Source organism: Pieris brassicae, chromosome 8 (genome assembly GCF_905147105.1).
Source record: "Pieris brassicae chromosome 8, ilPieBrab1.1, whole genome shotgun sequence".
Taxonomy (NCBI): domain Eukaryota; kingdom Metazoa; phylum Arthropoda; class Insecta; order Lepidoptera; family Pieridae; genus Pieris; species Pieris brassicae.
Window position 1 is genome coordinate 13,333,039 of NC_059672.1, and position 537,081 is coordinate 13,870,119.

Sequence of the window (537,081 nt, forward strand, 5' to 3'; positions counted from 1 at the left end):
AATGATTTTTGTTTTTGATGCAGTAAAAAAGGTTAATCTCATGTAGATTAACCTTTTTTGTCAAAGAATTGATTAATTAAATTACATGACGAATTGATAACCTCCTTCTACAGTGTACGGACACAGAAATAACTGATCAGATCCCGTGCCCCATTGGGCCTTCACAAAACTTATTCTACTGCACATGGGCACATAGACATTAAGTCAATTGGTATACAGCCGGGGATTGAACCACGACCTCAGGAACATGAGACGCACGCTGGAGCCAAAAGTGCAAATTCAAATACAAAATCATATTTAGGTAACACAATGCTTCTAACTTAACATTTACTGCCAGTTCTCAAATCAAGGGCGAAGAACGGTTGAGAAGAACTGGCAATAAACTCTCCGCAATACTTAAATCGCCAAGTTTTTTGTTTTACAAAATGTTTGTAAGGAGCTGCCCCACACCATGTTCCACATGACATCTTTAAGTAATTAAAAGTTAATTAATAAAAAACAGAGCTTTGTCATCTATCAGCAGTAGGCATGGAAAAATAGGAGCACGCACATTCTCGTGGAAACAACACGCAAATACATACATCACCGCATACACGGATTCGGTTTCAGAATCAAGCTTAATTGTATTATGTTAATTTCTATCTCTATGTAACTAAATTCAACTCTGTAAGCTCCTACCGCTGGCCTTTGAAACTATGTTTCGTAGAGATCAAACCCAGAACACTAGACTACACGCTATGCAAGATGGAGGCAGTGCAATAAAATCAGCGTATTATTAAATTCCGTATCAGAAGTAATGATTACTTTGATCAAAGTGAACTGGTTGGTCTTCACCTATTTAGAAATAATTTTTCGAGTGACCTTGCTCAGTGTTATTTTAATACCGTTTATTAGTTACACTTTATACCTCAATAGTAATTACTGATTTAAGTTTTTGCCGGTTATTTGCAGCTATCGCGTTGCAATTCCGACCAAATTGATGTTTGAATGAAAGTTATGTTTTATTTATTAACATACATGTTTGGTACAAATAGACACAAATAAAATAAATTAAGGAGGCAACGGTTGGCATTATTGCTAAAAAAACGATCTCTAAAGATAAAGTGAAATACTAAAATAAAAATATTTAAAATGAAATTTACATTTGCTTAGTTAATTAGTTTTATTTTAGCATTATAAATACATATTTAGTAGGTAATCCACAGGGGAGGGACACATAATGTTATATAAAATTTAATTTACGCACATGATGGATATCAGCCAATGCAGCAGGTCTGTGCAATAGCATTCCCGATAAAAGGAATTAAAAGCTACTCTAACCTAAACAGTTCCATCAAATCGCATTATAAACATTGCAAAGTCTTTTCCTTATGTACCTTGACCCTCAGTGGCTAAATTTGTAACGCATAATGCGTTTTCCCGCGAAACACTAATTGTTTCGGCTCACAAGGCACAGCAGTTCGATGTTCGATGATCTTCCAATTTTGAAAACAAACTCAACGTAATAAAGTTCATCGACACCGATAGTAAAATCTTTCGTGTTATAAATAATTGTAATTTATTCCCAGTTATGTTATTTGAGTCACATGCTTTTGAACGTTGTCTCCGTTTTCAAGGTCTATAAAATAGAATTGGACTACCACGCGTTGTTATGAGCATGACCTGAAATGTAAAAAGAATTTATTTACCAGCGCTAATTGTAAGATTTATGACTTCACCGTGACCGACACCGGAAGTGGTTTGTCGCGGTCCGGCATATAGTATACCATATATTTGCATGTGACTGGACGTGTGAATGCTCCATACATATTGCCACTTTCAAGTGCTATGCATTTAAAGTGGAATCTTCTGTCTTTAAGCCGGACACGAGTCATCTGCGTATGTGTTTATACGAATATTATAAAGCTGAATAGTTTGTTTCGTTAAAGGCGCTAATCTAAGGTCTGGTTCGAATTTAAAAAGTATTTCTTTGTTGGAATTAATTTTTCGAGATGTTTTCTTCAGGCCATAATATCACGCTGCCGCCAGTAGGATCTTTCCTCAATGAACGCTGGAAAGACGAGGCTATCTTTCACTGGCTACAGCTATCTATCTTTACAGCTATCTTTATCTAGTTAATAATGTATTTCTATAAATTACCTGTAATTCTATAAGTACCTACGTATTGTTATAAATGACATCAGAAAATATTGAGCCCCACTCACGTTTTAAAATACAATCCTTGTTTTTTTTTTCAATTTGGTTCAATACAACCGAAAAATAAGTCGATAAAATGTCTATTAGTGTAGCGCCGCCGCTGTGACTCGGTGGCTATTTATAAATTGTTTTTAAACAAATTGTGGAGTTAATGAATGGATATTCGTCATTGCCAAAGTATATTTGGCATACAAATATTAAAGTTTTAAATGTTTATCTTTTTTAAGCGATTAGCAAGTAAATAGTAAAGACTAATTATGATATTGTAAAATCCATAAAAAAGGATAATAAAGAAATATTGAAAGCTACGGCAGCGCAGTGCAGGTGGTGGCTTCCCTCGTATAAATTAAATTTATTAAATTGAGCAGAGTTCATCTAGGATAAGCGATTCCTAAAACTGAGATGGTGTTAAAAATCCAACCAATGGATTTTTGTACAATCAAGGAAATCGTGAGGAGACCAGCATATGAGTACCTGTCAGTATATGAGCCTAATTACTTGCCTATATAGAAATATCAGTAAAATAGAAATTCGCAGTCAAGACTCACAACGTGTATTACAAAAGCAATCCAACAAATTCTAGCCATATTCCTCGATGATTTCTCGCATAGAAGAATTTCTGTCAGTCTAACTAATAAATAATATAGGTAGATAACTTATCTTGCCCAAAGAGCCACCACCACACCAATTTTAATTGTTTAAAACTAAAGACTTAAATAAAAACATAAATACAAAAACAATAAACAGATTGAACAAAAAATCCAAAAGTTGTTACTAATTACACTATATAATTATAACATATATATATAGCGAGCCAAGCAATAATACAACCTGGAGGTAGGTTAACTTTTCTGTTAAGTTAAGACACACTGTCCCATGGAGTTACATCCAGAATGAGTAACACCGCAGAAATAAATAAAGCTTTTCACGCAGAAATCTTTGTGCGTAATGGGGTGTTGACAAATATTATTAACTGTTGATAAAATAAATGTAATAAAATGCGATTTATTTTTCAAAAAAATAACATTTTGTAAGGCGGATAAAAAATCACGAATCGTCATTGGCGATAAAGTCGTTCCTTATCGGGTTTTATAACACTGCGATCAGGTCAATAATTATGTTCCTTTAGATTAAATTTAAACTTTACGAACTGTAGATGTGTGGAATTATGCGCCAGATACTAAGCATCAAATAAGTGTATAATAATGGGACCATACTGCATAAGTGTGCGAGTTTTATATGTTAATGTATCAAAAAAAATGTAATTAAGTAAATAAGTTACATTTTGGACTGAAAATAAGTTGCTTAAAATTTTATAATAATAATAATCAACAACCAATCATGGCGCTACAATATTTTTAGGTCTGGGCCTCAGATTTCTGTATCTGTTTCATGATCGTTTGTGAATTGAATAGGCAAGTAGGTGATCAGCCTTCTGTGCCTGACACACACCGTCTACTTTTTGGGTAGGCAAGCCGGTTTCCTCACGATGTTTTCCTTCACCGTTCGAGCTAATGTTAAATGCGCACATAGTAAAAAAATCCATTGGTGCGCAGCCGGGGAACGAACCTACGACCTCAGGGATGTGAGTCGCACGCTGAAGCGAGCTAGCACTAAGCACTAGGCCAATATTGCTAAAATTTAATAGTCTTTCCTAAAACTTTGAGTTTGTTCTCTTTGGAGTAGAGACCTTGGGCTGTGGTGTTCATAGTACCAGTGACCTTAGCTGGTGTTTTCCTCGCTCAACGAATATGTATCGCAATACAGCGAGGAAGTGCTGCCGGTGCAAAGTGCCTGCGGCACGATACATTTTATACATATTTGTTTTATTTTTCTATTTCTCCATATTTAATTATAATTATTATTACTATGTAGGTTAAAACAATTAAAAATACAGTTACTGCTATTTTGATTGTTTTTGGATTGTGTGTTTTTTCGTTAATTAGTCGATTTGTAAGAAAATTCTTTAAATCATAGACGGATTTACCGTTGAGCTTTTTCTTTTCTGCTTTGAATTCTTAGACGTTTTCGTTATACGTTCTACGCGTTTTATTGAAGTACCTCACGTGTTTCATAATATTTCGACAGTGAATAGCCCTCTAATAGAACACGCCCAATAAGTGTTCCACGGCCATCATGTCCAGCTGGATGCGTCTATTGAAGCGTGTCCGTTTCGCCCTGCTTAATGCAATATGATACGGTCTTTGATGATTCGATTAACTCAATATTGTAAAGGTCTTTTAACACCACAGAAATATTTCGTAAGTTAAATTGTATCTTCATGTAAAAGTAACATTTAGAACTTTATTAGAAACCATATAATCTAAAATCACGAATGAATAATCTAAAATCTCGAGAAATAACACGTTTAAATATTTTTAAATTTTTTATCATAAAAGTAAAGACAACGTACTAACTGATTTGACATTATCGTGATCCATGTGTTTTTTTTTTCATGTGTTGTTTTTTATTATTGTCCCTTTCACTGGTTACATATATTTCTTATTGATTTCCTACACTACACTACTCTAGACTTCTTGCTTTGTTTTTCTCACATTTCCGGGAAGAGATCGCTTCAATAATTTAAATTTTACTGTATTTCTCTATTACTGCAATAAAATGTTAATAAATAAATAGTCTATTTTAATAATAATTATTTATAAATTTGAATAAAATAATTGTTTTATTGATCTAAGAGCTTTGCCATATAAAGAACATGCGTGTGAATACACCGCAACATGGTAACAATAAAAGTAAACCGAGTGTTTCTTATTATGGTTTTATTAATAACCTGTCGCTTCAATGAGCGTAGCGAGAAGCGAGTACAGAAATGGTTTAGCGACGGTTGTTGACCGAGCCCTACCATAATAATTCTATTTGCGACCAACAGATTTATTCTAACTGGTAACTGAACTTTCGCGGTCACAACTAGGGTTAGTCCTTGCAGTTAAAATTTTCGAACGAAAACTTATCCACAGCAATTTGTTGCAACACACGATGCAAACATTTGTTTGTGATTCTATAACGTTTTTTTTATTTATTATATAGTATTAACAACCATATAGGTCAGGGCCTCAGATTTTTATATATGTTTCCTAATATTTATTTTTCTTAATAATAAAATAAAAGTGGGTGATCAGCCTACCACACCGCCGACTTCTTGGGTCTAAGACATACCGGTTTCCTAACGATCATTTCCCTTCACCGTACGAGCGAGTGCTAATACGCACATAGAACGTCCATTGGTGCTCAACCGGGGAACGAACCTGCGACCTCAGGGATGAGAGTCCAATGTTGAATCCACCGCTCAAAGGTTTTTTTCTCTATTTTTAAATTGTCATGATAATACAGATGCTTTTCACACATTGTAATAATGCATGGCTATTGTATGTTGCGTATTTATTTCTTGTTTTCTGTAACTTTTCTGTAGTAGGTACGTTAAAAATATTTGCGAAGTTACTAACTGTTACGCTTAAACAGAACACGAGAGATTTTTTTAGAACCAGTGATTACTAGTAAATAATCAAAATGACACAAATCACAGAGGTCACGGCCGCTTGGTCTTGTCCAGTATTATGTTATATATATCACAAGTAATAAAAAATAATATAAAATACGCAACCCTGACACTCAGTGGTTAGTACAAGTTGTTTCCGGTAAGCACTTAGCATTAACTCGCTCCTTCTCAAGTTCCAATCACATACCTAGGTATAGGTAATTCGCTATCTACAAATTCTATTATGACTAACCAAAAAATATTATAGTATTAGCCCACAAGCTTGTACGAGGCTGATTTTTTTATGGGACGGAAGGCAAGTGAGCAGGCGGGAGCAACTTCGAATAAAATGCTAACGCCGCCTGTGTTTAACGCCAAGCGTTGAGGTGGAAAGGATTGAATTTTGTATACTGCCTCGACATCCAGTGTCTGTCCGATTTTCGAAGAACCATCTTCAAAGTGCGCCAAACGTTCAAGAAAGGGATCCCCCCTTCATCTTTTCTTGCAGTGCAGTAAATCTGCTTACGAGATACTTGAACGGCCTTGGGGATTGGGAAGATCCCAACCTGGGGTGAGAACAGAACTCCAAGTGAGGCTGAAATAGCTTGAACGCCGAATTTTACGGGTCTTATATTGTACCAATTTTACACATAGGAGCGGAAAGTTTTTTATTTTGTTGTTGACTTAATATCACACAAATAAAAAAACACATTACAGCAACCATGGTTGCTATAAACCCCCGGGGGACATTTTAACAGTTTTTAGTTATAAAGTATTGTTTAAATTCCCTGAACACCCTAAAGATTCGACCCATAGCTTATGCGTTTTACTGTAATGTAACAAAATGAAATATTATACTTACTATATTGAGCAAATTATAATTAAGACTCGATTATGCTTGATGTCTTTTGATTACATGTCGCTATTGTCAGGGCGTAACAATCACAATCAATGGAATGTCTTCTCTTTGATGAAATCGGTATTGTACAATGCTTTAATTAAATAAAGGATTTACTTAGAAACGCCCTACGGCCTCGTATATAACCAGTTTTTGTTCACCGTATACGGCTTTCTACTTGGCGATAACACTATCACGGTAAAATAACATCTTGTAGTTTGAAATATGAGCTATGTTTGCATGAAACGTTTTGAAAAGGGCACACTCGTCTGAAAAGAAGTACGTTTATAAACAAAATATTGGAACTTCCTGCTTCATTATATTCCTTAAAAAATACTTTATTTATTAAATTGAATACAGATGGACTTTTGTAATACACAAAAGCTTATGTTGTTAGTTGTTAGAAATTATTAAATTACCAGTTTAAGTATCAAGTTTGTAAGTATTTTTATAATGTCGTATTATTGTAATTGGTACAAAGTAGTTCTCAAAATATTTTTTTCTCATATTTATCGATGTCGACTATTTTGTATTTTTATAAAATTTGAGTTTGTCATGATAATACATATGTTTTTGTACTACTATATGTTGAGTATTCCCATCTAGTTATTAATCTTTATGGAATTGCAAGAGAATAATTGAATTTCAGGTAACAAAATAGAACTATGCGTAATATTTGCATGATCGATTACCAAACACTTACTTTCACGTGCATAATATTAGTACGTAGTTAAAGAGGTCATATTTCAAACTAAACTCAAATGAAATTTGACACCAGTTTTGCGAAATGGGCCCAGGGTACACCATCCTACAGGATATATCACACAAAATCAGGAATTTAGTATCTCTTCCAACCGCCTTAACTCACAAAATGTATATATAAAGCCTGGATGGCTTCCTCAGCATTGCTTAGAAGATTCACTTGTCCAGTACCTATTCCAGTATTGCTGGTAAACTGACCAAACTGAATTCTTGGCTAGCTTGGCTTGTCGGTTAACTCGACAAAATATTATTATTTTAGATTGTGGGGCAGAAGAGTACATCACAAATACTAACGTAAAATAACCAAAACTTTTGAAACGGTCCAAAAAACAGACACGACAAGGAAAACCCCGTGTAGAGTTTTTATTCCTTTAATTCCTTATCATCTTTTTAGAACAGTTTTATGGGCCTTAGTTGACTTATATCACTGTAAATATATTGACAATTTGGTGAATTGTGAGAAAACAGCTGTTGTGCCAGTTTGTTGGTTGTCTCTCAGCTAGACGTAACGGTTTTACAGTTCCGGTCTCACCACGGTCCCGTGAACCATCTGACGGCCTCATTATCAAGCAATATCGTCTATAATCAATACAACACCAAAACATAAATTTTATAATTTTAAATGTATTCTGAATTAAATAAAGAATTATTGTCAGTACGAATTTCCTACTGGATGAAAAATTTCTATTGATTTATCTACTTTAGATTTATTAAAGATATATGGACACCAACAATTAAAGATCGATTGAAACTAATATTGTCTCTCTATTGTATAACACTATTGTTGAAAACTATGAAACGTATACAGTTGTAAATAATATAATGAATTTAAATTTGAAACAAATATTTAATCTAACTGTTCCCTTTGAAAGGAAAACAGAACTTAGTATGTATTAGTAATGTTCTTGACAATAATGGTAAATTTGATTTCGTAATAATATCCCTATTCCCTATATTTTTGATTTAGATCCCTCCTCCAACAAATAGTAAATTTGTTTCCATATCAGACGTAAAAGTTCTATTTAAATAATGTACTTAATAGTAATACTTTGATACATATACAATGGCATGGCAATCACAACTAGAATTTAGATATAGAAACTGAGTGAGAAGGTTAAAATGAAGGCAAATGAAACTTCTGAACCTTGTTAAAAAAAATCAGTTTATTGTCTTTTACACGTGTCTATATTTTATATTTTAAAAATATCAATGACGCTACCACCTTTTTAGGTCTGGGCCTCAGATTGCTGTATATGTTTCATGATAATTTCTTAATTTATAGGCAAGTAGGTGTAAAGCCTTCTGACGCACGTCGTCGATTTTTTGGGTCTATGGCAAGCCGGTTCCGTAGCGTTGTTTCCTTCACCGTTAGAGCGAATGTTAAATGCGCACATAGAAAAAAAGTGGTGTACAGCTGGGGATCGAACCTATGACCTCAGGGATGAGGTCACTAGGCCAACGCTTCTCTATATTTTGTATTAATCGATTCTATAATTTATTCTGTAAAAGGAATTGTACACAGTACGTGTACAATTTAGATCGGATTTGAAACCGAAACTATAATTGTGTATTATATATAGGCCTAGAAGTAAACGGGTTTGCCTACGAGCCTGAAAAGCAAAATTTAGAGTTATCCCACCCCACGCACCAGGGGACTTGGCCGAGTTTAAACGATTGATCCTTTCTTTAATCGTTATTTACGAATATCTTTAATAAATTTTAAACAGTACTTATTACTAAATTATTTAGTATCCAGATACCGTACGTTAGGTATCTTAAGGCAGTATTTTAAATACCTACAAACCGAGCTATGTCTATCTATTTTCCGGTAATTTTCTCAGTTTTTGTTGCCTTGGGTATAATCGTGATGCGACGACCTTGCCGATACCTGTCGTTTTTTCTAGATTTTTTACTCCTAAGCGTAATATAGTTTTGCTGAAAATTATAATTAAAATTATTACTTCGTAAAAATATATCCGTTTCTTACCTAAAGCTCGGCTAATTCCACATAAATATTTTGAAACATGAAGGTTTAACGTCTGACTTTAATAGGTACTTTACTCGGTATAGTAGCAAGACAAATTTATGCGTGTTTCGGCACTAAAACTTGAAAATTGTTGAATTTTATTATATTATTTATTAGTTTTAATTTAATGTCAAATAATCCACAGCAGCCATTGTCGTGAGTTGAGATTTAGTTCTCCTTGGAACCGATTCTCGGGGTACCGTACACTTTTGCTCGGCAACAGTGTAACAATGAGTGTCGATTGTCATTTGTCGGATAAAGATCATAACGCAAATTATAACAATACCTCACTTTCCCCTTCGAAAAATATGTATTGCATTATTTTCAATCACTGACTCAGTATATCTGTTTGTTAGTAAGTGTAGTATTGTACCGTTATTGCTTTCAACCCATAAAGCTTACTTTTTAATAATTAATTACTTTATGACATTTTAAAAGCCATTAAAATGATATTTCATCTACAAATTTTATTGTTTACTCAAGAAATAAGTTAACAATATTATCCTGTATTGTACTCATCGATGCAGAAACGAAGTCATGATAGGTATATCGATAAGAATTAGTTACACGGGATAGTTGATACCTGTGCAAGGCAGTTCCTGGAAGGGTTTGGAGGGGTTTAAGGATGCGCCGGCGTCGATAATCGCGTGTTGAGACGGAGGAGGGTGCGGGGAGCGGTCAAGGCCGCACTGACAGCGCAGGCGGCACCGGTGACTAGTCTTCCAAGCAGTGTTGCCAACTTTAGACATTTTTCCATTGATATAAGTGCTTTGAGCTTTGAGCCTGAAAGCACTGTAGTGCAATAAACTGCACTCCATATACGTAGCTTTTGTGCAAAACATAAAATACTAATCATTTTTAAATATTATTTCTCTGGATTAACTTATACAATATTTCGTGTAATCAAAAAACTTGTAAGTATTGATTCTCGGCATGTAATTTGGTCTAATTTTGGGTGGTGAGGGAACAGTACAGTACATGAAGGGGAAACCCTGAAACGACTACTGCACATCTAATGACACTAGCCGACCTATTAGAGAGGAATGATTATCATCGAGGATACCCGCGATTGTTCGATCTCTTTTATACTTTTTGATATTTTACTACTAAATCTCCGACCGTTTAGAATCTGTATTAACCCTAAATTGTATTTCTTATATTGTTTATATATTTTTTTGTAATTTAATAGTTATGTCTTTTTCAGAATTCGAGTTGGCAACTCTGCTTTCAAACGCCACTCGCCAGTTAGCCGAGTGCCTTCGTGCGAAGTGGTTGCGTTTGTCACAGAGTGTCAGTGTTTGTATGTGTCTGGTCTGCCTGCTCTCTCGCTGAACAGTTAGCCGCCTGCGCCAGCGCATCCCCGGGTCATCGACCGCGCGAGTATGAACGCGCGCCCCCTTACCTGCTCCCGACTCTGACAGAAACCCACCAGGTGAGTCCAAAGTGTACTACTACTATCCATAAGGAAGTATCAATTGTCAGTTACTCAGTTCAGTATTATATCATGTGCTCTCCTCGATCTCGACTGTTAATTACCTGGCAGTACAACCGTCTGAGCTTATTTCAGCATTACTTTCAAAACACATTAGCAACTTATTCCGATAAAATTATACGAAAAGACAAACCGTTTTAAGCTGCGTAGTAGGTATGCAAATTAAAAATTAATGAAGTGTTCGCATTTCCATTAAGAACATTTTATAGTTTCAATAAACGCTGTGAGTACATTTGAAATCTCCTGATAACGATAAGATAAGATTTGCACAAATCTGATTGAGTGATTGTGATGACGTCAGGTTTTAGAAGGATACGTCGGCGAGGCGAAATGAAAAAGCTTGCACAATAGAATTAGGCTAAGATATCATCAAGTGATGTAAGAGGCGTGAATTGAAAGCTGTCGAGACAAGCTCTAACTTTAAGTTTCAATTTTCCTAGTTAATTGTAGTGCCTAATTTTATGGACCAATGCCAAAAAATATAAAGTTTTATTTATTAGAAACACACAAAGGTGTCAGGAATTGGCTGTTACCAGGTTAGTTTGATCAATAAGGGAACGAATAATGGCGTACAAAATATAACAACGCATTTCCTATAAGGGGTTGCAATCATAATTTCTTGAATTCAAATTGTACAGTAAAACTATTGTAAATTAAGAACAGTCTGGTATGTTTTTAGTCCGTGCTGGTTGGTAAAGATCATAAATATTCTTGATGTAAATCTAAGAAAAGACAATCGAATTCAATAGTGGGATTAGGTGTTATCTTCACGTCACTTCGTATTAGAAGAAATAATTAATGAATGCGAAATAATGGCTGCCTGATGGGAGATAGCATTGTGGTTTGCGGGGTAAGGACCGTGCGTTCGCTCACTGGAACCACTTGTTCAACGGTATCATGAGGCCGGGTATACGTAATCAAATTAGTTCCTTGCCATTTAGTTCCATTTACAAAGAAGAGAAACTACTAAGATTCTTGACTCTTCTACTCAGATCAGTTTTGAATGGTCTGCAGAAGAAATGGCTGTTGTTTTAAATCAATGAACGAATATTATTATTAACTTTTTATTTAAGAAGACTACTGTGTTCTTAAATTTTAACCGATACCTAATTTTAAACGGTTAGTTTGTTTACGCTCAGTCTGTAATAAATCAATTAGCCAGTATCCTTTGGCCTGTGTGATTTCAAATTAAACAAAAAGTATTATAGTAAAAACTTATTATATTCTAAGCTAATATTGTAGCTATGTATTATTATCAACAAATGACAATACTATTATTATATACGTAGTTTAACAAAATGTACCATAACAATATTTAGGCTCACAAATCGTTATGATAAAACTCCTTACAATTGTATGAGTTTAGATAGAGATTACGAATACGTGATAAAATCAATTACAATCAAAATTACACGTCTAAAATTTTCCTCTATTATTTTTTGTAGCATTTCTATACTTGTCTGAGTGCATCGTTATAGTTATAGTTCTAAAGAGAGATACCAAACAACAGTGTTACATAATTTCAAGCAACTTTGAAGTTTAATTGACCGTTCCAAAATATTTCTGATATTTCCGATTTGTGTCCCTTGTACTTGAGATAAATAAGGCGAATCTATTTAGAAGAGATAAGATTTACACAAACAACCGATTTGCACTTAAACGGGTTAGGTACACCTTATCACTCTTAAATATAAAAGAATTATAACTTATAAAGGTTTCTTTTTAATAAAGTTAATAAAGATTTGCTAAATTCTATAAGGTATATTGAGTCAATTTTTTCATGTTATAAAATATTAAGTTAATGTCTGGATAACGCACTGCAAGCAGTTAGTTCCATCAAAATAGCCATGCATCGATAAAACAAGATTATGTATATTAATGTCATACAAATATATTAATCTAAATAAGCCCTAACGACAGCCGAGACCGTTATAGAAGAACGGACTGAGTAAATTTTTCTAAACTATTTAATTTTGAAGTGCCTAGTTCCCTTTCATACGGCCAAATAAATAACGGCTGTTTGTCACATGTGGGTGTTATCGCTTCTATAATTAGTTCGGTAGTAAAAGTTAGCGTAATATAATGCGCATGTTCATGCAATAATTGAGTTATATGTTAATAGATATAATTGTAAACGACCAGCTTCGGCTTCAGACAAGTAAAATGATGAAAAGATATTCTAGAATTCTAGCTAGACATTCTTATATACATAAGCCCTAATATAAGGGCATAAAAATAGATTAATAATTTACATCTTACAACTATTGTAAGATAATTTACGTACGCCAGCGTTCACGAAATAACTTAACAATTTGTTAAATACTTATGATAGAAGATGGAACTTTGTGAAAGCTACTCCGACATAAAATGCATCTTGACTATGCCGTAATTACTGTTTTACATAGATGTAAGAAAGTGTTCGGAGCTAATCGACATAAATAATAATAATCAATTTACGTAATTTACATTCGTAGTCAAATTGTAGATTTTATACGAAACTTAAAAAATCACTTTATAACTTATATGACTCGAAAACAGGTGTAATAAGTTACAAATTAATTCCTAATTAATATATTTAGGTGAAAGTGAGTAAATTTGACTTTCTCGAAACCAAGTGAACTTATTTCAATTAATTATGGTACAAAGAACTAAGACTGTATAGATTTTATACATAAATGATGCCTTTCGTCGTCGGTTTTAAGGGTCGTATCACTATGATTAACGCTAATGGTAGCGTGGGAGCAGTGTTCATTGCACATATAGAAAAAGAAACTGAAGATGCTCAACTGGGATTTGAACGCTTGACCTCAGGCTGGAATACTTGGGATGCTATTAGTACTATTTACCCTATTCGGTATGATATACTTGACTTATAGTCCTGGAAAGTGGGTCATAGGGCATCCAGCGTAGAGAACGTAGGCTGGTTCGGACCTGGGCGGCTCTCTTAATATCATTTCAAGCCAGTCGAGATGCCTTTCTCAAAATCTTTTCTTAGCAGACGTTTCATATAATGCAACGTGATAAGATTGATGTGAATAAAATGGTTGAAAGCTAAACGTAAACAAAACTAAAAAAAAACTTATGGATTCTTTGGTTCAGAAACTGGTGGATTTAGGCTGAATCAATAGAAATCCATTAATGGTTTTAGATACAGATTTAGTAGTAAGTTAATTTAAATAAATATGCGTATATTACAATTAAGCGACTACAAATTACTGAATGCTAACACTTAAAAACTTGCGTGAATTATATACGTGTAGTGGCATTATGTAGAGTGTATTCAGAAAGTCCGCGACTCGCGCAGTAATAATTTCTCCGCTTTATGTACACATTCTTAAGAATTATTCATTTCTAAATAAATGTGTTATGCAAAGCGTAAATTTTCGTGTTTCATTCATTATCGTTTAAAAACAATAATTAATTGTGAACAGATATTAGCTTTTATTTCCTTTTTTGATAAATTTACTTTCTATTTATTTTATTAATTCATTTTAGTTATGTATTATTGTTTTTAGTAATTATTAGTGTCTAAAAGAACCACATGCATATTGTTACTTCTTGGAAAGACCCAGATCTAGTTTTTTTGGCATGTTCGGATTTTTGGATCAAAAACAGCCGGTTTCCACACGTGGTCTCTTTCGCCATACATTTCGCTCATAAAGAGAAAAATGCATTTGTGCATAGCTGAGATTCGAAAGTATGACTATTTAAGAATTGGATGCTTACCGACTAGGCCTAACATAACACTTTCAAAAAGGTTTTTCTGATATTTTTAAGGTTAATATTAACACTGAGGAATGATGGAAGTAAAGTACAAGTTTAGATAAAGGTAAACATAGCTAATGACCGCTAAATGATTCCAAATGTGCGTAAACTTATATAACGTGTTAATTTTACGACCCACGTGCCGTTTGACCTAACTTGACCCATTCTATAGTAATCTTAAAGGAAATATTGACACGGGGTTTAAAAATATGCATCAAGCCACCTTTGATCTCTTGTAATCCACGACCCAAAAAGCCAAATTTCACATATTGATATTTTTTCCATTTAGTTTCCTAATAACCCAGATACCACAGGACATAAAATATGTAGTTAATTTTAAATATTTCTATTCAATTTGCTTAGAAGTAAAGTGGACACATCTCAAAGCACACAGCTGTCTTGATCGTTATAAAATATTTTCAAAAGATATCAATTTGAAACAAATTCTATTTCCTAATCTAATAACTATAAAAATTACTTTAATATGTGTCGTGATTCGCAATCGAAATTTCGTTATTATGTAAGACTACACATTTTGTGCTATAGAGCTACAAAAAAAATTATATGCTATATTAATACATACGAAAATATCGATTTAACGTTTCAGAAGAAAAAAGGGGAAGAAAGAAACCATAGAACTACAGTCAAAATCTGTTATTACGATATCGAAGGGACTACTATTTGGTCGTAAAAACTGAAAGTCGTAAAAGCCGATGACATTGTTATTAAGTACCTAATACGATAGAATTCAGCCCTTTGATTTTGGTCAATATAACCGGTATGTTGTTCTAAACTATGTCGTCGTGATCGTTTTTGACTATATAACTAATAAGACGCGAGCCAAATAGTAAAGAAACTTAAATAGAATTGGGCAGGTCAAAGTAACAGAATACCGCGAGTGGTTATCACAGAGAGAAGTTGGAAGGATTAAAAGCCTTACTGCTGGCTTGTTTATATCTTGCAACAGTCGCATGCATAACAATACTTTGAATTAGTATTTTTATACTTTTGTCATAAAGTTTAATAAATAGCATGTCTATTAAATTTTACTTGGAACAATATAAAGTGTAAATTGATGCAATAAGGGCTTTATTCTTATTTAAAATTCAAAGTTCTATGGCCACATTTAATCAAAGTAACTTGAATAAAATATATAGAATAGTAAAAAAATGCAATGTGGTTAAATTAATTTATTAAAGTAATTATTAAGCTAATAAAAAAATAATCCAAATCCTACGTTGCGCGATTATCCAAGTTCTTTTATAGAATCAGCTTCAAAATCAGGTCTCCTGAAATACAAAAGATGGCAACATGTTTGTATTGAGTAAGTAATATTTTTTATCAGTAAATCACTTCTAATTTTCTAAAAGGTTGTAGGCGAACATTGACTCATATAAAATATTTGTGTTTCGCCATGATGTCGTGACGATGAGATGATACAATAGTGTAGGGGTCGTGGCGTGTCGCGGAGAGAGCTGTTGTGTAACGGACGATAAAACGCGAGGAGTGTGGACTTAGGGGTTACCACTTACCATAATAGTTCACAGTATTATTGCCATCATACGCTATTTTTACATTAATCTGGGTATTTTTGAAGTTATACTTCTTTTCCCTTTATTAGGGAAAATGATGAGAGTAAATTTTAAAATAAAAAATGTTCAATTATGCAGAAATATTTTTTTTGTGATATTTAAATAAACTTGATTGAACTAGATAATGCGTTATAATAAAGTTAGTGTAGTTTTTTCTACAAACGTAGAATAAGGCGAAAGATAATTTAAAAAAAAAAGATTTTTATCTTTTTACGCGAAAGAAGTATAACTTACAACGCATATACATAAGTACACACACATGTTTTTTTTAAAGTCCACCTTTATAAAGATTGACCCACTTTATTCTTTATGATCTACGTTTTATGTGATTCATATATTGTGTTACTTCTAGAGTATTATATAGTTAAACATTTGGTTTGTATCACAAGATATTCTAAAATCTTTTTTAAATTCTTATCTTAAGACACTTCCTTTAAGTAAAATCATTATACCGTCTTCCTTTCTTAAGCTTACGACGGAAGCTAGGTTTCAATCATGAAAACAGAAGCTACTACTTCTATATATTTCATATATTCTATCTATACTAAACATAAAGACAGTCTAAAGCAAGCAGCCTTCATTAATTCAACCTTTGTTCAAACTGGCATCGACACTGACACCAAGGTAATGCAAGGAGATTATTACACAATACATTACGTTTTGAGATCTTATTGCTCATGTTTACATTTTTTATTCATAACATCTACTCCACTTGCTTATTTCAACTTAATAAATTCATTATTAATTTGACTTTACATACGAATGAATGAATCACACACATATTTCTGTATTTGTTTTATGATCATTTGTCAATCTAATAGGCGAGTAGGTAATCAGCCTCCTGTGCCTGACACACGCCGCTAGTTTTCTAACGATGTTTTCCTTCACCGCTTGAACGAATTTTAAATGCGCACATGGATAAAAAATCTTTTGCTGCCCAGCCTAGGATCGAACCTACGACCCCAGGGAGTGGCACGCTGAAACCATCAAGCCAACACTGACTTTACATATGGTATTTTCAATTATTTTCCTTCCAATCAACAGAATTCAATCGTAGTATTTTCTTAGTCCAACGTAAAATTCTTTGGTCGGTTAGGCTTTTAATATTTACCATACGTCAGTACTGCTACGTTTTTGAGTTTATTCCATGAATCATGTTAGAAATTCCCGCACTCTTCATAGTCTCAATCTTCTTATCATTGTTTAAATCGTTGGTTTTATTTAACGATCTAAGCCACGTATGCGAGTGAGACATCAGTTTTGTACAGCTGACGTAAATTTAATAGAGTCCAGTCTATAACGTGCGTTTTTAAATGAGTTATAAATGACTCATAGCCTAACTTCAAGTTATTTCTTATACCCACTACTATATTGCGGATAATGAAATAGAATTGTTATTCTTTAAATGTCTGGTTTCTCATTATATAGTTCGGTTTTGTCTAAACTAATACAAAGCAAAGGTAAGTGTGTAACGAATGAAGTCTATTAATTAATTAATCCTGAATAACATGGATTATTTTGGGATCATAACGACTGCCAGCCAGGACTGTTCGAAACAGTGAAGTATTATTTTGTATTTCCTTTTGTGTGTATTCCGTATGATTAAATAATTTCAAACCTGCAAAGACTCATACAACCCTAATGTCTAGTTCCGCACTTTCTCTGGTCCTGTTTAACCTCTAGGTTTGCTACTTTCGAGGTCGACGATCGATCTTCTAGAAGTTTCCGGGACCTTTCACAATTTAAATAATGGGAATTGCTTTTACGAAATCATACCTTATTACCTTACTCTGTAGATTAAATTACTAACTAATTTTAAATTTCTAACTAATTTTAAATTTCCATTGCTTTCTTCGTATGCTTCAGATAAGTTAAAACAAACAAATATTTTCCGACAAAATATTTGTAGATTACTTATTGTACTTACACCTATCATAGATCTTTGTTATTTATGTATACGATAAGATAAAGTATTTGATTAAAATCACTGTTTAAAAGCAAATAATAATCTAACTATAGTTTGTACGAATTTTGACTCGCTTCAACGAAACTTCAAAAAAATAAAACATATTCTCAACCATTTCGAGTATTAAAAACGCTAATCACATAACAAGCAACAATTTTGCCATCAGCAGACGAAATATGTAGTCGCTTGATGCCTAGGATGCGTTAAAAATCGGTATATTGATTAGTAGAAATTATGTCTTTTTGGCAATAACCTATGTAATAATATATATAATATTTTATTTATATAGTATGTATAGTTTATTCGATATAGTATGTATGTGCTTAACCGGAGCGGCGACTGTCTTGTACAATCGCTCGTTATCAGTTGATGGTACCGATAAAACTTACGTCATGGTCGCTCCACGAAGGCTCTACTCACTCGTAGGTGATAGGTCAGTCCGTTGGTGCCAGTCCGCACTGTCACACTGACGTATAAAGTAATGTTAAGTGTGATACCGGTTATGTGCCCGGTAGTGAGTGTACAGTGTAATACACATTGGCTACGCGTCTTTAAAAATATTCAACATTGCTGAAACAAAGGTGATTTATTTGACTACATTACTGATCATTGCTAGTATTATTACTAGCAGTCTAAGTACCTATTCACTTTCAAACATATTATAAACTAATTTTTAATTAAATTTCTGTGTGTGTGTTTGTAATATTGCAATAAACATAGCAAAGGAGTTTTAAAATTGTGTCGTTTTGTATGTTTAAACGTACTTCTCGCTAAAAACTTCTGAGGACATTGAATTTTTATGCGATTGTCCCCGAAAGTTTTGTTTTTAGACGGCGTCTATAAATATTTTTAAATATCTGTTAAGAATTTTCTTGGTTTGCATTCTAAATTAAGTGTGTTAGGGGTAATGTGAAGATTATATATAAAGCTTTTCTGCTAATTGTATAATCATATTTTTTTATTATAATTAAAGTCATATAATATTTTTTGTTAATATTTGGCATCATACTGGGACATAAGAATCGGGGTTTTCTGAAACAGAATTAATGATATTTTGTAACATTTTTGGAAAAGTTATATTACACACAATTTTTTTAACAGTGCGCTGTGTGCTAATTCGTACGTTAAGTTAATATAATAGTTACATTGTTCTGTGTCTATTGTGTCATTAATTAAATTTTATTATTTCATTTTATTAATATTAGATGTAATTATCGTATTACCACGATAGGTGATACGATAAATATTTCATTTTATCTACAAATAAATTATATTATATGTTGTAAATATGTTATATTATCAAATTTATTAAATAATTATCTTATATGTATGAAGAAATTAATTTAGTTTTATTTGATATGAAATTAATATCTAAATCAAGATATATATAGGACAAGTAGGTACCAATATTGCTAAGTTCAGTAGTATGTATCTATCGACCGAAATATTGTAATACATTTAAACTGACATTAGTTTGGTTGACTGATTATTGTTTACAAAAAATAGTATTTAAGGTCCGATCTAAACTTAAAAAGTAAAGTAATTTGCTTATGTCAATACAAATTTACAACGGTATAATCAGCCAGCAAAATGTTTTAAGCATGATTAAACTGAGGTCCAAATGTTGAGGTTGTTAAATCGGTATTTTTATAGGGGAAAATGTTTAGAATAACAAAGGCTCTGCGGGGACAAGTTTTCGGTTACGGAATGCGGTCACTTCACGAGGCTGCGTCGTCGCACGTCTGCTATTAAAACAATATTTTGTTTGATTTCAGCGTCGCACGTTTTGTCTGTCATCTCTTTTCTAGATAATATTATTTTTATAAGGTACTTTTCAATTATACTTCTTCTACTACTACGGACTTTTCAATACGAAGGTTACAATTCTAGCATGATTTATGCAATGCTTTTAATATTCAGTGGCGCTACAACTCTAAATGATTGAATTTGTTTGTTATCCTGATTTTCCAGTGAAGATGATCAGGACTCTGTTGATATTTTTTTCAAATCACACATACAGTTTTCTTAAGTTTAGTATAAATTTCAATGTATTCTATAACTAGTATATAGATATATTGTTTATTTACTGTAATCGTGTAACTTCTACATCTCCTACTATTATGATTATTATCTGATATTATATTTTTAGGGCGCCCTCTTCTCCTTCTTCCTCATGATCCTTTCCTTATAGTTGTCTTTAAAGTGCACCTTTTATCTGTTTATCTTTACTACAGTTCAGGCTCTTGAGTAACTATATTTATTTCTAGTAATAGAATCACAGTAGGCACATTTTATAAACATGTATGTTTTTAAAAGTTTGATAATCACATAATAGCTGCAACAGACTCGACTCGACGCTCGTGACGTATCCGAATACGTAATTCGTTTTGGATAATATCCACACACGAGAGGTTATTACATCATTATCACCGGCATGCGTATGGAAAATGAATTTATATAGAAAATGAAAATAATACTTAAAACATTACAATTTAGGCAAATCTAAGGACATGTCGTGATATAAATATTAGATTTTCAGTAATGTTAGTGAAGCATACTTCATTTCCAGAGGGCGCCCCAATATGGCCTCGTTGGTAGTGCCTCTAGGTGGTTTTTGTGGATAATGCTGACACGATTATCAGAGAAACAAAAAATGTGGCGTGGCTCGAGTTCCATATACCATCCCTGCATTCGGCAACCTTGACAAACCGATGCTGAAATAACAGCAATATGGTAAATTACGAATTATTGTAATGTTTAAACTACATAGTTGGCTTTCATAACATATAAAAAGTATAACGATTATAAAACTGCCCATCTACTGTCTTCATAGTGGCGGTACTTATTGAACTAGGCATTTATAAATGACCATGAATCATTATTGTTCTTATCGTATTAATCTATTATTGATATCTTTATCTTTTATTACTAAAATTGATAACATCTTACATTAAATATATTTTTTTTCAAGCGTATACTATGTTATCAATAATTTGCTATTAGTTAAAAATATCGATTTAAATACAATAGAAAAAGGGCGACTGCAATGGACATTTTATCTTATCTATACGTTTCATATATTCTAAAGAACATTGATTTTAAAATGTAGCCATAGATGACAATATTGCATGATTTTGTATGCTGATAAAAATCATCAGTAAAATGTCCACCGGAACCGCTCAACGATTTTTCGTGCCGATAAGATAATTCCACGCAAAATAATAATTTAATAACCTTAAGAATAACTATTCAATTTTTACAACTTTTTATTAACACTCATAATGGTTTAAATATAATATATACTATCATGTATGCATGATGTGGCTACCTCTGCGCCACCTCCATTGGCCAAAGTTCGCGTTATTTTGTGTACCATTCGCGCGTCACACACAATAAACCGTTATAATTGTTAATGACTCGCTGTTAGTCTTTCTTTTATGTAACAATTGCGTCCGTCATATCTCATTACTGGCTAACACTATTATATGTATATTATGAAAGAAAATGTAATCCCTGTTTAGACAAAAGCAGTATTCATGAGTAACAAAATCTGTTTAAATTTTAAACTAGTCTTGCAGACAAAACGATTGAGCATTTATTTTTAAGCTATTCAAACATGTACTATAACATAGTAGGTCTATAAAAAAGGTATTTTTTCAAATAGTACAGATGTTAACATGCACAATATGTACTCATTTTATATACATTATGTCATGTGATATACAAAATGACTCTCTACGATGTCTATGCAAATTTGTGTACTATCTGCGTGAATCTATACGACGCGGACGTCCGCGATGTTCCGCTGCCGGTCGGCGTTGGCCGTTGGGCCAATCAGACGATGTGTTTCCGGCTCATTAGGGCCGCGACGCGAATCGCTAATTCCACTTGACATTCTCTCACTGTCCATTGATTTATTACTGTGAATATAGTTAGTATTATATTGCTAATGTCATCAGTTGCATATATGAGGCGATTGTTGCGACTTCATGCAAAATAACTGTTTTCAAATTTTTCATCTATTTCAATAAATACTAGTAGTATTTATTTTACGCTTTCGCCGCTTTAATATTATAAATAACAACCACACTCCCAATTATGTATTGAAGATGATGAGGCAGTTCTTTTAATATTTTTTTTAGTATTTATGGCAGTATCGCTTAACATCTTCTTCCTCTAAGAAACTCATACAAAAATAATTTATTAAGCTTAAAATATAAAATATTTATAACGAAACGGATAGAGTTTAAATAAAGTTTAGTGATTTTTATTTTCTGTGTTTGTATCTTAAGCGTACGGTTCGATGGATAGTTGAGGTCCTCAACTTTATTTTTCAACTCTTACATCCATTGCTTGCTGGCTGTAGATAGCTATCCTGGGACGAGCGTTTTTTTGGTCTTTCTACACGGCGTTCACTGCTTGGGCCGGGCCAATTTTTCCATCTTAAACAATAACATATCTACGTCCACCTCAAAGAATAAGAAAAAATCATAAAATGAAGAAATAAATTAATGTACTACGGATGGCCTCCTTAAACAAATAAGTAAACGTGAATCTAAAAAAAACATTATATTTCAACTTTCAATAATCAACTGATACGTAAGACTTTTACCGTAGTCGCGAGTGTTTATGTAAATATATAACTTAGTTATTACAGTGTCGTGGCACACGAGTTGTAGGAAATATAATACCGGTTTCCGTAAGATAGGCGGGGAGAACCAGAGGGGTGGACATAGAGGGGAAAGGGGGATAATCACGCTGAACTTGGACAAACAACTGGCTTTGCGAGAGACAGTTGCTGGCTTTTAGTTATGCTGACTCATACGTCAAAAGAGTTTGTTCCAATTCATACGTCATATAATAAAACTTTACAATATATTAACTACCAATAATAAAGTCTTTTCGGTTTCCGATATAGGACACTTGTTTTGACTGCAGGTAGATGAAACAGGTCAGAATTTGTCTACAGGGACGTTAACTTAGTTATTTTACCACGTTTCTCAACGTTTAGTTAATTCAATCAGTTTAATACGGATGGCTTCGTTGTATGTCCTTGCCTACACGGAACATAGAACAATTGTATTCTTCAACTATTTTACCCTTCATATATATAGTGGAATCATTTTGATTCTATCTGATTCTAGTGCCCTCGCTTAAACGACGTTTAGTTATTGTAACTGTTCATTTTTTTTTTTAAATTACATGTGCGCACATTTTTTTGTAATATTGTAATTTATTATACTTACAGTATAGAAATGCTAACCTTGACCTTGTTTATGTACCGAGATTGCATTATTAATATTGAAAAAAGATCCCGATAGACAATATTGGTAACTTTTCATTATGCATAATAATTATACAAGAAATATACACTTGTAGTCCGTATTGTTCCGTGACATTTGATTAATAAGTTCAGTATGAAATTATTAAGTGTCAGCTAACAATACTCGTTTTATAATAAAATGCCTAGCTTCATTTAATTAAACCTCATAAACCACTTCATCAACGACATTCGTTTCCTCAATATATTTGATGAACCGATCTAAATTTATAATTTTGCTCTTTACACCTTTCAAATGTCAATGTAATATTGTATAAATACAGTGTAATATCCATGCAACGTCTCTCGAATTAACGACAAACCCCCAAAAGCGTCGAAATCACTTGGCTTTGTCTTGTCTTCCATAGAATGATACACTCTTCATAGTATTACACCCAGCCATTATAAATAATAAATGTTATACTTAAAAGTAATGTTAAGTAACCGAAATTACTTAAAATTGCGGAGCTGTGTACGTTCTTTTGTCGCTTTATTGTCCTAACGTAGTAAACTTGACTGTCGGCATCATACGTACCGAACTTTCTAAGAAATCTTGTTTACAAATTGGGATTGCTTCCATGTGCTTTATCACGTATATTCCTCAATATCGCAAGATTTTAAATATATATAGTAAAAAAATACAACATAATTACTGGTGTAGCAAAAGACGTTTAGACGAAAATAACACATAAATAACAAACTCGTGTTAATAGTATGACTCAAGTATTCACAAGGAGTTAACAAAAAATGATGAAAATGGATATAAAGTGTGCTTGACAGCATGTAAGCGCCACAGTATTGGATATGCTCGTTAAAAAAGAATGACATAACATTAGAAATGAGATGAGGGTCGTTGCGGAGACGCATACTCGCACCAAATATGTTTAATGAATTCGCGCGCAATAAAGTTGCCTTGCTGCTTCTCATTGACTTTTCCAAATGTCACTGCTGTGTCCGTCATCCTCATCTATCTAGTGACCTTCGCTGCAGTGAAATAACAATTTGTTTTTATAGTTTACGTCTATATCATTAGTGCCTGTTATTCATCTGTATAAATCAATATGGTAATCCCGCCCGAGGCCCCAAATGAGTTGAATTATCCTGGTGGAATAAATTTCCAATACCTTAACGAAGTATTGCCTATCTTAATGCTTTATCATTTCCTTAGCTTCCGTTTATATTTCTATTCATCAGTAGTCTGTAGCAATCATCTCATTTGCGTGAGTACCAATAATAAGTTGGATTCGTTCAAGGCGGTCCAATCTCATCTCATTGTTTGCGAAATGAATAATAATATAACACGCACTTGCGAAAACTTTCGTCACATCGATTGAGGGGCGTAATGTTGCTATTCAGTTTCCGAGTAGCGATAATAATTTGATGGATTAAGATAGGATAGATGTTGTATGGATACAGTCTGTGGCATAACATGAAAAAAAATATATACCAATTATATTTACATAATAAAGCAGATACCATAAATTCGTGTAGATTTGATATATTTAAAATAGAAATTGCTTCATGATTATAATTATACGTTCCTAATTCTCTAATGTGTTACAATCACATTAGCAACTACTATCAACAAAAACATTATACTTTAGGGAAATTTTAACCAATGGAAAATATATTTTGAATAGTTAGAGGTAATCCGTGCAAAGCCCGCATGTGTCGATGAATCGGGACGGGAGCGCTTTTTAAAATATGGTTGTGTGATATCTGATAATTGTTAAATGGCAACCGGTGACCGGTGGCTTGTAATCGGAGAAGGCGTCTCAAATGAAGTGATTGAAACTGGAGCAGCCCTTGCGAAACTGGTCCAAGGAGACACAATACTTGCCAACTCGGTACTGACCGCTGCACTCGCCCAATTGTACGGACACTTACTTTTATTTTTAGAGCCAATTGAGCAACAGTGTTTAGAGATAATGCACTCCGCACAGCTGTGCGTCATTCACGGACAATATGTATCAATTGGCTGTAATAATTTTATATTAGATTGAAAGGAATCAGCTGCGCACTGTAATGCGACACCACGTACTCGTTTCATTCAATACCAACATAATATTATTTCAAAGATGTTCAATTGTGTCAGTTTGACAGATTGCTTCTGCTATGTTGGCAACGGATAACCGATTTTTTTCTTTTGCATAACAAAGAGGATTGAAAATGCTGTTTGTGCATGACCTGAACTACTTAAAGTCGAAGGGATTGTGGCTCGACACTTCCATACTTAAATGCGAAATTATATTGTTTGTAATAAAACGTTATATAAAGAAGTGTAGACTAACCTCTGCTAAAGATTAATCAGTTAACCCACTAACATAATTCCCGAGTAAAGATAATATCATAATCTATTAATAACAACTTATGTTTACTTCCTGCGTCACCCACGTGGTTATAAGATGAATATATAATATAAGTAGAACTATTAAAAAAAATAAAATGATTTCGCTAGTTTTTCAGAAACTTCAGAAACAAAAACGCTTTTTAAAGCTTAGTGTCATTTCGAGCGAGATTATTTTGATTCAATCAAAAACTACATGTATCAAAACTAATCTTATATAAGTCCAAGTAGAGTATATGTTAAATTAATTTATGTATTAATTCTAGGAGACATTTATGAGTTTAAACTGCGAGATATCTCGGGCGACAAGACGGACGCAAGACGCAACTAGAGCGTTGCCACTAACTCCTCTCTAATTAGCTACAACTGTGCGCTTTTTCACATCATCTATAAAAAACTTACGGAACTTATAAATACCACACGCCATGTGTGGGTAAAATGTGGGACAAATTAATTTGATCAATTTTAAAACTGTCCGAAATCGTTTTACTATATTATTTCATCACAAACATTTTCTCTAATATATCTCTTATGTCAATTACTCTATTAAAAGCTATACAAATCAAAATAATAATTAGCAATGCTCTAAACATTTAGGTGCACAGATTGTCTTGATATAAATATTATTATTAAAATGATTTCTTAAATTACAACGTCCCCTTTGTAACTTAATAGTAGATAAAAACGAACTTTGTAGTAGATAAAATAGAACGAAACTTAAAATATAAACCAAGTGCTTTTAAATCACAGCCAGTTTTTGTAACAAATCTCTTTGATTATTAAAGATATCGTCATTGTTGTGTACGTGATGCGCTGGCGCAATGAAAGCAAATGCACTATATTGTAGAGCAGTTCCGTTGTGGCCCGCGGCGATGCCGGATAACTGTTTGCTCGTTACAGGGGCCGACTTTGATTACGCCAATTTCGATTGAAACAATAAAAAATTTACTTCGAATGTACATGAGCGTACAAAAGCAACTGGTCAAACTACAAGAGCAGGTGTATTTTAAATAAAGCTAGGAATTACCGCAACAAAAATATTCCATATTATTGTCACATTCCTATTTTTTCCTTAAATCGCGCAGCTTATTATGGTTTTGACTTTTTATCTGCTCGAATCTATTTAAGGCCCTGCATAGTGGTATTTCACATTATATTTTATTCAATTGTTCCGCTTCAGTATGTACAGTTGCAGGCCATCGTTGCATAACACTACCAAATGATATGACCTCCTTAATGTTTTATAATAAACGTAACTTAACAGATTAACCAAGCTAACAGTGCGCGTTGCGCAATTACCTTTCAATATAACCCTAATAGTGCCCTTTTTAAAAAGTTACTTAACACATAGCTGGAGTTGCTACTACAAAACAAGGCGCTTAAGGAATCCTATATATATATATAGGATTATATAATGCGTTGTGTAAATTAAATTGTCTGTACTGTCAGTAGTCAAATACCTTATTTCTAAATTATGTGATATGACCACGTAATTAGGTTTTTTGTTATTGTTCTTGGTTTAGTAGAATAATTGTTTCTAAATAAAAAAGTAATTATATTAAATTAAAGATTTTATTATAATTGTAGAAAATTTATAGACTTGTATAATATAATTAGTGTAAGAATGTCAAAATAAAATCAGTTTTTTTCTTTTGCAGGTAATATCCCCGGCGACATCTTCGTGGTAGCTATCTATCAGCTTATGTAGCTTTCATTTAGTATTATTATTTGTACATACACATATAAGACGGGCACTACTCAAAACACATAACAATTATACTTTCATAAAACTAACTTTAATTAATGTCAAAAACAATTTTATTTAAATTATTTAATTTAAAAAAAAACTAAAATCAAATAATTATTTTAAATAGTGACAAGCTATGCCAGAAGAGCTGACTATCAGTATTTATACCTATTTGTGATTCTTTGGAGATTGAAGTTTCAATTGTAGAATGAGCAATGGATCCAGTATTCTAAAAGTCAATAAAACTTAAATAATGCAGAAATGATTCGCACTATTAACCTTATTCGTCACAAACCTCATATATCTACGTCCTCAATGACGCAAATAATTTCATGTAATAATGAATAACAACTCAGATAATGTTTTAAAATCTCGCATAACCACTGTTAATTACATTCACTTTATATCGGAGTCAATTCTATCCTTCACATTTAAGTTCTTAAATACTTTGTGTATACTTAGTATTATATATACACTTAAAAATATATATAATACTCCACGTAAAGGAACCATGACGCGCAAAACCCAAATGGTAACAATTGAATTTTGTTTTGGTTTGAGTCTGCATTATGCATTAAATATATAAAATGTGTTACGTTGTATAAGATTTAAGCGTTACTCATCGTTATAGGAACTATAGGTGGTAATGGCCTTATATATATTAAACTCACGATACTTCCTATTATAAATTAGGAAATTAAATTTTTAACTAATTCTGAATTATATCATATGATTATAATTAATAAATCGGGATTTTTATTTCAACTGCTCAGAATCTGTAAAACGTATTCCAAACTGAATTCGTCATTAAATGAATGGATTCGCAACATAGACTGAAACTTGATAACTTTATTACAGTCTGAAGTATGAAGCAACAAATATATAATTAGTTTCTTCATGTAATATGTATATGGATTTAAAATATTGCAATATAGGTTGGGGCTCTTTTGTAAAAAAATATATTTACTCTTAACTTCAAAACAAATGTTTAATGTCGTATGTACTCTATAATCTTAAAATAAAAAAACAACTATTATATTTTCTTACTTAAAATAAATTAAAAGTTTTACCAATCTGATAGGGCCAAGGCCCGTTTTAGTGCAAGAACAAAATTCAGTATACACTACAGTGATTTCAATAACGACTCTGCAATGATATGGCATAATGGCGGACATAATGCAAATTGTACACTATAGTCATTTCAATTAATCTTATAAACGGTATTATATTACGTGTTTACTGTAATACTCAGGAAGTCATAGCAATAGAATAATTATTCCCGTAAAATACTTCATTATAAACTAATTAGTGCGAAAGTTATTTTCAAATTATAAAATAGATCTTTTTTATAAAGAAGCTACAACCTCTCAGTACCAAGTCATGCGTAGTAAATAATTAACCGGTAAAATATTGATCTATAAAAAAGATAATTTATCACTCACTGTGCTATGATTATTTAGTGTTATGAAAACAGATTAAATATCTGATTTGTTAACAAATTAGTTTTTGCTTTCATCTTCGTGTCTTGTTTCTCGCATGTGTAAATCACCTATTGAAGCAATGTATCAGCAAATGATTATTAACTTGTGAATCATCGCGTGCAGTTTTAAATTGTCATTCTATCATTAATGCTGAAGAAATTAAAATAACAATCACTAGATCTTTAACTATACTAATCCATAAAATAATGTAAAAGCCTGTATCAAACGATATGTAAATAAATCTTCCATGTACTGACAATCTAATAACGATACAGTTCATTACTTTGCTCAACTTAGCCACAAGGAATAGTGGAAAAGTTATTTAGTCGTTATAAATGGTATCAGAAAGGTAACGAAACAGGCTTTCCGTTTCCGTCCGTTAACGAAACACGGAAATGTAAACCTGTCTATCTCCCTTCTATTAACTACACACTCTATATGGCCCTTTATTTTTCAAATTGGCTATATATACAAAATAGTAAATGGCTTCTGCGATTCGTGTAGTTCCGAATATTTGGAAGATTACTTTATTAGGTCATACGAACTCCCGTCATTTTATTTTTGAAAAAGTTAGTTTTTTGTCATTTTGTAAATACATCCTTGAAATTGCTTATTTAAATGTGAATAAAGTTTTCGTTGATTTACCGTTCCTTACTTTCTGTATAGAACGATACAGTCAAAATCTGTTATAACGACATAGAAGGGACTACTACAGGGTAGAAACCGATTGTCGTAACAGCAGATGACATTGTTATTAGGTACATAATACAATAGAAATCAGCCGTGATCTTTGATTTAGGTCAGTATACCCGGTATGTTGTTCTAAACGATGTCTTCGTAAACGGTTTTGACTGTAGGTAAGTCACATCCCCAGAAGCTAAGAGGAAAAAATACACACAGAAAATAAAAATATACCTAAGCTATAAACCAAACAATTAACAATCTTTAATTGAAATTGTAAGCAATGATTATAAGGATAAAAATAAGGATTTTACTTGAAGCATGTTTGACGACAAATAAATTGTAATTTCCGTTGCCTCGAGTTTTTTTTTTTATATTAACCTAACATACTATTTTAATTGCTCAATAGCTTAAAGGTTTCTTTTAAAATTGATTGATCTATATTTTTTGGGTTATTTAACATAGTTATTGTATAGTAGGCATACAAATAGAATACAATATAAATTTTTACCAGCCATATCAAGTATAGAATACCTTTACATTTAAGTTAAACCAATTATACGAGCTAAATTGTGGGGTGTCAATCTTTAATGGTATTAAGACCATCGCGTCCTCCCCAACAATAGTTTATTATTGAGCGTTCAGTTTTATTTGTTTCTCAAATACGTTGGTACCTCGCCAAGAGTAGATTTATCGCTTATCCAAACCAAACTGTCACTTTAAACTTGACAGTTGCAACCTAAATGTCGCGTCTTATTTTACCTTCAATACTTTAAAAGAAGCCATTTCAAGCTTGTTTTATTGGATGTAGATAGTGTAGGAAGACAGTTTAGATTGACGCGGATGTGTCACCATCTTTTTGTTGTTCATTGAACATCGTCTTGTGACTCATAAACACTTATTTATAAGGGACATCGTTTATTTAGTTTAAATAAGTAAATTTAGATTGTTTTAGACGTTCTATCTCAATGTTTACTATCTTATGTTAGAAAGTAATAGGACTGATATAGAACGCATTTCTTTTCTTCATATTATTAATCTGTTCTTATTGCAATACCACATTTAAAGAGTTATTGTAAAGTCTTATGCTTTATATTCACGAGGACATCTTTATCGTTAAACCGCAATAATAAAAAAAATACTTCTTATTAAAAAAACAATTCTTTTAAAAATTCAACAATGATCGAAATGAAAACGTCGGAAACATTTCTCCGGCTCGATACTTCCTCAATATTTCCACAACATTACAACAATTAATATATTTTACAGTTAATGCTCGCAACAAGTAGTGCGTGATAGTGTTCAGTTTGATATCTCCTGTCTGTATCAGGTTACGTTGTAAGTAGGTAAATTCCGATGTATAAATCTGCTAATCAACCTTCTTTTTAAGACCTTTTCTCATGTTTAGACCTAATATTTTTTTTTGTTTCAGTTTATAACCATCACTCACAGATTGCGTCTCTGTTTTCTCGTCTCTTTGATTAGAGTCTATCGCTCGTTTGCATTGTAATCTTCATTGTCCAAGTTGTATATCGACTGTATCAAATGCGTAAAGAAATAAGGGCAAGCACTTTCCGCTTGTCTCGTTACGGTCTCGTCTCCTCGCTTTTATGAGTAGAACGTGACCAACCTTGACTAACGTGACTCGAGTATTGACTACTGCAAACACAGCGACACCATCATAATGATCATCAAAAAATAGATTTCATCGACGAATTTAATTGTGCTTCTTAAATGTTACACGTAGATATTTATGTATACAGTGTTTTTAGTTTTTACAAAAAACCTGTTACAGTGTAGTTGAACTTAAATTGTTTCACTTCATAAGAAGTACGTACGTAATCGATATAGTTTGTAAGATCGATTTTGCCAATCTAATAATACTCAAAGTCAATAGAAGGTTAAAGTCCGTGAAGTATTAAGGTTGCTACAAGGTTTTTAATAAGTTGAGACAACCAGTGCGTGTCATCCCTCACGAACTCATGAGTCGTGACCATCTTTAGTGTTTTATTGGCATCTAGGAAATTAAATTATATTGACGTCATTGCTGAGAACCCGTATTTGTAATTAACAAATATCTAGGAATAATTCAACCGTTATATTTAAAAACTAATTGACCAGTAGTATGATATTGACGAATTTATATATTATTGCTCGTACATGAATATTACACATTTACATTGCCGCGACTGCAATTGAGTGCAAAAATGTAAAAACACACACATGCACATTCCTCACAACAGTTCACTTCTCACTATTACTATCTGTGTTAGTTATCACATGACAGTTTCTGAGCTGAATTCCAAATATATTGCAGAGATTTTCGGTTTTTTCCTAATGCTAATTACTTTGGTATCTTCAAACGGATTCAAATTATGATAAATTCAAGCTAATTTAAAATCCTCGTGTGGCACACCTAGTAGATGACACTATATGGCTTATATTTGATTGCTTTTAGGTTAATACAACATATGTAAATCACAGCAAAGTTAATTCACTAGAACAAAATCAAAGCAAAATTAAATCAGTAAAATTCGATATATCGATCAACAATTTGTAAATGATATATTGCGACTGGTTGTGCAAGCAACATTTAATTACTGATTCAACTAATAAGTTACCAAGGTTAAGGAGTTTCCGGTAAGAATTACGTCAAGCCATTTTGATGGAATGCAATCAAAACTTATTATCATGAATCCCAGCCGTATTAGTTGATAAAGTTTGGATTAATATTTTACAGTTAATCTATTTTCATATTTTTAATTGTTACATATACATAATTAGTTAAGACTGTTAAGACTAATGTCATCCTGATGAACAATTTAAATTGAGATGGGTCGTAAACTTTTGGCATAATCCTTTTCTCTTAATAGGTTTTAAAAATAGGATATTAAAATTTTAGTATGTAATGACTTACTGTTATAAAATGTGATGAGGACCAAGATGTAATGGTTGCAGGTGCTTACAGAGATTTTCTAAAGAAACCTTGGCGACTTAAAAGAGTGACGAAGAGTTTATTGCCAGTTCTTCTCGTCCGTTCTATGCCCTTGATTTGAGAAGTGACTGGAATACGTAATCATAAATATACAGAGTAACTGAAGTTATAAGTATACAGGTAGAGTTGACGTCATTATTTAGTTTTCTATTTATACTTCGAGTTGTCAGTTATAAGTGAGTGTGTATAAGGCAATTTAGGCATCTACCTACTTATGTCATATAGCAATAGAAAGTTCTCCGCGTGACACCATGCCCTAGAAGTGGACGCAGGGTCTGATAATGAGAAACATTGACCCCGTGCCCTTAGGATTTAAGCAGTCCTCAGGTCCCTGCTTCCATTAATACTACAACGGTTATCTGGCATAATAATCCAGTGGCGCTACAAACTTTTATGCGTCTTGGCATTTTTTTAATACTTTGTTTTTTGTACGTAGACAAGAAGGCATTTAGCCTTCCATTCCTGACTAAAACGTAGATATTTTAAGTTCACAAAGGAAAATATATTAGAGAAAATATGAAAATAGGTAAAATTTTAATATTACATCATCATGTCATTTGGGTTTAGTCAACGAATTAAAATTTAAATATAATATAATAGTTAACGTATTTTTTATTTCCGTAAATGCCTTATACCATTTCACAGCATATCTTTTTAATCGTAAATTAAGCACAACCGGTATTTTCCATATACTGGCCGTTGACACAGTAATTTGTTTATAAATTGTATGAGAACATTCAATTTCACGGGATTTTTAGGAAAACAACATTTGAAATTAACTAATAAAACTCTTAAACTGCTTAAGCTAGCCTAAAAACAAAACAATTGATACACATTGCAATATCTAATAAAGTATTTCTATTCTCTTGACGCGTGACTCGATTTGTATTTTCTCATTGAAACTAAACACGGAGAGTGAGTCCTCGAGACACAAAGAACAGCAGGTAGGCTCTGTTAAATATATAACAGTCCTATTCTTTACAACTATATAAAACTTTCACAGATATACACATTATTCTGTTTTTTTATTATCTGATAACCTGAGTTACCCCTATAAAAATAATAATTCAAACCGGCTTAGCGAGCTTTGCGGTCTATCGATTAAAATTCCTCCACACCACTTCTCAGATAATGAATATAAAAGCTTGATCTTCTAAATTAACCGCTCACAACGATCAATCGTCAGATATTTATCGATAATTACAATAAATATTTTAATTAAAAATACCTTTTTCTCATACCTTAAGAATGCTGTTTCATTTAATTATAGTTGTACTTATAGGGATTAAAATTTACTTTGTATTCTATGGGCCTTAAGGCAGATCGTGTAAGCTGACCATCATTAAAGGATAAAAATAGATCCGGTGACAAACAAAAAAATGATTGGACTTGGAAGTGGGTCATTTTATCCACGTGACTAAAATTTAAAACCCCTATATATTATCACAAACTAATGTAACAAAAAAAACTTTTTGTTAAATTGCCGAGATTTGCTTAATTATTCTTTATGTACATTCCTATGCATGAATAGACGTAATATTTTAACTCACAATAATAAGCAATACAGCAACGACAAATGTCATATAACCTATGGTTAAGCGCTGTGGGCGGATTATGATAACATATAGAAACTGTTTCAAAAATAGCAAAACAAATCAGTACTTAAGATTACAATCGCACTATTTGTATGCTTTTGTCAGTTTATGTCAAAGTAGCCGTAATAAGCATAATTATGAAGTCTTCTAGTTTAAAAGCTATGTTGTAAGTTGTCCGTGTTTAAAATAAATTCTGCGGTTGAGTGACGACGCGCACAGTGCCTGTTTCTGCTGTACACGTTATGGTCTCGCACTGATGGTGACCACAAGAATGAATTTTCGATACTCGGATTGATACTAACTTCAAAAATCATGTAATTTTATGAACTGTTATTTCATTGAGAATTTTAGAATAGACGAGTACTGATAGTTTAATAGCCAACACCTATTTTATATTAAATCTCTATATGTTTCAAACCAATCAGATTTCAATAATACATGCACTATTCTATTAGTTTACACAAAAATCAGTAATCGTAACACTACATATTTAGAAAAAGCATAAATATAACCAATATCACTTTAAAAGTAGTATTTATTACAAAAAGTTACTATTATATATAGTAAGTTTATCTGCCTACGTTGCTTCTTCTCTAAGAACAGCAAAATGAGTTTTGGTAATCTTCAATGTTCCGGAATTTTATAAATACTACAATTATGTTTTTTATTATGATATAGATATTATATTAATTATTAATCTGCTTCGGCATCAGTGAGCAACTTAATAAAAGAATTGCTTTGTTCATTGCAGGGCATGCGCGGGTGGTGTGCGGCGGGTGCCGGCGGTCGGTGGAGAGCGCGGTGCGCCGCCGTGCTGCTCGCGTGGTGCGCGCTCGCCGCGTTCATGCTTGCCCCGCGGCTACAGACGCCGACAACTGGGAGCAGACCCGCGCGACCTGCACGCCTCCTGCTGCAGAGCGAGCCCGCCGCCTCCACGTCCGCTCCTCCATCCTCCCTTGCCCCCGCTCTACCCGCTACCGACACGCGAGTTCTCACAGAAGAAGAACTGCGTGCCGATGCGGAACGCCGATTGCCCTCGCTACCGCTTTCCTATTGGCACAAGCACAAGGACGACAAGAACAAATTCTACAAGAAAAAGGACTGTGCGCCCTTCCCCTCTATATACGACATTGAGTTCCATAACACTTATTGGCAAACTTTGCGCGCCAAGGGTGAGGTATTCCATTTGTATGGCGCGTACATGGATGCCCGCAATGCCTCACGAATCGGACCTGCCGTGCGCGTCCTAGCTGTTCACGATCGCATTAAACCGACGCTCGCCACTCACTGCCAGCTCTGGTTCGAGGAGCGCGAGGCACCCGTAGTGGTGCGAAACCTCGAGTACAAGTATGTGTGGAATAGTAAATGGGGCAATTACCGGGACGGCGTGCTGCAGCCTTACCTGATGGCCTGCGTGCTTCCTGCTGACGTGCGTCACCTCGTGCCGGCCTCCGTTTCACTGGTGGCCAACCCCTGCGACCGCGCAACTAACAATTTGCGCGTACACAACGACCGACCTCCAACCCCGGCTGAACGTAAAGATTTTGCCGTCTGCGTGAAAGGGCTGGATTTCTTACATGAGGATCTCTCGGTCAGGCTCGTCGAGTGGATAGAGATGGTGCGCCTGCTCGGTGCGCACAAGATTTTCTTCTACGAGCTCCAGGTTCATCCAAACATCACAAAAGTTTTAGATTACTATCAGGATCTCGGCGTCGTGGAAGTGACGCCTATAACTCTGCCTGGTGGACAACCAAACTTGCCAGGCTTGCAGCACATGTATCTCAAAAAGAAAACGACACATAAACGACAGATGGAGCTGATACCGTACAACGACTGCTTGTATCGCCATATGTACCAATACCGCTGGTTGGCACTGCTTGACATTGACGAAGTGATAGTGCCGTTGGAAGACGGTGACTGGGGAGCGTTAATGCGGCGTATTCTACCATTGTCAACACCCGCTTCGGGAAAGCCGCCGCGCACTTCATATCATGCGTCTAACCTATATTTCCTTGACTCATTGCAACATGAACACGCTTGGGAAGAGGGTGTTCCGCGTTACCTGCACATGTTACAGCACGTGTACCGCACTCGCAACTTTACCAAACCGGGCCAGTACGTCAAAGCGTTTCACGAGACGGACCGCGTGCTGGCTCTGCACAACCATTTTCCTCTGGCTTGCCTTGGAGGTGCCTGCAGCTCATATGCGCTAGAGACGCGACACGCGCGTCTGCAGCACTATCGCGCCGACTGCGTCACGGCGCTTAGTAAGACGTGTGCCGATTTGCGTGCGCAGCCGGTGCGGGATACAGCCCTGTGGCGTTGGCGGGAGCCGCTAGCTGCCAGTGCAACTGCGGCGCTTTCTGCATTAGGATTCCTGCCTCCCAACCGGTGACCCCGTCGCTCCGCGCCTATCCGCCTCATACGCTTAATCTATTCATACATAATATCCAACTCTAGTTATTAAATGTATTTTTATAGTTTAAATTTCGAGTTCTCATTTACCTTTCAAAGTTATTAAAAAACTTTTAATGACTTGGAATGACTTGGCCTTTGCTTTGTATTCTTCAAAGTTAGAAGTTCAGATCGCCATCTTTTGTTTTTCACTCCCAAGTCCAACACAATAATATTTATTAGAAAAAAACAAACCTGACGCTATGATATGGTAAAGGATATTATTACTTACATTAAAATGTTACATTTTACGAAACCAAGTTTTTAACGGACTTAAAAAAAATATTTTGACTGAGAACACTATATGTAGAAAATAATATAATGATTAATATTAATTTGCTTTGTATGTTCAAAGTTGCAACAACCGAAAATACACGAATCAAAAATCATAAACGCCTAGTACAAAAAAATAGCAAAGGCCTCGACGCTAGCTTTTGCCTAAGTTTCCACTCCTTACAAATTTTGTTTTTATTTATTTCTTTGCCATGAATACTTTTATCATTCATCTAAATAAAATAAAAAGTATTTTTTTTAGAGTGTTTCTGCTTAATATTGAACAATATTGCAATAATTTAAGTAATCAATAGTAGCGCGCAAAGGCTTTAAGGTTTTAGAGCGCCTGGAATAAAATTCAGATCAAAATAGAGACAAAGTGTAACAAATATAAGTAATAGCTCGTTATAAATATGTTTTGTTTCCTCCTGATGCTATGTAGTGTATAATTCTAACTGTAAACAATATATCTGAATAAAAATTGTATATTCAGTCGACAATGTGGCGTACATCTAACCTAATATGTATATGACTTAATGTATTTCCATTGTACTTTAAATTATGTATCAACTAGAATTCTTGAACAAAAAAGTAACAGTAGATTGGTTTACTTTTTCTTTACTTCTTACTTCTTTTGTTAGTATGCTAAAGGCCGCCAAAGTAGTTTAGTAAAGCATATGGCGTCTAACCCTTTTGGGTTCTATGCCCCGCGAAATAATACTTGCTTCCTTTTAGGAGGCATAGAAAGCCGAAGAACTTGCCTTAAAACATTTAATTTAATTAAAATGCAGAATTATGCCTTTCCCATACTAAATTGGGGGTGGCCTGACCTAAAATAATGTTATAAAGTTGTGCACTATAACGTGATTGGTTTAATTAAATTAAGCAATAATTATTTCGGGTTTGAAAGCACAGTGCTGCTACTCTATAACATCTTTATGTTAATAGTGTAATTTTCATGTAAGTATTTACCTCAATATTCGGAGCGCTGATGTCGCAACATAAAAATCGCTATCGCTATTGCGAGTTCCTGATTATCGGCGCTGATCTCCTATATATCGCAAGTCGACAAAGACATGGTATATGTGCTCTGTGTTCAACTAAATTGTATAATTCGTTTTATAAATATTTTATAAACAAACAACACATTAGTACCATAAAAGCAATTAACTAATTAGTCAGCCTATTTACTAATTGTCTTTGCATACAGTTAATCAGTAAATAAACTTAAAGAAAATATTTTTTAAATTATCTTCGTCATCAATTTTTTATTTTATATTTACTATGTCCATAAAATTGTCTCTGCTATACGAAACTGATTATACAGAATAACAGACTATATTTGGTACAGATTGATTGCGAGAAACACATCGAAATGACCCATTGATAAGTTACAATGGCAAGAACCGTGGCGAGGTCATTGCTGAGTAAGCACTCATTGTCAATACAACTAAATGACCAATAACCACACACAATGAAAATGTACACCGTAGTGTTTATCGCACAGGTACTGTTTGTCTATATAGGTGTAGAATCCTCTTTGTTAAATATTTTTTCTCTTTTGTTTACTTTCTTTTAAAATACATCAAGTTGGCAGAGGTTTTATCCCAGACATAACATTTATTCCCGTGTAATAATTATTTCCACTAAAATAAGTTCGGAGGCAACAGCTAAATTTTGGTACATAAATTAACCACAAAACACAATGACAACTGATAAACAATATATGATTAGCTCTGGCAATGTGGTGCACATACTAATGATATCCATAATTAAAAATAATACATATATTATATTAAATAATTATTATTATGTATACAGTATGCGTCTAGCATTCACAAGCTATTTATTCTTGTAGTTGAGATGTATTTCAATGCATGTTGTTCTTTAATATTATGAAAATGATGTTCTTTAACTACGATAACAATTGTTTTGTTCTGTGATAGCTTCACTGTTATCAATTTAAACTGAAAAATACTATCAGCACTGTCACTTAGAAAATGAAGAACTTGGCGGAGATGCGTTAAAGTGTTACTGTTCCTCTTGAATGTACAATTATTTAAATAAAATGGCCTAAATGTAGATGGCGTCTTAAAGCTTTCATATAAAATTTGGTGAAACGCACAAAATTCTAAGTTTGTATACAGTCTTGCAATGTCGGTTAGCTTAGGTTATACCTACCGAACCTAATCGAGTTTTTTTAAACTCAATATTAGTTAATATTATAAAAAATAAGTAATATTAATCTGGAGCCAATTCCTAGGTGAAATAACTACTTCTACGAGTATATACAGCTTATAAAGTTATTATGACAAAATTAGACGCAGAGAACAGCTCATTGTGATATGAATAACTTATTGAAGTCGAATACAATAAGTCATGTCCTCGATCCATTTAAGATACAAATGATATCACTGCTCACTGGCCATCCAGTGGTATTCTACACCTGTTATTCTTACTCGTCAGACCTACCGTTACTGGTGTAAAAGGACGCAGCAGATCCTTCAGCGATTAAAAGACAGCTTCAGACGGGTTCTTACAGGTACCAAACATTTCATTTAACTTTGTATCCATTAACATAACGCTGGTGACGATTGTAGTGATATATGTTAGCTGATAACTGCTAGCACGGTGCTTTTGACCTTTTTTTTAGCTATGATTCTATCTTGACTTTGTATATATAAAAAGTAAAATCTTCTCGACATTGTTACTTAATTCATTTTTACGTAATGATGCAATAAATTAATTCTAATAAATTCGTGCAGAGCGTGGTTCCGAACCACGGAGTTCTGGAAAAAATAATTACTATTTGTTTATTTATTTATTAAATAATTCAAGTTCAACCACTAGGAACGTTAGCTAGGAAAGGTAAAGTCGTGTGCACCCTGAGCATCAATAAATTCTTCGTTCTATTTGCGCAATTAACTAATAGGGCGAAAGAATATGCCGTGGAGAGACCGTCACATCTTAAATTAAAAAATCGACTTGCTTTAGACAAAACAGTCTGAAGGTTTTTTAATAAGAAGCCTTTTAATAAAAAAATGAAAAGAAACAAATGAACACATGGAAAATTCTGAAGTCACAAAAGATTTTGGCACCACTGGATTAAATTTATAATAAATCAAAAGATGACATTCGATTGCCGAATTTATCCCAATTGGTTAAAATTTTAGTATAGGTACATTAAACCGTTTGAAACTGTAAACATTTCGTTCCATGTTTACTATATATAAAAATAAATAAATTGCCAGTCCATGGACTAGATTTACAATTATTACTGAATTTAATAACCATTTATAGAGTATATATTAGGTACGTGTAATACCTAATATATACTCTATCCATGGTATATATATCACCTATCAGCTGTGTATAGACCTTCAGTGATATTCAGGCTTAAAACACTTAAACCATTAAGAAAAGACCTTGAAATTCAGTATGATCTTAGCGATCTGGTAAGGTACAAAGTATAAGCAAATGGCACAAGGGGCAAGCAAGGGCAGGGCCAGATAAAGCCAAATGGTTGTCAATACGAGTAAACAACAATTAGCGACAGTAATCAGCTATTACTAATTAACTATCGCAGTTCCGGTAGTGCAGCTGTTTACGTCCAGAAACCTCAAAAATTAGCGAGAACAAAGTACACATCGACATTGGCCCATTATTTTCCTTAACCAAGGATATGTATGGGATGTCCTAACGTGTGAAGTGAAGGATGGGGCATAGCTATAATTTTTCACTAATCCGCCTTTTATGTTAATATTTTAGTTCTCGATAGAAATCGATTACAATAGGAGATACAAAAAACATATTGATATCTAAGCTTTTAGAATCAGTTTAAAAGGTATTTATATCAAACTTTTCTACACAAAGGAATTACTGGAGGCTTGCTTATACTTACGAGTAAATAAGTGAGAAAATAACAACGACATAGTATTAGATAGGTATACATAACTGCCAATTGGCGTATCCAATTAAAAAGAATAACGATTGTGTAATGGAACCTTTGAAACTTTTAAGTGAGATCAACAATGGCTCATCTAAGAAAAAAAATGGATTGGACGTTATTATCATTTTTTTTAATTCAACTATATGAAGCTTTTAAAATCAAACCCAATCTAAATTAAATAAAGTTCAGTTCTAAGATTCTTACTACTATTTTCAAATTATGAACATTTCGAATTCCAACATCCATGCTAAAAGGAAATAATTCATTAAATACGTAATCATTCATAATTTCCTTTGGTACAAATTGGTTGTCAAGTTACAGATAACTCTTAACGGATATTATTTTTATACCGGGCTGCGAAAATGTTATGATTATGAAGTCGTTAAATAGCTTTAATTACCAAAATATGTAAGATAACGATCATGAAAGATACAAATCCGTTAAAAATTGACATAAGTATATCTACAATAAAATTAATATAATCTAGAAGCTACGACAAACAAACAAATTACGACAATCAAAAAATCGGAGAGGAAAGACGAAAATGCTTTTCTGAAAAATTCTATTTTAGAAAGAGTAAAATAATAAAGAATAATAATGTATTTTATATACATTCTTATTCTTGATTTGAGGCTTTTTTGTACTTGTTTTAAATAATTAATCATTAATAATAAATAATAAATATGAATAAGATATTTTTTTTTATTTAATGTAAAATTATACGAGCATATAAAATACCAATTTAAGACAGTTGATTTTGTTAAATAGGTATTTTATTTTTATTAATTGTATTAAATAACGTTGGTAATCACTCCGTATTCTGACAAAGATTTTTATTTATAGTATGCGTGTTAGCTGTGGCAATAATAATGATACACGTATGTTAACCATAATAATATTGTAACACCTTCCATTGTCAGTGTTCTGAATAAAATATTTAATACTTTGTACTTACATACATTTAACAATGATTTCAAACATAACGCATGGAACAGAATTTAAAGGACAATAAAGACGACTGTTAGTTTTAATCAGTTACTAACAAATAAGTAGCAATAATATTTAGATGAAATGATGTAATCTGTAATTTGTTGTATGAAATACTGAAGAATAATTAATTAGATTTAAGCCTGATGTTATATGACTAAATAATTAATATAATAACTACACTATGAATTTGGTAATATGTAAGTGACAAGTTGTTTTCATTATATGAAACACGCGAGTAGTGGTAAATAGAACCCCTTCATTTACTTAAGTTGTTTAGATGTTTGATAATTCCATATTAATACTGCTATAAACACGAAACGCAAAAATGTATCCTTTTCTAGGTCCAAGCGAGTCCTTAACTTGTAGCGAGGCAGGAGGACGGTGGCCTTACAGGGACGAAGTGCGGTACAAACAAACAACAGCAAGGGTGATTACCTAATTACCAGCGAGTTGACACAGGCCATAGGGCACTCACTCTATTCAGGAAAGTTTTCCCTGGTCACTGCGCTATCGCCGTCCCCCTCCCCACGTACCCCACAGCACGACTTATATACCACTGTCAAAGCGGGAACTCATCATATTATTTCGGACCTTCGTGGGACAAACAATTAACAAAATGGCTTACAAAACCGCTCTTCTCTTCGTCTGCGTCGTCGTGGTGAGTCAAATACTTTCTAGCTTAGATATTTTAGTGTTCTAGTTTCTGATGGAATTTCCATGTCTTGTGTACCTGTTTTTGAAATATGTATTTAAAAAAATTATAATATCGGAATCATTGAGCGTTAAGTAATGTGTTTTTTATTTAGGCAACGGCATCCGCTCGTATGGTACGTCGTGAAGCTGACTCGCCGCTGAAAGATATTCAAAAGCATGCAGAGGAATTCGGCAAGACTTTCAGTGAGCAACTCAACGCATTGGTAAACTCCAAGAACACACAGGAGGTCACCAAGGCTCTAAAGGACAGTTCAGACTCCATGCTGAAACAGCTCTCAGACTTCTCCGCTACGCTGCAAAACGCGGTAGGTGACTATATTTATTTTTATCTTAGCACTTATTATCTGTACCCCGAGGTCAAGGATGACGAAAACTTTGATATATTATCAAAGTTTTTGCGGACATGGCATTAACATTGACTGACTGATAACAACTTAAGGCGTTAACACAGTGCTTATTTAGTTCCTTACCTTGTGTTTCAGCTTTCTGACGCCAACGGCAAGGCGAAGGAAGCTTTGGAAAAATCTCGTACCAACATCGAGCGCAACGTAGAAGAGCTCCGCAAATCGCACCCTGAGGTTGAACAACAAGCAACTGCCTTACGCGAGAGACTACAAGGTGCAGTGCAGAATGCCCTCACTGAGACACAAAAGTTGGCCCGTGAAGTCGCTGCGAATATGGAGGAGACCAACAAGAAGCTTGAGCCTCAAATCAAGAAAGCCTACGACGACTTTGTAAAGCAAGCCGAGCAGGTGCAGACCAAACTTCACGAAGTCGCCACCAAGCAATAGATCGTTTGGATTAGCCCACCTCATTTCATACTAAAATGATAATCAATAGACTCTAATTTTACGTTATTCTTTTATTTATCTTCAAAAGCGACTATATTCCAAACTATATCTAGAAGATTAGCATAATTTCGTAAGAAAATGTAAACAAATTGCAGAGACAGAATAAAAAAAATTACGTTATAATACATGGTATTACAAACTGATTATTTCCAGAAGGGATTAATAATTTGAAACGTTTTTGTATACCAGCTCTTTCGAATAGTCTTATCTCGCAAATTTAATACAATAATTTTGATTAGATTTATCTAAAGTTTTAAAATATAACTTTCATAAAGCTTAGACAATATAGTGCTGCAATGGTAACATATTACGGCAGTAGATTAAAATAAGTGTTGATATTTAGCCAACTACGTATAAGATACAGCAATTATAGTTTATTCAGTATGGAGACAAGTCCTCGAGTGACTTACAGCAATCCAAAAAATCGTACGTGGACTGGGGTAACAGTTTTTTCTGCATACCTTGTGCTTCTAATGATGGAGATTTATATTGAATTTTACGAAAATGAATCGCATATTAAAGTGTATAAGAAATTATGTGACGTATTCGCTTCTTTGACTTTATAGACGACTATAAAGTTTACAAATGAAATATTATGGTACTGTATAGATTACCACTAGATAAAGCTTAAACGTTTTTAAAATATTTATATTGTATTTATTTATGATAGCATAACCCTAATTTTATTTTTTAGATTAAAGTAACAGTATATTTTTTCCGGATGCTATTTTGTCATTTTTAATAATTATTAAATAGTATTTAAAGTAAATGAAAGTTTTCGAATGAGGAGACATGCACAAACTATATGCCATAGATAAGACAAAGCTACCAAAAAGATAAGAGTTGACCTTCTTAAGAGTTTCATAGTTATAAAATTTTACAAATTAACACAGTGATTACAGTTATTTAGTATGGAATATAACTGTAGTAATAATCGGAAACAGAAGTGTACAGTTTGTGAAGTATAAGTTGGCGTCACTTAAAAGTTGACATTTGTCATCTTTTCATGTCATTCAATTCTAAATAAAAAGTGGCAGCAGAGTGTAGGGGGCGCCGCCACTAGAACGCTAGTTATAATAGTTGACAACCTGTATAATTTACTAAAGTATTAGCAGGTAAAAGACAGTCTAGGTATTACAGAGACTTGTAAAATAAATAAAAGTATTACTAAAAAACATTTATTCAGAATATCACACAGAACCCAACAGCCTATATACAGATGGGCAGTCACTATGTAACCGATACATCAAATAAATAAACATAACCAGAATACTAGAAATGCAGATATAAAACAGATAAAATAATTTTGATTAACTTTATACAGAGCATTCACATCTACACTTCTTATTCGCTAAATAGACCTGACCAAAACCCAAGATAACATTTTTGCAGAAATATCAAGTACAATTTCATACTAGATATCTTTTATGATTTTCAATATTTACAACTCACCAACATCTGTCTTTGATCTTAAAATTGTTCTTAAATTAAATTTTATTTAGGCTCCAATCTATTGTCAACAATTGTCAAAGTTGACATTTGACTATATTATTTAATCTGCTGGAAATTGAGAGGTCTGGTCTTTTGGTCAGCTAATTTACTTCTTAGCGAAGTCTTCTCCGGTCTTAATGTTCTTAAGTAGTTCTGGCATCGCTTCTTTAAGGAGTTGCTGCTCGTAGGCGTTAAGTTTTCCGTATCCAAGATTCTTTTCAAGTCCATTTTTGCCCAAAAGTATGGGGTTAGCGAAGTAAGCCGCTTCTGTTAAGTCTGATTTAACGTACGCGCATTCTACCACGTTTGATTCACCCTGTTGAATAAATCATTTCAATTAGCAGTTTACATTGTATTCAATAGGTAAGCACATAAGTTGTAGACAGAGGATATTTTAAATCTAGCAAAAATTATAAACGCTGCTGTTACGTTATTAGTTTTGAAGGACGGCTTTAAATATCTACTTATAAACAATACACGATTTACACATGTTCTGTAATTTGTAAATCGTAATTTGGGTTTACTCTGAATTGTTAAGTCATCCTTTGGTATTTTAGTAGTCTTTGGTACCCGCATAAGTGAGGTCAGTAACTTATGTGCTGGGTATCTGCATAAAATATATAGGGTATATATTTTATTCCATAGACAAGACAGCACACAAGTTTCAATGCAAAATGTTCGGTACATATTTACATTTTAATAAGTATTACTCACAAATTAATTCATCCCCATTGATCAAGTGATTACTTGAATGATTCAAGCATTAGAATCGTTTATGTATCGAAAAACCACGACACAATATACTTACATTCAATCCTCTTAGCAGTGCGTTGGTCAGTCTGGCACCGGCGTACGCCATTGAAAGAGTTGCTGAACCACCGCCAGCCTTAGCCTTTACTACCTGAGGCACAAATATTCATAATAAATATATTATATAATTATAATAAGAATAAAAGCATTTTAAATGTTATTTAGATAGTATTTTGGCACTGAGTAAAAGTCAATTATAGTATTCAAATTTTTCTCTTAAATAAATAAAATATTCCATAACAAAATGGCATTATAGCCTAGAAAATTTTATTTATGGCATTTAGCCTAAATTAAGTAATAAATTGTACAATATTCTTCATCTTCAACTAAACAGATCTTCAGAATCCAATTTAGATACCCTTTAGGAACTGCGGTATCATCGTATTCGTATTTTAATAAAATATTGGTAGTCTAGCAAATATACTAAACTGAAGCTAGAAAAATTCTAAATATATAGAGATGTTCACAAATTAATGTGAAAAAGAAATAATGAACTTACCTCAGTACCAGCCTCCTGTATCCTCTTGGTGAGCTCCTGAATCTTGCCCTGGTCGGAGAGCTTGACAGCAGGTTGGCTCTGGCTGAGCAGGGGAATAATAGTGACACCTGAGTGACCTCCAATAACGGGGATAGTGACTGACCGAGGGTCCACACCATTGATTTCACCGATGAAAGCGGCCGCACGGACCACATCCAATGTAGTTACTCCGAACACGCGTTTCGGGTCGTAAACACCTGCCTGTTAACATTACAATTTGAAATTTAGTTACCTACACTAACTTTGCATGTTACTTTACATTATGTAAATTGCATCTCAAGAGTTTTTATTTTGAATAAAGAGTTCTTTTCAGAATGTTTTTTATGGGAGAAATGATTGTGTTTTTTTGATATCTTATATTGCACATATTTTTAATGAAATGATAGAAAATAAGTTTAAAATAAATAAGAATTTGTATATTCTTATATTTTTTTCACAAATTAAATGTTTATTAATCTATTATTTTTATTACGAAAAAAATATTAATTATTTAATATCTGTCACAGCCACTTCAAGAAATGCAAAAGAGGCAATTTGTATATGTATTTTTTTTGCATCTTTTGACTGTATAAAAATAAAGTGTTATTGAAATTGTAATAATAACCATGGCATTAATTTATCAAAGAATCGAATATATTATTGCGTATATGTCAGCCGCTCGACGACGACGTACCGAGCCAATAAATATTTCTTCGCCTGTTTTCTTTGAAGGCTCTTCCGGAGAATAAAAGAATCAAAGAAGAATCAGAAAAGTCAAAGAATAATATATTGTGTATGAATTTTTTGGGGGTTTAGAAAACATAATAATATTCACATAAAAACATTGACGTTTTTTTGTTTGGTGCGTCGTAGGGAATGGAGCTACATGATCTTGCCTAGAGAAATATTTTGGTGGTTTTTGAAATTATTGTTTGATTTGAATTTTATAAAGCTAATACTTAACAAAACTATTAAATATATAATAGTAGAGGTTCTATAGTTGTAAATGAATAATCTGAAATGCTTTTTAAAATCTTATCAAATACTGGCTAGCATTCCAATACCTTCTTTAGAACCTCAGAAGCAATTGGAACCATTGAGTTGACAGGATTTGTGATGATAGCCACCAAGGCCTTGGGTGCCTTGGATGCAACACACTGAGCAAGGTCTCTAACAATGGAAGCATTGGTATTAAAAAGGTCGTCCCGGGTCATGCCTGGTTTACGGGGAACTCCCGCAGGGATTACAACAACATCAGCATCTGAAACAGATTGTAATATTTTTATTATATATATATAGTTTTACATATAAAGACTTTATATGATATTGAATACAATACTTGCATCTTACACTAATATTCATTGGCCATAAAAGCTATATTGCTAGCTTGTATAATTTTTCATACATACAACACAATTGCATTTACATACTTAGTGATTTCATAAAAAAAAATACTGAACAAATTCACTTGTTAAAGATAACAGCATAGTTAGATTTTGATAACATCATATATATATCTGCAACCAAGTATGTTATCAATCCATCTTATGAATATATAAATTCTTATCATATTGTTATATAAACTATGTATAAGGTTTCACCAAAAAATAGCACTTAAACCTTTAAGTTGCAGATGTATGAAATAAAAGATTAAATTGTAAAATGTAAATTAACAATCATTTTTAACTAATCACATCCTTAGTATCATGCTGACATAATGATTTTAGCCTAACTTGGGAAAACTTTTAAATATATTCAATTCACACATATATGTCTTATTGCAGCTTTAGAGATCATGAACAAGTCCACAAATAGCTGACAATGATATAAATATAGGATGTTATGTAACACCAACATAACCTAGAAAACAACTACCTAACTACTTACTTTCAATGGCAGATCCCAATTCCTCAGGTCCTTTGTGGCCTGTGACCTTGGCAGGAGTGTCCATGTGTGAGAGATCCGCCGCTACTCCAGGCGTCACGGGTGCGATATCGTAACATGCTAGACGAGAAACCAAGGGGTTCTGCTTTAACAATAATGCTAAAGGCTGGCCAATACCACCGGCTGCTCCAGCAACAACTACTTTGTAGTTATTCTGTAAAAGTTGTAAAAATTAATTGGGAATTCTGAAGCAATGTGAACGTTGCGAATATATCTAATGATAATGATTAAGCCTACAAATGAATATATGACATAAAGGTGCAAAGATTTATCTGGGAAACCGATCATGGTAAATTAAGTTTTTACCTGTCCTGAAGTAGAAAAGGTCTTGGCACCATTCTGAACAGCCACAGAGGCAACAGGCTTCAAAACACGTGAGAACATCGTTACACTATAAGTATTAATGGAATTACTTAATATTTTTAGTTTTTTGTTCGGTAAATCCACAAGACCCGGCCGACCTTTAAAGATAACTAGTGATGTAACTTTAATATAAGGTTATGAACGTAAGTATCATACGTCATCAAAGATAACAAACGTCCATACTACTAGTAACTGATTTAACCTTTTTTTATCGTACAGCACTATGTCATATATTTTAATATATTATATATACAGCATGTACCTTTATAAGTTTAGAGTAGTGTGTTTTAAGCTTATGTGTCAAACGTATACGCTTTACTTGATCGATTTTGCAAATATTTTAAGTTATACAGCCAGATTCTCATATTAAGTTAATTCAAGACGTAGGAAATTCATCAGTTGTAATCTGTGGTTGAAAACCGGTGAGGCATAGTTAATACTAAACAATCGATTTGACATTTAGATAGTCAATAATATAAATTCAATTATTTGTTTGCAATTATTTAAAATAAGCGGTAACAATCTAAACTTTAAAACAAAAATTTAGAACTGAAACAAGTGGCCTAAACCAATTCATATTCAAAATGAATGTTATACAATCCGTTAAGATGTATATAACTAAAATGACAGAGGAGAGTGGTCCTGGAATGAAAGTTATTCTAATGGATAAAGAAACTGTAAGAATATGCAATCTCCTATTACTTAATTTGTCTTTGTTTCTGAGAACACAACATATTTCATTAATAATCGATCGGCACCTGATGTCTTTTGTGAAAATTGTTTAGCATTCTATTATAAAAAAATAATAACTGTTTTCCTTGTTGTAGACTAGTATAGTGAGCATGGTCTTTAGCCAGTCTGAAATTCTGCAGAAGGAAGTGTATCTTTTTGAGAGGATAGACAGTGTGGCAAAGTGGGACAACTTGAAACACATGAAATGTATAGTATTCCTTAGACCCACTTCTGAAAATCTTGCTCTATTGTGTAGAGAACTAAGGTGTCCTAAGTATGGGGTTTACTATGTTTGTAAGTATTTACTAATCATTCATATAATGTTATAAATAATGATAATATTACTTATTTTTTAAATATTAATTAGATGCTTGCCGCAGTAGTTGAAATATCCATTGTATATTCTAGTAGTCAGTCAAAACTAATACACTTAGTCTGGCCATAAATACTGTTACAATTGAAAATTAACAAAATATTACATTGGAATTTAGAATCTGCCATTTTTATATCATTATTCATTGGGTTTTCTCATTTTGACCCTAATACACAATATTTTGCAATATTAAAATGGAGTGGGGTGATGATGAGAACCAAATTTCTGTGATTAGATTACACAAAGTAGGTATGGAGCCAAATGCAATTTTTAAAACTCCATCTGCTTGTTATTAGTAAAATGTTTATGTACTGGGCTATTAATATGTACAAAACAAGACCTTGTCTGTTTATGACAGAAAATTATCTGTCCATGTAGTGTTTGTACGAAAAAGGTGCTCAAAGCAGTAAGGGAAAGAATTATAAGAAATCCTGTCCGAAAGTAAAAGATTTTATCTCGGGAGATGAAGATAACACCTAGAACCATGTTGTGTATTTTAAAAGATGACTTAAGACTTGTAGCCTATAAGAGACTTACTAGTCATTTCTTAACTGATATTTCAAAAAGGATAGGGTGGTAAAACTGAAACAACTACTAAAGCGGTATGCAACGTGTAGTCACAGTTTTTTTTGGTTAACAGATGATAATTTTTTTAAAATTTTAACAAAAAATATGACTATATTTATGCTCAAAGCTCTAAGGAACCTTTCCATTAGTCGACAGAGTGCAATGTGGGCACTATCCAACTTCAGTGATGGTTTGGTGGGGTGTTAGCTATGAAGAAGTGCTTAGCCATACTTTTGTGAAAACAGTATCAAAACATCGGCACTGTATCAAGATACCATTCTTGAGAAGGTAGTGCAGCCCCTTAGCAACACCATGTTTAATAACAAAGACTGGTCCTTCCTGCAAGACTCGGCGCCGTGTCATAAAGCTCGGTCTACGCTGTCTTGGTTGAAAACGAACGTTTCTGACTTCAGGACTCGAAGACTGGCCCTCGTGTAGTCCCTCTCTTAATCCACTGGATTATGATTTATGGTCAGTTTTAAACAGTACGGTTTGCTCTAAACGCCACGATAATTTGGAGTCCTTAACACAATCCGTACGAAGGCAGTGAAGAATTTTCCCATGGAAAGAGTGGGCCGCCAATGGAGACCATTTCGAATAAGCTTTTAATATTTAGTTTAATACATAAAAGTAATAAATGTTTCAGTATTTATGTCTAGACTAGGTACACAAGGCATACTTATTTAAATGTTCTACAATTATTAATTTTACAATTCAATATATTTTATATAAATCAAAGTAATAAATAACATACATATGTGTGTTTAGAGATTATTAATAGGTCAATTTTTTTTAGATTTTAGCAATGTAATATCTAAGTCTGATGTGAAGACTCTGGCAGAGTGTGATCAGCAAGAGTCAGTAAGGGAGGTGCAAGAGGTGTTTGCTGACTACTTAGCTGTTGATAGACATCTTTTCTCTTTCAACATTGTTGGATGCTTGCATGGTACAATTCTTTACATATGTATTACAATAAAATGCAATCCATTAATAGTTCATCAAATTGTAAGGACAGAAAATAGTGTTACTATTTATTTTGCTAAAATGTCAGTAAGTTTGGTTTGGTTTGGTTACCTCAATAATATTTTTTTCTCGTGAAGTCTGAAGTGCTGAAAGCTAAAATAATAGGGAATAAAAGCTAGCTTTTATTTCCTATTTTTGCAGCCATTCGATAACTTTGTCAAGTTTCCTTCTGCAAGTCTTGGGTCTTTATTGCTTGCTAATGTTACTGTGGTTATTGCTGGCAATAGCGATACGTCAGCAGTATACAATGTCTAGAGCATGGAGCCGAGAACAGATCCTTATGGTACCCCGGCATCAATGTTTTGAAATTCCGAAGCAGCGTCACCTTCTTTAACATAAAATATGCAATCCTCTATGTACGATTTGAATATTAGTATTAAAGTAAGAGTGAAAAATATTCTACTTGATCGTACATAGTAGGCCTTTGTGCCAGACCATGTCAAATGCCTGTTGGATATCCAGAAACGCTGATGAGCAGTATTTCCCTTTGTTCTATAATAATAATTTGATTAAACTTTTTTTTTCAAGAAACTCGAATTATATATATTTATAACATCTTATATGATATTTTTAGGACAGATATGCTTATGCAATGTTACTACCACACCTGTTGGCTTTCACATTTTCCCAGCCAATTATTAAAGGCCCTTAAGACGTAAATAAATATAAATAAATGTGGTTATTAAAAGACTCAACTACAATTTTATTACCAATCATGCTTAAAATTTCAGGTAAGTCATGGAATCAACAACATCTCCAGCGGTGTTCTCAAGGCCTACTTGCTTTATTCTTATCGCTAAAAAAACGGCCCGTTATCCGATACTCATCTGGTTCAACAGCCTGCTCTCGCCTTGCGGAGAGAGTTAAGGAGTTAGTAAGAAGAGAGTCAGCTCTGATGGACAATAATATACCATACAGCGACATAGCTCCACAATTGCTAATATTGGACAGACGTGATGATCCAGTTACTCCACTATTACATCAGGTAAGAAAGAGTATCAGGCATTGGGACATAAGTCTTTTTATATGCATACCAAAATAAAAAGTTTATTGTGTCTCAAATTTTACATAAAATACATGAGTTGAGACAGCCCCCGTAAGTAGTCAGAGACACTTGTGTTGGGGTTGACTTGCTACTTCCCTTATTTATACATTATTGAGACGGTTCTTAGAAAAGAATACAAAACAAAACAAAACCCTGCATATAGTACTCTAACTATTATTATAAAAATCATTCTAGATAAAAATTTAACACTAGTATATCCATAAAAATAAATATGGGTAACAAATGTTGTTTTTTTCTGAACATGCTTTTTCATTTGTGTAGTAAAGCTTTTTTTTTAACCATTTTAGTGGACATATCAAGCAATGGTGCACGAATTGTTGACCATTAACAATAATCGTGTGAGTCTAGCACATGTTCCTGATGTTCACAAGGACTTGAAAGAGGTAGTGCTAGCTGCGGAACAAGATGAGTTTTATGCTAAGGTAGTTTATCCTGAACACCATTTATATCTATTAATAACTTATCATTTGCAGTTCTACAGTGTCTACTACTACTAGAGTTTTTTTTACAATTACATTTTTTTTATTAAAGTCTAAAATATAATCTAATATATAAATATTAAAGTGTTATTTTTTGCAGAATCTATATTCCAATTTTGGTGAGATTGGACAAACAATCAAATCTCTTATGGAGGAGTTCCAGAGGAAAGCAAAAAGCCATCAAAAGGTCGAAAGTATAGCAGATATGAAGAACTTTGTTGAGACTTACCCACTTTTTAAGGTAATTTTTACATTAATTCATATGAGATTGTCCTTGTAGTTAGAGATAGGTGATTGTTTTTTTTGTAATTTTAAAAGCTAAAACCAAGCGATTCCCAAACGAAAAGCAATTTATTTGAAAAAAAAATTATGCAACTTATTACTGTCAAAAGTTTAATAGTTGCACTGATAAGTATTTCCTTATCTCAAAAAAGTTTAAGGGACATCACTATATACTCAATACTTATATGTCAAATCTAGACATAACTTAACTTCATGGATGTTTGTAAATGTGGAAAATGAAATGTATGAGTAAAAGTGACATTTGGTTCTACTATAAACTTCGACCAAACGATCCTAAAGGATTGATGTTTTCCGTAAATGTACAGACTTAACTTTTATATAATAATATTCTTATAAATAATATAAGAATATTATTATATAAAAGTTAATAGTCTATAAGTAGTAAGTTTATAGTCTTCTATAATAATGTTTACAGAAAATGTCAGGAACGGTGTCAAAACATGTGACTGTTGTTGGAGAGCTGTCAAGTACAGTGGGGCGACATGAGTTGTTGCAAGTCTCTGAACTGGAGCAGGAGCTTGCCTGTCAGACTGACCATGCAAAGCATTTGCAGGTACAAATATGACGTTAACATACAAAAAATAAATACAGTATTCATACGCGTATCCGTTAAGGGATGTGAATAAATTCTCTAGATATTAAAATTCCGTGATGAAGAAAATATACTTTAAGATCCATTTTTGAAGCTCCTGAGTTTGTTTCTTTTTTTTTCAAGGTTAAACCTTGAAAAAACCGAATGTATGAAATTAAACCGTTACACACCATGACGTTGACTACAACAGAGAGGTTAAAGTTTTAATGTATAATCCTATTAAATATTTATAAAAAAATTACCAAGTATTTAGTGGAATTGTATAGAACTCAAAAACTACTGGAAAAATTGCTCTCAACCCTACATTATAATTACATACGTTGTATTTATTTCTAAAATATTTAACAAAAATGTTAAGCCATAAATCCGGGGCACGTCTTTCTATAATCCAACACCGAGCTGCAAATCGAACTACGTTTGGGGTACACTATATTGTTTTTTATTTTCTAGCGTTTAAAAGGCCTCTTCAATAACGAAAAAGTTCGAACAGAGGACCTCGTTAAACTGGTTGCACTATACGCCCTCCGGTACGAGAAACATGCGAGCAATGCACTCTCGTCCCTGGTGGATTCGTTGAAATCTCGCGGGGATGAAGTTGCGCGTGCGCCGGTCCTTGTATTGGAGTATGGCGGGGCTCATTCAAGGCAAAGTGATTTATTTGGATTGCAAGATGCGGCTAAGATCACAAAGAGATTGTTCAAGGTGAGAGTTATCTTTTTAGAGTTTTCTATTTTTATTTAAGTTATTTTGATTAGTTTGTATACGATATGCGAGTATTTCTGTGTCAGTTTTGATTGTTCGTTTTTAAAGTACTCTGTGCCTAAATATTGCATTGCAAACTGAGAAATTTGTTGTCATTTCCTAAATCACTTAGCCACGAAGATTAAATCATTTTCAATTGTAGGGCCTCAGTGGCGTAGAAAACATATACACCCAACACAGTCCCCTACTAAAAGACACATTGGAAGATCTTCTTAAGGGAAAACTTCGCGAAAATCTTTACCCCTCAGTAGGTGGAGAGGATATTACTAGAAGACCCCAAGAAGTAATAGTTTTCATTGTGGGAGGTGTAACATATGAAGAGGCATTTTGCGTGCATCAGTTAAATCAGGCTAACCCAGGCGTAAGGATCATACTTGGCGGAACAACAATACATAATTCCACCTCATTTCTGGAGGAGATAAAACATGCAATGCAAGGTGTGCAGAGGATGCACACGCGGCATATAAGAAATGTCTAATACTTAAAAAATCACGTCATTATGATCATATATATGAAAATCCATTTAGCCATCAACACCAACCTTAAATTTTATTATTGATTGACTCATTTGTTGATGTACGATTGAATTTTACATAATTATTTATTACGATAAATATGTCCTAGTGAATGGTCTAAATGATCTCTATTTGCAGTAAAGAAAAAGAAATATAAAATAATGTTTCTAGTTTATAAGTGTATATTGTATTATAATAATAATAATAATAAAATATGTTTATTCATTTTAAGTTCAATTTCATTACAATGTGTAAGATTTGGGAACCCTTTTAAGTAAAAAATATACCTGTGTCAGGGTTTCCAGCTCTTTCATAACAAACTTAGTTATACATTCCTTAAAATATTTAATTTATATATAATTTAGTTACATCTTCTATTAACTTTTTTTCTTTTTTTGTTATTGATTTTTAACTGTTATCAACACACTGGAGTGCATTAGTGAGTGTGTGAGTGCAAATGTGTGAGTGAGTGAGTGAGTGAGTCAGTGAGTGAATGAATAAAGTCTGTACTACATACTAGGCCTCAGAAGAAGCTCCAATTCTGCGTAGGGTATGTTCATGAGCCAGTCCTTTAGTCGTATTTTTAGATTGTAGACGGTAAGCGGGTTATATAAATAAGTTGGCTGTTAAGTTTTTATTTAGAAGTTTAGGATGATAGAGAAAATTCTTGTAAACGATGTGGTACGTTCGGAATTTATATTATTTTCTTATGTAGTCAAGTTTACATTTCAAGGATCGTCATGCTCGCTTAAATGTCATTGCTTGTGTGCGGCGTCCATGCGTCGGGTTGTCTGTCTCCCTAAAATATGGCGAGGGGCCGATGGCTGGCCATGCGTGATACTCGTGAACGGGTGCTACTTGTGGCGACTGGTCGTAGTTGAATTCGTGTATGCGGTGATGTAAGTTATTTCGATATGTATTTGCGTGTTGTCCCCACGAGAATGTTAAGTGCGTGCGCCTATTTCACCATGCCTCCTGCTGATAGAGGATCTTTGACAAATCTTTGTTTTTAATTTAATTTGTTATTATTTATTACTTAAGATATGGTTATGGTTGCAGCTCCTGTAACGTTATGTAAAACAAGAAAACTTGACGATTAAAAAGAGTGGCGGAGAGTTTATTGCCAGATCTTCCGTTCTACGACCTTGACTTGAGAACTGGCAGTAAATGTAAAATTAGAAGCATTTAATGTATATTTCTTTTTTTGACGTTCATAAGTGTACATTGTGTTACCTATATGAATAAATGATTTTTGACCTTTGAATTTTACTAAGCAAACTCCTTTCCAAACTAAGAAACATGTATTATTCTTGTAATGACAAAAAAATAAGCATGATTTCGAATAGCAACTGTACAAAACTATACCAAATGTTTGGAAACTCCGAGATGGAAATTATTAATTAGGGTGCGTATAAAATCGGACAATGTTACGTATAATTTCTGTATATATTTCTGTTACATGTAAACTGTATCTTTTTTCACTCTACAGTCATGGAGTGGGACTAGAATATCAGTGTCGTCTCTATGTAAATAAGCATATTTTTTATCTTTGTATTTAATTTGGTTTATGTGATAAATTAACGTTATAGTAGTGTAATAAATTCATTTAATTACCTAAAGAGAACCATAAGATATATTCAATTATTATTAATTAAACCTATTTAATATTCGTTTGCTGTTTTTTTCCTATAAAATCTCTTGGAAAATAAATGAAATTCGCTTATTTAAATAATTTACTTAACATAAGATTCGGTGTTAAAACTTACCAATTAATTTCAACAAAATATCAATACGTGTTCTAACAGTCTGTCTTGTGTTTAACTAAACATAGCAATGGGTGAAGGTATTTTAGGAACTGGGGCGGCTTCTGTGATTGAATAGAACACGAAATATTAGGTCCTTACATATGAAATTGGCGTTTTGTATGGGAGGAACAAAAAGTCGAATATTTTTAAATATAATATATTTAATTAATCAAAGTATGAACCATTGTTTTCTATGCACTTTTGCCATCTCATAGGTAGTTCATCGATCCCTTTACTAAAAAAACCAGTCGGACGGGAATCAATAAAATCTGTGAAGGCGATTTGGACCGAAAAAGGCGAGTTGTCCAAATTTCGAAAAAAATGGAAATCTGTTGGAGTCCGGTCCGGGGAGTACGGAGGATGTCTTAGACATTCCAACTGAAGCTCTTCTAATTTGGTAGCCGTCTGTTGTGCAGTGTGGTCTAGCGTTGTCGTGAAGTAGCAGTGGCGTGGAGCGATTGACCAGCCTAGTTTGTTTAGCCGCTAGCTTTTCCATCATGGTTTGCAATTGCTGACAATAGACATCAGCCGTAATAGTCTGGCCAGATTTGAGAAAACTGCAATGAACAATACCGGCACTAGTCCACCAAACGCTTAAAAGTAACTTTTTTGGGGTTAATTTGCGCTTGGGGCAGGATTTGGCTGGCTGGCCAGGATCCAACCATTGCGCTGAGCGCTTCCGATTATCGTAAAGAATCCATTTTTCATCACAGGTCATGATTCGGTTTGCTTCAGACAATTCGTGAGGTTCCCACCTTTCAAGCTTTTTAATCTTCCCAATTTGCTTAAAGTGAATTAAAACAGTTTTATCACTAACACCGCAGCCTGCAGCTAACTCGGACGTGGTTTGCGATGGATCCGCTTCCATAATAGCCTTCAATACTTCATTATCAACTTGGGTCTCAGGCCGTCCACGGGGCTTGTCATGGAAGTCGAAATTTCCAGAACGAAAACGTTGGAACCAAAAACGAACTGTGTTTTCTTTTGCAACATGACCGCCATACACATCATTCAACCTTCGAGTCGTTTCCGCAGCACTAGTGCCACGGCGGAACTCGTACTCGTAAATAATGCGATACTTTAAGTTTTCCATTTTGTAAAATGAGTGACGCAAACAGAAAAAAACAAATGAATGACGGTCATCGAAGCACAAATACATGGCACAAGTAAATAGCTGTACAAATTTGAATTTGGAATTCCTTACCAAAGAGGAGAACATCGTGGTTAAAGTCGCCAGTACGAAATACGCCAATTTCATATGTAAGGACCTAATATTTAAGAGTCATATTAAAAATCCGTTTAAGTTCCACGTGAAGTATGATTTCTTTGTTAAAATCTAGAGTAGAAACAATTTCAATTCCTAGATATAGCTATAAATCGCCCTGAACTGCGTAAATATATCTAAGTGAATACTAAGCGCCTATCAAAAGAATAATAAATCAAGAAGAAAAGTTATTTAATTATTTTCACGTTAACTTCTTAATTGTTAATTCTTTGTTATTTTATTAGATTGAAATTTGACATCAAATATGAAATTGGGACTCAAAAAACAGATAGACATAGATGTCAATTACGCCTATTACATTATACAAGGAGATACATTTAAAAACTTTAATCTTTTTGAATTTCTTTTTTTTGCAAGAAAAGGTGAATAATAGGTAAATTAATAAAAACACATAATTGTTGTGTTCAAAACACATTTTTTATAACTTTTTTTATTGAAAAATACCTGACGCTGATGTTAGGCGTCGTCCAACAATACAAAGCCACTTGGCCGCGGTTACAAAACAAGCACAACTTAAGCCAAGCCACCTTAGGTTACATTTGTAACATTATCAATGCTTTACATACTTTAGGCTCCGAAAATTGCTTATAAAACCTTACACACCCGACGTTCAGTCTTTGATATACCTCGCAACCTCCTCGTCAGATCTCGTTTGAGCTAGACACACGTAAGTCGATGAACTTTAGTGACGACCTCTACCAAGCCAGAAGTTAGTATGAATTTGGCAGAATCCGTTTTTAACAATAGCATTTAAAACTAGACTTCACATGAATGATCCTTACTTATTTGTTAAGAAAAGGTTTCGAGGTTTGGACAGTTGGTGGTACAGCCCCTCTGGGCATTAAGGCATTACACTAGTGTCAATCTGTCACGCGTTTTCATCGACAAAGATCGAAATCGCGTGAAACGACACTCAAATAACGTATCTGTAAGTTTGAAGTTTCCTCCATGAATATCGTTCCAACTTACAGGTACGCAAGTACACACAGCTTTTACACAAGTACACATCCGTACATTCGCAAATAAAGTGCCACATCAGGTACAAAAATAAAAAAGCTGTTAATGTTGTCTCGCTCTTTTACGCATGTGCAACGACGGGTAATTAATATTTTTTTTTGCTGCGCAGTTATAATGCAATTTGGCACCAGATTTGTTGTTATAATAATTTTGTTGTATAATAAACAACTGTTACAAAATATCAGATCGTTGGTGATAGAACAATCATCGACTGGATTATTCACATGAAACGAATGATTCGTTATTATTTTTTTTTAATGGAATTGATTAAATGTGACTAAGTTCTCTGCAGCTTTAACATATAATTTCATATAAAAGAGATTGCCTTGTCGTTTTCATTAATAATAAACTAGTAATTATTTAGTAGTATTTTTTGAGTTTTAAAAATATTACCAAATTGTTTCTTCTTTACTTTTACTCGCTTAAAGATGTTTTAAGTCGTTTATATATATTTTTTACATTTTCTGCACATACATAGTATTTATATTTTTTATGATTATTCGATAAGGAAAATATCGTAGGTCAAATTTACTGAACCATTTATTATTATTTTATCTTCACCTGCATATTAGAAAATTTCAAACTTATTTTTTCTTAAAGCTTGAAAACTTAAGTCAAACCAAATCATATCTTAAACCTCGTACTTTCAAATTATTTTTTATAATATATTTTTTCAATTTCAAATCGATTTGAAAATAATTTCACTCAGAGATACTTTACAAAATATTTGACTCATATGGAGCGTAGATTGATAATTACTGATTAAAAAGGACAGGTGAAGAGTGTAGAAGCAAAAACAAAATACCAGAAGGCACACATTCGTTGCCAGAAATTAAACATATCCTAAAACCAACTCTCTCAACCGTCTGTCATGAGTATATCCCAAATCAATAGAGGCTTTACACAACCGCATGCGTCAAACATTGGCTTGACGTAACAGAAACAATCCCTAACGGATATTCATAAATTATAACCCATTCAACCGACAACAAACAACACTTTAGAATATCTCACACACAACACACGCGGTGGTCGCACACACGCTTCAATAAAATTCAAAAAAGAAAAACGAAAAGATGAAAAAAAAAACAACGCCGGCCGCAGCGCGTTGCCAAAACGTCGGCAATGTGCTATCGGCCCTCTAGGCCCTTCCCGATATTTTTTTTTTTGGGATTTTTTGAATGTTAATTTTTATACATCACAAATCATACACGAATAAGCCGTCGAGGAAAGGACTTCTAAACCTATATACATATTTACACCTAACTTCAAGGACTTAGGAATTCTTATACACGCGCATATATTAAGGAATGAATCGCATATTGTATATCATAAATCCGCTAAAAATCGTTAAAAACAAACTATATTGAAAATATTTATATGGACTGTTCAATTCCAAAACCTATCTACTTGTAAATTTATAAACACCAGTTAACTGGCAACTGTTTTTATATTGCTTAGGATTTTGGCCCGTCGGACGCGTGTCTCGATACAGGTTGACCAAGCACCTTTAGACAGGTCGATTTCTATTTTACAGGGAAGCAGAGCGTTTCCTCTAATATAAGTGGCAACAGTTACATTTAATTCCCGAATTAAAATAGCGCGCTGGGATGTGAATAAGAGTCCACATTTGGCGCTACCCAGGGAGCACCGCGCGGAGGTCATGGACTATGCCCCCCTTCATACAACAAACAAACACACAACATTCACCCTCGTTAATAAACCGGTTTATGATAATACGTAAACGAATTTACAAACTTTGAACTGGAACATTATTATAAACTCCCTTGAAATACGTCACAAATAAAATTTTGTAGTACTTGTGTTCAGAGTCTAGTTTTAATATGCTAATTTTAAATATTATTTGCTGTTAGTTACACTTTTAATTACTTAGCACAGGTTTCCTAGATAAGCTATTTGTACTCAACCTTTAGATTCTTGTATGCAATTAATTGTACATGGATAATGGATTTAAAAAATGCAGCATTATTTACTTGGACAAATATGACCATTTAGCTCTCTTTGAAGTCCGTCTTAAGTTCTATACAGTAATAATCCTACTAACAAATTTCAGATAGTTCTTCTAAACCAGTTTACTAAAGTGGGTACACAAGCACACAAGTCCAAATCGGCCGCATGACACACCAAGCGGCGGTCAAACCTAACTTCTCCAATTGATCTTTTATAAACACTTCTATGTCCAAATACACAAACGTCAATCAAAATGCTCGGTCTCTCCAAATACCTATTCTAAAATAAGAGAACCATATTAGGTCACGGTTATAATTGAGTGGCCTTTGAGTATTCGGGCAATAGAATAAGACTCTTAAAATCTCAGACAACTTGAGCCAAAAACCTATAATAAATACAATAGGTAAATAAATGAAGACACCAGACTAGTGTAAGACTAATATGTCCACCGGGGACGAAAATTCATTTCTGATCGAAAAGTGTAAGAAATACGATCAATCAATCCGAAAGTTCACACTCAAATTTTGTAGGAATTCTGACTTGCAAACTTGAGTTGCCACAAACCTTCCCAAGTATGTATGTTGAGTACAATACATATTTTATTTCGGTAAAATATAGTTTGTAAGGAAATATTTGTTTCAAGGTCTTCGGTAATCCTACTAGTGACAATCGAAATGCCTTTTTAAGAACGTAAAAGAAGCTAATATTTTCTTTACAAGATAGTTTTGGCCTACTCAGCATCTTTAAATTATAATTAAGCTAATTCTTTCATTGGGCATAATAACCAGATTACAAAACTGGTTTCAACCCATTTTCGTACGTTTATGATTAAGCAAACTACAATGTGCCTTGAAATGTCGTCTTTAGACACATTAAAGATTGGGTTGCAGTTGACCTTGGACGAGTTTATCCAATGACCGAAATTGGCCAGAATATATAAGGTCCCAGAAATGCCTACACGAGCTCTACTAGTCCATAAAAAATTCAAACCATTTGAAACTTCGAATTCATAAATGCGTTTAGATTTGACACATATTGTTTGGAATATGACGTATTTCTTTTCTTTAGCCGATTTCAAAGTCTCGTTTTGAAATATATTCTTATAGCAAAAGCAATTTCATAATATTTGCTTTTGAATTGAACAGCTTCCGGTTGCCATATTTAACCCAGCGGATGAATGTAGATCTACCGTATTATAGTAGTTTTTGTAAGACTTTTGTGTGGCCACGGTAGTTAAAACCGTCAACTGTAAGTTAAATATAGCACTCGTCCTAGGCCCTCTACAATGTTACCTCTACATCTTATCAGTGACATAATCATAAGATACAACGCTAACACGAGACGTATTAACCAAAACTATACGTTCGTGTCGACATTGTATTACTACCTACTAATTTCGTTTTATTGTCACATCATACCGTCAAGAAAAATATACGCACTTTTCACCAATTCGAGTAATTTTTTGGTAAAAATTCATATATCCCTCGCCTAACATTCGTTCATACACAACTCAATAAGGCAGTCACCGTAAATATATTTATATTATACATTTATATTATATAGGCTTACATTACACATCTGATAATCATCCGATGTGGATAGCGTATACGGCCAGATAAAAAAACATCTAACTAAACAAAAATGGAATTTGAAAGGTTTCTTTTAAATACATATATATGTTATAATATAAATACGCTAAATAGCACCAAGTTGCTATATTTACTTACAAGTCGTAGAGGAAAGATAGCCAGCGTTATCCGTCAAAAAGGTACATATTTTTTGATAAATAGCCTTGCTATGCGTATTTGTCACTTGTCTGTTCGTGGAATGTAGCAACCGGGCGTAAGAATTGAATCCTTGCCATAGAATTATATTCAGTTGATGTTTCTTTGTCTGTTCGCACATTGAAGCAAACATTCCTCAAAGCGAAATGGAATTCCGTTTCGAGGATTACAATTGACTCGTGATGGAAATAGGGTTTAACACTAAATAATAAATAGAAAGGTGCGGTAGAAATTAACAGTTAATAACAAAATATAAAGATCTTAAAAATGCAACAAAGAATGTCAGCTGCCAAGATAACAACAAAAAAAAAAAACAAAAGTTAAAACGACCGGCTGTCTTGTGTTAATTGTATATTATCTTATATAGCTTCCTGTGGATGTATAGAAAAACTATTAATTTCTACCCACCCAGTCCAAAAGAAATTTATCTACCTATAATACAATCCGACTTATCGACACGGTCTATTTAGACAATGCTTTCGGATATACATATAGAAATGTTTCCCTTATTCCCGCCGTGCTAAGCTTACACTATCCTATACAAATATATAATGGTAGGTACATAGCTTTTATACAGATCTAAAAGCAGGCCTTAACCCTTATTTGGGAATTTTAACTGCAATTTTACATATACTGACGCATTTATATTAGATATGGTACGTGATGCCAAATAAATAAAAGTGCTGTTGTACCATATCTTCTTTAGGGAAGATAGCAATTACTGAATTATTGCGTTTTGATAAATAAATATATATAATTTAAATTAATACATTTTAATAGACATTTGTTCTCTTTGCAATTATAAATATATTCGTTTTATAAATAGTAATATAAAGACATGATTCTTCAATTTGGGTTGTTATATCAAGAGCCAAAAACATGAATTTAATAATTTAAACATGATCTTAGAAAGTGTATGTAAATATATATGATAGACTGTTTTTAGTAACTATGTACGTAATTTCGACGTTCGGCTTAGCCGTATATATTTTAAATTAAAGTTAAAACGCACCCAACAGGTGTTATAGGGCGGGCGGGCTTAGCACGGCGAGTGGGTGGTAGGGCGGTGCGAGTGGGTCAATAGGTGGGCGGATGCGCTCTATGGGTGAGAGGAATGTATTCCGGGCGTGCTTGATCCTCCTGAGGGTTGCTGTGGTGGTAGTAGTACTTGCTGGAATAAAATATTTTTAAATTAAATTACAAGCAATTAACGAAGAGAGTAGATACACCCCTTTTATTTAAACCAACTTCAAAAAAGGAGTATTTTTTTCAACAAGTAACGTTCAAATATTACGTCACTCATTTTTGGAGATTCTTGACCCCCTACCCCATGAGCCGCGCCGTAACCTTACGTGACCAACCAGTGACTCTTTATGTCTAAAACTTACCATTATGTGGTAAAAATACTGTAAAGTCGAAAATAATATTAAAAATAACGCGTAATTCAATCCCCGCCCCGCATCGTAACATTTTACAAGAGGGACCCCCCCCCCCCCCCCTCCAAGTTCATAAAAATTGAATCAGTAGTTATTCTGGTATGTGGTGTGTGATAATATATCTATTATCTATGTATATAATGTTTACAGGTATTAGAAATTCATATTTTTTTAAATCATTACTGTGAAATTTCAATTTAAGAGCCAGTTTATCAATTGGGTCAGTTCGGGCCGGGCCGGCCTAAGATCGACAAGTTGTTATATATATCTTTAGCGGTCGAAATAATTTATTTATTTACACACATCATTATTCTACCTTAATAGTTACAACTAATTTGATACAACGTCAAAATAATACCTACACCGATTATCCTATAAAAAAACATTACAAAAATTATATTTATATGCCTAAATCTTATAACTAACAATATAGCAAGCAACTCTTGTGAACTCATAAATTCGTTATTGCGTTTCAAGGTAGGCCATTATCGTCCTAAAATGTAGGTGCCGCTACACTACTAAAAAATGAGACTTCATCTCACACCGATAACATTCATTACCTTGTTATTATCAAGTTTACGTTTCTCTACACAAACTAATAATCCCAGTTTAAAAAAATCCTCTTCATTGTTGCAATGTATAATGGAGCTCAAAATACCTGCACGGGATGATGGTGGGGATGGTGAGGGTGATGGGGCGGCGAGGCGGTGGGTGGCGCGTGGTTGAGGTAAGCCACGTGGTGGTGGTGATGGTGATGAGCACCAGCTCCGCCTCCCATCAGCGGACACAGCACTTGCGGCATGTACTGAAAATAAAATCGTATACATGTTTATTTACACTTCTTTACACACACAAACGCAACGGGCAACCTAATCAAGATTAACTACGATCTCCTCCGGGTGACCCATGCTTTCGATTTAACAGTAAAACAAGTGCTAAATAAAATAAATAAAATTTTCAAGTATTACGTAACGCAATTTTTGGAGATTCTTGATCGTACGGATGATTCGTAATCACAAAATAAGAAAATCAAAGACCTCGCCCCTATAGGGCTTACGTAATACTGGAACGGCCCTATATACAAATGTTTTTTTATGGGTTTTTCATTGCTTATCGTATTTAGGATGTTTCGAAATCTCCAACTCTAATTTAAAATACATATTTGCAACAGCAACTTTTTGTACTAATTGTCATTATGTATTGTAAATAATAGCAATGTCTACATGGTAATATTAATTGATGAAGTATCTTAAACCTCTAAATAGACCCAACTTATAATTTATATTTGATAATTTTTTTACAACATCTTCATTTTATTACTAGTATCCCTGCAAAAATAGCTACATTTCACTCCCTAGTAAATTTAAGATTTTTAGTGAAGAACGTCATTCGAAAAAGGCTGCTGCCATTATTCCGACACAAATACTTATAAAAACAAAAAAAAATTGAAATGCTTTTTTTGTTTGAGTAATATTTTGGATACTCACGATTAATGTGTCTGTCTGTGGCTGTGTGTGTAATGGTCTAAAAAAAATCTTATAACTTTCCAAAGTCAAAAGCCTTAAAGCTACTTTGCGTAACCTACCTGGAAGGGCTGCTGCTGGTAATGGTGATGCGGCTGGTGCGGGTGTTGATGCTGATGCGGGTGCGGCGTGTGCGCGGGCGATGGCGGGGGGTAGAGGGCGGGGGAGGCCGCGGCTGGCGAAGCGGAGGGGGGCGCGTATTCCGCCACCGCACCCCCCACTCCCACCGCTCCGCCCCCCACACCCACGGCTCCCCCCATGCCTACCGCCCCACCTGGGTGGTACATGCGCACCTGCAAGTCATACGGGTAAGCTAAGCTTCGTTTGATGTATGTATCGTGAGGCGTTTATGGCGTGTCACAATGACTATGTTAGACAAACAGTATTTTTATTGAAAAAGTCACACAAAAACCCCGAAAAAATAATCTAAAAAGTTTTTATATTGCTATTCGAAAAGACAATTTAAATTTATGACAGACTGCGGACGTGTTCGCTAACGATTGTATCTCGATATTAAAATAATTATGTATTTAATAGAAATGTCATTATGATAACTAATGTTTTGGAGATTCGTGTTTATTTTATGTACCTATATAAATGTATCACCGCACATTTAGCGGCTAGGCAAAGCGAAAGGCATCATTTGAAAGGTCATGAGCATGAGCACAAATTATGCGATGTGAATAAAAGCGTAAGCATTTGCATGAGCATATCCTTAGCAGTAAATTCTTTGCCCAAATGGTTTACAGAATTGAATAATGTGATTATACTATGCAAGAACTAATGTTAGCATAAGCAAAGTCTAAATACTTATTAGTCGGAATGATAAGATTTAGTACAAAGAATTGTAAGGTAAATCCATATATTAAAAAATAGCGGGTTCAATGTGATCTCGGGCTGCTAGAGAGCTCCAAGATTGGAAAATTTTGAGAAAGCATTTGCCGTAAGCCTTTAAATAACCGTTTGCCGATAAATACAGATAGAAACTAAATAAATATTATATTACTTTATGAAATTGAAAGTTAATACGCAATAACGGCCCTTTTTATTTATTATAAGGTCTACACTATTTGTATAAGTTTAATTGATTACGCAATTATAAATATATCATTAAGAACTTCTTCAAGAACTCGGTTTCTTACAATCCTAATATATATAATTGTCGACATATGCGGAAACTTATATTTTGTAGTAGACACAACAAAAGTTGAAAACAATTTTTTTGTTAACACCGCAACAGTTTCGTTTACAAATATTGAAGTGGAAACAACATAATAATAGACAAAGCGAACAAATGCTTATACTTGTTTCTGTGTATACGTACCATATGCGGGTACTGTAGAGTGGGCTGAGGCGGCGCAGGGTGTGGATGTGGGTGCGGGTAGGACACGAAGGGCTGCATGGGCGCACCAGTCAGTAAGGGCTGGCCGGTCGCTGTGGCTACCGGCATACCTAGTAACAATCATGTTCATAAAAAAATATAACGTCTCCGTGGGTAACCTTTAATAACTTACGTAACTAGTTTATTTTTAGTTAAGCCAATGCTTTTATTCAATTGTGTAATTAATATATTCCGAGATATTATTGTTATTTAAAATCTAAACAATATTTTTAGTTTAGAACACAATTTTACTGTCGCTATAAAATGCGTTAAGTCAAAAGTATATATGGATAAATTATGTATTTTATAATATTAACAAACCAAACCTTTTCTGAAGTTCCCCCGTGGTTGTGTTTGCAAAGGCGCATGCTGACCCGCACCGCCGCCACCGGGCATTGGGCCATATATCTGAAGGTTCATTAATAATATATAAATTACTTTACTAGTTAGGTGTATGTGTGTGTGGTCACCTTAAAAGAGTCAACAAGTGGAAGACATTTGACAGTCACTGACCTTTTTTATGTATATGAGTGGTTAGTAATATTTTCCTTCTAATAAACAAACAGAGCGCCAACCGAGGGCGTTCAGAATGATTGAATTATGATAAAACAATCGAGGGTTTTAAAATATTATTATATCACACCGTTAAAAACAAAATAGTGTTAATCAAAAACTAGTTTAATGTGTTTAAAAATACTTTCAAGATAATCTAATACAAAGTATATAGGTCCGTGATTAGGACGGCGAAGAGTCGTAGCACCGACCGAACTATAAGAATATAAATCTATATACTATCCGATTGTTTTCTTCTAGTTTTTAGACGTCGGTAAATCTCTACACAAATTACTTAAATCACAACTAAACAAATTAAGATTATTACATCGCTAAAATACATTTTTAGTCATGTCTCACGATGAACATTGTGTAAGTTACTGATTTAACTTAGTAAATTCAGAAATTAATTGTATATCAGACACAATGTCAAGCGGCGTTGTCCAAGTGATATGCAATAGAAATAATATCTAAGCGTGACCTCATTGACATGTAGAGGTGATCTATTATATGATTTATTATCGTTGCAAACACACGCTATTTATTCATAATTAAAATAATATTAAAATTAAAAACTCTGATTACAATTATCTAGAGATAAGACAATCAAAGTTCAACAGTAACAAAATGTGGCTGTTCTGGTTATTAGTCGTAGTTATTACAATAAAACTGTTTAATAAATCAACATCGGGAAAATGTTACGCAGATACAGTAATGAGTGGCAAAGTGGTTGTGGTAACTGGCGCGAGTGGAGGTATCGGCTTCGAAACCGCATTGGAGTTAGCAAGACGAGGTGCTAAAGTGATAATCGCATGCAGGAGCCACCAGAAAGGAGAAAGAGCGGTTCGAATCATTAGCAAGGTAGCCAAAAACAAACGAGTACGCTACATACATTTGGACCTCACATCATTAGCGTCCATACGAAAGTTTTGTGACGAATTAAAGGCGTCTGAAGCAAAATTGGACGTGTTGATAAACAACGCCGGAGCGATTTGCACGACACGACAGAGAACTACTGATGGTCTATTAAAAGACGAACAAATCAACTATTTTGGACCGTTTCTATTAACAATTCTCCTAGTTTCCATGTTGAAACGAGTGGCATCAAGTCGTGTTGTGCTAGTTTCTTCAGCTTGGCACAAATTAGGAAGGATTGAGAGAGTCAATGATGAAAATGCAGGTTACATACAAGCATATGCAACTAGTAAACTATGTAATATATTGTTCTGTAAGGAGCTGGCAAGACGCTTAAAAGGTACCGGGGTCGTTGTGAATAGCTTAAATCCGGGACAAGTGAATACGTCATTATATAGAAGTTCAACGGTTTTGGAAAAATTGAGAAGTCTAGTGCTATACTTCTTTTTTAAAACACCGACAGAAGGTGCACAGACGTCAGTGTATTTGGCAGTATCAGACGAGTGTGATACGACGAGTGGAAGATATTTCGAAGACTGTAAAGAGGTGATGCCTAGCTCCAAAACGGAAGACGATTATACAGCACGTCAACTATGGCTGATGAGTGAAGAACTTGTGGGTTTAAAGCCAGATGAGTTAGCAGATGTGACCATTCCCAAAGGATAAGGGAAACTGTTAAATGTGTAGTGAAATTAAGGAAAACTGTAACAACAAAGATATATTTAAGGGACACTTAAGTTTTTTTTAATAGAATTTTAACAGTTTGAATAGTAAAAAGGTTTAAGTATTAGTAAAAAAAACCACTGCAACACCACACATTATTTTAAAATTTGGTTATTTCTTAAAACCTTTGTAAAACGGGACCTAAAGGAGTGACCAGTACCATAAAGTAAAATAATTATAAAATGAATAATGGTTTTATTCGAAAATATCATTATCAAATTATTGATATATAATTAGATTATTTTGAACACTAATCACTCCATCCCATTTAACCACACTCCCTCACCGAGTCATGCCTATCCCTCTTTTCAGCGAGCACCAGTATGGGAGGCCCGTACTGGCGGCACTCACAACTCATCTCCATTGGGCCATTTGAATGCTATATGTAAAGACTAATATAATTCTCTTGCTAGAGAAACTCATATAAAACATAAATCCTCAGTCCTCTCTGACTTAGCAATTTAACACAAAATTGACTTATTTTGACAAATACACTTATAAATGACAATATTAAAAAAAATATAACTAAATCATTCAGTATGCCTTTAAGCACTGAATCTCAAGCACAAATGAACGATATTGATGAATTAAAAGCTTCAAAGTGTTGCCGTCTAAAATGCTAGAAATCTATTGCAATAAGAGAAATAATATGCAATTCATCTATAGTCATCAGAAATATATCTTGAAGAACTATCATAAATATCGAATTGTCTTAACTGCCTTAGTAGAAATATTCTCAAAGGACCAAAACAAGATATTTTTTCTTTGAAACCAGCAATGGTACTCTGTAACGCCATCGCGATTGCAATCAATTGAAAATGCATATAAATTTGTAATCGCTGGAAGTTGCAGAATACCGGCGCAGTTTCTAGCCAAATGTAGTTTAAATTAATAATAAAAATTTCACTAACGGGATGTGGATGCTGTAGATAAGCAGGCGGCTGCTGTGAGGCTGCCGCCGCCGCCGCCATTACTGCAGCATATGCCGGAATCTGCAATACAATTATATGAAAAAAGGAAATGTATTATAATAATGCTTTTTGCGATAATGTTCAACTGTTGAAATTGAGAACAATATCCTAAACCTTTTATGTATTTAGAATCAAAGGAATTCATTTTAAAAGGAATAATTAACTATACTCTGATTTTTCATTCCGTAGAATTCTGACATTTCATAAGTGTAGCTATTAAAAAAGTTCTCCACCGAAAAGGGACAAATTTGAACAAATTTAGGGTAATAAAATGCTACGTATTTATTACGTACAAAAAGGTAAATCTTAATATGTACTTTTTCGAGTAACCTAATACAAAAATAATATATATTTCAACATCACGAACTAACTTTAATCGAATATCGAATTAACTTCAATTACATTATTTTATTCTTTAATCACTGCCTATTAATTCCAGGTTTAGTATACCTTAAAAAAAATGTTATCTTTACTTGTGCGGTTTTACCATTTGTGATAAAAGTGGACGTAATTCTCACCGTAAATCCACCTTTAATGTGGAGGACCGCAATTAATAAAATGGATAAATTCACTATCAAGTAAAATGTATGCATGGACTAAGATTTTCATTCGTATTAAAATTTAAAAATATGCGCGGCTAAAAAGGTTTGTAATCTCTGACATGTCCAAAAATGATAGCTGTCAGAATTCTACGGAATTAAAACTCCGAGTATAGACGTAGATAAATTATAATCCTTGCGACCGTAAACCGTACTAAACTGTAGTAACATATGTACCTGACAGCAACGCTATATATATATATATATATAGTGTGTAAGAAATCCAATAGTATGTTATAAATACACTTTATTACGTTAAATTGCGTTAATTACCATGTGCGGACCCGGCGGCGGTGCAGGAACGTAGCCACCTACAACGTTCAATCCGACAGGTGCCACACCCATATTGACGCCCACTGGAGTTCCCGGCGTATGTGGCCTGCAATATAATAGGTTTTAATGGTGACATATCACTGTTATACGGGCTTCAAATGTGTAAAATATCCATTTAAAAACTAAATCCCCAATTGGATTTTATCCAATTATAATCAAAAGATTAGGTTGATGTGACTTTTGCGACAAAACGGTGTAATGCATTATACACACTACGAGCCAAGGCTGTACATTTTGCTGACTCAGGCTTTCTTATTTTTATAAGCGTGGCGATTTTCTTAATTGACGGAGTTACGCCCCGAGAGTATAGACATAGGCATTCTCTTCGACTGTCACATTGCAGTCATTACTTAAATAGCAATTAACATTTCATTATTTCGCTTATATCGTATTGTAGATAGAGTAAACATTAAAACCTCTATTATTTAAAGCACCCCAATGACCCAGGAACCGTACACACTCTATACATATTACATCCACCCACCATATTACTAATAATTCATCCAAGTCATACCAATAAGAGCTAATGTTAAATGCGCACATAGATAGAAAATCCATTAGTGCACAGCCGGGGATCGAACCTACGATCAGGGATGAGAGTCGCACGCTGAAGACAGCAGGCCAAAACTGCTAAGCTTATGGTATACTTTAATATTAAAATGTACTCAAAAAAAATCTGCTAATTGTGTGATAACACTTTTTATAATATAATTTGTTAAAATTTGGCTATTATGCTGTAAATAAAAAAATTGTAGAACTGGTTCTACAATTATTGGTTATATTTGAGTAAAGAACTTTTATTATTATTTAAAATGTATAATTATGTAAATAATTATAAGTTTTCTAATTATAATTCTTCAATCCGTTCAAAAAGTTGTTCTTAAAGTGTAAAAGAACTTTTAAACAAATTCATTAGAAGATAAATAGTTCACCTGCTGTGCGAAGGTGTAGTAGGACTTCTTGGTTGGAAAGTCTTCGCACTGGGGTTGAACTCTTTTGCGTTGGGGTTCAAAGTGGATTTCTTGAGGGTGGCAGTCGCACGTTCTACTCCGGGAGAACTTGCTTCGGGAGACCGACTCGTATCCTCTACTTCTTCCGTGGGGACAGGAGGCGGCTGGAAGACATTTTGAAATAAGTTAAAAATCGAATTCATCCATTCCATCCATTTATTATTTTAGTAAATATTATAAAGTAATTATAAAATTTCATATATAAACATTACACAACCGTGGCAAGTCCGTGTATGTATTTGGTCGCAATCGAGTTTGGCCCAAGAAGCCAAGATCATATGGATAATTCAGGTTTTAGCAGGAAAAAACATTATTATACATAATAAAAAAGGATGTTTAGTTAATACAGAAAGTGCACTAGGATTCTCTGTGTCATGGGCAGCTAGTCTCAGAGTACCATCTTAAGACGATAGCCAGACAGTAGACAAGTTGTTAATATGGAAGTGGAAATAATTATTTATAGCATTTATCTGACCCAAGAAACGGACAAGCAATACCAAAATAAACTAAACAAACTGTTAAAATTAAAATAGAAAAAAACCCATGTAGAGAGATAACGTTATAATGAAAATATTCTTAAAAAGTACTTGGTGAACAGAACAGAATTTAAATTTTTTTTTACTATCAGCCTATCATTACCTTGTGATGCTCTGGTGCCCGTGCAGGCCTCTTGTGAGGTTCTGACGGGGGCCCTACGTTGGCCGATACTTCTGGAGGACTGGGCACTACTGGGCAGGGCTGGGGCTGTAACTGTCGGACATAATAATTGTAGAGATAAATTTTTAACGTATTTTTAAACTCTCATGAAAATTTCTACTATATATATCTTCGATTAATGGAGCAATAATTTACCACGAGATCTCAGACATATTTACCTGAGGTTGCGGATTGTGTACGACTACAGGGGGCTGTGGCTGTGGGAGAACTGGCTGTGGGGGCTGCGTGGGCGGCTGCTGTGGCGGGGCCATCTGTGGTGGTGGGGCCATTTGAGGGGGCGGGGCTTGCGGTGCAGGAGGGGCCGGTGACGTCACCAGTTTGAAGTCTTGATGGAACTTGCGTAGTTCCTGTAAAACAGTTTTATTATGAAATGCTATCTATCTAATATAATAATAGAATCTCCAAAACATACAATAAATAATTCAATACTGTTGTATAAATTAAATTTTAATTAAAACCCTGAGATCAACATTACATCCAAATAAATTTACTATCCTATAATAAATTCACATCCACATACTTTCGACTTTACAACTTTTAACACCTTTAACCATAAGTAAGACCAGTTCAATAAATAATCTTTGTTTATTTTCAGTACCTGTAACTCCTCCTGCCTGCGTGGTTCCCTGGGCTCTCTCTGCTCTCTTGGTTCCCGATCACGTTGGTCTCTTGTATCCCTGGCCTCCCGTTGTTCCCGTGAGTCCCTGTCTCTCTGATCTCTTTGGTCCCGTGATTCTCGGTCTCTCGGGTCACGTTGATCCCTAGGGTCCCTTTGGTCTCTGGGATCCCTTTGGTCTCTGGGATCCCGTTGGTCTCTGGGGTCTCGCTGGTCTCTCGGATCCCGTTGATCCCTAGGGTCTCGTTGGTCTCTGATATCTTGAGAGCCGTGCCGTGATCTACCAGCCTCTTGTGGTCCGCTCTGAAAATAACACAAAATACAATTCCCTACACTATCAACATTCCATTTCTTTAGTCTTATTTTTTAAAGGTTTTTTTATCAAGAAAATAAATCTTATTGTAAGGATAGCAAAAGAGAAAAACTTAAATATATTTCATATTTTATTTAAAAATTACAAATAAATCATATTTCGATACACTATTTAGAAACTATTCTTTAAGACATTTTAGGTCACTTTCTATAATAAAGAAAATACTCTTTACATTATACCGCAACCGGTAGTCACTACATGAACCTTTCGTGGGGTTGGAAATATTTACCCCTAGATCTATGCGATACATTGGCCCTATTATGGAATCTACGGTTAAATGAAGCCCAGTCTGACGATCTATGCCTATTAAAGGAACTATTAAGCGGTGCATTAGTATGATATGGTGTGTATCTGTTACTAACGTGATGGTGATGCGATGGGAAGCCTTGCCGTGGCCCTGAGGCACGCGGTTCGCCGTTCATTTTGCTGTTTGATTGTCTGAAACAATTAATATTTTTGTTAGTACTGTTATGAGGTACGTAAAGAGGAAGTCATGTTCTGGTGAGTGAGAATGTGAACGAATGACGAAATTATTTTACAATCTGTTCGATTCTGATAAGTCAACGGCATCTATACTCCAATAGGCGTTGACACGCGACATGATACGTCATGTTAGGTCCAATCACAATTGAGGGTAATGTTTGTGCGTCATTTGTTTTTCTCATCGTCATTCGCAATTCTCACATCCCCCAAATATATCCAGAGCCAAGTTATTTAATTAATTCAGTTATGCAAATCGATTGTTAGATTTACGCGTATATCATCTTATATTAAAGACCTTTGGGACAAAATTTATAATAAGAGAATAGCGAAATGGAATGAAAGTGTTCATATGGTCTATTATAGATTCTGATTTATTTTCCCAAGACCGTTTTTAGTACATAAAATTTCGACATTCCTTCGTATGCGAGGTGAATTAAATGATTTTATCTCTGTATATTTTCACTGATAACCCCATTCAACATATCAGCCTATATTATTTTCCTTGCGTTCCAAACATTAGCTTATTTATCGGTTTACGAAAATTTACTCTAATAGGTAGCGCAATTTTTGAGGAATACTTATAATGTAACATAAGTAAGTAAGTGCGGTTCACGTATACTGACACGTACGCATGCGCATGATGCGGGAATGGTGGCGGGTGGTGGCCAGCAGCTTGCGCCGCGTAGCTCTTGTTGCCGGGTGTCCCAGATGGGTTGCCCGACTGAAATAATAAAATATACATTTTTGACGGATTGAATTACGTAATTGTGATAAATTAGCTATTTACTCTACAAAAGTTCCATTTACAGGAACTATTGACTATTTAAAACATATAGTTGTTAACAAGTCAAGTTGGTATCTTGTAACACAGACTATTTTTAGGATTTGATAGACTAAATATTGACTTAAACATAGTGAAGAGACTGAGTCGATCGAGATCATGTCGGTATATAATAGTAAGAATTGTTACCGTATGTTCATCCCGTCTGTCTGCGGGCGGCGCTGGGGGCGTAAGATGGTGCCGAGGTGGTCTGGGGTCCTTGTCTCGGGCCTTACCACCCCCGGGGGACCCGCCCCCGTTCCCTGATTTCACGGGCTTGTTAACTTGCTGTTGCTGCTAAAATTCAAAACATATGTATATGATAACAGGACACCAATATCGTCCAAATCTCGCCGCTATTATTAATAAACAAGCGCGGTCAGTACGTAAAATCTGATAGTTAACGTAATAAAATAGTTGTATAAAAATGGTGTGAAACTATTGAAGTCCCCCTGTGGAAATATTAAGAAAAGTATGTACACACATCAGTTGTAAAAATAAATATCAAATTTGTATAGGAAAGGTAAAGACATACAGTTTATATTACAAATAATAATATTAAAGACCAGTACTAATCTTACAAATTTCCGATTGTAATAGAGGTTATCAGACTTTTTAATATTAGAGATATGTAACAAATGGTCATCGCCTTTTGATATGGCTTGTATGTTATTATTGTTTTTCGACCTTCATTATACGTACTAACATACTACTAGGCTACTTAGTTTTTGACAATTGATCGAATTTGACAATAACAATAGCTTGATTAAAAAATCATATTTTGTGTACAATATTTGAATAGTTGTTAATAGTTACCTGTCCTGGCTTCCTCTTGTTAGGTATAACATATTTGGGCTGCTCCTGTTGCGGCCTTACTACGGCTGCGAATCTTTCTTCTTCGTCACCGTTTTCCAATTCAATTCGAGCCTTGTATGTAGCTGTGCCTTCTATTTCAGCCGCTATTTCTTCAGCTTTCGCTTCAGCTTCCCTGTAAAAAATAGGGGTTTCAAATTGTAAATAATATGAAATTGTAGAGTTGGAGGAGTAAAAAAATAATCTTTCTACTACAGATAATAGTTCATATGAGTCATATCGGATTATGCATAAAATATTCTAATGACAAAAGTCCAGTAGATTTCGAGTTTATTCGTTACGAACATAAAAATCTTTCGTCTTTATAATATTACTATAGAGTATGAACTTACTTATTTTCACTCTACCATAATTACCAAAAAGAAAAATTGTTTATAATTCAAGTATAACAGACAAATGGACATGACATGAACTGAAATTTTATAAGTTATATTTAAAAACATTTTCCACATTCGCTGGCCATTTCTTACTTTTTAAACTATCACAATATGAGTACATCTTCTCCCTACGGACTATATTAATAGGATTTACCTGTAATCCTGTGTGTCCTTCCTCTGAAGTTGCAAAGTATACCCCGTTAAGGAATGGTCATATGTACTGTGTACGCCGTACACTTCTTCATTCTTACGGAACATGTCATTTGCGTCCCAGCCGTTGGCTCGGTGGTCTAACTCTAGTTCATCGAGCCTAGCGTCTCCGTTTACAGAGGGTGAGTCACCCGTGTCACCATCACAACCGTCCCATGGCTCCAACTGACGATCTTCGGCTGAACGGCCGTTACCTGTAAGTTCTTAACGGCTGTTAAAACGTATGTCACAAAAGAAAAATATTCCTTAGTACTTCTCGATGAAATAAAATTCTTTTTAAATCTATCATCAAGAAAAAACTTTACTTCAGAGAAGATCGCCTTGATATTTATGACAGTTGTTTTATATAAGTTTTCATAAATTAATTTATAATAAGAAACCAGTGGCGTTACAGACTTTTAGGTCTAGGCCAGATTTGTATACATTTTTTGTGATCCTTTGATTTTTCTAATAGGTAAGTAGATCATCAGACGTCTGTGCCTGACACACGCCGTGGTGTCAAGACACCTCGGTTCCCTCACTTTGTTTCCTTCACCGTACGAACATGTTAAATGCGTACAAACAGATAATCCATTGGTGCCGGGGTTCGAACCAACGACCTCACGGATGAAAGTCGCACGCTGAAGGCACTTGGTCCAATACCGTTCATTCAATTCATTATATGCACTGTTATTACAATACAGACATATTGAATAAATAAACACTGCCGCGTAATAAGCCGGAAAGATACCGTCGAGGTTTTTGTTCTTTTTTCGGATTACCAAAGATTTACGTAAAAAATTCTTACCATTAAATTTGCTAGAGATAGCACTATCTGTCTGAAACACGTCATGTGTGGCGTATTCGAGGTCTGCGTCTTTCGCTCGGATGGACACCACGTCCTCGGGTTTGAAGATCAATTTCTCAACCACAGAATCCACCGCCACTACACCCTCTTGGTCCACGCGGTGAGCAACTTCTAGTACAATCTGTAAGTAACGATAACATTAGAGACAATGTTCCGTCGCTTCATATCTACTCTTCAAAGTAAAATCAGATCGAGGTAGGAGATACAATTGATATGCTCGAATTAAAAAGTTCTATCAAAAACAACTTAAACCACCTAACTACTATTTATTCTATTCTTACTATTTATCAATATTAAAACATTAAAATCAAGTAAGATATGCTTAAACATAATTAATATAAAATGTTTGGTTTAACAAGAAGTTCAAGTAATTTTTAATGTGACTAGACCAAGTAACTATTATTTTTTATTAAAATAGTCAAAGATTTTAATTTTACGTTGAGTTCACTGTGAGGTCGTGCGTTCCAACCTCGGCTGTGCACAAATGGATGTTTCTACTATGAATACATTCAACATGCCTGTGCAAAAAAGGAAACATATTGTCAGTCGGTTGATCGCGTACTTCCCTAAACAAAACTGAAACAGGCGAATATGTGTTGGCATGACCAATGGGACCATACTTTACGTTTCTACTTTCATCAAACTGTTTGATGTAGAAAGAATTTTAAATAATTTTCGTTTAACGCTAAGGATAAGATTCAAAATATATACTTTCAAGGATTAAATTCCATTGTGAGTCAATTTATTCACTCGTATGCGAGCATAGACACTTGAAACATTTAGAACACTCTTTCGTGCTGGGGCTTCTAAAACGCAAATTATTCCCTAAAGCCCTGTAATTTTTACGTGTATAATTGAGAGCGTAACAAAGGACAGATCCAGGACGCTCGCATTACAAATTACAATACACACAGACACTAGGAAGTTTGTCGAGATAAGCGTGATTCATCACCGGATCATGAACTACGTATTAGATTACATATGAAATCTTCTTTGTTAGGTTTTCAGATAGTAGTTAGTACTTCTGCGAGACACCTCTGTATTAGATTGGTATTAATTTGGACTTCTTTAAAATGAAATCGCATTAACTTCCAAACATTGTCAGACAAATGATTACGATTGAAATATCTTTGCTTCTCCTAAGGAATACCAGGAATAAAAAAAACAACATGGTTTCAATCATGCGTACTTCATTTAGTAAATTATTAAAAATAAAACAACTATTCGCATGGAAGACGCAATATATACACGATATTTTAAATGCTTAAACGCAACCACTTATGTAAGTACTCCCGTCTCCTAGAATCGATTAACATTGACTCCAATATTTGGGTCACCCATAAATATCGGATTTTATGCAACAATCACTTAAACAATGTGTAAGTTAGTTGTTTTAATCTTCACGCGATTATATGCTTTAAAATCAACCGTCTAAAGTTTCTATTTTTTTTCTTAATATCAATAAGAACTGTTCAATTATAGGAATGTATAGTTTAAGTGATGATATTTTTTTGTGATCCACTTAAACGTAATAGATTATACTTTTTTTACAAAGTAGAATATAGAGTTGTGTTGTTAAGTTAACTAAAAAAATTAAAATGAATTCGCATATTACTAAAAATTCTACGACCTACGCGTGTAGATAACAATGTAATATGTATATTATATAGGGCACAATAATTAAATTAGTTATAACAGGCATGTATTACATACATGGTATATCTAATAATAGATAACATTTACTTTTGTTTAAAAACAAAGTTGATTTTGTAAAAAATATTATGCGATTGAAAAAGTGCCTACCGAGACGAATATTTACTATCATAATTTATTGCAACTAATATACCGCTGTACGCGGACCAAATCTAAGCACCAGCAAGTGTTAAAAACACGGTTGTAAACAACATTATTTTTCGCATCATGTTAAAATAACAAAAGTTTATTTGAATCGCTCTATTGAATTATGAAAGCGTATCAATGTAATTTTCGCATAATATTATGCATTCGCACTAAGTCTAGAATCTAGACAAAAAGTGAAAGTAATGAGATCCGGTTCATAAAGATAAATCATTATTGGAATTATTGGGATTTGTGTATCAATACGATATCTAAAGCCCGCATTTCACAGAACTTGAACCAAATAGTATACTACTTTTAAGTGTCTATTTGTCAGTTTGTAGTTTAAGTAGTAGTGTACACAAAGTTTCAGACTACATTACGAATTGAGACAATCACGAAAAAAACTTCTCAGAATTGAATTATGTGCGTGGTAGTGCGGTGATATAGATAAGTAAACGAGTCCGTTATATTTTCATGTCTTTTTTATAGGTTTTCCAATTCCACGTATGTCACGACTATGATACATAAATGATATAGGATAGTATAAAGGCATAACAAACTAATGTTTATTAGGACAATAATTTATCATCGTGATAAAAACGTTTCTTTAAACTTAGCAACTGAGCGGAGTTCCCAGGAGAATTCCAAAACGAACTAGGGGGATGTCATCGAAGAGTTAATATTATTCTCTGAGGACCATAGAAGGTGAAAGTCGAGCTTCAAATTCGTCGTATTCGGTATTCAGCTGGTCGTCTATTGTACCAACCAGTGGCGCTACAATCCTTAGATATGTCTATATACATTTCGTGATAATATTTTTATCTTAATAGATAGTAGGAGATCAGCTCTCTGTCACCGACAAAACCCGTCTACAATTTCTTCACGATGTTATGATCAAGAAAAAAAGTCCGAGCCGTGATAGGAATGGGACACACAACAATGTGAGTCGCACGGCCAAGCCGGTCTGGCTTCCAAAATGGCTGCCCATCTTCTAGTATTGTACTAAACAACAGATTAAAATGTATTCTAACGACGACATTAATTAAAATTGTTAATCCTTAGAATTCGCTCAAAGTCAGTGAATAAATTTATTTTCTTTGAAGCCGAAATCAGGAAACTGGTCGTGTACCGAAACTACTGAAGACACCCACCCGCGCAGTTGGCGGTTGTCTAGACTAAGTTTTATTTAATCTGCTAATCACATTACCACGCGTCATAATATTAGCAACTTTTGATTTTTATACCAGTACACCAGATCAAATCGCTCTCGTTGCTTAATTGGTCACACTTTGATTAAAGTTTATGGAATAAGATGAGTTCCGGGCCGAGCTGACAAATGCTAATCTTGAATCCCCCTATTGCTTTTATCGTTATGTTAAATTAGTTGCATACTGTTAATATTATATCTTAGTAAGAAAAACCGTATAAAAAATAATTTCTCTATATTTAACATAATAAATATTAATTTTGTACGAGCGTCACAACTTGTTAGTTTATTTACGTATGACAAATCTTTACCAGAATAGTTTAACCGGTTTTTATTAAATAATAGTGAACCCAGACTTGTAAATTACACATTTGATGTAAGTTATTCACGCAATGCAATAGTATAAATCTTTATAACAAAGTCACTGATAAAGTTGCACAATACCGGACAAAGAAATATTTTGTATTTTCCCGGACGTTTTTTTTCTACAACATTTTAACCTAGATTTCACACGGTACTACGGAAATAAAACGTACCGATTACTAACCCACTAAATACATAATTACAATAAATTAATTATGAATGGTTCAATAATATATAAAATCTATATTAGAATTAGAAACTAAACATTAATATAATGAATAATTCGTAATAATAATCATGATATCAAGTTGCGACACCTAAAAGCCGGAAGTCACTAATATCTGTTTAATAATGGAATTGTTAAAAAAATTATTGTATTCTATTCTACATAACTGTAAAATTTGGAATCAAAATAATCTACTCTTGCAATAACGTCTTACCTTAAAAACGATGTCTTATTTCTACGAATTATATCAATTATTGTGAGACTTATGCCACATTTGTCCAAATAATCTAATAGTCAATAGTTATGATCTTACACATAACTCTTATCAATAATTCTTATTAAGTTATCGACACATTTCCGAAGAAAAATATCACAAACAGTAAACAATGGTTAGCGTGTACGTATTTTAATTTTAATTGACTATGAAGAATATTCATTCATTAATACAATATGGACTATATAGCATCTTCGTTACGAGTGTGTAAAAAATAGCCGAGATCACAATGCGTATATCGATTCGACCCACTTTGCAGTTTGGTAGATAATACGGCTATGCAGTCTGTGACCGATGTCTTTAAAAATAAACATTATCTTTTTTAGAGCTATTGTTATAATTCTCTTTACTTTATTATTAACTTAATGATCTACAATACAGTTTTTGGCATTTGGAAGAGGCGCTAATATTGTATTTGTAAAATGTCATATTTGTCATTAATTCTTGAGTAAAATACCCTAATGGAAACCATTAATATTATGCAGAAATCTGAATAAGCTTTAGGGCTTTGGATTTTCCAACAAGAACTCAGTGCAAAGACTGGGCTCCAAATTTTACCTTAAAAATGCTAAACACTAGAGGGTTAAAAATGTAAAACGAAAAATAAAATTATGCTTATTGACATGACATGCCACCTATGAAACATATATGTTGGAATAGCTATCCTATTAACAGCCATAGGAAGATATAAAAAAAAATAGAGTTACGTCAAAGTGTGAACTGAAAGTCTTGAAGACACCCTCCCAGAGACCGCCCGAGGGTGTTAGCACTTGCACGATGTCTCCGACATGTGAGGTCATGGCATGCATGAAGTGTGGATTGTTGTACACGCCCTCTGCTACCACACGACCTCGTGGTGACCTGAAAGCATTGCTATATTAAACATCTCCAATACAAAAACTTTTGTCTGTTAAACCGGCATTTCTTACCTACCCTCGGATTCACACAAAAATTAGCGCTTATTTAATTAGCATTATGTCAAAAATATACCGGGCTTACCATACTACTAGTAATTAAGCTGTATCAGGCGGAGAAATTTGATAAAATTTATCAATAAAACAGTCTCAGAAAGTCTGTGCCATTACTATGATGAGGTTATAGGACACACTTACTTGCATTAATATTGTTTGTTTAACCCATTGAAGCAATTTTGTTGAATGAACATGCAATATAGGCCTGATCGAAGGCATTTATTGGACATGTGTATTTAAAATACAAAACATATTTTTGTGTAAATCTAATGTTCCAATCACATGTAGTACAAAGAAATAACAGTACAAGATAGCTAATATGCAATTTAAATTAATAAACTAAGGGGAAACATAATCAAACACCATTAAAATATACTGTTACTAATGACTTGCTAATGTGGGGAACATTTATTTGACACATTATAATTTTTTTCAATGAAATAAGGATTTAAAAAATAAACACTTAGAATTCTTATTAATATCATGTATATGTATCTACATAGCACTAAGTCATGTTGTTATTTGACAGAGTGGACTATCAACATACTAGATTGTAAATTTTCACAGGTTCTACGTTTATCATTTTAAATGGAACTCAGACTGTCTATAAATCAGCACAGGCAAACCTTAGGGCCAACAAGCGGAACCAATTGCCTTTTATTTTACAAAACAAATTTGTGGCTGTTTATATGGGTCTTAAATGATTTGTGATAATAAAGATCTAATTTTATATTAAAAAGTCAGACTTTTTAATTATTATTATTTACAATACAAATATTTTTGCTCATAAACCACAAAAAAAAAAGTAGTTATCAAACCCAGGATTCAGCGTTTCATCCAAAATGCAAACAAAGAGTCAAGTCATATGGGTAGTGTATAGGTTTGATCAAAATTAACATACATACACTGTTAATTGTGACAATACTTTTTGAAATTTTTACATTAATCAAATTAATAGTACGAAAGTAAGACAGCGATTTAGATTAATACTTTTTACTGCAGCACTAATATGTAAATAAGTAACCAGTCCATAAGTAAAACATTTAATAATTTATTTAATTAAATTAGCCCAATGTCTTAGAATCAATATATAACCTTTTATCCAAATTTTTACAACACAATTTATTTTAGATTTTTGTATGAGAAGAGAGGTTATAATTATCATTTATGTAAAGGAAAAGGAGACTCTGATAAAATTATAATGTACCTTATACCATCAGAAAAAAAGAATTCTATTAACATAGACAGCACCTAAAATGAAATTTTTAAAACATGTAAAGGAGTGAGAAGTAGGAATGGAAAAAGTATAACTACTAAACATGTAGTATTTATAAAGATAAAACTCAAAAACAGTCTTAGAAAACATAAGTTTATAGTGCTTGAAGATCTTTTATAGAGTCATTTCAATAGGGTGATGTAATCATTCCAAGTATTTCATTTCTTATTTATATATTGGGTCAATATATAAAACAATTTTCTTATAATACAGGAACAGTATCAGAGCTTGGAAACAGCTGTTTTCCGCAAGAATGTGATTTAAGTAGGTTATATATATATCTGGATACAAATCTTTCCAGCAACTTTTATACATATAAATTCACTGTACCATTTTATCAAATTTTATTAAATAATATCACAAAATGTTAATAATTACCATTCATTAAAAATCATACAGTAAACAACTTACTTTAATATTTGCATAGAATATGGAGATAAGAATAATAACACAAGTATTAACTAAGAAAGAAATAAGGACTTTGGACATTTGCCAGAAAAGATTTCCTTAATTTAATAGGTGAATTTTAAGAGCAGTATTGGTCTAGTGATGACTGTGCAACTCTCGACCCTGGGGTGCATGAACCACAAATGTGCAGCAATGGAATTTACTTTCTATGTACCCAATTTGTACTTGTATGGTGAATGTTAACAATGACGAAACCAGCACCTCTTAGACCCAATAAGTTGTATATAAGGCTCCTCACCTACTTGTTTATAAAATAAAATGATCGAAGAGACAGCAATCTGAGCAACATACCACTAGAACAATAGGTAAATTTAAATGGATTTTCATTATGGAATGGAATTAAACCATCCTAAAATAATTAAAAATTGTATAGGAGGATAGTGCTTTAAGTATATTAAATTCGTACTCGTAAGATATTGCAAGTGTAATTAATGGAATCTATTAGGGATCAGCTGTTCAGAGCTATATTAAACATAGCGAGTTTGCAACAAAAGTAGGACAAATATGTATCTATAGCTAGGCAACACGTTAGGCGGCCGCCGCTCATATTTAGCACCGCGGCAAAACCTATGTATTAGGTACATGCTTTTGTTTACACTTGTCTGATACAGTAGCCATGCTTATACTAGAAATATTGTCAATGTGACGAAATAAGCGTTTAATTTTTGTACCTGGAGCTGTCTGGAGACACTGGCCATAACAAAGACAAGTCAACCCATTGCTGAAAGTTGGTGTATTGTAAACTATTACCTCGGTGGCCCTTGGCGATTTTTTCGTTTGTTGTTCATATCTCCTTCGCCCGACTGCCCCGGCGGGTAGGCACCTTCTCGTCTACGCGTAGGGACCGGAATTTTGGCTAATTATCACTTCTTTCTTTTACAACACAGTCCTTTCAACTTTCGCGGATGCACTAAACTGCAGTTGAAATTAAGAGTTAACACTCAAAATGCGACAACAAGGATGCATCGATTTCACTAAAGTCTACTAACATTTGCCAACAAATATAAAATCAAATATATTTGAATACAAAATCGCAGTTCGATTTATTCTCGGGAACTAATCCCAAAAAATAAACGGGTTGGCAGATTTCTCGTGCCTGCAATCAGCGCAGGAATACAACATGGCGCTGTGACGTATTTGTCAAAAGAATTGCGAAAAAATTTAAATTAACTTTATGGATTTGTTAAATTAAAATAATAATACTTTTAAATAATATATATTTTTAAGTATTTATATACTTTCTAACTTTATACAATTAATGTCGTAATAATTAATAAGGTCAGCTTTTGACTAATTTCCATTCCTAAACTTTCAATATGGCGGATAATGCTTGACTTTTAGAGTTGCCGTTTCATAAATTTTGGCAATGTAATAATGTATGTATTATACTCTTTAAAAATGTAAAGATTCACATAAATAATATATAGTGATGTAAAAATGAATAAAAAATTCACGAAGTTTTCTATATAATAAATAAATGATTTATCTAAAGACGTTTAAACGATATATCTGTGGTGATGTAGATAAGAATTATAATGTTTAATAGCCTCTTGCGATCGACAATAGGCGGGAAGCCGGAAGCGGAAAAAAAGGTGTAAGGAACGCAACGCGCGCGCGCGAATTACGCTGTATGGGGACGGTAGGTTATAACTACTATCTGTATCTATCCCGTTCGTGAATATAATATTGATCGTTAAGTAATTTATGCGGTGCTGTAAAATGAATCCAAAAAACATGGATAATATGACGCAGCGTGAAAAATTCCAATTATTAAATTCAGAAGTGCGTTCGTTTTATGAATATTGTAAAGAAGTAGGTATGAGTGATGATGATATGGACGTAATTTGTCGCCCTTTGATGCATGCTGTGAGAAGGGCGACCATTAAGAGATGGCGAAATATTTTCCTGATATGCGCGGTATTTGTGATATTTGGATATATTGTGTGTCAAACGGATACATTTCAATGGAATGCTGCTGCCGTGGGTCGCTTAACTTTGATAAAGCTTCTACCGTTTTGGAACTGGACTCCATTATACTATAACAAATGTATTGTTGAAAGGCTCCCGTTGCAGAACTTTAATAGTGAACCTGTTTCTACAAACGACTGTATCGCGTGTGAAGCAATTCGTAAGTATAGTCCGTTTAAAAGGCTCAAAACAAATAATTAAAATTGCTCATTATCAAACAACAAAATCAAAATAGAAATTGTGCTGATTTTAGCATAAATTTTTCTGATAGTTTAACATTGCCAATAAACTAAGTTCTTGTAAGTGTTCAGTAAGTCCTAATAAGTTCTTTCACGCTGCCGGTGTTAATATACCTAATCAGGTTCTCGTAAAATAATCCTTTTGTTTCAGAAAACATAGCTCGTATATCAAAAACCGACCACAATGAAGTCCTAAACCACCACTTGCTAAGAGGAGCTCCTGTCATAGTTAATGATGCCTATCATGACTGGGCAACTGGGGAGTACAACTTAACAGGCCTCGTCAGCAATGATGACCGCTTACGCGAATCTGTCCCTTGCCGAATCCTAACTAACATTCGTATCGGTAAACAGCCAATGGATTTGCAGGAAATTGTATCGCGTATAACCGAGAGCAACATTCCTAGCTGGTTCATACATTTTCAGAACTGCGATCTTCGAGCCGTGAAAACCTTCAGAGTCCTCGCCCCTCGACCTTATTTCCTTTCTCCAGAAATCCCTCCTTCGCACTTCAACTGGTTGCTGCTATCCAAAAACTACGACACACAGCGTTTTAAGTATTTGGAGTTCGATATCGGTCTAATAATCATGACGCAGCTAAAAGGAAAGAATTACATTCAGTTGAAACCGCGTATGCCCTGCGAGAACATTTGTAGTCCCATTAAAATTGAATTACAACAGAGTGAAACATTGGTTTTAAGTAATTCACTCTGGGAGTTTGAATACATGCCGGGAAAAGGTGAGAATCTGGCTATGATCACGGAAACTGATTGGGTAGAATCGTAATTTTTATCTAATAAATGTAACTACACAATGTACCTAATTAATATACAAGAATACACCGTTTGGAAGATGCTATTAGTCAACTTATGGTTTCGTATTTCAAATATATGTCTTTTTTATTCTTCAAAAACCAATTTTGTAAAATATGTTGATGTATAAAATGTGCCAAATATCATACAACACACATTTTTAAGATCACAGTATACCGAACTACATACATCAGATTTAAGCTAAACGTTTACACAAATTTGTTTAATTTATTTATAAAAGTAAATTTCTTTGATATTTTATATCAACTAGATTTTAGTAGAATATCCAATAGGAGTTATGATTTAAGAATTTAAATCTTAGTAAATTTAGTAGCATTTTGGCCAATGTATTTTATTTTTAAGTTTGACATTTAATTTTGGAGATCAAATTTACTGACATTTATATTATTGTCACATATACATAAACCAATAATTATGTTTCTCATCATTGCACGTACAATCGAAAATTGTAGCCTAAACCTATGTATTTATAAGATTATTATTATAAACAAAATTGCTTCTATTATTAAATAGCACTCACACCAGTGTTAATATTAAAATTAAGAATATACCCAAATTACCTTTTAGATATAAGAATTACTATAAACACATGTAGCCCTTATATTAATAATGTAGCAAAAGTAATCTATAGACATATCAGCCGGTTCTTAAAATATTTTAAACTTAATTTTCAGTTTGGCCGAGATAAATGTTAAAAATAAAACCAAAATCGTATTGTTTAATAAAGTTTTAGTATTAACAAGACAACTTAAGGATATGGTTTTGAAATTTATTCATAAATTTTAGTACAAAATCAGTAGTGGTCAGGTAATTTCTATTGGACTGTTGAAAGCAGAAGAATATGACACAGTTAATCATCTCTAGTGATGTGTTATATTCTTTTTTTGAAATCTTTGATTTGAGATATATTTATTGAAATCTTTGATTTGAGATATATTTATTGAAAACGTGCTTTTTGTTATTGTAGATTTTAAACATTTATCTCGAAAAATATGTTGTATGTGGATTTTAGGTAACCTTATACTGGTCATGAATGAAATATACAATATTTGTTATTTTGAAGTATTTTATTATATGTTCTATAGGGAGATATAGGTTATCTTGATTCAAACTGATAATAATATTTAAAAACGTAGAAAAATATCTATATGGTTAAGGGAAATAAATGTATGTTTTATTTGTGTAACTCCATATTATACGAATAATGCAGTAAGTTGTTTTTATTCACCACGCCTTTATTCATTAGTTATAAATCTTGTTCACAAAATTTAATGATATTTTAACATAATATAATTTATGTGGCAAGTTTACTTATGTAAATATTTCTTACAGTGCATATTGTTTGTTTTTTCACATACTTTATATGTGAATTAATTTATAACGATTAATATTAAAATGAGTTTTTGTAATTTGGGCTTGATAAAATTGAATTGCCAAATGCTAATGTTGAGTAGGTTTGAAATTAAACACCACATATAAATAAATTATATATTTGAACTTTGGGATGTCCATCACTCAACTTTCTCTTTTGGTAGTTTTCCTCTGAACCAAAGTATCAAATTCTTCAAAGATAGAATCACAGGGAACATAATAGGTAAGAACAGAGGAATGTAAATTGCGTACCTGAAATAATAAAAAAGTAAATGTAGAAAATAAGACTAGAATAGTAAAACGTTACGTTACGTTTTAAAAGTAAAATCTTACACAGATTTATAATAATCTTGACAGACCACAGACAAAGACACCATCGCTTTGTTTTTCTTTTCATTTTAACTTACTACTATTTTGTCAATTGTATTTTATAACTCTATATCAAAATACAATACCAGTGAAGTTAAAGACAATACATATTAAGTCCTAGAAAGTAAAATAAAGAAGATTTTTATTTCACATTTCTCGTACGTTTAGATCAAACTCAACAAAAATACTTTAGATAACAATGTTCTAGACTTACTTCTGATCATCAGGGAAATACAGCAGGGCCAAAAGACTGGGGTCCATAAAAGCTGTTTCAGCCGCAATAAAAGCCGTCTGCGAAGCCCTATAGGCCTCCAAAAGGTGTCCAGATAACATTAAGTTCTTGGCATTTTGAATGTTCTGTACGGCTATGTTAATTGAGGTACCTACTTCTTCGTTTATCACTATGTTTGATATTTCACCTAAAATGGAAATATTGTATAATGTTTACAGTTAAAAAAAATTAAATTAATTTACAAGCTTGCAGAACATAAGAACTGTGAAAAAAAACTTAATTTTTTTTAATTTGTTTTTCGATATCCATAATAAATTAACTAGGGTCGCCATTTTGAGAAAAATATTATTTTTACATTTAAGATATTAGAAACTATCCCGTCATGGCACGTATAGAGTACAGGTATTTAGCAAACATTAACATTTTTATAATGTTTAACGCTCTTGGCAGACTTTCCATATTTAAAACACTCAATAAAGTCTGCTATAGACAAAACAAAGAGGCAAAATCATCAATTCCATGATAAGTTTTGAATCGTATGTTCTGTCGTTTGATTGAATAAAAAAAAATATAGGTACTTGATGTTGCCTTGTATATCAGTCACGTAAATGAGTTTGATATTCCACATGTTAACATGAAAAAAGTATCTAGTTATTTTTACATAACTATAATAATTATATTCTACTGCCTTTGTTCACCAGGGATAATGTTGTTTCTAATTGCGAAATAATTTTTTAAATAGGTTCTGTGGTTTTGTAGCCTATCCTATGCAACCAATCCAATCTTTCCTCTTTACAATATTAGTGTGTTAAAAAAAAATTAAAATATAAACGTTGATTTGTTTCTACAGACCACTGTCAAATGATAAAAAGTAATTATTTACCTAACAACTTAGCCAATGACTTCAAGCTTGTCTCAGCCGAGGTGACTTGCTCTAGGGTCCTTATTCGTAGAAGAGAATCGACCTCCCAACGCCTGGGCGCCACCGAACGGAGCGCTTCTAAGTGACCATTTTGTATTGATTTCTAGGGAATAAAATATTGATCAAAGATTGGTGTTTAATTATGAATTAAATACCGCTATCGTGTATTAGTTTGTAATACAAATTAATTCCCTCGTGGCTTTGATTCATTTAATATACCAAATTCTCTAACTGTGAACTTAAAATCAAAATAGACGCAAAGAAGACTCTTTTTCTTTTTTCAGAATTCTGCCTTATTTCACTTTGGTTTCTTGAGTATAACACGCTTCGGAGGACTTTGTAACAAGGAGGGCATGCACAGGGCCTGGAATCTTTTTTTGGCGAAATATATTTTTGGGTTTCACTAGTTGGCTTTGTCTATATAGTTATCGTAATCGTCCGTTCATGATTCTATTTTATAAGGTTTAACACAGTTTACTAACCTTATGAGTGATTCCAATAAGTTTTCTAAGATGTGCCAAAAACGTGCCCATGATCTGTGTGACCTTAGGTCGGTGTATGCCCTCTGCACATTCGTCTACTGTGGGTGTACCCAATACCACGCCACCCCATTTCGGTGACATGAAAGCTTGGACTCGTGACTCCACTTTCTGGTCTAAATAATTAATTGACTATTGTAGAGATTTGCAATTTTGCATCTTTTCCCCTTTTAAACATATTAAATTAATGAAGTACTTTATTTTAAATTTGTTTTAAGAACTGATTAATGATGGATGTAAATTTTCCATTTCGGTGACATGAAAGCTTGGACTCGTGACTCCACTTTCTGGTCTAAATAATTAATTGACTATTGTAGAGATTTGCAATTTTGCATCTTTTCCCCTTTTAAACATATTAAATTAATGAAGTACTTTATTTTAAATTTGTTTTAAGAACTGATTAATGATGGATGTAAATTTTCCATTTCGGTGACATGAAAGCTTGGACTCGTGACTCCACTTTCTGGTCTAAATAATTAATTGAATATTGTAGAGATTAGCAATTTTGCATCTTTTCCCCTTTTAAACATATTAAATTAATGAAGTATTTTATTTTAAATTTGTTTTAAGAACTGATTAATGATGGATGTTGCCAAACATCTTCAGGATATACAAATTTCATTGTATGTTTGTATTTGATGAAAATGATTATTTTAGCTGGACATATGATGAAATTTTTATAAAAGTTCATTCGAATAAATCACTATACGCATAGTTACTTTATTATATGAACAAATATTAGCAAACGAATCTCAAATAAAAAATTGTTACCTAATTGTTTAAGGAAAGTTTTTTGTGTTCACGATCACGTTCGATTTTTTTTTAGATATTGGTATCATAGATATAGGGACTCACTATTGGTATCGTAGATATAAGCCGGCGACATATCACACTGAGTAACATATAAGGCTAGGTTAACTGTCGGCAACTCAGACACATGAGTCGCGGCCCTTTCTTCCAATTTGGTTAAAAGCAAGTGTAGTCTTTCATGACGAATTGCGTAGTGATATCCGACTTTTGTATTATCTATTACCTGTGGTCAAATATATTAATAAAATTAGTAAGTAAATACATTCATAGCTTGACTAAATGCGAGGCAAATGAGATGTAACCTACATTTAAAATTATATAAATATCAGACAATACAAATGTATATGACAGGGATTCGAAAAAAAGCAAGGTCTACAATACCTTTCTAGGTTGAAAATCAAAGTCCAGCAAATACAGCCATTGGGACTTGAGTGTGAAGTTATGAAGTTCACTTAACTCGTCCACAAAGGAACCTATATAATCTAAAAAAAGAATAATATATAATGTGTTAGGACTGTATTGGCTTTAGTGTTTCGTTGTGCACTCCTGAGTACTGAGGCCATACTATAAGCAATATCAAGCAACAATATTTTGTTTTACATCAAATGTTGAAAATTAATTACAATTCATAATTACGGACTAGGATATTTCTTTATTTGAAAATTTTAAGCTCGGGCTGTTTGACGTTATAACAGAATTAATTACCATTTTTGGTTTTGTAATTCATTCGGGCTTAAAAAGTTATAGCAGTAACACGGTTCTATTAATAGTTCCGATAACAGCGCCATCTAGTTAGAAAATTGGTCATTACAGAACGATCAAAACAGTAAAACACTAGCTTTTTGTCACTTATACATATATCTCTATACATGTATACTCTCGTTAGATATATTCTTGAATGATTATAGAAAATTCAAAAATAATTTCAAGCCGCAAAAATAGCCTAGTCTCATTCTTTCGATCTAAATGCGCAATTTATACTTGCTCTTACGGTGAAAAAAAGCGAGAATTACAATTTGTCAAAGTCAAACACGGTCAAGCACAGATGGTTCATTACTTATAGAGAAATAATCAAAGAAACAGATACAGAAATTCCAGGCAAAGAATCCAAGTATTGTAGCGCCATTGGTTTTATATTATAATAACATTTAAGCAAAAATTGTGTCATAAAAATATTTTTTTAAAGAATCGCTAGTCGTTACTTTTATCAATAAAAATGTATTATACTTAATTATATATAATAAATTGTATTAATCTTTTGAGTGAAATTCACATTCCTGTCAAAGTAAACCTAATATTAGTATGGCTGTGCATATTTAAACTGTGTCTCTGTGAGAGAATTCACTATTTCCTCAGGAAACCAAAATGACAAGGATCACGTCACATACGTTCTGTGGCACACCACAGGACATTAAACGCCAACTGAGACCACACCTCAGAGACTAGACATAAAAACTTAATCTAAATCTTAACCTAAGCATGCACTATATTATTCACCTCTAACAGTAATTATAAAATAAAACAGGACGAATATTATGATGGTAGTACACATTCGCTGTTCGACTTCTGTACTTTAAAAACTTACCTTCTACTGCCTCTGCCGCATCAAACTCCACTTTCAGCAAATGTGGTTTTGGATTAACAACTGACAGCACCACGTGATAGTCACTACTTGGTAATCGAACATGTCTCGCCGCATCTGCCGATTCCGATCTGGCACCTTGGAGGACTGATGGCTCGTAGATCCATTTTTCTATAGCGGATGCTAGAGTTGATGATGCTGCAAATTTAAGTTACACTTGAGATTCGTCGTGGGATTTCTTTGTTCAAGAAAAAGAAGAGGACGTCCATCGGAGACCTGGAAATAATAATATGAAAAAAGCAACAGCGGCGAAAGAAAATAGTAGCGAAGTTGGAGAAATGGAAGAATTTGGAGGAGGCCTTCACTCCATCGGAGGTCGTATACTTATACGACTCGAACATATGCTATTTTTATTTATTATTTGTTATGTACCTACAACGCTTTAATAGAACTGTTGCAGTTACTATTTCTTAGTAGACAGAAATTTAAAATAATATAAAGTACCTTTCCCGTCTCGGAAGAATACAACTCTCTCCGTCCCCACCCAAACGTCTTGAAAAAGTGGCGCCCTCTGCACTACATATAACGTATTATGTTTCTGGGTGAAAGTGGCAGCTATTGCTTCTAGCGCTTCTTGTTCATCAATCACCGTATCCAAGGTTTGACGAAGTGTGTCTGAGATGATTAACTTAATGATTCTCAGCTTTATTACATCTGAAATTTTTTTTTCTTCGTAAAGACCGTCATAAATACATTTCAGACAGATTTTTTATGGGACTGAAAGCAAACGAGCAGATAACTTAAAGTTAAGTGTTTACAACCACCAATGGACACTCGCAACACCAGCATGTTTCTAAGTACTTTGCCGGCCTATAAGATGATTGGCGATTAAGAATTTTGCAATCGTACTTATTTGGCGAGTATACAAGTAGGTGAACAGTCGTCTATGCTTTCCAATCCAAAATCAGAGTAACCAACTATGGATTAGTTGTTGGGTATATTACAATGTACATACAATATACCTGACTGTGAAAATGTCATCTGAATCTCTTCAGCCACTGTCACCGCAGTTTGATCATCGTTTGCGAGTACCACAAGGTCCGTTGTAATGTAGTGGGCCTCCAAGTCAAATGAATTTATTTTATCGTATGGAAGCGATACCCTGAAGATTAATGTATTTATAATAACAAACATCTGAAGTCACACACTTGCTGGAGATGTTTTTAAAAATCAACTACACTATTATAGAGGTTCTAATTAAGAATCATGCTTGATATAATCTATAGGTTTGTCAATTAAATTACTTATTCTTGACGAGTATGGGCGTTACTTTTATTCCAAGTAATTGTATCCAATCGAATTATTTATACTACATACATCTTTTTGGACATTATTTTCGACCTTCTTTGCTGTACATATATATAGATTTAAATAATGAAAGACACACAAAACTGACATTAGAAACCAAATACATATGTGACCTTGCAAGTTTCCGGACGCACCGGACTATCGTTATGATAACCCCTGCGCATCCCGTCACATTATGCATTTACATAAGTCGTTATAACATAAATACATAATTGTATAATTATGTATGGCTATAGGTAGACATATTAGTTCAGTCTAGATATGGTATGTAAAACATAGGAACACGTCAAGCCACTTATTTTTATAATGCTGAAAACAATATTTATTTACATAAAATTTCTTTAAAATATATAGACGAGAACTCATTACATAATTATACGTTTCGAGTGCTTTATAGCAATCGTTGTCAGTTAGAGACAGAGAGACATCAAGTTGACATGTTTGTTATAAACAAATTGAAAACGCTATGACTAATGATAGTTAATTCTACGCGTAATACATCTAAAAGAAGACATACCGAAACACTTCGGTTGTTTTCCACCACAAAGGTACACCGATGACAATCAATACGCCGACAAATGAAGCGCTCGCCCACATACGACTCCATTCTGAAAAAAACATAAAATTTCTAATGAACGTATATGAGATGTTAGATGATAAAATAATACTACGCGGAAGAAAACATGGACATAAACATATATATGTTACGTGCTAACACTTAAATGTACGGAGAACTCGGCTGTACGTAATAATATCGTGGTATATTGACGAAGATAGCACATACTTTTTCGTACAGGCAGGCAATTTATTTCACAGTCTTTGGGGTTACTAAGATCGAGGGTACAAAAAGAGGGACGCAATGGATCAATACTGAACTGCTAGGGGAAGACGGTTAGGTGGTTTTCTTTTATACTTACTTTAAGTAAAAAATGTATCATTCAATATTAAAATAACGCTAACATAATATATTCGTAATAATTAATAGCTTCGTATAATATATTTGTTTGATCATGCATTAGCAAATTACTGGAAATCGGCACTTAGGCTGCCTGTCTTGGAGCCGATATTATTGTAGCCAATGTGAGGCTGATTCGGACACCTAAATATTATAGGCGTATAAAAATCGTACAATGAATTTACTTAATTATAGTTTTGATTACTGCATTTGATTCAGAGTTGATAAGATTTTTCAAGTTTATAATGTCGAGTTCAAAGCGCAATGTGATTGTAAATTGCACCTATAATTTTCTCGCGAAGTACTTTGTGTAGTAAATGCTCCGAGGACCTCGTATTGAGGTCTCGCTTAGCTATTCTAGATAGAAGTAGGTATAATACTTTTATTTTTACATCGATCTTTTTAAACATATTCATTTTTTTGTACATAATGTATTAATTATTTTATAAAAATTATATTGAGGTGCTGTTATTGGGAATTTTTAAATACAGTACCGTGTTCTATTTAACTTAAATAAACGCAATCAGTCTGTCACTCTCTATAGCAAAACCGCAAAAGTATTTTTATATTAACAAACTGAAATAATAAACACGATGTTCGTGATACATATCCATCATACCTACCTACCTTTTACTCAATGAACAAGGCGTAAATGACGGAATGTGGCAGAGGCCATAAGTCAAGCATCTAGGCGAGTGTTAATTAAGAACAATATGTAACGGAGATTACAACGCAAAATGACATTCGATATACTTTAATAGTTCTACTACGTCGTTAGAATAAACGCCTTTTAATTATCTGTGATATTTTAGATGGCAGTACCCAAACGTATGTCGCACATCATAAGGAATGCCTTATAAAAACATAATTAATTTTCAGTACCAGACACTTAGGGTGAAAAAATCAGACTTAGTCAAAGTCCAATACATTTTGGACATATGAGGGTATAGGAGGGACTTAGCAATAATTGCCACTTATAAATCTTGTCCTTATGTCTTAATAACATGAAGTTAAAAATCATACTTTTGTGTGAGTAATAATAACCTAAATAACGGGTCATAAATAATAGCATAATTAAGATCATTAAAACCAACGATTTAAACGGTATATTTGTCTTAAATTTTAATATTCATGTAGATAATATTATTCCGATTACGTAAACTCTTATTTAAAAGCCGTATGTCCTAATATAATTATTATTATATTTGCGGAAAAAACATACATACTTTTTTATAAAACATTAAAATTCCATACAGATTCGATAGTTTTATTTGTCTGAAATTTACAAAATGGCTCTCTAGTAGAATAAAGAAATTTTCCAACTTTACTAACGCTCTCGCCACTTACATTTATGCCCTTTTCACCAAAAATGATACGCAATATTTCAGTTATATGAATTAAAACCGAAATATAAATGATAATAATTAATAATTATACTTTTTACAAAAACTCATTAACGTTGAAATGTTTGTATGGTGTGTTGAAGAGTGAGGAGTTAGGCGCTGTGATTGGTCAGTTATTACGAGCCCCGATCTTACGATTATATTATATCGTCAATGTCGGCGTGCCTACAACGAAACGCTAGTATTATATTATATTCAGTAACAAGAAAGCATTTGTGGGCAAACTTGCATCGTTCCTAAATTATTTAAACTTTACAGGATTATACGTATTTTAAATTATCGTACTAGGAAGTTCTATGGGTTTCAAATTTACCTTATGACAAAAATTCTTCAATCATTTTAAGCTAAATAAATACAACTCCAAATTAGATAAAGACTACGACCCCATATCTTAATTGCTAATTAGCAATTGCTGATTAAACAGACTGACAATCACGTGAAACATCGCTAAAACCGAAACACGTCGATGACCCAAACATAAAATAAGTAAACAAATACATACCCCTAGCCATCACGTGTGAAACTGGTTCTCAAAATATCCGTATAACGCGGAACTTGCACCCAAAGTGACGCGTGCCTAGCTGCGGCTGTATGCCCTTTGCCCATGCATTAAAAAAAAATAAAAAAGGTAACCGTAAGCCATACGCCAGTTTGCCTCAGTGATCAGTCAACATTCGGCGCGCGTAGAGTGTAGACCTCATACGTACGCGAAGACTTTAGTCCGTTAGTGTAAGTTTTGTGTAGTGGAAGCCGCAAAATCAACTTTGTTTGGTGAGTTATTTAAATTAAAAATTGTTTTGGGAATTTTTTTATTAGTAAAAACTCTTAAATTTTTCCTTTACTGTAAATGCAACAAAATTGGAATGCAAATTCGACATTGTGTTCTTATCAACCAAAAATATTCGGGTCACGTTGTGGGCACTATAAAAAACCTATAAAGTTTTGTTGATAACATTATCCTTCCCATAGAAAACGTTATCGTTTTAAAACACAAACTTAATTTATAACAAAAATTTTGATTAACTTTGAATCTGGAAACACTTCTTTGCTGAAAACTAAAAACGTGAAGTTGCACATTTATTATTGTGAAATATATATAACACCGAGCATTAAGTTTTTCAACACTTAAACAATTCTGGTCGATTCGCTTCCGTACACGTTTACTTAGTAATTTTCACCTTAATAACATCTCTCTCGCTTCTATTGAAAGCCCTCCAGAAATAGCGAATGATAATATGTCTAATGCATCATCTGATAATAAAAAGTTAATCAAGAACACAGGACTTAAAACCAGAGTGATGCATAATTAAAAAGAGAATTTGTATTTAAAATTTTATTTTACTTTTGTTATATTATTAAATGAGATTTTAATGAATTACTTTATTGTTTTTCTGTGGAGGCTACACAACCGACAGCGTTTTAAGACGGCTTGAAGTATTAATCAAATTGTCTCAGTACATGTTTTATTTTAAATATTTTTTTTTAATATAAAACATTAGTTACCACAGCGTACCACCTAGAAATTAACTTATGTTTATATTTTTCTTGCCAGTGTTAATAATAGAACGTGTATGTTAAATTGGGGACTGATAAATAATTCTACCTAGTAGTAGTCCATCAATTCGATGGTCAAATAGTCAATCGACGTTTGTTCAGACCTGCATAAGATGTTCTACTAAAACAAAACAATTTTAAGCTTAGTTTTTGTGTCAATGAGAAGCGGTATACTGGCCTAGAGTATACATAACATGTCTGCATTAGGTCAGCAATTGCATATTAGGTGTATGTTTACAGTTTGAAAAAGGTTTTTGTTGATAAATAACTTGATTAGGTCCAGGTAAAAAAAACAAGAGGTTAGTGCGTACACTAAACATGAAATTACTAAATAAAAGAGTGAGGACTATACGTCTTTGTTAACTTTGTAAACATTTTGAGTATTGTTACATCACTATAGTGTTTGTTAGAAAATGTTTTTTATGGCTAATACTTGTACATAAGTTTATTATAGAATGTTTATGAATAAGGCGTAATAACAATTAAAATAGCTATAAAAGAAGCAATAACTGGTCAAATTATATGTCGAGATTTCACTTGAAGAAAATGACTTTCTTATACTAATGACTGGAGCCATGGCTATATTCATTCAGGTTTGAGGCAATTACTCATAATATAGTTTAACCTAACTGAAGTAAGTGTAAGTAACTCTCTGGCGTCGACGATAAAACCGTCTGAAATCCTAAGAAACTATATATAAAAAGTAATTAATTAAAAATATACAAATGTAAATCATAAATCGAACCAAAATTCAAATTCGCACGTAAATAATTTAAACAATAATTATTGCTTTCTCAGTATATTATGTTGTATTAAAGTAAATTGCGTTTCTAACGGCTTCTTCTTAATAAATAAATACGACAACTGTTAGTAAAGCAAATTTTAGGAATATGTTTCTTAATTATTCAGGACCAACTACCGACCATTATTCAAAGCAATATGTTACATGTATCTGGCTTAGTTATTGCCAGACTTATAATTAAATGATAATTACTTGGCAATATTGATCTTATTAGCTTCATATAAGTGCGTATAAACGATAGTTCCAATCCGATGATGGAGCATTAAAATGCGTCTGAAATTACCCTTGACATTGTCGCCTTGCCTTTGATGCAATCCATATTTATTGAGTTACGTAATACGAACTGTAAGTTTCAAATAGAAATTCTCAATAGAGCATGAACCGTTACCGCCCCAAAGAAGCCAGTGACGTAATTTCTCCGGATAATATTTCCTTTTTATAAGATGATCTACATATTATGGATAGATCCATCTACGAGATGAATAAATACATGCAACATCATCTTGGTCCAGAAGGAGAAGGAGAAGGTAATTTTGTGAGTGTGAAGAACTTTTACAATGCGTACAGTTTTCCATAGAAAGAAAATTGTATTAAGCGTAATTGAATAAAATATATAGACATATAGTAGATTAACTAGCAACTACGTCTAGTAATTTCTATATAGAATAATGTCGAGACTAATATTCAGAATATTCCTAAATGCAAAATTCACGATTAAATTCAGTTCTAACAGCAAGTAATTGATTAAAATAAATGTAAAGCCGCATGAAATTACTCATTCGTCATAGTTTTATCGTCACGCCATAACTATAATATTTAATAAATATAATTTTCTTCCTCAACACAGTCGAGGATGTTTACAAACTAAGATGTACGTAAATTCCTTCTGCAAAAGATTTAATATCCTTATATGCATTATTATTTAACATAAACTTTTAAAATAGATGAATATCTATGGAAATCCATTCATACGGAGGTAATGATATCAATCTTATTCCCGTTATGCCCAGGTGACCTATCGAGCGTAATTATTATTATGATTTAAAAGGTTGGCTGAGAAAACTAATTACACAAAATATTTAACAGATCTTTACGCCAAAGCAACAGAAAATATATATGTAGGCAATCTGAATAAAAAAATACGATTTTCTATTTTTGTTTAATATCCCGTGTTAATGAATCAATAGCCAGATGACCATGAAGCTGGCCTTGCGACAATCCTTTGTATAACAATCAACTTTTCAAGATTTACTTAAGGAACTATTATTAATAATTGCTTTTTTTCGTACAATTATTAATTTCGACGTAGAGTAAAAGAAACGAACATAAAATTAATGCACTTGTTATTAAATTCCAAACAATGCATCGATTTCGATTAACTAAAAATCACAGTCTAAATTTTCAATTGACAGACGCAAAAATACCGACCGTAGAGAAGAGACTGAAGAGGTCCTCCTATAGAATACAAATTAAACTCTTCTTAGCCCTTGCAATTTTTATTATAATTATTCGTATTTCTGTCGCCTTCTTATGTGTGATCCCTTAATTATTGTTTTACTTACTAGTTTACCGTCGTGCTTGATACTTGTTTTTTTTTTAACTGTTCCAGAATACATCAAGTACTCTATCTTAAGATTTCTTTTTTAGTTCCTATTAATGTGATGTATCCATTTGTTTCTCCTTAATAAATAAATAAACGATATTCGTTTTTCCTTGATAAAATTAGTTTCACTTACAACAATTTATTTACTTAATCTTCCCACAAAATTCAATTTTAAATGAGTACTTTATTTTTGTTACAATACAATATAATATTAAAAACAATAACTAACAAAGCGTAAAGGGATTATGCTAAGATTATGCTAATGGATTATTATAAGTTTATCTTTTTAACATTAAAATATAATAGTCGGTACTTATCCTACAATACCATAAACACACGACACTAATTCCTATTTTTAGATCTAACATACGTAAGTGTCATAAAAAATCTAGTTCAAAATCCGACGACGATAAGTCATCAAGGTCAATTTATAAACTCCTTTTTGCAAAAAAAAACAATAGGTATGTTATTGTACCCACGTAAACAACCACGTGAAAAACTTGGTTATTTGGCAACAAACAAAACAAACACCATTAAATAGGTCAATTCGCTCGAGACTTGCTCCAGATATCAGGAATAAACAGCTACAGATACTTCATATAATGTTTTGGAAACAACCGGAAAAGTTTTATTGTCCCTCGACTGATCGCCTTGCAAATTATTATTTTTTTTTCATACAAAATCACTAGCTTATATAATACATTAGACCAAATATTATTTTATTTTTAATCAAGGTCAGGGCCTTGAGCTAATGTAGAAACATTTCTATAAAATGTTCTATGTGATGTACTAAAATATTTACCAGAAACTGTGCAAGGAAAATAATATAGCATTCTACATAATAGCTAATGACATTTCATATGTTTTTATTGATAGTGGTGTACTGTCAAGTGGTTGTACAATCTCAACGGAAACAATGCTTCAATAAAAAGTATATTTTTAATTTGACGAATTTCCTTGCAGGCAAGTTTCAAGGCAAATCTTTAAATAGATAAAAATGTGTACTTGTCACTCTGTGCTGTCAGTCAATGTAAATTTTCATTGCTAATACCAAACACACAAACACCACCACACCAAAATACGTCGTCAGTCATGCTAATTGATTTAAGTTCGATCCGGTTTAATTTATTCGTTAAATTAGCACTGTAGCAGCCTTCAACCTGTAACGAACAAATATTTTCAGATATTTGGTCGGACTTCTATTACGTAGGTGATAATGAAGTCAAGAACATGTTAGTTACCAAAAAGTGAAACACGGTCAGCAAAAACTTTTTAAAAGTTAATTTCGAAAATGACAATTATTTTTTAGTACAAAAACAAATATATTAATAATAACATTAACACGTGCAGCTCATTTGCATTAACATCTACAACGTATAGTAAGATATTGCATTTTTATAACCTCGTAACATTTTTTGTCACTTAAAAAAGGGACTAGACAAGCGTTGTTCGGTAGAGTACGTACATAGATACCGATGTGTGCAGCACAAATTAATTAAATAAAATATTTTTACGTATCATATATGTACCTAATTCATTATATTTAGTTTTTAATCTCCTTACGTCCATTAAAACAATAGATCAAAAAGATGTTGTACCATTTTATACATTGTGTGGACACTTGTTTGTAGAGCTAAATTAAACAATGACTGCGACCATCTGTTTGCGTACGCGCATGTCTACGTTTTATTAAAATCTTGGTGGTACTGAATTGTTTTATAACTAGGTCAGTGATCTTTTAATTGAAGTACTATATTGTTTATTTTAGACATTCAATTCCTTTTTAAAATGAAATTCAATATTCCTACCAGCGAGATGGTTACAAAAATTATTTCCAAGTTTACTTTTCATAGAAAAACGTTTCACTCAAGTAAAACGAGGTTTTAATATCAACCCCAATCTATAGTGAATGTAAACAAAGAATCAATGAGTCAGTACACTGCACGAACTTTGATACTATAGTATCCGAAAATATACATTCAGACAAAGGAGGAAATGTAACTAAGATACGCAGAACTGTGAAACACAAACATACAATATTAAATATTATTAAAAACCTTTAATTAATATGTTTCGATTTTCAAATTTCTCTTGATTTAAAGGTTATACACAACATTTAAGTGCAAAGAGTTTTATTGATTACAAACAAAGGACAATATACGTAAGCGTAGAACCAATAATTTATTTACATAATACACGTCTTGTTAAATGCACTTATTATAGAAAAAGAATAAATAAGAAAACCACCCATAATTGTTTTACTGGTTTAGAGCCCTAACTGTAGTCAATGAAAAGTTAAATTAATAACTTTTCGTCTGTATAAAGTAACAGTACGCGTAATAAAAAAAATGTGTGCGTGTACTAGTGCACACACGTAAGAAGTGAAACTTCTTAATGACCTTATTTTTGGAAAAATTATCTACTTTACTTAAATAAAGTTAAAGTTGTTATCGTTATTATATATTTTTGTTATTAATAGCTTCGAATCTCTTCGAATCAACCGTGGTAGGGACAAGAAAAAGATAGCGCGTAACCGAAAAATGTGACGGTAAATTTTTTTCCAACGTCGATAAAGAAGTTTCACTTCAAAAATATCATTAAATGTGGCAAGTTGTATATTATAAACGAATATAATATTCTGCTACTGGCTACATAATCACAGCTATCGCTTTCATTCATTATTAAATCGATATTGCTATGGGGTCATCAATATTTGGCGCATATTAATCATTAATCTTCTAAAAACAAAATCACGTGAAAACAATTATCCTAATTTTTATTTTATTTTATAATGACCGGTGATTAACATCTTGTCCTCTCAATTTTATAACGACAATAATAGCGCACTTTTTTTTAAATTATTTTTTCCTTGTATGGACTAAATGGTACAAGAGTTACATGTTATTACTGTATAGGTACTTTAATTATTATTAATCCCCGAATATTAAATCAAAAAATCCTAAAATATATTCACAAATTAATACTTTGTCAGTTTTGGCCTTGTACTCTAAACGAGCAACCCTCATCCCTAAGGACGAGCAGTCAAATCACCAAAGGAAGTTTATTTCTATGTGCGTAAATAACATTCGCTTTTATAGTAGAGGCGAACATCGTGAGAAAACTGACATATCTCAAACCAAAAGCTCTGCGTCAGACACAGGCGGCTGATCACCTACTTGTCTATTAAATAAAAATCTAGAAACGCATGCAATCTGCGGTTGATATCTACCAGATAGGGTTATAGCGCCACTGTATTATTATAATTAGTTTATATGAATAAATTTATTTTCGAAAGTCGCTGACAACCAAAACTTTGTCAGTATGGAGTAGGCAGCATGAGATATATATAGGGCATTTAAACGTATTTGTTTCTTTAACATTATATTTACACAAATATTCTAGTAGAAATATTAATTTTTAGTTAAAATTTACTCAATAAAATCTATGTTTAAAAGTGAAACTTTGCCTAGAGCGGCGCCAGCCGAATGTACCAAGAAGTAGCTATTCATGAGAGAAGTATGAATATGGTCCAGTAGCATGAACGTTATCTTATATCCAATATTAAGAAATCTACTGTAAATATTTATTTTATGATACACAAAATAGGAAAACCAGAGCAGAAAATTACATAAGTAATTACTGCTAATGTCTAATTAGCAGTTGCATTATTAACGATTATGCAATATTGTGCAAAGATATATGTAGATGATCATTTTAATCACGACAACTAATAAAAAGCTAATTATTCGAAGAATGTAGCGTAATTTCTCAGCATTCCCATAATTATAACCAATATTACGTTACTTTTTCGTTTTCGTTATTTTCGTACACCACCAGGTGTGAGGAATCAAAAAAAAATTATTGACGTCACTAGTTGGACCAGCCTGTATAATACTTATCCTAAAATAATAAGAATATATGAACTATTCGGTTTGAAATTCATCATAGAATCCTTAAAATAAAACATTGTTCTATGTTTTATTTAAATGTTTTGTTTTATGAAATATAATGTACAAAACACATATACACATAGTGTACTAAAGGTAAAATTATGAATCGGGACATAGCGCTAATGACTGCCGTATCTCAAAAACGACACAAAAATTCCAAAATCAAAACCATAATATCGTTTAATTACATAGATAACTTAATGTACGTGTAAGTTCTAAATTTATATTAACTAGCAGTTCTCAAATCAAGGGCGTAGAACGGACCAGAATAACTGACAATAAACTCAAAAAAAAAAAAAAAAGTCAGCCACTTGCTTTACTCAAATTACATTCTTTCAATGAAAAATATTAATGTGAAGCAACTTACTCGAAACATTGCATATATTCATCATTCACATTATACAATTGTTATAAACTTCATTTAGTTACGTTCAAGAATGAATTTTCGGCGCCTAACTGGCTTTACACAATTAAAAAATAAACTCGATGTCAGGGGTCGATCAAAATATTTGATACATACTTGGCGGCAGTCCAAAATTATACTATTTTCGTTCAGCAATAGGTCGGCAACACGGTGAGGAAATTGTGATAAATTGCAATTTCTTGGGAAAACTTTCTCATGAGGCAAAAACACTTGAAATTTGCTGGCAACTTGCTGGTGTTCTGTTTATCCAACATCTAAATGATGCCACGACTTCCGTACTTCGGCTTTAGGTATGAAAATCCAAAAATACTCCCGGATTTATAAAATTGGATTATAATAGTTATATATTTGATGAGCAAAATAAAAGTAAATATTTTTTGTATACCTTCCGCTTTTTGTTCTGGTATATATAGACTATAGGAGAATATCACCTATATAATACGGTACATTAATGTTTTATTCATGTAGTATTTCTGCACTTATTTCCTAAGATTTTACGCTATTATATTATTAATAACAAGTCGTGTGTAAGAAAGTTTTTTCCGCACTGTTATAGGAATATATGTTCAGTACATTAAAAGCAATAAAATAAATATTTTCTTGACGTCATGATAAAGTCGATGCGAACTTGAAAAAATCGTATTTTCGGTCGGCAGGCGCCAGATCCGATCCATCCAGAAATATCTCATGGAAATCAAGGTTGGTGCGTAATACCCAGCCTGGGATATTTGTGGTATATCAGATAAATCGTTGACGTGAATGAAAATCACAAGGTTTATACAACAAATTTATGATTGAAAACCTCGTAACGTGTACGAAAAATATCTATAAATGTTTCCGGACATGCTTAAACGAGCTTTTTATTCGAATTTTGAAAATCTTTCTAAGTTGGATTGTTATTGATTTAAATTTATGATAAGCTGTGTATACGCCATACCAAGCAAGCTTGAAATGGCTAATAAAGCTTAAAATGGCTAATAATTACGTAGAATTAGGGAATTGCAATGTGTCATGAAATACAGAAGAAAACCGATAGTTACCAACCAATATTCTTGCTTGCTTTTAGTCGGCTTCGTAGTCTATATATTCTATTCGATCTACTTATTACAAGTTTTAACTACAATATTATAAATAATACAATTTCATATTGGATATTTAACCTCGGTTGACTTCCTGTTTTCCGTATAGGGAATTCCGGTTTAGTTTGAAAATGTAACGAAACATTCTATGACCTTATCTAATAACCATTATAGTTGCAAGAAATGGATCTTAGTTCATGGGTGTAATTGAATTACGTGGTATTCATAAATATATGCAACCACACGGACGGAGAAATACAGATAACCCACACATTAATGTAGCATGACTTTCATACAATACGTATTCACGCTGAAAACGACAGACCAATATATGACAGAAAATACAAGCCATTTTTATTACTTTGCTATTTTAAATTTAAAAAAAAACGGCCAACAAACAATATAGTTCATTAATTTAAAGTGACGTAGTTACACAAAACGTTTGGAAATTGAAATACTTATATATTCTTTATTAACCTAAAAGATAACTTTCCTATGTATCAACACAAAATCCACATCAAGTGTCAACCGCTTATTTTCTTTATTCTGATTATTAGAGAGTTTAAATGGAAACCTTAAACCTTACATTTCGAGTCAATACTTGCAAATGGTCATTGACAGGTCGGCAACCTTCCGACGCAAGTGCATTAAAATTAAGGCATTTAATATAATACACAAACCGGTATGGATTTTTACTACATGACAGGTGATTTGGGATAGACATCGCCGAGCTCTATTTAGGATTAAGGTGTTCTAATTCAAATAAGTGCTATCAGAGACTAAACAAAACGTAGATAAACTTTTTTAAGTATAATGGAGAAGTATTTTGATGCAGGAATACATGAATTCTTGTGACTTAGGATTCTGACCTTGTAAAATAAGTTCAACTTTTAAATTACTTGCCTTTTTTAAATAACAGGTGCTCACCTGATGTTAAGTGACACCGCTGCACATTGCTAGAAGGCTCGCAAGTGCATTGCCTTTTTAGAATTGGTACGCTCTTTTTTTGAAGGACCCTTAGTTGAATTGGTACAGAAATACTTCAGTGGGCAGCTGGTTCCTCATAGTGGTGCTGCACGGCTGAAACTGCTTTAAAACCACTCAGTTGTGGAACGCCGGACGTCGAGGTGATACGGGTTGGTTAAATATGCTCAATATTTAGGATGTAAGCCTACCATTTAAAAATTAAATATTCTGCTCCTAGTGACCCCAGTGAAAAATTCTGGGATTTTTATAATTTGGCGCCAATGATCTTTAAAGTTTGCCTAAAGCGCACGCATACAAGCAGACGATCATACATACATACATTATATGCATAACTCTTCACTTAAGAAATAATTTCTCCTTTTTTGCATTAAACATGGTTGTATTTCTTATATGTAATTTAAAAAACTGGCTTTAAAAAAAATATACCTTGAAAAAGAACAGAGAAATAACGAAAGTGTTTGGCGGCGGCGTTAAGAATCTGATCAACTGTGGATTATTTTTGTTTGTCTGCCCTTGCTACGCCTGTGTATATTCCAGCGAAGCTACTGCGATAGAAATATCTTTATATTGACGCACCACACCCCCCTATACTGACCCCCAAACGCGTCATAGTTACGCAAGTGTTTCTTCCGACGTTGATGATATTGACTTTTTTACACTTTATTTATTTAGAAAACAGAGGAACTGGTATAAATGTCTTGCGTGGATTGTTTAAATGGCGGCCAATTTTTCTTTTCGTTTCAAATAATAATTAACAAAATAAGTATTTACGTAGACTAGATAAGGGAGTGTTCAAGTATTACGTCACGCATTTTTTTGAGATTCTTGACAAAAGGAAAATGCTTCACTACACTGCTACAGATTAAAAATATACATTGTAACATTTAAAATGTAATTAAAAAACATTCTAATATTCATAAGTTATAAAGCTATTAATTCATAATTTAACCATTAGTACGTAATATTTTGTAATTATCAAAAATAAATAAATTTAAAACAAAAGATATTTCCTTCTGCGTTACACTTAATAAGTATCTTATTAGAAGTTCATTATAGTATTATCTATGTAGGTTAATAAAATAAAAAAAATAATTCTTTAATAAACTAAGTGTTAACAAGATTTCTATTTAAATATGAATAATGATGTATAAAGATTAGGAACAATAAAGATAGATAAAAAATGAGTCTGAGAATAATGCTGGTATTATAAGTTTCTCCTTATGATAAAAAATACGTCAAATACGCTAATGCAGCATTTCTAAACGTGTAAACATTTATTTAATGAAACATGTTCAACAGTCCACGAAAACAAAACACAATACGAAGTATCGCCCGATATATCGTATACTTGCTTATGTACAATATTAGCTGTTTTAATTTTACGCCATATAATAATATGAAAAATTTAGTGCTACTTAAATTAATATATTTAAAACACGGCATTAAAACGTTTTTTTCGTAAAATAACTTGTAAATAATCATAAGTTGATCAAAGAAAATTTAACTTAAAGTTTTTTAAATTGTTTACAAGATACGTGATAGGGACTGCAACGCCATTTTATACAAAGAAGCGTTTTGACAGGGTCTGTTCTATAGTCAGTAATAAATAATTTGTTTTTAAAAACTTGTCAAATAGCTCATTATACCAGCGAGCAAATTACAGCAAAAACTGCATAATAAAACCTGATCCATAAAATTTAATACAAGGAAATAGTATTTAAATCTTATGTTAAAATTGGCGATAGGATCTGTGAAGGTGTAAAATGACATATCACGAATTAATGAATTGTGATCCTACCGCTAAGTGAAGATTTTAACATCAATTTTCAATATACAATAATTTATATATCCAAGAAAAACAAGGACATTAAAGGTAAAATCCGCATTTATCAATAAAAATGTATTCATATAATATTGGTCATGAAATTTGCTAATAATATACGAATAAAACAAAATTGAGAATGTTTTTAAGTTGGTTTAATTAATAATAATGTTGTATTTGTAATTTTTTCCGCCGTTTACTTTTGTGACGCTTATGACCTTGTGTGGCAAGCACTGAAAGAACAGAATGTTTACCGAATATGATTATGCGTATATAAGCTCGGTAGTTTCATTCAGTCTCTTAGTAATAATAGTCTTAGCCCGAAGGTTCAACCAATAGTAGCTAATTACAAAAATATTATTATAATATAATTAGCGCATTAATAAAAGAGACTACTTGATTGCGTAATGCGTAATTTCTAAGAATGTATCATATTATGTAGGACAAAGGCATGTAAAATGATATACTGGATTGAGAATCGTTCAAACAATAGTAATGTTGACAATAAGTATCATGGGAATTCAATCACATTGAAGCTTGTATTACCTACAATGAGTATAAGCAGTTTTTACGAAATTAGCAGAAAAATATGATTTAATCTGTTACTTCATTCTTAATATCATAAGTCTATGAAATTTTGAAATCCATGACGCGTATTAATAATATACTAGATAGCTACAGAGGGCACTGTGTCTAAGTTATGTATGTGCATTGTGAATAATAGTAGTTTCTGGAATCTATTTACGTTTCCCGAAATTTTAATATACGCTTTACTAGATGATTACGATTGCCCAATACAAAAATATATTAATAAAGATTGCGACGCAATAGAAAAGTGACATTTTACATAATGTAGAAAATATCAAATTCATGATTAAATAGTTCAATGCCACTGGCACACATCCACCATACAATACATTATAATATATAAATATTTTGTTTTTTAAATTTCGATTTTATTCTTTTGATATATATACTTCCTGTCATTTATTAATCTCGATTTATTGATTTAGACATTAGGCAAGACGGTATAATGACTTTACAGTTTACAAAAATTATATTCTACTAAGAAGTAAAGACGTACGTATTACAACAGGTCGTATGCTAATATACCATATTGTATGTAAATACCACACGTGCGTGTTAAATAGTTCAATTTGGGTATTATATACTTAATTAGTTTATAGGTCGTCGTATAACAAGTGCGTAACAAGATATGCCACACCCATTTTAGGTATCGAACATAGTAAATGATAGTTTTAAAGAAATATTCGCACAAAATTATGCTTTACACGAGTAATATGATTATAATATATATATATATATATATATATATATATTCCTGAATAGGCTTTACGTCGTTTGACTAATTCAAACTGCATGGCTATAACTACATGAGGATATAGCGCCGTTTTTAATATTTCTGTAAACTTTGACTACAAATAATTTATTAAAACGCATTTAATCGGGAAAATTTATTGAGGAAGCATAAAATAATAAATGACGTAATGTCATTAAGTATGCGCGAGCAGATTTTTTTAATACAATAAAACTTCCATTGCTCTTAACTATAAATACGGAACATACTTACTTGTAACGCATTTACAGTTCAACCGATTTATAAGAAATGTTCATACCATATGGATTTGCTTGGGAATACTTTGTTTGTAATCTGTTAATTACACTGTATATCAGCAAATTTATACTTGAATTCATGATAATTTGGGGGACCAAAGTTTTTGATAAACATTATTACTTTAAGATCGTAACCTTGCACGTGCAAATGACAATACAAACGTGACTAACTTTATTTATAAAACTGTATACAATTTTAGTATGTTATCGATTTTGACTGACAATATTTTAAGTGAAGATATAGGTGGGATGAAAATATATTGTAGTGTATTTGGCAATTGGCTATTTCAAGTTTAAACTCGACTTGATTGAAAGAGTAAATTCCATGATTTGTGTTTGTAATACCGAAAATGCATATAAGCGAATATTATAATTATATGTAAGATTACCGCAAACTTGGCAATACCAAACGTCTTATTTCTTAAAGCAAAATAAAGTATAGTTATCATAGAACAAACTAAAAACATTATGGCTTCATTACGACCCATATGACGTACGAAGCTGCAAATGTACGCATACTTTACGTAATGAATATTGACACTGCAATAAATTCTCATCTAAGTGCTGTGTTTATAAAGTCTTTAATGATAGTTAATTCAAGGACTTCATTAAATAACAATGTCCAAAGAGCAGACTTTTAAAATGCACTTTTTCATATGATCCAATAGTTTTTAATTTTGGAAGTAAAAATTATGGACATTAAAAATAAGGGTAAACAAATAATAAGTAGTATTTTTGTAGCAAACTACAATACTGTTTGCCACACCCTAGTTACACATTGAAAAAATATTATTAAATATGACAAGGCTTGAACCAAATTTTAAACCTAAAATTAAATGATCCTAAAGGTGAAATACTGTTGCATCCATACTTGTAAAACCTCTAAGAACATCCGACAGTAGTATTCTAAAGGAATATAATAAACATAGCTCACAATACAGTTACAGAGTCAGATTGTTACTTATATGTGTGTATATGTATTATAAACATGAGTAACATTCTATGGATTTGTGTCCAATGTAAATGTTTCATTATTATTATTAAGTAGAACTATTAAAAAATAAATTAAAGTTATGAAAAAAATCTTTTTCAATAATCCCAATAGTCAAGATGCATTGCATCGTCAAGACATAAACAAAATAAATATTATGTTTATCTCTTTCAATTAAGCAAATAAGTATTATTCAAGTGTGGTTCAAGCTTTAACATAACCAGTTTAATGATTTCCATCTGTATAATTAATAACATACAGGAGTCTTAGAAAATATAATTGTTTAAGCTTAGTTAACAATGCTCAGATAGTCACACAACAATTTTACATCTAAAGACTGATTGTTAATGTTGTTGTAAGCATGTGCTTGTAGGTTAATCAAATCATAATAAATTATTTTGTCATATGCTAATAAGTTACAAAACCAAATATGAGATGCAGAAATATTAGTAATATTAGGTATGATCATTAACCTCCAAAATACTCTGAGGGCGTATCTATTATTAATAGTTCCGTTAAAGTTAGAATATAGACATAAAAGTTGTTTTATACCTAATAGTAATAATTTAAGTAAAATTTACATCAAAAAACACTAAATACTCCAAAAATTCTTTAAACATTAAATGTTTACGAGAATATTAGACGTACCTTCATTGTCGGATTTATTTTCATGTCTGCACATTTTCAACTATATTTTGAACATATATTAAACCTTGTACATTAAGTAAATAAAAAAAAACACAAATTTAAAACTGAATAGCTTTCTTGAATTATAAGGTATTGTTTTGTTTTGGTTACACTCACTGTCAAATCGTTATCGCTAATGTTTTGTCAAGTGTCAGCTATCAACGCGCGATATTTATCACAAGTAAGGTTAGAATCTCATTTGCGCAAACAATATTTTTCAAGGATAAAAAAAGAAGCTGTCAACTAGCAGTTGACTCATCACTGACACCTGACAGTAGTTATATTTAAAGTAAATGTCATCTGATCTGAGAAGATTTGAAGTTCGGATACCGCTATTTTTAAAATATGTTTGTTCATAAGAACACTATTTTATTTCATTTCAATTGAAAATGTATTTTGTGTAATATTTATTGTTTGTGTCGTATTTTTAGATCTGCTGGAGAATGTGGTAGACAGAACATATACAAAATTGACTATTTATAAACATGTCTAGTGCAGTCGAAAATGGGATTGGAGACGACGGCCGGTAAATTCTATAACATTACATATATGTTATAAGAAACTAAATATAGTATTTGAAATTAATACTTAATCGTTTTCTTTCAGGAGTACTACGTATTATTTCTCAAAAGGAAGAACTAGTGCAACACTATGGCAAAGAATAAGTTTGTTTATTTCAATTTACTGGAAGGCCCTGATTGTTGTTATTACCCCATTAATACTACTACCAATACCAATATTAAATGCCGACTCAGAATCTGTTAAGGTATGGTAGCATTTAAATATTATTAAAGTATGAAATAATCTTCCTGTTATTGAAGAAGAAACATTTTGAGTCAGCCTGCATTTCTGTCCAAAAACAAATAAATAATGGTGTATGAGTAGCCAAGTTCTTGTGATTTAGAAGGGCCAAATTAATCCTTATCAACTAATTTCTTATTTCATAGAAAAACTGTCTGTGACACTTTGATAACTATGTATACCTAATATTAAATAAGCTATATATGTTTTAGGCCTACAAATGTATGTATGTAGTCCTCATAATGGCTACCTACTGGGTCCTTGAACTTCTGCCTCTACCTGTCACCTCTATGCTTCCAATTGTCATGTTTCCAACTCTGGGCATTCTGGACTCTGACAAAACCTGTGCAGCATATATGAAGGAAACTAATATGATGTTCATGGGAGGTCTGATGATTGCTGCTGGTGTTCAGCATTCAAAGCTTCCTAAGAGAGTGGCTTTGTGGACTGTTCAAGTGGTTGGATGTTCACATAGAAGGTATGGCTAAGGTATTCTATTAAAAACGCTACACACCATTTATCAATTAATTACATTTAGGATTATGAAAAGTTTTATAGTCAAATGAGAAAATGTACTTAATATACCTAGATATTAATAAATTTATTATATGTATTTATTATATTAGTTATATTTAATTTTAGAAATTACTGTTATATGATTATGGTTCTATGAACAGAAATATATATTTACCGTAAGTTACATATAAATGTGTTAGGTAATAATTAGATAGATTAGGCATAAACCAAATGTAAACAACTATTGAACACTTGAAGCCAATATTGAGCCCTTTAGGTTTTCCCATACTTATAAATTGTATTTTAACATTCTTGTTTCTGATAATGTCCAATAGTACATAAGTATCCTTTAGATTTATGAACCCTTCGATAAGCCAACATTGTTTTTGTTTGCATTGCAGCCCAAAAGTAAGTTGTTACACGGATTCAAACAAAACCCCAATACAAAAAACTGCCACCAAACTTAACTCCTTACAAAATATTTTAGTTTTAACATTATATGTACACATATTTTCAGGTTAAATTTCGGCCTGACTTTTGTTACAATGTTCATATCTATGTGGGTATCAAATGCAGCAGCTACCACAATGATGGTTCCCATCGTTGAAGCCATATTAGAAGTATTTGAACAGGTATGTGCTTTTAAAACTTTCACTCTTTCAACTAATATTTAGGTATATTACCAATGACAATGAAAATTATCTACGCATATTTGTCTCTTTTTAATCATAACTTTAAAATCTGTTGGTTAAGAAAAATATTAGTAAATGTGGTGACCGTCTACTTCTAAAGTTATAGAGTTTTACAATGCAGTATTTTATTTTTGTAGCAAGGCCTTGGAGATGTCTACATTAATAAGAAAAAAGCGCTTACTGAAAACGGTAAAGACTGCAAGCAAACAGCTAATAAAAATAATACAGAAGAGTAAGTACCATATTCTTGAGTTATTAAGAACAGTTTAGTTATTTAATTTCATGTAATTTAAAAATCTAGTTATATGGCAACAGTAGGAATCTAACAGATTGAGTTTTACCTTATATAGTATCTATATACAAAATAATAGAAATTATCGAAAAATAACTAACTTCAAAAATTCAAATTTTAATTTAATGATTTTTGGTTAAAGTGGTTGTATTTCTTTATTGTGTGTTCATTCTTATTAAATAAACATTATATGTATAGAACATTTCAAATACACGATAACAGTCGCTTGATGAAATTTTTAACATAAATTTTAAAAAAATGTTTCTCGATAAAGAGTACCACTTTTACTTTTTGTACATTTTAAATCAAAATACAATTTATATTAAGATTAAAAAGTTAAGATAGATAGGTTACTTAATGAACACTTATGAACATCAAAAAAAAAATGCTTCTAACTTTATATGTACTGCCAGTTCTTATATCTAGGGCGTAGACAAGAAGAACTGGCATTAAACTCTATATCACTACTTTAAATTGCCATTATACCATTTTTACAAATATGTTTGTAAGCACCTGCAAGCTCATACTTAATCTTTCCAAAGGCTTAGTTTAAGTTTTCTTTTAAGTAGATAAAGTTAATTCCAGCAACACCAATCAAACTATTAAATGTAGTGAGCATTTGCAATAATCTTTTCAGAAACTGGGTGTTAGGTTCCAATTGTTCCTTTTTTCCAGAACTCCAATTCCAAGCGACATAACAACGTGCTACTTCCTAAGTATAGCGTACGCCTCAACACTGGGTGGATGCGGAACACTCGTGGGCACGGCCACTAACTCCGCCTTCAAAGGGATCTTCGACTCGTTAGTTTTGCCATTTACCCCCACTTAATTGTGTAATTACATTGATTTAACAAAAAGCCGTGTTGCCTCAACGTGCGACTGACACCCTGAAGACCTAGGTTTGATCCACTGCTGTGGACCAATGGACTTTCTTTCTATGTGTGCCTTTAACTTTCGCTCGAGCGGTGAAGGAAAACATCGTTAGGTAACGCTTGCCTTAGACCCAAATAGTCAGAGTTATGTGTCAGGCACAGAAGGCTGATCACCCACTTACCTATTAGTTTGACAAATGATCATGACACAGTTACAGACAGAATCTAAGGCCCTCATCTAAAAAGGTTGCAGCGCCACAGATTTATTTTCTATGTCTACGATTTTTTCGCAAAATAGATACAGTTGAGTTGTTTTTCCTTTTATTGAATGTGTGTACTTGATAATTCATTCACTTTTACGGGAATGATGCGGTTGGATCGAATATTTTAATTACAAAAATAGGCAAAGGGATAACCTTTTTAGTTGGAAGAGATAATAGAGAGAAATATTATAATAATATCTTATGTAACTTAAAATATTATTAATTGAAAAACTTCTTTACTTGAAATACTTTTTTTTTAATATTAGTATTTTTTTGTATAGACTATATCAAAATAAATTTTCAATAATTTTTAGCGAGTTTCCCGAGATATCAGGCGCTGTTGATTTCTTCTGGTTCATGGCGTACAGTACTCCGCCAATGCTGCTTATGCAAGTGCTAGTATGGATCTCTCTTCAGGTCACTTTCATGGGGCTATTCCGGTGAGTCAAGAATCTCCTACTAATACGACACAATTCAAAATAATATTAATTGTAACAACTTTTCTTAATTTATTAATCCCTATTTTTGTTATTTAAAAAATGAATTATTTACATTTTATATATTTTGGTTGACAGTCCGAATAGTGAAGCGGCAAAGAAGGTGAATGCTGCTTCATCAGGCTCTGAAAACACAATGCAAGTCATCCGAGAACAGTACAAAAACCTTGGACCTGTCACATTCCACGAAAAGGTGAAAATTTTCACTTATTAAAAAATTGCTATACTGTTACGAAAATTAACTTTTCTCGTAACAATATAATTATTTAATATGTATTTCATATATTTTTGCCAATTCTTTTTCTATTAATTTAAATTATACGTACGCTACTAAAAATATATAAAATACATTGTTTTTTGTATGATCCATCTCATAATAATATAATATTGTTACTTCTGATACAATGAAACTGTAGAAAATTAAAGTGGTGGTAAAAATATTTTTTTATTTTCGAATCATATATACTTGGTAATTCTAGGCCTCTGGATCTCTTTTCATCTTGGCTGTATTCCTCTACATCTTCAGAAAACCTGGATTTATGCTGGGATGGGCCGATGTTATTACAACTATGTAAGTGATTTGATTTCTCAAAACGAACACAAAAATTATTTAAAGAGATGCGATAAACTCTAGTTTACGATACCTCGAACTCATATGTACGTAGACAGATTTTCCATACAAAAATGACACATTACGGTGTTCTTATACCGTCGATTTAATTGCAGTTATTTCGTCCTTTGTTTATCATTTCCCACCCAGATATCTAATTGAAATGAAAAATCGATGCGTTTGACCTGTCAATAAAGTACATTATCGTAATAACGAATACCAAACTGAACTAGTGAATAATATGTTCGAAGAGTTTTTATCTTTTTTCTTAAGTAACCAGTTTTAACCATAATATTTTCAGGAAAGTGAAAGATGGCGTAGTATCAATGTTCATAGTGATACTCATGTTCGTTCTTCCAATGTCCATCGACTGCATGAAGTTCTTCTCTTCTTCTTCTTCCTGTAAGTTCAACATTAAGTTTTTGATAAATATTATTATTTATACCGAGTTGATCAATTTGCTAATATTTTTACAATTTGTCTTTAGTTTTACAATCCGAAACAATAGTATGGCAAAAATTTTGTTGATTTTTTTATAATTAGAAATTATGCATAAGCTATATTTATAAAAATTCAAAAGACAATTCATAAAATAAATATTAAATTAATCTCTACTGTGACTATTCATTGTAGTAATGAAATCTAGACAATAATAATAAGTTATGTAACTAATATCAAAATCATTTATGCAGATGAAGAATTGTCTCAGTACAAACCATCACCAAGTATCGTCACATGGAACATTTTGAAGGAAAAGATACCTTGGGGACTTCTCTTCTTACTTGGTAAGGCTTTTAAAATATGGCAGGTACTTTTACAAAACAAAAAGATTGTTATTTTGGCTCTTTGATTATATAATATTATATATATGGCAAATTATTATTTTATAAAAATAAAAACGTGTAGCGTCCGCCCTACTCCGATTTCAATCTCAAGAATGAGCTTTTGTTCCGCGCAAAACCAAGGTTGCGACATCGGCGCTGCGGATATTGGGAGAACAATCGAACTTGCATATAAAACGTCGGCATATAACTGTCACTATTGAAAACTACAGAGTAAGGGCCGGCACTGGGGAGTGGATCTATTCTTTTACAGTTTGTTTTATTATATGTATTCCGAAAAGCCATCTTTTACATAGGTTCAAATACAAAATGTACACTTATAAACGTCATTAAAAAATACATTTCCTCTAATTTTACATTTACTGCCAGTTGTCAAATCAAGGGCGTAGAACGGAAGAGAAGAACTGGCAATAAACTCACCGCCAGTCTTTTTAATCGCCAAGGTTTTTGTTTCACAAAATGTTTGTAACGAGCTGCAACCATTACCCCATAATCCACTTAATAGTTAATTAATAATTAAAAACAAAGATTTGTCCTTTATCAGTAGGTATGGTGAAGTGGGAGCACGTACTTACATTCTCGTGGGGACAACACGCAAATATGTAATCGAAATAACTAACATCACCGCATACACGAATTCAAGTCCGACCAGTCACCACAAGTACCACCCCTTCACGAGTATCACGCATGGCCATCGACCCCCTCGCCGTATTTTAGGAAAGAGGGAAACAACCTTACGCATTGCTCTACATGAGTTATTAATAAACCAAATCATACTGATTTGGTTTATTATCGCATCGCCAAATACCTGAGTATTTTTTGCATGTTATACATTCGATACTATTTTTTAGAATTTTCAATATGTCAAGTGAAGCATGGTGTAATGCTTTCAGTACTTTGTACACTTAAACCTGGCGAATAAAAAGAGTGGCGGAGAGTTTCTCTCCAGTTCATCTGGCCCCTCTCCGGGCTTGATTTTTAAACTGGTAGTAAATATAAATTTAATTAAATATGGTTACCAATTTAGTCATACAAAACAGAAAATCAGTTTTAACTGACCACTGAAGTTAATGACTTTTCAGGTGGTGGCTTCGCCCTAGCCGAAGGCAGTAAAGCAACTGGCCTTTCTTCCATGATTGGTACTTCCCTGATAGGCCTACACGGGCTACACCCGACGATAGTGTTGCTAGTCGTGGTTCTAGTCACGCAGTTTATCACGGAGTTTACCTCGAATGTTGCCATCGCCAATTTGATTCTTCCAGTTTTGGCGAATATGGTAAGCTATTTAAGAGTTCTTATTGCTTTAATATTTCCGTGAATGTTATTTTTTATTTAATTTGCTGGTCAAACAAACGCATTTGTAATATCATGTGTTTAATACAGTGGCGCTGAATTCCGTCATGGGTCTTGGCCTCAAATTGCATTTCTTTCTTTCACTATCTTTTTTCATAGACATGTAGCTGATCAGCCTTCTGTCAGATATATGCCGATTTTTTTATTTGAGACATCTCATTTGGAGAGAGAGAGAGGTTTTTACAGTATAGAGTTTATGATTCGCAAGTACACAGAAAGTCCATTGGTGCAAAGCCAGGAATCGAACCTAAGACCTTAGTCGTGAGAGCCACACGCTGAAGGCACAAGGCCAACATTCTAATATCATGTGTATGGTAAAAACTTATTGCATAATTAAGCCAAACCATTTTTTGGAATATGTTCTAAAACAATGGAAAAAGCGTCATTTAATTATGTTCCGACATGGGACAGACACTTTTCTACTGTGTCTGTGCCAGATTTGAAGCGATTTGAAGCTTGCATGAATTTTTAAGGGCAAAGTGAAGTTTCTTATAGTGTGGGAGAATATTTAGACCATAAGTTTTGACAACAATTATAAAGAATTGTTCGTATTATTATGAAATTTTGATAATTAATGTGCCATGCCTATTTTTTTATGGCTGAATATTCCGTTTTTTTTAAATAATAAATCAGAATGTACCACTTTCTTTGCAAATAAATGATTTATTATTAATATTAAGATATATTATGCATTACATACAAAGGTAGTTCTGAAGGAATATTGAAATAAAGTGAACAAATATTTTAAAGGCTCGGACTCTGGACATGGATCCTCGTTACCTGATGATACCAGCAACCCTCGCTTGTTCCATGGCTTTCCACATGCCAGTTGGAACTCCACCCAATGCCATAGTAGGCGGTGTCGCCCATATACCCACCTCCAAAATGGTATGTATACTTAATGTTTTTATGGGACTGAAGGCAAACGGGCAGGCGGGTCGCTTAGAATTAAGTGTTTACCGTCATTGGACACCTGCAACGCCGGGGGGTCACGTTGCCTGCCTTTGGTGGTATGCTGTTCGGTTCGGAACTGTTCCGATATACCTGGATTGGCAACTGGTTAAAAAAGTGGGGGTGCGTGGCAAAAAGTATCTTAAAAAGCACTCTGTCGTGGAATGCCAGACGTCAAAGTGGCATGTGTGGTATTTCGCCCTGTCTTGATGTCAGCATTAAAAAGTTTTCTGTGATACGCACTGTTACGGACAGGTAGTCGAGTTGTATTGCCTAATATAGCTTTCACATAAGCTAGGACGTTCCTTTGTCTATTTTGTTGAAATTTTTTATTCAGAAAATAAATCCGCACCTCCTTTCCGTATTCCTTACAACTTACTACATGTTCCGTTTCAGACTAAAATTAACCTTTAACTTTATCCTTTATTGTATTATAATGTATTATCTTCTTTCATAATCAATAATAATATTAAGATGTAATATGTTTATGTACATATTTTGTTTTTAACTAGCTTATCCCTTTGTTTTCTTTTGATGTCTTTGTTTATTTTTTCTCACTTGTAGTTGCCCAACCTTTACTTGAAACTGGCATAAAGTCAAAACTATTGCCATATAATTAAAAAAAAATGTATGCAAAGAAAAATTTATAAGTGCTATATTTCGTCATACAGATGAAGACAATTATATATATATATATATATATATATATATATATATGTATTTTTCAGGCCGTCGGTGGTATTGGCCCGAAAATCATCACCACTCTCATCATATGGGGATCGTACCCCACATGGGGCTCACTTATCTTCAAACCCGAAGACATTGCAGCCTTGAATGCTCCAGTAGCACGTACTGCGGTATCAACACTAAACCAAAATCTCACATTGAACTGTAACATTACCCCTAATACTTTAGCCGAGGTCAGCAATTTCAACTGCTCACTTCCAACCCATTTATTAAACACAAACATAACAAATATGTATAAAGGACTGTTCTCATGCATGAAACCAAATTCTTAGTAGAAAATTAGGTCTAGGGGGAAAATGCTCAAATCGTGTTTCTGTAGTTGAATCTCAGGATCGGTGATTAGTATTATAATTTGAGGCATATTGCTATTTATACCCAATGTTGAGGTTTTAAATTTTGTTTTAATCTGAAGGACCACTGAAGTTCTTGCAACCAGGTTACCATGATAACGTTCATAGCGATCAAAATTGTAAGGGTAGCACGGCCCATATGTGGTATTGCTACAATTTGAGACAAAGGTAGTAGTGGCAAGCAACGTTGCCATCGCAACCTGGTCTTGGGCTCTCCTGAACTTCAGCATCACACGCATTGTTAATTCAGTACTGTGGTGCTATGGTCTCAACACTTTAGAACAATGTGATAATACCGTGATAAATGTTGTGCCAAAGTAGACCGAATTATAAGTAATATATAGTAATTTCTACAGCTGAACACATATTTTTTATATTATTATATTAAAAATGCATTAAAAACACGAATTAAAAAACTACCAATAAATAATGGAAAACGGGTGCGGACTTGGTGATTTAGTTCTAGTTTATAAATTATGTTGTATCAATAAGTTCCTAGTTATAAATACTTGTAAGGCGTGTGTTACACTTTAGATTCTACAGAAAGAAATTCACGGGCAAACACTGCTAAAGAAATATAATGTTTACTATGGCTTAGCTAGTTAGTACTTAATCTATTGGCTTCATTTAGATAAATTTGTAAGAAACTGGCGCTTTCTAGTTATTTACTTCTCCTAAAAAGAGCACCGAATGAATCTTGACCACCCATGTACTATTTAAAAAAGTATTTGGTATAAAAGTTATATACAAGTGTAAGCAATATATTTATTCGTAGATAGCACTCAACCTTTGACTAAACCAAATGAGGTATTACTGTTTCAATATTTAAAGTTATTATTATTCCAATGTAAATGTGTTAATATACACATGGCAAAACTAATATTTCTAAAATAAATGCAATTAACTAATATAACTATTTAACTTACATATTCCAATAAATTTGTTACTTCTTCATCACCTAGCTGAATTAATAGTTTATATTATTATTATATTATACATAAATTAGCCGATGAACAATTCTAAATTTTGGTTTATACAAGCAGAATAAAATATATTTTTGATTACATTTTTGAAAAACTTGCTAAACAAAACAAATGTTAGGCATATAAAAGGATAATTTGACAATAATAATTATACAGGGTATATACGAAACTATAATGCCATTTTTTAATATATTAATCTCCAAGCATTTTTTAATAATTTATATAGATGCATTTTATATAGGCATTTTTAAGGCATAACTTAAATTTCATAATTAAGACAATGATCAGATTTAAAGAAAAGATCAATATGGGTTAAACAACAAATTGACAAAAATATAGTTACGTACATAATTTATATTATGGTATGATTATTTTGCTATACAAATTTTAATTGAACAGAATGCGTCATATTGAAACAACTAGTTGTTAGCTAGTATTATTAATGTATATAAATTAACATTTTGTAAATAACGGTTTAGTAATATTGTTAACTGTTAAACAAATAAATATTTAATTTAAAATATTTTGTTTTATTTCCTGTATTTTTTAATCATTTTGATAACCACAAAATGTCTTAAATTTTTCTAGCTGTCTAAATAGTATTCATACATGGAAATTGTGGTACATAGTTATTATTCGTAAAATGTTTAGTCCGTTAATCGCCTTTTTAGCGGATTATTTAAAAACCGTTGTTATCCCAAAAATGGATATTTGTTAATTGCCTTTTTATTCCGCCTAAATTTGACGATACGTCAACATATAAATAATCTTTGTTGGCATTATACTTCCTTGTCTGTCATTATCACTATTCTATCTAAATAATTTTAGTAATGATTAAGCCTGTAAAAATAACAATATTACAAAATTCGTTAAAGTTAGATTTGAATAACAAAGTTTGACTTCACTCTGCACATCCATTATCTATGCTTCACAGACCACACAGCACAGACCGCGGCTAATATCAATTATCGACTATCGCGCAGTTGTCAAATTTAGTTCGTAGTAGTTGGTTGTGTATTGATTTCATAGAAAATTAACAGTGAAAATTACGATTAATAATATAATTTCATAAATAAAAACTAAAATGAGTTTAGAACTGGAATTCGATTACGAGGCCACTACCGCAGCAATGGATATTTTTTCGCAAGATCACATAGATACGTTAAAAGATTGGACTCAAACTTTAGATAAATCGAAATACATACCAAAAGATTTAACTAATAAACAATTACTGTTATTCTATAATGCATGTTATGGTGATGTTGAAAAGACGAAAATCTGTATAGAAAGATATTATAATCTTAGAAAGAATACGCCTGAGCTGTTTGATAATCGAATACTTTCGCTGGATGATATGAAAACGTGCATCGAGGCCTTGTAAGTATTAATTTTATATTTAAATGGGCTTATTTAAATTAATAGGTTTATATATTTTTTTAACATGTTTATTAATCTCCTCAACGTAAAGAATTGGTAGCTGAAAGAGCCTTGAGGGGCTATATAAGATTATAAAATTTTCATCTAAGCTAAGGAAGAAAGATATAAAGGCTCTATAACACACTAAAATCACTCAGTAAAGCATGAAAAACGTTGATTATAAAATCCAACTGATAAAGATTTTTGAATCACACCAAAATTATCTTATTCACCTGAGAACTGTAATATCAATTTATAAAGATAGTAGTAAATATCAGTGATTAATAAGGGAATAATTGTAATAATAAGTTAAATAATATATAGATAACACATTAAACATTTGTCAAATTAATCAATTTCAAAATTCAAAATAATTGAAATTCAAAAATAATTTATATTAAATATAATTAATATATTTTATCTCAAATTTTTGGTGATTCTATTCAAAACCCAAGATTTCATCCTGATATTATATCCACTAGTGCACCTAATATAAAAGGTATACCTAGGTAGGTATTTTTCTTTCACAAAATACAAATTTGAATTATTGATATTTGGATACAATAAAACATTTAACTTAGTTTTGGATTAGCTTCCTTATTCAATAGATAATTTAAACCTATTTCTTTTATTTAGAACCAATGCCCATCTGGAATATATAACTTTTATATTTGTATAACATCCATTAAAAAGATAACTTTAATTGAAGTTTGTATAACATAACTAAACCTTAACATGAGAATAGCTGTATAATCTTTAAATTTGAGTTAATACTGTATTAATGTTTGAGTTGACGCGATATACTCGCGTTTAATTGATAAAAAAATAAACTATAATTAAATAATTATTTAGACCTTTGCCATTGTTTCACGATGTTTGAGTTCGGTGCTAAATATTTTTATTTATATTTTAACCGACTTTAAAGCTAAGTGAGTGCTAAAGATAGTGTTTACAATTTAACGTATAATTTTGCTTCATAAATCTTGATGCCATTTATATATACCATAATTTAAATAACAAGCATAGATTATGGCGTAGACGAGCAGATGCGTGGTAGTCCAATTCACAAAGGGCTTCTTATGATATTGTCATATCGATTTCAGGTTTAAAGAGTCATATTCATATTATTTTTTTATTTTTGAACAAGTTATGTTTCTATATCTTGTTACAAGACCATATATTTGCATAGATTAAATAATGACACAAAATCTAACTTCAAGGTTGCACAACTGTTTTGTGTCTAATAAAACGTATAGGTTAAATATTTACCTGCAAATTATATTTTTACGTAAATGAGATGGATTAATCATCATTACTTCTTCCATTCTTTAGAGTGGTAGTGACCACTTAGGGAGCGACAAAATACGTTGTATATTGTTGTATATTGATATATGTCAATTATAATATTTATTTATCAAAACCTTTATGTATTTTGCTGTCCTCTCATCCTTCGTAAATTCATAATCTATTGATTGAAACTTTGTGTATCTGTCGGCCCAGTATTACCTAAATTATTTGCGCTATTCCATTCAGTTACTATCATGCATCGTCATATATAATTAACAGTTTTGTATAATATAGACCTAGTAGAGGTTCTTCAATGACTACAGTTATTAAACGATAAAAGTTAGGCTTATTTTATGTTCGAATGCAGGCTGTAAATAAGCAATATTTGTTTATATAACATATTTCATATAAATTTTATTAGAAATCTAAAATATTTAAATAAGCTTACAAAGTAAACAAAAAATAACTTTTTATTGTTTAAAGCAGCTTATAGTTTTTTGTTTAAATTATGTAAAAACAGATAGGAATTGCAAAAACATAATGTATTGCTTTAATGTAACTGGTCAGTAAATTACAACGATTATCTTTAAAAATATTACGTGTTCATAGTCATATTTTTTTTAGTTTTTGCGTTATTTCTAATAATTATATTCGCCTGTGTTGATCGTTCCTTTGGTCACTTTATGTTCGTGTTAAGCTAGCTTAAGAAGCATAAAGATCCCAAAGGGCATCCACTATATTTTTATTTGGATTTAGGTCATGAGCTGTCAACGTCCCAGAGGCAAAAGTTTTTTGTTAAGTTACCCCAGACAAAACAAAAGTCGCCCTGGTGCGGGGCAAAATTAATATCCCAACAATAAATACAGGCAAAATAAAAGTTTTTAATATTATCTACCTACGTTTTATAAATACTTTAAATAGGATCACGTCTAATTAAGGTTAGCAAGATCAATGCCCTCCGCATTCCAGAATCGAAGACCCACGGACAGAATATTTTCATTCCATAATTACTATACACATAAAGAGTAATTTGAATAAAATCAACAGTTTGTTTGTGTGTAATGGTATGCTATAATTTGCTGATCTTACATTGCTATATAAAATCCTAACACCCATCTCCCTGACTAGTTCGATTTAAATTTGGTTATAAAAACCATATTTAATTTGTCCTCAAAAGCATAAAAGATAAATTATCGATGAAATTTTTCGATAAATCATTATTTATCGAAAAATTAAGTGCAATCGGTAATAATAATAAAATATTAAATAATTTGCATAGTCCAGTATTATATAAAGTATTGACATTGACCTTCCAAGACTTCCTAGCAAATTAACCTTTTTAATTCAGTTTTACGACCGATACTTAATACCTATTAAAAGATACATTATGTACTGGGACTGTTCATACGTCTGTCTTTATGAGGTAGACTACCTTTGCGCAGGCCCGCACCGTCATGGGTACGAGGGTATGAGGGATGCCGCTTCGTGTGAAATACATACACGCAATGACATCTTGAGTTCATCCCGCACTGCCGCATTCTGCCAAGGCCACAGCCTAATTGTTATATACCGCACAAGCCTCTGAGGAGTCACTTTTAGGAATTACGACCGGTACATGCAAGTTGCGACCATACTCGTAGTTTGTAAATTTCAAAGTCATTGTACAATTGTCCTAATTTCATTTTACCATTCTCTCGGGTTTAACAAATTGAATGAAATAAGTTCGCTCCGACTAGACGCATCCTAAGGCTCTTCTGTTTACAGAAGAGGTGTTTCGTTAGAAATCGACCTTAATATACATACCTATAATTTTACCCTTTGTATATTTTACACAGATAAATTCTTACCAAAAAGTCTCACAATTTTGTTTTGTAAATTACTGTACCTATTAGAATTTTAATGAGGCGCAAGATAGTTTAATTATTATGGTTGGTTAAATTCATATAAAATTAAGCTCTATACCCCTGGGACCTTCAAGTTCAACTTCCTACTTCAAATTAACAGTAATTAATTTATAAACCAGAGATCTCTGCAAACTGGTTGTACGACATCGAGTTTCAAGAATACCTAATGTAACAGTTACGTTAAATGCGTAATAAAAATCTTAGAATATTCATAAGAACAATGATAATAATTTATTTCGTTACGTTTTTTGTACATTACAAGAACAGAGGCTCCAAAATCAGCTAAATGAAGTGTCCATAATACGATTGTTCAGTATACAATAGCCATTGATACATTGTCTCATACACAAGGAGCCGCAATATTTTTACTTAGGTATCTCATAATAAGTGTTTATAAGGTTATCCTTATACATAAATTATTAAAACACAATAGTAAAATACACTTATTTAAGTATTTAAAATCTTAAAACTGATGTGATACTTGATACTCAATAAACTGATACTTAGTTTTCAATGTCGACAAACTACTAGCTTACTTTGTAAGAGCTTCAGTAGCTACAAAGGCTTCGGTATTTTTATGACTATCGCAAATCTAGTTTTACTATGGTGGCACTGGTACAGTCTGCTAAGGTACGAACTAGTTCCTCCACTATAGATATATAGTTCGTTCGTTCACGTATTAAGTTTGCTGTTAATGCAGCTTTTCGAAGTTTATGCTTGAAGATCGACCGCCTAGGTTTAAGTAATTGAATACACTTCGTTCTTTAGACGTAGAGTCTTATATAAGTTGTAAAGTTTTATATAAGTTTAAAATTATTATTTTACCTACAAAATTAGTGTTTCACTTTCGTGCATTTTTCGCATGAAGTACTATCTACTAGAAAACAAGTGCCGTAGTCATGTCATCAAATATTCTCGTTATTGGCAAGGTTGACCATGTTTGCGTATCTTGCAAACTGTAGTCCATAACACACTCCTAAAGCGGCTGAGTCGCGAAGGTTTCATCGAAAAATAATAAGATATAAATGATTTCAGAGAGTACTCCGTGCTTCCGGGCAAGTCGTGTAAGGGTTACGATCTCATCTACCACAGACTTCACCTCACTGAACCCTCCAAATACATCTTCGAGTCAGCAGCAAAAATGCTCTTCATGACTGTTGGTATGGAACTTTATACTTTCACATATTGATATTTATATTTTTTGCTTGTGGCCTTCTTCGAGCGCGAGAATCCAAGGGCGCCCCAGATCCCAGTCCGAAGTCATTTTAGGCCACCACCGATAACGCACTCTACGTACCGCGATTTGATGACTTGTCACTTACCTCTGATTGTTGGCGGTTACTAAAAAGTTATCTTCCACTTTGGCATCACCATTGTATTAGAGCCAAAAATAGTTGCAAAAAAAGTTATTCTTTCGGAAAAACGTATGATAATAATGCCTCAATAATTAGCGTAGAATGTTTATGTGACTAACAAAACCAGTAATTTAATCAATCAAACCTTATATAGATAGGTTTCTTGAAAATACTTCATTAATATCGAATTAGTATAATTGAGGAATGCGTAATGTATTATTTTATTTTGTTTCAATGTATTAACAACTTATCATTTATTACAAAGTGTTTTCAACCTACCAGCTCTTAGTATATTAACATACCGCTTGCAACTTGGTATTGTATTAAGATCATGTCATTGATAGAGACTAGTTAATCTGGTTTCTTGATGGTAAAAAAAATGTTATTATACATAACGGGTTCCCGGAACTTAGATACACTAATTATATCTTAATATATACAAATGTAAATGGTGAGTCGGATTTTTTAACAACTTATTATTTAACAAACTTAAATAATCAAAGGATTACGACTCCTCAATAGGAAAATCTACTAAGATCGGCTTTTTGCAAAGACTCTTCGTCACTTTTCTAATAGACAACAGAGAGAAACTAGAGCTTTAAAGCAGGTATTTGCTTTGGCGTAAAAACGAACTATCTATACCAATCAATTTAAGCAAGGCTATCGTGGACATAAAATATGGTTACACAATACAATATAACAGATTTCGTCTTCGTGTCTTAATGTTAATTACCTGAATAACCTTTATAGGTTATAAAATATCATATTAAAATTCTAAAGTGGTAATTAAATTAAACAAATTATATTATGTATATTAGATATTATGTATTTTTAATTCAACTGCTCAAAAGTGTTTCATTTCAAATAAAATCAATCATAAAAATCGGATTTCAATATTACGATATTTAATAATAATACCCGGTAAGTTGGCATCGAGCATTAAGTAACGAACTTTTATTATCTCTATATAAAATTCTCCTGTCACAATGTTCGTTCCCATACTCCTTCGAACTGGCTGGACCGATGCTTCTTAATTTTTATGCATATTCAGTAAGTCTGAGAATCCGTTACTATCTATCTTTCAAACCCCTAAGTGATAAGGGGTGTCCACCCCAAAATTTATTTTTTATTTTTTAGACATTTTTTTTTGTTTTTATCTTTTTATGATACAGAATACATATATACATACAACCCTTAATTGTCACCCCTCTGCAATCAACCCCTATTTTTATTATAGTAGATAGGTTATTTTTATTGAAGTAAAAAAATGTTTCCTGGAAATAATATACATGGCAAAACGACGTTTGCCGGGTCAGCTAGTAATTTATAAAGTTTTATAGTTAAACATTATGTATGATATGCCAAGTTTTAATTTGTATATTTTTATTCAGTTTTGAATAGGCTTCTATTTGTTAAAATTTATAAACTAATGTAAACATGATATACCTTTATCAAGTTTATTATTAACTTAATTAACTTAACTTAAAACAGGTATTCGAATTACGATTTTGGGAAAGGCACACGAATTGCCCGCTCTACGCCCTTGACTTGCGAACTGGTAAATGTAAATTTAGAATCAATTTAACATCTTTTCTGTTGACGTTCATAAGTGTATTTGGTTACCGATACGAATAAAGTTATTTTGACTTTGAGTTTGAATAAGATTAAGATTATTATTTATTAAGGTAACAAACAAATACATCACTTTAATAGAAACAAAAGGACGAAATTAAATATCAAGATAGAATATTTGTTGTTACCTAAAACAGTTTCGCAGAGAAATAATAATTATATACCAACATAACAGCAGAACGGTTGATAATACAATATTATGTTATCACTTACCTTGGCTCTCACAAAGTATCGATTCAAACAAGACGTCTTGCATAGAAACTCAATTTCAATCCGGATTTGACCTTTCAAACCAAACACATTCATACAATTGTGTATCTATAAATGTAGGAAAATTCTGTAAAGAACAATTATGTAACCAGACACGTTTTTATTTTATTAATTACACCTACTCTTAACTTGACAAAGTTGACAAGAACTAACAATATTTTTTTAATTTTTAGTTTAGATAGCAAGTCGCTTGTTTGTTTAAAACTGTATTAGTTGTATATGCCGATTAATTTTTAAACATAAAAATAATATAATTTAGTTACCGACAGGTTTATAAATTTTAAACGGTCTTATCATAACTAAAACATAACTATTCTTACTTCTAACATTATAAGAGTTATTGTCAAGATTATAAAGAAACAAACAAAAATCGTAATTTCCGTGACTTTTTGCATTCTTCATTTGTTGTTCTGAAACAAAAGAATTAGTTTTCTGGTTATGAACCACCAAAATGACACTGCTGACAAAATGACAAATTTTCGTGGTTCAACATCGGGTGATAAAGGACACATTTTCAAAACTATTCTCGAAAATTAAACACACCAAGGGTTTCTGTTACGCTAGGCCTGAAATTTAATTTCTATAGAAATTAGCTAATTATGTCATATTTTTGCAATTCGAATTGGGCGTATCATAAGGGAATTATACATTAAAATTAAACGCTTTTGCAAACCATAGACAAGTTTTACACAGTTTTATTTTAATTTTTACTGCTCAGTGAGTTGATCGATTAGCAAGGCTAACTAGTTGCACGGACAACTTGATAATTTACTGTATACATACGGCCTTCTGAGGATGAGAAACCTTTTATGTAGAATTTATACTAAAATGTGTTTGCGTATTACATTTACTAATATGAAATAACTTGAAGAACAATAACTGGAATCGGTTAAAAATCAATTACTGATATAAAAATTATTAAGTATCGATGAATTTACACTATTAAAAATCCTGACCGTCTCTTATATAAATAGTACAACTTTAAATCGCTTTAATAGTTTAAGCGCGATGCGTATATTAACACAAAGCTTCTAAAAATTAATTCACACAGACACTTGATAAATATTTTTATATCCTGCATACAATTAGAGATTACCTATTTTTATTTTAACACGATTAAAAAAATATTTGCCATTAAACAAAATCGTTACCAAAATTTAAATCATATAGGTAATAAAATATATATAATACCTACTATAACGATATGTATGCTTTCAAATATATTCTATATGTAATACAGTTCGTATTTGAACCCGTGACATGCATGTTAATTTTATCATTAATCATCGGTTAATTTATTTTAAAAAAATATAAGTAATTCCTTAAACAGTTTTATCGGTATGGTTTCATGTGGATAACGTATATTATTTATTAGTATATTAATGCCTAGAGCAGGGCTGGCCTAGTGGCTTCAGCGTGCGACTCTCATCCCTGAGGTTGTTGGTTCGATCCCAAACAGTGCACCAATCGATTTTCTTTCTATGTGCGCATTGAACATTAGCTCGAACGGTGACGGAAAACATCGTGAGGAAACCGGCTTGCCTCAGACCCAAAAAGTCGACGGCATGCGTCAGGCACAGAAGGCTGATCAACTACTTGCCTATTCGATTAACAAATGATCATGAAACAGATACAGAAATCTGAGGCCCATAAATTTATAGGTCTTATAAAGGTTGTAGCGCCATTGATTTATTTTATTTTATATTAACGCTGAAGCCATATAGACTATAAATATCGAGTAAGATATATAAGCCCAAGTAGCTAGAAATACATACATTTTATATCATACAATTATTATTTTAAATTTGAGTTTTTATTTTGAGAATAACCAGTTTCTTGAATTTAGAGGCTTTGAGTTCTAGATGCAGTATCTACTAACGTAAATTTAAATTGTCTTTATCGCTCCTAATATCCCTTTAAAGTGACTTTTCAATTCACACAATTGTATGGAAAATTCAATTATACGGCAATTGGAATTACATATATAATTCAAAGGGAAGAAGTCGTATGTCTGTGTCCCGTCCAGGCTTGTTTAACAATTGGCAATGGCACAGGTCATAGAGAAGTTCTGGCCCCGTTACTCCGGATTATTTTAACCACACGGATATTTTGCAATAAATAAACTGAAAAATTACTAGACTGATTTCATGAATTCATTCGCTATTAGGTGTAGTATTCTAAAGGCCGATTCACATATATCAGTGAAGCGACAGTTCCGTCAACGTGTCCGCTGAGTTCAGCATCAGTGATACAGTATTGCGTCAGTCATTCAATTCACACATGTCAGTACTCAGTTTACGGAGCTTGAGTAAAAACCCTATTTTCATCCTCCATTTTGTTTTCTATAGGGCGGCGTCAGTGATCCGAAACAAAATATCGTTGCCTACGGATCTGACACTGAGAGCACTCTGTCGTCACTGACACTGATAAGTGGAGATGCGCTCATAGAGAATGTATTAAAGAATATTTCGCACTGTGCTGGTACTGTGTCGCAACTGTAGCTTCACTGATATGTGTGAATCAGCCTCTATTATCGCTGATATCGAACATACACAACATGCGACAGCCGGCCAAACTTTGACTGAAAGGTTTCCTGGAATGGATCGCTTGTCGCCTGTTGGCCTAATTATTATTAAATTATTATAAGTTGTGCTGAATTTTGCAAGGAAATTTAAATAAATAAACAAAATATAAATTATATGGGTTTTATGTGATCTTTTATATTCATACTTTTTTATTTACCGTTTCTCCGTTGATGAAGTCAAAACCTTGGCACGCAAATCTGTTATTTTCTATAATATGTAGTATGAATTTTTGAACAATTTCCACTTGGATCTTGTTTCTATTATTATTGCTTTAACATTATACATAAACAATGAGTACAAAAATGCCAAAACTAAGGGGGTTAACCCTCGTTGCTCACGCCAATATTCCAATTTAGTTCGTAGTTCGTTCGTTCATAGTTAATATTAATTTAACGTATAAATATTTAGAGCCCGTTTCATCAATAAAAATCTAGTTTTGCATTACAATCCAATATGATAATGATACAAAATAAAAATGTTAATGCAAGCAGTATTATTATACGGCTAAATATAAATTAAAATTTCAGATGCCTGTTTATACAAACGAGGCCCACAACCGGGACATATATTCGTTTTTGATATGCGTGGAGTCAAACTTGGACACATAACACGTGTTGGATTATTGTAAGTAGAATTTTTTTTGACGTCGTTGACATACGGGTGATAAAATATATAAGTATTTTATGCTTTAATATTACAAACAACGCCATCTAGCGACATACAATTTTTATGAGTGATGTCTAAATGTTTGTGAAACATCAACGTTATTGGCCTTTAAAATGACAGACAATTGCAACATAAGAAAAATAACAGTGCTTTGAGTAACGTACTATCACCATCTCTTATGAAGAAATCGAAACTTGGCCGCATTTGCCAGCCTGCCATTATTACTAGACTATTTGTATATCTAAATTTAAATAAAAAAAACAAGCATTATAATATAATATGCACATTTTTTTGTATAGCTTAATAAATTCACCAAACGCGAAACCTTTTAATTATTGTTTTGTACTTAAAAATAATAACTACAAGATAAAGTTATGTTTTAGCTTCCAAAAGGATAAACAAAGGTAATAATAATTACCACCAGCTTCAATTTATTTATATTTTGCTCGTTGATGTTCGTTATAATAGCAACATGTTTCAGCTTGTAATATAATCCAATAAAGTAATTTTTTTCATAATAATTCCACATCCATTAAAATATAGACAACGACAAAAGCTTTTCAATTTATTTATGCATGTAAATATTTATGTTCTGCATGCTATGAATGGTTGTTATAATAATATAATTTTCTTTTCTAGTCAAGCACTACATGAAACTAGGCGCTAATTATTAATGAAGCCACTCTGTAATATTTGTATATTTAACAGGCTGACTTAGACTTTTAAATATATTAAAACTTTAAAGAGTTACATACGTTAAATAGGGTAAAAACCAGTTACAAAAAACAACTTAAATATTACAAAATTTATATCGTAAATAACGGTTCCACGTTCACTTAGTTTATTAAATGTAAAAGTTACATAATTTTATGCGTAAAGTAACAGTCAGAAGCATATTTTTAATTAAAAGTTGAATATACACAAAATTATACATTCTAAGGTCAAATATGCCTTGCATATTTTTAAATTTAAAATGATATTTTTTGCATTAGCTAAAAAACAGATTATTTTATATTATATGTATACAAGAATAAGCCAAATAGTTTTTGTTTACGTACATACTCATTAATGTCTACTTTTTTATCCCAGCAATAACGAGGGACGAGGAATATTTTTTATTGTGTGAAATATAAAAATAGGATTATAATTACAGGCCCTTGCGCAAGTTCTTTCAGTATATACAAGAAGCGATGCCAGTTCGTATGAAGTCAATACATGTGTTCAATACGGAACCGGTTATCGACAAAGTGATGATGCTCATACGACCCTTTTTGGATAAAAAGTTCTTTGATATGGTAAGCATTTTTTAAAATTAGCTAAACGTAGTTAATATTAGTAGTTTGATTGTATTGTTTACATTCATTGTTTTTTATTTGAGCGCGTCGATAAAGGAAACATGCTCTGTGGAATTTACTATTTTGTTGTTGTAATATAATGTTATATTTTACTAATTACCTACACGAATGTTGGGTATATTCGTCGTTAGTTGACCGATTGCATCAGAAAAAAGTCGGGAATATTGTCATCTATACTGTCACGATACTTGCGAAACAATACTTCATTAAATAACCTATAATAGGCTTTCTGGATGTCAAATTTTATTTCCCTACTGAGTGTTAGGATGTAGGTAATAATGTTGAAGTTTAATTTGTTATGTATTATCCTCCCCAGATAAAGTTCCACGCCAAAGAGGAAGATTTCGAGAATTTCTATGAAACTATCATTCCCAGATCGTCATTGCCTCCAGACCATGGGGGCACTCTGCCAGACACGCAGACGTTACACAAAAAATGCATGCAACAACTTAAAGCATTAGAACCACATTTCGCAGCCGAAGAACAACAACGAATTAATGCGCTTCCTGACAAAAAGCGGGAAAAACATATGGAGAGAGCATTTAAGAATCTCGACATTGATTAGTATTCAACGATCTTTCAATGTCAACTGTCAAGTTTAAGTTTTGCCGTAAATCTTATGTTGAGCTGAGGGATTTTACTACCTAGGGAACTGTTTAATAAAAAAAAAACAAATCAAATCTTGCCTAGCTTTTATCTTCTCACATTGAACAATTATAAAGACAGGCGCAGAAAAGTCTTCAATAGATACTGAGACTGGTATACTCAGTCAATTAAATTTCAAATTACAATTAATTCTTCTATACCTTTGAAGTCATACATATGTAGATGGAATTTAGGAAGTACACACGCTGTATATAATAAAGTCGTACTAAGGTAGAAGATTAAATTTTCATGTTATCGTCAAGCTTGTGCTTAATTAGAATACAGCATTTTTAATATTAGCTCACGATAAAACTTTCAGTAAATAAAAAATATGGTAGACCAAATTGTCATTGAATATATATTTAGAAATGTAAAAAAAAATATTCCAAACGTACAACGTTGATGTCAATTATAGTTTGTGATTTGTATATTTTTAAAAATACACATTTCAAAAACAAGATGAATTAAATACATTCGATTGTAGATTTTTATTAATCGTAATGTTTAGAGCGATATTTTCAAAATTATCTAATTCATTCATTAGAATTTTATTCCTTAATATAAAAGTGATATTAATGTGATAAAATATTTATGTACCAGAAAATATAACGAAATGAATATTTCTGAAATATGAGTAATATATAAATTTTGTTAATATAATATATTTTAAATATGCAAGCATAATATTAGAACGCGTTAGACCATGCATGATAACATTGTTAGGTATTAAATGTTATAAACTATCTCTTGTACTTACATGCAGCCCTTATTAATAACTAATTAAATTGAAACTTAATAGTATTTGATTCTTACCACAAGATTTTGAGTCATACTTAGCGCTACGTCACGACTTAAATCTTAGCGTTACGATATTCTTAGATATATTCCTGCGTAAAATTAAATGTTCAGTTAGACGCCTGAACTCATTGTTTGTCGTACTTACAATTTACAGGCATTAACTGTATTTTTTGTTGTTCTCTGTTCCTTTTTTTTCGTTCGTCAATAAGATCACGCTCCGCATAGAAATAGTTATTTTATATGGTACGGTATAGATAAGAGTGGTGTTTGTACTAATTCAATTTGCGGAGCTATCTAATTGATATCACATGCTAATATATTGATTAATGTTTTTCAATCCCGCACCACTCTTAATTTGCTACCTAAACCAACCGTGCTTTTGTGTCTATTCCGTGTGCTCAGCATAGATTTTCTAGAATATTTGTATTAGTATGTGAAATTTTAAATTATTAAATTAATTAATTTAAAAATTAGCGACGCTGTATAAGTACCCGCGCTGTCTTGTATTGAGAATATAAAATGTAGTAATCTTTTATACTATCCATGACATGTACCGACTAGTTTGCCTATTATGTTTTTAAGTATTATGTAGTCAGTGTGACTGTGTTTAATAATTAAGTCAAGTATGGTGGGGGTTTGTTGATATTTGTAAATTATTAGTTTGATTATGTACTGGGAACCAGGTGATGTTATGTACTTTTTAATAGTTTAAATAAAAATTTCATTATTTTTTTTGTTGCACACATTTTTTAGTTCTATTCCCTGTAATAATGGTTTCCCCTCGTTACTCTTAAAATTCACTTAGTTGGCAACATACTTTTTCATATATATTAAATATTTAATAATATTATATTCAATAATATGTTGATGGTGTTAGGCTCAAGCGCAATGCAGGAAAATTATAAACTGTGTTTACTTAATTCAGGTCAGGTACAGTGTAACCATTATATACATTTTCTTGTAATTGTAATGTACCAAGATCTCTTCCTAGCCGAACTCTGAACTAGTCTAGCCATAAATACTGTTACTTAAAAACTTTTCTTTTTTTCATATTTTTTAGTATTTTGAGTTTGAAACACATATATTATTTTATAAACTTCTTTCAATTTTGTATATTGCCATTTTACATATTTTTTCCTGTTCATTATCAAATTACAATATGAAATGGGGTGTTAAAGAAAATAGGATTGCAGTGATCGCCTTGCACAAAGCGAGTATGGAGCCGTCATACTTCAAAAGCTTGGTATCAGCCGTATATCGTACATTCAACAGATGCAATACTACAAAGGGTGATAATGCTATTAAAACTAGAATTCCTCGAAACGCCATTAGAAAGCAAAAAATCTTATCGCGAGAAATGAAGATTCTCGCTAGGACTCTGAGCATAGAACGCTACAAACATGAAGAATACCTAAGTGAAAAATTAAGTACAGGTGCTAACACTATCGCTAACATATATGACACGACCTGTCACAACTGACGACGAAGAGGAAGCTATCTAGGATTAAATGCTTCATTTCTTAATCAGTCAAAACCGCTGGCTTATAAGTACCATCTGTTGAGGTATTACCAGTACCTCTCAATGCTTTCATATGCGCTACCACCATACGCAGTATTGTCAACTTGTCTGGTTTCATTTAATTCAGTTTAATATTGCATTTAGAGTTCTAAGAGTTTCTCCAAAGTCGGTGCCTCTTTTCTTCCGAAATATTTTATGTGCCTTCGTCTTTCGGACAGCGACAAAGATTAAAATCATCGAATTTAATTTTCTTTTCTTGTTGACGTTTTTATCTTGGCGTAGAAATTTTTCGGGATCAGAAGCAGCGACTACACTTTCTTTGGTAATTGTAGTTATGGTTTTTTCTGATTCCTACTGTTATAAAGAAAAAAAGCTTTAAATGACAGATAGATATTTAAGCAAATATTCAATTATATTCAGTGTGAGTATGTTACCCATTTTGTTCACAAAGTACTGTAAAATTTACTGAATATATCTGCCATGCATAAGATAATTAATGAAGACAACAAAGTAACAGGTAGACAATCTAGCCTCTGATAAAATCGAGTAAATTTTTTAACCTTTGTAAATAGAATTAAAGATTATTTGCGTATACCTAAAAAGCTAACACTGATAAAACAATGCTGCAAAATTTTGATAATTAATTCGGCATGATAACTAATAATGAAATATAATTATTGTCATGTTGAGCGGTTAGTGGAAAGCAGCATTGTAGTTTGTTCGTACTCATTTTTATTCTAGGGACGGGGACGAATACAAACGGTTTAGAGTCTATGGTTCACTGTATCTGTCAAAAATAACCGTCACTGAGCACCTGCCGTTTCCGGTGAAACAAAGGAATGTTTAAAACATTAAAACAAGGTTTAATTTTCAATTAAATTATGAATTAAAAGTTGTATTTCATACCATATATTACGTATGAAAATATTCTATAAGGAATGTTCTAAATGCTTATTGCTGTGATTGCGGCTTTGAAGGAAGTGTATATATTTTAATGGGTTCGTATTTTGTGCATTGTTTGAAGCCATATGAAATTAGAATATGGAATTTACATACACCGATCACAATTATTGTATAGTAATACAAGTGTAGCGTGTTATTAGTGTACTTAAATATTTATTTGTGTTTCTCGTAATTTTCTTGCTCTTAATTTTTTTATTTATATCATAAACGTTACTATTTACGTTTTCACAATTTAAAATCTGATCCGAGCAATAGAAAATACTAAATAGTAACAGGGATAAAAGATTCATTCTAAGGAAGCTGAAGTCGTGCATATTAGCTACATGCCACTATTAGTATAACTATTAGTGTAACTGTAGCATTAGTTCTAGTGTTTTGCAGTAGACTATATACTTTTTTTTATTTATATGAATATTAATATTTCACTTTTTCAGTAAACAATGGACCCCATTAACAATAACCAATTTGAAGTGAGATCAGCTAAACGAAAGGTAACAACGGGACCAAATGTGTATCTTAACCCAGCGTTAGATCTCCTTGCTAATGAAGATCCTATGTGTAATACAGCTATGGAAGTAACACCAAATAAACGCCGAAAGAGAACTACCAGCTGCAACATAGCGGCATTTGAAAATACTGCTCTAGACTTGGGCATTAGCAAAGCAGCAGTTAATGAATTTTTAGTGCGGGAACTTCAGAACGTTCACAAAAATGTCAGAGCATATGAAACTCCAATCAAAACTGTAATCACAAATGAGGATACTGTTTATGCAAATCTGACTAATATACCTCCACTACCCCCTAGAAATCAGAGTGGAGATATGCTTACAATGGATAATTGTCATATAAATGATAGCACGGATATTGACTCAGGTATCTCTTTCATGGAACAAAAATCTTCAAATGAACTGGAAAATAATGATTTGTCACTTATTAACAAAACAACTAACATACAAACAAATGTTACAAATCAAGTCTTTATAAATAACTCAAGTAATCTTAATCTCAGTTTTATTGATAGACTTGCTTTGGATTCACCACAACCATCCAATCAATCATTGTATTTAGACGATGATTTAAATGAAAGCAATATAATGGAAATTAAAACTATTACCATTATTACTAAGAAAAAGATTGTTCCTATTAAAAATACAAACCCATTCCTTGATCCCAATCTAGAAATTAAAGTTGATAGTACAGGACAAAACCCATTTTTGGATGATATAGCTGTGCTTGAAATGGAATACAATGAAGAAGTTTTAAACAGACCAATGGATATTGTAGTGCCGGGTAATAATTTACAGCCAAGAAGACTATTTATTAATGACACAAATAGTACAATTTCCACCGTCAATGATAATGAACACTCATTAGGCATAGAGAACAATGAATATGAAAATGTAGAATTCCGATCAGAAAGTCCTATTTATGAAAACATTGATGAAATGGTAATTGACTCACAGTACAATAAACAAAGTAAAATTTTAGGCCATGATGTATCCAAATTCAATTCAATAGATATTATGAATTTAAACAAAATGTCACAAGCAAATAATTCATCTGAGTCAAATGACAGTAAAAAGCATTTAAAACACCATCTACTTAAGGCAAGTAATAAATTGTCTAAAAAGGTATTCAAAACATTGAAAAAGACTTTTAAACCGGAGAAGATAGAACCAAATGTCACTCTCAATCCATATGAAGTTCCTCGTAAGCCTCCCAAAGAAAAAATGGATAAGATAGATTCAGGAATCGAAAACCCCGCTTTAAAGCTTGACAATTCAGATGATATTGAGATAGAAGAGTTGTGTGAAAATGAAGACGAACACTATGAAACTATAAAAACGATACGGAATACGCGCCTGAATGAAAATGTAACTCCCTTAAGAGAAAGGTGTACTGGTAATGATTCACATAATAAAACAAACACACCAAGTAAGAAAGTGCGGTTTGACTCAACACTAAATAGAGAGAAAATTATAACTGGCGATAGTTTTGACTGTGACGTCCAAAGCCCGGGTTTTGACGCTAAAATCGATAGATATCATGACGAGTTAGAAAACTGTATCAATGAACGAAAGTTTATCCAACAGAATATGTAACATGTTTTTCAAATCTATACAGCAGAAACATATTTATTTAAATACCATAATTTCTTCAATATGCACTGAGAATTAGTTACTAATAGATAAATAGTTAAAAGTTTAGATTCACTTTGATAGTGACAATTAAGTACCTAATTATGATATACAAAAAAATTAAAAATATTAATGAGTATAACATTATATTTTAATTTGTATTGTATAAGTTGTATTAATTACGATTATTTATTTTTAATGTTTAATGAATTTGCCAGAACCAAAAAGATTAATTTCCAAAGACAGTTTATAAAGCTAAAGTAGCTTGTTTTCATTTGTAGTGTTTTTATTACAGTAATTTTACTTACAGTTAGTAACTATAAGATTCTTGAACTGAACGATGTCTAAGTCAAAATTTGAAATGTTCTCTTGCCCAAATATTATAATTAAGTATGCGTTATTAATTTATTGATTATACACTTATGTACTAATAAAGTATACATTTATTTTTTGCCTTTTCTGTCTTCATCACGAATTTCTCAAAAATCTGTTTAGATTTTGTAAAACCCCAATTACGGTTTAGTGACATCTAGTGGCGAAGAGTTTTCGTGACCTTTTTAACGTTGCGCAGCGTAGTTTATTATTATACAAGCATCTTAGGAACCCATTTTTTTTAAATTGCATAAAATATTGTTGCTGAAACATTTGTCATTATATGTCATATCTATTTTTAAAGTGTCCATTAATCTATTGACTGCAACATGTGCAATGATTATCCAATAAAGATCTGCAATTGCTGTCAAGGCTAACTTATGTATTGTTTATCATATACTAACTTCTAACACAGGCTTTAGGTTGGTTTATGTGTTTTTAAATACTCCTAGCAGTAGTAGTTAGTCTCCTCATACTAGTAATCTATTAAAATATCTCTAAATGAATAAAATGGGTAATTTATAGCTTTTTTTACCTTTCATTTAGCTATCGAAAGTTAAAATATGTATCGCCTTTTTCTATTTATCAATTTACTTTCACTTTAGTTATTTCAATGTTCGAGAAAAGGCGTAAAACATAAACAAGATTATTTTCGTATTTATAAATATCAGTTACTATCTTTTGTTTACAATTTTGCAGTTAAATAAATAACGTACAACATCTTGTGAGTGTACAACAAATATTAAACTTACACCTATAATTTTATTGTGGAACAATAAAGTTTCCTAAGATAGCATTTTACAATAATTAAAGTATAATGTGAAGAATTACATTTTGTAAAACGTAGTTCATTCCAAATTACAATCAGACTGAAGCGTTATCGATTCTCTTAGAATCAATGTGTATTAGCATATTATATTACCTATATATAATAGGCTCATTAGCCGGCATTATAATTATGAATATACTCATTTAGTTTACTTACATTAAAAACTATCGTTAAATATACCAAAAATACTGATTGCTTAAAACTTAATAATTGTTCTTTGAGATTATAATAGTTATATATTATACAAAAATTATCCGAAATGATGATGATAAACATCAGTGTTTATATCATTATTTTCCCGCGCTCTACGCTATACTTGGTTAGACGTTCCATTACGCATGCTTCCACAAGCCAGTATTGAATGGACGACGCCACGGAGGAGTGAATTCGCTCGCTATCCCTCAATATTGATTTCCGCCACCATAAGAGAAAATCAGTGCTTTTAATACAGAAATACAGTGCCTTCTAGTGTATATCATCGATTATCGGTAAGTAGGTTAGTATAGTCGATTGATTTACCGAAAAAATGCAGAGTCAGTCAGTTCATTACTAGTTAATTTCGGGGCTCTCAATAAATGTAATGAAAATCACAAAGAATGGAGGTTGAATGGTTGTTTACAAAAAATAGGCTTGTTTTCAGTATCAAGAAATAAAATATCTATATTTGCAGTATCTGCAATAATGTTATAGACTGTATATATCTAAGCGTATTTCATGTTAAAAAATAAAATTCATTTCAGTGTATTTATTATAAAAAATTAAAACATACTAATAAGAGTTTTACTATAGTATAGTAACATACATATTATACATTAATATTAATTACGTGAACATAACTAGAGATATTATTTAATGAGATTTTTTCTTATTTATAGAAATAGATATCTGTATAGACATTAATATAGACTTATTTTAAACATACTTATTTTTAATAGCATGATATAATATGAATAAAATAAACTACAAACTGTTGTAGAAAAAACATTAAATAATATAATTCAATACCATTCAAATGTCTAAAATACTAGAGTAATAAATAATTTACGATGCGTTTCTATATTGTATTTTCATTCTATATGTTTTTCGCACATATTGGATGTGGTCTAGCTCCAAGCTGAATAAAGTGATAACAATAAAGTAGAACAGGAAAAACAGTTTTAAGATGCGTTTCAGGATCAGCTATTTTTTAATACTTACTTACTTAATGATACAATTTCAAATTGAGTTAAATAAAAGGTCTTATCTTAATAATCTTTAAAGTCGCATTCCTTAGAAGATTGTTTTGGTGTTGTAATATTTTGGCGATCTTTCCAAGGCATATTATTAGTATAAAACATTCCAGCAAGTCAAGTTAATAAATAATCATATTCAAAAATAATAAGCGAAAGAATGCGATAATTCGCGTCACGAGCCAAAAAATCTAAAAATGTTTTATTGATATTCGTTTTGGATCCGGCGCCGGCGCAGCAGAATATAACTTCCGCTCCTGATAGCACTTTCAAGGTCTGGTAACAAAAATATACACTATCGAAATCATAATAACATATTACAATTGCTGCTTTATACAATTTTTTTTTAAATCAGTGATCACAATATGACTCCTAGTTCTTATTAGGAGGAATGGTCTTCCATTACTGAGTCTTTCGAGTTATTTTTTGTTATTGTGTATCATAACTAGGTCTTATGTAAAAGACGAGCGTATGCTACACGACGTTGGTCAGACGTATATAAAGTGTTGAAGAGTTTCTGCTTTAGTACAAAGCTTATTAGCGTCGTTTGGAAGTGTCTCGAAATCGTCGCTTATTAGTATATTCCTTTCTTTAGAAAGCAAAAAACTTAGATTTTTTTGTCCTTCAGAATTTGAACTAATATATTATTTCCTTTTTTAAATTCATATCAGAATGTTTTTGACTAAAAAAAAACATGTGGTAGGGATTTCAATATCTATTTATATTAAAATGAATGGCTATTCGTTTGTTTCGCTAAAACCCGAGTATGGCTGGACACATTTGGCTAATTATGATCTTAAAATGTTTGTGTAAGTTCAAGGAATGTTTAAACGGAAATATAAATAATAAGTAAATAAAAATACTTAACACGACAATTGTACTTTCCAATAAAAACTGTTTATGGCTAAGAAATTTTTAATGGCTTTTGTCTTTTTAGAAATAAGAAGTTGTCACTTGGCTGTCAGATGCCTTCAGAAATGTATGTTTTATAGATGTCCGTTTTAACAAAATTGTATTATGTTTTTAAACAAATGTATGTCGATGATTCGAAGTTCACCGGGTCATCTAGTATATTATATAAGTTAATGTTCGCGACTCTGTATCAAAATTAATAATGTATAAAAAGCATTAATTTATCAATTTGCATGTCTTTCATATTAAAACTGATCAACCGATTTATTTAATTTTCATTGGCTTAAGTTGATGGATAGTATGGAAGTGAGTGAGATAAGCTTTTCTCCCCATAAAGCTTTGCTATTACAATTTATTTGCATTTCGAAAATAGTCATACTGTAAATCCGTACGATGTCATCTTATTAAACTCTACATCTTACTTATGTCGCTAGTGTATACTATTCCACGTTTGAAATAGGATAGCATTTACTATTAGAGAGTGACGTAAGTCCATATCCTGAAAGTACTTACGTGAAATATTTAGTTTTGATTCTGCGCAGTTTGTAAACGCAGTTCTCTTTGTTTCAAGGTCCTTGCAATGAAAATAATGATCTATATTTAAGAAGGAATCCCGTTTACGTGCTTTGAGTAAGTGCACGCGATCTAATAACGATTATTTTGAGTGTTTTAACCTCTTTTGTTTATTTAGTAGCTTTACTTTGTCTAATCGTATCTAAAATTACGTCTCAAAGACTATTGCATGTGTTTCATTCACTTGTTTTTCGATTAACGCCAAAATTGTTGTAGAATAGCGATTCACGGCGTTGTATCGTTGATAAATTGTTGTTTAAACGCTGTATTATTGTTTTGTATTCTGGCAATTTTTGGTCATTTATTGAAATTGGGTTATGATGAATGTGAATAATTTTGTGTTATTACTAAAAATATGTTAATGATATAGACTTTTAGGTTTGATTATTCTAGATTTAAAAACATCACACCAAACGCGGCTTTACAGAGTTACCTACTTATATTCTATAAGTAGTATATTTTATTCATGCTGGTTTAAATGAGTGCAGGAGTAGAAACCGAAGGGGGATAAAAAATCGTTTTACTCATCAAAAATATTTTATGAACAAATGAAATTCACGAAAGTCGCGGCAATGCTTACTCAGTTGAAGTTAAGATAGTCTAGTCTTAGATATTTTATTAAGTTTTCCATTGAGTCAATATATTGGAATAGTTCTACGTCGGCTAAAAATAGTAAATATCCAATCCAACTAAAATATTTCGAAATTAATTTCGGTGCGTCGTATATTGTATCAGTCATTGCGACGTTAATGTACGACCCTTAAATTGGCAAGGTTAATTAACGAACACTCCATTATTGATGAGTCTTATACCTAAACTTAAATTATAACAGCACTTAAGAACGTATAAATATGATTCTTAATGTACATTACTGCCAGTTCTAAAATCTAGGGCGAGAACGTAAGGATTTTTCGGCCACTCTCTTTAACTGCCAAGTATTTTGTTATAACACGATTGTAAGGAGGTGCAACTATTACATGACATGAAATAAATCTTATAAAGACATACGCATACCCTCGATCTTCATACTTCATGAACGAGACTCTGCTAATTATGATTCCCGTATATCGAAATCAATACATTCTTCACCTACGAAAGTCAGACATACAATTTTACTTTCAAGGGTCTTACCCCTTGAAAGAATTTTGTAATTTTTTAAAATATATTTAGGAACATAAGAGTCATAATACTCTCTATAGTAAGTGGCTGATTGTTAAGAAAAATGACGTATATTTACCAACTTGCTTAAGAAGATTAGGTACAGTTAATAAACAAACATTGCAATAGATAATACTGACGCAAATGCAGAGTTGTCGTCAGTACGTAATCTATTTGCAACAAAAACTCTGGATGCTGAATTAAACATAAATGATCACACATTCGTAATTTCTTCTTACTAAGATAATATTAACTTATTAAATTTAATCTAGTTTGGTCTTATTAGTAAGTGATAACCAAATCTAAAACAATACAGCCTCATAAAAATCTGAAAGAATAAGTTTACAGTCTTTTTTCATAACGTAATCCTAGATCGTTTTATAGTTTTAGTCACTAAGTGTTAATGTTTTTTCTGCGACATTTTCACTCAAAATTTATTGTTTCGTCCGAAATCGAATTCAAGTCTCTTGTACTTTGACTACCACAAAAAAAGCTGGGTGGTATAGAAATAATTAAAACGTAGAACTCAAAATCAAACGCGATTTAGTAGATATAATTATATCATAACATAATTTTATTTTATTCTTATAGGTAATTGTGTTCTTTCAAAACAACTTTATATAAGTGTCCTCTCTTTTTACTTTTCTAACGTCTCGTATTGGTTACCTCTGTACATTGTGTATGTAGTAAGTTTTAATTAATAGTGGCTGGCTCTTTGCCAAATATGGAAGTGATAGACTGCAGTAACCCAGATTGACGGCTAGTGGGTTACTGAAACGGTCAAGTGTGTGCCTGAGAAAGATGTGGTTTTTTTTTAATTTTTTAACAATGAATGTTCTTTTTATTAACTATTATCTTCTGACACATACACATACATTCTATTAACTACTACTTTTTATTGTGCGATGGTGATAATCATTTTAATAACCTAAAATCTGCATATTTAATTGCCCTATACCAATTGCAAGCTTGAGAAAAAATGTATACTGTTGCACTGGCAATACAGGGTGGCAGGTACTACAAAGATATCGTATCGGGCAATATACAAATAAATTAATAAAAAAAAATTGTATACAAATCGGTATGATCGCAATATAATCGCAAATATAATCGCAAATAAAAATGCGCTGGCGAATTTTATGCTCATCTTTATTTAGTCAAGCGATATCGTCTCTGACAATCGATCGACCCCAGCACGCTACACGATAAATTACTTTTTACGCTCACTTTCAAAGAAACCGTGCATGATTTACCGGCAGTCACTCCGAGCTTTCCAGGAGATACAGCCGTAGTTTCAATGCATTATTGAAAACGTCAAACTGGCAGAAACCACAAGAATAAAATTCGATGCTCCCTTAAGGGCGAAAAGCGTCTCTCTATCCGAACGTCCCCGCTCAAAATATGAACGAAATATACGCAGTGCCGATTCAAATCGCCTACATTACGCCCAAAAACAATTTATCCACAAACCAATTATACCTAAAACCTCTAGAAAACTAAGCAATGTACTTGTTAAAGAGCAAAAACGAAAGATTATCGAGAAAAAACCATGCGCAGTATCCATTCAGAACTTGTCTATACCGGTCAGATATGGCGAAGATTCTAAAATAAACCATTCAACCTCCAATCGCAAAACCTACAATGTAACATCCGATAATAGATCTTTTAATCCCAAACAGGTCAGAGACAAGAGGCTGTGCCAGACCATCGGAGGGAAAGAGACAGAAAACAAGTTGCTACTGCAGATCAGTGAAGCCGAGCAAGTGTCAGACTTTGAAAGGATTCTTAATTCTAATGCAATACTGTGGAAGCGGTCGGCCTCACGAACTCACGGCCACGTGTGGCAGAGGCATGCCACACACACTCCAACCTCATTCTGCTCGCGGCCTCGCTCCTCTTATTCACTTCGAGCTGTAAGCCAAGCCTATCAGATTTTATTCCGTCAACACGAGGAATCACTGCAACCTCTTATAGATAAATATCGCCAAAACAATCTTAACGATCACAAAGATCCATCGGCGAGCTTACTAGAGAGTAATTGGTTCGAAAATCTTCAGGACCTCTCTGAGTTTTATGAAGACGATCCTATTCTACAAAGAGAAATAGAAACAATTACAGATCGCATCATAACAGAAGAGGTAAAACCAAGTGAAGGGGAGCAGACGACGACACGTAGTCTTTTCAATGTCAACTTGGCTGAGTTGTTCGGCTTACATGTGAATGGGGACGGGGTATCCCCGACTTATCGTGAAGAGCAAGGTCCATCTTCGGTGACTGACATAAAAGAGCACTGCGACGGGAAGGAATGGCTCGATCCGATTATGAGCTCGAACCCCAATAATCGGTCTCATTCAGGGGAGGGTGATTCGGGCGTTGATTGTTTATCGCAAAATTTGACCGCAGTTCAAATTGATTGTGATACAAATGTGCCGACAATAACGTTCAGTAATTGTTGTGAAGGCCGATCCCGTGCTGATATACCGAATAATACAAACGTTATACATTTAGCCGTGCCCACTATTGAAGACTCTGATGAATCCCGACCACCAATGATGTGACCTTCATTGGTTATTATATAAATTGACAAACGATTTGTTGAAGTCTCAAAGTCATTAATGACTATGATTGCGTTAGAGCCAGAACAGCCGAGGCCAGCGGAAGATTGTGTTTTGAAAATGGAGCCATCTAGTTCACAGAGAACATTAACCCGTTCGAGTGCGATTAGCCAGAAGTCGGTAGACATAACAGTATATCCGGAAAGTTCTAATAATCCTTTACATAGATCAAAACTAGCTCCTGTGAGATCTGCATCAGATTCTCAATCATCGGGGAAGAAAATTTTGAACCTAAGGAAGACTAAGAATTCTTCAATAGAATCAACGATGAGTCTCCCAAATCAGAAGTCTTTAGAGAAGAAGCACAGCACACTTCGTCACCAGCAATCTATTGTGGCCCATTCTGACATCACGCTAAGCACACAACCAACCATGTCTGATGACAGAAAAGCACTGCGAGAAGCTTTATACCAGGGTATATTCCATAGGCACAGGCGGACAATATTTGCCGTCGGTTCGTTCCTTAGGATGCTAAGAAGCAAAACGTCCAATTATGACTCTATTAGATCAGAATCAGATGAAATTTAGCAGAAAACATAGTTTTTAGCAGATAATTATATAATGATATAACGGTGATGCGACAGACTGCAATGCTTTTTAATGTTATGCTATATGGAATAGTGTATGATGTTGTTAGATTGATAATTTTTAACAGTTGTTTTGTATTAAATGTTCCTAATTAGTTGGAGAGTGTTTTATTCAACCCGCTACAATGGCCCAAATCTTTAAATATAATGCCATACTTTTGTTTGTAGCCTTGTTGTAAAATATTATAATAAGATTTTATATTACGCGAATACTTAAAAGTGATTTAAGAAAACGATGACATGAGGATCGTAAGTACAATTTTCTATTACGATGTCGCGTGGCCCATTCAAGTCCATTTTAATCGTATTCCTTTTGACTTCAAAAAATGCTATCATACATGCTAATGTTGTAAACATAATCTTAAAAAATAAAATCTTTACGAAAAATTCTTTCCCATTTGGATGTTTGTTGGTTGTTTTTCTATAATATTATGGAATAAAATTAATTTTAAAAGAATTTAAAAATATTAAAATTTAATTTACGTAAAATAAAGTTGTATGAGTCTTATGATATTGTTTGTGGTGTATGAAAGAATCTAAGTAATTTTAGTTATAAGTGGCTACTCAGTAGGCAGTTAATTAAAAATATGAAAATCCCGACACTTTCATAGAGCTTATTAACACGTAGAGACAGTTTTAATAATTGCAACACTAAATAACTTTAATGAAACCGTTATTGCTTACCAAAATACTTAAATTTATAATTTTTTTTAAAAATTGGCTTTTATATTTAACTTTATCGATATTTGAAAGTGTTGCTATGATTAAAAAATCAATAAATATTTTTTGTGTTTTTTTGCAATAACAAATGAAATGTATATTAGATACGTATAATGTAAATACGTACTACAATAGAATGTTGACACATTTTTGGAACAATTTATGCACTTTTTATATATTTGTATACACGTGATGTTTTAATATTTTGTGCTCTTGTGGCTGTAATTTTGTAAAACAAAGAAAGTGCTTATACATCGCTTGTTTTATTTATTTTGAGTAAACAGGGGAATAATTACGGAATAATTAATGCATAGGTGCTAATGTTACACTGCGATAATAACTTTGTGTTTTTAAATAAAACTAATGGAATCTTTTGAAATGTTTCTAATTTTAAAATCTTTTGTACTTTTATAGCCCTGTTTACTTTGTTAATAGCTCGTCATTTACGTTTTCGACTGCCAAAATACGACATATTAGTAAAGTTGTAAAATGGATATTTATATTAAAAAAACATGAGCTTTTCAATTAGATTAGATAGCTTTGTAATACATAGATTGATAATTTTGTAAAGCGTTAACAGCTAATTGAATTAATGAAATGACTTTGTTCTTTATTTAAATATTGTAATTCGTAAGTACTAGTAGAATTTGAATGTGTTATTTTAAGTTCAAAACATTCCTTTTGCACTTGAATATTATTACATCAAAAAAGACTGTTAAACATTGAGTTATGTAAAAACTATCCGTGATTTATATGAATAAAGTGTTTTTAACATAAAAATTGTAGTTTTCCTTAACACAAAGGTCTATTTTTACGCATGGTAATTTAATGGACATGATACAATACAATTCTTTAGCCTGGCAATTATGTGATGTGTTTACATTACTAATTGTATTAATGGAGGTCAGTAAGCTAAACATGATACATACCTACAGGCGGATATGTAAACCTTGAACGGCGTTCCAAAATTAATATAATATGTTTATAAATTATATTCGTTAGAACGAATTTCCGTGTATGCTGTCATAACGAGCCTAATTAGGCTTACGTAAACGGTAGAAGTGTAGGTGCTGGTAAATTCAAGGTACTAAAGCATAAGGTATTAAAACAAATGAAAATCAATAAACCATATATTTTTATTTTATGTAACTTTGTCTATTTCAAGCATAATCACTTAATATCTATACAACAATATTGATAGGTATACTATCGGCCGAAAATAGAAAACTTTGGTTGCTAGCTTACAATGTCGAAATAACTATAACAGATTAACTTTAATTTTAGTTTATTTTTAATATACATTTTAGTACTTATGACAATAAGCTTTAAATTAAAAAAAGCCAAAAATGACAAAAACTTCCCTCAGAAATAAATTTTCGTCCTAGTTAGAATTATAATATATTTTTGTATTAAATTTACTTGAAAAATTATTTGTTTTAAAAAGAAAACAAAAATAATTTTAAGAGTAAGTTAGTGACATTGAATATGCACGATTAATTTATAAAAAAACGTTGTGTTAAAAAAACAAGTCCATTAGATAAATATAATAATTCAGGGTAGGAATTAGAGTTGGTGCCAATCTAAACACCGGAGCTCTCAACTGGAGAGATAGAGTATATCCTCTTACAGACTTACTTATGACAGATTTGTATTTTGACAGCGTGCTGATAGGCTCTGTATTAGGTCTGTATTTTCCAAAATATAGCAAGGCAATATTATAAAAATGTTGTAATTTTTTAATAATTCACATTGAAATAAAAAGTTTATTTTTTTAAGTAATAAATAAAAATAAATTAAATCTTTATTCATAAATACGCTGTAACAAAATTCATCTATTGCCCCACACTAGGAGAAGTATTCTGTGGTACATGTTTAAAATTTACAATATTGAAAATAATTTTAATAATAAGATGAAACTGCTAATTTATACCCCGTTAGACTAGATCTAAATGTATTTTCAAATGGACTCGATACTACTTTATCACATAATCGTTCATCTATGATGAATATATACAAATCAATTTTGCTTAAGGCACAAAATAGCTGGCTTCAAGCCTACTCTAATCAAGGATATATACAATGTTGGCCCCAAAAGAAGGTTGTTAAATAATTTTAATCTATCACACGTCCATTGAAATAAAACAATCTGTAAGGTGTTCTAAACTCGGCGGTTCTCTGTAATCTTAAACATTTTCACTTTGACTTATATCTCTTTAAAGTAATAACATTAATAGACCACACCGACATCGATTACCGAGCCTCATACCAGCCTCTGACAGTCTTTGATAGCGAAAATCACAACGCGATATACTTTTGAAAAATAATGAACTACTTTGGCATATAAGGAATTCTTGTGTCATGCATTTATTGCTTCAATGGAGATCAAACATACAGTTATGACTAACAATAATTTCCATAATATACTTATTTTATTAATAAACACACAAGTCACACATGATATTGCATTTTGCGGGTTTCCGAATTAAACGTAGATAAAAATACTTTCCGCATCTGTACCTTCACAGTGTGATTTGACGTAACACGTTTGATAGATCGAAAACACTCACATTCTACTAAATGTTCTTGAGAACAGTCTTTTCACATCTTTATTAATATAAATCACGCCTTTTTCTTTCCCTTTGTATTATCTTCCGCGAATATTTCTTTGTAGTCGTTAAGTAAGATGTCAACGACGTTATTCTGTTGTATGCAGTCGACGGCGATTCTTTCTAGATCTTTTGTCCATAACAAGGTTGGCCCGAATACAATGGCAAGGTTTGCTGTATGCATTCTATTGCGCTCACTGTATTCTGTTACTCTGTAATGGATAAAAAATGTTTACACAAAAGCCCTTTAGAACAATTATTGTTAATATTAAGTCGTTAGTAAAAAGTAATTTAAAAATTAAACTAACTTATTAATTTACACTTTTTTGCATAACAAAAGGACATATTAATAATAAACTTAAAAAAATAATGGAATGGTGAAATGGACGGCCTTACTACTAAACAATCTGTTTTGGGCAACCCTAATTAAATAAAACAGTAAAAAAAAAGAATTGTGATGAAATGCAAGTGCGAAACCTAACTTATAAAATAAAAACATAGAATAAAATGTTAACCACTTCTTCAACTTCAAATACTGACAAAAATTATATACTAATTACTTATTTATTAATATTACTTATTTATTTATATAACTTATTTATTTATATAACTAAAACGATTGAACCGATTTCAATGAAACATGGACATATTATCGCCATTAGAACTATATCTGATTACAGATCATCGTACTCAAGTATTAACACATTTAAGACAACCTTTTTAGATTCGGTTAAAAACAACCCATGCCTTAACAATAATGACAAAGTTTTAGGGCTTTCCGCGGTATAACTTTTTACGGAGCCTCAAACATCCGCGCCAAATGCGTCAAATCAACCGGTACATAACTTATTTATGAGAAAAATGGGTCATACAAATAAAAAAAAAATCAATTTCATGATTTTGGTAATTTTAAATAGTCCATCTTCTGTATATATTCAAATCAAAACTTGTTTGTTTCAAAACCGGAAGTTTAATTAAATAACAAAATAATCTTTGTTTTCAGTTCGTTTATGGAAGAAATGGTAATATTCAAGTCAAAATACTTACTTCAATAAATGTTCGAGAATAAATTTTAGAGTATCTCTATTACATTGAGGTAGAGCCTGCACAATATCTCTAAACTCCTTGACTCGGGTTTCTCGCGGTCGGAGAGCTGAAAAAAAAGGTGTAATTACTATATTATCAGGAAGCGTACAACTGATGTGATAAATTTTATATATAAAGGATCTTTCATAGTAGATATAAAAAAAATTGTTTGACTAAATACTAATTTTGAATTCAAAGAAAGATATTATACTCAAGTACTTGCTTAAAAAAATATCAACGATACAGAAATAAAAGTGCATCCATGCAGCGAAGGAGGTCCTTCATAATGGACTTCCTAAGATTTTGTTACCACTTACAGCAAGCATCGAGAACCCGCTGGAACATTGAGCACGGAATGAGGGGCTCCTTCAACTCCCGGAAGAACAGCTTCAATGATCCCGTCAGCACGTGAATATCAGTCGTATTTTCTATCACCGTGAAGTTATTCTGGTCAACCTGAAACATTTATTTTCATGAATGCCTTTTCATATATGCTCATACCGCAAACGAGTAAATGGCAGTAGAGTATAATGTATATGCTTTTCTGGTATAACTTAAAAACTGAATCGGATAAATATATTCGACGGCAAAACAGTCAAAGCGAGTTATGATTTTTGACTTATTTACAAGGTCATTGAAAATGTAATATCAAAACTAATCTTAATTTTAGACAGTCGCCGCACAAAAAACATACCTCCAATCGTATTTTCTGCACCTGACTGAGGTTTCCGCTCGCTCTATACAGTCCATCTGTGCACATATTCTCTTCGCTGCTCTCGATCTCCTTCACACAGGCTTTCACAAACTCTGGAACCCGAGGGCTGGTCAATGGACACACTTCATCCAGGTCACGCCCAAACACTGGTTCATCTGAAAATGGGAACAACATAAAGATTAAAATATTGATCTTTCGTGGAATTTACATCGAGCTATGTAATTTTTTGGCGATCATGACGTTTTTGGCTTACTTTGTAATGATATGAATGGATTTCCAAACCGTTAACGAAATGAAAGTGTAAACGCAAAATATGATGATGATTTGACAAGCTTAAAGAGCTTTTATATGACATATACGTATATAAGTATAAATGTATGTCAGGATGGTGAGAACGTAAAACGAAAGAATGGTAGCATTCGTTGATTGTGTCTACGCGTCTTAGACTAAAGATGCAGTAAATCGATTGGATCGTTTCGTTTCAAGTTTCATTCTCACCCCACTTCAAACGCTGTGTAACAAATACGGTTCACCCTCTATAACGTTGTACTTTAGCCATTTACCCAATAATCAGATTTAAATATTGTCAGGTTTTATAAATAAACCTCATCCATATATAACTAAATTTAAACAAAAAATGTAAACACAGAGTACACGGCATCACTTTTCGTCTTACCTTACCAAAAGTTATTAAACCCAACTACTTGTTAATTCTACAACCATCCACCGTTGAAGGAAAAGGATTATTCTAGGTAAAAAAATGAAACACTCTACATTACTTAAGATCAATTTTTTCTCACACTTTTTCACTTACCTCATACATTTTCTATTAACAATTCACACGATAACTTTAATTCCAAACCGGAAATAGCAGAAAAGCAATCAAAATCTACAGGCGTGCAAATTAAAAGCTATTTATTTAAACCTATTAGTGCGTCTAATCAGTGTCAAAACTCCACACACCGACTCAAATATTGCAATTCGAACCTTTGTAGATGCCTTTCTTCACAAGAACTTCCATAGCTGGTCGTTTAGCGAAGAACTTCTTTAGCTTGCTTCTGACGTGGTACTTGTAAGTGGATACTTCAGTTGAGTCACTAAGATCTTCATTGCTACTGCCACCAGCTGAAAGACCACATTCACATAACGTATGAAGGTACACTTAAAAGCTAAAGCAAAAGAATGAAAGGAAGAAGCGTGAAAGGTAACCAAACGTCCCAAGAGAAACATTCAGAAATAAAGAAAGATTTAGCAAGGATAATTTATTCAGATTCGGTTACACTGCGACAAAAGATGCTATGACACAAAAGTTATATTACAACGAGAACAGGGTAAGTCTTCAATTGTACCTTGCCTTTTCCTCCGCTTTGTGACGTCAATTAGTTACTAACTCTCACTCAAACGTCTTTGAAATGATAACGCTATCGGGAATATCAAATGATAAACAGTTAAACACGTATCTATGAACCTCACCATTTATAGATAGTGTACACTTTTGTACCTTTGTAAAATAAACGAACTAATCCTCTGAACGTGAACACCATAACACGAAAACCGGTGACGTAATTTCCAGAACGGTGGATGGCCGAAATCTCAAACTACGTAATTAATCCTAAATAAACACAAATCATACGTTGTAATACGTAGGTCAATCGCTGTGATCCAAAGATGCTTTTAATTTTGTATCTGTGCCCTTTTCTAGTTTTAGTCATCAGTTCCGAGTTTCCAATTTCTGAAATTGCTTTCACTATGTGATAATCCATTTTTCACTTCAACAGTTTACTGAATTGAGTTAACATTTTATCGTGTTTTAAATACACAAATTACATTCACGTGTAAAATGCACACATTCTTAAAGTAAACTAAAAACATTCACTTGGAAATAGATTAAGTTACCTACTAATGACACTGAATTCAATAAGGCATTGCATCAAAAACGAATTATCTGATAAAACATATTGATATATGGGTCGTTATCAAAATATAGATAGCTGAACATTATATTAATTTCAGACTTGGCGTACAATCCGAATATTAATTTATTTACCGGAATGAGTTCTACACTTGAGAACTTTCTTTGTATTTTCTAAAATGGCGCTACATAGTATCACCTTACATGAATGTAAACGACGAAAATCATCAACACAGCCGCAACTCAACATAATCCTTTTAATCATAAGGTCACCATTATCACTTATTTATACACAACACTCCGTATGCGACCTCACGGCAATAAATTAATTTTATATTAAAAAGACGTGCTGCGTACCAAACATATTTGAATATTGAATCGACTGAAATTTATTCTAAACGGATAAATGAGGAAAAACAATAAGTGTAATCTACACTGCTCTACTGGGAAGTTGATTCATAAAACCCCAAGCCTGTCAAAGATGACGTCATTTTGTTTAATTAGCTCCAAGTTCATAGATTTAATAACGGCTGGTTATCTCTGAAAACAATACTTTGCACTACGTTAATATTAAGGAGAAAACGGGACGTAAAATTCTTGAGGAACTGACATTTGAAAAAAGTACTTTGAAATTTCTTTTAACATCATTAAGCATTTGATAAAATTACAGATCTTACATTATAACCATTAAAAAATCCTTTTACCAGGGCAAAAGGCCTTTAATACAATCTGTCTATACAAGCTTTAAAGCTAAAATATATTTTTTTTTAATTTTTTATCGTATTTTCGATTGTAGCTCCGGTCGTTTTAGCTTAGCTAATAATATTATTACATTATTGCGAGAATTAACCCGTTCTTTATTTAATGGTGTATAGAGAATCCCATTGAATGTCCCATCCGCAAATTGCGCCACTTCCCTCATCACCAAAACTCTCATAAACAGAGCACCTTACATTTGTTTACCATTAATGTATTTCAATAGGATTATAAAATTAAATGTAGTTTGGCAATCACGATCCTTACGTTATGGGTAAGACCCATAGGTAAGCTTGTGAATGTGACCAGCTCACCCTTAGTAAAGACCAAAATATGGTCTTTCATTAACGTATATGTCAAGATGCGGTTTATTATCATGATAAAACATGGGTAAAGTACGCGAGGCGTGGGAAACTATTTGTAATCCTTAATTCAAAAATAACAAGTGCCAATTAAACTCGTTATTATTCAAAAACACATTATAATAATTTTAAATAATCACCAAACTTCTAACCAGATTCCAAGCATTTCATGAATGGTTTAACGCGTATACATAGATACTAACTTTTTTGTTTGCTCCTAGTAGCGTGCCGTGACACTGGTGGAGTACGGCCCAGGCTCTCAAGGTCCGTGTTACTGCTTTGGTATTGAGGACTTGGTCGGTCGTCTAATGCTGGTGGACCCTGCGTAAAAAAGAAGTAAATTACAATTTTTACGTGCTAACCCAACGCTACAACCCATAGGTCAAGATTCTAAGGTATAGCGGGAAGTATGACTGGCCTATGTGAAAGACGTATTAAGGCACGGGTCATACTTAGCGCTGAGTCTCGACTCTGTATCTTGGCATTAGTGCCGAGGATGAAGCGTGGCGATGATCCCCGACCGGTCTAAGCCCTGACTGGCCCGAAAGCCCAGTGGCTAAGGTCGAGAAGTTGTATGTTCTTAGAGGCTGGAATAACTTTGTTAGTGCGATTGAGGGTATGACGTCATCACAGTGATTGTAGCCGAAGAATGTAGGTGTCGCTTCAAGACCCATAGGTTTGGCTTCAGATTATATTTTTTTTAACAGTAAGGTAATTAAGACTAATAAATATTTATATTAATCTCTTTATACAAGTAGAATTATCTACGTCCTGTGCCGTGGTCCATCTAGAGAGGGAACAATGTAAACACTTTACGCTTAAGAACTTCAATATCTAAAAACTAGTAAACAAAACCTTTGTTTAATTTCAGCCAATGATTAAAAGACCTAAAGAGTAAAAGATCATAATATGTTTATGATAACAAAAGAAAGTAAACATTGATCACACTTTTACACTATCGGCACTATTACAGCGAAAAATATTTACTAAGATAAGAATCTTCGACAGGACAAAATCGCAGAACAAAATTGAAATCGCAGTTAAATTCTTTCAGATAAAATTTATATGAATATACTAACCAGTTTATAAATAATATTCTGAATGCATTTCAGGAGTTTCTTGGCGCCTTCTTCAGACTCAACCTGGAGCAAGTACTGATCATGTTCTACGGTCAGCACTAGAGATCGTGTGAATCTGTTGGTACATGTGTTACTTTGTTATGCTTTATAAATATTCAATGTTATTTATTAAGATTATTGGAATACACAAAATGCGGAAATCGCGTGTATTTTTGACTTTCTTTGAAAAAGTCAATTTATAGACAAAATATGTTTACACTATATAAAACAAATGACACGCGATACTAGAATATTATTTTAATAAAATAAATAAAGTGTTGTTCTACAATTTATTACATACCACAACAGTCATGTCCTTTTATTTAATGTGATTGTTTAAAGACTTCATTAAAATATTTTAGAATATAATATAACTCATACAATCACACGACTTACCGTCTAGTATGCATTTGAATACACTGAAGTACATGCGCGTTGAGCAGTGGTAGGACCAGTTCGGCTCGTGGTGCTGTAGGACTTGGGGGCGCATTAAAGGGCTTTGGCGCCTTCTGTAAGTGACACAAGTCAGACTAACCGTTTTATTCACAAACACGAAATAAATTATTAAATTCTTTTAATTTCCGTTGTTTCGAAGATCTTTATTACCGAGTAGAATTTGCATGATGGTAAAACTTTACCTAAAAAACTTTACAAGTAAAAATAGTAAAACTTTATCTAAGAGGCGGTCTGGATCACTGCCCGATTGCATTTGGCTAAATATTTTTGTCTCACGATACTTAAGAAATTTCTAGAAGGTACGTAAAACAAGACGGTATGAGCATAGACCTAACGATGACATGGAGGTAAAAATAATAAAAAAAAGATAGCTAAAGCTGGTAGATTGTTTTTAAAATGTGTCAGTTATCTTGTGGACTTCTTCCAATGACCGTTCGACAGCGATGCAGTGCAAATAAATAGTGGAAATAGGTAAGTGTAGAAAAGTATTGTCGCTCGCCTATTATTGGTGCTAATTATAGTAATAATAACACGTACGCACGTACTATCACGAACTCTTACCGTAGCATAAAATGTCCTCTGGTCCTTATAAAAGACGAGTGCAGTGGGGGTGAGAATCATGTAACAGTCCGTCCAATTCTTCTTACTTTTCTTGCCACCTTCCGAAAACTTTGTACGCTTTACAGGACATTCGTAAAGTACTGTTGCCTGAAATGAATGTTAGCCAATATATTAACATAATCCAGGTCAAATGTTTGTAATCGTCACAGGCTTTTGGCCAAAAACATTGAACAAAACAACCGATTTCTATATTAATTATTCATTGTAATTTTTACGTTCTCCTATAACAAAACAATAAAATAAAAGATCTGAGAAAAAAGAAAGGCTATAAATAAGATGTGCTTACCTCTATCGGTATATGCATCAGTCTAGGTGAGGACATGGGCGGTCGCTGAGCCTTCTGCTTTGGCGCCACCATGGACCTCGACTTCCTTTCCTTTTTGTACCCTGGCTTTTCCCGAACCTCTACATCCAGGCTGTCTCCGGATGAAGAGGCTGGAAGCTGCAGGTGATTCGGACGTCGGTTGACTGCCAGTAGATTTTCAGTAGAGCCACCTGGAATTTTAAGAGGGTAGAAGTGAAAGTATGTAGTTTACCGAATCTACCAAGTAATTTATGATTCAACAAGTTTTCATGTCAAATTTTTATTTTGTTTTTTCTTCATACAAATCAAATCCGGTATGTCAAATCAAGTCCGGATGCGGACACCTTTACGACACACCCACAACACAGGAGTGTCCCTGGTGAAGGTACAAATTGTAGATATTATGATCATTCTTATACATTAGAGTATAGAGTGCGAAGTAGTATTATAGAGTGCGGAGTCAGGGAAGTATCTACCAAGTCTCTTGCTGCTCCACAGTGGTGGACTATCAGAGCTGGATTTATAGCTCCTTTCGAGCTCAAGACGACTCCTCTCGGAAGTCGGAGACCAATTCCAGGCTTTAGCTGGCACATCCTTCAAGCTCTCCTGAAAAACAAAATAACGATTAAATTTTTCTCTAGATTTTAATAATCAGACTTTGTTGATTATCCTTCTGTTTATTATAAAACTATTTAACAACAGAATAACACTGAGAATGCAGAAACTTTGAAGCAGCATAAACTTCAAATGACTGGTGTTCACGGTTCTTAAACATGCACCCAGATTTTTATTCAGCCAATTATTTCTCACGGAAGTTCTTGGATGAAATTTCAAAGAAAAAAAAATTGTTCCCAAGAGCTAGAGTAGTAGTGATCACTTTTGTTCAGAAAGACCTTCGGTGAAACAATCGTATCTGCTCTAAAATAGGAAATTTATAAGACCCATGTTGTCATTAAACCCGTCAAATTATCGTTATCCTGCCGAGTATTGAAAATTGCCAAATAAGGCAATAATAAATAGTTGAACATTGACGTCCTATGTAACCGCAAATTCATTACCATATAGAGTTAATTGCACCAATCAGGGGAATCAAAATGTTTTTATATAAAAAGGCAATAAATATTAGTATTAAGATCTAGTCATGTTTGTCTCGCGCTCTACAAAGTTAAAGACAAAGTCAAAACATTTATTCATATAGGTAACACAATGTACACTTGAAAAAAGAAATACATATTAAAACTACCATAAGCTTATACGTTATATTTCTGTTTTGGTGAACTACTAAACATAAAGCAATAAAGGTGACATTCATATTCACGAGCATTTAGAAGAGATGATAAAAATCTTCCTAGGAATCAGTCGGAGGGAAGAAATTATACAAGTAGAGACGCTGGTATATAATGTATATTACGTTTGGATTTCTCTGTAAGGTAGCTGTCTGAGCGTCGTGCTAAGCAGGTTGGCACTGTTCCAGATGTGCGACTTTCAGTCTCCAGTCTGCAGTAAGACAGGCGCTGGTCAGATATCGGTGGGATATTTTAAAAATCGGCAGGACTCGACATATACATCCTCTCAAACTTTTTAACTTAAGAAAATGTATAGTGGAAGTTTGAGGTTACATACACATTCAAAGCACAGATTGCGAAATAGTTAAAGATAATCTTCGTAGACACTTTTTTATTTTAAACTGAGCTCGTAAATGTAATTTATTATATTACCCGTGGTTAATACCTACTGACAAATATTGATAATAAATATGAACCTTATTGTTCGGTAATAAGGTTAAAATGAAATTTAAAGCAAAATGGCACCCAGGGACAATTAATTGTATTGTCCATTTCCTAATCTATAACGTAACCAAATATAATAGTTCCCTAGTGTACATATTTATTTCTATATTGTTTTAGTCAAGTAAACGACACCGCTGTCATTAGATAGGTATGCTTCTCATGTGTATCCTTATGAATTTGAAATCTCTAACTCTAAAGGACTTCCGCAAATATATTCTCTATCCCTCTTTTTTGTATGTCTTTGATAGAGACAGCACTAAGTCTACGTTTAGTAAAAGCACATACCTCACGAAACCAGGTTTTTGTCCTTCTAAACATTGTTAACACTGTCCACCCATTTTTCACTACATATTGTAGACTTAGACATTTAATTAAAAAGATATTTAATATAATTTAAATACGTCCGACATGACACACGTACATTGTAGCGTGTACCATAATGATATGACTAGTGTGGTAACCATACTGATATGCATGTCGATGTTTTAGCAATCCATGAATAATCGTGTCGAAACTAGTAATTAAAAGGATGTATTTAGTTCATTGTTTATAATTAACTTTATTTCTAACTAAATACGTAATGTCTATCGAGTTATAAGTACTTTTATCGATATATGAAAGCAAAGTATGTTAATATTCGATAATCCATAAATGAAAAATATAGTATTATATAATATTATCCAAACGACGTTTACCTTTCAAGAACATTTTATTTTTTATATTATGTTAGAAAATATTTAATACGTTTAAAGTTTAAACCTAACATCCGTCACTAATGGGTATTTTATCGTATCCTTATAAATGTTTTCCTTATGTAAATCTAACTGTCACTGAATAAAACCAAGGGGTCTGGTAAATCCGTCATTTAGGTGTATAGTCTATTTTTAATTTTGACTGTTGTTGTTTAAATTTAGAATGTTTCTATTTCTTAACAAGTTCATATTATAATTTGTAAGTCAAGTCACAATCTCATCATGTGAGATGTCCAAATGTCAATCTTTATACAGAAAAAATAGTTTGACTGTTCTTTCAACCAGATTTAAGTTTGATTTGATTTAATTTTGCTTGCAAAGTCACACTTTGGCATAACAGATTAATAATACTTAAAAATCCTCGTAATCAATATTTTGATAAACGCGTTTATCGATATTTACCATCACTAAGCATTATCAGTGGTCGATGTTAGGAAATGTCCTCTTATCACTCGTTTTATTACGTTCACTGATTACTACGGCGGAATTCATTGAAAATATTGCAATTATGGCAGTTATGTCCAATCGCTACATGTAAAGTTGTGCTCAGGACATAAGAAACGAAGCTGGTAACTTCTAAATAAATGTACCATGCGCCTCAAATCATCTTAAATATGACATTACTGTTATTTTAAATGTTGATAACGATTGTGAAAACCTTCTTTCTTTAGATTTTTATATTGAGCATGTTGAGAAATTAAAAGAGAAGAGAAATTCACTTATAGCCGTACGTATCTAAAAATATTCGAAAACAATCACCTTCAATAAGAACTTAAACATTCTACTGCCTTCTTGTATTTATGTTTATCATCAGGTTTTATAACCTTAAAAAACTGAGTTTTACAATTCGATGCGATTTTTACATTAATTTTTGTATACCTCCTCATAACTACTCAGTCTCAGGATCACGTTTGCCAATCTGAGAAAGGTTTTTTTTTGTATTGCGGTGAATATTTTCAATGTTATATCAAATGTTAAGCCATCAAACGCAATAAAAATCTACTAAAATTACTATAAGAGTTTTATTTAGTTGAAATGCTTACACAAACCAGTCAGGACCGTAGCAACTGGAGATCCCAGATGTCTGCCTATCCATTCGGAGAAAAGTCGTGAAAATTTAAATACATAAGATATAGACTAGTAGGTATAGTGTTTAAGATAATGTCAAAGTCCCCCTCAATAATATATACATCGGTAGGATGTTATTGGTTTAATAGCACGTATTCGTCACAGTAGTCTTATTAGAAGAGATAAGAATGACTCAATACTGATTAGGCGTATTTTGCAGTCGTTTACCTTACCACAATATTTAATTATAATAATAATGGAAATCTAAAGCGTGCCATATAAATCTGCCTAAACTTTTACGTATTAACCACAAGAACTTGTTGACGAAATTAATTTGGACAACAAGGCGGTTATTTATTTAGTCATGTTTCAGTAATGCTAATTTAAAGTATTAGCTAACATTCTGATAACAACAACATAGAAAGTACATTATTGCAGATACGTTTTAATGTGATGACATTATTGTTTATTGGCGACCAATGACCATAACTCGTTGCAGCTTAAATTAAAATTCGAATCAATTCATTCAAAGATTGGCCGGATGCCGCCATCTTGAAAGCACACATTGTATTCGCGCGCATAATTAAAAGTAATCGATATTAACACGCCGTTTTGGTGCGCAGAGTCACTTGTCTTTTATTTATTATATGCCCTATAGTTCATATACTATCCACTTCTTTCATATTGATTGACGTTGACAACTGCACGTAGTACAGGCGTGTGATATATGGAGTAAAAATGTAACTAGACTGCATTGGCTCTGGCTCTAATTAACTAAAGACCTCTATTGTAGTTCAGAACAGAATGGGAAGTAAATAAGAAATTGAATTTAGATTTTAAATACCTCTGGATATTGCACTCGTTGGTCACGTCTGGGCTGCCTATACTGGGTGATCCTAGGGATGACCAGTGGAGGCCTCCTTTCACGACTGTACACGTCACATTCTTCTGGCGTGATCCACTGAAACAATATATATGAGAAATTAAAATTAAAAAATACGCAATAGTTTTACGTTTAATTTTTTTAAACCTTGATAGGTACTTTGGGAAATAAACTAGGTACAGTTCTAGTAAACTAAGTTCTAGTAACACTAATAGGTTAGATATTATACTGGTCTGGCTGATTCTAGTAATAAGCGGTAATAGGCGGATATGGTAATTGTATGCGTTGTGCAGACGAACAGAGTGTTATTGATAGATGCACAGATGTACATCGCAAATTAACTTCCTCCTCGTGGTTCTCATGTTTCAGGCGCCACATTCCATAGACAAAAATACGTTTACGAGTTTACATCACTATGATTCTTTACGTAACAGTTAAAATACTTATTTAGTCAAAATTCAAGATTACTGTTAAAAAAATAATGGTGGTGAAACAGCTCTTAAAATCCCAAGGCTGATTAACTATAAATATTATCTATGATAAATGCATAACTGTATTTTTCACAATCTGTTCTATTGAACAGAACGACAGGACGTAAAATCCAGATGAATAATAATTTAATGAAAAATAATATGCATAATGTTTGAATGACCTAACGGCAATATGATTCTGTGGTTTCCGGATAAAGTGACGTCGTCTGCTTACTAAGTATCAGTTCCGGGTTTAATTTTGAGTGATATTACAATTAATAATATAATACTAATGCAATTTTTAAAATATTTATTATGCGACTACTATATACAAAAAGTATGCATTATGCAGTATTTCAAATCATTTTAGAAATTAAAAATCCTTGATATAATGTACACTCAAATTGTCACAAAGAGCATATGAAGCCATAAACCTCAATGGAGATCATTAAATTATATTTATGGCGACGAATATGTGGAAGTTACGACATAGAGTAGGTATTAACTATGATGAATGTAGCGTATATCAAACTTAAATATAAATAAGTCGTTAAAAAGTTCCGCTTAACATATCTATATAATATCCATGATAACATACTGATTTTCCTATTTATTTCACTTTATTAAAACTATAAACGGTATTCAAAATTACAAGGTTCTATGTGATGGTTGGGAATCATTTATGGCAACTCTACAAAGTAATATACTAATATTAATAACTATATTTGGACTTATAGAACAGTTTTTCAAACTAATTTAAAATAACTGATCACTAAAGAATGCACTTCTACGTATACGTAAACGTATGTACGTATAATAAGTGTCAAATATCAATAATTAGTAATATAATACCTGTAACTTTTTCTATTTTCAATATAGATTCATATAATTTAACAAAGACTGGGGGTGTATTCATTGATGTCAAGGAGATCAACTAAGCACACGAAGAGCTGTGCGTGACTCATTCATTTTCGTATGGGCGTGTCGCTAATAATTTTACGCTTCATGACCATAAACATTTATTGATATCGGGAAAATCCGTATGGAAAAACAATATGTCTGACTCCCAGAAAGTTGATTACGACAGTGTTCGTGTAGAAAATAAACAGTAGCAACAATGATTTGAGTCATTGATAAAAATCAGAAGAGTTGTTCGGTCTAATACCCGCAGCTGAGTTTCATTATCGGACCTCAAAGCAAAATCCAAAATACCATCCGTATCACCTCGACGTCCGTCGTTCCACAACTGAGCGTTTTCTAAGGCAGTTTTTGCCGCGCACCACCACTATGTGGAACCAGCTGCCCACTGAAGTATTTCCGAACCAATTCGACTTAGGGTCCTTCAAGAAAAGAGCGTACCAATTCTTGAAAGGCCGGCAACGCACTTGCGAGCCTTCTGGCAATGTGAGTGTCCATGGGCGGCGGTATCACTTAACATCAGATGAGCCTCTTGCCCGTTTGCCTGCAAGTATTACATTAAAAAAAACTATTTATTAATTTACTCCCTATACCGTTACCGTATTCAAAAACATACATACTTATAAAGAAGCAGTAACATAAGGTATTAGGCAACGGGCAGCATTATAGTTTACAGGCGATTTCTTCCAGGCAACCCTAGTATGGAAAATTAAAAAAAGAAATACCTACAGGGGTACAAGAAGTGCACAATTAATTAACCAAAAAGAACATAAAATAACATATATATATATTAGCAAATATGTAAAATCTAATCTTAGCTTTAATGAGTCACAATTACCTAATACTGATACTGATACTTAATGTATGTAGCTTATTACGAGACAGAAGATAAATTAATATTTTTAAAATATATTTAAGGACTGAGCTCGTCTGATACAAAAACGTAAGGATTTCAAAACTATCCTGTACTTTGAACAGTAGAGTGATAGAATTCAGTTTTATGAGTAGAGGTTTCAAGAATTACATTGTCAAGGGAACGCAAATCAAAATTACCGACAGAAAGGAACATAAATGAAAACATGAAAAATAACATTATAGAGAAGCTGTAAAATGTGCATCATGCGCCGCAATCGAATGGTTAGCCAATTGAGCTTTCTTCGAAACTCCGAAATATGTACGAAAGTCCAAATATGAATCTGATGCAAGCATTTTTTAAAAGCTCCAACTAACCAAACTGCAGTTCAGTTAAATCTGGATTACACACAGCGTAATCGAGAATAGTAACTAGAAGAGAATGGGCAAGATATTTTTTTGTAGAAATATAGCGTAACCTATTTTAGTGCGTAAAAAGAATATAAGAGAAGAAAAATATTGTCTTGACCTCAAAATTAAATTAAGGTTCAACCATTTATGCTATTCCCATGTCGTAGGGCGATATAAATTTCATGTTGATTTTAAAAATCATTGACAGTATCGAGTTGATACTCTTGTTTCTAAACTAAATAAAAGGCACAGCGGAAATAGCGGCTTCTCTTTTGGCGTTTGTGAATAGTAATAAATTTTAGGAACTAAAGATCCGAGACATCTCTCTTTAATTTCAGATGCAAGCTAAATATTATCTTTGTAAATATCAACAACTGTATGGACAATAGACAGGTTATGATAAAGATTTTACGAGATCGTCCGCCATCCTGTCTGTCAAACATGAATAAATCAAGATAACAAAAAGTCATAAACACAACAATACTGAACAAATGGTCGCCGCATCCGTCGATATTGTTTAGACATTCTACTTTAAGACATGTGAATTGCTTTTCACCGTGTCCATAGATCATTTTGTCACGATCTCACGAATGGTAGACCGAAGATTCTGGTAGAACAAAACTAAAAATCTTTTATAATTCTTCTATATAAAAAGCTCTTAACCATATCCTTTCGTTAGTTAATCGTGAATTGATCCTTGGCTCGTAAGGTTAGCGTTTTGTTTTGTAGTTGTACGGATCGGTTTCTGTGTCATTGTTATCTGGAATTTTTTTATATAGTTTTCTTTACTAGAGATTTCTGGAGTTGGTCGCTGTTAGCGACAAGGCCGTCCGTTGCCTTCTTAATTTGTGTTATCTGACTGTATCTGTACAAAATATGTAATACACCAAAGTTAATAAATAAAATAAAAATATTTGGGCACAAACGAGTATGCTTCGTAATGAAAAATTACTAACAGAGACTAAGCGTAGCGATTTCCTGAATCGTCAGAGTTGCGCCCCTAGGTATAACCAGACAGGGTTACTTTCTTGAGCATTTTATAAGCAAAGCATAGCATTTCATTTAGCATTGCATAAAACTATTCTTATGTTAGTCGTGAGTGGTAAATATAGAGAGCAAATAACATCCTCTATTATTTAAAGCCCATTTACGCAGGAACCGTACAATACAGTTTTTTAATTTAAATTCTAAACTAAACGTTTGACTATTCCATTAATGAAACCATTTAATCACCTTCCCTGAGGCTACAAATCACTACCTTGAAATGCTTTCAAGGGGAAAATAATTAGGTTATTAAGTGCAACGTGCTATAATGCGAGCCAGTTCTTACATTATAAGATTTGACGTATAGAATATGATAAAAAATAATTTGGTTGCTAATCATAATTTGGTATTTGTATGTTATTTTGACCTAGCTAATTGTGCGTTTCTTTTAATTACTCCATCATTGTATATGTACTACTTTAATTGTATGTACTATGTACCAATTTCATTTATTTAAGCTAATAAACAGTTATACTCAATATAATTTTTAGTACACTCAGTGTTAAAGAACTGTCTTATAAAGATAGTACTAAAGCTTTTTAGTCTAATTTGCACATACATACATACATTAGCTTAGAAGACTTAGCACGAACTGTGTTCTAATTCGTCAATTGACAATCTCGTCTTGGGCGCTGTCAATGTGTTAAAATCCATATAGATATAAGGGTTGAAGGTTTGTATATAATAGGAGGCAAACGGGCAGGAGGCTCACCTAATGTTAAGTGATATCGCCCATGGACACTTACATTGCCAGAAGGCTCGCAAGTGCGTTACCGGCCTTATCTCCTTATCTAATTAATAGCTTTTTTTAAATAAATAAATACACATATTTATTGACCCGTCCCATTCCGGAGGATACTCGTATCACACATAATATATACATCGCTTGAAATACTCCCCTAAACAGACAAACTAACTGCACTAAACGACGCTTTGAGGACATGCGAGGCTGGTCCATTTAAAGAGTCTTCAGGCATAAGATGTTGCAGCCATTGTGTGTTGTACTCTAGTTTATTTATTTTATCTTTGATCATTCCAATGTTTACCTATAAATGTTGTGCACACGTCACGTCACATGTGTCATTGATGGACCTGCATATATTGTGTTTCTGTATGTCGTGTGTTCGCTGTTAGTATTTGTATGTGTTTCGTTAGTGTGCCTTTTTTTTAATAAATAAATATTACACATGCATACCAGAAATGAATGCATACATCAAATAAAAAAAGGAATTTTATTAGCATCCATGATCACTTTGATAAGTACGTTTTCTTATCATTGTATAAACATTACGAAATTTAGTTTTCCGCAGTAAACTCACAGAAAATATTAGTATTCCTCAGTACTTCTAAGAATATGGTTCGTGTTGGTCTCAATTGAAAACATGAGTTTTTCCGCCAATGTCACGCGTGGCTGCTCGTTATGGCAATTTACATAGAAATCTATTTTCCATTATTTAACATGTGATACGGAACTAAGAGGCTTCCTGAAGGCGAACATTGACAGCGAAAGTTTATGAATTGAATTTTCAATTAAAGTTAAAGAAAATGCTTTTGACGCGACTAGATGTGGTTCCCTGACTTGCTGTTAGCGCATTATCAAAATATTTGGTACAGATAACGTTTACAAGTAAACTAATTTAGATGATTCAATTAATATAAATAAATGAAGATGCTGGTCCCCGAGATTCTTTAAAGATTCTTCTCTCTTCTATTCTTGAACTACTTAAGTTGTCGTTTTCAAACATGTTGTCTACGCCTTATCAAAATCTTTATCATAATTAACTTATAAATTACTCCTTTTGTTCCGTGCCAAGGTAAATCTTCTCTTCTTGATTTTTCTACACATTGGATATAAATGTTATTATATAAATATTAAATCACATGTCAATATTACTAAACGCTACAACTCGAAGTAATATAGAGGAACTCTTACTAATCACTTCTTTGCGGTTACTCTTATTATATAATAGCCTACTTAGTTAGCCAGGAGTCCTGAAAAAGTATGAATATTCTCGTCGTATCGTTTAATTTCTCCAGCCAGTTGGTCTTAATTTATCAAGTTTCATGCATTTGACCTCGGTGCCATCATGAATGAACCATTCACTTACGTTTAGCTCGAGCGAGATAGCCATTTAATGATATAGTGTATGAGGGAGACGGAATATGGGAATAATTAAAGGTAATTGAGAATTGGAAATGTGGCTTTCGAATCGTTAAATACAATTTATAGAATGGTTTGAAAGGAGAAAATATGAGGACTGTGTATGTACCAATAGCATACTTAGTTTAAATATGTAATTCTAGAACGAACCATTTTTACAACAGAATGAAACTAACTAATGCAGTAGAGAAGGTAGTACTTTTAACATTTTCGTTTTAATACCTGTTTCTGGAGATAGGCAAAGTAACGTAAAAAGCACTTTTGAATCATCAAGGAAGCAGGTAGGTCTAACGTAAAAACGCCCATGGGCGTCGGTATCACATAATATAAGATGAGCTCCTGTTATGAAAAGGCAGGGGCTAAGAGCAGTTTCTTCTAGACAAGTCAAACGAAAATTTGCTAGAGGGAGACATGTTAAATAATATACTTTTCCAAAATAAAGTTTTGAATTCTCCATAATGCATATTCCCGACGTGATTAAAATGTAAAATATATGTCAAATTTCAACGTATTTGATTTTTTTTTCAAACATAAAATTTAGTACAGCTATTTAGTGTACTATTGGCGCTAAAATTACTCAGTCATCACTACACATTCTACATCGAGCTGCCGTAATTAAGTAAAATTTTACCTGTGACACATACATGGCGACCCTTCGCAACATTATACAGAACACTGACATTAGAAAAATCTAATCTATTGATTTCTTTTGTATTGTATTACCTATCTATGTGGCGCAACATTGCATTTGAACTTTTGTCTCATAATTAATTCCACCTTCAATTACTAATACAAACAATAATTAAATAGTATACTTGGAAGTTAAGCATACAGCTAAAACACGCAGACTACTGTAGGTACTTATTTTGGCACGAATTTTTTATGAATTTTCTTGACATTTTATCGTCATTTACAAAACGATTTTTTTTAAATTTGTTTAAGACTGTTCCGAAATTTGTAGTTAAAATTAAAGAAACGTTGTTACAGTTACGTTTTAGCTTCACTCTTCGACTATTACAAGATAATAATATTTACCTAAAATTTCTCACATTTAATTAACAAACAGATAACGGTGTTCCGTAATATCGTGACTCAACGTTCTGGTCTATAGTCTATGATTGTTTACGTACGCGGTGCAACAACCCATATTTCGCTGACCTTACAACTACTAATACTTGTCGATTCAATTTGTAGTCTTTATTTTATTCTACTATATGTAGTAGACTTCAGATTGAGGCCTCCATAGTAAGTCAAAGACCTGTGAGAGGGCAGCTTCGCTTCCACTTCACTCTTCGCTCAAAAATTAACGAAAGTTTTTGATATCTACCTAATTATATTTGCAATCAAAACTTAACACGCGGAAGTTAAGATAACTAGTTTATGTTAATTAAATGTCATTGTTTTTTTCTCAAGGTAGACAAGATATTGCAAATATTTACTATTTTTTTGATCTAATGGAATATGTATTCTAATAATGTACAATTTGCTGCATTGAATGGATTTATTTCTTAACCGTAAAATTTCAGAAAATATGTTAGAAAAGATGTAAGGATAAAATTCAATCAGTTTAAACAAAATAACTTTAGGTACCTATAAGTATTATTAACATAGCTTTCAACTATTCACTATTTTATTACTCGATTACTTATCGAAAAAAAGTTATTTCACGGAACAACGATTCGAGTTTTAATAGTAACATCGATCATAGGTTGGTAAAAGAAGACAGGAAGTTCTATTTTTATTAAACAAGCATATGACGGCCGTCTTAAGATAATATTTATGAATACGCCTATAGATTTACTATATTTTCAAGTAATAAATTTTTTACGATATATTTCAATCTTTCTTTCAATGTTAAACCAAATATGAAATACTTGGTTGTACAATTATGTATAAAACAAATTATGTTTCTATATCGGGTATTTAGGTGGACTGCATGTTCCTTATAAACTTCTAATATACTATTTAAGACAATATTGTAAATAACACAATAATAACCATATGGGCTTATGATTCTCCTGATTGCCTGCTTAAATAAAGAAACTATTACTATAAAATTACAATAACTAAAGTCGATTCGAGACTTTTAAGAGAGTCTTCTTCGAGATCTTGTCACACAATGCAAGATTTACAGGTAGTTCTGGAAAAAAAAATCAGTCGTATTTTCCAATAAATTATTTATTTTAAACCAAGTATAGATTCTTTTATTATATTATAGTGTTTATTGTGTGATGATAATGCCAATTGTCCTCTCCTATCTATATCTCCTCTTGGAGATGGATGGGATTGGAGATAATTAATTTAAATATCTACAATAATGGCAAAATCGTTTTTTTATACATAACTAAATTTAATCAAAGCGTCTTTAAACCGAAGCATTTTCTACGTACGGTGTATTGTATGCTGTAGTCTATACATAGATAATTGAGTGCAACATAGCGAACTCAATAGTATGGCGTAATAATGGACCAATAAAAATAACCTACTTTCGTTAGTTAATGTTTATTTTTACGATGTAAGCAATGGTTTGGTATTGGTGGTCTCAGAGCGTGAAGAGTTGTTGATTTATTACAATTTATTTTTAAATATCTTTTATTTCTTTTTAGAAACAGATAATCAAAATAAAACCTACTCTGTATGTGCTCTATACTTGATAATAAATAAAATAAAAAAACAAGCTACGTTTAAAAACAACAGACTTTTAGAGGGATTAAATTATTATTATAGTAGAAAGTTACTAAGTGAATTATTACTGAAGTATTATCGCAAGATAGTTCGAAAAATATCAATAGTTGTTTTTCTTTAGTCTATTTCTGCAAACCATTTTCAGGTATTTTATGTATTTACAGCAGAAATAACATTAAAAGCATTGTATACGGTGCGAGCATAGTTCATCTACACTTCTTAGTACTAATGACTTATTAACATTTTAAGTGCGTACAATCAAAGCACTAAGTAATGTATGGTCAGGTGTAAAGTTATTCAATGAGCAAGCAGTCCCTTAAAAGGACTAGCTTAAGTCACGTCGCACTGTCTAACGAGTAAGCATCGTATGTAAAGATAAACATTGTGTCGCATAGGTACTTGTATAATATAGTCAAGAGAATTCAATTTTAGAACCTTTTCCAGATTTACTATACCGTTCTCGGTTGAATTATGTGTGGACAGTTTCACCTATAGTGTAAGATCATGTTAGAGTAAAAAGTAAAAACACAAATGTAAAGCATACAAAAAAGTACGACATAATGGAACCGATATTCTTCTTTTGTTGAAGATACTTTTTGGCTGACAATGAGAACTTGACAGAGTTTGGCTCAAAGGCCTTGTTTTTGCTTGAGAGTTCTATAGACAAACTGTAATCAAGAATAATTGAAATTTAGTATAAAACACAATCATAAATTATTTGCTCATTATCATCAAACATGCATTTCCAGAAATTTATTGCAAAAAAACTGTATTTCACTGAATCATTAGCACATGTGCTTAACAAATGATAGGGCTGTTACAAATATATTATTTCAAAATATGTTGATAAATAATAGATTTATAATGGTACGTAGGAATAACGTACCTACTAACGATATTATACTAATGGTGAAAGATTTTTTGAAATCGGTAAATTTTATAATTCGTTACAAATACAAAACTTTATTCTTTTATCTTCTTTATCATATTACTATAATTTAATATAAAGAAAAGTTTATTTACACTTCTGCGACAATACTACTTTAATGCTTATATTTATATATTCAAAAATTTTGTATTTGTGTTTTATTTATACCTACTTTGTTATTTTCATCGCATTTAAAACTTTACTTTAAAGATGGATTATACTGCTATCTATCTAGTGGCGAAATATAAAGTAATATTTATTGCATATTCACGATTTTATTTATCTAAAGCCTAAGAGGACACCATAGGTCACCAGTGAGACAAAATATTTGTATTATGTTATCGGACGTCGATAAATTTTAATTAAAATAATAGTTTTTATTGAGATAAAAGTGCACGTATGCTTCGAAGATAAGACAGCATTCCCATATTTGGAGAGTATGATAATAAAAAATATTTATTGTTCCCATTGAATAATTTTACATAAAAACCACAGGTTATTTTATAGTATTAAAAAATCTTATTGAGAGTAATCTTTATAAAACATGGATTTAAAACGAGAAGATCCTTTATTTGTGTAAAATTCCTATCACGTGACACAAAACGGTCACAAGTTAGTGGAATCTTCAAGGACATAGTATGATCAAAAAAAAGAAATATAATTTAAGAAAAAAAAAAATAGTACGCAATAGAGACTTATGCGACGCCATCTTACCTAGATTTGAATTTGAATTTTAAAGCCATATTTTTAACCGAATGAAATGTGTTCTATAGTCACTAATAAATAATCTTAAATGTTTTAAATATCTTAGCCTTGCCAACCATTATTAACCATATTATCGGGTTATAAGTTAAAATTTAAATCTTTTTACTTCAGAGACAAAACACGTCGTAAGTGAATCAATCACAATGACGTCAAATAAAACTTACATTATTCTCTAGGATCAAGTGAGTCAATTATCATAAAAATAATTTAATGACACATCAATAAAGTGAGATAAGCTAAGTGATTCGGCCATGTGCTTACAAAAATATTTATTATGAATGTTGTCTCTTTTCTGATATTAATTGTAACTTGCTATTTTATCCGTAACTTTTGTATCAAAGGGTAAGATTAAGTAGACAGTAGGTATGCGCTTAATAAGACTCGGGAGTCATACTTGGTGATATTCAGAAAAACCCGGTATGCCAAAAACGTAAACGTTGTTTTTTTTTACTCTGTTCCTGTACGATTCCTAGGTCATTGGGCAACTTTAAATAATAGAGGATTTAATGTTTACTCTATCGCATACAACAATAGAATATAAGCGAAATCATGAAATGTTAATTGCTATGTAACGAATGAATGCAATGTACCAGTCAAAAAGTGTATCTATGTCTACTCTCGGGGCGTAACTCCGACGATTTAGGAAATCGCCACGCTTATAAAACTAGGAAAGCCTGAGTGGGTAAAATGTACAGCCTTGACTCATACAGTTCCTATGTCTCTTTCACTATTAAATAAATAGTCTTTATAGTTTTACCAATGCTTCATCTTAAACCCAAAAGTTCATTACCAACATAGCACATACATTTACTTATATATATTACATAAACTTAATTATATTTCGATAAAATTATTTTTTGTCTAGTAAATTAAATTAGAATAATTCGATGTAAAAGCAAATATGAAACATGACAGTAAACGAACAAGTTTCAGGCGGACAAAAACTAATTTAATTTGTGAGTAATCAAGCGTAAACTTACTTCAGTTTTTTTCATGAAATTGTTAACTTTTACTTAAAAGGTTATTTTGTGTATCTACTGAATTACATCATACGATTTATTAGAGATCAATAAATGTATTAGAGCCTTATAAATTGTAAACTTTAAAAAAAAAAAAGGGGCAAACGGTCAGGCTCATCTGAAGTGACATTAAAGGTTCACGTGCATTGTGTCCCTTTTAAGAATTGGTACGCTTTTGTCTTGAAGAAATCTAATACGCTAAGATAGAAAATAGCACGGTGTGTTACCATGATTACAATGTGTTTTTTTTTAATTTATAGTCTCTTTTTGTTATGTAGTTACAGGCAAACACAGTACACATAAATTTAATGAATAAAACCGAATTTATTTGCTAAATTAATATTACCTTTATATGTAAATTGCAAGTAAAAAAATATAGTAAAACCAGAAGAAATTAGTTAAACAAATGAAGGCTTTAAACACCATCTCTGTCAACTTACTTGTTACTTTTTGTTGTACATGCCATAATATTTAACGATTTTGCAATAAAACCATACACAGATTGAATTATGTGTGAATATACCATACACTAGTCAGTTATTTTAAAAACTATTCATCTTTTAATTATCTGTGCTACTGCCAGATGAAATATTGAATTGAGATTTAATTGTAATCATTAAATGTTAGCTTTGATACGTGTTTTATTAGGCACTAAAAAGTGCAAAAAAATTACTTTTAAAAAGTAAAGTATGTTATAATTAATAATTATATATTTACGATGTCACATTTCACCGAATAAAAAATACCTGTTCTTAACGATTGTGTAAAAAACTCTAGGAACTGTACGGAGCCATTATTAACAAACATTAACTGCCATTTCTAATCAACATTACAAATTGCTTTAAATGGTCGTCGCTCACCTAATCAATGTTTTATTTATACGTAACCAACAGTTGTTTTTTGTTGTAAATAATTGTACTTAATCGGTCAGGCCATGCTTCAGCACGATATCTTTCTTTTATCAGTACACGATTCTTAGAGAATAATATGAAATTCTATTTTTTTAATATATCCTTAAAGGGATGAAAGGACTGGAACTGTCTATTCAGCTCTGTGATCTATGTGAAAATAATATTTTTATATGTGTAAAGTTCAAGTTACGGATCGTTCATTTTGGTTTTACTTCCGGGTTTTTAGCTGAAATATACGTATTTAAACAATTACCAAAAACAATTTGTACCTCTAAAAAAATCAATTTAAAAAACAATAATTCATTTCCATATTACATCGCAACGATAAAAATGATTTAAAACTCGAAAACAGAGTAATTGACCCAAAAACTATTCATCTTTTTCATTATCTGTGGTACTGCCAGATGAAATATTGAAGTTTTCGGTAGTTAACCTCGAAATCATCAAGATTTAAGTAATTATTTTAGGCAAAGCTTGATAATGGCTTTTAATTATCCATTGTTTTTGTTTTATCTTTGGTATATAGGAAGCGTTTAGATTTTTTTCCTAAATTATATTTTAGTCGGAAGTGATTCGTCAGTTTTTTAGGATCTCACCTACCTTACCTAGAATAAAAAATAATAAAAGTGAAAAATAATGTTCTGTTTTGCATATGCGTACGTATTTATCGTTTAATTTCAGTATTTAACTGAATTCGAAACTAGATTGATTAATAAAAATTTCTGATAATAAAAGCGGAATAACCCTCGACCCTGTTAAAGTAAAAAACAGAAAGAGATATGTACTAAGCATGATTATAGTAGTAAATCAAAATGTTGTTTTATTACTCTTTAAATCTAAATAAATTAAATTACATATTGTTTAATACCAAAACTATATAAATTGGCGTTGCTTGTACATTGCAACATGTACAACGGTGCGAGTGACAAATAACAAATGCCGATGTTAAACATTATATGAAAAAGTTCATAAATTTTTAATTGGAGTACCTATAACGTGAATAACACGTTCGCAATAATAAATAGCATTGAAATAAATTTTTACACGAATGTACCAATTTGGCAGATGTTATGTGTGCCTAATGAACCAGAAACTAATTGGTTTGAACTAAAAATTTCATAATCTGGAAAGAAATCCGGTGTTTTGCATTATCCGCTTAAATAAGGACAAAGAATACAAAAAGCGAAATTGTATTATCAATTACACAATTAAAGTTAAATCGAAGAATTGCCAAAACAAAGAAATTTTATTACAGCTTTCTACTGAAGCCTATTCATTCAAATTTAACTAAATATATTTGTAAAAACCACGTTTATCTTAATCACAACAAAAACCCACAATTCAAGGTAATTTGTAAAATGATTCTGCGAACTCAATGGTCTTAACTTCATTCAAACTTTCTATTATCGCTATCTCACTTCTCATTGGAGAACTATAGACTATTGCCATCTCTTAAAACAGGGTCACATTGCTTCACAGGTAAAACAATAGACTGTTATCGGAACTTTTGCTGTTTACATAATCTCGGAAATGTTAACGATGCCCTATTGTTATGATAAATGCATTTAATAAGAAAAAGTCCGGTACACCAAAGAATATGCTGTCAGCTGTCATTTGTATTACAGATGAACAATTTCATTATTTTAATAGTCGTTTTTTTATTATAATATTAGTTATATGTTACAATATTGTTTTATAAAATCATTTGATAATTTAATTCTGGGAATTTTCTTAGTACGTTCCACTACAATATAGCAACTAATTAATTTTGCAATATAACAAACAAAAGCGGCCAACAATTTTGAGTGTATCGAGACAATTGTATTCCAATTTGTCTATAGATATTTTTGCCTGCAGAAACCACATTGTCGGCATATCTCAATACTATTCATACTACATATATTGTTATTATAATTGTGCCTTATAACCTCGATACGAGTATGGTGATCGTATTTCATTAGAATATTAATTTGGTACGCCAATGGGTCTGCATGATGATTGAACCGGACGCTTATGTCAACTTTATAGCAACTACTTTGATACTAAGATTACTACTTTTCATACAACACAAAGTTAATATTACTACTATGTATCTTTATTAAATAAACTAAAACACTTGCCCTTGCACATGCCTAACACATCAGCAAGATTGGGAAAAAAAGTTGCCCACTCAGCGATTTCCATGTTTGCTTTTACATAATATTTTATATATAGATATATCCTTAGATAGAGTTAATACGAAAACACAGACACCATCTGGTGAGCCATATTTTCTGGAAATTGTTCTATATGTAATTAATAATTTATTGACTCATAATATTTAGATTGTGTAAATAATATTTTGTTAGCAACGTAAATTTTTATCCATATAGATCATCAAACAGCGCTGAAACATAATAAACTCGTAAAGTTTTTTTGTTCCATATGCTTGTTGGGTCTTCAAAGATCCCCGTTCTGAGTTGAATATAAAGAAAACGTTAAAGTATAGATCTTAAAGGTAGTTGTTTTTGTAAAAATTTTAATATGGTAAAACCATTCTTAACACAGATTAAATTTAGTACAATTTTACGAATAAAGACAATAGGAGTGCGCTGAATAGAGTTCTAAGTATCTGTATTATTTAGTTAAGATAACAATTCCGGTATCGTTGTTAACGGATTTAACAGGATTGTTATATCAAATAGAACGTTAAGTAATATTTTATGTCTTATGCGTTTAGTACAATGTATATTTAATGAAAGGAATATAAATATGTTTTAAAATCTTTAGGATCTTAGGTCCTAGTACTATGTATTACTTAGATATTAGACCTATAATAACGTACATGTCCTATAATAATATAAGTTATTTGTACATACATTAATTTTTCAACTTTTAGATTATCTTGAAATGTTTAATGCTAATGACAATTAAATTATCTAATTATTTTAATGCACAATTAATTATTTTATAATCGCCATTAATAATTATTTTAAAAACACTGACTAAGTATTGTACTTGAAGAAGTCTCTTATCAAATACAAGTAGTCACTGAGTAATAATGTAGCTCTGCAAATTAACTCGATAAGATATACGGTATTTTTCATTAGATGTCATAAAGTTTAAGACAAAACCGGCGCCAACTTTATACAGATATCGTTTAAGCCTCTCTGTATATTTGGACGATCTTATATCCCGCACAATAAATGCCTCATTTATTATATTTCCTTCTAAGAATTACATATGATTACAAAAGATTTAACGAATAATATGATAACTCACCTCATCTTCTTCATCCTCATTGCAATACGGATCAAGAAGCGAATTCTTCCAAAATATAACGTCCGGTGGTATCGCGTACGCATCGTTATCCCTTAAATTCGCGTATAAGGGACTGTCACGACCTACACCTTCCGAACTTGCACTTATCAAACTGTCAACTTCAACACTGCCTCCACACGAGCACCCTTCGTCTGTGTAACTGTACCCATATTCAATTTCTTCGTAAATGTTTTCGTCTGTGAGGGCATCGCGTACCGGCTCATAGCCGTCTTCGCACGTCTTGTCCGGCGTCATCGCAGCGACTGAATCGCACCTGTCTCCTACCTCGTGCAATGCGTACACGGTATACGGTGGCGGTGAAAAGTCACTAGCTGTATCGAATGACAATCGAGATATTGTCGCGCGCTGCTCCGCCTGAGACAAAACTCTGCGAAGAATCTCGTCCGAATTGTGATATCCCGTCGAATGCGACCAAACAGCTGCATATGTTTCCTTGTTTACTTCCTCTGGGTTACATTCCTTGTAACTCCATATAGTGCTCTCGGAATCACTATCTGAATCGACTTGGGATTGACTTTCGGTTATGTCTATATCATCGTAGGTCGTAGGCGAAGGAACTTTCACTTTTCGCGGAGGAATAGGTGGCACTGTCTCTGAAACACTATCTTCCATCACGATCACACTTTTGCAAGGCGTACTTGTCAAAAATGGGACGTCCGTAGCACTGTTTACGTTTTGTTTTGATTCAGTCATTGTTATGTCCTTGTCAGGTAAACTTATATCTTCAAGGCATTGGTCAAAAATATTTAAAATACTGAGAGATATCTGTCGCTGTGTAGGCAAGAGGTTTCTTTGGTATTCATCTAGCTTGTAAATTTCTTTGCCCAACTGGGAAAGTATTTCGTTAAAGGCTTCGTCCGACTCGGATTCTTGAGACACGGCTGAAGGAGCTCGCACAGACACCATCGGATCGTATTCTTCAATTGAACCACGGATTGTTGTAAGCCACGCGATGACTGGCTGCGCGGAACGATCGCGTAGTGTTTCTACTACGGCGTGCGGAATCCAACTTGTGACCTCAACCATTCTGCCACTCATTTACAACACGATAACCGGTGTATGAATCAGCGATTGGGATTCCGCGAAGGGACAAGCCTCGATACGTCTCCGCAGCGTAACCGTATTCAAATTGAACATTTAGTTTAGCGATATCGACGACATTTGCACTCGGCCGCGATTTCTTATCATGATATTTTCTTCCTAACATAAACGTTACAAAATCTCGCGCACGGAGGCATCGTTGACCTCTGTGATAAGGATTGATAATATTCGCTACTAATCTGTGCTAACATGAACGAATACAACTTAAAGAAAAAATTGTCGTCTTGTTCGCGCTTTTCCTTATTTAAAATTAAACGGAAGCGTCCGCGCGCGGCACGTCCAGCGCGATAGTGATGTACAGAGCATCAATTAATGCTATGCGTTCATTCCTCACGGAGTCTGTGACCGATATTCTATGTTATTTCTGTAAGAAGCATGGCGTAATTGCTAAATACTAAAAGCAAATGCAGTGTGGATTAGATAAAAAATCAATTAGTGTTCTATTTACACAATATAACGCCCGAGAATTAATGCTTTCATTTAAAAATATTTTCCCCTTAATAAAACTACTTTGACTATGATCGACTTGTATGGTTACCTTTTTTCTACAAAGTACATGTAAAATTATTTATTGTTAAATGAGGAAAATACTCTCAGCGTATCTGTTATAAATGCCTACTTACTCACGTTGTGGTTTTCTTTGTAAGCGACAAATTATATCCATATAATAACTAAGTAGTACGTAGATACATTAAGTGAACCTAACGATCACGTTTTATAAAATATTAACTTTACCTACGATTTCACTTGTTTCACGTAACTATAGCTTATGATAACGTAACGTATTTTTAAACTAGTAAATATAAATGTTACTCTAGTGTGGTGTTTGTTTAATAGGAAAAACAATACGTTCAGACTGAAATACTAATACTACAATATAATTTTGATTTTGAAAAGTACCTAATAATTATATTCACGTTTTAATTATTATACGTTTGGACGATGACTAATAGGTATATGAGAATTAAATTGATGACGCACAGTTTATCCTTCTTGGTATGCAAAAATATGTTTTTATCTGAAATATTTATTGCGTTATATTATTAAATTTCCTTAACATTCGAACTCACTAGAGCATACGAACGAACTCTATGTAATATAGTAAACCACTAAATTACAGTCGCGCCATGAACATATACCGTACACAATAACAATAACAAAGTTAAAAAACTTATTTTGGTTTTCATAGAACACTTTATGAAGAATTGTTACTTACATTTATAATCTATTTCGAATCAAGTTTACAGATATTGTCGATAAATATGATTCACTTCAATCCTCCGCCACAGACTAATATATAAAAATATCATTACCATTCTAAAAACCACTCCAAAAGCGTTTTCTAATAAATTGGAGTCCATTGGGTGCAATTGACAATTAAAGCGGCCTGTCTGTCAATTGTCTAAATTGGTACACATCATCACAGTAATTTTTTACTTTCTAGACAGGCAGAAATGCTCGCACCGCTGAAGGTTACGTTATGGGGCTCCATCCATTCCGAGTTCCGACAACCAAGATAAAGTACAAAGTACACTGAAACTCTTGTCAAACTCAAAATTAGGTAAAATTTCAAAATAGACATTTAAACTATGTTTATAGACATTTATAATAAAACATACCTGTTGACTTATTAGAGAGATATACATATATTAAGTCAATTAGTGGTGTCGACCTTCGGTAAAAAGTAATTTATGGACATGGTATAACCATAATAAGATTATTCTCCCTAGTCAAATAAAATTAAAATTGATAAAACACATCTGCGAGCCCGCATTTTTTACAGTCCCATAAATTAATATGCTCTGTTCCATCGCTTCGATTAAGTGTATTCAATATTTACAAATTTCTGCAATAAATGTGTTTACGTGATCATGGTAAAGTTGGCACATAAACAATGTTCATGTCAAATGCGATTAGACATACGGGAGTCATACTTTGAGCTGTCTCTAAAACTATGTAAAATCAGGACAAAAAATTGCCTGCGAATAGTCTTTGTAATGTTGTGTTATCAGTGAAAATCAGTATACGTAGCGCAATATTAAGATGAGAATCCGATCGGTTCTTTTGAACTAGCAAAAAGTTACATTGACAATTATTTACTAAAACAGACACCTCGTCTTATTATAGCATAATACAGACACAATATTTACGAATATATTTGACGAGTGTATGTATGTCCAACAAAAACTCCAACTTTATTTAACAACAAATCATCTGACATCGGTATCAGTAAAAAAAACAATTTGACTATAATGAAAACTTATAAGGAAACAAAGACGTCACAACGGATGCGGTAGCTAAGAAAGTAGTTGCAAAACCGATCGAGCCCACATTACTATTCAGGTCACATAATGAATAATTGAAATGAACAAAACATTTGTTTGTTATAAATCATTCGACTTATGAAATGGACCATGACGGCAGGCGAGCTGTGGCACATTAATATGTATGTAAATTGACTAGAATATGGTGATTTGTTATGGGACTACGTCTTACTGCGGCTTTGTCTGCTAGGAATCACAAACAAATTTAGTTAACGTATATTTCATAGCAAGAAATATATCTCGATACACTCACAATAAAATATTCTTTATAGATGTAGACAGACAAACGGTCTTAAAGTATCCGGTAAGCGAATCAAAGAGAAGTTAAAAATAGACAGTGTATTCAAATTACTTATTACTTCCGCATCCTATTCGTCATTACAATGGAGATTGTAGAGAAAAGTATGGGTAGTTAACATACAAATAAAAATGTATTGTCCTACTACGTATACCGTATCTTACTTAATGGCTCGTCATAAAAAGTAATTATTCAAAATACTATATTATTTTAAGTTACTGAAATCTATCTTATTTAGAAGTTATGTTCTATTTAATCCAAAAGATGAAATAAGTTCATAATAAAATAAAAAAATACTGTAACTGTGACTGACCAGGAACGGTAACTATTGTTTAAGGAACAACATTAGTTTTAAATAAAATATATTGATTATACTGCCATCTTTTATCACAACATTAAACTAGTAAATCGTTGCATTAGTTTTGCTGTTCATTAACCACACACTAGGTGGCGGATAAGTAAAATGGAAACTACCACAAAGGAAGTTATTGTTATTAATATAACACTAGATGGCGTTGGTTACCTTTTCTTATCATACTAACAATAAGTTAATTATTAGAACTACGATCTATGAATAACGATGCCACGGACTAATGACAGACAGAAGTATATTTCTATAACGTCTGCAAAATGGAATTAGCCAAAGTTAATCAACTCATAAATCGAATCTCTAAAATAAAAGCTGATAAATCATAATAGTGATAATAATATGACAGCTATTAAGTAAACATACATAAGATTTGAAAAATTATAAATGTATATAAATTTTTAATTTTCTTATAATTAGGAAATAATATGAGTTTTATTACCATAGTAATTGTTAAGGAACAACAAAATTTTACGATACAAATAAGAGAATCAATTATGTTAATGTGACTTAACTAAATAACTAATACTAACTTTAGTGTACATTTAAATTTAAATGCCTTCCTCCGTGCTCTGTACGTTTTTGTATTAACTATCACAAAAAGTAATGCTACATATAACCTTGGAGGCTTTGACTTGTTACCAATGAATATGTATGAGCTCTCTACGTTAATAATTGTTCACTGCGATACATATTAACTTTATTTTAAATATTTCACTATTTTCACGGTCACGAGAGAAACTCTATTAATTAATATTGCTGATTGCGCTTAGGTTTCAGGTACAATAAACCTAATTTTATAAATTGTTTTTTTATGCATTAGAATGGAAAAAGTATTTATCTTGCTCGATGTATTTCGACGAAGCCGCGGCCATTTATTATTTTAATACGGTATGTCCGTTGCGTTTAAAAGGAATTGAAGTACCAATTTTCAAAAATCCCATTCCTCAGAAGTGCACCGAATGTTCTAAAAGCCAGTTCTGAAAAGGCTATAAGCAGGTCAAACACTGCACAACAATGCACAATGACTTCTCAAATGTCTTATGCCACCACACTTTTACACAGAGATTAAGATGCTAATAACTTTTGTTATTTCATGAACTCCTATGTTAACACTATAAATAATTTATAATTCAAGTTTTTTTTAAATTCAAAGCATTTTTTTTTAAATATCCTTCTAATATTAAAATTACTGAATTCGCATGACTTGCTGCAGTTTTTTTGTGTTTACCATGGATTAACCCATTTCGCGGCTTTCATCATAAAATACTTCATACCAAAGTGTTAAGTTAAATACGTTTGTTTAAATGAGAGAAATAAACAAAGCGGTTTCACCCAAATCCATACATTACCGTTTATACTTTACAAATTACTTATACTTTGTGTAAAATAAAATATATCACGGCTAGTGACTGTTTAACTATTACAGCCGTAATTTCAGTGGTTTCATTTGCTAAACGCTGAATATAAATAAAGTTAGTAGGCCAGACAGCTTGGCGCACTACCAATACTGTGGTAATGGACATTTGAATACACTTTTAGAATATCTATGTTTATAGATAGACTATTAAAAAATGTAATGTATGATATTTATTTATGTTTAAAAACTTTCGCTTGCTACCATTGTGTCGGCATTATCGGTTTATTGCAGTGAATGATTTCACTTTTTCACTTTCAGGACCAATTCTCAGTTAATAAAATAACCCTGTCTGAAAAACGACCGTTCCAATTGTAATGAGAAGGTACCAAACAGGTGATCTTTAAGGTCAGCAAGTGGTCACTTGGGACCGGTCGTGTCCCGTTACGCGACCGACACGGAATGTCATACTTTAGTCTTCCACGACAAATGAAAATTGCATGCATCGGCTCTGGATAAGGTCTGTATTGGCATAGTTCCTATGTCAAATATTATTTTCAAAGTGTGCTCAAAATATATAATAGTCTAGTTGATTTTCGCATTTTAACTAATGGATCAGATTAATAATAATTATAATCAAAAATGAATAAATAGATAAACACCTAAAATACATTTAAAAAGTTAGGTCCCTATGGCATTTGTTTACCTTTAATGCTGGCGAGCAACGAAAGCTCCAGCTCTGGGGTTCTGTAGGTTCTGTACCACACTCCAACATATATCATTACTATGCGCTTGAAGCCCACGGACCAAAAGTGAAAAAAAAAGACAATAGTTGGAGGACTCACGTATTCTTAGCGTTTATTTTATCCGCCTGCAAGCGGGATCTTACTTCACTTTCTGTGCCGGCCAATCTGATACAATTATCTGCAACCTAAGTCCTCACCAGTGATTCGCAGTTAAATAATAATTTATAAAATCAATAATTTAATGCGGTTAATTTATTAACTGTTATACCCAATACTTGAGAAATAAAACAAGGCCGCCGACAAACTAGATTATTTTATAATCCCACGTCTTAACATACTTTTCTATGTTGCATATAGGTTTTAATTTTTTTTGTATCAAAATTAACGTCAATAAAAGAGAAAGATACATTAAATGCTACTAATTTTACATCCAGTTCAGCCAGTTTTCAAATCAAGGGCGTAGAACGGAAGAGAAGAATTGTCAATAAACTCTCCGCCTCTCTTTTAATCGCCAAGTTTTTTTTTGCCTAACTCAGGAAGCACTATCGGTGAAATCGTAAAATAATCGTAGTTTTTTTTTGTATGTATAATGAAAATAAATTAAACACTGCGCCACCACATAATATCTCGTCTCAATACATCTATAATCCCATATTATCCCATATATTTTAGTATACATTATATACCTATTACATTATCCGATCTGCTCAACTAAATTAGAGTCGTAGAAATGCTAAATCGTGTTTGCATAAATAGAAACACCAGATCGATAAATTCCAGTTATAGTAACGGTACGATGACTGATCACCCGAAACGCTAATATTTTATGTAAACTTTATTGATTACACACACGAAGATTAAACACCTTGTGAATGAATAGAAATTATAAATGATAATTAAATTTGTTAATTAAAATTATGTGTAATTGTTTAATAAAAGAGGATATAGTTAAATGATGGCGATATATAAATGCTTTATAAACCAAAATCATGATAATAAATCGTTTATATGCTAAGGTAGTGGTACAATTGGATCGATTTCAGCTATTTCTCAGCGCAAAACCTTTGTTCATGTATTTGTAATATCTACGGAGGCTGTGACAAATATACAGAGACGAGAACAAGATTAATTAAAATCAAAACCTTTAAAGTAAAATATAACAACCGTCTAATTAGATCAGAATTACTTTACGTTATTAAATCGTATAGGAATGGTATGTTTGTTTAGTATAAGGTTAATATAAAAGTTTTTAAACATTAAATGAATAGAAAAAATGTCACCCATTACAATCATTATCGCACCAATCTACTACGCGCTAAATACACATAGACTAAAAGTAAATAGGCATGAAAATTTAGAATAATTAAGCATATCAGCTGGTATATATGTCAGAATCGATATATCCTGCCGAATCTATAATTCTACAAATCAACACGACCTAGTAGTGAAAAATATAACATTTGTATTTAGTAATTATATACAGAATATTCATATTTTCCTGTATTTAATTTTAACTAAATATTAAACTAGACACATACTTGGCATCAGATAATACGAATTTATTTTTAAAATGTAGGTTAGTGCCGTTTCTCGATCAATTTTGCCGCTTGAATGGCATTTACGCAACAATACAGTTTTTGTGTAAACCTTAAAAACTAGGTGAAATTCTTCGTTACTTTTATATTGTTTTTATAAAATATATAAGGATTTAATGCATTGTTTACTTAAAAAGAAATTAAAACAGGAAAAAGTTTTACTGTAATAAACGAGTTCATGGTACCTTGACGTTCCAATTGTGTAAAAAATTAGGCTAAGCAATAACAAATCTGAGATTTAACATCGCAATACTTAACGTTTTTGAATCTTACGATTCGGAATTAATTTTTATATTTTAGTATTGAGTACAAACGCTAACTTCGTTGTCATTTACAACTTAGTCATACTTAAAATTAATCTTAAAAATAATATATAATAAAACTTAATAATAATAATAATAATTTATTGCAAAAAATATGCTACAAAATGTTATTGTAATACAATCGTAAGTTCGCATATTCTGCCACACATAATGGCGTGCAAATTTGTTAATTAGTAATCGTATAATTCGTCAAGTGTAAATGACAAGGCGGAAACATTCAATAACCATATATATAATACTTTAATGTAAAATGTCAAATGTATATAAAGACACTGCACATATGTCGGCGTACGGTCAGCACTTAAAACTTAACCGATATAATTTTTACGATTTTGAAACCGAATACATAGTAGTGAAAAACTCCTCTATGTAAGGAGCACGTATTTCAGACGAACGCTTTGAATAATATACATTTAATGTTATTCACTTTGAACAGACGAAACTAAAACTAATTTGCTACTTTCTGAAGGAATCCGAAAAGTGTAATAAAGTTTTAGAGAACGTATCTCGTTGGCACTAACAAGCCCTCGACCTTACGTAAAGGTCAGGGTTGTTACACAACGATGCAGCACTTCATGCCTCTCGTGTTAGGGTAGACATACTTCCTGTTATAATAAAGATAGAAAGAACATTAAAATAAATATGGTATAGTATGGCGGTAAACAGAATGGTCTGATTTATAAATGAATTCTCTTAGAGTAGGAGGATAAAACAATCCAGTGGCGCTACAACATTTGAAGATCTGGAGTACTATGTTTTGTGATCATTCGTTTATTTTTCTACTAGCTAAGTAGGTTATCAGCCTACTGTGTCCGACACACGCCTTCAGCTTTTTGGTTGTAAGGTAACCCGGTACGTACGAAGTCCACACTGAAGCCACTGCTCTCTGATTATGTTATTAATCATGTTTAACATGTAATAAGATTGTATAACTAAAGTTAGTATATATATAGCTTTTCTATTTGTCCGTTTTAAATTATTATTTATATTACTATATGGGTGTTGTGAGTATTATTATTATTATATTTGTGTGTTATGAATAAAATAAATTATTATAATAGCTTGAACAACAAATCTAGTTATATTATATAGATTCATAACTGACAAAAGAAAACACAAATAATAAAAAGGGGTTATCATTATAATCCAGAAATATAACAAATTCAAAGTAAAACATTAAGCACAAAATTCTGTAATTATTAAGATAGTTTAGAAGGCTAATCTATATGAAACATTACATCACACAATTCTACATATGTAATTTTAAAATCCTATATTTGTCTTCAATAACCTATAAACATGTATCCACCCTACATGTTTTGAAGCATTTGAAGGTGTAGATAGAAATTTTCAGTTTTGCCTCGGAGAACCTGCATAAACAGAAATAATATCTAGCAGTTCGGTAACTCTATTGTTTATGGAAATTTTACACAGATATAACATAAATTACAGTAGTCAATATAATCAGTGCATAAAGCATAAAGAGCTTTCGAGCAAATAAGAAGCTATGATGTTTTGTATGAGTAGTTTTAGTCGAAAAAATGTTCCGTTGATTAATAAATCGCATGTTTAGCAAACAATACACAATGCTCAGCATTTTGTAAGTGTTATTAAAAATATTTTTACATTGATTATACAGTCTTAATTCATATATCTTGGTAGAGTCTTAAGACGCAAATAAAATTTTAAAAAAAATCCCGGTGAACCTTAAAATAAACTCTAATACTTAAGTATACGTATTTGGTATAAAAATTCAAGTAGTAGGTGTATTTGAAAGTAATTGGAAATACGAATATTTTCGTAATTAATTACACATTGTATGAAAAATCTACTTGTCTGTAACTAACATTATCGACAAGTTCCTGCTAGAAGTCTTGGGGACCCAAGAGCTGGCGGTTTCTGCAATTGCACATAAAGCTACTTTGAATATATTTTTTTATTTTATTTTAAATATATGAGTTCTTCCCAGAAATTAAAACAATACAGTAAAATTGATAAATCCTACGCAAAACCTTGAACAATAAATTGATAATGCCAATGTCAAACCTACATGCACTACTATTAAAATATTCGAGGTTTTATGGATAGGGGCCTGATACATTTCAATGAATGGTCTTTTAATTCACGTGTAAACAACCCGATCAGATTCTTAAGACTCGTTTTATGTGTATTTATTTTGTCCCTTGTCGTCCGTATTCATGTTTGTTTAGCTAACGAGAACTTCAATAAATATATAAATTTATCGGTCATTCACACATTTGTAAAAGATGCATTAAAATGCGTTTTATTGAGAGTAACTTGAGTTTTTAAGCAACCAACAGTGAACGACTAGGTAAAAGTTTGCTAAAACCTAGGCTCGCTATCATGAAATAAAATATGGGAATGGCTTAGGCCTGGTTACAAGAAACCATACAAATTGGACCACGTTTCCAAAGTTTTTGTCTAGAGCCCGTGCCCGTTATACACGTGGAAAACCACGCGAATACTTTTAAACTTAACTTAAATTTAGCTATTTTCAATTAAATTATAGAAAAACTCCTTTCTTTGAAATACATAGTGTTTTATAGAATATACGATATATTTAGTTTAGTGGTTTAGCTTCAAATTATTTAAAATCTATAAAAAAAATTAATAGTTGAAGCAATCTGGATTTGGGTCATTAGAACCTAATTAGTAAACTTGAATATGTTTTTTTCGTTTAAACATCGACTTAAAAGTCTGAATGCTCAATAAAGTTGTCTTGGAAATATTTCAAATTACTTTTGATCTAATTAATACTTGAATTATATTATGTAAGATAATGTGTGTGTAAATTAAAATTCAGACAATATTATAAAAATACGAATATCGAGTTAAATTTATGAAAACTAGTTGATAAACACAAAAGCAAAACAAACAGCAAAAAGGGACATGTCATGAGTTTCATGTTTTGTTTGCTTAAAAGACACTCTAAAAAAACAACAATTATCTTAACGTGAACATAACTCAAAGGTTATTTTACAGTTACCAAATTGTTACTTATTTTTAATATAATCACACTATCTGCAAATAACACAAAGCAATAAATAACGAGTTCGACAAATGAGCTCCCATTTGAAACGCGATTATTAATTCCGGTCTGGCAACATTGCTAGGTCAAGTTCTCTGAACTAGTTTTGACTCCTTTCGTTTTAAATTTTCTAGATGTAGTCTACATGAAATCTTTTTAAATAGGTGTTTATTATATTAACGTTTATGCTTCGCCTCCGTTGGTCACGCACTGGTTTTTAAATCTGACTCAGAGGTCCACGACGAGAATGTTTTAGCTCCAAACTTAGTTATTATTAAACTGTAACTGTATTTTAAATGTCTGATTCTTACACATATGACAGGTTTTTGTTCGTTAAAAGTTCAAAAACTACCAATATAGTGAAGTATTTCCGCCCTTTGTAAGATTACATACATCTTCAATCATTATGCCATGCGTTTAGATCAACAGATTATGAAGATTTATATTAAGATAATTATAGATCAAGAAATCTGCAAATTAAAAATCTGTACATAAATATACATACTAATAAAAATGTATATAATATTAAAAATGACTATATTGTATGTATAATTAGTTATCAATTCACAATAACAAATCTTCATTATCTATAAATGATAGAAAATTTATACTGATTTCTTAGTAGGTTCCTAGACTAGAGAGCCGTAAAGTGAAGCTAGGCCATGTGTACATATACTATGCTCTCAACATATACACACTTTTAAATTGGTAACTGTCATAGGAGCTATACATACCCTAATTAATTACTTAGTACTTAGGATTTTTTTAACTGAAGTACTTTGTTCAACTCATGATAGACAGGTTATATAGGTATGAACGAGCAGTTTTCGTGAAAGAAAATAGCAGCTATAAAGTTCATCGTTTCACAACAACCGTAACGTTTAAGTAGGTAATATCTAATGGTATTAAAGCGAGTCACATCTCATGTTACACACGTTTCCTCAATGCAAGCCTTACGAGTTACGACATGCAATATTATTACATTATGAAACTAACAAATGTAACGCCTTTTGAAATCTCAAAATTAGTCAATTTTAGTTTTATAATGTTATAAGGAAATTCACTTTTACTTTAATTTGTACAGAATTGAAGGTTTAAAATTTGAGATTTTGTAAAGTAGTATAAGTAAATTATAAAATATAGTATGCCACGTATGAGATAAACTATATGTAATTATGTATATTATGCCAATTTGAGGTTTAGATGAAGAAAGAAACCTAGCATTTATTCCAAGTAGTTGGGTTATACCTTATAATGAGTTGAAGATTTGTAAAAAAAATGGAGTCACCAACTTCTCATTTATATGTTAATATAAAGATAGAACGTAACATATACTTGTACATGATATATTTTAAAAACTCATTTACCACGGATCAATAAGAATTGGATGAACATTATAATCATATTTATAATATAAAAATTTAACACAAGCCATTTTATTATTATTTAAATTCAACCAGTTATTTTTAATTAAAAAAATATTAATTAGAAAAAATATATCATGTAAAGTTTATTTTTAGTTCAACGAGTGCTTGAAATAGAATTATATGTTATTAAAATGTAATATTGTGAAAATACTTTTGTTACCTTATTAACATCTTGGCACCACCCGTGACTATAAAACTACTTCAGAAGCAGAATATTCTATTAATAATCTGTATAACAGGAAAATATCTATACATATAAAAAATCGAAAGCGACTGGAAAAGTATTCGAGTATTTTTTTTTATTCTTTAAACTCGGGAGGAAGCTTTTTAGAATTTTGGAACAAATATTAAATTAATTAATATTATTATTTAGTTTTAACTAGGTTTTTATTCCGGAAAAGCGAACAGTCTGGTAGCATACCAAAATGTTTTAAATGTTGGTATGTAGCTACTAATAAGTTAAGCTAAGTAAAAAAATCATATTACAGATCTAAGTTCGCGAGGACAGCTATTAAATACAATCGAATGAAACTACGAGGTAATAATGTGTAACGGGAAAATTTATTAACTTTTCCATTGACGCATTGCTCATATTTATCCGCAAAAGCTGTAAAGGCCGTAAAAGATTTGATCACTGGTCAATGTCAAAGTTATTTCTGCACCAGAGCGTGCGAATGGAAACTGTAAATCATTATACACAGATATTATGAGTTTGGCATTAGAATTATACTAGGCATAATTTTGAGACGATATTCTTAATAACAAAACCACTAATAATAAATGCCAATAATAATATGTCGCTAAAATTAATAATACCCATATAATGATTATGCCCTTGTGAGTAGTAGATGTGAACAATTAAAGCAGTATCATTTGCAGTAGTCATATTACCACGGGACTGGAAAGGCATATTTATACGTATTTCTAGGATTATTTTTTAAAAACTAAACTAAACATAAGTGGTATGTGCTTATTGTTTACCCGAAATTTGTTACTTATATAAAAAAGTGACCTATGGAAGAATTTTCAAAATAATCAACTATTTAATTATTTTTAATGTACACCTAAGAAAGAAAAAATTAAACTCCATCCAATAATTCAATCCGTGCATTCTATATTTAAACCACTGTCAACTAAATTACCATATCCGTATTTACAGATTCAAAATAAAACCTTATTGTCTACGCCTCAAAGGTCATATAGCATAGAGTGGGGTGCGTACAGGAAGCGCATATGAAGTGACAGGAAGGTACCAATTGTCTGATCGCCCTTGCCGGAGATTATCCCGTTTCTTTTGTTTATGTTCTCTCATAGACAATGTTCTTTACTTCCTCATTTCGTTTATTTATTTTAACAACCAAAGATCATAAGTTTAAAGCAATCGGTCATATTAATGTTTTTCAGGATTAAGGTTTAAAATGGAACCAACTTTTAGACACACTAAAATTCCTTGACGAAAAAAAAATATAATCATTTAGAGTTACAAAAGAAAAGTTGGTTCGGTTGGTTTAGAAAGATTTATATTGGGAATTGGAATATATCTTTACCTGTCCCTGCAAAGAATATTAATTAGACATATTGCATGAATAGCAACTACATAAAATATTATGTGTTCTATAGTAAAAGCAAAAAGCATTAAACATTGATTGTAGCATACTAGCATGTGATAATACCGTTCTGCGCAGTACGACGCAGTCAAGCGCAGTTATGTAATACAATTAGTTTTTGTTTTTAAAAAACACGAGTCGATTGAGAATTGAACCTCTCATCTTATTCTAAAGCCTATTAGGAGGATGTTTTATTACTACTTTGCTATCAAGTAAGTCAGAAAAAATACGGTTAAAATATTATATGGCGTGTTAATCTACTTTTTTAATGTCTCACATTTTATATTATCCGTTTGTGATTCCATGATAGTCAATTCCATTAGAATTTCAGCCTCGATCAAATATTTAATAAAATGATAACCTAAGGTTATTTCGTATAAGCCGTATATTCATAATTCATTTACGATTCGTAAAAAGTCAAGTTTTAATTTTCTGTGAGAATCGTACGGAATCCAGTCTGTTTACAAACTGTTTGTAGCGCATTCTTCATTCTGTCTATTCTAAAATGCCACAGACGAAGCATTTCCACAAAGCTTAGATTGAGCAATAAATAATAGAATTTGAGAATTGCCAATAGATTGATCTGAATCGGACGTGATGGAATGTCGCATCACATTGCATTCATTAACGTTCAATCGTATTTTAATTACAACGCTTTCTACAGACTACAAGCTACACGCTTTACCTGCTTCCTGTTCGGTTTTTACTTGTTAATCAACCGTGTTATACTTAACAATAATAAGTGAAAATAATATGCATCACGACCGCATAAACGTACATATACTTAAAGAAAGAGATGGGCAAAATCCATGAGATCTGGTTATCAATATCCAATAGATCCTTATTTATTGAATTAACATTGCTCGAACTTCCTGAGATTTAGTCTTCTAGGTTAGAATTCAGATACAAGTTCAAGTGCGAACTAACTCTTACATCTGGCAAGTGCTTATTATTTTGACACATGAAAGTATCACAACCTTATTACTGCTACTTCACAGCGTGAAAATCTTTACTGTATAATGATGACTTTTTCGAGTCTTTAATTAGTTAAATGAGTTAAGTAACAAAAGAGACTGTTTGTCTAAAGCCTAGGATCAAATGTCTAGGCTATGCATAATACAACACAATATATTGATTTAAAACACTGTGTCAATACACAAAATGTATTGAACCACGCGTCTAATATTTATTTACACAGCAGTCGTCTATTTCTTATCGACCGTAGTGACTCAACCGTTTGGTTGAGTAAATAATCAAGACTGTGGTACAACGAAATTGATATCTCGCAAGCGGAACAAGCAAGAAAACATGAATAGGTATAGTGTGAAATGAAACACCACACATATAACCTTTATAGGGATTTAGCTTGTATATACCGTTGTCTATGTTTATTGCAGGATGCCTTACTCCATCAAAATATTGAATCCTGTCACAAAGGTGAGTTGATCGACAGTTTTTAGCTGATGATAGTTTGAAATGCACTAAAACATTACGATTAATTGTAAAAAAAAACTGAATACAGATATCCGTTTTCCGCATGCAAGCTACGGTACTTACAGATAAAAAATAATAAAAATTTAAATACCCGCTACACCCAAGCCACTGGACCGCGACTTTCCAGTTCACCTCCTGTCATCTGATACTTTATTGAAGGTACACATTATATTAAAATATTCATTCTTTATGTGAAACATTTAATAATATGTCCTAAACTTTTAAAGTTTCTTAGTGACTCGTAAGACCCAGATGATTTGTGCATCTAAACTTTAAAAGTAATTACATTTAAAGTTTAGATGCACAACGTTTTAAATACGTAGTACTTGAAAGGGAATTTCATAAGTAATCATGATATTAAATCATATTTATGAGTCAAGTTAAAATCACAAATGCTTCGTTTTTACTTTGTCTGACTTACAGCCACATTAAAATAAATGAACGTGAATAAGCAGGTACCAGGAACTTATCTTCAGCAGAAGTACATACTTAGTATTTAGACGCTATTAACGTTAAGCACGGGCTCGTAAGTCAATTTCGCAAATGTTCTTTAATTAAAGTTCTATATAGAAGTTTATTAACATTAGATGGAAACACGAATTCATTAACCATGAAAAAGTTGTCGGACAAGCCGTATATTAAAAACAAATGAAGAAGTGTATTCTTTAAAGGAATGAGGAAGAAGCGTCGTTTTATTAGATTTTTTTTTGAGATAAGATAATATATAAGACAAAGGTCACACTATCCCTAACGCTTAACTAGGGATAAGATATAATTTTATGACGACGTTACAATAGTTTTTGGAATGAACATAATATGTTTGTTTACATATATATATATATATATATATATATATATATATATATATCATATATCTAAATAAGATTTACTTGTACATACAAAAAAAAACAGTAAATTTTTTGAAAAAAATGTGAAATAAAAATAAAGAAAGAATAATAATTAATATATAAACAGATATAGTCTTTGAATTTGAAATGTATGTTATACATGTTTTTCAATAATTGTATGTATGTATTTTAGAAAAATGTAGAGCTCGGTCAAAGATCAAATCAAGTACATACTCGTGTAAAAAGAAATATGTAATTTAGGTATGTTGATGCCTGAAAAATAAACTATTAATGTTCTTAAAGACGCTTTATTATTACGTACATCGACATAGAAACGAGAAAATCAATTTTAATTTCAAGATTACGTCGAATCGTGGGAGTATGAAATAGCTTTTCTTATTAGCTAATCTGTTGAATGCAAGTGAATATACTTTGTGGGAATGCACTCGTTTCTAAAAATCTTACAATTATGAAAACACATACAAGTCATCATACATACTTGAATTCATTAAAGTATGGTATATGTCAAAGTATTATCTAAAATGAGCTTCTCTAAAAAAATCCAATGAAATGTTTAATACAAAGTTGTCTGAAAAAAACAACTTTTCTATTAGCAGTAGTTTGTAATGTAAATAATGTGTTTATTATTATTTTTCATAGCAAACGTCTAAACTAGCCAGAAATTAAAAATTAAATATAAGTGAAAAAAGTACTTCAAGGTAAGTACTTCTAAAGAATATAATGAAAATGAATATATATGTTTTAATAGTAAAATCAAAGGAGGTTACAACGTACACGCCTTTCACATAGAACGCTACCTTGGTCTGTAACGAAAAAAGTCAATGTCAAAATTTCTAGTGAAAACATCTCATCCATTCACCAAGTTCTTTGCTTATAAACCTACCGGTGTAAACCTTTCTTCTTCAGCGTTGAGAAGATCACCAACAGATGATGCCTTCGCCTGGTTCGCGAGATGCTTCCTGCTATTCAACACATAGGACAATTCATCCAGGTACCTCAACGTAAGATTAGCCATTTTACACAATCACTATTACGATTTCACTGCACTGCACTGTTTTCACGTGGCAACACGGCCATAGTTGAAGACAGACTGGCGTACGCCGAGGCCAAAGATTAGTACGCAGATATGTTAATAAATACCGAAAAATGTCTAATTAGTCTGAACGAGGTCAAATGATGTGTTTGTCTATTAAAAGTAAAATTAACTAGTTCTAGATCTGCGTAGAGAAATTATAATCCTACTTTGCTTTGGAGTCTACCGCTTTACGTAGGGATCAATTGTAATGTGGTGTAACTCCGGTTATTGTTAAATAAAACTCATTAAATCAGTACTGTAAACTTTTTTTTGATTACATAGAAAAAGAAAATTATTAGCACAAACTATCGAGAAATAATAGTAATCAAGTCAATAATATATCACTTGCTACGTCTTTAAAATAATAAATATACAAAGTAGAGTAAGAAAAATGGTGTTTTTTCCTTCCTCCTCTTTACACACATATATAAATTTCACAATTTTTATTACATTTTTATATTATGCAGTAATAACATAGTTTAGAACTAGAATGACACGTAATGTATAAAATACGTCGTTATTACATCAATACTGCAATTCATATATATAGTAATTTTTAGTTTTTTTTAATGTTAAGCTTTTTCTGCTGCAACTTACGGTTTATGATTAGGTATTTCCATGGTCCATTTAGTTTATTTATAATGTGAACCTTCTTTATCCTAACAACTTTAACTTTTTAAATATATATTTAAATAAACGTATTAAATTAGATTTTACCTTAAAAGGTTATCGGGAACATCGCTCGAAAATGATTTGTCCGCCCGTTGCCCTCCTTATTATTTAATTATTATAACTTATCCTGTTTTGTGGATAAGATATATACGCCTGGTGTACATTTACTGGGTACATTTCCAAAGGGTGTAATTTAAAAAAGCCCAGTTTTGTCGAGAATCCACATCGTTAAAGTGTTTTAATCCTTTTCTTATGTTATTTATCGCACCGGGTGCTTAACTAGAAAGGTATTGGGTAAAGTTGAGGCTGAGTAGGAATTAGGCCAGAATGTTATCTTATCGATGGAATTTAAAATGTTAATCTATGTCACATCTGCGACGTATATTTTGTTCATGGCACACAGAAATATCCTAATAGAAAATCTATCTGCGGTCGGAGTTCCTACGTTACTAGCTAATTCCCGTTATTTTGCCTGCGATGTTTATCAAGTAATATAGTGGTTAGATACAATATGAATTTGATAGATTTAAGCGTGAAGGCAAAGATTTTTCTTGACTTGTGATACTAATACAAGGTGGTCGAAATCTATCACAGAAATAGTTTTAGGGTGAGAATGTTTTTTATATGGGTAGACGACTGACGTCGAGGTGATACGGGTTCAATTACGTATTCTGCCTCGACGTCCTATGATGATACAGCTGCAAATTCCTCCTAAAACTCTCCGCTCCTGTTTGAAAATGGTCAAGTGGAAGGAGTTATATCTGTATAGATCTATAAATATCTCCAGTGCTACAGTCTTTTTAATGTTGAATTAAAATAACGCTTAGTATAGCTCAAAAGTCATGTTAAAACCCGAATGGGCCGAGAGTGCTAGAAGATATTATCTGTATTAAAGAATAATGTTTTGAAAGAAGTCTATTCTATGAACAGAGGATTTATATATTTGAGGATTGATAATATAGAGGTATCTACGGCGAGTTTTACAATCGTAATACGTTTCCTTCAGTTACGCAAGCTGTAATTGAGATCAAACCGCAGTCTGTGAGAATGCGACTCGATATGTTTATTGTTATCGTACAGAAAGAACAAAAATGTTCCGACGTACAGATTGACATACTTTTCTATTACATTTGCAATATTTTATTTAAGCTTCTTTGCAATTTGAACATCGATTTAAAACGGATTAAATATAGCTCTCTTTTAGATCTGGATTTCTACTTTATGTTTGACCTCTGGCACTCAAGTTTGCATTCGCCATAGGTATTAAACGAAGAAGCCACGTAAATAATATTATTGACATATGTCCATACTAATGAACACGCTTGCTCCTAAGGTATTAATCGATGAATCTGTGAATCGATGATATGTTTATGGATATTACTTGTCACTTTCATTGGTTTATATAAGAACTTAAAGGGTAGCTTAGTATAAGCCGTAATCTAATCTTAATAAATAAAGAAGTTGTTTGTTTTGCTTTTGAATGAAGTACTATTTCAGTCACAATAGAAATGAGAATAATAATCACAATAATGGCGATAAACCTAATTTGTTACCAAGTAAATTTAACAGTTTCTTAAATTTGAGATGTTGAAAATACCATCTCTATATATATATAAAATTCTCGTGGCACAATGTTCCTTCCCATACTTTTCAGAAACGGCTCGACCGATTCTCATGAATTTTTTTATGCATATTTAGTAAGTCTGAGAATCAGTTACTATATATATATTTCAAACCCCTATAAGTGTGATAAGGGGTGTCCACCCCAATTTTTTTTTATATTTTTTTATGATACAGCATACAGAAATACAAACAACCCTTAATTGTCACCCCTCTACGATCAACCCCTATTTTTTTATTATAGTAAATAGGTATATTTATTGAACTAAAAAAATGTTTCCTAGACATATAATACATGGCAGAACGACGTTTGCTGGGTCAGCTAGTATTTATATAGATTCTCGTATGAAAACTCCTCCGAAACGGCTTGATTTCATTATGATCATAACCTATAGAATTGAGAATAGTTCGAGAAATATTTTTTATACACAATTTGGTGGCCTTTTAAATAAATAAATTAAAATACATATTCCTTTCATCCTCCTACCATTTTTATATCGATATTAGTACGATCTTTATATGACAAAACAGCGTTTGCCGGATCCGTTAAAATATTAATAAAATATTTTTTTACTAACATTCTACTGTTAGGTAATTTTTCAAGCACTTTTTACTTGTCAATTACGAGTTTTACAGTCATTACGTGTATAGTATCACGCTATCGGGAGATTAAAATGAGAAATTATTGGCTTCGCTTACTTTCCTAGGTTATGTAAAATATCATTTATAACTGTAAAACACGGATTCTAAATCTAATTCATATTTAAAGCAAAATAAATGACAATTTTATTTTATGTAGTGGAGTCTTCGAGGTTGTTAAGATGAGCATTCATTTTCTGGGTCCTTTATTAAAAAAAACCTCATTGCCATATCTTCCTAAGATACTAGCTGATGATGCAAAATATGATAAACATATGATATTGCGTGACAGACCCGACGTTGAAGTTCCTTGTTCACTACGGGTGTAGGACTTTGTTATCGGTATTGATTACAATATATAGTGGTAAGTTTATAATGGAAGAGCTGGTAACCCTGACATATTATGTATCTCTTACTTAAGAATGTGCCCAAATCTGCGAATTGTACTGCATGTACGTATGTAAATTGTACCAGCTCTTAGGGTCTTCAGTCTCAAGACTTCGCAAGCTATGGCACTAATACGTCTTTGATATAGGCAGTCATACTCAGCCCTAAATTTCGACTCTGAATAATCAGAGAGCGTACTTTAAAAGCGGTAATCCAAGCTTAGATGAAAAGGACAAACATTACTATAAAAAAGTTTTGTTTTATGTATAAATTTCCTACGTTTATTTTTGGTCTAACACACTTGGAGTCATGAAACAGATTTTTCGTTATAACTAAATACATACTTATTGTTAATATATCAAAGATACCTGCTTCGTGAAGTTTTTTTAAAGAAGATTAAATCTTAGTAAACTAACGCTAATTTGAAATACGATTAAATAATCAAATCACAGCGTTAAGTGTCGACTGTAACACTGGTTTCCATGGCAACGATTTCGTTCTAACAAGTATAAAATATAGAATGTTTGCGAAAATGATTTGGTCTTCGCAAAGATATCTTTGTATTAGATCTTAATCACTATCGAAAACTATAGCAAGCAAGTAAATTGAAATCATATTATTATAAAGCGTTTACTTACCGAATAGTTTTCTTAAAATTTAATTAGCATTTTAGATATGTTATTTTTTAAAGCTTGAGAAGAGCCATTTGTAATTTGAGTTATTTCCGATGCAATATTATACACACTTAGAACGTTTCTAGTGTGTATATAAGCCTAAAAATCTTAATCTACTGATTTCTATTTCGAGTGCTACATAAAAATATGTTATGAATAAATGCATAACATATTACATGATCGTGAAATTAAAAAGCAATCACATGATGACGTAATAATTAAGTAATTAATTTATCGCGTAATGAAAGCGGCGGATATGTTTCGCATATACAATGATGCATTTAATGTCGTAGTTCGAAATTACAAGTGATTGCGTACAAGAGAACACATTATATAAGCGTGACTACGTCTGCGTAGATGAAAAATAGAAATAAACAGTTCTTTTGTCTATGCACTAACCAATTCATAAAAACTATACCTATCACTTTAATTACACTCTTTTGTCTCTTACTGTCAACTTATAGTTTTGCTGTAATGAAAAGTCAATACCTTTGTTTCATATGAATAAGAGGTACATATATCGCAGGGTACATAGCATGTCACTAGATAAGTTATTTTTGTTTTCTATCTAAGTATCTAAGAATATTTTTGTAATGCACCTAAATAACAATATTTATCATCGGATGTAACACCTGTTTCGCGACTGATTCATCAACGCACGATAAAGACATCCATGGATGTTTTAGGTTCCCTTCTAAAGTTTAACAAAGTAAGTTGAACGTTTTTTTGGCAGCATCTTATCAATTTATCTTTTCTTTATCTTTCAACGCCTCGCTCAAGAGCAAATATATTCGTATATAGTATTGTTGTTTCAAGTATTCGAATATTTATTATGATAAGTGACATCTCAAGAACGAAATACGTTGATAATATCAGCCCAATAGCGCATAGAGGACGGAAGCAGTTCCCTACAGTTATAGGAACGTAGGAACTGGGAAACTCTAAGTCTTGCTACACGAAAGATGTTTGAACGACGAACGTATGCTTGCGCATTTTATTAGTTAAATGTTTCATATAAATGTATGCATTTGTTTGCAATGCATTTGTTATTTAACTGCTGCGTATTGATCGTACAAAGGGGTCAGTTCATTTTACGGACTCCAGTGACGTACGCGTAAAAGTCAATTCGAATTTAATATCATTCAAGTCAGTTATCATTTATAACATATGTATAGTAATGCCTATTACGTAAGACGAAGCCCAGCTTGTTAGTCCATTATGATTTCTATATGTTGTGTTATTTAAGAATATGTCATAAAAATAACTGCAATACTATGGCTTCCCTTCCGTACTCGGTTTATCCACTTAGTGCAAGACTGCTTCAACAATGGGTTTACTTCGTTTGTTCCATTCCATATTTATATGTGGAATTTATTTTAAAGACCGGCAACGCGCTCCCGAGCCCTCTGGCAATGTGAGTGTCTATGGGCAGCGGTATCACTTAACATCATGTGAGCCTCCTGTCCGTTTGCCCCTTATTATCTAAAAAAACTTTCTTGTCAAGATGGATGTCATTTGATGGCCGAAAGTTTTAGGTATTTTGCTACTAAGAGTAAATGCGCGTACTTTTCCGTCAAAATCGGCCTAAGTAGTCTGATTAGTAGATTTGAATTAATTAATATTTTCGAAAATCCAGTAACTGCTTTCATCAGTGTAATATTATAGAAAATTAAGTAAAAATGAATTATCGAATTGGGAACAATTCCTTAAAATTAATCGATACGGTATACAATTACGAAGTTTGACTATTGTGTGCCATGATCATGATCTCCAAATGAATATGCTTACTATAATATTCTTATAATCGACTATTAGCAATAAGTTTACAAAAGCCTGCAATAGACGCCTCAAATCTTGGGCAATATCGTACATATAACATGGAGCCAAGACAATATTATTGGATTATAACGTCTAGAAAAACGTTAATAACATTACAATGCTTCGCTACACTTTCAAAGTGTCATTTGCATACCGACGAGAAATTCAATATTGAATTAATGGTAATCTTTATGAATAGTTTCAATGCGAAATGTACTATTTGTTAACTTTCCCACGCTCATTGGTGAGTGAATGAATTTATTTCAGACATTTAAACCTCGCAACACTATTAGACCTTGCAGCAAACATAATTCTTCGTATGTATAAATAATACTTTTTATAAAGACATTTTGTTTCAATATTACGTGAAACAAGGCACATTGAATGCAGTTTGTTACTTTCGATGCACACCAAAGCTATTAAAAATATTGGTGAAGAATTTCTTACTGGTTCTTCTCGCCCGCTCTACGCCCTTGTTTTGGGAAGTTATAGTAAATGTAAATTTAAAAGTATTTTTTTATTGATAATTACCAATATTATTAAATAATCTTTTATTTGATTTGACTTGATAATTTTAAATGGTTTTAAAGACATTTGATTTCGTTACAAGCGAATGGTATTGAAATGATACCGATGCAGTGGTATTTAAAGCTTTCTTTAGTTTTTTAATATTTTTACCGTACCGTCGATTTTTTACCCAGAATTTCACAAGTGAACACACTAATAGTGTTTTTTTATTGTTTTCTGCGAATGCTTACAAAGGCTCCCAAGCAGGTTATGTATAAATCCAGAGCAACTGCAACGCTTATCTTTTTTGCTTCAAGTTAAAAATGTTGTGGTTAGGAATATAAAGGAACGGATGCCTTCCGTCACCTATCCAGTTACTGATCCCAAGGTGTCGGTTTACAGTTTAGTTCCCATCTCACAGGTAAAACCACTACGCGACAACACGAGACATTTCTAAAATACTATATAATTTTTTAATAGTGATGATAATAGGAGTACAGTGGCGCTGTAACCCTAAATAGATCATTTTTATTTAATAGATAAGTACGTACAAGGGAGATGACTTATACTATAGGTCTACCTAGTATTTAGTGACTGACACATGTCATCGATTTTTGGAACGTGCGGTTTCGTCACTATGTTTGAGTTCACAGTAGCTGTTGTGGCTAAAGCAAACACATGGATAGAAAACTCCCTTGGTGCACAGCAAAGTGGTTTGAACGCACGACGTCAGAGATGAGGGTCGCACACTAGGCCAACACTGTCATAGTGATGATAAATATATGCCGTACCAAACTTTCCGTATCAGTAATTAAGGTGAAATTTGAGGCACAGGTATCGTAGAGTAATCTGTGTTACCGGGTAACTAACTAGTTCGTTATTGGAACAACAAGTTATTAAAATTCAGATATTGTTGTCTTAGATTTTGTTTGTAATATACATGAAAGTGATGAATCTGTTTTACTAATTATCTTTACAAGTAATATGATATACTATCCTACTTCCAAAATACTTTAATTTTAGTATATTCGAAGATAATGTGAAGGCGGTTTACATGGATATTCAACACCACAAAAACCCGGTTTCTATTTTGAGGCTCAAAAGGTCAGTCTTAACAACTTTCTATACATTGCAACTAATCGTATGCGATATCCTAACTGTAAAGTCGAATAAAAACGCGAGTCGCGAGATGAGTTAATCAAAACGTTTATTTTGTTAATTTAAAGCTAATATTCATGAATATTCGTAATTAGAAACGCTAGTCAATTGAAAAACAAGTATAATAGTCTGACCGATTTCCATAAAATCATTAAGTAACGTTTTCATGATATGTAAATTGATATTCACTACTGTCGCTCTCGTATAAGGATTTGAAAGCTTTTACACATTTGTTACGCTTTCACTAAATAAATTTTGATAATACGTATGTATATTAACATGAAGATGGCCACTTTACGGTAAAGGTGGGAGAAGGCAGAGCTGCTTTTATTTTTGAATTAAAACATTTAAAGTCCGGCAACGCACTTGCGAGCCTTCTGGCAAATGCCCATGGGCGACGGTATCACTTAACATCAGGTCAGCCTCCTGCCCGTTTGCCCCCTATTACATAAAAAAGGCAAGTAACTGTACGCGTTGTGAAATCTATCGTAATTATTTTTAACAAGAGACATTGTAATTTGGTACATTGTACCAGGCGGAGCTAAGCGCAGTGACATGTTTGACAAAAGGGAGGCGGAATGCGGCTGTGCTCAGCGACTCTCGCTCTTTACTGGATGACATCGTGGGTGGACGCTCTCTCGATCCCCAAGTTGCCGAGATTCGCCAGAACCAGGAAGATTGCTATGAAAATGGCATTAAAATTGAACTCTTGTTGGGTGAAAGCGCACGTTGGCAGTCCGGGAAACGAGAGGGCAGACGCTCTCGCCAGGGAAGCTGTCGGGAAGACGGGGACGCAAATACGGCACGATGTGTATCCGCTTTCCTACTTGCGACGACTGCCAAGACTCAAGTCTATACACATCTGGAACGAGCGCTATGTGGGGGGCGAAACAGCCTCAGTCACAAAAATGGTTTTAAAGATGCAAAAACAGCATACAAACAAATCAAGACAAAGCGTTTCGCACCTCACATGGCGCAAATCCTGACTGGCCACGGGGCTCAAACTGAAGACGAGCCCCGTGCGTGACTGTGACGACAGAACCGACCAAACGTTGGTTCATTTACTTGTTGACTGTGCAACATTCGAAAGGGCCAGGTACGATTAGAGCTCGAGACTGGCATGAGGATATCCCAGGATGAGCTATCCGACATGTTGCTTAGGCACAGATCGCAGCTGGAAATGTTTTGGAGCAAGATTGTCAAATATGTCACTGACATTAATACGCACGAGAGGTAACGCGGGTGGCGACGGTCAGCGAGCTCCGACTCGGCCATAAATATAATGACGATATTTCCGGAGTAGTTGTCGCCCGGGCCCGGCGTAAGTTGCCAACCCTCTAAGTTAATAATGTCCCTTTTTAAGAAAGGGGAGACTTCGAAACTCCTCTGCTACCTAGCTACTCGGTCACATATCTGACTGAATGCGTGCCCGATAGGCTAGTATCCTTTAAAAAAACTTGGTACATTATATATTTCGTGCATACTTCAATGGCGGTTTGTGTAACTGTAACTGGAGGATGTTTACAAAATATATACTTCATTATATGGTATCCATTAATCCAGCGTAACGCGTAATGAAATGTTTAAGGTCATGTGATGCTATTGCTAAGGTTTCAACAATAATTGCAAAAAGATAACAAAGTAAACATTAAGCAGTATTTATTTATATTACGAATGAATACTAAAAGATTTTTATAGTCGGACGTCAACCTAAATGACATAAAGTAAAAACGCTTGCTTTACGCTTTGCTGCTAACTCAAATAGTAAAATTGACATATGACTTAGATATTAGAGGGCCATTAGAGGCCTTTTCGGGGCCAAATAAGAATACTCTTTAGTCTTCATAAACGTACTTCTTCGTTAGTTACAGACAGAGGCGGCCTTACCCAATGCGAGGCCCCGGGCCGCAGGTCTTTTCGAGGCCCTTTGTCCTTCGTGAAAAGTATGTGATGCGAAGCTTGGTTGTTTGGTTTAGGTATTTGTCATGTTTTAGGAGAAATACTTAAGTATAACAAATAAATGAAATTTGAGTTTTAAAATATTTACAAATACATATGATTTTATGATGATTTTTCCTAAGGCTACAATGAAGCACAATAATCTGTGATCATTGTGCTTCATCATCAATGATTCTCGATTGAAATAATAGCAAGGGCTGAAAGCCGATCTTGTGTCATCGAATCCTCAGATATGTTTCATTAATTTTAAGCCTCCAAAAACTCCTTTAAGCAGACGCAACAGTAACAGGTGTGGTAGCAATAATTCTCAGGACTATTACGATAGTTTAGATAGACAGAACTATAAGTTTTTTTTCGATATTGTATGTTAGCACTGAGATAATGTCGTCGTTTCCTTCATACACCGGGATGAACGTATTCAGTTTTTCGTACAATTCATGTCTATCAATTAAATAAAGTTTATATCTCAAGTTAATAAGGTTTATATCTAAATTAAATAAAGTTTATATCTAAATTAAATAAAGTTTGTATCTAACTTAAATAAAGTTTATATCTCAATTAAATAAAGTTTATACTCAATTTAATAAAGTTTATATCTAAGTTAATAAAGTTTATATCTCAATTAAATAAAGTTTATATCTGAAGTTAATAAGGTTTATATCTCAATTAAATAAAGTTTATACTCAATTTAATAAAGTTTATATCTAAGTTAATAAAGTTTATATCTCAATTAAATAAAGTTTATATCTGAAGTTAATAAGGTTTATATCTCAATTAAATAAAGTTCATATCTCAATTTAATAAAGTTTATGTATCAAGTTAATGAAGTTTATATATCAATTTAATAAAGTGTATATCTCAATTTAATAAGCTTTATTTATCAAGTTAATAAAGTCTATTAAATATTTAAAGATCCACGTAGACTTTCTTTTATCTGCTTTCTTTTGATATCTCGTTTCTTTTTTGAACCTGACTCATATTTTCTACCATCATCACGATCCCGCGAGCTCATTACGTAACTCTTGTTTTTTTTAGCACAGTCAAAAATATTTTTTTAAGTATTACAAAGTTTTTTAACACTTTTTCTGTTACTATTTAGTATTGTCTTCTAATACTATAATTCACACTTTTCCAGCTCACTCAATACTTTAAATACTATAAGAACGTAATATTCAATAAAATTGAAAGATATGTACCTTACATATAGTATAACGCAGTAACGAATGAAATAAAACAGGGATGCCCCGTGCGATAGAGGAGCCAAACATTATGCCTTGACTCCCGAGTGCTATGCGGTAAAAAACGATCCTTAAGTGTTTCGATGCGCGATATTCAAGTACTACACCATGACTTTTTCAGTTATGTTTTAAGTGAATGAATTAGTTAACTAACACTATTTTAATTTATACCGCCACTGGATACAGAATGCTGTTCCATTTTATATTTGTAAAGAGTGTTATAAGGACTAAGAAATCGAGGGTTATTCTTATATCCCTAGGCCACGAAGTTAATACTTTTATCCAACTAAAATACAAACTCGCTTCAGGTGATGTTAAAGTTTCTCTTCGACGGCTGCTCCTATTTGTTGGATGCAACAGTGTCAAGTAGTGCAGAGTATAATCACAGTTCCACTAACGAAGTTAATAACGACTCGTGCTGTTAATTAGTGCAAATAACAATGGCGTAACAACTAGGCTGGGATATACGGGAAATTACCTTATAAATTATTTTTTTATTTATCGTAAAATAAAGTCTACCACTTATAAAGTACTCATTTTATGTGGATAAATTAGTAATCCTTCTGTAAAAATCAATCAGCTCTGTCTTGGATTAGAACTTTGGAAATGATTTGGTATGTCGGCTCTCCTCTTGCGCCTATTTTCTTTTTCTTAACAATATATTTTATATAAACCACAATGAATGGTTTTATTGATATTGTAGATAAGAATTGTTGAAACTGCACGCGCAACACAAATATTCATGAAAATGCTCTTTGTTAAATCCCCTTCTACTATAACTTTATCAGATTTTTTGAGATATACATAAAGATTGATGATAATGTTTTAAAGATTTACGTTTGTACTTTTACACATAAACTAGTATTGGATTATAAATAATATAGTCTATTACAACCTCGTAATCCCGATGAATTCAAGGTCACTGATAGAGCATTTTAACATAACATTCAATAGCATTGAATAGTTAATTAGGCATTGAGAACTCGTATTATAAATGAGTAATGTATGAAACGAATTGATACTCCTTCCGGTGGAAGGAAGCTTACCTTACTAAAAAGGATGTTGTTAATATAAGATAGTTTAATAATTGATTTAAACCACACACACTCTAAAACGTAAAGAATAAAACTACCTACTGCTGTAATTAAAATGTAAAGAAAAGTTTGTTAAATTCAATACAATAACATTTTTTTAAATCAGAAGCAGCCAAATTATTTGTTGAGGATGTGGCAATTGTAACAAAATAACACGAAAATCGTGCGAACAAGCCTCCAAGTACTTCCTCTATAACAATTAATTGTGCAATTTGCAATGAGTGATCCATCGCCCATTGCACGCTTTAATACAACCGTGACATTTGAGTTTCACTTGAGGATCGATAGCCCAATTTTAGGTATATTATCCTAATTATTTATTAACTCTTCGTTGCATTACAATATAAAATTAAACATAATTAAATTATAAGCAGGGCAACTGGCCTTATCGCTTTCGAGTGGTCTCTTCCAGGCAACAACTGTGAGAAGAGAAAAACAATGTATTAAATACGTAGGGTATTTATCTAAGGTAGGCAAGAAGTGCAAAAATACATATACGCATACACATAGTTATTAAGACAAAACTAAACTAAAAAAAGAAAAAAATTGCACATAATTTAAGATCAGTCTCACGTCAGTTAATAGTTAGTAAGAAAGTTAGGGATGTGGACAATGTTATCAAATAGTAATCTTCATGTCGTCATTTCGATTTGTCGTTTATATTTTATGATGTACTCTATAATTATATTCTATTATCAATGAAATTTAAAAGTTAATTACATTAAATTGTATGGTTTTTTGTTTACCATCAAATATTTATCTATAATGTAAAACGTTCACGTTACCCAGGCATGTTTCAATTAGTCCACGCTTGGTCGAACATAATTCATTTAACTATGTTTAAAATGTTTTTGAGTAATGGAAGCGTGACCTATGAAATAGATTGATTTCGACTGAAGATGTTATAAAACTATTTTATGACGCATGATTTATTTTAATAATAGCCCCATAAAGCTTTTGAATATTTAGAGCGAATATAATGATATTAATTAGAATGATATTGCAAAAAAATTGTGCGAATTGTACAATATTATAATGTAGTAATGCCGTAGATTATTCTAAAAAAGAAAACGTCTGTCAAACGCACCCGCACTATATGTATATATATTATTTATTGATATAAACAATATACATATATTAATGTCTAGTTTTAGCACTATTTTTTTTTATAGATAAACCCTCTACTCCCCTGCCATATTGTCCAGGGACTTTTTATACCACATTTTTTCCAAAAATAAAAACAATATACATTTAATTAATTCTACTAGTTCGCGAATGGCAGGCGTCGCGAAATACGCCCCGGCTGCATCGGTAATATTTTTATTTACAATATTACCATACACTATGCACTATAAATATGCAATATAAATATGCACTATTACCATACAATACCACTTAGTCCGCTTCAACTTTTAATTAAAACAGCATTATACAAAACAATGCGTTATTGGTTTATTGACTTCGCTCATTAAACTTTTTAATTATTTCTCTAGTTAGTTTTTATGTCGAGGTTGGCTAATCTGTTATTAATATTAAAAACTAAATTAAGTTAATTATTACGAAAACGATTCGCAATTTACTATTTTTTGTTAAGCCTAAATACAAGGTTTAACATTAATTCCATAACAAATCATTTAATTAATAATTATCATTTGATTAATTAAGCCAAAGCAAAACAATATAATATATAAATAATGTATCTACTTAAAAAAATTATAAGAATAGAATTAAGTATAATAAAGCATCCCGTCTTACAATATTGGTTAGGCACACCGAGGTGCTTTTTTATCAGTGGTGGTACAACCTTTTTTAGGTATAGGCCTCAGATTTCTGAATCTGTTTCATGATCATTTTTAAATCTAATGGCAGTGTTGGTCTAGTGGCTTCAGCGTGTGACACTCATCCCTGAGGTCGTAGGTTCGATTCCTGGCTGTGCACCAATGGACTCTCTTTCTATGTGCTCAACATTCGCTCGAACGGTGAAGGAAAACATCGTGAGGAAACCGACATGTCTTAGACCCAAAAAGTCGATGGCGTGTGTCAGGCACGAGGCTGATCACCCACTTGTCTATTAGATTTAAAAATGATCATGAAACCAAGGTGCTTATACATAACAAAATAATAACATAACATCTGTAAAGTATCAACATAAGGAATGCAATAAAGATTTGACTTTGACTAATGTATTTCATAACAAATCATATGAAATAATGTAAAAATTAGAATAAATACTATTGCAAATAGATAATTCAAGGATTGTCTTGTTTCATAACCATATCTTAGTAATAAAAATGTTCTATGAGTTTAATCTATGCCATCCTACAAAAATACGTTATTAAAAATGCTAAAACTTCCTGACGACTGTTACGTTAATAATAATATTCCTCTCTGTATTTCTACAAAATTTGTGCCATCGCGCTTTAATCTCTTAAATTGAACCATACAAAGGCAATCATGATTTCGATTCACTATTGGAGCCTCTCACGACTATTGTTCGAACACTTTCCCCGCGTGTAGTGCGTTATGAGGTTATGACAGTTAAACATACAATTGTTATTCAATACGTAATTGCCAATTGTTATATTTTTATGGAGTTTGAAAATCGAGCTTGAGAACTGTATTGTTACATAATTAGCGGACTTGCTTTTTCGCTTCTTTATCAAAAGAAAATGTACGAGTATATGTTATAATTTCAATTAATTTAAACGGGTGCAGTTAGGTTCCATTCTTCACGAAAAATGAAACACCTGAAAGCACAGTCTTGCTATTAAAAAAGTATTCATGACGACTTGGAAATCGGGACTCAATTTGATGTGTAAAATTTACAACAACAACATTACCATTACCCATATACAACCGAAAAAGATTTAAAAATCATTCTAGCCGAATTTTTAAGTCCCGTCTATACCAAACCATAAACATGAGGACTTTAGCAACAATCTTACAAAGAAAACACCACGATCATCTTAAGATCTGCTTGTTTATAAGTACATTGGTTTACATCTGTAGTCACCTTTAACTGAACGCTTCCCCCTTTCCAAACACACGTGCATCCGGTGTGTCGCACGTGCGACATATGGGTGCATTTATTACATAACATTAAAGTGAAGTTGTATTTTATAATATTTAATAAGATTATCTTGTTAACGACAGCATTCATCGACTAATGTTTCAAAATCAATCGTTAATGTATCCCTAGAAAGAGCATTTAACAGCCGATCTTTTCCATAGAACAATCTACGGCACTTACCAAATACAACTGGGAATTTTGTATGTGTAACCCAGCCGTATATCATGTGATGTACTTTAACTGTTTTAAATGTTTTATGTTGGCTGCTACGATATGCATCTGTAAGGGATATATCACCTAAGCGATGCTATTTATTTTCAGTTATCTTCTATGCTATACTATTCTTACTGAATAGTAGATGCAACCGAGACAACATAGGCCTCTTCAGGGTGAATGTAGGTCGGTATGTTTACATGTTTATATTTTATAATGCCCTGTGCACGCTCAGAGAAAGGCCGCATTCCGCTCTGATTGGCGCGGTTTCGCTTTTACTATACGAATCTACTCCTGGAGATGTCGAACCAACTCTTAAAAGCCCAAAAATATACATCCTTTGTACTATTCATCCAGGAACTAAACAAATACTAAAAGTTACGTAATTTGTTCAACTGCTAATTGTTGTTCTTAAACTACAGACAATCCTTTTAAAATACAAAGTATTCGATGCTCGGATTAAAACGTAATGTAAACGAGACATTACCTCGATTTTGATTTTGAATGTGTAAAAAATTGGATTTCGTTTGTTAGATAGATTTTGGAATTGGGATTCAAGTCTTTATCGTATCCAATTTCTAAAGCCATCTTGCGTGAAATGGTCTTCTACATACTACTCCACCAACACACTGTTCCAAGAGAGCCAGAATATTAAACGACAACGTCAGCGTACAATTAAAGAATTAAAAACATTATTATTGGACATGACTACCAGAGATGCATTCTCACTTTCTCAAACTGATTGTGCTGGAGCTTCCACCGTTGGTATGCATGATAGCTAGGTGGTTAGTATTTAAATTACCTTTGCACACTCATATAATTATCATAGAAAATATAATTATAATAGTATTACCTAACATCTAAAATGGTATTAATAGCGTTTATTTTCATTTTACAATTGCGCCGTATTCCCATTCTTCTTAATGATAAGTTATCGCGATTTGGAGTTTGATAAAGAGTTATGGCGCGAAGGCACGTATGACTGAGAATAATTGGTTGTTAGAATTTTAATCCTCTATTATGGTACTATTTAGTAGTATATTCTGCATACGCTCCATCCTGGTCTTTTAAAACATATTTAAAAAAACATAGAACAGTGCCTTTTGTCGATATTATTTATGAAGTAAGACTATAACAAACACTTCGAGAAGTATTTATACGAATTTAGTCACGAACCGAAAAGAGTCTTTTAATTTTTGGTTTGTTGGGTTTGGGTGATTTTGTAACTGATCGTAAATTGGGCTATGTACATTGTGGCTCCCCCAACACATTAGTGATTCATTCGCATTGCTCCATTTTAGAATGTGTTATTAAAAGGTCAAGCGATTTGGCATTTCATTCGGACTCTGAGATTGGGTAACATGGCATTTTCAGTATTCTAGAAACCTTTAAAGTTAACGAGCAAGGTGTGGAAGTTACAATTTACTATTTAATAATTTAACTGATCCCAACAAACTTATTATGTTTAATACAGAAGAAAATAATTGACAAAGGTTTTTATGACTTAACTATAAAACTATAACACACAGTTACCGTGACAGCCTTAAAAAAAGTAATTACTACCAAATATTATTTATATTTAAATGAAAATCTTTAGCAGTACAAACGTCATCAACAATGAAACTCACTAAGTATTGCATTTATGAATTTACAAAGTTTTAGTTGCCACTGATTTTAAATTAAAAAACATGACAAGTACTACATCTTCACGGATAAGATGAACCATATCAATTCTATATCTTATGATATCAGACACTTGCAGCCGTTATTTATTGAAATAAGCCTACCATTACCCTTCTACGTGTCTATCACTCCTTAGCTAACTTGTCTACTTACATATTTTGTTGAACTGATTCTCCTTACACGTTGTATTGGTTTCTTTTGGGCTCGCCGGTACTTATTGGCCTCGGTAGTGGCTGAAGTCTCTGTCAGTAGTTGTGTTGGTTTATTCTCTTCCAATACAAACCAATCCGTAACTGAACCACGCCTTGCCGTATTTTCAACAACACTCTGTCTGGCTGATATACTCTTAGCCAATTCAGCTTTGAAACCGTCATCCACTTTATTTACTTTTGTCACTTGCACTATTTTTGGTGAGGGCAACGTACTAAATGAAGAACTCTTACGTTTTTCTCTAACAGAAAGTACATATTCAGATTTTGTATATGGTTCACAATCACTTAAGTAATTCTCACTAAACATATCTACTGTTTTATCAAACTCATCAAGAAGGTTCTGGACCGAATCAGATTTCAAGATGTTGACGACAAGTCCGCTCGATGACGACGTACTAGAACATTGATCAGAATCTTGGCGTAATTCTCTGATGCTTTTTAAGTGTACAGTATCCACTTTGTCGTAATAAATATTGGCTAATGGATCTAAGCTTTCATTAGAACACCAAAAATCAATAATTGTATCACTGCTACCGAAAGCGTAAGACTGATTTTTAGCAAGCCTTATCTTTCCATTCTCTAATTCTTCATGTTCAGCCGCTCTAGGTAGAAATTCAAAACTCTTACTGCGTTTATAAGAGGGTCTACCTGATCTCTCCCTTTTTTCAACCAATTCTTTATTTCTAAAGAACCAAAAGCGTTTGTGTGCTTTATATTCATGTTCTAATTTTTCATCTTTTAATGCTTTGGTTTTATCTGCTTTTCCTATTTGATTATCCTCTTCGTCGATCGTTTTACATTTTTTGTCTGCAGTTCTGTCTTTCGAGAAGAAGTTCATTTTTGACATTTTTTCTCTGAAGCTGAATGTTTTCTTTAAGGGCGAGACGCGTGGTTCTTCATTTAAATAGGGTCCTTTATCAGAACACGGCGACTCGAGAACTGGAACTGGTAAACAGGAAGACAAAAATCCTTGTTGTTTTGAAACTACTAAGTCTTTATAATTTCCTCTTACAGGTATAATTTGTGGTTTGAACCTGTCAGGAAGATCACCCAATAGACCTCTTTCTATAAAGTGCAAATTTTCAGCATTTAGCTTTCTCAGAACGTCAGGTCTTTTAACAGAAGGTTTTTTGTCTTCCATCTTATAAGGCGTGATCGCTGTTTAACAGCAGATTAAAAACTGGCATATCGCAAATATGATATCTCTTAGCTGATAAAGGACGATAAGTATGTCGGTGCTGTCATAAGAATATCGTTTTGACAGAATTATCGTTTGATAACACTTATTTCAAATTTTTAACATTTAAATTGACTTTCTCTAGAACTGTTACTTTCTTTAGAAATCATAGTGTTGGAAATGATTTTTAAGCGGCCTCACAATTCAGAACTATCAAAGTTTCATTACAATCTGGTTCATGAGTTTAGAAACGCTATATACCAACATATATGCAAATATTTTATCTAATATCATTGGGTTATACTAGAACTTACTATATATAATTATATGAATATATTATATAATCATATATTTATTTAAAGAATTCGAGGTGTGTCGTAATTTGTTTAATATTACACTACTCATCTGCTTTTCTATACTGTGGAGTTCTATATGCCTTTATTATATTGCCCCCATTAAATTTGCACACGTACATAAAACCTTAATTGTCTTACAAAGCTGCAAGTATAGTTTTTATTTAATCAATACGAAGTTAGTAACTGGCAAAAAACTGCAGCATGAACATGCGTCATAACAAAAAGTCAGTAATAGAGTTGACAAAACTTACATACATAATATTATAAAATTATACAATATAATAACGCTAGATTTCCCACACATACGTCAATAAGGAAGTGAGAATAATGGTGTTTTGTTACAAAATTATAACAGAGTCCCCGAGGCGTTCGCGATGTCCCTCTCCGAAGAAAATTTCACCGATAAGCCTTTCGAATGGTAAATTTTCTTGTATATTTACATAGTATTTTTATTATTATATTTTATAGTATAGTACTTCTCAATAATCAATATTATTTCAACTTCAAAAAAACCGTTGTTTACAAGTAATTTATAATTTTTATGACTATGTGATAGTTTATTGGCTTCTAATATCATATGCTCTCAAAGGTTTATTGGTTCTTTCATAAATTCAAATCAACAATAAATGTATTACTCCATACTGGTATATGCTTTTAAATTTATGATGCTAATTGCATCACTGCAATTTTGATATTTTAGGTACATTAGGTAAATTTAGGTATTGTCCCCTGTAAGTCAAATATCGTTATTTCAATCCTAATAATGTTCTCTTTTGATTAGGTGGTATAAACCCTCATTGGTAAATTGTCATTATACGACCTGTTTTTATAAATATGTTTACAATATTTTCCAGTTCAAAGCTCAGTTTCAGACCTCATAGGTTCAATAGACTATGATAGCAGTGGCTTGGATTCGATTCCCGCGAGGGATATAAAATTACTACAGGCCTTAGTAAGAAAGAAAGAAGAAAACGATGAAAGGGACAAACTAGCTGAACACTTCCAGAAGATGTGGTTAAAAGAAAAAGAAGAAAGAGAGGCTGTAAGCATTAGGAAAATATTATTTACAGGGGTAGTTACTTTTGCATGTCGAGCTGATGACTTTGCATGTGTAAATTAGGAATTAGTAATAATTTTAGACTCAGCATAACCTGCAATGTTTCGAATATGTAGTAGTATGTGATTGGTTAACTTACACATAAAACATAAGATAACGCCTAGCAGCAGCATCTGAGCAGATTATGTTTTCGAATCGAGCCTTTTTTCTTACAGAAATGAGAATCTCTTATTTAAAATGCTTCAGGTGGAAATCCAAACATCGGAACAATATCGCCGCTACTTACACCAGAAACGAGTTCAAGATAGAAGATGGTATGAATTTCGTTCGATGCAGCAGGCAGCCGTACAGCAGGCTAAGAGGGAGCAATTGATGTACTCCATACAACATAAAGCACAAAAAAGCGCAGAGTTTAGAGCACGGAAAGAAGATAGGGAAGTAAGATATTTAAACATGACGTACTACTCAACTTAAATACAATGGCTTAGTTTTGCATAATAGAGTACATTTTACAGTTTTAATGATTGACACTTTGATTTTCAGCCATTCATAGATTTTTTCCTTCGCTGATTATGTATGTCATATAGACCGAAATAGTTATAGCCTTATATTGTTACTAACCGTATGCGAAATAAGGATGGATTACCGATTAACCACATTTTAATTTTCGTTTTGACAGAAGTCGCCATGAAGAACTAGTACCAAATTCTAAAGAAATATGATATAACAGAAAACTTTACTTGAAATTATTATGTGTTGACATTTAATTTATGATTCAAAATCATGATTTTTATTTATTGTAGGTATACATAGTCAGAAAAAAAGTCTACAATAGTGTGGTGGAAACATAAACTGGACTGGATAGATTTTGTGTCCACCAGGACGCCGAATAAATTTAAAAATCATATTCTAAGAACTTTAAAATACAAGGTATAACAAATTATTTGTTCCAGATAATGAAAGTAATCGATAGATCGATGGAGGAAGAAGCTCGTTTATGTCTGGCTGCAGAGCGGCGACTGCGACTCAACGCTGCGGACAATTTGCGGAAAAGAGCTGAACTATACCATGCGGAAAGAAAAGAGGACGAAGCCAGACTAAAACGGCGCGCTATGTTACGAGGTACGGCTAAGGCAAGTGATTTTGCTTTATTTTACAATAATTTATGTTGTATGTATATTGTATATGGTTTTATACAACCACTGCATCTATTGGAGTGAAACTTGGCTGGTATTACTTGTAATTCTACCGTGCGTTGCATTAAACATAAATGTTTTACGAAAACGTTAGCGTTTAATACTTGTCCAACTAGTAGAGATAGAAGAGCAAATTGCTTGCAAAATTGCTTGCAAATTGCAAAAAGTGAACAATATATACAAAAGTAGCATATTACAACTTATTATTAGTAACTAATTACAGCGTGTTTCAATAAACAACGCCCTAACAAGTTGGGAGACAGCACTACAACGTCACGAGTTAGCCAGCGAGGACGCAGCGCGGCGTGCGACGTATGCGACGTTGTATGCAAGGAAACGAGCACGTGGCTTTAGAGTGACGCGCGCTATGGACAAGCGGCGCGCGAGAGCGAGACGGATAGCTGCTGTCACTGAGCTCATGCGGGACGCTATTAAGAATACCTAGAAACTGTTTTGTATCAGAATAATTTCACTTACTACTTATTTAAGAGCTCATAGACACAGAAAATAATTGCAAATGAAACAATATAGTGTATAATAGGCAATCAAGACATTCGTCTTTACGTATTCTTTCTCTAAACTTCGCTTAAACTATAACTGTCCTAGTTTTATTAATAGCAATATATTGATTTTGAAATTGCCAATAAATAGAATATTTTAATACTGAAAGAAATATTAATATATGTCAGCAAAAAAATAAGATTATAGAAATATTGCCTTCTTTCTTGTTTAGTACTTTTCGTAAAGTGATAGTGACTTTACAAATTTACATTTTAATTAAGTCATTTGTAAAACTATTATGTATGTAACCTACCTCAGAGAATAAATAAAACAAATATGTAAAAATTGTCTTTTTAAAACTAATATACAACATAAGAGATCAATATAATGACTGAAAATTTTAACGTTACAATTCACTCATTCAAAAACAAAACCTAATTTGGTTGACAGAAGAAAGTGTACTTCAGTTAATGCGGTGCAATCAGCCCGTATATTTTTTAATAACGTATGTACTATATATATATGCATGACGTACGAAAATTTGTTCGCCTACTTGTCAATAAAAATACGTTTTATTAACAAGTTAGGCGATTTGCCTCGTAAGGACAAACGGCGTTTGGGTCTAAGACACGGCGGTTTCCTCACTATGTCTTACACGAGAAAGTGTTCTAATGAAAAAAGCCAATTTTATTCCAAGAACCTTGGGGTGATTCAATGATGGTGGTGGGTTCAAACTCTCAGCCTCCTTGGGATCCAGCGTTCCCTCTCAGCGGCGTTGAAGATCGCCCGATCCGCCAATGCATTTTGGCATTCATTCTGAATCCACAGCTCGTATTAAACTTTTAGTAGCGGCAGCCAGCGTTTCTTTCGCCCGCTTATATTGCTTTAAAACTGCGTCAGCCCCCTGTATCAGTTCAGAGCATGAGGTATGAGGCACAGGGGACTGATTTTCAGAGGAATGGCAGCCAGGGGAATGCGAATGAGATATAACAGTCCAGTGAACTGCTATACTACCCGTGGATACGAATCTGAAGTTTGTCGCCTGAAATCAATGTTATTTTTTATTAAAAATCTATTAATGATACTAACACTCTCCTGTTTTCTGTCCCCTTAAATATGGGGCAGACGCATTTCAGCATTTATTTCATGTTCTTTATGTTGCAATATGTATGAGGAACGACTACGAACCGAAATAATTATTGTTCTGGCGGTAATCGAGTTCAGGACCTTACTATGTCTATACCTGTATTAAAAGGTTTTGTATTTTTAAATATTTTTTTTATAAATGTTCTTTTTTATATTGCAATTTAAAAAAATCTTCACCATTAGAATGCTAATGATAAGACTTGATGTTTGACAAGCGTTTAACCAGTCACAAGACATATGTTCAGATCTTTCTACATAATCGACATAATTTATTTTTTGTTGCCTTTCTAATTATTACTATGAAAAGTAAACCGAAGGTTTTACAAATATAAATTATATCAATATAATAGTTACATAAAGCTGAGGTTTGACTAGCATTTCCAAATCTTCAATCAAATGATAGCCCCCAACAAAAAAACGTCGGCTTTCAGCATCTATCTCGTTCAATTCCTCTGGCCTAGTACAGGACAATTGTTTTTTACAAAACCCTGGTATTAATGCCAGAGGAAAATAGGTATATCCCTCAGTCCTGTGTCGCCCCCATCTATCAACTGATATAACTTCAAAGAATATCCTAAGTGGCAAGGGATCTGAAAAATTATTTAATCTTGTCATGTTAGGTAACTAAAAATTTCATAACATAAATTCAAGCTTATAAATGCTAATATTAAACAAGGTTTATTTACGAAAACTAAGCATAAAAGCAAATCAATCTTAGTATAAAAGCTAATATAATGTCACAAAGAGATTTATTGTTTAGTTTAAGAAAACTATTAGGCGTTTATTATTCTCAATATTAAAGGAAATAACAGTTCACTATCCAGAACATAAGACACTCTTATTATATACATGTCATAGGTGAGACCGCAAAAAAATGGATGAAAGAAGCAAAAAACAAATTCAAATACAAAGTTCAGGTGGGGACTTTATCAAGGAGGGGTCCATACTGCGAAACAATAAAAACAACAATAACTGATCTAGACTCAGTGTATATTAACAAAACTAACAATTGCCCTATATTCGCACCGTGCAGGCACAACCTGGAGCAACAAATGCAGATGTCTGTAGGCCGTTACGGTCTACGGTTGGTAATAAAGCACAGACCGTGCCTGCGAAGTAAATATATATATATATATATATAAAGCGGGAAACAAAACTGATAGAGCGGGTCTCGCGAGGAATTGCGCCCCGGCTCGAATGATATTACCGATGTAGCCTGGGTGTATCTCGCGAAATGCGTAACACACCATTCGTGAACTACTGTAATTAATATATTGTATCTTTTCTAGTAAAAAATGAGAGATAGAAAACGTGCCTGGGCGCAATGGCAGTAGAGTAGAAATTTATTAAATAAAAAAAAAACAAAAGAAAACTAACACTTATTTGATATATGAATTTTACTGCAGATAGTATGGAATTAAACTGTCTTTAATGTTATTTATAAGAGCACATATCATAGTGATATTATACACTACTTAAATCTAGGATCCACTAATATTTATTATATACATACCTATTCCAGTAGCACTTTCAACTTCAAAATCCACAATGTGTCCAAAAGCCCACATGTGTATGTCCTCATTCATTAGACATTTGTTCAAATGTGTCCTTCCTGTGAGTAGACTTACAGAGTCAATGTTTTCCGGAACCTTAGAATATATAAAAGTAAAAACTTAATAAAGCCCTTTAATTTAAGATAATGAAAACATTTGCTTAAAACCTATAAAATTATACTTAATATAATATTATATAGTTGAATGTTGTTTACTATAAAAAATATTTACCTTTACATGATATTCTATATAAATATCACCATCAAAATCCTTAGCAGATTCTATTTCTAATGATATGTAATATTTCCTTGTTTCAAGGGGAGGCATAACAAATTTTATCAAATGTTTTTGTTTCTTTTCCATCTTCTTTAACAATTTATTAAGCTGGAAGAGAATATATAAATGTCAAAAAAAATTAAGTTATAAATGGCAAAGACATATTTAGCTAATTTAAATCGACAAAACTACAACGACAACCATGTGAAATATTAGGTCCTTACATATGATATTGGCGTTTTGTATGGGAGGAACAAAAAGGCGAATATTTTTAAATATAATATATTTAATTAATCAAAGTATGAACCACTGTTTTCTATGCACTTTTGCCATCTCATAGGTAGTTCATTGATCCCTTTACTAAAAAAACCAGTCCCACGGGAATCAATAAAATCTGTGAAGGCGATTTGGACTGCCCCATCAGTTGTCCCAATTTCGAAAAAAATTGGTAATCTGTTGGAGCAAGGTCCGGGGAGTACGGAGGATGTCTTAGACATTCCAATTGAAGCTCTTCTAATTTGGTAGCCGTCTGTTGTGCAGTGTGTGGTCTAGCGTTGTCGTAAAGAATCCATTTTTCATCACAGGTAATGATTCGGTTTAAAATACCTTCATTATTGTGCCGGTTCAGTAATGAACGCAGCAGTCGACGCGCGTTTGCCGGTTTGCTTCAGTCAATTCGTGAGGTACCCTCCTTTCAAGCTTTTTTATCTTCCCAATTTACTTAATTTACAAGTGAATTAAAACAGTTTTATAACTAACACCGCAGCCTGCAGCTAACTCGGACGTGGTTTGCGATGGATCCACTTCCACAATAGCCTTCAATATTTCATTATCAACTTGGGTCTCAGGCCGTCCACGGGGCTTGTTCTGCAGGTCGAAATTTCCAGAACGAAAACGTTGGAACCAAAAACGAACTGTGTTTTCTTTTGCAACATGACCGCCATACACATCATTCACCCTTCGAGTCGTTTCCGCAGCACTAGTGCCACGGCGGAACTCGTACTCGTAAATAAGGCGATACTTTAAGTTTTCCATTTTGTAAAATGAGTGACGCAAACAGAAAAAAACAAATGAATTACGGTCATCGAAGCACAAATACATGAGTAAATAGCTGTACAAATTTGAATTTGGAATTCCTTACCAAAGAGGCGAACATCGTGATTAAAGTGGCCAGTACGAAATACGCCAATTTCATATGTAAGGACCTAATATATGTGCTTGGACACCTGTAACACCAAGATGCTTGCATGTATGTTGCCGGCCGTTAAGGTACGGTTACAATTGAATAACATTAGTCAGAATCAGTTAAATTTCAGCTTCTTACTGGATATGACAATTATTATGTTAGCTACAATACAATACAATATTAATATGATAATAATTTTTGCTGCAATAAATTCATCTATTTTAAATTTGAGTACCATCAAATGAAATTATTTATTGCAATAATTATAGTAGGATTTTTACCAAATCTTTGAACTCCTCTCCACAGCCACTCTTGCCAAAGTCTACATTTATAAAATACTCAAAATCCAAATATCCTGAGGAGCTTTCTACAGCATATGGATTAGATTCATTATTAACATCTGGGGATATCATTATATAATTATACTTGGTATTGTGGTATACTGATATAAGAAGGCACTCATCTTGAAATATTAAGTTGTTATCTCTGGAAATCAAATTTTGATTAATTAGTCAGCATATTTTTGCAGTTTTTAATAATATAGTGATAAAACATTTTAGAGTTGCTATTGTGGTGATAAGCAAACAGTTCTACTACATGCATATGAGTCTTATTTTATGTAATGGAGAGTGTGTATTATTAATTTGTGTTATGTGTTTTAGTTCTTAATTACAGACAATTAACACATAACAATGCTTAAAAATATTTTTTTTGTATGTATTCATAAAATCTAAATCAGTCTAATTGCATTCCATTATCGAAAGTACTATTTTGAGTATATCTGATAAATTGTGTTTATGCTGTGATAAAACAGACAGACATTTATTTACTTCTAGAACTCTGACTAGACCAGACTGGTTTTATAAATAAGGAGGTCAGTTTATAGAATAATATTATGCCATTATGTATTAATTTAAAATAATGATAAAATTTTACTTACTCATCATAATTTGAATTATCATAAAAAATATACATGGCCTTCCATTCATCCTCAAAGGCTACATCATCTTCACTTTTAAACAAATTATGCATTGATTCTCCTTTTCCAAAATTGTCGTTCAAAAAAATTTCTAAGTTCAACTTTTTAATACAAGAACTATATAATCCTATGCCATTATCTTTTGATTTAAAAGGCAATGGAAAAGCATATTCTTTATTTACATAAGTAAAAACTTTTTGGGGCTTTTTATTGAATTGATGAATTGATCTATGAAATGCCAAGTCCTTTTCAGAGACACAGTTTTGAATATCACCAAATTTTGTAAACTGATACTGGCTAAATAATTTTTCTTGCCACTGAAAATTGTACTCCTGGTATTGTAATACATTTTGTGCATCTTCCTCATTAGATTGATTTAAATGTTCTCCAAATTTCGGAAGTAATGTGATAGTTTCCTGTGCTTTCAGTTTTAACCTACAACAGATATTCAGTACATCTATAATTAATGCTTATGGAATAAGTTCGTGATTTTTACTCTGCAACAATATTATACTTACGTTAAATTAAAATGCTGTAAAGGATACTTAAGCCAATATATATTAGAAGACTTGTTATTTTTTAGAAAATCATACATTGTTACAATACCACATTAATAGAATATTTTACATCTATTTGCCACAATTCATTACCACAATATTACGAATAACAGTATAACGTCATTTATGTATTATCGTGTTACGTTATTTATATTACATTTCAGCATAGTTCCCACTTACTTACTTAGTACTTGTATATTTGTTGCCTTCTTTGGTGCTCACTGATCACTATGACAACAGTAAATAAAAATACATAGATAATAGACATTAGATCTTGGAAAAAGTAGACCATAGAATTCAGAAGCGAGATTTACCTCAAAACTGTGTTATGTTTTCCCTATGTGTCAACTAAATAGATTGTGCCAGGGAACTTTTAATATATTTTATAGCCACTCAGACCAACATATTAAACAATTAAGAACTTACAATATTGAAGAAATTTTATGCATTACACTGTATTCTATGGCTTTTAATGAAATATATCTAACTTTTTCAACTCAATGATTAGTAGTGTTTTAGTTTAAAAAAATTGTTTAATATTTTTTTAACATTATTTACTCCAATTATATATAATACATGGTAGGTATAGACGAAGTCAAACATCATGAGCAACAGCTTTGTGTCAAACCCATCAATCCATGACATGTGTGAGACACACAAACATTTACTTGTCTATAAAATAATAATAAATGATCTGGGCAAAATCCCATTTAGGGTTGTAGCGCCTTTGGACAATAATTATTATTATTTAGCGATTTCTAAATTAAATAAGATTTAAAGAATCAAGCTTCATGAACTATTCACAATCTACAAAATATTAAAATGTCTTTCTAAATATGTTGTTCTAAGAGTTTTACGTTATTTAAAGTTGCAATTATCTATGTCTTTTATTATTAAATAATTACTAACTAAAAAGTTTTAATGTAAGAGTAGTGAGTATAACTAATTAGTCATTTTATGTATATTACTAGTAAAAGCGAATCAAATTCTTTATCTAATAGGTAAACAAACCACAACAAAGAGAAAATTGTTACAATATCAATTATTGTAATACCATGTTTAAATGTACCACTTCTATAACCAGCGTGATACTTGCATGTCTATACTCTGTGGAATGCGGAATGGAGTTCGGTTGACATTGATTGTTGAAACTTGTGTATATCTGTATTTGTGTATATATCGAAGTATAAATGTCGGGTTCTACATTTTATTATTTTTATTTACTTCATGTCAGTATTTGTCAGTATTCTTAATGGTATTATTGGCATAGGTTGTGTGGTGTGAAATATTGTTATCAGTAATATAAACACGATCAAACATAAAGTATATCGAGTATAACGCTATCTTATCTTGGGCGTGCACAATAAATCGATGATGATTTTAAGTTAATCCAAAAGAAGATTTCAGCGTAATTTACTAAAAAAAATACAGAATTACAAGTAGTAAGCCACACTAAAAATCAGTGTAAAATGCAGGCCACTCAACGGGAAACAGCAGTTTCTATACCGCTTACACCGACGAGATCGGATTTATATTGGAGAAGGATTTTCAACAAGGTATTCTGACAATAATAATGCTTTAGTATAGGTTTTACGTTGAAGATGTCGTCTGCACTCTACTAATATACATAACAAACCTTTAAAGTGAAAGTAACATCTATACAGTGTTGGTTTTAATATAGGTGCTTTGAAAGTCTTACTTGGTAAATTGTTGTTCATATAGATATCCATATGACTGTAGTTTATCACTGGTTATGACAATAATTATATTCAATAGATTAAGACAATAATTATTATAAATTTTAATTGTTTGGATTTAGTTATTGTTAATTTAATTAATAGTTTCACAAACATGTGCCAAAGTTTTAATTCATCACCTACTATCTGAAAAGAATGCTTAAACATTAAAGCATATGACATCTGTAAAGTTTTTGATTGTGTCCACATATCAATATTAAATTCAAACAAAACTAAATGATGATATCATTATTATATTTCATATTAGTTTTTGTGAGTTAATAGCTTTGAGGTATTTTAACCACAATTGACATAATTTGTATTTGAGAAAGCACTGCCAGGCTATTGGCATTATTCCAAAAGAAGTTTTTTTTAAATCTATTTACAACTTTAGTATATTAAATGTATTTCTTATTTTCCTTGTAAATATTACTCTATTGTATGATACTTATGTTTGTGATATAATATTATTTAATACAAGCATATTACTATGTGCCATGAATATATTTGAAAAGATTCTATGAAAAGCAAACAAGACAGTGTGATTCATAGATGTTCGAAAATTTTCCTTGTATAAGTTATGATTAATACTTGAAGTAGGTAATTTATCCAAAATACTTTTTAGATTTATTTTTATAATTTATTCAGCTGCAAAATACACAGTATAGTGTGTGTAGTCTCATAATTTTCATAAGCATATCATGCCTTTCAACTTTAAGCAGTCATAGGATAGAATAGGTTCGTGCCAATATGCTAAGCTCTTCACTACTGAACATGGGCGATATATAAGTATGCTTTAAAAAAGTTTTATTAATGTATATTTGGCAATATATAACTGTCACTAAAATAACGTTGATGGTTATGGCACGAGATTCAATGTAAGTAAATTTTAAAATACTGGCAGTTCAGCGCGTCTTCACCTGCGTTAATTTTAAAATCTCTACATGCCATGCGCGCGTGGTACTCGTCAATGATTTTCTTACGGAATTATTCAAATGATGGCAGGGGCAATTTTATTTAAAACTATAATCTTTTTAAAAGATTCGAAATTAATGATTTAAAAAAAATAGCTATAAAATGGCTATAATGGCGTCGATCTTAAAAGATTCAGAAACTACACATAGCGTTGAGTCTGGCCCCGTTAAAAAATTTCAATAAAATTTGGACTACAGTTCGTGCTACGTCTTGTTTAGTTTGCCAATTCAAAAAATGAAAACTTAAATCTTTTCTGTTCATGATATAATATTAGGCTTACATACTACTATAATGAAATAACTAACAGGATTTCAAAACCAGTGTCAGTTTTACATAATATGTATTACGTATATCATACAAGGCTCTTTAAAAAATCCTGTTTCTTGTAGGCATTGTAAATTCTTGTTGATTTTAATAAACGATTATTAACAGATATAAAATCAATCTTTAAAAATGTAAAGAGGCGAAAGATGAAAGAAAACAAAATCTTCTAACGATTTTCACTTAACATTCTGATTTGTAATCAAATTATTGGGCAGATTAGCACTTACTAAATGAAAACGCGAATAGTTTCATTAGCTGAGTTAACCCATTGTAATCAGAATAAACAATGACGAACAATCAATATTTGTTTAATATGATGGTAGTCATTGACCGAATTCTATTGAGATTAGGGCATGCAATCGAGCACAAGTCGGATTTAGATTGCCTTGCCATAGTAAGGGTCACCCTAAACTAATCGTTTTATGAATCGTGGTCGGGGCGTCTGAACATAAGTAGTAAACACCGCCTTTTAAAGGGTTTGGTGGACATTATAGTATAGTGTCCCTCACTTTCGCTTTATATTTACATAAAAACATTTTTGCGTCTGTAACTTTCACTGGCATCATTTTTTTTCTTTTTACGTTATAATAAATATTAATAATGCATTATTTTTTACCAATGGCACTATATTAAAAAAAACATTTGTTGTTTAATTTAACCAGTGTCATTATGATACCGTTTTATATAAAAACGTAAATACATATAGGTTTGCCTTGTAAGTATTAATATTGCGTATTTTTTTCAGTACGACAGAGACAACGATGGTCGAATATCATACGTAGAGCTTAAAAATATAATCGAATCAAGGGAATACGATCATGACCTACCCGATAATGTAGTGGAAAAGATCATGGCATTGGCAGACCGTGACAACTCAGGTTATCTCGAATTCGCCGAGTTTGTGGAGATGATGCACAATCCAGCTTTAAAAGCTGTGTTCGGGCACTTTGTTGCGAGATATGTGCATTCAATTATACCACATCGAGGACCAGTGGATACGACAGGTATATTTATTTTTAAAACGATTAAAAGTGTTTATCAATATTCAAAATATAATAATTCGCACATATCATTTAATAATATTAAAAGCGTAAATTTGATGATGACAAAATTAAAGATCGTTCTTGTATATCTTTATATTTGTCTAACGTGTATTTTGCTCTAAATATTTATACAACTTTTTAAAATTAAATAGTAGGTCTATTTTAAATTTTAATTTTCAAGTTTTTGTAAGGATTTGATTTGCAACATTTTCCCAAACCAGAATACATATAGAATAATATCCAGTATATTTACTATAAAATTTATTTATTTCATAAACACATACAATCCCGAATGAAAAGGATGATGCATGATAAGAATATTAATGCCTGAATTTAATATTAATAGCATGTTTTATACATACAATTAATGTAAACATGTACATATCGGAACACTGTAATAAATAGATACTAAGCTGTATAAAACTTGTAAATAATTGAACGTTATCAACAATATATTTTTTTCAATAGGAAGGTGGTCTGGATTCCAGCCAGTCTCGTCGTCAGATGGCGGTACTTTTTTGAATATTTTTTTGTGTCATTGGTTTTTGTCAATTGCCATACGTACGCATCATTCTAAATTCAAAATTCATTTTCATTCGTTTTTTGTGTTGCTAGCGTGGTATTTTTGACGTTAAAAATATAAGTTTAAACTAACTTATAAGTGCGAAACCTAGGTCAAACTTTATCCCAAGTTTTGCAAGACGAATTTATATACATAGAATAATGCTTTGCTTATACTAAAATCCAATTTTATAGATAAGTTTAATGCTGGATAAATGCCAACAAATTAACACGATAAAGATATTGATAACGATAACGGGTGACATTGTAATAGGTTTAGGATAGTATATTTTCGTATTATAAATTATTAACCTGAAATATTACTGTAAGTTTTAATGGATTTTTTTCACAAAGGATATTCTAAATTCTAATATTATATATGTATATTATTACGTAAAATAATATCATTGATTAGAATAAAAAATTCTTTCAAAATTTATATGAATAAATAATAAAAAATCTAATATAATGGTCGTCGCCATCATTTAGGATGAATAAATGTCTATCGTTTATTAAAGCAATAGATATTAGCTTACGGTCGCGTAACTTCACATCAATAAAGATTTTTATTCGTCAGGGACCTTCAGAGAAAAAATAATACCGCTGTCATACCATTTATAAGCAAGGCTAGAACAAAAGTTACTTATTAAAGTACATTTAGAGGAAGGAATTTGAGTTATCACAGAGTACGTGAGGTTTTTGTCAAATGATAGGATTTACCACTGTTTTATTAACATGAGTCAAGTATCCAAAACGTATTTTTAACAAGTAATAATAATTGAATTATATTTCGAAATATTCGTTGAATGAAACGTGACGTCATGCAAAAATAATTGTCAAAAGAGGAAATAAATCGGTCAGGGCGTTAAAACCAGGTGAATGGCCTATTGATTAGTTTAATACTTTAAACTAGTATTTAGGTCTGTGTGAGTAATCCGTTAAAGCACGGAGGATTAAATAAATAAGTGACATAAGTAAAACTTATAAGTTATTGGTTTATTAATTTCGTGGTACTGTCGTATTATTCCTAACATAAAGGATAATAATGCTTGTATTAAAAAAATCAAATTCATTTATTCACATACGTAACACACTGTATAGTTATGAACTTTAAAAAAGGAAATATATATGAAATGCTTCTAAATATACATTTACTGCCAGTTCTCAAATCAAGGGCGTAGAACGAAAGAGAAGAACTGGCAATAAAAATGTTACTTACCTACAATGTTAAATAAATAATAATAAATTGTTTTGAGAGAGTATTTTACAAAATTTAGAACATTTTAAATGTAATATATAATTCTTATATTGTCATTCTTACGCCCAAATTGATTTTCGAACAATAAAAATGTCGTATATTATTGTATATACTATATTTATGATTCCTGGTTGTCAGTTAATTTGTATAAATAAGTGACCTTCGTTAAAAACGACGGACACAGTTTGTTTTACTACCTGTTTCTTATCACTCTGATAATATGCTATTGGTCACTCGTATAATGTTCCTCTGTCGTGTGTATTAGGTTTGCTTTATTTTACTTCTAGCGATTACTAATAATAACGCCAATAGAATTTTCTTGAGAAAAAAGACGTAACCATTTTAACTAAATTGCTAATTAATTCTTTAAAAACAGTTGTTTAGCAAATTCCGAAGATAACTTTGTTGGCGAAACTATTTAACACATATTTTTGCTAAATAAGCTTTAAAATAACATAACAAAGTTTATTAACAAATCTATTAACATAGGAGCACGAAGGACGGAAAACATTCAACAAGTACTAAGGCTAGAAACAGATGTATCAACAAACATAAGAACTATTCATACGCCAAGATCACGACCGAATGGTAATACCAAAAATAATAAATAACTTTATTCTTAGACACGTTAAGATAAAATAAATGCAAGTAGGTTGTCATATTTCTAGAACTACTTTCGTATATAGAGATTTATAGGATCACAGATACATGTCATATGTATATTTAAGTCAGCAGATGAAATCGCGGGTCAACTAACAGCTCTGAAAAAAGCGTTTTGGCCTTGTACACAATTTATTTGACCCTGAAAATAGCGCGGTCGTCGTCTTATTCCTTTAGGGTCCAAACGAAAGGTCAAATATGTTAATATTTATATATGTAGTATTTGTTTTCACGTTTCGAGTGATTTTCTGCAGATAACTATTTGTGTTATAAGAGTTGATTAAAATATTAACGCCATCTATGTGCGCGAAGTTAGATTAGTGCTCTGGAGTTTTACAAGATGTCTTTATGTATAGAAAATTGTGGATGATTAGACGATCTAATGAACAAATTCAATGAAACGTTGAAGGAATCTTCCTGCCGCACATATTTTGTCTTTTGTACGCATAAAGTGTAAAAAATACACTGATAGACTTTCCTAATCATAGAAATAGGATTAGAGCTATTTCTATAAGGTTTTAATCCTTTAAAATTAGATTTAAAAATGTCTATCCTACAAAGCCTGCAATCGCCTTTTTATGTAACTATCTAGTGTGTCTATTAATAAAATAGGGTTTACGGGTTGAAATAGAAATGTAAATTAACCAATGAATGGAGTTTTACCTGTAATCATGATTACAAGATCGCGACCCTTGAACTAAGCACAATCGCCTCGAGTCTGACTAGTTCTACTTAATATTGAGCCCTGTGATGCACGTATTTATTGTTGAGACGTGGGAAAATATCGATTATTTCCTTAAAATTGGAAACGTAAAGTTGCAAGTTTGTGAACATTTTGGTAATAATTTCAAATGAATTAAAATTTATAGTGTAGTTGGTTAAAATTTAAGTTATTGGCATGGTGGTTTAATAATTTTGTGAAAATGTCGTTTAAAACATATAAAACACAAAGTACCTGCCAGTGGCCAATTAAAACTATACTTACGTATGTAAAGCAAGCGTACGCGTATTTTGGTATGTAAATTTCGCTATCTGATCACTTTAAGGTACATTAAAATGCAATTCTTGTACATCAATTACTTTTTTGCTTTCCACGGTCATTGGTTCAAAGGTGACGGGATAATATGCTATAATATTTAATACTAAAAAAACATTCACATAATTGTACAAGGTCAGCATTGTTGTTCTCATTATCTAAACCATTGAATAAGGAAGGTTCACAAAAGCAATACAGCTTAATGAATTCACCTTCCTTATTTAGCTTTTAATATAGCATGCTATAAGTACTAACAATTTTCTTTTTTTTTTCCACCCCTTACCCACTGTTTGTATGTGTTTATCCTTATGTTACAATATTTTGAATATTCACAATTGAACTGTTTTTTTGTTCCAATTGGTTGCGAACGTAAAATTCTAAAATTCGCTTACAATTACTCTATTAACGACAATTTGCCCTTTTCAACACGCGACCACTTAATTGACTTAATGCGTCCTGCTATGTTGTAATGGCCACACTCGTGGCGCGTGATCTATTTCTGATCTATTGTTATCAACTTTATACCATTTCTTAATTATTAATTGCCTAATATTTCTCAAATTGATGTCTTTGTATGGCGTCATCTTGCATGGATATTACATGTCTTTAATAATGTATTGTACCAAATTCTAAAACAAACTCCATACGCAACGTAACTTTTATATTACATATTTATATGATTTCCCCCTATTTATTTTTCCCGAAATGTATTCCGGCTCCCTCCCGTTCCCTTTGTGTTGCGTTAACCAGTCCGAACTCGTAGCAAGGCAGTATTCACGTACACAGACGGAACCTACGAGGAGGAGTACAGTTGCTGGCCACCAGCCGTCTCCATGATCATCATATCCTTGGTGGAGATTGTCCTGTTCTGCTACGATGAAGCCCAGGGGAAAACAGCTGCGACCGGACCGATAGCGAAACTATTCCTCTACAATCCACGCAAAAGGCATGAAGCATGGAGATTCCTGACATATATGCTGGTGCATGTAAAGTAAGTATTATTTAAAACGCTTCCCCTGATCATAGGCCATTTCATTTAAATTTACGAGGGGGGGGGGACATTAGGCATGCGATCTTCATCCCTGATGTAGCCTAATTTTCATAGTACTAATTCTTGCTCCTGCTATTACGTTATTATATTTATCATAGCATGTATAGGTATATTTTTTCAACCGTTTCGACCTCCGATATTTAAAAAACTAACAAACACACGCGAGAAAGCCTTCAAAACGACAACTAAAACCGGAAAATCAAAACAAATATGAAAAAAAAAAACATTCTGCTGAATCACTAATCTAGGCTACAACTGGAGAAGAGTCGCAAAGGATAGAGAACAGTGGAAATAGTTAGAGGTGGCCTTTGCCAAGAGACACACCGAACTCCGAGATATTATACTCTAGTGAAAATATATTAAAGACCACAGTTTCGGAATGTAATATATATGCATAACATTTATATTATATACATATGTGTTTTAATTCGTCAGCCGAGAGACGTACATACTACATTATCTTTCTCAAATTTCAGTGTAGTACACCTACTTGTCAATCTTCTGGTGCAGCTGTTCCTCGGGGTACCATTGGAGATGGTTCACAAGTGGTGGCGAGTGGTTCTCGTCTATCTGGCCGGAGTAGCTGCCGGGTCACTAGCCACCAGTTTGGCTGACCCCAAGGTCTACCTTGCAGGCGCTTCTGGAGGAGTGTATGCGTTAATTACGGCGCATATAGCTACTATTATTATGGTAGGTTATTTTAGTAGAAATAAACTAGAATTCAGCTTCCACTTCCATATCAATGTTATAATTATTTAGATATTGAACAAATAGTCATAGAAAAAATTTAATACGTCTTTGTTATAATTGGTTTAACCAAATAAAAAAACACTAAATAATTTCTTTAAAGGCGTCTTATGAAGCAACTTTTTGTACAGTCAAAAAAATTCGCACTTCTCAGTAATGAGTCGGAGATACTGATTTATGCATCAACCTCTTGCCATTGGTATTTGGCCATCGGCCTCTTGCAATAAAAAACCTTGTACATATACAATGTGGATAACATTACAGAATTGGGCAGAAATGGAGTTTGCAATAATCCAGCTGCTGGTATTTGTTCTTTTGGCGGGGGTGGACGTCGGTACAGCGGTGTACGATAGATATTGGAAACAGACGCAGCAGAATATTGGTTACGTTGCACATCTTGGAGGTGCCGTTGCTGGTAAGGATACGTCTTTTATCTCAAAGGAATTCTTATCACTACATAGACGACCCAATGACATAGCAAAGCGATCCATTTCCTAGGGCATACTAAGAACTATTTCGATGTTTTTTAATATTATACTGTGCAGTTTAACTCAATATTCACACGTTTACTCCGCGGTAAATAAATATATATATATATTAACAAATCACTAAGTGGGCTAAACAAATTTATATACCATATTTCAATTCGCATCTCAAGTACCAATTTCGTTTTGAGCCTTGATGTATTCGTGTCTTCGTGTACAAAAAATGGTTTTTAAAATAAACATTGATTATTAAATTAAAGCCCTCCTATTTCGCTGTCTTGTTAAAAGCAATGGCGTTACTGTCGAATCAATCTAAAACTGAATACTTTTAATTTATTTTATAAAAATGTCCATTTTAATTACACTTAATAAAAATTAAAAATTGGTGACGATGATTTCAGGACTTTTGGTCGGAATTGGCGTACTCCGAAACCTAGAAAAGCGCAAGTGGGAGAAGAGGTTGTGGTGGGCGGCAGTCATACTATACTTCTCTTTGATGATCGCCGGAATTCTTGCCAATATCTTCTGGGAGTCACGGTTCCTATAAATGATCTCTACTTAATTAATAAGTATAAAAATATATGATTATTACATATATACTGCATGGAACGTAAAGAATATGTTGATGGGAATGAAATGTTGAAAGTAAGTTTTTGATAAACATACATTATTAATTAATTACGAAATTATTTTTAGATTGTAAATTCTTAACAAATTTTGAAAATTACGTTAAAAAGGTTGGGATGAAATTGGTATTCAACTTCTAACCTAAATGTTGACTGGGTAATATTGATATTTATATGGCAGCTCAAGTGCTATATTTACTAATCTTAATTGCTGTACTTGTTGTTTCCATAAAATTTACGTATCCTAGTAATTATGACAGGTACTTCGATTATGAACCCGGTGGTAGTGTGATATTAATATTACTAAGGCGCAGCTATTAGAAGAACCGATTCGGTACGCATTAAAAATAAACACTTTACTGGATTAAAGACGTTTTAAAATTAATTAATTTTAATATAAAATTACACATGTGACTCCAGTCAAGACGTCAAAAAATACACTCAACATAAACAATTTTAAAATTGTGAAACATATGTTTAATTTGTAAAGGTTATATTTCAGTTACGCAATTAGTTTAATGATTTATATTGATAATTTATTACCTTAATGATAAGTGCCTGTTTTGTATTTATATGTCTGCATGAGTGCTCAAATGTGTAGCTATGAAACTGCGTTATGTAAGTCAACCTCCAAAAAGTCTAAATTATTCATTAAAATGTCAGAGAATCTAACAGAAAGACAATAATAGTTAAAAGATTGCATAGAGTGATTTAGTTCTTGTTAATAAGGTGGTGAAAATGCGGCTAGAAAATATCAAAAATCAAAACAAATCTCTTCAATACGTATTGATGAGATTTGTCAAGTATTATTGCTCCCTGCCGCAACATAGTGCCAAATGTTCTTAGAATCTAAACCTAAACGTTACGTGTCATATTTCTCCGTCTTAGTCTATCTAAAATAACTACAATTTTAACTTCATTGTAAGTGTGATAGACAAGACATTTCGCACTATGTTGCAGCGGGGAGAAATTACACTTAAGAAATCTCATCAATACATATATAAACTGTAGAAAGAATGGGTTTCATTGCTTACTTACATGATAGACACAAAAACTCTGAATCTAATTTTTAAATTGTTTTTATTTTACACTATCGACAAGTTGGTATAGTCTGATCTCTGCCTTAATTTTCATGTGAAATGAGACTTCAGAGGGAGTAACCACGACAGTCACAGTTGGACTGATAAGATCACTTTACTTTGTTATGCATTAAAAAGTAAATCTTAGCCCAAATAAAACATGCAAATGACTAGAATTTGAAGTTATGTCTCAAGTGGCCATTGTAGAATGTAAGTCAGTCTTTACTCGATCAAGCTTACTGTATGACTCAATATTTATAACTAAAAAAAGGCTTGATAAGTTACATTATGGTTAAAAAAAAACAGTATTTTTACACCGTCCCTTGTAATGGTTGTTCGTAAGTAGTTCGACAATACAATTTTGTACGTCCTTTAAGGATTAAACGCACAAGTTTTCGAGAATTTATGAAATGGTACTAAAACGGCATATTGCCTGACCTAATACGGTACTGACTAGCGTGCCTTAAGTATTTTTGTATTTTTTACTATTTAATTAGGGTTAGAAATAAATTTAGTAACACGTATTGTGAGTTCCGTTATTTTAATTACCAAATACAATTGTACCTAAATAAAATAGTTAAGATTTTGAAATTGTATGCAGTAAGTATTTATACTTTTTGATCGCAGTAGTACTTTGAATATAAGTATAACCATGCACAAAATCAGTAGCTGCTGTAATCTTATGTTATTTTATTAAGCAATGTTTGCAAATATGTATAGATAACTTGTGCATTGACATTTTATGTACACTTAAATATACCTGTGGTATAAATGATTTTTATAAACTGTAACTTATAAACAAGTGTTTGTTTAGCTGCCATTAAAATTTCATTTTTTATTTTCTGAGATGTACATATTATTGTGTTCATATTGTATAGTTTTCACTAATTTCTCAAATGTATATTCAACAAATACGGTTTTGTTACGCATATTATAGCTTTAATCCCTGCTAATTAAAACCCCACAGGATATTATAATAATTTATTATTAAGTAGCTCCTTTGTGTTACAATTTGTTAACATATTTTCTGCATAGAGGAGTATCTGAAATTCACCCAGTTTAACTTCTCCTATTTATAGGAGGTACTTGCAACCACATCTCAATAGTCCATAATATTCAACAAATACAATGTACCTAAATCTAATGCTGCCCATATTTTCCTCAATTTCATGTATTTACCAAACATTCTATATTATTTTTTACGGTATATTTTCATGTATTGAAAACTAGTTTGAATTTAAATATATGTCTATTGAATGATTTGTCTTTTTGAATATTCATAATTATACTGTTATCAATGTCTTAATACTACAGAAACGGTTTAGTGTACTGCCACTCCCACCACTGACCCACTAGTCTGCGCGAAAACCCTACCAGGATTTTAGACCGCAGGAGTGTTACAATTTTTGTTAGGTTGACTACTATTATACCTCGTTATAGAAAATATCTTTATACTTAATATAAAAACAAAAGTATTTTTGTTCCGAGTTAATGAAATAACGAGTGCAAATTAGAATTAAATTTGTTCGCATAATCGCCACGCCGGTCGTCTTTCTGCTCAGACTATCACCAAATATAATAATAGTCACGTGAGCAGTATTCTTCCTAGAGTTCTACCGCCTTTCTGAGACAGAACTTCAGATGAGATTCGTTACCAGGCCATAAAATTATTAAAAAAAAAATCAGGTGAGATTTGACATTAGCTCAAACTTTATACTATAAATTAATAGTCAGTCACGCAAACTTCTAGTAGCCGTGTTATCTATGCTTGACGCTTACACAGTGTAGTGTCTACTCTATGGCTTAACGGAGTCGACAGCGGACGAGTGTGTTCGTGTAAAGAACTTTCATTTCAAAAATAATTCCATATATTTTAATTATATTCATATACAATGTTCAATTTTATAAATGACTTAATTATTAATAATTACTAAGTTTTATTTTGCCCTCTAAGTTTTCTCTTTGCAAACATGGCTTCAATACCCAAGTTAATGTTTCTATTGTTTACTTTTCTTATAAGTGGAAGTGTATCTAGATCAATAGAAGATGAAAATGAACCTTTTCTCACAAACCCTAAATACGTTAAATACGATGAATTAGTAAAATTATTTGAGAATTTAGAAGCAAGGTACCCGGAACTTGCTAGAGTGTATTCAATTGGAAAGTCTGTTGAAGGCCGCCGCCTGCTAGTAATCCAGATTACTTCCGATGTTAATAAAGCTCATCCAGAACGGCCCTCGTTCAAATATGTTGGAAATATGCATGGAGATGAATCTGTTGGTCGAGAATTGGTTGTTTTCTTATCCCAGTACTTACTGCACAATTACGGCAAAGTCGGCAGGATTACAAAATTGGTAAATGAAACTGATATTCATCTGATGCCGTCCCTTAATCCTGATGGGTTTGAAGCTAGTAAGGTGAGTGGAAAATATCATAGTTACCTATATGATTCTGTATGTGGGTATCCTTTAACCAATAATCATGATTCAAGTAAAATATGATAATGTCTTGAATTATGAGTATCTCTGGAGATTTTTGTGGTTTTGCTCTAATTATCAGAGTGGAGAGTGCGCCAAAAAATTTTCTAAGTTTACTTAATTCCTCTCGTTTATACTTTTACTTATATGACTGATGTTAAGTTATTTCTGCTTTCCAGTACTTTACTGTCAAAATAAAAGTTCATATCTTTGTTTAAATAATCTAAAAAAACTGTCTAAAGTCTCTTCATTTGGTTAACTTTTCTACAGAATACATAATCATTGTGTGTGGCTTCTGGATAAAGAACTGAATTTTACATTTGATAAAATTGAGTATAATTATGTAATTAATATGATTTTGCATATTGACATCATCCAATTTGACTAACACATAAGAACAATGAACTGAACCAGACACCTGAACAATACTTCAATAACTATAATAAAACTCAATTGCACTACCCGAAAGACCCAAAAGCACAATCCCTATACTACCACTGCTGTTGGTCTATTTCATTACCTATGGATCAACCTTTTTTTTGTATACAGTAGGATACATTACAAAACTGTATAAGTACACTGATAACATTTTATCATTAAAGGGCAAAAGCAAGAGGTTCTGATAAGAAATTGCAGTTCAACTTTTATCATTGTCAGTGTATTATTTATATAGCCACCAGTATTGTACTATTGGTACCCTTATGCTGGTTTAGTTTATTAAGAAGCTGTATTTATAAAATGTGTTTAATACTCATTTTTGTCTAGTTCAAATATAAAGAATGTTGTGTTGAATATAGGATTATTTCACTTAACTTCCATTTTTGTATTTGATAAAAATAATTACTGATGAGTGTATATAATCTTTTTACAATGAACTAAACATGATCACTATTCACTTTTCAAAAATCACTTTACACTGTCAATCAGGTTTTCTTTATTTCAAGAAAGCACCTAAAATTTTGAATTAAATTATCTTTTCACTAATTAATGAAATGGAAACTTAAATACATACTTATCCTAAAGTACAGTATATAAATTTATATCAATGCAAGCTTTATTTAGTGAAGCATGTGCATACATTATAAATATTTTATAATATTTTGATTTATTTTTGATATAGGTACAAATACATACCTAAATATAATATAGTTTATTTTTAAGTATTATCTTTACAGTATTTACTTGCAATAAATAAAAATATGCTAATAAACCTCATGCACATATAAACTGCAAATCATTGCTTAAATCATATAATTGCCAGGATAAAATCAGTTTGGCACAAAAATTATTGATTTGTTATCTTAGATAATAAATAAAATTTAATATTGCTGTATCATTCAGATTTATAAATATTTGATAAAATTAGATAAATGTTAATTCAGTAAAATAAAATAATACACTTAAAAATGTAACTTTAAAACTAGATAATATACAAGGTGGGAAATGACAATTAATCTAGTCTTAAATGTTATTATGATCTCTAAGTTTGCTCATGAGAGTCATATTACAATGCCTATAAAACTGCTATTTATTTAGTTATCTTACTAAAGTGAATCATCAAGTACATGTAATAACTGCAAAAGGATTCCCCGTTTTGTTTACAAACAAATACAATTGAATTGACGTCACACGTGAAAATAAATCATGACAGTTGTACCAGCCAGATAACTAATGCCTATAAAAACATTAACGTTATTACAATATAAGTAAACCGTTATTTTTAATCTAGTTTGACTTTCAAGGAGAGTGACGCTATTCGACATAAAACCGATACATATAATAGACTTTCGCATAATATTTCCGTTTCCGGCATTAATGTTGGTTAATGGTTTTTTCCTCATAACAGTAGATGCACAAATTTGCCGGCCATTAAATATCTAGTCAATTTTATTGCAGAGACTAATACTAATTATATTTACAATAAGACAATTAGTGTTACACAACTCCCAATATGTGTAACATAAAAACAGTAATCATAATTATAGGAAGGATCTTGCGAATCGCTGAACGATTACACAGGCAGGAACAACGCGAAAGGTGTGGACTTAAATCGTAACTTCCCGGACCAGTTTGATAAGAACAAGTCTACGGATGATGAGTACCTGTTCAGTGGAAGGCAGCCGGAGACCGTGGCGCTGATGAAATGGGTCATAAATAAGCAGTTTACCCTATCTGCTAATTTACACGGTGGCGCTATAGTCGCCAGCTATCCATACGATTCAAGGTATGTGTTATATGTGGCTTATATAAGGTTCTTATTAACTGTTATTCTACCAATTAAAAAACACTGAGATTTTCAATCTCTCCATTAATAAAAATTATCAATTATACTAAGACAAAAATATTTTTGCATGTCTCATGGCACTTCACTACTATTTTCGAGCCATAGGTGAAAGTATTATAGAACTTTATTTAGAGTTTACTATAATAAATTGATTCTCTTGCATTACTGAACCGCAGATAATATTACAACTTATTACCGTATTTGGTACTAAATTTACGAAAAACTAACATAATACACTTTTATACTTTACATGGGTTCGTATCGGACACAGCAAATAACCAAGTAAAAATTAACATTACAGTTTCGACGAGAAACGCGACTGCTGCGTTGAAAGTCGTACTCCAGATGATAAAATGTTTAAGCACTTAGCCGGCGTATACGCGTCCAATAACCCAGACATGCATCGCGGGAACGCATGCGAACCTGAGAAATTTAACGATGGCCTCACCAATGGCGCTTTTTGGTATTCTGTTAAAGGTGAGAAACAAGTGGTTATTTTTCTTTGATAAGTTCAATAGTAATTAGGTGGCTCTATAATACAAAGCCTATTCTATGGTTTTTTTTTATGAATGTACTGTAATGTAGGTTATACTGTACAGTTGAAAAATGAAATCGCTCAATTTGTCGCTTTATTTTAATTTATGTAATGCGGCTGTTAATTAATCACAATAATGTAATTCAACCTTTTTAGAAAGTCTATACTAGTTTCCAATCAGTTCAATATCAGTATAAGCTATCATAATTTATAAAACAAGTGAAATCTTGTTTATTTCCTATTGTTTATTAAAAAGATTATTCTAATCTGCCTATTAATAAATAAAAATTATCAATATCTCCATATATCAGCATAATACAATAATGTACAGTAAAAAGGGACGTTATATTATGGATTAAAAAACCTCATGTGTTTTTTATGTATCTACAGGTGGGATGCAAGACTTCAATTACCTCCATTCGAACTGTTTTGAAGTGACCTTTGAGTTATCATGCTGCAAGTATCCATTCGCAAGTGAACTACCTCGGTTCTGGAGAAATAACAAGGAATCCCTCTTGGCTTATATGGAGCAGGCTAACCTAGGAGTTAGGGGATTCGTTGTTGATGAAAATGGAGAGCCCATACAGGTATGTATGCGTAACAACTTATACTGTGAATTTATTAATTAAACGAGACATAGTGAACCATCGATTATAAAGTTGTTTACTCAGCAATTCTGGTTTGATGTAAAAATATAGTCTAGCTTCCTTTGACGTAAATATGTCAGTGACCTTTCTATGGCAAATTTGTGTCAATTACCATATGACAGAATTCGTACAATCACAATATACGAAATGTGGAAAAAAAATCTTTACTCTGACCTGAAATCAACATACCCCAGGCGTTCGGTCATATTACGTTCGATTGAGAAAGAATTTTTTTTACAATTTTCAGAACGCCCAAATAAGAGTGGAAGGCATCGATCATACAGTGAAGACGACAAAAGATGGCGCTTATTGGCGTCTTTTATTGCCTGGGGAATATAATATTACTGCTGTTGCTAGTGGGTAAGTAAATATAGTCAAGGTGATATCTCCTAAAAAAATTTTTAATTACATAGGTTTTCTTTAGAAATGGCCAAAGTTGCACTTACGTTAGAGGTAAGTTAGTTAAGAAGCCTTAAATTGGTGAGCCTCCTGCCCGTTTGCCCCCTCTTCTATTAAAAAAAAATACAAAAATTGCAGTGTTTTTTATTTTAAAAAAGTCAGATTCCATTTTTGCCTTGTTACTAATTAGTCAAAATATGTTCTATATTTGTAGGTACTCGTCCACACCGCCACTTGCCATTCTCGTAGTACAAGATCACCCGATTACCCTCAACTTGACCGTTCACCGACGCCCGCGCACGCTCACTGACGGTAAGTACCAGCGTTACCATGACAACGCAGCCGTTACCCTCACTCACTGCTGGCTGCTGCTTCATCTGCTATTGGTACTGCTTATAGAGGCCTAGGGATTCACGGACCATAAAGAAAGGAGTGAGGCTCTAGAAAGGGAGATTTTATCTTTACTTTCTTATAGATGTAATGCTCTAGTCAATTATATTTATTATTAAAAAGGCCATAAAGTGATATTGAAATGCATTAATAAAACTAAATTTGTTCTGTGGTAGCTATTTAAATAGTGTTAGCGTGTTTGGGAATTTTTTATTAATGTGGGTATATTTGATATTTTATTAATATTTGATATTTGATTGATAGTCTTATCAACCATGTCTGTCAGCCATTACTTTAAAATAAATGCTCTTTAAATTTAGATTTAAGTGCTCAAGACTTCATAAGAATGCATTATATTGCTCAACCTTCTAGAGTGGTTATAGTAAAACTGCCATTGCTTTAAATAAAATAATTATTATGTTCAAAATTCGTTTGTTTGATAACTGCGGGACTGGTCTTCCAGGTTAGTTTAATAGAAAATGTAAACTAAATAGAAAGTTTTATTGAGTATGATATATCAATGTGTTTGTAAAAATTGTGTTTGCTATTGTGAATTTCGATTTAAAATAACAAAAATATACAACATTCCAATCTAAATATATTATATAATTTAAGTTGTGTGTGTGATATTTTTGAACGTCGTATAAAGAGTAAGTGGTTTGTGGGGTGGGATGCCTTGCGATCGTCATTTGTTTTATTTAAATAGAAGAATTGCCTAATGATAATAGTATCAAAACCTCCTTATATAGAGTCTAGTCATAGTCAAATATACGTGTTAATATTATAAGAAAAATGTTCCATAATAGATTATAGTTTACTCAATATATATATATGCAATAAGTTAAAAACGTATCCTAGTAATAAAATCATTTATTGATTGCTTATTATTCGTTTAGATTTTTTTTGGTACATGGTTTCTTTACATGCATTTTCATGGTGTTGGTTACCCTAAGTTATTCTTTATAATTTCTTCTGACCTCTGATGATTTGCCTGTTTTCTGTTCCTATTTTTTCATTCTATCTTCCAACCGCGTATAATAAATACCTTATATGTAAATGTTTTACGTATTCAATTTTACAAATTATCAATGTAAATATCAATTAAAAAACATTTACGCTTATTTCTTGTGGTTTTCTTTCTATTTCTCCACTATTGCATATATGACTATACTTAACACTATCATAATTATAATTCATTAAAATTATACTTAATTACAAGATTTGTTACAGTTCATATTTAAACACAACTAAACATCCACACTTATCACTCCTCAACTCAATCCTTTATTTAAGAATATGGATATACCTACCATTCCCAATATTCCAAACTGGCAAATCCTCAGTTGTTAGGAGAACGCGTCAAATCAGCGCTCTATCTTCAATAGACTTCATCCACCACAACTACGAAGCAATGGAGACGTTGCTGAAGGATGTAGCCGTCGAGTATCCAGATATAACTCGACTGACAAGCATCGGAAAATCTGTGAAGGGTAGGGAATTGTATGTCCTTGAAATAACAAAAGATCCCGGGCATCACATACCTGGTAAGTCAACATGTTCATTGTATATAACATACACTACACCTAGCTGTTTTTGTATTTTAAATACATTTCTAATAGTTAATAAGTAGAATTTTAATATAATGGACAATTATTATTATAAGAATTACTTTTCGTCTGCAATTCACCATCGGTGCAAATTTTAATTCCTTCGAAATTAATAAACTAGTAGTGTTACAAATTAAAGATTATTATATAATACAAATATCATATTTAATTTCTGGCTTTCTCGGACATAGATGTAAGGTAATGTTGCATTCGTTATTAACATAATGTAATGTTTCAAACTACGTGTAACAATCATATTGAATAGATTTTACAAGCAAATATACTGGTTATATTCTAGGCTTCTGCCTTATAAAAAAATCAGTTGAGAATGCTTAATGAAAGGCATTTATTTTTTTTACATAAACATAATGATAAATACCTTACTCGAATTCCGACACCCATATGTCAAAATCACTATTAATTAAGTCGTATTAAGATCATAGTATCGACTTCACATAACTTTACGTATAAAATAGCCTTTTTGTCATCAGGATAATGCGTTTGCCTTATATTCAGAGATAAGTTTATCTGCATACTTCTCCCATCTGTCAAACGGCCGTACAAATTTCTCTCCACAACTTATCTCTGAGCAGTTATTATTCTGAATTCACATTGTTTTGACGCTTAAGTATACTTGCGCAATTTAAATATACATTTTAAACTTATTTTAGGCAAACCGGAATTTAAGTACGTGGCAAATATGCATGGTAATGAGGTGGTTGGTCGCGAGATGTTGTTACTCTTAGCGAAGTACCTCTGTCAACAGTACAATAGTGGAGACGAACGAATTCAAAAGCTACTTAACACAACTAGGGTGCATCTGATGCCTTCAATGAATCCTGATGGTTATGAGCATTCGAGATCGCGTAAGAACTTCTTACATTTGTCTTACACAAGTCTGTCTTAAGTCATTGTTGAAATATTTGTAGTAGGATTGAAGCCCGCTTCCATGGCATAATAAATAATAACTCCATTGTTAGTATGCCCAACGTGATTGCGTATAGCAACTGCTTCTTTACTGTAATAAATATTAACTAATTAAACATTGCCGAAATGTATTCAATGCATGAGAAACCTGACATAATGGAAATCAGTTGCGGTTATAACATAACTTAAAAATATTCAGTTAAAAAAGTCATTACTACACTTGTAAGAAATGTGTCTATTATATAATGAGAACCTTATTTATTTAATGTTTTAGGTGATTACAGCAGTCTACGTGGACGCAACAATGGTAATAACGTAGACTTGAATAGAAATTTCCCGGACCAGTACGGTCCAACGCCGGTACGTAATATATCCATTCGATACATACCCACGAACTATTTAGAACAATAATTGATTTTTTAATTTCATTTTGTAATGAGTTATAATTTTTCGACATATTATTTATTGTGATATGCCACATTTTGCCCCGAAAATCGATCGCGGTTTAGTATTAACGTTTAAGGGTGATAATTAATTATTAACTATTCCGTGTAATAACCGCCATGTTAATCTGCAAAATGATAAATTTTAGGTTTATTGTTTTTTTTTAATATTATTTATTTTTACATATTATAATTCGCTATAGCTGTGTATACTTCAGTAAATAAAATAAACTGTTCCAGGATAACGTTAACCCACAACCAGAAACTTTGGCAGTGATGAACTGGTCGTTGTCAATACCATTCGTGCTATCGGCTAATCTGCATGGTGGATTCCTCGTGGCCAACTATCCATACGATGGCAACACTAAAATGAAAGATGGAATTGAAAGTTTGACACCTGACAATGATGTTTTTGTTCATTTGGCACATGTGTATTCGGAGGTGAGTGTTTTTAATATTTTTCTAAATTTACCTTTTAGCTTATAGTTGTGCCAGCTGCTAGCAAACAAGTAAACTATCATAAGACTAGAGAGACCTACTCTGGCAAAAAACGTGAAGGTTTTTAGGAACACGTAACTTACGTGTCCTTCCTTCCTTACGTAACTTCCTTAATGATTAAATATAAAATAAAAATCATGATTAAAATCAATTATATCAAATATAGTATTAAACTATTAAATCTGGGGGCTTAGACAAGATGCCTTAACAGTAGTGTATTTAGAAAGTCGAAAACTAAATTTCTATGAAAAGGACTGTTCGTACAAATACAAAAATTTTCATACAAAATTAGCATCTTGACTAACCTTAGTCGGTAAGTCGGTAGTAGTTAGTATCGTAAACTAAAATGACCTTATTTATTCCATTCTTATAGTGGATTTTAAAAACAGATTTTTAAAAAAATTTGTACCAATTTTATTTTATTTTAAATTTAGGTCTAGGTTTTTTTGAATTAAGCATATATATTCATTATTTCATTATATTCAGGCGCATCACAAAATGCATTTGGGTCTACCTTGCAGAGGAAGTATTGACAGATTTCCTGATGGTACAACTAATGGTGCTAAGTGGTATGTTTTTTACAATTAATTTTGATTAGTAAAGTTTCCCGATTACTGAATAGCGCCTGGACTTATTTATTTTTTACAAGAGATTTTATCGAATTGACTCAGTTGTATGAACTCGTGCATACGGGAAGAATAATTTGGAGATTAGTACACTTTGAATCAGATTAATCTTTAATACGTATTTTGTATTATTCATCTTTACAGGTATACGTTGGCCGGTGGAATGCAAGACTGGAACTATTTACATACAAATGATATGGAGATTACATTAGAACTTGGTTGTTATAAGTTCCCTCCAGCAAGCGATTTGCCAAGCTATTGGGATGATAATCGAGAGGCTCTTATCAAATTTATAGAACAGGTAATTTTTTTTTTCAAGTAAGAAAACCTAACGTAACATGCAAAAGATGTCCCTTTTTTAAACTTAGTTTAAAAATACTCATTTTTAACGTCATCTTAAACTTCCCGTAAACATTTTATGTGGCAGTTTTTTATTTGATTGAAGAATATAATACAGGCATACTATATAACGAAATAGTTAAAATCACAGATTTGATGCATAAAGATAGGTCTCTTAGTCTGTATCAAAATAATACAAAATTATGTCGCTAGAAATAATAATAATCCGTGTTATAGGTTCACTACGGAGTTTACGGCTTCGTACACAGTCACATCGGTAACGCACTTGGCAACGTCACAATCACAGTGTCCGGAAATAGACACAATATCAAAACAGCCACTTCAGGCGATTATTTCCGTCTCTTGGTACCTGGGACATATAATATTACTGCTACTAAGGACGGGTAGATATTTTATACATTGATATTTATATCTTATATAGTCTGTCGAAGTGTAATGTTGGCTTAGCGTCTTGACGACAGCGATGAGGACATGCGTTCATATTGCGGTTTAGCATCAATGAACTTTTATGCCGGTGCATATATAACGCTCGCTCGTACGGTGAAGGAAAACATTTTGAGGAACCGGACATGACTTAGACTCAACAACAAGACGGCATTTGTTAGGCAAAGGAGGCTGATAACCTACTTACTTATTAAAAAAACTAAATATATACAGAAATCTAATGCCAGGCGGTTTTAGCGCCAACTGCTTTATTTATTATGCAAATGAGGCATTGCATCTAAACTATAAATAATATTTACCATTAATTCAACAGGCAAATTTTTAGAGAGATAATATCTCTTAAATTATTTAATATTACGTTGTTAATGCACTTTATTAATTAAAGGCTAGTATAGAATAACCAAGCTATAATAATAATATTCTCACTGAAGTGTGCCACAAATCACATTACACTCTTTGTTTAAGGCATTCTAAAAACCTAATTATTATATTTTTTAGATATGAGAGCGTAACAGAACAAGTGACAGTACCAATAAATGGATCAATTAGTGTGAACTTTACTCTGATGCCAGATGATCCCCAACATTGGTCTTCTGCTTACGACTTCCGGTAAGTGATGCACTTCACCTCTGTGATGTGAAATGGATTTTGTCTTTGAAACTTCTTCCATTCCAACTTTATCCCCAGTCCACCATATTAAAAATTCAAGAATTATGTCATATAATGTAAAAACAAGTTTCATAGAAGAATAACATAATAAAATGAAAGTAAAATTACTCATATTGATTAATTTATATAAATTAATTTAGTGAAAATTGCAAATATTTTTTGTGAATTGATTTTTAATATGAATGAAATTATTTTAATCTTGTCATTGTAATTTACGCTTAGTGATATAATACTCGTTTTATATGTTTTTATTATATTATTATCTGTGGTGGTGGATGTTTTACTTAGTTTTAATTTTTGTATTTTTCATTGAGTTTTTTATATAAAAAATCCGTCCGATTGCAAAAGATCTCATTTTTTTTAATTTGCTATATTTTTAAGGGTTTTTTTTGAGATATTTATGTTACTTTTGGCTTTTACACTAATTGGTTTTTATTCTAATAAATGTATATTCTTCGCTATTCTGTGTTGTGATTGCTTAGCACTAACTGTCCGCTATTACTAATCCGTTTTTATTATATCTTGTATATTTATTATTCTTGTGTGAGTAATAACTTTTTGTCGGATTGTTTTCAATTACAGTTCTATTATATTATTTGTAATTCTTAAACAAATAAAACTTATATCATTGTATATCTTATATAATCGTCCTAAAATTATAAATGATGCTATTGTAGGTATTGCGAAAATAATTCAATTCTATTAAACGATTCCTTGGTTATATATGTAATTGTACATGGTTGTATACTCTTATTACTGTAGAGTCCTAGAAAATATAGTGGGTACCCGATACCATACACCTTTGGAGATGTACGCGGCGTTAGCAGAGCTAGAGAATAAATTCCCGGATATAGCTGAGTTCCAATCGGGAGACAGCCTTACAACTGCAACTTTACACGAACTAAAGATTACTGATGACGTAAGTTATATTACAGTACATACATTATGTATGAAGTTTGCCCATTAAAGTCGTTCTTTATTATTAAAATAATTATAATTGTATTAATTACATACCTTTCTACAAAAATGTAATTCTTCAATTATACGGTTTTAGGCTGGTTCCCCAGAAGAAACAAAATTCCATATTGCTTTAATAAGCAACCTTTACGGCTCTCAGCCTCTTGGTCAAGAAATGCTTCTGAACTTCGCTCGCCACATATCCACAGCCTACACGATAGGTGAACCAGTTCATAAACGATTGCTCAAAAACGCCGTTTTTCGTTTTATACCAAACTTAGACCCCCTGTACGAAAAAGTATTGATGAATTACAACGGTACAGAAAAGTGTGACATAGAAATTTTGGAAGAAGAATTCGGAGATAGCGTCTACAGTTATATTACGAAGAAAAACTTGAATCCACTATCGAATTACACGAGGGAAAAAGCCTTTATTGATCTCTTGGAGAGCGAGAAATTCGACTTGGTACTGGAATTATCCTCCGGCACGGAAGACGTTGCGTTCCCAGATTTTTCTAAGAATATTCACAGCCAGTTTGCCGCGAAATATCGAGATAATAGAGCTCAGGTAGATAGATACAATTGTAAACCAAGGAATAATATTGTCCATGGAAATCTAATTGATGTGCTGTTTGAGAGATATAATACGCCAGTGATATCTGTGGGTCTCAGTTGCTGTAAGATGCCGTCAAATGAAGATATTGCATGGATATGGAGAGATAATCTAAGAGGAATTATGAAATTTGCTGAAATTGCTAATACTGGTAAGACTTGCACAGTATATCGTTTTACTATTTAGATAATCACATTTTTACATGTTATTATTTGTTGTTGAATTATCTTGATCATCATTGTTAAACTTCTAAAAGTCTAGTGACACCGCTTCCGTGTCTATTTTACAAGTATAAGCATATTAAAAAAACACTTTTTGAACGGATTAAAGCTATGTATTATTATTAAAAACTTATAATTATTTACATAATTCTAAATTTTTAGACGACGTTTCGCGTGCTTTTCAGCGTGCGTGGTCACGGTGACTGAAGACAAAAGGTGTTAAATGTCAAAAGTCTCACAGCTGCAGAGAAAATTGTTTTATCTGTATTTATTGCCCCGAAGTTGGAATAAATACAGATAAAAAAACTTTACTTAATTTTACTAAGTTTTTAATAATAATACATAGCTTTAATCCGTTCAAAAAATGTTTTTCTTAATGTGTAAAAAGACAATACTAAGTATTAGCATAAATATTTTTGTAGGTGTGGTTGGCTACGTAAAGAATGAAGATGGGGGCCCAGTCAGGGGTGCCAGTCTTGCCATAGCCGGCACCTCTCGTCAGTATCGGGTATCTCCAAATCTTGCAAGATATCGTGCTTTATTACCACCAGGGGATTACCGTGTCATTGTGCGATGCCATCCCTACCGTGACCAGGTAATATATAGGCCATTCAGTAATAACTATAATAAAATGACCATATATCCTATCGGCAGTTTGTCTGTCATTATGCTATCTTAAATTTAATATTTGAGTTTCACCATACTTTAATGAAGGGCTCTAGGTATAGCTATTTTTAATTTCTTCTGACTCATGCGTTTGTTTCGCATTCTTTTATACTCCACATTAAAACCTATCTTAGTATAGCTATGTATACTTATCAACTATACATAACTATAAAGCAAAAAAAGGCTTTCAAATGGTATTTTTTTAAAATTATAAATGTTGTACCTAAAGCTTTCCATTTTTAGATACTGAATTGGCGGGTTGTAGAAGGTGTGATTAAACAGAACGACGTAATAATGAAGAGGGTAGACTCAGAAGGAATACCGAATGCACTCAAACCAATACCTATTGAAATTAATCCCGATCAAGTTTATATTACAGGTCAGTCATCATAAATATCCTTGAATTTAGGAATTTCAATGTTCAATTGAAATCAATTGAAATATAAATTCTTTAAACAAATATAGGGCCGGCAACGCATTTGCTCTCTGGAAATCAGAGTGTTTTGCTATTGGCAGCAATCACTTAACCTCAAATGCGTATCCTGTTTGCCCCCGGTTCTATAAAAAAATAAACTTTATTGTTAAAGGTATATAAAAAACCTTATTAGTATTTGTTTCATAATACATATGACTTGAGAAAATGTCCTTTGTCCCCCATATGGGATGATTAACAGTGTTTTTTCATCGCCTTGGGTCTAAAATTTGAATATTACACCAAAGTATTGCTATGCACATTAGTTTGTTTTTTCTTAAGTGCTTCTATGCGTTGTGTATATATTTAAAAAATAATAATGTATCCTTAATAATATTCCAGGTCTTGCGTTAGATTACAACAGCCAACCTCTATCCACACAGCTAAAAGTGTATACTCTTGATTCAAAGCGCCCTCTAGTAGCCAATTCGAGTGACGACAGCGGCCGTTTCGTAATTTCACTACCAGTTACATACATGGGAAGGGAAGTGCGAATTATGGCTGAAAGTGACGGATATATTGCTCTTAGTCGACATATTAAGGTGTGTGAAAGGGATAGATGTAAAAACTATTTGGTAGACAGAATTGTGATAATTTAGACATACCAGTTTTAAGTTATTTAAAATAATTTTGATATATGGCAATACATTTTGGTTTATTTGGCTAATTCACTCAAATATAAATTACAGATAGACCAACTTAAATGATATATTATTTTGTAATAGATTTTAAATTGATAATGTTTAATAAAATCAACTTTAAATATGTATCATAATTTTTTTTTTATGTTAAATTCGATTTAAGGTATTTTAATATAGGTAATTAATAAAAGTTTTTTTTAGTTACACTCTTCATACTTTGTCCCGCATACAATATTTATATCTCATTTATTTGTTCTCCAAGATATTATCTGTAATGTATTCAATTATTTATTTTAAAAACAGGTGAGCAGTAGTGAGAATATTACACCAAACATATTGTTCAAACTGGAGCCCGACGACAAAGTGCTGGGGATGCCTCGACTTGTCTTTGTAATGGTTTCAGGTATGTAAAAGGTGAAATTTTATAAAATTATAATATAAATTAAATTCATCACAGCCATAGACCAGTTGAATGTCTAAATACTAAAAGTCCCCTATTTATTTCGGAATGAAAATTTACAGCAGATAGAAATAACTGTATATAGTTTTTGAAAGAATGAAGATACAAACTTGGTTTTTATGTACATGACAACATAATCCATATTAAAAAGTTGCATATTTCTCTGTGAATGCTTAAAAACAGCCATAAAAATATCATGGACAAGTTACCTTTTAGTAATTAGGTATGTATTACCATGGACATGTGCTCTTTTACCACTTAAATAGTAATCAATCTAAGTAATATTTAAATAAAATCTAACACAAAGTTAATCAAAAAAGTTATAATGTATTCGTTAACCATCTATAGTTATCACCTATTAGTTTTATTCTAGTATAATTCTTCTTATTCTAGTTTTATTCTTATTATTCTACAGGCCAATTATAAATGCTATTCCAAAATGACAGGTATTCTTCTGGACAAGTGCCGTTTTAGTATTTAGTTAAAATAGACAAGTCGCTTACTGTTCGTGTAAAGGGCGGACAAGTGCTGTTTCGACAGAAAACGGTGTAGATATGTGTTGACTAGTGATTAAAGCATAAAAAAATTGTGTTAAAATGTGACATGTGCCAAAAAAACCAATACAGTTACTTTATAAAAGAACTAGGTTTCTCCAGGTGTCAGCATAATAATTAATCCAGTGGCTATAAGACTAAATAGGTGTTGGCCTCAGATTGCATCTGTTTCTTCAATCCTTGTTATTTTAGACAAGTTGGTGATCAGCCGCCTGTGTCTTACATATGTCATCGATTTTTAGATATAAGACGTGCCGATTTCCTCACAATGTTTGCTTTACCTTGCGACCCAGTTTTAGATATACAGATAGACAGAAAATCCTTTGAATTCGAACTTAAGACTTCAAGGATGAAAGTCGCACGCTGAAACCAATTAACTGCCTGGGTCTCCAAATAACAGCTATTTTTTTAAACTATTGTTACGAGCTAGGGGATCGGATAGAAAATGCCGTAGATTTCTTCAAGGGTTTATTTCTTGATAAATCAATGAGGAATTTATGGGCACGAATTAATTGCAGAGATGCACTTATAACACACAAAAACACAGTCACTAATTACTTCACTTATGCACACTTCACACAGTACTTTATCACTTGTATTCACTTTATCGCTTCGGTGTTTCTCTCTTGTTATCGCATTCCAAACTAAAGGCGACTAGTCGCGTTTCGGCTCGCTTATATATCCCTGGGAATAATTCTAAACAATATTCGAGAACTTTCTAGGCGGGCTTGCTACTGAGTAGCGATTGCACAATTCTAGAACGTCCGCACTCTTTGTCTCCTTCGCACGTTGCTCCGTCCTTGTCGTACGGCGTTCTAGAGTGCTCGTCTAGTTTCGAGAAAGTTCTGATCTTCTCTCTCTCTCTCTCTCGTATCATTTCGTCCTTGTCTCACACCTAGAAAGTTCGGGCTAGAATATTCCTTCATCAAAGGGGTAAAACTAGGCCTGAAAACGCCTGAAAACGGGTCTCCTGAAAACTGCACCACTCGACTACACATGTTCTGAAACTGACTGAAAAAATGTTTCAGCTTCCTGAAAACTAGGGTAACATTATGGAAATTACAATTAACTAATATGTGATTGAGCCTCTCCTGAAACGCTTAAAAATCATATTTCAGCCTGCTGAAAAGTTCTCTAACTAGTGGAAAAATCTAGAAACATGCAGTCGACCCGTCTTCGTAACACTATATTAGGGTTGAACAATGAGGACGATTATACTTTGTTTCTTTTATAACATTAATAAATAATTAATTTCGCATGTTTCATATGCCAAAATCCTACCAGATATCCAATAATTTAAAGCCATAAAAACCAGACCGAGCTGCATATCCGTTATTGTTCAGAGAAGTCGTAATTTATACATATTTTCATATATTTTCCGTGTCATCAGTGATTTTTTTATTAATTGTATTTCTACAGGTATAATCGGCGTTGGTCTAGTAACGCTAGGCGCTTGGTGCTACAGATGTAGAGAACAGTCACACGACTCAAGGCGAGAATACTTATTTACAAAGTTACCGGCTGATGATAAAAAGCCGCTGTTTGATGATAATGCTTATGGTGAGAAAATACGATTTAATTTTTTATGAAAATGCTATTTCTTGAAACTTATTATTTTAATGTTGATATAATTATAGAAAAGGTTTTTGTTGTTTTATTGAAATGACAAATATATGATAAAAAGTACTTTTATTGAATTCTTGTCTAATTTTAATAATCAACAGATAAACAATGTTTAAATTGCTTTTTGAATGTTTTGAATTCATTAGATATAGTCCGCAAGCCGTACTATGATGAAGAGGAGATACCACTATCAGAAACGGACTCTGAAGATGAAGTGGTTCTACTGAGGTCTGACTCAGAATGGAGACCAATAGGAAAGGAGTAATTTATCATATTAATTGAAACACATTCTGTCTAAATGTTTTTTTAAAGAAATTTCTGTATTTTCTATAAATTATTTCTGTTCTGAAACTCTTGCACTTTTCTTATATTCAATATCTATTTTGTCTAAAGTCTAGTATATATACATGATAAGTCAATATCATATTTAGCTGTTTATTATTATTGGCTTTTGAATATATCATCTTTCAAATATATTACAGCAAATTTTTCTAAATTCTATTTTTTTTAATAATAATTTTTATTTATATTTTCTAAAATCTACTTAAGACATTACATAATAAAGTTGCTGTTTGTATTCAATGAGAGCAATATAATTTAAGAATTAGTTTCTAAGCTTTTAATTTATTTAAATTTAAAAAAGTATTAGAATACATTCCAGTATACATGTTTTAAATATAAAAAAAAAATATGTGCCGATTATTTAAATGAGTTTGTATTTTATTTAGAACTTGTAAACATCATGCAATGAGCATTTATTAACTATTAAAGAAACTATCTAGAATAATTAATATCAGCAATATTGAATCTCGTATAAGCAATAAAAGTAGAGTGAATTTTATTTACACGTTTTACATGATCTTTAATCATTCTAAAGATATTTATGAAAAATGGTGCTGCTTTTGTGTATTTTGAAAATTTTATTGTAAAATTAGTAATGTGATACATTTATTTATACATATAAATTGAATAAAAGTTAGTTATAAAAATTATGTTTCCTTTTTATTTCAAATGTTAATAACCCTATTTTATATTGATCCTTTACATAAAACCCAAATTTGTTATAAATTATCGCATATTATAAAATTGTCGAGTGAGGGTAGGCCAGTCAAGTGTCGTTTGCGTTTTCCGTACGATATACTTCCAGAAGTAATTGTTAATACAAAGTTGGTACACAAGGATTCAAGTATTGAACAAATTAAAAACCAGCCAGTACACGGTTCGCTCAGTTAACTTGGCACATGTCTATACTATTAAGTATCAAGCATCTATTTATTTGTCATACATATCAGGTTAGTTGTCAGTCGTCTGTCATTGTAATTATTTAGTCTGTTGTATCATAACTTCTTATTTCATTAGGTTATCTACAAAGTGAAATGTATTGTTATTTGTGAAGGGTAGTTTTTATAAATACAAACTACATTAAATATTGTGGAAATGTAAATAATTGTCTAAACATTCACTAAAACATAATACTAACAACCAAGTAGGTGATTAACTATAGAACCTTGGCATGGAAAGGCCTAACTACAGTGAAATGAGTCGAAGAGCCGGAGAGATATTTCGCCGCATTAATAGAATCACAGACGGACCCCTGACTCGGAAAAAGTTGGTACTTATACTTCTTGTTTTAGTATTTTTAATATTGTACCTTGGACCAACAGTATTAAATTCAATATTTAGTAGAGATGGCTCCTTAGCAAGCAGTCAAAATGTTTGCCATCAGAACTTCATAAACCCTTTCCAAGATGCCTTAAACCAATACGATGCTTATCTGAGACTTGAATCAGCAGCAACTTTATCATCCTTAAGTCATAATTATGTGCCTTATATTGGAAATGGTCTACTTGGAATTTCATTAGAGCATGATGCACACTTAAATATCAAACATGGCAGAACACTATCTCTGCCTTTATATTATCATCCATTGTACATTGTTGAAGATTATGATATGAAAGAATCCACTTTAGTTGACTACAAAAACGGTATAGTTCACAGATTTCAGTGCAGCTCTTCTGGCATTAAAGTATCCTACCAATATTATGCACATAGAACTATTCCATCTTTATTTGTTCAAGAAATATTAGTTAGCAATCCATTAAATGTAGCAAAGAAATTGCATATGACTTCACCGAGATTATCTGATTGGCAAACAGCTGTTAAACAAACTATAAAGTTACATCAAGGTGTTGATAGCAAAGAGTATGAGGTAGTAACAGGTATGATTCATTTACCAGACAGTGATAATGTCATAGCCGCAGCTGTTGTATGTCGAAAAATGAGTAATAATATACAAGTAGAAGCCCGAGATGGTATAGATATAATGATTCTTAGTACAGTTCAATACAGTCAACCAATAAAACAAGATGATTATGCTAAACAAAAAGATATAGTTGAGAAAAAAGCTATCAAAGAAATGGAAAAGGTAATTTCCTTAACTGGAGATCACTCAGCTGTTAGGTTATTGAGAGACAACCATGCTAGAGTCTGGCAAAGCCTTTGGGATACTGGCTTCTATATTTCAGATTCTAAAGCTGATGGTGTAATAAATGGTGATAGAATAAATGCTACAATATATGCTATTCTCTCACAAGTACGAAGTTTTGAACATGAAAATCACATAAAACCATCTACAAAAACAGAGATTCTTCGCAGTCTGACATATTCAGAAGGTTGTTATAGTGGGTATTCAACACTAGATGCATTTAACTTATGGAAGCCTTTAAATTCTTTACAGAATTTAAATAATGTTGCTAGTGTATGGATGTTGACATTGGAGAAGCAGGGTTGCCATAATCTATTAAGAGCCGGAGCAAGTGGGGTGAACCAGGCAATGATATTAAGCTTTGGTAGCTTGCGGTTTAGCAACCAACATCTTGAATATAATATACATCCATCAAAACTTCACAGAGATTTTTTGTTCCGCCGTGTTAATTATGGTAATTTAACTCATGTAAATATTAGTGTTATTCTACAAGAGGATAACAAAGCGGCTATTTTTGTTGCACTTGATCGTTCTGATAGAACGTACTATGCATGTGATGGTGGATGTCTGGACTCAGCTGTTCAACTTGGTCCATATAGAAAATATTTCCCAGTGAAGTTAACAGAGCCCTTGACGGCGATATTGTATATTACGGCAGATAAACAGCACATGGAGGACTTAAAGCATGCAATTCATGTGCATGAAGTCATAGAGGCTCCTCCTCATGAATCCCATGTCATAGCTTTACACAAACATGGTCATAGTTTAGGTGGACTGAATCCCTTGTTCTGGGTGTCCATTATTTTACTTATAGTTGTGTTTCACTTATTTTTGTGTAGAATAATCATGAATGAATTCTGTGACAGCAGTACTAGTGTTAGTTATAAGAGGCTGTATAATAAAGCCTGAGTCAAGGACTGCTTGTGTATTATGTCAGTATTTTTAAAAGCTATCATTATTTTGTGTCACTAAAAGATTTTCTATAGTATAACATTTATTTTGCCTATAACTTATTATAATAGTATATGTAGGAGAATGGAAATCAAATAACAATTTCAAAATTTAGAATTTCCCTTTACAGTTCTGGATAATAAAACTTCTACCACAATTAATTGTAATAGATTTATCTTAGGAATAACTGATGAAACTTTGTTTAAAATACATTTATTACTTAAACATCACAAGATATAATATAATATGTGGAAACAATAATTTTAATCCTAAAATATAAGTTAGTAAAGAGCTTAACTTCATACTTTATAGATACTACTATAGTAAAAAAAATGAATAGAAACTTAAAAGGCAAAAATAAAAATCAATAATCATAATTTTATACCAAATATTCTCTTTGACATATGTAAACTACATAGTTTATACTACATGTGTGATTTTTTTTGTATTAAATAATTATATTTTTTTATAATGAATGATTGTAATATTGTTTGCTTGCTTTATACTAAAGGTTATACTATTTTATTTATTCCTTAAATGTTAAAAATTTAATTTAAAAAAATAGAATATAGTGGAACAAACATTACTTATTTCATTTGATTCATATTACTGTTGTTTTCACTATATTATATAAAAATTGCAATATACCATTTATCAGCTCACTACGAGTTATTATTGTATATATTATTATTGCAATATAGAAACATAGTTAAAATATGTTATTACTTATTTCATTACAATTGTAATAAATAAAAACGTTGATGTTGAAATGTATGTTTAATTAATGAAATCATTCATACACCATTTTTTAAATTTAATTATGTTAGGTATTACACCATTTATATCAGAGTCTTTTTCTAAACAATACACCAAAGAACTTTTTTTATCTGGAGAATGCACTTAGGGATATGTTTCAAGTGAAAATTGCACAATACCAAGTTATTTGTTTGTAAATGTAAAAACTTAAACTTATTTGAATAAAGTTAACAGAAATCTTATAAATAAATAAATTTTTACATTTACATAACATTTTTAAACATAAATGGTGTACTGATATAAAAATTCTGATGGATTTTATATCAGAAAAAAACAGCTCAGTAAAAAGTTATAAATATTTATTTACAAAATTGTTTCTATATTACGCAAGGCACTTGATTGAACATAAGTCGTCACAAACATCATAATTATTTCGTCACAAAATACACAATTCCTTAAAATGGCTTAAACATATAAATATATATATATATATTGTAGCCCCATGAAATATTTCATAAAAATATCAACCTATGTTTCTAGCTTCAATTAATGGCTGGGCCAAATCACGAACTTACCAATTAAAAAATCGGGCCACAAGATGACCATTAGTATGGAAGACATACACATAACAATTATAAATACATATTATTTATTTTACTCCATTTCAAAGTATGAGCTTAAAAATGATCATCGACCTGTTTACGGTCTGATGACTACATAGTATATCTGATTGGATCCGTTCATTACTATCAGGTAATTTATGTTTCTTAAAACCGCAATACTTATTAAATCCAAAGGTTTTAGCACGAACTTTACTATAGTATTCGTATACGTTAATACGATTAAATCATTTTTGACAACAAATAATTGTTTACTACGTTAAACCAAGATTGAAAGCCTAGACTAAGCAAAACTTATTGGAATTGTCAAATCATACATTTTTTAAAAATAATGTTGTTCGTCCTTACGTTTAGTTTAAAATATGCCTGCAATTTGCTGCTCTAAAAATGATTATTATTTATCATACCAAATAATATTGTTACTTTGTCGATTTTGCGTATTGCTCGTGCTACGAATACTGTCATATGTTAGGCATTCTTATATATATGTCACCTTAAAATTGTAAATACAGTTAGGTTGTTATCTATCTCGCGACATTGTGAACTGTCGAAAGATTGTGAACCTCAACGTACTGCTTACAATTTAACGTATTATTCGGTAGATTGTATTCTATCGAAGTGAAACCGTCAAATTATAAAGCCGACCAATCAGCGATAGCCTTCAGAAAGTCGACAATTTGAAGATTGTAATTTGAGGGTTTCACTTCGATTAACGTGTCACGACGTTAAATTGTAAGCAGTACCTTGAGGTTCACAATGTCGCGAGATAGATTACAATCTAACGGTATTTACAATTTTACGGTGACATATACAAACGTAATGTAAGTAGTGACTTTTAATGTTATAGTATTACCATATTAGAAAGTTTTAATTACGTTTAGTAAGTGTTTAGCGATCTCAAATTACGGTGGATATTTGTTATACTAAAATCTATATAATTATGAACTTATACTAATTGTAAAGGTACATAACAGAATGGTCTGATATTGATCACATAAAACTATTTGACAATAGCTACGCAAATGATATATGGCAATAATATGTAATATTTCAAATGTCAATTCCGAATTAAATATATTAATACATATTAGTCGAGATATTAAAACCTAACCTATGACTTGCAAAAAGGATAAACAATTTCCTAAAATATAAAAGCAGATCTTAAATAATAGAGAATAAAAATGTTTTAGAGTAGTTAATGACATTTTTGCACTCTTAAACTGTTATTTTTGAATGAACGAATAATATATTAGCTACTAATAGATTTTCAAACTAATAACATTAGGGATTGACTGTAATAAAATGGTGTTGAATGCGCATAGCGTGCGGGACCATAGACAAGCCAATATTATTATTTGCAGATACTACTTCCGCCATAATAAATAAGCATTATCCAATAGATTTAAATAAAAAAGAGATCATATAAATACAGTTCAACCACTTTCATATCTTGGTTGTTTATTAGTAAATTTAATTAATTAGAGGAGTATTAAGTTCGACTCTCAGAAAAACGTAAACAGTTAAACTAATTTCTAACTGTTTCATTAGCCGAAAACCGATCCAGGTAATAATGAATTAAACACATTAAATAAACCAACTGAGTAGATAGCCGTTGAACAGCATTAAGAGTCCACGGATATAAAATATCTTTAAATTGCTGATATGATATATAACTCCCAGAGGACCTATAATATTTTGAAGTTATACTTCTTTTGGCGCGTTAGGGGAATTTTTTTACGATGCGCGCGCTCACCGTCACAAAACCGACACCCTGAAGTTAGCTATAGACAACATTTTACTTTGTGGTATTTAAAAAAATACTTTTTTATTATTGTTAGGTTAGTTTTTTCTACAAACGTAGAATATTTTTTTATTGTTATGCCAAAGAAGTGTAACTTCTAACGCGTACATAAGTAAACACACTTTTTTTTTAATATTTAGGAACATGGTAAAATATATGAATAACACTAGTAACTTATGTTGAAATATTAACTATTATTTAAATTTAAAAAAATAACCAAATCTTCCCCATAAAAATGAACATATAAAAATTATGCGCTTTGTTCAAAACCTAGGTGCTAATTACGAAGAGAAATAAAATATTCAAATTGTCACTTCCATGTCCTAGAATAATACATATTTGTGGCATTGCTTGTCATTGTACTTTCACCTGCGAAAAAGCATGTCATAGATTAAAAAATATTACAAATATTCTTCTGAAACATAGATTATGGAAGAAATCGCTTGTTAGCGATAAGGCCGCCTGTTGCCTAATAACTTATGTAACCTACTTACTTACGTTTTTTGATTGTATAACTATGTATAGTATGGTAACAAAGTATAAATACATAAATAAATTATTATATAAAGACTGAAAAACGAGATTGTCAAAATCCGTTACGTTTTTTACATAAGGCAAAGTTGTACCTATTTTTAAAAGGCCGGCAACGCACTCGCGAGCCCTTCGGCATTTAGTGTCCATGGGCGGCGGTAACACTTAAAATAAGGAGCCTCATGCCCGTTTGGCCCCTGTTCTATAAAAAAAAATTGGAAGTCACACTTATGTAGTTTCTAAACCCTTATATATGAATCGTGTTTATTTTTGTTATAAGAATTATATTAACAATTTCAGTTATACTATTATTTTTAATTACACGTGAACCGAATGTTTACTTCTTAAAACCGATTTAACAAATAAGGATTACATAAGCGTGAGGCCAAGGTCATGGATAGCTCCAGTTTTTTCTCGTTTTTCGATCTCACCTCACAGCTCTTCATAGAAGGCAAGTCGTGTCTTCGTTGAGCCCTGTTTGAGCCGCCGTAGAGTGGAGTACTTGTCATCTCCGGCCCTCGTCTGAGCCTCATGAATCCTGTCCAAGGTGGCTCCTGGTTGCTGCTCCACTCGCAAAACCGAGAATTCACAACGCAGTTCGTCTAACTGCTGTTGAAGATGCTTGGATTTTGCGAGGTATTCCACCCTGGAAGTTAAACGGCAAAACAGTTACTAATAACATCTTTTGAAGATTGATAATTATTCTTAATTTAAAATAAATAAATTTTCAAAAAAAATATCTTCGAAAATCTGTGATAAAAAAAAGAAAACAAGAAATCCTAAACTTTTGACTTGAATCTTTATATTATTCAATATTTCACTCTATCAATTAAATGTCATAGTAACATGAATTCTTTACGTTGTATAAAGACCTTATAAATTTTACACTATTCAAAATGATTACCTTTCCTTCTCAATCTCCAACGACAGCCGATGGATGTGCGGATCCGAGTCATCAGGAAGTAGTTGGTAGGAATTCAACTCGGGCTCCGGTGGTGTGGAGCCTCCGTTTTGTAGTACTCCGACACCGTCACAACTCAACTCCGCCGGGAGAGAGCACGTAGACGGGAAGAGAGAAGATGGAACGGTTGATGGCTGGAAATTATGATTTCTATTTTGAGATCCTTGTTTTTTTGTATATTTATTTGATGTTTTTTTCTTTATATATTATTATTCCTTTTGCATGCTAATAAATCATTATATGAAGTTGTTTAATTCTTTTTTCGTGGCCGAATCGTTCAAAGGTTTACTTTTATATACGTAAATTCCAAAATACGAAATTGTTTCTTTTTCTTCCATCATAGATAATTAAGTATTCCCTTACCGGCGGTAGAGACCCAGTAGAAGTCCTACTAAGGAAGTTGAGTAGTTTTTCCTTCGCTTGTTTTTCCGCTACTCTCGCCGCTAGTAATTCCGATTTAAGCCTATCGGCTTCCGCCGCGCGTTTTTCTGATTCCTCCACTAAACGCGCAGTTAAGAATTCTGCTTCGCGGGTTTTTCGTTCTAAATGTACCTGTACAAATAAACAAATAAAATTGAAACTATAAACATTTATTTGATTAAGGCAGAAACAAGAAAAAAAAAAATACAAACACAATTAGTTTGTGTTTGTATTTGTAATTGAGTCCAGCTCATCTTTATGTTGCTGTCACTAGCAAAACTTATTTGAACCGAATATCTTGGAGTGACGGCTAATTTTACACAAAACCAAAATTTAAAAATACAAAAACATATATTTGGAAGAAAAGAAGAAAAAACAGATCACAAACATGAAATATGAAACAATGGAACTAAACTCCCAAATCAACCGACTGATATTACAAAATTTAATTTTTACATTTCACTATGAAATGTCGCGGATTAGAAGAGGCACTATTCTATGAAATCTATTACTATGAAATAAAGAATTGGCAAAGCCATTGAAAATATTTAAAGAATTTATGTAACGTTTATTATTTATTTCTTCCTACCTTTTCCTCTTCAGTCCGTATGTTAGACAACCTCAATCGAGCATTATCCCTTTCAGCATCAGCCGCCTTCTGTGCTAGAAGAGATGCCTCTTCTTCTGCCACTCTTCCTTTCTCAGCTAACAGCTCTGCTGTCTCTTCTGAACGACGCTGAAATAATTTTGATGTTCGTTCTTTTTTATATTACAATTTGTTTATAGCAACAGTTTTGTAATAAGTTTTAAAGCAAAATATATTCTTAAAACTACGAGAAAAGTTAAAATAACTAATTTCAGAAATCATAAAAATTAAAAAAATATATGTATTGTTTCTTTTAAATTATATATGGATAGATATAAAATGTACACTATTTTGTTTAAACCTGATAACTTTATAAAAACACACAGTTTAAACAAAACGTAGATTTTGTGAATGAAAAAATAGCATACCAAAGCTTCATTAGCAAGACGTATCTCCTCTTGATACTGCAACAATCTCTGTTCCATCGCGGCCCTTTCCCTTTCCGCTGCTTCCCTCAGTTGCTTTTCGCGAGCCAATTTATTTCGTTCTACTTGTCGACGCTGAATATGACAATTCAAATGCATATTTACAAACTATAATAGTATATTTTAATTAACCTCATTTCGTAATTTTAGAATTCCGAATTAATTTCTAATTCTAAATCTTTATATTAAATAGATTGTGAATTTGCATATGTTAAACTTTTATAATGACGACAGAATATCAATTATAACACAGTTTTATATGTATTTATTTGCACAAAAATTCAAACCAATATTACATCGTGCTTGCTTTATTTAGTTCCCAAGCTGCAATATTTAATGGTTATCAGTTCTAGACAATGTAAATATAAACACATTTACATAGCAATAAAAAAATGTCCTTCAAGTAGACTTACCACTTTTTCCTCCTTGGCCTGAGCCTTCATCTGCTGCACTTCCATAGTATCGGGCTTGCGCCGGCGCATGTATAAGTCATGGTTACCGATGCACAGGTCTAATATCTACAACAGGATACATATTATTTTTCGGTGTGACCTGTTAACGATAATCTAATATGTATGGAAATGGTAATGTGATCAATATAGATAATCATCCCTGTGATTTAAATATCGACAGCAGGGCCTCTCGTATATGTTGGTTTATAGAGACCAGTGGAAATCCCTTCAAACGCACCAGTCGGATCGAAGGACCAAAATTTTTTTTGCTATGACTTGCCTTTTCAAAGCGATTTTTTTTTCCTTTTATCGTTTGGATGAAATATTTGGAAAAGCCTTTTACCGGCGTCTTTTCGTCACACGTTAACTTTAGCTCCAAAATTACTATATGGGCGAGATAATATAATGACGCGATAAACTCACCAATTTATTCATCCCTTTTGGCGAGAAAAAAATGAAGTTATTTGCTGATTTATCGACGAATTTGATAACGAATTTCTTATCATCAAATGAAATATGTTTGATCTCTGACCATGGAAAGGTAGTTTTTGGTTGGAGTTTATTGTCCTTTTCATATATATTTAGACCTAGAGCTGTGACACCTAGATAGAGATCTGTGTCTTTTTTATTCTGAAAAGAAATAGATTTTATTTAAAAAAATTGTTAAAAACTCATAAAATATTGTTTAAGTGCAACCTTTATCATGCAAATTAATTTCCCTTTAACATTCATACAATTTATATGATCAAGCATGATTTTAATTATATATAAATATTTATAAACTTATATCAGTCAAGTTGTATGTGTAACTTAAAATAATACACTACCCCAATAAGCAAAAGGTATTTATTTACTTACATTTATAGCAAAATAATTAACTCCATACATATCCAGATCTTGGGCTATTTTGAGATATTCCATTTCCGCTTCATCCCTCGACATACCTTTGTGATCTGCATACCTGAAAAGTATATTTCTAATGTTAGGTATGAAAACCATTGTCTTTTTTTATAACTTCTATATTATCAACTTGTAACAATTTAAAATAATTGAAAACATGCTAAGCATAGGTGGCGCCGTTTGAATAAGAAATACATCATTGTTAAGACAACATTTATTATATGTATAAATGTTAATTATATTTATCAATCATTTTTCTGTATAAATATAACTAAATTATGAATTGATATACATATATTATATTTTCAAGTAAAATGTACATTGATTAATTTTATAATCCAACAAAAGGCACATAATAGTATACCATATTTTAATCCTTTCCTCCCACATCTCAGGGGTCATCTGATACTGATCAATGACGCGCTGAGGCAGAAGATCTTCACTGGCGAGCATACCTGGCTTATAAGCACTTTCATCATAGTCCCCATACTGAAATATCAATAAAATATATGATTATAACTAAATACAATGAAAATACTTGGACTGATGTTTGTTAATATAAGGTCTGGTTAATGTAGCAGAGATTTGTGCCTTGAATATTTTTCCCTCAGTAATTTAAAAAGAAACATTTTGGAAAATTGCATTATAGTCTGTAATTTGTTTGACTGCGGCTATATAAGACCCACAAATTAACTATTTTTATTATGTTAAACCAATTACTATAAACATTTTTCATGTTGATGTTTAATATATATGTATTTAAATACTTCAATTTTATAAAGTAATGAAATCTAATCTTACTTTAGCCTGGACAGCATAACTAGCTAACAAAACTGATGCTTCTGGAGGACAATATATATCCATACTTAATATAGCCTGCTTCACTTGCAAGAACAACAAGTGTTGTGTGACCTCTTGAATAAGTTCCTCAGCGACATCTTCAGGATAAAGCTTGCACAATAGCATAAATGGAGTGCCTGGCATTTGAGAGACACATTGTTCTTGGACTGAAATATGTATATCAATTAGATAATATTAACTTATTTTTTATATGAATATAGAAAATTTTAATTTTTTACTCTGGTGACACTTTTTAATGACAAATAATAATATTATTACAAAAGAAAATTAGATTGTTCTTATCTAGTTGTTATAAGTTTAAACTTTCATGGCACATATATTATATTCAAAGCTTTGTATATCCATATAGATATACTGTTGAATTTTGTTATTGAATAGGATATTGTTGTAGCCAAATTTCAACACTAAAAAAATTACCTCTCTTATCCAATTTCAGCCAACTGATAAAATGTTTTGTATCCTCAAACTGAAGGCCAAAAAACCATGTTTCCCTTAGTCCTATAGTCCTACATACAAGGTCAAACAAATCTCTCCCAGTTGCTCGCCACTAAAATGATTTTCGTGATATCAAAAATTTATTATGACCATAATGTCTCCCACATTATGTTATCCTGAATTAAATTATTGATTATTAATTCAAACTAGGTATAATGGAAAAGTGATATTTGTAATTGTGTCGGACTCAAATGTCCTTATCACAATAATGTGGTTTATACCCTACGTAAACTGCTTTACTTTATAATTACCTTTCAAAATCATTAAAAACGGTTCAGTTATTTGACATTGCATTCGTAAATACATAATACCTTCAAACTATATAAACAGTTTTTTTATTAATGATACTTGAATCCTTGTTAGTGTCATACGTAATTTAATAATTAATAGCAATAAAACACGATAAATGTAAAGTTATGTGCAAATTTAAGATATTTGACCCTGGGGTCACGGCATGACTCACACAATGAACCTATTGTTATATTTCACGATAAAACCTTACTTCATTAGTTCTAATATGAATCTTTGAATTAATGTTTTAAAACATTACCTCTAAATTAAATTCCAACTCAGCGTCCAATGTACACACTTTAACTGGGAATGATTTAGAGGCCTTCTTTCTTCTAAACGGCGGCATTTTTTAATCACATTTCACATTAAATAAAGAATTTTTTTCTTCAAATTTTTATAGGAATAGGTTAGACTTAGATTAACCAAATTACGGATTTGTTTAACAGTAGCAAAAGTTTACGTAATGTACACTTGCGGTTGAGGAATGCGTGTATTTCACATTGCGTACTATTTCCAGCGGTTATTATTTACAAACAAGCGGAACGTCAATGAAACAAGAATGCGAGTTGAATGAAGAAAAAATATTATTGAGAAAAACTTCCTAGTGATGTTCCTTTATATAAATGAAACTAGTTAAGAAGTCATAGATGACAGTTAAGATTGTACTCTGTGGAGTTGACCGACAAATGAACTCTAATTTAAACTTTTATCAAGCTATTGTTAAACTTATGTAATTTGCATGCATGGTTTTTCGCAAACGCTGTTTATATTTTTGTTATTATCAATTATTTTATTTCAACAATTAAAATAATATTGCCTTTGTCTTGATATATTTGAGTTATTTTTGCATTCTCTTGTGTTGATTATTCTAGATAACTAATTATTGCTGCATTAAGTGACAGTGAATTGCTATGTCAGTGAACTGTCAATTTGTCAAGTGTTAATTGTGCACCGTGCTGCGAACCAAAACCACGTGTGTTTTGATTTTGTAGTGCTATGAAATAAAAAATTTAAGCCATGGGAAAATTTAGATCCAAAATAAAGGGAAAATCAAAGGGCAAGAGATGGCAAAAGGGTCATTCTTCAAATTCAAATCCGAAAACACAAAAGTACCGGGAAATAGCAAAGTCCAGGTTTTTTCAAGAAAACCTAGGTAATAATTATATGTATATGTATTGTAGATTAAAGTTAAAAAGATTTAATACCTTTAAGCGTTACAATAGTACCCGTAAAGTTTTTTTATAGATTTAGTATAACATGGAGATTTAACAATATTTTACACAACCTGGAGATTTAATTTAAGGTGGCTCCGGACTAACACAGCAAGCTCTACAAAAACATGATGCCATTACTCTCTACGGACATAGTAAAAAAGTAGATGAAGATGTAATAAGTAAAGAATTTGAGAGTATGTCGGTTCATACTGGTGAAGAAGATGAAACTGAATACACTGGTTCACAAAAGTCTGGCACCTTTAAAACATTCCAGACATTTGCTTCCGATTGGAGTCAATGTTCAAATATTAGCTTTAGCAAGTAAGTGTAAATGAAATAAGTCTTTTCATATTATTTCTTTATTAAATTGCATCAGTATCTAAATTACTTTCATTATTATAGTCTGACACTTATTATTAATATTTTGTTTGAGACATGCCATGGGAGTCAGTGTTAGTTGTGCTCATAGAATGATAATTCCATTTCACACACAGCCGTGATTTGAATGCTTGATGTCAGGGATGACGCCAATACAACAATTTTGCAATAATAATCTTTATTTTTTATAATTATTAGTTAATTCTATAAAATTTTATATTTAAATATTTTAGACTTCTGACAAGATTTGACTCAAACAATGCAGTACATAAAGAGATGTTGGCTGTGCTAGCAGCTGTTACTGAAGTGATCAAAGAACAGGGAGGAAAGGAAACCACTACAGAATATTTTGCTGCTTTGGTATGAAATTTACTGATCAACTTCTTTCCATGGTTCCATATAGCATTCTTTTACAGTTATATTATGTCTATGGAAGTGGTCAGAAAAAAAACAACATTTATTAATGTAGGTAACTTAATGTATCCTTATGACAGTAAAAAAAATAGTTCTACATTTACATTTACTGCCAGTTCTCAAAACAAGGGTGTTGAATGGATGAGCAGAAGTGGCAAGTTAATATCTGTCACTCTTTTGAATTGCCGAGGTTTTCTTGTACAAAATGTTTGTTAGCACCTGCAACCATTTCTTTGTGATCCTCGTGACATGTCATGAGATGAGATATGCAATTCTCTCAATCTGACAGAGAGGTGCGGTAAAATTATTTCATACAAATACTTACATAATAAATTATCTTGGTGAATCGAGGTAGAAAATAATTAATACATACCCGTATATACACCAATCCAAGTCGAACTAGTCACGTTCAATTACGCGTTCACGAATACGATGTACCACAACACAAGCAATGACATTCTAGTGACCATTTAACAGTTCCTGAACTATAAAGTTGAACAGATAAATACAAAATAATAATGAAATAATTGGTAGCACGTGGGCGACGTTTTGCTTACATTTTATAATAAATTGATTGATAGCTTTCTTTTACCATGCAATTCAAATTTATGTATTGACAAGACTGGTGTATCACTATGGATTTTATTTAAAAATAATGTGCAAAATGCAGACTTGAGATTGTGGTACTAATTTTGTCTTTTTTACGAGTATTATAGTTATGGAAACTACTATTTTTTTAATGAATCTATATTAATCGGTTCATATAAAATATTTGCTGTAATTAAAATAAACAATACTTTTAATTTTTTTCGATCGTGGAGATAGGGCATAGTTTGCTACAATAGCCCGCTTCTGTACTCGAAATGTCAATTAAATATCAGCTGCATTACCCCACAAAAGTGACAAGAGATAATTAAATGAAAATAATTAATAAGACTATGAAAATAACTAAAATAGATTGCATCATTTTCGTCATTCAAATCACGTATTTTTTTTAAATGGCAAATGCTGCCGAGTTTTAGCTTATTCGAGAGACTTCCTATGTGTGGGCTTCACTAAAGTTTACAATGTAAAGTAATATTTATTTTATTTATTAACACTTTGTTGCACACATAATATAAAACTGAACATAATTAAATTAAAAAGAGGGCAACTGGCGGCCTTATCTCTCCCAGGCAACCACTGTGAGTACCTAAGAACATGTTCTTATCCACATTTATAATTTTGTTATTGAGTACTTAATACATTTTGTGTTCATAGCTTAAGATTAGTTGCATTAAACCATAAAGCTACAATAAAGATTAAGAAAACACTTTTTAAACGGATCAAAGCTATGTATTATTATTATACGCACGCCGGAAAGCACGCTAAACGTCGGAAACAAATTAAATTTAAAATTATGTAAATAATTATAATCTTATAATAATAATACATAGCTTCAATTGGTTTAAAAAGTGTTTTCTTAATGTGTAAATGCTATGTTAACAAAAGACAATACTATATACAATAAAGATTGCACTGTTTACATTTTCAAGTGATGGATCTCGTCGTATAACTGTAATAAAAGCGAAGTGCCATCAGCAAACAGTTCGTTCGTTTTAAGTAAGCTATTTCGTGAAGCTGTTGCCAGAAATGGTAGTTCATTTATATAGGTAAAAATATAAAAGGTCCAAGTATTGAGCCTTGTGGTATACTCCTTGTATCAAACGATGAGAGTGAGGTTGTCCCATTTACTTTGATAGGTACAGTTACCGTTGTTTGTGGCCATCTTCAAAAGCATTTGTTTATTTTCAGATGCAAGCGCTTAAATCATCAGAAGGTGAAGAAAGCTTAGTTGCAACTATATCTTTACTATCAATGGGCATAAAATCCGTACCACAAGCCGTCCTACGCAAACAGTTCTCAGATTCAGCTACTATTTTTACTGAATTACTGGAGAAAAATGAACAGACAGAAAATGGCACATTGTTACGAAGTGCCATAGGCTGTCTCTCTGTCTTGCTAAGAGCACAAGAATATGCACTATGGGGTAGTTCCTCTACTATGAAGATCTTTGACTGTGTGCTTGCATTTGCTCTTCATTCTAAGCCAAAGGTTAATACAGTATATATAATTTTAATTCTAGTAAGGTCTTAGTAAGTTTTCTGTGAGTGAGTCGGAGTTTTTTTTATTTATGCTTCTCCACTAAACCAAAATAATAATATTAAATAATGGTTGTATGGTGTCAAATGTGACATGAAAATAAGAAATGTTACTTATTAGCCAGAAAGTATGCACTAAAGAAAACCTAGGAGTAGTATAAATGTTGATAATATTTTTGTAGAGTTCCATAAAAATTTCTAAAAGAAGAAGTTATAAGTGTTTTATAAATTTATGTTTTGTGAAAAATTTCAGGTTAGAAAGGCAGCGCAACATGGTGTGACATCCGTTCTTCGGGGCAGTTGTTTTATGATCCCTTCGGAGGATAATAATAAGGTAATTTCTTTTGCCTATATGTATTATACATTCTCCATTTATTAAATTAATTAAGAACTTTAATGATATAGCTTTGGATAAATACATTGGGTTGGGTTCTCTAATAGATTCTTCTTATAAGTCTGCTAAATTCTTCAAGCCTATGATTAAGCTTATTTGCTGTGCCTATTTTCAAGTAATATGAATGTTCTAAAATTTTCTACAGTAGAAGAAATGTATATATGTTATATATAAAATCCAGTTTGTGATATAATGCAATATTTTTGTTTAGATAATCAAATTACATCCAGCATCAAACCGTGTTGCAGACTATTGTTTATCTCAAATAAAAGCAGAAGCATTACTCTCTGGCCACAGAACAGTGTTGCACACTTTGACATTATTGCGCGATGTGTTGCCTGTTTTTAGCAAGGATAATATAAAGGTAATTTTAAATTCTTTTCATTAAGTTTGTGACTATGTACTTAGGTGGCAAATGTTTTTTTTTTTAATAATTCATATTAACTTTACATAATCAATCTATATTAATTTATAAATAGTAAATGTTACACTCATCGAAAATGACTATTTCTCATTGTAAATTATGCTCTATCATCATTTGTGTTTATTTTAATTACATCCTGATAATGATTAAAACCAAAGATTTTTTTGTGTAACTGTTTAGGAAGATGTCAACTGTTGTCTATTACGCCAAATAAAGTTTTACAATTTAAATTTAGAATAATATTACCATTACAGACTATATGTGAAGCTATTTTATCTCTAATGACACACAACAATGTATACATAAAGACGTGTTGTCTTCATACATTGCACGCGTTATTCGCCGCACCAAAAGATATTTGTAACATAACGGGTAATTTGGCCGTGCAATTGACTAGGGCTTTGATGGCTGCTCGGCCCCCGGCCAATGATACCGGACAGATTTTAGCATGGACCACTGTCTTGCAACAGGGATATGGGTGTTTGGCCTGGTAAGTGTAATAAGAACATGTTATTTTTGTCATGTGTCTGTTTCATTGTTTGTTTTTTATAAATTTAACATAAGATTGTTGAGGATAACACTTTCCAGTTAAATGTATTTTTTATTCACTGTATAATCATGTTAAATAGGCATATAGGTTGTAATGTCTATTGATAGTTTTAACGTAAGGTCGTCTGTTGCTTTGACAGTGTTGCCATTTTAATAAATTTGCAAATTAATTCCGACGAACTACAAATTTAAAAAATCATTAAATAATCGTAACTTAAGTTTTCATAAACCTATTTTATTTACTTGGCGTGCCATCTTCTTTTATAAACCAGATTAATCATATGATTCAGCAGTGTTGGCCTAGTGGCTTCAGCATGCGACTTTCATCCCAGAGGTCGTAGGTTCGATCCCCGGCTGTGCACCAATGGATTTGCTTTCTATGTGCGCATTTGAAACTAGCTGGTAAGGTGAAGGAAAACATCGTGAGGAAACCGTGTCTTAGACACAAAAAGTCGACGGTGTGCGTCAGGCACAGAAGGCTGATCACCTTCTTGCTTATTCGATTAACAAATGATCATGAAACAGATACAGAATCCGAGGCCCAGACCTAAAAAAGGTTGCAGCGCCATTGATTTTTTTTTAATTTTATTCAATAAATAAACATGCAATAAATTACATTTCAGTCTCGATTTAAATCTTTGTACACCGAATCTGCTGCCGTTTGTGAATATTTGTGTCTCGGAGTTGTGGCTCTCAGACGTTGCCGAAGTTAACTCCGCTTCTACCAACGCACTGAAAGTGAGTCTTTGAAATTATATTTTATCGTCTATATATCGTCTCGTTTAGATTGTTTTAATTTTTTAATAGGAAATAGTTATAGTTATGCCTAAAATAATTATTGATTACTAAGTTTTATTCTAATGTTATATTTTGTGTTGAATATAAAACCATAACAGAAATAAATAAATTCATTGTTCCCGTGAATCCAGTCATTATATCTCTCTGTCCTAGTCCTTTCGTTCCCTCGTTACTTTCTCTGGTCAAGATATAATAATAATTATCTTTTGTAAAACCCCGAAAAATATCTTTACAAATATCAATTTAGGCTTAAGAACGAACTCTTAAGAAGTCCACTTTAGTTTCTTATTTTAAATATATTTTTAATTAGTTTGAAAGTTTACTATTGAATATTTTGTCCTTACCAGTTTAGTATCACTTCTAGTACTGAATTGAATTGTGTAATATTTTTATAACTGCCAATATTGAAATGTTTATGTCTTTGTTTTTAGGCCATACTCTTAGACTGTGTAAAGCCAGCTGTGGAGTCAGAAGAGTCCCTTCTGAAGCACAAAGCTCACATCGAGGGCATTTTCAAGGTTATTGGAACTGGGCTGGATAATCCATTTAACCAAGCTATTAAGCATGTTATATTGACAATAGCTGTCTGCTTTGAGGTAATTTTTAGAGAACATTTAAAGAGTCTGTAAAAAATAAATTTATCGCTTTTTTTTTTTTGTTTCGATGCTTCGTAGCAAGAGATTTAACATTTTTAGTCAGGAGCAGTGTTAGCCTAGTGGCTTCAGCGTGCGAATCTCATCCCTGAGGTCGTAGGTTCAAACCCCGGCTGTGCACCAATGGATTTTCTTTCTATGTGCGCATTTAACATTAGCTCGAACGGTGAAGGAAAACATCGCGAGAAAACCGGCTTGTCTTAGACCCAAAAAGTCGACGGCGTGCGTCAGGCACAGAAGGCTGATCACCTACTTGCCTATTCATTAAACAAACGATCATGAAACAGATACAGAAATCTGAGGCCAAGACTTAAACAGGTTGTAGGGCCATTGATTTTTTTTTATGTTTTTTTTATTTTTCGTTAGCAACAGAGCAAATTACTGTCATTACACTATTACTAAAGTAACTTTTATTTTTCTATTAGATTGGAAATGATAAAATCGCATCCGCTCTTGGATCACTATTAAAAAAATTAAACGATCGACGCGAAAGCCACAATTTCTTCAACGAGAAAGAGGCGGAATATGCCACCGGTTGCGCCATTAAGTCTCTAGGACCTGAATTTGTATTAAATATAATCCCAATACGAGTGGACGACACAATAAACCTGGACAGAAGCTGGCTTTTACCCGTATTGAAGGAGAAAATAACGAATTCGAACATTAAATTTTTCGCCACAGAAATTCTGGAGATGGCAACATTTTGCAGACGAAAATCTCGTGAACTGGCCGACGCTAAAGATATCCCCGGGTCTCATACGTACGAGCTTTTGTGCAATCAATTATGGGCCTTGTTGCCTAGCTTTTGTAATAACCCGAAAGATATAAGCGATAGTTTTAAAATAATGGCGAGGGTTTTAGGATCCGTGTTAAAAGATAACCCGGAGTTTAGATCGTCTGTTATGGCGGGGTTGAGGAGGTTAATTTCTTCTGCGGAAATTGAGAAAGATAAATTGGAATTAGCAAAATATGCGAAGAATTATCTCCCGATATTGTTGAATGTTTATATGACGCCAGCGAAAGGCAATACGGCGGAGGGACAGCGGTTGGCAGCATTGGACACCATACAGGTAAAAAATTTATATGTATATTAAGTAATTTTTGTAAAATAATTTAATTTTGTATTCTGATTTGCTTAGAGCATTGTTTTTCAACCATTTTTATATCGTGACCCACGAAGAAGCTATAATGTTAAGTATTAACAGTCTTACGACCCCGTCACTAAAATTGTAATAATATGTACATAGCGCGCTATTTTTATCATCTATACCTACGTTATATCAGCCTTCATTGGTTTTAAGCTGCAAATAACGAATATTTTGTACTTATATGTAGTTTGTATTTATTATTTTTCAACAAACTGCGAGCACCTTTTAAAACAAACTCGACCCCCCGCTTGAAAACGGTTGTTTAGGGTAAACCCTGTCTGTTATTCGATACTATACAGTCCCTATTACATCGTTTTCACAAAAATACTTGTTTGTCGCTTAAGATAGCGTAAATACATATTGACAGTAGGTTAGTTTTTCTATATTATTTATTTTACAGAATAATACAATGAAAATGGTATATTATATTCGGCAACCACTAGTTTGTGTTAATGTAACAATAGCAGTATTAGAAGTGCGACAAATGCATATAAAAATACTTCTTCAACTTGTTTTTTTATGTTGTTTAACGTTAAGCTATCTAATAACTGACCGGATAGTCGTTATTGGCCAGGGTAGCAATTACCTTTACCATACCATACTGTTCTCTCACCGTAGACGTTGTTAGCTCTCGAAGTATAGACTCGCATTTGCGTTTCAGCGTAACAACAAATAAGCGGTTTTTTTAAGTCATCTAGAAAAAAACGTTAAAACGGTACAAAAATACTTGTTGAATTATTATGAATAATTAATAAATTTATGTGTATCGATACTTCAACAAAACTTTAAATTAATTTTTCACAGGTTTACTTAACAATAAGCGATCAGTCGCTACGGCAAGAACTTTTCGATAACTCAGTAAAACAGCTAGAAACATCAGAAACCAATCATTTTCAACGCGAATCAATATTAGATATTATTCGAATACTTGTTCTGTACCAAAATAGTGCCCAAATAGCTAATTTATTCGAGAAATGGGTTTATCCACTGTGTGAAACAGTTCTCGAAAACCCGAAGAAAACAAAAAAAGCCAAAAAGGATGAAACAGAAGAAAATAAAGAAAACGGTAAAATGGAAGCGGACGGTCAGCAAACAAAATTAAGGCATAAAGACAAAGCTAGATTAATAGAAATGGAACATAAAAAGGCCTATAGGATTCTAGAAGAGATCTTCAAAAGCGAGAGTGAGAGTTGCAAAGAGTTCCTAAAAGAGAGTTCTAAGAAGATCAAGAAGCTCTTGATGACGTCGTTGAATAAAGTGGCTGACAGCAGTAAGGCACCTAGGTTAAGGTAAGTGGTTTTCTGTAAAGATTCCGTGATCTTTTGGATATAAAATTAGTAAAACATGCCAGCTGACACATTTTTCGTATTTTTGTATTCTGTAAATCAGTGTAACCTTTTATAAAATATTTAGCATTTACCTTTACGAATACCAGCAAATATCGAAGGCATTTAGTATTTTGCATAACTAGATTTTAAGCAGATTTTAAGGTTTTACAATTTATTGTATAAAATTTAATACCCTTTCAGATGCATAGAACACTTTATAAGCCTATCTGCGCCAAATTTAAGTGCAGACAGCAAACTACTGAAGTCAGCAATTGCGGAGGCGGTTATATGCACCAAGGATATTAATTCTAAGTGTAGACAATGCGCCTTTAACTTGATCAGCACTATTGGGAATGTATTGAAGACTCGGGATGGAGGTGATTTTTATTATTTTCTTTATTTATTACTTGAAACTGAATTTCTGGATTGCTTTTTATTAAAAAAATGTGCGTGTGTACAAAGTATACATGTCAGAAGTGAAACTTCTTTGTAAATTAATTATTACGAAGGTAAAAGCCCCATAATGATACCAGATCCAGCCAGATCATGTACCATTTGAATTTTTTATTGTTGTTTGTTTTATCACTGTTTTTTGTAACTACTTTATTTCGCTAATCGTGTCCGCATGTTGTAGGGACGGCACCGCTTTTCATATACAGAGTAGACTCTATATAACGACACTGTAGGGAGTGAATTCTATGGCGTTATAGATAGTTGTCGTTAAATGGAGTGAAGGAAAACTTATAGATAATCCATGACTACTTATTAGTCATGGTCAACCACAGTCCGTGTGGACTGTGGTTGCAAGCAATCCCGTTTTGTAAACAAAAGAACGAATTTCTTACAAAGTTCATATGCATGTTGCCGACAGTCGAGTCTATTGCGGTGTAGGATAATAAAGCGACAAAAGAACGTACACAGCTGCGCAGTTTTTACTAATTTTAGCACCTTACAACGTACTCCAAATAAAAAAAAATATATATAGCACTAACTGGTTTCTATGGCATATATTATTATCTATTACCGTAGGTATGACAGCATATATAGAAATGCTAGAAGCAGGTCTCGCCGCACCACTTCCAAGGGTAGTTGGAGCTACAATCAGAGCATTAGCTTCTGCCCTTTTCAATTTATCTGAAGATATGGGTCTAACAATTGTTCAGGAGCTTCTGGAAAAGGTGGCTGCGCAAATGCTGAATACCAACAGAGAGATTGTCGCTGCTGCTATGAGTTTTCTTAAGGTGTGAATATGCTAAAAAAATCATGTGAAGTTTCATAGTTAATGTTGATAGATATTTTTGGTAGTTTTTTGTACGATTTGTTGGTTTAACATGAAAGTAAGAATATAAAAATATTATATGTATAGTAGTATATTATATTACATATAGATTTTCGTCGATTACAGGTATACACAAAGGTAATCCCGAAAGATGTTATAGCTGGTAGTCTCCCACTCATATTTAGGACTCTCTCCTGTATGAATGAGGACTGTAAGCGACACTCAAGGGTAGAAATTGGGTATTTCCTATCCCGAATGACTAGGAAATTTGGTGCTGAAACGGTGGAAAAATTGATTCCAAGAGAAGATGAAGTTATGTTGCGTAGGCTGAGGAATATCAGAAAGATTGATAATAGGAAGAAGAGAATGAAGGAAGGACAAAGGTGAGTTTTTGATTTGAAGCCCAATGTTACTTTCTCTCTTTCAAAGGAAATATTTTAATTATTACACATGTTTGTTTGTTTTTTTTATTAAATGAAATAAATCATTTGTGGATCCAGAATTAACTAAAAAAGTTTAGTATTGTTGTGTCATTTAGTATTTAGTAAGTCTTTAACATCACAAATAAGGCATGAGGACAATCATGCCTCATTAACTGATATTTTTCTAGGTAAGTGATTAGCCTTCTGAGTGTTACAAAACAAATACATTTATTTGGAAATTGAATCAAAACCTTCGGGTAACATGAAGGCGACTTTGATGTTAGCCTAACACTTTATACTAAAAATTTAGATTTTCTTCTTTTATTTATTTTGGTACAGGGATCAAGAGGTAGATTCGGATGATAACCTTAATGTGAAAGGTGTCTCTAAGACCCTGGAAGACATTCTCAAGGATTCAGATTCTGAACTGGAGGAAATGGAGGAACGGCCCAAGGTTAAAGCTAGAAAGGGAAGAAGCCAGGCTTGGATCCAAGACGATCCCGAAAATATCGTGGACCTGGCTGATATGTCCTCTTCTAGGAAGATTACAGGTTATTTTCCTAGCCTTACCATCGGTTATGACAGGTTTTTTCAACAAAAATGGCAATGTTTTAATTATTTTCTATTCTGTCCATCTAAGCCCTTGGGGCCTAACACATCTGTTAAAGCAAGTGACGACTAACTATTATTTTATTTATTTTTTATATCGTCATGAATATTATTAGATATATTATTTATGGTATTATTAAAACAGCTTTATGAATTAGAGAAAGATTTTTTTTTGTTGAAATAAATTATAAAAGTTCTTTTCATAATGAATCAATATTTTTTGTAGCGACGGATCCGAAAGAAAAGAAGAAATCAATGGAAGAAAAAAGTCAAAAGAAGAAAGATGGAGGCTTTAGGACGGCAGCTGATGGAAGGCTCATCATCAGTGATGAAGCTTTTGATGGTGGTGATGATGATGATGAGGATGAACTCAAACCTAGCGGAGATATAGATACAGATACTGATGATACAGGTAAAGAAAATTTAACTGTACAGTTAGTTTGTTTTGAAAATGTTCCTAACTTAACTCTAAAAATGTTATCAAATTAATGATCATATGTCGAACCTAAATTAAATCCATTTTTAAACAATATCATTTTGACAGATAATGAAGGCAAAGAAAAACCATCGAAACTCCTGAAATCTGGAGCCAAACGCAAATATGATGACATTCTTAGTATAAAGAGTGGTAAAACAGCAAGAAGTCGAGCGTCTACAGCCACTGTCGCCTCCAAATATAAAGCTGGAGGAAAGGGTATCCATCGGTAGGTGACACTTTATTTAATTAATCTTAAGAACTTTAATAAAATCTTAATTTAATTATTTTTTTGGCTGCGCACTCGTCCTCCTTTTTATTTATTTCGTGTCTAACGGAGTAGTCGGAATCGTTTTTTAAAATGTGTATATAAATTATACGTTCCGTTGAGGATTTAAAAGAATTTATGATCTGTGTCGCCCTAATAGTCTGTAATAAATTTTATTGGAGATAAGTCTTATTATAACTGTTTGTAAATATAGTCCTTTACATATACAATTTATTGACTGATTACTTTACAACTGATTAAAAGCAAAGGGCACCAAGACAAAAGGTCTTGCTCAAAATTGGTTCCAACTAAAATAATTGTGAACATATATTAGGTCCTTACATATGAAATTGGCGTTTTGTATGGGAGGAACAAAAAGTCGAATATTTTTAAATATAATATATTTAATTAATCAAAGTATGAACCATTGTTTTCTATGCACTTTTGCCATCTCATAGGTAGTTCATTGATCCCTTTACTAAAAAACCAGTCGGACGGGAATCAATAAAATCTGTGAAGGCGATTTGGACTGCCCCATCAGAGTTAAATTTTTTCCCTTGCAAGAAGTTGTCCCAATTTCGAAAAAAATTGGTAATCTGTTGGAGCAAGGTCCGGGGAGTACGGAGGATGTCTTAGACATTCCAATTGAAGCTCTTCTAATTTGGTAGCCGTCTGTTGTGTACTGTGTGGTCTAGCGTTGTCGTTTAGTAGCAGTGGCGTGGAGCGATTGACCAGCCTAGGTTGTTTATCCGCTAGCTTTTCCATCATGGTTTGCAATTGCTGACAATAGACATCAGCCGTAATAGTCTGGCAAGATTTGAGAAAACTGCAATGAATAATACCGGCACTAGTCCACCAAATGCTTACAAGTAACTTTTGGGATTAATTTTCGCTTGGGGCAGGATTTGGCTGGCTGGCCAGAATCCAACCATTGCGCTGAGCGCTTCCGATTATCGTAAAGAATCCATTTTTCATCACAGGTAATGATTCGGTTTAAAATACCTTCATTATTGTGCCGGTTCAGTAATGTCGATGCGCGTTTGCCGGTTTGCTTCAGTCAATTCGTGAGGTACCCACCTTTATAGCTTTTTAATCTTCCCAATTTGCTTCAAGTGAATTAAAACAGTTTTATCACTTACGCCGCAGCCTGCAGCTAACTCGGACGTGGTTTGCGATGGATCCGCTTCCACAATAGCCTTCAATACTTCATTATCAATTTGGGTCTCAGGCCGTCCACGGGGCTTGTTCTGCAGGTCGAAATTTCCAGAACGAAAACGTTGGAACCAAAAACGAACTGTGTTTTCTTTTGCAACATGACTGCCAAATACATCATTCACCCTTCGAGTCGTTTCCGCAGCACTAGTGCCATGGCGGAACTCATACTCGTAAATAATGCGATATTTTAAGTTTTCCATTTTGTAAAATGAGTGACGCAAACAGAAAAAAAAACAAATGAATGACGGTCATCGAAGCACAAATACATGAGTAAATAGCTGTACAAATTTTAATTTGAAATTCCTAACCAAAGAGGAGGTATTTGAGGTCAAAGTGCCCAGTACGACAAGATAAACACTACCTAATATAAACACTACTAAAAACTTAATACTTCTGATATGTAAAGAAAAAATGTGGATATCTCAAAGAATACTGATCGGATTTTTATGAAACTTGGACTGTTCTATAAGTTGGAATATACCTTTGTATCGTGTCGATATGACGTAGTTTGAATATTATAATATGATTATTTACTGACCGAAACAAATATGGATAGTGTTTTTTTCAAAACTATCACATACATACATGTCAAAATTAATGTCATCTTTTCGTAATATGTGATCTTTGAATGGGAGAACTCTTCTATAACCTTGCTGTTTCCGCGATTAAAAAGTGTGTTCGGTGAGATGATTGCTAAAAATACGAATAAAAAGAAAGCTTAAATATCTGTAAAACTGATTGCACTAGCAATTCCGTAGTTTTCATATATATTTCTTGCTTTTTTTAATCGTAACTATCACTTGACGTCTTAAACCGTAACCATGGAATACGTGAACCGTCGAAACTGTAGGACATCGTATTATCATATAAAAGTAACTTTAATACTATTGATTGTAATATCTTTCAGACCCCTTAGTTATGCAGCATCCGTGGCGTCAGTTGGTACAGATTACCGCTCAAAGAAAGCAAAGGGTGACATCAAGAAGAAAGGTAAACCTGACCCCTACACGTACTTACCACTGTCTAGGAACAATCTTAATAAGAGGTAAGCTGTTTGAATTATTAAGTCCTTTAAATGAACTTAAGTGATTTTTGTATACAAATAATATTTTAATAATTAATGGAGAAGTCTCCTTACTGTAAAATAATTGAATTTTTTAATGACTGAGAAATAAATTATTAAAGATGACGTATTTGAGATCGACAGAAGATGAAATTTGCTTTGCAACTAGTTTATCCTGTAGCTTACCGCGACTTTCTAACGTAAAATAAGTCTGTATCAAAAATATATATAAAATATCAATTTTCGCTCATAAAGGAGCGTTCAAGTATTACGTTGAACGTTTTGTGACAATCCTCACACTTACCCAAAAGTTACCATTATATGGTGTAAAGTACTGGAAAGTCGAAAATAATATTAATGCGTAAATCAATCTCGATTATTGAATCGTAACGTTTTACAACAGAAGCCCCTCCCAAATTCATTACATAATACTTGAACGCCACCTAATCATCGCTAAGATGTTTTATAGGTAAAATAACATATGTAAAATGTAAAAATAAATAACAACTGTGATTGAATTATTAATTAGATTACATATATTGTAATACTGAAAAAAACAACGGTAGACGCAGAAAAAGTATTAATTATTTAATATTGTTTTTTACAGGAAAAAGGCTGTTACAACGCAACAATTTAAGGGAATTGTTAAATCCAAAACGAAGGGGAAACTCAAGTTCAAGAAGTGATTTTAGTATTAGTTAATTTGTAATCAATTTTTATCATTATACTAAAATATGTTAATTTCACCTCTTCCGCTTTGATATGGAAAACTGCAATTGTTACTAACTTCATCGCCTACCAGTTATTTTTTTCGCCGTCATACTATAAATTAAATCCGAAATAAATTTGACCTTTGTTTTTAATTCTTACCGAGTTAAATTTATATTGTTTACAGAACGGCTTCGTATTATTACTTGTTTATAACATATCAAAATGAACTTCAATTTATGTGGATCTAGTTCATGAGGTGGTCATATCAATAGACAAGGAATAATTTGTTTAATAGTAATTTCTAAATTCAATCTTAGATTGCTCTAAAGCCATATCTAAATTTGTTAATCCGATTTGTTTTGCCGTAACAGTAATTGACAAGAAATCGGTGACAATAACTTTGCGAAGGTTTCCAACCCCTGATAATTCCAATTTCTCAATAACAAACCCCATCTACCGGTGCAATTGTGAATTAAAACCATAGAAATTGGTCAAAACTAAAAAAAATAGGTTAAAATAGCCGGTGACTTCTGATTATATCTATTGCTAATAAATTTGTTAGCTGTTTGTGTTTTGTATTAAATATTTTATCTTGCTCCTTTGTTACTTTTTTCTAAAAAGCCATTACTCTACATTATTACCAAGAAGAAACATTACAATATCGTAACATGAAACTCGTAAGAAAATCAAACATTTTTCGAAACGTTACCCAACCGAATTTAAATTTTAAAGCAAAGATGAAAGGTACATCAATTTAAGTTGTAACAAGTAACATTTAAAACTTCTTGTCAAGTACTAAATCAGATTAGGAACAATTTGGAAATGTTGAATATTATAGAAGTAATATACTTAGAGCGACCAATATTTACTAGTATTATTACTATATATATATATATATATATATATATATATATACAGTTAATAACCAATACGAATTGGTTGGCTTTAACTACTACAGGACTCGTATCCGTCTCTATATTAGTCTCTGACGCAAATTATATATATTCTGTTAAAAAGTGAGCAAAAGGATTCCAGGATTCGCCAGAGTACTATTTTTCCAAATTCGAGTATGAACTGATCATGTAATAAAACCAGATTTTATTCGATAGATATAATGTGATTTTAAAATTGTTTTATATATAAAAGTTAAAAATCTACTGCGGCACCTCCGAAGGCCTCCACCAAATTCAGAATGTAATAAACATTCTCTCATAGTTAGAAAAAGAGCCCGAGGCTTGAGTCAATCTAGGTCAGTTTATAGGTTGCTAGCGAAATCGAAATGTTAATAGACGATCCAATTGAAGAGTGTTTTCGAAACAATTATTTTTTAAATAACTTTTGTAGAAAATGATCTTAAAAAGTAGGTGTTATTTTTAATAAGTCTCTGAAGGCCGAACAACTAAAAAATAAAAGCTTCCCGAAGACAGACGAACACTTTCTTATCAAACGACTAATCGTAGTAGAAAATTCCTAGACACCGGGAAAATAGTACTTACCAGCTTATCACACTTTATGGACAAATGTTTTTGCATTTTTAACTATAAAGAGAAATTTTTGAAATATATGATGTTTTGCGCTCATCGTTCCATGCTAGTGCTTTCATAGCACCTTTTTATTATGTACATAAAATATAAATAGGTATCAACCAAGATAAATTTTTATTAATAATGGTGTAGGTACTGGTGGTTTTAAACAGTACTACAGTTTTAAATTTAATAGTGGTCAAAATATTGTAAATGTTTAAATTGTTTATTTTAAGTATAATGAAAGCGGGAAAAAAATTAAGGTCGTTTTGAGAATGTTCGCATGGTTTATTAGTTTTGTAACAGGTTGTTTTAAAGGGTAATCTAAGATCAACGTTTTCAATGTAATCATGAGTCGAAATTTTAATATATATGCGTGATGGAAACTATTTATCCGAATTGAAAGAATTTAGATACAGTGAAGATCGGTACTGGAAATTGTGGAATTCGATTCCCAAAATGCGGTTCTTCCGTTATGAAGTGATAATAAAAATTATTTCAGTAGTTTAAATAACCGATCCGCTTGTATAAATTTAAGCCTAAACAGCTATTACGTGGCCCTAATGCCTATTCAGGCTATATAAGTGTTACATGAATGATGATGAAATTGAGCATTAGTTCAAATAAATCGGATACCACACGACCAGCTTTGTTAGCAAATAGTGTTTCAACTTTCATACAGTGGGAAATTTTAACAATGTCAAATCCATAAAAGGTGTACATAAATTAAAACAATTTACTTGATGAGGTATTTTAAAAGGAGGCAATTTACTATGGATAAACTTAATTTTAATAATATTTATATTTTTACATGGAAATTTGCATCACATTAAACATTATCCTAGGCCATTTTTCATTATTCAGTATTAACAATGTCATATCAAAAAAATACAACCATTCTGCATAATCTATTTCATAATTCTCCATTGGCATTACCAGTGTTGTAACTGGAAACCAATTTAAAAAATCTTATAAATAATATACAAAATAATACAAACATTAGTTCTTTTTAGAGAAAAATGAGATTTTACAACATCTTTACATTCCAATTCCATTAAGGGATAAAAATTCGTGATTATTGAACATTTACAATGCCAGTCCGATTTACAAAAAAATAAATATACAATTAAGTGACTACACAACCAGTGATTGCTTAAATTGTTCAGCATTTTTCATCAGCGAGCAATGGGTCAAAGGAAAAACCTAGGTCTAGCACCGCTCCAGAGGGCCGCTTGACTGCTTTTATAGAGGAAGCGCGCGGCTTGCGTTCCGAGTGTCCTAAATGTCCATTTAAAGTATGTCGCACATCACCAGCAAACATATCACTAAACGTCTGTTGCACATCTTTATTACCACTACTATTTGAACATGTCACTATTAGTTTGCGCACTTCAGGTTTGTTTGGTTTATTAGAGTTATTCATGTGTAGAGTCTTTGTTAGAGATAAACTCTGATTATAAAAATTGTTCGTCACACCAGAGGCTTTCGTTGATCGCGTTAATGATGACTTGATGTTGCTACGCACAGTTGCGAATTTCTTACCTAAAGTAATTGCGCTGCCCGCATGAGAAGCGTTAAATGTGCATAGAGCAAGAGGTCGAGGGCACGAACTATACCAGCACACATCGCTGGGAATCAAGATAGGTGGACCGTCAGGCTTTTCTTCTTTAATAGGTGGAGTGGGTTGCGGCGCCAGTGCTATACTATGTACGGGGACCTCTGTAGGAATTTCTGCGTCGTCTGGTAACAGAAAATGATCAGTCGGTAAGGGTTGACTAAGCAGAGAGGTAATGCTGGATGTATCAGGTAGGACTGGGTCCTCTACATTCAGCCAACTCGCGTAAAGGTCGTTGCTTTGTTGCTCGGTGGCTAAACCGTTAAACAAGCTGAGGTCTATGGACGTATTGACTAGGAGCGGTGGGAGATTAACAGGCGTGGTCGGAGCAGGGGCAGCCACTGGCGGTGCAGGAGTATGACTGACTGGAGGAGTATATGTATTTCCCGCAGCCGCTGCGTCACGGGAAGCTCGATGCTCAGCTAATAACGTGTCGAAAGGCTTTGCCCTACCTTCCACCGTCCTCCGCAATGAAAGAGCATGTGCCTTACATGTCAAAGATCGTGTGCAAGGCTTTGGGTTTTCTACTGTAACTACACCGCAATGCTTGTTCGGATCGTATTCGCGTAAGTTAAATTTCGTTTTACTCGTTTTACGCGTCTGCGTTTTTGTGGTTGGCGTTGCCGGTGTTTTAACAAGTTGAGCATTTTGTATATTATCTACAACTGCAACCATAGGTGCAGTGGTTTGAGAAAAAGTTATATTTGTTAAATCAGTATCTGGTATAGTGTATCCAGCTAATGATGGATCTAATGTTGCTGAATACAAATCTGGTGTTGGTATGGTATCTGTTGTAGTAGGAAAATTAATCTCATGTATATCCTTAATTATACTCTTCCAATCTGCAACATTTGTAATGTCATCTGCACTCTGAATACCTTCAGAGTTCATTATTGCAAAAATATCATCCGTTAGGTTTTCCCCGAGGGGCAAATCTTCTGTATCTTGTATACTAACAACAGGTAACTCTCCACTTTCCATACTTATTTGTACTTCACCAGTTATTGCTGATGAGGTACTAGCTTCTTCCAGGTACTGTAAATCAGGTTGTGGCAGTACTATCCTAGATATAGGAGCAGCAGCCGGCACTGGGGAGTTCTCCAACTTCATAGGGTGAATTTCTACAGGAGGTGGAGGTTCCTTCTTATGTCTACTTCTACTAGGAAGAGATTTTAGCTTAACTGTTGGAGGTGGAGGTGGAAGAATTGGCTCAGCACCATTGTGGGATTCCAGTAAATGTCTGTATGCAGCACTACACTTCACTATTTCTCCACACATATGACACACAGCAGCATTGAGATTGTCCATCTGAGGGAACAAGCCGTGAAGGCTCATACTCTCATATTTAAGGCGATTGAGGCCTGCGCGACGGTAGCGCGCCTGGCCTCGATCTGCAACTTTGTAAGGGTGAGCTTCGTGAACGCGGCGTGTAGAAGAGCTCTTTCCGTCCACCGCCGCTGGGGTCGTAAAAGTGCCATCGTTGTCTCTACGAGGAGACAAGTGGCCGATTTCACTCACCCACAGATCCCATGGCTTCTCATTACATTTCAATGGAGTGACTACTTTCGCCGCAAACGGGAAGTCACCAGACATCTTCACTGTAGGTTGTGTTCTTAATAGCAATACTCCTCGTGCTCTCACGGGAGCCCGGTCATTCTGGACTCCTTGCACCTTGATAGGTTATTATCCCATTTCTACTAAACGTCAGGTCCTGCTAAAAAGCGCGTCGAGGTCACATTGTTATATATTCCTTCACATCATTATTTACACTTATCAGTCGAAAACGTGTTGTGATTGTTTTAGCTTTTATATTTACAGGGACAGATGATCTATCTCACTGACAGCTGATTATGCAGGTTGTAAGTTTTTCTTCACCACGGAGCACATCCATCTGTAGACAGTCCTTTCTAAAATCTTTTAGATTAGTGAACGACACTAAAAGAACTATTGTGTTAATTTTCTGTGATGCTAAACTTGTTACACGCGAATAAATAATATAAAATTTATGTTTAGTTGATGGTGGTTGTGATTTACTACAGAAAGCATCAACATTTTTTTGAGTATTTGAAATAGACTACAGAAGCTCTACACTTTATTGTCTATGGCCATTCATTCGCTTAAGTGACATGACGGCAAAACAAGTACACAGTATACAGGCAAAATAAAGTTTGAGGTGCCAATTATTATAGTTTGGTAATTGCCTATCACGATATAAATAATAACAATAAACATAAATATACAACAAAAATAAGAAATGAAAATAAGGTGACATTTGACTTATTAAACTTTAATAAATTTAACAAAAAGCCGTCATAAAAAAAAACTATGTAAATGTTATATTTATTCCCAATGATAGAGGTAGTTAAGGAACTTATGAAATAAGAGCAACTAAAATTTAAACAAAAATGTAAAACTAAACCAAGAAAACATATGTCTGTGGTAGATTTGCTCAGTTTAGACTCCATTGAACGTTCGTACGTTCTGTATGTATCATAATGACAGTCACAGGTAACAGGAATTTCGGATTTATCCAGCTGTCAATTATCTAAGGTTTAAAATCAAATTTAAAATACAAGAATACAAATTCAGAGTAGCTATTTAAACAAACGTAACATTAAAATTTAAAGCAATCAATTTAGCCCCATTATGTGAATTCCATTCAAATTTGATTAGAAATCATAAAAAAAATGTTTCTCTTTTAATACATAAAAAACTTTAAGCTAAATATGTTGGTTCAAGTTTAGACGGTGAATGGCTTACTGGCACCAATGTGGATCCGGAATTTGTTGCGGTCAATGTTGTTAGGAGTACCCATTGGCGTCACATTTCTTGATACCATCGGCTATGTGGCGAGAGTTGAGGGTATATCTATGCAACCAGCACTTAATCCGGAGTCTACAAATACAGACTATGTTTTTCTATCAAGGTGGGCAGTGAAAGATTATAGGATTCAAAGGGGAGACATAATTTCTCTTGTGTCCCCTAAAGATCCAAATCAGAAAATTATAAAAAGAGTAGTAGCACTAGAAGGTGATATTGTGAGTACATTAGGTTATAAGAACCAGTATGTGCGTGTGCCAGAAGGTCATATCTGGGTGGAAGGAGATCACACTGGACATACTTTAGATAGTAATACTTTTGGTCCAGTTTCTTTAGGATTAGTAAATGCAAGAGCTATTTGTATAGTCTGGCCTCCTGAGCGTTGGCAAGCCCTTGAAGCAAAAATTCCTAACCACAGAAAGCCAGTGAGCACTCAAAAATGACAAATTATCTATAGTATAAAACTTTCATGTTTTTGTAAAAAAAAAATTGTGCATTATTTATTTCAGTGTTAAGTTGAAATGCAAATGTAAATAAAAAAATATTTTCTCATCTAGTCTAATTGTATGTTATTTATTGTTAGAATATTTCAATTCACTGCCCTATCAAAAACCTATGTATTATATATAGAAGGAAAGTAAACCAATTGCTATACTCTGACTTTTGATTACTTTTATTTATCCATACCTAAGGTCTTAAAAATATTGTATGTCAATTCATTATCATACAAATTTAAATATTCACACATATAGCCTACACAGCTTTATGACTGTTGTATCTTAAATGAAGTGATATTATTAATATATACATTTCCCAATTCCATAAGGAGTCGGATAACTATTTAACAACTGATAAGACCATGGTCTTTTAGTATTTTAACAATTTCCTCATATGAAATACCTTTCCTTATAATATCATAGTACCCTATTTTGGATAAATCTATTACGGTTGATCCACTTCTACTTTGATCCAAACCTTGATTTAATACACCACCATCAAAAACAGCTCCTAAATTAGAAAATAAATGTTCAAATTCCTTCACACACAAGGATGAAGGTTCATTGCTAGAGTTTGCACTAGTCAAAGCAATAGGCATATTGAACTGTCTAGTAACATTATTAATGAAGACATGTTTTGGAATTCTAATACCAATTTTAGTTGTCTTTGGATTGAGAAATGGATTATCCAAGAGACTTGTCTTTTCTAATACTACTGTAACCGGACCAGGTAGCAATTCTTGTAATAAATCATCACTAAGATGCTCAGCATTACCCCATATTCTAACATCAAAAATATCATTGACACAAATAGCTACAGGTTTAGAGGAATCTCTTCCTTTGATTAAATATAACTTTTTAATAGCATCTCTACAATTGGCACTACAAGCTAATCCATAAATTGTGTCTGTAGGCACAGCTATAACTTCACCTTTTGTCAGATACTCTGCTGCTCTAGCATGCGACTTTTCATAGTCACAGGGTATTATTGATGCCATTTTATCAATTTTCATTTTTGGTGTGACACTTTTGAATGAATAACTGAGACAGAGTTGACACTTTCTTAGATAGTTCATTATAAAATTAGTCTCTCCAGTTATGAGCACATTTATGATCACAACATCTATAAAATGTAGTCATTGGTTCATCGGCAGACCTAGTTTGAAGTTGCATAAAAAATGCTTTACTATGACCACACTTTGGACAAACTGCATCAGTTGAATCTACATTCTCCCATGCAGCAGCCCCTCCCATAATATAGTCAAGTTCCTGTAAATAAAGTAATTGTAAGTTAAAATCGTTGACTGCAAATGGATGCAAACGGATAATGCAAAAAAACTAACCTTTAGTTTAGGAAAGGTTTTAGATGAAATTTTTTTCTTTATATTGTAAATATAAGGGCACGTGTTACACGCATATCGTAAAATTGATTCTGGGCCCTCTTCGACCATAAGAATATTTGCGCATGTTGGACAAAATAACATTATTTACAGTAAGTTTCTTTTGAAATTGCGTTTAATCCGCATAACCAAAATAAAATAAAAAGGTATCCTGAATTTATCATTAAGGATATTACGATGAGTGTATCCTGCGGTAGATGTTTGGAGATCACACAATCTCAAATCAAGCTTACAATTCTGAATTCTTCATGAAATTTTTAAATTTTCGTCACCAAAATGCATATAATAATCCAGACTGACACTAAATAATATATTATGACAGTAATGACAATATAGGACCAAGTAGGTTATAAAACTAAGGTATCCCACGCATCACAGATATGAGACACACTATGTACCCAATCAACAGTCGTGACTCGTGTCCTTTATTGCTTGAAGATTGTAAAATCATGATGATGCTTGATGGTTTTAATTCTTAAAACTAAAATAATTGTTCTTAGATTTTGGTTGATATTATAATAGCGAATAACAGACATTATATTTCTAAGACATTAGCAATTTATTTTGCCAATCCTATACGACTATTCTTTTTAAGAATTCAGTTTTTAGATAGACGTCAAATGATAACCAATTTAAACTATGCTTGATTTCAACAAATACAGAACGAAATAAATGTTTTCTTGTAGTAAATCACCCCCAAAAGTATGAGCATGTAATTAGCTCATGCTTTATCACGTTTTCACAAATGCGTTTGGCGTTAGTAAGTGATGTTCTATAAAAAGTGACTTTGCCTCAAGCTCAAGGGGGCTTAGTTAAGATGCCTTAACGCTAGTGTATGTAGACGACGTATCGTCGCACGACGGTTTTCTTCTTCTCCACACAAATTATTATAATATTAAACCATATAAGGTTTACCTATAATAAGAATAGGGACTAAAGCCATAATAGAAAAGGTACATGTTAATCCTTTTTTCTAACGGAATCCTGATGAATAATATTTTTTTTTAATAACGACGCCTCCTCTTACTTGGGTCTTTAATAATAACAAGATATAACAATTGATTATTTTCCAACATTCATCTTACAATTTATTTATTTACAGCCCATGCATGGCCAAGTTCTAACTAAATATAACATAAAAATAAAATACAATTAAGCTATTTACAAAATTTACGTAACCCACTAACTCTTAACGAATTAAAAAATTCGTTTTTAACGTAAATGATCACGTGACAAAGCGTCCTTACAAAAGCTAATTTGTCTCAAGACCTTGTCTGTGTTCGTCAGTGTGTCAAAACCCAAACATCAACTATCAAGTTGGGCAGAGTGCCGAATGATAGATAGATATCTGTGGTCTGATAATATTCATGTGTGCTAAATGTTATACTATTGTGCCTTTGTATATATATAATATATACATAGTTTAAATAGCTAGTTTATTAGTCGATGTAAGGCCGTAATGCCGTTGATTCTTACTAAATCGTCAATTGGTATTCTGTATACACTAATTATTTTTTATTTAGTGATAAAAAATATATACTGAAAGCATTATTAATTTATTATATATGTAACAGTGAAGTGTCAGTCATTTAGTAATTAAGTTATTTTTCAAGTAGTAGTGATAATGTTGCGGTATTTATTAGATACCTTTTGGAATGAAGATGTTTGGCTGCCGCCAAATACTACTTGGGAGGACATTAAACCGGGACCTGATAAGGTTGTGGTTTATAATGATCACAGGCATCTTCTGTACCCTATACCTTTAGCTTTTGTGCTTATCGCACTGCGCCACCTCATAGAAAAGTAAGGCCAAATATTTATCGTAACTATGTCATCTATATGTAACCGTTCATCTGTGACTCATATTTTTTTATCAATTATAGATTAATTATAAGTGATATGTTATCTTATAGTAAAATATTATATTATAATATTCAGTTTATTAAAGTGGTACTCCAAAAGTTTGATTCATATTTACAAATTTACTGTATATTTATAATATTAATTAAAGTATAATATATAATACATGTAATGAATGATTTTATATTTTTAAATGTAAACATATTTTTGTATCTTATAAATAAAAATTATCAGTAAATCAGACTAAGGCTTTACAGTTGAGACATTTGGTTCAGTTTTATAAGGGTCATACTTTGCACAGTCTCTATTCTGAATTATACCCCAAAATCTATGCTGTTTCCTGTTTCATATAAGGTTAATTCTTTTAAATATATAACAGTAATAATAATAATCAATCAATATGAAATGCACATAAATAATATATTTGTTGCAGCTATTGGTTTGCACCATTTGGCAAATCATTAGGTATAAAGAACACAAGATCAAAAAAGGCTCCCATCATCCCCAAACTAGAAGCAGCATATCAGGAATGTTCTAAAATTAAACATAAGCAGGTAAGTGCATTATCAATTATTGTGTTTTCATCTTAGGTTTAAACTCTATTTAATTCTAAATGGTTAAATACTATATAAACTATTCAAAATATTAAGAATAACTTTAGTTATGTACCTAAAAAGTGACCACCTATTTATGATAAAAGCTTACAGCTGTATTTTATGTCACTGTTTTTATTGGTTGATTTTCATTATTCATAGATCAAAAACGAAATATTTAAAACTTCTTTAATGGAGATAAACACTAAAGAAGTTTAATTAATGTTTATATTTCCTAAAGACGTTTTATTTATGTCTTCTTTTACTTAGTAGTTTACACAAAAATATATAATCTGTATTGATTATTTTTATAACATACACACAGTGATATCAAACTTAATGAATAATAAATATGATTTTTGAAAATAACTTTGTGGGTTTGTTGTGGCTTATTTAACTTCTAACTGTGGCTTCCTTTCTTTCCAGCAGTTTTTCAGCAGGGAACAGGTAATTTGCATGATTCATACTTTTAAAAGCTTTTTCTTAATTTTTCAACTGCTTATGCTGCATATGTACAACTTTTAATTATTTATTTTGCTTAAGTCCCTGAAGTATATTAAGATGGGAAGTATGAATTTGGTAGTATGGAACTTGCATACTTCTATTATTCATACTGTTTCTTAGGGAGGCTTCTAATACAATAGATTTACAGTAAAATCTGTATTATGTAATATATGATAAAATGTAATATTGGTTAAAAAACTATTGTTTTACTGGCGATTTCGCTACCTTTTTTATAACGACGTCGTTATTCTGTATTCGGTTTGCAATGCCTGTACATATTTAAATATAGATATGATTGTATACGCAAAACTACTAGTAACGTTTTCCTTTACGTACTTATCATTCGCTTAACAGTTAATTACTACCAACCGGCCCTGGCTACGCACTACTAGTAGAGCATAGTAAACCTATTAGTTTACATACGCGGCGCACGCCAGCAAAGCTCTTATCTCATGGAAGTGATACTGTTCAATAATTATACATATTGCAGAAATTAATGATTTATACAATTCGTGAATTTGTTCAGTATCTTTTTTCGTTGTCATTATTTTACCCCCATAAAACTACTTAAAAATTCACATTCTTCTATTAAGGCTCTTATGAAGAAATCTATATTCATTGATTATATTAAAAAATATCGAAGGGATCCCTATACTTTATATTGTTAGCTAATAACGATGACGGGATTTAGATAGAAACATTTATTAAGACGCATAAAGACAGATTTACGCCCTATTGTCGAAAATCTATAATTTTATAATATTGCGGTATTTATGAAGAGAAGAAACTGAAAATTAAGTAATATTTTCTTCATACTCCATTGGAATGGGTATTTTAGGATTTATAATGAAAAATCTCCCTTTAACATGTACAATAATACAATCCTTTTCTTATCAAATGTGTTAAAACTAAATATTGCCTAAGATTTTCCGTGAATGATATACAAGTTTAAATATATATAAATTGTCATTGTCTATCGATGAAGGTTAGCAGAAATCGAGATGACCACGGCCTCCTAGTAACCATAAACCATAAAGACACTTTTTAGAGGCCAAGCGATACATCCACGCTAATATATGGGATTCTAAAATGAGTCTTTATTTAGACTTATGGCTACTATGGCTTTTATGCACTTATTTGTCGCAGTTTTAATTAATATTTCTATGATTTAACCATGACCCAAGTTGTAACTCAGAATGCCTGAATTACAGAACATTGTACACTTTTGAACTTCAATAAGAAAATCTATAAAAATAAAATTCTTCTAAATTTACATGTAGGTACTGCCAGTCCTCAAATCAAGAGAGTATAATAGACAAGAACTGCCCAACTCTGCATCACTCGATTATTGTGTGTTTTACAACATGTAATTTGTACTCATAGCCTACAATATACCATATTTTAATCATACTGTACATACGATTTATTGCTCGAATTGCTACGTCTGACATCTTTCTTTCTTGCATTCTCCTTGACCAAAAATTGTGTATCACAATTGACCACGAAAATAGTACTATTGTCATCTAAATAAAACCAGTCAAGTGATGTCAACTGTATTGATTATAATGATCATTGCTTCAATTGTTTAGGATAGAACTCAGATATACTATATATTAGAGCCACGGATCGATCTATATTTTACGAAATGCTGTTCATTATAAAGTCACTTACTATCAAATTAGTAATTGCTGGATTTCAACGTATTACTAATTCTATTAATTATGTTTTTAATAATTAATTAATCATTAGGTTAACGATAAACTGATGTTTATATTAATAACACGTTATCATTAGACGCTGTCTGGTTACAAATTTTGGAATTTGAATGTTGGAGTTTCGAGCACGTGATTAAATTGCTGCACAAGAAAACGATACAATTGCTTATCTTGCTGCATACACGGGTGATCCCTTTTGTCACCATTTGGCTTACTTATTTGCATAAATAAAAAAGTCTAATTGTTTAATTAGGCGGAAGTAGTAGATACATGCAACTATTTTTTTATTACCATCTGCGTATGTTAACTGAAATTAAAGAAATATTCGAAATTGCAACGATACGTAGCTCCTACGCGTTACCTTATCGCGTGATTTTCATTTAGATTATTTCATTTAGGTATTAATAACATTGTACAAGCGACACGACTAAGAACAAAACAGTATTTTATTTGTTACTAGCTGAACATATTTCCTAAATTTATCTCTTCATGAACACCTTCTACAGAGCGCAACTGATAAATAAAAACAACTTGAATCGGATAAGCGGTCTTTGAATTTTGAGCTTAGCAACATATTTTGCGATTCATTTTAATTTATATATGTATGAATGGAGTAGTTCTAAGTAGGTTATAGAATATTATTACCGCCTTAATAAACACCACTGAGCTAGTCAACGGCTAATATTTGGATGCTGCACTTAGCTTGAAAAATATTTTAAAATTTCAAATACATACATACAAACATACTATGTCATTAAATATTAGTTCACGCTTAACCCTGGCCTCTTTTTAGTTTAAATTAGACATTGGGCGTACTAAATGAGAGATAAGATTTACGATCGCCAATTCTGGTCTATTAAATTTTTTTACATCGTTTATAGCAATGAAATAATAATTTTATGACGACAGTTTGCTTAAACTCAGATATAACAGATATTAAAATTTTCTTCATTACGTGTATACATGAAAAGTTTATTTGATGCCGGCGGTATATAAATTATTATACCGACGAACTTATTCCAAACCGTATATAACTGATAAAACGCGATTACTTGGGAATGAAATTTTGGTTAGTAGCTGGCGTCAAGCAATTTGTAGTAATGGGAATCAGACTTTGTATACGAATTGTATGTAAGAAGCCAATTGGAGTGGCAACAACAGGCCGCTGACCTATATATGGTTTTTTATCCATCTATATCTCTGCATTATTTGTACTTATATAGATTAATTTACTTATTTAATAAGTTCTATAAACGACATGTGTTGATGCAAAAAGTGAGAAACATAAAAACAAATTTTACACACATCAGTAATATTAGAACATAAAAAGTGTATCTATATCATCAAACTTAAACACACTAGCTTAGAACAGAACAGACCGTGAAGGGAAAACTCGCGAGGAAACCGGCATACCTTAGACACAAAAGTCGACGTGTTTCAGGCCCAGAAGGCTTAATCCTATTAGAAAACACACATAAAAGATTTTTAAATAAAAGTCACATTTTTTACACAACAGTCAATCAAAAAATATAAATATATGTAAAACTGCGCTATGTGCCCAGCTGCTCACTGAAGTATCGTCGAACCAATTCGACTAAGATCCTTCAAGAACAGAGCGTTCCAATTTTTCAAACGCCGCTAACGCACCTGTGAGCGTCCATGGGTGGCGGTGTCACTTAATATAAGGTGATCATCCTACCCATGAGCCACCACAAACCACCAAAATGCAATATTATTAAGAATAGTTATAGTGCGACGTAGTATATCCATATAGTAAAATTAGTCGAGAATATGGCAGTAAAGGAAACCATTCAATTCAAAAAATATAAATTTTTGTGTTAATACAAGCTGTGATCAGCATAATATTGATAACAATGCGACAGATCACGTGGAGGTGACCAGGTGACAATGTGACGGTCAACTTATCGTTACTGTTACAGCGCTGCGATTGGAATCATTACCAGTGCATATAAAAGTATATGAATGACATCGACAATAAATACAAGTTAACAGTAGACTTGGTTAGAATTAAGTGCTTACTGCCGCTCGTGGACACGTGATGGTCTTTAAGGTAATGGTATGCTCTTCTCTTGAAGGCTCCTATGTCACGGCTCATAAATACCTAGAATGACAGCTGGTTCCATAAAGTGGTTTTGGGCGGCACGAAGTGTCTTAAAAATTTATCTCGAACGCCAGATATCAACATGTGATTAAAATTAATTTAATATAAATATTTAAATGAATAAATTATTTATATGGCGATGGCGCGGTCTGTCGCAGCCGTCTCAAATTGGTTATCTCGCGATTCAGTTTTCTTTAATATCCAATCTCATAAATAAATGAAATGGTATTGAATAATATCCTCCACGGTTATGTTTACATTTGTTAAAATATAAACGCAAATTTAATTAATCAATGACAATGGGTTTTCAGTGCTTTGTTGAAGTCAGAGAGAATATATTTCTAATCTAAAACCAAGATTTTTAATGTTTTAGAATTTTACAACGAATGGAATTCGGCATTAAAGTAGTCTGTTCAATACTCTGCATGTAACATTAAACATTAGAAATACTCAAAGCTAACAAATTAGTTTTAATTAGCAGTGTTATTGAAACCTGTAAAATCGGCGTTGAACACAATGCCCGTCTACAACCAATTATCACAAACATACCTTGGCTTTCGACCTACTTTCGTAAGCACACAATTTACCGCGCCCAAAAACAACGTTGTGATTTTGCGTTGGATTCGTCTTTCAATAATTTAGGGAATTTATGGCAATAAACCTAAAGCTCTTGGAAGTTATTTATAATTTCTTGTTATTGGCTTCGAAAATACTGAGAGCTAAGAAAAAACTTTTTGAACGGATTAAAGCTATATATTATTATTAAAACTTATAGTTATTTACATAATTCTAAATTTTAAAAAAAAATCCGACGTTTCGCGTACTTTTCAGCGTGCGTGGTCACGGTGACTGAAGACGAAAGGTGTTAAATGTCAAAAGTATCACAGCTGCATAGATATATACCTTTAATCTGTTCAAAAAGTATTTTTCTTAATGCGTAAAAGCTATTTTAACAAAAGACAATACTACTGAGAGCTAGATTTTTCAAAGCACAGAGACAAGTAGACAAAGTTAATAAGGTTTTGGTGGTTTTTGCTATCTTAAATTATATCTAGTAAATCGATTTCCCTATAGTTATACAATTTGAGAAATACATTTTGTAAGGTTCATACACCTTATCTTTTAAAATCGAGATGGTTACGACATCACGATAATACCGCTATGGTATTTTAAATAAGATTTGTATCTTTCATATATTTAACTTGCATTAAACTAACTCATCCACCTCTTCTTGAACCAAATAGTAGACTTTATTTTTTTCTTCTTTGCTGTAATTGTTTGCAATTTCATATCTTTATAGAATGTATAGCGATAATCGGTCTATGCTGATAAGCTAATCGTTTGGCCCAAATTATGACTCTATGTAACACGTGTGAACCTTGAACGATTTTTGTGATAAGGGATATCAGTCTTGTGATTCAAAGATTTCTTTGCTATTTTTATTACGAATTAGATATTGCTGCTAATAAGAATTGACACTTTTTGAGCTTCGGGTATAAATATCTGTTATTGGCGTTAAAAAAACGTGTAGTGTAGGAAATAACATTTAACAATAATGTAAAATGAAAAGCATAGGCCATAATAAACATAGAGACAGTTTTAAATATGTAAAATATAATAAATGCGGTATTCGAAAACTTCACTCTAACACACTGCACTCGTTATAAAACTTGCTTATTTGCCTTTTTGCTTTTTATTTTTTATATTTTATGTTGGTTCAATAAACATATTAAATTGTAAAATTATACCATTATGAACCCATCATTCAATTTGATTAAAACAGATACTATCAATTTTTCCCCAAAGTACAATGTCTTCCACAGATATGTGCACTAGCGAAGCATCTAGATATGACGGAGCGTCAGGTGGAGAGATGGTGGCGCCTGCGAAGAAGTCAGGACAAACCATCTACACTCGTCAAGTTTTGCGAAAATGCGTGGAGGTGTATCTTCTACCTCTACAGCTTTTCTTATGGGGTCTTCATACTTTGGGATAAGGAATGGTTGTGGGATATAGACCAGTGTTATATTGGGTATCCACATCAGGTCAGTTGGTATAAATTTTGTAATAATTTATCGTATAGGAATAATTGTACAATAAGTATATTGTGAAATAAAACGGTATAGGTAAGTATATTGGTTTTAAAACAATGCTGAGTTCTTTATACTCACAAAGAAGCTGTCACTTAGAAATTACAAACTAAAATTGTGGTCTATGGACTACTAATCCTTATAATGAAGATTCATCTTGATCTAACGGCCTTAATAGATATAGATTTGTGTGCATCGTTTTAAATTAATACTAAGTTATGGTTTTCGTGGAGTAGCAAAGGCTCCTTCGACTGAACTCTGGTTGTGTATCAGTTTCAGAAAATCATGCGAAATGTCGAATTGATTTACAGTATTGTTATTCTTTATTTAATTAATTTCAGGGTGTAACAAGCGATATCTGGTGGTACTATATGATATCGTCAGCGTTCTACTGGTCGCTGACATTCTCCCAGTTCTGGGACGTGCGTCGGAAAGACTTCTGGCAGATGTTCGTGCATCACTTGGCCACTATCGCTCTGCTCTCCTTCTCCTGGGTCTGCAACCTTCATCGCATTGGCACGCTGGTGCTGCTATTGCACGACTGCGCTGACATATTTTTAGAGGTATTGCCGCAAAATATTGTAATCGCCATTGGCCGGAATTTCCTTAATAAAGTTCGTTATCAAAAACGGTACAAATTAATTGGGTTTTTGATCTCGAATTGATGTTAAATTTGTTGTTAAAAATATATAATTAGGAAGGTGGTAATGTTCTAAAATTTATAGGAAGTTTTTGTAGTTCCAAGGCTAAATTCTAAATAAGAACTATTATTAATTTTTTTTTTGGCAAACAATAAGCCTGGATGTTATCGCGTAACTTCTGTAGTGTACCAATAAAAAAATATATTGTATTAATATTAATTTGACGGTGATGCTAATCAGGAACCAAAATTTGTCGAAATAAAATAAACACCTATTTTATCACCGAATTAACCAGGCAACAACAGTGCCAAAAGTGAACTTCTTAAAGTTCTTTAAAACCAGTTAATTTAATACTTCTAGTATGATCACTATTAAACAAAACTTTCCAATATATATTTTAGTTAAATTACATTTTATTAAAATTTCAGGCGGCTAAAGCAGCGAAGTATGCAAACTATCAAAAGTTTTGCGACGTCATATTTACAATTTTCACCGTCCTCTGGATTGTTACCAGGCTTGGTATCTATCCATTCTTCATTATTTGGAGGTGCGTATTGAAATCATAATAGAATTGTGTATGACATTGTAACCAAGAAACGCCCTAAAAGGAAATGGGAAGTTTTTTTGTCATGGGCCTTACTGCTGTTATGTGCTTTTCAAATTCATTATTGTTATGCGACCTAAGTAGGGTTTGACTGGCCTTTAGTGCGCAATTCATTCCTGAGGTTTGAACCCCGGCTGTCGTACCATGACGGAAAACATTGTGAGGTAACCGTAATGCCTAAAACCTAATAAAGGAAGATGAAGGACGGAAGATATCCTATTACAAAAACAAATGATCACGATACAGATAAAAAAAAACTACGGAGTTTTCGACTGACATATAGTAAAGACTTATTCGAAGCTGAACTTCGACGTATTATGCTCATGCTCTAATTCGATCAAATGCTTTCATACCAAAATTTTACGCATTTTTTTCAAGTTTGTATTAGCAACAAAATCGTGGGCAGATGCATTGAAATTATTTTGTTTATGAAAAAAAAGGATACTGCCACATGAGATTGTGAATATTAAGAATTTACATGAAACATGTAACTATATATTTCTGAGATAAATCTTGTAATCAGTAATATTATTATTAGTATTATTGGATTTTGCCTGATATGCTGTTTCTAAACTTTTTTATTTTTAAGTTTTTTTACTGGTTTAATTAAAAAATTGACTCCCATAGTTAAAAGACAATACTAAATTTCAGTACATCGATCCGCGCTCCCATGCTTCTACCGATGTTTGCAGCGTACTATATCTTCAACTCTCTACTATGTCTGTTGCTTTGTCTACATATGGTATGGACTTGGCTGATACTACAAGTTGCCTACAAAGCTATCAACGCTGGCAAGGTAAGCTTTTCTATACCACGATGACAGCATGCTTACTCTGCAATTTTGCAAGTAATTTTATTTTTTAGCTTGTGTTACACGTTTGCGTAAAGGATTTTGAAAAAACAAATTTAAACCTGTCTTTTTAATATTTCTATCGTGTTTTTAGAGGAGCGTTGTAAGGAGATTCTTATTTGCTTAAGAAATATATTTATATATTTCAATAATAAACATTTTATCATCAAAACTACTTATACTAATTTATATATCATTAAAGTACCTGACTTTTTCATTAAATGTTAATCAGACTAATTACACTGTTTGAACTGAATCACTCATCTGTCCCTTTTCATTACATCATAAATACACATAGACAGAAAGAGACAAAATAGAATTAATTTAACTTTTATGAATAAGAGGGTTATAGTTTTAATTTGTATAGTTTATGTTAATATTGCAAATACAGCATATTCCTCATAAACTAATTTTAGTTGGAAAACAATGTGTAGTGTGTATGCATAAAATATACAAGAAAATATAACATCATAAATGATACACACATATACATCAATTATATTAGAACATAATGTTGACTTATTTTAGTATTTTTAAAAATTACCAGCTTTTTAAGCATATTACACACAGTGATAGATAAGTTAGTGATCTTATCTTAGTCTATCAATGGCAAATTTGGGATGGGTCTGCCAAAAACCAAGCTAAACAAACTAAAAGGAATTGTTTATTGTTTGTAATTAACTACATCAAATTGGCCTCCATTGACAAATGGCCTATAGATTTGTTTATACATATGATTGTTGGTAATTCTTAAATATTCATAACATCACATTGTACTAAAACGGTTCTTAGTTGGTAAAACTACTTACAAGTAACTAATTTCTTTAACCAAAATATATAGAGAAGGCACACATGGCTGATTATTTTAGTAACTATTTGTTGAGACCTCCTTTTCAGCAAGAACTATGCTTGTGATCGGATATTCCATATAAATTTACAGCAAAAAGAAAGTTAAATGTAAAACTGTAGTTTACCTTGATACCTTACCGTTACATACAGAACAAATATTTTGAAATGAAGTGGCGTTTATAAGTAAGAGAACTTCTTTACATTTCAGATGGAAGGTGATATTCGCAGTTCCAGTTCAGATGTAAGCGATAGTTCACCTCAATCCAACCACAGCACGCCGAATAGGGTCAATAATAAAAAGTAAATATGTTTTTTTTTTCTTAATAAATATTAGTAATAATCTCTTCCCTAAAGTAAATTTAGTATAATTTTATTCAAAGTTTACTAAGCAACATATTAATAATACTTTGGTATGGTTCAATACTGTGAACCATAGATTTTAAATTTTAAAGAAAAATATTTCACATTTGTCTATGATTATCAGCGCGAAAAATGACTAATATGTCAAAACGCAATACGTTCTTGACAAAGTCATCCAGCGCGAAATCTGTAAAGTTTTATATAAGACTATAGACTTATATATAAATATAATATTATTGGTTAATTATTACAAGTTCAGGGGATGACTCGGATATAAAAATAATGTAATGTAATAAAAATATATGTAAAGGTAACTTTTTTTTTTCAGAGACAAGTAAATCACAGGATGTGAAGTCAATATTTGTAATTAACGAATCTGTTGTTATTGTTGTATTACTTATTTTAGGATATGGATAAATTTTTTGCTTGCTAATTTACTGAAGAGGCTGCAAGATTGTTCCTTTAGTTAAGATTGTACTGTTTTTATTTTTAAGCTAAATGCTTGTTTGCCTAACAAATTGAGATAAATAATAATTGCCAAATATTATATAATAAGCAGCATTTATATCTGGGACCAGATACAAGTGATACTTCTTCTTTTAAGTGTATTGGCATTGCTTAAATGGAAATATTTTAATTTATACAAAGAGTGATTTCATTAATTCATAGGCATGCCTAGCAGGTTGTAATGATAACTGAAACCAAAGAAACAAACCCTGTATTTAAATAAATGCTAATAACCAAATTCATATATTATTTACGTTGTAATAGTTTAAGATGACTTAAATTAATTAACTTTTTGTTATGGTGTTTATTTTGTATGGTTTTTCTTATGGATATTATACCAATCAGTAGATGTTTAAATCAATAAAAATAACACTTATATTATTCTAATGTAGCACTTTGATAAAAATGAATGAAGAGTTCTCAATTGACATTGTAATTTTAGGCTTCTTTCATTACTGATAAAAATGATGGTCGACCTTGTTAACAGTCTTTCATGTGGCTTTATCTAAAATTCGTAATTGATTGAAATTTTTCCAATTTATAATGCATGATTATATCACGGCCGTCATTTTGTTATCATTAATTTAAAAAAACTATATAAATCTGTGTAGTTGGAATTGTATAGCTTGTTTTCCTTTATTGATTTCGTATGTATTAAATAATCATGACGACTGATTTATCAGGTGGTTATGTATTTTGTGGTGATGTTTTTTTAAAGGGCTACAACTTAAACACCAACAACACACACCCACATACTTTACATAGAAGAGAATATCAGAGAAAGAGAAAATTTAGACAATGCGTACTGTATTGGATATTGAACAATTACAATTATTTTTGATATGAAATTAAATATGTATAAATAATATATATTGAATGAAAAAAAAAATTGCTGGTTTCCACAATTTTTAATTCGTTTATTTTTTTAGCTACACAGGTTCATATTTTGCTTGATTAATTCATATATCAAATATTGTATGAACATTGACAATGTTTTTTTAAGAAACTTATTTGTTAACCCTTAATCTTATTGGCTGTTGTCTATGATTAAAATATTTTATAATTTGGATGTAAAGCCTTATAAAATTAGTACCAAAAATCCATATCAATAGAGTATTTAGCACTTTATAGTTAAGTAGGCAATGCTAAAATCACCCAAAGACGCTTTCATAGTTTTTATCTAGATAGGTAATGTTATAGGACAATTACGGTTGTATTAGAAAAAAATAATTTAATGGTTCTTAATAATAGACCAATTTTTAAATCTGTAATTAAGACACAGTCGTGGTCTCGAACGCCAACCACCACAGTTAACAAACCAGCTATTTTTGACCTGGTGATATTTTTGTCAGGTGTAGGAGGCTTCGAGTGTAAAGTTTACAGTAAAAGTATTGTTAATTCGATATTATATTTATATTTGAGTCGCAAAATTGATTCCTTACATCATTTTTAGAATTTTAAGTAAAAATTCACAGAAAAGAACAAAATCGTTAGTTTGTATGTTTATATTTGATATTTGTTTTCTTTTTATAGTATAGATTGTAGAAGAAATTATTTTTGCTGTTGTTTTTATTTAATTTTTAGGAGTTTTTACTCTCATTTGTCTAAATGCGTACTTTTTACGCTTTATCACATTAAATAAATATCAATAAGAAGTGTTAAGGTGTTTGTGCCTTTATTATGATAATCATAAAATACGGATGTATGAATGATACCCATTTAATAATATTAGTCTTTAAACCGTTGCTGTCTGTTGGTGCCCGAATATGTGTATTGTATTATATATAAATTGAATTTCATTGCATTTTAATTTGGTATATATGTTTAACTTCATACTTTTTCTATGACTTCTCAGTATTAGTAACACTTTTATTTAAAAGAAATACTATGAAAAAAAAATTACATGATTTATTAGTTATATAGGTTACTTAATTCAACCTGTGTTGTCCTGGCTTGTGTAATTAAAATAACATAATAATAACATAATAATTTTTTACTTGTATAACTACAACGCTGGTGACTTTTACCAAAATGGCTACATGCCCCACATTAAATGGACATTAATAATTGTTTTTGTTGTATTGGATTCTGTTACATATTATATTGACTTAAAAGACTATCTTCATGATACAGTGGCTATTGTTACTTGTTGGTGTGACTGAGCTTGATATGCACAATATAACTTATGTATGTTATAAAAGAGAAATAAAGAGATTTGATGCTATTGTTTGACTTTATTTCCGATTTTAAGCATACATTACATTTGCAAAATTTGAAGTAATCTCAGGAATGACTTAATCCATTATGATTTTATTAGAAAAACCTATATTCAGTAAAATACAATACTACATATTTAAAATTTATCTATAATACAACTATACTACAACGTACAAAGTTGCCAGTAAGTAAATTAAAAAATATATATTTAGCTAACATTTTGTAGTTTAGTAGAACTAAGAATTAAAGAAGAAAAGAAATAAATTTGAACTAAGACAAAGACAATACATGAAGCATATCTCTCGTCTCGGTGTTTTAATTATTCAGTATACATGAAAATACACGTTGAATGGTAAACCTTCTTCGGGTTTACAAATATTCAAACCGATAAAAAAGGTTTTGTTGTTGCCTGATACAATGATTATTGGCATAAATCTGCTATCGTAATTCATAAAGATGTATAAAAAATGGTACATTCGAATTAATCTCTTTTGAATTCTGCAGATTGTTGAAGCTTGTTATAGATAAAATCATTTTTGTGTGCTATCCTTTTAAATGTATTGTAATTTGTAAATTGAAAAGTTAAAACGTTGGCAACTCTGACCTGTCCCTGTCGCCGCGCTTCGTCAATCATACGAGTTAGTGGTCCGCGGGCATAACAAAAATTAATTTAATGGTTATTTTTAGTTAAATTTTAGTTTTGCTAGCTATTGACGGTACTGTGAATAGTTTTATTAGTAAAAATTATGTTGCAGTCCTTATTAAATACGTTTTGGAGTGAATATATTTGGTTACCGCCTAACACAACATGGTCTGACATCGCGCCCGGGCCGGAAAAGCTTGTAATATATACGGATCACCGGCATGTCTTCTTTCCTATACCGTTAGCACTCGTTTTTATAAGTCTCCGTTATGTGCTAGATAGGTGAGTACCGAAAGTTATGTATTACTCACCAAGTTACTTGTTGTAATTGACTCCTAGTCGGGGGCGTTAAATTTTCGAATCTTATACCATCGCATTAGTTTTTAATCGAAAAACGTTTGCATTTCTTAGGTTTCCGTAAAAGGATTAGAATGTCAATACTATATGTCCCATATTATTTTTCGATTCTTTGTAGTCATGCAATTGTATTCATTATGTGAATGTGTGTACATTTAGTAATGTATTTGAAAGCCTGCTCGACAATAATTCATAATTTCATTTCCTTGCAATTAAAATTGTTGAAGACATTTATTTCCTTAGCTATAATAATACAGCACCTAGGTAAAAAGTGTATTATTGTTAGCACATAATATTTTAAATGTTACACTATAATTGACCGGCAAAAATTATATATTAATAAAAAATTTCAAGTTACAAGCCTTATATATATATATTTTATCATTTAAATAGGTAAAAATTGCCAAATTTTTCTTCCTGAGAATAAAACTTGTTTGATAATGCATATCATGATATTATTGAGATAATGTTCTTTGAACCACATGATAAGATAATTAATTTACTATTACCTACATTAAAATATAAATATGTTATATGTATTTCATATTTCTGTATGTAAATACTTAGACATACATTTTAATTAAATATTTTTTGATCTTTCAATTGTTACTTTCAAAATCAATTATTAAATTTAAGAAATATATAATACATGCAGTTTTTCAGGATATTGTATGCTCCATTTGGTAAATACCTTGGTATCAAAGATATAAGACCAAGAAGAGCACCTGAAAATCCTAAACTAGAGGCAGCTTATAGATCAGGACCTCGTAACCACAAACAAGTAAGAACAATTCATCTTCTAACAGCTTAACTTATTATTTATAAAAATTCTAAAATAAAGTCATACAATAAATAAGTCAAAACATTATATTTTTATATTCTTTAGTATTATTAATGTGTGCAAGATTGATATATATTTTTTCACACATGATGTTGTGTATGTCCTATATTCCATAATATATAATTTCATTATATTCATATCAATATGTTATTTAGTGTAATTGAATTTAATTTGTCTAACCTGCCTTGTTATATATATTGGTAATGGCATACTTGCATTTATTTATACAGAATTTTTTTCAAAGTAATTATCTAGCATATCTTGAGATATGCTATGATGAATGCGGCTAGTAGACTTTAAATTAAGATGTAGAGGTTGGGTCTTTATTTCTCTTTCTGTGATAAAATTCTGTTAATATTAAAAATATATAAAGAAGTACCAAAAAATATATATGCTTATTTAAATTTAAAGTAATCATTTCTTCTTACAAGTGATGAATAATGTGCATTCCTAAATAAATATTACAAATATTAATATATTTAAGCCCTATACTAATATTTATTTTATATAAACTTGGTGTCAGCATGGGTTATCTATATTATTAATAAAGGTCAAGAATTCAAGGTATCATTATCTTTAAGGAATTTCTGTCAATATCATTTTTGTAAAATTAAATATGAAAGTTTATGAACCTTGATTTTCTTAAATATTGTAATACTCAACATACATGATGCATCCTTGTATTCTTTGTCAGTATTTTTTGCACTCTTTTATTATAGCTTGGCTATATGTATAAATCAGTCAAGAAAATTAATTTCATATGTATATTTATACACAGAATGATTTTAAGAAAAACAATAAGAAATTAATAGTGTGTGTGAACGAGATTGAAAATTCAATAAAAAAAAACTTCCATTTGTAAGTCTATAGTATTCTACATAAAACATTCGTACTTGAAGATAAAAAAATATATTATATATATTAATATTATTATAATATATAAATGATTTAGGAAATAATAGGTATCATTTTTCACTTGTTTTTATGTCATATAGTACTTATGCTATTTACGCATCGTTAAGATTCAAAGTAGGGTTGGCTATTTTATAATGTATAAATTACTTATCAAAACCAAAATAAATTAGTGAAAATATAACTAATGTTATAATTCCCACCACATACAGGTTTCATTAATTATTATTATATGTATATATTATTCAAACATGAGAATCGTAATTCTAAAATGTGAGTCGTTAATATATTCTTATTATTTAGTATTGTGCAATTTTCGTGCCATTCACATGGTATTTTTATCAATCTAATACAGGTTACTTGAAATTATAATATTATCACATGATAAACACGTGTTTTTTAAGCCCCCGAAAACCTATTAAAGTTCTACTAGTACTTTTATTATTTTTAGTAATGGCCTGTCATTGGTTCTCGATTTTTCATTTAGTTCTGTATTTAGATAAACTGAATAAAATATTGTTGTTAAAAGAACATTACAGTGCCCTTGCACTAAAGTGGATGCACTTCTTCCCTTTGGAGGAATATCTAAGTCAACAAAGCAAGTTTCAAATACGTATGTATGTATGAGACTTGGGGCTTTGTTAAAGACATCTTTATATAAATAAGTAATACTAATTTAAGTAAATACTACCTCCTTAGTGTAGATGTATTACATAATTTTTTGTTAAAATTATTATAATCATTTTTATTTAACCTTTGATTTTTAAAAACTATATTATCATATAAGTGCATAAAACACGTTGCTTATTGATGTGTCCAAATCTGTTATAACGACATCGAAGGGACTACTCATATGGTCGTAACAGCCGATGACGTTGTTATAAGTACCTAATAGTTTTACCCGCCGGGATCTTCAATTTTGGTCAATATAACCGGTATATTGTTCTAAACGATGTCGTAAACTGTTTTCACTGATAATAAAAAATATTTTGCCTACTTTGATGTTTATAGTTTAAAGCATTATGTTCTTACTTTTAATTAAAATGCAGTAGATGGAAATAAAAATGATTTCTTTAAGTTAGGAATATGTTTTTCAGTTATGTGCGTTAGCGAAGCAGCTAGATTTGACGGAGCGTCAAGTGGAGAGGTGGTGGCGTCTGCGGAGGAGCCAGGATAAACCCTCTACTCTAACTAAGTTCTGCGAAAATGCCTGGAAAGTCACCTTCTATGTGGTTAACTTCAGCTTCGGAGTTTATATCCTTTGGGATAAAGAGTGGCTGTGGGATATTGATCAGTGCTATATTGGATATCCGCATCAGGTCAGTTCATTGATAAAGACAAGCTGTGTGACTATTTTTTATATTGACTGAGGTTCAAGTATAATTGCGAAGGGAACTTTATATATCTATTTGTATATTGATTGGAAGACAGGAGATTTAAGATTCAGAGTCGAGACCGAACTATGACTAACAACGTCAAAATCCATGACGTTTTATGGAACACAAGGCTGTTCGCGCTCATTTTGATTAGTTTACTTACATTTAAAATTATTTGATTAGTTATAGATGAGTGTTATTATAACTATAACATTTAAAGTAATTTTTATAGTTAATACATAATAAATTAATTATGTATTATATAAAGGTAAAAGTGGTTTTTACCATTAGGTTTTCGACCTTGACCGCATAGTTGTTTATGAGAGGACACGTAATTGTTAGGTTATAAAGCGTGAAATGTCAAACAGAAAGTGATAATAACAGGCGCGAAGGAAAAACGTCACACGCGTTTTTATTTCGTATTTGTTTAGAAACAATTGCAAGAAGTCCTTGCGTGCAATACTGATCGGTAATGAATGCTGGGTAGGTTTTTGCAATAACGCTAAATGCAGTGTGCGGCTTCACTAAACATATTTTTGTGCTGTTATACTTAGTATGTAATGTTTCATAATTTTTGTTTAATCAATATTTCCTTATTTAACAAAATTAAACACGTGGAATTTAAAATATTATTTTAAATCGGTTGAAAATATTCCGGTACTTATGGAGATGTTAATGATGGTGACGCTTGTTCGTGAAATATTGAATACGTGTTTATTTTCATTTTTTATTATGCATTTAGACAAACTAGTGTCAGGAAATTGACGTTCTTTCTGGAATCTGCACTGCATTGATCATACATATTTCTGTGCCAGTTTTATTAATAATTATTTATCATATACAAGTAGGTCATCATCCTTTTGTATTTACAAACAATCATTCTTTGGCCGAAAATCGTTCCAAAACCCACCACGACGAATAAAAACTGCTAATATATTGGGAACAAAGCCACGGCCGTTATCTAGCATAATACTATTTAATCTGAAAAACGCTTGTGAATAAGAATAAAAAGTATAAGTATTTGACCTTCACTGCCTGTGTGATTTTATGTAAAACATTACGTAATCTTGGCACAATTATTTTTTACATAGAAATAAGTCTTGGTTTGGTTTGTAATCAGCTGATTTGTCGGGTCATTAAACCTAATAATCAAGTGTATGTAGTAACAAAAGTATTAACCCAACGCGAACCGTTTAAATTGTCACTTTTGTGTATAATTGACCAACCGGCTTAAGAAAAATCACCTACCATTATTGAATCAGTTGGAGTGTCATTATAATGGTTTCATCTAGCAAACAGTCTATTTTATTCTAATCAAAAATATTGAATGATGATTATTATCACAGAAAACTTGTATCGCTTTTTTTGCTATCTATAGCCCTGATTTCTAATCCTTGGGATCGAGTTGTATAAAGCCTTAATATTAAAGTCGTTATCGCTATCGCGAGTCCCAAAATGTATTTACATACACACATATGTATAATCCATGAAGTATGACTGGCTAATCATGAGACACTCTTTCAAATGAAGATATTATTTATTCCGTGCTGAATAAATATTCTACGGCAAAGTATTAGATAGTTCGTTTAAAAATAATTTACCGTGTATATTGTTTAAAACCTTGCCTTGCGCTTAAAGACAATTTCGCCTGTTTCAGTAATTGCCTAACATTAACCTAAACTAGCGTTACCTTGGCGTTATCTTGACCTGTCAGTGACCTCTATTATAATAATGCTTATTTTTAGCCTGCAAAATATAATAACTTATACCATAATATTATACCATTATTAAAATAAAATTACAGGTTAATATAGTTTTTTAAATTATATTATAAGTATGGACTAATTAACTTTGTAAGGTGTTTTTTGTGTCATGCGCGTGTAAAGCTTAATATATTTTTATATAAACAACAATTTTAATCGTAGATTGAGTAAAGCGTTATTTAATTTAAATATAAATGTCATACGTCAGAATCAGCGGTTTTCTATAGGTGTGTTACATATGAGTGTTGGCTATTAAACTAAAAATGGGTCAGTTACTGAATTTTCTGTATGTATGTGTATGTGTTGGCGAACAAGTGATATTTGCGTCTTCGGTGGAGAAGTTGATAACAGGGATATAGTGAAAATACGAAAAACAAAATCTACGGTTTTAAGACGTATAAATAGTAGTAGACTGTTTGAGATATTCTGATAGTTGTAAAACAGGTGGATAATTTCGTGTACTTAGGCTGTATGTTTAGTCCGGTTGAAAAGTATGATGATCATATTGAAAGACGAGTAAATGCCGGGAATAAAATAAATGGGTTGTTGTATTCGTTTATGTGTAGTAAAGAAATTTGAAATGAGGCTCAACTGACCGTACATAGGGTAGTGTTTATCCCGACCTTAAGGTACGTTAGTGTATGTTGGGTGTGGGAGAAACACAATTATAGTCGTGCAAATAAGTGCATTAAAAAGTATGTGTGGTGTGACAATAAGATGCATAATATGATAGAGAATGCTTGGGTTTGGCCAGGTAAAATGATTAATAGCACTATTTAGATACACTTTTTTAAAACAGACTAATTAAATCTACCACGTAACCAAAATTATGGCGATTAAATAACTATGTGTTATAATATTTTTAATTAAGACACAAGTACTATAAATAGCATCTTAATCTTAATTAAAAATATTTTAAATATTCTCAACGCGCACTACTCGTCGAGCGAGTTTGCTTATCTTGCCGAAGTCGCGTACAAATTATTTGAAGACGTCTATTAAGTATGAGGGTGTGCAATTATTTAAACAATTACCGTCTAAAATTCGTAATATTAGCTCGTTCAACCAATTCAAAAGGGCAATAAATATATATATATATATATATATATATATATATCAGAATGAGTCTAGTAGACTTAAATTAGGTGGTCGGCTGATGGCAGCATGTTACTCGTTCCTATATATTAAGTAAAGAACAGTTCTAAAACTCTGGCCCTTAGACCTAGCGGGCGTGATGAGCGGAACATATTAATTTTAATATATTTATATAACGGATTAATATCTAAACATCTTACACAATTCTTATTTGTGTACATAATATAGTTTTTCTAATATTTTGTGTTTAGTAATGGATTTTACGTAGGATAAATTTAGCTCCATTCATAATTACCGTGAGAGTGAGTATTGTCAAATGTAACTCCAAGTTGGGAGCTATTATCATAGTTTAAACAGAGATAATTAGTGAACGTTTATAACTGCAACTGAATTTTTAACGACCAATCTCTAAGCAAATCCACTTTTAGATAACAGATTTCGGTCGATTGTGTTTAACTTTGTTTTATTTACGTAATTATATTTACGATTTTGTTACTATTGGATACAGGTTAGTAATTATTAGCAAAATAGTTGCATCATGACGGCATTGCCTTGTAATTTGAGTGTACATTAAACATATACATTATTGATATAATGGGAAATATGACTAGTTCCTGTTTAAAAAAATATGTTTGGACCATTAAAAAATCTAAAGTATAATAAGCGTTTGTTTTACAGCTATAATACTGGCGATACAAAGATAATATTAGTTGATATGTTAAGGTAGCATTCAAGTCTTAGCGACTACGATCGTTCAACTACGCGATCCTGGTCGCCTGGTAGTAACCCCTAGATCCATTCCCGCAGCTTTTATGAGTGACAGTTGTGTTATCCGCAGCTAAAAAAATTAACAGTTATTAGAGGCAGAAGAATATGATATTTTTATAATGACATTAATATCTAAGTGTCTGGAAGAGTTAAGACTCAATTTTCACTTCGCTAGCAGAAGAGCTTTCAGATTTACTAAGCAGTGAGTTGTGCGATCTGGTCGCCGACGTCAAGGTCGGGCGTCGCAGTCTATAAGATCCTATCTGTCTATCTTTAATGTAGACTATCTTCAGACTACTTCGTGGTCACACGGCGTTTTCCATCCATTAATTTGAAGGTTAGTTTCTTCTCGTAATGCAAGGTTTTTGATACTTTCATACAAAGCCAATTAGAACGTTCTTCTAGTAATTACTTAAAACGATTAATTAGTTATTGAAATCTTCAATTAAGTATAAATATAAAATATGCCCGTTAGGCTATTAATCAATTAGGATGTACAAATAATTTTTACAGTTAAATATTAAATGATTATGGAAAATCTATCCACTTATTGAACCGTAAAGGTTCCAGAGTAAAATTCCGATTCGAGACTTAGGGAGTCCTATGTGTCATATAGTACGTCTTAAAGTTTCTTCTCTTACGATTGCCTATGCGCGTTACCTCTGCCGTTGGTTAGTTGTTATGTGTATGCTATAGAGGATGCTTATTCTCATAATTTTGAATATTAAAATTTTGTTCCGGTAGAACTATTATCAGGTAATGTTAGGACAGTTCAAGCCGTATTTGTTTGTAGCTCGATAATGTAGATTCTAGCAAGTTTTGTGCCATCGATACTATTGTTGCGTGTAAAGCATTCTTAAACAGACACTTGCCACTAAGTGTAAATGACTCGAAACTATGTTCATTTTCTTTAACATACTGTTTTCAATTTATTGGACTTGTTTGGCAACAATTGTTTTTATCTATTCGAAGCCTCATGTTCCTAACCCCTGTCGCAAGTGTGTTTCCTTTTTGTTGCTCTGATTAGGCATTGTGGCTCTGATAAGCCCGCGATTCATTTACCCTATATAAAGCGCAATTGGCAGCAGTTGTATTTACATAGCAGAAGTGTTGCACGTGCGACCCTCATTAAGGTAAGCATCGTGAGGAAACCCGCATGCAAACCCAAACATCGAAAAATGTATCACTCACATAAGGCTGTAATACCAATTTTATCTAAAAAAAAAAAAGCTTAAAGAAATATATGCAATCTCAGCCCAATGCCTATTTGGCGTTGTAGCGCCACTGGTTTATTATTATTTGTTGGGTGTATCTCTACAAAAAATTGTCTTTGAAAATGTTTGTATTCAATTGTCGGTAAAACGTTGCCCATAGTTACCTAAGTTGTATTAGCTGAAAACAAACAATGACTGGTCATAAATAAGTTTAATGTCTAATACTAAAGTAGGTTAACGATTGTGAAATATCAATAACAATGTTATCCATACGAAATAATAGCATTTTACGGGAATTGCTCGTAAAATACTACGATGCCTTTTATAGCTGTTAATCAGTATCAAAAAAAACCTTTAGAGAACAAAAGTAAAATTACTGCATGTATCTATGGTACCATTTACCTTTAGTTATCTGTGGTTAAGTCTAGTCTAGGCTAGTCTGTAAGATTTCTGGTTACAATAATTTACTCGGTAGGTACCGTTTGTGGATAGAAAAAGAAATATATTTAAATGTGCACTTGCCTTAACTATAGATTAATGATACGCATTATATTAACGTAAACTTAAATAAGAGCTAATAACGTATATTTAACTTTTTAACAGACAAAAATAAACACAGTTGCGAAAACCGTTGTCTGATATTATAAAAGTTTTCAAAGTATAAGGGACCCCTTTATTTGAAATAATTAGTGAGTTGAGGACGAGGTCATTGACGTCCAGTTTGTGCTTTTGTACATCAATTTTGTACAATAGTAACGTTACTCTTAACTGTTAAGATTTTCTATAGAGTTTAGAAGCCGGGGTGGTATGGCAGAGGTGCTGAGTTCGATTACCGGAAAAAGTGACCGTTTCGCGTTAATTGGTCCAGACAGCTGATCCACTCACCATGCCTTAGAATGTAAATTAAAGGTGTGACAAAAAAGTGTCTGCCCCTTGTTTTATGGCGGCGAAGGGATCTTGCGGTGCAAAATTCATTTTTTTGTTTTAATGAACAAGGCATATATTATGATTTAGCTGTATTTATAATAAATTATATCCTGTAGGTTTTACTAATGCTATAGAGCGTGACTAAGCTCAGTCGTAAAGACGTTGACCTCGCCTAATTTAGTAAATATATCAATTGCTGTCAACTCAAGCAATAGACGTACCTACTTATATTGTTGAAAGAAAATTAATTGTTCTCTTATAGTTTGAAACTTACGAAAACATTCATTTTAAAGTTTTAACTTAACTCATACGTTGAGACGCCGTGACCCTGAATGATAATGGGAATTTCGATCGTATATGACATATGTGGCCAATCTGATTTAATATTATTCAAATATGTCAAAGTTGTTTTAATATATATACTATTTATAAACAATTAAAACGACTATAGTTAAACATTGAATTGTACATGAAAACGATAGCCTTTATTGACGATGCAAATCTACGTGAGATTGTGGCTATAGAGTCGTGATTGTTATTGTAAATTGTTATACTTTAAAGAAAATATAATCGTTGGTTTATTCAACAATTATACAGCAACGAAATAACTTCATCACATCTTTATCTGTGAAATAAAAAAAATAAAAATCTATATAGCTTGAAATCCAAATTTGATTCAAATTCCCCTTTTTATGCAGTGTCAATTATAATACCACCTTGCATTATTAGGGTCTGACAGATGACATCTGGTGGTACTACATGATATCGTCAGCGTTCTACTGGTCGCTGACTATCTCCCAGTTCTGGGACGTGCGTCGGAAAGACTTCTGGCAGATGTTCGTGCATCACTTGGCCACTATCGCTCTGCTCTCCTTCTCCTGGGTCTGCAACCTTCACCGCATTGGAACGCTGGTGCTGCTATTGCACGACTGCGCTGACATATTTGTTGAGGTAAGAAATTCTGGGATAATAGAATTCTATACAAATTTATTCTATTACAGTAAGTGGTGTTTTTTAGTAGTTAGTAGTGATATTTTTTACGAAAATTGTCATCGATCATTGGTGGTGTTTCGATACCCCCGTGCCTCGGACGAGCACGAAAGCATCCGACGTACTCGTTATTTTATGTTAGTCAGTTAGTCTAATAGAGAGTGTACTGTAATAATTTAGAGCGATTGCTCAGATCGTGGTTGGTAAAACAGAAGGCAAAAGATCACGTCGCTGTCCACCAACCAGATGGACCGATCACGTGAAAGACTCATCCTCCTCCTTCTCCGTCCTCAAAACTGTACACTGTCATAAGGGAGGTACTGAACAGAAAACGATGGAAACGGATAGTTCGCACCAGATGCTTCCTTGCTGACCATGACGCTCAGACATAAGCTGCCCATTAAAGAGAGACAGCAATTATTTATGTGTATAGTCAGTAGTTTCAAGTTGAGAAATAAAACATTTTGTATGATTTTTAGGGGGTCAAAGCATCGAAATATGCTGGTTACCAGAAGCTGTGTGATTCCCTGTTCCTGGCACTGATTGTCGCTTGGATCTCAACTAGAGTTGGAATTTTCCCCTTCTACATTATATGGAGGTAACTTTTATATTACAAATGTAGGGTTGTTTATTACGCCTAAACAGCTGACGATGCAATTTGATATGGTAACGTAATTTCTGTGAAAACGTTGCGTCGGAAGATTTGATTCAAATAGATATAGAAATATTTTTTGTACTCGTTTGTTTTATGTCTGAATCTTCGTATAAATTACACTTATGACTGTACCTACTAAATTTTTTTTTTTTTAAATAATTATTAATGGCTGAAAAATTTCAAAATTTGAATTCAAAACTAGTGAGATATTCTTTGAATGATTCGGACTTTTCGGTTAGGACTGTCACTCACTTCCTCTTTATACCTATTTATATTATTCTATTAGCAAAATTGTTAAAGTTTCTCATAAGAACTTATTCACTGTTCAGCGTTAAAATTATTTTTGCAATCCACCTAATTTTAAATAACTCTTGACGGTCATAGTGATTTCTGGAATACAAATGAAACTTATTCTTCAATAAGACGAAAATCGTGCACAAAAATTATTATAACTTTCAGCACTCTGGTACGAGCGCCACAACTAGTACCAACGTTCCCGGCGTACTATATATTCAACTCGCTGCTTTGTCTGCTTCTCGTACTGCACGTTGTATGGACCACTCTTATCCTACAGATCGCGTATAATGCAATGAAGGCTGGACAGGTGAGATATAATAATGGCTTGAAATAAAACCTTCTAAAAAAAGTACATATATATATTTTTTTATTTTTTAAATAAAAACACTGCCATAGAGTTTCTATATTATAACCTTTTTCCTTAGCGTGGCACCTACGCCCCACAGAGAAGGAACTTAAAAAATATACTTACAGTTTAGTTACCTAGAGATGTTTTCCTGCAACCTTTCATTTAACTTTCTTAAGTGAAAAATTCAATTTTTATTTTTACATATAAATTTAGCACTCAAAAGCGAATAATTGAAAGCCATATATATCCCGTTTTAATTGCAATATGTCGTATGTACAACCTTATCAATTTCAGATGGACGGCGACGTGCGGAGTTCGACGGAAGTGAGTGACAGTCCTAACCACTCGAATCATTCTAATAATGGCTCTCCTACTAGGAGAAACAAAAAGTAAGTGTTATTTTTTTAAACTAATACTAAATGCTTTTAAAGTAAATAGAATGATTGAATTACATAAAATTCTATTATCCATATAATTAAATAATATTTGTATTTCGTTCCTATAATCGTAATTTCAATTTACAAAAATAAGTAATAGAACATATTATAATGTAGAGAAGAGTACTTGAGTTGTTACTAGAATTACCTGGGAGAGGTCTCTTATTAGCTGCCCGTTGATATACATGTCTGCCTGTTATATTTATTAAACACGTTCAAATTTTGTGCTACCCTCAATTAATATATTTTTTTTGTATTTCAGGAACACATAAACTAAAACTTCAGTTCTCGACAAGATCTCCGAAACGATATTTTTAGATATACACTTATTTCTTGTATGTCCTTACACGATATTCGATTATTCTAAATGTTATTACCTCGAAAGTTATATATTTTGTAATATACTTTCAACAGGTGATGTGGGTTCAGAAATAACTTGATCATTGCCATATATTAGCAAAACTAAACTGAAAAAGAAGTTTCATAAATATGAGTGAATTTTGATTATTATGTAAACTACATTTTAATGAAAAATATAACCTGTCATTTGAATGAAATTTTTCATTAAGATCATTTCGGACCAATGTCATCCGAATAATGTAGGTAGGAATATGAATGTTTGTCTGTCACTGTGATCGATGTGTAGCTAGAAATAATAAACATATAGAGGCGTTTTTGTGTTCGTATATTTATAATCTGCATTTTAGATAGAAAAACCAATAGAATATATTGGTATATTATCAATAAATTTCCAAAAACCTTTGGCTCTGTCGCATGGTGTAGATACACTATATTTTTCTTCATTTTGATTTTTACTTGGGACCAGACGCATTTTTTATATTTTCAATTTGCATACTAGAATTTTTTTATAAATTCAGTAGAGCGCTTGTATTGAACTACTTCTACAGTTTTCGTGCTTCTATTATTTGTTAATACTAACAAATAATTAAAGACATTTATTTTGACGGTTTATGCTTTTCACTTCTTTAATATTGTATAAAAAGGTAAAATGTCACAAGTATAGATTAATTTTTTTTTACTTTAAAAGCTACTTAATATTGGGTGCAAATTATCTCTGGCGAAATATTCTTCGATTTATGTAAATATAAAAACTTTTGAGAACATTTCATTCGAGTATTTATGTAAAATGTAAGTTTTTATTAATGTGTTATCACAATAGTTATAAAGTGAAGTTTAGTTTGGCAAAGGTGTGTTTTTTACATCTTTTTAAATCGCGTAATAATACCAAAGTTCAGGACTTCTTAACATTCTTCATACTTTTTTAAGTATTTTCTTTGTTTTAGATGACTATTACAATATAAGATAAACGTTATTCCAGTGTATTTATTATAAATATTTTGTTTGTCTTGCAACCCGGTATGTCCATTGATAAGTTGATAGATGGCGCTGTGCGTGTCTTATTATATAATACAGTAGAAATCGGAAAAAAACAATGACTTATAGTAGTAGTAACGTAGCACTTTGTTTCGGTAACGACTTTCGACTAACGTAATTTCCGGTTCCTACTGTTAAAATAAATATCTTGAGCAATTTTAACAGTTCCTACAAATTATTAGTGTTTTTCTTCAAGTATAATGAAATAATCTTGGGTAGCTGTCAAAATATTTCGCAGTACAAATACATATGTATTTTTAATCAATTTGTGTTACACTACTGTACTAGCATATAGTTGTGGTGTTATACCGATTAAAATTTAGTTTCGAGTTAAAATAAAATATTGCTTATAATGTAATAATTCTTAAATTTTATTTCTACGTCAATTCGAAATAAGATTTAATTTTTACAGATAAATTTGATGATGCAGTAAATTTATTTGATTTTTTTATGGAAAAATTGGTTTGCTCAATATTTCAGTTTTGAAATAATGACAGCTCTCTTTCATAAATTTTAATTAATTTCATTCATTGTTAAAATTTGTTTTTGTTGAGCTTGGAAATGTTATAATATGAGCATTAATAATTATAATGATTAATGAGATAAGAATGTTACCTTCTATATGTTGCAATGTAAATTGTCAGGATGTTGTTTTTTGGAAAAATAAATCCACAAATTTAATCATAACTTTATTTTATTTGATTAACCCTATACTATTAAAATATCTTATAAAAGACTAGTGTGAAATTACTATATACAATTATTTTAAAGGGGCCGATACAATTATCCTGGTTCACTTAGCGGCGCTTAACATACGTGAGAGTTAAGAATTCGTTACGTTTCTCACAATCGGATTCTCTACTTAATGTAGTTAAGCTTTTCCACTCATATGTCGGTGGGTCATATTTACACTCCCTATCACTTTAATTCTTAACTATGGTCAAGCAGATTCACGCTACATCAGTGTGAGACTAACCCGTCTTTCAAAGATACTGTTCATATGTCGCGTTTTGATCGCCCGTTGTGCGTCAAACGGCGTTCTGAACGCGACCCGCGCGTCACCTGTGGGCTGACCTCGCTCGTTGTATCGCCTTATAACATCATCTTGTGTCAATTCAAAATCACCGAAGAAGGCTAAAATATCATCCACGCTCGCTCTAAACGGTACATTTTCCATAGAAACAACACATCCTGGCGCTCCGAAGTCCTCTAGCGCTGGGTCCGGCTCATCTTCAGTTGGGCGGGGACCGTTTTCGAAAACTCCGCGGCCCCGCCCGCGCGCTCTGCCTCTTTCAAAGCCTCGCGCCCGTTCATTCCAGCCTCCGCGACCTCTGTAACCACCGCGGTCAAATCCACCTCGACCTTCGAATCCGCCGCGTCCTTGATCGAATCCTCCCCGCCCGCGATCAAAACCACCACGAGTAGGATCAAAGCCACCTCTAAAACCTCCTCGGTCAAAGCCACCGCGACCTCTAAAACCATGGTGTGGTTCCCCGAACCCACCTCTTTGAGCTTCAAAGAACGACGGGCCGTTACCCATGAAGCCTTGCGTGTTCTTTGGTTCTTTTGGGCCCTCTAAAGCATCTTCAACTACGCTTTTCATAACCAAATCTACTGTAATTCGACAACCTTCTAACATATGACCATGCTTTGATAAGGCTTGTCTAGCTTCCTGTTCTGATCTAAATTCACAAAAACAATCACCGGACGGTAGTCCATTTGTGTCCAACATCAGGTGGATCCTTGAAGGAACGGCTCCAGTATCGGAGAGGAAGTGAACAATAGTTCTATCTGTAGCGTTGCGCGGCAAACCTTTCATGAGAACTGAGTCAAGGGGTTCGTCCTCTGTTTCTACAGGCATATTATTGTTTTTAACCACAGACGGACCTTGTTTTCCAAAAGACGCATTCTGATTGGGAAATTGCGGACGAGAAGCCCAGTTTGCCGCGGCGGTTCTAGGATCAACTACGCCTTGGTTAGGAAAACCAAATTGAGCTCCATTCTGAGCTGAAAAGGCTGTCATGTTATGAGGGAATGAGGGGTTGGGGAAGAACCCAGGTCCATGTGGCTGATTTTGCATCATCATTGGCGCAGGTGGGGCTATTGGTCCATTATTTTCTTGTCGACGTTGACGCGGGTCTCGAGGTAGAGACATTTCTGTTTTATTCGACGACGGAGCATTGCTTTTGTCAAATTTATGTTTAACTTCTTCATATTCTTCTTCAGTCAAAGGTGTTATTGCCGCTTGACGTCTTCCAAACGCATAAGTATCTTTGCGCTCGTATGCTGCTCTTGCCTCCTCACTTTTAACGAATTGAGCATACGCAATTTTTGAACGTGTTATACGACAATCGTCCATTATAATCGAAAGTAAAGAGAAGTCACTAAACAGTTTCATAATATCATGCTCTTTTACATAGTGCGGTAAATCTGATAATTTGAGTACATTATAAGACGTGACATTTTTGTTCATCATTTCGGTCTTAATGGTAGTGTCTTCTTCAACATCATTATCTTCCCGATAGGGCAAGAACGAGTCGAGTGCGGAATCATACACATCGTCCTCTAGGTTCTCGACTACAACTTTGGCACCTTTAAGCTCATTTGTTTTTCTTTGCAAAGCTGCAAGTTTTGACTGAGGGTCACAAAAACGTACGTAAATAGTACCTGTTCGACGACCGGTGTTATCATTTATCATTTTAATGCCATGTTTATCAATCATGTAGGGAAAGAAGCGGCGAACATCACCATAACTTGTATGATTAGGCGCATTTTTAATGACTACACAGCAATTATTACTATCTGGACTATCGAATCGGCGCCCTTCACGACGAAAACCTCCTCTTTGATTAGGGCCACTTTGCACTGCAGAGAATTTATTACCATTTTGTTCTCCCTGGAATGCATTAGGATTTCTTTTCTTTCCCAATTCCTGCAGCTTATTCAACGCTTCAGCCATAGACGGATCATTGAAGCGAGTAGTTACTGGGTTAGAATTAGCAAGAAGTCCGTTATTCATTATTGGATTAGTCATACCAATAATGTTTGCAGCCTTGTTAGCATAGTGCGATGGCGAGCGACTAGCGTCACTGAGAGCATTCATTGCCCGTTCTTGTGACGATTGCGGAGATATCTTCTTATCGTTGTTACGTTTGTCACGCGATCGTCGTGGAGAACGGTCACGCGAATAGCTACGATCTTTTCTATCTCTCTTTCTATCGCGACGTTCTCTGCTGCGGCTTCGGTCGCGACGTCTCCTTTCCCGTGATCGGGTCCGATCTCTACGATCTCTTTTTCGATCTTTTCTATCTCGGTCCCGTGATCTGGACCGCGACCTGGATCGTCTCCTATCGTCTTTCTTTTTGCGTTCCATTTTATCTCCATCTTTTCCCTTCTCCCTCTCATCATCAGCGGATTGACTGTGAGAGGGACTTATGAGTGGTGGAGGCGGTTCTATAACGGCCGGTTGGGGTATTTCTTGTGGATTTCCGAGGCCTGGTATTCCGAAGCTAGCTAAGGGGTTGGAGCCTAGAGCTGCAGAGAACGGGGTGATAATAGGCGGAGTAGGTACTGAGACTGGAACGGATTTAGGTATGGCTGGTGGCACGTGAGCGACGTTCGGCGCCGGCGCTGTAGTGAGTGATAAAATTGGCACACTTTGTCGCGCCGCTTCGATAACTTTATGCATCTCTGAACGTGAACTAAGAAGAAGCTTAACTTGAATCTCTTTTATTTTACCTCCATCTAGCATCATCCCTTGACGCGCATCTTCGTCAGTACTGAAAGGAAATTTTGTACATGGTCAATACTCAATTGTTTTACAAGTTATAAAATTAAATTAAATTAAACGATAGTTAAAAGACCTGCAATGAAAACATAACTAAAGATTTGGAATCGGTTGTCAATCTATACTACTTGTTGCTACTGGTCTAAAATCTAATAAAGGTGTTTTTAGTGTAATTATTTAGTTATTTTATGTAGTTACTTGTGTGAATCTTAATTAATCTGTGTTTAATACGAGTTATACGATAGATATTAGTTTGATTTAATAGACAATTAAAGTACAGAAAATATTGTTTATTTAAATCTATGGCATACAAATGAACACAAAGACTAACATACTCTTTGATTAAAATATTAAAGAATTTATCCTGTGTCGAGGTCATATAAAATTATATGATATTCATTTCATACTTTTCATACCAATCGATTAAACTATTTAAATATAATATTTTTTTAGAACACGTTCAAAAGATAGTATGGTAACTCGCCAGCAGCAAATTAAATTACAGATACCGGCAAATTTCTTGAGCATTATGGAAGGGAGTGGGGGAAAGAAAGAAAGTATCGTACACAGCGCGGGTCACAAACGTCATCAAATTTACGAATAACGCGATCGACACGTCACGCCCCCCCCCAGCCCTCCCAGTGATACCTAAAAATCGCTTCTGCGCGGGCAAAGATATTTGTTCACGATGTTTGCTGGTATCTTTACTTAATATTGAAAGATTGAAGAACGTACAAACGGCTGACAGCGAAACAGTAACGTTGCTGCCACGTTTAAAGATATACGTAAGATATAGTTTTAAAGATATACTTCACTTACTTCTGATATATTTCAGTCCGCCAATAAATATTATAAACACGTGCAATCGAAAGGCTATTATTATCTTATTATAATGGAATTTAATATTTTATTTAGTATAACAATTGTCTTTTCTAAAAAGCTTAAAAATCTAATCATCAAACTCTTCGGAATTTCACCGGATACACTGGCCACGACTATATGCACATATGATCTAAGATCCGGCTGCAGGAGCAATGCGTTATATATAAGTAGGAGAATATATATCTACCAAGTTGGCTATCAAAATTTGGCCGCTAGTAATTTTGTTCAAATTAGTTTTAATTGATTTTTCAGAAAAAATCTCGTTCATTTATTTTATTAAATAAAATATTGTCTACATCATGGCAATTTACATAATGATTTTAAAATATCACGGTTGCCGTTGCGCACCTCTACGCAGCCAGGTGTAAACAGGTATGATTTCAATGATACGTTATCAATTATATATAAAATTGAAGCGTTTCTTTTTCTATTAATTATCATATATGAAAGGGAGTTAACGCGTAACATCGCTTTTAAAGAATGAGCATGCTAGCATTTTCAACCAACAGCGACATTTTTATTATATTTATATTTTTAAGAGTAAGAAGAAAATATCAATACCATGTGTTTGGTTTCTCCAGTTAACTCGTTCGTTTTGGCAATTTATGACGCCAAATATTTATTTGTCTATGTATATGAATGGTAATGTACCTATTATTGTAGTACCTTGGCAATTATACTTGTAAACTAATTGTAGATATTATATATTAGTACGTAATAAATATAAAGCGGGTAGAATTGCTTTTTTAAACGTGAAATTTTTATTTTTACAATTTACGCACCAATTAATGCCAGACATACTAATTAACGAGCGTTATATTTGTATAAAAATAAGTAGGTGCATAACCCGTGAAAATACACATATTAATACTGAAATTATGTTATAGGTAGTTGCTGTAACCAATATCAAATTTATATAACTCTATTATTATATATGAATTCTTTATATATTTAGTTACAAAATACACTCTGCTGCCAGACCATGTGCAGAATTCACACAAATAACATTGATAGTCATTTTTCGATTTTGTTGTTTGTATTATTACTTATTACAAATATAAGTAGATTCTGATAGATCCTATCCATTAAATTGTTACTAACTTCATCATAAACGACAAATTATTCGAATTTGATGAATAAAAAATATGTACCTGCCTATTGCCTAATTGACTTTAAAATGCATCTGTATCATCGTGAGATAAGATAGAATTACTAAAGCGGCTCCGGGCAAGTAATGTAGTTTGTAAGTTATTTTCTACCAAAACTTGCATGTTTGGGCTAGGTAGTTTGGCGCTAGTACCCGTTAAATAAATTTTGTCACAACCATATTTTGTTATGAATAAAGTTATATTATTTTGTAATCAAAATTATTCATAAGTATATATTATTTATACATACAACACAGTTTTCAAAGAAAGAACATAGAACGAAAGAGATGAGTTAAGAAAAACACCGCCGCACTCTTTTTATTCGCATGTTATAATATTAGTTTAAAAGATTTGTAAGGAGGTTCTACAATTTACACTATGCTCCACGTAACATATTGCAGCAATGAATCATAAAAAAAAGGCTAAGGCTCTACCACCACGCAACGGGTCCCATTCCTCGCAAAATGTGGCCAAGTTACTAATAAGGTCACCATCACTTTGGAGAATTGCCTGAATTAGGATACTCGCATCAGAAGTAAAGAAATGCATCGATTAAATAGAGAAGTTAAAAATTTGTTAAAATCTATTAAGTAATGTAATAATAACTCTATAAGTTTGCATTTCCGGCTAAGTTCAGCATTTCATTAATGTGACGATTACGCTTGAAACAACAGTTTCCCTCACACATATATACATACTTTCATCAGCAGATCCACCTCCTCAGATAAGAGAATACGCTGTCTGGTTTGTCCGATGTTAGTTTAGCACTTTACGTTTCTTGAAAATCCACACAATGTCGGCTAATTTAATAGAATAATCGATAAACATTGACGAAAATTACTAAGTCTGAATTAAACATACAACAAAAGAATCACGAAGCGGTCCGGTTCCTCGCAAAATGTGACTAAGTAACGTACAGAGACTAATTAGGTCACTGTCACTTTGCAGAATTGCCTGAACTGGGATATTCGCAGATCAGCAGTGAGGGAAATGCATCGAATTTGTTAATTCTGGATGAAGTAATAAGATTGCATTTCCATGTAACCGTGTTGTGGCTTGTAGCAAGTCGTTGGTAATGAGCCCTCTGACTGCTTCCCTTGTTATATAAAAAGAACTAAACAATAGAGAAAACTTTGGGTGAGTACCTACTTACGTGGTATAGTAGTTTCGTGTAATAGATTTGTTTACGTAACGTACAATACGCAACGACGCAAGATAAACAATATTTTTTAGAAATAGATTTTATGCTTTGACGTAACTAACACATCTAATTTCATGATCTGTCTGATAATTTTGAATTGCATTTTTCTTAGTTAAGATCGTCAGAAGGGCATAATGAGCATCGATTAAGATTCAGGAACCAGAGCCCGTACTGTGTCTACAATAAGCACAGTAATACATTTTTGTCCTACTGAAGACAATCTACGCGAGTAGGTACTAAGTTCTGTCCCGCGCGACATATTTTATTTTTACTCTCAAACATCACACATGTTACAAGGAGGACAATGATATACATAACAAAATATGTTATGTAATGGATATACATGTGTGAAAATAATATGAATACTTAAAAAGCGCAATATCGCACCACAACTCACGAGGGCCTCTTTGTAACGCCGAAGTCGTAGGAGTCCGTCAAGCATTCGCGTAAATACACTGTAGATAAATAATTATGTATGTATACATCAAACAATTATCACAAGATGGTTTCTAAAACGACTCGGCCAAAGGTCTCCATGGAGTTGTTGGAAATATCCACCGAGTAATTAATCAGTTTTAATTGCAAAAACTATATCGAAATTAAATACAGACCGATATACTTACCACTAACTTAATACAGACCAACAGTTACGGTTCAAATACATTTTGAATAAGTGGGTATTTTCTATTGTACTTATACACTTTCTATACACTATAATATATTAATAATTGAAACGAAATAGCTGATTAAAATACACGTATTAAATATAGCATCTTCTACTGCTACTACTGCCGGTATAACTATTTCACAAAAGGTAAAAACTACTATTGATCACGTTTCGTATACTGATTGAGTTAAGTTATTGTTTAGCATGTTTTTAGATATTGTATTTATTACAAGATTATACAGGCAACGTTTACAAGTTTTTTTTACCATGTTGAATAATTCTTCTTATTAGTTCGCAGTACCATTGTAAATTGCTTTTAAATTGAAACATCTTTAGGCGCAGTAGGGTAAAATATTTACGGATAAGTCGCAATAATAATATTAGCGTCACGAAGATGTGCAGCGTTTTTGTCGAAGAAAAGGAAGAGAGCGATTGAGAAAGTAGTAGCAAACGTAGTATGAAGCAAATAGCCATGGAGTGAGAAAAATCGAGAGAGTGAGATAGAGCGAGCGTCGCATCACGCACAGTGCCATGGAGAGGTGGGAGAAATATCGAGAGAGAATAAGGGAGATCGAGAAAAAATACACGCTGTTGGTTGATGTATTCTTTTAGTAGTTACATATTAGAATTTTAGATGGTAATTCTGTCGCATAACACGTAACACGCAGATTATTTATTGATATAATCATTAGCACGTATACAGTGTGTATATAGATATACAAATACATAGAGTGATCATATATTGCGGCTTTTATCTTAGTAATAATTAATTTACAAAGAAGTTTCGCTTCTGACATGTGCAACTTACGCACGCACTTTTGTCATATTTTTTTGACTCCATTTAGCAATGAAAGAGAGTTCGCTCCAAACCGCTAGATAACTTTGTATCATGAAACCAACTGAACTACGTAGTTTACGCCGACTGCGTTGTAGGACGTAAGTAGAACCAGTAAGACGGTGGTCAATTGCAGGTCTGCAGAATAACTTTATGGAATTTCTACAAAGAAATATAAATTCTTCCTGAAGACAACTTCAGGAAGAATTTATATCACTTTAATATAATCCTTTGAGAACTAATTGAAACGCATCTACCTTGTTGCTTACATTAAAGGTAATCAAACTTTCAATTATTTTGTTAAGTACTCGATACTTCAATAAACTACGCTCATGTATAGGCGCCTGCGTTTCCACATCATAATTTAACTATTCGATTGTGAGTAGTGCTGATTCCGGTAAATTCTTTGAAGTCTTGGAGGAATCTTAATACAACGGCGAAAATCCAACACAAAAATTAATCTTACCTACGATGCCATTGTGGCTGCAGCTGGTGTCTTATAAGCTAGCGTTGTATATTTTGTAACCGCCTAGTAAAATTTATGTAGTTCATAAAATAATTCAAATCGAATTTTATTTATTCATTTAGTTTACTCTTAGGCTACCTTAGGTTAGGAACAGTAGAGCGGGTGAAAAGTGCTGACAAGAAACTTTCCGCACTTTTTAAATCGCTAAGTAAATTGTAAGGTACTGTAACCATTACATCAAGCTCCAATTAATATATTGGACCTATGTGTCATAATAGTAAAATAACATCTTATCATCAGCAGGCACGGACGATTTCGGAGCACGCTCAGATTACAGTGAGAACAAAACACTATTTCGCATTCGATCAAGGTGATTGAAATTAATATACATACAACATTGTGATGTAAATGAATTTAACTACAGTCATCACCACCCGTGCACGACGGTTGGCCAGGCCCCTCACACATATTCCAGGAAGATTGAAAACCTGATACCTACATAAATCCGGATAGATAAATGTATAGTCATAATATACGACTGATCACATGGACACTTGAGATGACCAATCGTTGATATTCGCAATTAATTAAAGGCGCAGGTGTAGTTTCGGTTGGCGCATAGTGGCGACAGACTGTTTTTTATAAATCAACCAATAAGTTGACTATTTCATGAAATGATCAATCCTACGATCCGGCCAACACATATAAAAATGTCCCTACATCAAACACTACTTCATCTATTTCAGAAGAATTTTAGTTTTAGGCAGTCTAGCATCCGCAAGTACAAATAAGTTTTATTTATAAATATATATTTAATTTATAATTATACCTATAATATATATAATATAAATATACCTACTAAATATCGAAAAAACTTCTAAGGAATATATTTTCATTCCAACAAATTAATAAATATTGTCCCTTACAGGAAACGCCTATATTTTATAAAAGTTGAATCTAAATCGAAATCTTTTTAGATCTAGTAATGAAGGGAATTTGACAGAATAGATAAGAAGACGCTTACGTGTAATCTACCTGCGTTAGTGCCGTGATACAGAAGTAGAGCCGTACCCACTAGACAATCATTGCAATTCTAATAAAAACACATTTGAGGGCATACACCACGTCCTGATCAACAATCGATCAACAATAAGTCCTACTAGGCAGTAATCGTGTTGTAACTCATTCTGTGGTGATCTTGAATGTAGCGTGCCTCCGACCAGTACGATGATGCCGGTGTCTCCACGGCGGGCGTCATCGTTCAATTTTGATAAATGTATGTTTCAGCAATTTTTGAATGAAATACATAAATAAATATCGATTTATGTATACAAATATTGTTAATAGCTCGACATACTAATAGTCTGAACCATGGGTTTTGTACCCCACAAATATTTAAATAAAATAAAAGATGACCAACAATAAATTATAGTGCAAATAATCACTAAACAGTATTTGCCAGTCATCAGCCCTACCAACATAGATAGATAACATTTTTTTAAACATTAGGGCTAAGTTCAGCATCTTAGTAGGACGATTGCGCTTGAAACAGCGGTTTTCCCTCACACATATTTACGTAGTTAGGCAGATCCACCTCCTCAAATCAGCGTATCTGCTGTCTAGTTTGTCCCGTGTTAGTTTAGCACTGACGTTTCATGAAATTTTACGAAATATCGGCTCATTTAATAGTATAATCCCCTGTGTGAATTAAGCCTACAACATAGGAATCACGAAGCTTTCGGTAATAATTTTATTTATAAGGATTGTAAGAAAAAAGGGGTACCTAGAGTAATCTGTGTAAAACATGGCTTTAAAAGCGGTAGGGTAAAATAAGGTGTAAATAATAATAAAATCGACCATAAAAAATATTGACATGTCAATCACGTGACACAAAACAGTCGCAGATTAGTCGAATCGACGATGACGCACCATGCCTGTAAATAACATGAACGCCTGACATATGATCACAATTCTAATATATACATTAGAATATAAATGTATTTGTGACATTTAAGAATGATAATTACTACAAAAACAATTTGACCTTTGTTTACGTATTTACTGGCATGCGTCATATCGACTTATACGAGGTATCTTGCCCTGATATTATTTCTTTTGGCGAGTTATTGAAATTATGTTTAATTTGAATTTTTAAAACCTTTTAACTTAATATAATATAAAAAAATCAATTTATGTAACTTACACGTTTTTAGGATAATAAATCAACTGAAATGGTTTTAAAAATCTTGACAAATATAGCTCATTATGCATATGAGCAATGGTGTAATCGAACACACCTTAAATTAGTCTAGATGCCACCACGACAGCGACGACGAGGACATACTGAAGCTGAGCCTGACGATTGTGCCTCATCTGCTTCGGGCTCAGATGATGACAGGATATATCTGGATCAGTTGTGGTAGCAAAACGACTTACATCAGCAAAACGTATTGCCAAAGAAATATCACCAATGTTTTTCGTTTAAGAGAACCATTTTTACAGGTCGTCTCACTAGCAAACTCTACTCTAATTAATTTGTAATTCACGTCGTATTGAAATTATGCAGTAAATCTAGACACAACATTTTTCGAGAAATGCACTATGGGCGTTACTTTTAAAAAAACTAACTGAAGAAACGTAAAACAAATTTAAAACGTAGAAGAGTATTGCTTTAAGCAAAAAAAATCCTCCTGTACGATACGTAATTTTTTTGAGGATAAGGTTTCGAAAAAATTTTTTTTATTAAATTTCCCTATTCGACCTAAATATTTTAACAGTTCCGTTCAATAAATTTGAATACAATTATCACATACAAGTGATTCAATTATTATCTTTTTTAAAATAAACTCCTTTAGGAGTTTGAGTAAACGAAGCAAAATATGAACTTATTTCTTTTGTTAACTAAAATTGAGTTCTGACAGTTAATATATTATAACTTTATGGATACAACAATATTCTGCTGTTCAGAGGACCTACCTATATCTTCTCAAATATTATGGAGGTACATGAATCTGTGCCTTTAGGCTTGAGTTGCAATGCAAATATTTTTTTAGATACTTTGGTGGACACGCTATTACATAATACCAACTATAGTTAAACAGGTACATTATATAGATCGTCTTCAATATAGGAATAATGGCTTACAATGTATATCTTAAATGTACTAGTTTCAGATATTATTTTTATTTATACTCGTTCTCCATGCTCATCCTTGGAACTCCAGACATCTTTTTCATGAAATATTAAATACTAAGAATATATGTCTGTGTGTTGCATAAAGATCACAATATCTTCACCTTTTACACAGCTATATTTAGATGAAGTGTATCTAGTTGAGTTGTCAACTGTATTACCTGGTTAAATAATGTATTTTGTCTATTTCAGAAGTTTATTGCATATACACAAAGTCCTTAAAATTGGTTCAGCAAGTTCTCAGTTATAAAAAGATACATTAAGTCAACCTTAGTATTATCAACCTAAGACATAGCCAACATTACTTACAATATGCAACTTTATGTTCTTTATGCAGTAACAATCATAAAATAAACTTAAGAATCTAAGCAAAGCACTAAAGAAAAGATCTAAGTCGGTCTCTACTCACGATTTTTTCGTATTTGCTTCATTTCTACAACCTTTGAACAGTTTAACAATCTATAGATTAATATGGTGGATTGTAAAACTAAGTTATTGCAGCAGCTAGGAATATTACCCAATAACCCAAAATTTGAATATAAGGACAATGGAATATTCAAGCAACATGTAGGTATATTTTTCATGACTAGAACATATCTAGAACTACTAATAACTGTTAAAGGTGCCTAAAATTTCCAATGTTTCCTAAGTTATCCAGCCATATTACATTATAATTAAAATGCTAACAAATTGATTCTATGTTGCAAATTAATTCTATGTAGAGTCTCAAAATATCCGGTAAATTAGGATATACAGTCAGTCAAAGTCCAAGATACTGAACTAAAAGTTAAATATTATTTTTCAACGATTCATTCATTCAACACTACCTTATAAGTTTGAAACTGCCCCATCATGCCACAGCATGAAAATTGAGGTAAATTCTGTTCAAAATAGCTGCATTATCTTAAATGATATGCAGGTATATCATAGTAATAGCTAACAAACTGTGTGGAAACCATGCTATGTAAGCCCGCAAAACATTGACACTAACAATTGAGCCCACAAATTTTTCATTGTTATCTGCTAACTCAAGACATTCTTGATTATGATGTTTTTTTACTAGTTTTCATAGATGTTCTATAACCCAATGTTTGTATAGTTATTCTTAATTATTTTTAATTGATATGTAGCGTGTCATATAAATCTAATAAAACAGAAGGTACTATTATTTACAGCAAAAAAACATTTGATTATTAAAATATTATATATAGTACAAAATGTTTTAAAATGGAGTTGTTTTACTTTATGTAATTAGTACTTACCAGGTTATCATTGTTTAAGAATTGTTATTGTCTTATAGGAGTGAACTTCTAGTGTGATTTATCTGATTTTATCATTTTTTATAGAAATTACTTACCATATAACAGCTTTAAAGGACTGATCTTGTAAGTTATCTAGTATAAGTAATATTTATATCTGCTATGATCTAAGTAATAAGCTACTATACCTTGCGCTTCATTTAGAATTAATATTAAGAAGTAAAAAAATATTGATTGATGTTATGACTGTCACATAAATGTAGTTTTTGTTGGGAAGAATGCAATATTCCCTACATAGCTTTCAAGAATATAAATCAAAATAGAATAACAATAAATATAAATATTTTTGTGATTAATTTTAATATAGTTTAGATAGACATTCAAAAATATAAAGCATGTTTCAATTATTTTACCTTAATTTATGTACAGTTTTAATTTTATCTTTTTATTTTTAATAAAAACACCTTTAAGTAGATAAACCTTCAAAATTTTGAGGAGATCAGCTATTAGCACTTTATCTTAAGTGAAAATATCACAGTAATGTAAAAATATAAATCTATGAAGTATGTCATATAGCTACCTGAAGGCTATGAATGCATCGCCAAGTTCTCCACCTACGATGTGCACTCCCCCTTCCGGAATAGAAAGGCCTTGGAAATAATTCCTAATATCAAGCGCATTGGCTGACCAAGGAAGATTCTGCAGCCTTATGATCACACTCATGTCTATGTTTGTATGACAGCACCTATAAAACAGGGAGATGGCTGTCCATTTTAATTCATACATAATTATAACTGTCTCAGTATTAATTTCATTACACTGGTTCTTTTAATATTTTAATATACAGGTCCAAGCATCTTATGCGTCATATAAATAAAATATACCACGTTGTGTATAGAAGATGGCAGCGAGGTATTTACTCTTACGTTAATAATATTCGAAACAACATTACTGCTTTTTTGGATGGTACTTAAACGACGTGCTATAATTTTTGATATTGATAGAATATCTGAATCTATCTGTTAAAAGGCTATTTAGATGTATAAATAACGATTTATAATGGCCCTAAGAAAAATAGTTTGTAACAGTACCCACGCATTTATGCGCCAGTAAAAGTGATTACTTACCTAATACTTAAAATTATTCCACGTCACGCACTAGTTTTGGTTATTCAATATGTCGTTCATTTTACTAACACGAGTATCGAAAACAAACAAGCATTTACTTCCTGAAGCTGCAGCGACTAACCAGTATTTAGTACGGAGTATCTACAAAAAGGAATACGCTGATTGTTTCCTGTTTCGTGGCTGAATTTAAAAACAAAATGGCTTCCTGTCTCCAAAAATCAGAAATCTAGTTTCAAACAACGTATGAATCACAAGGCACGCCAATGTGAAGAATGACAGCTGTGAACTGTTAAGTGTGAACTATTAACTGACGTCTGTTAACTGCAGTGTTGCCAGATGGTCTCGGCAACGTACCCCTAGATTAATTTGATTTCCCCCCCCAGAAATCCCCTAGGATGCCTTCACCAAGCGGATGGTGGCATGGGCTATGGCGCGATTCTTTAAAGCGGTGGTCATGTTGGGATTTTTGGGCAACGAAAGGCATTACGCAAAGTATCTGTAATAGAAAATGGATTGACAGGTTCAAGTTTTATTCGGTTTTTGGTTAAACGAATATACATTTAGTTAACAGTTAACCACACGCATCCTATTCTTACGATGTGTTCGTACTTTCATTTAGTTCAAAAATCAAGAACGTGGTAGACAATAGCAAAAAAATGTATTTGGCGTGTTTTTAATATTTCCCCTAAAAAACCCCTAAATATTATTTCCCCCTATTTGGCTCCTAACTTGGTTGAGAAACTCTTAAATCTAGGGGGAAATTCCCTAATCTGGCAACACTTGTTAACTGTTTTAAAGACGTAGAGAGAGAGAGAAGTTTTGCACTTTATTACTTTGTAAAATAGAAAGCTATATTATTTTTAAAGCGAACTATGTCAACATTCACTTTAATTGATCTGTCCATTAATTTATCCATAATGATACTTAAATTAACTATTTATTAAACACTATAATGAATGCCCGATTACTAATTAATAAATAATTTAAGATAATCGATTATAGATTTTGAACTGTCATTTGAGTTTTGACCTAACGCAGCGTGTAACAAGATTATTCCCACACATTAGAGGTGGATGTAGGGATATTTGCGTAGGATATTCGACAATACAATTACGAAAAAGCTACCGCGTGTGTAGAAAACTTTTCGGTATCAATACGGCTAGTCCCCACTATTCTGAAGCCATCTTGTCTAAGATAACGAGCATTGTTTGGATATAATATAGCATGCAGTTGTTAAATTCATAGATATATTATTGAAACACGTACTCCGTTTTATATTCTATATATAATCATTCTTTTAGAATCTGTGCATATTTTTCTTTGTTTGTCATTGTGAAAATGACTATGACATTATTTTGACACAGTAATCGGCAAAAATTATCAAAAATCTGTGATTCGGATTTCAGTGGATAGCGTTAAGGTGATTTCATTTTCTTTTATTCCTTTTCGTACAAATTCGTGTTATAATAAACAATTGTGTTATTGTTAGTTGTTGATGTTAAAAATAATAAGGTAAGTTCTTTCGCGTATTGATAGCTCTTTTATAAAAATAAAAAATGTGTAATTACTTTCACCAAGAAATATGATTTGTATTATTAAAAACGATCAAATACTAGACAAGCAAAGCAAAAATATCGATACAGTACTATTTATTCACAATAATACTGTCTCTTAAAACAACAGTGTTACGACTTCGTGTCTCGTTGTATGGATTCCCAATTACCGGAATCAATAGCAATATTACTCTTCTATTGCCAATTACCAACGCTAAAATTTTAATTAACGTAATAATCGAACAAAATTTTCTATTGATACGGAAATAAAAAAAATGTAAACAGTTATATTATCCCCAAAAGGATAAATATTTAAGTACAAATTCGGTGACCTGTAATAGTTATCTTGATTTTGCTATTTCAAGAATTTTTTTCAGATTAAAAATATAAGAAGAAATACTTCAAGATTAGCTGCAGATTATAATGAATAGAAAGACTTAGTTGTTAGACAACAAGTAGTTGGTACTAAAGGAAAGATCAGTTTTACCAATGTGTGACAGATACCCACCTTTTTATCATGGAGGCCCGCCTTTCAATAGTTGGGATAGAAGCTATACCTTGGAGAATGTGAGTATTATTTAAAATATGCTAATATGCATTAGTTTTCATATTATGATTATCCTCATTGGTAAGCTTTATTGTGCTAAGGTTTATGTGAAGAAGATCAATTGTATAAACTAATATTACTAATTATTTCTTCTTAATGATTGTTATTGTTTGAATGTTTTACGATTCTACATAGAATGTAGACACTTTTTATAACACTTAGTTTCATCTACAGTTTTACACATTTTTTTGTATGTATCTTATGTTAGTTTTTATTTTTAAAAAACTTAAGATATTTTATGTGTCTAATGGACTTTTATGAATTGCAAAGCTATTCTTAAAAGATGGAAATAATTTGTCTTTTCTGACTTGTGGCTATAGAATAGGACTCATCCTTTAAATTATTTTGTTATATATATCAACTTGTTTGGTCAAGATTTTGAAGATATCTTTTAAATGGCCTCTGAATTTATCCAGAATGTTTGATATGTAAAATAATTTTAAAATTGGTTTGGTCTGGTTTTTGTATTTATCCCATGTACAGTAAACAAAGCAAGTATAAGAGAACATATTTTATTTAATTTATTTTTATAAATCTAGTTGGCTTAAACAAAAGTGTCTCAGTTTTTGTTTATTCTTTCCTACATTTGCATGAAATTTCTTTGAGTTTTTCATTTAATTGATTTAATTTGTTAATAATATATTTATTACTTTAAATGAATCTATTGCTTAGTGATTACTGATTTTTTAAGTAAGTTATTTTTATACCATTTATAGTGACCTAAAAATAGTAAGTAATAATAACTTGTGTAATTAACAACAAGCAACAAATGATTTTGTTGGATTAGTTCTTAATCTGAGTTTACATTTATAATATTTTAGTATAGTTTAAAACAGTACTTATTTGTGTATCAACCTTAAATGCAGCCTCCATATTTTCACTATACTGTACTACATTTAATGTGTTATTTATTGGTTTGAATTTGCTTATATAATAAATGGATAATATTAAATGGACTCCGAGTATAATAATAATAATCAAAATTTTCTGGATATTTAGATAATTATACATTTTTTTAGAAAGAAAAATTTTTCTTGGAAGAATTAAAGTAGTAATTAGTGTTATAATGTGTATATAATTTTCACTTGACCTACCAAACATAAAAGAAAAATATAATGGAGAAGCAACATAAATAATTAATGAAGTTTCAGTACAGCCTGAAAGTTAAAGAAGCAACATCCATTTATGTTGGCGTCATGCCAACTTTTTATAAAGAAGGGGTATAGTTTTGTATGGTGATGTAGGACAGAACAATTCGGGGCTTAGAATGTGCAATATTGTTAGTGTTTTGTTTCATCTGTTATTTTTAAATCTATCCTTCATTTATGTTTTATTAAAATTAATTTGATCTCTCTTGCAAAAGAATCTTATCAAGAAGGATTATCGGAGAATAAAAAAAAACTACATGTACTCATGTTAATCATTTTATTATATTTAAACAATGATCTTAAATGGCTTTTACACTGATATTCGCATGAAAAATCTAAAGCTTTTCAATATAATGTTGAACGCTAAGAACTCTTAAATTTTTGAAGGTGCTCATCAGCAAAATTTTTAATGTAGGCAGAGTATAGGAAAGAATATGTATTATGGAAGCATATTTTTCTTTACATGCAACCATGCAATTTCTCTGTTATAAAGTTTTATTGAAATACATTACGTATTGCTAGATTTCTATCATATAAATATTGCAGTTTAATCATCATTAAAATGTTATCCCTGTTCATATATATATTACTTTAACATTTGCATCACGGAATGTACTTATCGAATATTGTAATAACCGAAGTTTCCACTTGAAGGCTTATAAATGACTTTTCTTTACATAATAAGTATTATATTTAAACAAGGTTAAACTTAGATAGAATAGTATCGTGTGATACCTTTATATTGTCAAGCATTGTTTTATGGTAGGTAGGCTTTATCTAAAACCACTTCCGGTCACTAAAAGAAAATTTAAAGGGTCTTGCGAACTAACAGCTATACTTATAGTTTCGCGAAACGTTTGAAGTGTATAATTAGTAGGTACGTTTTACAAATTTAATACACCTTTTAACACTCTGACTTACTTTACCAATCTAAATTCACTGGCTTAACTATTTCTGTGAAATTGGGTCTACTCCTTAGTTAAATCGGTGCAATTAGACTGATTATTAGATATTATTTTATATGATAAAGGGGCATAGTGTTTACATAGGAAACAAAATGTTGGTCATTTTCATACTGATGCACTTCGACACAGTTACGACACATCACACACATTGAAAGATTTATTCATTGAAACTAAGTTTATATATTTAAAAGCAACTATGTCTTACAGTCAGACTTAGTTTACAATAGGACAAACGAAAAAGAGTGACAAATATGATAAATGATTATGCTTTTGATATCTTGGCAAAGGGCGGAGTGAACAAGTGATTACCGGGAAAGGCGCCATAGGGTCAGGGACGTGACCCAATAACCGATATCGTGTTTTAACTATAACTTATTTGCTAACAGTTAAGATTAATAAGCGAAGTTTTAATCGTCTCGAATAGGTAAAATAGGTCAGGGTTTTCAAGCGTTTAAGGCATGAATAAGCTAGATTACACTTCCGACTTGACTTGGATTTTTACTTAGATGCCTTGTCTACTAATACTTATATTAGAGTTTTTATCCACTAACTTCTGTTTGTAATGCACCATCTGTCCTGGACATGACATGACATGATACGTAGATAGATACTTAGTATTATTTGTGTGTGCTTAATATCTAATACATAAAATGTAGCATAACAATCTATTCCCCTTAAGTTACCTAGGAATTTTGGCCTCGGGGTTGCCAGTCAAGTCACGGCCATACACTACGATACATTTAGAATTAAACGTCAGCCTCGAAATTTTTAGATAAGTATCTTTTTCGGTTTTCTTAAGCTTTGCCAAATGCTCTCGTAATTCTTGTGCATTTTTCAGTGTTTGTAGAAGCTGTAAATTTTAAAGCTTTTTTAGGCCAGTCTTCTTTACATAAAAATATGTGCTAGACGTCTGTGATTTTATAAGCGAACTAGTTCTACCAATGTACAGACAGAGCTAAGAATAAAACTACAAAAAAGGGCTACACACAAACCTTTAGGAACGTATATATGACGATTCTATACTTCTTGGTTAGTGTATTACTGATATTTATGATCTGAATTTCTTACAGCAAATACAACATCAGTACAGAGGTAGACCTAACCCAGGAGCGCATAGGTTTTGGGGCAGCATGTCAGATGGTGGAGGAATATCGGCCGCTGGTGGTGACTCCAGCAGGACCAACCTGATTGTCAACTACCTTCCACAGACTGTTACGGAAAAGGATCTTTATGCTATGTTCGTCACCATCGGCCCGATTGAGAGCTGTAGAGTTATGAAGGATTTTAAGGTATGTGCAAATTTTAATACCAACATTTTTTTTCAACGATATAGTCCACCAAAAATGGTGCGACTTTAAATGAAGCTAGCCTATACAATAATTATGTCTAAAAGTCAATAGCTTACACTTAGGTAATTTTCATAAACAGTCTTAGTGTTCTGTAATGTTTTGATACTTATGTTTGTGTGTCCGAGATACCGCACTTGCACCTCTTCACTACACTAGGTTTATTAACTCAAAATGTTTAGTTCTCTTAAGCGTCTTACCGTTTCGCCGTATTTAAGATTGTACCATTCTAACACTAAATTTATTTACAATATGGTCGTTAATATTTTCATTGGCTTGACGAATCCTTACGTAAACTTGACTTAGCCTTTAAATATAACATTAAGATGTTCAAAATTTCTTTACGATAATTTTCGTTAATAGATGAAATATTATTAAGAACAATAACGTTAAACCCCTAACCTTTTATTATCCCGCAATGGAATATAACAATTTATAGAATAACACGTAACAGTTTTAACTTTAGTTTTTAAGTTTATTTATCTCGCTTAACTATAGATCGACGATCGATTATAATATTGTTTGCTTTTTTGGCGTTTATTTTTCAGACTGGTTATAGTTATGGTTTTGGCTTCGTGAACTATGTACGGGAAGAGGATGCTACGAGAGCTATCGAGACTTTCAATGGATACCAACTTAGGAATAAGCGATTAAAGGTAATAAATTTATACGGTAGATAAACTATGAGACAAAAATTTTAGTTCCAGAATCTACAGATTTTTAAAGACAAATGAAAGGGTGATTAAATTAGACTTGTACCTAATTAGATATGTCAAAAAGCACCTCCAGAGAGTAAAATTAAGTGACTCAGATTGAATTTAGCGCAAGCAAGCAAGAATTTATTTAAAGCGCAAATACGGCCCCACATGGAATACTGTTCTCACCTCTGGGCGGGGGCTCCCCAGTACCAGCTCCTTCCACTTGACCGTATCCAACGAAGAGCGGTTCGAATCGTCGATGACCAATCCCTCTCCGAGCGGCTCGATCCTTTGGCGTTGCGTAGAGATGTGGGGTCACTCTGCATCTTCTACCGCATTTACCATGGAGAGTGTTCAGAGGAGTTGTTCGGATTAATACCTGCAGCTGAGTTTCAGCATCGGACGTCGAGGCAAAATACAAAATTCCACCCGTATCACCTCGACGTCCGACGTTCCACGACTGAGCGTTTCTCAAGGCAATTTTTGCCGCGCACCACCGCTATGTGGAACCAGCTGCCCACTGAAGTATTTCCGAACCAATTCGACTTAGGGTCCTTCAAGAAAAGAGCGTACAAATTCTTAAAAGGCCGGCAACGCACTCGCGAGCCCTCTGGCATTGAGAGTGTCCATGGGCGGCGGTATCACTTAACATCAGGTGAGCCTCCTGCCCGTTTGCCCCCTATTTTATAAAAAAAAAAAAAATTTACTGCGTTTCGCTTTGTTCAACTTCTGTCAGATCTTTGACGGGTTTAAAAAAAAATTACCATTTAAATATTTCCTAATTTGTAGTATTTTGTTAATGTTATAAGCCTAGTAGTCTCATTGCTTACCATCTTACACTAATGTACTATGCATAAACATTTTCAGTAGTTTTTATTTGCAAATCACTTAACTGTGTTCTAAGAATATCTCAATTCTTTGTATTGATAATTTGTCATAAAAAAAGTTTTTTTATTTTCCGTAATTAAAAAATCTATTTTATAGGTTTCTTATGCGCGACCGTCAGGAGATGATATTAAAGAAACAAACCTATATGTAACGAATCTTCCTCGGGCTATAACTGAGGAGCAACTTGAAACGATATTTGGGAAATATGGAAGGATAGTACAAAAACACATTCTACGTGATAAGAATAATGGTTCGCCGAGAGGTGTCGCCTTTGTAAGGTAACTCAAAAAATATATCCCCGTAAACTTTCTCCTGGAAATTGAACATAGGTCTTCTGTAAAAAAATATTGCTTGTTTGGAGTTCATAGTATAAAACGTCGTGATTCTACCCGTTTTGGTGACGTCCGTTTGATAAAAAAGACCGTACCTATTTTAGAAAAGATCTGCAAAGCACTCGACGCATTCCGTCAAATCCTCAAAGCATAGCACAAGTACGTAAGGAAAACATGTTCCTTATATTATTCTAGATACAACTTTCGGAAACGTTATTAATTAATTATATACATTTTGTACCATTTATATATTAACCCTTTGTATATAACAAGGCTCCAGATACGATTGTAAATGAAATAAATACATTTACATCCTAGCATTTTACGTTAAAACTTTATATGTATATGTATAATACGCCATATATTTGTGAATATTGGTTTCAGATTCGATAAAAGAGAAGAGGCCCAAGAAGCGATAGCAGCACTCAACAATGTGATACCAGAGGGCGGCACTGAACCTCTAAGTGTCAAGGTGAATATTATATTTAATGTATATATTTAGCGCACGTTACAAAATATTTTTTGTGGATATTCAGAAAATAACTTTCGAAAAGATATACTGAGATTAGGGAAATATATGTTTTTTTTGTATTTATAACCGTTGATCCATTCAAATGATTTTAAATATTTATTTTCTTCAAAAAATTTAAAGAGTTATATTTTATATATTCGTTATAGAATTGTGTAGTTCTTAAGACTTTAATGCCTTGAAAACGTTTGACTCGCACTGCAAGTTTTTCAGAGCTGTCGTCCGGTAAGATTATTATGAAATAAAGTTAGTCGCACATTTCGCTATTCTAGTATTTCTTCATATGTATTTATATAGTTCAAAAATAACTGCAATACAAGACGATAATTAATATTATTTGTTTTTTATTTGGTCTAAATTAAAAGGTCTAATTTGTTCGTATCTTTCGATTTTCGTACTTTCTTTGTATGCTTGACAATATCGCTATGTTTAAAAACAATTAATTGAATTAATTTTTATTTTATTAATATTTTCTCAATAAATCCTTGTGTTGTATGTTATATGTTCGATATTTTCCATATACGATATATTTTTTACGGAGACGTAAACTGTGGGACTGAACTTCATTTCGTGATGTTTACATATTGGCGATATCCGCCAGACAACTCAGACTGGGAATGTTAAAGCCAAAGGTTGTTGCACGTCAGCATTCATTGTATCTAATCATAAAACATTCTGCATGCAACCAATTGGCCGAGGGGTCTGTATTGAGGCAGTGGGGAGCCGCGCAGTGCCGTGCGAGCTTGCGCGGGAGCCGACCGCGGCTGCACTCCGATACAACGGTGCATAGCTTTATCATAACATAAAAACAACTTCATAATAGAATAGACGAAATTTTTGGTTCTCATTACATTACGCAAATTAGCGTCATTTATGGGTTAATGGGTATTTATTTCTTTGTTAAATAAGGTCTGAATGTCACTCTTCTATGTATAGAGCAAATTCTTATTGTGAAGTGATATTTTTTGGTCTCTTTTTACTGTATGCTCTAATACAGATTTTTATTGAAATTTCACTTACATTTAATTATTGAATGTTAATTTCAGCTAAGAGGATCATTAACTTACTTTATCAGTTGACCTTGTACTGCACCTTTCTCTCGTTAAATAAATATTCGTTTCTCTTGCCTTTACAATAAGTTTTGACACATAAGAGTAATTTTGTTAAGATATAAATTAATTAAGAGATAAATCATAAATTACATCAACGCGAGTTACATATATTCATTTGTTTACTGTGTGAAAATGCCAGTGTCATTGAGTTTTTATAAATTAATATCTAGAACTGCTTATGCTTATGTCAATTTAAGGCTCTGTCGAATATGAGTCGTTTTTTATAGTCGTAGTAAAAAATAGTATCTACATTTTTCATGTGTGGTTTTAAATAGAAAAAAAGCCTAATAAACACCATATGTGTCTTAATTAATAATTACCATACATACATTTAGCCTATAGTTAATAAACATTTTTTTGTCTAAAATTGCAAGAAAATAAATTTGATAAACAAAATGTTCGTAAACTCAAAGCTTAAAAAGCTTAATAGACCGTTAGTATTTTAAATTGCTTATCTGTTTTATGTAAACATGAAATTTCGCTGTGGTGCATATTACGCGATTTCAATAGGAAATACTACCAAATGTTCAGAAATGTCGAATTTGTATGTGACTACGCACGTACATATTTCTTAATCTTCAACCAACCAAAGCAATATAAGTAATGACAGGATTGATATAATTCACAACAGATGTTTCTGAATATAACAATTTGTTTTTTCTAATGTTGTATTGACACAATATTTTACTGCAGGTAGCTGAGGAGCACGGTAAACAAAAGGCGGCGTACTACGCCGGATGGTCAGCTGGCTTCCAACAGAGTCGAGGTAAGATGGTTGCCATGGCAACGACGCTTGATATGTTCAATATATGTATAGTATAAATTTCACTGTCTAATAGACTGTCTATCGAAATAGTATGCAACTTTAAACGACTAGGAAAACGAGATTTTTGTGTATAATCTGATATACAGGTGTATTTGTGAGACATTTTGTGAAAATTATACAAAAAATCCAAGAAATATAGCTTACCAATAAATTCTATTTCGATGCTTCCATATCCACTGTATTGTGTATTGTGCACGCTGCATGGATAGGTCCACCCATGCCCCAACGGCACCACAGTCTCGACCAATTGGACATGCTTCAAAGCCGACACGATTACAACTACGGAATGTATAACACGATGAATAGGATGTACCGCCGAGACTATTACAACCAGCCTGCGTATATGTCCCATCATCGCCCGTTTTGAAAAGGGCTGTACTGCAAAAAATTTCGCCTCTCCGATACAAGGATATAGGCGTGGACTTTTGTTTTCATTAGTTTAGTGTTGGTGTTGTGGGAGAGTTGTGGTTTGACCAAAATTCAACTGTATTTATTGCTTGTTTCGCTTGGTTGAGAGATTTAAACAACGGGCATTTTTTTTGTTAAGATATATAATCGATATAGGTATATTGTTTGACAACTTTTGACAAAACGTAGAGCCCAGATATATCCCAATGACATGAAGTCGAATCGAGACACCTTTCATATTAATTGCTGATTTAAATGATTATTTATAAATATTATGGTGTTTGCTTCCAAAGATATTTTTGATATTGAAAATACAAAGCTTTGTATTTTATATGTTTGTAAAGAGTCATTGCTATGTATTGTGTGGTATAGCAAGGGGACCATAATTTGTCCCACAACACTGCGAATAGACCATCATTTGCTCTTAGATAGTTTGTCTTTGACAAAATTATTGCCTGTTCTGTATCAATATAACATAAGTTATAGAACGAAGCCAAAGTCAGTTGTCAATTGTCTTACGTTCACTCGTCTAAAAAAATATGGAGTTCGGAGACTAGTTTTAGACTGAATAAAGTTGGACTCTACCGCTAGATGTCGTTAAATTTTTTGTACTTATCAATAGTTAAATATAAGTAACTTCGATTAGAACATGAATTTCTGTATTGATCGTCGGAATAGGTGTAGATTCTTCAGCACTGACTTAAGATACTAACTTTGGGACCTTGTACCCGCACAAAATTAACTGTTGACGTTTTTCTATTCTAGCAGTTTTCTAAATTGTAAGCTGTTCGGTAATAATTGTATGTTAATGTAATCGGTTGAAATTTCAGTGATTAAGAGTTATTATGGGCATAAGACTGTTCAAATCTTCGAATAAATGTAATTAAAATATAATGTATGTAATGTAAATGTAATGTATGTATGTACTACACCCGTTGTGTGGCGACACCTATGACAGACCTTATGTCCGGATAGGTGTAAAATATAATGTTACTGTTATTGTAATAACTCTATTTCACTCGAACTATATTAGTCACAAATCTTATGAATTTTTAATGGCAATAGATTTGATGTTTAGGACGGCTTTAATTTTTGCTTAAATTGTTTAATACAACGATGGTAAGTGTCTGGCCTTTATCATGCTCTATGCAAATCGAATTCTGTGTTAGCAATGTGTTCTATGAAATATTTGATGTAATAAGTATTTTAAAATGGTTCATTGTTCACGTTATAAAATTGATGTTAAGATCTCTGTCCAAGTATTAGCCGAAAACGTTGAGCTTCGTGATATATATGGGCGGGCGATATGCGTGGGCGTTGATAATATTCTCGTGCAAAATCGCAATAAATTATGTGTGTAATATATTGATTCCGTTTATTAATAATTGAAGTGTAAATAATCTTAAAATAACACACTATTGCTGATTTAATGCCTTCCGCAGGTCATTTCATTTTAAGATTCAGTAACAGTGTTGTTCTTAAAATCCTGGAAATATGTAGTCTAAAACACTGCTTGAGTCTTCAATCTGTTAAAGAGCTATTTTAAACAAAATTATATGGTACTCCGAAGTAACATATGTGCTCAATTACTAACAACAGATGGCGCTTTAGGATATTACTTAGTTTTTATATTAATTATATCGTGGTTATATTGTTAACTAGCTATTATTCACATTGAGTGATCGCATATGTTTTATTTTTGTTTAAATTAAATGGTCTATTTCGGCTTAGTGCTTCCCTAACTAGTTCATATATTAAAATTACATTGCTAAAATTCAAGGTATTGAATATAGACATATATAAGTTTAATTTTGTTCAATTTTAGTATTTTTTGCTGTTTAAGTGTACTTCAGTCTTCCTTGTGAACATCGTTCATACATACTAAATGTCAATGAGATGATATTAATTTTGTATTTATAAAAATTATTTAGTCCATGTTATGAAATAATTAATCTAGTTTTTAATATTTATTAGTATAGTTTCAGAGTTGTATTGAAAATATGGAAGTTCTATAGATCTAGTTCTATTTTCGAAAAATTAACATAGATTTAACAGAGGGATTTAAAAGCTTTATTTTCACATAAAGAATTTTTCTTAACTTGGGTACCAGTGTATATAATTAAAGTTTCATGGGATTTAGTCCTTAATGTATGTGCCACATTCGATCGGCGATCGAAAATTATTTTAATGAGGTTTTCAATTCTGTAAACATTAGCTATTCCCGTATTTACTGCTATTCAAGTCATCACAACGACAATATTCTACGTTAAAAATATGTTTTCGTGTTTATCACTGTAAACATGTTATGGCGAATGCCTAGAAATTATGCGTATTTCTACTGGCATATCCGACTTCTGGGTAGGCGATAGTTAAAAGTACGACAGTTAATATGATCTTTCAAAACATTATTGAATATTATTGGCGAAGAATTGGCTTGTAGATGGCGTGATATCCAGGCATTTGTCAATGTCACCGTAGAATATAATAGATATTTTGTATTTATTGTTGATTATATAACTGTGCTTGTTCGAAATAAACGTTTTATAACTTAAATATAGGCCTTCAGTGATTTTTCGTTGGTTACCCATGGTGCGTATAATTCAAAGCGAATTTTCACTGAATGTCCGCGGTAGGTATAGGATGCTAGAACTAGTTTCCATGTCAATTGTGCCTAAATATCTTAAGATTATGGCTCGCTGCAATGATATGAGAGTAAGTGGTACTGGATATGAATGAGAGAATATTTTATTTTAAAATTAACATCTCGGTTGCTCTCATAGCATTAAGTAACTGATGTAATATAATTATTTACACGTAAGCTTTCTTCTTGATAAACAAATATTGAGAAATGTTTCTTGATTTATTTTCATTATTAGCGACGTTACTTGGTATCTCTTCAGAAAAATGATTACTGCGATAAAGTTGTAGGTCACTGTATTTCTGTTGATAAGTAATATAATAAATTAAAATAACTTTTTTTTCATCTTTAGAAAAATCTTATGATAGGTACTAGAAAACTTAAAAGTGTTTCAACAAAAATTGTATTTTTTTAGTTATAGCATTAAAGAGAATACGATTTCTTTAACGCCATTAAAATCTTTACACTTAGTGTTAATATTGATATATTTTTCGAACACCAAAAATAATGCTAAAATAGAATTGAGTATCGGCTTTTCTTAAATACGTCGATTAAATGGTTTGGAATGTGAGCGCTTGACCAATGTTTTGTCGAAGATCTGTGTGCTGTGATCTGTATTTTTAAGTAGTTGCGTCTTTTTGTCTGTTAAAATGTAAAATGTTAAGCACTCCTCCCATACTTTGACCAGATTGTATTTTTATCATAAATATTAGTCGACAGAGTTAATTTTCTGTGAAATCTATTATATTAAGTAAGGGATAACTGTTGTCTTAAAATGTCTATTAAAACAAAATATTTACATTTTCTTGTTCATTCCTTGGAGGTAAAAGCTAGTTACAAGTTTATTCCTGAAGATGCCAAAGATATTGCTGGTTCCAGAGTTTGGGTTAAATTTGTTTAGTCATTATTTAATATTAAATAAAAAAAACTTATAAGAATTAAAAACGTTTCCCAAAATATCTCAAAACTGCGTCGGCGCAAGCTAGTACCTAAGGTTATGTTTTGTATAGACTGTTTCTATGTATGTAATGTCATTTTAGTTGCAGTTCTTAATTAAGTAAGAAAATGCTTTAATATCCAGTTAATTAGTATTTATGATTGTTTGGCGGAATGAAATCATAATCTTCCAGAATTGGCCAAAGTGGTAGTTATAACATATAAATAAATATTATAATAAATAATGAATTTGAGTTTTAGTGTAATTTTTTTTAATTTAATAATATATATACTCTGAAAATATTGTCTACAATGTTGGATACATTGTGCTCGAGTTAAAAAGCTAAAACCGTTCAAATATTTTTGAGAAACTAACCTTTAATTTAAAAATTAGTTAATTATTCACTATCATTATTAAAACTTATTTACTAATCTAACTATGAAATCCGCAGGTGACTTTTCGTGGAATTGTGGAACTTGTTTGATGCCTGGAGAGTCCTGGGATAGTTTTCCATCCCCTCCCCCTTTACTAGGCAGTCCAAACACTCCCAGAAACGGCTGCAGGCCAGGAATGTGTGCGAACATTCGACCACCGTTTGGTAAAGTCAATAGAGCCAATCGGGGGCGAAATTTCCCCTGGGGTCCAGGGGCTGGTGACTTTAAAGGACAGAGGTGTAGAAATGGTGCTCCGTATTGGTAATTTTTTTTTATTTTTTTTTTATTGTGTTGTCAAGATGTCCAAGAACATTCAAGTTGTGGATTTTGTTACAGATTTATGAACGTAGATTAGCAGTGCAATGAATTAACGATGATAAAGCATAATTTTGCTTTAGTGTTCGTGAATATTAATTGTTTGAGGGGTCCCTCCCCTCACACACACAAAAGGTTCTCGTAAACCCAGCAATTTTAAGGAAAATTACTATTTTGTCATACTGCTAGATGGTACTGCATGTAACTAGGCTGTTATACTAATGTATTATATTATTTACTATTTAATTATTGTATTAATAACAGATTAGTGGATATATATATATATGTGGCGATATCTAATAAAGACTTCTTATTCCTTCATTATAATATTATCATTACAAAGACAAGAGACAAATAGAGATAATATTATGATTGGCAACATTTAATCTGCTTAAAATTAGCAGCTCACTTTCAATGAATTAAAAAAATATTTCGATAAGCGCCATCTAGGTGATTCTTGCATTATTAAACCGTAATGGTTTGCCATTAGATAAGCCTTTTGGTGACATCTAGAAAAGTATTAGCAATTTTTGTGTATTGCAGAAAGCGTACACTTATAACTCGTTAACGAAATTGAGTTTTATTTTAATTTGTTCAAGATTTACATTTTAGATAATAGGTTATGTGAGTATGATTTGTGTGAAGTCTGTTTTGTTTTCGTTAATTATTGTAACTATGCCTAACGATGGCAGACTTGTACATTTTTTAAAATTATTTCTTTAATATAGAGATTATAATTTATTTGAAGTTTTATTTTTTAGTATGCATCTCCATTCTTTTATTTGCATCTAATCGGTTTATTAAGAACATATAACAAAATATATATACAATAAAAATTTATTCGAAACATTTCCCGTAGTACATAAAAAAATATTACTAATTTAGAATAATTCTTGAGCATTATCGATTCACAGTCTCGAATACAGTACATTACAAAAGGGCACTTACATGTATAAAATATCAAAATAATTACATAATCCTTAACAAACGAAAAATCTATTGTATCATTTGTCATATTACGTTGTAAGTACAATAGATGGCGGTATATTAAAAAATACTAATAAATCCGTTATTTTAGTTACGTCGTTAGAAAGTAGAGTGCACTGAAACTGCTAATATATCAGTTACATAGTTTGTCAAAGATGGCTCTTTCTACTAATCCCTTATATTGTCCTTTAGCCATGGCAAGAATTTAGCTAGGTCCGTAAATATAACATAGTGGCTGGTATCGCAGCGGTATTCATTATGTTTCGCCACAGAGAGGGACACCAAACCTCGAAGGTACCACATTCCTTGCATTCTGAAAACCATGCCACCACCGCTGTCACCATTGCACACCGATGTACCTAGAAAACAAAATTTAATTAAGAACTTATTTTTGGTTTAAAGCAAAAGTATAGAAGTTGCCCGAAAAGACGTTAACAATTTATTGTGACCCAAACTTCCAATGGATGATTACTATCCATGAATGAGGTGAATAAATATTAGTACAGATACGCTCTTAAGAACATTTATACTACGTAGAAAAAGAGTTTGAAATATAATATAGAAGTACAAATGTATATATTATGACATACGTTTATTTTTAATTTTACCCCCACTGCTGATCCCTGTAATAAATAGGTGTTTACAATGAGTGATATATTTGTAAGTAGCAATTAACATAAGAATGGTAGTTACTTTACAGCAACAAAGCTGTTTTATAAGTGATATAAATCATACCATCTCTAAACCCTGCGCAGTAGGTGTCATCCGAGGTGAATCTTGAAAAGAACTCGCTGTAGGACCGTATGCAGGTCAAGTGGTCCACCACTGGCATCTCTACTAGAGTAAGTTCTTCTGTTGCCACTCCTGTTTCATCAAAACCCCAACCTACCACCTGCATTTTAAATTCGATGTGAATGACCATGTAATGTTTGTAATCTAGCGGCGAACTTAGGACGTATTTCCGGTGAAAGAATAGATAAGCTGTACAAATTTTAACTCTGAATAGAACTCATATTAAAACAGCAAATTTGTTACTATTGCGTTAATATTTTATTTCAATATAAGAATAATAAGAAACTTTAGTAATTTATCAATATTTAAGACTTCTTACTGATCCAGTTTTCCCGATGACATTGTTAAGGTCTACCAAATCATCTGGCCAAAGGCAGACTGGTCTCACATAGTCGGTGTATTGGACGGATTCCCGCAACTTCAGAATACCGAGGTCACGGCTAAATGACGACGCGTTGTATCGTGGATGAACTATAATTTCACCCACCTGAAAGTAGGATAAGTATTATTGGAGATTGATATAATGTCATGTCATCAAGATTTAATAACCACTTATTCGTCAAAACGTTAACCTAGTTGTTGTTAATTAAACTTAATTTATTTATTCCTCAAATAGATATTGAGTGATTGGTTCTTGTTGCTCTGATATGACTTCAAAATAAATAAAATATTCTTTATAGTATTCAAGGCTTCTATACATATATTATACATAGAACCATAAAAGGTTGATAAAAGCGATCTTTTTTTAATTAGGTCGGCATACGTCCAGACTTCTACGACCTTTGCCTACATTACATTTACCATTAAGTAAGTGTATATAACTTTAACATGTTCAGCGCTAAAGCAGCACTTGGAGGTTTTTGTACGTAAACGTATAGAAACTTTTCAGTACTTTGCTTTACTTACAAGTCGTATCTGAACTCCGTCCACAGTAGTTCTCAAGTTGTGTTTTCCAAGATACACCGTTAGCGTGTTTTTGTTAACGACTCGAACAGACTCTTTGCGGGTCACACAGTGAGCTGCTGTTATCACGTGCTTGTGGCTGACCAGGGTCCCTCCACATATGTATTTATTGTCTACCGTCTGAAAAGTCAAGAACAAGAAAATGATATTGTTACCTATAAAATAAATTAGTATAAGTACGTATCTACGACTTGTGTTTTTTAATGGGAAGTTACCTGGGTCTGATACAACGCGATTTGCCAGGGCCACTGTCCTTCCAAAGTCGGCTTTCCATTCACCACTAAAGGGTTTGGGGAGTTACGCACCACTTTTCCACATTGATCCTGAAACGAAGGTAAAAATATTATATTTATTAAATATTAAATCTTTTAAAGCTACCTTTTTGTGGCGGCTTAAATATTTGATAGTATACGGGATTTTGCTTATAAACGATATACATCGTTATAAGCAAGATATACATAATTTGGCAAGATAAACAAAAAAATATTAACCGGCTCGTTTCAATTCCAATTGAATATGTATTGCTTATAGAAGGCAGTCTCTAGATCTAAGACATTTAAGTAAGTATATACATATTTGTAGGTAAGTAATTATTTACAAGGCACCAAAGAAATATCATATTAGGTTAAGCTGTCTAAGCAAAATATAATGAAAAGTGAATATAAGAGCTCTTCGTTTCTAAATAAAATATGTATTTCCTTTATACACCTCACCATGAATAGTGACCTTTGTAAGATAATAGTATTGCGTATAAACTGCAGTTTACATAATGACTTCAGTCAATGTGACGCCCAGTGTCCGCTTTATACAACGCTATTAGAGAATTTCATATTAACAAAACATCTTTATATAATGTAAGTTTTATACTGCACTGATGAAAACTTTTGGGGTTATTTTAGCTGGTTTAAACACTGAACCACTAAACGCATTAAATATACCACAATTATAATTAATACTAATAACTCAATTAATAAACATGATGCAATACCATTAAATATCCATTTTAAAATAATTAGTTGATATTTACAAAATACCTGTCCATTGATCATAATAGTTATTAACTCTGTATAAAATTAGCTCTGGGGATTTACCCGCATCAAACAAGTTTTAAAAAGAAATATCTGATCAACTTTTTTGTTATGTCTCGCATAGTTTATTACATTTTATTTAAATCTACAGTGCGTGGTAATTTGGTAGTATTAACTGCAGAAAAATTATATACGACACAAATACTATAAGTTATTATAAGTAACACTGATAGATATATCATAATGCTCGAATTTAATTTTTGTTCAGAAATAAAGTTTGATATCCCTTCCTTTCCATAGAAAAGTTTACAACCTCTAGCAATTATTCAAATTCTTGGTAGCCGACCGAATAATTGCAAACTAGAATAATAATAAGTAGAAAATGATTTTTTTCCTATTACTATGAGAATCGTAATAGATTTCATGAGTATTTTTGAAAACAATAAAAAATATGTTTTTCTTAGTTTTTTCACATTGGATCATGAATACAATGTTCCAGTGGGAATGATAAAATTATTATTTCACGCTATAAATTCTTTAATACCAAGTTAAGCCATGTTATTATATGCATTTAAAAAGTATGCTAATTATTTAAGCAGAACAAGGAAAGGGTGAAAAAGTTCAAGATACCTTTGTGCGTCTATTGTTCGAGTTGTCACTGCCGCTACCGGAATTGCTATTTCCCGAACCAGAAACGATGAATGTTGGCTGTCCACCCTCGAAATATTCGCTTGGATCGGGGCGGCTGAAAATATATCTCTTCGTTACTTATTATTAGGTGAAGGTGGAGGTGAATACGAATCCTATTATGGTATAAGACTTTATTTGTGAGTGGCAATTGTAAAGTATCGTCACTGCATCGAAATATTATACCCACGATAGTCAGTCACCTCTGAGTCTATGTCAATAATGTCCAGCTCCATGGATAAAATTGGTTTACAGATATTTTAAGATTTGGGTTTCATCTCTTAGAATACATACAAATTGGTAGGCATAAAGGCAGTAAAAATTCAATATGAAATCGTTTTATAATCATTTCTTAACTAGTATTTACCTTTCCTTTGCCTGTGCTACGAAATGTAATGTTCCTGATCACCTTACCTGTCGTCATCATCATCTCTGGTAGTAGTACGAAACGTGGAAGTCGTCAGCTGGTAGGGACGTCCTTCTGTTACACTCTGCGACGGGGCACTACCACCACTGTTAAATGTTGATTAGTTAGAAGACATGCCTTGTGCAACTACTGTTAAAAAGGTTAAAAGTACGTTTCTGGAAGCCTTTTTTAATGAAATATATAAATAAGAATGAAAGAAAGTTAAGTAGGCATCACATGCATGCCATTTGATGAAAGATTTTCATATTGTTTGAGGATATATAGCTGGCAGAGCGGTGAAACTATCACACGAAAGTCAAAAACGCATCCTGATGATTTTTGACGATTTGTAAACGCGTTTGTCACTTTATTAACAAATTATTGTATGGATACAAATCAGCGAAAGCAAGGCTAATGCATGAATATTGCAAGTTTTATCTCTGCGGCGAGGTAACAGGCAAAACCGCAAATTTGAGTCTTAATTAGTTATATCTAAAATATGTAATTTTCCATTTAAACGTTCTGACAATATTACTAACTAGTAATGGAATGTTGTGTATCATTTTCAAGGAATAATATTTATAATAAAGAAGACATTTATATTACATATATAATTTAACTTATTTTTATTACGATATATTTGTAGTTATGTTCTATGATATATCAATACAGATATACATAAAATCGATATATAATCTGAAAAATAATACAGTGTATCTATTGTAAGCAGTATGCTTTTTTTAATTACAAAGTGATACCACCGGCAGACATATATGATATAATTTTAAGTAACATTCATTACTTAAAAGTTATTATCAACGATAATTATTAATAATAAATCGCGAGATAAATACGAGAATACTGGATAAAACTTAAATTCAACCGAAAAATAATAATTCTTTAATCAAGTTTTATATTAGTTTTGGGTCATTCACATTATAGAGGATTTAAAGACTCCAATCAAATTATTTATGGAAAAAGTTTGAACCGATCAAGAACTAGTATTGTATACATAAATGCATATATTATTAATTATCTTACGGTTTATTGGTGACGATATATTAGTATAATAGCGACTATTTGATATTACTAAGAAAATTCATTAAGGAAATAGTTATAGTAGATATTCATTCAAAATTTACTTACATGCTATAAGGGTTCACATTGCTTTGGTCTTTTGGTGGATGCTGAGTAGGCGTATAAACAGGTCCGTCGCCAGACGGTCTTCCATACACGGGTCGAGTAATAGGGCTGTCCTCTGCTCTGATTATTGGCTTGGAATCTGGCCTTGTTTCCGGCCTTGCCTCGTTCGGCCTTGTTGAGACGGGTCTCTCAACAGGCCGTGAGGCGACGTCAGGCCGGGATTCTGATATAGGTCTTGAATCAGGTCTAGAAACCAGGTCTGGTCTGTCAATAGTTGGATTAGCATTTGCTTTGCAAATTTCTCTCCCATTCAATCGGATGGCTTGAACTCTGGGTGGCTTATTGAGTTTGTCGTATCTGACAAAGAATCTGACAGCTACGGCAGGGCCAGGGTGGATCTTCATGTTGGTGTTTTCGATTTTAAAATCGATGTTATCATTTGTTGTGACATCTCCTACCCAGTTCTACAACAAATGTCAATTATGTGATATTTTCAAAATTACTGGAATACAATAATTATCTATATTCAGAACATTTTCTAAGTAGCGTAAGTAAATCCTTGTTCAGTAGGTACCAATGCGATGCAGTCAGCAGAATTTTATCTATACAAATAAAAATGTATCGCAAAAAATATTGCAAGGCTGGAATAAGAAATGAAAAAAAGATCTCTGAGGAAGGTATTTTTGAGGGAAATATGAATAAAAATAATATATTTTGCTAAATACCTACTCAGGTTTTTGATTCAGAAAAACGAACAATGTCTATGGGGTAGCAAGAAAAATGCCGTATGTAACTACTAAAAAGGTGGGTTGAGTAAAAAAATCACATTAACGTGAAACGAAGTTCGCGGGCCAGCTAGTAATATTAGGTCCTTACATATGAAATTGGCATTTTGTCGTACTGGCCACTTTGACCTCAAATACCTCCTCTTTGGTTAGGAATTTCAAATTCAAATTTGTACTGATGTATTTGTGCTTCGATGACCGTCATTCATTTGTTTTTTTCTTCTATTTTTATCACTCGTCACTCATTTTAACAAAATGGAAAACTTAAAGTATCGCATTATTTACGAGTACGAGTTCCGCCGTGGCACTAGTGCTGCGGAAACGACTGGAAGGGTGAATGATGTGTATGGCGGTCATGTTGAAGAAAACACAGTTCGTGTTTGGTTCCAACGTTTTCGTTCTGGAAATTTCGACCTGCAGAACAAGCCCCGTGGACGGCCTGAGACCCAAGTTGATAATGAAGGTATTGAAGGCTATTGTGGAAGCGGATCCATCGCAAACCACGTCCAAGTTAGCTGCAGGTTGCGGTGTTAGTGATAAAACTGTTTTAATTCACTTGAAGCAAATTGAGAAGATTAAAAAGCTTGAAAGGTGGATACTTCACGAATTGACTGAAGCAAACCGGCAAACGCGCGTCGACTGCTGCGTTACATTACTGACCCGGCACAATAATGAAGGTATTTTAAAACGAATCATTACCTGTGATGAAAAATGGATTCTTTACGATAATCGGAAGCACTCAGCGCAATGGTTGGATCCTGGCCAGCCAGCATAATCCTGCCCCAAGCGAAAATTGACCCCAAAAAAGTTACTTGTAAGCGTTTGGTGGACTAGTGCCGGTATTGTTCATTGCAGTTTTCTCAAATCTGGCCAGACTATTACGGCTGATGTCTATTGTCAGCAATTGCAAACCATGATGGAAAAGCTAGCGGCTAAACAACCTAGGCTAGTCAATCGCTCCACGCCACTGCTACTTCCCGACAACGCTAGACCTCACACTGCACAACAGACGGCTACCAAATTAGAAGAGCTTCAATTGGAATGTCTAAAACATCCTCCGTACTCCCCGGACCTTGCTCCAACAGATTACCATTTTTTTCGAAATTTGGACAACTTCTTGCAAGGAAAAAATTTTAACTATTATGGGGCAGTCCAAATCGCCTTCACAGATTTTATTGATTCCCGTCCGACTGTTTTTTTTAGTAAAGGGATCAATGAACTACCTATGAGGTGGCAAAAGTGCATAGAAAACAATGGTTCATACTTTGATTAATTAAATCTATTATATTTAAAAATATTCGACTTTTTGTTCCTCCCATACAAAACGCCAATTTCATATGTAAGGACCTAATATATAAGATATTACGATCAAGAAGTTTTATTAAAATATTTTTTAACAAGATATCATTACCCATTAATAATATAAACTGTGGCTTATAACATAAAAAAAACTCACCCCAAGAATATTCGCTTTGCCATCTAGCACGATATTCAACCATAAAGAATGTAGAGTGTTATCTGTCGATAAGTTAACTACTCCATACCATTGACCCGGTTCGAATCCCGTCTGCTCGTATTGGAATACGTTGGGGCAAGGTGAGTTTGGTATACTTTGTTCTAGAGTAGTAGACACACATACTATGACTAGAATAACGATAGACGCTCGTATCTGAAACAAAACGAATAATATTATTTCTCTCTAATATGCAGTGTTGGCCTACTTGTATTAGCGCGCGATTTCATCCCTGAGGTCGTAGGATCCCCGGCTCCCCGGCTCACGGATCCCATTCGGCTTTCTGGCTACCAGGGCATCTAACACTAACTAGAACGGTGAAGGGAAACTGCGTTATCGTCTCAAATCCAAAAATGGATGTTTCAGACAGAAGGATGATCATCTACTCGTCTATTAAAAAAAAATGATCAACGAAACGGACGCAATCTGAGACCCAAGCAGTTGAACTGGATTATTAATATTTATTACTGTCTGAGAATTGGTGATTCTTATCAGCCACTATTGTTTATTTGTATTTGCGTCAAGGAAAAGTCTTTATATAGTTACACTATCAAACTATTCCTATACTTTAAAGGTTGAAATCGTTTATTGCATGCTGGTCTTGTTCCATAAGACAGTCAGAGAGTCTTGACGTAATCAAATTGATTGCTGATCTATTTTTACATATTTTTATATTATAATAATACAAATTGTAATTATTTCATTTTTATCTTACACATTGTTTTATGGCTTTTATTACTACTCTGTAATGACATTCTACGGTTTCAATATGTAAATATGTAACGAACATGTATAGTACTAACAATAAAATAATTGACCTATCCGCTGCGTTGATTAAGTTGTAAGTAAAACGTTGTGCCTATTAATAGTATAGTAGTTTTGTTCTAGTTATAATTTAACGAATGTATGCAAAATATCGTTTAACCTATTTTAAAAGAGTAAGTGTGGAGTTTCTTTCCCATTCTTCTCCATACGTAACCTTTTGGCAGGGGCTAAAATTTATTTAACGTTCAAAAGTGCCATTTTAGGTGGTCTAATTGGAATAAATGATTTGACTTGACTTGACTTTCCTAAGTATGAAAAATCTTGATTTTGCGCTTGCAGTTCGCAAGGATATCAGATATCAGACATACTTCTTACATCCGAAGTAAAAATCAAGTGAAGGTAATCACAGGACTCCGATAAACATTAATAATATAAACCTATATCGATAATAGATCTAATTCCATGAGTGGAATTAATTAGATAAACCTCTGCTAATCTCCTTGTTGACTTGTTACCTACTCCAGTCCCGTTAATGTCCTGTAATCTAGTGCTACTCAAGATTCTCCGATACTAATCAGATATCAGCTTGATATGATATAATAATCATGTTAAAATTATGGGAGATATTATGAAAAAAATATTTAGTTGTCAATTGTCGCTTGAGTTAGATTCTGAGGTACTATTATTACGTCAAATAAATATGCTAATAAATTACTACAAAAATACTTCTTAAGAGGATAGAAAATATGTGCGGTAGCTTAACCAAATTATAACGTATTAAATGCAGTCTATTGTACGTAGAATAGTTTACAAGTCAAATTATAAACTTTCCGTTTGTTTTCAAAATCTATTTTAACTAAATAATAATATATTATACATTTTTTTAAACGTGACGAAAGCGATTTTATATTATTAACTAGTGCAGGTACTGTTAATAGGAAACGTTATTTAATTCGAATTTAACCATCAATTTCATTGGGTACAATAATATTAGTGTTTCTAATCTATTGAACATGCAACGGATCAAGGATACTTAATAGTACGGTAATCAAAATTAGGTTTAGTTTCAAGACCTGGTTTTGGGACGTTACGTTAATTACTGCTGTCAATTATGACAGCAGTAATTAACTGTAATATGGGGTTTCGACTAGTTTTCATTTATTACTCATTTTCAATTATTACTTCTATGCAGTAATTATTCAGTAAAAACATTATTATATTTAAAAGAAAAAATCGTAAGACAGTCTTTCCTAAAGTATCTGAGGAAATCCCTTTTGTAATTTCAGATTTGTGTCGTTTATCTGATAGGCTTATAACTTGGCTGATAAAGGTTGGGAAGTCGCAAATTTAAGAAGGCTTGAGATCCGTGAGATATCTTATCTAATGGGATAAATTTAAGGGCTTTTGACATTCATAATTTAGTTTGCTGTGGAATAAAAGCCTGGTTATCCATCTCACAGGATCTTACCTAGTTTAATCGTAATATATTATAAAAATAAATAAACGTGGAATCTACGTCATGTTCTTAAGATAATAAAATCGTTTAAAATAATTCTAAATGGTTTTTTTTATTAATTATACCACTCTTCATTCCCAGGAGGATTTCCAGTGAAGGTGTTATTTGACTTTTTTATGACACGACTCCATTAAATTAGATTGTTGCCAAAACCTATGAAAATGCTAATAAAAACGCGTATATTTACGAAAACAAATGCAATCTCACACTACTATACTTTAAGGTTATGATAATTTTTTTGAAGCCCGCATTAAGATTTAAACGTTTATTTACTTTAGTTAAATTTGTCTTAGAAACCAATTATTAAATTAAAGAATGTGGATCCATATAATAATTATTCAGAATATTAGTTTCGGCTCATGAACATACTTGTAACTGGAAAATGGGAGCTCAATATCACGAATGGAAACATGTGTACATGTATGAATTCTAGGGTGCCTATATCATTTGAGTCTGGGGCAGGGAGTCACGAAGTGAATATTTAAGTTGTTATTGTTGAATGAACAAGACCGTTATAAGGGTGAATTTCAGATTTGATTTGTTTATTACTCACACATGCATAGAAAAGTCCAATGCTGGACGGCCAGGGTTCTAAGACTTCTTTGGCGTAATAATAAAATTTCATTATGTGCAATCAATTGAATATCTTAAGTACTATGTATAAAATAAGCATGTTATATGTAATATACATAGGTAGCACAAGACCAGTTCTTGCTTGTTAAACCACCTCAGCAATTTATAGTTAAACCTGCGCAAAAACTAGCCGTGTCCTGTGAAATACACAGGATGGTTTGTTGTATCGCAGTGAATAATTTATACTTTAATGCATTACTTCCATTATAGTTGAAAATAGTGTTCAAAATTTCATTGTTGAATAATATTTGAGCTATGGTTTTACACGTGTTAGTCCCACCATCAATTCCCTTTGATATTTTTGCTTGCGTTTCTACCGTTTATCTAAATTTACTATCAGTGAATTCATTGAGAGTAAGATATAAATATCAATCCGGGGCGTTGCTATGGATATTTTGACATCTATGAAGCATTATTATAATAGAGTATGACAGACACGTTTTTGTATCTCTTTTATCAAACGACGTCCTTTTTGGGACTATAGTGTTTCTATAACTTAACTATTAATATAAAAGGTAATTTAAAGGTAGTTAAAAAGTTAAAGCGTCGTAGTTTTAAATTGGAAGTATACTACGTATTAATAAACACAGTTAAAATAAAACAGTGGCTATAGCAGTATGCTATATTCCAAGAATTCTTGTCTCAATAAAATTGTGTATTTTCCTCATGTAAAATAAGGAGAACAGTGTTAGTTTAGTGGTGTTTAGTGTGTGACTCTCGGTCCGGAGGTCATAGGTGCAATCCCCGGCATCAAAGAACTTTCTGTCTATGTGCCCGTCTAAAACTCACTCGTACGGTGAAAACCGGAATACATAGACTCAAAAAGCCGAAGGCTTTTTACTTTGTCTATTAGAAAAAACAAATGATCCAGAATTAAAGGCTTGTATAGTCATTAATTTTTTTTGTAACTAAACTAAATCTTAATTTTATTCCATGTATATAGATTCAAAACCTTTCATCCAGGGACATTATTTTACTTTTAAATATGAGCTCTATCCGTTTTTGTCGTTAGTCGTTTTAGTTAATTAATATTTCTTTATATCAAGCGCTAAAAAGCTTTTACAGATTTTTACTGACCGAACTATGCAACTTTATTGTACTATACGTGATTTTGTTTTAGGTAGAAACTATTATTACGTGTAAATAATATCCATCCGCAGCGTGTTGGGCTGAGTTATTTAAGGATAACCGAGGAGTCAATGAACTTTTGGGCTGCATAAGGTTATATGTAAAAGTCGAATAAAAATAATGTAACTTGTCAGACCTATATTTAATTTATAATCATAAGTTTCGGAAAATCGTACATTATTAATTCTTCAAGAATAGACAACATGTTCTGCTATTCAAACAGGTTGTAGCATCATCTATACAACGAACAAGAACAAAAAAAAATGCTAGTTTTATAAAAAAAAAATTGTGTAAAAAGTAAGCTTGTTCGGGTATGGAATTGTTAATAAATATAATAGACTACTGCATTGATTTAGTTTTGGATATGGATGTTTTAGAATACTTTAAATATTGATTACCTTGTGGCTTGTACGTTGATTTTATTCCGGATATTAAAGTAGTAGGCGGAAGCTAGTTTAAAGAATATAATAACGTCATCGGTTTTTACTTCTTCGTGAAGAGTTGACTATATAATTGTGTTTCGGTATTTATTTGATAAAGTTTTATGCGTTTATTATGCTTAAAATTGTGTGAAAATAAAAGCGCCTTGTGCTCTGAACGTGGTTAGATCCTGATCGGTTTAATGTAGATACTATTTAATGTGGATACCAATGATTATATTTAAAAATTCAGATAAATTAGTTAATTCGACCATGCGGTTAGCAAGAGCCTCGGTTCTATTCGCATGAAAAAGTACGACTTGCTAACTTGAAATAAATGTAAAGATTATGTTTGTATCTTGATACGTGCTACGTGTATAAATCTGTCCTTACTACGTCGCTTGTACTAATAACTTTTATCTTTAAAAGAATTCTTAAGGAATAACCGTTTAGTGAAATATTTTTAAGCAAATAACTATTATAGAAGGAAACGAATGGACAGCTGAACGTAATTGTTCTTAGTAAAACAAAAGAAGAATAATGTTGTTTACGCAATCATAATTAACTTTGAATATTGCTTCCTCCATCACCGTAGAGGATCTCTGTGTCCGTTTTATTAATTGGTCATGGTCGATAACGAGAGGTAATTGCTAATATAATCTGCTTTAGATAATTTTATTTACTCGCCCGCCAATGTACTTAAAATGTTATTTAATTTAAAACGACCCCAACGATAAACTTAATAAAAAAATGTATAAACTAATTTATTTCGTTCCACCTGTTTGTTTGCGATGCGATGAATTACAAAATAAGCTCACATCGACGAGTTTTTTGGTTCGACTTAATAAGTAACAATATTTTATAATTATACGATGTGAAATAAAGTTGATCTTACTCCCTGACATTTAAAGCCTGTTACACTGTACACTTATCACTTTCTTACCATATTGAGTTTTTCACTTTTTTCACATAACACACGTAATCCAGACCTGCGCAGTCGCAGCGCAAACAAAACACTAACAAAAGGTCAAGTTTACGATCTCGGAAGGGATTAATTATAAGTAAGAAAGAGATGGGTGCATGTCTGATATGCGCGCTCGCAAACTGGTTATGATCGAGACGATTAGTGCTAATGACATTGCTATAATAGTTATAATTTAAAATTGTATAAAAGTAATATTTCTTTTGGTCGGTAATATCTTAAATCAATGAAAAATGAAACACGGGTAAGGAAACGTACATATTTTTTGACTTTAGACTATGATTTTAAGTTTCCTATTTGTTAACGGCACTTTTTTTCAAATGTACTTAGTCCATTGAAATTTTACAATCTGAGGGCCAAACTGATCGGTTATTAGAGGACGCAATTTTATTTATAAGACATGTAGAGGGCGTCAATACAAGTTTAAAGCCAAGTTTGTAGGGTTGGCACCCTTGGAAAAAGGGATGCCAATTACACATTTTTGGCTATATCTCCTAAACTATCCATCGTACAAAAATTTGTAAAGACATATTTTGTAGCAAATCACTTTTTATCATATGTATATCCAAAATTCAAAAAGTTGTAAGAATAAAAGTAAAAAAAAATCATTAAAAGTTTCTTTTTTTGCTCAATACCTTATTTTCTTTTCTGTCAGTTAAATTATGTCAGTACAATTTTGAAGAGAATCTCTTTATGAAGATTTTCCTTTATAATTTTTTAAAATTTCGTTCATTTGAAACGCTGTTACAGCGCTCCAAAGTTGACCGGGATCGTCAATGCTCATGACAACCTAGACAAAACAACATTTTTACCTTACTTTACCGTACCTTACAAAATGGTGAATTTTGTACATCTAATGCGGTCAAATGTTATTTTCTAAATACAAAATATTTCCATTACGGTATGTTAATGAGTTTAACCACAAAGGCGGAACTGTTGTACACGGTTAAGCAATGTGTTTCGGGTTTTTTATTCTTAACCAGTCCTAAGTGAGTTTGTTACAATTTTATGTGTACCTTTAAAAATATGCAATATTGCTTTGTGAATCTATCATCTTCTATCATCCCCTTGGGCCGGTCCAGTTTAAGGAATAAATTAAATTCTTACTAATTCTATGAGCCAACTGTTATTTGGTCACTCAGGTTTTCTTAGATTCTAAACGCAATTTTCGTAAAGCGTCGGAGCTTTCGTATACCCCGGGACTCGAGAGAAGAGCCAGACGCCGGCATTCTCATCAGCATTATAGGCATAGCACAGCATATCACAGGATGTAATTTTCAATTCATAGCATTTAATATTTAATTATTACTATAAATTAAATGATTTGTTATACGTGAGTGGTTAATATAAAGCGAAATACCCTCAATTATTTAAAGGATTACTGTTAACCTATCAACCGTATACTAGAAACGTTTTAATAGAAATTGTGAGTAAACTACCGATGTTTATCGTGTATTACGTAACTTTCTATTTAGGTTTCCTAAATCTTTTATGAATTTGTTTTATAAATTAGTAATTAATAACTATTATTTCAGTAATACAGATTAAGCTTGCAATTACTAACCTGAAGACGTGTTCAGACCCAGCTTAATGGAAAACGTCGTGGAAAAACGGCTATTCTTTGTTTCCAAAAATCAGCGACGTGTCACAAACATCCATTTTTTTAAAATTATTGACAATTTAAAAGAAAACTGTTAAAATATTTGCTGTACAATTAATTATACATCCATTGTTCTGGTATACTCCATTTCTTTTATGTACACTATACATATTATATCATTTAGTATAAATATACCTACATAAGTTTAAATTCATAAGTACTTATGCGTCAAGATATATATGATATAAATTCTATCAAATAAATCAAAAATTAAATGACAATATTGAATGAACATCAAAAAATGTATAGGGCAATGAAAAAGTTTCGATGACACATAATTATTTTGCGAATACAGTTCTGTATTAAACCTATACATCAAAAACAACATTGAAAGTTTTGCGAGAAGATAAGAAGATTATTGTTCCGAATTTTATGCTGTAAATAAATAAGACCGTTCCCTGCATCAGAACAAAATAACTGATAATAATGTTGTACTTATCTTGTTGTGATATTCCAGATTATTGTATTATTTAAGCGTTGAACATGAGACGAGATGGGATAAGATGAAAGGAATATCTATTGCCGTTTTACAGGACATGGAAACGAGAAGAAAATTTGACGTAATTTAAAAGCGCCTCATATAAACTTAACGGCAAACTATGATATCGGATTATATAAAGCTAGTAGTGTTAAGCAGTGAAATATAGGATCAGAGAACCAATTTATTTGCGAAGTGACCGAAATGTTGGATTTAATATAAATTGGAACGAAATCCGTGGTTTTAAGCAAACTTGAATTAAAATTCTTATTCGACGTTATTTAAACTGAAATGTGCTTGTTAACAACCAAATATTTGTAGTTTATACTCGAGTCTGTCTGCGTTAAAATCCCGTTAAATATATTGAAAAATATGCATACATATGAACGAAAGGAATTCTAAGGAAACAGGTCAACTTGTGATACATACTTGATAAATACTTCACCATTCGAAAATATCTACAAATAATAAATAAGAAATCTAATAATAAATAATGCACTCCAATTAATTAGCTTTGAACATAAGTATTATATTGTAATCAAAATTTCAGGAAAATTATTCTTCATAAAAAGCTTAAAGACACTTAAATTGGTGTCTTCCGATTTTGTGGAATTGAAGATTCCAAGGTCCACAGATAAACACAATTAGCGAAGATAAAAGAGTCGATATCAATTTCTCGATGTTTAAAATTGATTTTAACTGAATATTAAATAGTGTATTTTGTTGGATAAGGCCTTTAATCATATCAAGAAAATAGTTATAGTGTTAAAGGGACATCAATGTTTTGATTAAAACAGTGTAATTAGATTCAGTTCATAACGGGCTGACTCTTTCTACCTTCAACTTTTAGGACCCCGTCTCGACTCTGAATGCCTGAAATCTCACCCGTAAAGCCCACTGGCGCATAACATATATTTATTCGTTTATTATAAACGTAAAATAAGATTTAAATGGTTATTCAATATTTTGTCCTTATGTATGTTTACCACACAATTGGCAGCACCGGTTGTTCTTTCTGCGCGCGATAAATATTAGCTACTAATTATATTTATTAACACACAACTCTTTCCTACACACTTCTCTCACTAGGTGTCAGCAACATATGCGCACACCTAAAAAACTAAGCATTCACCGTCATTACATTTGTAACTACATGCAGTATTTTAGGATAAACGTATAATAAATTTTTGAATACAATGTTCACCTGATGTTTAGTGAAACCGCCCACGGACACTCAAATTGCAAGAAGGCTCGCAAGTGCGTTGCATGACTTTTAAGATTTGGTACACTCTTTTCTTGAAGGACTCTAGGTTTAGGTTTAGGTAGGTGGACTCAGTTTCCGCACTTAGACACGTAGTCGGTCCGTTGTGCGTAGAAGCCCTGGCTAATTTAGCCAGCCCAACTCCTTCCAGAAGCACAGAAGTCTCCCGGGCACTTCACAGGCTTCGCGGAGCGACCTCACTGTTCCGAGGATTTTTGTACGTTGATTAGCCACAGCCTCGCATTCCAGGACTACGTGGGTGACTGATTCCTCTGCGCTGAAACAGCCTCTGCACAAGGGGCTGTCTGTTGCGCCTAGGACGAAAAGATGTTTGTTAAGGAGACAATGGCCCGTGATTGTCCCTATGATTGTTTTGAGATTGGTTCTGTTCAGGTTTAGAAGTCGCTTAGTAAGTTGCGGGTTCACAGCCGGCAGAGCTATTTTGGACTGTTTGCAATCTACACTTCGCGACCATCGTTGATTCTGGAGTACAGTGGATCTCTGGCGAATCCAGGTTCGAACTAGCGAGAAGGGCAAGGGGAGAAGCGGATGCGGGCCAGCAGGTATCATACCAGAGCCTCTTCTCGCAAGCTCGTCGGCTGCGTCGTTGCCGAGAGAGCCACTGTGTCCCTTAATCCACTGTAAGGTAACTCTATTTGTTAGAGCTATTGCCTCCAGTGCCTCGTGACACTCCAGTATTAGTTTGCTGTTTGTGTTTTCGTTACCGAGCGCCATCAGCACGGATGCACTGTCCGATATGAGCTTAATGTGAAAGTCGTTGACTCCCATCCGCTGTACGGCTCTGGCTGCTTCGGTTAGAGCGACACATTCACATTGGAAGATTGTGCTTTGTGTGCCCAGAGGTAGGTGTATGTTGATGTTGAGATCAAAGGAGAAAATACCAGCGCCTGAGCCACACCCTGTTTTTGAGCCATCGGTGTATATACGTAGCTCATTCAGGGGCGACTGATCTTGCTCCTCTTCTCTCAGTTGTATAAGATATTTCTTGTTGAATATTAATTGATTTGTGATTCTGTCACATGGCGCAGCTATAAGAGGTTGGTACTCTATTGCCCTGTTGAGAATCACTGTGTGTGAACTATAGTGGTTTTTTCCCCATAGGTCCAATACCATAAGCCTGATGGCCGCAAGTGCCGCCTCCTGCTGTATGTGTAGGTCTAGAGGTAAGATTTGCAGGGCTATCTCCATTGCTGCGGTCGGAGTTGTTCTCATACAACCGCTAGCAGCGGACAAGGCAAGCCTTTGGAAGCGTCCCAGTTTCGTGATCGCCATTTGAAGTTCAGATCTTGGCCACCAAACCAGGGCTCCATAGGCCAGCATTGGCCTGATTATGGCAGTGTATAGCCATAATGTTATTTTAGGCGATAAGCCCCATTTCACGCCTAGCATCTTTTTGCATTGATAGAAGGCGATCGTTGCTTTGCTCAGTTTGTGTTCTAGGTGTTTGTTCCAGAGCAGTTTACTGTCCAGAATCACACCCAGGTACTTTATTTCATTTTTGAGTTTGAGTTGTGTGTTGAAGAGTTTTGGAAGCCTGTGTGGTCCCAGAACCCTCCGGTTTGTAAAGAGTATTAGCTCTGTTTTTGATGGGTTGACAGATAGCTCGTGCTTGATGCACCATCTCTCAATTACTTTGAAAGCCCTTCCCATGAGATCGCATAGGGTACTTTCAAAGCTTCCCGATATCAAGATAGCTATGTCGTCCGCATAACCCACTGTGTAGAGGTTGCCAGCGTTGAGTTCTGTGATGAGCTCGTTAACTACAAGGTTCCACAGTAGCGGCGATAAGACACCACCTTGCGGGCAGCCTCTGCTGACAATGCCCCGTGTCGTGGAATTAACAGTGAACTGTATAGCTCGTTGTTTTAGCATGTTGTTTATCCACTCTATCAGGGTTGATGATACTCCACATGTAACGAGTGCTCTGGTAATGCTCGTGAAGTTTGTTTTGTCAAAAGCGCCTTCGATGTCAATAAATGCACCAAGGGTTGACTGTTTTAACTTCAGGGAGTCGCCAATGCGAGACACAACGTTGTGGAGTGATGAATCCGTTGACTTGCCTGGGCTGTAGGCATGCTGATTTGGGTGCAGGAATTTGGATAGCGATACCTGGCTACGTATTTCCAGATCTCCAAGCCTCTCCATTGTTTTTAACAGGAAAGATGTGAGGCTTATGGGTCTGAAGGATTTTGCCTGGGTATAGTCCTCTCTGCCTGGTTTTGGGATGAATATTATTTTCACTTCCCTCCATTTCAAGGGTATGTAGCGGTGGGCTATACATGCTCGGAAGATTGAGACAAGATAGTCCACCAAAAGGTTTCTACTCCATCTTAGTAGGCCTGGGAAGATGCCATCCAGGCCAGCCGCTTTGAATGGTAGGAAGGAGTTGATTGCCCATGTTACTTTTTCATTTGTGATTATTTTGTGAGCTACATTCCAGTCTGAGTCGGTGGTGGCACTTTCTGAGTAGGGTTGCCATGCTTGGTCGTTGGCAATTATGCAGCCTGGAAAGTGTGTTTCCATCAGTAGTTCACATGTTTCTGCATCGGTTTTTGTAAATGATTTATCAGGTTTTTTAAGACAACCAATTGAGTGATAAGGCTCACTAGAGAGGCATGATTTCACTCTGGTTGCCTGGTTGTTGCTTTCAATGCTGGTGCAGAAGTGTCTCCAGCACTCTTGCTTCCTAGAGCGTAAAAGTTTTTTGAATCGTCTGGGGACTTTGAAGGACTCTAAATCGAATTGGTTCGAAAATACTTCAGTTGGCAGATGCTTCTACATAGTGGTGGTGCGCGGATATATATTATATTAAGTACATTATTTATACCATTTTATATGTGATGTTAAAAACTTTGATTATTTAAAATTTATTAACGGTTACACAAAGATAATTAGTGGGATGGCGATAGGTAAGGATCATTAAATATAAACAAAACATAAAACATTAAATATTCTTAAGTTTTATGCAACGCCGCAATTGTATAATAATGCGATTGATATTTTTTAATTTATTCTCAGAACGGAGGTCTTACCAATCGAAACCATTTTCCTGGTAACGTAATATTATTTACCGCAATGCAGTAGCGCCAAGCGGTTAAACGCACGATCCCCCAATGCTGAGATAGTGAGTTCGAACGTTATTTGAAAATGGTTAAATGACAAAACATGAGCTAATATAATTCCCATACGAATTCGTTTAACGGCACACGTGCTGAAAAGTGGCTAAATATATAAAATTTAATTGTGCACCACTAAAACTTGGTCACATATTAATGGAGATTTCCCTAAAGAGATTTAGTATTAGACTTAAAAATCGGTGTCAGGCACAGAAAGCGCATCATTATTAAAACAACTGTTATGAGTTTATGATTGAAAGCCGAACGCGTGATTAAATAAAGAAAAATTAAAAAAATATATTTATCGAATATTTTGTGTAACTTTAATTTAGATATGCTTGATACTAAAAAAAATGTGTGCGTGTACTAGTGTAGGTACGTGAAACTTCTTTATGACCTTATTCTTCGAAACATACTATATGCTACTTTACAGAAATTGCTTAAATAAAGTTAAATTAGGTAAAGTTTAACAAAAGGCTTTTACTATCATAGTCATGAATACAAATAATACAATTACTTCATTTTACATTATTACTAATAAGATTATTACAGAATTTCATTAATTGTAATAGAATGAATACTATCATTGTTATCGTTATTACATCTTTTGTTATTAATGGCTTCGATTTTCGAATAAACCGTGGTAGGGACAAGAAAACGATGGCGCGTAACCGAAAAAAGTGACGCGTAAACGAAAAATGTGACGGTATTTCTTTTCCAACGCCGACAAAGAAGTTTCACTTGAAAAACCAGTGGGCCTACAATCCTTGGTCTCCTCACCTCTGATCTGTATTTGTTTAATGAGCTTTTTGTAATAGGCAATTGCTGATCAGTCTCCTGTGCCTAACACATGTAACGTATTCTTTCATCGTTCGAGCGAGTGTTAAATGCGCACACAAAGTCCATTGTTGCACAACCGGGGTTGAACCCTACGATCTCAGGGATGAGTATAGCACGCTGAAACCAACACTGTTATACTGCCGCTATACTTTTAAAAGAAGCGATCAATCATAGAATAAATTTGGACAAATCAGGACGAAGAAGTAGGCTTAGAATTTCAGCGATAATTGTTTTGCGATTTTAAGATAAAATCATTTTTTAAGAAATTGAATGGTTCCATACGTTACCTTTAAAGGTTGTTTCAATTGCCACGCCTAGTTATCAGTCACATGACAATAGGTGTATTTTATATGGGTTTGCTGTAAATAAAGCTGTGATTTATAGTATGGAATGATATTCGTCACGCGACGAGGGTGCGACACGAATCGGCATGATGGCTATCAGATTTATTTCATTTGTGCTATACATGTATAACGTGTACATTTTATCAGGCAAATACTGCATCATTGTGGAAAAAAATTAAATTATTTTAATTCGTTAAAGTGCGCGGATCTATGATATATAAAAAAAGCTAGGTACTCTAAGATACTTTTTTTGTCATACAGAAAAAAATTAATACATTATTAAGGAAAGAAATCGATCGGAGGATTAGCAAACGAACCCTCTTCGCCTTCACTTACTACCCAAAGGAAATATTGTTAACTTATGTATAAATGTACAAAGGATTACTAAGTAGTACCACATGAGCGTTTACACATGAAGATAGACGGAGGAAGATAATAGGTACTAAAACGCTAATATCAATATATACGTCAATTCGTGATTTTTTTACTTAAACGGCAACTTAATGCATTTATAAAATACGAACGTATTTTGATTCAAAACAGTATACTTGAACCTTAAATTCAGGTTCCACATATTACTCTTGATCCTCGAAATGCGGCATATTTCAGGAATGTGATAATCTTCAAGGAATCGCTCGGCTTTCGTATTTACGACGTAATAAAATGTCATCGTTTTATGGCCAACATTACGGGAACAGCGTGTATATGGACCATATTGGTTAACTAGTATTTCTCTATGGATTCACTTAAAGGAGGCACCATTGTAAGTCTAATGTTAGGTTGGTAATGGGCTGTTGTAATAAATATCTCGTATCCCAATAGAACTTGGGTCGAAGACTTTCCTATTAATTATTCATACAAATATTCTTTGCTATCAAAAAGAACTTAACAATAATATATATGTTAAATAGGCTTGTTATTTACTACTAAGTAGGTCATTATTAAAGCTTGCACTTTTAATAAATACTTCGGTCTCTGATTTATTATGACTTTCGTTGTGGGCTTACTCAAAAACAAAGCTATGGCAGGCTGCGATTAGCATTTCTTAATGAAGCCCCATCTCGTGCCACTATTTACACGTTACACGGACGTTCTTTAACAGCGACTACTGAAGATAACATCAGTGCTGTGTGACGCATGATAGAGGAAGAGTGACATATCAGGAGATACGGGCAAACCTAGGCATTGGTATGTGTCAAGTTCAAAAAATATTACACGAACATTCAGCAAGTTTTGTACCAGATGGATTCCCCATACTTTAACCGACGACCAGAAACACCTTGGCAAAGACTGGTGAATATTTGAGGTCTATATCAGGTTTCGAGAAAATGAGTCATCCGCCATACAGTCCTGACCTGGCGCTCTGTGACCTTCATTTATACCCAAAAACTAAGGATAAAATTAGAGGTATTCGCTTTACGAGCCCTAAAGATGCGGTGAAAGCTTACGAAAATGCCATAGAAGAGACCTCTAAGGAAGAATGCGACGATATGTAGAGAGGAACGGAGATTACTTCGAAAAACAATAATACTACATTACAAGCCATTTTTCATTTTCTAACATTTTCAGTGTTACCTAGGAAATCGGATAAATTATATTTTGTTTTATGAGCAGTGTTGGCCTAGTGGCTTCAGCGTGTGACTCTCATTCCTGTGGTTGTAGGTTCGATACCCGGCTGTGCACCAATGTAGTTTCTTTCTATGTGCCCATTTAATTCTTTCGAACGGCCAAGGAAAACATCGTGAGAAAACAGGCTTGCCTTAGACCCAGAAAGTGGACAGCGTGTGTCAGGCACAGAAGGCGGATCACCTACTTGCCTATTAGATTAACAAATCATGAAACAGATATAGAAATCTGAGGCCCAGACCTAAAAAGGTTGTAGCGCCATTGATTTTTTTTTTAAAGTGTACGTAATTAAATAAAATATTATAAATTTAAATTAACTAACTATATCATAAAAAATATTGTAGTTAATTCTCGATATTGTTACACATTAGGCAAGTCAAAGACTCCTGAAGTACAAGTCTTACTACAAAAAGATCCTGGGACACACATTTTCGTTGTAATCGAAGTTTATTATTTATTTATTTATTAAGTTAAACAATATAATTATAAATTAATTTAGAACATTACCATTTTTTAAGGCCTAAAGAGATAATATTTGCTATAATATTTCTTTTTGGAGTCCAAAACGGGTCCAAAAGTATCAAACCAAAGCCTACACAATATTTAGCGGTGACAATAAATCAGTGTGTCGATAAGGATTTGTGGCGGTCCGCAAATTCCACTTTCTTGATAAAGGTACCATTATTTTTTCCCGCGTCGTGTATTTAATAAAATATAAAAGAGAAGTGGACTCTTGTGTACATTAACTTTTCGTATGAAATAAATGATTATAGATGGCCAAACGATTTTTTATAATCTCATGTATTATTTTATATCCTTCGGAGATACAGTAAAGTTTGCATTACCTATAATTTTAGCACATATGGTACATTGCATTGTCTAACGTGGTTTTTTAAATACATTAATAATAATAATAACCGTTTATTTGCCAAGATTGTGGTACAGTGGTGAGGTCGACCAATTACAAATATCCGCACAATCAGCCATACATAGGCATGCAAATGTCATATAAATTTTGAAAATGTCCTATTTATTAAGAACATAAAATAATGTCAAAGTTAAATTATTTACAATCGGTGTATGTATTATTTACAAATGTATGGTCCAAATACTCGCCTACGTAATAAAGGCACTTTGCCGTTTTCCTATAACCTTCCTATTGAAAGAATTATATGGCAGTGATCTATAACTTCTAGGAAGGTGATTAAACAGTTTTATAGCCATGGCGTAACAATTTTTTGTAAACATCGTGGTGGACGATCTGCTATGCTGCAATAAATTTAGTTGTCACCAGAGGTGTTGTAACATTTTGTAAGCCTTCTATGTACTTGTCAAAACTCATGGTTTGCATCTAATTGAATCATGATTTTCGTTAAATAAAACTTTATTTATACGCAAAGATTTATTTAAAACATAAACATTCATTCACATTCCGCTTCATGCAACAAAATAGCTCGCCTCACATAGCGGAAGTGGTAGAAGCTGAACACCACCATAAACGAGAAGAAATATACAACTGAAAATTACGATTATATATATGTCACCATAAAATTGTAAATACCGTAAGGTTGTAATCAATCTCGCGTGATTGTGAACTGTTGAAAGATTGTGACCTCAACGTACTGTTGACAATTCGACAATTTTATGATTGTAATTTGCCGGTTTCACTTCGATAGATTACAATCTACCGAATAATAATATGTTAAATTGTAACCTAACCTAACAGAATTGCAAAAAGGTCACGTGGTAATTTAAAAAATATTTAAAACAAAAAGTTATATATATTAAAATTTAGGTTATAAAAATATTTCTGAAATAGGACTGTTTAAAAATTTAGCGAAGAGCGAAAACAATGTTTCTCTTAATTCATTGTTTAAAGAGAAAAATAATAGTCTCTAGAGAATAAAAATAAGAGAATGAAAATAAGACAATAGACAGCAGCCGCCTTGCATTAAATTACTTTGGCGTGTAAATCTCTTTATTTATATTAGTGAAAAAAAACAAATCTTAAGATTTGATTCCGCTGTTGTTGAGCACCATATCCTTTCAAAAATATGTATATAAACTCGAAGATTTGTCGTTATACATGTTTAAGGCTTATAGTTTAACCCAAAGGTTCGTTTTCCAGGGATAATAATTGTAGATACTGAGGAATAAATCACCCTCTTGATGAGGAGGAAATCTGTTATAAACAAAAAGTACCAGTTCCTATTAAATATTACCTACCAGCACCAAGGAAAGTAAACAGACCACTAACACACGCCAAGTTGTCCAAACGATGTTGCTCATCTTTTATTTTTGGCGCTAAAACAGACAGAATTTAAACATAAATAAAATCTACTTCTATATTTATTATAAATTGATTACATTTTTTCTTTAGTTCTCATGTTATATTCATTCATGTTATCATAATAAAGCAATGGTCCATGGCTTATTCAGTAAAATGTTAAAATCGAGAATTTTTATGAGGTAAGTGCAGAAGGTCGATTGCCTTATATCTGAGTCTACCATACATAATAATCCTCTCGCCGGAAAAAAATCCAGCTCACCTATATACCTAGGTAACACTGAAAATGTTTATAAAATGAAAAACGGCTTAATGTAGAAAGTTGCCTAATACTAATAAATACTTCCACGCTAAAACTCGTTAAACGAATTGCAAATAGTGGCACGATATGGGGCTTCATTAAGAAATGCTAATCGCAGCCTATTATAGCTTTGTTGTTGAGTAAGTCCATAAGGAAAGTTATAATAAATCATTGACACGCGTAACAAGAGTTTTAGATTAGATTTAGACACAAAAACAAATCACAAATAAATGCAATATACTACATTAGGTTACTAAAGAGTTCTAAAATTTAAATTGAAAAAGAGTTATCACTAGCAATGTCTCTAACTGGTCTGGTTACCTACGAGCAATGTCTACGTCTAAACCACGAAATTTAATATATTACGAATAAAGATACACTAAGACAGTAAGTAATATCACAGGTTTCTACGATAAAATACTACAGAAATTGCCTAAGTGTCACAGAGGGCCAATTTCAGGTTGAAAAATAGAAATTTTATTACGAAGCCATTTCAATTTGAAGAGAAAATTAAATTACGTTTGTTCTTTACGACTCAGTACTAATTTATAAAAAAGCGGTGAATCGCAACTTCAGATTGAATTAAAGGGGTTGTAATTGATTACACTTAAATTTTTCTTATCAATAGGACCTACTTACTAGCTAAGTTATTCATGACGAGTAGAATTCTATTTTATTTTTCTAAATTATTTATACAACCAAAGAACTTTATCAAAGCATATAATTAATAAAAGTGACACAATTTTAACTTAAATTGTTGCCCTTGTTATGAAGCTTGTTATTAGTTTTTGGAGGTTATTTATTTACTAAAACTTCCTAGGTCAAGGGGATGCTTAAAGATATTTTTTAAAATAATAACTGAATGTACGTAAAAGAGGATAAGGAATTGGGGAGTATATAACTCCCGGGTAATTACTGTAATGACTGTGACAGCTGTAGGATCTATAAGGCCAAGAAAAGCCTGCGTGGGCAGAATGTGACCGTAGCAGTTTTATAGGGATGGAGGTTAATTATTTGTTAAAACTCATGGAATAAATCATAAACCGGGAGATAGTGACACAAAATATTGGGTCATTTGTACCAGTATGGCGGTTCTTCATGTCTTGTCTTATTACGCAATTAAAACAAAGAAAAATGATGAAACCATTGTATTTTTTTTTAAATAATGCATTCGCGTTGGTATGGCGGGCTGTAAGTCACACTGGAGAAGTATGGCATGACACTACCGCCTCTTATTTTTTATAGACTATTAGAGAATACTAGAATTTTTGTGGTACAAATCGTTTGACACTCGTAATTACTCCGACGAGTCCGACTAACGCCCACGCGATTTAGCAGCCGGTTCCGGCGCTATGACCATCATTTCTCTTTTTTTTTAATTGTGTAATGAGACACCTGAAAAACCGCCTTACAAATGTAAATTAAAAAAAAAAAAAAACTCTTTAAAAAATCACATTTCATATAATTATTTATGAAAAGCGGCAACATTGGTTTGAAAGACCAAGCTCCATTGTTGGAATTATAATTATTCTAAATCCTAATGGTGAAATAAAAATGCTTTGTATGGTTATCTCAGAGTGAAAGCTTCTTGGAAATGGTTTAGTACTATGTTAATATTACCGTAACTGAATCGATCGCAGGCTCTAGCAATTTTGATCACCGCTAGTGTGACTATCCCAGTCCAGACTAGAGTGGCGACCAAGAGGTATACCTGTAATTAAAGCATAAAAACACCAAATACTAAGGTATATATATCCTTATTTTAAGTGATCTGATTATTTGTCAGTATATAGTTTTGGTGTTCGCTGGCTGATCACCTTATTTTACTATAAAGAAGATAATCAAGTGAGCAAAGAAATGTGTTGCTTATCCCACAATGCGTTTATCCATTTAATGATACGTGGGTAACACTGAAAATGTTTAGAACGGGCCAGTTAGAAACATTGCTGAGGAAAACTTTTTGAATTTCAATTTTAGAACTCTTTGGTTACCTAATGTAGTATACATTATGCATAATCATTCATTTGTCATTTGTTTTTGTGAATTGGCAGCAAATATAAAACTCTTGTAACACGTGAAAATTTTCGTCCAATGATTTATTATGACTTTCGTTATTGGTTTACTCAACAACAAAGCTATGATAGGCTGCGATTAGCATTTCTTAACGAAGCCCCTTCTTGTGCCACTATTTACAATTGGTTTAAAGAGTTTAAGCGTGGACGACTGAAGATAACATCAGTGCATGGTAGAGGAAGATAAGAGAGTGACCTATCAGCAGATACGGGCATTGGTTCAAGTTCAAAAAATATTACACGAACATTTAGGCATCAGGAAGCTTTATACCAGATGGATGGATGGAAGATGCGGTGAAAGCGTATGAAAATGCCAGAGCCCCCCAGGGGAGCCCTAAGAAAGCATGGGCCCACTGCTTTTCTCAGTGGTTCCATCAAATGCGACAATGTGTAGAGAGGAACGAAGATTACTTCGAAAAACAATAAAAGTATTGGCAAACTTTCTAAGTTAAGCCGTTTTTCATTTTCTAAATATTTTCAGTGTTACCTAGTTATCTATGATTATATATATTGATTTCAATGTCTATGTTCCCAGTTTTTAATCTCAAAGTAATTTCATTCATTTATAAGCTACATTCGCACGATATACATTACTTTTTCTTCCTTGTGTATGTAGGTATATTGTTAATATTTTATTGTGGTGATAATACTGTATCTAAAGTAGTAATGATTACCAGCATAGCTCGACAATTCTCAGTGAGAGCCACAATAATTAGTAGAAGACCAGCTCCCGTGACTCCACTCAGCACCGCTCCTGACGCAAGACTCATAACTATAAATAAATAATACCTTCTTTTAAACCTATGAAAAATCTAGTCTGTTTTGTTATTATTAGCTATATCATCAAAAACTGATTGCCCCACATCAGCCATCATATATCTCAAATACTATTTTGGTACTACATTAGCTTGGTAGAGTTTGTTATGAAAAAATTTAAAAAATATCCTTTGGCGTTGCGTAGAGATGTGGGGTCACTCTGCATCTTCTACCGCATTTACCATGAAGAGTGTTCAGAGGAGTTGTTCGGATTAATACCTGCAGCTGAGTTTCAGCATCGGACGTCGAGGCAAAATACAAAATTCCACCCGTCTCACCTCGACGTCCGACGTTCCACGACTGAGCGTTTTTCAAGGCAATTTTTGCCGCGCACCACCGCTATGTGGAACCAGCTGCCCACTGAAGTATTTCCGAACCAATTCGACTTAGGGTCCTTCAAGAAAAGAGCGTACAAATTCTTAAAAGGCCGGCAACGCACTCGCGAGCTCTCTGGCATTGAGAGTGTCCATGGGCGGCGGTATCACTTAACATCAGGTGAGCCTCCTGCCCGTTTGCCCCCTATTTTATATAAAAAAAAAATAGTATAATAATGTCGTACACTTCTTATCGCCCCAGTCGCTAAATATAGATAAAGAAAGTGTGTAGCCAGACTACCGAACATATAACCGACTTTAGGCATTCTAATTTAGTTTATTTTTTCCACGACTAAACGAAGTTTCAAAGACTGAGGAATTAAGGGCAATTCCAAAATTATGCTTTATATAAATTTACTGTATGTACTTCACAATATTACAATACTTAAAATATGTGAAAATTTATGGAAGGAAGATTTTTCATAATTAATTAAAAATTGTATTATAATGAGCTTAGTAAATAAATTTCCACGCAAATACAACCGAATGAATGATGTCTGTTAGTGCGCTGATAAACTTAAAAAAAGCCTTGTGAAGCATTTATCGTGTACCTAAACCGCATGCGCGAATGAGTTATATTTTTAAATAAGTAAAAACTAAATTGCTCTTTTTTCTTCAATTCTGATGATTTTTTTTGTTGTAAATTTTACGTTCACCGTAACTGTCTTGTATCTACGACCACGATAGTCCCTGTCTATAAACATAAAGCATAATTTGAATACGCTTACCGTAACTTTAAATGTACTTACACTGTGATTTTGGTGTGTGATGCATATCGTCATATTGGGTGCCGTGTGTCAGGATTAAGGTTAACAGGATAGAACCCACCAGAACCTGACAAAAGGCAATCAGAAGCACCCCAGGAAACAAATTGCAAATACCACAGCAGCTTTCAAAGTGGCATCCTGGCTTGTGAACAGCAAAATGCAACGGTAGGTTTGTAGATTGGCTAGAACTTCGAGCTCGTTTCTCAGGTTTTGTATAGTCTTCACCGCTCTTGGCCATTTTGTGATGATGACATTGTCACTTCAGCTCAACGATAAAGAGGTTTTAATGCATCATCTATATAAGTAAAAATTAATCGCCGAAATGTATGTACGCGCTTAACTTCCAAACAACTATTACATATTATAATTATTGAATATAATAAAATTTTGTCCTCTGAACATTCACATTTATATAAACAACCTCATATTACACATACAGTAAAATGTGTAATATGAAAAGTGACCCAGGTGTAAATGCCAGTAATTATCTGTTACATGGCAGTGACTTTTGTTCTCTGGAAAATGTTTATCAATTATTGACAGTGTAGCAGAACGAATAAATAATAAATGCCAAATCTAAATAAAAATAATCATATTCTCTATATGTCTATAAAGTTTTCACAATTTCGATACTAAAACCAGTCAATATACTTAACGTTATTGTGTAGGCAAATAGGCTGCCAATGTTGGAAAATACTGGTTTTGTTCAAAATACCATGATCCGCAATTTGAAATACAAATAATTTGGTACAGAGGAGTATTCATGGATCACCAGCTTTTAACATTTTGTATTATTTATCTAGGCTTAATGCTACGCCAATCTAGCTTGTTTGGTAATTTCGTTTTGCGATGATGGTTTCTCGTTAAAATTAAAAGTATTTAGCGGATTAAAAAGCGTTTTGCTTATTTTAAACTTACAAAACTGTTAATAGGTTTCACTTATACAGCAAGCATGGTCACAAGTGACAATTATATATGATTTGACAATTAGTAAACGTTACTATTTAATTTCGTTCAAATGCTTATGATACAAAGAAATAAAGTCCGGATCTGTATCAACTAATGCGAGCAACCCTTAAATTTCAATTTGAAACCTGCCTCGACTGGCGACCACTGATTGCGGGTTACTTGTCAGTTGATCCTATCAACGTGTTTTGGTTTTCCCTTCAATCAATTTAATTATTTTTCGTTCACCTTTGTGGACATATTTTATAAATTCTGTTATAAATATTTTTATAGAACAGGCAGAAGGCTCATCTGATGTGTGATAATTCCTCCGCCCAAGGACTACGCAGCTAAAAAAGTGAGAGGCCGACTTTTTAAGAATTGATACGCTCTTTATTGTGGGACCTAAAGTCAAATTGGTTCAGAAATATTGGCAGCTGGCATTGGCAGCTGTGAATTTATGTTTTTGCTTCATTATATAAAGGTCGACTAGTACGATCTTCGAATTTATTTATGGGAAACATACATACAAAATTTAACTCCACTTCTTGGTATATAACGTACAGCACTTACAACTTGCTTAAGCATAATTAAGAATGAAATATCCCCGTTGTATGCTTCACACATACAATCAAATAATGGTTGTGGACACGGATCTTTAGCAATATTTCGTGGCAACCGCTCATTGATATACCTAGGTCTAGTCTAGATTAGTTAAGGTATTTTCACACAATTACTTTAAAGAATAAACTTATACATTTCTAATAAAAAAATAAATGTATTTTCAGTGACGATTGATCTGCAATTGATCACTAAGAAATTTCCCTCTTGTTATTTAAATTAAATCCGTAAATTAAAAACCTGGTCATGGCAGTGTAAAATAAAAATTCCTAGGCAATTTTGATTGATAGAAGTTGAAAGCTAATTTCTAGCTATCCATCGCATTGAGATAAACACGAACAGTAGAACTAGCCAATTTCAATTGCCAATCTGTTTTCCATTGATTGTAGATTAAGTTGTGGTTTAAGGCATCTACTTGACTAATAGCGTTGTTGAAAGCTTGGGAATTTTCCACACCGCTAGGACAGTGTGCTTTATTGTACATATGCCTACATATATTGCGATATGGTAAATGGAAAATTGTAATGATGCCTGAAAAACTACTAAATTGCTACTTGAAATATTTTCAAGCATCATAAAAAATATAGTACCTATAACTATAGGTACCAGAAACTTCTGGTCATATACTCAAAACCGAGAAAGCATGTTTTTAGTATTTCTGAACGAAACATAGATAAACGTTGTATTTATTATTAATATTTAAAAAATGTGAATTTCTAATAGTAACTGTAATACGAAATGATTTCTTCAAAGATAAGAATGATGTTAATTTATTAAAAAGGTGGATATTAATTATATTTAGTTTATGTCCATCAGGAGGTCGAATTTGCTAAATTTACAAATATGACTAAACATATGCACGCATACTTCCGCACAGATGGTGTAAAATCACATTGGTCCAATCGGTTATGCCGCGCTCTGGCATAAATTTAAATCACTGTCTATTTTCGACCACAAATCTGGTTTATGTCATTCAATTCGAGTATGATGGCTTTATTAGCCCGCATTGTCAATAAAAACGTGTGGTGTAAATATTAATGACTGTTATGTACTTTATACGTACGACAAGATATGTATGTTTCTAAACATTGCATGTATGGTATCTTTGTATGGTAAAATAGCTATAATTTTATTAGCATTTAAAACAAATTTTTAAACAATAAGTAATCTTCCAGAAAATATTTTAGCGATCGTGACGGCGTTAACAAAATAATGTTCTGAATTAAAACCGTAATAAGAAAACACGATTATTTTAACAAAGCCCTACTTTAGATCGAATTAATTGAGGAAAACATAATTGTATTCGCGCAAACGTTGCTTATGACAGGTGAAGAAGAAACAAATTAACCTATAGAACAATTATAACTGGGCGGTTTAGTAAACAATAACTTAATTTTACTTATTTAAATCAATTTACAAATGTTTGCGACTTCTGGCTACCTAGGTTAGAAAATCCTGTGTCAAAGTAGTGAGTTCCTGAGGCTAGAACATAATTTAGTATACAATTCATAAATAGTAGCTGAATTATTTATAAATACTTTTTTTTTAATATTACGGATTAATATTTAAACATACTTATTATACACATTGCCAATTTAAATCCGTGGGATGAGGAATTTCACAATTGACAACATTATTAAACCTTTGTTAAATATATATCATACACAGTATGTGACCCAAAAGACTTGAGATAAATAAAATAAGCATTCAAAGATAAAACCTGTAAAAGGCTTTATATAGGTTTTCTTAGCAATTGAGACCGCGTCGGAGGCAACATGTCAACCCTTTCATTAGAGCACTCTCTCTAATGACGTCTTATGTAACTTTTGTTTTTCAAAGACCACAGTCTACTAAATACACTTGTCAAACAAACTGTTGGCTGCAGTCTTGTTTTGTTTCGTAGAACATAATTATTTTATCAAGATTTATTTTATTTATTTAAGAAACATAAAGTTTTTGTACATACATAAACAGGTATTTAGTTTTTCGTAATACTGAGGGCCACGCAAAAATAAATGCGCATAGATTTATTTGATTCACTTGGCAGGGTAAGCCAAGTTTGACAAACTTGAATAGACACACTTTTATTTACTGTGTGTACTATGTGCTGTAAGACAAGACCGAACAAAAATGTTAAGGGTCGTACATCAATCATTTCTTTTTCTTTATTTACTGTTGTCATTAATCAGAAGGGTCCAAATTTTATTGCGGCTTAATTCATTGATAAATTATATTTCCATTTTTTTGTATAGTACATATATTTTTGTTGTGACATGAATAAAACGAAGTAATACTTCGCTAGCGTTAAAGATCATGGTGCACTGATGCTGTTGCATAGTTTCATTTTCTGGCTATAAAACAATATTGATTAGTTTAACACTTATTGCGATCATTTGCCTTGTTTGTTTAAACTTTAAACGCTTTAGGATAAGGATTCAGGACAGTAAAAAGAGCATTCAAATGGACAGGACACCCCTCGCGAGGAGCTGGGCAGTGAAGTAATATTGAAATGACTTGGTACCCAAAAACTAGAAAAAGGCTGAGATAGAAAGACGGAATGAAACTGGTTGCAGGAAAGGTTTGGTCAAGAGTGGGGCGAGTTTGTTTTTTATTGATTGTGTGTAAAAAAAAGGAACTTTATTAAACTTTGAATCATAAGACAAATCTGTACAGATTTCTGCAAGTTCATAATGAACACAGGGGGAAATCTCTGCATAAACGAGCTTCGAACTGGTACTAAGTCAAGTCGTTCTTCACTGTTTTCATTATTATGGTTCAACATATTTTGTCCTTATTATAAAAGGTATAAAACACAGTGACAGTTGACAATCTCCTTTTGCTGCAACAGCAAAACTAATGTTTTTATTTATCAAAGTTAGCAGTAAACGAGGAAACTTGAGGCGAATTAACGAGTTCTATAATTTCCTTTGTTTTTCTAGGATAAAATGGGATGCTAGCAAAATTAATAGTTTTTGTACTAGATTACTTTAAGCTTCTGATATTTTTGAATATTATATTTAAATATATTTAACACTCTCTTATACGGGGAGGAAAACACCGTGTGGAAACCGACATGCCTTGAACAAAAAATTCGATGGCGTGTATGGCGAAGAAATAATCACGAAGCAGATATACCAATCTGAAAGATATACAATCAAACCTTAAAGGTTGTAGCGCCACTGGTTTTTTACATAAGTATATTAAGAGCACGCATAATTCATAGTTAAAGTTATATTATTTAATTGAATATTGTATTTACTTTCATTTAGCGTTGATCCGTTGACAACAATTGTTAATATTATTATTATTAAATGTGCAAAAATTACGTACATCTGTAATAGTCTATGTAATAGTGAAATAAAATAGGTGCCGGTTATGATCTCTAGTTAAAATACTGACTTAAGATTGAAGGCGCTATATTCGTGGAAGGTTTTACAAATTAGTGACGTCACACGAAGCTTCTTAAGCAAACCTTGTGTAGCACGTTAATGATGTTCTAACGGCCTACGTGCGCTTTCAGCCAAACTCATTCAAAGCTTACCTTTCACAATTTTTTCCCCTACAACCTGTTTTCGAATCGATTAGAAGTCGTGTAATGGTGGTGTATAAATTTGTTAAGATATTCAGTTCATTCAAATATATATTTTTCAATTTATAAAGTTGAATTAAAATTTCTCCAGCAGTTGATTTGGACACTGGTTAATGTCCTTTTTAAAATAGTAGGCAGAAAACGAAATTACGTATCATTTCGAGGTCCATCTCTCCACAACTGAGCGAAATTTAAGGCATGTATTCGCGCACTACCACCATGTCGACAATACCATCAATTCATTGAAGTATTTCAAAACCCCGTACCAATTATTAAGAGCCGTCATTTGCGAGCCCTCTGGTATTGTGTGTCCATGGGCGGCAGTATTACTAAACACCAGGGCAGCTGTTTGCCCCGATTTAAAAAAAATTTAGTCATTCGAGTAGGGGAACATTATGGTTAGTATACTCTTGTACACAAGGGGTAAATTACTCCAATCTATTTATGGAAACACTTAAGCGTCTTGGTGAGAGGACGATTTATTACGGTCTACTGTTATGTCGTATTGGCATGGTATACATTTAGGATTTAGTTACGCGATACACGGATTTCTTCTTCGTAATCTTCATCACTGAAGGTTGTGAAATCCCTAACCGATACATCGACTCTTTTCGTCCATACTGCTCTTCCCTATTCTTGTATCAGAGTCCCCTAGGGACTGGGATAATAATTGTTTTGATTTGTTCAAAGTCAGGGTTGGCAATCGACCCAGACTTCACCTGCCATCATTTCTCCCGACAATAGGGCTTAAGTTAGTTGGGGTAATTGGTTCTTTTTGCAGACCATCGTACTCGCAAAATTCAAAACTTCTGTCAAGTCTGCTCTTAGTAATAATCGACAGTTTCTGTTTTGTTATTGATATAATTTTCTGATCAATTTCTCATTAACTTACAAATTTATTTCTTAGCTTAGCTTTAGCTTAATGTCCTATAACCCCTAGGTGGGGCAGAGGGCGTCCACAGTGAGTCTCCATCGCGTTCGGTCTTGAGCCTCGTGTTTCACCTCGCTCCAAGTCTTTCCGGCTCTCTTTGCCTCGTCCGCAACTGTTCGGCGCCAGGTTTGTTTGGGACGGCCACGCTTCCGCTTTCCTTGCGGATTCCAATCAAGCGCCTGCTTGGGAATATGATTGAGATCCCTTCGGAGTGTATGGCCTATCCAATTCCATTTGCGTCGCTTGATCTGCTGGCTGATCGGGGTTTCTCGACAGCGCTCCCAAAGTTGCTCGTTAGAGATCTTTTCAGGCCAGTAGATGTTCAGAATACAGCGAAGACAGCGGTTAACGAAGACTTGGAGTCGGTGCGAGATGTGTTTGGTGACCTTCCACGTTTCACACCCATAGAGCAGCACAGATTTGACGTTGGATCCGAATATTTTAACCTTGATTCGACGCATCAACATCCGTGACTGCCATATAGGCCGAAGTTGTGCAAAGGTTGCTCTGGCCTTGGCAATGCGCGAAGTGATGTCCTCTTCTGTACCTCCAGTTTCAGACACGACGCTTCCGAGGTAAACAAATTGTTGAACGCTTTCTATGTCCTCTGCACCCACCCGCATTGGGGTGCGATTCTCAACTCCAACACGCATTTCTTTCGTTTTCCGGGTGTTGATTTTGAGTCCCGCAAATCCCGCCTCGCGTTCCAGGTCGTCCAACTTATATTGCATGTCGCGGTGCGTGTGACTCAGCAGACAGAGGTCATCGGCGTAATCCAAATCTTCTAAGATGTTGGTTAATCCCCACTCTATTCCGCGACGCTGGTTCTGATGTGTGCGATCCATAATCCCGTCGAGAACAACCAGGAAAAGTAGTGGCGAGAGTCAGCAGCCTTGCCGGACGCCTGCGTGCACTTGAATATCGTCTGAGACGAGACCATCGTGAATCACTCTACAAGAATAGTTCCTATAAGCTGGCCTTAACTAGGTTAATTATCTTTGGCGGGACACCAATGTTAGAGAGTCGCGACCATATGCTGCTCCATCTCAACGTATCGAAAGCTTTTTCGAAGTCAACAAAGGTAAGATAAATCTCTCTCTGCCATTCTGATGCCTGTTCGAGAATGATACGAAGAGTGTTAATTTGGTCGGTACACGAGCGGTTAGGCCGGAAGCCAGCTTGTTCTATGCGAAGGAGAGGCTCAACGGCTGCAGACAACCTGTCCAAGATAATTCTGCAGAAAACCTTGGAAGGGGCCGAGAGCAAGGTGATACCTCTCCAATTGCTGCATTGGCTTAGATCACCTTTTTTGGGCACAGTAATAAGAAGGCCCCTATTCCAGTCCTCCGGAAGCTTCTCGCTGGCCCAGATTTTCCCAATCAAAGGTGTCAGCGTGTCGACGGTAGCAGCCAAGTCCGCTTTTAACATTTCTGCGGCTATTAAATCAAGCCCTGGTGCTTTACCAGTCTTAAGACCCATGACCGCTCTTTCCACTTCATCACGTGTAGGTGGTTCGATATCGATGTCTAGTGGCCTGGGTGGTGGAAATGTGTCTTGCATGCCTCCATGCGTAGCTGTGGGACGAAAGGTTTCCTCGAAGTGTTCACGCCAGCGTCGTAGTTACCCTTCTGCTGTTACGATAAGTTGACCGTCTTTTGATTTTAGAGGCTTTTTATGCTGACTTATCTTTCCTGCCAAGATTTTAGTCGCTTTATACAGTTCTCCCATGTTGCCGGTGTTAGCGGCAATTTGAGCGTGGTCAGCAATACCGTCAACCCACAACCTTCTGTCCTTTCGCGAGCTGCGATAGATCTTCTTACGAATCTCCCGATACTGCTGTCTGAGGTCGGCTTGTAGTAGTTCGTCGTTGGTTCCGAGCAGTTTTAGGTGGAGTTCCCTACGGTCGTTTATCAGCTGCCAAGTAGCTTGTGACATCCAATCCACGCGCGAGTGCTTAGTATGACCTAAGACAGAAGAGCTGGTCTCTGTGTAGGCCACTTTGATGCGTTTCCACTCTCCGTCTATTGAGTCATCGTCGGCGTGAAGTCCGGTGAAGCGGTTACGAAGTTCAAGCATGAACCTGTTCAAAATTTCAGGATCTCGCAGTTTAGTGACGTCAAACCTTCTTCCAGCTCTACCAGGGGCACCAGCTAGTCGCGCAACTGCAATCTTGAGTCGCATTTCGGCTACAACCAGATGGTGGTCGCTGTCAATATCAGCGCCTCTTCGGTTTCGGACATCGAGGAGTGACGAGCGCCACTTCGAACTGATCGCAAGGTGGTCAATTTGGTTTTTCGTGGAGCCATCAGGGGAGTTCCATGTGTACTTATGTACATCTCTATGAATAAAAAGTGTCCCACCGATGGTCAGGTCATGGTGTTGGCACAACTCTATAAACCGTTCACCATTCTCGTTCCGTACTCCGAGTCCATGTTTGCCCATGTTGCGCTCACAGTTACTGTTTTCGCTTCCTACTTTTGCGTTAAGGTCTCCCATGACGATCACAATATCTTGTTTCTTAATACCTTTAAGTGTGGCATTTAGAGCGTTGTAAAAGTCATCCTTGATGTCCTCCGCAGACGTGTTGGTGGGAGCGTAACACTGCACAATGGAGATCTTCCGTGCTCTTGAGTTGAAGCGGGCCCAAATGATTCGGTCTGAGATCGGTTTCCAGTCCAAAAGACTTTTCTTTGCGGAGTTAGAGAGGAGGAAAGCGACGCCATATACAAGGTCGTCATCCTCATTTTCCTTCCCGGAGTACAGAAGAGTTAGGCCTTTGGACGTTCTCAGTTCGCCAAAACCATTTCTACGCACTTCACTTAAACAAAGTATTTGTAGATTATATCTTATCATTTCAGCTTCTGCTTGTGCTAGTCGAGTGTCGTTACTTAGCGTTTTTATATTCCAAAAAGCAATTCGTGTCCGTGATTTAATGCCAAAGGTCGTCGGTAAAAGATCGGTCCGGTTTCTTGAATCGTTGGTTTTTCAGGCAAGCAGGAGATTAACCCACTGTGCCCTAGTCTAATAGTGGCGCTGCCACTTTAGAGCATCCAGACATGCTCGGTTTTATACGGGTTACCTCCCTAGTGAGTGGATTCTGTTTTAAGGCGCAGAATATCCGCCTTTTGCCCTGCATCCTCAGCTCATCTGCAGCTCTAGGTAGTGGGCACGCGTGAGCGTGGCTGCAATAGGTCCCAGGGTGGACGACTAGGACGTGGATGACTCGGACTGGTCGGGGTTCTGCTTATACTAGTGTTCCACTACGTAACACAGCAGAAGGTTTTTTTTTGGCTTTTTCTAGGCAATGCTGACCTCACTCCATCAGCGATTCCCACCAACACCAACCCCAACTTCCCACCCCTAAAATTTATTTCTTACCATGCGTAAAAAAACTATTAAGTGGCAGTGACAAGTGTTTGTACAAGAGGTGAGGTTTTGACCATATAATCCCTTTTCATTGTGTTGCTGTTCCACGCGTTAAATTGATAGAGGCGTGAAGATAGCCTTCTAGATGAATTCGGATAAAATCCTGATCCACCTCCGACAACACTGTCGACGTATTCTCATACCAAATACACATTAAAATTCTATGATCACGAGATTTTTGTATATGCCATTAAGATATACTGAATGACACACATTCCGTACCATGGCGTATTGAGGACCCACGATCTCTGGGTTGAAAGTTAGTCTGTGCACATTAAGATATTAAAGTTAATAAAAGAACTGTTGTAATAGAATATTTTATTTGTCTTTACCCAGAACATACCCAAGACTATCTTAAGAAATAAATAAAACGATTAAACAAGTTAACAATTACGTAATGATTATTTTTTTGGTACTGGTCTTCCGTTGGAAGAGATTAAATTATAACAGTAATACATATACTATCAGATCCATATTCACTATAATTTATTTAAGTCCACCACATCACACATATTTTGAAGTATTTGATTAAATTTTTCCCGAAATTGCAACAATAATGGCAAAAATGACTAAAGATTAAAGATTAAATAGAGTAGCTAACTATGCGCTTCAAATCAACTTTTATGCAAATCTAATTATGAATATTATATCAACGTATGAAATTCCTTCATTTAATTTCCTTACTCTAATATGAGTTAGTATAACCCGTTATATAATTAACTACAGTCCTTTATACTTGAACAGAGCGTTGCTTTTCAACCATACTTCTAACCACGTTGCTTTCTGTTTTCCCACTAGAGTCATCTTTCGTTATTAATCTATTAATAATGTTGGCACAGTCTTTGTTTTCAAGTATCGTATGATGGTTGCCTTCCAAAAAGTGTAAGGTGACACCACCATCTGTTAGTTTGTCCAAACCATAATTATCCTCGACCACAAGGAACGGTGGATTCTCTTTCGGACGCAGGAGAACTATTGGTGTTTTAATTTTCTTGAAGCCCTCATTCTTGCAGTCGATAATTATTTTTAGCCTGTTAAAGCAGGCAAGTGAGATATCCCTGATGAATTTATTCGAGTAATTGTGTTGGGTAGGGCAGACTTTGAGAGCGTACTCGATTCTATCATCATATGTTTCGATTTCTTTTAGTCTATCCATGAGATCTGGGACATCATTGTTGGGAGCTACCAAGTCAATAACGTGGCAAATGAGACTGTTCTGAAGCTGAGTGTCATTCTTAAAGTTCATTAACATCATTAGGACCGAGTAGACGTAGTCAGGTGAACCGTCGACGAGGAATAACGTCCCTTGATGACCTGAAGGAAAATTGCAAATTACAAAATAATAAAAATTTGGTACAATGAGATAAATGCCAGAATATCCAACAAATGAAAATAAAAAAAAAAGTAACAAAACACTATTATTAATGCAAAAGCCACGTTATAATTAAACAAAACGTTGGCAACATTAGTTCAGTTGTTAAGTCGTCTCTACGATGTCGTATTTTGATATAACCCAGTTGTTATACAGCAGTATCCATAATGTATGCGTTCAATATCTTTTATTTAAAGCAATACCTTCACTTTCAAGTCTCGCCGTGAGTTTAATGGCCGGCGCTGAACCAAAACTGTATCCGAGCAAGATGAATGGCGCTCCTGAATTGAGCCGAGATTTCATGGACTGCAATGAAAAAAAAGACATCTTACGATATAGAAATACAGGCGCTATTTCTGTTATAATGGTAAAAGCTTAGGTAAATAAGAAGGTATATTTAGATAATACAACTAATAAACTATAGATTTATATTATTATATAATCATCTTACAGAGTAAAGTCTTTCCACCATGCTATCGATGTTGTCGTTTTGGTTCTCTGTACCGAATTGTAGGACGCAACACTTGACTTTGAGCCTTTTACAAAGTGGTTTCATGGTAGAGGCCGTTCCTTCCAGACCCGGTAACAGGAACATCACCTTTTCATCTTCGTGTATCGTTACGTCCGTCTGTCAGTGGAAGTACGCAATGTTAATTGAGTTAAATTTATAGTTTTCTTGCATTATTACTAGCTTTGTTGTTCTCAATATATAATAATGTAGATATTTCGAATTGTGTATGTAGAATATAATAGAATTTTTTGAAGATTTTAAAATTGATTATTCAAAACTAGTTTTTTATTGAACTTATAATAAGTAAATTGAATTGTCTAAAATACAAAGTATACCTCAGTGCCATCGCTGACCATAGTCGGCATGTATACGAAGGGCTCTGAAACCACTTTCTCATCACCAAGGTTTCTCATTAGAACACGGAAGCCAATTGCTGCAGAATCAGAAGTATCCGGTTGAGCGGCCACTGCTGTGGAAGAAGCCGCTTCTCTTTGGGCTGTTAATTCTACTAATCTGGAAGAAATGAATATAAAGTAATGTAATACAACGTTCCTTATTTAAAACACAACATAGTAGACAACGTGCTACGTTTAAAATTTCTTCTATTAAAAATAGGTTTTCATACAACTTTATTTTTTGTTAATAACATATTCCCTAGAACGTCTCAAACTATTTTGCGTAAATACGTAAAACTACAAGAAGGCGAGAATATTAGTTAGCTGTTCGTAAATGATGAAAATGTACTATATATGTAATGTACCTGGCGAATGTCAAAGTTCTAATGTCTTGAGCAGTGAGGAAGACTTCAAATTCTCTCTCAAGGGTCTGTTTGATTTCCACTGCCATCATACTGTCCATACCGAGCTCGGCAAGTGATACTTGTTGGGAAACTGTCTTAAGATCCTTGATGCCTGTTGTATATATTAGTTTTTTTTATTTCAATTCTAATTTATGAACTTATTATTGTTTATAATTAAATCGCAATCAACACATCCCGACATTAAAATCAAAACTTTCAACATCTTTCCTTAATTCAATCTATTGATTCACAATTCTAGTGGAAGTGATTAGTAGAAATATTCATTAAACCAAAACTTACCGAAATTTATTTTATGCAAAATTCGTCGTTCGACGCACATTTTAATTGAAAAACAAACTAGTTAACTGGAGCTTAAAACAATGTAAATCCTTACCCATAATCTGTGCGACAGCATCCACAATAGTTCCACATCCCGATCCTCCAGCCTTCTTCTCAGCTACCACAATAGAAGACACGATAACCGCGTCCTGTTTAAGGAACTTGTCCAGTGAGAGGAGACAAGAAGAGATTCTTTGCTGAAGAGTTCCACCAATTTCCAATTGAACGTCCTCATCTTGCATATCTGCTACCAGACCCACCTAAATGTAAGAATATAATAGAACTAATTAATAACAGGTATGAACTCAATTATATTTTTTCTTGTTATTGGATTTTAATTAACTATGTAGGGAACAGTTTTCATTGTCATAACATGAGTTAAGGAAAATATTAAGAAAATTGTATGGCGTAATATTTCAGAGATCTTCAAAGAATTTTTGCGTTTTGTTATTTCAGAATATTTACGACTTTTAAACGCTTTAATTAGGCCTTTAAGTCGTTAAGCGCAGAAGTGCTTAATTTAACAAACATGCATTAATCAAGCCCCTTACTGACTGCAACTCATGTCAAAGCGTAGGGTGTTAGGTACCAAAGAATCCAGGTCGCAGTGCAACGCAAAGGCTTTTTATAACTAATGAGTTTCGGAGAATTGATGCAAATAATGTTTCAACGAAATTTAACAAATCGAATATAGCTTGTTTGAAAATGTACCAATTTTTATAGAGAAATACTTCAGAAAATGTTTTGTTGTGACATTTGTGCGAAAAAATTAAAATAATGTTAGTTTATTGTTATATATTATTATGACGTAGACCAATACTTAGGCGACATTGATATGTGAAAAAAGTAGTAACTACCTACTACTATATTATTTATTTAAATTGTTATTTAAGAAAGTATTAATAAATAAAAAAACAGTACGTAGTAGAAACAGTAGTAGTAACAGTACTTACGTCTCCAACAGCGCCCCATTGAACAGCAAGCGCCGGTAGACCCAACTTTTTCCTCCACTCACAGATCCTCTCCATCACGGAGTTGGAGAATCCATAGTTCGTTTGACCAGCATTTCCACGCCCGCAAGACACCGATGAGAATATTACGAAGTCCCTGTTACAAAGATTAAGCTCTTGACAATGCAATTTTAGAGGTTTATATGATGAGGGGTCCAATAAGATAAGAAAAGTGGGCATGCATACGGATTACCGCCTTTAAGTTAAAGTACCATGATGAAATTGATCGTACAATTGCGAGAGCTATGTTATGATAACAAAATTTCGCGCTGCACATTCCCCCTTACCGATAAATAATGTTATAAGTTATCTTATTGCTAAACTTAACAAATCAAAAAAGCTGATCAGAAACATCCGCCATCTTGTCTTACAATAGGTTCTGATGTTACTTATTTTTCCTCCTCTCAAAGCTGAATTCGTTGTATCAGCAAAAAATATATTTTTTAACACCGTTTAAAATCTTGAAAAGCGTTTCGCGGTTTATGAGTAATGTCAACTTCTTAAAATTTTGATGATGTTTATCTCTAATTACACCCGTAAGTTAGACATGTAAAACAACTTCTTTGAATACTTAAAATTGTAGGAATAAATCGACACCAAGAGTTGTGTTTATTGGTCTTGTTAATCTAGTTCATAACTTTGTGTACTTTTACAAAGTTCAATTTAAACACTTCGTCGACGCTATTTACGCAATTCGCAAAGTAAAATAGTAAAATTAAAAAGTTGTATTGCTTTAAAAACTTGATTGATTGCAAAGTTAAATCCGACTCGGTCACACATTGCGATGAGCATTCAAAAGTTTTGTCAAATATACTCTATATATACTTTTAAATTTATTAAACCCTTTTTAAACTCGCGTTCATTTAGTTGGTTTTACTTTGGGAAAATTAACTAAAGTGACTAAAACGTTGTCTTTAAATTTATACATTATTATATTTTCTACTACACCATCAACGACTACATTTATAAGTAGCATTTGTATTACATAATGCTCATTAAAATGTTGGCTAAATAACAAAATGTAGGGAATTTCTTAACAAATGATTTATTGCCCCCGGCTGAAGTTGAAGGGTCAGATTACCAAAACGTTAGTTTTCTACCACAGTTTAACGTTTGTTATGAATTATTGGTGGACTTTGGCGTGTTGTTATTTATTCGAGAGAGTTTTAAATTAGTTTTAGGATCGCATAGTGAATCATCAATCAAAACAAGCGAATATTATTTTGACACTAAATTGCATTAAAATTTTTAAATAGTGATTTTAATTCGAATAGATCCCATAATATTCAATGTTATACTTTTGTTATACACATAGAAATATCTTGTATCTTGTTAGTTAGTGAATTGAATTATTTTCTGTTTTAAGTTTGTTTGGAAGTTTTGTTGACGCATTTTAAATAATTTTCAAATATACCCTTAAAAATTTGGACATGAACAATTTGGTATTTTAATATGATGAAATTTTCAAGGAAAATGTAAATAAAACTTACTTCAATTTCGGGCAAAGTTTCTTCGAGTATTTGTCCAAGTTCAACGTAGCTTGTGCTTTAGGTCCATATGAGGTCTTAAAAGTCTCGGGGGTTTGATTTTGGAAGATTGAGTCTTTGAGCACTACAGCTAAGTTGAAAATTGCTTCTACAGGCCCCATGTTTGCAGCCATTTTCAGCATATTTTCACAGCCTTCATCTGTTGTGATATCGTGGGTTGAAATCTGGACGTCGGCGCCGTATCCAGCCCATGCTCTGAAAACAATGGTAATATATATCATTATAGAATTCATATTACTTTGCTTTACCAAATATTAATTAAGGCCATATTTTTATTGAACTAGTGATATTTTTAACTTAATTTTATCATAATGTTTAATTAGGAACACATAAAATGTACCTGAGGCTTGTGTGTTACCAATAAATATATTATTGCAAAATATTACATTTTAAAATTACAGTATGCTTTAAGTTGACATAAAATATTAAATGTTGTCAATTGTAAATTTTAATACACTTAAAGCTAAACCATACAGTACCTCATTCTGGATGATTGGTAACCATTAGTGATGCCTCTTCTAGACGTGAGAAGTACTTTTCTCGCTCCTCTGAGGATAAGCCAGTCTGCTAACTCCAGACCGAAACCACCTAGGCCTCCCACCACAACGTAACACATATCGTCCTGACATACGTATCTGCGACACAAAATAATATTTAAACTGTGTAAATATATATAATGTTATAATAAGTAATTTTTAGATGATAAAAAACTATGATCGTAAATTTTTTTGTCAATGGTTAATTTGAGTCTTTTTATATATCACACTTCTTCTCATCAAAGTACATAAAGATAAAGATGAAACTAACAAAAGAGGCGTAAATCTAATAATCATAAAAAATATTATAAATATAAAGTTATATAAGATTATTATTTGATATTTGTATCAGTTATTAATTAATATTCACCTAGGCAAAACATCGACTGGCATGTAAGTAGGCTTTACTGGACGGTTGGTTCGTTCTTCATCGCGAATCTTTATGATTACCTGCAAAATAAAAAGAAAACGGGATTAGTATAATTATACAGATTTATACTTTACATATACATAATGTATTAAATAGTATACTTGTTACCTTTCCAATATGCTTTCCAGCCGCCATGTACCTAAAGGCAGTTTCGACTTCGTTCTTCTGGAACGTACAGTACGTCAGGGGACGGACCGCACCACTTTCAATTCCCGTCAGCAGGAGATCTTGCAACATCTGTATATAGCACATTATTTTAAAAACAATGTATATTTCATTCATTTATTAATGTAGTATTATTTAAATACTACGTTAATTAAGCATAACATTCTTTGAATCTAAAATTAAAAACCTTATTCCGAAGATACTGGCAGCGTTCCCTCTTTGAATAGTTAAACTAATTCTTTGTTTGAGGTAGCTGCCAGCTCTCAGATTTCCACCTACACCGAATGGGACAAAATCATATTCGAAGCCCTGAAGAACCCTGTATTTGCATGCCGCCGCTTCCAGCCGCTTCCAGCCGCTTCACAAGCCGCATCGGCTCTCTTCTTGGTTCCATGTAGATGGTAAGGGGCCAGCGTGTCTGAACATTTTACATCCCATACCAGCACCCGGCCCATCTTCCATGGAATCAAACTCATACCGTCTCGTCTCTTGCCAGTCCAATACCAGTCAGCTCAAGTAGCACGTCGACGGTGGCAAGGGACCGGCGTATGATATCGCTTATCGTTTGGCATTAGAGTCCGTGATGTCCTAACTTGTCGACATCACAGCCACAGGGACATTTATGAGGAGAGCAGCTCGGAATATAGACAGGTTGTGACAAGGTGCCAACAAAAAAAAACTAAACTAAACAATAATATTATATCTTTATTGTTGTTTAAAAACAATATATAACAATTTAAAGAAGCGAGAACACATATAGGGCAACATTAAACACCTCAGGCCAAATATTTGTATAAAAATTCGTAATGCTATTTTATTCAAATTTATACCGTATTTTATTGAAGAAACATTAAAGTGAATGAATAAACGAACCTTTCTGAACTCGAAGCTCTGGTCGAAGATGTAGTCCAACATAATTCCGTGGAAGGAGGTCTCTTTGAGGAAGAAGTACATCCCGATGGGAGTGTTGTTACTGATGTCGAATTTACCGATCTCAAGGAAACGACCACGGTAGCCGAGACAACGGACTGAGGCCTGGGAGAATAAATTTATCCTCAGTTTATATATCCGGCAGATCTGATATAAGTCACGTCTTAATAATAATAAGAAGAATAAGTATCGTAATACAACGCAGAAATGCTGCCAGCATTAAAGGTACACTGCCAGGGAACAAACTTTTTAAATTTGTTTTAGTTTTCTATTAATCCACTTTTAATTATTTTACAACAACAAATTTATAAAATTTGGAATATTTTAAATACTCTATTTGAATATTGAAAAAGAATATATAGAAGGAAGAATATTAGATGTTCGTGATTATTACCTTTAATAGTTAAAAATAATTACTAGTAATGTAACTGCTTTTCAAAATTAAGACTAAATTTAGTAATCATTTTAAAACCATACAGTTAATACTACCACGTAGCGATTTGTTATGTATGATGCAAAATAATATCTTAATATTATTTAAATGCAAAGCGACTCATAGATCCGCAAATACCTGTAATTTGTCATCAGACAAGGAGTTGAGTACAATATCAACTCCCTTGCCGTTGGTCTCCCGTCGGATCATGTCTTCGAATGAGCTGTCACGAGAGTTACCGATGTGACTGTCTGAGAAAGTCACCATATTTCCCACGTTAAAATAATATAAAAACAACTTTAAGAATACACGAAAATCAAATTATCAAAGAATACGTAACTCAAAACTGAAATACTGAAATTTATTTTATCTAATGTAATATAATATTATTAATTTGAAAATAATCCCTCAAGTTAGGTTACATATATATATAGCTTACCTTTAAGTTGCGGGAAAAGCTTTTTGATGAAAGCTCTCTTCTCAGCTGTACCCACGGTAGTAAATACCTCACAGCCATAATGCAATGCCACATTGATCGCGGCTTGACCTACACCTCCAGAACCAGCGTGGATTAGAATTGATTCACCGCGTTGCATTTGACCCACCATAACCTATACAGGAAGCATTTTAAAATATGCTTACAATTGAATTAGTTATTTAGTAAAACGCTGTTTAACAATAAGTTAAATTGAATAATTCATTAGTAAGTAATAATTAAACATTGAAAATACTCTTTGAAGCGTTATACATATTTTTTAGAATTTTAAATTACTTAGTATATACGACTTACCATAGCATAGTAAACGGTGCCGTAGGCTACTGGTACTGTAGCAGCCTCTTCGAAGGTCCATTCATCAGGGATACACCACATGAGAGCCCGGTCTCCCATTACCATATTTGCCATGCCGCTGTTACGGACCATAGCCATTACCCGGGAACCACTGTTGCCAGTAATTAGATAAGTTAGGTAAAATATTTCAAGACTTAAAAAATAACCAATAGCCACAACCTTGGCCTCAGAGTTTTTTTTTTATAGGCAACTACTGCTTTCAAAGAATGCCGATCACCTAACTAGACCCTCAGGTTTTTTGTACATGTAGCTAAATTAATAAAATCCTTACTTAGGTGTTCTGCCGACGATTTCAAAACCCTGCACGCACTCTTGCGCAAGACGGCCTCGTGCGACCGCGTCCACTGTGACTCGACCCATAGCTGTCATTACGTCACGGAAGTTCAGCGCTGCACAATATACCTGTCGATATATGCATTCTTATTATAATTTTTATAAAATTCTGAAGTGTCTTCGTTCGTTCAGTTCGTTTGGATTTATATCATAAAGTTAGGTAATTTTCTTATACCCTACCCTACCATGTTAAACCAAAAAAGGAATCAATTGTGTTGTATTCGTAAATATAGTATAAATAATTAAACATCTCTTAAAATAACTCATAAACAACGTTATTCTCAGGCAATATTGCAATATACATATTTATATATATGTCGGAGTCATTATTATTATTATTATTATTAAAAGTAATTTATCATAATTTTAAATATTAGCAAATTAATCTTTAACACTCGAACCTACGAGTCTATAAACCTAAGACTCTGTAGTCGATTTGAGTTCGGAACTTGTTTATTACAAAAATTCTCTCAGTTTGATTGAGGGGTCGAACCAAGCAGAAGCCTTTAAAAAGTAGACTTTAATGTCTATAACAATCTTCCTATCGTTCATAGTCAGTTCCTACCTTCCTTTTTCCACGCGAATCCTACGCGTTTCTTTCTGCACCATTATTTAGGTGCTACCCTCTTTCCTCGTTCCTTGTCACTACTCCCACCGTCATATATATATATAAGATCGTATGTAAGATCTCGAAAAATATTACTTTAACTAAATATTAAATTATAACTTACATGAACAAGAATCTTTTCTGGGTTCTTGATAATCTGATTCTGTCTAATTGGTCCTTCGAGCCATCTGAGCGAAGACAGATCTCCGATAGTGATTGTGTTGACGAATCCGTGGCTTGCGGTAACTGTTTCTAAGTCTCCTAGTAATAAGTGACGGTAGCTACCCCATTGTCCCTTAAAACATATTATTATTTAACATATATATAATTTTGGAATTCAAATTTTACTACCTTCAATTAATAGATGATAGAGATGACATTTTGAAAGTTATTGACTCACTAATAACTAGTCTGGCCATAAATACTGTTACATAAAAACTTTTAGTTTTTTTTAACTTTTTAATTACTTTGAATTTGGAACACGTATATTATTTAAAAAAACTTCTTTAAATTTTGCGCCATTTTACATAGCCATAGAGCCGTCGGTCATAATCTACACTTAAAAAGCTTGGTATCAGCCGTACGTTCGTATATCAGGACAGGACAGACTACTATCAACGGCGGCTCGTCTCATTGAGTCTCTTAAAAAATCTTTGCAGCAAGCTGTGACGTAATTTAAAATAACAAAATTTTAAAATAACAGTGGAAACAGTGCGTAAATTCATAGTTTCGTGGCCAAATAGATTAAAGGCCAAATGTGGCCAATTCTAATAGAACATTTTTTTATTTTTGCAGTTCGATCCCGGCTGTTCACCAATGGATTTTATTTTTATGTGCACATTTAACATTAGCTCGAACGGTGAAGGATGACAACGTGAGGAAACCGGCTTGCCTTAGAACCAAAACATCGACGGCGTGCGTCAGGCACAGAAGGCTGATCACCTACTTGCCTATTTGATTAATAAATGATGATGAAACAGATACAGAAATCTGAGGCCCAGACCTATAAAGGTTGTAGCGCCATTGATGCATTTTATTATTATAAATTTTAATAGCATTTATTACATTACTTCATTAAAAAAAAAGAATTTTCATTTTGTAACAGAAGTTATGGCTGAATCATATACGGAGATCATCGGTGTAGAGATATTAAAGACTTACATCTTGATAAATATTAATAGCCAAATCCTTATCCAACTGCTCTTCATAGAATTCCAAATCAGGATTGAATGTTGGAGCGGCAGGATCAGCGATTAGCAAACCATATACAACCTCGCCACCCGGCTCCCTTCTCAAACAATTAACAAGACCCAAAAGTCCGTTGAGTGGCTCATCTTGGTTATAAATTACAATTTTCTGACCCGACTTCAATTCCTCCTTAACATGTTCAATCCACGCGTATGATTGATCGGCTGTTTTAACATGAATAAATTTTGCTGGTTTGGCGCCAACACGTTTTCTAAATAGGACCAAGTATTCAACGCCAGTATCTTGAATAGTGATGATGTCATATTTCTCGGCGTGGTCTTTAGGGTTTGGACGTTGCGTTTCACGACTGATTATAAAACATTTGTCTCGCAGCGTTGATATAGCTTGTTGCAGGACCTAGATGAAAAAATGTTTTAAGAGCAGAAGAATTGTGGTTTTTATTAATAAATATAGATATGCATTTTATCTACCTCAGGTCTGTTCAGAAGATTAGCACCAATAAATAAGACTGTGTTGCTTTCTCCAGCAACCTTCTTATTTTCAACAACTATGTGCGATGGCATTTCAATAGTATCTTCTGAGATAAGTAATAGTTCTGGTTGTATGAGAGGTAAGTCTTCAAGAACGTCGCTTACTTTGTCCATAATTGGTTCGTAGCCGTTTGTTTTATATTCCTCATCGACGAATTCGATGCTTTTTACTTTGAATGTTTGTATATTCTCAAGAATGAGTTGTATGTTGGCTCTGAGTATGTCTTCGATCTATGGATAAAAGTACAATAAGAGCCATAATTCGTTTTTTATTAGTTTAAAAGCTTTCAGATTATTGGCTTAACCGATACTTTAAACATTTTAGCCTATAAGCCATTTTTTAATATCGTAAAAAGTGTAATTAAAATATTTAGTATTTTTTGATTTCTGTGTAACAATAAAACAAAAGTGTGACATACAATGATTACATTTTTTAAAGGGGCATAATTATACTTAAATACTGTAAATTGAATTATAAAATGAACTATTAAGTACAATCGTATATCATACCATCATCTTAGTTTTTGCAAAGTTAGGTACAAATATGTTCTTCTCCAAAACAGGAACACCAAGAGGGATTTTTCTGGAGATAGGAGAAGCGTGGAGGCCACGAACTTCGACACCACCGGCTCTAAATACGGATAAAAGGTTTTGTAGTATGCGATTATAATGTTCTCTTTATTTCTTTATGTGGTTGACATAATTCCTTGACTTGTAATCTTAGGTATGAGTTATAGTATAATATTGTAGAAAAACTACATAATATAAATATAACATATTTCCATTCGGCCATATGACACATCTAGAATTGTTAGTCAAGATATTTGTATATTGTATAGTCAAACATTTAGTGACCAAATCGAGGGTTATACATATTAGCTTACAATCAATTACCTGACCACATCCACATCTGGGTACACTCGTACTTCAAACGATTGCCTATCCGATACTTGATTCATTTTCGATACCGCATCATAATGCATGGTGGCGTCTATGCAGAGTTTCTCAATTCTGGTCGGTACAAAGAGACCACGGGTGTCATTCCCGACGATCTTGAGTTGCAACATGCAGTCCATGAAGCAGACCCAGTTATTGACCCAAGCGACACGACCCCGAGTTCCTTCAATGTTGCAACCAATCACACCTCGGAAGAGACCACTGAAAAAAGTGTAATAGAATATCTCTATAGAGGATACACAGAATAAACTAGGAGTGTTACAGTAAATGGTGATAAACTTCGTATATTAAAAGATGAAGGAGGAAGTTCTCATTTTTACAGTAAAACTTCTGGAGTCTCAATGGTTATAATGATATGCAATGTTTACCTGTATTGATAGCCTCTCAATCTTAATTCCTTGTAGAAGTCCTTAGTGAGCATATGCTTCACATTTGCTCCAGTGTCTTCAGGTGCTGCTTGGAGCACGCGGTAATCTTTGCCAACGTTCTTCTTGGCGTAGATGCGACCAGATACAATAGACGCACCGCTCTCGACAATCTAAATAAAAACATCAATTCTATGAAGTTGAGATATATAGACATTGGAAATATTCGTTTCTATTTTAAGCAAATCTACTGAGCAGGAAGGTGCTGCTTTTCCTCCAACCAGGTTTTACCAGTCTAACTATTGGTTGGCTGGAACTTGAATGTACCCACAACGGTCGGAATAATTTAGTTTGCGGTTTTCAGGGTATGCCGTGATCGATGTGTAGTTTAGGACCTTTCGAGTTAGTAGTTCTGTTGTAGGTGTCGCTACAACTTTTAAATAAGAACTTATTGACTTGATATACGAGTATATGTAGAATAAGTTGAGTTTCAGTTTGTGTATTCAATCGATCGAAATATATGTATAACTACGATCGCAAATTCTTTTTCATGGTTTAATCAATTTAATTAGCATGACGGTATTATTGTCGATATATGATGAAACACAAAAGATTTTGAAAGGAACACAGGAGTTTTTTTATACAGAGTACTTAATAATATTTTAATGAACTCACTTCGAAGTTTCCGCTGCCTTTCTGTATCATGACAATGAATTCCAGGTTACCCTCTTTAGGTATTGGAGTAGCTCGCTGGAACCGCACATTTTCGAAGACCACAGATATTTCGGTGTAAAGCTCTCCCATCATCATACCAAGAGTCTCCCATACCATCACAAGGTAACCAGTCGCTGGGTATAGGTTACGACCTATGCAATGGAATTACTGATGTTATTGAGTTAGTTCCAACAGATAATAAATTTTTGAAATAGTGCTCGGTAGTACTCGATAGCATCGTATTGTACCAGTTGTCTTTTTGATTACCAAATGTCGTTACTGTATCTTTTGTACTGACTTTATATATATATTTTACAAATTTAGTTAAGTTTATGAGAAAAGCAGGATGGAGACATTTTTAACAAAATTGATTATTATAACTTAAACCTTTGTCTGCATAAAATTAGTTATGTATGCCCCAGCATTACATATAAATCCATTTTACCATCAATAACGTGTCCGGTCATATATTCACTGTCCTCGTCGACAATCGACATCCTGACCGTACGTTCTCCAGACTTCATCTTCTCTTGAGCGCGGTATGAAGTAACATACCTGTGAAAAATTATATAATACATATATATATATATATCTCAATATTTATTTGTACTTATCATACATATTTTTATAATTTCTATATAATATAAATGATACTGATTAGTACTAATGAATACTATATAAATTTCTCGTAATCGTTTTCCTTACAATCTCCTTAGCTCATTATATTTTATACATTTAACAATGTATCTTACTTAAATTCTTATCCTGAGTGTATTATGCGACGAAGACGACCATATGTTGTGCAATGATTATTTTTTTGTGTAACCTAATTTTTAAGCTTTTTGTTCTGTTTGTTTTCTATACAATAAAGAATGAATCTTTCTATCCCTCACAATATGGGTAATCCCCATGCATCCTAAGCACATGGAGTCAAAGAACGCAGTTGCTCAGCCCTAGCTATTTGTTTGCGGTCCGCTGATTGATGAGCTGCTATTAATAACAGTTGGACTCTTTATTGCATTGTGGTCTAAGAGCCATTCATTCTCAATTTCAAATTACGTTATGAAGAATATATATTGTATAAATAATAAAAATAAATGAATAGGAGTTTTTAAAATGAATGCATAGACTTTGCTGAGTAATTTTAACGCATTAATTAATTTTGAATAAAATATCATTTCCAATAAATACTTGAAACAATCGGTCAGCTGAACAATGTAAGTTTGATAAGTAAGAGCAATGCTAAGTGTTACATTAAAATTAATTCATATAAATTAAATAAGTAATTATATACTCTTGGACTATTGATCCAGTTTCGAAATAACGCGTAAAGAGTTTGCGGTGACCTATGGAACATCGCAATAAGTGATGAAAAATGGGATACCGGCTCGTTTTTCGTATGAGCCAATATATTATGCGGTTTGGTCAATTTTGTAACGTCAGCTTCAGGTTATATCATATATCTGCTATATTTTTTTTAAATATCTGCCATATTAAAAAAAACGGAAATCTTATTTGGATTGTGTCTTATAATATTACACAAAAAAATATTATAGTTAGGGATGAGATGTAACGATTATAAGTTGTATTTGTTTCTAAATGTTTACGACTGGGCCATGGCGTGGGCTAGTGAACTACGGTGAGCCTCAGAGCAGGTGGAACAAAATAATACTCTTTACTCCAACTTTGATTTTGTTCTTTTTGGAGAGACTCATGGGCATTGTTTTAAGTGCACAAGCCCTAATTAAAGATTCTAGTTGGCACCTAATAGATAATATGACTCCAGAACTAGAGCGTTCCTTGCTTAACGAACAAGTAACGCTATACCGCAAGGAACTGCTGCCAACATCAAAGCTACACTACACTGGTACAGGGAACAAACTTTTTAAATTTGTTTTAATTTTCTATTTTGATTAATTTTGTAATTTTTGACAAATATTTCTGCACATTCTCACCAGTCTTCACTATGCTCCCATTCTACAAGATGCGAGATCATTGGTGTACCAAGAGACACCGGGTATTGCACCTGTGGGTAGAGGTTCGCCAGTTTCGGGTTCAATCCAGCTTGGTAAAGTCTGAAAGGTTTTTATTTTATTTTAGGGTATACATTCAAGATAAAACCGTTAAAAAAATGGACTGTTTTTTTAAGAAAATTGTATCAAATTTTACCGAAAATTTTAGAAATGGCAATGTGGGTAAACTATTGCCACTAAACTTTTTCATTTAAAACTACCCTAATTTTATGTATTTTATTGTAGAAATAGCAAGACTACCTTAATAGTTGTTGTTGTTTTCTACATGTCTAGACAACATTTGTCAAACATGTCGGAGATAATTATTTATTTTAATAAAACAACTGCTTAGAAATACACCATAAATTTAAATATTCTACTTTTCTTTTGAGTTCAAGTTTTCATATAAATATTTAATGATAAAGTTATACTTACTTGCCCAAAGCATTTAACATAACAGTCACATTGTCCTCGTTCTTCTGTGTGAGTGGTATGTTGATTACATCCTTCTTTAGCGATCGCCGCAGTATAGCTTGGAGTAAGCCATGAGGTGCTATTTCTATCGTAATAGCATTTTGGTGGATCAGACGAGATGTCTCTTCGAAGAGAACTGGCCTCTGCAGTCAACGTACATAGTAAGTGTACAAAATTAAGACAGACAAATTATACAATTGAATGAAAAATTATAATCAATGACCATCTTATGAATTAATATTATTGATAATAATAATTATTATTTTTTATTCCATTTAGATTATACAAATCCATTTTGACTCAATCAGCAAATTAGGTTAAATATTCTAATTTACTAATTATAAATTTTAAATGCGAAATAGAAGTGACATATATGGAAGCTTCATTTTAATTAAAAGTCAATATTTTATGCGTAACACAAATCAAAAGACTTACGAGTAAGTTGTTGGTGTGATATTCAGCAGAGGACAATTGTGCTTTTGGGTCCTTCCACAATGGCTGAGGAACAGACGATGAGACCCACTTCTCAGAACGAGCTTTCGGGCTCGGAATCACTTCTTTCAGGTATTTCAGAAGTTTTGGTCCTAATAAATTTCTTATAATTAACACTTGATGATAGTTATTATGAGTAATATCGATCTTACAGTCTTCAAAATAATGATTTACACTCTACACTGGTTAATCATTTTAGTCATTCTACGTGTATTTAAGTTGCATGCTTTATCTAGATTATAATACATGTGCCGGTCTCTCTTTCTGATTAAAATAGAAAACAATGACTGTTAACATGCAAAGCGTATGAAAGAGATATTCCGGACCCCTTATTCTAAATTTATTCCCAAAATATATTTTTATTTACAAAGAGGTAAACCGAACTTCAAAATACAAACTTACCAGCCTCAGCGATGTATTTGGAGTGGTAGGCGATGTTGGAACAAGGAACTTCCTTGGCGAAGACTCCCTTCTCTACCAATTTCGCTACGAAGATCTTCATGATTTCAGCTGGACCTGAGATGGTGCTAGATTCGGGGCCATTGTGGCAGGCCACTTCAATTTCAGGCGGGCAGAGGGATTTGATCTGTGGTAAGATATTTTTATGATTCGTTTTGATAGTTTCGTATATTTAAATATAGTGGACATTAAAAATATTTTTATCAAATATTATATGTAAATAATTACTGTCGGTAAATACAACATTCAGCGAATATACAAGTATAGATTTGATAAAGTTCGTACCTGGTTGTATCCCAATCCAACAGCTGCCATGGAGCCCTTGATGAAAAGTGTTTCGATAGAAGCAAGACCGCGGCTGTACGCAGACAAGATCATCTGTTCTGCTGTGAAACAGCCGTCAGCGTATGCGCAACCTAATTCTCCGACGCTATGACCTACAAAGTTTTTTGAAATGAAAAACACTCCAAATAGCTAGATCTCGGGTCCTTGTTTAACTTTATTTGTTTATTTTGTCTTAGAAGATATCAAACCTAATAAAGTAGTTCAATACATGCATGTTCCCTTTGGAGACTCAAGTACTATAATTAAAGATTTAAGTTGTTGTCTGGTAGATAGTCCCGGTGACTCCAGAGCTTGTGCATACGTTGCTCAACGAAAAACTATCGCAATATGCGATACAGCGAGGAAATGCTGGCAGCATTAAAGGTATGCAGCCACAGGGACCAAACACTTTAAATTTGTTTTAATTTTTATATTTTGGTAGATACAGACACATACTACATGTTTTCCAGGGTCGGTGACGATACAAGGGTCTTAAAGTAAAACACTTTGTGAAACCTACGTTAACGATTAGATTTTCCTCTTTGAACTTCTGATATTGTTCGTTTATGTGCATTAAAAATTATTAAGTAGTTGTTACGTTTTTAAGTAACTTTTTACTTCAAACTAATAGTCATTCAAATTGTTATAACTAATCAAAATTGTTGTTGGAGCTTGAATACACTCACAGAGAATGATACAGCTGCCATTAACTAGTATATAACTTAAAACTCCGTGCGACATGCATGTATATTAATTTGCCTATCTTTCTAACTAGCTCCCATCCCACTATGAATTTTCTAATATACTTAAAATATACATTGAGGTATTTTTGGTCGAGTTCATGAAAAACTCTTTTGAAATTTTTACTTCCGGTTTTGAAGCTAAATTTTTATATTCTCAATGTATATTCTAATCAAAAAGGAAAAGAAAGTTATATACGAATTGCTAAAAATTTAAATTTTTTTAGAAACTCTCCTCAGAAAAACATAGTACATAATTTCAATTAGCATTTTTTTGTAAAGACCTTGAAAATAAACATCATAAAAAGATATGACGTATTTGTGTTCATACGCACTAGAGGTATGATTAACCCGATTATAAATCCATTCTGCGACGTCACTTTTTTTTCGCTGTCCGCCTCACGTGCCTTTACAGTACTTTACCTTCTGCTATTATTAAAATCAAAACTCGCTGTTCTCCAGATCAATAGTTACCAATACCTAAATCTTTATAAGCTTCTAATTAAACAGTAAGAAACTCACCAATAATATAGTCGGGTTCAATGCCAATAGTCTTCAAGACGTCAGTGAGACCAATTTGTACGGCGGCAATTCCGATGAAGGAGTTAAGGATGTTGTCGTAAATTTTAGGGTCGGGTTCTGTGATGATTCTTGTTAGGTTGATGCCTTTAGGTTCTAGGGCCTTATGACACCTGAGGTCACATAACGATGTATTAAAAGAAATGCATTTTAATTAGAATTAAAAATATTTGAATTTTGGTCGTATACAACTTAACAAATTGGTAACAAGTCAAAATAGTACATTCATTAGTATTCTAGATTAAACTAATACGGTTAATTTGGTTGTCTCAACAAAGTCTTGCTAAGTTAAACGGTCACTTACTTCTGAATAGCAGCAGCAAAGACTGGAATTCTCATTAGCTGAGTAGCCATACCAGCCCATTGTGAGCCCATACCACTGTACACGAACCAAACGGGACGACGGACGCCAGAGAAGTATTGGATATCGCGGGCAAGAGATACTGCTTTAGTTGGTGTTGAACCTAAAATGACGTACATGTATACATGTTTAATTTAGTGTAAGTTTTTAGTGATATAATTAATTATGTATTTGTCCAACACACAAAAACAATCTATGTAGAGATATCACGGTTTAAATCTATTATTTTTATGTTTATGGAAAAATTATTTTATATTAGTGATTAGTACCGAAATTCTATTATTATTTGTTATTACTTTTGCTTTTCATGTTATAAATATACTGTGTAAAGCTTAATTTCCATTGCTTCCTTACCTAATAATGAGTATCCTCTAACAACATGACCTCCAATATCTTCTTCGTGAATGGAATGGTAAAGTCGTATTAATTCAACATCTACGGTCCTAGACTCTAAGTCATCTAGGATTCTGGCTACTGCAGATTCAGTACGTCCAGACGTGCAAACTAGACGAGGCAGGTCATCCGAGGGCATGCCATTGTTGACCTAGAGTTTTTATATAGGTTTTGTTTATCTTAACACTTATAAACTGTAACTTTTCTTGCTCTGTATAAAATTATTTAGTTAATTTTAGTGGAAATTTTTTTTTTTGGAAACCCAGTGGTGCTACTAACTATTAGGTTTGGGCTGGCGTTTCACTTACTTTAGTCGGGGCAACGTTTTTCAACAATATATGGGCGTTAGCTCCTCCAAAACCAAATGAGTTTATTCCAGACATTCCTTTTTTCCACGGAGTCTTTTCTGTAATTACTTCAAGACGGCCTTCTTCCAGAGCCTTGACACCGTCTCGTCGTTTATGAAAGTGTAGATTCGGTGGAATGTAGCCAGTACTGTAGGCAATGCAAAGCTGGAAAACATTAAATAATGCAAATGCGTGGCGATGTGAATGTGATGCTTTCGTTATTAGTAAAGGCTTTGGTTGCATTCATACTAAAATAATTAATATGATTTGCAAAGAAGTAGACGAATAATCGGCACAAGAAACTTAATAATTAATCATTTATAATACTAAGAAATGTAATACCTTAGCCACAGAGCAAAGACCGGAGGCAGGTTCACTGTGCCCTAAGTTAGACTTGATGGAACCAATTTTGAGTGGTTCGGATCTGCCCGTACAAAACACTTCATCGATCGCAAGCAACTCTTCTGGGTCTCCTACTTTTGTACCTGTTAAGTAAAAAATAACATATTTTAAACTAAAATAATATAAACATACAGGAAGAGAAACGTAAATATTTAATATATTGAAGTCCTTATACATAGTATTGTCTTTTGTTAACATAGCTTTTATACATTGAGAGAAAACACTTTTTTACAGTCACCGTGACCGTGAAGTATGTAAAATAATTATAAGTTTATAATAATACATAGCTTCAATCCGGTAAAAAAGTGTTTTCTTTCGTCCTAATACATTCTTTAATTTAATGTATAAATTTTATGAAAATCAAAACATATAAATTCAACATAAACTTTGATTCAACAACATCGTTGACATTAGTTTGTAGACAATTCCAACAACGATTTGTACGATATTTATTAGAGCCATTGTTAGTTAGTTGAAAAGTCGGTTGCAAATGTAACTAAACGTTATCATGTTTTTAATCTCTAATTTACCGTAACCGTTCTAAACGATTGTAAAATCACGTTTAGATAACAATCACCGTTTCCTTTAGTGATGTTTTTACATGAAATAAGATTTTTCCTCGGTTTATCTTCGCCTTTGTGCCGTGGACAATAGCGAGTTAACGACGAAAGAGCTTTTTAATTTTATGTCAGCGTGCTTAAAGTAAATAAACTTCTTAGAATAAGTATGAACAATCCCGACTTTACACTAGTCTAATATCTTGTTTACTTGATGTTACTTATATTGTAAGGTTTATTAGAATTGCACTAAGGAGTACCTAAAGGATTTTATTCTGTTCTTCTATTGGATATATTATCAAGGTCAATATTTGCTAACAAAAGATATTCCAACGACTTATATTGGGACGTAAGACTTCATACACACTTCATGTCGATACTGCTTCTGGGCGGTGTTTGTAACACTATTTTCAGTTACCACCACATATATAAAAGCAGTTTTGTTTGTTACACACATTGTTTAGACATATTAAGATTTGAAAATTGCGAACATTGTTAGTACAAACCATGTACAATTCCATTATATATATAGAGCATTATATATCTACGCCGCGTTAAATAAGCTCTCGAATTACTTTTATGTTTTCGATCTAAGCCTGAGGTAACGCGAATTGTACTTTGAATGATAATCTTAATTATTTTCTGCTTGTTCTTTTTTATATGTCTTTTACAGATTACAAGCAAAAATACTTAATTAGGAGAATGTTTGATAAAAAATATAAAAAGGCAGGATTGCAAAATCTAAATACGATACAAGCAGTATTTTTTGTATTTTGCAGTTAATGATTAAGTCACGTAAACTCTTATAAAGCAATGTGTATTTCATTAAATATTTTTTTTAGCCTCGTTTCACCAAACCGAAAGTATTATTTCGCCGGTCATTGAAGCAAGGAAACCTCTGCGTGTGAATAGAATAGGAATCAATATAGACAGTTTCAAGAAAGAATTTACGCACCTGTGCCGTGGGCCTCCACAAACTCTAAGGTGTTAGGTTGAATTGAGCATTCTTCGTAGAACTCATTGAGAAGCAGTTTCTGAATATTACCCGCTGGGTATGTGATGCCTTGCTCTTTGTAACCGTCACAGTTTGTCTTCGCATGTAGGACTTGGGCGTACACTCTATAAATATAGAAGAATTTTTCAGTTTTGCGTTCAGAGGTTTGTAATAATAGTTTCTTTTGTATCTTCAGGGTATGACTGACCAAACAAGATAGCATTGTAAAATATATTTTAACAATATAGGTGACGCTATAAGTCCATGTAATTAGAAGTGACTATGATTGTCATGATGTTGGCTCTTAAAACTATAAGGTCAAGTAACTTTCCATAGTTATATAACGCAGACACAATTCCGCATCTGTTTCTTTTTGGCCAGTTACATTTAGATATAGTTAAGATAGAAACTATTTACTTTTATACTTTTTGCATTGAAAAAAAAACTAAGGAGTAGATCGTTAGTTAGTATAAGATTGTGTTAATAAAAATACCTTCTGGAGTCCTTAGCCTTCTGCAGCAAGCAAACAACGATGGCTTCAGACCGAGCGTAACCATTAGCACTATTGTCAAAACTCTTACATCTTCCGTCTGGTGATAACACTCCCAATCTATAAGACAATTTGATTAGTACTTTAAAAATATTACTGGCTAGTTATATTATTAAGGAAATTTTATGATTACAATAACGTGCTCCCGTTACAATTAAGTAATTGATATAGAGGCTATTACTGAATTATATTGAGCTTGATAGTTTTTGAAATATCGATTCATCTCGTAATTTAATTTGAATCCCCGTAATCTAGTAACGTGTATAAAGTAAGCTTTTTACAAAGCAATCATAATTTTTTTACGACATTCTTTTAAATTGCGGGGATAGCCATACAAACACAAATTTTTTTTTATATAATTTTATATTCTTTGAATGTAAAGTCTCTAATCCAGTGAAGCATAACATTGACAGTAACACTTACAGATTTGATTTGGCTTCCCAATTATAAAAAAAATATCACAAAACACAAAGTTGCATATTTTCTATATGTTACCTGGAAAATTGCAGGGATACATAGGGATGGAGGCAAAGATTGGATCCTCCGACGATAGCGGCATCACAATGTCCGTCACGAATGGCTCTGAATGCGTGCTCCATTGCGTATAGGGAACTTGAACAGGCCGAGTCTACAGTGTAAGAGGGACCTGTCACGCCCAACCAGTAGGAGATACGGTTGGCTAACATTGCACGGGAACATCTGTTAAACAAAGTGTCATATTAACAAATTATTACAAGGAAAGGAAAGTTCCGTGTCACGAAATATACATATTACTGTAACCCATTCAGTTTAAATAATAACCAAACATCAGCTGCCTTATCGAGTTACTTCGATAGTGATTGTGATTAAAGTAATAATATGCTACTGATATTTTAAAAGAACTACATCGCGGTAAGTTTACGTTTGAAGATGACATAATTATATGGAACCCCTGTATGAGAAAACTATACTATTGTATTTTAATATATGTATCCAAAAAAGAGATACAATTTTCATAAATTTCTACAAATTTTTCATTTCATTTTCATACACTTCTAAAAATATTACGAAATGTTTAGATTGTTGAAAACATATTATATGTCATACTTTTGTTTTCAATAATCTAAACATTTTGTAATATTCTAGAAAAAATAATGAGCAGCAACTAGCAAAGAGTATTTGCAAGCTTTTCCAGTCTGAAAAGATTAAGTAATTGCAAAGCATCAAGATAAAATTATCGACCTTTGCTTGTGAAAGGAAGCTACGAGTTGTTTAACCACTTTTTAAAGTCTCATTTCTCTTTATCTACTTGTATTAAGTTTATATATTCATAGTTTTTATAAATTTATTATAATGTTGAATTGTATTTATTATAAATTACGTCATCTTTTGTTTATCCCTATGTCGACAGCACTGAGAACATTATTTCATATTCATTTATAATTATCAAGAAAATCTACGATGATATCGTAATTTTTTGTTAGCATTACAGAAACAATCATTTTTGAATTTAAATGTTGAAAATCCTAAATAACTTACTCAAAAATGTATGGAATTATGTTATGGTATGCAGTATTTAGTCCATATTTAACGTGGTTTAAATTTTTCATGTGTACAGAGATGTAATAATTAAGCGTTCATTAATAATTGAGCACGAACGATTCGTACTGCATCGAGTACACAATTAGCATTTATCATTAAAATTTCGTTAAATTTTCATAAATAACAGCATTACTGAAATACAAACTTTCGAAATTAATAATAAACAAAATTATTTTCTTCTTAAAGCCATACAAAAGTTATAACATTATGATTTAAGAAATGATAATAAATGTCGCGGTTAAGCAACATTTACGTAGCATTTAAAAAATTACATTCTCAGTGCTGTGCTAGCTCAAATGTAAAAAATGTACTCAGGCAAGGCCAGAAAAATTGGACCATATTATAAAATATATTATCTTGCATTGATTTTCTTTTTTGACTTAAAATGTTTTTGTATTGTTTAAATATTTCTTGATGATTTTTATTAAAGTCCAACATACCTTAATCAATATGTTTTATTAAAGATGTATTAACTTATTGAAATGCAAATGTAACCTTCAAGGATATGCATTGTCATATAAATCGCATGGATTAGGATCAGTGCAAAATAAATGAAGCAAAGAAGAGCGTCATTGCGCTTTAGATAACTCTGCTACGGAGTAGCCCCGTAGCACCGTAATAACGTAGTATCATAAACTTAGTTTAAAGAGATTATGCACTAAGAACTAAGTTAAATTAATGGATCCTACTTTATTCTCTTTAAGTGAAAGTTATCCTGCCTTATACACCAACACACGAAAGTAAACATTTAGTTAAGTTATGATTTTGACACAAGTTAAGCTTCGTACGTCATAAAATAAGAATTTTCATACACAAAATAATATTATTTACGTCCCGATTGTAGGTATTCTTTTGATCCTACCGAACTGGAACGACAATCCGCGGTGATGCCGTTTTTCACCGATGTCTAGTACTAATTAAATTCATTCATTAACGCAAGGGCGTTAAATTTATTGACTCATTTTACTTCTATTTGTTGGTATGGAAAAATGGGTTTCTTAATTATTAAGGTTTTACATGTACTTTCACGTCAATATGAATATTGGCACTGATATCCTTTAAATAGAAAAATCAATGGTATTATGTTTAAAACACGTTGTATTCATGCTGTTTTCTAAAGAATCTAATATCCATATTTTGATAGGAGATTTTGTATTGTGTGATATAAACATTGTAGAAGCTATAAATTAAGTTTAGGAAAAAGATTTTGTTTCAGATTAAAAGCACAGAGATCATCATTGAAGCAGACGCAGTAATGTTCTTTAGCACACATAGAGATACTCATATACATATATACATATGTAACAAAATAATACTGTCAAATTAATATATTAAAATTCCGCTAACAACCTGGTTATCATAAAATTGAATAGTATTTGATGTATATCGTATCGTAAGTATGTAAAGTTTTACTTACTATACAATATATTATAAAAACTAAAACTTTTATGACATTAACAATCTTAATGTTATTTACATTTAGACGCAATGATTGCTGCGATTAAAAAAGTTTTTTTTACTTCAGTAAAGGTTATTAAAACAACTTAAAAGTCTACAACATCAAAAGCTAAGTATTAATATGGGGTAACTCGATCGATCGATAAAGTTCTGTGGTGAAAGTTATCTGTGGCATTTATCTCTTTTACATATGGAGTGTTCCAAGTGCAACAGAACTGATCAACAAAGCCTCATTACAACTAGGCGAATGAACTAAGTGTGTTGGAATACACATATTACGCTTTCACGTTAATCCGCTTATTGTTGGAAATTGAATAAATTACTTCATATCTATTAGCATTACAAGTGATTAATTTAAATCACCTTTCATCCTAAGTTATCTGCACGGAAACCTAAAAAGGTACAGTCATTATAAATTTAGCTATTTTATATTTTCATAATAAGGGTACAATGAGCCTGTGGGTTGACCAAGATAACACCAATTTAGTCTATGGATTCGTTGCCAGTCTTTAGTAGTAAGTTTTTTTTAAAGTTGGAATGGCCATCACTAGCAAGTTTATCAATATGGACTCAACAGTGATGGGCTAAAGACATAACATTTTATACAATAAAAGGTGTGACAGTTGGAATTCCCCTTTTTTCTTTTGTTCAAATCATATTTTTTTACCGTTGCTCGTTTATAAGAGATAGTAATAGATAATTATTTCTTCAATAACATCTAAAAGTACTTTATCACGTAGAAGATTTCAATTAACTTGGCCCCGATACGTCGAGCGCCTTGGGGATAATATAAATGAAATGTTCGCTATACGCGTATATTTTTTAATATAATATTCAGAAAGGCAGAGTGTTAATCAATTTTGTATGGTTTTCTGAGAAACATACATTTAATATTACAATTGTGTTAAAAACGTCTATGTAGCTGCAATGTATATTGTGTACGATGTCTGGTCCATCTATTATTGAAACCTTTTTACCACTACCGAATACATGTTCGATAGAATTGTAATAAAACTATCTGCTTATTTCTTGGGATATAAATTTTCCGTACATTGCTTTGAAAAAAATTATAATATTTTGAGTATGCAATCTATTTAAAATGTTTGCACGCTGCACTCGGCTAGTCTGTTCAATACATTCGCAAATGAAAAGCAGTTTATTGGTTTCATCTCATTGCAGTAAGTATAATATTTTATACATTTTAAATTTTTACAAACAGCCAGTGTGGTTAAAATGTTTGGTCGTATTTCTATATTGGCATGAACCTACATGTTCAAATAATAAAATCGTTAATATTACATTATTTTGGTTTATTTTTAAATTCACCTACAGACTTTTTCATTGTGTTTGCTACGACAAAATTGTGAGATTTTAAGTTGCCAATTTTGAAAATGTTTGTTCGAAACGAACCTACGTTTTCTAAAGTGTATCTTGAATTTCTTTCCTAGAGCGCCGACAATGTTTTGTTTTTGAATCTAGACCAAATCAATTTGTGCTAAATCAAAATACAAGGTACTGGATAAAATCATAAAGCAGCAGTAAGCATAAATCGTTTATAGTTCCAGTCACATTTAACTTCAGCAAGTTTCTACCTGAACTTATGTTTTAACCAACTTGAATGGCTTAAAATGGCGTGGTTTCGAGTTCTACGTTACCTCGGCTTAGCTAATTGATGGGTGTAGTTTAAATCCATTAAAACTTTGCTTTGGACTTTATAAATTATATTTCGAAATTGTTGAAATAACAAAGTATTTCAAATTTCAATAACATTTTGCGTTTATTGTTATACTATATATATATAATTCTCGTGTCACAACAAAACGGCTCGACCGATGCTTATGATTTTTTATGCATATTTAGTAAGTCTGAGAATCGGCTACTATCTATCCTTCAAACCCCTGAGTAATAAGGGGTACACCACAAAAAAAAATATAATACAAAAATACATACAACCCTTAATTGTCATCCCTCTACGATAAACCCCTATTTTTTATTGTAGTTGATAGGTTATTTTTATTGAACTAAACAAATGTTTCCTGGAATTAATATACATGGCAAAACGACGTTTGCCGGGTCAGCTAGTACTACTATAATATTAAATAAGTGTTAATCTCTTACTCGTAAAGCATTAGCTCATAGAAACATACCAAATCTATTTACTTGTGTGAGCTTTTGAAATTAAATGAGATTAAAATAAGTATCAAATATCTTACAAAATATACCTTACTTATGTAAGGCTTTCACGCGGATGATGTGTTTTAATACATACTACCGGACCCTGTCGTCTTAAATAGCAAAAATTAAATTGAAAAATTGTTGGCAATATTGAAAGGGTTGTAGGGCGCGTGGATGAGTGTGTGTAAAATGGAATTGAAATTTAAAATTCTATTTTACCTCAAATAAATCAGCTAACTCGATGGAACTTGATCGATTTAACTTTGTGTTCGGTAGTTAGAAAGTTAGCAAGTTATAGCAAAAGTTATTAGAATATCATTCGATAATGACTGTTAGCTGGTAATTATATTGTATATTTATGAAACAAATGTTAATTTTAAGTATCTATTTTAGTAGTCTGGGGCAGTAAGTCTATGAAATCTATAAATTGTCAGAACAAAGAATGTATATATTTAAAAATTACATTATTGTTATACATATCTTGAATAGCGCATCACTGATATTAGCATGTTACAATTTATAATGATTGTAATTCGAAGAAAGATCGGTAAAAAGTTTGCAATGAAATTGTTGAACAGACTGTAAAATTAAAATACTTAAAAGAATATGATATGTTCGCCACATTATAAATTTGGTATTTAAATAATTAAATTACGTACCCAGTAACACCGAAGCCATTGACCTGCATTTTTTCGTAAAACCATGTTTTTTCTGATTCTGAAAAACAGGCTCCAACAAACACTCCAGTCTTAGTATTGCGCAGTTCCTTTGGATTCAATCCTGTTAAAAAAACATTCGATTAAAATCACCATAAAAATAATTTATAGAAGGTATTCCTTCCTTGATGATGATATAAATTTATTCCTAATTTGAACGTATCCACACATTCGGAAACATTCAATTGTCAGATGTCACTTTTTTGGGCTCAAAGACAAGGAATTCACAATTGTACATGTAGAGGATAAGAAGTTAAGACGTTCACAAATAGTACACGACGTCAAAATTAATAATATTCAAGTAGGTATACCATTTGAATGCATAATTATAACAGGAGCATGAGTTAGCACAAATTAAGACATGCTGGCTGGCTAGAATTCTCGAAAATGGAACGATTCACGTAATTTCAAATTTTGGTGGGAATATTTGATAATAATTTTTATGCTGACAGGTCATTTTTTATACATAAATATGGTGTTTATTAAAGTTTATTATTATTGTACTGTGTGAGTATTATATAGGTATACTATGTATATACATATATATACTTCTAATGACGGGATAAATTTACGTAATAAGTTTCACATCTCACTTTTCGTTAGTTCTCTCGCATTGAACTTTTGATAAAGCAAAGAATGAATAACTCTGCTTATTTAGCATCAACGAATAAATTATTCAAATTTCTCCCATTTATATAGATCTTTTATCATTTTCGCATAATAGAGACGAGCCAACGAGACACATTGTGCTATTTAAGGACTTATTATAATATATAATAGAGGTTTTATAACTATTCAATATAGAAATACTATTTCATTTATTAATTTATTTCTGAAGTCTATTTATCTAAAATAAGGTAATTAGTATTTTTTAACATAGTAGTTATAAAATCTTTGTTTATTACTAAAAAACGAATATAGAATGAGTTATTTATAACGCAGCTTATTTTAAATGTAATAAACTTGTCATAATTAAATGATAAAGTTCAGAATAACACCGTCAGTTTACCGCACAATATTCTCGTTGTACCTAGTATCTACCTCTAAATGCCAATTACAGTAATATTAACTGAACAAAATTTGCATTTGGAATCTCCGGTCACATTCACACAGAGTATCGCATATCGCAATACGCAAATTTCACAGAGTACACTGAATTAAATAGACACGTGGTGGTTTTGATACACTGTCAGGGCTGTGATCCGATATTTAAAAACAAAATATTTATAAAAAAACTCGAGTCGTTATTGTATCTGATTTAATATTATATACCGAAAAATTTACGTCGTGGTAACTATACACTGAAATAACCAATGTTGTCTCATATCAAATTATTTTAACCACGATCTAGGAAATATAGTCTAATAAGTGTATTATAGGTGTGCATGGTAGGCGTTAAAATGCTTTACTTTAATAAATAATGTATAAAATATACATTGTTTCGATAATACCAGCAGATATTCAATATTTTCATACCTCAATAACCCCACACAAAGAAAACACGTTTATAAACATATTTTTAAGTACCTAAAATATAATGTGTATTGTCTAGTAAAGTAAAGTGGTATGTCTCACTACATTTTTCCCACTAATTGTAGATTCTTTGAAAATAAGCCAGATGACCACATTCCTTGGCAAAGATATTATAGGGAAGCTAGTAACCTCACTATTTCTCTGCAAACTAACATAACTAAGGTTTTTAGCTTTAAAAGGTAACCTAGAAAAACCACACCCTAAAGAATTCTAAGTATACCGCATATTATGCAGGCGAGAACTTTGGCGTTATCATTCAATCAATTCAGATTGATAACGCGTTTTAATAGAATATTTTAATTCACAGATCACTTCGTAATCTAATTTGTTTCACTGGATCATAAAAAAAAAACACAGGAAATTATATTTTTACTTGATACATTCAAGCCATTTCATTCAAATCAAAAGGTCAGTATTAAAATGTCCTTATTTCAGGATGACCGAGATGAATTTAATCTACTAAACGAATTTTTCGGATCAGATAAATTACGCTTATTACGGGCGGAAGAAACGGTGGTATACTTATAGATTACTGCCCTCTTTTACACCGTATTATAAGAATTTATATATGAAATTAAAAAAAATACAACATACAATTAAACAGTAGTTTAATACTTAGTTTTATGTTAACCATATACAACATGTGAAACATAAAACTATGATCATATATCATAATAATATTTTTTTATATAATAGGGGGGCAAAGGAGCCTGCGGAACGCCTAAAAAGGGCCGTCATCGCAGCCCATACACATCCATTTTTAGTGGGTGCGTTGCCGGCCTTTGAGGGTGGAGTACGCTCACATTTTGAACAGTTGGTCGTATCTCTCAGGGAAGACCCCCACTGGAAGTCGATTCCACAGTTCGATAGTTCGCAAAAGATAGGACCCCCCAAACAATTCTTCAGAACACACCGTAGTACACTTTATAGAAAACGCAAAGAGACGCAATGTCTCTGCGTAAAGAGAGAGAATCAAGCTGATAAAATATAAATCTAGACGATTTTATTTAAGGAATCACCTTAAACTTTAAATATTTGACGACATAATAAAAAATCTGGTGAGAGCAGGTCTTAATGAAAAGTTCAGAAAGGAAGCTTTACCCAAAAGGGGCTTTTGGGTTAGCTAGTTCTTTTGTCGTGTCTTGACACACGAAACAATAAAAGTAACTAACTGACTTAGACAAAGTGTGTAATAATAAGACTATTTACTATCTATTTAGTATGCAAATTTTATTGAAAATAGAATGGATTTAATGTGGCTTATTTATTGCATATTCATAATTTTGACATAATAAAACTTATAGTTCCACAACGCTTAGATCTTTTAAACTTCGCTTCGGCTTTTGAGACGGATATCTCTATACGTAGTATTTCCTTTAACTAACATAGTATAAAACTAAGGCAATTCCCGCCTCCGTACCGTTAATCTTTAAAATTATAAATTTCAGTTTTTATATTTCAAATTATTTTACTTGAGTTATTTTAAAGTAACAAACTTTTCACATAAACTCTCATTATCTCCATAATTGTATACTTAGCTTAATATAAAGTCCCATACTAAGGATGTTTTCGAGCCGAGTTAGACAAATGATTAATAATTATACCTGCGGAAAAGCTAACTAGCTTATGAACTCGCACGGGAAATTTTGAGCTTTTAAATTATTTAGTTGAGCGTAGTCTGGAGTTAATACCACGGCTAATGGTTTTATGAAAAAAGTTCAATTATATTAAAGCTTGTCTACCAATATTTAATTAGATCTTTTATCATTTTAATGTCAATGGAAATAAGTTCTACACAGGTACTTTAACGCAGTATGGTGCCTAGTGGTTAAATTTACGCCTATTAAGATTGAGATTGTGCCTAGCTCCAGACTCGGGATTCTTATTAATTTTGAGTTCTTTGGGCACTATTAGTATATTATTGTGGCTAGATTAGACTAGATTTACACAGGCATTGAAGATTCAAAAAATTACGATTTGCATAGAAAGTTTCGATAAAATGTGTCGATGACAAGATTGTCTCTTAATGTGATCCATGTCCTAGGGTCCATTTTTTGGGTTTACGGGACCTCATATACCATTTTAGTGAATACATAAAAGTATTTTGTAAATATAATGCTAAGGTAAATAACCCGTCTATGAAATGATAAAGACCCGTTGTATAGGAATTAGAGGAAGATTCGTATAGCGCTTGGATTTTTTTGCTAAACGGCAAAAAAATGGTTTCTACAAACTTAAAAAATAAGGAAACACGATTCGGTGTAAGATGGAGACTTAAGAGTAAAGTAATTTCGACGGTACACATACAGACAATACAATTTCACCGCAATATTATTCGGTCCGAATAACGTTTCGCCTTTTTCTGCTTTTGTCGAAGTTTTTTTTGCTCAAAATTTTTGCGAAGACACGCACCGCATAATGATGCTGCAGACCTCTAAAAAGTTTTAAAATAATACGTGAGGTTAGATCTTGATTTGACTCATTTAACTGTTTTTTCTGTTGATTGTAATGAAATAAAATGATTTTTAAATTTAATTTAATGTAAAGAAGTGGCTGAGAAATAAATTTTAAGTAAATTTAAACATTAGGTCTTACCAATGAAATTGGAGATTCTATAAAAATTAGACGAAAGCCGTTTAAATATAATTTAGAATTTCTTTTTAGAAAAATTTAGGTAGTTTTTGGCGCCATGGATAAACTGATATGTATAAATAAACGGAACTGATAATAATATGACTTCCTACGTGGATATATTCTGCGCAAAAAACACGAAACGTACGGTTTTTCTTTGACGTTCATTTGGAACGAAATTTACGTACACAAACAAATGGGATTTGATTTTCTTTATTAAGTTTAGAGTAAACTTACTCCATAAATATAGTATTGAACTAATATCGAGTAGTTCAGGTATGGGGAACCAATCTAAAGCCAACTACGTTCTCTAGAGACTAATGAAATCAAACAATAAAACGCAATTGATTTTTCTTTTATAACAACATTAGGTACCGATTAATAAATTTTTCTAGTTTATTCGAAAAATTTGTATCGTTTTTTCTCAATTCTGCAGCTCTGCTCTCTTTTTATTTAAAACAATAGGAAAAGATATAAAAATGTAACCAAGTAACGAATCCTGATGACCAATCAATAAATAAATCTATTTTTTTTATGAATATTCTGAACATGAAAATATTGAAAAGGTCTTTAATTATATAGAGAGTTAGACTACTTAATATTTTTTTTTCAATCATAATCACAAAATACGTCAGCAATTTACAATGTAAACGGCTATCCTTAGTTTTTCAGTTTACAAATAGACAAAACTCTGAACTCACCAGCATCAATAACAGCCTCATATGCTTTTTCCAGAAGTATTCTGCACATAGGATCCATAGTGTGGGCCTGTTTGAAGTGAACGCCAAAGAAGGATGCGTCAAATTTGTTGACATTATTAATTTTCCCCGTACGCTGTGGTATCTCAGGGTGGGCAAGTTTCCACCGACGGGCGTCATTGGAGATTAGATCAACCTAGAAATGAAAAAGTAAAGGAGAAATTATTAAGATCACTTTAATATATAGAATGATTTTTTTAACGAATTAAAAATTTTAGTTTGTATACAATGTTCCAAATGAAAGTAGAGAATCATATACAAAAATGCATGTTTGTCCAAAAGGATCTGCTATTGAAACATCTCATCAATGTCTCATCTTAAGAGACTAACAAATAATGAACACCTTTTTCAATGAAATAATGAAAAATCTCTGATATGGGTTGTTTGGCATTAACGTTTGCCTCCGGAGAAACGTTATTATTTCAGGTGGAAGGTATATTTAGCTATGCAGAATAACCTAGGCAAGTGCATATAAAGTAACATTATCAAAACCTGGTCACATATATTCAATATCTATCAGGTATTTTGTTAAATGTCGTACAAAATGTCTATTGAAACCTTATGACAGTTCTAAATTTAAAACGATGGATTTAGTTAAAGTGGAATATTTATTTGGATTTACATCATAAAATTTTAGTAAGGTCGTGGTATCTAATTGATGATCTACCTTATTAAAGAGGTTTTCCTGTAGGTGTATGACGGAGTCAGAGTCGGGAAAGTAGCCGGAAATACCGGTGATTAGCACTTCGTCTCCAGGTGGCGGGTGAGACAGCCGGTGTCCAGACGTCAGACGATCTTCTGATACTGGTACGTACGCCATCTAGTACATCAAGCATACAATAGACAAGATTATATATAGACGAAGATTTATAAAGAATACGTGATCATGTACTTGCAATATTCAAGTAGATGATCGGATCGGAACGGAACAAATAGAGAAGTCTGAGGCCCATACATCAAAGCGTATTCGTAGTATGTAATAATAGTACGAATGTGTATCATAAGGCAATCTATCAGTATCCAAAGAATAGACAGTTTATAAAAAAGACTCTGCAAGACAGTTCCAAAACAACAATGATTTTGTGATAAAAGAATTGATTCAGGTGGACCTTCTTGGCTAAAAATATCATTGATCATCATTCAAAATAAACGATATTTATAATGTGAAAGTATTAACTTTGTCAACTTTCAGGTACAACAACAGGTACGACAACTCTGTCAGGTAACTTAAATTACCTGACAGAGTTGACATTCAACCCCGCTACTTATTTAGTACTATTTAATATGTACATTAAACATTTGAATTAATTGAAAAGATTACTACAGTTCAGCAAAACTAACGAAATTCATAAATAACATCACACAAATTTACATAAGAATAAAAATCGAAAGTGTTTGATTTTTCAAACAAAGTATCTCGGTAAGGACCTAATGAAATTGAAATATTCACTTCAATTTGAAGAAGGAGGCAAGGAGAAGAAGGCTTCAAGAAGGCAAACTTAATCATCAACATTTAGATTTATCTTTAAAAACTTACTTACACAAAGTTAATTAATGATAGAATTTTGATTTACGTACATAACAAACTAAAATGTATGATGTTATTCATATAACTTGTCCAAGTAGGAATAGATATCAAGATTAGTATCTATGGATTTCTTTCTCAAAGGTTTCTTTTGGAAAATTCGTAGCTCCTAATCTTTTAAAATCTTTTGATATTTACATAAATGATTTTATTTTGTTCATTCGAAATACCATCTTTTTATATCATTATTATTAAAATTCTATGAAATGTATATTTATATAATTTTCTATTCCCGAAATTGCGTTATATAATATAAATTTTCGTACGTTAAAATAACGTGACTTTAAAAATAGCTAAACCCTAATGTATTTTTAGAATTTAATCTTTTAGAACATTAGATTCTACGCTTGGCTGACTGTATCTGTTACAAGAAAAATCTTTCTCTATTCCATGAAAAGTATTTTTTTTGTGAATAAAGCTTAAAAGAGCCTCTGTGCGAATGACAATTATATGATATCATTTATCAGCGTATATAATTAATGCTAATTTAATTACAATACCAACTGAATAAAAATATAAATGTCTAATATTTAAAGCATTGTGGCGACAATGTATAAAGGTGACATGATCGAGTTGACGGGAGTCGCTGTTTTATTAAATTAAATTTGCTTGTACAGTTCCACTATCTAAATTTTCAGTTAAATTAACGTGTCCATTAGTTTATTAAATACATGAAAGTTTAAACAGCTACTTTTATTTTGTACAGATAAAATTTCTCTGAATATCTATATAAATCCCAAAGATACAGAATCATATGTTTTATAATAAGTCTTCTTATATACGTTGTTCCATGCTTGAATTTTTCATACAAATATTTGTCGCACTAAAGTTAACGTATAACTTTACCGAACTCACGGTTATATTACTATTAAAATGTTTACTTCCACTTAAAAGTTACCTTTTGACGGAAGTTCAAAAACTGTGTGTTTTCACTTACAGGTAAATTACATAAATACGTTTTTCCCTACGTACATAGTAATGCAAATTAGATTATTTTCCATTGTTTCGAATGAAATCGTAAAATTCCAAAATAATATTTGAAACTTTGTATTTACAAAATGCAATTAGTCCATATATGCATACATGTTGTTATGTATAATGATGTTAATGTAATAGCAAGTAGGTGATAAGCATTGTGTGCCTTACGCATGCCGTCAACTTTTTGTGTCTAAGGTAAGCCGGTTTCCTTACGATGTTTTCCTTCACCGTTCGAGCAAATGTTAAATGCGCACATAGAAAGGAAGCCCATTGGTGCTCAGCCGGGGATCGAATCTACGACCTCAGTGATGAGAGTCGCACGCTGTCGCCACTAGGCCAACACTGCTGCATATATGCCTATATTCCTAGATAAATGCCCTGTCAAAATCAAACCACCAGTTCCACAAATACGCGTTTAAGCAAAATGGTCAATGAATTATATATAACATCTTAAAACAGTATAGTAGCAGGTAGTGACTGTCTCTTAAATAAAAACCAAGCACTTTACCAAAACTTACTTAACGTCGACAACAATCTTACCGATAATAATAGAAGAAAATTACCTTGATTATGCACAAATGAAAATCACTATAATAGGAATGGAAGTCAACCGTCAACACTCGCCGGACACCACTCCGTGTCTGGACACAAGTCAACAACGCTTGTGGTTTATAAAACGGACAGTTAAAAAATTAATCACGCAAAGGGTGTTCACATGCAAGGAAATTGTAAGTTAATATTTTGGTAACAATAGTCGAATTTATTATATAAATTATGACGGTATAAATTTTTGTATTAAATCTTCTCTATGGTTATCATTGAAAATAGATTACCGATGTTACACCATCGACTGTGTGTTTTGATCTTTTTGTGTTATTTTATACATTACTGAAGTAAATTGTAAATGTTTAAATTAATTTTCGAGTATAATAATATAATAAATAAAAGTAATAATTTTACATCGTTAAATAAATAGAGCTAGCAAAGGATTTTCTTAAATCGATTTTAAATTAATACATTTGAAATAAAGGGATTTCAATTTACGCGTAAAATACATGAAGTTTACCTTTACCTCCTATCAAACACACGTAATGTTCTTTTACACAACCCTACAATGAAATATTATATCAATTTTTTTTGTACATTCTACTACTTAATAATGTTGTAAAAAATCATTTTAATTTCGTATGCATTTCTACTCGCATAAATAATTCATATTATAATAATGTTACAAACTGTACGATAAATTGTATTTTAAACATGCTTCAAATCTGATATAGATTTCGTTGTATTATTTATTATATAAACTTTATTATAAAAAGTATTACGTTGGCGTAATTTAGACGGCTGTTACATTTTTCAGTCGTTATTTGTAGATCTATAAAGTACATAGACGTACATATAGATGTACCAGTGAATCTACCTAAGCGGATCAGTGGCCTCAGGCAACAGGCCCACTTCTTATAATAAGACATCTAAAGAAAAATCTGTAGTCTGTGGAGTTTAATACAGTAGCTCTAGCAAGTATAATAAATACATATTTCATTAATTATCGTGTCGTAACGCCTGTGTTCAGTACCAGGCTATAATCCAAAAGTTTTCTTAAGCCTGACATTGACGTTTTGCGCGTTTGATGTGTACAGAAAGTTGATCCCGAGCCTGGTTCACGAGTCACGTGTCGCTAACAATTTGACGAGAATTTCACAAACTCATTACCTTAAAATCATATCTGCAAAACTTTCATAAGCCATGTTTGTACGGGCGCAATAGTAAGTGATACTGATCCGATATTTCTGGCATCGGTCTTTAAGTGAACCCATTTTGTACACAGAGATGGAAAAAAAATCTCCTATTTAGTGTATAATTTTGCAAAATATCATGAAGTTATTGAATAACTTTGTTATTACAAAAATATAAATACATTTTAGGTCTCCCAGACTAATTTTGTTACGTTTAGCGTATATATAATTAAGACAAGCAGAAAGGCATTAACAAATAAAATTATTTCACTTATTTAGTGACAACACCACATACGCCAAAAGTATTTAGATAGCGATAATGTTCAGCACCCTGTATGTGAGATAATTAATTCTCAGATATGTATATAGGAGAAAAATGTTGTTTACCCTATGTTACAGATAAATGTGAATTATCGACATAAAATACACAATGCTGTAGCATCAGTTGTACAAAAATAAGATCGAACAAATTCTACAGACATTACGAAACATAGGGTTAAAAAAAACAACGTTTAGTAATAAAAACATAAATAATACACATTGTAATAAAAACTTCAGAAGTCAAAAACGATTGCTGCCGATAACGCAGTTCATATAACTACGATTTTTTAAACTTATTAGTTACTTTTTGTAAGATCTAATTGTTATAACCTTACATGTATGTAACGTTTCGGGCATAGTACAAATAGAGTTATAACAGGTTGACGTCAACCTGTTTTAACCTCTTACTTGTTTGCCTGCAACTATAACGGTTGGTGTCAGGACATTGTATGTAAATAGTGTTTTCAGTACCATGACCTAATCGACTATATTACCCTCATAGGAATAGATTTTGGAGAAATTATGTTTTTTTAAATAATGCTTTAAAATAACCCTATTTCAATTTTTAAACCATGCGAGGAATACGATGTACAATTATGAAAAATAGCTACATTTCTGACTTTTAAAAGAAAAACAATAAAGCCGTAAAATATTTTTTTTGTTTTATTTAAGATGGAAGAGATATTTGTGTAAATGTCTGCTAAAACAAAATACCGTTTCTATATTAATAAACACTAAGATATAAATGGTCACTGTAGTAGAGCATATTGAATTGTCCTTTCTGTATTGCGTTAAATTTACGCTTTGTATCGAGGAAAATACAAGTGATACCACTATTGGGACCTATTTTGGTATCAATTTTGATAATAAATTTAGGTTCCGCGTGTTCCCATCAACGCGTCGGATTAATATCCGACGCCCTTAATAGGGCGCATCGAACTTACATACAAAAACGTCAGATATCTCGGTCGCTAACTGGACGTTAGGTAGTAGTAGTAAGCTCTGATCTGGGTATCTGGCTTATCAGTACTATCTAACAGGCGAGTACTAGATATTTATTTATATAGGATAGCGGGGCAAACTAGCCTGCGATACGACCAAGAATAGTAGTCATTAGCACCCATTTTAGTGGGTGGTTTGCCGGGAGTCTATGCTCTTTTTTTCCTCGATTTACGCCTTTTCCACCCTACGGCCCGAGAGTCCCATCTTCAAAGGGAACTAATAAATAACAGATGAATGAATATAATTTAGAGTAGCATCTCTTACGCATCGTTTCATCCGTAGTACAAATGGAATCCTAAATAAGTTGTGTATCACAAGTGTTAATTAGAAGCTAAAATAATTTAAATTGCAGGTTAAGATTTATAAGTTGATATTTCCAGTATCTAGGTAACACTGAAACTGTTTAGAAAATCATTGTTTTTCGAAGCAATCTCCGTCCTCTCTACACATCGTCGCATTCGATGGAACTACTGCGAAAAGCAGTGGGCCCTTTCTTCCTTAGGGGTCTCTTCTATGGCCTTTTCGTACGCTTTCACCGCATCTTCAGGGCTCGTAAAGCGAATACCTCGAATGTTATCTTTAGTTCTTGGGAATAAATGACAGTCGCAGGGCGCCAGGTCAGGACTGTATGGCGGATGACCCATTATCTCGACACCTGCCATAGTCACATATTTAACTTACAGTCCGTTTTGCGGAGTGCGCTAAAGCTTTGTCGTGGTGAAGGAGGATCCCGCTTCGAGGGCGCTCCTGTGACGATGACGCATACAGAATTGAGTCACCAGCATTGAACTTATCCAACATTTCGCGACACCAGTCCACGCGAAGGTGTTTCTGGTCGTCGGTTAAAGTATGGGGAATCCATCTGGTACAAAGCGTCTATCATGCGTCGCACAGCACTGATGTTATCTTCAGTAGTCGCTGTCGCTGACAACGGACCTCCACGCTTAATCTCGTTAAACTCTCGTTTTAGATTTGCCGCCAATACACAAAAACAAATGACAAACGAATGCAATATACTACATTAGGTTACCAAAGAGTTCTACAATTGAAATTAAAACAGTTTTTATTAGCAATGTTTCTAAGTGGCCAGTTCTAAACATTTTCAGTGTTGCTTACGTATAAACATCATTTTAATTATTGAAAGATAATCAAAAGTGAATTTTTTGTTTCTAATCGTTCGCTTGGCTATTGTATTCAAGTTTGTGACCTAAACTTCATTATAAATTCGAAGTTCAATATCTTTTAGTAATGCGTACCTATTTGCTAATTCAAATTTATTCAGACAGAGACGGTATTGAGAATAGCAAATGATAGTTTTATATAAACGTCAAAGAATATAATACTTCATTAATTCCGAGAGTTGGCGAAAACGTTCATAGTCAAATTAAAATTATATTAATACCTAAAACTTATAACACAAAAAGGCTCTGAAATTTTTACCCAATTCTCAATAGACATAGATTTTATATGCGTACTCCAGTTTTTATCTAACTTTTCTCATTATTTGTCTATATAGATAGCTTGGCATATTGTTTCTATCAATAATAATACAAACAAAATGAAAAGTCACGTTTTAAAATATGACTTCCGGACTGTCAATGAATACTTATTATTATTCAAAAAGTTCTTTTTAGTAAAACATTTGCCTGTCCACAACTCGATTTTCGCGGATCATTAATAAATTAAAATAAAAAATTAATTATATTTTATATATGTTTGTTTAATTTGTACAAATATTTTGACTTACGTGCCTTATTGTCCTATAATTCCTGAAGGACGTCGATGTCTCGATCGCGTTTGGTCTGGAGCCTCGTCTTTTCGGCTCTCTTTGCCTCTCGGCTGTACAACGCAATATTTGATTGAGACGGCAACAATTTTGGTTTGCCAGCGGGTTCCATTCAAGCGCTTGCTTGGGGATATGATTGGAAACTCTTCTGAGTGTATGGCCTATGCATTTTTAAGAGCGTCTCTTGATCTGCAGACGAAGTGGAAGTTGTGTCTTTCTAGTAAATTTATGATTAAGCAATTAAAAAATGGAAAAAAAACTATTGCTATAAAATTATTGTTGAATATAGAATATTATTTAATAAAATTCTAATACCTTGTACCCAATGTTTAATATACAATTTCTTGATAATTCGACATTCTATAGTCCTGAAACAACTCAGGAAAACGTTTTCCAATATTTTATTCTTTTGTTAGAACAATTTTTTATGAAATCAATAAAAGCAAAAGGTAGGTAGACTACGGCTACCTGTACTTCTCTTGTCAGTTGGCACTTGACAGAACATATTCAAATGACAAATCATAAGTAATACTTGACCGGGCCAGGCTCAATGCGTGATCGATTCAATACAAAAATTGTTTGCAATGGTATATTTGTTTTGGATGGTCTGCAGTTATTCTAAGAGTATTTAATTTTTCGTAAGATCCTAGTAATAGATAAGATTGAAGAATGATTCAGAGACGTGCTAGTGCATTAAGTATACAAAATTTCTAAACTTAAACTTTCAATTTTGATCAAGACGTTACAAATAATATCGGATAAATTTATTCCCTTCACAAATTTCGTGATTGTATGCAGTATTTGTACTAATCTGTGAGTCTCTGTAATAATATTTTCAGCTGGTAATATATTTCTAAGTGAGACGTGTCAGTCAGCGAAAAGTCAATCAATTTCATTAGAATTTGGTAGTCTATTGTTGGAATTCATGTAAATATTTATTGGACATTTTATTTAGTTGTTAATCATTTTTTTTACAAAAATGCCGACAACCGCTGCGGCGAAACCGGTCAATGGCCATATTCAAGAAATATTTCACAACACAGCTGGCTAATAGCACCATCGTCACGGTTACAGTTTTGACTCTTGCTTGGTTGGCCGGCTTTGCATCCCGGCTTTTTGCTGTTATACGATTCAAAAGTATTTTTCATGAGTTTAGAACAAAGAAAATATTTTCTTAACAATAGGAGATTGAATATATTTAAATCTTCGCCTTGCTTTAATTTGTTAGACCTACACAGAAATAATAGTATTTTGACACATTGCATCATGTGACAAAACAAGTATTTTTATTTATATCTAACCTAATAACGCTATATTTGCAACCTTGTAAATAATTTTAACAATTCAGCCACCATAATTCTTCATAACATTTATGTAACTTATTTAGTAGAAATAAATTAAACAGTTATGCAATATAATATATTTTTATACAAGAAGTTTATATGGTGTGTATTGGTAACTGGCGCATTTTGGGATTTGAGTGCGCAAGCGTATGTGACTCAATCCACCTCCTCAATCCTCGAACGCTTAACAATAGACTTCTCTGTCTATGTGCGGTACTGGCAGATATCAGATCAAAAACCATCGTTTATCATTTTATGTATAATGATAAATTATTAATGAAACACGTAGAAATATGTCTGCCTCACACGGTATTTGTTGTCCCACCAACTACTGCTACTATTCCAATAAATGCGTCTTCCTTTTATAAAAATAGGTAAATTCATATAATCGTGCTAGGATTCGTCATTATCTGATTATAGAGATGTGAGAAAAATGTACGGCCAGCCAGCTGTTTCAATGCATTTTAATTGTGAACAAAACGTATGAGTCCTACTATGAATGATCAAAGTGAAAAAGTGAGAAAAAAGATTTATAGTTCTAATCTTTTTATTACGTAGAAACATTGCTAAGAATAAGTTTTTTTTATTTTAATTTTAGAACTCTGATAACTTAATGTAGTAAATAGAATTCATTTGTCATTTGCTTTTATGAATTGGCGCCAAATCTAAAAATCTTGTTACACGTGAAAATGAACCTAAAGCGAGAAAATTTCCGCCAATGATTTATTGTGACTTTCGATGTGGGCTAACCCAACAACAAAGCTATGATAGTTTGCGATTAACATTTCTTAATGAAGCCCCATCTCGTACCACAATTTTTAATTAGTTTAATGAGTTTAAGCGTGGACGTAGCAATCTCAATGACGTCCTATAACAGTGACTACTGAAGATAACATCACTGCTGTGAGGACGCATGATAGAGGAAGATAAGAGAGTGACCTCTCAGCAGATACGGGAAGCCTAGGCATTGGTATGAGTCAAGTTTAAAAAATATTACACGAACATTGCATCAGGAAGCTTTGTACCAGATGGATTTCCTATATTTTAACCGACGACCAGAAACAACTTCGCATGGACTCGTGTCGCAAAATGTTACATAAGTTCAATGGCGGTGACTCAAATTCTGTATTCGACATCGTCACAGTGTGTGTGTTTCCTTTCGAGGATTGGCCAACTAAGGTAAAAAAGGAAGAAGTCAAGGAAAAAAGATGATTACCTCATTCTTCGGTCGGAAAGGTCATTTCGCGACAGTTGTGCTAGAAGATGGAAGGACTGTTACTGCAGACAGGTATGTCAATCGCTGTTTGCCAGATGTCTAGGAAAAGATTCGACAGCAGCGCCCTCGAAGCAGGATCCTCCCTCACCACGACACTACTTTAGCGCAATTCGAGGTATTTACTTTACGAGCCGTGAAGAGACCCCTAAGGAAGAATGGGCCCACTACTTTTCTCAGTAGTTCCATCGAATGCGACGATGTGTGGAGAGGACGGAGATTGCGTCGAAAAACAATAAAAGTATTGACAACTTTCTACATTAAGCCGGTTTTTAATTTTCTAAACATTTTCAGTGTTACCTAGGTAATAAGCTAATGCTTTTTTTGTATTTGCCTGCAATTTTCCAGTATAATACAAAAATTACATATTTTTAACCATAATTTTACAGTTATGTGTGTCCCGTAACCTTGTAATAGGGCACTAGGATATCTAATATTTTAATTTTATTGTTTTATAGAAAATTAATAACAATTGATTAGTAAAAAAATCGTTAGACCAAAGGTTTGTGGTAAAGCGAATAAATAAAACTCTTTCTGTAACAAAATAGTTTATTTGCCCCCAAATTATACCCAAGATAACCCTAAAAAATAAATAAAAGTTAAGCTATACAACTCGATTAACTATATTCTATGTAATGATGATTTGGTAGGTACTGTAGGTCCTATTTTAGAAAAGATTTAAATTTACAGCTAAACACACTATCAGATCTATAATTATTTTAACTATTCTCTTAAATAAGTCCGTATAACCGGTCTGTGTCTATTAAACTCGAAGAGAGCGTTCTTTTTCTATCATATTTGTGACACTATTGCTTTCTGCCTTCGTGCTTGACGAGTCGTTTGTGAACTCAGCATTAATAATGGTAGCACAGTCTTTGTTTTCCAGTATAGTATGATGATTGCCTTCCAATAAGTGTACGGTGACAATACCTTCCGTAAGTTTGTCTAAACCATAGTTCTCTTCAATTGCAAGCAAGGGTGGATTCTTTTTGGGACGAATAAGGGTGATAGGTGTTTTAAGTTTCTTAAAACTTACATTTTTTAAGTTGATAATTATTTTCATTCTATTAAAGCAGGCAACTGAGATGTCGGCAATGAACCTATCGGAGTAATTGGGTTGTACAGGGCATATCTTTATGGCGTACTGGATTCTATCCTCATAAGTCGTGACTTCATTAAGTCTTTCCATGAGATCTGGGATGTTGTTGTTGGGAGCTATCAAGTCAATGACATGACAAATAAGACTGTTCTGAAGCTTAAAGTCATTTTGAATGTCTACTAACATAGTGAGGAAGCCGTATAAGAAATCGGGAGAACCGTCGACGATGAATAACGAACCTTGGTAACCTGAAAAAAAATTTGTAATATTAATTATTTTTGGTCATGCTGCATCTGACCAGTCCATCCTAAAGATACTGAGACATTCCAAAGCAGTACCTTCATTTTCGAGTCTGGCCGTGAGCTTCAAAGCAAGAGACGAACCAAAACTGTATCCAAGGAGTCTGAATTGTGCTCCTGGGTTGAGTCGAAGTTTCATCGTCTGCAAAAATGAAAAAAGATATAGACAAATAATGAGGTATATACTGTAGAATATATTTTTAAGGTGCTAGTTGAAGTTAATAATCATAACATATTATTGCATACATTTTCAATACATAAAGAGTTTTAATGCTTTTGTTATAATTATCTGTGCCTATGTCACATATCTATAACTAACTGGGGTTACATTAACACTTAATTCTATAAAAACAAAATTAAGTTGCGTGTTTTAAATTAATTTATGCATTGCAAAACACGCCTGCAAATATATTTTTTACTTTTATAATATATGAATGACATTAAAGATTATTATCACACAATCAACTTACCTCGTAAAGTTTATCAACCATAGTGTCGATGTCGTCGTTTCTATTCTCTATGCCGTATTGTAGGACGCAACACTTGACTTTGAGCCTCTTACAAAGCGGTTTCATTGTGGAGGCCGTTCCTTCAAGACCCGGCAACAGGAACATCACTTTCTCGTCCTTGTTAACGATTACATCAGACTGTTGTAGATGATAAATAATATTAATGAAACGGAATATACAGATTTAGTTAGCTCATTGTTTACTTTGAGATGAGTCGGATAAACCTTTAAGTTTAAGTTAAGAATTAAGTTTGAGTCTGATACATTGCTCAAGTATTTCTTATTATAGATTAGTTGTACCTCAGTGCCGTCGCTTACTAATGTTGGCATGAACATGAAGGGCGCTGTAATGTCCTTTTCGTTACCAAAGTTTCTCATCAGAACTTTCAAACCAACTGTAGCATCGGAGATAACCGGTTGAACAGCAACCGTCTGAATTGTCGTAGCTGCTTCTCTTTGTGCTGTTAAATCCACTAATCTGTAGGAATTTAAAGGAATGTAAAGCCATTTTGTCGCTTAACTCTGTAATTCTCAATACTACCAGAAAATGTTTATTGAACAAAACAACGATTTAGTAGAAAATGAGAATAATTATTTTTTTGAGTAGTAAAAATGTTGTTGGTGAGACTTACTTGGCAAATGTCAAAGTTCTAATGTCTTGCGCTGTCAGAAAGACCTCGAATTCTCTTTCTAGTGTCTGTTTGATTTCCACTGCCGTCATACTGTCCATTCCAAGCTCGGCAAGTGATACTTGTTGCGAAACCATCTTAAGATTCTTAATACCTGTTAGGATACAAATAAAAACTTGAAGAAAGGATTGAGCCAAGTAACTACTTTAGTACTAAGAATAAGCAAACAATTAGAATTCAAACTACAATATCTACCAGAACTACACTCAGTTTTTAGGTATTCATAGCTCAGGTATCGAAAACAATGACAATCAAAAAACAAACAAATAGTTTGTTAAAAAGTTAGGATACCCATAATTTGAGCGACAGCGTCCACAATATTTCCACATCCCGATCCTCTAGTCCTCTTTTCAGCAACTACAATAGATGATACGATTGCAGCGTCCTGTTTCAGGAACTTGTCTAAAGCGAGGAAACAAGAAGAGATCCTTTGCTGGAGGGTTCCGCCGATCTCCAATTGAATGTCGTTGTCTTGCATATCTGCTACTAAACCCACCTGAGGATTGATAATAAAATATGTGAATTTAATTATGTTTTTTCAAACACTGTAGTTTGGTAATTTAGTGTATATGAATGTTTTAATCAAACTCACATCTCCGACAGCTCCCCATTGGACGGCTAGCGCCGGAAGGCCCTCTTTCTTCCTTAGTTCGCAAATCCTCTCCATTACCGAATTAGAGAATCCATAGTTAGTTTGACCAGCATTACCACGGCCGCAGGACACCGATGAGAAAATCACAAAGTCCCTATTACAAATTTTACGTAAGTAATGTGTGATTAGTTAATTCAAGTCGTTTGATAGATAAGACTTGCAAATATACTAACCATTGTGTTATTGCTATAAGTTTATTGTATTGTACTAGTAGCGATATAACAAAAAGGTATAAACAGACAACCTGCTATAATTAAAAAAATTACCTAGACCTTATGATAGTCAAATTATTAAAACATTTTTTGCAACAAAAAGTCTAAGGAAACCTTAGAAAACGGCAACCTTAGATAAAGGCAAACTTACTTTAATTTCGGACATAGTATTCTTGAGTATTTATCCAAGTAGATTGTGGCTTGAGCTTTGGGTCCGTACGAGGTCTTAAAAGTCTCCGGGGTTTGGTTTAGGAATATGGAATCTTTTAAAATTACGGCCAAGTTAAATATTGCTTCTACAGGGCCCATCTCTGCTGCCATCTTAAGCATATTCTCGCAACCCTCTTCAGTTGTAATGTCATGGGTCGAAATTTTCACATCAGCTCCATAACTAGCCCATGTCCTGAAAAACACAGATCAATAAAATTTATCTAAACAGTTTTCGGTACGAAATACTTGTCTTGCGATTGTATCATTGATGTCATTTCATTTTATCGCACCAAGTAAGAGCTTGCAATTCATAATTTCAGGTCAATTATATATCACAGTGATATAAATTTAAAGAATAATATAAGTAAAAGACGGCCTTATAAAATAGCAAGAATAAAATACATGTAAGGCTTCTTAACGTCGAAGAAATTTATCAAATTGCCTTAGTATTTGATTCCTAACAATCAAAGGAAGCATATTTGTAAAGCTTTATATGTTATAGACCCACATCATCACCTACCAAAGACAATTTATTTACCTCATTCTGGTGGACTGGTATCCATTAGAGATACCCCTTCTAGAAGTAAGAAGGACTTTTCTCGCTCCTCTGAGGATAAGCCAGTCTGCTAACTCTAGACCGAAACCACCTAGACCTCCCACCACAACGTAACACATGTCGTGCTGACACATGTATCTATTCAAAAAAAAAATACATGGAGAGGTTCAACAATTCTGTATTAATATAATTAGTTGAATAATATTCAATGTGTTTTAATGTATTGGCACCGCACTGTACCTTGGCAATACATCTATGGGCATGCTTTTGGGCTTTACTGGGCTGCTTGTGCGTTCGTCCTCCCGAATATTTACTATTACCTGCAGAATAAACGAAATATCTATGCGTTATATATTCAAAGTCGTGACAGACGAAAGATAAACGGTTAAACACATGTGTTTTTTTTAATTATAGGTACCAAAGCGGGAAGCTACCCTTATTATTTTGTTAGATAAAATACTTGGACCATAACATACAAGAATTTAAATATAACTCTATGCGATACCTATATATTGAATCGATTCAGTCACAGTCAGATTCCGTTCGTGTACAAACGTGATAAGTAATATAAAAAATAATTTGAGATTATTGGTATAATCAATTATTTTTTACCTTTCCGATGTGCTTTCCGGCCGCCATGTACCTAAAGGCGGTTTCGACTTCGTTCTTCTGGAACGAACAGTACGTCAGGGGACGGACCGCACCACTTTCAATTCCCGTTACGAGGAGATCTTGTAATGTCTAGATACAGAACATTTTTATTAATAATAAGTACAATTACATCATTATTCAATGTTACTACTGCAAACTGAGGTTGCATACGCGAACCAAAAACTTTTACGACCATATAGATAACCCAGTTGTGTAGTTTGTATACAATTCACAATTTTTTAATTCTTAAACACATTATTTTATTTTTCCGGGATAACGTGTTCTTAAAGACTTGATGAACGAAGCAAGCATCGCAATTAAGCTTCGTATCAAAAATTACTCTAAGATAACTTACCTTAGACCGTAAAATAGTTTTTGTAATTAAGTTTGTTGTCAATATATATTTACATTTTTAGGAGTATGAATTAATAGATCGCAAACCTTTATGAACTCCTTGCTCTGGTCAAAGATGTAGTTCAACATGATGCCGTGGAAGGAGGTTTCTTTTTGGAAGAAGTCCATACCGATGAGAGTGTTGTTACTGATGTCGTAAACGCCAATCTCTATGAAGCGACCTCGGAAGCCGAGACAACGGATTGATGCCTGAAAAAAATTAAAAATGTCATATGCTTAGTAAAGCATAAGCGTATCAATTGCATTCATTAAATACAGTTATATCTGAAAAACAACTACATAAAGATTCTGTGTCGAGGCAAGACCAGTTGATTCAAAAATAATATTTTAAAAAGTTATTAAACAAAAAAACACTAATTACAAAATTTTAAATTATTTTATGTTAATATCAAAACCTCAGCCGCAGTTATTGTTGAGAAATTCACGGGAAAAGTCCAAAACTGATATAAAACGGACCCTAATTATATATTATTTAGACAATGTGAAATCATGAATAGAGAAACATTAATTTACTTATAAATCAACACTGATTTAAAAGTAAATTAATGTCTAATATTACATTCTTATGATCATTTGGTTCGTATGGCTGGGTGCACTTGGCGGATCTGGAGGTAAGTGCTATTACCGGTGTAACAATAGTTTTGGTTACAGAATACTATACTACTACTACTACTATACTACCAACTTGCTTTTAAAACATTAATGAGATCGAGGTAATTGTATCACGCGCAATTAAGGTATAGATTATATATATATAATTATGGTATCCGTTACGTAGACAGTATGTAACATACATATTTTTGCAACTTTATTCGAATCAAAATAGTAAAAACCAAATAATTTATTGACGATTTTAACAAATGTTTCCTTAAACACCTTTTTCACATCTAAATATTAGCTTGGTGAAAAAGTCTTTTCGCATTATAGTATGTTTGAACTTGTTGTAAAATTTGTTGGCTATACTATTTGTATCTGGCTGGTTTTCGTATTATTAAAAGATTACATTTTGAAGAAGATAATTCCAAATTCAAATTAGGAAAATGTGTGATTTTTATTCATTTTTCGTACTGTCAAGATGAGTGAATCTTATGAAGAAATCCGATACATTTTACAATTTTACTACAAAAAAGTGTAACGCAAGCCGCGAAAAAAATTTGCGATGTTTATGGACCTAGTGCAGTGTCTGTGAGAGTAGCAAATATTTGCTTTAAGTTTTTTCAATTCGGAAATTTTGATGTCAAAGATGCACGTCGCTCTGGTCGCCCTATTACGGATAAAATGGATGCCATTTTTGAAAAAGTGGAGCAAGATGGGCATATCAGCAATTACGACGTAGCTGAAGAACTGGGAATTGACCATAAAACAGTATTGGCGCATTTGAAAAAAACTGGGTACACAAAAAAGCTCGATATTTGGCTACCTTTGGGTACATGAGCTTACTGAAAGAAACCTGAACCGTGTACTGTTGTGATTCTTTATTACGACGTAATGAAACCGAATCATTTTTGAAGAAGCTGATAACTGGTGATGTCAAATGGATCACGTACGACAAGAACATGCGAAAAAAGTAGTGGTTAGTGGTAGTCAGGCATCACAGACTGTGGCGAAACCCGGATTAACTCGCAACAAGGATATGCTGTGTGTGTGGTGGGATTGGAAGGGCATTATTCATTATGAGCCGTTACCAACAGGAAGGACCATCGATTCTGAACTCTACTGCGAACAACTGATGAGATTAAAAAAAGAAGTTGAGAGAAAACGACCGGAATTAACATAAGGAGTGTGGTTTTTCATCGCTAGACCTCACATATCTTTAGCCACTCGGCAAAACTAAGAGAGCTTTGCTGGGAGGTGCTAATGCATCCGCCGTGTATAGTCCTGACCTTGCACCTTCTGATTTCCACCTGTTTCGGTCTCTTCAGAATTCTTTAGGCAGTGTCAGGTTAACATCACGAGAGGACTGCCAAAACCAATTGTCGCGGTATTTTGATCAGAAGCCCCAAAATTTATATAGCAATGGGATCATGTCCCTACCTGCAAGATAGCAAAAAGTTATCGAACAAAATGTATTAAAAAATGTTGTGAATTTTCTTAAAAATGCGAAGAAACTTTTTCCCCTACTTATTATGATCTATAAAATGTAGGTTAGGAAATACCTGAAGTTTTTCATCAGACAATGAGTTAAGAACCATGTCAACTCCCGTGCCTTTGGTCTGGAGTTGCACCATGTCTTCAAATGAGCTGTCACGGGAGTTCCCGATATGGCTGTCTGTAAAATTTAGACTTTTATATTCGAAGCAGAAGTTAAATTGTTTGTGTGTAAATAAATAACGTGTGTAATTTAAAATCCCTTATAGATAAAGTATTAATTATTATTAAGTCGTAGATTAAAAACTACTACATAATGTTTTCCAGCATATGAGTAAGTGTTATATTCGGAGATAGTAGGAAAATCATTAAATCACGAATCAAGGTTGAGAATTGTACACTTAACCACTGTGCTAAAACTGCTATGAATATTTGTTGTTTGTATACAATTATCACCTCTATTTCGTTTACATATTGTATTATTCTTTTAACGGGATATATATTAATAAAAAAAATAAAAATTAGGCTACCGTCAAGATAATCTATAAATATATTTAAAAAAATTAAAAATGTCCGGAATGAAATTTCATTTCATCATATGTTGAATTATATCATCATATTTTCAACGAATTTATAATAATTTTTACAAGATTAAAGAAGATAATGTTTTTTAATGTGACAGAGTGGCACAGTACAGACAGAACTGGCGGCATTTGTCAAAAAGGGGCACACAGATACCAAGCAATAAATGATGCTACATATAAATGTAGTTAAATGTACTAAGTATCTGAAATATAAGGCTTTATTATTATATCTGAAACACGATACCTTTTATTTGCGGGAAAAGTTTCTTGATGAAATCTCTCTTTTCGGGCGTGCCGACGGTAGTGAACACCTCACAGCCATAGTGCAATGCCACGTTGATTGCTGCTTGACCCACACCTCCAGAACCCGCGTGAATCAGAACCTTCTCCCCCGGTTTTAATTGACCAACCATTACCTACGGGACACAGTTGTTAGTTGAATATTTTATTTGTGGTTTCTTTTATATATAAAAATAAATCACGTATTAAAATTATTAATGTATACATAATTTTCGATGAATACACCTTTTCTTTTTCATTTTAAATAACCGAACAAAATTATGGAATAATTTGACTACACCTTTATACAAAAATGATAAAAATATTCCAAGTTTAGCGGCACTAATTAGACAATAAGAACCAAATTTAATTATAGAAAGTTTAAAAAAGATTTACCATAGAATAATAAACGGTGCCGTAGGCAACGGGTACAGTACAAGCCTCCTCGAATGTCCACTCGTCTGGGATAGCCCACGTGAGACTTCTGTTTCCTTCCACCATATTCGCCATACCACTGTTACGGACCATGGCCATAACACGGGATCCACTATTAAGCATATTGGTATGGTTATAGCATCATTTGTTTTTCATATTAATTTATTTTTAATTATAATTACAAAATGTCTATGATGAAAAGCGTGAAATAAAGGTTGCAGGTGCTTACAACATTTTGTAAAAAACATTGGTGATTAAAAAGAGTGACGCAGTGTTTATTGCCAGTTCTTGTCATTGGTTCTATTAGGTTACCCACATTAATAAATGGTATTTCAAGCAGGCGTCGGTAATTATGAAAATAAAATCAAGTATAACAACAAAATGATAGTGGTACAACAAATATATTAATTATAAGATAATTGTAATACAATTAACTGACTTAGATAATCTGCCGACAATTTCAAAACCTTGCACGCACTCCTGTGCAAGACGTCCCTGAGCTACGGCATCTACTGTGACTCGACCCATAGCCGTCATAACGTCACGGAAGTTCAGTGCTGAGGTATAAACCTGTGAAATATTTATATATTTCAACTTATTTCGTTATTGAGATAGGTCTCTAATATGTTCTAATGTAAATGTGTTAATGCGTAAAAAATCTTAAGTGCTATTTTATTCATAACATTTAAAGTTTTATTTTATGAAGATGTAAATGATATACGTTTGCTTGATGGATTGTATTTAATTTAAGAAGACATACTAATAATTTAATACCAATATACAACTGAAGTCAATAGAGAGACAAAGAAGTAATACATACATGAATAAGAATGCTGTCTGGGTTTGTAAAAGTTTGGTTTTCCCTTATAGGTCCTTCGAGCCATTTTAGAGAAGACAGATCTCCGATTGTAACTGTGTTGACGCAGCCGTGGTTTGCACGAATGTTTTCAAGATCTCCAAGTAATAAATGACGGTAGGTGCCCCAATGTCCCTAAAACATTAAAGTTAACACAATTTATTCAACATAAATTGTGTTCAATTTGCGAACTACATACAACTAGGGCAATACTACAAAGGCAAAAATAAATAAATATATATATATATATATATAAATATAAGCAAGTAAGTCACGCTGGGAAGGTTTATATAAATATAATATACATTAATATACTTACCTTCCCAAATTTTAATTAAAGCGTAAAAACTTACATCTTGATAAACATTCAGAGCCAAGTCTTTATCTAACTGCTCTTCATAGAATTCCAAATCAGGATTAAACGGTGGAGCAGAAGGATCAGCAATTAGCAGACCATATACAACCTCACCACCCGGCTCCCTTCTTAAACAATTCACAAGCCCCAAAAGTCCATTGACTGGCTCATCTTGGTTATAAATGACAATTTTCTGGCCCATGTTCAATTCCTCTTTAACTTGTTCAATCCACCCGTATGATTGATCGGATGTTTTAACATGAATGAATTTTGCAGGTTTGGCACCAACACGTTTTCTAAATAGGACCAAGTATTCAACGCCAGTATCTTGAATAGTAACGATATCGTATTTATCGGCGTGGTCTTTAGGGTTTGGACGTTCCTTTTCACGACTCAATATGAAACATTTGTCTCGAAGTGTAGATACAGCTTGTTCTAGAATCTAGACACATAAATAATGTATTGACTTATTAAATCTTTAAAAGAAATATAATTTAGAGACATCAATGACTTACCTCCGGCCTATTCAAGAGATTAGCACCAATAAACAGAATAGTGTTAGTTTCTCCCGATAGCTTTTTGTTTTCAACGGTTATATGTGACGGCATTTCAATAGTTTCTTCAGATATAAGTAAGAATTCCGGTTGTACAAGAGGCAAATCTTCAAGGATTATACTGACTTTTTCCAGTATAGGTTCGTATGCATTTATTTTGTACTCCTCATCAACCAATTCAATACTTTTAACTTTATAAGTTTGGATGTTTTCTAAAATGAGTTGGATATCTGCTCTAACAATATCTTCAAGCTGTGAATTGAAAAGTATAAATACAATGATTTATATGTTTTATGCTCTTTTATACATTACTTTTTTATAATGACTTTTTTAAGTGTCTGAACAAAATAATAATTATTATTATTAAACTATATAACAAAGCTCATAGGTTATCTTCAATTTGTTAAGAACATTTTGTTTTTTTATAAGTTGTCTTTTTATTATTCCAATGCTTACCATCATCTTAGTTTTTACACAGTTAGGTACAAATTCGTTCTTCTCCAAAACTGGTATACCAAGTGGATTTTTCTTAGAAATAGGAGAAGCGTGGAGCCCACGTATTTCAACACCACCGCCCCTGAATATGGTTATTATTTTAAACATATTGATCAAATTTTTTAAAGTGCAAAATCCAATAATGCTGTGCCATTTAGAATGAATATAGGCGATTCTTAGAATAAAAGTGATTAATATTTTTTAAGCAAATTGTGGTATATATTACCTAACAACATCTACATCTGGGTACACCCTTATTTCAAACGATTGGCGATCTGATATTTGATTCATTTTGGCGACCGCGTCGTAATGCATAGTGGTGTCTATACTCAGTTTCTCAATTCTTGTAGGTACAAATAGACCACGGGTGTCGTTGCCGATAATCTTAAGCTGCAACATGCAGTCCATAAACGTGACCCAATTATTGACCCAAGCCACACGGCCACGAGTACCTTCATTGTTACAGCCGATGACGCCACGGAATAAGCCGCTGTAAAGTTATAACTGATAAATAAATATAATTTAAAATATGAATCCACTAGATACTAATAAATAAGTCGGTATTTTTTGTTAATTACTATGCATTTAAAACGTAATGTGTTTGTTACCTGTATTGGTAGCCTCTGAGTCTTAATTCCTTGTAGAAGTCCTTCGTAAGCAAGTGTTTAACATTGGGTCCTGTTATTTCAGGCGCAGGTTTAAGTACGAGGTAGTCCTGTGCTACGTTCTTTTTGGCGTAAATACGACCGGATACAATGGACGCGCCGCTTTCCACAATCTATAAAACGTATATATATAATATTATTTAAATCTAAAGAAACGCACAAGTTTCGGAAACATGAACTGTGTTTAGCGACGTTGAACTGAATATTATACTGTCGGATATCATTATCTGCCTTACTTATTGTATACTCTTGGTTTAAACTAATCTGGACATTGTTATATACGTATGCTAATATATAATATTTCTATTGTTCACTTACTTCAAAGTTACCACTGCCCTTTTGAATCATAACAATGAACTCTAGACTACCCTCTTTAGGTATAGGCGTAGCGCGTTGGAATCGCACATTTTCGAAGACCACAGATATTTCCGTGTTCAGCTCGCCTATCATTATAGCAAGCGTCTCCCATACCATAACCAGGTAACCAGTCGTGGGATATAGATTACGACCTGGTAATGAACATAATATCAAACATGTAATTTAAACAAATATTAAAAGTATTAAAAAAAATTAAAGGTACTCAACCTATATTTTATCAAGGTCATATATCATATTAGGTCCTTACATATAAAATTGGCGTTTTGTAGGGGAGGAACAAAAAGTTGAATATTTTTAAATATAATATATTTAATTAATCAAAGTATGAACCATTGTTTTCTATGCACTTTTGCCATCTCATAGGTAGTTCATTGATCCCTTTACTGAAAAACCAGTCGGACGAGAATCAATAAAATCTATGAAGGCGATTTGGACTGCCCCATCAGAGTTAAATTTTTTCCCTTGCAAGAAGTTGTCCAAATTTCGAAAGAAATGGTAATCTGTTGGAGTACGGAGGATGTCTTAGACATTCCAATTGAAGCTCTTCTAATTTGGTAGCCGTCTGTTGTGCAGTATGTGGTCTAGCGTTGTCCTGAAGTAGCAGTGGCGTGGAGCGATTGACCAGCCTAGGTTGTATAGCCGCTAGCTTTTCCATCATGGTTTGCAATTGCTGACAATAGACATCAGCCGTAATAGTCTGGCCAGATTTGAGAACTGCAATGAACAATACCGGCACTAGTCCACCAAACGCTTACAAGTAACTTTTTTGGGGTTAATTTTCGCTTGGGGCAGGATTTGGCTGGCTGGCCAGGATCCAACCATTGCGCTGAGCGCTTCCAATTATCGTAAAGAATCCATTTTTCATCACAAGTAATGATTCGGTTTAAAATACCTTCATTATTGTGCCGGTTCAGTAATGTAACGCAGCAGTCGACGCGCGTTTGCCGGTTTGCTTCAGTCAATTCGTGAGGTACCCACCTTTCAAGCTTTAAATCTTCCCAATTTGCTTCAAGTGAATTAAAACAGTATCATCACTAACACCGCAGCCTGCAGCTAACTCGGACGTGGTTTGCGATGGATCCGCTTCCATAATAGCCTTCAATACTTCATTATCAACTTGGGTCTCAGGCCGTCCACGGGGCTTGTTCTGCAGGTCGAAATGTCTAGAACGAAAACGTTGGAACCAAAAACGAACTGTTTTTTCTTTTGCAACATGACCGCCATACACATCATTCACCCTTCGAATCGTTTCCGCAGCACTAGTGCCACGGCGGAACTCGTACTCGAATTTTGTAAAATGAGTGACGCAAACAGAAAAAATCAGAAGAAAAAAACAAATGAATGACGGTCATCGAAGCACAAATACATGAGTAAATAGCTGTACAAATTTGAATTTGGAATTTCTTTTAAAAGAGGAGAACATCGTGATTAAAGTGGCCAGTACGAAATACGCTAATTTCATATGTAAGAACCTAATATTCTGTTTTAAGAAAAAAAACTATTATTCATGTTATGTATTAAGTATTAGTTATGTATTAACCGAAAAATAAGATCCACTGTCGAAAGCTGTACATACACCGTAAACTGTTGATGCCGGCATCAAAAAACATTGTGGCAATAACTACAAAACATTCTGGTATATAAAATTTGGAAATTAAATTAACTTCAGGAACACCGTACATAAAACTCTTCTTACCATCAACAACATGTCCCTTCATGTATACACAATTTTCATCATCTAACGCGACAGTAACTGCTCGTTCTCCACACTTCATTTTCTCTGTGACCCGGAATGTAGTTGCAAACCTTTAAATTAATTTTATTACAATTTAACGCCAATTGTTCTCGATTCAATATTCTAAGCTCGGTGAGTTTATGACGTCATAACAAAAAGATAAATATATTATATACAATTAAAAGGAAAGGTTCAAAACGAAATCACTTTTTGCGATTTCTTTATTATGGAATATAAGATACAGGTATCACTTATTCCACGTCATTAAATTTCTCTCAGTAGACAGTCCTACGCATCGGCCAAGAAAATAGAGGGTGTAAGGCTGAGAGAATAAGCGGGCGTAAAGAACACTCGAAACTTTTAAAAATATCAAATCATTATACAAAATGATTATGGATAAACCTAGATAAGATAGAGGGAGATGCGGTCCGCTCTTTATTTGTATTAAATTAAAAACGTGTGAGCCAGCCATTGTTTTACTCAACCATATTTGAGGGAATTAAACGACCCGTCACAGTACTGGAGACTGGATACTGGAGCATCTTGTGCAAGTGATTAACAGAAAAACCATGAGCTTGTTTAAAATGAAGTAATAAGTATAGTATAGTATCCAAAAGTATAACTTTTGAGGCTATTTAAACACATTACTCCTTGCAAACTCTAACTTTGCCAAAAATACTTATAAAATGTCTCGTATCCTGTTTAAATTAATAGGTAATCTTTAATATTCTTGTATGTATTTTGTTAATACAATTTTATAGCATGGCTTTTGATAGTTATACTATGACATTACAATTATTTAGTACGTCTGAATGTATGTAGGAAGTGCAAAATCTCACCAGTCTTCACTGTGTTCCCATTCGACGAGATGTGAGATCATTGGTGTACCAAGTGAAACTGGAAATTGTATGTGTGGGTAGATATTCGCCAGTTTTGGATTTAAACCAGCCTGGAAAAGTCTGGAAAGGAATTTATTTACTTTAAAAAATACATAGACAATTTAGATTTATATAGCAAGAGCATACATTATGAGCATTTAAATTATTTAAACTTTTCAATTGATTTATTATTTTCAGTATTTATGTAAATCGTCCTTTTTTTAAACTCTGTCTAAATTCTTGTCTTATATATTATTTCACAAAGAATCGCAATCATGAGATATAACTCTACTTTAAACAGTTTATATATAACACAGAAATGTGTATGACTTCTATATTCTATTCGTTGGTCTGTCCCCTTTGAAGGTGAAATAATATAATATATACCATATACTATAATATTATATGCAGAATTCAGATACTAACTGGCCTAAAGCATTGAGTATAACAGGGATATTGTCCTCGTTCTCCTGTGCTAGTGATACATTGATGACATCCTTTGGGAATGATTGCCGCAATATGGTCTGGACTATGCCATGGGGCGCTATTTCTATAGTTACAGCATTTTGGTGGATGTGACGAGATGTCTCTTCGAAGAGAACTGGGCTCTACAAAAAAGTTGTAAAAAAATACTTTCAATAAAGCTGAGTAGAAGTAACTGTAAGCAAACAGGTTTTTCTCTATTTTTTAAATTCATTATAAATACATATATATATATATATAAATTGTAAATATAATATACAAAAATGTACGTATGTTACAAAAAGAAATGTAAATAGAACTAGATTATTAATTCCACTATAGTTATGGATGAAAAACATGATGTGTCTATGGATTTATGCGAGGATGTTGGTTAAGAAAACAACTCACAATTATGTTGTTGGTATGGTATTCGGCAGAGGACAGTAGAGTCTTGGCGTCCTTGCATGAAGACTGAGGAACAGATGTTGAAACCCACTTCTCTGAGCGTGCTTTCGGGTTCGGAATAACTTCTTTCAGGTACTTCAGAATGTGTACACCTAATAAGGTAAAATTTTAAAGCCGCTATTTTTATTCCACTGAATAATACCGAGTACATAACAGATATTAACTAGTTTAATATACATTCTATATTAACTGATTTCCAGGTAAATTTAAACTTACCAGCCTCGGCGACGTATTTCGAGTGGTAAGCAACGTTAGAGCAAGGTACTTCCTTAACAAAGACTCCCTTTTGCGCCAACTTTGTGATGACGGTCTTAATGATCTCAGCAGGACCTGAGATGGTACAGAAGTCAGGGCTATTATGGCAGGCCACTTCAATTTCAGGCGGGCAAAGAGATTTGATCTGTGGAAGATTTAAAAAAAGTAAAAATCGAAATAAACCTCTTTTTTCCTGCGACACCACTTCTGTAGTACAATTTTACCTGGTTTGCTATAAAGAAGTTCAATAATATGTGTGAAGTCTCAATTTTTTTTTTTTACCTGGTTATATCCTAAGCCAACAGTAGCCATCGCACCCTTGTTGGTGGGAGTTTCAATGAATGCAAGACCACGGCTGTATGCTGATAAAATCGTCTGTTCTGCTGTAAGGCAGCCGTCTGCATACGCGCAACCTAATTCTCCTACACTGTGACCTACACAGAATGGATTTCATTATTTTGTTTCAATCTCTAAAGACAACTTAAATATTAATAAGCAAAATAGTTGCTATCAATATTTAACCAGATCAACCAGATCTCAAATCTGGTAAGTCGCAAGTGTTAAAAATCATCGAGAAATCTATTTTTATTGTACTTTAGACATTTTATTTTTAAAGGTCGCACGAAATAGTAGAATATTTACCAATAATGTAGTCTGGTTCAATGCCAACAGCCTTCAAGATATCGGTGAGACCAATTTGTACAGCAGCAATCCCGATGAAGGAGTTGACGATGTTGTCGTAAATCTTGGGGTTAGTTTCCGTGATGATCTTTGTTAGGTTAATGCCTTTAGGTTCCAAGACTTTATGACACCTGAAGTCAATAAAATAATATTTATAATAACGGCTCAAATATAAGAGTTTCCTCCAACCTCGATATTGTTCCCTTTGGAGTAGAGACTCTTGGGCCGTAGGGTTGAGTGCATAGGTGCTAATTAAAGAGTTAACTGGTGCCTGGTCGATAGTACCGGTGACCTCAGAGCTGGTGCTTTCCTCGCTCAACGAATAAGTATTGCAATACCGCGAGAAAAATAATATATATTTATATAATAATTTTTAGTCATTTTTATTATTACTTTGTATGTTAAGAAAATTGAAAATAATGTTAATTTGATTATTATGTAGAGTTACATGAATAAATAATCATTTAAGTTGATTCAATATTTATGACCGAAAATCAAATATCGAAAAAAAAATGATGTAACAAATTCCTACCGAATAATATAACCAAGCTTCTTTCGTAGATATAGTACCTGGCAGTAAACTAAACATAACATTAATAATTTCTATTATATGTCCGCAATATATCAGTCAGTTCCATATAAAAGCAAGATAATCGTTTCATACTCTATTCATTTAGCGAACTACTAAAAGTCTAACCCAGTCTTACTAATTGCGTTTCTTAATGCCTGCGACTACCCTGCAACATACATTACATCCAATTTCAATATACTACTCTCAATATCCGTAGCGCCGATGTCAAAACCGTGGGATCGCGCGGTATAAAACTAACGATTGAGATCGGATTCATTGTCGGTATCGCTATTGGAAATTACAGAGTAAGGGCTCAGGTATAGAGTTATTAAAGGCTTCTTCGAACTTACTTTTGAATAGCAGCCGCAAAGACCGGTATTCTCATTAGCTCTGTAGCCATACCGGCCCATTGTGAGCCCATACCACTATACACGAACCAAACAGGACGACGAACGCCCGAGAAGTATTGAATATTACGGGCCAGAGATACTGCTTTGGTTGGTGTTGATCCTAAAAAATATAAAAATTTGTTCGCATTCAGAACACAAACGTATACCCCATTGATTAAAATACTCTTGAAGAATTTTAGTTATATTAGTTTCAGTAAAATATTATTATATATTTTTATGATTATACAATAGTTTTCGTTTTATATACTGGCGTTATAAAGATATATAAAAAAAAATATCAGCGCTGGTCGGCGGATTTCCGTATCTGTTTCACGATCATTTGTCAGTAGACAAGTAGGTGATCAACCTCCTATACCTGATACACGCCGTCGACTTTTTGGTTCTAAGGCAAGCAGTTTTCCACGTTCGAGCGAATGTTAAATGTGACACACACATACATTAACCATTCGCCCGGGATCGAATCTACGACCTCAAGGATGAGAATCGCACGCTGAAGGCACTAGGCCAAAACAGCTCTCTCTCATATAAAAATAGTATTACTATTACTCTTGATTTTTTATAGTAGCCCTTGTAATAAAATTATGCTATTGTCATTATATTAACCTAATCCTAATTAATTTTAGTCTCTTTATAAACATACCTCCAAATTAAGCAAGTAATAAAATTATTTACGCCTTATTTAATTTACCTAGCAACGAGTATCCCCTGACAATATGGCCTTTAATTTCTTCTTCGTGAATGGAATGATAGAGTCTCACTAATTCGGCATCTAACGTTCTAGACTCTAGGTCATCAAAGATTCTGGCCACTGCTGATTCCGTACGTCCAGATATGCAAACCAGACGAGGCAGGTCATCCGAGGGTATTCCATTATTGACCTTATGAAATTATATGAACATCAAATAACATTTATAAAAATATACTTGTGACCGTGACTGTACTGAATACATGCTGATTGCTGATTTTAATTATAGACTATATATTTTATAGGCATCGGGACGTGACGACCCCATCGCCCACTGGTGAAATAACCTGTGACAGAGGTTATTTCACCAACGCAATCAGTCAATCCCTTCCTAGTGGGAGTGCCATGCTGTTGCCTCCTGGCTTCAGCCAAACGGGCAGGCACGACCGGGGCAGTACCACTGTCTTTCAGAAAACCGTCGTAAAGTGATACAAAAGGTTCGCCTTCTTGTACTCGCGTTTCGTGCGGTGAGAAAGATTCCCGGAGCCCATCCCCCCCCTCTACAAGAAATATAAAGGTGCAGAAGAATCAGAATCTACCCCAGGGGGGTACCACACGCGCTTGCGGTGGAGAATCCCCCTCTGAGCGTCAACCACCGGCACACTCAGCACCCGGTGGTGGACGCACAGGCTGCCCTACGTATTCTGGGGGGGCAATTCTGCGCTCCTTAAAAAAAATTATCGGTCCCAACCACACTCGCCGTGGACTTCACAAATATTAGGGGGCTCAACTCCAACATCCACACTGTCACTATCATTTAGAGACTGCCAAGCCGGTCTTGCTCTTTCTTACCGAGACTCAGATTTCCTCCCCGGCTGATACTTCTTACCTCTCCTACCCGGGGTACAAATTGGAACATTCATTTGTGCCGCGGGCTGGAGTTTGCGTGTACGTCAGACAGGATATCTGTTCTCGTTGCCTCGGGACGCTTGAAGGAAGGGACCTATCTAACCTCTGGCTGCGCGTAGACTGCGATGATCATCCGCGATTCTACGCATGCCTGTATAGGTCCCATAGCGGAAATACCGAAACTGACCGACTCATTGAGCACATCCAAATGGCTACAGATTCTCTGCTCGAAAGGATTCCTACCGCTGAAATCGTGATACTTGGCGATTTTAACGCCCACCATGTCGATTGGCTCGGCTCTGAAACCACCGATCACGCGGGAAGATCCTTTAACGACTTTGCTTTAGCCTACGACTTGACGCAAATGGTCCCTGCGATTACGCGAATACCAGATGTCATAAACCTTCTTTGTTGGACCTTCTGCTGACTTCATATCCGGAGACCTACCAAGTTTCTGTTGACCCGCCATTGGGTTCATCAGATCATTGTGTAGTACGGAGTATTGTGCCGCTCACCCGCCCTTTACGGCCTAGCTTTGCGGGCTGTCGCCGGGTGTGGCACTATAAGTCAGCAGATTGGGACGGGATGCGGTCTTTTTTTGCGTCCTACCCTTGGGGGCCCATTTGCTTTTCGTTGAGTACTCCGGATGCCGTCGCTGACTCTGTCGCTAATGTGGTCCTGTAGGGCATGGAACTTTTTATTCCATTCTCTGCGGTGCCGGTCGGTGGCAAGTCCCAGCCTTGGTTTAGGCGTTCGTGCAAAAAGGTTTTGCGCCGTAAGCGTGAATGCTTTAAAGCCTGGACAGAAGCGGCGACATCCTGTGATGCGGCTATCGGCGAACGTAAAAAAGCATACAATTCAGCCTCTAGGTCCTTCAAACGGGAAATCGCTAAGGCAAAGTCAGAGCATATTGCCAGGTTTGGTGAGAAATTGGCCCACCTTCCTTCGGGAACTCGAGCCTTCTGGTCTCTTGCCAAGGCCGATCTTCTAGGCTGTCTCTTTGCGTCGAACTCAACTTTGGATGATCAGGGGAAGGAACCACCGACATTATTGCGGTGTGATACTACGATGCCTGAAGTTACATTCCGGCAACGTGCTATCCGTAAACATTTATTTTCCCTGGACATCCATTAGTCGAGCGGGCCTGATGGCATCCCCCCAATTACATAAAAATGCTATTACATAAAAAAAGACGTTCTTTTAATAAAACAACATACTATTCGTTTCTTTTTCTAGAGTATGAACCAATGCAGCTAAAATGCTGCGATATGAATTATATTTTTTAATTAAATGCACAAGTATATATATAGAATAAATAACATATAATCATAGTCAAAAACCCGAAGCTTATTAGTGTGTAAAGGCCATGGTTATTGCGTTCTTTAATATATCTTTATACCTACTTACTAACTAGATCAGTCTATTAAAGTATCCTGAATGGTTCTTTAGAAACCAGTGCTAAGAAAGGAATGACGTTATAGAACACTTTTAATAGAGTTTTTATTAATAAGAGTTATGCAATCACAACTATAATTTTATAATTTTCACATACCTTAGTCGGGGAAACGTTTTTCAACAATATATGGGCATTGGCTCCTCCAAAACCGAATGCGTTAATTCCAGCCATTCCTTTGTTCCATGGAGTCTTTTCTGTAATAACTTGAAGCCGGCCTTCCTCAAGAGCTTTGATACCCTTGCGAATCGTTTTGAAGTGCAAGTTTGGTGGAATGTAACCTGTGGTGTAAGCGATGCATAGCTGGAAATAAAAAAAAATTAAAACAATATTCTAGGGTATAGCGCTTCATTTCTTTAATTCTTATTTCCTGAACTCTTTGATAGGAGAAAAAAATATCTTTGTTTATCGCTTTGACTAGTTAACGTTTGTTAGGTTGGTTTTGGGAACCATTGTTCGGTAATTCGTTACGAGAAACAATAGCTTTAGTGAGTTCTATTTCCATAATTTCTAGATGTTATGTAGACGTATGTGGATGTTTCGCGTGATTGCCTTAGAGTTGGAGGATATGATTGATTCATAATCAATAATAGTACAGTATTAATAAGTGGTGCTTGTGATTGGCAGTTTTTCTCGTCCTTTCTACGCTCTTGATTTGAGAACTGGCAGGCAGTAAATGTAAAATTTTAACCAATAATTTATTTTACTAACGTCAATAAAGGAGCATTAAGTTAGATACCTATATTATAAAATTATTTAATTTTATTAGGTTTGATTACCTTAGCCACAGAGCAAAGACCGGAGGCAGGTTCACTGTGCCCTATGTTAGACTTGATGGAACCAATTTTGAGTGGTTCCGATCTGCCCGTACAAAACACTTCATCGATGGCAAACAACTCTTCTGGGTCTCCTACTTTTGTGCCTATGAATATATATAATATGAATATAAATGACAGTAGTAACAAATATCAAGAAATCATTATCGATCAAAAATATTTAGAAAATTACTGACCAGTGCCGTGAGCCTCGACGTACTCCAAGGTGTTTGGTATGATGGAACATTCTTCGTAAAACTCATAGAAGAGTTGTTTCTGAATATTACCCGCTGGGTATGTGATGCCCTGCTCTTTGTAGCCGTCACAGTTTGTCTTTGCGTGAAGCACTTGGGCATATACTCTATAATTAAAATGTATTAGTAAATAATAATAATAAATATTGTAATAATTGTAGTTTTATTGAATTTCTGCTATTTCTTTTATATTTTAATATACATTCTTAATGTATACGTTATAAAATGTTAAAAACAAAAACAAGTCGTTTTAATAAGTATTTACATTAAAAAAATGTATGTTTGTGAAAGATAACATTGGGACCATTGAGTCAAATATTTATTCAAATTTTCATAAATTACCTTCAATTATAATCTACATGAAATCTGCAAAGTAACTTCTTTTTGTCTTAAACGCGATACTGGCATACGACATTTAATAATACACAATGAAGAGCATAATGAAGCCTCTATGCTAAGAATTACTTGTTAAACGAACCTTCTGGAGTCCTTCGCCTTCTGTAGCAAGCAAACAACGATGGCTTCAGACCGAGCGTAACCATTAGCACTATCGTCAAAAGTCTTGCAACTTCCATCAGCCGATAACACTCCCAGCCTATAAAGTAGAACGTGTAATATATTATTAATTTTACATAATATTTTACAACAGGAATAATATTAATTATTACTTGAATATATAAAGGATAAGCGTAATGAATTGTATTTATTAACGCAAATGAATTGAGAACTGAATATATGGAAAATAACGAAACATAATTTATAAATATTTTGAAATCTCACCTAGAGAATTGCAAGGACACATAGGGATGGAGACAGAGATTGGATCCTCCGACGATAGCGGCATCACAGTGTCCGTCACGAATGGCTCTGAATGCATGTTCCATTGCGTATAGGGAACTTGAACAGGCCGAGTCTACAGTGTAAGAGGGACCTGTCACGCCCAACCAGTAGGAGATACGATTGGCTAACATAGAACGGGAACATCTGATGAAAAGAGTAATTTGGTTTTAAATGTTTTTTAAGAAACGGTAAGTCCGAGAAGGGAATACATTTCGCTGAATCTTTGTTTTTTTATACTGTGTTTGCTATTTTAACAAGAGATTACTTCGAAATTTTTAAAATCACCGTATTCCAACTTGTTATGTACTTTTTGTTACTATATGTATTATATAGAATAATACTTTGAATAAACCATATCTAATTAAATATGTTATATATTATTAGAAATCCACATAAAATAGTGCTAAATCAATCTAATTACATACCCAGTTACACCAAATCCATTGACTTGCATTTTATCGTAAAACCATGTTTTCTCCGATTCAGAGAAACAGGCTCCAATAAAAACTCCAGTTCTTGAATTACGCAGTTCATTTGGGTTAACGCCTAGGAATGTATAAATAAGCTTTAAATATTTATTTTTTCTTTTGTAACACAACATCAAACAATCACATATTCGATAAACTCTGCCTATGTAAATGCAACTACATACCTAATGTTATAAAGTAACTTAGGCGGATAATTAAGCAAGAATAGATTAAAAACAAACAAAAGATATTACGACAAACTAACTAAAATCTCATTGCACGATATTATTATGGTTTGTGCTTTGTAGCTTTTTTTATGTTATTGTTGCATGTATTAACACCATTTTTGTACCTGATTGTGCTCGTCGTGTCTCCTGTCACGGTACCGTTCTTCATATTTATTTCGAAGATTTTTATTATCAAAACAAATATGACTATTTCTCATTTACAGAAAATTTTCAATTTTGGGTATAAAACGGAAATTGGTTTCATATGTTTTTTAAGCAGTTGTGTGGTTAGTGAATATTAAAAGACACAGACTTCTAGTTAAGTATTAGTCGCCGGTTTATTTATTTTGTAGGAATATATTATACGGCATACATTGTGTATTATTTGGTTTTTCATACTATATTGATAATTTTGAATTTATTCTCATAATATACATTCGTATGTATAAAAATTAAAATAATAACATCAGTGCCACTACGTTATTTTGTGATGTATTACAAATTACGACAAAATATAGCTCACCAGCGTCAATTATAGCTTCATATGCTTTTTCCAGAAGTATTCTGCACATAGGATCCATGGTGTGGGCCTGTTTAAAGTGAACGCCAAAGAAGGATGCGTCGAATTTGTTGAGATTGTTGATTTTTCCTGTTCGCTGCGGGATTTCGTGGTGCCTGAGTCTCCACCGACGGGCGTCGTTGGATATCAAGTCAATCTTGGAAATAAAAATTAATATAAAATTATGATACGAAAAAATAAGAATACTGAGTAAACTTTATATAACGACACTGAAGTGACTGTGCATTTAATGGCCTTTTAGAGAGATGTTGTTAGATGGAGAGAAGAATAACTTATAGAAAATCTATGACTCCTACTTATTAATAATGGTCAACAGCAGTCTACACGTACAAGCAATCCCAATTTGTAAACAAAAGTATGTATGTAGAGTGTTATTGTACGGAAGACAAGGTAAACCAAAAAATTGATTTCGACTTTTTACGGAGGTCGTCCTTATATCGATGGTTACATGAAATTTTTACACTGTATTTGTATTTCAAACTTAAATTTTATATTTGGCGTCTTCTTACCTTATTAAAGAGGTTCTCCTGCAGGTGCAGAACAGAGTCAGAGTCGGGGAAATAACCAGAAATACCGGAGATCAAAATCTCATCTCCAGGTGGCGGGTGAGACAGCCGATGTCCTGACGTCAAACGGTCTTCCGATGGTGGAATTGACGCCATCTAGATACCAGTAATAAATATTATCTAATGTATTTTTTATAAGAATTAACTTTTTTATTATAATGTTTAATTTCATGTCATATGGAACCAGGTGTAATGGTTGCAGCTTTTTACTTCTTATGTAATGAAATAGTTCAAATGAATGGCGGAGAGTATCTTACCAGTATTCCACCCTTGGTAACTGGCAGTTAAAAGTAATTTATATTTTATAAGCCTACAAAGGTTACCTATAATAATTAATATTGACCGAGACCTTCTAAATATCATACATTTGATATCATATTACATAGACATTATATTATGTATGCCCGCAGTATTCGCCAATGCGGGAGCATTCGAGAGACGAGCCCTGCGGGTTAAGAACTTGAAACTAAGAGGAAACAATTGTCATTGTTTATTATTGGTCAACACTCAATAGCATCTCTACTCCAACATTCTTTATGGGTCAGAAAACGAGAGAAACGAGCAACCGTTTCCTTTAAATGAAGTGGCAAGGGTGCACTAGTTTAAAGGGTGTACTAGTAGGTGGTTCCGACTTTTGTGGGAATAGTATGTTCTTTTCTTGAGTTGTAATTGGAGTTGTTTGTAATTACTACCTCTACTAGCAGGTGATTCCACAGAGAGTTTGTACGCGGCAGAAAGTGACTTATAAATGATTATTATTCCATACAAGCATCGGCTTCAGTAATATTACTACTACTAATTACTATATATTCATAGGGTTTAGAATATATTTTGTTGGTGGATTATTCCAGGTATATTAGTTAAATTAGAATTATTTATAAATATGTTAAAATTTTCAAAATCTTTTTTCCTGTTAAAAATAAATATTATACGACTATTTTTTTTCTCGATATTTAAACCTATAATCGAGATCTTTGTGAATAGTTTTAGTTGTTTTTCGTTTAATAACAAAGAACAGTTTCATATTTCTGTACCTTTTTTAACAACAAATTCAAGAAATATTTCAATGCAAAATTTAAACCAATTCGCCAATTAGTCGATGAGTGCCGGAACAAACTTGTGTCTGAAGTCGAAACTCTTTTACGTGGAGTCTCGGAATGGGGTAAACTAAATCTGGTCCAATTTAACCCCAAGAAGACACAAGTCTGCGCGTTTTCCGCTAAAAAAACTTCCTTTGTCGCTACTCCCCTCTTTAAAGGCACTTTCCTTAAAGCCTCAGCTAACATCGCAATATTCGGCGTTGACATATTGAATAACGTCCAGTTTCGCGGTCATTTGGAAGGGAAGGCTAAATTACCCTCCAAAAAGCTTGGTGTGCTCAGCAAGGCCAGACGGTACTTCACTCCGGGCCACCGCTTGCAACTCTATAAAGCGCAAATACGGCCCCACATGGAATACTGTTCTCACCTCCGGGCGGGAGCTCCCCAGTACCAGCTAAAGGAAATTAGCCTTAGAATCAGTTTCTGATTGAACACTTTGTTTTATAAGGGGTCAATAGAAACCCAAAATAATATATAAAAGAAGTGGCTCACGGCTCCTACGACTGCAACTAAGATCTAAGCGATCAAAGCCTCCTCAGGCTTAACTGATTGCCTCAGATTTCTGTATTTGTTTCGTGATAAATAATTTAACAGTTAACCTTAGTTATTCTCAAAGGCAAATAAAGACATTATTAATAAGGACGTAATAAATTATTGTTTAATTGTAATATACATATATGTATTAAGAGCACTTTATATAGTTTACCTTAATACAATATAAGTAATGTCGTTTACGTCGCGCGATTTTTCGAACACTTAGATCTCAAGCGCACACCAAAGTCAAGTTTTAAGTAAAAATCAAATAGATTTACCTTAATTTTTCAGTTATGAGGAATGTGAATATCGACCGAATACCACTTTATTTCTGGGCACAGGTCAATATCGATTGGTGTTTATAAAAGTTTAAAATGTACATACAGGATGTTCTGATTTTTATTAAATCTTAAAATTACTTACCTATACTTTTATATATGTGCAATCGCATTGAAATTATTGTTTATAAAAAAAGACATTCATATTTATTTAAGGGAGTAAGTTATAGGTGACCTTGAAAAACATATATCTATTTATAATTTTTAAAATATTAAATTTCATAATGTCAATGTCAAACGTTTGTACTTCTTAGTATCATTAATTCCATGAAATAAACACGCCCAGACTACATAATGTTATTTAAGGATTGTCAGCATGTTATGTTGTATTGCGATGTTTACTGCTACAGAGTCAAGCGCCATTCTTGCTAACAGTAGTGCATAAAGCATAAACGTTCGACGAACTTATTTCACATGTTTGTAATAGTACTTAGTAAATTACGTAAATTTTTAAAACCCCAAGACAAACAATCCGCGAAAACAGAGGACACCGTGAGTCATTTTTGCAAAAACCCGTCATCTTTTAGTCGATATCAACTTCGGGGCAATAAATACAGATAAAACAACTTTCTCTGCAGCTGTGATACTTTTGACATTTATCACCTTTTGTCTTCGGTCACCGTGACCACGCACGCTGAAAAGCACGCGAAACGTCGGAAAAAATTTAGAATTATGTAAATATTTATAAGTTTTTAATAATAATACATAGCTTTAATCCGTTCAAAAAGTGTTTTTCTTAATGTGTAAAAGCTATTTTAACAAAAGACAATACTAGTATGTATATAAGCACGCGCCAATATATAGTAGGTCCTTTTTTTTATAAAATAGGGGGCAAATAGGTCCTTACATATGAAATTTCGTACTGGCCAATTTAATCACGATGTTCTCCTCTTTGGTAAGGAATTCCAAATTCAAATTTATACAGTTACTTACTCATGTATTTGTGCTTCGATGACCGTCATTTATTTGTTTTTTCTTCTGATTTTTTCTGTTTGCGTCACTCATTTTACAAAATTCGAGTACGAGTTCCGCCGTGGCACTAGTGCTGCGGAAACGACTCAAAGGGTGAATGATGTGTATGGCGGTCATGTTGCAATAGAAAACACAGTTCGTTTATGGTTCCAACGTTTTCGCTCTGGAAATTTTGACCTGCAGAACAAGCCCCGTGGACGGCCTGAGACCCAAGTTGATAATGAAGTATTGAAGGCTATTGTGGAAGCGGATCCATCGCAAACCATGTCCGAGTTAGCTGCAGGCTGCGGTGTTAGTGATAAAACTGTTTTAATTCACTTGAAGCGAATTGGGAAGATTAAAAAGCTTGCAAGGTGGGTACCTCACGAATTGACTAAAGCAAACCGGCAAACGCGCGTCGACTGCTGCGTTACATTACTGAACTGGCACAATAATGAAGGTATTTTAAACCGAATCATTACCTGTGATAAAAAATGGATTCTTTACGATAATCGGAAGCGCTCAGCGCAATGGTTGGATCCTGGCCAGCCAGCCAAATCCTGCCCCAAGCGAAAATTAACCCCAAAAAAGTTACTTGTAAGCGTTTGGTGGACTAGTGCCGGTATTGTTCATTGCAGTTTTCTCAAATCTGGCCAGACTATTACGGCTGATGTCTATTGTCAGCAATTGCAAACCATGATGGAAAAGCCAGCGACTAAACAACCTAGGCTGATCAATCGCTCCACGCCACTGCTACTTCACGACAACGCTAGACCAAACACTGCACAACAGATGGCTACCAAATTAGAAGAGCTTCAATTGGAATGTCTAAGACATCCTCCGTACTCCCCGGACCTTGCTCCAATAGATTACCATTTTTTTCGAAATTTGGACAACTTCTTGCAAGTGAAAAAAAATAACTCTGATGGGGCAATCCAAATCGCCTTCACAGATTTTATTGATTCCCGTCCGACTGGTTTTTTTTTAGTAAAGGTATCAATGAACTACCTATGAGATGGCAAAAGTGCATAGAAAACAATGGTTCATACTTTGATTAATTAAATATATTATATTTTTAAAATATTCGACTTTTTGTTTCTCCCATACAAAACGCCAATTTCATATGTAAGGACCTAATATATTTAATACTTCAAATATTTGAATGAAGAACGTCGACACGATCCTGTATTGATGCATTTTAAATATAATTTAAGAACAATAACCTAACAGTTCTAAAGTATAAATATTATAATATTCATTACGAAACAGGTTATAGGTCAAATCCAGGAAGTATAAATTAACAACGAGATTTTTTTTTCTATTTATTGCAAGGAGGTGCGTTGTTTCTATAGTCTAGGACATAATACTTTATTTATTGTTATAAACTGTACATACATAAACACCTACCTCTTGACTAGGTTTTTAAATTTTTATATATGTAGTTTTAGTTAATTTGTTAGTGGGGAAAAATCAAAGTACAACATAAAGCTGGTGGTTGAATGTGGCTTTCATCCCTGAGAAATTAGGTTGTAGCAACTTGTTTTTTTTTAAAGCACGCTACAAAATATGTGACGATAAAACCTCAAATCTCAACCAGCCAATGATGGATCAGGAACTGTAATATTGACGTATATACACGTGCTTTACAGATGTTTAAAGTAAAAAAAAAAACAAGTTATTGTTTTCATTGAAAGTTAAAAACAATACACGGCTGGATTTAATCCAATTAATGAATGTGAAACTGTATTAATTTATATATTTTTTTCTTAATAACTCTTTTGTCTTTTCTTTATATGACATTATATGCCTGGACATTTTAAATCTTTTCTGTTAGACTGCTATGCCAGTAACAATGCTGTTATTGTATGTAAATCAAGTTTTTTGGTCTACATTCTCATGACCCGGAATAAATTTCATATTCGCAATTTTTGCCATCGTTTATTGGAATTCAATTAAGGACTTATGATTATATTTAGAGTCGAGGCGTAGAGCAAGCGGGAGTATGTCGAAATCCAATATATTTTTGACATTTCAGGCTTGCCCTAATGAGACCTCGGGGTCTACCATTAGCCGGCCTATTGGCTACCTACAATTGAGATGTAACGCTTATTCATAATTCAGTATTTAAAATGTAACATATATATATATATATATATATATATATATATATATATATAATATTTTAATTAAAACTAGTTCATAAACTAAACATGGGATGTACTCTGTCTAATATAGTAAAATTTTTACTTCGAAGGTGTCGAGTTTATAATTGGCTATAGATCAAGGACCTTGATTCGTTGAAGATTTCAGTGTGCCTACAATACGTAATTGCGCAAACTATGTTTAATATTTTCAATTACTTAATTACAAATGACCGTTTAGCATGATTTAGGGAAACATAGGACTCCAATGTTATGTATACATATATGCCATTTATGAGTGACAACTGACAAATTGTTTTTTTAAATTATTTATTGATGAACTTAAGAAAGTATTTACTCAAAAGACTTTATTGGTCTCTAAAACACGAAGTTTCTGTGACTAGGCAAATGAGGAGTTACACAGAAAAAGGTTCAAATTATATGAAATGTATGATAATAACACTGGAGTTTACGGAATGTGTCAGGTATTCAAATAATTTCAAAAAAGATTGCAAAATTGCTGTCACAATATTTAAACTCAAAATTAAAAATAAGCGTGGGTAAAGTGTAAGGTACTTGGAAAAAAATAAACGAAAAATTGGGTAAAACGTCTGACTAACGAACCGATTTTATGTTCAAAGTTAATGGGAAATTAATAAAATCGGACCCCGAAGTAGCTTATACTTTTTAAGAGTTTTTTTTACAAATGTACCACTGAATACGAACCAAGTCTCTAGATTTTTCACCTACTGCTGCCATATCATTACTAGAAAAAAGTGTACCTAAATATAATATTACATTTCATTTTTACATGGATACATGGAGTGTATCAACAATCATTTTAAATTCCGTTATTGATGTAATAAGTTCTGCATTGTCTGTAATTTTTAACAGTTGTATCGATTGTGGTGCCTTTCCGGACCAAATGATATTAAGATTACACCATTGTTCAAGGCAGGTAGTGAGTCTGATCCGTCAAACTGCAGACCTGTTTCCGTGCTCCCCGCGTTAACATAAACTCTTGCATAATATACAGTATGGTTTTACTAAGGGTCCAGAATCGATGCCGATGTGAAGTTGATTTTAAACATATTTATTGCCTGGGAAGAATTATATGATGGAGTCGGCGTCTACCATGACCTGTCTTAAAGGCCTTTGAATGTGTTCAACCTGTTATACTGGTTGGAAAGCTTCAACACTATGGCGTTGATGGCAAAGCTTCCAGCCTTGTGAATTCATATTTAAAGGGAAGGGTCCAAAATATTGCATATGAATGGAGTCACATTTTCGGGCTCACATGAGTCAATCGGCCTCCCCCAAGGCTTAATTCTCGGGCCTTTCTTATTTATGATTTACATAACCGACCTCCCATTATTTGTCAATGACATGGTATTGTTTGCTGGTGACCCTTCACTTCTATTTAAAGTGAGTAGGAAAAACGTATTATTGGACGATGTAAGCACTTCTATCTCTCGTATAGTTAATTGGTTTAATGTTAATAACTTACTGCTTAATGAAAATAAATCAAAATGTATTAGTATGTAATGTACCCTTGACTTGCGTACTAATTGTAAATGTAAATTTAAAACCAAATTAACATCTTTTCTGTTGACGATCATAAGTGTGCTTGGTTACCTATATGAATAAAGTTATTTTAAGTTTGGGTTTGAGTTTGTATAATAAAACAGTGTTTCTTAAAATATTATATATTATAAACGAGGATCCGTGTCTTAAGTTAGCATAATTCACACGTCTCTCAATTCAGAAATTTTGTCAGGTTTAACCTGTAAAAGAAATATCATGAGTATCCCCAGTGCTGTCATCCGCATAGCAATGAATTGCTAAGTCGCAACATATCATTTATATGCAGAAGAAACATGGTCGGGGATAGAAAACAGCTCTTTGCCCCAGCGTTCACGCGTTTAAGATCGGAACATGCTCCGTCGATGACGATCGGCAGAAAGCTGGAGATCCAGTCGCATAATGATTGAATTGAATCGCGTAGTAGGCACAGTACTCCGGACCACACAATGGTCCAACGAAGCCAGAGGAGAGTTGACGGAGACTTAGTAGATACGGAGACTTACTAGACGTACTGGATAACCTCTGTCACAGGTTATTTCACCAGTGGGCGATGGGGTCATCACGTCCCGACGCCGAAAGTAGGTCATGGTACAAAAAAATCCGTTTAAATTTAGGAACCTAAACACTGCAGCATTTCAACTGGATCTGGATCTGGAAGCATGTCAGTTTTGTAATATTTTCGTACAGTAAGTTTCAGATATATCGGCAAATCCAAGATATCGCCGATATATCGGTATCGGATGCATCCCTACTTTCTACCATATATTCCATAGTAATACTCGAGTATTATAGTTATCTAGTTTCTGTAGTTGATTTAAAGGTGCTTTCAAGAAACTTTCATCGAAACACCATACCATAGTATAGAATACAACACAACATACCTAAAACATGCTAAACATACTGATGTAATAAATTAACAGCATTTTTTTATTGGGTAAATAATAAATTAAAATTTCAATTCAGAGTTGTAAGTATAATTAGGAGTAAGAGTAATTAAGTATTGTTATGATACAACATTATATTAAGCCACCAACGAAATTTTTGGTAAAATAAAATTTGTTAAATTTGTGACGTATTTACATCCCTAGATGAATCAACTGATATTGGTCTCGGCTCTCTTTTAACAGGTCGTTCAGCTAGTATCAGCGAGTTATTTAGTTATATAGGTCAAGTTCAAAAAATATTACACGAACATTTAGGCGTCAAGAATCTTTGTACCAGATGGATTACCCATACTTTAACTGACGACCAGAAACACCTTTGCATGGTGTCGCCAAATGTTAGATAAGTTCAACGGCGGTGACTCAAATACAAATTTCATATCGTCACAGCTGATGAAAGCTGGACTTATTGCTACCAACCCGAAACCAGAAGACAATCAGCTTAGTGGGTGTTTCCTTTCGAGGATCGGCCAACTAAGGTAGAGAAAGGGAGAAGTCAAGGAAAAAAGATGATTACCTCATTCTTTGGTCGAAAAGGTCATTTTGCGACAGTTGCTGTAGAAGATGGAAGGACTGTTACTGCAGACTGGTATGTCAATCGCTGTTTGCTTGTTGTCTAGGAAACGATTCGACTGCAGCGCCCTCGAAGCAGGATCCTCTTTCACCACGACAATACTTCAGTGCAATTCGAGGTATTCCCTTTACGAACACTAAAGATGCGGTGAAAACGTACGAAAATGCTATAGAAGAGACCCCTAAGGAAGAAAGGGCCCACTGCTTTTCGCAGTGGCTCCATCGAAGTGTAGAGAGGAACGGAGATTACTTCGAAAACCAATAAAAGTATTGAGCCGGTTTTTCATTTTCTTAACATTTTCAGTGTTATCTAGGTAATAAGTTAATTCTTATTAGTATTTGCCTGCAAATTTGCAGTATAATACAATAATTACATATTTTTAACCACAATTTTACAGTTATGTGTGTCCCGTGACCTTGTAATAGGGCACTAGTATATCTAATATTTTAATTTTATTGTTTCATAGAAAATTAATAACAATTGATTAGTAAAAAATCGTTAGGTCAAAAGTTTGTGGTAAAGCGACTAAATAAAACACAAACACTTTCTGTAACAAAATAGTTTATTTGCCCCCAAATTATACCCAAGATAACCCTAAAAAATAAATAAAAGTTAAACTATACAACTCGATTAACTATAGTCTATGTAATGATGATTTGGTAGGTACTGCAGGTCCTATTTTAGAAAAGATTTAAATTTACAGCTAAACACACTCTCAGATCTATAATTACTATAACTATTCTCTTAAATAAGTCCGTATAACTGGTCTGTGTCTATTAAACTCGAAGAGAGCGTTCTTTTTCTATCATATTTGTGACACTATTGCTTTCTGCCTTCGTGCTTGACGAATCGTTTGTGAACTCAGCATTAATAATGGTAGCACAGTCTTTGTTTTCCAGTATAGTATGATGATTGCCTTCCAATAAGTGTACGGTGACAATACCTTCCGTAAGTTTGTCTAAACCATAGTTCTCTTCAATTGCAAGCAAGGGTGGATTCTTTTTGGGACGAATAAGGGTGATAGGTGTTTTAAGTTTCTTAAAACTTACATTTTTTAAGTTGATAATTATTTTCATTCTATTAAAGCAGGCAACTGAGATGTCGGCAATGAACCTATCGGAGTAATTGGGTTGGACAGGGCATACCTTGATGGCGTACTGGATTCTATCCTCATAAGTGGTAATTTCATTAAGTCTTTCCATGAGATCTGGGATGTTGTTGTTGGGAGCTATCAAGTCAATGACATGACAAATAAGACTGTTCTGAAGCTTAAAGTCATTTTGAATGTCTACTAACATAGTGAGGAACCCGTGTAAGAAATCGGGAGAACCGTCGACGATGAATAACGAACCTTGATAACCTAAAAAAAATGTATTATTAATTATTTTTGGTCATGTCCTGTCCTGACCAGTCCTAAAGATACTGAGACATTCTAAAGCAGTACCTTCATTTTCGAGTCTGGCCGTGAGCTTCAAAGCAAGAGACGAACCAAAACTGTATCCAAGGAGTCTGAATTGTGCTCCTGGGTTGAGTCGAAGTTTCATCGTCTGCAAAAATGAAAAAAGATATAGACAAATAATGAGGTATATACTGTAGAATATATTTTTAAGGTGCTAGTTAAAGTTAATAATCATAACATATTATTGCATACATTTTCAATACATAAATAGTTTTAATGCTTTTGTTATAATTATCTGTGTCTACGTCACATATCTATAACTAACTGGGCTTACATTAACACTTAATTCTATAAAAACAAAATTAAGTTGCGTGTTTTAAATTAATTTATGCATTGCAAAACACGCCTGCAAATATATTTTTTACTTTTATAATATATGAATGACATTAAAGATTATTATCACACAATCAACTTACCTCGTAAAGTTTCTCGACCATAGTGTCGATGTCGTCGTTTCTATTCTCTATGCCGTATTGTAGGGCGCAACACTTGACTTTGAGCCTCTTACAAAGCGGTTTCATTGTGGAGGCCGTTCCTTCAAGACCCGGTAACAGGAACATCACTTTCTCGTCTTTGTTAACGATTACATCAGACTGTTGTAGATAATAAATAATATTAATGAAACGGAATATACAGATTTAGTTAGCTCATTGTTATATAAGATAAACCTTTAAGAATTAAGTTTGAGTCTGATACATTGCTCAAGTATTTCTTATTATAGATTAGATGTACCTCAGTGCCGTCGCTTACTAATGTCGGCATGAACATGAAGGGCGCTATAATATCCTTTTCGTTACCAAAGTTTCTCATCAGAACTTTCAAACCAACTGTAGCATCGGAGATAACCGGTTGAACAGCAACCGTCTGAATTGTCGTAGCTGCTTCTCTTTGTGCTGTTAAATCCACTAATCTGTAGGAATTTAAAGGAATGTAAAGCCATTTTGTCGCTTAACTCTGTAGTTGTCAATACTGCCAGAAAATGTTTATTGAACAAAACAACGATTTAGTAGAAAATGAGAATAGTAAAAATGTTGTTGGTGAGACTTACTTGGCAAATGTCAAAGTTCTAATGTCTTGCGCTGTCAAAAAGACCTCGAATTCTCTTTCTAGTGTCTGTTTGATTTCCACTGCCGTCATACTGTCCATTCCAAGCTCGGCAAGTGATACTTGTTGCGAAACCATCTTAAGATTCTTAATACCTGTTAGGATACAAATAAAAACTTGAAGAAAGGATTGAGCCAAGTAACTACTTTAGTACTTAGAATAAGCAAACAATTAGAATTCAAACTACAATGTCTACCAGAACTACACTCAGTTTTTAGGTATTCATAGCTCAGGTATCGAAAACAATGACAATCAAAAAACAAACAAATAGTTTGTTAAAAAGTTAGGATACCCATAATTTGAGCGACAGCGTCCACAATATTTCCACATCCCGATCCTCTAGTCCTCTTTTCAGCAACTACAATAGATGATACGATTGCAGCGTCCTGTTTCAGGAACTTGTCTAAAGCGAGGAAACAAGAAGAGATCCTTTGCTGGAGGGTTCCGCCGATCTCCAATTGAATGTCGTTGTCTTGCATATCTGCTACTAAACCCACCTGAGGATTGATAATAAAATATGTGAATTTAATTATGTTTTTTCAAACACTGTAGTTTGGTAATTTAGTGTATATGAATGTTTTAATCAAACTCACATCTCCGACAGCTCCCCATTGGACGGCTAGCGCCGGAAGTCCCTCTTTCTTCCTTAGTTCGCAAATCCTCTCCATTACCGAATTAGAGAATCCATAGTTAGTTTGACCAGCATTACCACGGCCGCAGGACACCGATGAGAAAATCACAAAGTCCCTGTTACAAATTTTACGTAAGTAATGTGATTAGTTAATTCAAGTCGTTTGATAGATTTTTTAAGACTTGCAAATATACTAACCATTGTGTGATATAAGTTTATTGTATTGTACTAGTATCGATATAACAAAAAGGTATAAACAGACAACCTGCTATAATTAAAAAAATTACCTAGACCTTATGATAGTCAAATTATTAAAACATTTTTTGCAACAAAAAGTCTAAGGAAACCTTAGAAAACGGCAACCTTAGATAAAGGCAAACTTACTTTAATTTCGGACATAGTATTCTTGAGTATTTATCCAAGTAGATTGTGGCTTGAGCTTTGGGTCCGTACGAGGTCTTAAAAGTCTCCGGGGTTTGGTTTAGGAATATGGAATCTTTTAAAATTACGGCTAAGTTAAATATTGCTTCTACAGGGCCCATCTCTGCTGCCATCTTAAGCATATTCTCGCAACCCTCTTCAGTTGTAATGTCATGGGTCGAAATTTTCACATCAGCTCCATAACTAGCCCATGTCCTGAAAAACACAGATCAATAAAATTTATCTAAACAGTTTTCGGTACGAAATACTTTGTCTTGCGATTGTATCATTGATGTCATTTCATTTTATCGCACCAAGTAATAGCTTGCAATTCATAATTTCAGGTTTAAAGAATAATATAAGTAAAAGACGGCCTTATAAAATAGCAAGAATAAAATACATGTAAGGCTTCTTAACGTCGAAGAAATTTATCAGATTGCCTTAGTATTTGATTCCTAACAATCAAAGGAAGCATATTTGTAAAGCTTTATATGTTATAGACCCACATCATCACCTACCAAAGACAATTTATTTACCTCATTCTGGTGGACTGGTATCCATTAGAGATACCCCTTCTAGAAGTAAGAAGGACTTTTCTCGCTCCTCTGAGGATAAGCCAGTCTGCTAACTCTAGACCGAAACCACCTAGACCTCCCACCACAACGTAACACATGTCGTGCTGACACATGTATCTATTCAAAAAAAATACATGGAGAGGTTCAACAATTCTGTATTAATATAATTAGTTGAATAATATTCAATGTGTTTTCATTAAAATTATTGGCACCGCACTGTACCTTGGCAATACATCTATGGGCATGCTTTTGGGCTTTACTGGGCTGCTTGTACGTTCGTCCTCCCGAATATTTACTATTACCTGCAGAATAAACGAAATATCTATGCGTTATATATTCAAAGTCGTGACAGACGAAAGATAAACGGTTAAACACATGTGTTTTTTAATTATAGGTACCAAAGCGGGAAGCTACCCTTATTATTTTGTTAGATAAAATACTTTGAACATAACATACAAGAATTTAAATATAAATCTATGCGATACCTATATATTTAATCGATTCAGCCACAGTCAGATTCCGTTCGTGTACAAACGTGATAAGTAATATAAAAAATAATTTGAGATTATTGGTATAATCAATTATTTTTTACCTTTCCGATGTGCTTTCCGGCCGCCATGTACCTAAAGGCGGTTTCGACTTCGTTCTTCTGGAACGAACAGTACGTCAGGGGACGGACCGCACCACTTTCAATTCCCGTTACGAGGAGATCTTGTAATGTCTAGATACAGAACATTTTTATTAATAATAAGTACAATTACATCATTATTCAATGTTACTACTGCAAACTGAGGTTGCATACGCGATCTAAAAACTTTTACGAACATATAGATAACCCAGTTGTGTAGTTTGTATACAATTCACATTTTTTAAATTCTTAAACACATTATTTTATTTTTCCGGGATAACGTGTTCTTAAAGACTTGATGAACGAACAAGCATCGCAATTAAGCTTCGTATCAAAAATTACTCTAAGATAACTTACCTTAGACCGTAAAATAAATTTTGTAATTAAGTTTGTTGTCAATATATATTTACATTTTTAGGAGTATGAATTAATAGATCGCAAACCTTTATGAACTCCTTGCTCTGGTCAAAGATGTAGTTCAACATGATGCCGTGGAAGGAGGTTTCTTTTTGGAAGAAGTCCATACCGATGAGAGTGTTGTTACTGATGTCGTAAACGCCAATCTCTATGAAGCGACCTCGGAAGCCGAGACAACGGATTGATGCCTGAAAAAAATTAAAAATGTCATATGCTTAGTAAAGCATAAGCGTATCAATTGCATTCATTAAATACAGTTATATCTGAAAAACAACTACATAAAGATTCTGTGTCGAGGCAAGACCAGTTGATTCAAAAATAATATTTTAAAAAGTTATTGAACAAAAAAACACTAATTACAAAATATTAAATTATTTTATGTTAATATCAAAGCCTCAGCCTCAGTTATTGTTGAGAAATTCACGGGAAAAGTTCAAAACTGATATAAAACGGACCCTAATTATATATTATTTAGACAATGTGAAATCATGAATAGAGAAACATTAATTTACTTATAAATCAACACTGATTTATAAGTAAATTAATGTCTAATATTACATTCTTATGATCATTTGGTTCGTATGGCTGGGTGCACTCGGCGGATCCCTGGAGGTAAGTGCTATTACCGGTGAAACAATAGTTTTGGTTACAGAATACTATACTACTACTACTATACTACCAACTTGCTTTTAAAACATTAATGAGATCGTTTTAATTGTATTACGCGCAATTAAGGTATAGATTATATATATATATATAATTATGGTATCCGTTACGTAGACAGTATGTAACATACATATTTTTGCAACTTTATTCGAATCAAAATAGTAAAAACCAAATAATTTATTGACGATTTTAACAAATGTTTCCTTAAACACCTTTTTCACATCTAAATATTAGCTTGGTGAAAAAGTCTTTTCGCATTATAGTATGTTTGAACTTGTAATAAAATTTGTTGGCTATACTATTTGTATCTGGCTGGTTTTCGTATTATTAAAAGATTAAATTTTGAAGAAGATAATTCCAAATTCAAATTAGGAAAATGTGTGATTTTTATTCATTTTTCGTACTGTCAAGATGAGTGAATCTTATGAAGAAATCCGATACATTTTACAATTTTACTACAAAAAAGTGTAACGCAAGCCGCGAAAAAAATTTGCGATGTTTATGGACCTAGTGCAGTGTCTGTGTGAGTAGCAAATATTTGGTTTAAGTTTTTTCAATCCGGAAATTTTGATGTCAAAGATGCACGTCGCTCTGGTCGCCCTATTACGGATAAAATGGATGCCATTTTTGAAAAAGTGGAGCAAGATGGGCATATCAGCAATTACGACGTAGCTGAAGAACTGGGAATTGACCATAAAACAGTATTGGCGCATTTGAAAAAAACTGGGTACACAAAAAAGCTCGATATTTGGCTACCTTTGGGTACATGAGCTTACTGAAAGAAACCTGAACCGTGTACTGTTGTGATTCTTTATTACGACGTAATGAAACCGAATCATTTTTGAAGAAGCTGATAACTGGTGATGTCAAATGGATCACGTACGACAAGAACATGCGAAAAAAGTAGTGGTTAAAGGCAGGTCAGGCATCACAGACTGTGGCGAAACCCGGATTAACTCGCAACAAGGAGATGCTGTGTGTGTGGTGGGATTGGAAGGGCATTATTCATTATGAGCCGTTACCAACAGGAAGGACCATCGATTCTGAACTCTACTGCGAACAACTGATGAGATTAAAAAAAGAAGTTGAGAGAAAACGACCGGAATTAACATAAGGAGTGTGGTTTTTCATCGCTAGACCTCACACATCTTTAGCCACTCGGCAAAACTAAGAGAGCTTTGCTGGGAGGTGCTAATGCATCCGCCGTGTATAGTCCTGACCTTGCACCTTCTGATTTCCACCTGTTTCGGTCTCTTCAGAATTCTTTAGGCAGTGTCAGGTTAACATCACGAGAGGACTGCCAAAACCAATTGTCGCGGTATTTTGATCAGAAGCCCCAAAATTTATATAGCAATGGGATCATGTCCCTACCTGCAAGATAGCAAAAAGTTATCGAACAAAATGTATTAAAAAATGTTGTGAATTTTCTTAAAAATGCGAAGAAACTTTTTCCCCTACTTATTATGATCTATAAAATGTAGGTTAGGAAATACCTGAAGTTTTTCATCAGACAATGAGTTAAGAACCATGTCAACTCCCGTGCCTTTGGTCTGGAGTTGCACCATGTCTTCAAATGAGCTGTCACGGGAGTTCCCGATATGGCTGTCTGTAAAATTTAGACTTTTATATTCGAAGCAGAAGTTAAATTGTTTGTGTGTAAATAAATAACGTGTGTAATTTAAAATCCCTTATAGATAAAGTATTAATTATTATTAAGTCGTAGATTAAAAACTTCTACATAATGTTTTCCAGCATATGAGTAAGTGTTATATTCGGAGATAGTAGGAAAATCATTAAATCACGAATCAAGGTTGAGATTTGTACACTTAACCACTGTGCTAAAACTGCTATGAATATTTGCTGTTTGTATACAATTATCACCTCTATTTCGTTTACATATTGTATTATTCTTTTAACGGGATATATATTAATAAAAAAAATAAAAATTAGGCTACCGTCAAGATAATCTATAAATATATTTAAAAAAATTAAAAATGTCAGGAATGAAATTTCATTTCATCATATGTTGAATTATATCATCATATTTTCAACGAATTTATAATAATTTTTACAAGATTAAAGAAGATAATGTATTTTAATGTTGTTTTTTTTAATGTGACAGAGTGGCACAGTGCAGACAGAACTGGCGGCATTTGTCAAAAAGGGGCACACAGATACCAAGCAATAAATGATGCTACATATAAATGTAGTTAAATGTACTAAGTATCTGAAATATAAGGCTTTATTATTATATCTGAAACACGATACCTTTTATTTGCGGGAAAAGTTTCTTGATGAAATCCCTCTTTTCGGGCGTGCCGACGGTAGTGAACACCTCACAGCCATAGTGCAATGCCACGTTGATTGCTGCTTGACCCACACCTCCAGAACCCGCGTGAATCAGAACCTTCTCCCCCGGTTTTAATTGACCAACCATTACCTACGGGACACAGTTGTTAGTTGAATATTTTATTTGTGGTTTCTTTTATATATAAAAATAAATCACGTATTAAAATTATTAATGTACATATAATTTTCGATGTATACACCTTTTCTTTTTAATTTTAAATAACCGAACAAAATTATGGAATAATTTGACTACACCTTTATACAAAAATGATAAAAATATTCCAAGTTTAGCGGCACTAATTAGACAATAAGAACCAAATTTAATTATAGAGAGTTTAAAAAAGATTTACCATAGAATAATAAACGGTGCCGTAGGCAACGGGTACAGTACAAGCCTCCTCGAATGTCCACTCGTCTGGGATGGCCCACGTGAGACTTCTGTTTCCTTCCACCATATTCGCCATACCACTGTTACGGACCATGGCCATAACACGGGATCCACTATTAAGCATATTGGTATGGTTATAGCATCATTTGTTTTTCATATTAATTTATTTTTAATTATAATTACTAAATGTCTATGATGAAAAGCGTGAAATAAAGGTTGCAGGTGCTTACAACATTTTGTAAAAAACATTGGTGATTAAAAAGAGTGACGCAGTGTTTATTGCCAGTTCTTGTCATTGGTTCTATTAGGTTACCCACATTAATAAATGGTATTTCAAGCAAGCGTCGGTAATTATGAAAATAAAATCAAGTATAACAACAAAATGATAGTGGTACAACAAATAAATTAACTGACTTAGATAATCTGCCGACAATTTCAAAACCTTGCACGCACTCCTGTGCAAGACGTCCCTGAGCTACGGCATCTACTGTGACTCGACCCATAGCCGTCATAACGTCACGGAAGTTCAGTGCTGAGGTATAAACCTGTGAAATATTTATATATTTCAACTTATTTCGTTATTGAGATAGGTCTCTAATATGTTCTAATGTAAATGTGTTAATGCGTAAAAAATCTTAAGTGCTATTTTATTCATAACATTTAAAGTTTTATTTTATGAAGATGTAAATGATATACGTTTGCTTGATGGATTGTATTTAATTTAAGAAGACATACTAATAATTTAATAACAATATACAACTGAAGTCAATAGAAAAGAAGAGACAAAGAAGTAATACATACATGAATAAGAATGCTGTCTGGGTTTGTAAAAGTTTGGTTTTCCCTTATAGGTCCTTCGAGCCATTTTAGAGAAGACAGATCTCCGATTGTAACTGTGTTGACGCAGCCGTGGTTTGCACGAATGTTTTCAAGATCTCCAAGTAATAAATGACGGTAGGTGCCCCAATGTCCCTAAAACATTAAAGTTCAACAATTTATTCAACATAAATTGTGTACAATTTGCGAACTACATACAACTAGGGCAATACTAAAAAGGCAAAAATAAATAAATATATATATATATATAAATATAAGCAAGTAAGTCTCGCTGGGAAGGTTTATATAAATATAATTTATATTAATATACTTACCTTCCCAAATTTTAATTAAAGCGTAAAAACTTACATCTTGATAAACATTCAGAGCCAAGTCTTTATCTAACTGCTCTTCATAGAATTCCAAATCAGGATTAAACGGTGGAGCAGAAGGATCAGCAATTAGCAGACCATATACAACCTCACCACCCGGCTCCCTTCTTAAACAATTCACAAGCCCCAAAAGTCCATTGACTGGCTCATCTTGGTTATAAATGACAATTTTCTGGCCCATGTTCAATTCCTCTTTAACTTGTTCAATCCACCCGTATGATTGATCGGATGTTTTAACATGAATGAATTTTGCAGGTTTGGCACCAACACGTTTTCTAAATAGGACCAAGTATTCAACGCCAGTATCTTGAATAGTAACGATATCGTATTTATCGGCGTGGTCTTTAGGGTTTGGACGTTCCTTTTCACGACTCAATATGAAACATTTGTCTCGAAGTGTAGATACAGCTTGTTCTAGAATCTAGACACATAAATAATGTATTGACTTATTAAATCTTTAAAAAAAATAAAATTCAGAGACATCAATGACTTACCTCCGGCCTATTCAAGAGATTAGCACCAATAAACAGAATAGTGTTAGTTTCTCCCGATAGCTTTTTGTTTTCAACGGTTATATGTGATGGCATTTCAATAGTTTCTTCAGATATAAGTAAGAATTCCGGTTGTACAAGAGGCAAATCTTCAAGGATTATGCTGACTTTTTCCAGGATAGGTTCGTATGCATTTATTTTGTACTCCTCATCAACCAATTCAATACTTTTAACTTTATATGTTTGGATGTTTTCTAAAATGAGTTGGATATCTGCTCTAAGAATATCTTCAAGCTGTGAATTAAAAAGTATAAATACAATGATTTATGATATAAATACATTATACATTACTTTTTTATAATGACTTTTATGTGTCTGAATAAAATAATAATAATTATTATTAAAATATATTACGAAGCTCATAGGTTTTCTTCAATTTGTTAAGAACATTTTGTTTTTTTTATAAGTTGTCTTTTTATTATTCCAATGCTTACCGTCATCTTAGTTTTTACGAAGTTAGGTACAAATTCGTTCTTCTCCAGAACTGGTATACCAAGAGGATTTTTCTTAGAGATAGGAGAAGCGTGGAGGCCACGTATTTCAACACCACCGCCCCTGAATATGGTTGATTTAGTTATTAATACTAGATCGTTTTATGTTATACATGTAGATCAAAAAGACTTTAATGTGAAAGTGCAAAATCCAATAATGCTTTGCCATTTAGAATGAATATAGCCGTTTCTTGGGCATAAAAGTGATGAATATTTTTTAAGCAAGTTGTGGTATTTATTACCTAACAACATCTACATCTGGGTACACCCTTATTTCAAACGATTGGCGATCTGATATTTGATTCATTTTGGCGACCGCGTCGTAATGCATAGTGGTATCTATACTCAGTTTCTCAATTCTTGTAGGTACAAATAGACCACGGGTGTCGTTGCCGATGATCTTAAGCTGCAACATGCAGTCCATGAACGTGACCCAATTATTGACCCAAGCCACACGGCCACGAGTACCTTCATTGTTACAACCGATGACGCCACGGAATAAGCCACTGTAAAGTTATAACTGATTAATAAATATAATTTAAAATATGAATCCACTAGATACTAATAAATAAGACGGTATTTTTTGTTGATTACTGTGCATTTAAAACATAGTGTGTTTGTTACCTATATTGGTAGCCTCTGAGTCTTAATTCTTTGTAGAAGTCCTTCGTAAGCAAGTGTTTAACATTAGGTCCTGTTATTTCAGGAGCAGGTTTAAGTACGAGGTAATCCTGTGCTACGTTATTTTTGGCGTAAATACGACCGGATACAATGGACGCGCAGCTTTCCACGATCTATAAAATGTGTGTATATATATTTAAATCTAAAGAAACAGACAAGTTTCAGAAACATGGACTGTGTTTAGCAACGTTGAACTGAAAATTATACTGTCGGATATCATTATCTGCCTTACTGGTTTGGGGGATTTCTTGGGGGGATACTCTGGGTTTGAACTAATTTGGACATTGTATATACGTATGCTAATATTTCTATTGTTTACTTACTTCAAAGTTACCACTGCCCTCTTGAATCATAACAATGAACTCCAGATTACCCTCTTTAGGTATAGGCGTAGCGCGTTGGAATCGTACATTTTCGAAGACCACAGATATTTCCGTGTTCAGCTCGCCCATCATCATAGCAAGCGTCTCCCATACCATAACCAGGTAACCAGTCGCGGGAAACAGATTACGACCTGGAAAAGAACATAATATCAAACATGTAATTAAAACAAATAATGAAAGTGGTCAAGTGGACTGCATATATTCGGTTAAGAAAAAAAACTATTAATTATGTATTTACCGAAAAATATGATCGACTGTCGAAAGCTGTACAGACACCGTAAACTGTTGATGCCGGCATCAAAAACATTGTGGCAATAACAACAAAACATTCCGGTTTATAAAATTTGGAAATTAAATTAACTTCAGGAACACCATACATAAAACTATTCTTACCATCAACAACATGTCCATTCATGTATTCAAAATTTTCATAGTCTAACGCGACACTGACTGCTCGTTCTCCACACTTCATTTTCTCTTTAGCCCGGAATGTAGTTGCATACCTTAAAATTAATTTTATTACAATTTAATGTCAATTGTTCTCGATTAAATATTCTAAGCTCGGTGACTTTATGAAGTCACAACAAAGAGTAAAAAATATTATATACAATTAAAAGAAAAAGTCCAAAACGAAATCACTCTTTGCGATTTGTATATTATGGAATATAAGATACAGGTATCACTTATTCCACCTCATTAAATTTCTCTCAGTATTCAGCCCTACGCATCGGACATAAAAATAGAGAGTGTAAGGCCGAGAGAATAAGCGGGCGTAAAAAACACTCGGATTTTTTTAAAATATCAAATCATTATACAAAATGATTATGGATAAACATAGATAGTGGGAGATGCGGTCCGCTCTTTATTTGTATTAAATTACAAAACTGAACGGAAACCTCGCAGTACAGTTTCTGGCACCTGTTTATAAGCATGACGTGTGAGCCAGCCATTGTTTTACTCAACCATATTTGAGGGAATTAAACGACCCGTCGCAAAACTGGAAACTACTGGAGCATCCTAAGCAACTACTATACTGGAGCATCTTGTGCAAGTGATTAACAGAAGAACCATCAGCTTGTTTAAAATGAAGTAATAAGTATAGTATCCAAAAGTATAACTTTTGTGAGTTATTTAAAAACATTCTTACTCCTTGCAATCTCTAATTTTACCGAATTAATAGGTAATCTTTAATTAGGTAGTTATAAGTATTTTGTTAATACAATTTTATAGCATGGCTTTTGATAGTTATACTATGACATTACAATTATTTAGTACGTCTGAATGTATGTAGGAAGTGCAAAATCTCACCAGTCTTCACTGTGTTCCCATTCGACGAGATGTGAGATCATTGGTGTACCAAGTGAAACTGGGAATTGTATGTGTGGGTAGATATTCGCCAGTTTTGGATTTAAACCAACTTGGAAAAGTCTGGAAAGGAATTTATTGACTTTAAAAAATATATAGACAATTTAGATTTATATAGCAAGAGCATATATTATGAGCATTTAAATTATTTAAACTTTTCAATTGATTTATTATTTTCAGTATTTATGTAAATCGTCCTTTTTTTAAACTCTGTCTAAATTCTTGTCTTATATATTATTTCACAAAGAATCGCAATCATGAGATATAACTCTACTTTAAACAGTTTATATATAACACAGAAATGTGTATAACTTCTATATTCTATTCGTTGGTCTGTCCCCTTTGAAGGTCAAATAATATAATGTATACCATATACTATAATATTATATGCAGAATTCAGATACTAACTGGCCTAAAGCATTGAGTATAACAGGGATATTGTCCTCGTTCTCCTGTGCTAGTGATACATTGATGACACCCTTTGGGAGTGATTGCCGCAATATGGTCTGGACTATGCCATGGGGCGCTATTTCTATAGTTACAGCATTTTGGTGGATGTGACGAGATGTCTCTTCGAAGAGAACTGGGCTCTACAAAAAAGTTGTAAAATAATACTTTCAATAAAGCTTCGTGAGAAAATGAAATGTTTAAGGAATTAGAAAAATCAATTTAAATTGAATCTAAGACATAGGTAATCTCAAGGTAACTCGATGTAGGAACATGGAAGTAAGTTGTGCTATTGCTAGTTCTTGTTTTTGTAAAATCAAATGACAATGTATATTATATTATAGTTTGGAGATATTTTATTTTGGACGAAGTTTAATTGAAATTATAATTTTTTAACAGTGTTAGGTAGAAGTAACTGTAAGCAAACAGGTTTTTCTCTATTTCTAAATTGATTATAAATACATATATAAAAAATTCTAAATATAATATACAAAAAAATGTACGTATGTTACAAAAAGAAATGTAAATACAACTAGATTATTAATTCCACTATAGTTATGGATGAAAAACATGATGTGTCTATGGATTTATGCGAGGATGTTGGTTAAGAAAACAACTCACAATTATGTTGTTGGTATGGTATTCGGCAGAGGACAGTAGAGTCTTGGCGTTCTTGCATGAAGACTGAGGAACAGATGTTGAAACCCACTTCTCTGAGCGTGCTTTCGGGTTCGGAATAACTTCTTTCAGGTACTTCAGAATGTGTACACCTAATAAGGTAAAATTTTAAAGCCGCTATTTTTATTCCACTGAATAATACCGAGTACATAACAGATATTAACTAGTTTAATATACATTCTATATTAACTGATTTCCAGGTAAATTTAAACTTACCAGCCTCGGCGACGTATTTCGAGTGGTAAGCAACGTTAGAGCAAGGTACTTCCTTAACAAAGACTCCCTTTTGCCCCAACTTTGTGATGATGGTCTTAATGATCTCAGCAGGACCTGAGATGGTACAGAAGTCAGGGCTATTATGGCAGGCCACTTCAATTTCAGGCGAGCAAAGGGATTTGATCTGTGGAAGATTTAAAAAAAGTAAAAATCGAAATAAACCTCTTTTTTCCTGCGATACCACTTCTGTAGTACAATTTTACCTGGTTTGCTATAAAGAAGTTCAATAATATGTGTGAAGTCTCAAAATATTTTTTTTTACCTGGTTATATCCTAAGCCAACAGTAGCCATCGCACCCTTGATGGTGGGAGTTTCAATGAATGCAAGACCACGGCTGTATGCTGATAAAATCGTCTGTTCTGCTGTGAGGCAGCCGTCTGCATACGCGCAACCTAATTCTCCTACACTGTGACCTACACAGAATGGATTTCATTATTTTGTTTCAATCTCTAAAGACAAATTAAATATTAATAAGCAGAATAGTTGCTATCAATATTTAAAGGATCAACCAGATCTCAAATCTGGTAAGTCACAAGTGTTAAAAATCACCGAGAAATCTATTTTTATTGTACTTTAGACATTTTATTTTTAAAGGTCGCACGAAATAGTAGAATATTTACCAATAATATAGTCTGGTTCAATGCCAACAGCCTTCAAGATATCGGTGAGACCAATTTGTACAGCAGCAATCCCGATGAAGGAGTTGAGGATGTTGTCGTAAATCTTGGGGTTAGTTTCCGTGATGATCTTTGTTAGGTTAATGCCTTTAAGTTCCAAGACTTTATGACACCTGAAGTCAATAACATAATATTTATAATAACGGCTCAAATATAACAGTTTCCTCCAACTTCGATATTGTTCCCTTTGGAGTAGAGACTCTTGGGCCGTAGGGTTGAGTGCATAGGCGCTAATTAAAGAGTTAAGTTGGCGCCTGGTCGATAGTACCCGTGACCTCAGAGCTGGTGCTTTCCTCGCTCAACGAATAAGTATTGCAATACCGCGAGAAAAATAATATATATATATATATATATATATATTAATTTTTAATTATTTTTATTATTACTTTGTTGGTTAAGAAAATTGAAAATAATGTTAATTTGATTATTATGTATAGTTACATGAATAAATAATCATTTAAGTTGATTCAATATTCATGACCGAAAATCAAATTTCAAAAAAAAATATGATGTAAAAAATTCCTACCGAATAACGTAACCAAGCTTCTTTCGTAGATATAGTACCTGGCAGTAAACTAAACATACCTATAATAACTGTTTATTATGTCACTTGTTCTATTATACGTTCGCAATATATCAGTCAGTTCCATATAAAAGCAAGATAATCGTTTCATACTCTATCCATTTAACGAACTACTAAAAGTCTAACCCAGTCTTACTAAATGCGTTTCTTGATGCCTGCGACTACCTTGCAGCATACATTACATCCAATTATACTACTCTCAATATCCGTAGCGCCCATGTCAAAAGCGTGGGATCGCGCGGTATAAAACTAACGATTGAGATCGGATTCATTGTCGGTATCGCTATTGGAAATTGCAGAGATTAAAGGCTTCTTCGAACTTACTTTAGAAGAGCAGCCGCAAAGACCGGTATTCTCATTAGCTCTGTAGCCATACCGGCCCATTGTGAGCCCATACCACTATACACGAACCAAACAGGACGACGAACGCCCGAGAAGTATTGAATATTACGGGCCAGAGATACTGCTTTGGTTGGTGTTGATCCTAAAAAATATAAAAATTAGTTCGCATTCAGAACACAAACGTATACCCCATTGATTAAAATACTCTTGAAGAATTTTAGTTACATTAGTTTAAGTAAAATATTATTATATATTTTTAAGATTAGTGATTCAATAGTTTTCGTACTATATACTGGCGTTATAAAGATATATAAAAAAAACAAAAAATCAGTGCTGCTCGGTGGATTTCTGTATCTGTTTCACGATCATTTGTCAGTAGACAAGTATGTGATCAACCTCCTGTGCCTGACACACACGCCGTCGACTTTTTGGGTCTAAGGCAAGCAGTTTTCCTAAAACGTTCGAGCGAATGTTAAATGTGACACATAGACACATTTAACATTCGCCGGGGACCGAACCTACGACCTCAAGGATGAGAGTCGTACGCTGAAGGCACTAGGCCAAAACTGCTCTCTCTCATATAAAAATAGTATTACTATTACTCTTGATTTTTTATAGTAGCCCTTGTAATAAAATTATGCTATTACCTAATCCTAATTAATTTTAGTCTCTTCATAAACATACCTCCAAATTAAGCAAGTAATAAAATTATTTATGCCTTATTTAATTTACCTAGCAACGAGTATCCTCTGACAATATGGCCTTTAATTTCTTCTTCGTGAATGGAATGATAGAGTCTCACTAATTCGGCATCTAACGTTCTAGACTCTAGGTCATCAAAGATTCTGGCCACTGCTGATTCTGTACGTCCAGATATGCAAACCAGACGTGGCAGGTCATCCGAGGGTATTCCATTATTGACCTTATGAAATTATATGAACATCAAATATCATTAATAAAAATATACTTGTGACTGTACTGAATATATGCTGATTGCTGATTTTAATTATACCCGTTCTTTTAATAAAACAACGTACTATTCGTTCCTTTTTCTCGAGTATGAGCCAATGCAGCTAAATTGCTGCGATACTAATTATATTTTTGAATTAACTGCACAAGTATATATGTAGAATAAATAACTTATAAACATGGTCTAAACCCGAAGCTGATTAGTGTGTATAGGCCATGGTTATTGCGTTCTTTAATATATCTTTATACCTACTTACTAACTAGTTCTTTAGAAACCAGTGCTAAGAAAGGAATGACGTTATAGAACACTTTTGATAGAGTTTTTATTATTAAGAGTTACGCAATAGGCCTATAATTTTATAATTTTCACATACCTTAGTCGGGGAAACGTTTTGCAACAATATATGGGCATTAGCTCCTCCAAAACCGAATGAGTTAATTCCAGCCATTCCTTTGTTCCATGGAGTCTTTTCTGTAATAACTTGAAGCCGGCCTTCCTCAAGAGCTTTGACACCTTTGCGAAATGTTTTGAAGTGCAAGTTTGGTGGAATGTAACCTGTGGTGTAAGCGATGCATAGCTGGAAATAAAAAATAATTTTTTTTGAACAACATTCTAGGGTAAAGCGCTTAATTTCTTTAATTCCTATTATCCAGAATTCTTTAATAGGAGAAAAAAAATATATCTTTGTTTATCGCTTTGACTAGTTAACGTTTGTTGGGTGGGTTTAGGTAGCGATTGTTCGGTAATTCGTTACGAGAAACAATAGCTTTAGTGAGATATATTTCCATTATTTCTAGATGTTATGTAGACGTATGTGGATGTTTCGCATGATTGCCTTATGGGGCTTCTAAACGGGCCATGTTTTGCTGCAATTGATGGCTGCACTAGAGCCATCACAAAAATATTTTAATGCAGCTGAAGGCCGAGCAATCTATGGCTGGGCAATGTGTTGCAATATGTCTGCTATTGTATAGCTGATGATGCAGACTCCTATACGGGCTACACAAACCGCCAACAATGGCTGACGAAATCACACTTGTTGCAGCAGCTTATATTATTTTAAAAAAGAAACAGAAAAAGAAGAGATTGTGGATTTGACCTTACTTAAACAGGCGTGAAACTGTAGACAATTTGAGTCTAGAAATAAGCCTTGATAATAAATTATTCAAAAACTTTACTAGACTTTACTAGGCTAGATTAAACAACTAAAAAATAAATAAATGAAGCTGTTGCAAAACACACAATATAGCAACAGGCATACTTACATACACAAGCATACACTACACTCATAGCAAACTTCATGTCGAGTAAAAAAGGATACACTGTGCCATAACAAAGAGAGTGACTGAAACAACAATAGAAATGGCTGTGCAATATTGCAGTTGAATTCTATAGCCTAGCGATCGTCCGGCAACATCGGCCATAAATAGCCATACAAAACATGTTTGGCCGGGACATTACTGCAACATTGCATAGTGTGGCTGCTATTGTTTGCAATGTTGCCGGGCCACTGTTTTGCAGCCATTAATTGCATCAATACGTGGCACGTTTAGGAGCCCCATTAGAGTTGAAGGAAGATTTGATTGATTCATAATCAAGAATAGTATAGTATTAATAAGTGGTGCTAGTTAATTACTAAACTAGGGAACCCTAAAACTAGGGAACTGGCAGTAAATGTAAAATTTGAACCAATAATTTATTTTACTTAAGTCCATAAAGGGGCATTAAGTTAGATACCTATATGATAAAATCATTTAGTTTTATTAGGTTTGATTACCTTAGCCACAGAGCAAAGACCGGAGGCAGGTTCACTGTGACCTAAGTTAGACTTGATGGAACCAATTTTGAGTGGTTCTGATCGGCCCGTACAAAACACTTCATCGATGGCAACCAGCTCTTCTGGGTCTCCTACTTTTGTGCCTATGAATACATATAATATGAATATAAGAAAGAAATCGTTATCGAAATAAAATATATAAAAAAAATTACTGACCAGTGCCGTGAGCCTCGACGTACTCGAGGGTGTTTGGTATGATGGAACATTCTTCGTAAAACTCATAGAAGAGTTGTTTCTGAATATTACCTGCTGGGTATGTAATGCCCTGCTCTTTGTAGCCGTCACAGTTTGTCTTTGCGTGAAGCACTTGGGCATATACTCTATAATTAAAATGTATTAGTAAATAATAATAATAAATATTGTAATAATTGTAGTTTTATTGAACTTCTGCTATTTCTTATTTGAATAAACTTATGTATACGTTATAAAATGAAATGAAAAATAAATTCTTAATGTATACGTTATAAAATGTTAAAAACAAAAAATATAATATTCTAGTTTTAATAAGTATTTAAATAAAAAATGTATGTTTGAGAAACTTAACATTGGGACCATTTAGTTAAATATCGATTATAATTTTCATAAATTACCTTAAATTATAATCTACATGATATCTGTAAAGTAACTTCTTTTTGTCTTAAACGCGATACTGGCATACGAAATTTAATAATACACAAACTTAAACGAACCTTCTGGAGTCCTTCGCCTTCTGCAGCAAGCAAACAACGATGGCTTCAGACCGAGCGTAACCATTAGCACTATCGTCAAAAGTCTTGCAACTTCCATCAGCCGATAACACTCCCAGCCTATAAAGTAGAACGTGTAATATATTATTAATTTTACATAATATTTTACAACAGGAATAATATTAATTATTACTTGAATATATAAAGGATAAGCGTAATGAATTGTATTTATTAACGCAAATGAATTGAGAACTGAATATATGGAAAATAACGAAACATAATTTATAAATATTTTGAAATCTCACCTAGAGAATTGCAAGGACACATAGGGATGGAGACAGAGATTGGATCCTCCGACGATAGCGGCATCACAGTGTCCGTCACGAATGGCTCTGAATGCATGTTCCATTGCGTATAGGGAACTTGAACAGGCCGAGTCTACAGTGTAAGAGGGACCTGTCACGCCCAACCAGTAGGAGATACGATTGGCTAACATAGAACGGGAACATCTGATGAAAAGAGTAATTTGGTTTTAAATGTTTTTTAAGAAACGGTAAGTCCGAGAAGGGAATACATTTCGCTGAATCTTTGTTTTTTTATACTGTGTTTGCTATTTTAACAAGAGATTACTTCGAAATTTTTAAAATCACCGTATTCCAACTTGTTATGTACTTTTTGTTACTATACATATTATATAGACTAATACTTTGAATAAACCATATCTAATTAAATATATTATATATTATTAGAAATCCACATAAAATAGTGCTAAATCAATCTAATTACATACCCAGTTACACCAAATCCATTGACTTGCATTTTATCGTAAAACCATGTTTTCTCCGATTCAGAGAAACAGGCTCCAATAAAAACTCCAGTTCTTGAATTACGCAGTTCATTTGGGTTAACGCCTAGGAATGTATAAATAAGCTTTAAATATTTATTTTTTCTTTTGTAACACAACATCAAACAATTACATATTCGATAAACTGTACCTATAACCGTTAAATTACGTTATTTTTTTCATTATCATTATAACCGATATAAATGCAAGTACATACCTAATGTTATAAAGTAACTTAGGCGTATAATTAAGCAAGAATAGATTTAAAACAAACAAAAGATATTACGTCAAACTAACATTAGCATTTTTACATTCTATCAAGGCCGGAAATTTCTATTCCACACACTGCACAGTACATACACATGCACTGTGCATAAGATTTGAACGAAAAAAAAACTGAACAAAATCTCATTGCACGATATTATTATGGTTTGTGTTTTTGTAGTTTTTTTGTTATTGTTGTATGTATTAACACTGTGTTTGTACCTTATCGCGCTGGTCGTGTCTCCGGTCACGGTACCGCTTTTCATATTTTATTCGAAGATTTTTATTATAAAAACAAATTGACTATTTTTGATTTACATAATTTTTTTGGGTATAAAACGGGAATTTGTTTCATATGTTTTTTAAGCAGTTGTGTGGTTAGCGAATATTAAAAGACACAGAATTCTAGTGAAGTATTAGTCGTCGGTTTATTTATTTTATGTGTATTATTTGGTTTTTCATACTATGTTGATAATTTTGAATTTATTCTGATAATTAACATTCGTATGTATAAAAATTCAAATAATAACATCTTTGCCACTATGTTATTTTGTAATGTATTACAAAATTACGACAAAAATATAGCTCACCAGCGTCAATTATAGCCTCATATGCTTTTTCCAGAAGTATTCTGCACATAGGATCCATGGTGTGGGCCTGTTTAAAGTGAACGCCAAAGAAGGATGCGTCAAATTTGTTGAGATTGTTGATTTTTCCTGTTCGCTGCGGGATTTCGGGGTGTCTGAGTTTCCACCGACGGGCGTCATTGGAGATCAAGTCAATCTTGGAAATAAAAATCAATATAAAATTATGTTATGAAAAAATAAGAATACATTGTAAACTTTATATAACGACACTGAAGTGACTGTGCATATAATGGCGTCATAGAGAGTTGTCGTTAGATGGAGAGAAGAAAAACTTATATAAAATCCATGACTCCTACTTATTAGTAATGGTCAACAACAGTCTACACGTACAAGTAATCACAGTTTGTAAACAAAAGTACGACTTTCTTAGAAATTGTGTATGCATGATGCTGACAGTCGAGTTTATTGAGGGCTAGGATAAGAAAGTGACAAAAGAACATACAAACCTGCACAGTTTTTAATAAGTTTTGATGAGAGTGTGCCGATGGACGTTACATGGAGTTTTTACACTGTATTTGTATTTCAAACTTAAATTTTATATTTGGCGTCTTATTACCTTATTGAAGAGGTTCTCCTGCAGGTGCAGAACAGAGTCAGAGTCGGGGAAATAACCAGAAATACCGGAGATCAAAACCTCATCTCCAGGTGGCGGGTGAGACAGCCGATGTCCTGACGTCAAACGGTCTTCCGATGGTGGAATTGACGCCATCTAGATACCAGTAATAAATATTATCTAATGTAATTTTTATACGAATTAACTTTTTTATTATAATGTTTAATTTCATGTCATATGGAACCAGGTGTAATGGTTGCAGTTTCTTACATCTTATGTAACGAAATAGTTAACGATTTAAATGAATGGCGGAGAGTATCTTACCAGTATTCCACCCTTGGTAACTGGTAGTTAAAAGTAATTTAGTTACCGTAAGTTACCTATAATAATTAATATTGACCGAGACATTATAAATATCATACATTTGATATCCATATTACATAGACATTATATTATGTATGCCCGCAGTATTCGCCAATGCGGGAGCATTCGAGAGACGAGTCCTGCGGGTTAAGAACTTAAAACTAAGAGGAAACGATTGCCATTGTTTATTATTGGTCAACACTCAATAGCATCTATTCTCCATCAAGCACTCTAACATTCTTTATGGGTCAGAAAAGCGAGCGAAACGAGCAAACGTGTTACTTTAAATGAAGTGGTAAGGGTGTACTAGCAGGTTCCGTGTGACACCTTTGTGGGAATAATATGTTCTTTTCTTGAGTTGTATCAGTTTGTAATTACCTCTACTAGCAGGTAATTCCACAAACAGTTCGTACGCGGTAGAAAGTGCCTTATAAATGATTATAATTTATTATATCCATACAAGCATCGGCTTCAGTAATATTTTATTTTATACTAATATTGTGCAAGCCCTTCGAGTACCGAAATGACGAGTTGAAACTCTGAGCTTTTAAAAGGGGACTATATATAGATAAAGGGATAAAGCCATCAATTTCTTCTATCTTTCCCTAAATACATTAAAGTCAAATTAGTATCAATAAGCTAGAGGCAGGTTATATTAAAATATTTTTAGTTATAAAGTACAGTATACAGTTTCTACAACTTAAATTCGTATCTTTTGATCTTTCTACAATTACGAAAGTTCGGTCGAACTATTAACAAAAAGACCCGTTTATTGACGATCTACACCATTTAGCAGACGTTACTTCCGTCCACTATCGGATGTTTCGTAGCCAGGACTTTTTACGTAAGTTTAGTAACTTCGACTTCGACAGCGTAAAAAATGAACAATAGTAATCGGTTTAAAAATTATTTTTTTATGAAATTTGCAAAAATTAATTGATTTATAATGAATTTACTACATTTTCATACTGTTTAGAATATATTTTGTTGGTGGATTATTCCAGGCATATAAGTTAAATTATATTTTTTTATAAATATAAAATATAAATGTTAGAATTTTTAAAATCTTTTTTCCTGTTAAAAATAGTACATATTATACGACTAATTTTATTTATGACTGTGAAACGAGATAGTTAAACCTATAATCGAGATCTTTGTGAATAGTTTTAGTTGTTTTTCGTTTAATAACAAAGAAAAGCTACATATTTCTGTACCTTTTTTAACAACAAATAAAAGAAATATTTCAATGCAAAATTTAAACCAATTCGTCATTTTTTATTTAGCATAACAGTTTATTAGCATTTCATCAGTTTAGTTTGGAAATTAATAAAGTTTGAACAAAACACAGTAGCCGTAACAAAAACTAGGGATACTTTTGAAAGTGCAATATAAATCTATGAAACCTCTACAATGAATTGGCGACACTCCAAGGCTGTGTTAACTGCTTTATTCACGGTAAAAAGTAGTCACGGCAAATGGACTGAATATCGACAGTAAAATTAGCCTTAAAATCGGTTTCTGATTCAAAACTTTGTTTTATAAGAGGTCAATAGAAACCCAAAATAATATATAAAAGAAGTGGCTCACGGATCCTACGACTGCACACCTCCTAAGGCTTAGCTGATTGCCTCAGATTTCTGTATTTGTTTCGTGACAAATTATTTAACAGTTAACTTTAGTTATAATTAAAGTTTTATTACAAAAAAATCTAATAAATCTCTTTATTAATTGTATATCAACCGACGCTGAACTAGAAACATTTACGATATTGTAGTTAAAACAAAATTGTCGTATGGCACCGTTTTTATTTATTATTTTTTATTTATTAACACTTCGTTACATCACAATATTAAAAAATGAGCATAATTATATCAAAAGGACTGGCTGGCGGCCTTATCGCTTTCGAGCGATCTCTTCCAGGCAACCACTTTTAAGGCAAATAAATACATTATTAATAAGGATATAATAAATTATTGTTTAATCGTAATATATATGTATTAAGAGCATTTTTTGTAGTTTACCTTAATATAATATAATTAATGATGTTTACTTCGCGCGATTTTTCGAACACTTAAATCTCAAGCGCACACTAAAGTAAATTTTTAAATAAAAATCGAATAAAGTTACCTTAATTTTTCAGTTATGAGGAATGTGAATATCGGTCGGACACCACTTACTTTCTGAGCACATGTCAATATCGATTGTTGTTTATAAAAGGATAAAAGTACATACAGTATGTTCTGATTTTTATTAGATCTTAAAATTATTTGTACTTTTAAAGATGTGAAATCGCATTGAAATTGTATTTTATAAAAATTGTCTTACTTTTTGAAAATGCATTCGATTTGTATTTATTTTAAGGAGTAAGTTGCAGGTGAATTTGAAAAACATATATGTATTTATAATTTTTAAAATGTTAAATTTCATAGTGTCAATGTCAAACGTTTATACTCATTAATTCGCTGTTTAATGCTACAGAGTCAAGCGCCAGTCTTGCTAACAGTAGTGCACAAAGGAAGACCGTACACAAACGTTCGACAAACTTATTTCACGTGTTTAGTACTTAGAAGAAATACATAAACCAAATTTGAGAATAAACATATCAAACAAACAAACGATCGAATTAACGTTATAGAATATTTATACTAAATTTAGAAGAGTATGTATATAAGCACGCGCCAATATATATATATTTAATACTTCAAATATTTGAATTAAGAACGTCGACACGATCCTGTATTGACGCATTATCTATCCAGTCTATGGCATAATACTTTATTTATTATTATAAACATGAACATACATAAACACTTATATCTCTTGACTAGATTTTTAAATTTTTATATATCTTATATTTGTATAACCTTTATAATGCAATAGTTCCATATATATAGGTATTTTTTATTATTAGTTAATTTGTTCGTGGGAAAAAATCTAATTACAACATAAAGCTGGTGGTTGAATGTGGCTGTCAACCCTGAGAAATTAGGTTGTAGCACCACTGTGTTTTTTTAAACGCACGCTTCAAAATATGTGTGTGACGATAACAAAATGTGACGATAAAACCTCAAATCTCAACCAGCAACAGCCAATGATGGATTAGGAACTGTAACATTGACGTATATGCACGTGCTTTACAGATGTTAAATGTTACAGGTAAAAAAAACAAGTTATTGTTTTCATTGAAAGGTAAAAACAATGCATGACTGGATTCAAACCAATTAATGAATGTGAAACTGTATTAATTTATATTATTTTTTCTTAATAACTCTTGTCTTTCCTTTATATGACATTATATGCCTGGACGTTTTCAATCTTTCCTGTTAGACTGCTATGCCAGCAACAATGCAAGTTATTGTATGTAAATCAAGTTTTTTGGTCTACATTCTCATGACCCGGAATAAATTTCATATTTGCAATTTATTTGAAATGCATTTGTCCTTATCACCTTACGACTGATATGTTGGAATTCAATTAAGGACTTATGATTATATACGAGGCGTAGAGCTAGCGGGAGTATGTGGAAATCCATTATATTTTTGACATTTCAGGCTTTCCCTAATGAGACCTTGGGGTCTACCATTAGCCAGCCTATTTATTGGCTACCTACAATTGAGATGTATTTCAATTTAAAAACTTCTTTGTATCGAAAAATCCAAATATTAGTTAAAAGCATTTAAATATTTATATAATATTTTAATTAAAACTACTTCATAAACTAAAACATAGGATGTACTATGTCTAATATAGTAGAAATTTTATATTTGTAGTAAGTTTAAGTTATTTGAGTGTAGAAAGTGTAATTACATATAAAGAATTAAAAAATCAACGGAAATAAGAAACAAGACAACAATCCCGTACCGACCGACTTAGAAGGTGTCGAGTTTATAATTGGCTATAGATCAAGGACCTTGATTCGTTGAAGATTTCAGTACCTACAATACGTAATTGCGCAAACTATGCTTAATAATTTTCAATTAATTAATTACAATTACATGACCGTTTAGTAAGATTTAGGGAAACATGGGACTCCAATGTTATATATATATATATATGCCATTTCTGTGTGACAACTTATCCCCCAATTATTTGTACAGTACTTTTTTTGAATCATTTATTGATGAATTTAAGAAAGTATTGTCAGCGGTAGTAGATTTAGTTCTTAGGGTAAGAAATTAAACACTACAATGATGACTTAATTCACTATAATTTACTTCACTGATTTTACGTGAACTGTATAACTTGAAACTTGTACAAAGAAAAAGCCCGTGCGCATGTGTCACAACCTTTTTTATAATCACAACTCCCTCCTCCGACTAGACCATCACATTTCTTTGCCAACACGTCTCTCAATTCAGATTTTTTTCAGGTGTAAGCTGTAAAATAAATATAATGAGTATCCCCAGTGCTGTCATCCGCATAGCAATTAAGGTTGCTAAGTCGCAACATATCAACAGAAACAGAAGTCAAACAGTAAGAAACAGGGTCGGGGATAGAACACAGCTATCCCACAGCACCACAGCGTTCACGGGTTTAAGGTCGGAACGTGCTCCGTCGATGACGACCTTGATGCTCCGATCGGCAGAAAGCTGGAGATCCAGTCGCATAATGATTGAATCGAATCGCGTAGTAGGCACACTACTCCGGACCACACAATAGTCCAACGAAGCCAGAGGAGAGTTGACGGAGACTGAGTAGATCACTGGATAACCTGTCACAGGTTATTTCACCAGTGGGCGATGGGGTCGTCACGTCCCGATGCCGAAAGTAGGTCATGGTACAAAAAAATGCGTTTAAATTTAGGAACCTAAACACTGCAGCATTTCAACTGGATCTGGATCTGGAAGCATGTCAGTTTTGTAATATTTTCGTACAGTAAGTTTCAGATATATCAGCAAACCCAAGGTATCGGATGCATCCCTACTTTCTACCATATATTCCATACTATATTCTCGAATCTAGTTTCTGTAGTTGATTTAAAGCTGCTTTCAAGAAATTTTCATCGAAACACCGTACCATAATATAGAATACAACACACCGTATCTAAAACATGCTAAACATGCTGATGTAATAAATTAACAGCAAATTCTTTATTGGGTAAATAATAAATTAAAAACATCAATAAAACTATTAAAAAACCTATTAAAGTTTTATATCATTTAATAATTTTAAATTTCAATTCACAGTCGTAAGTATAATTAGGAGTAAGAGTAATTAAGTATCGTTATGATACAACATTCTATTAAGCCACCAACAAAATTTTTGTTAAAATAAAAATCGTTAAATTTGTGTCGTATTTACATCCCTAGGTGAATCAGCTGATATTGGTCTCGGCTCTCTTTTAACAGATCATTTAGCTAGTATCAGCGAGTTATTTAGTTATATAGTAATTAAACGGTAGACACCACAGACAACAAACCCAAATTTCGGCCCATTTAACTCCCATTCATACAGATCAATATAAGTCATAATATATTTCCTAGATCCTCGGCAGCGGGGTACCGATATGTATCTAGTGCATAAGCAGGGTAGGACAATTGTTCTACAACTACTCTTCTAGTTGAAACCGTATCCCCACATATGCCATATTCGGGTTCTATTATATGAATATAATGGGTATTTGTCTTTTGTTTTGCTTTGTAAAATCGTTCCTTCATTAAAAGGGAGTTACGTGACCTCGACCGCGAACTCTTAGTAAACGGAAATCGCGCTTATATAAAATAAAGGATTAATGATTAATTTATTTAATAATGTTATTTCTAAAACTGTTGATATATTTCTAATTTTCATTGTTTTGTATCTTTTTAATCATTAATTTAAAGTTTGTAACTAATTTACTATACTATACTACAACTATACTAACAAGCATAATACAATAAAATTCGCTACGTTTCCTTTCTTAATTTAGAAATGAACCTAATGATTGTATCATATATAACATAACAGATAGCCCATACAAAAACTAGGGTTCTGCCTTCTGTGCCTGTAAATCTAAAATAATGCGTCACCGGGAATCGCACCGGACAATATTTAACTTACGTCCACTCGGGAGTATACCAGTGTTGGCTTAAGCGTGTTACTCCTACTCCTGAGGTCGTAGTTATAGATCCTGTATGACAACGAACTGTATGTGCGCATTGAACACTCGCTAATACGGTGAAGGAAAACATCGTGAGGTTACCGGCATGACTTAGCCTCAAAAAAGAAGTTGCGACGGCGTGTGTCAAGCACAGAATGCTGACTACTTAGTACTTACCTATTAGAAAAATAAATGATCAGGAAACGGATACAGATATCTGATGCCCAAATTTTAGAAGGTTTGCCACTGATTTTTAGGCAAAGTACGGAAATAAATGTTTAGTAATTACTACGTAGAAGAAGTCGTGATAATAGCTAGTGTAAAATGTTATTGAAATGTTCGTCAATTTAAATAATTGCACTTTAATTAGTAGTAACCTTAACCTTTGTATTAGAATATTTAACTATAATAAGTTGTTCAATATTTATACTCCAATATTAAAACCATATTGCACCACAGTGGGTACGATTCCTGGCGAAATAATTATTCAGTTGACTACCACAAACTCAATGAAACAGATGCAGAATTGTGTCGAAACACTATCTATATTTTTTAAATAGTAACTTTAGAAAAATATTCCTTTTATAATTTCTTAATTTCTTGTTCTTGTTTAACGAATATTTTACCGACTTTGTATACGTAGACGTGTACATACCTTTTATTGAGCCTGGGGCCGTTCAAGTATTACGTAAGCAGATTTACTGCAATAGTACATAAATGTATTAATTTCTTGGAAGAATCGTCGACGATGCATTTCGTTTTCAAGCATAAACAATGTCTGGATTAAATGATTAAAAATGTATTAATTACTGTTGACCTAATCACCAAATAAGAAAAACCCTCCCCCCCCCCCAAACCAAAGAGTGCTTACGTAATACTTGAACGGCCCACCTGATGAAAATAAATTTAAATACGGTTAAGTTTAAACGTGAAAGTAACTAAATATTATTGATCTTTTAAAGCACATTTACCATATATGAAAAAAGACTACAGTAATGTCTTTTCATTATGTATGAATAATATGTTACGTTGAAACGCGGTAGGAAGACAAACAATACCGCGTCAAATATTTTGTTACACGAAATTTACACACTGTGTACATTAAATGTTTGTACTTTTTCGGCGTAATTCAGTCTCAGCAGAAACTCGAACTTACTCCAACAAATATATAGAAGTTCTATGCGTTCGTACTGTCATAAACTATTGACACATCGGATCGACGAACGAAGATATAAACCATCGAATAAAGGTAATAAACACTAGTAGTGGAAAATCGAAAATGCCTACGCGTGTAAATGCATTAATGTTTGGTAATGAGTGTACTATGCAGATTTTTCGGACCAACTTCATCTAGGAACTTGACCTACTTATTGGAAACGATAATTCCAACCTGGACCAGTTTTGACGAGATGCGAACTGGTAGAAATAGAAAATGAGGGGCAAGGAATCAATATAGACCAGTCAAATCAAACACTAGTAGAGTAGAGTATTTGATTCCAGCTATATTTCCCGGAAATATTTGTTTCTTTGCAGGCTGATCGTAATTTCCTCAAAAACAACTCTTCTTCTTTTCCAACACAAATTAGCCTCGAGCCTCTACTAAAAAGCGGTCTAAAATTTAACCCAATTTCCTCACTATATTTTATGGTTTGAGCAAGTTTTAATAGTCAAAATAGTAAATCGCAAGGTTGAAAATCACACGTTAAAACTGCTCAATGCTATAAGGCATATTTATTATATAACCTAACAGCACAGTGCGTAACACAAAGACTTCATGAAGCTTTAATTAAACTGGTGTAGAACGTTTGAAAAGGCGAGTTATTGTCGGAATATGAGAGAAAGACATTCTTCGACAAATATCTTTCATAAATCTTTGAAAAACGTTCAACTTTCATTGTCTACACAAAGGCTGAGGATTTCGGTATTTATTTAATTAAAATTTACAAAATTCTATGTAAATAGAAGTTTCACCAAACAAACAAGGGTATATTTATTTATGTTACACTTGTTTTTGATATTTAGCTTCATTAAGGCACAGACTATCGCATTGTAAATAAACAATTTGCTCTTTAAAAAAATACCAATGGCGATACAACCTTTTCTTTCTCATTTGTTTTTCTAATAAGCATGTAGGTGATCAGCCTTATGTCCCTGATACATGATGTCCACTTTTTGTATCCGGATGATGAAGTCCTTCAGCTAACGAGAGCATGTTAAAAAAGTAATTAGAAACTACATTAGTGCACAGCTTGGGTCGAACCTACGACAGTCTACTTGCTCTTACGGCGAAGGTTAGTATTATGAGGAAACCAGAATGACTTAGGCCCAAAAACCCGAAGGCAAAGTGCTTTAATAATTAGTAAATAAGGCTGATTACTGTGAAACTGGCTTTATAGATTTTATTACTTACTTTTCTACGTTTTTATGGACAAATGATTCCCTACCTATGCTTTTAGCTTTTACACTTGTATCGTGAAACAAGCCAGCATTTTCCAGAAAATATTTGCATTCTCTGTAACATTATGGGGTAGTCACACAGTGCAAAGCGAACATGTTTACAAAATGATGAATGTTCAATTTATACAAAACCACGCTTTAAGATCCATTATAAATTTTTAGTATATACTTATATTGTTACCTGATTTCATAAAGGGATGATTTGATCAACCTAAACAAAACTAGGAATTGGTTTTTGAATATGAATTGAAATACTCCCCCAGGACTGGATTGTTTTGTCTCTAAGGTCATCGTGTTGAATGCTGAAAACGTTTAATTTGTGTTTTATCCACCATTAATATTAACCTAACTCGTAAAACAGATAACTATTCATGCTTTTCGTTATTTAAATCCAACAAGACCTAAAGGATTTATTCAATTTTTGTTGCAATTTTTTTTATTGACGTACGTTTCTCAAAACCTGATAAGAATATATTATCTGGTTAAAAATGTAAAATAATTAGGTGTCAATTGAGTGATTTAAAAACGTGATTACTATCCTAATTGCAACAACCCGATAATTCTTATAAAATTGTAACAAAAATTATACTTTTAGTTTCTAAACCTTAATGTTCAATTCAATTCAATACGAGAATCTAATGATCTTTTGGTTCAAAGTATGTAACTTGAATTTACACTTATAAGTAAGTTTTAGACTAATCAACTTTTCAGCCAGTTGAATTGATCTTTGTTGAGTTAACAGTTCTCAATAAATCAGAACATTGACAGTTCTTCAGAAACGTATTAATAAAATAATGGTAGTTTTTTTTAAGTAAATACAGTGGAATCTCTATAAATCGAACGTCAAGAGAAATTAAAAAAAATCGAGTTAACGACTTTTCAAACATCAAGATACATATGATTTAACTGTCGAAATTACAGGCGCAATTTCTAAGTGTATATTTCGATTTGTAGAGTCAAATTTGAATAACAATTAACCTTAAATTTTGTAGTATATATTTTTTTATGAATGTATAAATTATTCATTGCACGTGTACAAGATAAAAACAATATATTAGAAGCCCCGAAACCGAAAATTTTGGATTTTATTGCTATTATTTCGGGGAATTCCCAGTAAGACGTCATTATATTTTATTACTTAGACTTTCAGAGTCTTCGTTTTCGAGTTATAGAGTATAAATATATATTATCAATAATTCGTAGGGAAATAATATTTTGTTCGAGTTACAAAGTTTAAACACATTATAATTAGAGATACCGCGTATTTAGAGGATCAGCGGTAAGGAATGGCATTTTTAAACTTACTGAGGTTCGAGTTATAAAGATTCCACTGTAGGTCGATACTTTATTACTAATTGATACATTTAACAACGTTTTAGAAACTGAGTTGATAATTTCCTGAGCCCATAAATTGATTGAAATTTGACCAGAAGCTTATATATTTGTTGTGAGATATTCCCGTAAGGTGTGTACACGATGCACAACGGTGTATCGATTGTGCAACAATATACCTTGGTTCTGTCCATTAGGGTAGCTCTTTTGTGTAACGAGCGTGTCTGCACGGTTCGATGGGCAAAACTGAATACCGATAGTAACTAGGTAATATTTATCTTTTCAGATATTTCAGTTCTGTATATATGTACATGTTTCATCTGGTGTACTTATTTGTATCACTTTTTGAAATATTGCGATTTTCTGCAGTGTGCATACACTTTTTACAAGAAAAATAAATTAATGACACACTAACGATTACAATGTTGATTACTTAGTTGAAAGTTTTTCATTTGCTTAAAAATTTGGTACAGTTACCCAAACGTAGTCAAACATAGTCTAGACTCTAGACTATACCAAAGAGGACTCAGACCACCCGGCCCCTTTACACCTATACCTGAATTCTATCCTAACTGAGACGTCCACATAAATTAGGAAGTTTGTGCAACATGGGCGTGTACTTTATTAAGGCAGTTTTAGGATTTTATTTCGCAGTTTACGCGTTTTCCAGATGTAAAAATAAAATAAACATAAAACTGCACTTTATCAGTATTCGTAATTTAAAATTGTTTAAATGAATATTCATCAGCATGTCCAGCTCTGAGAAATTATTTAAAAACTATCGATAATTTGCTAGTATAAAAAAACCGTGACACTACAATCTTCTAGGTTTGTGCAGATTTCTGTATCTGTTTCGCGACCATTTTTTTTTTTTAAAGCAAGTAGGTGATCAGCCTTTTGTTTCTGTTACATGCCGTCGACTTTTTGAGTCTAAGGCATGCCGCCGGTTTCTTCACATTTTCTCCTTCATTCGAGCGTGTATTAAATGCGCTCATAGACAGAAAGTCGATTGGTACACCCGGAGTCGAACCTACGACATCAGGGATGAGACTCGCACGCTGAACCAAACTAGGCTGCTTACAGAAGGATTCAAGGTGTGATTTTTGCAAGAGGGGGTGACACTCGTTATTAGATTTTTTACATACGTAACTTTATTTAATTTAAATCTTTTGGTCTTTACTTCCAGTTCAATTTTTGTTTGGCCGTGTGCATCGGCTTTAAAGAATTCATCGAAATAATTAAAAATAGCCAGCATTCATTTCACGCGTATTTTACACGATAACTATACAGACTACGTCAGGCAATTAAATTTCGTTTAATTAACAAAATAATGAAACTAATGCTGAACTAAAAAATAATAAATAATGTTAGGGTTTTATGCTTGAATTAACTTGAATATATAATCTGAACTATATTTGCTTTTAATAACCACTTGTACATCATATTACTATGTATCGCTGCATCAAACAACGTTTACTAGTTCAATATATCTTGTTAGCAAACATGACAGTACCGCAAATGGATTGATTGTATAACTTATGAAGAAAAAAATACTTCGGAAGAATTATTGTGCAAAAAATCTTCATATTCTTTTTATACTATTTATATTGTTTATTCTATTGCTTTAAATTATGTGGTAAAATTTCGAATCTATAGATATCTATATCACAAAATAACACGAAGCCATTTATCTATCTTAATAATCCTCCAAATTACGTAACAACAGACAAATCCCGAGAAAGGGACAATAAAATAAACAATTATAGCTTGCTACCCTTGTTAATCCCATGAAACCTTAATGCCTCAAGCTATTTGTAGAGATATTTGATATTTACATAGACTTATACTTACGATATATTTCTTTACTGGCTTCGAATTGCATACCCCTTCTTGTCTTACCTTATCTTAGAACTAAATACATGAGGACTTGACAATGAATACATTTAATAGCTTCGTCAAAAAGTCTTGTTCACGATAAAGAAAAGTTAACTTAATTAGATAGATCTTTATGAAGAAAGTGGGATAGTAGCCGTCTAAGATGGTTCAGATGACTACGTAAAGTTATTCTTTACATTAGTATAAACACTACAAAACACCTGAAACTAGTAACTTGATGATAGAAAAAAAACAAATATGAGGTATTCCTTTTGTCATGCACCCTTTTTTACATACAATTTACACTTTCAAATATTCTAAATTTTTGACAAACAAAACAATAAATTTTTATATACGTACTGTATACTACTTACCTATACCCAACGCTGGCATGATTCGTATTAAGGTTTTGATTAAATCACAAGAATATATTAAAATAAAGCAAATTTTCTCCCTCAAAACGTTTTTACGCGTTATTGTTTATTAAGTTGGATTAGACATGAATATAAAACTTACTGGGGGACGATACAAAGAATTATTTATCCACTAAAATACATACATAAAAGCTAAGAAAATACGATAAAGTCGGAATTTAAAATAAAATATTAAATACATAAGTTACACCATATTGCATCGCTACTGTGAACACACTTAACATATAAATAACTATAGATTCGGAAACAGCATTCAGTAGCCGCAACGCCTTTGTTGCCGGGGATCTGTGACTGGTTCTGGTCCTTGGTTTCACAAACAAGCTTGGGCCGCCGTCGCCCATATCCTCTAATCCCATAGGTATAAAGAAACCGAGTCCTTGACGAATACTTGGGTTGCTTACCACCCACCGAAGATGTCTAGGATATTTACTAAAAAATCGCGAATCATAACAAAATATATAGAAAAATTGGGTTAAAGATCTACTCTTCTTCGTACTCTTCATAACTGAGAGTCGAACCTGTAATATTTGGCCATTAATCTACCCAATCAGTATCAGTTGATTGAGTGTATTGTTTCTTGCTAATATCGCCGACGTACCTGAGCACGCGAACTTTTAGTTCGTTGAAAATAGTTTAGTTCGGGTTTTATATACAAATAAAACTAAATTAAAATTATAGATGGTTAATAGTAATATGATGTGATGGGCGTGGTACAGGGATTCAGTTAGCTTAAGCGATACTATGATAAATTGAACCGCGCTACGCTGCCGTAGCATTGGTATGTAGCCTTTGGTTCTAAAATTTAAATTATTAAGTACGACTAAGTTTCCTTATTAAATTATTACTAATTGTTAAACTCTATCAGTCTTGTTACGAAATACAGTCCAAATCATTTACGACGACATCATTTAACAATATCAATCTGTCAATTTAACATACCGGTTATATTGACCAAAATCCCGGCGGGTAAAAAAAGTTTTAGGTACTTAATAACAACGTCATCGGCTCTTATGACTATCGGTTTTTATGGCCAAATATGAGTAGGCCCTTCGATGTCATAAAATATAGATTATGTCAGTTTTTCATTTATCGTTATGTGAATGACATGACAATAATACCCAAACTAGAATGATTAACTCTCGCTTTTTTTATGATGATGCATGATAAGTTTTTTCCAGCTTCTTACAAACTAGAATATACAATTAATAAGACACAAGTTAATAATAAATAATGGATTATTGGAACCTAATGCTGGCAGCATTTCCTTGCTGTATTGTGATTCTTATACGTAGAGCCGTCGAGGACAGCACCAGCTCTGGTGTCACCTACTACTTCAAGGTGCCAACTCAAACCTTTAAATACATTAATAATTATGTTACAATTTTAATTATCTAAATTTTTAATATAAGATAAATAAACTAAAAGGTTACGAACTTCTGGTGGATATTTAATGCTGTGGAATTTATAGCAACCCGTGTTCTTGTTTGCATTTACTTGATTCTAGTTTCAGTTGAAACTACATAAACCTATTTTACTACGTACATATAACTTAAACATTTTCCTTCAACCTTTTCATAATTAATTACATATTGTTATTAATATGAAAAGAGTCATATAAAAAATAAAACTGTAGCGTTACAACCTCTTTATGTCTGAGCCTCAGATTCCTGCAACTGCTTCATGATAATTTGTCAAGTAGGTGATCAGCCTCCTGCGCCTGACACGCCATCAACTGTTTAAGTCTAAAGCTAGATAGATAGGTTTCCTTACGATGTTTTCCTTCACCGTTCAAGCGAATGTTAAGTGCTCATATAAAAAGAAAGCCCGTTGGTGCACAGCCGGGGATCGAACGTACGACCTTAGCGATGAGAGTCACACGCTAAAGCCACTAGGCTATCAAACCAGTCAGTCATATGAAGACTATATTATTATATACTCTTTTACCCGATTAAAATTAGTATATCAAAATATTTTTTTTAGTTTATTGAAAATATACCGAAATCTTTAATAACATACCGATTCTAATATGAAAGGTGTAAAAGGTATGAATATGAAATGACACAAAAACGTTTTAACGCGACAGAAGTATTCGCTTTTAAATAAGCTTAATAAATCGTGAAATAGACGAAAAACTTTGTATTTGCAGTAAATAAGAGTTGGCAATCTATACGTTGAATTACATTTATTTATCGTGACAAAAAAAAAGTTTTCATAGATATAGATCTAGAAAAATAGATATAAAAGGACTTTACTGCAAAAGCACTTTCTTCCCGAATTATATTATATTATGAATGGTACAACTTATCTATATTTAGTATGTTAATCTTATATTTATAGCTGTACAATTAAACCGAGAGAGTATGTCGTTGTCCAATTAATCAAAACACAAAGGTCATCAAACAAGACCAACAATGCTTTACGAAATAATTTAAAATAATTCTCCGCGAGCTTTAGGGACAGAACTATTAACATTTTCGTCCCATACTAACCTTTAAGGCTGAGTTCATACAACCAAACGTTAAAAATGCATAAATATATGAGAAATTTATGGTATAACCTATTTATATTTCATTAAGCTCCTCTTAGTATGTTGTAACGAATAAGCTCAAAAAATCAATTTAAATTTAGTAACAGTTATGTAATATTTATTTTCGTCTTTAAGAACAAATATCCTGCCAAGACGCCGCTAGTAAGAAATAAAGCTGTCAAATTGTTAAAGAAATATTGAATGAGTACTTGATAATTGTTGAATGCATCAATTTTTCTGGCCGCCGATAATGTAAACACCAGTAGCCGTTGTTAGTAACTGCTTGTGATCATCATAATGATGTTGTTTGTTGTTTCATACTTTTATTAACTTAGAGCAATTTGGTATTATCATCCAATGTGTAAAAAAACCCTAGTGTGGGGCGTCAGATATAGGCCAACCCTGCTTTTGTGTGTAACGTAAAACGTATTTGAGCATTTACATTTGATATTTGTTAAAATATTTTATTAAATCTGTTTATCAATAAACCTGTGCATGTAGCCTTATGTAACCGTTTCCCTGCAATTACGAGAAATGAAAAGGAATTTTTATTTCTAATAATAACTACGGCCTACAAGTTTACGTAAAATTTAAAATAAAATCTCTTGTCACAAACATCCAATTTTCAAACTAAAAATTGTCAGAATTTGTTTTACAAATATATAATGGTACAAATGTGAATAATGAAGAGAGATCTTCACCATATTTTCGCAATATAAAAACGCTGATTAAAAGCCACTTATTATATATATATATATATATATATATATATATATATATATATATATCATATATCTAGTTATAAAAACGGAGACCGATTTCCTGTTTTCAAATCAAAATTTATGAAATAAGTACTTGAGCTTTGTATCTGTTGTATTAAACAACACACACAAATACTAAATCTGGTTTGTGCAAAATCACTGTTTTTAAAGCTATCAAGTTATTTTGATATAATTTGAATTAGTCGACAAAAAAATTATGCAAATTTTCAAAGAAAATCTGATCCGTTGAACACGAGGAAAATATTATAAACATGGCTGTGAACTTCAAATTTTTGATGATCGTTAATTATTGTTTTATGTATTTTTTCAATAATAATTATTATCTAAATGTAGTTCTAGAAGAATTCGTTCATATAAATTCGATAACAATAATATACAGGGCGCTATATCCCTGAATGGCGCTTTTTTCTATCTATTTATTAATAGATAAGCCTGTATGTGTAAGGAAATATATACATAGACTTTTGAGTTTGAGACAGACTGGTTTCCTTACGATTTGCCTTCAACATAGGAGAAAGTTCTAATTGAGGTAGAAAGATAAATTCTATTGGGGCACAGGCATGATTTTGACACAGGGAGTGTCGCACACTTAAGCCAGTAGGCCAACATTCATTCGATACGAATTCCATTAAATTTGAACTTGAACCGATTGGTTTTATAGATAGATTTCGTAGTTAACAACTTAAATACGTATTTTACCATAAATGAAAAGCTCACTGATTTAATATGTCAAAAAAACAGACCTCCTACATTCCATGTTGACACAGAAGAAACCAGGTATTTAATTTAATTAATTACAAACCAAAAACATATTAAATCTGAAACTAAGAACCTTAAAAAATATAACATAATAACTAAAGTATATTATTAAAAGGGACTCCTTTAGATCCCGAAGATACTGGCAGCGTTCCCCCTTTGAATAGCTAGACTAAATCTTCGGTCTCCTGTGATGTCGACTAACCTCGGAAATAGCTAATTCCTTAAAAAGCCAAAACCCTAGCACGCACCGAACCTATACTACAGTACAAAATATTGTCATAAGTAAAATAATAAAAATATGTATTACTTTCGCAATAGGGTGGCGTATAACTAATAACGTATTACTTAAGTATAAAAAATACTCACGTTATGTTATTTCAATACTAACTAGGTTATAATAAGCTATAACAAGACTTCAGTAAAGAATCACTTGTCCCTTTGGAGTTGTGGATTCAACCTGAGAGTACTTGTTATAACATTGATGACGTTAATTATTTGAGCTGCAAAGGAATTATTTTGTTTTAAATTTATAAAGCCTTTTTAACCATAATGGTGATACCCTATCTCTGTATATCACCATAGACGTTAAATATTTTATTCACTTAATGAAACTCTATGTAGGGCATCCAGTCTCTATCAAGGGCAGACTCAATCATAATTTTGTATCGTTCCATAACCGATATATAGTATGCGGTTTTAGTAAATATTAAAATAACAAGACTTTTTAATATTTATTAAATAATTACATGCAAAACCATAGTTTGTGATTAAAGGTGCTGTCTTTTATTACGATATTAAAAATGGTGTCAGCTCGAACTCATAGGTTTGTCAAAATTCCTCCATTTAGTTCAAATTACGTTTTTGGAGAGTTGGAACAAGTTTTCCATTGAAAAAATCTATCGTAAATATTGATAACTAATTATTAAATTTCACGCATTATTCGTGCTGTCTCTGATTATGTTCCCGATCTATTATTTCCTTACTCGACAATGAAATAGAAAAAAAATACTAGTTTTAGTGTATTTTTTCTGTTTCATTGTATTAATAATGGTTATCATTGAGAAGATTATCTATTTCACAATGGATACGATACTTCGACATAAAGATTTTACTAATCCCCGAAAGTAAAAAAGAACTTTAATAGGGACTGTTCCTTTACTTATCTATCACATAAGTACTAATATATTTAACAGTATTTTGTTTTAGTTTGACTAACCAAGATATAAAAATTAATGGATGAATGATATTTTCATTAGTATTGTAAGTGAACATTTTAGGATTGTAAGGAAAAGAATGTTTCATATATTCAAAGAATGACATTAGTATCGATCTGGTATAGTTCACCTCTTCAAAGCAATATACATGCAAATCCGCGAGATAACTACACGTATATGTACAAGAATCAAAACCGGGTCAAAGTTCTTTATACATTAATTTCCATGGAATATTTTAATATTGAAATTTTATGTCTATGTATAATTGAACCAAAACCAGAACCTCGCCAGCATATAATGCTTATATTTTTAAAAGACTATGTCCTTAAGATCTTGTTTCCCGGTAATTTAAATTATATACATACATACTCACGGTATAGAAATCATAGATAAATAAATTTAAATAAAATCTTATGATAAGCACTTAAGCACGTTCGTGCAACAAACTATTGTTACGAAGACGGGTTGACTGTAATGTTTCTAGATTTTTTCACTTGAACTTTTCAGCAGATGTGTGATTGAGAAATGTGATTTCTGACTGTTTCAGAGGATGGCCAATCACATATTAGAAAATTGTAATTTGCATAATGTTACCCTAGTTTTCAGGAGACTGAAACATTATTTCATGCAGTTTCAGAACAAGTGTAGTCGAGTGCTACACTTTTGAGGAAACCCATTTTCCGACGTTTCGGAACCTTCTCGAAGTTAACCTGAGCACTCTAGAACGCCGAGCAAGATGCCAAAGAGGCAAAGAGTCGGACGGACATTCTAGAATTGGCAATCGCTACTCAGTAGCAATACTACCTAGAGAATTCTCGAATATCGTTCAAGATTATTCCCAGGGATATAAAAGCGAGCCGAAACGCTACCAATTGGTTTAGTTTCGAATGCGATATCTAGAGATAAACACCGAAGTAAAAACAAGTGATAAAGTACTGTGTGAAGTGTGTGTAATTTAAGTAATTAGTGACTGTATTTTGTAGTTCTATTAGTGCATTTCTGCGAGTAATTTGTGTTTATAAATTCCTCACTGATACATCAAGAAATAAACCCATTAAGAAATCTACGGCATTTTCTATCCGATCCCCTACCTCGTAACACTATTTATTTCAAGTTATCTCCGTTACCCTTATAAATAAAGTTAAAATACTATCCATCTACCATATATTTAAAAGACAATTGATCATTTAAATCTTGTCTCAAGCCATTACGTAGATGGGTGTCGTTTGAAATCACTTAGAAAAAGCTGTGACTGCAAAATTCAGAGAACAAGCGTTATTTGCATAAAGTTCCTATTTACCGACCGCGAAGGCTTTCAAGGAAATTGTGCTGAATACTCATTATGTACATATTTCTTGCGACTTATGGCCAGTCTCAGATACCTTTGATTCTCTTAACCCTGCACTCCTACTCTGTTATAATGATATTATAACACGAATTTCTGCACAAACTGCTTAAACAAATGCTTTGAAAACAACAAACGTCAGAAGTAAAGCTAATGCTTTTAAGTTAATTTTTAAGGAATAAAACTAATGATATATAAACCGAAAACTTCCAAAACTTTAAAAACTTTAAAAATTACTCTACGATCGACTAATTCCTCCATCATTATACTTGTGGGTGAATGATGATATACGGATGTCAAGATATCGAATTATATTAGTTTAAAGTGCTTAAAACAGTCTTTATAACTGGAACATTTCTAACATAATTAAATGTTCAGTACCGATTATATTACTTTAAAACTTAACTAATTTTAGTTATGTAGATTGTTCTTATATACGGAGGTCGAGAAAATTAACTGATATAATCTTTATTTGAATATTCTAATGTTTTGGCGAATTCGTCTTAACTTAAGACGGATTTGAATATAATGAGGGGCGATGTTTGAACTGCCGTGAGAGCGAAAATTTATTTAACTTTTGTATATATTTTCCTTTTATCTCCAAGTAAGTATAAGTAGAAACTAGTAGTATTTAAAGGAAAAGTTTATTTAAATAATCGAAATTAGGATCACTAATGGGCACTAAGCAACGATCTTTTTAGTAAGGTGGTTTAGTAGTTATACTTACGTATTCACCCTTGAAGATGCACGAGGAAATTTACTTAAAATAGAGATAATAAATATATTAAAAAACAAATTATATTCATTTCACGATATAAAGGATATTGAATAAAAGTTCGAACCTGCTTACAAACTCCATTCTGTATATGTTCATCTTGTTTATCTTAAGAGCTAGGCAAATGTTTGTGGAACTATAATCATTACTATATGTCATTATCTACACATCACCGCACATACATTACTCCCTATTCGGCTAGTAATTAATCTGTGTAACAGCTGTTGTGGGTGCTTGACAAACGATGTCGAATTGCCAGTCTTGATTAGCTTTATAGCTTTTGTCTCCTGTTTAGTTCACAAAGTTCGAGTGGATACAACTGAAAGGGGAAGAAATATAAAAGAGTCTAAACTAGGAATGTTTTCAAATCTTTATGCCAGGGCTTTATCTTTTGTGTCACCATGTGTTAGACTATGTTATAACCTAACCTAACGTTTAGCTAACTTGGTACGACATGAGAATTAATTGTCCTTGGTAAGACTTTGATGAAATCTTACGTTAGAACCAGTGCTGCATGTTCACATATAACATGCAGTGGGAATTTTGCAATTGCCTCCAGTACGCTAATAAATTTATGCCGCTTCTACTACTCATTGTATACTGTTTATTTGGCACTTTAGTTTTAAAAGCATTATCTAATATATTTTTATTGTACTGCATCTCCACTCTATCGGCATCATTACATTAGCTTTTCTGTTATTAGAATAATTGTGAATTAAGGGACCGTGGTGTAGTATATTCTTACAACTCACGATTTACTGAGATTTTATTAATAAAATTATATGGTTATGTTGCTGAGCAAAGAAAAGTCAATTGTATACTACTTATAAGTTATTTGTCTAGTTCTATAAAACAAACAACATTTTGAACTAAATTGGACGCCCCGACTAAAATGTGCTTTGACTCCAGCCGGTTGATAAATCCATCACTGGTACAGATTAATCATGTTTATATAGTGTGAAGTTTAAAGAAAATGTTACGTCTGTTACGATAATTTACATAGAAACAACATTCTATATTGAAGTACGTTACTTAAATCGTGTCATTAATTTTAATATGACAGTTATAATTCTTTATCTTATAGGATAAAAACCTTTCTCTCTATTCCCTTCAAAGATTTAATTCCTAGTTTTGCACTTTATACCTAAAGTTTTCCGATCACACCGCTATTTTACTAAGTAGCGGTTTGAACTATAAACTTTGCTCCTGAATGGATATTTGTGTAGAGGAATAATTTATGTAAAAGCTTCGCTTAACTAGTAATTGACGTTAGAAGCGGATAGCGTTGCACAAATAAATCCATCCTGTTTTATACAACTCTTTAACTGGCTCTTGTAACTTAAAAAATACGTAAGAAAAAGGTTTACATGACAGGCTTTTCGAAATTATATTCACTATACTAAAAAATCCAGAAGAATTTTGGAGTCAAGACGTTGTAAGGAAATTTTAACTGACACAGTATAACAATAAAATGCAAAATAATTTCGTATTTTGTTTATTAAGTATCTATTAACATGCTACATATTTACAGTACAATATTTGAGATATGTTCCTATCATTAAATCTAGAGCATGCATAACAAAATTTTAATAATATACGTAGGTATAGGTAGGATACGTACGTTTGAATAATAATCGTAATTAACATAAAAAGTACATATTGCAGCAATAAAAACGTTTCTATCAACCCTTTACAGTGTTATAGTATTTCAAGTTGTATTACTAAAGATGTCATGTGGAACATGGTGTAATGGTTGCAGCTCCTTACAAACGTGTAAAACAAAGAAATTTGGCGATTAAAAAGAGGGGCGGAGAGTTTATTGCCAGTTCTTCTCTTCCGTTCTTCGCCCTTGAATTGAGAACTGGCAGTAAATGTAAAATTATAAGCATTTATTATGTATTTCTTGTTTGAAGTTCATAAGTGTACATTGTGTTACCTAGATGAATAAATGATTTTGACGTTCACTTTAACTTTAGTACCTTTTAGATCGACTCAAATGTTTGATTACACGAATGTCATTTGAAGGTCAAATGTGATTGCATCAAATAAAAATATTGTTTTGAGGTCATTAATTTAGCCATTAGTTCATTAATTTAAAAAATGAAAAATATATGCCTTTGTATTGCATCGAAACTAATAACCCTACAATCTGGTACAACACTTTATAGCCGAAGCCCCTTACAATAAAATAATTTTATGATACTGTCGAGTACAAGGACTCCATTACACGGTGATATACAATATGTTAGAAGCGCCGTAAAATTATGTTTTTGGCGCCAAGAATGAGTACCGAATGCTTATACTCATATAATAATTAGGTTTGAGGTTATTGCTCGCTGAAATGCAGCCGAGAAGTGCTCTTGGCTGATATTATATACAAACTGTGTTTCTAATCTAAAAATATTATTTTATTACAGAATGGAATAATATTCTTTTTAAAGAAAATTTGGGGGTCGGTTAATTTCAGCTGAGTTTGTGTGGATTAAATGAATTTGAATCATCTGTTTTATACGATTATTAGTCATAAATAACAAAACAATACTTTTTATCAATAATGTTTATGAAAATAAAATCTTATGATGATTATCTCCAAAACTTTTGAAACGACATTGACGATGGATCATAAATGGAAGTGAAGTGTAAATATAATATAAAAGTGGCTTAATTATAATCATACAGCGCAAAAAGATATAACTAATTTATTATGAGTTTGCGGAACTAATACTATATTAATAGACAATTTGCATGTACAATGAAGGTAGACTGGAGAATATTGTGGTCATGTATTGGATTACTAATGACCATTGAAACCACACTATGACTATATGAAGCATCGCCAGCAGCAAATAATTCGTAGTATTAATTTTCTATGGAATACAGCCTTCAGCATACAACTAAGTTTGGTTTGTTGACTCGAACTGACCTATAAATTTCTTCGTTTTTCATGCTTGGATTAGATGTTTTCTCCTGTTATTCCCTGACATAAGCAACGGGCAAATAACTATCTCGTTATCTTTTTAATATTTATTTGATGTCGTAAAAATTACTTATAACTATTTTAAGTAAATTTTATTCTTAAGCTCTGTGAATTTCTGCGTTAATTTCGAAATCGAATCTAATGTTTTTAATGACAAATTTCCGTCATTCAACCTCCTTTTATCTATATCCGTTTGTAATAATTACAAATACATATGATTCAAGACACTAATTCTTTTTATGGAGTGATAACGACGAACATTGGATAGGTATAATGCTTATAATTTGTAATATTTTTATTTCATTAATTGTTTCAATTGTTAACAGACCCATCTATGGCCTCGTCTTGGTGTCTTCGAATATCTTTTTTAAACTTTATACATGACATGTTCTTCCTAAACTGCGTGAAGTAGGTTTTTAAACTTACTAAAAATATGTTGTTTGAATGTATACATACGTCATCAACATTATTACAACTTCGTTTCCTTTTGGTCATATTTTATGATTCAACTACAGTGTAAACGAAATAATTAAGGTGCAAACCTAACATTTTCACTTATTTTATAAAGAATATACTAAATTTAATTAAAAATTAACACAATTATTATGATCTTAACAAAACAAGGAAGAATTTAACTGATGGTAAACAGCAAATGAAAATAGATCAAAGCAAACGTGAATCATATTTTGAGACAATTTTTTTTAAACAATATTGTCAAATACCGAGGCATTTATACAAAAATAAAGTCGGGTTTTGTACAACAGTCGCTACGTTTGTCAAGATTGTCCTTCCCACGGATCCACTTGCCATGACAGTGTGGGGCAACTAAGGCGTAAAATCTGGTTGAGTGGCCGGACACACCATGACCACTGCAGCGCCATTTAAGATCCCGTTTGAGGGCTGCGGCTTCACACATCACACATATAGTGTTACCTGTTGAAAAATGGCTGGGGTTATAAAAAAATTGTTCATTCTACGAATTTTTAAATCAATTTAGAATTTGTAGAGTGGATATTATAAATAGATATGCTATTATAATTTCTGTAAATCTTAAGTAATCATCATTACTGGTATATCACCGCTATGAGTAAACTGGAAACTGTAAACAGGTACCGCTGCTATGGCGCAAATCTTGGATATTATATTTATACGGCTTCCGTGATTTAAACCGGGCTCTTAATCCTTAAGCTACTACTAAAATAAGGATTAAAACTGTGTTTAAAATAAAAAACTCGACCGAAAATGTATCTCCAGGGTTAACTGTCCTTGGTTCGATTCGTGGCGAAACAATATATATTTTATTTTAGAATGCTGGGCTTTCATTGAACCTATAAAATTAGCGTTATATATAAAGATCGATAAAAGTATGTTAGTGAACCCAAAATTAGACTCTTACTATACCTTGTTGCAATATATAAACTTTGTAAATATGTTCTAAACGATAAACAGACTCTCAAAGTGTAATAACTGTGCAGTAAAAAGGTTCTCCAACTTTTACTCAGAGAGTACAAAAACGAAAAATTAAGAACCAAACATTCAACAAAATATATAATATTTTTCCATTAAAAATACCTTCTCGTAAAGCTTTGTAATCGGAGTCGGTGTGACACGCTTTTGAAACTTTCAACACTTCGAACTGAAGGCAGTACCTGAAATAACAGATTTTATTAAAAACATCGCCGCGTGCCGGTGATTTCTTTACATTTCGAGTTACATTCAGGAAATTTAAAAGCAAACCTCTTAATTTTTTCAATTGGCATAGAATTTGTAATATCGGATAAATCTAGTATACCATTATTTATTGCTTCGTCTTGATACTTAGCAGTTCTGAAATATTTTAAAGGCTTTTTTGCTGTATAAAATATTTTAAAGGAAATGAAAGTGTGGGACTTATAATTGGCCAAACATCAAACAATAGATAATATACACAATAACTGAATTTACGAAATCATTGACTTATAATTCCTGTTCAGTGTTCTTCTAAACAAATTTATTTATGGACACTCGCTGTTCACTTAAAGGACCTTGACAGCTCAACTCGGGTCGTTTTAGTGAGCGTAGCTCGAGCGCAATGTAGTAGTATTGCAAGGGCGTCTCCTGCAAGACTTCGGCTTTTCGGCTTAAGTCGTCACGGGGTGGTCAATTGCCTGAAGGGCAGGGCGGAAACATACTGGAGTAAGCGAACGTAGTAAAGTAAGAGGCCCCCGTCTTCCTCAGTGAAGGCGGTTTTTTAACCTAGTCTTATTTGACTTCTAAACAAGCCTGGAAGAGATCGGCCTTAACAGAGAAGAAACCGTCCGTAGCGTTCTTTAGCTTTATTATTGAGTTTTATGTTAATTGCTTTAATTGTAAAAAGTCTAGATAAATAAAAAACAAAGGCAAACGAGAAAAACAAGAAACAGTTTACAATTAACTGAAAATTATTTTAACAGATGTTACAATTCAAGTCAAGCTAACACATGATGGGTATTTCTTATACACATATCATAAAATAACTTACTCTCTGTGTGAATTGGACTCAGGATCATCAGGGTTTCGTAATCGAAGGTTCTTTCTGATATCCACCGTGTCATTGGAGTGACGACTCATAGACAGCACACCCGGTAGAATCATTGCTGTTTCCTCTACAAAAATGTATATAACACATGCGCTTAGTACATTTACCATTTAATTGCTTACAAAGAAAACTTAAAACAAAAAAAATGCATCAAACGTATAGCAATTTAATTAAAAAACAATTTAATAAGCCTAGTGGTTGAAGTAATATTGTGTATTTGTATTTATTTTTTATAGCAATAGTTTTTTGTTCTTTTTTTAACATGTCATACATTTCTTAGGTAACTTCTCTCATCAAAATAAAGATATTTTATAGTTTTAATTAAACAACACAATTGGTTTTTGACTGACAATTTATTTGTATCCATTCTTTGCCAGCAAACTTCACGACAGTTTTAATTTCTTTTTTAATTTGTTGAATTTAAATAATACTTAAATAAATGATATGATATACGTATCAAATCATGAACTTATTAACATAACTCATTGTGTTCAGTACGAGACTCGCTTCAATTGATTGAATGAAGCACTCGACACGAGTTATGTACTCATAAATAAGATTATAAATTCACGTTCCGTTATATAAGTGGTGTTTTAATTGTATTTAAATTTTTATAGTACTTGCGTAAACTAAAGACAATGATTGTAAAATTACCATAGGTTATAAATTAAATAACAAAATATAATGTGGCCTTACCTCTCAAAGGTACGTCACTATCTTCAGTGCATCCATGATGAGCCTGGCAAGCTCTCCGTTGGATCAGCGATGGACAGTGCCGTCCACCGTGCGCAGCCGCTTGTAAGACTGTTCTGCTCCTCACCATACTTCCAGAGCCACAGGCTGTGTCACATTCTGACCAGTCACCCCAGCTTGAGACCACGCAGTCCAATACTAAAACATAATGAGGTTTTATTTTTATACCACTTTGGTGCCCCCGGGGCAAAGGTGTGTCTGAGGTTTGAAAATATCGACTAAATGATTATATGTTTGTTGTAATATACGCAATGCTAAAGAAATAATCTAAGGCGCAAGTGATCCCTCTCAATGTATTTATGAAAATATTATGTATGTATACAAAAATAGTGATAAGTTTACTAGAATATAACATATGCACAATATTAATACTCGGAACAAACGCACGCTGCAATTTCCTCGTACTAGACTATCTAAAGTTATTTTTGGGAAAAGGGATACTCTTCTTTAATAAAATCCCAGAGGTTCTTTTATCTTTGCGTTTTAATAAATTTAAGAAATGTATTAAGGAAAAGCTGTGTAAAAAGGCTTACTACAAAGTTAACGATTATCTAGTTGATTAAAGGGCCTGGGACTAGTGCTAGACAGGCTACTTCTAATTAATTTGCGATATTTGTTTTAAAATAAGTGTTGTTTGATGATTTGCTATTTTAAAAGAGTAGGTACCGAGAGTTTTTTACGCCGGCTTTTTCTCTCGGCCTTCATCCTCTGTCTTCTTTGCCGATGAGTAGAGATGTCTACTTTATTAAAATTAATGACGTGGAATAAGTGATACTTGTATCTCATGTTTCATAATAAACATATTTTATTTTATACTTTGTCTATTTTATATCTGATGGACGACATAATGTAACAAAGTGATAGATAAGCGAAAGGCAGCTTGAAAGCACACCAAATTGCCTTAGTAAATAAAGGCACCAAAAAATATGAATGATTGCTAATGGAAATATGTAAGATATATGAAACTAACCAAAAATTAGTTCTCAGGTGGCAGACCCAATAACTTTAAGTCATCTAAATCATTAAAAACTACGTTACATAAGATATTAACTGAACCCTCGTTAGTTTAATAAGATAGCGAACAAAACCAGTCGCTTATTATATGTATAACACACTTTGGACTAAAAAACACAATAAATTATTCTTAGCAATATATGAACTATTGAACACCTATAATGTCTGTAAATGAGGTAGTTAATGGCCTATAAAGCTGGATAACTGCCAATCTCTCAAACTTAACACCGTTGTCACTCAGATTATTGCAACCGTGCAGGTATTCTGTGGAAAATTCTTTAGTATCCCTTTTGGAAATCTTAGATTAATTGATAAAGTGACTTTCTTGTAAAAATAAAATGGTGATATTATCGAATTGATCATAGCTTTGGGTTGAGATAATTCTTAGTGCATTGCGAAAATCATTTGATTATATTACATTTATCCAAAGACTTACTAGTGACATTGGCTTAACGCTCAGGATTAAGACTACATAAACATTTGTAATATATATATTTATTTTATCCAATTTTATATAAAAACAATATTTTGACAAACAACATGAGAAATAAATATTAGGCAAATAAAAACCTAACACATATACACTCGTTGATGTCAATAAGTATGTTATGAAAGTTCTAATATCGAATACTATTTCGAAATTTACCTTTATCAAACACTATAAATATGGTCATGTTTTTATAATCTGCTCTTGTTTTTTCATTTCAGTAAAACCAGTTTCCAGTTCAGTGGGTGAACAGAAAATTGCAGTCACTCGGAACTAACAGCTTCGGGGGAAAATAAAATGCATTTTTAAACAAGGACCTAATGAGAATGTAATAACAATATTTTTTGGTCCGAAATTTGGTTTATTCATTTCATTTGCTACACAAAATGCTGCTAACATATATTCAAAAGATTTATATAAGACACGGTGTGTCATTGTAAAATTGAAAAATATGCAACTCGCCCTGAGCCTCATCCAAAAGTATTCATCTAAATCTACTACTATATTCACAAAACAATTGGTAATTTCCATAATTTATGGAATAATGGTTGCTATTTTTATAATGAGTTTTTCTAACATTTTAAAAAACGACCGTTATTTAATGGGCCTTCATTTTCTTTGAATATTCATTATCGCCGTGGTATTTTAACGGAGTTTATCGCGGCGGTCGAAAGTAGGGACACAAACTTTTCAAAATATTGTTAATGGTAGATATACCTAGAGTAGAGTAACATGTTAAAACTGTAAAGCCTGTATAAAATAAAAGGAATAGTTGTATATTTTCTAAGTAGTCGATATAAAAAATTAAAAGATAAGACAGAAAGAGGCATAATTTGTAAGTGATGTCTATCAGCCAACCGTGTTTAAAAAAGTCTTAATGCACGTAAGAAGTCTATATTTTTCATGACGTCTTTATTAGGATCTTCCTATTTCGTGACAATTCCGTATGAAGACATATCTGTGTTATGTGTTTTCTATTATCTTTTCATTACTTATTACCATTAAAATTATTATACCCATTAAAAAGTTATAAACGGGCGATGATCTAAAATACCGATCAAATAGCAAAGTTTGCCGCTTTATATCCCAATACATTTATACCAAGATTAGATGCCTCTCTGAAACACTTTGCTTCATTGGGGTCCAAATTATTGCGAACAAAAGTCCAATTACCTTGATTAATTACGAAGCACTCAGTCGTAGATTTAAACACAGTTCTCTAAGTAATAAATATATTTTCGTAACAATACACAATGGCAAACAAACAATGCGTCTTTAGATTTGGTAAATACCGGTTTCTTTTGACAGTTTTATACGTAATACCAAAATAGTATAGGAGTTATTTTATGATAGTCTACAACGGTACTTAAAGAAAACTAGACATTTTCTGCTAGCGAAATAATTTGTGGACTCGTTTATTTTGATCTTATGTGTATTTAAATGGCGATCAAATTAAGTAACCACGGTGCAAAAATATTGTTGGTACCTTTTGCGATAAGTTTTTCCTGCGCCCATATTTTTGAACCTATAGGTATAATAATAAAAAATATGTATCGGCTCTACAACCCTATGTGGGTCTTGGCCTCAGATTGTATCCGTTTGATATTTTTTATTCCATGGTGTGTTAGATGTGCACATATTCATAACGTCCATTCATACCCGCATCCTCAAGCCACTAGGCCAACACTTAGGTGTCGTCGCAGTAAAATATTTTATACTAAGATAGTTTTAAACATCTTAGTGGAGCTTACTTTCTTAATAGAGCTGATAAAAGCGTGTTTTATTGCATAAAGTACTAGAAAACGTTACTCCACATAAAAATAAATGACGGCCATTGTACTAAACCATTTCGCGAGGGTTGAAAGTATAAAATAGTAGGTTTACTTTCCTCACTCTTTATTTTAAGAAGCCTCCTTGAATAGGAACAATAGGTATTATACCGTACCTATAATATGCTTTGCAAGGCTTTTATTATTGGAAGCAGAAGAATTTTTCTGTCAACAAGGCAGGTCACTTCGAATAAAGTGCTAACCGTCGTTCAGGAACAGCTGCAACGGCAGGATGGTTACGGATATGTTGCCGGCCTTTATGAGAATTTTTGTTTAATAAACGACGAATATTCAAGTAAGAATTTCTATGTAAAGTTATTTCTTTTTGTAGCAAAAAACATCAACTTTTAAGACCTAAATTGTCACGCCTTAGCAATATTTAGAATATCGTCAAACAAAAGTCAGACTTTTTCACTTACATTTAAATAATGACGGTCCGAGGGTGAAATAAAAAATATTTCTTAAAATAAATCTGCTACTCAGATATTAAATTAGCATATAGGGTACCTTTCCCTTTTGTTTTCAAGAAAATATTGTTTCCAAGTGAGAGAATTATTTTCTTACGTCTCATAAATATCAGATTTTATATAAAATCGAGATTATAGTTAAAATACATTATGTATCATATACTGTAAATATTATAATGGGACTTGATTTTGGATGGGAATTTGTCTCTTGCGTCAAAGTTTTACTATTGAACATTATTTTTATTTTTTTTTCAGTTTTCCGACTGTTATACTACTTCATGGAACATATACATACAAAAAAATCTTTGCTTATAAAAAAACAAGTGTGAAGTTAGGCTAAAACTTAGGTTTTAGCCCGATGTAATTATTGTATATAATTTACTTTTATCTCTTAGCTAATGAATATCTTATCTTGCTTGTATTACAGAAATATTAGAACGTGGTAACGAATTTGCAAGCATTAGCAGGTACGTCTTTTTGTAAATAAAATGTTAGGAAAAATATAGAAAAAAAATATAGAAAAAAAATTATTTCGCCCCGTTAAAAGTTTTTCAATTTTTCTCGCAGAGTCAATTTGAAACGCTCGTTCCAAGTAACTGTAAATTAGAGCGAGCGAGAATTAATAGTGATTTATTAAATTTTCTTCAAAGTACCGCTCGGGTAGTGACAATCTACAGTATACATTTTACAATTTAAATTGGCTCTAAACAGATATTTTATCATTTAAACTAAAATAAATATAAGAACAGATCAGAAAACTCTTCCAGTTTTTTACCTTACTATTTGTGGCCAACATACTTGACTTTTGCCCTTTTTTATATGATATAATATACTTTTTTAAGGGGAATGAATAATAATCTACTGCGCTACGACCCTTCAGACTGACACATGTCAAAATTAATGTCTCAAAAGACATGGCGGCTTTTGCCTTCACCGTAGAAGCAAGTGCTAATTGCAATATAGAAAGATTATTCCATATGTGAACAGCAGTGATTCGAACGCATGCCCTCAGGGTTGGTCGCACAATTTTTTTTTTAAATGATATGTTACATAGATCTAACAGTCTAATTAATTAACAAACGAAACAAATTTTCGATAACCGAGGAAACCTTATTAACATCAATAAAAAATATCTTCTACACAACATTTACAGCCTATTCTTAAATCAAGGACGTAGAATGGATGAGAACTAGGAAAATCCGACCCGCCACTCTATATGTATAATAGTAACAAAAAAAACAGGATATTACTACAATTTGACGCATTAAGTATCAATAAAACGTTTGCAACTTGACAAACAATCCCATCAAACTGTTTAATGGGAATTTTTGTTAAGTTTATGCTTGGAAAAAAATCACTTCAAATTTCACTTTTAAATGATAATGTACGAGCCAAGGCTGTACATTTTGCTCACTCACTCTTTCACTTCACTCAGGGTTTCTTAGTTTTATAAGCGTGGCGATTTTCCATATCGTCGGAGTCACGCCCCGAGAGTATAGGCACTCTCTTCGACTGTTACATTGCATTCATTCGTTACATAGCAATTAACATTTCATTATTTCGCTTATTATAGAATATATTATAGAGTAGGGTAGGAACCGTACAGATCATATTCAAAATTATTGAATATCCTTAATAGGTATCAACATAATTAGCGATAAATCAATATGATCAATTAATTACCTATTAGAGGACATGTAACTGCAATTTACATTAAATGCTTTTTGTTTTCCTATAATAAATTATATACAAGTCTAACACAGAGCCAATACTGTTAGAAATTTAAAGCCTCAGATGAAATGTACACAGTACAGTTGTAATTCCCTAAAGAAAAGCTCTAGACTTTATTTCTAAAGAAAATATTCCCTAAAGATACTTGAATTTTGATCTTTGCCATTGAAGAATTGTGAGATATATGAAAACATTACTTGATGGTTCTCACATTAATATTTACCTACGATCTTTAATACTGTGGACTTTTGTTGTATAATAATTCATACTATAGAGAATTACAGCAACCAGAAAATCGAATAACTAATAAGTATCTAATAATACTTCTGTGTTAGCGATTTTTACGACCCTGTTACATTCTAGAATTTTCTATTGGAGTTGCAGTCACAAGATTTGCGGAATAATATGAATATTCTTCATGAAGATTATCCATTAATAAAGTTTAATATGTTTCTTTAATTGTAAAGGCTTAATTGTATCTTGGATACGTGCCAATTTCATAACCCTTAGATAAAACGCTTTACTTTCCTTTCATTGAACTTTTAAAGAAGTATATTTTCGTCAATATTGTAACGGAGCAGTGAGCACGGATGAGGTCTGTCTGTGCCATAACGAGATTAAGGCGCTCCACCGAACTTCCCTTTTGATGCGACGTTGAGATCGACTATTTGAATTTGTGAGGTCATTGGCTATTGAATCACGATAACCATATTATGAGCTTTTGTAAAATGTAATAAATGTTGCCTTTATTAGTTGTTATTTTCTACACACAGTAGCATACAGTACACAGAGTGAGCAGTCTTGGTCTAGTGGATTCAGCGTGCGACTCTCATCCCTGAGGTCGTAGGTTCAAGCTTCGGCTGTGGCACCAATGGAATTTCTTTCTATTTGAACATTTAACAAACGCTCGAACGGTGAAGTAAAACATCGGCGTGAGTCAGGTACAGGAGGCAGAACACCTACATGTCTATTACATTCATTATCATGAAACAGATTCAAAAATCTGAGGCTCTGACCTAAATAGGACGATTCTTGTTTTACACACGGCCTAGCTTTTTCATGATAAGCTTAGTACGGGCTAAGGCAAAACATATTCTTTTGTATCGGGGATTGTTCAAGTACATATAAGCCACAAGATATTTATTTCCAATTCTATTAAAAAAAATAGAGTACGCAGTGTAATATTGAATGTTTCTAAACCAACAATTACATTGTTTATATTAATAAATCATCTTAGATAAATGATAATTTCGCAGACAACGGAATTAATCAACAAAAATGCTTCTATATAAAGGCATTTAATAGTCTTACATTAATAAACTGAATGAATTCTCTGAACTTAAGAGCGACTACAAAGGACTTACGCATCGCTAATTCCGCTTTGTAAGACTGGTTAGCTTCGTGTAATTCAATTATGTTGCATTTATTACAATACATAACAAGAATACATGCAACTTTCATACAAATTTAAACTTACTAAATACGCTTAGTATTTAGCATAGTTTTATACTATTGTACAAAATGTTTAATTTTAATAATGTTTAATGCATTCCTACACCTATTATGACTATACTGATGTTATTAATCAAAAAACCGTACAAATAGAGAGAAGAAAAGGAATTGTTGACTTGTTACATTAAAATAATAAATGATAATGATTAGAAAACCGTATTAAAATACAAATAATGACAATTATGATAGCTTGAAAATAAAACATGTTTCTTAACTTTGTTTTGGCATATAAATAGTATCTTAAAGTATTTCGTAAATTAATTATATAATTAATTGCGTACTTGTGTATTAATTTGTAAAAGTCTGTCAATACAGTAAATCTTACAGCACTGTCCAAGTAAAGTTAAGTTAAATCTAATAGTACATCCTTCTACATCTACGTATTAAGGCTCGAATTATTATTTATTATTTTAAGATAATAAACATATACATATTTTTATATACGTAACAGATTCCGACAAAATGTGATGAATTGTTCCTATTAAAATATATATTGTATCTAAATCAACCTCAGTAGGTATTTTAAAAAGGTTTAAAAATATGAACATTATAATATATGAATGAATATAATTTAGTTAGACTTCCGCTGTCATAAAGTGAGGATAGGTTAACAAAGCAATGACATTTCGTATTTATCACCTCAACACTATATTATGTACAAAAATGTGCAAAGAATTTCTATACTTATCACATTTTTATTACAGCCTTTCCTTTGTTATCCCTAGAGTGTGTCAAGTACGGACTGCGTATTCGTTGATTGTATAATTGTGATATAACGAAACAAACAATAGATTTAGCACATTTTTTATCGAAATAAACAAAAACCAGTTATAACACATTCGAGTTGAGCAAGGGTTTATATTAGATAAATGTATTAAATTAGTATTAAAAACCACTCCAATAAAATAACGGGTATTAAGTATATAAATATATTAATAATTTTAATATTAATTTTTACTATATAATTCCTCTCAGTCTGTTTTAATTACAAATACAAGAGTTGGTATTTTTTTTTATTTTATGATTCCATTTAAAAGAACACAAAGAGAAAATTATCTGATTTAAAAAGGGAAAATCACTACTTTGCGAACCCTAGTCCATAATTAAAAAATCAAAACAATATTTAAGGCAAGCATAGCGTTTTATAAGCTTCAGTGCGTCGACAGTCTGGATCTATATTGGGATGATCTCTTGTTTGCTAACAAGACGGGACAAAGCTTCAATTCGTATTTGTACTAAATACAATGTTACAAATAATTTCCAAGATATCAACATTTACTGTAACTAACCCGTTAATTTATTATTAACAGTTCCAGACAGCTTTTGCAAGGTATTCCAACAATGGTAAAATAAATAATAAAAGCAGCTACATCATTATTGTTTAATATTATTTAATATTTTCCAATTTTGATATTGTTTCGTCGTGAGGATGAAAAACTAAAGAAACAGTATTTAATATTAATGTAGAAACTCTGAAATATTGTCAATTAATAGTGACAACTTGACGCTTTATGTCGGGGCAAAATTGTGTTTCGGTATTTTTACTTTCTCTATAATATGGGAATAACATGTGAAATGTTGAAATTAAAATGTATCAAATCACATATAATATAATAATATGTAATGGCAAGTGATATTAAAATATATTCAATTTAGATTAACGTTAAATTTCTTCCATATAATTTTATTCGTTTAAAATATTGAATATATATACAAGGCCATGGAGTTATTTCCATACGACGACTTAAAAAGTAATATTTATTTTTAAAAAAGACGCATCACGTACGTATTAATAACACATGTCTGATTTTCATCGATGTTTATGCAGAAAATCTTTTACCCTTAATCATATATAATATAATAAATAAATCGTAAAATTACGATACAACTGCGCTATAGATTATTCACCAATTTTTAATCCTTTTTCATATATATCTACCATAAAAAATACTATATATCTATTCCGTGATTCGTTTGTCCCGAAGGGGTAGGCAGAGATCACGGATACTTACTTGCTACGGTCCAGCAGTACCTCTCTCGCTTCATCAACTTTCATAATATTCACCAAGCATGCTCGTCAGTTATGGGTAATTTTGACTTATCCCTTTTCTAGTACAATTTTTGTAATAAATATAAACTTTGAATGTGCTTGCGTAAAACATGAGTATTATATACTGAATAAATTAATACTAAAAGATGTATGCCATGTTAAAAAATCTAATAAGAGTTTCTACTCTCTCTGAAACAGAGTCCAGACGAGATTTCCAGTCGTTGAATTTCAAAAGTCGAATCTAATCATAATAACTGTGAACCAAAGAAGTCCTTTGATGTTTTATTTCAGTTCTTGTTAATTATCACTGTAATTAAATAGAGACTGCCAACAGTTCATTTCAATAACTTGAATAATATAAATTCAAAATAAGAACGACCAACTGTTATAATATAAACGTTTAGATATCGATCTGCCTATCTATTGTAAAATGTTGTTTTCAAGAACTCTATATGGGAAAACCTACAACTTGATATACGTTAGTACCTACCACATTATTGTTCTAGTTCCCATTGCAGAAGCTTTGCTGTTTAAGCGCCTTACCACGTGAGTTGAAAAGTCTTACTTGTATTGTCATATAGTCTTGCTTTAGAATTAATTTTGACGTCTACTTCAGTTCTAACTATCATTTTACCGACAAACGCGTAGCAAGACAAAAACTGTAGACCATTTGAAACAACGGTCGTGGAGGTAATCTAAAATATTAATAAATAAAATTGTAGAAAAGAAAGCGTGTTTTACTTTTTGGACTTTCGAAACACATTTACTTTTACAAAATATTAAGATCAAGTCAAACATTTATAGTGTTAATGTTTTAAGACTTATTACTGTGGAGCGAAGTTATTATTACTTAGTGTGTTTCATTGTCTTTCATTCTGGTAAATTTGTATTATGAATGAATATTGTATGTATTTACAATTTTCTATAACATTAAAGTAGTCATGATTTATTTGCTCTGAATTTTGGTTTTAAATAATATTTAAAAAATAAAGATTATTAATTTTGAAACACTTGTCACCACTAATTCAGAATGAGAATATCGTGAACAATTAGTACTTTTCTTTATCTGTCTTGTCTCATTTCCCAACAGATGCTAATAAAAAATTGCGATTAGGGGGACGTTTTCCGATAATTTATATCGTATCGTTGAGGAAAATCGTCAAAGGTCGTGTATTTTTAGATTAAAATTGATGGTGAGAGAAATTGGCTCAGGATATTACTGACGTCGTCTCTTTAGTAATAAGCCTTGAAACTTTAAGTCCCTTGTTGATGTTAGAACCTATAGAACAATAATAAATAGAATTAATAAAAAACTACCATAAAGATTTAAACTTTCGTTTTGAAATATACGATTTGTCAATTTGAAATGTAATCGATCTCCAAAACATTCACTATTTAGGGTAATATTAAAACCTACGATTAGTACAGATAATATAAATTCGTAAAACGTGATACAACCTAACGATAATGTATATATGGAAAGCAATTCTTTTGGGTGACTAAACGAGACGAGATTTCTTATATTACTCATAGGGATGGAGGCGGGTTTAACGTTGTGCAATAATTGCCATAACTATATTTTCAGAACTGTTTATATTAAATAAAAGCCAGTTAATAAACATGTATTTTTCATTATTACTTTTCACTGTATACTTTTTGTAGTATTTTTTAGAATAGACACATTTATAGTTATAATTGAGGATTATTTGTTAAGCAATTTATACTTAGGTAGAAAATGTATTTGTTACTACTGTTACGAAGACGGGTTGACTGCAATGTTTCTAGATTTTTGCACTAGTAAGAGAACTTTGCAGTAGGCTGAAATGTGATTTCTGACCGTTTCCGGGGAAGGTAAATCACACATTAGAAAATCGTAATGACAGAATGTTACTATAGTTTTCAGGAGGCTGAAACATTTTTTCATGCGGATTCAGAACATGCTAAGTTGAGTGGTACAGTTTTCAGGAAAACAAGTTGTCAGGCGTTTTCAGGAAGGAATATTCTAAATTTTTCTAGTTGTGGGTCAAAGACGGAATGATTCGCGAGAGAGAGTAAATAAAGATCGGAACCTTCTCGAAGCTAGACTGAGCACTCTAGAACGTCGTACTACAATGACGGAGCAATGCAAGAAAGAGATAGAGAGTACGTCATTCTAGAATTGTGTAATCGCTACTCAGTAGCAATCCCGCCTACAGAGTTCTCGAATATTGTTGAAGATTATTCCCAGGAGTATATATAAGCGAGCCCAAATGCGACCAGTTAATTCAGTTTCGGGTGCGATTTCAAGAGATAAACACCGAAGAGTGATAAAGTACTGTGTGAAGTGTGCGTTATTAAAGTAATTAGATACTGTATACTATTTTGTATATGTGATTAGTGCTTTTCAGCGAGTAATTTGTGTTTATAAATTCATCATTGATTTGTCAAGAAATACACCCTTGAAGAAATCTACGTCATTTTCTATCCGATCCCCTAGCTCGTAACACTACTATAAAATGATTGTTGAGCATGGACTCTACATTTGGTATTTAAAGGCCTTCTGTCGCCTCACTTTTGTTTCTAGACAGGAGGATTATATATAAGGAAATATAAAAATAATTATTATAACCACCACTTCGTACGTATTATTTTTTAGCTTCCACTAATCGAAGTTAAATTCTAGTTTGAGACACCATTTGCTTAGTTTGTCCCTAGATTGTTCCAAATAACATCTGTCTAATGATGTCCGAGGTGTTAAAAATTTAAACCTTAAGCTAAGCTTTTATATAGTGACAAGGTTAAAAACTTTCATTCCAACTATAGCAACAAAAATACACTGATGTTATATTAAAATTATGATTAAATTTCTGTGAGCGCAAAGAGTTCCATTGGAAGGAAATACGTAGGAAAAGTGGAAAATCATGAATGCTCGTTAAAATATAGCAACTATATAATAAAGGCATATTAAATCTGTTTTAAGATTTGATTTATACTTCATAATATGCTTCTATTAAGCTACTTCTCATATTAAATAAATCTTAACTATGTGTGTTGTTAAATACTGTAATTATTTATGTTATATTGTGTGATATCCTAATTAAGACAGTATGGATATAAAATTATTGGTAATATAGTCAAACATCGTAATCTGGAAATCGCGAACCAACACCAAGTAATTTCATATTTTTAAACTTTTCGTAAAAAACGTTTAAAGTTTACCGTAATATTATCGTATTTAATAATTAACTTTGAAGTCGCTGACTTTACAAACATTTTTAAACGTATATGTTGATTATTTTAAAGCAACATAATTTCTAATTGTAATAATATATACATTGGGCTCTTTAAAAAGCGTGTAATCGAAATGTCTGTAATTCATAATATGTTTGTCTTTAAAATCATTATTAAACGAGTCGGGGATACAAAGGCATTTATGACCAACGCAACAAAAGTAGGATAGCATTGTATTTACTATTAGATTCTTACCTCCACAAGTTTCTCGGAAATCAGGACAACAATCTCCCAGTTTCATACAAGCGTGATCACAATAACACGGTTTATCTGTGAGGTCTTCTATTATTGCATTTTGATGAGTTTTCTGAACAACACAGGAGCTGTCACGCCCTGGACAGCAAAGGTTGACGTCTCGGCAGTAGTTGGCGCCACAACGAGTTGTCAAAATTACCGCGCAAACCGCCCATAGATAATACCGCGACATATTTGAAACAAGAACTCTTGCTTATAACTTTTTATGTAGAAATTTATAAGGAGATTTTAGTTGAGATGGTAGTTTGTGTAAAGATCTGTAACAAAGAAATATTATTATATAAGACTAGTGTACATATACTTGTATAAAAATTTACAGTAATATTTAAAAATAATAAAAACACTGCACTTGCTGGTTAGTATCAAAAAGGAATGCTATATTGCCTCCTGTGAGGTTTGAACTCACGACCCCTGGTTTACGAGACTAGTGCTCTACCACTGAGCTAAAGAGGCGGCGCAGAAAGTCTCTTGAAATTATGAAACTGAACACTCTATACCTATATAAACATAACAGAATAATTATGTAATACACACTGTACGAAAAATGAAAATAATCAAAATTAAAAAAGTCGCTATGCTATCGCTAAAATAAAAAACAATGTGCAAATTAATTTAATTCCCCAATTTATTATAAGTAGCATCTGCTCACACTTATTTAAACAGTACAAACATTGTTCAAACTTTTGAAAGAGTGATACGTATTTGGAATAAATCGGCTTATTTCTGAACCGTTCTGAGAAATATATTGTTCGTCTTCAATGCACAGAAAATCAGATTATATTGTCAGTTTATATAGTCTTTTCGTAAACAAGTGGTATATAGGCATTATACAGGATAAAATCGGTATGATAGTTTAGTTAGTTACTCACATGAATAATATGGATAAATCAATTGGCAAATAAAACTAAGTATCTACCTGACAAGTATGCGTAAATTATAATCAGTAACCACATCGGGTTAGTCAAGCGGTTCATCGGTGAACTAACGTAAAAGTACGTAAAGTAAAGCCTTCTTCTTTGTGAAGCGGTGAAGATTTAAGAACTATTTTAGCATCCGTGTTATAACCAGTAGCAAAGTAGCCAATTGGAGCAGGGTCAATCCTGGTAAAAATTTACTTAACAAATATCAACTTTGAGTTGATCTGACAAGGTCCTGGACCTTCGGGACCTTCTTGAATGGCACTGCTTGATATCTGACATTCGAAGCCTTTTATGGATTTTTTCATTAAATATAGGATACAGGACGAGGTTTTCCAGTCACGTAACTTCTAATGTACCAGTAACTAATTAAAAACAGGCTTAAATGAGTACATAGTACGAAATAGCAGGACAGTTTAACTTTCAGCTATTATTGATCTGCGCTAAAGTCATGATCTCTAGTAAAATGGATTAAAAATGTATGATCTCCTATTTTTGTTATAGATAAAATCCGTCTTATTATCTTATTAATTAAATATGCAGAGATCTCTCAAAACATAATGCCTACTCGTAAACTCATTAATGAAACTCAAAGTTTATCAAAACCACACTTCGTATTTACATAATAATTTGAAGTCAAAATTTATTTTTGAAATACATTGCAAAGTGCCGAAAGTTTTTAGACAACATTTAATAAGCAAATAATTACGTTTTATGTTTGATATAATTTTCTTTTGTTCTCCAGAATTTTAAACGTACAAAGGACCTATTGTGATAACCTTGTAGATGGGATCATACTACCCTATCTTTCGAGTCATGCATGGCAATAATTGCTTAACAACACAAAAAAGTGATAAAAACACAAATTTGATTTTAAAGGTTTGTATTTCAAATTTTTAGCTAGTGTTTGTAATTTAAATTTCTCGAAAATATGTTCTTGGAAACGCTGTAATCAATTTCTTGCGTTTAGTTGGTTTTTTTTTTGGTATAATGTTTTACTAACACTAGGTTTAGTTCCTTAGCAGTTTCTTTTATATTATTTATACGTTCCTACAGTCGTTTGGGTTCATACACTGCAATTTCCTATTATTTGATGTGTAATGCTCGCTCAAGGTGCAATGTAACTTTCACCTCTGCTCATGAAACACCCTGAATGAAAAAGGTTTCATTTGTGACATAGGTCACATCACGTAAATACAGTTAAATATAAAATAATATATCGGTCGATAGATTAGATTAGACCGAATAAGAAAGAGAAAAATATATGTAGGACATGATTTGGTCTTGCAAATTGAAATTTTGTTTAATTTAGAATAAGCAACCAGCAAGCAAGCAATATATTTGTTTGTGTTTGATCTAATTTGGATAATTTAATTGAAAGAAAATATTACAAACATCCATATAGCGTAAAAGAAAAGAAGAAAGAACAAAAAAACGTATTGCTTCAAGATACACCTAAAGTTTGAAAAGAAAAATTGTCATTGAAAAGTTGATCACTAAGATTAAGAATTTTATTATCTCCTATATCATGTATATTAATTACTTAATTATGTCATGTGGAACATGGTGGTTGCAGCTCCATACAAACATTGTGTAAAACAAAACAAAAATGGCGATTACAAAGAGTGGCGGAGAGTTTATTGCCAGTTCTTCTCTTCCGCTCTACGCCCTTGATTTGAGAACTGGCAGTAAATGTAAAATTAGAAGCATTTAATATATATTTATTTTTTGATATTCATAAGTGGACATTGATGATGATTTGTTTTTTAATTTCGTAACTAAAAGTATTACGAATATTAATATAATTTTAGACTAAATATTTTTATTTAACGCATAAAAAGACAAGTGCATGTTATTTATTAAATGCGTAATAAATCTTTTTGTACTTAATATACGAATAATAAAGTAACAACTTATTTAGGGAAGCAATACAAGTCGTTCACCCACTATCTACAGTGTTAAAGGTGGTACATTGACACAATCTGAGCTCTTATCAGTTCAATACTGTAAACTACAATTGATCTAATAATCTACATTTCATTTTAATAATTTCTAATAACACTTGAGACTCTGTAGTTTTTAATTATTATCACTCAAAACAGTGTTAGCAGTATTTAACGTAAGCTGAAGTTTTAAAACATCGTAATACTTCGGTTGCCTTGTACATACAATGTAACGATTCCTTCCATATAACGCCAAAAATGGGCAGTACTGTCAGCATCCTGGAGTGTTAACTAGGCCTACTAGAACTGGACCTTTTTATAATAAATAAATTGTTTTTTTCGTATTTAAATTTTTAAAAAATCATACGTTTTATTTCAAATAAACAACAAAAATGTCAGAGCCCCCTGTTAGTTAAACAATCGTAATATATTTATAAAATTGTATATTTCCAAAAAAAAATTAAGTAGAAATAGAGCATTGAGATAACATTTTTCTTACGTTTTGATAATTTAAAAGGTCAGTTCTGGATTTTATATTTCATTTTGCGAAGATAAATAATTACTTTGTGAGTTAATTTCAATAAGGTAGGTATATAATCAAATTTAATAAAGCGATTTCTATTCGTTTGAAACACGAGATACGAGATATCTGTATCTGGTGTATAGGTTATACCGCCTCCGCGAATAAGTTGTTATTATGGTGATTAGCCTGAAGATCCTGATCCAAATAGGGACAAAAGGATGAAGGACTATGAAAAATAATCAATGTCGATGTGTGTTAGAGAATTTAAGACATACAGAGTTACATAAATGACTGATATATACGAAATACAGACTTATGTAAAAACTAACCAGCTAAATAAGTATAGTCTATATATTAATACAGATGACACTATCGTTAATTTGCTAAACGTTAAACCAAGTAAATTGTCAAACTCGGAACCTAGTAGCTAATCAACACCATTTGCCGCAAACGCTACTGTCAAAACTAATTAAGCGCTTACACAAATGTTTGTCAAGAGTTCTATTCTATATAACGTGGGTGGGAAAAATATGCAGCAAAGTGTTAAAATAATGTGATGCCAGGGAAGTCATCCTTGGAAGACTTTTTTTTATATAACAGGCGGAAAACGGGCAGACGGCTTATCTGAGTGATACATACATAGACACTGACATTGCCAGATCTCCAATTCTTAAAAGAATTGGTATGATCTTTTTTTGAAGGACCCAAATTCGAATTGGTTCGAAAATAATTTGGTTGGCAACAAATTCCACATAGAAGAGATAAGACCTGCAACTACTTATATAAACAGCATACTTCACCCTAAAAGACCGCCTACTAACATGGGTGCCCATGGGCTGCCGTAGCTACCTTATAACTGTTACGGAATATCAAATACAAATAAAGTAATGTAAGAGATTAAACATAAATATTGTTAACGTATGATTGATCGAATTTCATAATAGGCCTCAAACTGCATTTGAATTAATCTGGTGTGACAATTAATTATTATCTGCCTTGTTTGGGGCTAACAGGCTTTATACGTACTTGGACAGAACAATATAACAAATTAGTGTACTATTCAAATTTTGCGTTCACAACAAAAATCGTTATCGCTGAAATTATTGCCGTAAGCACGTAGCGCTTTTATCCGAATATATAATATTATAAATATAAAGTAACCTATATGTCAAAAATAGATGACCTTGATTGATAGTGAAGGCGCAACCTCATTCATTCTTTCAATACACTGTACAATCGTCCTCAGCTGAAGTCGAACTGTACTGTTGAACCATTATACACTCTCATAATACATTGATAGAGCAATAAATAATCGATTCCAAATCACGGGTTCACGTCGGGATCCAATACTTATGTATCAGGTTTATACATATGTATGTAATATTCATCAACTGACCGAGATAGTCTACTATAGCCTAGTAAATGTTGAATGTGTCCCTTGGGGCATGGGGCATAAATTACTCGTATTTGTTCAAGAAACATACGTTTACAAACTGTTGTGTATTCGGTAAAACTACGCAATATACATAACCTATTATTTAAAATATTATTTTCAGATCAAAAATTGGACTTATTGGCTTTAGATTAATCTATCTATTCCCTCCATTCGTTTCTGTATGGGAACGAATTCAGCATTCTTCAACACGCTGTCTTTTTTGGGTCTTAGACGTGCTGGTTTCCCAAAAAAGTTTATCTTCACCGTACTATTAATGGCGCGTAAAATCCAAAAGTAGCAAGACCATAACATTGAAACTGTACTATCTGTACACACAATACTCAAATACTTTTGCCCTACGACCCTGTTAGCTTAGGACTTTTTAATAATTCAATGTTTTAATAAAACGGACATTTACTCTTAGGTAATTAAAATAAACTAAGTTTTCTATGTCACTAGAAACCTTTGTCCGCAAAGAAGTTCTGCGAAGTAACAAGGCTTCGCCCACGTGGAATTAAAAGAACACGAGATAAAGGTAATGTTTTGCCGATATGCCGCTGTTACTATAGCAATATTATAAAAAGTGCGAAGTCTTTTTGTAACTTAAACTATTCACTAGAATAAAAATCTACAGTCCCTTATAATGAATTTGGTGTGTCAGAGCGTACTAAAATTTATTTAGCCTTTAAATTTAGTAAGTATCTTTTAGTGACACTAATGTAGTGTAATGTAAACATTTTAGGCTTAAATCACAAGTACTCCTTAACTGAATTCAGTTAATGAGTGTCAACGTGATTATCTTTGAAATTATAAATTTTGCAATAAATGATTTTGTATTGTAATTGACTATTTAACCTATCATAAATAATACTACTGAATGCCTTTTAAAAGCGTTATAGAGTAACACATATAAATAATCATGAATTTATCAAAAATACCTAAACTATAACATTTCTGTAAATAATTTTATGAGTTTTGAGCAGTGTTGGCCTAGTGGCTTCAGCGTGCGACTCTCATCCCTGAGGTCGTAGGTTCGATTCCCGTCTGTGCGCCAATGGATTTTCTTTCTATGTGCGCATTTAACATTAGCTCGAACGGTGAAGGAAAACATCGTGAGGAAAGCGGCTTGCTTTAGACCCAAATAGTCGACGGTGTGTGTCAGGCACAGAAGGCTGATCACCTACTTGATCAATTCACAAACGACCATGAAACAGATACAGAAATCTGAGGCCCAGACCTAAAAGGTTGTAGCGCCATTGATTTATTTATTTCAATTTTATAAGTTTAACTTTTGATTGATTCTTATTATATTATGTGATTTATTTACGTCGTAGGGATTGGTACGATGCCATCTTGTCTAGAAAAACATTTTGGCGGGTTCTTAAAATTATAAACGTTTAATTCGACAATTAAAAATAACAACAATCATAGTTCGATATCTCTGTTTATAACAATTATATCCTACATAGTCAAGAAAAAACATTCAGCTAGGAAAATAAAATGTATTGGAAAAGTGTATGTTTCTTTTAGTCAAACGGCAGAAAAACATAAAGCTATATAAGGCATTGTGGTCTTCGGGTCGCAATATCCGCTCTACAGACCTCTTGTATCCAAACCCATTGAGTTGAATTCACATATATGTTACGAACACGCTTATAAACTCTCGTTTGAATAGATCTTTATTTATACTTCGGTCTCTAAAATATATTAAGCATCATCTTAATATTGGATAGTAAACGTTCTATAGCTTGTTATTTATTTAGTCAGAATTTACCTTATTTTATTTATCTACGATTTTTATCATATATTTTTATATAAAGAACCTGGCGTCATCAAACTTCCTCTATTTTCGCTAAATAGATATTTTATATTATTCCGCTTTCTACTTAAAATAACATCGTTCTTAAGACTCGACGCGTGTAAACACCTTTTGTGGCGCTTTATATTATGCATGCTCAGCGTGAACTTTTGTAAGACAGGTATGAGTGTCAACAATATATCTTACAAAAGTAACTGTAAAAACGTGCCGTTGTAATAAGCCGGTAGGCAGTACAAAACAACAGTACAATGACACAAAGCTTTTTTTAATATGGCATCGCATTGTCTCTGCGTTCCTTTTTTAATTTCAAGTGTATGTATTCTGTTTCTTATAATATTTCTTATGGCCAGCAACTTTGTTAATCGTTTGTTATAATGTTATTGTGTCTGTGGTAAGACAAGTAAAAAAATCGATTTCATTCATTTTTAGCTAACAAATGTAGTTGAGAACCTATATTTTTCTGGGTAACGTTATGTTATATCACATGTATTATCTACGTATTTTTTGTAAGAACCGTAATGCAATAATTGAAAAAGGAATCTAATATAGCATTTGAAATTGTGGAAAGCATACTGGTGTGCCCTTCTGACATTTCACCCTGTTTCATAAAGATCACAACATTTGAACACGGATATTGCTTTTTAGTGTAAATATTTCCTTTGCACTGCGTAAGACTGAGTGAGCCAAAAAGGGTAGACTTAAAATATTTATACATTGCTTTACATTATATTGAGATTGAACGAATTACTAATTATATACCACCAACGAAGAGCGGCTTATTATTCTACATTTTATCGTGGCTTATCAATGCTGTATGCTGGGTATGGTTTTTAAAAAGTGCTATAATTTTATTAATAATTACTCAACGAATCTATCCTAAAACAATTATATATACTTTAAAAAATTAAATATACTTACGTATACGTCACAATCACTACACGTAATTGAACTTTTTCCGTAACGGCCGGCCGCGAGCCCTTTGCACGTGCGTCACTCACGACGCACGGGGAAGCTCTGCCGCGACCAGAGCTGACTCCTTGAAGAGCTTTTGTGATATATAACATACTTTTGGTGTTATAAGAGATGGACGGGTCAATTAACGATTTAATTTCATTTTACAATTAGCTATTATATAGTTTATTAATTTATTATGCTTTTAGATTTAATTATTTCATATTAGCTTGGATTAGTTTGAAGGGAAAAAGAAATACGTCTGGTCTATCAACGAATGAACATTTAGTTTTCTACTATGACAAGTTTTCTGCGAATCAGATGTAGAAATATGACTGCCTTTTGAATTAGGGGAAGGTTGAAATAGACGCCTTTCCAATAGAATTAAAAAAAATAGGTAGCCAAAATTAATAACATGTATTAATATTAATACACACCCCAGATCTAGTGCGTTCCTTGCTGAATAATTATCGTAATACAGCGACGAAATGTTGTCAGCATTAAAGGTACACCAGGGACCAAACTATTTAAATTGGTTTTAATTTTCTATTTATCCATTTTTAATTATTATTATTATTATCATTACGTATGTATTAAGAATATTGTAAATACTGTATATTTGTGTTTTGGAAACACATCTAAGAACTTTGATAATCATAGCTTACTTCTTAGTATGTATGTCAGTAAAAAAAATGTAAGGCTTTAGAATTTTATGTATAGTGAATGTATACGAGTCAATTATACAAAGCCCATAATTCATTATGGTAATCAATTTTCTCGTTAACGCTGTCACGTTATCTCACAAAAAGCGGAGGCATTCACCTCACTTGCGGCTGATTAAACACCATTTGAACATGTACCTCAGATTGATAGAGGGCTAGATGAATGACCGATAAAAATACATAGAGTAGAAATGTTTTGTTAATTATAAAAACATATTTGTAAGTTAAGTACAACTACTATCAAACTAGTGCTTTCTTAATGACGTATTATTGTAAAATATAGTATATCTTCCGGCTAGAGTCTTTTAAAATCGACTTGGTGTATTAAGTACACCAAAAGACACCATTGGAAAAATTTATTATTCAATAAATGATTATTTGCGTGAGACACTGTAGTTGATATAAATTGAATAACGTATGATAACGATATGATATGTAAGATACAAATAATATAAAACAATTCTTATATACCAATTCATATAACTAATAATGAAAAATTCCTTTAAAGACAATATTGCGCGCCATTGTGTATGGCAGAATATGCGAACTTACAATTGTATTAGTACCACACATTTGTGTATAAAATTTTCAGTATTAAATATGACAGCTCAAATTATAAGCCATAATTGTATTTGTATTTTTTTTTATATATTTTATTACATATATATAAATAAAATACATTGTATAAATATATACTGGACAATTAATTGTGCTAATAAAAATAATATAGTTTATTGAATTAAAGAATTTCTTTACAGACATTTTTTTAAATTTCTCTAATAAAGGACATCTCTATTCGTTCTATTGACCACAATCAGTTAATGAATGGCAGAATGAAATAAGTCAACGCCCACATATTCCCCATTTTGGATTGTATCTGTACCCTCCATTTGGAACAATTAAGGCACGTAGAAAAATATTTCTATCAAAGAAACTTAGAGAGGACTTACTTAGATTCGTAGGAATTTTGACATTAAATGAGAAGAAATTTAAGCCAACACGATGCTATAGATAAGAATCATGAATGTTATTAGGTATATAATAAATAATAATCTCAGAGAAAATTGTATTTGTAGCAACTAATAATTAATTTATTAGCGTAAGACGCTTAGCAATCCGTAAATTGCTGTTATACAAACATCATTAATTATTTATTTGATGAGAATACAAGTATTATGTCTTAAATCGGGGAGGTATTTTAATAGATACATATTATACCTTGATATGCCATTTCATTATAGAATCGGTGCGATGAAGTCGTAATGCCCAAAAAGTACCGACGGCAAAAAAATACCTACGGACATATTAGTTCTGTTATATAACAGAGTTAGAGAATAATAGTAAACAGAATAGAGTTTTATAGTTTAAAACTTAGTTGGTGTGAGTAGAAATTTATCTATAACATTTTTTCAGAGGACAATGGGCAGTAGCCTCATCTGATATTAAGCTCACTCCACAACATTGTCAGTCGGCCTTTTGATTATTAAAATTATAATTTCCTTGCAGGAGCCAAAGTTAGTTAAGAAATACTTTAGAGGGCAGTTACGGTTCCACGACGAATATTACATAAAAAATATATTTTATATCCATCTCATAGCAAACGTTTAGGTTGTTATGAACCTACTCTTGTGCCAAAGGTCATAAAACAAACTTTTTAAATATATCTTAGCATATTTATTTTTAATTAGAACTATACAGATTAGGCTAAGTAAGTATTCTATTGATAAACTCTTCTTGAAATATTTCCAATATTGTCAGCGACACATGTAGCTTACTCAAGTTGGGATATTTTTATTTTACAACGCCATAAAGTACGCCACGTGAGAAATATCTCCCACTAAGATCAGTTTAGTGTACAAATTATTTTATAACAACACTGAGAAACTATCCAAAAAAATATACTGCTAATATTAATATTACCGTGGCTATTTTTAGTTTTTGAAACACAGACGCATTTTTATTCTTTCAAAAAAACAGAGCGTCTTTTGAAAATTCGCTTGACATCAGGTAAGCCTCCGGCCCGTTAACACATAACAATTTCAATATTATATTACAGATTACATATTAAATTTAAAATACACTATAGCATTAAGAAACGTTTTTTTAAATATAGTATGGCAATATTTTATAAAACAGTTGTAAACGTTTTTGTTAGGTACTTTTAATAAGTTTGCCGTAATAATACAAGGTTTTATATTCGATAGTAATTGTAATCATAATTAATTGATACAAATGATATACATTTATTAATAGTAACGATTTCAATATAAATTTACCCACAGATTTAAAAAAGGTAGACTCAAATTCAATCTACCTTCTCAACGTAATGTAACAAAAGTTTGTACCCGTACATTTATCTTGCTTCAGTTATCACGCAATGTTTTATGTTTAAGAGTGTGTATACGGTAGAATAGGTAAAAGAAACAAATGCAGTCGATTTCCGACAATTCGGTCGGCAAAGCGATTCCTGAAGATCATTGTAATCCGATGGAGGCAGAGAAAATTAATTATCCGGAAATATGGTAAGTACATTGTTATTTTGGAGAGATATTTGTATCGATATAACAAATGTACCAGTTTAAATTGTTACAATTTTAAACTACATGTTTTTACTCCATTTATCATCAATGGCCACATATATTGGTAAGACTTCAATGGTTCACTCTTTGGTTGGTATGAAATATTTGCTCGACAAATGACCATTCAACTATTATAGAAGTAAAAACAAGATTTTTATTGACTTTCGAAAATTTTAGTATAATTAATAAACGCAATTGTGCCAGTAACAGCAGTTTTGTAATAATAATAGATTAATTAAAAAAATATATGCGTGAAACTTTATAATTAATATTACGACTATCCTTAAAATATATTATTATAAGGAGTCCCTTTAGGCAAGGTTCCGAAGATACTGGCAGCGTTCCCCCTTGAAGTAGCTAGACTAATTATTTGTCTGAGGTAGCTACCAGCTCTTCGGTCTCCTGTTATGTCGACTAATCTTATTACTATTTCCTTAATAAGCCTTAACGTGTTAGCACCAAGGGACCTCGACACCGAATGGGACGAAATCATATTCGGAGACTAGGCCCCTGTATTTGCATGCTTTAGCTTTGTCAGCAGCTTCGCAAGCCGCATCAGCTCTGTTGTTGGTTCCATTTAGATGGGAAATGGCCAGCGTGTCTGAACAGGTTACATCCCATACCAGCACCCGTCCCATCTTCCATGGAATCAAAATCAGACCGTCTGGTCTCTTGCAATACCAGTCGGCTCCAGTAGACTTGGCAAGTTGACGGTGGAGGCGTATGATAATAATGAATCATAATTTTCTTTATATACATTATTAATTATCTGTGTGACAAGAAAAAAAATAACAAGTATAAAAAATATATATGGAATAAAATATGGATTGTTTTATTTGTTATTATTGTATACTGATTAATTACTTATTATTGTGACTCAATTTGTTTTTAATTAACGGTAAACTCCGAACCAAAAAGTTTTTAAAACTTAATCTGTTAAAAAAAGGAAATTTAAATAACAGTAATATAAAAACATCCTTAAAAGCTTCATTGTACATAAAACATTCTAAACTTTTACATTAAACAACAACTTCATCAACAGTAAAACCCAGTAATCTACATTTTCATTTAATAACCATTTTAATACAGCCGAGAAGTCGAGAAGAGAGTACGAAATGATACACCCCGAGCTCATCGTCTGCCCCTTACTAAAAGTTCATTCGCTGTGAATAGAGTTTCCAAAGTCTACCGCTCAGAAGTTCAAGAAATCCTCAAAAGTATGTATGTACCCTATATACGTTTTATATAGTATTTTCCTAACTAATTACTGTTTTATTAGGAGCCCATAAGTATATATTCATCAAATACTTTTATTAACTATATCATTTGTTGGTTTTTTTTTTAAATAAATGTGAAGCTTTGGAATTCGGATTAATTGAGCTTTTAAGCATTTCATGTGATAACGATTTGCAATAATGTTAGCTAACTGTTACTTTCGTATTTACCACTACAAAAAAAGTAAATGTATGAAAATCTACCTTTTTGTAGTCGTTAATGCAAAAAAATATATCCTTGAAATGCATAAAATATTTTTTAAATAATAATTTATCATGTTTTAAAAACTAATACATGCGAAAAGCTTTTCATACAAAAATTTATTCGTTATGCACAGAAAATAAACAAAAGATAAACAATTTCAGAGTGCAGAAAACTAGATAGAATGTTGATACGAAGAAATAATCCAGAAGCTGAAACGGAATCAATCGAAGAAATCATATCTGGGTTAAAATCGGCTCGAACGGAATCTAATGTTAGTGAAGAATCCGCTTCGGAAGATACACCATTAGTACAGATTTCCGAAAACAGTGAGGGACCAAAATCGACACCCGAAAATCATCACAAAAATTCACAGACCAGGAAAAATGCTAAAAAGACTAAATCTAG

General features: G+C 32.8%; 35 protein-coding genes and 1 non-coding gene across 69 annotated transcripts; 19 read left to right on the top strand and 17 right to left on the bottom strand.

The window, feature by feature from the left end:
- The first annotated feature begins 10,611 nt into the window (after nucleotides 1-10,611).
- Nucleotides 10,612-36,846, top strand: LOC123713151. 5 transcript variants are annotated; one of them, XM_045666688.1, is made up of 3 exons: nucleotides 10,612-10,810; nucleotides 32,728-32,884; nucleotides 35,111-36,846. In XM_045666688.1, exon 3 carries the CDS (start codon nucleotides 35,114-35,116, stop codon nucleotides 36,752-36,754), a length of 1,641 nt encoding a protein of 546 aa, XP_045522644.1. In that variant the 5' UTR covers nucleotides 10,612-10,810; nucleotides 32,728-32,884; nucleotides 35,111-35,113; the 3' UTR covers nucleotides 36,755-36,846. The 5 variants fall into 5 exon arrangements, with proteins under 5 accessions (XP_045522644.1, XP_045522642.1, XP_045522643.1 ...); XM_045666687.1 differs by lacking the exon at nucleotides 10,612-10,810 and adding an exon at nucleotides 18,637-18,774; XM_045666686.1 differs by lacking the exon at nucleotides 32,728-32,884.
- A 5,675-nt stretch (nucleotides 36,847-42,521) lies between these two features.
- On the top strand, nucleotides 42,522-43,591 carry LOC123712824 (apolipophorin-3-like). Its single transcript, XM_045666107.1, has 3 exons — nucleotides 42,522-42,683; nucleotides 42,832-43,044; nucleotides 43,222-43,591. Exons 1-3 carry the CDS (start codon nucleotides 42,642-42,644, stop codon nucleotides 43,528-43,530), a joined length of 564 nt encoding a protein of 187 aa, XP_045522063.1. The 5' UTR covers nucleotides 42,522-42,641; the 3' UTR covers nucleotides 43,531-43,591.
- Nucleotides 43,592-44,752: 1,161 nt separating this feature from the next.
- On the bottom strand, nucleotides 44,753-48,840 carry LOC123712823 (probable malate dehydrogenase, mitochondrial). Its single transcript, XM_045666106.1, has 6 exons — nucleotides 48,659-48,840; nucleotides 48,296-48,506; nucleotides 47,473-47,669; nucleotides 46,391-46,630; nucleotides 45,890-45,982; nucleotides 44,753-45,397 (listed from the first exon to the last, which is right to left on the bottom strand). Exons 1-6 carry the CDS (start codon nucleotides 48,734-48,736, stop codon nucleotides 45,188-45,190), a joined length of 1,029 nt encoding a protein of 342 aa, XP_045522062.1. The 5' UTR covers nucleotides 48,737-48,840; the 3' UTR covers nucleotides 44,753-45,187.
- Nucleotides 48,841-49,167: 327 nt separating this feature from the next.
- On the top strand, nucleotides 49,168-55,300 carry LOC123713708 (vacuolar protein sorting-associated protein 45). Its single transcript, XM_045667527.1, has 9 exons — nucleotides 49,168-49,392; nucleotides 49,543-49,741; nucleotides 51,184-51,333; nucleotides 52,142-52,395; nucleotides 52,764-52,898; nucleotides 53,056-53,196; nucleotides 53,674-53,811; nucleotides 54,301-54,552; nucleotides 54,755-55,300. Exons 1-9 carry the CDS (start codon nucleotides 49,300-49,302, stop codon nucleotides 55,088-55,090), a joined length of 1,698 nt encoding a protein of 565 aa, XP_045523483.1. The 5' UTR covers nucleotides 49,168-49,299; the 3' UTR covers nucleotides 55,091-55,300.
- A 3,313-nt stretch (nucleotides 55,301-58,613) lies between these two features.
- LOC123713797 (ataxin-2 homolog) lies at nucleotides 58,614-85,495 on the bottom strand. Of its 5 annotated transcripts, none has more exons than XM_045667657.1 (20): nucleotides 85,123-85,495; nucleotides 82,365-82,518; nucleotides 77,689-77,869; nucleotides 76,846-77,095; nucleotides 76,258-76,429; nucleotides 75,592-75,738; nucleotides 75,245-75,342; nucleotides 74,501-74,576; nucleotides 73,748-74,068; nucleotides 73,308-73,496; nucleotides 73,072-73,182; nucleotides 72,355-72,536; nucleotides 71,363-71,468; nucleotides 70,431-70,511; nucleotides 69,806-69,898; nucleotides 67,656-67,737; nucleotides 67,273-67,400; nucleotides 66,011-66,241; nucleotides 65,084-65,230; nucleotides 58,614-64,160 (listed from the first exon to the last, which is right to left on the bottom strand). In XM_045667657.1, exons 1-20 carry the CDS (start codon nucleotides 85,158-85,160, stop codon nucleotides 64,089-64,091), a joined length of 2,859 nt encoding a protein of 952 aa, XP_045523613.1. In that variant the 5' UTR covers nucleotides 85,161-85,495; the 3' UTR covers nucleotides 58,614-64,088. The 5 variants fall into 5 exon arrangements, with proteins under 5 accessions (XP_045523613.1, XP_045523611.1, XP_045523610.1 ...); XM_045667655.1 differs by having other exon boundaries at nucleotides 75,592-75,735; nucleotides 76,846-77,104; XM_045667654.1 differs by having other exon boundaries at nucleotides 76,846-77,104.
- LOC123713798 (retinol dehydrogenase 11-like) lies at nucleotides 68,383-69,706 on the top strand. Its single transcript, XM_045667659.1, has one exon. The coding sequence runs from the start codon at nucleotides 68,509-68,511 to the stop codon at nucleotides 69,460-69,462; it is 954 nt and encodes a 317-aa protein (XP_045523615.1). The 5' UTR covers nucleotides 68,383-68,508; the 3' UTR covers nucleotides 69,463-69,706.
- A 532-nt stretch (nucleotides 85,496-86,027) lies between the features above and the next one.
- LOC123713171 lies at nucleotides 86,028-87,822 on the top strand. Its single transcript, XM_045666717.1, has 2 exons — nucleotides 86,028-86,500; nucleotides 86,731-87,822. The coding sequence occupies exons 1-2, from the start codon at nucleotides 86,077-86,079 to the stop codon at nucleotides 87,363-87,365; spliced, it is 1,059 nt and encodes a 352-aa protein (XP_045522673.1). The 5' UTR covers nucleotides 86,028-86,076; the 3' UTR covers nucleotides 87,366-87,822.
- Nucleotides 87,823-88,886: 1,064 nt separating this feature from the next.
- LOC123712731 (GPI transamidase component PIG-S) lies at nucleotides 88,887-112,636 on the bottom strand. 3 transcript variants are annotated; one of them, XM_045665959.1, is made up of 12 exons: nucleotides 112,459-112,628; nucleotides 101,928-102,082; nucleotides 95,123-95,213; nucleotides 94,260-94,399; nucleotides 93,742-93,951; nucleotides 93,241-93,435; nucleotides 92,037-92,137; nucleotides 91,701-91,878; nucleotides 90,789-90,961; nucleotides 90,268-90,409; nucleotides 89,367-89,571; nucleotides 88,887-89,035 (listed from the first exon to the last, which is right to left on the bottom strand). In XM_045665959.1, the coding sequence occupies exons 3-12, from the start codon at nucleotides 95,200-95,202 to the stop codon at nucleotides 88,924-88,926; spliced, it is 1,536 nt and encodes a 511-aa protein (XP_045521915.1). In that variant the 5' UTR covers nucleotides 95,203-95,213; nucleotides 101,928-102,082; nucleotides 112,459-112,628; the 3' UTR covers nucleotides 88,887-88,923. The 3 variants fall into 3 exon arrangements, with proteins under 3 accessions (XP_045521915.1, XP_045521913.1, XP_045521914.1); XM_045665957.1 differs by lacking the exon at nucleotides 101,928-102,082 and having other exon boundaries at nucleotides 112,459-112,636; XM_045665958.1 differs by lacking the exons at nucleotides 101,928-102,082; nucleotides 112,459-112,628 and adding an exon at nucleotides 97,466-97,548.
- LOC123712730 (protein I'm not dead yet-like) lies at nucleotides 97,581-121,714 on the top strand. Its single transcript, XM_045665956.1, has 15 exons — nucleotides 97,581-97,734; nucleotides 112,929-113,023; nucleotides 113,104-113,263; nucleotides 113,511-113,776; nucleotides 114,332-114,446; nucleotides 114,644-114,738; nucleotides 115,474-115,599; nucleotides 116,248-116,373; nucleotides 116,509-116,623; nucleotides 116,910-117,001; nucleotides 117,342-117,442; nucleotides 117,733-117,825; nucleotides 118,965-119,158; nucleotides 119,986-120,123; nucleotides 120,915-121,714. Exons 2-15 carry the CDS (start codon nucleotides 112,983-112,985, stop codon nucleotides 121,203-121,205), a joined length of 1,953 nt encoding a protein of 650 aa, XP_045521912.1. The 5' UTR covers nucleotides 97,581-97,734; nucleotides 112,929-112,982; the 3' UTR covers nucleotides 121,206-121,714.
- A 1,547-nt stretch (nucleotides 121,715-123,261) lies between these two features.
- LOC123713539 (alpha-tocopherol transfer protein-like) lies at nucleotides 123,262-136,920 on the top strand. Of its 2 annotated transcripts, XM_045667257.1 has the most exons (6): nucleotides 123,262-123,643; nucleotides 127,909-128,033; nucleotides 133,243-133,339; nucleotides 133,765-133,785; nucleotides 134,535-134,676; nucleotides 135,053-136,920. In XM_045667257.1, the coding sequence occupies exons 1-6, from the start codon at nucleotides 123,351-123,353 to the stop codon at nucleotides 135,299-135,301; spliced, it is 927 nt and encodes a 308-aa protein (XP_045523213.1). In that variant the 5' UTR covers nucleotides 123,262-123,350; the 3' UTR covers nucleotides 135,302-136,920. The 2 variants fall into 2 exon arrangements, with proteins under 2 accessions (XP_045523213.1, XP_045523214.1); XM_045667258.1 differs by lacking the exon at nucleotides 133,765-133,785.
- Nucleotides 136,921-138,522: 1,602 nt separating this feature from the next.
- On the top strand, nucleotides 138,523-140,888 carry LOC123713806. Its single transcript, XM_045667669.1, has 2 exons — nucleotides 138,523-138,696; nucleotides 139,096-140,888. The coding sequence occupies exon 2, from the start codon at nucleotides 139,102-139,104 to the stop codon at nucleotides 140,761-140,763; it is 1,662 nt and encodes a 553-aa protein (XP_045523625.1). The 5' UTR covers nucleotides 138,523-138,696; nucleotides 139,096-139,101; the 3' UTR covers nucleotides 140,764-140,888.
- Nucleotides 140,889-144,441: 3,553 nt separating this feature from the next.
- On the top strand, nucleotides 144,442-148,430 carry LOC123713320. Its single transcript, XM_045666922.1, has 2 exons — nucleotides 144,442-144,447; nucleotides 147,552-148,430. Exons 1-2 carry the CDS (start codon nucleotides 144,442-144,444, stop codon nucleotides 148,428-148,430), a joined length of 885 nt encoding a protein of 294 aa, XP_045522878.1.
- Nucleotides 148,431-148,487: 57 nt separating this feature from the next.
- LOC123713538 lies at nucleotides 148,488-149,172 on the top strand. The gene has a single exon (XM_045667256.1). It carries the CDS (start codon nucleotides 148,488-148,490, stop codon nucleotides 149,013-149,015), a length of 528 nt encoding a protein of 175 aa, XP_045523212.1. The 3' UTR covers nucleotides 149,016-149,172.
- Nucleotides 149,173-150,906: 1,734 nt separating this feature from the next.
- LOC123713667 lies at nucleotides 150,907-215,442 on the bottom strand. Of its 3 annotated transcripts, none has more exons than XM_045667457.1 (13): nucleotides 214,226-215,442; nucleotides 164,185-164,301; nucleotides 160,207-160,336; nucleotides 159,713-159,921; nucleotides 159,367-159,513; nucleotides 158,746-158,858; nucleotides 158,311-158,425; nucleotides 157,435-157,552; nucleotides 155,189-155,326; nucleotides 154,181-154,356; nucleotides 153,804-153,942; nucleotides 153,448-153,553; nucleotides 150,907-152,612 (listed from the first exon to the last, which is right to left on the bottom strand). In XM_045667457.1, exons 1-13 carry the CDS (start codon nucleotides 215,423-215,425, stop codon nucleotides 152,414-152,416), a joined length of 2,907 nt encoding a protein of 968 aa, XP_045523413.1. In that variant the 5' UTR covers nucleotides 215,426-215,442; the 3' UTR covers nucleotides 150,907-152,413. The 3 variants fall into 3 exon arrangements, with proteins under 3 accessions (XP_045523413.1, XP_045523414.1, XP_045523415.1); XM_045667458.1 differs by lacking the exon at nucleotides 214,226-215,442 and adding an exon at nucleotides 179,649-181,251; XM_045667459.1 differs by lacking the exon at nucleotides 155,189-155,326.
- LOC123713670 (translation initiation factor IF-2-like) lies at nucleotides 197,074-218,910 on the top strand. Of its 6 annotated transcripts, XM_045667461.1 has the most exons (7): nucleotides 197,074-197,256; nucleotides 212,498-212,575; nucleotides 216,173-216,235; nucleotides 216,672-216,859; nucleotides 217,121-217,312; nucleotides 217,828-218,007; nucleotides 218,294-218,910. In XM_045667461.1, exons 1-7 carry the CDS (start codon nucleotides 197,193-197,195, stop codon nucleotides 218,513-218,515), a joined length of 987 nt encoding a protein of 328 aa, XP_045523417.1. In that variant the 5' UTR covers nucleotides 197,074-197,192; the 3' UTR covers nucleotides 218,516-218,910. The 6 variants fall into 6 exon arrangements, with proteins under 6 accessions (XP_045523417.1, XP_045523420.1, XP_045523423.1 ...); XM_045667464.1 differs by lacking the exon at nucleotides 212,498-212,575 and having other exon boundaries at nucleotides 197,074-197,266; XM_045667467.1 differs by lacking the exon at nucleotides 212,498-212,575 and having other exon boundaries at nucleotides 197,074-197,266; nucleotides 216,684-216,859.
- LOC123713668 (Meckel syndrome type 1 protein homolog) lies at nucleotides 218,911-224,709 on the bottom strand. The gene is made up of 7 exons (XM_045667460.1): nucleotides 224,230-224,709; nucleotides 223,673-224,146; nucleotides 223,014-223,218; nucleotides 221,502-221,654; nucleotides 221,231-221,366; nucleotides 220,072-220,307; nucleotides 218,911-219,613 (listed from the first exon to the last, which is right to left on the bottom strand). Exons 1-7 carry the CDS (start codon nucleotides 224,304-224,306, stop codon nucleotides 219,383-219,385), a joined length of 1,512 nt encoding a protein of 503 aa, XP_045523416.1. The 5' UTR covers nucleotides 224,307-224,709; the 3' UTR covers nucleotides 218,911-219,382.
- Nucleotides 224,710-225,469: 760 nt separating this feature from the next.
- On the top strand, nucleotides 225,470-237,109 carry LOC123712959 (rhomboid-related protein 2). 4 transcript variants are annotated; one of them, XM_045666373.1, is made up of 7 exons: nucleotides 225,470-225,824; nucleotides 228,049-228,307; nucleotides 228,815-228,856; nucleotides 232,648-232,852; nucleotides 233,389-233,602; nucleotides 233,924-234,074; nucleotides 234,546-237,109. In XM_045666373.1, exons 1-7 carry the CDS (start codon nucleotides 225,738-225,740, stop codon nucleotides 234,689-234,691), a joined length of 1,104 nt encoding a protein of 367 aa, XP_045522329.1. In that variant the 5' UTR covers nucleotides 225,470-225,737; the 3' UTR covers nucleotides 234,692-237,109. The 4 variants fall into 4 exon arrangements, with proteins under 4 accessions (XP_045522329.1, XP_045522330.1, XP_045522328.1 ...); XM_045666372.1 differs by having other exon boundaries at nucleotides 225,471-225,824; nucleotides 232,612-232,852; XM_045666374.1 differs by lacking the exon at nucleotides 228,815-228,856 and having other exon boundaries at nucleotides 232,612-232,852.
- A 537-nt stretch (nucleotides 237,110-237,646) lies between these two features.
- Nucleotides 237,647-254,863, top strand: LOC123712916 (carboxypeptidase D-like). 2 transcript variants are annotated; one of them, XM_045666289.1, is made up of 22 exons: nucleotides 237,647-238,266; nucleotides 240,312-240,550; nucleotides 240,912-241,087; nucleotides 241,536-241,732; nucleotides 242,040-242,152; nucleotides 242,406-242,503; nucleotides 243,925-244,125; nucleotides 244,860-245,054; nucleotides 245,390-245,475; nucleotides 245,799-245,999; nucleotides 246,543-246,625; nucleotides 246,827-246,983; nucleotides 247,259-247,425; nucleotides 247,985-248,095; nucleotides 248,918-249,074; nucleotides 249,210-249,876; nucleotides 250,369-250,541; nucleotides 250,856-250,991; nucleotides 251,427-251,626; nucleotides 252,029-252,128; nucleotides 254,159-254,299; nucleotides 254,509-254,863. In XM_045666289.1, the coding sequence occupies exons 1-22, from the start codon at nucleotides 237,820-237,822 to the stop codon at nucleotides 254,625-254,627; spliced, it is 4,164 nt and encodes a 1,387-aa protein (XP_045522245.1). In that variant the 5' UTR covers nucleotides 237,647-237,819; the 3' UTR covers nucleotides 254,628-254,863. The 2 variants fall into 2 exon arrangements, with proteins under 2 accessions (XP_045522245.1, XP_045522246.1); XM_045666290.1 differs by having other exon boundaries at nucleotides 243,967-244,125.
- An 852-nt stretch (nucleotides 254,864-255,715) lies between these two features.
- LOC123713517 (uncharacterized protein KIAA2013 homolog) lies at nucleotides 255,716-258,197 on the top strand. The gene has a single exon (XM_045667224.1). It carries the CDS (start codon nucleotides 255,876-255,878, stop codon nucleotides 257,754-257,756), a length of 1,881 nt encoding a protein of 626 aa, XP_045523180.1. The 5' UTR covers nucleotides 255,716-255,875; the 3' UTR covers nucleotides 257,757-258,197.
- A 2,930-nt stretch (nucleotides 258,198-261,127) lies between these two features.
- Nucleotides 261,128-267,565, bottom strand: LOC123713528 (merlin). The gene is made up of 13 exons (XM_045667236.1): nucleotides 267,217-267,565; nucleotides 266,589-266,718; nucleotides 266,112-266,317; nucleotides 265,675-265,799; nucleotides 265,269-265,371; nucleotides 264,834-265,040; nucleotides 264,372-264,476; nucleotides 263,902-264,033; nucleotides 263,477-263,623; nucleotides 262,831-263,019; nucleotides 262,411-262,601; nucleotides 261,938-262,152; nucleotides 261,128-261,344 (listed from the first exon to the last, which is right to left on the bottom strand). Exons 1-12 carry the CDS (start codon nucleotides 267,301-267,303, stop codon nucleotides 261,939-261,941), a joined length of 1,836 nt encoding a protein of 611 aa, XP_045523192.1. The 5' UTR covers nucleotides 267,304-267,565; the 3' UTR covers nucleotides 261,128-261,344; nucleotide 261,938.
- Nucleotides 267,566-267,889: 324 nt separating this feature from the next.
- LOC123712958 (RRP12-like protein) lies at nucleotides 267,890-282,579 on the top strand. The gene is made up of 19 exons (XM_045666371.1): nucleotides 267,890-268,110; nucleotides 268,261-268,492; nucleotides 268,783-268,909; nucleotides 270,758-271,057; nucleotides 271,358-271,438; nucleotides 271,710-271,862; nucleotides 272,177-272,412; nucleotides 273,095-273,209; nucleotides 273,701-273,865; nucleotides 274,348-274,992; nucleotides 275,875-276,359; nucleotides 276,600-276,775; nucleotides 277,428-277,639; nucleotides 277,804-278,060; nucleotides 278,439-278,650; nucleotides 278,935-279,120; nucleotides 279,253-279,412; nucleotides 281,574-281,711; nucleotides 282,337-282,579. Exons 1-19 carry the CDS (start codon nucleotides 267,975-267,977, stop codon nucleotides 282,413-282,415), a joined length of 4,095 nt encoding a protein of 1,364 aa, XP_045522327.1. The 5' UTR covers nucleotides 267,890-267,974; the 3' UTR covers nucleotides 282,416-282,579.
- Nucleotides 282,580-284,230: 1,651 nt separating this feature from the next.
- Nucleotides 284,231-287,627, bottom strand: LOC123712918 (ataxin-7-like). The gene has a single exon (XM_045666295.1). It carries the CDS (start codon nucleotides 287,169-287,171, stop codon nucleotides 285,126-285,128), a length of 2,046 nt encoding a protein of 681 aa, XP_045522251.1. The 5' UTR covers nucleotides 287,172-287,627; the 3' UTR covers nucleotides 284,231-285,125.
- A 412-nt stretch (nucleotides 287,628-288,039) lies between these two features.
- On the top strand, nucleotides 288,040-289,089 carry LOC123712921 (mitochondrial inner membrane protease subunit 2). Its single transcript, XM_045666297.1, has one exon. The coding sequence runs from the start codon at nucleotides 288,347-288,349 to the stop codon at nucleotides 288,839-288,841; it is 495 nt and encodes a 164-aa protein (XP_045522253.1). The 5' UTR covers nucleotides 288,040-288,346; the 3' UTR covers nucleotides 288,842-289,089.
- On the bottom strand, nucleotides 289,051-289,971 carry LOC123712920 (yrdC domain-containing protein, mitochondrial). Its single transcript, XM_045666296.1, has one exon. It carries the CDS (start codon nucleotides 289,969-289,971, stop codon nucleotides 289,240-289,242), a length of 732 nt encoding a protein of 243 aa, XP_045522252.1. The 3' UTR covers nucleotides 289,051-289,239.
- A 7-nt stretch (nucleotides 289,972-289,978) lies between these two features.
- Nucleotides 289,979-290,642, bottom strand: LOC123712922 (DNA-directed RNA polymerase III subunit RPC10). Its single transcript, XM_045666298.1, has 2 exons — nucleotides 290,239-290,642; nucleotides 289,979-290,164 (listed from the first exon to the last, which is right to left on the bottom strand). Exons 1-2 carry the CDS (start codon nucleotides 290,377-290,379, stop codon nucleotides 289,979-289,981), a joined length of 327 nt encoding a protein of 108 aa, XP_045522254.1. The 5' UTR covers nucleotides 290,380-290,642.
- A 1,047-nt stretch (nucleotides 290,643-291,689) lies between these two features.
- On the top strand, nucleotides 291,690-305,215 carry LOC123713188 (ceramide synthase 5-like). 3 transcript variants are annotated; one of them, XM_045666740.1, is made up of 9 exons: nucleotides 291,690-292,098; nucleotides 292,589-292,709; nucleotides 293,175-293,195; nucleotides 298,913-299,134; nucleotides 299,521-299,742; nucleotides 300,249-300,367; nucleotides 301,076-301,220; nucleotides 302,332-302,423; nucleotides 302,812-305,215. In XM_045666740.1, the coding sequence occupies exons 1-9, from the start codon at nucleotides 291,920-291,922 to the stop codon at nucleotides 302,819-302,821; spliced, it is 1,131 nt and encodes a 376-aa protein (XP_045522696.1). In that variant the 5' UTR covers nucleotides 291,690-291,919; the 3' UTR covers nucleotides 302,822-305,215. The 3 variants fall into 3 exon arrangements, with proteins under 3 accessions (XP_045522696.1, XP_045522697.1, XP_045522698.1); XM_045666741.1 differs by having other exon boundaries at nucleotides 293,178-293,195; XM_045666742.1 differs by lacking the exon at nucleotides 293,175-293,195 and having other exon boundaries at nucleotides 291,691-292,098.
- Nucleotides 305,216-305,806: 591 nt separating this feature from the next.
- Nucleotides 305,807-318,505, top strand: LOC123713837 (ceramide synthase 5-like). Its single transcript, XM_045667720.1, has 8 exons — nucleotides 305,807-306,132; nucleotides 306,871-306,988; nucleotides 309,058-309,279; nucleotides 315,833-316,054; nucleotides 316,573-316,691; nucleotides 317,208-317,352; nucleotides 317,689-317,783; nucleotides 318,094-318,505. Exons 1-8 carry the CDS (start codon nucleotides 305,954-305,956, stop codon nucleotides 318,101-318,103), a joined length of 1,110 nt encoding a protein of 369 aa, XP_045523676.1. The 5' UTR covers nucleotides 305,807-305,953; the 3' UTR covers nucleotides 318,104-318,505.
- Nucleotides 318,506-319,911: 1,406 nt separating this feature from the next.
- LOC123713836 lies at nucleotides 319,912-334,104 on the bottom strand. Its single transcript, XM_045667719.1, has 3 exons — nucleotides 333,791-334,104; nucleotides 333,244-333,408; nucleotides 319,912-323,005 (listed from the first exon to the last, which is right to left on the bottom strand). The coding sequence occupies exons 2-3, from the start codon at nucleotides 333,384-333,386 to the stop codon at nucleotides 320,182-320,184; spliced, it is 2,967 nt and encodes a 988-aa protein (XP_045523675.1). The 5' UTR covers nucleotides 333,387-333,408; nucleotides 333,791-334,104; the 3' UTR covers nucleotides 319,912-320,181.
- Nucleotides 334,105-335,167: 1,063 nt separating this feature from the next.
- Nucleotides 335,168-349,267, top strand: LOC123713871 (sex-lethal homolog). Of its 6 annotated transcripts, XM_045667772.1 has the most exons (9): nucleotides 335,168-335,302; nucleotides 335,721-335,910; nucleotides 339,134-339,352; nucleotides 339,958-340,065; nucleotides 341,092-341,273; nucleotides 341,712-341,799; nucleotides 343,662-343,734; nucleotides 348,229-348,472; nucleotides 348,548-349,267. In XM_045667772.1, coding segments are annotated over exons 2-9 (993 nt in total). In that variant the 5' UTR covers nucleotides 335,168-335,302; nucleotides 335,721-335,832; the 3' UTR covers nucleotides 348,549-349,267. The 6 variants fall into 6 exon arrangements, with proteins under 6 accessions (XP_045523728.1, XP_045523726.1, XP_045523731.1 ...); XM_045667770.1 differs by having other exon boundaries at nucleotides 348,229-349,267; XM_045667771.1 differs by having other exon boundaries at nucleotides 335,194-335,210; nucleotides 348,229-349,267.
- An 82-nt stretch (nucleotides 349,268-349,349) lies between these two features.
- Nucleotides 349,350-362,354, bottom strand: LOC123713870 (venom serine protease Bi-VSP-like). 4 transcript variants are annotated; one of them, XM_045667766.1, is made up of 11 exons: nucleotides 362,235-362,354; nucleotides 356,774-356,986; nucleotides 354,536-354,996; nucleotides 353,398-353,496; nucleotides 352,927-353,041; nucleotides 351,484-351,591; nucleotides 351,212-351,388; nucleotides 350,625-350,792; nucleotides 350,249-350,405; nucleotides 350,104-350,136; nucleotides 349,350-349,872 (listed from the first exon to the last, which is right to left on the bottom strand). In XM_045667766.1, the coding sequence occupies exons 1-11, from the start codon at nucleotides 362,235-362,237 to the stop codon at nucleotides 349,682-349,684; spliced, it is 1,725 nt and encodes a 574-aa protein (XP_045523722.1). In that variant the 5' UTR covers nucleotides 362,238-362,354; the 3' UTR covers nucleotides 349,350-349,681. The 4 variants fall into 4 exon arrangements, with proteins under 4 accessions (XP_045523722.1, XP_045523725.1, XP_045523724.1 ...); XM_045667769.1 differs by having other exon boundaries at nucleotides 362,187-362,281; XM_045667768.1 differs by lacking the exon at nucleotides 353,398-353,496.
- Nucleotides 362,355-373,006: 10,652 nt separating this feature from the next.
- LOC123713387 lies at nucleotides 373,007-378,474 on the bottom strand. 2 transcript variants are annotated; one of them, XM_045667014.1, is made up of 5 exons: nucleotides 378,219-378,474; nucleotides 376,954-377,051; nucleotides 375,828-375,918; nucleotides 373,846-373,923; nucleotides 373,007-373,135 (listed from the first exon to the last, which is right to left on the bottom strand). In XM_045667014.1, the coding sequence occupies exons 1-5, from the start codon at nucleotides 378,472-378,474 to the stop codon at nucleotides 373,041-373,043; spliced, it is 618 nt and encodes a 205-aa protein (XP_045522970.1). In that variant the 3' UTR covers nucleotides 373,007-373,040. The 2 variants fall into 2 exon arrangements, with proteins under 2 accessions (XP_045522970.1, XP_045522971.1); XM_045667015.1 differs by having other exon boundaries at nucleotides 373,842-373,923.
- A 9,577-nt stretch (nucleotides 378,475-388,051) lies between these two features.
- LOC123712767 (fatty acid synthase-like) lies at nucleotides 388,052-424,125 on the bottom strand. Its single transcript, XM_045666015.1, has 41 exons — nucleotides 424,048-424,125; nucleotides 421,589-421,741; nucleotides 420,865-421,057; nucleotides 415,943-416,063; nucleotides 410,565-410,768; nucleotides 410,013-410,129; nucleotides 409,481-409,644; nucleotides 407,909-408,051; nucleotides 407,528-407,731; nucleotides 407,181-407,370; nucleotides 406,770-406,929; nucleotides 406,409-406,578; nucleotides 405,108-405,259; nucleotides 404,766-404,949; nucleotides 404,307-404,455; nucleotides 403,833-404,014; nucleotides 403,341-403,460; nucleotides 401,831-401,940; nucleotides 401,347-401,537; nucleotides 400,675-400,844; nucleotides 400,244-400,507; nucleotides 399,860-399,980; nucleotides 399,290-399,580; nucleotides 398,772-399,215; nucleotides 397,735-397,905; nucleotides 396,942-397,072; nucleotides 396,611-396,761; nucleotides 396,260-396,431; nucleotides 395,959-396,071; nucleotides 395,331-395,492; nucleotides 394,401-394,529; nucleotides 394,233-394,312; nucleotides 393,806-393,961; nucleotides 393,270-393,521; nucleotides 391,723-391,876; nucleotides 390,825-391,029; nucleotides 390,392-390,542; nucleotides 389,967-390,144; nucleotides 389,572-389,748; nucleotides 389,324-389,426; nucleotides 388,052-389,062 (listed from the first exon to the last, which is right to left on the bottom strand). The coding sequence occupies exons 2-41, from the start codon at nucleotides 421,739-421,741 to the stop codon at nucleotides 388,479-388,481; spliced, it is 7,266 nt and encodes a 2,421-aa protein (XP_045521971.1). The 5' UTR covers nucleotides 424,048-424,125; the 3' UTR covers nucleotides 388,052-388,478.
- Nucleotides 424,126-431,485: 7,360 nt separating this feature from the next.
- LOC123712770 (fatty acid synthase-like) lies at nucleotides 431,486-457,126 on the bottom strand. The gene is made up of 41 exons (XM_045666017.1): nucleotides 457,093-457,126; nucleotides 455,124-455,276; nucleotides 454,558-454,750; nucleotides 453,766-453,886; nucleotides 453,281-453,484; nucleotides 452,979-453,095; nucleotides 452,444-452,607; nucleotides 452,211-452,353; nucleotides 451,531-451,734; nucleotides 449,073-449,262; nucleotides 448,325-448,484; nucleotides 447,365-447,534; nucleotides 447,005-447,156; nucleotides 446,684-446,867; nucleotides 446,411-446,559; nucleotides 445,967-446,148; nucleotides 445,502-445,621; nucleotides 444,624-444,733; nucleotides 442,868-443,058; nucleotides 442,493-442,662; nucleotides 442,111-442,374; nucleotides 441,846-441,966; nucleotides 441,351-441,641; nucleotides 440,834-441,277; nucleotides 440,445-440,615; nucleotides 440,064-440,194; nucleotides 439,586-439,736; nucleotides 439,155-439,326; nucleotides 438,395-438,507; nucleotides 436,266-436,427; nucleotides 435,786-435,914; nucleotides 435,414-435,493; nucleotides 435,156-435,311; nucleotides 434,559-434,810; nucleotides 434,136-434,289; nucleotides 433,835-434,039; nucleotides 433,487-433,637; nucleotides 433,155-433,332; nucleotides 432,817-432,993; nucleotides 432,386-432,488; nucleotides 431,486-432,295 (listed from the first exon to the last, which is right to left on the bottom strand). The coding sequence occupies exons 2-41, from the start codon at nucleotides 455,274-455,276 to the stop codon at nucleotides 431,712-431,714; spliced, it is 7,266 nt and encodes a 2,421-aa protein (XP_045521973.1). The 5' UTR covers nucleotides 457,093-457,126; the 3' UTR covers nucleotides 431,486-431,711.
- A 6,805-nt stretch (nucleotides 457,127-463,931) lies between these two features.
- LOC123712768 (fatty acid synthase-like) lies at nucleotides 463,932-488,008 on the bottom strand. Its single transcript, XM_045666016.1, has 41 exons — nucleotides 487,955-488,008; nucleotides 485,468-485,620; nucleotides 484,855-485,047; nucleotides 483,947-484,067; nucleotides 483,462-483,665; nucleotides 483,160-483,276; nucleotides 482,627-482,790; nucleotides 482,411-482,553; nucleotides 481,007-481,210; nucleotides 480,396-480,585; nucleotides 479,646-479,805; nucleotides 478,682-478,851; nucleotides 478,323-478,474; nucleotides 478,001-478,184; nucleotides 477,728-477,876; nucleotides 477,068-477,249; nucleotides 476,603-476,722; nucleotides 475,688-475,797; nucleotides 475,235-475,425; nucleotides 474,855-475,024; nucleotides 474,473-474,736; nucleotides 474,174-474,294; nucleotides 473,683-473,973; nucleotides 473,166-473,609; nucleotides 472,782-472,952; nucleotides 472,395-472,525; nucleotides 471,943-472,093; nucleotides 471,512-471,683; nucleotides 470,737-470,849; nucleotides 468,604-468,765; nucleotides 468,125-468,253; nucleotides 467,755-467,834; nucleotides 467,494-467,649; nucleotides 466,922-467,173; nucleotides 466,500-466,653; nucleotides 466,199-466,403; nucleotides 465,851-466,001; nucleotides 465,535-465,712; nucleotides 465,219-465,395; nucleotides 464,788-464,890; nucleotides 463,932-464,703 (listed from the first exon to the last, which is right to left on the bottom strand). Exons 2-41 carry the CDS (start codon nucleotides 485,618-485,620, stop codon nucleotides 464,120-464,122), a joined length of 7,266 nt encoding a protein of 2,421 aa, XP_045521972.1. The 5' UTR covers nucleotides 487,955-488,008; the 3' UTR covers nucleotides 463,932-464,119.
- Nucleotides 488,009-507,259: 19,251 nt separating this feature from the next.
- On the bottom strand, nucleotides 507,260-531,943 carry LOC123713805 (somatomedin-B and thrombospondin type-1 domain-containing protein-like). The gene is made up of 6 exons (XM_045667668.1): nucleotides 531,864-531,943; nucleotides 524,249-524,565; nucleotides 511,637-511,831; nucleotides 510,884-511,007; nucleotides 509,956-510,032; nucleotides 507,260-509,316 (listed from the first exon to the last, which is right to left on the bottom strand). Exons 2-6 carry the CDS (start codon nucleotides 524,478-524,480, stop codon nucleotides 509,114-509,116), a joined length of 831 nt encoding a protein of 276 aa, XP_045523624.1. The 5' UTR covers nucleotides 524,481-524,565; nucleotides 531,864-531,943; the 3' UTR covers nucleotides 507,260-509,113.
- On the bottom strand, nucleotides 524,690-524,761 carry Trnat-cgu. The gene has a single exon. It is a non-coding gene; the product is annotated as a tRNA-Thr (tRNA).
- Nucleotides 531,944-537,081: the final 5,138 nt, after the last annotated feature.

What these genes read in the sequence shown, in the direction of transcription:
- LOC123713387 (XM_045667014.1), bottom strand. Translation starts at nt 378,474, where the DNA reads ATGGCCAAGAGCGGTGAAGACTATACAAAACCTGAGAAACGAGCTCGA. An exon ending in TCACACACCAAAATCACAGT is followed by an intron (nt 377,052 to 378,218) that starts GTAAGTACATTT and finishes ATTTATTTATAG; the next exon opens with TTATGAGTCTTGCGTCAGGA. An exon ending in GTTTACTTTCCTTGGTGCTG is followed by an intron (nt 373,136 to 373,845) that starts GTAGGTAATATT and finishes CGTAATTTTCAG; the next exon opens with TTGTATATTTCTTCTCGTTT.
- LOC123712823 (XM_045666106.1), bottom strand. Translation starts at nt 48,736, where the DNA reads ATGTTCTCACGTGTTTTGAAGCCTGTTGCCTCTGTGGCTGTTCAGAAT. An exon ending in ATTGGGATCTGCCATTGAAA is followed by an intron (nt 47,670 to 48,295) that starts GTAAGTAGTTAG and finishes AATCTGTTTCAG; the next exon opens with ATGCTGATGTTGTTGTAATC. An exon ending in CTTCTGAGGTTCTAAAGAAG is followed by an intron (nt 46,631 to 47,472) that starts GTATTGGAATGC and finishes TAATGTTAACAG; the next exon opens with GCAGGTGTTTACGACCCGAA.
- LOC123713668 (XM_045667460.1), bottom strand. Translation starts at nt 224,306, where the DNA reads ATGTATGATTTTCTAAAAAATAACAAGTCTTCTAATATATATTGGCTT. An exon ending in GATAATTCAAATTATGATGA is followed by an intron (nt 223,219 to 223,672) that starts GTAAGTAAAATT and finishes TTTGATTTCCAG; the next exon opens with AGATAACAACTTAATATTTC. An exon ending in TGAAAGTGCTACTGGAATAG is followed by an intron (nt 220,308 to 221,230) that starts GTATGTATATAA and finishes ATAATTTTTCAG; the next exon opens with ATCCCTTGCCACTTAGGATA.
- LOC123712920 (XM_045666296.1), bottom strand. Translation starts at nt 289,971, where the DNA reads ATGAACTATCTAAGAAAGTGTCAACTCTGTCTCAGTTATTCATTCAAA.
- LOC123713837 (XM_045667720.1), top strand. Translation starts at nt 305,954, where the DNA reads ATGTTGCAGTCCTTATTAAATACGTTTTGGAGTGAATATATTTGGTTA. An exon ending in CTCCGTTATGTGCTAGATAG is followed by an intron (nt 306,133 to 306,870) that starts GTGAGTACCGAA and finishes GCAGTTTTTCAG; the next exon opens with GATATTGTATGCTCCATTTG. An exon ending in ATATTGGATATCCGCATCAG is followed by an intron (nt 309,280 to 315,832) that starts GTCAGTTCATTG and finishes TTGCATTATTAG; the next exon opens with GGTCTGACAGATGACATCTG.
- LOC123713806 (XM_045667669.1), top strand. Translation starts at nt 139,102, where the DNA reads ATGGACCCCATTAACAATAACCAATTTGAAGTGAGATCAGCTAAACGA.
- LOC123712922 (XM_045666298.1), bottom strand. Translation starts at nt 290,379, where the DNA reads ATGTTATTTTGTCCAACATGCGCAAATATTCTTATGGTCGAAGAGGGC. An exon ending in AAACCTTTCCTAAACTAAAG is followed by an intron (nt 290,165 to 290,238) that starts GTTAGTTTTTTT and finishes CTTTATTTACAG; the next exon opens with GAACTTGACTATATTATGGG.
- LOC123713539 (XM_045667257.1), top strand. Translation starts at nt 123,351, where the DNA reads ATGAGTTTAGAACTGGAATTCGATTACGAGGCCACTACCGCAGCAATG. An exon ending in AATGCTCTTCATGACTGTTG is followed by an intron (nt 128,034 to 133,242) that starts GTATGGAACTTT and finishes TTAAAATTTCAG; the next exon opens with ATGCCTGTTTATACAAACGA. An exon ending in ATAAAAAGTTCTTTGATATG is followed by an intron (nt 134,677 to 135,052) that starts GTAAGCATTTTT and finishes TATCCTCCCCAG; the next exon opens with ATAAAGTTCCACGCCAAAGA.
- LOC123713836 (XM_045667719.1), bottom strand. Translation starts at nt 333,386, where the DNA reads ATGAGTGTGATCATAAGGCTGCAGAATCTTCCTTGGTCAGCCAATGCG. An exon ending in GATGCATTCATAGCCTTCAG is followed by an intron (nt 323,006 to 333,243) that starts GTAGCTATATGA and finishes ATTTCCTTTCAG; the next exon opens with TACTGACGAAGATGCGCGTC.
- LOC123713528 (XM_045667236.1), bottom strand. Translation starts at nt 267,303, where the DNA reads ATGCCGCCGTTTAGAAGAAAGAAGGCCTCTAAATCATTCCCAGTTAAA. An exon ending in AGTTGGAATTTAATTTAGAG is followed by an intron (nt 266,719 to 267,216) that starts GTAATGTTTTAA and finishes AAATCATTTTAG; the next exon opens with TGGCGAGCAACTGGGAGAGA. An exon ending in AGGCCAAGGAGGAAAAAGTG is followed by an intron (nt 264,034 to 264,371) that starts GTAAGTCTACTT and finishes TGTCATATTCAG; the next exon opens with CGTCGACAAGTAGAACGAAA.
- LOC123712918 (XM_045666295.1), bottom strand. Translation starts at nt 287,171, where the DNA reads ATGTCTGGTGACTTCCCGTTTGCGGCGAAAGTAGTCACTCCATTGAAA.
- LOC123712730 (XM_045665956.1), top strand. Translation starts at nt 112,983, where the DNA reads ATGTCTAGTGCAGTCGAAAATGGGATTGGAGACGACGGCCG. An exon ending in GTTGGATGTTCACATAGAAG is followed by an intron (nt 113,777 to 114,331) that starts GTATGGCTAAGG and finishes ACATATTTTCAG; the next exon opens with GTTAAATTTCGGCCTGACTT. An exon ending in GCCGATGTTATTACAACTAT is followed by an intron (nt 117,002 to 117,341) that starts GTAAGTGATTTG and finishes TAATATTTTCAG; the next exon opens with GAAAGTGAAAGATGGCGTAG.
- LOC123713797 (XM_045667654.1), bottom strand. Translation starts at nt 85,160, where the DNA reads ATGAACAACAAACGAAAAAATCGCCAAGGGCCACCGAG. An exon ending in ACTACACCTTCGCACAGCAG is followed by an intron (nt 71,469 to 72,354) that starts GTGAACTATTTA and finishes ATTATATTGCAG; the next exon opens with GCCACATACGCCGGGAACTC. An exon ending in ATCTACAGCATCCACATCCC is followed by an intron (nt 69,899 to 70,430) that starts GTTAGTGAAATT and finishes CTTTACATATAG; the next exon opens with CATTCAAATGGCCCAATGGA.
- LOC123713871 (XM_045667770.1), top strand. Translation starts at nt 335,833, where the DNA reads ATGTGTGACAGATACCCACCTTTTTATCATGGAGGCCCGCCTTTCAAT. An exon ending in GAAGCTATACCTTGGAGAAT is followed by an intron (nt 335,911 to 339,133) that starts GTGAGTATTATT and finishes AATTTCTTACAG; the next exon opens with CAAATACAACATCAGTACAG. An exon ending in GAGTTATGAAGGATTTTAAG is followed by an intron (nt 339,353 to 339,957) that starts GTATGTGCAAAT and finishes TTTATTTTTCAG; the next exon opens with ACTGGTTATAGTTATGGTTT.
- LOC123713870 (XM_045667766.1), bottom strand. An exon ending in GCAAAGCGAATATTCTTGGG is followed by an intron (nt 354,997 to 356,773) that starts GTGAGTTTTTTT and finishes CATTTGTTGTAG; the next exon opens with AACTGGGTAGGAGATGTCAC. An exon ending in CTGCGCAGGGTTTAGAGATG is followed by an intron (nt 350,137 to 350,248) that starts GTATGATTTATA and finishes TATTTATTACAG; the next exon opens with GGATCAGCAGTGGGGGTAAA.
- LOC123712767 (XM_045666015.1), bottom strand. Translation starts at nt 421,741, where the DNA reads ATGGCGTACGTACCAGTATCAGAAGATCGTCTGACGTCTGGACACCGG. An exon ending in AGGAAAACCTCTTTAATAAG is followed by an intron (nt 421,058 to 421,588) that starts GTAGATCATCAA and finishes TTTCATTTCTAG; the next exon opens with GTTGATCTAATCTCCAATGA. An exon ending in ATCGTCGGCAGAACACCTAA is followed by an intron (nt 396,762 to 396,941) that starts GTAAGGATTTTA and finishes TACTGGCAACAG; the next exon opens with TGGTTCCCGGGTAATGGCTA.
- LOC123713798 (XM_045667659.1), top strand. Translation starts at nt 68,509, where the DNA reads ATGTGGCTGTTCTGGTTATTAGTCGTAGTTATTACAATAAAACTGTTT.
- LOC123713805 (XM_045667668.1), bottom strand. Translation starts at nt 524,480, where the DNA reads ATGTCGCGGTATTATCTATGGGCGGTTTGCGCGGTAATTTTGACAACT. An exon ending in GAGTCCAATTCACACAGAGA is followed by an intron (nt 510,033 to 510,883) that starts GTAAGTTATTTT and finishes CTGTTATTTCAG; the next exon opens with GTACTGCCTTCAGTTCGAAG. An exon ending in TTACAAAGCTTTACGAGAAG is followed by an intron (nt 509,317 to 509,955) that starts GTATTTTTAATG and finishes ATTTTTCAACAG; the next exon opens with GTAACACTATATGTGTGATG.
- LOC123712958 (XM_045666371.1), top strand. Translation starts at nt 267,975, where the DNA reads ATGGGAAAATTTAGATCCAAAATAAAGGGAAAATCAAAGGGCAAGAGA. An exon ending in GTTTTTTCAAGAAAACCTAG is followed by an intron (nt 268,111 to 268,260) that starts GTAATAATTATA and finishes ATTTAATTTAAG; the next exon opens with GTGGCTCCGGACTAACACAG. An exon ending in TACAGATACTGATGATACAG is followed by an intron (nt 279,121 to 279,252) that starts GTAAAGAAAATT and finishes TCATTTTGACAG; the next exon opens with ATAATGAAGGCAAAGAAAAA.
- LOC123712959 (XM_045666372.1), top strand. Translation starts at nt 225,738, where the DNA reads ATGCAGGCCACTCAACGGGAAACAGCAGTTTCTATACCGCTTACACCG. An exon ending in AGGACCAGTGGATACGACAG is followed by an intron (nt 228,308 to 228,814) that starts GTATATTTATTT and finishes TTTTTTCAATAG; the next exon opens with GAAGGTGGTCTGGATTCCAG. An exon ending in TCTTGGAGGTGCCGTTGCTG is followed by an intron (nt 234,075 to 234,545) that starts GTAAGGATACGT and finishes CGATGATTTCAG; the next exon opens with GACTTTTGGTCGGAATTGGC.
- LOC123712768 (XM_045666016.1), bottom strand. Translation starts at nt 485,620, where the DNA reads ATGGCGTCAATTCCACCATCGGAAGACCGTTTGACGTCAGGACATCGG. An exon ending in CAGAGGATACTCGTTGCTAG is followed by an intron (nt 479,806 to 480,395) that starts GTAAATTAAATA and finishes TATATTTTTTAG; the next exon opens with GATCAACACCAACCAAAGCA. An exon ending in TTGGCTTAGGATATAACCAG is followed by an intron (nt 478,185 to 478,322) that starts GTAAAAAAAAAT and finishes AATCTTCCACAG; the next exon opens with ATCAAATCCCTTTGCTCGCC.
- LOC123713517 (XM_045667224.1), top strand. Translation starts at nt 255,876, where the DNA reads ATGGAAAGGCCTAACTACAGTGAAATGAGTCGAAGAGCCGGAGAGATA.
- LOC123712770 (XM_045666017.1), bottom strand. Translation starts at nt 455,276, where the DNA reads ATGGCGTCAATTCCACCATCGGAAGACCGTTTGACGTCAGGACATCGG. An exon ending in GTCTTTGCTCTGTGGCTAAG is followed by an intron (nt 451,735 to 452,210) that starts GTAATCAAACCT and finishes TTTTATTTCCAG; the next exon opens with CTATGCATCGCTTACACCAC. An exon ending in GGCCAGACTCGAAAATGAAG is followed by an intron (nt 432,296 to 432,385) that starts GTACTGCTTTGG and finishes ATTTTTTTTCAG; the next exon opens with GTTACCAAGGTTCGTTATTC.
- LOC123712824 (XM_045666107.1), top strand. Translation starts at nt 42,642, where the DNA reads ATGGCTTACAAAACCGCTCTTCTCTTCGTCTGCGTCGTCGTG. An exon ending in TCTTCGTCTGCGTCGTCGTG is followed by an intron (nt 42,684 to 42,831) that starts GTGAGTCAAATA and finishes TTTTTTATTTAG; the next exon opens with GCAACGGCATCCGCTCGTAT. An exon ending in CCGCTACGCTGCAAAACGCG is followed by an intron (nt 43,045 to 43,221) that starts GTAGGTGACTAT and finishes CTTGTGTTTCAG; the next exon opens with CTTTCTGACGCCAACGGCAA.
- LOC123713667 (XM_045667457.1), bottom strand. Translation starts at nt 215,425, where the DNA reads ATGGAAGACAAAAAACCTTCTGTTAAAAGACCTGACGTTCTGAGAAAG. An exon ending in TGATGCATATACCGATAGAG is followed by an intron (nt 159,514 to 159,712) that starts GTAAGCACATCT and finishes CATTCATTTCAG; the next exon opens with GCAACAGTACTTTACGAATG. An exon ending in TGCAGAAAATACGATTGGAG is followed by an intron (nt 153,943 to 154,180) that starts GTATGTTTTTTG and finishes TAAATGTTTCAG; the next exon opens with GTTGACCAGAATAACTTCAC.
- LOC123713670 (XM_045667461.1), top strand. Translation starts at nt 197,193, where the DNA reads ATGATGCCTTCGCCTGGTTCGCGAGATGCTTCCTGCTATTCAACACAT. An exon ending in ACATAGGACAATTCATCCAG is followed by an intron (nt 197,257 to 212,497) that starts GTACCTCAACGT and finishes ATTTATTTTCAG; the next exon opens with TTATCTTCTATGCTATACTA. An exon ending in ACCGATAAGCCTTTCGAATG is followed by an intron (nt 216,236 to 216,671) that starts GTAAATTTTCTT and finishes AATATTTTCCAG; the next exon opens with TTCAAAGCTCAGTTTCAGAC.
- LOC123713171 (XM_045666717.1), top strand. Translation starts at nt 86,077, where the DNA reads ATGCGGTGCTGTAAAATGAATCCAAAAAACATGGATAATATGACGCAG. An exon ending in TATCGCGTGTGAAGCAATTC is followed by an intron (nt 86,501 to 86,730) that starts GTAAGTATAGTC and finishes CTTTTGTTTCAG; the next exon opens with AAAACATAGCTCGTATATCA.
- LOC123712921 (XM_045666297.1), top strand. Translation starts at nt 288,347, where the DNA reads ATGTGGATCCGGAATTTGTTGCGGTCAATGTTGTTAGGAGTACCCATT.
- LOC123712916 (XM_045666289.1), top strand. Translation starts at nt 237,820, where the DNA reads ATGGCTTCAATACCCAAGTTAATGTTTCTATTGTTTACTTTTCTTATA. An exon ending in TTTTTGGTATTCTGTTAAAG is followed by an intron (nt 241,088 to 241,535) that starts GTGAGAAACAAG and finishes ATGTATCTACAG; the next exon opens with GTGGGATGCAAGACTTCAAT. An exon ending in CTCTTAGTCGACATATTAAG is followed by an intron (nt 251,627 to 252,028) that starts GTGTGTGAAAGG and finishes TTTTAAAAACAG; the next exon opens with GTGAGCAGTAGTGAGAATAT.
- LOC123713708 (XM_045667527.1), top strand. Translation starts at nt 49,300, where the DNA reads ATGAATGTTATACAATCCGTTAAGATGTATATAACTAAAATGACAGAG. An exon ending in ACCATGCAAAGCATTTGCAG is followed by an intron (nt 53,812 to 54,300) that starts GTACAAATATGA and finishes TTTATTTTCTAG; the next exon opens with CGTTTAAAAGGCCTCTTCAA. An exon ending in TCACAAAGAGATTGTTCAAG is followed by an intron (nt 54,553 to 54,754) that starts GTGAGAGTTATC and finishes TTTCAATTGTAG; the next exon opens with GGCCTCAGTGGCGTAGAAAA.
- LOC123712731 (XM_045665957.1), bottom strand. Translation starts at nt 112,492, where the DNA reads ATGTGCAGACATGAAAATAAATCCGACAATGAAG. An exon ending in GATGACATTTTCACAGTCAG is followed by an intron (nt 93,952 to 94,259) that starts GTATATTGTATG and finishes AAAAAATTTCAG; the next exon opens with ATGTAATAAAGCTGAGAATC. An exon ending in TATTTCCCTGATGATCAGAA is followed by an intron (nt 89,036 to 89,366) that starts GTAAGTCTAGAA and finishes TTATTATTTCAG; the next exon opens with GTACGCAATTTACATTCCTC.
- LOC123713188 (XM_045666740.1), top strand. Translation starts at nt 291,920, where the DNA reads ATGTTGCGGTATTTATTAGATACCTTTTGGAATGAAGATGTTTGGCTG. An exon ending in CCATTCTTCATTATTTGGAG is followed by an intron (nt 300,368 to 301,075) that starts GTGCGTATTGAA and finishes ACTAAATTTCAG; the next exon opens with TACATCGATCCGCGCTCCCA. An exon ending in AAGCTATCAACGCTGGCAAG is followed by an intron (nt 301,221 to 302,331) that starts GTAAGCTTTTCT and finishes TTTACATTTCAG; the next exon opens with ATGGAAGGTGATATTCGCAG.
- LOC123713538 (XM_045667256.1), top strand. Translation starts at nt 148,488, where the DNA reads ATGACTATGATTGCGTTAGAGCCAGAACAGCCGAGGCCAGCGGAAGAT.
- LOC123713151 (XM_045666688.1), top strand. Translation starts at nt 35,114, where the DNA reads ATGCGCGGGTGGTGTGCGGCGGGTGCCGGCGGTCGGTGGAGAGCGCGG.